The sequence below is a fragment of the Chlorocebus sabaeus genome, chromosome 10, assembly GCF_047675955.1.
Source record: "Chlorocebus sabaeus isolate Y175 chromosome 10, mChlSab1.0.hap1, whole genome shotgun sequence".
NCBI classification, from domain to species: Eukaryota; Metazoa; Chordata; class Mammalia; order Primates; family Cercopithecidae; genus Chlorocebus; species Chlorocebus sabaeus.
The window spans coordinates 83,438,275-83,988,588 of NC_132913.1; the positions used below are offsets into that span (position 1 = coordinate 83,438,275).

Consider the following 550,314-nt stretch of genomic DNA (forward strand, 5'->3'; position numbering starts at 1 on the left):
GCACCTTAGAATGAGTTATAAGCCCTCAGAAAAGGAAAGACCAAGGGTTTGCTTCTGGGTCTTACATGAATCTGACTTGATACTACTCCCTGGTCTCAATAAAATGAGGCTTACATTTCTGGCCACCTACTAGGTGAAGGGGAGTCTCCCCAAAGAATAGAAACAGACTAACAACTGGCTCACAAATGCGATTAAGGCAAATAGAGAAATGGGTCAGAGCCAAGGGCAAGACTTTCACCTCTATGGTCAGAACCACAGAGACCTCCAACAGAGGGGTGAATAAAGCCTCGTCAAAGTTAGTCCACCTTTTGAACTGGACTATTAGAGCAGAACTAGTTTGAACTTAGTAAGGAAGTGCTTGCCTCATGTAGAGGGTCAGACAACTGTCACTACAGTTATTGTATTTTGAGCACTTTGTATGTGCTACATACAGTGCTTTTTGCTTTATAGAATGTAATAGTTAGGACTGTTGGGTTGTAAATAACAGAATCCAACCTAATTTTAAAAATATTTATTTTTATTTCCAGGGTGCATGTGCAAGATGTGCAGGTTTGTTACATAGGTAGACATGTGGCATGGTGGTTTGCTACACCTGTCAATCCATCACCCAGGTATTAAGCCCAACATGCATCAGCTGTTTTTCCTAATGCTCACCCTTCCCCGACCCTACCTCCTGACAGACCCCAATGGGTGTTGTTCCCCTCCCTATGTCCATGTGTTCTCATTGTTCAGCTCCCACTTATAAGTGAGAACATGTGGTGTTAAGTTTTTTGTCCCTGCATTAGTTTGCTGAGGATAATGGCTTCCAGGTCCATCCACGTCCCTGTAAAGGACAAGATCTCATTCTTTTTTTATGGCTGCATAGAATTCCATGGTGTATATGAACCACATTTTTCTTATCCAGTCTATCATTGATGAACATTTGGGTTGATTCCATGTTTTTGCTATTGTGAATAGTGCTGCAATGAACATATGCATGCATTTATCTTTGTAACAGAATAATTTACACTCCTTTGGGTATATACCCAGTAATGGGATTGCTGGGTCAAATGGTATTTCTGGCTCTAGATCTTTGAGGAATCACCACACCATCTTCCACAATGGTTGAACTAGTTTACATTCCCACCAACAGTGTGAAAGTGTTACTATTTCTCCACAACTTTGCCAGCTTCTCTTGTTTCTTGACTTTTTAATAATTGCCATTCTGACTGGCATGAGATGGTATCTCACTGTAGTTTTGATTTGCATTTCTCTAATGATCAGTGATGTTGAGCTTTTTTCATATGTTTGTTGGCTGCATGAATGTCTTCTTTTGAGAAGTGTCTGCTCCTGTCCTTTGCCTACATTTTAATGGGGTTGTTTTTTTCTTGTAAATTTGTTTAAGTTCCTTGTAGATTCTGGATATGAGAACCTTGTCAGATGGATAGATTGCAAAAATTTTCTCCAACTCTGGACCGACCTGATTATTAATAAAGATTAAATTACTTAAAGGACAGCTATTCTGAGATTCTCCTTCTCTTTATATAAATGTGGTAAAATTTATTCCTTGTTATGCAATAATGATGGGTGGATGATCATTGCTGCTTGTTATTGGTAAATGTTCCTTTTAACTATACGTATAGTTTGTAACACTAGGCCATTCTCCTGTTCCCACCAATCAATATTTTTCTTTTGAAGTGTGTGTGGGGCTGAATTTTGCTGCTATATGGCAAGCAGGTGAGAAAGTTACTGTTTCACACTGTTCTCTAATACATGTGCACTTTCATCCTGTATCCAAGAATAGCCCTAAAGTTCTTGTCAGCAACATCCTCTCTATTCATGTAGTCAAAGGTTAGGTGAGTTTGTGTATCTGATTTCTCAGCATATCACTAATTTAAGTCAGCAAAGTAGAGAATGGGGAGGGGCTACTTGAGTCAAAATGAAATTTTAGTGTATCAGAAAGGAGAATTAGAAAGATATTAATGGTAAAGCATAGTCTGGACCATTTAATTTAGGGATAAAACATACCTAAAATGTTAGGAATATCTACCCAACAATTTACAGCATAATATTGTTTGTTGTCTATAAGGGTGACCCTAAGTCATCAACAAATATGTTTTCTCCAGTGTGTCCTATTTAAGATCATAGAAATTTGTATATATTTTAAAAGATGCCCATAAGAAGAGTTAAAATGTTTAGGTTTTTCACACTTGGAGAGTTATAATAAGCTGTAAAAGTCTTTTATGTGGAATAATTTAGTTATTGGCAATAGAAGATAAGTGAAGGTATTACTCTAAGAAGTAAAAAGAGAAATAGATGTATTATCGATTACTTGACAAACAGTGTCATGTGTGGCTTGAATGATGAATTTAGTTGACTACTTAGTGTGAAACTGCTTCTTTAGATTTCTGCACACCCATTTGTGTAATGAGTTAGCTAATCCAGAACATTTCTAGGCATGGCACCATAGTAGCTGGTTTCCAAGTCTCTGGACTTTATTCACTTTATTAGGTGGATTCTGTCACTGAAGTATTTCTCTGTAACCAATAATTCTCTTTTCTTTTCTTCTTCTTCTTCCTCCTTCTTCATTCTTTCTTTTCTTCCTTCTTTCTTCTTTCTTCTTTCCTCCTCCTCCTCCTTCTTCCTCCTCCTCCTCCTTATTTAAAAAAACTCCATTAACTTTTAATACAAAATATCAGATTTAATATCTATAATACAATTATATTGCTTAGGATGAAAACATTGCTTACCTATCAAGCAAATATTCTTCCCATTGCGTGGGAGGCAAGAATTCTGCCACTGAACCAGCAATGCTTCCTCATATTCTTCTCATTTCTTGGTATTTATGCAGTTGTCTGTACTCATTGTTAATAGTTGCTATTTGGTTGCAGTTAAAGATTGGCCTCTGGTTACCCTATGAGTAAAGAACCATTAATGAATTGATCTGGGGGGCTGTGTTACATATTCTGCTTTTAGGGCTAATTTTAAAATTAGCTATTAAATTTTAAATACTTTAATTTTTAAAAATTGTTTTAGATTTATAGAAAAATTGAGAAAATAGGAGAGAGAGTTTCTATATACCTCACACCAGTTTCCCTTGCTAACATCTTACATTAGTATGGTACAATAGTTATGATTAAGAAATCAATACATTTTTATTAACTAAAGTCCATACATTATTCAAATTCCTTTTGTATTTACCCAGTGTTATCTTTCTGTTCTAGGATCCTATCCAGGACACCACATTCCACTTAGTCATCGTATCTCATTAGACTCCTCTTGGCTGTGATCATTTTTCACACTTTTCTTGGTTTTGATGACTTTGACAGGTTTGAAGAGCACTGGTGAGATATTTTGTAGACTGTCCCTCTATTAGAGATTGTCTGATGATTTTCCCGTGGTTAGATTGGGATTATGTATTTTGGGAAGAAAGACTACAGAGATAAAGTGTCATTTTTATCACATCATATCAAAGGCACACACTATTCACATAATTTATAACTGTTGATGTTGAACTTAAGCATCTTGGCTGAGGCAGTGTTTCTCAGGTTTCTTCACTGTAAAGTAACTTTTCTCCCCTTTCCTCCTTCGTTTGCTGTACTCTTTGGAAAGAAGTCAGTATGGGTAGCCCCTACTTAAGAGTGGAGTATCTACATAAATTATTTGGAATTCTTCTGCCCAGATTTGTCTCTTCATTTGTTAATTATTCAATCAATTATTTATCAGTATGAACTTAGTTATTTTATACAACTTTATTTTGTTGTCCAAACTGTTCCAGCTTTGGCCACTGGAGCTCTTTTAGTTAGCTCCTCGCTTCCCTTTGATGGACTTTCATGGTGGTTTTTGGTTTTATTTTTTAAAATCACTTCAGTTTTTAGCACTACAAGATGCTCTAGGCTTATCTTGTGTATTTCCTAGAAGCGGTCATTTCTCCAAGGAGTAGGGCTAATTTTGATATACGATTTTATGTCTTAAGTAAAAAAGGCTTAGCCAAGGACAGGTTCAAAGTCAGTCAGAAAACATTTACTAACGTGCACTCATACAACCATTACCACACCTAAACTCTGCGGCAGGATGAAAAAGATAGGTACGTACACTCCAGCCAACACATTATTGGTATTCATGCTTGGTTCCAAGTTTCAGGCAGCCTGTTATCTTCATTCCTCCTTAAACATTATTATGAGTGACATAACAGACAGGCTAATTGCAGATGAGAGGAAAACAAACCCAAACATTTTCGCTCCAAATTATCAGTACTATAGTGTGAGAAGGGACTCATGATATATACATTGCTTTTCAAACCAGTGGTACACACACCTCAGGATACAAAGCAGCAAGTCAAGGAAGAGGCAAAATCAAAGTAGTATCTTAGTGTATCATCCAATGTCTTTAATACTTAGGGTTACTTAATAATAACAAGTTGTTATTAAAGCTAAAGGGGTAAAATTCTATTTTCAGATTGAAACCAAGTTTGACATATGAAAAATTTAAATTTACTTAAAAATAAATGAAACATGAATAATTTTATATTGGTGGAGCTAGCTGCATGTTCATATTTGAAGGGTCCTTTATTATTATTGGTGATTTGATCAAAGTTTAAGAAATGCTGATATGGAGTAACGGTAAATTAGCACTAACTGGTTAATAATCTTTAGCTAACAGTTAAAAATGGCTTGTTTTGTTCTGGAAAGCCAACCATTCAAGACTAGAATTGGCCCCTAAGGGAAATGTATGGCTCCTCTTCATTCTCCCTCACTTCCTCCCAGAGGAGAAGCACTGTTCTAGTTAGGACAGGTTCAAGAATCCAGAGTGCTGTTCTTGGGGATTTGATCACTTCAGATTTCTCCTGAATTTCTAGGCCATGAGGCTGGAGTGTAGGGAAGCTGCCCATCCTTAGGCAAGTCTGACCATCTCTTCTGGGTCCCCTACCCCCATTTTTCTGGACCCATCAGAAGGACATGGATTCTTTTCATTCAGGGTTCCTTTGCCCCAGGAAGACCTGAAGTGGGCAATCTGGACCAGAGCTGCTTTAAGTATTAGAAAATATATTATCCTACTTCTCTTTATATGCTGGCTTTCTCTTTCTGGAATTTGCCCTTCCCTTGAAATAAGATGTAGAAAGTCAAGCTGTGAATGTGGGTTTAGGAAAAAACAAGCAACCTCTTGGCCTCTTTTGGGCCTTGGTCTATGTGAACTGCTATAACAGAATACCAGAGACTGGGGAGTTTATAAATAACATAAATTTATCTCTTACAGTCCTGCAGTTCAAGATCAAGGCTCTGGCAGATTTGGAGTCTGGTAAGGGCTGGCTTCCTGGTTCTTAGATTGCTGTCTTTTCACTGTGTTTTCACATGGCAGAAGGAATCTATGGGGTTTCTTTTATGAGGGTACTAATCACATTCATGAGAGTTCCACCTTCAGGACCTAGTCACCTCTCAAAGGCCCCATCTCTAAACACTATCACATTAGAAATTAGGTTTTAACATACAGATTTTGAGGGGACACAAACATTCATTGTAAAGCATTCAGTCTTCTTAGACCTTAGTCTACTTATACTTAAAAGATGTACTTCATATGGTTTAATTCAATTCTAAAGAGATTAATTTGGATGTTGGGACAAAAGCCTCATAGTAGTAAAAAGTAGGTCTTTACTTGGCTATGAAATCAGGAATTTAATTTGGGGGCAGGAGCAGGGAGAGGGATGTGTTGACGAGGTTCAAGAATTTGGACTTGGGTCCATTTTCCATGCCAAATGAAAACCAACCTAGATATGAATTCTTATACTAGCCAAGGGGTGGTATTCTGTGTAGCAAGGGTGGTATTTAATCACATTATAAATTGTCAGAAAATATATATTGTTCCAATAATTTACACTTTGGAAAAGTTCTAGCTTTTTTTTTTTTTTGAGATGGAGTTTTACTCTTTATTGCCCAGGTTGGAGTGCAGTGGCACCATCTCGGCTCACTGCAACCTCTGCCTCCTGGGTTCAAGTGATTCTCCTGCCTCAGCCTCCCGAGTAGCTGGGATTACAGGCGCCGGCCACCACACCCAGCCAATTTTTCTATTTTTAGGGGAGATAGGGTTTCACTATGTGGGCCAGGCTGATCTCAAACTCCTGACCTCAGGTGATCCACCTGCCTCGGCCTCCCAAAGCGCTGGGATTACAGGAGTGAGCCACTGCTCCTGGCCCCTAGTTTTTCCTGTTTAAATGAAAAACCAGTGATTAAACATCTTTTGAAAGCATCTATCCATACAAGGATTTGAAAATAATAGGACAAATAAAGTGTGTGAAACTCATGGGTATCAAGGTAAACATTATATCTTTATCAGATATTCTCATTTCTTTATTCTTATGATTCCAAAGTTTACTTTGGTTGACAAATGAGGTATCTTATTTAGAAGGAAAAAAAAGTAATTAATGGGTAAACATTTTTGAGCAGGAAAAGGAGGAGAAAAGTATGAAGATACTTCAACTTCGTACTTAAACTTAACTTCATACTTAAATCTAACTTCATACTTAAACCAGAATGTCTTTAACTGGTTTAAGTATGAAATAAAGAACAGTATGAAAGACTTCCTGGGATGGCGGATAGTGGGAATTATCCATTATTATTTATTACTAAACTCTCACTAATTAAATGGGGTTCAGGATTAAAGGAAATCATGAAGGCAGATATATTTATCATTCTAAAAACACATTGAGGTCAAAGGATATAGAGAGATGTCATGGCACAAAAACCAGGAAGTCAGTGCTATGAATCAGTATCTTGCTCTTCCCCCTTCAATAACAATGTCAGACTTGTCAGTGATAGCAGATGAATCTTGTGCTTTAAATGCTCTCACGTAACATATGAAGTTCATTTCTAGTGTAGAATATGTAATAAGAAGCTTAATGACACATGTATTCCATGAAATCTTGACAGGGCTCCTCTTAACTCATATGAATTAACACAAGTTGGTTTTCACAAGTTAATTCATAAAAATTAACATAAGTTGGTAAATACATTTTTAAGGGCATCCCTTAGTGATTGACTGCCCTCATAGTTTGTGTGTGTATATATACACATATATATGGCCATATATATATATATGCACCTTTCTCCCTTCCCCATCTCTTTTTATTAACTACCGTGTTTTAGTAACATTTTATGTATCAGGTCAATTTACACCACTAGTCAACTAAATATAAAAGATAATGTTATCCATTAAAACAAGGGTTCCAAACTGGTGACGTGCAGGGCAAATCAATCTGTAGATATATTTGGTTTGATCCACTCAGTTCTAAAAAGATCTGGAAATAGCACACAAAAATTTGAGTTTGTGGCTTTCCCTTGATATATCAGATCTTTTAACACCAGACTGGAATTTCATGTGGCTAGGATTTGCTGGAGCAAAATATTAGAATGTCCCTTTAGGTAAGCCCTACCACTCTGTGTTGCTTCCACCTAGCCAATTTCACTCCTTAAATACCCATCTGGTCCCTGTAGGCATATGCACATGCAACCCCTAGATTAAACTGATGTGCATGGTAGTGGTGGCAGCAGCAGTGGTGTGCATATGTGTTTATAAATTAAATATTCAATTAAGATGGCTTAACAAATAGTCTCAACCCATGTGAGTTAAGGAATTATGATTTGTGTTATAATTCATTCCTTTAACATTAATAGCCCATCAAATAGTAAAATATTCTTGTAGGGATAAACATAATAGATTCCAAACAATATAAACAAATATGTTATTAATAAATAATAAAAATATAAATAAAAATAAACACAATATTGTAAATACTATGAAAACAGAACTTCCCATATTTATAGAGCTGCAAACTAACACCATGAAATCTTTATCTCTACTTCTATTCTCCTCCCTTCTGAGTTTTCCCTCCCCAAAAGCATTACAGAAAAGTCATAACCTATTTTTCTTAAAGAAGATTTATTTTGGATTAAGTGATTTCATGATGCAACATGGTTTTAAACAAAAATAGAGATCAGTATGAAAATAAAACAAATTGTACACATTAAAATATCTTTCCCTCAAAGCATTTCGGAATCATAAAAAATACAACAAAAGAGTCAGGGGTTCCGTTGAGAATAAGAATGCAGACTTCCCAGAAAATAAACAACTAGTCCCAGTTTAGAGTCCTAGGCCCCATATAGTACCACCCAGAAACCATTTCTAGGATGTCAACAATCTGCATGATTTACTTTGAAAAAAAAATTACATATAAGGTGGAGAGCTGTATAACCCTAATGCTAACAGCAAGCATCTCCCATTATTATTCTCCATTAACAGTCACATTAAATAAATATGAAGCTTAAATCAATGCAAAAACTGAAATACCACTATTAACTGTGACACACTGTGTGGTGAACGTAATGACTGAGGTTGGTGAAGAGAAATTAAAAGATTAAAAAAAAATACACCACCTGTGTTCTACTGAAATCTTAGAAATAATTTTTTTACAGAGCCTTAATATTAAAAAGTAATCATTATTATAAAATTAGATTAATACTTTCAGTAAGAGGCGAGAGAGATGCATGTATTTTTATTCATCTATTTTGGAATGCCTGCATCCCTATTATAAATACATGTAATTTTAAGCACTTTCCAATATATTAACAGCCCCAAATTTTACTTATGCTATCATATAAAGAAAAATAGGTTGTAATTACATCTTTTAGAGCATTAGGGTCCTAAAACAACATCCCATTCTGTGTTAATTCCTGGTTAATCCTTCCAAGATAATTCTTGAACATCATCCATTCTTTTTTACGAAGGTGATAGTAATCAGAAGTTGACTGCTGGTTCCCTACCTGCATCAGTAAGAGCTGATTCAGTTTGAATCACACAACATGGCTATCCACACTCCTCAGGTTGTAATATCTTAAAAGTCGGACAGAAAGATATCACCTGCCCAAGTGCACTAGACATAAAAATCACATACATAAGTTTAACTTTCCTGTGTTCCCCAGAAACCATACAACCAGGGCCATCTTATTCTGCTGAGCTGTTCAATTACGAAAGCCAAATAAGCGACTTTGCAGATAAAATCTAAGCAAATGTATTTTCGGTCTTAACTTCCTGACTTGGAAACACTGATTCAGTCTCCATTTGCAATCTCACTCTTAGGATTTCGCTTTCCAGATTAACAGAGTGCATTTATCTTTAAAAATCATGAAAATGTCTCAAATGCTACTCTAATGTCAAGAGATGTCTGCTAAAAAAACAAATAAGTATAATGAAGTAAAAACACGCTTTCTTTTATTTCATACATGGTGGTCAATAATAGTAACAATAATTCTTAAATGAAAAAAAATCCACAACATAATTTCATGCTAAATTGTTGAATCTGCTATACTATGGGACTAAATTCCACTTTGCAATACAGAAAATGTTAAATTACTGAAGCTATAAAATGAGAGTATTTCCCATCAAGTAGATCAAACTGTGCTTTCATCGGGGAGTATAGCTTTCTTCTTCTCAGCCAGAAACCAGGTTGAAGTATGTTCCTACCCCCACCAGCATGCCCTGAGATGATCCATCCATCGTTGTTTTAACTTTCCCTCCACTGCACTCCTGTCCTAACCATCTTTTTGCTCCTTCTGGCCCGGATGGCTATGATATGGACAGCACACACACGCCCCTCCTTCCTGCCAGCTCCTTGGAATGGAGTTACCACTCTGAATCTTGACAGTTGATCAGTAATTAGCATTACATTCTTGGGGGGTGGCACAACTGCTGGACTCCTCTTTCCTTTTTATTTTTATCACCCTTTCAGTGGGCAGCAGCTGGCCTTAAGCCACAATTCAGAAAGCTTTAATGTCTTTGGCATTCCTTTGCATCCATACTAGACAAACAAATTAATTTAGAAAACACAAATGAACGGAAAGAAACTAAGTTTTGGAAAATTAGAGTCTAAAAGTGACATTCTCATTAAACTCACTACGGTAAGATGGAAATAAAATGGCTAAGGTCCAGAGTGCTGTCCCTCACCTACTAAATCAGAAAGCAGATAAAACAGCAAGGCCCAGTGGCTCATGTCTGTAATCCCAGCACTTTGGGAGGCCAAGGTGGGAGGACTGCTTGAGCTCAGGAGTTCAAGACCAGCCTGGGCAATGTGGCAAAACCCTGTGTCTACAAAAAATACAAAAATATTAGCTGGGCATGGTGGTGCATGCCTGTAGGCCCAGCTACTTGGAGGCTGAGGTGGGAGGCTGGCTTGAGCCTGGGAGGCGGAGGTTGCAGTGAGCCAAGATCATGCCACTGCACTCCAGCATGTGTGACAGCCAGACCTTATCACAAATAAACAAACAAAAACAAACGAAAACAACTGCCAGCACGGTGGCTCACACCTGTAATTACTCCTAGCACTTTGGGAGGCCAAGGCTGGTGGATCACTTGAGCTCAGGAGTTTGAGACCAGCCTGGGCAACATACTGAGACCTTGTCTCTACCAAAATACAAAAATTAGCTGGGTGTGGTGGTGTGCGCCTGCAGTCCCAGTTACTCAGGAGGCTGAGGTGGGAGGATCGCTTGAGCCTGGGAGGTGGAGGTTACAGTGAGCTCACGTTGTGCCACTGCACTCCAGCCTAGGTGACAGAGCCAGACCGTCTCAAACAAACAAACAAAAAAGCAAAAGACCCTGAAACTCAGACTCAGTTTGGAGATTAGACCACATTCTTCTTATGCATGTCTTTATTATGCAGGGTTGCAGATACCTCTTAATAATGGCATTGCATCATTTCACATAAATACGGAGTTTCCTGAATAAGGCTAAATTGAACAGACTCCCATCTTCATGATAAGATATTTGCCTTGTTAAAAGTGGTCAAATCATAAATAAAATTTGTGCAGAAAGTCAGGAAAAAAGTCACTAGGATGAATGTGAGGAGGATGGGAGGAAAAGAGAAGCTGCAGTGGTTCCTTCTTGGATATCACTGGAATTCAGCTATCAGGGCTTACTAGATCCATCCCTATTAAAAATTAAAAAATAAAATAAGGCTTCTGATTAGTGTTTTCCATTATCTTGTTTCCACATAATACTTGAGAAAAGTAAACGACTATTCTGTATAAATCCATCAAAAGCAATCACATTTTGCCTTCTGTTTTTAAAATTTCTCATGTCAAGTCATGAAATGCAAATAAGTCTATGGGGAAATTTTTTCCATGAATATACTAATTTCTTCGTGGACTTTACAGAAGGTGTCACATTTTAAATGTGTCTGTTTAAGAAAGTGAGAGTTTGGAGGAAGCATCTTGGAAACCTCACTGAATGTGGAATATACTGGTACAAACATTAGTCTCCACATTTCTCAAGATGAAACACAGAATTGTGACTATGAAGTAATGAAACTGATGCCACAAGCCATCCATGAAAATCAGCCTCAACCCAGATGGAACATGATGCTTGTACCCTACAAAGTGCATGAGGAGCTAAACGGACGATGCACCTGAAAGTACTCTGAAACTATAAAGCACTATGCAAGCATATTCTACCATTACTTTCAAACACTTGAATGCATTTTTACCATTTCTGATTGTTGCACAGGTAAAACAGATTTTCCTTTATTTATTGCAGAATTTCTGCTAAATTATAAACACAATATATGCTAGAAAATTGGGATCATACTTCTTTGACCAAGATCCATTCATTTTGTGCACAAGAAAAATGTTTTGACCCCAGAAGTGGTTTGGGCTCAGGGATTGGGATTTTTCACACTGAAAATCAATGGTACATTGTAGAATAGATGAAGGGAAACAGGGAAACTACCTGACTTAATTTTGGCATTTCGTTGATAATTTGAAAATCCTTGAGTTGCTCCTTCACAGATCAGCTCCCTACACACTTTACACTCTCGTTGTGTAAGTGCATCCTGGCTTCAACACTTGACCGGTATTGACACACTATTACTTGCCATTACTTCCCAATAGAAACAGCATTGATATAATTGCTTTTTAGCCACACTATCATCTATATATGAAGCCATTATTGAATCTCCCAGGTGGAAAAAGCTGTTATCTTCTCTCTTCATTCCTTGATTGTAGAACTTACCAAATTTTATTAAAAACACTTTTTTGAACTTTGGGGTCTACCCTACTACACTGTGAACTGAGCTTTTCAAGGGCAGATTTAGACTCTTGTAGCTCCATCGTCAAGCAAACATCAAACTGGCACAGAGGGAATGCCAGTGATGTGCTTGTTCCCTCATCTAAGAGACGTTCTGCATACATATATGATGTATTAAGAGTGTCTTCTATAGTATAAAAAGCATCACTTAAAACAAGACCAGAAAGCCTAGTGATCTGAGCTCACAGTCCAGAAGAAAATATTTATGGATATTTCTAATTGTAGAGTATATGAAAGTCTAATTTATTCTGTGGAAATGTTATTTAATATTTTATATAGTTATTACTGGCTGTTTTGTTTTACTAAGAAAGAATAATAGATAAGTTAGCATGGTGTTCTGATATGCTAAGTACATCTTTGATAATTCCCAATCTGAGAACAGTATCGGCTAGATGATTATACTAATTAAGAATGTCTACATACATTAAAGTGTACTGTTATTTGGGAAAATTTGGATGCCTTAATAAAGAAATAGATTTGTTAGAAATAATTAAGGAGATACATTTTATTTCAAATCTCTTTTACCTAATAATATGAAATAACATAACTAAATGTCTCAAACCAAACTGAATGCTAACATGGTCTTTGAATGTGTTTTTGAAAGAAATGCAACCTTTATCTGCTGCTTAGAGAATGCCAGCCCTGAAACATCTTATATACCATCAAAGATGTGACCTTAAAAAAAAGTGTGTTATACTACTTTTCCTTATCATGAAAAGAATACAAACAAGTGAAAACAGTTTGCAAAATTAAATATATACTTGTATTCATGATCAATAAGTACAAACTAACATTTCCAGTTAAAATTTTTTTCTTTTTTTCTCTTCCAATTATAGTATACAGAGAGCTCTTCCTTTCTTATTTCCAGGTTTCTATAACCCTTTTTCAGAACATTTCTTCACACTGCAGTGCGTGCCTTTGGTGTAGGAGTGTAACGTAAGTGCTATTCCTCTTGAGGGTCCCAATAGTAAACATAGCTTAACTCACAGGAGAGCAATCAGTTCTTACAAAACACCTATGAAAACTATGCATATGACCTCTATAAAATATAAGATTGCCAACATCCCATAATAGGAATTCCATGGCTGCTTATAAATATAGATCTCAAAGAAATGTTTGGGCAATGCCTATAAACCCATAGGCTGGCAAACCATATATTAATCCAATGCTTTTATGACCCCCAATTTAATTTCACTCTGTTGAAAATCTGATTAGTCAAGAAATAAACAAAGATGTGGAGTAATCCCAAAAGCAATTAAAATGAAGAATACCTTCTCATAAAATTAAGCAGAAGTAAGACTAGTGATGTCATGCAGTTTTGGAGATGCCATAGAAAAACTGTTTCTTAATATTAATAAGAAAATTATGCATCAGTGAAAATGCAGGCTTAGAAATATAGTTCTGAGTTTCAATTTGTGATGTCTTCACTGATGAGGGAAAATGGAATTCTTATTACTGATCTCTTCAGTGTTGCTGATGGCTCCTTAACTGAGCTTAGTGTTTAATGATGCTGTACAAATAAAAAGCAGTGGGGGAAATACGAAATATCTGTATTAAATGCCATCCTGTAAAGTATTTGATGGATGGAAGAGAGTCTAATGCATTTTAAATAAATGCATATCATACTATCACATATAGTGAATCTTAAAAAATTATTACTTAGATGCACAGTCCTTGTAGTGGTAGACACGGCACTGTGAAGGAAGTTTGATTGGAAGCTATTTTCTATTATACTTCTCAAGTGATGGAGTTGCTGTTAGTCATATTGTAATGTCCCTTCACCTTTGGTACATTCAGTGCAAAATATTTGGGGGATTTTTTTTTACCTTTATAAAAATAAAAGGCCCTTTTGTTTCCTTGAGAGTGCTTAAAAGGATACATATTAGCATGATGCCCGAGTATGCATGGAACATGAAAATGGAACGAGTGATACATACAGTATGATAGGTAGGTTCTTATATACATCTTAAAGAACAGAAACATAATGAACCTACAAAAAATAAACAGAACTCACTGTGTACTTTTTCCTGATATGCTGTGATTAATTGCTAGTTATTTTAAAATTGTTTTCATGCATTATAAAGCATAAAATCTGTCATTAGTAATTCACTGAATAATGGTTTGTCTTTAGCCATAATTACACACATACCACTTGCATATACATTGTCACAGACCATCTTATTGCAGATCTGTAAAGGTACCTCATATTAACTTGGTTTCATTTTCACTCATGTCCCATGAAAGCGGAAACCTATGGTGCACACCATGCAGGCACTCATAAGTGAGAAATGAATATTCTGTTATAACTTAGGGCTTAAATGAATGTACTTTCAGGAAATATATTTACTTTTATTATATTATTTAACTTGCACTAATTTGAAGATTGGGCCAAGTGCTGCCAGTTTGGCTTGAACCACGTTCAAGGGTAAGTTTCAAGATTCTCCTGAGTCCCTAAAAATTACCATGGAGCTGATCATGTATGGGTTCATCTTTGTCTTGGAACATAACAAATGGAAAAAGTTTGGCAGTCAAGAACTGTTGATTGAAAGACGGTTGGGTTGTTCCCTGGGCATCAAGCTCACCCAAATCCTTCCAAGAGGACTCATCTCCAGTCCCCAAATGTGACAGAACACTTGTTCCTGGAAAATAACAGCACGTAGCATTATCCTAAAGGAACCATCCTCTTGAAACTTCCAATGTTCAGTCATTCTTCTAGAAGGCAGCTTCTCAAACTGCCTGTCCACAGAGATGGGCATTCTGCTTCCAGGTCACTCAAGTCCAAAAGTACTGGTTTCTTCAACTGCTGTCAACAGTTTCTCATAAAGCATGGAAAAGGATGGGTAGGGGGGCAGATCCAGACGGTTAAAACATGTGTGCGCTCTGAAAACACAAGAAACAGCACATAGTTTAGAACAGGTCGAGTGAAATGAAAATGTGTGGGGTGTGTCTGTGTGTGTGTGTGTGTGTCTGTGTGTGTATGACTGTCTTTCACATTCAAATTTATTTGTTGCCAATTTTCACACTCATTTTCAAAAATCTTTGAAAACATTTTGACCTTAAAAATTCAGAACTGAATTTCTCTAAGGAAAAGAGGATATTTAAAAAAATACTTTATTTACATTTCACCAACATTTAAAAGCTATATTACATATAAATGACCATTTATTGAGTGGTCTAAGGATTACAAAGACAAGTTTGGTTTTAGTTTCTCTTTTGATGTTAGATTGTTTTTCTAATACATGGACATAAGGCCTTGCAAAGTAGTTCATTTTGAGTTGGCATATGCCTGAGTGTATCTTCAATACTCTGAAGTTAGGCATTTTTTCATTTTCTTGGAGAGGGAAGAGCAGTCAGTGTCTCTGAGGGTCCGCCTCATGGCTTAGAGTGTTGGGAAATTCCCTGGCTGGACTTTTCTAACTCAGTAGGCCATTGTTACTTCTTTGAATTCTGTGTTAAAATTTGCTTTCTCCCAATACACAATAACAAAACAAGCAATTTAAATCATTACATTAAGTGTTCTTTTTTAGAAATACTTCTTTTGTCAAGATAGGAAAAAAATATGTTTTCCTGTTATTTGCATCTGAATCACAATAAAAAATAGACAGTCTCCAAATAGTACATCTTATCAGGAAGCAAATCTGCACTTTTGACATGAAATAGGAAACATTCTATTCTGAATGTACAACAGCTTGTTTGGGGGACCTACATAACTTTGACTTAAAAAAATACTCCTGAATGAATAAGAAATTTTAGGAACTATAATTATTAACAGGCTATTTCTACAAAGTCGCATGTTTATACTTATACTCTAATAAATCCCTTTTCCTTATGAAATAAATATAATTAATATTCCTGGATGCAGTGTAATGTAGTGGGAAGACCAGAGATTTGCAGTTGGACATAACTTGGGTTTGGATTCTAGCTCTACCAACAAGTGTGTGATTTGGAGTGAGTTATTAAAACTCTGAGCCCCTATTTCTCACCTTTAAAAGGGTGGTTATATAACTTGTCTCAGAAGGATGTGAGGATTAAGTGAAATAACAGAAACATGCTTAACAGAATGACTGGCTCGTAGTGTTTGACCAATTAATAATAGTTGTATTGTTAGCTACATTTCATTCCTATCAACAAGATTTGACTCTAATTGGCTTCAGTGAACTGCCACAAAGAGTAATGACCCATGAGAACGATGAGATAATAAAAGGATAATAAAGCAGGTGTATGGCCACATGGCTTATTAAAAACAGGAATGTGAAGGGGATCTGTTAGATTGTAAGAATATAGATAGAGTATTTCTTATCCAAAATACTTGTCACCAGAAGTGCTTTGGATTTCGGATTTCTTTGGAATTTGGAATATTTGCATATATATAATGAGATATTTTGGGGGAATATGACCCAAGTCTAAACATGAAATTCATTTACGTTTCATATACACCTTGCATACACAGACTGAAGGTAATTTTATACAACATTTACATAATTTGGTTCATGAAACAAAGTTTTGACTGCGTTTTTGACTGCACCCTGTCACTTGAGGTCAGGTGTGAAATCTTCTACTTGTGGCATCATGTCGGCACTCAAAAAGTTTGGATTTTGGAGCATTTTAGATTTAAAATTTTTTGACTAGGGATACTCAAACTGTATCAGTTTCAGGGTATAGAGATAGTACCGACTCACCCACTCCTAGTACTATAAACTCTGGGATATATTGGTGGAAAGCATCTAATGAATCTTTGCAGGCAAACCCTTTTTTGATACAATAATCATTTCAGAATTGCAACTGATATCCTTAGCCTGGAACCCAAATGGAGCCTCAAGAAAAGGTTTTCCTTATTTAAAAACTCAACTTGTATACTAAAATAGAGTCCTCAGAGTGGTTTATAATCTATCATCTGTGAAACATTGGAATAAAAATATTACATAAAGATTTAGCTCTGTTCCAGGGGTAGGGGAGGAGGAAGCAGAAAAGTGGAATATGTTTTGAATATAAGTATATGCCAAACTGTGTGTGTTAGACAAGTAACATTTATTATCCAATTAGACTAACAGATGATACCACAATACTATTTTGAAATTTTCATTTCTTTGGTTACCGATAAGGTTGAGCATGTTTCCCCCACGCGTCTTGCTTTTCACATTTCCTGTTTCATCTCTCTTGCCTGATTAACTTTTCAATATTTTTACTGTGATAAAATACACAGAACATTCACCATTTTAACTATATTTAAGTGCACAGTACCATGGCATTAGTACACCTACATTATTTTGCAACCATCATCACTATCCATCTTCAGAACTTCTGCATTTTGCAAAACTGAAATCTGTATCCATTAAATAGTAACTCCCATTTCCTCTCCCCCTAGCCCCTGGAAACCACCATTCTACTTTGTGTCTCTACGAATTTCACTGCCCTATGTACTTCATATAAGTGGAATCTTAAAATATTTGTCTTTTGTGACTGGGTTATTTCACTTAGCATAATATTTTTAAGGTTCATGTTGTAGCATGGGTCAGAATTTCCTTCCTTTTTAAGGCTGAATAATATTCCATTGTATGTATATATCACATTTTCTTTATCCATTCATCCATCGATGAAAAGGAGTTTTTTTCCTACCGTCTGACTATTGTAAATAATGCTCCTATGAACATCAGTGTACAATTATCTCTTGAAGTCCTTCTTTTCAGTTTTTTGGGGGATATACACAGAAGTGCAACATCATACTGCATTTTTCATAGTGGCTGCAACATTTTACATTTCCATCAACAGTGCACAAGGGTTCCAATTTCTCTACATCCTCACCAACACTTATTTCTTGTTTTTTTTTCTCATTTGTTTGTTTGTTTTATAATAGCTATTGTAATGGGTGCAAAGTCCATTCATCTTTTAAAGCCTTAGGATTTCTTATGGAAATCAAGAGAGACTCAGTGAGAGTCTCTCTGAGTGAGAACTGTTGCTGAATTTGAAGAAGGAAGCTACCACAAATTCTACAGCTGCACAGAATGAATGCTGCCAACGACCCAAGGGAACTTGGAAGCAGATTCTTCCCTAGTTGGTCCTTCAGATGAGAATGCAGCCCCACTGACAGCTTGATTTCAGCCTGTGAGACCACGAGCAGAAGACCCAGCTCAGCTGTGCCTGGATGCCTGCTCCATGAAAATAGTGATATCATAAATGTGTGTTGTTTTACACTGCTAAATTTGTGGTAATTTGTTTTGCCTCAGTAGAACCATTAACAGGTCTCAAGGCAGTGAAACAGTTCAAGAAAAGGTGGCAAATGTGATGTTAAGTGTGATACAGTAGTATCATCTATCCAGGGCAGGTGGTGAAACAAAGCTAGGAGTTGGCAGCAGTTCTTTCATTCTCCCAGGTTTCTGAGTAGACAAACAGGAACTTCGAATGTCTCTTTGCCATTTCTGTAGTATCTTTGCAGGTACTCTTGAAGCTTATCCAGTAAATCCACAAGCCTGAATGCTCTTTCCAGTTCTCAACACAAAGGGAAGGACTAGACAACCTTTTTTGTTCCTCTTCAGTCATAAGACATAATCACCATTACCAATCCATAATCTAAAGCTATTGCTGCTTCATAAATTACATTTGGTTGCATAATATATGGTTACCATAACACAACTTTCCTTCTAATAAACTAAACAGTTCCTCTGGAAAATATTTTGTGATGATGGAGAAAGCATATATTGTGGAGGGAAACTGTGTGGAAAGATTAAATGGTTTTCCCAAGGTCAGAGCTGAGTCAGTGGCCAAATCAAGAACAGGACCTCAGTTCTGGGTCTCCTAGGGAAAGTCCAACATTAAACTGAAAGCAGGGAGATTAATGCTCACTGGCTTCATTCTTTTACTTTTGGAAGCCTGAGTATTAATTTTATCCCACCTCTGACTATGAACTGTTATTCTTCAACATCCTACCAGATTGTCTACATTTTGAGGACAAGGATTGGCAAAATAAACCTTCAGATATTTTTTAAATGAATAATTCAATCACAATATGCAGTAGCTCTGGGGAAAATGGCTGAGACTGTGTCAATCCAGAAAACCCTGAAAAATACCAGGGGATTTTTAGGTGACCATACCCTCTAGTTCAATCTCAGGCTTAACAGAAGAAGGCAAATACTCAAAAGGATGCTTTACAGTGTATCAAAATCACTCCAGGAGCTTGTTTTACAATGGAGATTATTGGTTGCACCCCTTGTGATTTGAATTCAGAAGGTTTGGGTTGGGCCTGGGGGAATATGCATTTTAATAAACATGCCAAGTGAGTTTGATGCAGGTGGTCTCCACAATTGCAGAGACATCAAGTAGATTAGCAATATGATATCTACATTGGCTATTTGCACCAGTGTTTTGTGCGCTTGCAAACATTCCAAAACTCCTTATAAACAAGACAGCATTGCTAATAAGGAAATTAAGGAATAGTGTGGTTAAATAAATTGCCCAATGTTTACCATCAACTTGCTCTATGAGCCAAGACCAGGAAAAACACAAAAAAAGGCAAGCAACACATAATCCTTGGAGGCTTTTCACACCCCCACCCCCACCCCATTCCATGTCCTAAGAAAACTCTAGCAGAAAATAACAGGAGGGCCCTGGACTGTGTTGATGTTGGCAGCAAAAGTGCATCCAGCTATTCAGTCTCAATAAAAGAACATTTTTCAAATCTTTCAAAGTCAGCCACACTAAAGCTATAATGGGTTTACCTCATTTTAATCTATGCAGCCAGAACCACTCAAGGAGAGCAGTTCTGAACCCATCTTTGGGAAATCATGCTGGCATCAATATTAAGAAGATTTAAAAATTCTCCAGACATCTGGTCTGACTTAATAGCTCTTAGTGCTTTCTGGATTCTTCAAAAATGTTAACCAGGAGGTCACATGCTTACCCTCTTTTTTTCCCTACAGATAGACATGTCAATTAGACAAATCCAGTGAGCCAAAAGTACCAGTTACATTTCCATTTCCACAGATTGGTTCGTTGATTAATGTATTTCTCTCTGTGTATGTGAATGTACTTAATTTTCCAATTTGCATTATATTTCATTTATTTCTTCACTCACTGGATACTTACTGAGCACATACTCCATGCCAGGCATTCAGCTGTCCCCTGAGAGATGAGGATGAAAAGTCTGATTTCTGTCCTCAAGGATATACAGGCAAACAGACCCTCTAAAATGTGTGTAGCCTGTGCTCTGGGGCAAGCAGGAACTGAAATTCAGCCTTCCTTTGGCTCTGCTTGCCAAACTGTGAGCACTAGCTGTGGGCTGCATTTCTCCAGAAGACTACGAGATACCTTTGTTTCATTAGTCCCAGGGACGGGCTATTAGTGGCCCTGCCTACAAACAGTTAGTAATACAACGAGTTACAAGTCTGCTCAGCAGAGCCAAGGAAGGTTCATAGAGGACGCTATTTGTGCCAAGGCTTGAAAGATTTGTAGGTGTGCAAGCTTTTTTCTGAATCAACAACAAGGAGAAGGATGTTCCCCGCAGATGGCCCGGAAGCATGACATTGCGTCATCAAGAAACCTGAGAGGGGCAAGTGCCTAAGGGGCAGGAGCCAAGGCTGGACCTGAGGCCAGATGGGGAGGCACGGTCACATCAGGAAGCCAGGTGTGTTCTTGCAAAGACCTTTTCTAGCTATTTCATGGATGAAAGGAAGAAAAGTGGGTTGGCAGAGGTATCTTTAAATAAGGCAGGGAATATAGGATATAGGTAGAGGGACAGATGATGAATTCAAGGGCTTGAAATCAGCATGAGAAATCCAAAGTTACCAATCGAACAGTGATAGAATTCTGTTAAAAGAATCCAGTTATAGTTTTGTTAGCCTGGGTAGCTTTACTAACACAACGAATGGTATAACTTGTCAGGATTTTAAAAATATTCATAATTTATCTAATATCCTCATGAATACCTTTTTAGGTCATGAGGTAGAGCAGAAATTCCTGTTAAGACCAGGGCACAAATATGTGTGTAACTTACGGCAGCACAGCACAACACCCTGACCTTCACCAGGTGTTCGGTAAAGGTGAATTCATGGAAAGAAATTCTATGGTGCTTGCTACTCCAACTACTCATTTGTCATACGCCATTTGGGGACCAATGATGTTGGTTCATGTAAATATTCATTGCTTCTCTCCCTGTGTCTTAAGATGAATGTATATCTCCTACAAAGTTCGGCGCTTAGTAAAGGCATGATGAGTATCTACAGGCAGGTGAGGGGAATTAATCTGCTCACTAATTAGTGTCTTATTCTAAAGTCTCATTAGGTCACTTTGGTTAAAGTGCACTTGGATCTGTAAATACAAAGTGGAATGTTCCTATAGGGGGAATTCCTGTATTTGGGGTAACTAGCAGAAGAAACTCTTCAAACTATGTATTCTGAGCAGGTACCTTCTTCACTTGCGAACACCTCTGGGGAAAGATAAAGAGGGTACATACATTTCAAATGTAAGAATTTAAACCCAACAGAATAAAGTCCACTAAGGACAGTTCCAGGAATGGAAACTCCTGTAAGTCCAAACAAAATATAAATACGCTGGTGAATATGGCGCATTTCTCACACACTTAAAGACTGTAAAGTATCCGGCCAGCCCTGAAGGCTACATATTAGGAAGAATAGTAATAATGGATAAATGTATTGAATGATGTTTTAGGCCTTATTCTAAGCACTTTGCACATGTTATCTCATTTAATCTTCAAAACAACTTTGTGATATAAATGTTAATTTCTATCTCAACTTTTCAGATATGGATATAGAGATATGAAAGTCTGGATTATGATTTTGGAATTTCTTATCTGGAGTGGTCCAAAGTTATCTCTCAAGTTTACAAATTCACTAAAAACAATATTTATGGAGAACATGTGCTAAGCACTGGGCTCAGTGCTAGGAGCAAAGTCATGATTAATTCAGATAAGGTACCTGTTCTCACAGGATTATATTCCAGAGGAGGAGACAGATAATCAACAAGTAAACCAATAACTGAACATGATGACTGAATTGGGTTAACTCTAGTGAAGGAAGTAAGGGGTGAGTGACAGGGGCACTAGGGACAGAAGCCTGGTCTCTAACCTGAGTCCTGGGGACAAGAAAGAGCCAGGCACATGAAGGACCAGCAGAAAAGTGTTATAGGCAGCAAGTACCTGAGCCTTGAAGCATAATTGAGTTTGGCATATTTGAGGAATACCCAGAAGGAGGCTGGTGTGTGTCGTGGGTTGGGGGAGAGGGTACATGTTGAGGTCGCAGGAGGAGGCAGACAGGTCCCCACAGGAAGTCCTTGGGAAGGAGTCTGGATTTTATTCTAAACTACCGGAGGGTGTAGGCAAGGGAGGGAGGTGACCTTGAGATGTTTGCAGATCCCAGCGGTTGTTGAGTGCAGAATGAATGAATGGCGGGATGTAGGAGAAGCAGGGTATTTAGCCGGCAGTCTGCTTCAGCAGTCCAGGTGAGGGGGGATGGTGTTGTGGACTAGGCTGGTGGAAAGAAATGAGCCCAAACTGGTTTTTGCTCTTGAGGCCAAGGAAAAGGTGGTAAGCATTCTTTAACTGTTGCAATGTCTGTCACTCACAAATAGACACTTTAAAATCTGACTTGCGAAACAGCTCTCAAGGACCTTTAGTAGATTTGACTTGGACTATCCTGTCCTCTGTTGTTAGCAGCAACAATGCTGATGGACTGCAAGGGGAATGATTATCTCATTCCATTAAAGTCACAAATTCTTTCAATGGCGTGACTTTTACATTAATTACAGAAGAATGCCTTTTTTAAAATACAATCTTTTTTTTTGAGAAATTTACCCACCTCCCAAAGTAAAGACCAATCCAAAAGGTATATGACATTTAAGAACCTTTAATATGGTGATGTGATGGGTTAACTCTGATATGCTTTTGTTAGTACATGCAGATTCAGTGGCAGAATAAAGTGAAAATTTTAAATATAGTTATATAGAACTGAGTGAGAGGGCAGAGGAGAAAGGAGTTGAAGAGAGTCTTGGACCCGAGGTTAAACTACAGAGCAGACCACTGTATGAGAATCCCCTGTCAATTCTCTCCCACACCAAAAGCCACCTCAGCTGATCAGCAGGCAGTAGGGAATTAGGAAGACCAAGGAGGGACACCTCAAGGCAAATACAGAAAGGAGATGTCCCCAAAGGGTCCTTCTAGTGCTCATCTCTTGTTCTGATGGCTTTTCTTTTAATTGAGGAAAGTGACATTGTATTTCAGGACTTGGTTACTTTCCTGTATACTGGCTGATAATTCACTTTGACAGTAGACAATGCTCCCTATAATGGAGGAGGGAAAACTGAATTATTGATGACATTACAGAGCAACATTTAATGACATGGAAAGATGTTCTATGTGATAAACAGAATGTTGTTTTAAAATGTGTGTGTGTGTGTCTGTGTGTATCTGAAGAAACGAGTGAAATCACATACTCTAACATGTTAACACAGCTTATCTTAGTAGTTGACTTTTTTTTTCTTCAGAAATGGGATCTCTCTATGTTGCCCAGGTTTGACTCAGACTTCCATGCTCAAGCCTTAGCCTCGCAAGTACCTGGGACTACAAGCATGCACCACCACGCCCAGCTAGTAGTGGATATTGGATTGATACATATGTAGTTATTTTAATATATATTTAATATATCCATATATTTCTTAGCAATTTTTTGTAAATTTTTTTTCTATAAATTAGAATTTAAAAGCAGGGTTTTTTTGTTTTTGTTTTTGTTTTTTTTGAGATAGAGTCTTACTCTATCACCCAGGCTGGAGTGCAGTGGCATGATCTTGGCTCACTGCAACTTCCACCTCCTGGGTTCAAGTGATTCTTCTGCCTCAGCCTCCCGAGTAGCTGGGCTTACAGGTGCACACCACCATGCCTGGCTAATTTTTGTATTTTTTTTTTTTTTAGTAGAGACAGGGGTTTCACCATGTTGGCCAGGGTGGTCTCAAACTCCTGACCTCAAGTGATCTGCCTGCCTTAGCCTCCCAAAGTGCTGGGATTTCAGGTGTGAGCCACTACGCTCCACCAAAAAGCAGAATTTTAAAAACAAAAAAGTTGTCATGTCTTTAAAAAATAATTTTATCTTTTCAAGTTCTATTCCATTAGATTAACTGTCTCCATGAGACATCTGTTTCATAATTAACTCTTACAATTTATTTCTTAATTTCAGTTAGCATTTAATTCATAATAATCTCCAGACACAGCCATTTTCAAAAATGCTTTTCCCTTTGGCAAAAACTAACACACCCCCATGACGATGGCAGCTCTGTAGGTCCTCTGTCCCATCACCCAACTTGGCAAGAACCTTGGGGATGAACACAGAAACTCATACCATGGTGGGAGAGAGGACTGCTCTGCAGTTTTCAGGCTGGCATCTCAGCAGCCCATTTTTTGGACTGTTTGAGAGCAATTGCCATAAAGTGAATTTACTCTTTTCATAAAGTCCATCAGAGCACCAGGGGTATGAAGTCTTCCACAGAAATGCAAAATACAGAGCTAACCACCAACCGTGAAGCAGAGGAAGTGCAGTCATGTGCTCAGGCTCTAGGTCTCCATGGAGACACCCTTCTGTCTACATCCTTATTTATCATCTGGGTCTCTAGTCACTTTGTAACCACAAGAGAAAGAAGGAGCCATGGATTCAACTTGTACTGGCTGCAGAGACAACCACATATACTTTTATGTACTCCTTGGCTCACACTGTGAGCAGCGCTATCCACTGCTACCACAAAGTGAGACTAGGAAATCTGAGAAAAGAAGGAGACTTACATTTGCCTGCTTGAAAATGGAAAGGCCCTCCATCATCCTTGTCTAGAAAGACTAAGATTCTCTCCCTCATTGCTCCCGGTTGCCAGGACTGCCCTCATCCTTTACAGCCCCTCCAACCCTCCAGGGCAGAAACTCCCATGCCCGACACAAGCCCATGCCAGACTTCTTAGAGGATTCTTTTTTTTTCTTTTTGAGATGGATTCTTGCTCTGTAGCCCAGGCTGGAGTGCAGTGTCACCATCTCGGCTCACTGCAACCTCTGCCTCCTGAGTTCAAGCGATTTTCCTGCCTCCCGAGTAGCTGGGACTACAGGTGTATGCCACCACACCTGGGTAATTTTTGTAGTTTTAGTAGAGACGGTTTTCACCATGTTAGCCAGGCTGGTCTCAGACTCCTGACCTCAGGCAATCAGTCCATCTTGGTGCCTCCCAAAGTGCTGTGAGCCACCGTGCCCAGTCAGGATTCATTTTTTAAGTAAGAAGGACATCTAGCCATTTTTCTCCCATGTGTACAATGTAAATTTTTGTTTTTAATTTTAAGTTCAGGGGTACTTGTGCAGGTTTGTTATACAGGTAAACTGTGTCACTGGGGGTTTGTTTTACAGATTATTTAGTCACCCAAGTATTAAGCCTAGTACTCATTAGCTATTTTTCCTGATCCTCTCCCTCCTCCAACCCTCCACCCTCCATTAGGCCCCAGTGAGTGTTATTCCTCTCTATGTGTCCTTGTGTTCTCATTATTTAGCTCCTGCTTGTGAGAAGATGTAGTATTTGGTTTTCTATTCCCGTGTTAGTCTGCTAAGGATAATGACCTCTAGCTCCATCCATGTTGCTGCAAAGAACATGATCTCATTCTTTTTTATGGCTGCATAGTATTCCATGGTATATATGTACCATATTTTCTTTACTCAGTCTACATTGATGGGCATTTTGGTTGATTCTGTGTCTTTGCAATTGTGAATAGAGCTGCAATGAAGATACACATGCATGTGTCTTATAATAGAATGATTTATATTCCCTTGGGCATATACCCAGTAATGAGATTGCTGGGTTGAATGATATTTCTGTTTTTAGGTCTTTGAGGAATTGCCACACTGTCTTCCACAATGGTTGAACTAATTTATACTCCCACCAACAGTGTACAAGCATTCCCTTTTCTCTGCAACTTTACCAGCATCTGTTATTTTTTTGTACAATGTCACATTTTAAATGTTAAACATCATTTCACTCATAGGAAAAAGAAATACACTGGAGCTGACTAGCTTGAGACAGACCAGCTCTTCAGTTGTGCAACTTACACCTATCAAAAATAGCAGAAAAGTGGCTTCAGTGTTTCTGTTCTGATGGTAGGAGAAAAGGACTTGATAATATAAAAGAATCTCTTTAGGCCAGAACCAATTTTACAGATCTTTTTTTACACCTAAGTAATGCCCCACATTTCATTAAGGGTGATGACAATGTTGTCAGTAAAGAAGTTGCTTCTCATGTAACTATACTGTCATGCAATTAAGTTCTTTTAATTTTTTCCCTCCAAATGTACTTTTTTTCTTTGTGGAGCCAATGTTAATAGTTAAAGTAGTACAGTGGCTTACAAAAGAGTCAGGATAAAAAGTTTAAAAGGAACAAAGTGGCCGGGTGCAGTGGCTCAAGCCTGTAATCCCAGCACTTTGGGAGGCCGAGACGGGCGGATCACAAGGTCAGGAGATCGAGACCATCCTGGCTAACACAGTGAAACACCGTCTCTACTAAAAAAATACAAAAAACTAGCTGGGTGAGGTGGCGGGCACCTGTAGTCCCAGCTACTCGGGAGGCTGAGGCAGGAGAATGGCGTAAACCCGGGAGGCGGAGCTTGCAGTGAGCTGGGATCCGGCCACTGCACCTCCAGCCTGGGCGACAGAGCAAGACTCCATCTCAAAAAAAAAAAAAAAAAAAAAAAAAAAAAAAAAAAAGGAACAAAGTAAACACAGTATTCCTAAGACTTTCAAATACATTATCTTACAATTGTCAAAATACTCTGAACATTGTTACTCCTACTTTAGAGGGATGGATCTAGGGTCTTGCTTAGGATGATGATGATGTAACTAGTGTGTCACAGGGCTTAGATCTGTGCTCATGCCTTTTAGCTGGGTTACATAAGGTGACTGCAGCTCTGAAGCAGAAAAGCCAAGTAACTCTTTCTTCTCATCAGACCCCAAAAGATGGGGCTTGTTGCAGAGAGGTTATGAAAAGAGGCTGCTTGCTTAACGTGCCTAAGACTATCTTCATTTGTGCTGTTTTATAATCTGGGTAAAACTAGGAATGTAGAAGCAAACTTAGGTCATAGTGAAGACAGGAAGAAAGGACAGTGCCTGTTACCCAACTGTGTGTATGCAACAATAATGAAGAACACCACCATTTACAATGAGTTAGCACATGAACTTCCTGGGGCTCCAGGGGGAAGTAGAAATGCAAATCCAGCCTGACCCTCAAGATTCTTCAGCAACCCTTCAGTGTTACTTCTCGCTCAACCCAACCTAATATACCACCTCCTCCTGGCCTGTTACAGATGAGAAAATCAAGGCTCAAAGATGAAGTGATCTCTAAGGTCTCAGAGTTAGCTGGTGGCAGAGGTGGGACTAGAACCTAGGTCTGCTAACTCCTACCCCTGCTCTCTTTCCAATATGCAAACATCCTGCCTGATATGTATTACAGATGATGGTGACAGAAATCACAATGGCAGCTATCACTGACTGGATGCTTACTCATGGCCAGAGACAGTATTAAGCATTTTTCATGAATGATTTCAGATAATCCTCAGAATTTCAAATCCACCAGGTAGATGAGGAAACAGAGGCTCAGAAAGATCATGCAACTTCACCAAGACCCTGCTGCAGGTAAGTAACAGAGGTGGGACTCAGCCTAGGTCTCTCTGAAGCTAAAGCTCTAGGTCTATATCAAATTACCTGTCTCTGCCCATCAGGTTTGGTGAAAATTACAGTGATTAAATAAGAACAGTTGACATATCTGCTTATTGTGACACTTTATTCCATATACTTTAGTGGCTTTACAGAAATAGATTTCAACAAAAAGGTGACCATTGATCTGCCCTTTCCTTCTTCAATGCAAATTCTTAAAGAGTTTCTCACAGAAGAGTAAAAAGTCTTATTCAGATAGTCTAAATCTGTTGATTTATGTGTTGAAGGGGAGAAAACTCATTATCCAAGCATAAATAAAATGAGCTAGTTCTTCAAATAATGAAATCAAATAATGAATTCCCAGATTTGGAAATCAAATGTGCCAGGTAATCCTTAGGTGTCTGGATGCAGAGCCTGTTCAGACTGTGATGCGTGTGGGGCAGCCGAGGAGGCTCAGGCAAGCCCTTGAGCTGTCATTATTTATCACTCTCTCCATTTGTATTTTCAGCACCCCCTTTTCTCATCTGTTGATGCTGACAATACAGTTCTTAAGAACTGGCATCTTTCAATTGCTAAGAAGAAAGTTTTGATAACAGATTGCTCAGGTGCTTGTACTTAAAGAAACAGATAACATCTTGGGGTACCTAACATCACCTTATATAATATAAATAGTATCTCCTAATATCACTAGTAAAACAGGTTTCTCAAAGTCATCTATACTTAAACTTAGGATAACATCTTGGGGTACCCAACATCATTTAATCTCTCTAGACTATAGTTGTATTATTAGTAAAGTTAGAGGCAATTTCAGCTCCTTTTTACCTCAAAAATGCTACAGTATTACTACTCATTGGATAAAGGAATTCTAAAACAAATTTTCTTCCATTCCTCTTTTGTTCATCTGCTCCTTTTCCGTTGCTCCAGCTCCAGTTATCTCCACTCAATCTCAAACACTTTTTGTCTTCACAAATACTATCTTACTGGTCCTTGCTTTTCTTTCCCATGTCAGATGGGTAATGTGCAGATGTTGTAATAAGGTTTGAGGGTGGTACATCTCACACATGTGCATGAACACCCAATTATCACACTTAAAAACTGCAAAAGGATCAGTCTTTTGCTTTTATTAGCAGCAGCAAAGCATTTTTTTTCTATTCTAAGGAAATATGTGATCTTACTATGAATGAGAATACGATGCAGAGAGTACGGAATTAAGACATGTATGAGACAGGCTAAAGAGATCTAGAGCACATCCACATTATTTAATATTCTTTAGAAACTACAATGGTAATTTTTACTGAAGGGATTCTAAATAGTTGTAAAGTTAAAACTGAAGCTTCTGGAAACACCTAGATTAGAGCCACAATCATAAGCCACAAGCATGATAGCCAACGTCGCTTTACTGATGCTAACAAATGCTTTGCTTTTGTTGTGTTTTGTATTTTAAGATATGGATGTATATATTTTAAGTGTGACCAGAGAGATCTTTTTTCCTTTCATTTAGAAAGGTTATCAGGGAGAAATTCATTCTAGGAGCTTTTCCACTCTCCCAAACTTGCAATATAATAGCAGTAATTAATCAATATATACATAAATGAATGTCTCCACCAAACGTTGTGACAGTAAAGAAATGTTATTTTATATTTTACCTGGGAAGAGCAGTGATTTTCCCCCATTTCTCCACACAGAATCTTCTTGGGCCGTTACTCCCTCGGAGAGAAGCAAATCCTTCGTAGGGAATGCTGGATGTGCCCGTAACAAACTGTCAACCCAAGAAAACAGAAGGAGAAGGTGAAGCCAGAGACCAACAGCCAGGAAAGGCATCACATCATTCACGGGCAGAGCTCCTGAGGAAGAGCAGGCAGGAAAGTTCTGAAGACAAAACTTCACAGGTGTGGAATAATCACAACACAATTCTGACACAGAGCTGGAAGAGAATACTAAGAAAGAGAATATTGTGTATGATAAAGGGAAAGGAGATGTGGACGGTTTGTAGAAAATAAAGCACCTGATGTAGCTGACCAGCTCAGAAGCTCAAACCAGGCACATTTCCTACTATAGATGAATAAAGTGGGCATATCAATTAACCTGAGTCTACTTAGTATCAGTCCCTGATCAATGTCAGGTGAATTTAAAAAAGAGAATGTCTGGGCATGCAATTTTGAGGCCCAGACCCTTAATCCAAAGGAGCTAGGACCCGAAGGAGCTAAGAGTACTTGTAAGGCTCTGCCTGAGCATCCAGAGGCCTCCTTGTGTAATTGTCCTGGATGAGCATAAACACCACACAAACACATACACACACACACACACAGACACACACACACACACACACACACACACACACAAAACAAGTTAGTTTACCCAATGTTCTTGAATGTCACTGTTTTCTCAAATTTGTGGAAAGTTAGATGAAAAAGAAGAAAGGACTGTTAATCAACTAACTGCATCCCTTTTTAAAGAATTGAAGATCATTTCTTTCTGCTGCTAGGGATGCTGGCCTGTACTTTGGGTACCCTGGGTGCTTCTTGCTGAAGGGACCAAACTGTCCTGAAGGCAGATGTTGTTACTGGGATTCTTGGACTGGACTTGACACTTCCCCAAACTCTCATGAAATGCTTTAACCTGGCTAGGGATGTTCTGAATAGCCATGGAGTCATATAACCGTGCTATCAGGAGTCTGGAAATGGTGTATCCCATATTTCCAGATAGCCATGGTATGTATTTATGGAGAATACTTAGCAGTTATTAAAAACACATACTTCCAACAATAATCATATCGATACATTGAAAAGATTAAATAATGGCATCTCACCTGTAACAACCTTAGTCGTTGTTCATTGTTGAATCTCTCCACAGCAGCCCAGAACCACCGAATTACAATATGATTGTCATGGTATCCTATCAAACCAATCACAAAAGCCCATGTTACTTTGACTCTTCTATATTAAGCCACCAAGATATGTGACAGGAAAAGTCCCCAGACATAAATCATCCTCTTGGATTCTTTCAAAGTTATCTATAATTGGCCTGGTGTGGTGGCTCATGTCTGTAATCCCAGCACTTTGGGAGGCCGAGGAAGGCGGATCACGAGGTCAGGAGATCGAGATCATCCCCATCTTGGCTAACACGATGAAACCCCGTCCCTACTTAAAAAATACAAAAAATTAGCCAGGCGTGGTGGCGGACGCCTATAGTCCCAGCTACTCGGGAGGTTGAGGCAGGAGCATGGCGTGAACCCAGGAGGCGGAGCTTGCAGTAAGGCGAGATTGCACCACTGCACTCCAGCCTGGGCGACAGAGCAAGACTCCCCCTCAAAAAACAAAACGAAAACAAAAACAAAAGTTGTCTCTAACTTTAAGACTAACGAATAACACTGTATATATGATCATATGAGTGTCAAAAGTTAAACCAAACAACACTAAGTGAAACCAAGAGGTCTTTGTTTTCATTTAGTGGTCACTAAGTGAAACTGGTAAAGAGAAGAACAACAAATGAGTTATTTTAACCGTATCATTTCTGTAAAATACAACAGTTGTTACTGGAAATACTTAACTCTTTCGGTCATTCACATAAGAAATAATTTTCAAATACCTCTATGCCAAGCACTGTACTAAGGTTGGGGGCATAATGGCAAAGAAAACAGACCCTTCCAGGGCTTCTGGCAGAGGGGAGACACATTAATCAAATAATTCATACAAACAAGTACATAACTGCAAGCTCTCTTAAAAGCTATATATAATATTCATATTTTAAAATCAAACTAGTTTCACATTGATTTACTAATAAAAAGGGAAAAGTGACCTTTAGTTTCTTACATAAATCCTAAATAATCACCAACTTAATTTTACTTTTATTCCATACTTCAGTAGAATTTAAGAAAATGTCAAAGGAATCACCTCATGGGCAGTGGTGGTGGATTCCAAAAACTTTTCAGTGAAAAAAAAATTAAATTCAGAGAAAAGGCTAACAAGGATTTAGTGATTCAAACCAATGAATAGACAGAGTTAATGGGTACTGAGTTAGTAGTCCAGAACAGAAGGTGGGTAGAAATTATTTTAATCCAAATTTTTCCTCCCATTTCAGTAGGTGTAGGATTTGGGAGGAATCTCACCTTACTGTTTACCATTTCAGTGATGTTTAGTCCCCTTTGGAGAAAAAAAGGATCAAAGGGAAGGGTGATCAAAACTGGACTGGACATGGGGACACATGGGCCATGCCCAGAGTTTGGTGAAGACTAGCAATCTGGTACTGAGCAAATAGTTTCTTATCTACAAAAGAAATGCACTGGCTCTTTGTAGCTTTAAAGATTTTTGACCTTATGAATTAGCCCTTTTCTGTTTCCCTTTTGCTATTTGTGCCAAACCTTTTGGAGGAGGAAGAGTGAATGTGTCTCATCATATTCTCTCCTAGCAGCTGGTGTGTGAACATATGGCAGGTGGCAGCCACAGAGCTGCTTCTTTACTCAGTGCCAAGTAGCTGGGTGAGCAAACATGGCAGCTGAGGGTCTCAGAATTTTCCTGCCCCCTCCCAAAGATTTCATTTGATAAGATTTACAATAGGTTCTTGATTAATCAGATTTAGTGAATAAGACTGTATACCATGGAAAAACAAAAACGGTTGATTCTATTAATGCATTGCTATTAGAATCTCCTGGGTCCAGGCGTGGTGGCTTAAGCATGTAATCCCAGCACCTTGGGAGGCCGAGCTAGGTCATCGCTTGAGGCCAGGAATTCGAGACCAGCCTGGCCAACATGGTGAAACCCCATCTCTACTAAAAATACAAAAATTAGCCAGGTGTGGTGGCACACGCCCTCTGTCTTAAAAAAAAAAAAAAAAAAAAAGAATCATCTCCTGGAAGGAAGGAACGAGCTAATAATATTTATGGTAAAATATAACTTACGCAGCATGTCAGAGAAATAGTGCTCTCAGTAAAAATCGATGGGTTAACAAAGCTATAATAACCAAAGAGATATATGGATTATACATGGGGCCAATTGGAAAAGACTTATTTCAGCAATTGGACTTCAGAAATAGCAGCAATGGAAACTGCAATTAAATACAGCCTTTCAGATTAAATGTGTAAGCAAGGCCAGCCTGCGGTGCAGGGATGAGCTGGAAAAGGCAAGCACAGACATAACCAAAAGCAATTTAGCAAATGTTAAGGCATTTTTTTACTCCAAACTTTTAAAACTACTTTTTAAAAAAAAATCTCGTTTCAACTTAGAGATAACTAGAGCACTGTTCAGCTCTCAATTTACTCTGCTAAGTGATTAATTCAGTGATATGAAGTTTGTAGTTTTCATTCTCCAAGTTCAGAACCACTTCTAATCTCTTACACTTAGAGTTAAAAAAGAAAACCCAAACCAGAAAATAACTGGTATTTGTCACGAATTTCTGAAGGCTTTCTAACATGGTGATAAATTTCAGAACATGTATTCTTTGCTTAAAATTATTTAATAAAACCTTAACTCTGGGTTACCATCAGGTCCCTTGCAAAGTATTAGTTTAACACTCAAATTTCAATGGGTTTGGTCCCGGTTATGAATCGATAATTTGTACTAATCTGCAGAAAGGTCACTTTTAAAGCTTTCCATTTTGTGAAGTTTCAGATAGTGCAGTTTTTAACTAATCTTACTACAGTCTTCTTTTCACGTGAAATTCATGCTTGAATTTAGAACTTCTCCAATAATGTCATATTTTGGGAACTGTGTCTTATTCCATTCAAGTATTCTGACTATGAATGATAACTGTTAAGGAGCGTAGGAAATGATGGGAAACCTGTGCTGACTGGGAACCTCAAAGGGTGTGCTTCTTTAAGTTTTAGAAACAAAATGGAATAGGTGGAGTTTGACCAGCTGGATGTTAGCTCCCTGGTGCTTCACTGGCAACACCATAAAGTAATTAATTAGTGTTCTTATGGTCACATTTCTTCACCAACAATTAAGAGTTATGACATCCTTTGACGCTGTGTAAACAGTCCTTCTCCCATCTGACAGATGAGGTAACTAGGAGAAGAAGAGAATGTACCTTGCCCAAGGTCTCAAGGGAGCCTGCAATCAGACCTATGATTAGAGTCCAAGTGCTGTTGCCTGTCCTATATTCAGTTGGCAAGCTGAACCAATGCCTTCCTTTAATCTGAAATTTAAAATCTAGCCATCTATAAATCAAATTTCACCTCCTCTATATTCTGTGTTGTTTCTCCAATCACTTAGGTCTATTTCAGCTGTGCCTGCGATGACCAATTCCAGTTCTCTTGCATCAAATACAGATACCAGCCTGGCATCCACCACCTGTGGAATAAAAAGAGTACAAGGCATGGCTTAGGAGCCTGGAGAAATATCAGCTATAATTAAGTCTTAGAAAAAGGGACACTTGGAGTTTCAGGAATAATATGTGTACCTTGCACTGGCACTTGAAAACCTGTAAAGCTCCCTACAAATATAAGGCATTCTTTAGTATAAGGTTGATGAGATTTGCCTCAACAGAATTTTTGTTTTATAACTGACTGCTGATTAATCTAGGTCCCGTCCACCTTTAGGAAAATACTTAAGTGTTTCTACAGAAAAAGCCACATACAATATGTGCCAACTCATTCTGACCTCAGATATAATTATTTCACGTAGCAAGCTGAGATTTGATTACCCGTATCTAAGCATAAGATGCATGGCTTAAATGTTACTAGTGGTCATTAAATCAACAAATGCTACTTGAGTTCAGTCCCTAACATTTATTTCAGTGATCTCTCGTAACAGTGAGTTAAGCTTCTTTTGGTGCTCTTGAAACATAAGGGAAAAAATATTGAACCTTTCGCATGGAGAGAGCAACAGTAAATACAGCAGAAATAGTCTACACATGTAAGTACAATAAGATGGATTGTGGCATTATTGATATCAGACTGCAAACTCCTCCTACTGCTGATTGTCTTTACCTCATAGAAGCCACGCACTAAACTCTCTGTTTGTTGTACAACACCCCTCTCAATCCTCCACTTCACCATCCTCTCGATGTACTCCTTCTTGTTCTTCTCTGTAACTGGGATATTGGCACCCCCAGGCTTTAATTCTCGTTCAGTTATCTGAGATTAAAAAATAAAAAGAATGACTATAAAGCAATACTCTTACTGTTATAAGAACATGACTAGCAGTGAGCTGAAATCAGCCAGCTACCTGTCCCCAGCCCTGCCCTAGGCACATCCCACAAGCTGGCAGTGAGGCCCCAGGCACTCATGGAGCATATGCACTCAGGAAAAACTAGGCATTGAGCTGGTGCTTGAAAGCTTTGGTGATTTTTATATATATATATTGCTGGTACTACAGGTTAAGTTTTTAAATGCAGACGAATTGGCTTCAGATACCAGCCTGCTACTATTTGAATGTTTGACAAAACCCATTTTCACAAATTTCTCAGAATTGACTATATCTAGAGTAAAGATTTACTTTAAAGAAGCAGAATTACACTCAAGTGAATGTTAAATTGAGAACTTTTTCAAAACACATGGAAATCAGAAAAGCAGCTAAAGATTAATGCCTAAATAAGAATATTACTTATAAACTAGTATATAATTTCTGGAAGAAATGTTTTCCCTACTCTTCCACCAATTATTGAAAAAAAAAAATCAATATATTCTGTTTTTAAGTCTTCCCCAAAACATTGTTTATGTTCCCTTAGCTTCAAAAAAATCAATTTTGGTTTTTTTCTTTTCTTTTCTTTTTTGAGATAGGGTCTCACTCTTGTCCCCCAGGCTAGAGTGCAGTGGCATGATCCAGGCTCACTGCAGCCTCAACCTCCCCAGCTCAGGTGACCCTCCCACCTTGGCCTCCTGAGTAGCTGGGACTACAGGTGTGTGCCACCACACCTGGCTAATTTTTGTATTTTTTGTATAGACAGGCTTTCACCATGTTGCCTAGGCTGGTCCTGAACTTCTAGGCTCAACTGATCCTCCTGTCTTGGCCTCCCAAAGTGCTGGGATTATAGGCATGAGCCACCGTGCCCAGCCACCATTCTATAAATGGAATTTAAAAATTCTGTAGCGTGGACTTCAAAAAAACTGCATTCTATATAAGGTAAATTCTCATATTTTAGGGGATATTTTAGTTGGAAATAAAAATAAGATTGCTTACAACATGAAAGGTTATCACCATCTGTAATTTACAGCATCTTAATCTGCAGCTGACATTAATTCTAACCTTTGTAACTGCAATTATTATAACTGTGTGTGATCTGGAGTTTAAATCACCCAATAAACCACAAATAAATAAGCATCTGATCTTAGCCATGGAGTTAATTCTTCACTCGTCAATAGCCTTCAGTTACCACACTTAGGCACCAGGTGTGCAGATACACACACCTGCCCAAATACTTCTTCGTTCACAGTGAACGTGAGGTCTAGGATGTCATGGATATCATTGTCTTTCATCCACTGCAGGCTCTGATGGAACTCTTCATCAAGGTATTCTAGATCACTCAGGTCACATAGACTAAGATGACAAACAGACAGAAACAAATATGTAGGCATGGCTATTAGCAAAAACCCACAGTAATAAGGAAAGAAACTAAGAATTAAAGAGAAGAACAAGAGCCACTACATGGGCAGTGATTTCTGGAATGTTCTTAGTCCAAGTCCAGTAATTAAACCAGTGAAATAATTCAGAAATTTGTTATAAAATTAGAAAGTCCTAAATATATAATATGCCACAGGAATCATTCAGCCTGAGTCTGTCTTTATAGACACAGAACTGGAGGTGCAAAGAATGAGGGCCATCTGCGCAGTCATCCATCATCAATGCCAGATCAGGAACTGGCACTTGGCTGACAACTGGGATCCAGTATTCTTTCTGGCTATATTATGCTACCTTAAAATACTGTTATCTTAATTTGAAATAATTTATATATTTCTATAGTATATTTTAATTTTGTTTTTTATTGAAAGACATGATTTTTATTTTATTTAATATTTATTTTACTTTATTATTTTATTTGTTTTTTTATTAAAGACATGATTCATGTTCACATACATTCCCTTTTTCTTCATGGTTCTTACTCTGAAAACAGTAGGCCACAGAACCTGTCTTCAATCTGTATTTCTCCCCCACATTTTTTAATTGCAGAGAAAGAGTCTACATTAGGTATAGTTACTGTTCCATGGCCCTGTTGTACAGTGGTAGTCATCAATTTGCCATAGCTGTTTTGAAATTTCACTCCCCTAAGCCCAATTTCAAGGGTCATTTTTTTCAGTTCAATCTGAACATTCATTAGGCATCAAGCATGTACCAGACATCTGAATAGCTACTTGATGAATAGTCACTACCCTCAGGAGCTGATGGGCTAACTGGGGAGCCAGGTACACAAATAGATAAGTTAATACAAAGTGATAAGTGATAACATAAGATTGGTAACATTTAAAATTCATGTACTTTTTAAATGTATGTCACATTTCCATTTAACAAAAGAAGGTAGGGACAGGGATTTAGCTGTCAGAGCACACACAAGGGCCATTTTCTTTGACTGAGAGATTCAGGAAAAGCTTTTTGCAGAAGATGATGCCTACATTAAATCTTTCAGGATGTTTAAAAGCAAGAGAGGTAAAAAGGAATAAATAAAGTAGGAGAAGGGGAAAGAGAAAGGAGAGAGAATAACATGAACAAAATACAAAGGCATGGAAGTGTACAGAGAACTCCAAGCATATCAGCAGTTTGAGAGAGTTAACCTCAAGACAGAATTTCTAGAGAATGAGACCAGCAAGGCAGCAGGCCTTAATGTCATCCTAAGGAGACTGGTGATTTAGAACTACCAAAAGATTAGACAGGGCATGGCATGATCAGAAGTGAAATGTGAATTATAAACACACAAACTTCCAGCTCCTCTGGAAGTCCCAGTGTGAAGGATTATTTAAAATGGGGTGGGATGAGGGGTCATTATCATTAGAGGGTAGAGACCAATGAATAGACCCCTACAATAATATGGCCAAAATAAGATAAGGGCTCTAACTAGGGCTGGGCTATTAAGGTTGGACAGAAGAAGATCAATTTGAAAATCATTTAGGAGGCAAACATGTAGCAATCATAGAATAGTTTTATTGGGGGAGTATAAAGAAGGATATGTAAAATAGGGGTGAGAAATGAACTCATGTCAAAACTAACTATAATTAATTGCCAAGCTTGAGCACTATCCGTTAAAAAGATTTCTAAGACCACAATGAGTTCAGTGGGAAAAAGTACCACAGGTGATTTGTGAACTCTACCCTGGGAATGATGGGGTAGAGTAGAGATGGTGAAGAGTAGAACATGTACTGTGTATTTGTCATCGCTGTTTAAGGGTGACTCCCAATTTCTGACCAGAGTGGCCTGAGAATAGTGGCACTATTAACTGTAACGGGGCCTGTGGGAGAAGGTATACTTTTAAGTAGGGAAACTTGATGAGCTTAGTCTTAACCATGTTGATTCTGAAGTCCTTGTAAGACATCTGAGTGGAGTCTGATGGATTGTTGAGCATGTGAGGCTACACCTTAAGGGAGATCAAGACTGAGAGTACAGATTTGAGAAACAGAGGAGATAAGACAGGCAAAGAAATTCCCCCCCTGCCATGAGGGCATACTGAGTGAGAAAAGCAGGGGCCCAATGACAGAAGCTTCAGTTATACTAAGGGTTAAGGGCAAATCAGAAGAGGGGCTCATGAAGAAGACAGAAAAGTTAAAAAAAAAGAGCCCGCACAGTACAGTGTCACAGATGCCAGCTCTGGAGAAAGGACGCAGGAATAAATGGTGGTTGGGGTGGGTGGTACACAGTGTCAGAAGTAGCAGCATGATCCAATAAGATACAGACTAACCAGTATTCTTTAAATGCCTCCACAGGTTTTCTGGTGGGAAAGAAACCAGGCTGAAGTGTGTTGAGAGTGTGAATTTGAGGTAAGTGTAGAAAGTCAGTAGAGACTAGTCTTTCAGGAAGCTTAAATGAGAAGATAAGGGATAAGGCAATGAAATGGGAAGATGCAAAGTGGCCACAAAGAACCAAAGTGACAGAAAATGGCACCTGTTTCCCAGTGCTACAGCTGTGAAGACACTGAAAGACAGGAAGGCAAAAGTCTTTCTACTGACCCTCCCAAGGGCCCACAAGAAGCATTTTGTTTGCTTTCATTTGAGGTCTAGGCTTCCATTTTACAGTAAGCAGGTACGTGGCCTCAGTTAGGGAATGGGCTGGACAGAGCCAAGTGAGAATTCAGTGAGCTCTCATTGCAGATTTGAGCTACTATCCCACAGGCCATTGCCTTCTGTTCAGCCTTGTAAATGGCTGCTGATTATAGGACAGAAACAATTAGCCCTATATTTTACAATAATCGCAATCTTTCATTAACAACGAAGAAAAAGTTCTGTGAATGCTGAATTTTCATTTTCCACAATAAATTACTAAGGTCATAGAGAAAGTTTAAGAAACATATGGCACTGTCCATCCCTGACAAACAAATAAAAAATAAAACCAAAGCAAAGGAAAACAAAGATTTGAATGAGGAGTAAGCATTTGAAAATTTGCATCAAGCCAAACACAAAATGTATCTCATAAAGGAGAGGGGGCTGTGAGTCACTAAGACTAACCCACAACTATTCTATTAATAATCTGCATTAACACCACAGGAATTCCAGGGCTGCATTTGAAGTACAATTGTTTTAAAGAAACATGCATTGCAACAAATGAGAATAGATTTTGGGGGATAGAGCAAAACTAAAACTCTGGGGGCTAAATAGGTCAGAGGCAGGAAAAACACAGTAATCGTATTTGAAATTGTATTACTTTCAGAAATCTAAACCACTATTAGGTTTAATAACAGATTTGAGATTGTGAACAGATAAGCAATGACTTTGACAGAAATTTTTCAATAAAGTAAATACTGTATTTTACATGCTAATTACACAAGTGATAAAAATATTCTTACATTCTGAGAAGAGCCTTATAAAAGGGCCGTGTGAAGAAGGCATCCAACAAATACTGGTGTATTAGTGCAAGACCAAGGATCCTACCACTGAATCGGAACCTGTGAAGGAAACGCATGAGATGACTTACACGTCATGGAGCAGTTTCTAGGTGGTTCCATATGCTTTCTAGAATGCCTTCCAGCTCTAAGCATCTAAATTTTTCCAATATTAATTGCCTACTAGGTTGTGAGAGTTTGTATGCACCATGGGCTGGGTCTTCATCAGGCCAGTGATATAGTTTGTATACTTGTCCCTGCCCAAATGTCATGTTGAATTGCAATCCCCATTGCTGGGGGTGGGGCCTGGTGGGAGGTGTTTAGATCATGGAGGCTGATCCCTTATGGCTTGGTGCTATCTTTGTGATAGTGAGTTCTCAAGAAATCTGGTCATATAAAAGTGTGTGGCACCTCCCCCCAACCTTCCCTCTCTCTCTCTCTCCTGCTTTTGTCATATGATGTGCCTGCTTCCCCTTTGCCTTCCACCATGATTTAAAAAGCTCCCTGAGATCATCCCCAAAGCCCAGTGATTTGGGTGCTATGCTTCCTGTACAGCCTGCAGAATCATGAGCCAATTAAACCTCTTTTCTTTACCAGTCTCAGGTATTTCTTTATAGCAACGCAAGAATGGACTAATACAGCCAGTAATTCGTACCTACTTGCTGAAGAATCAGTTTCCCTCATATTTAGAGACCCTGCTCCACCTTCACTCCATGTCAGCAATGTAGCACCCCACATTCATGAATCCCGTGTGAGCATTTCAGTGACATTTCCCCAAACCAATTCTAAGAGATGTTGACAGATGAGACCTCTGGAAGTGGGGAAAATGCTATCCCCTCCTAGTGTGTATGCATGAATATTAGCAGGATTTTTCTAACACAAACTCAGTAGCAATTCTCTTCTGAGGAAAGGCCCAGTCTCAGATTAAGAAAGTTCCTATCTCTATTCTCTATCAAGCCCCATTCCTGATATTTTCACCATTCAAGAATTATGCACATGGACATTTGGGGGGGTTTCTTCTGGGACATTCTGTTCTCTAAAATGTCAAGACTCAATTCTATTCTGAATCACTTTGGAAACTTTATTAACATATTTGTTATGACTGGATTTGCTGCCTGAGATGCAAACTTACTTTCTCTTTCAAAAGGGTTCAAGTTTCTAGCTCTTTGAAAGTCTGATGCCTTCCAAAAGTGTAAATCCATACTGAGTTCGTACTGTAAGTTTGTAATTTTAGTATTAGGCAGCCATTTTAAGAACAATGTCCAGCAGTATGGTTCCTCTTTATTTCCATTTATTTAGCACAACTGTAATAGTCACAGTTAGAAGAAGGACTCCAAATTGCAGCTAAACAGATGTTCAATTTGAAGAGTAAGTCCTAAAAGATAATGCCCTCCACCCACCAATATTAATCTCATGATTCAAATACGCTTTTTCCATGAATCCTGCTCATATTCTTTCCTTTGTTGCTATCAGGGAAAATGAACAGGAACAAGCAAACAGGGGTTATACAAATATTTACAGTCTATAAACGCAGAGATTTAAAAAAGATGTAAGGACATTTGGAAAGAGTGCAATTTGGGATTTTCAGCATAAATAATCTTCAGATGGGAATCCTAAATCAGTTTCCTTGATTTTGTGTGAGAAATTAGGAAAGAGGGAGGCAACACCTGGTTACAAACTTCGAATGGCTAATACGGTAAGTGGCCACAGCTTGTGATTCCCCACTCCTGCCCTTCTACCGTCAATGCCCCCAGGTCACCCCACCAGCCCCACTGCCCTCTAGAGCACCATCATCGCCACAGTTAAGAGTCAGAGCCCCAGCCAGAGTTCCAGCTGCCCCATCTTCTCCTCCCATGGCAGCCACTTCCCCAAGGGCTGCTCTAGAGGCTGTCTGATCTTTGGATCAGGCCTTCCCCTCCTCACCCCCACCTCAGCTTAGAGCTCATAGGCACCCAAAGGTACAGCGAGGAATACAGGGATCTCACCAGGAACTCATCATCTTTTTCTTGCAATGGGAAATACCTTTTGAATTCTACCCAACTCACTTGAATCGATCTTATGGAATACATCAATTCCCAGCTATCAACAGATCTAGTCCTAGCTTGGAGACTGACTACGTATTTAAATTTGACAATAAAAACAAGAGTCAAGTGAGGTATTTAACTGAAAATATCATTTTGCCCAAGGGAAAAAATGTTTTAATGTGTAAATGTGGGTTCTATAAAAAAAAATATCATAGAAAATCGCCTGAAGAAGTGTTGGGGAAAAAATACTTACCATTCATGGTGATTGTCTACAAAAGCAGACATAGGACTTATTTGTACTGTGTATGTGTCATTGGCTGAATATTCAAATAAGCCATAATATGGGTTAAAGAGTTCTCTGGATACCAGGAAGAAAAACTCTCTGGAAGGCCCACTGTAATCCAGCCTGTAACAAAAATCCACAAAAAGAATAATCTGTTACTTTTTTTCTAGATATTGGGCACTTTTTCTCCAGAGCTCAAGTTTTCATAGGATGCTCATTACAAATCTAATTGTCCACATGCCAGAGCTGTCCAAAACAAACTGAATGATCATAGTTTCTGATCTCATTGTGTCTTGATCCAGATTAGTAAAATGGACATTTATGTGGAACACACCTAAAACCAAGCCACACATCATACAACAGGCAATATTCTAATACATACAATAGGCAATCTGCTAATATTTTGATTATGTAAATATGTATAAAGAGGTAAATCTTTCAAATGTCAGGAGCAAGCTTATACAAAAAGGGAGCACAATGAGAAAGCTTCATTTAAACAGGGTAAAACCAGGGGGAATCAGTTACATATGCTCACAGGACATGGAGTCCTCATGGATGTCTGAAACATTGTTAAATGGGAGAAGAAAGATACTTCTGTGAATTCGAGATAAGACATTACAGATACAAGTCCCCTTAGGAAGATCAGTAGCAAAAAATGGAGTGATAGGGTGCAAATGAAAACTTTAAATGATAAAACACCAAGGAAAACTACAGACAAGAAAAATGAGGGTGCCTAAAGCTTCCTAAGGAAGGCGTTTGGAGAAAGAGGCTGAAACTCGAACACCCGAGCTACGGTATAAATTCTACTTTACTCACAAAGATGTCAAGGTCAAATTGAAGTAGAAGAAAAGATTGTGTGAGGTCTGAGGAATGACAAGTGGCCAAAAATGAAGACAGTAAAAAAACGCAAAGTAAGGAGGAGTTTGCAGTAAAGCAATGTGATGTGCTCAATTTAAAATGAAAAATATAAAGTACATCGACCCTATGGATAAAAAGTATACACGTGGGCTCAAAGATAGGGAAGGAATGCTGAAAAGGGAATGAAGACAACTGAGAAGCTGGGGTGGAGGAGGGATTGTGAAAGACTTTTCTTCTCCTTCTTCTTCTTTTCTGTATCTTTTTTCTTCTTTTTGAATTTTTTTCTGTGGGTATCATTGCATTTTTTTAAGAAAAAAAATCTGAGTCTTGTTTAGTGATAGGATTGTGTGATGGACAAAAAAATGGATCCTAGGCCGGGCATGTTGGCTCATGCCTGTAATCACAGCATTTTGGGAAGCCAAAGCGGGAAGATTCATTGAGTCAAGGAGTTTGAGATAAGCCTGGGCAACATAGTGACACAGTGAGACTCCTGTCTCTACAAAAAATAAGAAAAAATTAGCCAGGTGTGGTGGCATGTGCTGGTAGTCCCAGCTACTTGGGAGGTTGAGGCAGGAGCATCTCTTAAGCCCAAGAGTTTAAGGCTGCATGAGCTATGATCACATCTCTGCACTCCAGCTCCGGCGATGGAGAAAGAACAACAGCAACAAAAAGGATACTACAGGCAGAATATAAATAAAAATGGTTTACACAGAACAGACTTCAACTATTCATACTACTTTCCCAATTTTTGTTATATCTGAATATATATGTACTATTATTAATTTAATATTTTTCATTAAATCAACTTTAGATCTATTTGCTTTTTAAATAAAACTTTGTCTTACACAATCTTTATAAAGTTTTGATGTGCTAACTATTGTTTCCCAATATACCTTAAAATGAATACATGAATATTAAAATAAAACACATCAGTCTTTGTAGTAGCTAAAATCATTTAACATATCACCAGTGGTATTACAATCCTCACACCCATACTGTGCTGATAGGAAACTTTTGTGTAAAGAAAAATGCAAACAGCAGACTCGAGGGCCAGAGAGGCTGTAGGTGACACAATGGACCTGCCCGCTGGGGCGGCTGAATATAACATGCTCACAGGTGGCTCCCAGGATCGGTGGGACCATCCTCAGGTTACTCTGAGGACTCCCAAAGCAGTACCCTGGCTGCCTCCTCAGTGCAGGGATGCACAGACTACCTGTCCCTCCTTATGCTGTGACGAAGGTGGCCTTTGTGGCTTCCTCCCGTTGACCTACTTCTGGCCTGTGACACCGCCAGGAACAAGTAGAATACTTCTTCCACTTGAACGTTCTTTACATACTCAGAGACTTTCTTTCAACAAAAGTCTGTGTGCTGATTACATATGGGGTACTAATCTAGATCCTAAAGATGTAAAATGTTTTGAAAGTCATTTTCCATCAGAGCTCTAGGTTTAGCAGTTTCCGTCTCCTGGTCTCTGCCTCCTTCTCTCCCTTTCCCACTCCTGAGCATGGCCACTTCCTTCAACCTTCTCTCAGGGCAGGGGTAGGAATTCCCTCTCTACCCTGGTGTCAGTAAAGACTTGATGGTAACACTCCAGGTGAGGTCTTCTCAGCATAGAGCTTAGAAAATCCTCGACACTTTTCTCCAGCGATGCTGGTTTAACTCATCCTGCCTTTGGGGCAGCCACTTTACTTTGTTGAATTACAAGGTGCTAGTCATCAGCTAAAGCCCCAAACCTTTCATGTATGCTGCTTTAACCCAGGACTCCCCCATCCTGTCTGCATGTAGCTGCATCTTTTAAAAGCCTTAGTACGGACGGGTGTCATGGCTCATGACTGTAATCCCAGCACTTTGGGAGGCCGAGGCGGGCGGATCACGAGGTCAGGAGATTGAGACCATCCTGACCAACATGGTGAAACCCCGTCTCTACTAAAAACACAAAAAATTAGCCGGGTGTGGTGGCAGACGCCTGTAGTTCCAGCTACTTGGGAGGATGAGGCAGGAGAATGGTGTGAACCCGGGAGGGGGAGCTTGCAGTGAGCCGAGATTGTGCCACTGCACTCCAGCCTGGGCGACACTGCGAGAGACTCCATCTCAAAAAAAAAAAAAAAAAAAAAAATCTAGCTTACAATATCCTAGGGTGTACGCAACCTCAAGGAGTGGGTAGACTAAGTGTGAGACACAGAGTGAGCACCGGTCAGCTATGGTCATTCTCTGTGAGGTTTTCAGACACAATAAAGCATACAATGGATAAGGTCAGAGACAGCTGAAACATGAGGCAAATACTTCAGGAGTCAGTTTTCTTACAGACAACTGGTAAAAGTAAAATAGGATTTTGCCTGCTTAAAATTAAACTGTGGCGTTCAGTTAGAAGTATCAGGGTTTCTTTAAGCTTTAACTCTGAGTATTTTAATAATACTGCACTTACAAAGTGCATTACAATTATCTGTATATGTGCCTGCCTCCCCTATACATACGTACTAGTCTATAACTACACTGGGGGCAGGGACCATGTTTTACTCATTTTTATATCCGTACCTAGCCTGATACACAGTGCGGGCTCAATATATATTGTTGAATCAATGAGTGGAGCTCTTTGATGCTTTCTGAAGAAAATCAGCGTTGCTTACATTGTTATTCGGTATCTAGCAGATTTGCACATTTGCCTTTGAGTGGTATATTGATTCAATGACATGAACAGGTTATACCAATCCCTAAAAGATTGCTCAATTTGAAAACATTGTCAGAAATCAACAAGTAAATTATGCTTAGAAAGTTTAATATGTAAAAATCTTCTCATGTGGTAAAGTTTGCTAAAACAACAAAGACTGACCTCACTGATTAGTTCCCTTTTTATGATAATAGCTGAATCTGGCTGAAGATGAGATGAATGTTCCCTGAGGAATTAAACTGAAAAGGAAAAGTCTTGTTTTCCCAAGCAAAAACAAAGCTAATAGTTCTTCTAGGAGAAAATGTATCTTCAACTGGTCAAGTTGTTAGCTGCTGACTTTTCACTCTAGAAGCACTGATGGAGTCACCTCTAAAGCCAAAATAGTCTTAAACTTTGATTTGATTATAATCCAAAGCCTAGAACTGCCTATCTGAGAGCAGGTTGTAGATTACAATTTGTAAATAAGCCTGGCTAATTCAGTAAAACATGTCACAGCAGGGTACATCATGCCTTTGCTTCCTGTAATGTCTTAGCAACCTCTTTCATATAAATAGTTAATATGACTCATATCACAAGGATTGTCTGTTACATTCCTGTTTTGCCAGTTAGGTTGGTTCCACAGCTAAAGCCTTGGCACGGAAATGTAAAAACTCTGGACAACGGGTGTGTAGCCGCACAACAGCTGCATCTGAGGGCATTTCCGAATAAGAACAGATGTCTCCAGGGGGTGGCCATGTAGTCTAGAGCCCCAAGTGCTGATAGAGCATTTTAAACATCATCACATGGCTCGGATGGCACTCCACCCAAGTTGTCGGTGGCACCCAAAGTTTGTTAAAATAACAAATTTTATTATCTCATTCTTTATTTTCAACTAAGAATTACTGAAAACTAAGTATTCTAATGAAAGCAGACTATAAAATGAAAGAAGATGATGGCCTTGGGAAGTCACACCATCACTTCCTTCAAGTTGGTTCAGGCACACATGGCTTACACACCTTCTGATTCACTCTTAGATATTTATAGTAGCAAGGAGTTAGTTCTTGAGCCAATTAAGAAAGCCTGGTAGGTAAGGAAGTTTGATATGATAAACAAAGTCTTACCAGGTGCTACCAAACCAAAGCCTAGACACAGAAGCACCCTTCTTTAGAAAGGTTTGGGTAATTTAGGTTATCCTGCAAATGTCTCTTTTTGGAAGAAAAAAAAGCAAGACCATAAAGTGTACCTTGAAGCTTCACAGATTTCTGAGAAATTAATGACCAAGCTCAGGGCCTCAAAAAGCTTCTAGTGAGGATCTGACCAGTCATATGTAAGAACTGGCTGGTTACTTTATAAGCAGAGACTGAAGAAAACTCTTTCAGATCTCATCTTCCCTAGTTGCTTTCATTTGCCTGTCTCAGGGGGTTACAGAAAGCTCAAAAGGAAGACATTACAGGAAGTTCTTAAACTCCCAAACGAAAACTGATTGTGCACATCTCCTCCCTAGTCAAAGTGTGGCTCTGCAAGACATGATTGATGTCATATTGATGGCACCTCACACATAATAAACTCATTCTTTCTTTAAGAAAGGTGCCTTTTACAGGGTTGGCTATGAAGAAAAAGAGGCAGGGCAATCACAGTGTAAACCTCCTCTCTTTATCCAGATCACTATTTCTTTAATGTTTTGGGTATTAAGAAGTTAGTGGCCCCACGCCTTACCAGAACACAACAGTCTAATCCAGTATTTTTTTTTTTTTTAAAGAGACAGGGTGAAAGGATTTTGCTGTGTTACCCAGGCTGGAGTACAGTGACACAATCGCAGCTCACTGTAACCTCGAGCTCCTGGACTCAAGTGATCCTCTCGCCTTAGCCTCCCAAGTGTCTAGGACTATAGGCACAAGCCATCACACCCAGCTAATTTTTTATTTTTTTTATAGAAATGGGGTCTCACTATGTTGCCCAGTCTAGTCTGGAACTCCTCGCCTCAAGCAATCCTCCCACCTTGGCCTCCCAAAGTGCTGGGATTATAGGTATGAGCCACCATGCCTAGCATCTAGGTAACTTTTTAAATCATGTAACCTTTAGTTGCTAGGACTTTTAATTCAAAAGAAAATAATACACTGGAGAATGTGTAATATAATAATACAGCTGGAAAATACGTAGAATAATTCACTAGAGAATATGTAGTATTTCATTGACCTCAACCCTAAAGAAGCAACTTCTAGGTAGACTGATGGCCAGCAGAAATAGGCAACCCCTGTACACAATTTCACACCACATTCAGTCAAGATGACTCAGTTTTCAGTCACTCCACCACAGCTGATCTCCCTTCCCCACAACTTTGCAAAGGCAGATAACCAGATTAAGTTGTGTGGAAATTTTAATGCCTAAAGCAAAACCTCTAGCTCTAACCAAATTAAATCACTAGTTACAAGATAGTGCTTAGAAACTACCTACTTTTTGTAAAAAGCCAAAGCATAATACAAAATGTGCTCTTAGTTGATGATGAACTAACCAACTAATGTATTTGTATTTATAGACTCTAGGATTTTTTTTTTTTTTTTTTTTTTTTTGAGACGGAGCCTCGCTCTGTTGCCCAGGCTGGAGTGCAGTGGCACAATCTCAGCTCACTGCAAACTCTGCCTCCCGGGTTCAAGTGATTCTCCTGCCTCAGCCTCCTGAGTAGCTGGGACTATAGGCATCTGCTACCATGCCTGGCTAATTTTTTTGGTACTTTTAATACAGACGGGGTTTCACCGTATTAGCCAGGATGATCTCGATCGCCTGACCTCGTGATCCACCCGCCTCAGCCTCCCAAAGTGCTGGGATTACAAGTGTGAGCCACCACACCTGGTTGATGCATTATTCTTTAAAATAAACTTCCTTTTCTTTATGCTTTAGCTAATCTACTGTAAATAAAGACCTTGATGGTAACAGGTAAAATATAATCACTGAAATGATATCAATATGAATTGCAAAGTATTATTCCCTCATAGACAACATAGTTGACATGAGCAACACAAAATCATACTTTATATATACCAATGCCACTACTAATTTGGACTTCCCACAGAATTAACCCCATATATACACTTATTACTCTAATGACCTCAAGTGCAGACAGAGGTATATACCTACCAAAATTTACCCTGGGGGCTGTCATTTATCAGATAACGAGGAAATACGTTGTTCAGAGAAACATTTCCTAAATTTCCCTGAATCCTGACTATATGTTTTCTTTTAATAAATGTTTTGTTTTAGAACAGGTTTTGATTTACAGAAAGATAAAGATAAAACAGAGAGTTCTTGTATACCTCACACACAGATTAACATCTTACATCAGTATAGTACATTTGTTATAATTAATAAACCAATATTGATACACTATTATTAGTTAAAATCCATACTTTATCTACATTTCCTTAGTTTTTACCTAATGTCCGTTATCTGTTCCATGATCCCATACAGGAAACCACATTACATTTAATTGTCATGTCTCCCTCTTGGCTGTGACAGTTTCTCAGGCCCCTCTGGTCTTTGATGACCTTGGGAGTATTAAAGAGTACTGGTAAGGTATCTTGTACAATGTCTCTCAGTTGGGATTTTGTCTAGTATTTTTCTCACGGTTGGACTAGCACGTAAGTGTTTGGGAGGAAAAACACAGAGGTAAAGTGCCATCCTCATTGCATCATATCGAGGGTACATATTATCAACATGACTCGTGGCTATTGATGTGGACCTTGATAACCTGACTGCCATAATGTTTGTCAGGTTTCTCTATGGTGAAGTTACTTTGTTCCCCCTCTTTCCATACTATACTATTTGGAAGAAAGTCACTATGCACATTCCATACCTAAGGAGTAGAGAGTTCTGCCTATTGTATGGAAATATTCTGCAAAATAGATTTTTTCTCTTTTAGTCAAACCTTTCACCAACTACAACATAACAGAGTTTCTTTCAGTCTAATTGGGCCAAATGACATCATGTGCCTATCCCAGACCTACAGCAGTTTTGAAGGGCATATTTTCTACTGTTTGCCTTAAACAAATTGATATCTACCTTGAGAGTAGTGATCCTTTTTTTTAAATTTTTTTTTATTTCAATAGATTTTTGGGGAACAGGTGGTGTCTGCTTATATGAATAAGTTCTTTAGTGGTGATTTCTGAGATTTTGGTGCATCTATCACCTGAGCAGTTTATACTATATCCAATGTTTAGTCTTCTATCCCTTGCCACCCCCAACCTTTTCCCCCAAGTCCCAAAAGTTCAACGTATCATTCTTATGCTTTTGTATCCTCATAGCTGCTTAGCTCCCATATATGAGTGAGAATGTAAGATATTTGGTTTTCCATTCCTGAGTTACTTCACTTAGAATAATGGTCTCCAATTCCATCCAGGTTGCTGTGAATGTCATTATTTTTTTCCTTTTTATGGTTGAGTAGTATTTCATGGTGTATCTATACACCACATTGGCTTTATCCACTCATTCATTGACAGGCATTTGGGCTGGTTCCATATTTTGCAAAAGAGATTTTTCTACTTTTCTATTCTTCCCCATTTATTTACATACTCAACCATGTATTTATATCAGTATGGATATCTATTTTACACTTTGTTTTATAATCCAATAGCCTTGTATTTATTTTGTTGCTCAAATTATTTCAGTTTTGTCCACTGGGAACTCTTTCAGTTGGCTCCTGGGTTTTTTCAACATACCCCCATGACTGGGATTTTTGAGGATTTCTTTAATCTCTGGCAGACACCAAAAGATGCTTTGGGCTCCATCTTGTATATTTCCTGCTTAGTGTTAGAATCAGCCATTTCTCTAAAAACCTTGATTCTTTTTATCAAAGAATGGTACTAGAAACCAAGGTCTGGGTGCCAGATATGTGTGTTTTTAAATGCTCATTACTAGACCTGGACATGAAGAACTTACAAAATGATACATTTTGAGGGGATTAAAATTGGTAAAGGGACAGTAACAGAAAACCTCCATACGAAACAAATTAGCTGAGTACGGTGGCATGTGCCTGTAGTTCCAGCTACTCAGGAGGCTGAGGCAGGAGAATCACTTGAACCCAGGAGGCGGAGGCTGCAGTGGGCCAAGATCACACCACTTCATTCCAGCCTGGGCAACAGAGTTAGAGTCTGTCTCAAAAAACAAAACAAAACAAAACAAAACAAAAAAGCAGAAAACCTCCAGCTCCATTTTTATAGTTCAGTGGAAAGATTGGGTAGCTTTTCCCTTTGGGTATTTACTATAATCCAGAAAAAAAGTTAGGGCCATTCATTTTCATGTGATAGGGTCAATGTGTTTGAGAAGGTGGCAAAGGCTAAAAGAGCTCCTTACTTTTATGTAGCACAAGGTTTCTTTCTTTCTTTTTTTTTTCAGCTTTCTATTTTTCCAGCACAATTACTATTTTCATCTCTCAAAAACAGCATATGTATCCTTGGTGCCTCAATAGCAAATTAAAGTATATATCTAATAATTTATGATACTGACCTGACAAAGTCATGAGTCCAGAAATCCAGCTTCAATAAACCATATGCAGAGTGAACAGATTAAGAGATTGTTCCTGCTAACTGAGCTCACAGCTTAACATCCTCTCCCTTGTTTTCCCTCTGATGTCACAGGAAGGAGACAGGTGATGGAGGCAGGAAGCATTTGGACATCAATGTAATGTAATCAAATACAGAGGCATCAAGCCCCACTCACCCTGGACCTCCTCCTAGGAACGGATGTCATTAGTCCAAGCCATGAGGAGACTGCTTTAGGATACCCAATCATGATAAACGTCTGTTCTATTCAAACTTAAATATCAGTGCTTCCAAAGACTCTTCCCTACATCTTTGAGATCTCAACAAACTCTGGTCCAACAATGAAGGGAGGCAGCTGGAGTTCTGGGGGAGGAAAAGTATTCTCATCCAAACCAGACTTATTATGTAAGGAAATACTTGGAATCCCATGCATACCGGTGATTAGGCTAACAACATTTGCATTCATTTTCAACTGTGCACCTTCATCTTTAAGCCAACTAACACAAGTGAGAAGTCCACTTATGCACATCAGCAATGAAGGGCTCAGGTCTCAGGCAAACTTCTGTACAAATTTTGTCATGTCATAGTGTGTTTGCACATACTACTTTACCTTAATGTAGGCATAGCTGGGAGACTACACAGCAGTGCATGTGACAAGAGCAGAAGTTATCAGTCATTAGCTGGAATGGGCAAAATGTCCAGAGATAGGAAAAAAATTCAGATGGGCTGGAGTGCAGGAGTATTGCTTAGGTCCTAGAGCTAGTCCAACAGTACTAGATGAAAGACAAAGGGCCTGCATTTGAATCCTGATTTTGCTATTCCCTAGTTCCATCAGTACAGGCAAATTATTTTATAGTTTGGAGTCACTGTTTCATCCACTGTATAGTGAATGACTGAATTTGTTCAATATCACTAATATGATTCCATAATCGAATCTACTCTTATTCCAAGGCACCACTGAGAAGGATAGCCTTAAAATGATCCAAATCAACAAGAACCACAGAAAACACAACCAGACAATTGTATGGTATTTAAAAAATTCCCTCTAGTGGCTGCTGAGTTATGAAGAAGGTGCTGAGACTTGAACCCAGACCTGAAATGAGGAAGAAGAAGGGGTCTGGGAGGGATGACAGCTGGCCTCTTTTAAGGTGATGCATAATCACAGTTATGTCTATTTGGGTGCAACGCTGACACTGTGTAGGAGTCTTCCCAGCTTCATTTCCTAACCCTTATCTCGATGAGCACACTCATGGAAGAATCATGAAAGGCGGGACATGTTTGTTTATGTTAGGTAGTAATGTCGGTGGTGTGCTGCCCTCCCAAGGGAAGAGAAAAATTGGAGGCAGAGAAATAAGAGCCAAGGCCCAAGAGTTACTTCTGTGGAGGCTTCCGGGTAGAACAGCAAGATTCTAATTCATGTTTCTGAAACTGAACTTATTTAATAGAGGAAGCACGTTCTACTTAGCCCTGCAGGGCAGAAAATAAGATCACAGATCACAAAGCAATTGCATAAATGCAATTCCTTGTTTTTTGTTTTTGTTTTTGTTTTTTCCTCGTAAAGCCTTACTTTTTCTCTTTAAGAGAAAGAGAGGTCTGGAGAGAAGAAACTAAACTAGGCTTCTGTTCTCAAAAATGATCTAAAGCTACATGTTTTTACTAAAGAATTTCTATGTCAAGTGATTTAAAAGCCAGAAGAGACCTTTTAAAAAAAAAAAAACCCAAAGGTTTAAGTGTATGAGAACAGCACTTCCTGCCAGAAGGATTTCCTGTTTCAGGCAACCACAGCAACGTGGAGAAACATCCGCCGTGCGGCCACAGCCTACGTTCCACAGGCCACTTCTCTGTTCTACTCACCCTTCCTCCCCGACGAAGGTGACATATAGCTTATTTCTCTGCAGGTCTTTTCTGGAGTAGCCCATAATCTGATTAAAAGCATCTTCTAGTAAGTGATCTCTTCGGATAATTAACCTGTCCATAATGAGACAATTTGGAAAATACAGATTATTACTATACTATTAAAGATAATTTACTTATCTTTCTAGAACATTTCCATTTGCCACAGTTAACTAGGTAAGAAGAATGTTACTTAATATCATTGCTGTCTGCAATAAAGTACACATTTGTCTTTAACTCTTAATAGCATTAGCAAAAGTTATATGAGAGAATCATTGGTACATAGAACACCCTACCTATGACCTGTGAGAACAACTGAAGAATCCTACCTAAATGTAAACGGTCAAATCAGTTTATCCCAGAAAAAAAAAAAAAGATCATAAAACAACACCACACACACACACACACGTTTTGTTAAGTAAAGCAAGAACAACTCTATGAGGCAATGTTTTAAGCCTCAATGCACTTAGACAAGGAATTCAATTATTAAGTGCCCAGCGAGATGACTGTGAGAACGAAGAGGAAAAAAAAAATTCTCAATGTCCTCCAAAGCAGTGGAGTTTCCAATAGTTAATTGTTAAATTAAGTGAATCTTGACGGTCCCTAAGGGAGAGATACAAATGAATGATGTGTGTGGTAGGTTAATCTACTTGTGATGATGACAACGAAAGTCATTCTTCTATAGATACCAATTTGCTCTTCATGGACATGGTAACAGGCAGAGAGATGATAGGGAGGCTGAATGCATGACAGCTGGATCATCCTAGACCTTTGTAAATTAAGTGTGAGAAAAGTAAAGCTCAGAGAAGTATGGTGTTTGGGCAGGCTGATGATTTTTTAGGGCAATGAAGGTGAAATTTAACCAAGCAAGCCTTCCTGTGGGTGGGGCAGTGAGTCGTGGGGCTGCTGTTGGTCTGGCCTCTGGACCCTCTCTCAGGCACCCAGGGTCACAGGGGGGCTCCAGTGGAGACCCTCCCTCCTCTGTCCTCTCTCAGTGGCAGAGTGATCTCCAGTGGGGACGTGGGACAGGGTTGAAGGCAGGGAGAGAAAGAAGGGTAAGTAGGGAATGGAAACAATTGTAGGCCAAACAACATGATGATGTTTCAGCTTCCCCATTTGAAGGGAGGAGGCAGATGAAGAAAGGCAGAAACGACATTCATGACACGTTCTGTTGTGAAGCTTGTTTCACAGAACTGAACAGAGCTGAGCACTATTCCTGCACTCGGGTCAGTTCAGGAGACAGAAACTTGTAGTGAAGGACATTGGGATGGCTTTATAGCTAATGAATATACTATGCACCAACAAAGAGGTACTTTTCAGAGGGAAAAAATAAATCAGCCTTTTATTTTGCCTTTATTTTTACATGAAAAGGCAGTGTCTTCACTACTTGTTTTAAAATGTTAATCATGTTTCATTCCAGGACTATGTTTTAGATGATCCTATAATTTACAAATGCCGAAATAATTATGCCGACTAAAATGAAGGCTAGTCATCCCAAATCACAATCAATTTCCTAGAGGCCCAACTGTGCCCCCTCCTTTCACCATCTATACATTATGTGGTTTGTGTCGCTTTGACTTACTTTAACTTCCCTGGGCCTTGTCCATATCCTTTAGTCTCTAACTTCCTGTAAAAGTTCCTCAGTTTGGCTTCGAAATCCCGCTTGTAAGGGGCTGGAGCCCGGGCATTGGCACGCTGGGTACCTACAGCAAACCACAGAGAGAGGATAATATGGATTTGTGCATCATCCTTATGTTCATCACATCACCATGGACAAAAGCTATCACAATCAACAAGTCCAAAGAGGCAACTGTCTTAACTTCTGCATTTGAAGGATTAACTTCTGCAACTTGAAGGATATAACAAACCTCAACCAGGGTCTTAAGTGACGTCTTCTTTGTGGCATTTTGGTTGAGAATTAAAATCCTGTTTGAATAGTTACAATGGTGCCCATGTGTTTCTCAAGTATGTTTCCCCTTTTCAGTCCAAACTAATATGAGTCAAACAGAGTTACTCATGTCTAGTAGTAACTGTTAGGATGAAATGTCTTTGCTTGCTGCTGAAATGATATAATGGCAATTAGACAGGAAGTTGCAACGGAAAGTATGTGGTATATAAGTAAGTGGCACTAAGAGTGAGGTTTTAATCATTCACTCTAAATTCCTAACCAAAAACTCCTCACAAAACTACTTCTTTTTTTTTTTTTTTTTGAGATGGAGTCTCACTCTGTCACCCGGCAGGCTGGATTGCAGTGGCATGATCTTGGCTCACTGCACCCTCTGCCTCCCGGATTCAAGCGATTCTCCTGTTTCAGCCTCCCAAATAGCTGGGATTACAGGTGCCTGCCACCATGCGTGGCTAATGTTTGTATTTTTAGTAGAGACAGGGTTTCGCCATGTTGGCCAGGTTGGTCTGGAACTCCTGACCTTAGGTGATCTGCCCACCTCGGCCTCCCAAACTGCTGGGATTATAGGCACGAGCCACTGTGATTGGCCTACAAAACTTCTTTTAGATATGCACTATCATCAAGAATGACTTTAGACACATAATTACATAAATTTCATATTGCAGGGTAAAATCTTAATATAACACATACTTGCAAAAGGCACCTGTCTCTGGGTTGCACAAAGAATAAATAACATTAATATTTATTGGATTCTTTTTTTTTTTTGAGATGGAGTTTTGCTCTTGTTGCCCAGGCTGGAGTGCAATGGCACAATCTCAGCTCACCACAACATCTACCTCCCAGGTTCAAGTGATTCTCCAGACTCAACCTACCGAGTAGCTGGGATTGCAGGCATGCACCACTATGCCCAACTAATTTTGTATTTTTAGTAGGGACAGGGTTTCTCCATGTTGGTCAGGCTGGTCTCGAACTCCCCACCTTAGGTGATCCACCTGCCTCGGCCTCCCAAAATGCTGGGATCACTGGTGTGAGCCACTGCACCAGACCATTTATTGCATTCTTAACATGTGCCAAGTACTGAGAATATCTAGATTATATAAGGATATTTCATACATTATTCAATGGCAATTATCACTAATAAAATGTAAAAGTAACATTGTTTCTCTTTCCTTCTTTTCTTTTTTTTTTTTTGAAACGGAGTTTTGCTCTTGTTGCCCAGGCTGGAGTGCAATGGCATGATCTTGGCTAACCCAACCTCCGTCTCCTGGGTTCAAGCGATTCTCCTGCCTCAGCCTTCTGAGTAACTGGGACTACAGTCTTGCACCACCACGCCCAGCTAATTTTGTATTTTTAGTAGGGACGTGGTTTCACCGTGTTGGTCAGGCTGGTCTCGAACTCCCGACCTCAGGGGATCCACCCACCTTGGCCTCCCAAAGTGCTGGGATTACAGGCATGAGCCACCACACCCAGCCAATTGTTCCTCTTTCCATACAAAAATCTGGTTTTGTGTCACTGGGTGACTAAGCAGCAGGCTGGGATAGAAAACTGATGATGAATATGGAAATCAGACACAGAGCCATGACAAAAACACTGGATATTTCCACTAAATATTTCCCAACCGATGAAAGAAACCAGAAAACAAAAGCTGGGAAGTCTTGTTCATTACATACCATATAAGTTCATTAAAAATTTCTTTAACAAATGAGTGAACTAAATAGTTGTTATTCATAGTGAATACTGTGTTAGGTTCACCAATGGATGTCCAAAATGAATAAGGTGGGGTTGCTGGAGTGGAGTGGGGAAACAGAAATAAAATGTCAAACAATTAGAGAATAATTAAGTCCTGAACTAGGTGGTATATAGACTAGAAAGCAGAGGGAGCAAAGCTATACCCCTGGGGCTATACCTAGTCCTATAGATACCCGTTGTTTGCCCCATAATCTTTTTTGAAGATTTTAAATTAATTGCCAACATTTACAAATTAAATTTCAAATTAAAAAATTCCAGATTATTCTCTTGAAAATTATTTGGGAAATCTTGTAATGACTGGCTTGCATTTCCTTGGGGATCCAGCGGGCAGCTGCAGCTACTCTGTTAGACGAGGCATGCTCTCACCACTCTGCGGCAGTCACTCAATGACACGGCTGCCTGTCCCCCGACCCCCGCAAGCATTTGTTAAGATTAGTGTTATACAAAAGTAATAGTAATCTTATAAAAAAGAAATGAGTATAAGTAGAGATCAAAGTGGAAAAGGCCATAGGGAGGAAGCTTAATTGGAACCACACCTTGCAAAAGAAGAATTTATATTCTATACTGGAATAGAGCAGCAAGAGCTGGCATGGGCACTGCATGTGTGTTCAGAAAACGCCGAGAGAACCAAGCTAGCCTAGAGTGGAGGAGGAGTGCTGGGAGTACATGGGAAACGAAATTGATCAGAAGGGTTGGAGCCAAATTATGATAAGAATTTTTAAAACCTAGCAGAGGAGTTTGGGCATGATGAACTGAACAGTGCCTTTACAGGTTCTTGAGCAGAAGAATAACATACACGTGGTGTTTTATTTAAGAAATTATTTTCAGAGTGTGTTGAGTAAATTAACGGTGGGTAGGAGGAAAGAGCCCCAGTTAGGAGTTGCTGCAGTAATTGAAGCCTAAGGGGATAAGGACTAGACTGGAGTGGGTGACTCAGAGAAACATCTACAATGCGAAATATGCACTGGGAAAAGAGTAAATAAGGAAGTAGAATGGGAAGCATGATGATAATATAAAGTATATTTACACAATAACAACAGGTATTATTTGTTAAGCGCCTGCTATACATTACAGATGATGCACATTACACGGGGGATCTTGAGAAATCCTCACAAGTCTACGAAGCAGGTATTACTAGGACCATCATACACCACTTTGCAACTAAGGAAAATGAAGGTGCAGTTTCCTGTCCAAGTCATATTCCAGTGACAGTAGATTTGGGATTTGAGCCAGGTCTATCTACTTGATGCTATGAAGAGTGTGGGAAGTGATGCAGATGGACAAGGGCACGTGAAACTTTATACATATTGACTTGGATATGACAGCTGACCAAATGCCCTAGAGACTGAAAAATACTGGGCTGGAATTGGGGTGAGAGCTGAGTTAGTGTGTTTACGGCACTTTATGCAGTGACTGTTGCATAAGAGATCCCACATAGGTGTTAGCTGTTGTTATCTGCATAGAGGTGAATACTAAAGATGGGGAAATGAGTTGAGATTTTAGTAATGAATCTGTACAAAACTGGCTATTGACCAACAGTCTGTCTGGAGATCTGTTGGTATAGTTAGGCGAAGAGCTGAGTTATGTCAGAAAGCAAGCAAATAAGCTTGACTTTAAAGATCTGGGAGGCAGAGGAGACTTCTAGGCTGGGGTTCTCAATCTTGACCGCACATTAGAATCCCTAAGGAAGCTTTTAAAAATTCCAATGTCCAAGCCACACCCAAGACGCATTACATCAAAATGTGTAAAGACCCAGAATGTGGGGTCGGACCGAGGCATGAGTGTTAAACACAGCTGTCCAGATGATTCCAACGTGTAGCTATGGCTGAGAACCACTATTCCCTCATTGGAAGGTCAAACATCACCAATGAAACACATGGGCAGCATCCAAGGACTAACACAGGGCAAATGTTTCCTGTGTACCAAAAGGCATCATTTGCAATACAAAGCAACATTATCTGCATGAACACAAGGCTGCTGTCCTAGATGGATGAGGAATAGGACAGTGCAGTTCAAGTCCACTCAGGGGCGGCACAATCAAGGTGTCAGTGCTCCAGTCTGAGAAACTGCAGACTAGAAAACCCAGACAGTGCAGAATGCAGCTGTAATGAATCAACTTTCAAGAGCAAAATCATTGACAAGAAAGAGAAAAATGAAGGACAAAGAACTGAATGAAAATCTTTTAAGACACAAAACAAACCTTTTTTTTTTTTTTTTTTTTTTTTTTTTAGACGGAGTCTCGCTCTGTCGCCCAGGCTGGAGGGCAGTGGCGCGATCTCGGCTCACTGCAAACTCCACCTCCCGGGTTCACGCCATTCTCCTGCCTCAGCCTCCAGAGTGGCTGGGACTACGGGCGCCCGCCACCACGCCTGGCTAATTTTTTGTATTTTTTTAGCAGAGACAGGGTTTCACCGTGTTAGCCAGGATGATCTCGATCTCCTGACCTCGTGATCCACCCGCCTTGGCCTCCCAAAGTGCTGGGATTACAGGCGTGAGCCACTGCGCCTGACCAAGAAACATGCTTTTTTAAGAGCTGATTACTTTGAAAAACAGCACAGACAGTAACTACTCCTGTATAATTTGAGATGCTTAAAAGGATGTGAGAAATGCCATAACGCATTCCATCAATATCAATACAGACACAATAAAAATTAGCTCTGATTCTGTTTATACTCTAGGTAAAGGGATTTAATTATAAAAACTCTGAGACAGCAATTGTTAAATGCAAAAATTCTTTTGCTCATAGTTCCATTATGAAAAAAGTCATTTACACATTACTTCATTTTAAAATTAAAGTAAATTGGCCAGGCACAGTGGCTCACACCTGTAATCCCAGCACTTTGGGAGGCCGAGGTGGGCAGATCACGAGGTGAGGAGATTGAGACCATCCTGGCCAACATGGTGAAACTCCGTCTCTACTAAAAATACAAAAATTAGTGGGTGTGCTTATAGTCCCAGCTACTTGGGAGGCTGAGGCAGGAGAATCACTTGAACCCGGGAGGCAGAGGTTGCAGCGAGCTGACATTGCACAACTGCACTCCAGCCTGGCAACAGAGTGAGACTCTGTCTCAAAATAAATAAATAAATAAAATTACAGTAAATTATGCTGTTGGCCTTTGTCAAATTCTTAATAAAAGTGAGGTATAATTGCCAAGAAATTTCAGAGCAGGAATGATGTTACTTCCACTTTGGAAATACAAAATGTTCTTGGAAGATTGAGGTAATAAAATTGTATGGGAACTACAACTGTAAGTGAAGTTCTAGGTTATAATACTTTATAAGACAGGAATTTCATGGTCTTTACGGTCGTAAAGAAAATCAGATACAAAAGATCCATGTTATATCTAGAAAGTGATCAAATGAAGGGCTGACTTCATGGAGAGTCAGCATTTTGCTAATACTGTGCAGGAAAAAATTTCAGTAACAGATACTAGGGAGTTTTTGCTTTGTCATTGCAGGCAGGTCTAAAAAAACTTCTATATTGTATTACCCTATTTTCATATACTGTTACAAAATTGCATAATCATATACAAACTAAAGAATTCTATCTGACAAAATATTTCAGAAGACACTAGAAATAGCTTGGCATCCAACTCCCGGGCAGTCTCAGTCTTTTTTGATTCTGGGTGTGTGACCCAGAACCTGCATTGTTCTGATGACTAGCACTGGTTCTCTGCATTGGACAGGGGCTGGATCTTAGCCTGATCCAGCATGGCTCCATGCCTCTGTCCTGGGACAGTTCAGAAGCTTACCTTTTTCCTGGTTCACTTTCAAAAATTCCCTATGACATTTAAAACAAATGCCCTGTGAGTGAATGAAAACAAAACATCAAACACTACAATAATTTCTGGAAGGCTCCATCTTCTGGAGCATAGCTCAACACTGGAACTTAAGAAAAAACACGTCCAAATCCCTGGCACAAAGTACAAGCACTGAAGACCTGGCATTTTTGCTTTATTCTCTGAGTAGTAAAAGGCCCTCAGGTCATTTCTTGGAGCTTGCTGATGCTCGTGTACCTACCATTTATTGAAAATAACTTAATGCTCTGACTTCTCAAACCTTGACAGAGATCTTGGCAGGGAAGTGATTTATTAAAGGGAAATGTAAAGGGTCTGCCAATAGCAGGCACCCTCTGACAGCTCTATGGGTGAGGACAAGGGAGACTAACAACAACAAAGTTAAGTCTCTATATTATGATAGAGACAGTGTCTGGGGCTTTCTTTTGGTCTCTGGGATCACAACTTCCCCATCCCTAATCACCCAGGGAGCATCCTTCATTTGTGCAATTTGGTTCCTAGATCATCTTTGTAGGGCTGAGTCAAGGGAAGGGATCAAACACCTTTTCTAAAAACAGGTCTAAAGCTATTTCAGGGACTGTAGGAAAGGTGGGGAAAGGGAGAGGACAGATGAGAGAGAAACAGAGAGAGAGAGAGAGAGAGAGAGAGACAGAGAGACAGAGAGGAATAGAGAGGGAGGAAGGAAAAAAGGAGAGAGAATGAGCAGAGAAGAGGAATTGTGAAAAGAGGAGAAGATGACATAAACAGCTGGTAAAATGCTAAGACTTTGTGGTGGGAGAGAGAAAACGAAGATCATTAAGGGTACACAATGTGTTGGGAGAAGTAATTCCCTCTCACAACCCATCCCCTCAAGACAAGATCCCCAAGGCTCTTCTGTGCTCTCTGAGTGTTTTACTTCTGTTGAGGGTGACTTTCTGCTGGTGCTAGTTTCCAGAGAGTCCAGCTGTAGTCAAGTAACAAGAGCTCTGCATCATGATTCATGGGCACAATGATCCCCCAAACCATGAAATATCCTCAATGTGCTGTGTATAGGAAAGTAAAGAGAAATATAATACATTTATGAAAGAGTTTCAGTAAATAGTGGGTTAAACAACTTCTCATACAGTTAAAATCACAGCTTTGGTAACCTGGAAAATCCACATAAGAGAGCACATCTCCAATAATATCAGATAAATTAGGTGTTATTGCATTTAATTTCCTAGAAATGTGCAGCTTATATAAACTTCTGGGTCCCATATTTGGCATAATAAGCCACATGGTGTTTGCAAAGATCTTTTCCTTCTGGCATCACTGAGGTTGGGATTGGCATTATAATGGTCCTAGAAAAACAAACCTTCACATTCCAAAATTTTGACAAATTTTGGTGAGCACTCTGACAGCTGCAAAAAGCAGTGAGTCAAAGTTTCCAAAGCCCCTCTCTCTTCTGCACTTGAAAATACATGTCAATGTGCTTGGAATGAGGAAAAGTGTGGAAAGTTTACCAGGTTCCTAGGAATTCTCAATGAAGTTCATTAAAATTTATTACTGTCATAATTTTCACGATATTATTCTCACACCACTAAAAGGGGTGAAATTATAGTCACAAGGAGGATCAGACCACTTCAAAAAATCTGTTTGAAATGTTGCTTTCACAAAACCTTCAGGAATACTGGTAGAAGGAGAAGCTATTTTATTCAAAGAAACAGAAGATTCCTCCAGAGGGGAAATGAGGTTAGGTAGGCCTGCCCTGGTATCATGTGGAATTTGTTATAGTGACTTCCATTGATATCAGGCCATACAACCCAGTTTCAAGATCAAACAAAGCCCACTGAAACAGAGTAGGCCAAAAATACGGAGATGATTCTTCCTGAAAATTAAAACCACCACAAACACTGCTAGCAATTTAGATATATTTGGGTTACACATGTCTTTGGAAAATGTTTAACTCTAAATGTAAGTTTCTAGAATGGATTTGATTGTCACCAAGGATTACTCATGTGCATTTGCGATGCTAAATGAGGAAGTAAACTTAGCCACATTTAGAATGCTCATACAGTCTTGAAGAATGTGTACAGTCTTCAATGCATGCCTTTAAAGGGCATGGAAGGGGCAGCATCTGGCGATCTACCTTTTCTTCAGGGAAGACAGGCCACACAAAAGGCCTGGAAAAGGACAGCCTTGACTGGCACAAGCAACAATCCACATGGCTTCACGTCTTTAACCATAAAACATAGGTAAAGGGATGGTCCACTTTAAACCCCAGCATAGGCTCTAAGACAAAGACCACTCTGAATGATTAAGTATCTAAGCAGACAGCTCTGCAAATCAGCGTCTGTTTGTTCCAGTTATTAATGGTTCAAATGTGAACAAACTATACTTCTCAGAATCAAATTTCCAGAAAAAAAGAAAGAAAAAGCGACACATTAACCTTTATTGGCTACTTGTTATGTTCCAAGCACCAACCAAAGTGTTCTCCAAAAATAATCATGAGAGGTGAGGTAATTATTATTATCCCTATTTTACAGAAAAAGAAATCCAGGCTCAGGGAAGGAGGTACCCTGCCCAAAGTCAGATAGCTGGTAAAAGAATGAGGCCAGTTGGGAGTTTCATGAAGTTTTCCCCTAAACCTTTAAACCTACCTGTAGTGTCATACATTTCCTTTCAACCTGTGCCATCAAAACAGTATCCCTATTTTGTTTCAAAGCTGGCCTGTGTTTCTGCCTTCAGTGTCATGCTGTCCATGAGCCTGCCTTATTCCACAAACCACTTTCCTTCCACTCACGTCCTGTGTCCTCTGCACACGTATGCTCAACTTCCCAACCTAAAATCCCTTCCCTCTCTCTTCTCCTAACTACTGTTCTATTTTGCTTTCTTTTTACCTCCAGATTTCGTGAAAAGAGCATTTGACTTCTGCTTCAGATCCTGTATCATCTGTCACCAATCAAGATCCGGTTTATAACCTGTTACTTCACAGAATCTCTTTGGCAAAGACCATTTATAACATCATGATTTTCAAATCGAAATGACGCCTCTTTTCAGATCTCATCCTTTTCAGATGCCCCACCCCCCTTTTGAGACAGGGTCTCACTCTGTTGCCCAGGCTGGAGTGCAGTGGCGTGATCATGGCTCACCGCAGCCTCGACCTTCTGAGCCCAAGCAACCCTCCCACCTCAGCCCCCATGAGTAGCTGGGACTTCTTGAGCCCTTTGAGCATATGGCTCTACTGACCACTCCTCTGTGAAACTCGGCTCCCCTGAAAAGACTTTCCTAACTCTATTCAACATCTGTTGGCTCTCTTTCTTTCACTTGCTCCTCTGTCTCAGCTCATCCCTTAAATATTGAAGTTTCTCATGTCATCACCCACTATTTCCTCTCCTTTTCAATGACTTTCTCCCCAATTGCTCTAATCTATACTTTAGGTTTCAGTTGCCACCAGTACACTGAACTCCTTGTTTTCAACCTCCCCTGTGTGCCATGGCTGCCATTTCCAGCTGTCTTTGGGAATCTGCCATTGATGGCCCAAAGATTTCTCAATAAAACTTGTCCAAAACCAAACTCATTCAATCTTCCCATTTGAGTCTAACCATTTCCCCTTCTTGGCAGAGGGTGCTACCATCTGCCTGGTAGCCTAGGTAGTGAGGGCCTTTGAATCCTCCTTGACTCTTCCCTACCTCTATTCAAAGTCCTGATGTCTCTGCATTCTACATATCCATTCAATTCGTTCCCTGGTCTCCATCTCCACTGCCTAGGCCAGTCTTTCATCATGTTACTCTGGCTAATGAAACAGCCTCTCTGAGAATCTGTCTCTAGTCTCTCATTTTCTAATTTATCCTCCCAATTGCCACCAGATTGACTGATCTTTGAAAAACAGGATATTATTTGTATTCCTCTGCTTATACATTTTCAGTGGCTTCACATGGACTATAGAATAAGGCTGGCTGGATATGGTGGCTCACACACTTTGGGAGGCCGAGGTGGGCAGATCACTTGAAGTCAGGAGTTTGAGACCGGCCTGGCCAACATGGTGAAACCCAGTCTCTATTAAAAATACAAAAATTTGCTGGGCATGGTGGCACGTGTTTGTAATCCCAGCTACTGGGGAGGCTGAGGCAGGAGAATTGCTTGAACCTGGGAGGCGGAGGTTATAGTGAACCAAGATCACGCCACTGCACTCCAGCCTGGGCGACGAAGTGAGACTCTGATTCAAAAAATAATAATAATAATAATAATAATAATAATAATAATAATGCTTCAATGACCAACCAGCCCTAGCCTACCTTTCCAAACTGAGCTTTGAGAACTTCCCTTCCCTTGTATCTATTAACTACACGTGTATCTATTTCCTACACTACTTGCATACTTCTATGGCTTAGTTTATGCTACCTGATATGGTTTTTTGGATGTTTGTTCCCTCTAAATCTCATGTTTAAATATAATCCCCAGTGTCAGAGGTAGGGCCTTGTAGGGGGTGTTTGGATCATAAGGGCGGATCCCTCATGAATGGCTTAGCACCACTCCCTTGGTGATGAGTGACCTCACAGGAGATCTGATTGTTTAAAGGTGTGCGATACCTCCTTGCTGCTCTCTCTGGCTCCCACTCTCACCATGTAACATGCTGGCTCTCCATCACCTTCTGACATGAGTGGAAGTTTCCTGAGGCCCTCAACAGAAGTCAAGCAAATGCTGGCACCATGCTTGCATAGTCTGCAAAACCATAAGCCAATGAAACCTCTTTTCTTTATAAATTACCCAGCCTCAGGTTTTCTTTATACTTACACAAGAATGGCCCAACACATTACCCTCTTCACTAGAATGCCCTTCTTTCTTTGGTCCACCTGGTAAACTCCTATTCATCATCCTTCAAGGCTCCACTTCATACTTCCCCAAATACTCCATCCCCAGCCCTGAAAGAATAATTGCTCCCACAGCTGTGTTCTCATACATTTCTTCATTACACGACTAACTACAGAGCTTCACAGAGTCATTTGTTGACTCAGTGCCACACCATGAATTCTTCAAAGGAAGAAACTGTATTATTCATCTCTGTAGTCCTAGAGTCTAATTCAGTGCTTGGATCATAGTTGGATGCTCCATAAATCTGTGTTAAATGAACAAATTAATAGATCTTTTCCTGTTTGCAGTATCCAATCAGGCTGCAGCTTCATTATCATTGCAGTATGTGAAAACACATGTTATATATACCAAAGAACATACAGCAGCTTAGTGACACATATGGAGTTTGCATTTCTACTGAAATCGTTTTCAATTCTGATAGCTGTTAAAGTGTGAACAATGCATTGCCTATAATAAGGACCTATATACAGCTAATATTCTATCAACATCATGACTGCCTTCATTTTCAAAGCTTATTTGCCAAGCTGCATTTTCTACCATTTGCTCATCCACCTACTCACTCACTCATTCATGCCTATCTCTTTCAAAAAGAGATTGAATGTACACATTTCAGTTTACCTATCAACATGTTCTATTTGCCAATCCATCTCTGTTCTATCTAATGCAATTAATGAATACTGTAGGAAAGAATGTCCAAGTCTATTACACTGAATAATTTCAATTCCATATTATTTCTTGAGAGTGGAGACTTTATCTTTATTGTATATCAAAAAAGTTCTCTTCACTAGAACTTTCTAAAGTCAAAAAGCAACCTAATATTTTGTGTCCTGATATTGTATGACATAACATCATGAAAAGTAAATTCTATATCTGAGTATGTCATACCACTAATCCTCCTATTCATTATCTCTTTGTCAAAATGAATACTCATGGAAATAAGCCACTCTTAAGAGACAGGAAATACACACATGTATCTATGCTAATACCAAAGATGTATCTGAAGTGTTCCCTTCCTGTCCTGTCTTTAGGGAGGAGAGAACGTCTGGCTTGAAGGTTCACTCCTCAGAGAATTCACTGCGAGCAGCAGGTGGACTCACCTGGTGAGTTCTGAGGAGATGACACGGGAGAGCCACGTGGGGACTGACAGTAGCTGGGGTAGAGTAAGGCATGTGGAGGCACATATGACATTATCTCTTCTTCAAATAAGCTGGGGAAAGACAAGAAGCAAAATGGTCCTTCAGCCAAAGTAGTGCTGAAAAGCCTAAATCCCAACGGGGTAGAATATTCCATCCAAGATTCGGTTTACATACCAAAGAGAGCACCTACCCCCTTTCTCTTGCAGGTAATTCTTGGGACAAAATGGCTGGCTGTGGTACTTTTTGTGAACCCTGCGGCTATTTGACTGTGTTCCTACGAACTTTGGACGACGTGATTTTATTTTACTATTTCAATATATAAATATATTGAGTGCACATGTTTGTTTGAAAATCATACCTAGGTTTTCAGATTTGGAAACAGGATTCCAACACAAAATAGAAAATGTTTATTGAGAACTCCTCATAAATACACAAAGTATGTTATATATCCTCATTCCAATAAATAAACAATAGGGTCTCAGCCTTCGAAGGGCTTAGGATTTAACTGGATAATTAAAAGCAAAATAAAACAAAACACCTCCTAAATAACTACAATCACAAAATAATTAGCTCCCTTGTTTACCCTGGCTACTATTTTTCAAATGTGAGGATTTGGATCTTAGACCATTTAATTGTCTTCTTTCTTCTCCATATTGAAATGTCTGTTTATGATATTCTCCTAAAAGAGAGTAACCAGAGACCTGAGCTCTATTCAGCTGTACAAGACAGTGTCAATTTGTACTCCAACAAGTCTGTAGAAACTGCAATGCCACTAAGCCCAGACAATACGAGAGTTCTTATGTATCATTAGGTATTTCAGACTTTCAGACTTTTACAAATCTAATAGCGTGAAATGGTATCTCATTATTTGAAACTACACTTATAATTACTAGCATCTTTCCATGGGTTTATTGGCTATTCACACTTCCATTTCTATGCCTTTTCATATCCTTTATCTATTTTTCTATTGGGTTATCTTCTTTTAAAGGTCTTCTTTATGTATCCACAATCTGGTTTTCTTTTCTTTCTTTCTTTCTCTTTCTTTCTCTTTCTTTCCTTCTTTCCTTCTTTCCTTCTTTCCTTCTTTTCTTTCCTTTCTTTCCTTTCTTTCCTTTCTTTCCTTTCTTTCCTTTCTTTCCTTTCTTTCCTTTCTTTCCTTTCTTTCCTTTCTTTCCTTCCTTTCTTTCTTTCTTTCTTTCTTTCTTTCTTTCTTTCTTTCTTTCTTTCTTTCTTTCTTTCTTTCTTTCTTTCTTTCTTTTCTTTCTTTCTTTCTTTTTCTTTCTTTCTTTTTCTGAGACAGAGTCTAGCTCTGTTGCAAGGCTGGAGCGCAGTGGCGCGATGTTGGTTCACTGCAACCTCCGCGTCCTGGGTTCAAGTGATTCTCCTGCCTCAGCCTCTCAAGTAGCTGGGACTACAGGTGTGAGCCACCACGCTCAGCTACTATATATATATATATATATATATATATATATATATATATATTTTTTTTTTTTTTTAAGTAGAGATGGGGTTTCACCAAGTTAGCCAGAGTGGTCTCGATCTCCTGACCTCATCATGATCCGCCTGCCTCAGCCTCCCAAAGGGCTGGGATTACAGGCATGAGCCACTGCGACCGGCTGATCTGTTTTTTTTTACATGTTGAAAAAAATCCAGCTGATTTTCTTTCTCTATGCCTTTATATGTGGTATCTTTCATTATATCCATTTAAAAATATTTATGTAGCCAAATTTATCAATCATTTCTTAAATGAGCTCTGATAGAGGTACATTTTTTACATGAATTGAATTAGTGAAAAGATACATGAAACAGAAAAATCAATAACAAATTCAACAAGGTCATTTAAAAATTATTGGGTTTTAAAATAACCTTATTGGAAAATAACTTTACATGGGTTTATTTTGAACTGAATAATGTCCTAGAGCAATACTATCTCTACATTGCAGCTTACTGATAATCAAGCCAATTTGTACCTGGAGTGATTTTCCTCTTTAAGAAATTAGACAAAACATTAAAATAGACACAAAGGCTTCCATTATGTAAGTGACAAGTATGCTGACTGAAGTTTGTAGTCACTAATTCAAATCATTCCAATTTCAAAGTAAAATAAAAAATAAAGGGCTGGGCGCTGTAGCTCACATCTGTAATCCTAGCACTTTGGGAGGTCAAGGCGGGTGGATTGCCCGAGCTCAGGAGTTTGTGACCAGCCTGGGCAACACAATGAAACCCCATCTCTATTAAAATACAAAAAATTAGCCAGGTGTGGTGCAATACACCTGGAGTCCTAGCTACTCGAGAGGCTGAGGAAGGAAAATTGCTTGAACTCGGGAGGTGGAGGTTGCAGTGAGATGAGATCTCACCACTGCACTCCAGCCTGGGTGACAGAGTGAGACTCCATCTCAAAAAAAATAAATAAATAAAATAAATAAATAAATAAATAAATAAAAAATAAAGAATTGAGGACATGAATAAAACCCCAAATTTTTCAATAATCACTAATTACATTACTTATTAAGTATGTCCATATAATGCATTGTGTTGTTTACTATTATTAAAATAATAAACATATGTGATCACCCACATGAAAAGTCTAGAATTTAATGACATCATTTGTATGCAATAATTATAGAACTATTATACATAAGAAAATTTCTCACACTTCTCCAAAGGCCCATTAGCTTTAGAGAACCTGCTTATTTTCCCAAAGAGGGGAAAATGCAGCCTTGCTCTTTATGTATGAATGAGCTCTGAATTATTTGAATTCAAATACATTTGAATTCTACTACATAACGCATAGAAACTCATGCAAACTGTTGTGTTATCAAAATACAAATATTCTAAGCTATAGTATAATAAATTTAAGACTATACCATCTAAATGTTATTTCACTATGGATAGGTGAGTGATAATTATGACTTCTTTTTTTACTAATTCCAAAAGCAGAATTCTTAGTTTAAAAGAAAAAAACCTTAGCTTTCTATAATGAAGAAAAAGAGCATATCCTGGCCAGAATTCTCTTAACAGAAAGTTAAACTATTTTATCACCAACCAAACCATGATAGAAACATCACACTCTAATATTAATTGACCAGTAGTCTTCCTCACCACCTAGCATACTATATGCAGCTTTCAGAACTGGCTCAATACCACAGGAGAGAGGCCACCCACTAGGTTGAGAAGCCTACCCCCACCATAGGTCCTATTCAGAGTCAACGGAAGTGAAGTATTACAGAAAGTGAGTACATCCCTTTGAATTATGCTTTGACTACACATAAAGAAAAATAACGTGGCTCATGCCTGTACTCCCAGCACTTTGGGAGGCTGAGGCGGGCAGATGACGAGGTCAGGAGATGGAGACCATCCTGGCTCACACAGTGAAACCCCGTCTCTACTAAAAATACAAAAAATTAGCCGGGCGTGGTGGCGGGCGCCTGTAGTTCCAGCTACTTAGGAGGCTGAGGCAGGAGAATAGTGTGAACCTGGGAGGTGGAGCTTGCAGTGAGCTGAGATTGGGCCACTGCACTCCAACCTGGGTGACAGAGCGAGACTCCGCCTCAAAAATAAAGAAAAAAAAAGTAACTTTCTGACAACAATCACGTGGGCGGTCAGAAATACGGCAACAAATAGGGCAACTATGGAATGGCGGATTAGAAATGGTCAGGGTCAAGATCATCATGAATACTTGAATGAGGTTATTAGCACTCAGGGATAAACAGAACCTTGCCTGAAAGGCTCAGTATGACGTTCCCTTTAATTCTGTGGAGGTTACAGGAATGAGTATCCCAATTACTGGGTAGAGCAAAGCATTATTTTACTTTGGCTTGCCTACATTTGAGGGATAATACAAAAAAATGAGAAAGTCTTTTGAAAACTTGCCAGTTTCCTTTCAAAACTACTCTAAAATTTAAAACCAAAGCTGAACCATCGGGGGGTGAAAAAACAAAAAACAAAAAACAATTGGTCAGTTTTATGAAGGGCTATCAAGTTGGCAGTGAGTAGTATGGACCAAATGTCAACTTTCTGATCTGATTTCCCAAACGTACACTCTCAAAACCACAAGGTAAATAAATAATGTCTTGAGTCAGCAAAAGGGGACAAAACATATTTTGAGAAAAACATTTGAAAGAATATATAAACAGAAGGGGTAAACACTGAGGGGTAAACGGTAGATGGTTTATTCAGATACCCTTCTGTTCCATTCTGTGAGTGGCAGATTCTATTCACTACAACCTTTCCCTTTTCCAATACCATCTCCCTTGCAAGCAGGGTAAAAAGAAAATTAAAGAGATCTCAGTGTAACAAATGCAACCTGAAGTGAATGACCACTCAATCAGTGCCCTAAATCTTCAACGTATTTCCACAAGTCTAAAGAATAAGAATAATTTAAGAATATTGGCATATTATTTTCCACAATATTCCATGATATCTGATGACAGGAGACCGTCTGCTTCAAGAGTGAGTGTTATGTACGTACCTCAGCAACATAACGAGGTCTGCATCGCTTGAAAGGCGCACCAATCCTGGAGTCCCTTCAGTTCGGATAAATTGGATCTTCTCCCTATTCAAGAAAAGAAATAGCACAAAATGTATATGGTAGACCTTTAGGCTATAACTCAGTAGTAAAGAGCATTTTTTATAATAGTCATGACGTTTTTTGGTACCTACTATGTGGCAGCTACTGTGTGGTACCCTAGGAATATACATCCAAGAGAGACATGGTCTTTGCCTTCAACCGGGGTATCCTGTAAGCATCAACACCTCCCAGTTCTAAAGTTGTGGGGAAAAACATTCTTTCACTGGCTTCCTCATTTTGCTGTCCAACTACTACTATAAATAGTATACCATTCAACCAATAAAATCAGTGTCTGCTTTGAGTTAAAGCTGACTGTGGGCCTGAATCTTAGCGATAGTCTTAGGCTGATCCCCTGCTGTTCCAAAAAAGGATTGTGTTGGGAGAGTCATCTATTTTCCTGAAGCCACACTGTTAAGTTACATGTGATGAGCTCATTCCTAATTGGAAGCAGATAGTATCTATGCATTATATATTCAGTATAAAAGCGTATGCCTTTTTTAAATAAACACTGAAATACTTTGCTACAACAGTTGGTGAAATAGATTGTGTGCATACCTCTACAAACGTATATATACCTATATATGTTAAACACAACAAGGTGAGTTATTTCTACCACTATTTTGTTACAGATAAATGTGATAACACCAGTTTTTTTTCTTTTTGTTTGATGAGTCATCATCATGTCACTATTTTCAATCTGTTAAATGAATACAATTGTAATAATTTTTTTCCTAGTTGCTTTCTTCCCTTATTTACATCGTGCTATTTTAAAGCACACCATATTAACTTTTATAAGGTGAAGAAAAAAATAAAAATACAAACTATGGTACTAAAATCATTCTATTTCATTGGAATATAGAGGATAATGCAAATACGCAATTTTATTCTGAGTGCTATGGACAATATATTCTGATTCCTTTACCACAAAGTAAAATACCAATCACTGATACAAGTGTTTATTTAGATTTAGTTCTTATCTACAAAGCAACTTGTTTTTCCATTTGATATTTTCACAAAGTTCCACCAATTTTTTTGTTTGTTTGTTTTGAGACAGGGCCTTACTCAGTCACCCAGGCTGGAGTGCAGTGATGTGATCTTGGCTCACTGCAACCTCTGCCTCCTGGGTTCAAACGATTCTCCTGCCTCAGACATTTGAGTAGCTGGGATTATAGGCATGCATCACTATGCCCAGCTAATTTTTGTATTTTTGGTGAAGATGGGGTTTTTCCACGTTCGCTAGGCTGGTCTCAAACTCCTGGCCTCATGTGATCTGTCTGCCTTGACCTCTCAAATGCTGGGATCACAGGCATGAGCCACCATGCCTGGCCAAGTTCCACTGATTTTTGTATTTCCAAATTTCAAAGATTTTTTCTTAAGACTGCTTGCTGACTTGAAGGCCCTGAGGTGGAAGGCAAGGTTTCGTGTTCACATGAAAAATTCCCTAATGCACAGAAAAGTCAGTGGATTTGCCCTTAGCCATACAGCTTACAAGGTATGACAAACAGAGTTCAGTCCTTGGTTTCTTCTGGCTAGATCCATTTTATATGATAGATGAAGCAGCTAATCTTTAGTATTTGCCAAATTTTTATTTCTGTACTTTATTGCCAGCAGCTAACTACTTTTTTTTTTTTTTTTTTTTTTAAGACTATTAGAAATTAGTGGCAGGCATGTACGTAAAGGAGTTGCTCAGAAGGCCAGCCTCTCTCTGCTGAAGGTTATTTCAGTGAAGGCCTGACCAGGCGGAACATTTTCCCTCAAGTGTTGGAATCATATACATCTGAAACACGTGATGGAAACCCAGGCCCATTCTGGTGAATGGTTTTTCTGATAAGAGATGTAAATGCTGGCTAATAAAAGCTAAATCAGAGAAAAGTTATCTTGAAGAAAAATGAATAATAACTTAACCAAAGAACTACTCTTATAAGGGTCAGTAACACTATGCTTTGATCTTGAAGAATCAAAAGCTGTCTCCCACAAATATGCAGCTTATCTCTTTTGTCTATCAACACAGTGAATCCAGGCAAATAGAACAAGACAAAAAACAAACAGGCTGAGCACTCTCCCCTCCTTCCTTAACTGGAGCTACACAGAAGGAGTTGAGTGATGGTAGATATCAGGCCCTGGACTGCGGCTTGTAAGTTTCCTGTGAATAAGAAAAACATCATCGCTTCTTGAGTCACAAGGATGATAGGGTGAGAAAAAGAAAGGACAAAGGCACCAGAGGAAGTATGCCAACTGGGAAAGTTTTCATCACTTTCCAGATGTAAACTAGCAGGCTGTGAAGGCAACTGGTCTGATTTTTCAGGTAAGAATATATGAGAGGTAGGCTGAGACCAGTTTTCTACCAGGCCAGCTAATTTATCACAATGACAAGCTATGGGTCATATTCTTCCAGGAACCAGACACTGGAACATGTCGTCTGATGTACATCACACCACTAAGTACTTTCTTATGTTGATATTGATTCATTCTTTCAGTGAACATTTTCTGTGTGCCTGCTGTGTGCCAGTCATGGTACCATACACTGGGAATCCAATGAGGAGTAAGAGAAAGTCCATTTTCAAGGAGCTTACAGTGCAGTGGAAGAAAGTCAAAAGGTAATTCTCATTTGATGTCAAAATATTTAAATTCTTCTGTTCACTTAATTGAACTGTGGTTAGGCTTTATACCTGCTCCTGGTCTAAACAGTTCTTTATAAAGTCCTTTCACATAGAAACAAAGAAGGCATTAGTTTACTGCCTGTAAAGAGAGCAGATCAAGGCTGAGGAAGAGACAGAAGTTAGCAGACATCCCGGAAATGTCACCAATCTTTTCTGAGAAAAACAAAGGAACTGCTTCTTGGTTACCAGGTATTTGCCCAATATGCTATAGACCAGTGATTCTCAAACTGGCATCCTTGGTCTACCAGAAATTTGCATACATAAGCTCAAGCTCTGCAAGAATTTTTAAATGTTGTGTCTTCACTTTGATGATCAAAGCACATGAAACAATATAATAATATTTTAGACGAGATGGATGACATTTATGACTGAGCCATATGACTTTGGGTCCCATGTTTGTATTTATAGGGCACTGGGTGCAAAGTGATCAGAGATGAGCTTTTAAAGGGACGGTGAACACACCTGGCTGCCCTTAGGCTGGCAGGGCCTTGATGTTCAATATGATAATAACACCAGTCCCCATCTGCCACTTACGCACACTTCGCTTACCAATTAGAAAAACCTTTTCTTCTACAGTATTAACTTGCATCATGAAAACGATCAAGCGAGGTTAAGTAATGTATGTGTAAATTACCATAGGCTAAAGAGAAAACAAAAGAGATGGATTTAAAAAGAAAATTATGCACTCATGCTAAATAATGCATAAAAGATACCCTGGCTTATTCTAAGAACAAAAGTTCTGCAATAGTTTGCAAATAGAAAAGTGGTGGTAGAATCCACTCATCCCAGGGCACATTCAATGATATGTTTTATCTTTCAGTATTGTATTTTGGGTTACATTATTAAATGAATTGGCTTATCAAACCAATGAATCAGTAGATAAAAATAAGCTTTTCGTTAGGAAGGAAAAACTGACTGTGATAATTCCAAGGCAGCACATGCTAGGCCAGAGATGCAAAATCAAAAGAATCAAATCAAACACAAGCATAGAAAAGCACAAATATATCTTTCCACCGATAATGGTCTCAACATCGGTGATCTGGCTTCTGAAAAACAAAATATCCTCACATTAATAGCATTAATTCAAATATTACTGATTTTTTTCTAGTTTTTAACTTAATTTGTATGTCTTTTGGTTTTGTAGTTTATAAAAGCTGTAAGCTTTTATTATACATATTTTATATTTGTACACATTTAAGTTTAAAATAAAAGCGATTAATGTCAACATGATAGGTCTGCGATATTTCTTTTTCCTTTTAGAGTGGAAAATAACAGATGTGACTCCTACAAATTTTCATGAGTCCACGCAGCGTTTGGAATAACATAACAAGTTTGAGAAATGTTGTTAAAGACAACTGATCGTGACTAGAGGAATATTTGAAAATTACTTTAATATATTTATTCAAGTTTATTAATGTATACAGTTAGAAGGAATCTGTGGCAGTCCTCTCTGTTGTCTAGCCTAGAGTGCAGTGGTACAATGGCTCACTACAGCTTCAAATTCCTGGGCTCAAGTGATCCTCTTGCCTCAGTCTCCTGAGTAGGTGGTACTACAGGTATGTACCACCACACCCGGCTAATTTTTAAACATTTTTGTAGAGACAGGGTCTTGCTATGTTGTCTGGGCTGGTCTTGAACTCCTGGCCTCAAGTGATCCTTCTGCCTCAGCCTCCCAAACTGCTGGGATTATAGGAGTGAGTTACTTACTGCATTAGCCTGGTTTCTTCCTTAACAAATAAATTCAATTCAACCTTAGTGGTATATAATGAAGATTAAGGTTATATTAATACAACGTATTGTCATTTGGTTCTTTCTGCATGGGTACATTTATCTCTCTGTGCCCCTTAGAGTACATTCTAGCACTTTTATGGGTGCACCTTCTGATTTGGCTAGTGAGGTACAACTTAAATTCCTTTTGAAACACAAGTTGCTTGAGGGCAAAAGCCTTTTCTCCTTTATCTTTCTTTTGAGATGGAGTCTCACTGTGTCACCCAGGCTGGAGTGAAGAGACTCAATCTCGACGCACTGCAACCTCTGCCTCCTGAGTTCAAGTGATTCTCCTGCCTCAGCCTCCAGTGTAGTTAGGATTACAGGAATGCGCCACCACATCTGGCTAATTTTTGTATTTTTAGGGGAAATGAGGTTTCATATGTTGGCCAGGTAAACTCCTGACCTCAAGTGATCCGCCCACCTCGGCCTCCCAAAGTGGCTGGGATTACAGGCGTGAGCTATGGTGCCCAGCTGTTCCTCCTTTATCTTTGTGTTCCCCAAGTACCAAACACTTTTCTGTCTACCTGATAAGTGCTTAGTAAAATACAAACCAGGGACATGATTAATTTAGGCCAAAATAACATATGTGATTCCTAACAATTTCCCCTAAGAATCCACCTGGTGTTTGGAATAAACAATCTATTTTTTTTTTTTTTTTTTTTTTTTTTGCTGTGGCAGAGAAATAAAAAAAGAATTGGAAAGCTGATGTCTAAGTATTTACTAAAACAGAATCTACTGGAGAGAAACGTAAAGGCAGGTAAAAAGGCAATCTCTTAACATGAAAACTCACAATGTAAAATGAGAACCTAAACCATACAGTGACAAGCTCAGGAAAAAGTCTCCAGCTACTGCTGTCTCTCAGACTCTCACAATATGTGTAACCACTTCCTCCTCTGCACGGAATCACCCCAGAAGATCAACTCTACTAGATCATTTGAGGACAATGAACAAAGTCTCAAGACTGAATTCCCACAGAAAACATTCTCATGAAACTACCCAACATTTTGGTGAAGTCAAAGAAGGGCACGTGTTTGGAGACAACCAGAAGACCAATGCTCAGAACCACAAAACTCTGGATTGCCGACTCTGCACATCCTGGTTCCTCTAGATATAGTTCAGTGGCACATTCACAAATACATGTTTTTAAAAACTGCCCTGAGGCAGTTCTAGAGAAATGCTTTGACTTCCCTAATGGTATAAATGTCAAGAAAGGAAGACCAGCACTGATCATTCACACTCATTATTACAGTCACAGGGCACTGTCTGACTTGACAGATACAGTTAAGCAGTTGAAAGGTTATGGGAATTTAAGTCCATTATGGTCATATGATTCTTATGGACCCAGAGATGTGAAATTAATTAGCCACATGCGTAGGGACAAAGTTTGTCATAAATAGATATAAGTTATCTGCATGCTAAGAACTTAGAGAGTTATTTAACTCTGTTTCCTCATGTTAAAATAAACATAATTATAGAATGCAAATGAAATACTTAGCCTGGAGCCTATTATATAGGAAGCACTCAATAATTTTAAACTATTGAGTATATTATTAGATAGGCTCCATAATTATTTATTCCTTTTTCAACAGACAATATGATCTATTGAAAATAAAGCCAGACTAGATTTCTGTTGACCCACTCCTTTTTCTGTTTGTATTGTTGGCAAGTTGTTCTAAATCAACTTGCCAACATATTATTAACATATTATTAACATAGAAGGGATGCTCATTTTGTTTGCTTTGTAAGAAATGCTTCTGATTCAGTAACTGGCAATTTATTTAAATATAAGTAAAAAGCAGATTTTATTAAAAACTACTTTGTGCTATCATAAATAATTCATTGTTCTCTACGATTTAGAAGCGGATTTATTATTCTTTTGGGTTAGGGAAGGCACTGAGACTGGTTTCAGCACTGATATTTTGCTTTGGTCCACAGAGAGTCCAAGTTTAATGACTAAAGGAAAATGACATTTTACTGAATTGTTTTCTTCATAAATATAACAATGTAGGAAAAATCAACAGTAAAACAGATATACCTAAAACATGATTATTCCTCATGTAAGAAAATCATCTTGAAAAACATGATTGAACCACTTATTAGCAAAAAACCACAATGCTTTGGAGAAACATCCAATGGATGAATGTATGTGTAATTTGGGGTATCTTTCAAAGTTACATCAGAGAACAATGTTTATTGGAAAATAATTTAACAAATATCTGAGTGTGATACTATGAAAATAACCTAAACTAATTTTGGCTATTGGAGTTCCTGTTTTGGGCCTTTTAAATTTTAGGCGATTGACTGTCCAGTTGTCTTAAAGTTGACATTAATAGTTAAGGGATTCCATGTATCAAAAATGTGAAAATTAGATATATACATGATATATAATTCAAAAGCATATGTAGATCTATAAATTAGCACATCCATCCAAATAAAACATGACTAGCACTTATTTCTTTTGCAGAAGTCATAGAATAGGTGACAGGTTCTAAGAATCTGTGTTCCTTACTGCCCTGAAGAACAAAGTCTCTAATCTCTTATTAGGCCTACAATATAATTAGCTGCTTGGAAAGATACTTTAGTATACCTTTGGATGGCTTCTAAAACGTTATCTTAATGATATTGCCATGATATTTTGGCCCTCAGTAATTTCTGGCTAAACCTCGAGCCAGAAGGCTCAGTCCTCAGTCCAGGCATGGAGCAGTCAAGGCTGGTTTTATTGCATAAATGTAAAAGATTTTAGAGTAAAGCTCGCTGTAGGAAACAGTGTGACAGCACCACTAAAAAGCCCTCCTATAAACAAATTAATGGTTGAATTAAAGATGGCCAGGCACAGTGGCTCACACCTATAATTCCAACACTTTGGGAGGCCCAGGTAGGCAGATCACTTGAGGCCAGGAGTTCAAGACCAGCCTGGCCAACGTGGTGAAACCCCATCTCTACTGAAAATATAAAAATTAGCTGGGCGTGGTAGTGAATTGCTGTAGTTCTGGCTACTCAGGAGGCTGAGGTACAAAATTGCTTGAACCTGGGAGGCAGATATTGCAGTGAGCCGAGATTGTGCCCACCGCACTCCAGCCTGGGCGACAGAGCGAGACTTCGTCTGCTCCCCACCCCCAAAAGGAAGAGAGATCCTAGATCCTAGTTGCATTTAAATTATATCCACAGAATCACATGGTTCCATTTATACGTATGATCAATTTCAGGAATAGTGGTTTTTAGAATTAGAGTAAGTTTAGGGGCAAATTACTTTAAACTGAGTCCTTCTGATAGAACAAAGAAGTGAAGGGCAGACTACTAATATAATATTGATTTAAATTTGCTGTATGCTTACTATGCTTACACAGTACCAAATGCTTTATACATATATCATTTCATTTAATCTTCAAAAAGACACTGGAAGTTAGAATTTCCGATCCCCATTTTACAGATGAGGATGACAACTTGGAGGACTGTTTAATGTCTCATTCAAAGTCAGCTGGTGGGTAAATTGCAGAGCCAGAATTCAAACCTAGGTCTTTCTGACTCCAAACCTGAACAAAATCTTGAGAGCTATTCTCAACTACCTTCTAACAGCCATTACTGCTGCTCTCCCAGTGAGACAGAGTCTACTATTAGGACTTCTCAATGACCATTACTATGTGGTGTCAATAAATTATTTTAATCAGGTGTCCAGGAGCAATGGCTCATGGTGTTGAATGGCAACAAATTACCAGCGTTATCCCAGCACTTTGGGAGGCTGAAGTAGGAGGATCTCTTAAGCCCATGTATTCAAAATGAACCTGCACAACATAGCAAGGCTCCATCTCTATAAGAAAAAATAAAATAAACATAAAACAATTAGCAGGGCAAGGTGGTGTGCTCCTGTAGTCCCAGCTACTTGGGAGGCTAAGGCAGGAGGACGGCTTGAGCCCAGGAGGTTGATGCTGCAGTCAACTGTGATCGCGACACTACACTGTAGCCTGGGCAACGAGTGAGACCCCCTGTCTCAAAAGAAAAAAAAAGGTATCTTTAAAAATTCAATAATTATCCCTATGTAAATTGTCTGTAGGAAAATAATAGTCTCAGTCCAGATTTGCTATTATTTAAGTTTGGTACAGCAAAGATCAGAAGTTTGCCATGTTGGTCCAGACATCTGAGTGATAAGTAAACAAGTCAGGAGAAGACTAAGGGAGAGAGCTAGGCAGGTTTTAACAGGAAAATGCATATGGATCAACAGAAGTAAATTCATGCTATTTTCACCCAAATAGTTCAGATGTTAACCAAGACTAACATTTCCAGTCTAATATTACATGTAGAAAAATTCATTTGCCACAAACCTGGAAAAGAAATAGATTAGCAATTTTGAACACTAGGGTTTATCTTATGAAAGACAGCTTTTGATACTTTAACTTTTTACTACCTAAAATTCTGTATTGTTTGAAAAGTTTCAAAATGGGCAATTATTTTTAAAATAAAAAAAAATTAAGAGTAAAGTTAAACTCTGACAAAACCCCAGGGCTCTTCAAATAGGATAATGAAAGGAAATAGAAGGTTCAAGTCTGCATTTGCCTCTAGTCTGGTGAATCCTGAAACACATATCCATTTGCCTTTTGTGGTTCAGAATTTATTGACTCCCAAGTTACTGATTTCCTAATAACATAAAATATGGAATGATCTAATCTACCCAGAATGAAAAAATTATCACAGATCATGTCCTCATGGCAAGGGGAGTTATATAGGAAGCACTCAAGGAGGAAACAGCCTGCTGCCAAAAATAATCACTGGTGCCTGGGGAGAGCTGGACTAGCAGGGAACAGATTTACTGATTGGACCTAATGATCATATTAGAGGGGAAATTCTCAACTCTTAACTCAGGTTCATAGCCTTTCTCATTACACAGTGCTGTACAAACACCAATACTAAAAATTTTATTGAACTTTTAAATATGTATTACATTCACCTATAAAATATTGTTAAAGGTTGTTTTCTAATGAATATATCTGTGTTCATATAAAATGTTAGAACTTTTTTTTCAGCTTTTATTTTAATGTCATAGCATACAAACATCTTCTTTCAGTGAGAACCAGTAGTAGCGTATAATAATCCAATGGGGACACTACCCATTTTACAGATGTGGTACTAACTTTTGGAAGCTCATTTTTCTAATAGGAGAAATAAACATCTCCTGAGGTTTGTTTAAAAAAAAAAAAGGACAGTAACAGTACCATTCACATTTATGTGATAAATGAATTTATAGGGAGCAGTGATTTAAATACAGCAGTTGAAAGTAAAAGCCATATCACAATGCATGGAAAACCATAGCCACATAGACAGGAAGACACACCAGTGAAGTCTCAGGGAAGAGAAAATTATACATAGATGCAAACTAAATGAACTGCCTGCTATCCTCTGGTTTAGGAGGAATCACAAGCAAACCAGGAAAACACAAAGTAAAGAGGTATACCTATTTCAATCTCTTAAGGACTGCCACTTTTACCAGGATATTGTGGGAAGAATAAGAAGGAATATTTATCGTAAGTGGTGTGCCACAGATGAGAAAGAACATATACAAAGCTATGTTGGTACTGGGAATCCTTGTTCCAGGTATGAATATAAGGTCCACAGCGAACTTTGACACATAGATTGCTCAGTGGCTCCATTCCATGCATAAATCTGTTATCAAAAATATCACTGAAATAGGAGATTAAAGAAACTCAGCTGATTTCCCACCCCTGTGTTTGTGGGAATGCTCCTTAACTATATAAAACAGAATGTTCTCTTAGATATACAAACTTCCCCTTTACAATGTTATGATAAGCAAAATATTTAACTCCCAAAAACTCGACAGAAAATGAAAGTGCAGTGTGACACACACTCTGGATAGGAGGAGTGGCATTATCTCATTGATTTAAGTTCCCCCTTCCTTTTACTTATCATGACTGTGTCTGCTTTCCACGGTCACATTCTGTAAAGATGGAAATATATTTCATAGCCTATCAAATAAATGCATAAAATAGATTACCATGTGAATCCTATGTTAGAAGAAAGATTATGCTTAACTGAGGACCCTAGATGCCACTAAAAAAAAAAAATCTTCAACAATCTTTAGGAGATTAGAGACTTTTCAGACTCTAAAAAGCAAAAAGAAAACAAACCAAAACTTGAAGCTACCAACTTGGGCCTGCAGCTTTTCCCTCTGTTAGGATCTGTTAAGATTCTGTCAAATCATTACAGAATAATAACAAATGCCCTGTCCCAGTAGATTAGATCACCTAATCTCTCTGATAGTGGAGATTTAAAGATATGTTAATTCGTATTACATACTAATGTGAAGTGCAGAGAAAAAGTGAAAAACTTTTTGAGTTTCCTCTTTTTTGTGGGGGATGGGGTACACTTAGAGGAACAGATATTAATGTGTGGTGTGTGTTGGTTGGAAGTGGTAGAAGAGAGAGGAAATAGAGTTCTCTTTATTTTGTGATTAGCAAAAGAGGAAGAATTTTGTTTGTTTGTTTGTTTTGCTTTGAGGTCTAGGATTGCTAACATTTCTAATTAGACCACTGACAAGCTCGTTTCTGCAATTTTTTAAAACTAAAACTTCTTACACAAGATTCTCTAGGGGAACATGGATTACTGAGTGGATGCCATAATAAACAAACATACAAAATCTTCACTTGTATAATTATTATAATTTTTCTGTGGTTAAGAACAGCATGCTTATGTTGGGGAAAGCACTAAGAGGTGAGTCAAATGTTATTAACCATGTGAAACCAGGTGAAACTGGGATTTTTATATACTCAATGTTTATAGTATAATACTTGAAATGTTGTGTAGCTTTAGCCTTTACAAACTTTAGAAGGTAGTGACAACTTTAAAGACATGAGACTAAGGTCAGGCACAGTGACTCATGCCTGTAATCCCAGCACTTTGGGAGGCCCAGGCAGGCGGATCACCTGAGGTCAGGCATTCAATACCAGCCTGACCAACATGGTGAAATCCTGTCTCTATTAAAAATACAAAAATTAGCCGAGTGTTGCGGCGGGCACCTGTCATCCCAGCTACTCGGGAGGCTGAGACAGGAGAATCGCTTGAACCCGGGAGGCGGAGGTTGCAGTGAGCCGAGATTGCACCATTGCACTCCAGCCTGGGCAATAAGAGTGGGACTCCGTCTCAAAAGAAAAAAGAAAAAAAGAAAAAAGACATGAGACCGAGAATACCGTAAGAATATTTGGTAATTTATTTTCAAACCAACAACTATATACATACATATTTTTACATTCACTATGTGCAAAATGCTATTCTAGATATTTGAACAGTAAGGAGGAAAAATAATGATGAGTTGGATTAGATCCCTATTGGCAAGGCTCTTAAAATCTAACTGGAAAATAACACATAAGGACTTGAAAAGTCAAACCAAAACACAAAAGTCATAAAGTCAAAACAGTACAAAGGACAATGTGATACATTTCATGACTAATCATCAAACTAGTGTCAAGACCAAAGGTTATTGCAGCCAACTGTGCCATCACAATTATACAGAGAGGTTTTGAAAAAATAATTATTGGGCTCTACCCCAGACCTCTTGAATTAAATTTCTGGGTAGGGCATGGGAGAACAGGGGGGTATAAATTCACAGAAGGGAGAGGAATTGGAGGAGGCAGGACCTGGCATTTTGTATTATATAAGCTTCCCAGGTCATACTGATGAAAACAGTTTGGCACAACTTAGTGGATCAGTATTTGAGAATCACTGCTGTGGGCCAGGATGGTACCACCAGGCAAATATACTTCTACCAGTAAAGGTGACAACTGGAGTTGGGGTTAAGAAAGATTGTCAGCAGAAACTCTTCTTTTCCTATCCCCACTGATGCCTAGCACACTTAGATAGAGAAATACTAATCTAGATCATGAAAGTGAGAGTCCACAGTGGAGTTGAAATATTTCAAGGAGGGAAAGCTTCTGCTGGGTTTTAGTGGAAAAATCTTGCTTCCCAAACTCAGAAGGAGAGAAAAGCTTGCCAGGGAAGGGGAACAGCATGTATTCAGGAAAGTAAAACTGGGCCTGAGGCATGATGCTTTGAAAAGTTGTTTAGAAGAGAGGGTTCATGCAAGGGGAGGCTCAGTTTTAGAGAGTATCACATTCCCTACTTAGGTTCTAATCTGTTTTTATTATGGAAAAATGTGAATACCAAATCTGGAACTCTACACATCTCAATTCAATAAACTGTATGCTACTTTTGCTTACTCAAGTTACACTCAAAAAGGTTATGTCATTAATTTCATTATAATCTGCACATCTAGGATAAACTCTTGGCTTAATTTTTTTGTGTTTTTTTCATATTTCTTTTTTTAAATAGGGTTCTAGATTGTTTAGTTGATTTTATTCAACCTTTTTTTTTTTTTGAGATGGAGTCTCACTCTGTCATCAGGTTGCAGTGCAGTGGCACGATCTCAGCTCACTGCAACCTCCACCTCCCAGGTTCAAGCGATTCTCCTGCCTCAGCCTCCCGAGTAGTTGGGTCTACAGGCACGCACCACCACGCTCAGCTAATTTTTGTATTTTGAGTAGAGATGGGGTTTCACCATGTTGGGCAGGATGGTCTTGATCTCTTGACCTCGTGATCTGCCCATCTCGGCCTCCCAAAGTGCTGAGATTACAGGTGTGAGTCACTGAGCCTGGCTGATTTTATTCAACTTTTATACTTAATAGAGAGAAGTCAGCACTGCAATACCTGGTGATGATGACAAAATATTTGCATACAAGATGTTTTAGCAAAGGATGTCAGAAAGAAAGAATAAATTTCCAAGACAAATATCAGTACAACTAAGATTTAATGGTTTGTGCTTATGCAACATGAACTAAATACCAATATTATTGTTACCTGAGTGAGTGATTCCTGGTAAGATCAGGTTGACGCTCCTGTAGAATTTCAAAGATATTGGGTTGACGTAGAAATGCAACAATCTTGTCATTGTAAGCTGAAAAAAAATCAGAAAAGACAACAATTTAAAAAAGAATCTATTATTAGTTTTATGTATATAAATCCAAACTTGTGTGTGTGTGTGTGAGGTGCAGTTGCGCTCTTTCACCCAGGCTGCAGTGAAGTGGCATCATCTCAGCTCACTGCAACTTCTGTCCTCACGGGTTCAAGCAATTCTGCTTCAGCCTCCCAAGTAGCTGGGATTATAGGTGCCCGCCACCATGCCCAGCTAATGTTTTTTTGTATTTTTAGAAGGGATGGGGTTTTGCCATGTTGGCCAGGCTAATCTCGAACTCCTGACCTTGATCCACCTGCCTCGGCCTCCCAAAGTGCTAGGATTACAGGCGTAAGCCACTGCGCCTGGACTACACATCCAAACTTTTCAAAATCATCTGTTTTTCAGCCAGGCATGGTAGCTTACGCCTGTAACCCCAGCACTTTGAGAGTCTGAGTTGGGAGGATCACTTGAGCTCAGGAGATTAAGACCAGCCTGGGCAACATAGTGAGAACTTGTTCCTACTGAAAAATAAAAAAAAAAAATGAAATCTGTTTTTCTGGCTAATATTACTTATACTCAAAGTTATAGTTTAGAACTAGACTGTGCTCACCACTGTAGGTGCTTACATTCCAATTTCTATCTAACCTTTTATATGATTATTGGACTTAGATCTGTTAGCTGTGGCTTAGTTAAACATTCTTAGTAAACTCATTTGATAAGCCATATTTATTATCAAATGGCAAGATGAGGTCACCAACGAGATTCTAGATCTTGATCATTTTAAGCTTATGAAAATCAGCCTCACAGAAATGACAAGTCAGAAATGAAAAACCATCTTCTGATCAATTAGTAGTCAGCCAGGGAGGTAGAAGAAATGCAAATCAAAACCACAATGAAATACCATCTCACACCAGTTAGAATGGCGATCATTACAAAGTCAAGAAACAACAGGTGCTGGAGAGGATGTGGAGAAATAGGAACACTTTTATACTGTTGGTGGGACTGTAAACTAGTTCAACCATTGTGGAAGACAGTGTGGCGATTCCTCAAGGATCTAGAACTAGAAATACCATTTGACCCAGCCATCCCATTACTGGGTATATACCCAAAGGATTATAAATCATGCTGCTATAAAGACACATGCACGCATATGTTTATTGCAGCACTATTCACAATAGCAAAGACTTGGAATCAACCCAAATGTCCATCAATGATAGACTGGATTAAGAAAATGTGGCACAGATACACCATGGAATACTATGCAGCCATAAAAAAGGATGAGTTCATGTCCTTTGTAGGGATATGGATAAAGCTGGAAACCATCATTCTCAGCAAACTATTGCAAGGACAAAAAACCAAACACTGCATATTCTCACTCATAGGTGGGAATTGAACAATGAGAACACTTGGATACAGGGTGGGGAACATCACACACCGAGGCCTGTCGTGGGGTAGGGGAAGGGGGTAGGGATAGCATTAGGAGATATACCTAATGTAAATGACAAGTTAATGGGTGCAGCACACCAACATGGCACATGTATACATATGTAACAAACCTGCATGTTGTACACATGTACCCTAGAATTTAAAGTATAATAATAAAAAAAAGAAACAAAAACATTTTAAAACAAAGATAAATGGAGAGCTGGTCTAAATTTTTTTTTTTTTTTTTTTTTGAGACTGAGTCTTGCTTTGTCCCTAGGCTGGAGTGCAGTGGTGCAATCTCGGCTCACTGCAACCTCCGCCTCCCGGGTTCAAGTGATTCTCCTATCTCAGCCTCCTGAGCAGCTGGGACTACAGGTGCATGCCACCAGGCCTGGCTAATTTTTTCTTATCTTTACTAGAGACGGGGTTTCACTGTGTTAGCTAGGATGGTCTCGATCTGTCGACCTTGTGATCTGCCCGTCTTGGCCTCGCAAAGTGCTGGGATTACAGGCGTGAGCCACTGCGCCCGGCCAACCTAGTCTTATTTAAGATGGAGCACGGAGCCCATATGGCCTCCCACCAGTCTGTCCACTCCCCCTGCCTTAGGCACTTCCGGTTTGGCAACCACCGATCTACTTCAACCTCATCCTTTTAATAACAACTCAAGTTGTTTTTTAGGACTTTTTCCTACATTCATTTATTTTTATTTTACTATTTTAGAGGTTCTTGCTGCCTTCTATTTGTGACAAAAGCCCTTAAGAATGTGCTCTCTTTGATTGTTTATTTTGTGAGGCTGCTACAGATTCACATGCCATTTAAATTCTGTCTCAGCCTTAAATATATACTAAGTATATGCTTGTCCAAATTCTTAATTTATAATGATTGCATAACATATTACCTTAATAAATTATTTTTCCTTAACTTCAACAATCTAATATAATACCTCTACTCAGGAAAGGTAGGGTGCTATTAAAAAACAATCTCATCCTTTAGGATATGATAAGACAGAAGCCCTTTGAGACTCAAGTACATAGGATTTTGTTGTACATTTCTTAAGGATAATGCAGCAATTTCTCAATACAGGGCAAAAAGTAGCAGGCTAACAACAGGAGAAGTATCAGCACAGTGTACATGGTACAGACAATAGCACAAAAGGACAGATAATTTCTGGAAAGGGATGACATACCCACTGGAACCGTGTCCTGGTACTGTGGCCTACTGACTGTATTGAATGTACTGGATGGCCTGGGAAGAACTGGTGGTCCTGCATGTCGAGAATCTTCTCCTACCTGCAAACAGAGACATCTTTTATATTCTGCACCAAGAGCCAGAATGCTCTGTATCAGCATCCCAAACCAAGTTGTTCAAAATATTAACAACGAGCATGGTGAAGTACCACTTGATCAGAACGGACACCAGCTGTGGAGCTAAAGCAGGGTTCTTAGTTATTGAAAGTCTTGTTTTAGTGGCTAAATGGGGAGGGGGGGAAGGATTTGAGGCATCCACATTCTTGGGAGGGGCTGGGGCAGTGACTCTTTACCAAGCAGCACAGAAGTAGTTCAATCTGCTTATAATTACGGAGGCTGCAGCAGCTAAACAGCAGACTTGTTCATCAGGACTAACTTCTGCGTTGACAGAGCACAGTCTGCAACAACACAATCAAAGGGAAGACTGAGTGGTATAAAATGTTTTGGGGCAGTGCCAAGATATTTCTTCTTTTGGCTGAGGCAGGCCAGGGAATTCCCTGGCTCAGCAGAGGAGGGGTTGAAGAGCAGCAATCTTCATGTGGGGTTCCGAGTTAGTATATTATCTCCTCAGGAGCAATTTTCCGTGCCTATTAGAACACCTGGTACAACAGATCTTTCTGGTTTGAGCCTCCCACACCAGGGTGCTAATAGGAACAGGTGTGGAGGAGCTAAATAGGGTTGTCCTAACCTGAATTATTTATTGCACCTAATATAGATTTAGAAACTCATACACACAAGTAGATAATCAAAAATACCCATCAACAGTCTTACCAGGAAACTCTAATGTTTTTTTCGCTTCTGCTTTAGCATTTTTCCCCATATTACAGAAGTCTTTTAAGACAATAGTAGAACAGTAGTATAAGAGAGAATAAGAAAAAATAACATACTGCACTGGATTTATAAACTGGGATTTTGAAAACAGACTTTTATTCCACCCACAACCATTTGCAGCCCTTTTATCATATTGCATCACTTGGGTATTTGCTGAAGATTTTTCTAAAGACCCTAATGCTAGAAATATCCTCCCCACCCTCCACAGCTTGCTTGTCCTTTAAGAATGCTCTCACTCATTCTTCAGAGAGTAGTTCAAACAGCCCCTCCTCAACAAGGTCTTCCCTCTCCTTCAAGCCCAAGTTAAATACAACCTTCTCTGAGCTCCCACAGAACAAGCAGAACAAGCAGCTGCCATTGAGAACAGTTTATATTATTTGTCAATTATACCACAATAAAGCTAGAAAGATATAAATAAAAAGAAAAAAACATGATTATCTAAAGGTATATTTTTCTTTCCCAACTATTAAAAAAAGAAAATTTACAAAGCATTTTTCATTCATATTTTTATTCATTTGTAGTATGGTTTCATGTTTTCCTTGCCTATTAAGAATGCGGGAAATGTGTGGGCCAGGCGTGGTGGCTCACGCCTAAAATCCCAGCAGTTTGGGTGGCCAAGGCGGCTGGATCACAAGGTCAACAGATCGAGACCATCCTGGCCAACATGGTGAAACCCTCTCTCTACTAAAAATACAAAAATTAGCCGGGTGTGCTGGCAGGCACCTATAGTCCCAGCTACTCGGGAGGCTGAGGCAGGAGAATTTCTTGAACCCGGGAGGCAGTGGTTGCAGTGAACCGAGATTGCACCACTGCACTCCTGCCTGGTAACAGAGCAAGACTCAGTCTCAAAAAAAAAAAAAAAAAAAGGATGCAGGAAATGTGTTATTTATTTGCATCTCTCATAACAGCAACCATTATGTTTCTTCATTGTAGTAGGTGTTTGGTGTTAGCTTGTTACATGGAAAGGACATCAATCTTTCTACTGACTGGAATATTTGCTGAAGGAATACAAGATGGTGGCTGAAATGACTCATGTATGTAATTAGAAGTTTTCTCATCCTGCTTCTCTTGAGTTACTGGCTTTGAGCAATGAATACAGCTACTCTCTGGGGAGATCTGATCACTAAGTACAGATTGTTAGTCAGATATCTGATCATGTCAACACTCCAATATATACTTTCTCTCCTTACAGTATGTTGCCATGTCTCATCGTTTCCCAGAAAAGCCAAAGGTCTTCTCTCTGAGACCTCAGTCCTTATAACCAGACCAGCAGACAGTGGGCAATCCCTCGGAAGGGCAGCACTGCAGGATGTGCATGCTTCCAACAGCCGTGTCAGAAAGGACACTCCCCTGGAAGGTTTAACGACGTGGAGGGCTGGACGCTCAGTCTGTATGGAGTTATCTCTGGGCCACTGCTCAATTTCCAGCCATAGGAGGAAAAGCCTTAACATATCCCTTAGGGTCCCTCTCTCATAAAGGCTACTACTACTAGACCGTGAAAATAATTCATGTTCTAAGGTAGAGGGGTTGAAAAAAATGAAATTATAGCTATTAATCTCATGTATGTTTTCCCAGAAAAACAGTCCTGACTAGACCAAACAGCCAGCTTCATACTGTGAAGTCATGATAAGGTGAGTGGTTAAAGGGCACGGGCTATGCAATAAAATATCAGACAGAGCCCTAATTGTGCTACACATCGCACACAAGGTCCAAAGGTGAGAGGTCTGTTCTGCTTTTAAGATGAATGCTGTTAGCGTCATTCAGTTCACCACTAATGGGTTACATGACAGCAAGGTAAAGATTTATTAGCTACTCATAAAACATAAATATTTTTGTACATACCTCATCCTGTAATATATTTGTATATCATTTTTATATGAGCTTCTCATGTGTACCCTTCTATATCTGCACTTACAACCAGTGAACACATGATGCATTGGAGCAAGTATGTAAATCATGAGGGGAAATTCCAAGAGTAGAATTTTGATGAATCAGATCCAGTTATTTACTGTATTCATATTTTTTCTTATGCAAAATATACGGCTACAAAGATATTTGATATACAATATAATATTGAAAATATGACATGCACATAGACACAGAAAAGGCATGTAAAGGCAGGTAAAGGATCCTAATTCTAAAGGGAATTTTCAGAGACAATGTAAATCAAGTGATGGTATATAAATCAAATCATAAGCCCATAGGAAGGAGAAGAAAACTTGACTTAAGACATTTCTTTTATATATTTAAACTGCAAAAGGAAGAAGTGAAACAAGATTTGTTTTTTTGTGTGTGTTTTTTTTTTGGTTAGGATATTAGAGGGCCCTCATGTGGTTACCATTGGTGCCTGCAAACTGGTTAAGTAGTTTTTAGCAATTCTTAGTTCAGCCCATTTTCTCCAGGCACATAAAGTATATAAAACAACTCTCTCAAAAATATCCTAATTTTAAAGAATACTAGTGAGGATTCCATAATCCCATAGCCCTGGATGAATATTTTAATGTAATATAGAACACTTCACTTAAGAAATTCTATATTTAACCAAGTTATATTCATTTCTTCCTGTGAGGCTGAAAATGGGTGTGCAAACAGGCTTATCAGCTCCCTGTCTTGAACATTTTAGTACATTATCAACTCCTTTTCACCTTCGTCTGAGTCAAAAAATCTTAAATTTCTTCAGTTTTTCCTCACATATCCTACCTTTTTAAATTTGTGATTTAGGCTGTATGTATTTCCAGAGAAGCCCTGTTGACATTTGAAAGCTTTTCAGCCTCTAAATCAAACTCAAAAAAACAAAACAAAAAAATACTTAAAAAAAAAATTCCAATTCCTCAAACCATCACATTCTAGAAGCTTCTATCAACCAACAGGTCAGTCCCCAACATGCTTGACTCACCTCACCCGCACTGTGGCTGCGTTGCCTTGTCAGGTGTTGCCGATGAACCAGTGCACTTGTAGGTCTACTGCTCTGAAGTGGGAGCCGGGGATCAATGAAAGTGGTGGTACGGGAGTTGTGGTCCACAAAGAACGCCTAGGATACAATACACTGAGTCAAATACATGCCGCTCACATGTCTTAGCTGACCTATAACATCAGATGGTCAGGAAAAGACTCACTTCTGAGTCATGATCTTAGCTCTATTTTCTCATAATTTTCAATATTTGGGGAAATTTCTCCTTACCCCCACAAGACAGATCACATTAGAGAAAGCCAAGCTTAGATGAGATCCAGAACGAAGAGAGCAGGAAGGAACATTATGCCTGGTTTTAGGAAATACTCTACAAGATAGTCATCAAAGATATGATCTGAGAAGGAAGCCAGAAGAATGGACATTTGGGCTTCTCTTAACTGATGGTCTTTGAGCTCTTACTGTCACAGGTGGTTATTATAAAGTTCTTACCACCTTGAAACTTTTAAACATCATTGACTTCTCTTCTTTTTTCCTTCTCCTATACAGTAAGCCACCAAATCCTTCTCATTTTCTCACTGTAGTGTCCTCTATTTGTCCCCTCCCAGCCTGAACACCACCCCATTATTTTGGGACTTTATTTTATGTGTGTAAGTACTGGTGGTTTCTCAGCTGCTCCACATCTCTATCACCGTAGTCATTTAACTGGCCCATTACTACAGGAATATTCTTTCTAAATACTTCAATTACATCACCACCCAATCCAAAGCTTCTCGTGACTATCCATTGTCCACAGAAAAGACATTCCCACTCTTTGGTCAGTTTTTCATGACTCTTTAACAGTCTGCCTACATGCCTTTCCAGTATAGTCACCCATTACACACCCATTCAAATTCATCACATACTGTCTAGAACTTTGGGTAAGCCACTTAAGTTCTCTGAGCTATATATTTCTTACAAAAACATGTCTCTTTTATTCCTAACAAACATTTCTCCCCCACAATGTGTTAGGAGAGTGGAAGCCATGTCTGGCATGATCACTGTAGAATCTCTGGTAACATGAAATCACGAATGAGCATAAACCATTTACCTCAGCATTGCAGTAACATGAAATACAATGTAGCAAAGCATTTTTTGGTCTATTTGTTTAATTCTAAAACTATACAAGTGCTATCTATCATTATCCTTAGGGGCCCAATGTTGTAAGTTTTCAAAGTAAAACTTACTCAAGGTAATAATGAAACCCATTATCTTAAGTACAATTAGAAATTGTAAGTTTTCCATGATCAGATAGTTAATTAGGTCATCAAAGATGAAAGGGGCTATTAGGAGATCCAGGAGACTCAGTACCTATAAACCAAGTATCAAGGCACATGATGTATGCCAAGTAACAGGCAAAAAAGAACTGACCTTTCAAATCGATGGAGCTCAGTTAACAAAGTACCTTAACACCTAGAGATGAAGCTATCTAGGCAAATGCCAGAGGCAGATAGTATATTTATGCCTATTTAGAAACCTACTTTCCCATTACGGAACCGAATGTTTCATATGGAACTGTACGTACATCATCAAGAAATGGGGCAGGTCCCATACAGAAAACATTTTTACATCTTTATAAAGAAATAACTTTAAGCAATGGATGTACCAGAAAACAAAGCAGAAAAATGGACAGAACAGGAATCTTTCCCAGTCCTTTCTCTTACTATCCAATCTCTGGGTACAAAAAATAAAGGCTTTGTGTGACATTTTGTCATCAGCCTTACATCCTGGGTAATGTTTCCTCTTCACTAACCTTGGGTGAAACATCCTTCTTCTCAGGTCTTGGAAAAAGTACTCCAGTGATAAAACCTGTGTGGACTTGCATTGACAGGTTCTGACCCCAAATGTCACATTGGTCCCATTTGGTTTGTGCTTCTAATACAATTGCCCACTATTTCTGCCACTATTCAAAATGTCATAAAATAGCAATTAAATTATTTTGTACCAATGAATGTGGCTAATACCTATTTTTAAATAATACATATTAGAACCAAACCCATATCCTCTTTATGTTAATGGAGAGTAACAAGCTTTTATTACTAACACAATCCTATTAACCATCTTGTTTAAGGGAAAAATACAAAGAGCATAAATTAGAATGGCCTATTTACCTAATTTCTCAGGAATGTTTGGAAAGGATGGGTGGTCATTAACGGTACAATGATGCACTTGTAATTATAAAGACAAATGGGTGTCTACATGTAGGTCAACTGTGATTTGCATGTAGTGTCATAGCCTAATGTGATTTTAAGAGGCTTGTCTAAAATCCATTCTCGAAAGAACTATACTGCAAAAGCCTTGAGAGTAGTGACTCTATCTTACTCACTCTGTTATCCCCAATAGCTTTTAGGGCTGTGTCTGGGAGAAAGAGGGTGCTCAGATAAAAACAAATTGCCAAAAACTTGAATTTCCAACCAAAATACAAGGAGACAACTAACAATTAACTAACTAAGTGTTAAAAAGCATGTTCTTGGGTCAGGCGCTATGGCTCACATCTGTAATCCCAGCACTTTGGAAGGCTGAGGTGGGGGGATTGCTTGAGCTCAGAAGTTCGAGGCCAGCCTGGGCAACATGGCAAAACCCTGTCTCTACAAAATACTCAAAAATTATCCAGGCACGCAATGGCGGACACCTGTAGTCCCAGCTACTTGGGAGGCTGAAGTGAAAGGATCATTTGAGCCTGGGAGGTGGTGATTGCAGTGAGTCAAGATTGCACCACTGCACTCCAGCCTGGGTAGGTGATAGAGTGAGACCCCATCTAAAAAAAAAAAAAAAAAAAAAAAAAAAAAAAAAAAAAAAAAAAACATGTTCTTTTACAAAAATACTGAAGATTTGGGGAAAAAAAAATTGAGGGAAGCTAAAGACCCTAAAACCACAAACAGAAGATTTTAAAAATCCCATTGTAAATATGGATAAAGTACCATATCTCAGGTTAAAAATTGAGAAGTGGGAGGCAACATAATGATTAAATGCTTGGAATCTGGAAAAAGACAAGCCTGGTTCTGAGCTCTAGTTTGCTACTTGCTAGTAATGCCACTTTGGGCAAACTAGTTAAAATTTTTAAACCTCGGTTTCTTTTCCTGTTAAATGGGGATCATAACTACATTAAAGGAAGGTTAACTGAGATGGTTCATATGAATTTTTGAGCACACTGCCTGTGACACCTCAAGTATGAGGTCCTATTATTATCACAAATACTAGTTTTCTTTTCTGAAACCATTTCCTAAGGATCACAATGTTTCTTGCTAAAGCCCATAGACAAGGCTCAAAAAAAGGAGGACCAGTGAAAACTGTTTGTTACCAGGCTCCTTGTAAGTATGTGTGGCCAAGACTAAGTTCTGACCAGTAAGATGTAAAACATGGTACTTCTGGGAAATCTCCTGATGAAGGACAGATGATCCTTCGTTCTGTTCTTCGCCTATCCTACTCTCTGAAACACAAATTTAATAGTGGAGCTCCAGTAGCCATACTGAACCATGGGGATTGTTGAGGAAAAGAGTCAAACTCTGTAAAATACTTGAAGAGATTTATTCTGAGCCAAGCATGAGTGGCCACTGGCTTGTGACACAGCCCTCAAGAGATCCTGAGAATGTCTACCCAAGGTAGACTTGGCGTTATACATTTTAGAGAGGGCTAAGGCACCAAAAACACATGCAAGATATATGTTAGATCAGTCTGGAAAGGCAAGACAACTGGAAGTAGGAGTGGGGACGATTCTAGGTCATAGGGAGATTCAAAGATTTTCTGTTCGGCAGTTGGTTATTATCTAAAGATCTGGATGGAATCAATAGAAAGGAATGACTGGGTTATGATGAGGGTTGTGGAGACCAAGGTTTTATCATGCAGATGAAGCCTCCAGGTAGCAGGCTTCAGAGAGAAAAGGCTGTAAATATTTATCATCAGACTCAAAGGGTCTGTTCTATCAGTCTTAAGGTCTCTGTTGGTGTTAACGCCGGTCAGCTGTGAGGCATATCCAACCCCCCGCCACTTTCCATCATGGCCTGAACTAGCTTTTTTAGGTTAACTTTGGAATGTCCTTGGCTGAGAGGAGGGGTACATTCAGATGGCTGAGGGGCTTAGAATTTTATTTTTGGTTTACAAGATGAAGGATGGCTGGGCAAAAAGTTGGAAGGAACGGTCGGGCGTGGTGGCTCACACCTCTAATCCCAGCACTTTGGTAGGCCAAGGTGGGCGGATCACGAGGTCAGGAGATCGAGACCATCCTGGCTAACATGGTGAAACCTCGTCTCTACTAGAAATATACAAAAAATTAGCCAGGAGTGGTGGCGGGCACTTGTAGTCCCAGCTACTCGGGAGGCTGAGGCAGGAGAATGGTGTCAACCCAGAAGGCAGAGGTTGCAGTCAGCAGAGATCGTGCCACTGCACTCCAGCCTGGGTGACAGAGCAAGACTCCATCTCAAAAAAAAAAAAAAAGGTTGGAAGGAGCTGGGGCTCTCACAACATGATGAACTCCCTGGTCAACCCTAGACTGCCTACCTCTGAACATCTTTATGTGAGACAATACACTTTTTTTTTTTTTTTTTGAGATGGAGTCTTGCTTTGTTGCCCAGGCTGGAGTACAGTGGCACAATCTTGGCTCTCTGCAACCTCTGCCTCCCAGGTTTAAGTGACTCTCCTGCCTCAGCCTCCCAAGTAGCTGGAATTACAAGCACGCACCACCACACTACCACACCTAATTTTTTGTATTTTTAGTAGAGACAGGGTTTCACCATGTTGCCCAGGCTGGTGTTGAACTCCTGACCTCAGGTGATCCACCTGCCTCAGCCTCTCAAAGTGTTGGGATTACAGGCGTGAGCCACCATGCCCGGCAAGAATACAATCTTGTACATTAAAATGTATATGGGTTTTGCACCACAATACAGTTAAATCAAATCCTACTGGAAACACTGAAGTTTCCACACTGCAGAGGAAAGACAGTCTGTCTAAAAGAAAAATCAGAAAACACCATTATATGTAGGGATTTTCCCTATTTGGTGAATAGTGATATATCTATCATTCACCTTTAATACGCTTAGAATACAATTCCCAATTTAAGTAAAATGTACAGTTGGGAATTTATCAAGCTGGGATTTGAACCCATATTTCTGTCTGACCCCAAAGCCCAATGAGCAATACCTTTTCCCCCACCTCTCTTCTTTTCATACATCATCTCCTTTTTTCCATTCTGCTTTCTGCCTACCATATTTTTCTTTTTATGTTCTTCCCACTCCCCTCACACCTTATATCATACTTTATTTTAGGAAAACATTTCAGTATGTATTGAATGAGACTGACAGTAACAGCCACTCACAGTGCTTGGCCTCACCAGTTTCAACACTGCAAAATTTCAAGTGGAAAGACTGCTACTGATCCTAGACAGCATGCTCTACATACTATGCCCAATTCTCACTGCTAATCTGTTGGAAAGATGGCCATGGGTGGAAAATAGGTCCTATTTGTATCCCACAAGGGGCTCTATTTCAGAGTCAAATGGAATGTGTATATTGTTTACACAGGCTTTTTATATCTGCCAAGTACTTGGGGGAAAAGTCTTGATTAAGACCTCCATCAAAGCCACACAGCTAGGGCACTGACTGAATATAGCACTTCTAAGGAGCAATCCCTTGGTGTGAGTTTTGGCTCCGCTCTGGACCCACTGTGTGACCTTGAACAGATGTCCTTAGAGCTTTGCTTCATTCACTTAAAGATTACTCAGGTCACAGTTGAATTGTGAAAAATAGATTCTACTTTAAAACGAAGAGGAGAGCACGCAAAGTCCAAGCATGGCATTTCTGTTCGTGACACACATATTAATTATGTCAGGAAAATGGATCACTTTCCCACAGGAAGTGCTACCTAGTTCAAGCCAGCAATGAAGCTGACCTAGTAAATTTGGATTACTTTATGTCACAATTTTTGAATAGCCTTCAATTATTTATGAAAGTATCTACCATATATTAATAAATACTGTCTAGAGGAGAGTATGTTGAAAATGCAGACATGAAAAAAGAAATTGTATGGAAAAATAGATCATTTTCACATTGGTCACTAGTAAAGGAAATTTTGAACAACATTGATTCCCTAATGCTAAGTTTCATTAAGGAAATTCACTCAAGCTTTACAGTGCTGGGCCAACTAACAACTCAAAAACTGAAAGGAATGCAAATACACAAACTTGAATCTCATTTTTAAAAATGTCTACCCTTTCACAGCTTCGGGGCGTAGTCAGAGTCAAAAAATATGGGCTAGTTGGAGCCAAGTGGTATTTTAGTGAAGCCAAACAAAATACAATTTTTTCTTTACACAATTCTTTCTTTCTTTCTTTCTTTCTTTCTTTTAAAAAACAACAAACTTCTATTATTTTAAGAAAAGGAAAAGCCATCACTATTTATGAAGAAATACCAATCTCAGGCTCCACAAATCTAAGTTAAAGAAGTTTGAAATTGTTTCCAGTTACTATTTTGCCACTAAGGAATACATATTAAAAGGCTATATAAACAAAACAAAACAAAAAGTGCTTGCAACTATGCTACAGAAAGACAGAACATCTGATCTTCCATTTTTCTTTCTATAAACAGTGATGGAAACAGTGAAAGGACAATAATTGATAAGCCAGAAGCACTATGTATTGTATCTGTTCTAAATTCTGGTTTCTTAGCCTACAAAGTCTTAGAAGTGCTCAAATAAGGGCTCATTGTAATCTACTTTCATTTTCTAAAGATTGTATTTACTTACCCATTCTCTTCCTTCCAACTTATAACTCTCTTCTCAGCTTCTGGCTCCTTCCCCTAAGATTCTCCCAGTTATAAGGAATAAACAAGCTATTATTTTCTCTACATTATATCTTAGACAAACTCTGTCACAAATAGTGGAGATGAAAAGGGCTGAATGATACAGCTTATCCTCAGTAAAAAATCGTCATGCTAACTTGATTCTTTTGAAGGAATCAGTAGTCCCAATTATTTCATGACATCTGTATAAGTCACAAAAACGGTTATAGAAAAGTATTACATTTAACTGCTATGACTGTAGCTCTAAAGGTGCTAGGGGAGGAAACAGGGATTTGTGGTACTTGGCCCAGAGTCCTGAAAACAGACGATTAGTAGATGTGGACAAATATAATATAAGTACAACACTTTGATGTAAAATGTTAGCTAAGGGAGTGGTATTTTATGTGTTGGGAGTGACAGTATTTAGGTATTCAACCTAACGTAAGAGGGGAGCCAGTGGTATGTTGGAGATAGCTTGTACCAGCTCGTGAAAGCTAACTGTAATTTTAAGGAATTCTGTGAGCAGGTTGATGTGATGCTGACAGCATGTAACTGACCATGTTGGGAGAATTTACACCATGAAAATTGGCAAGTGCTACAAATCAGCCCTCCTCCCCACCTGCCCCAGAGAGCAGATTGTTCAACATTTCCCAGCTTACAGCTGTGGAAGACTGGGAATATAGTTATCCAAATTATCACATTTCAGGTGGAGTAGAAGGGCATTACCAAGAAATGTTGAAATCATATATATATATATATATATATATATATATATATGTATGTATATAACCCATGCAGGTCATAAAGACAACTGTTAAAAAAGAAAAGGCAAAGGCCATCTCTGTACTTAGGCAATTCCTTCAAGATTCCATGAGTCTACCATTTTACTCAGAAATTTATTCATAAAACTGATCTCTGCTCTATTCTCTCATTCAAAAAGGTACATAACCCCTAGACAGTTTATTTTTGCCATCTACCTTCTATGTATACTTATGCATTATTTTTTTCTAACATATTTTTACCTTTTAAAATAGACAAGAAGTCCTTAAAACCCAAGTGCTATCTATCAATTTATAGTTTAATTCCATCAACAGCTAGATTGCTGCATAACTTAAGGTAATTAAACCAGGTGCCCACCACAAGAGGTATTGGTTGTTTCCAAGCAATTAAAAATGTATCACAAAAGTAACAAATGTGGTGGTCAAGTAGACAACGTATTTTTCAAAATGTAGCACTTACCTTGCTAAGAGACTTTTGAAATTATAGTAAGTTGTGGCCTCCAAATATTAAGTTGCACTTTACTCAATGAGCTAAATAGGAGTTGACCCAGTAAATACTTGCCATGGGTTTCATGCAAGATTGAAACCAGGGTCCAGGTCATTACTGAAACAACTGTAGCCACACAGGCTATTAGGGTCTGGTAAAATGAGAATTCTCCAATCGGCTCAGCCTGTGGTAATTTCTACCATACAAATATTTGTTCTGTTCTAAAATCTGTCCTCGTGACCGTAGCTGCTATTTGCTGTGGTTCTCAAAGTTGAGTATTTGGACCATTCAGATACTTAAACTCCCAATCTGACCCCCAAGTCAAAACCTCTAGAGTTACAAAGCTCGGACATAGAAATGGAAGCCAATGTAGCTGGGAGATATTGTAACACATGATTTCTGAAGGGAAAAACACAAGAAACTATGGGAAAGATATTTCACTTTAAATAAGAAGATGGTTCCCATTATACATTTTAATTTTTTAAAATCCCATGACATGTATGATATGTCACTTATAAAGTTCAGAGTTTCTTTGCATCTCGATTTAGGCCCAAAGAGAATAATGCGGGGAAAAAACCCTGAGTTAATATTGTTTGAGAGTCTAAAGCAAAGAGGCAGGGGGAAATAGTCCATATTTAACATCTTAAAGGGAATTTTTTAAAAAACAGAGACTTTTTGGCTGGGCGCGGTGGCTCACGCCTGTAATCCCAGCACTTTGGGAGGCCAAGGCGGGTGGATCACAAAGTCAGGAGATTGAGATCATCCTGACTAACACAGTGAAACCCCGTCTCTACAAAAAATACAAAAAGTTAGCCAGGCATGGTGGCGGGCGCCTGTAGTCCCAGCTAGTTGGGAGGCTGAGGCAGGAGAATGGCGTGAACCTAGGAGGTGGAGCTTGCAGTGAGCCCGCGCCACTGCACTCCAGCCTGCGTGACAGAGCAAGACTCCATCTCAAAAAAAAAAAGAAAAAAGAAAAAAGAAAAAGCCTTTTTTCCCCAAAAAAATTAAATCAAATAAGCCCATTATGTAAACTTGAGAAATAACAACTTTCACAGTTTTGTTTACTCATTATCCAAGTCATTTTGTAGCATTCTCTCAGTTTTACTCTCTGCAGTGTAGTATCCACTGATTTCATTCAATTGCTATGTTTTTCCTGAAATTCACTCATTATTTCTTCACAGGAACCAGAAATACCCACCTGGTGCTTTCCTGTCTCTGTGCCTTTACTTTGGGTGTTTTCCCCACCCCATTCCTATTTTTTCTCTCCTCCAAAATCTCTTTTAACCAAACTTCAACCCTTCATTTAAAGCTCACCTCAAATACTGCTGTTACTATGAAAACTTTCCAGGTATCTCATGCCAGAAATAAGTCATTCGACAGTGGACCCTTGCATAGCACAAATCAGTGCTAAGGCGCACATTCTTTTATAATTCAAAGAAGAGGCATTTAGGGTAAAAGAGCAACGTTTAGGAAAGGAATGGTTAGTGGCTTTACACAGGAAGTACATGATTTTGTGCCAAAGTGTGGATCTGATTTCAGTTCCAGTTCTAAGTTATTTGGCATTCATGAATGTTTCTAAAACCTTACTTTCATGATCATGGCTGATGGAGAATACAACCACCAGAGTAGATGTCCACTGGTACAGCAAGAGAACAAATCCACTGAGACACCACAGTATCAGAGCACTCATTGTAGAGAAACAGAGAACATTCCACGTCATTATACAGGTGTAAGGCAGGAGCAAACAGCCCAGGCCAGACGACCCTGCAGCGATCAAGAACGACGTGGACAGCAAAGAACTGTAACACCAAAAAGAAACCCTGCTGTGAAAATGCCAGATCGCCATGGTTAAGGGAGACCAGCAGTTCCTTAAGAGGAGGAATAGGACGCTGACATGAATTCTACAGTATATCCCTTTTACATCATCATGTATTTCCTATAAGAGTAAAGATTCGTCAATTAACAAATCTGTATCATTTTCACGAAATGCCAAACTGATGAAACTTTTTAGTTACTGTTCTATATAGATCCCTGCTTCTACCTCTAAATCTCAGTAAATTATGAATGATAATAATACCTACCTTATAAATTATCAGGAGGCTCCCACAGAATCCTGCCAAACCCTTACTATCTTCATTATAATTGCTGAAGCTATCCCTTCACCCTCCTTACTGGTGAGAGGCAGGAGAAGAGCACAGACTCTGGAGCTGGACTGCCTGGGTTCAAATCCAATTCCACCACTTACTAATTGTGGGACCTTGGTCAATTCACTTAATCACGCTGTGCCTCAGTTTCCTCTTCTATATAATGTCGATAAAAATAGCACCTATCTCCAGGCTGCTGTGAGCGCTAAATGAACTAGTGTCTGGCCCAAGGGCAATGCTACACACTCCAGAATGCTACATTAAGTGGTAAATTTTTATCATTGTTAGCACAATGGTGCACACCTCAGAAGTGTTGCTGAATGACTAAATAAGTGAAAACACGAAAGGAGGATGTTACACTAGAGAAGACAAGATGGAGGCAAATTTCAGCCTGAGAACATTCCTGTTAAGCATCATTTCCTTTCATGTAGATGAGGATATGGACATCCTGTTCCATGTCAACTCTAAAAATCAGTTATCACTGTGGGAAAATAACTTCATAATAGTTAATAGCTTTTGATGTTGCATTACACGAAAAATGTTTTCTCCGTTCAAATGTTCTAAAAGCACAGCAACTCATTTTTAAAAGGGGTTAGCCAGGCAGGGTGGCACGTACCTATAGTTCCAGCTACTTGGGAAGCTGACATGGGAGGAGTGCTTGAGCCCAGGAGTTCTGGATACAGTGTGCTATGCCAATCAGGTGTCCACACTAAGTTCCCCATCAATATGGTGACCTCCTAGGAGTTGGAGATCACCAGGTTGCCTAAGGTGGGAGGAACCAGCCCAGGTTGGAAATGGCACAGGTTGAAACTCCCATGCTGATCAGTAGTAGGATCATGTCTGTGAATAGCCACTGTACTCCAGCCTGGGCAATACAGCAAGATCCTGTCTCTTAAAATAAATATTACTAAATTCAATTAAAAGGGGCTAAAATTCCGGGGTTGAAAGAAAACCTATTAGCTGCCTATTCATAAGACAGGAGACAGGACTCCTAACATGCTGCCCAAAGCAGAGTCACCAAATAGACCAAGCGCCAGCCTTCCTGAATGTTCCTTTACGTTATTTTAATCTACCGGAAGCTGGTCACTTGGAAAGAAACTTACATGGGAGAATCACAAGAGATAAACTTGCTTTAGTTAAGGTATCCAGCTTAGCTAAAAATCGTATTAAAGTCTTAATGCACGACAGAGAGAGATCAGGCTAAAGTGATAAGCTTTTGGGTCTGTCTACTAACCTGTCTTGTCCACAAGGCAGGGGTCCTTCAAGTCTTTCACCCCAAACAGCATTCTAATGTAAAAGCCAGCAGCAGATTGTGAGGTCAGCTCTCTACTAGCCTACACTCAGGGTTCTGTACAATGCCAACTTCAAGTTGTAACACCCAGATTAGTAAAAACATCCCCAGAGAATAGGATGTTTTGGATAGTCATGTCATGAACATTGTTGAGATAATGTTTACTCCTATTTAACCACCAAAACTTTTATAAAAGCTATGAGACAGAACTCGTTCTTAAGAATACATTACAACTCTTCTTCAATAGTATCCTAAATGTAATTGAAACTTTTTTCAAGGTCCAGGGGTTAGTAAAAGAACCTCTCTCCTAAAGTGTGTCTGGCAAGTTATGCCTGGCAAGAAGGGACCAACCCCTGCCTTAACAAGTTAAATCTCAACACAGAGCAGAAACAGATGCAGCATTATCCATTATCTTAACTTGGGTTTTCCCTGGACCTCTGATTCTCTAATGAACACAGCTCCCTCATTCATGATTTCAGGTAAAATCTTGTCAGAGCTGAAAACAGATGAATTCTTGTTGTGCTACAACTCTTTAATACCCAGGTATAATACTATCAGTATTTTTCAAAGTCCTTACTTGGACCATCTATGCCCTTCCAACCAACGGAACATTTACAGACATTGGGCTTTCAGGCTGTTGAACCAAATGCAGTACCAGCAAAGCCGTATCTTCCCCTGGTGTCCCTGCTTCCAGCATAGTGTTCTGGAAAGGCTTCTCTGTCATGCCCATTTGACTCTAATTCAGTGTCATTTTACCTGTGGTCCAGGGACATAATCACAAGCCTAATTCTCTTTCATCTCTCCTAAACTTCATGCTTGCCACTTCTCATCTTCTCTTGGCTGGGAATTAGAGGTTTATTAAAAACATTTGCAGAATGAGAGTTTGAGGGCTCCTCCCACGCATTAAAATACACGCATTTTCTGACAACCATTTTGGCTGCTCATAGGTTCTCAGGTCACACTGCTGGAAGCTGAGTTCAGGATAGGTAAGAGGCTATTGTGGTAAAGGTCCCTCTGCTAGAGGGAACTTTGGAGCGGGGATGGCATTTACTGAGTACTTTACGTGCTCCATTTGCCTTGAATATTGATATACTTTACTCCTTACTTCTTTCAGGTATTTGCTCACCTATGGCCTTATCTGTGACACCTCCCCCAACCACCCTCTATGAAATAACATTCTCCAATCCTATCTTTCACTAGACCTCATTTGTTGCTTTATTTTTAATCATAGCGTTAATCAGCTCTTGGCATACAAAGAATAGTATGTTTGTTTATTTGTCTATTGCCTGTCTCTGAGACATGAATGCTGCATTCATGAGAATGGCAGTTCCACAAAGTAGTTGGCTTATCTGTTTTGCTTAGGTACTCAATAAATATTTGTTGAACCAACACTCCAAGGGTTGTTAAATACATTAAATATCATGCCATTTTAATTTTCCCTACCCTTCAAGTCACATATTCCCAGACTTTTTATAGACAGAGAAACTGAAGTGGGTTACTCAATACTTGGAGAGCATAATGTCATGGTTAAGAGCATGGTTCCTGGAACCAGCCTGGCTAGCCTACAGCGTGGCTCAGCCACTGCCTGTCTCTATGATGTCAGGCAAGTCACTGAACCATTCTGGACATGGAGCTGCTTATCTGTAAATGGCAATAACGATAGCACTGCTTTATCAAAGTTGTGGTGAGGGCCTTCTATCTATAAAGAGCTTAAACAGTTCAGGTCTCATAGTAGGTACTACATAAGAGTTACATAAATAAAAATTAAATCTTAGCTGAGGGCCACCTTATAACAAGCACTAACTTTCTCATTCTGATTTCTTACTCATAGAATGCCTTCCTGATTGTAACCAGGCTTTCCGGTTCATCCATCTACAGAGGAAGTACAGATGTAGCTATTCTGGCCTGTGTTGCACAGTTACATATTTCTTGTCATAAATTAATCAATCAGTGAGTTTTGGTTAATGTGCTAACAAAATCACGGTTCTGAACCAGTAAGACTGAGGCCCAAGCCCAGACAGTGTCACAAAGACACACCTCATGCAGTTGCTTGGTTAGTGACCTCCTAGCCACCTTCTCCAAACAATACCACAAATTTTTATTCAAATATCTACAACACAAGCTGAGTCACTAGGGAGAAGGAAGCACTGCCTGAGAACCCTTTTCTCTAATCAGCAGAGCATGGAGAGAGATGACAGGCAGGAGAGTTTCCAGGGAGAAGCGAATGCTTTGCCAGCCTCACAGCCCTCCCTCCGCTCCCTCCACGACTTCGGAATGGCACAGTCACTGTTTGTGGTCACAAACAACCTGCTGTCCAGGTTTCACTTGAACAGAAGGTGGAATGTTTCACCTCACAAAGAGCCTTGGCCCTCGCTTGAAGGGTAGAGCCAAGTGCCGAAGCCACAAGCAGCCCACAGGCATTCGGCACTCCCTGAGGCATCTCCCTCGTGTTACCTTGCCCTGGTGATCATGTTTCATTTCCCATCCCCGCGGCAGCTCTAGCTGTTTGTTGGCAAACATGTTGAGGAATCCCACAAGGTCCCGGTTATGCTGGTAGCGTTCAAAGTGGTGGGTGTCCCGCCGGACTTTGGTGATCATGTGCTTCAAACACGTGTTGTTTGTAAACATGCGGTAGGCACTCTAAAGAAAAGAATGGAGAACCCATGTTAACCCACTTGTGACACGCAGAAGCACCAAAAATACTACACATGGGTATGGCTACTCTTCCAATAAGTAACGAAATGCATATATAGGCTTCGACAGAATTCTAGACCCATGTATGGAAACAGCAGACAGAGCAAAATATCTTGAACAAAAGAAAACATAAAGACCACAGAAGGTAAGGCAGTCTCCACAGCTGGTGTCTAGGTCTCTTCTTTTAAATTTTTTTTTGTATTTGAAGTTCTGGGGTACATGTACAAGATGTGCAGGTTTGTTAAATAGGTAAATGTGTGCCATGGTGGTTTGCTGTACCTATCAACCCATCACCCAGGTATCAAGCCCAGCATGCATTAGCTATTTTTCCCTAATGCTCTCCCTCTCCCAACCCCACTCCCCAACAGGTCCCAGTGTGTGTGATGTTCCCCTCCCTGTGTCCATGTGTTCTCATTGTTTAGCTCCCACTTATAAGTGAGAACATGCAGTGTTTGGTTTTCTGTTCCTGCGTTAGTTTGCTGAGGATAATGGTTTCCAGTTCCATCCATGTTCCTGCAAAGGACATCATCTCATTCCTTTTCGTGGCTGCATAGCATTCCATGGTGCATGGTGTATACATACTACATTTTCTTTATCTAGTCTATCATTGATGGATATTTGGGTTGATTCCATGTCTTTGCTATTGTGAATGATGCTGCAATGAACATATATGTGCAGGTATCTTTGTAATAGAGTGATTTATATTTCTTTGGGTCAATACCCAGTAATGGGATTGCTAGGTCAAATGATATTTCTGGTTCTAAATCTTCAAGGAATTGCCACACTGTCTTCCACAATGGTTGAACTAATTTACTAAAGAACAAGCATGTTGTGGAGTCTCACTACACATGGGCCATTAAATCCTGAAGCTGGTTTTAGGAAAGAAACACACAGTCAAAATTACAGGACACTGGAGATGAATATGCCACCTTACAGAGAGCCCTGACATAGCCAGTTTCTCCCCCAGTATTGGACTAGGTTATTGGCTCTTTGAGTGAGTGCCAGATGACACAAGTAGTATATACTTTAGGGCCAAGTTGCATGGAAAAATGCTTGCCATATATTTCTATACTAGAAGGACATGAAATGGAATGAGCTGCTCTCACTGACCATCACACTCAACTGAGATCACAATAGACTGAGGTTTTAGAATCTTACCCTTCATAGAGGCATATAAGCTTGGTGAATGGAATAGCAGGCTGAGGTGCCTAGGCTGTACATCTCATCCTTTTTTCTTTTTCTCTCTTTTTCCCTGTGTATATTTGGTTGGATGTATATAAATGAAATGCAAGTTTAAAAAAACTCCACTACACCACCACACAGAAAAGTGATTGTTTTATCTAAAACCTTACAGTCTTCATTTCTATCTTTAAAGATGATTCCACAAACTGATTATAAGTCATGATCGTCCACATATGAGTCAGTCAATAAATATTTATTGCATAATACCATGCACAAAACAGCAGAAGAGGAATAACTGTATGGCAGCTGTTTCCTTGAATCATCAGAGGGAATATGATATTCACGAAACTGACCAGGCCGTGAATGATCTATCCTGGAACTGTATTCTTCTCAGATTGATTCACAGGGCTTTGGATTCCTTTTATCTTTAGTGTCTCAGGGACACTAGACTGAGTCTAGAGGTCTTCCAGCTTTATGTGTTCTGTTATCTATTGTAGTCTACATTGTATGGGTTCTGTTATCTATTTTAGTCTAAACTTTATGGGTTCTGTTATCTATTTTAGTCTACATTGTATGGGTTCTGTTATCTATGTTAGTCTAAACTTTATGGGTTCTGTTATCTATTTTAGTTTAAGACAGCCCAAGGCAAACCACAAGGACTCTAAAGTCTCCGGAAATGATTTCACTTTAATAAACATTTATTGTCTTTGCTGTGCCCAGTACTGTGGTCATTATTAGGGATCAAAAGAGGAATGAGTATGAAGACAGTCAACAGTACTCCAGTCTTTCTAGGATCCCTCAAGATGTGTCATGTCCAGGTCAAAGCATTTATTGCTGATGTGAGTCCCTCTAGAGCTTTCTTCCCTTTGACACAGCCATTGGCAATGTTTGAACAGGGATACTCCCCAGTCTGGCTCCCTGGGTCCCTGAGTGACCACAGGGACCCTCATAACCTGACTTGGAATGAGAAGTAATCCTTTGTTAGCTTAAGCCACGGAGATTTGTTAGTCGTTATTGCTGAAGTACAACTTAAACTATTCTGATTGATTCACCATCATTAAATACTTGTTCCCTATCAAAACAAATTAAAGGAAAGACGAAAGGAAGGGAGGAGAAACGGAAAAAGAAAGAAGACCATAATGAACCATCCTTGAACCTTAGTTCCTCAGTACACTTGAATATAAAGTACTTTGGAGTCATATTTCAACCGACAGTCTAAATGAGAGGAGGTTTTGATGGCTGTGAGCAGTTGTGTGGTTCAGAGCAGAGTACTGTCAATGCAGGCAGGCCTATGCAGGGGCTCTGGGCAATTAGAGAGCATGAGAGAACAGGAAAGTGATACCATGAAAGCAGAGAAGGAAATAACAGAAGTTGGGCAATGTCAGAAAAAAACCTAACTTCAGCTAAGTAATAGTTTTGCCTCTATTGGCTGACTGCTTTGAGTTTTAAATACAATCAGCAAGGCAACTGTTTTCTACATTTGGCTCAGTGTTGCTGATATATTTTCACATAAGTCATTGCAAGTTAGAGTCCTGAGACCACACTAGTTTGTGTAGGGATCATAGTGAGCTTTCAGGTCTAACTACTTAAGAGTAAAACAAATATTAAATCTCTTCAGGGACAAATTATTTGGGGGATAATTCTGTCAGATAAATCATTACATTAACCGTTGTTCTAAATAGGTATACCTTTTTGTCGCCTTCACTGCTCCCTCTTCTCACTAAAATAAGTAAATAGGCCACATTCTGATTTCTTATCTAGAGCACCAGAAATGCTCCTCACTTTGTTAGAAAAGAACTTCATTAGGGCAAGAAGTAGTGGCGATTAAGTTAAGAAACCCATCCCAACCTCAGGTTTGAAGTAATTCCCTGGGGCTGAATAGCTCTTTAAGCACAGAAATCTTAATGCTGGTCTTACAATTAATTATGCCCTTTCATCTTCCTCCTCTCCACTCAATGAAACATGTAATATGGTGCCAAACACATCTGATCTTTGCAAAGAGCGTCTACCAAAGTAATTCAAAGCAAGAAAGATTTCTCTCGGTAACTAGTAAACAACCTTTAGATCCACAGTCTTCTCAAGTCTGAATAGTAAGTACATGACTATTAGGGTCTACACAAAACACTTCAGCCAAACAGGAACATACTTCTAGACTGCTACGTTTCTTTAAAAAAAAAAACAAAACTATGTTTGAATAAGTGCATATATATGTTTATGCAAAAACTGCATGTGTATAGATATGTATATATAGTTTATGTGTGTGTGTGTGTATATATATAATTTATAGATCTACAGTTTGGGAAGGATATTTATACTCCATATAGAACTACAGTGCAGATTCTAGTCTCAGCTCTGTCACTCAGAGAGACAAAGAAAACTACTTAATCTCTGTCTCAATTTGCTTAACTGTAATATGGGATAATAATAACTCCCTTGCTTTCTCCATAGGCACGTGAGATTCAAATCCAGTTGGACAAAGGATGGTAAAGTAATTTCAAAAGGTCAAAATCACTTTACGAATACAGGCTATAAATAAATAAAAATATATAGGGGATTATATCTATCATACCTGTGTTATAACAGACAAAGAGAGTGGCAAAATTGTTCACCACTTTTAGTCTTTAAAGATCTTGCGCCAGCTAAGCTTCATTAGTTATGTGCTAAGCCATGTGCTAAGCCCCATGCTAAACCCTGAGGATACAGAGATGAGCAAGGCCTGATCATTCAAAAGGATGAAGAGGGAGAATTATAGGGGAAGGTGGAAGGAAGAGATTTCACTGGAGGCAGAAAGAGTTGGAAAAACAGGCCACGACAGTGGTGAAAATACTGAAACACACTGACAGAACGAGCAGAGGTAAGAATGGGAGCAGTCCAAAGAGCCAAAACCACTAAACAGATAGAATTAGGCTGACAAGAGTTTAGTCTTCATGGAAGCTGATATCAACAAAGCTGTGTGTTAAGAGAAAAGAGGCATCTTTATTCCCCCCGGGGTTTAGTGGTTCTAACTAGGTGAGGATCCTTTTCTATGTTTGTTTGTTTGCTTGCTTATCTTATAGAAAAAGATGCAGTAAATGAATCTGATATTTTACCTGAAACAAAAGTAGATTAGAGAAGAACCCATGATACCTATTTCATAACATAGTCTCACGATAATGAACAGAATTCACCTGGGAAGCTGTTGCACGTGGACTCGAGTAGTTAAGAAGAATTGGTAATTGTTAACAGTAGACAAAGCCCCTTTAAATGATCTCTAAAGGAAACAACACTTTGTTTTCCTTTGACATAATTTAAATATTCTTTTTAGTTATTCCTTCTCAATTCCAAAAATCCCTGTTCCAAACTCCCTCCTGGTTGTTTCTCATCTTCCTAGCAAGAAATAAACACTTCATGGTTGAGTGAATGATCAACTGAATTTCTTGAGTGGAGTTTTGTTAAATAACACTCCTTAGAGCTTAAATGTGTTTTTGTTTGGTTACGTGTTTGTTTGAGGTTGTAGAAGTAAATGTCATTGCCATTTGGCAGCAGAATAAGAAAATTATATGCAAATACTCAGTTCTTATCAACTACAATGCAAATAATAATCAATCCCCTCTCCTTTTTTTTGCAGGTTTTCCTTAGTGTTATGATGACCAAATGTCCTAGATTACCTGGCCCAGTCCTAATTTCACCTAATTCTGTTCTCTTCGATAACATAGTTAAGTACATTACCAATATATAAAATCTTTCTTTCATATTTCAGAAAGCCTTCATCAAGAATAGGCATTCTGAATTCAGGTCTGGAAAAGCACATCATCGAATCTATAGCAAACGTCTCTCATATTCACAAGGGAGCAGATTTGAGCACTTGTATACATTATTCACTAAAAAAATTTAATATACACAAAATCAAGAAAAGTCTGCATAATAGGTATGCAGAGATATGAAAACAGTCCTGTTTTATACAGTCTGTCTTCATAATATTTTTAATTTTACAGGATTTACATTGTTTTCATCTAGCTAGAGTAAAATGGAAGAGAATTTTAACATTAACAAAACTAACTACAAATGATCAATTCCTCTATTTTGCAATAGCAGGAATTCCTGAGTTTTAAGAATATACTTGTGGATTTTGGAACAGTATTTGTCTTCATTAAGTACTAAGAAACTTAAATGATAGAATTAATGTATTTTTAGAGCTCATTAAAAGCCACAGTAGTAATTATTTGGCATGTACGTTGGAAAATTATTCAGTTGAACATAATGAAATATATTTATGTATGACATTAATTAGACAAATACAGGCACATGAGCTATAAAAGACATGGCACTAATAACTAAATCTTGAATTAACAAGAGAAATTACTTGTCAGAACAATTTTGAAAGAAATCTGATCACAACCATTAGAGGGCAGTAGAATAATTCCTAAAGCAACCACAATGCAAAAAAAGAAAGAAAGAACCCACAAAATTTTCTTTCTCAAGTTTTACTTTAGTGTTATGACAACCATATATCTATTTAACACTTTTCTTTCCAATGAGGATTACTAGGTATTACAACTACACGTAATCTGTTTTTCATGACTTTCTTTCAGCATAAACTGATACCTTCAAGTCATAAAAAAAAAAAGGTTAGGAAAATTATCAAATTCATCCTTTTGCATATTGAACATTTTCAATAATACGAACAGGGAATTCACTGAAAGAGGCGTAGATCATAAACAATTCAAGCAAAGAACCCAGAACAATAAATCTTAAAATACAAAAATCAAATAAAAGTTTATTTTGTAACAGTTTCTGTTAATCTAGGAAAAAAGAAAACATTCCAGCAAGTAATGCCCTTTAGAAAAAATTGTCTGAGTTATCTCCATTAATTCATACCTTGAGACCTCTAGCAAGACAAATCTAGCTGCTTCAATATCTCCCATATATAAGTCAGGAAAATAATACTCCCTAAACCCACAGAATTTAAGTCTTATAGAAATGTACAAATGCACAGCATGGATCATCTTTTTAGCTAATACGAATGCAGTTCAGTAAGAGGAAGAAAAAAATTAAAACGTTTTAGAAAGAATACTTTGAAAACAAACTAGGCTATCCAGCAAAATAAATTCTAAAATCAGGCTCAACTAAAGAAAAAGGAAACATGACAAAAACATGAAAACAAAATAAGTTAAAAAAAAAAAAAAAAAAAAAAAAAAGCCTGTAAGCTGCTTAGTATTTTCATACTGTTAAAACATGTTAGTTGTCAAAAGTCCAAGAGAGTTATAGTTGTGACAAACAAGGTAAGGGCATTTAATGCAAAATCTCTTTATCCTAGGAGTTCCCAGACTACAGGCCACAGAACAATTGTATCAGAATCACTTAAAGGGCCTAAAACAAAACAAAGCAAAATAAAAACAGACTGCTGGGACCCACTCCAGACCTACTGAACCAGAATCTCTAAGGTTTGGGTACCAAGAATATGCATTTTATTTTTTAAACTCACCAAGTTTAAAAACCATAGCCTTGGGCTAGGCGCAGTGGCTCACGCCTGTAATCCCAGCACTTTGGGAAGCCGAGGTGGGTGGATCACGAGGTCAGGAGATCGAGACCATCCTGGCTAACACGGTGAAATCCCATCTCTACTAAAAATACAAAAAAGTAGCTGGGCATGGTGATGGGCACCTGTGGTCCCAGCTACCCTGCAAGCCGCGACAGGAGAATGGCGTGAACCCGGGAGACGGAGCTTGCAGTGAGCTGAGATCACACTACTGCACTCCAGCCTGGGTGACAGAGTGAGATTCCATCTCAAAAAAAAAAAAAAAAAAAATTCCACAGCGTTATACCACAACTCAATGACTATTAATCCGGTCTCTACTTGAAACACTGCAATGATGAGGAACTTGTATGAAAGAAGGCAGCCCAAAGAGAGAAGTTAGAATTCTGTGCTTCATGATATCACTGGTGGTTTGACATTGACCATAGTGGGCGTATTAACACTACAGAAATCAGGAAATGCAGTATCAGGGCTTAATTTATTGTTCTGTGGGCTGTCTAGACTACACGTGGGCAACCTACAGGCCCAATGGCTACCTGTCTGTGTTTATAAAAAAAAGTTTCATTGGAACACAGCCAGGGCCATTTGCTTACATGTTGTCTTTGGGCCAAAAGCCTAAAATACTTACTCTCTGGCCCTTTATAGGAAAAGTTTACCGCCTTTTTTTCTACTTAAGGTCCAGACTTAAGAAATTAATGGAGAAAATTAAAATGCAGATGAAACTTCAGATTGTGCTGTTACATTGCAAATAGCACAAACACACATAAAATGAAGAAATGTAAGTCTAGCATGCAAAAACTATTGACAAAGGAATATGAAACTCCAACATGTCTCCCTTGTTACACTGTTGTCTTTGCTTGTTAATGCAAATGAAAATATTCTTGTTGGAACTATACTTGTTCTTCAATTACCACTGTAGGCACCAAAATCAACAAACCATTCAGTGTCTCTTTTACTATTGTTTGTAAATTATAGATATCTATATCTATACATACATAGATATCTATATCTATACATACATATATAGATATCTCTCTATATATATCTCACATGCATATATTTAAACATATACATACATGTGTGTATAAACACAATCTACATACACACAAAAACGCACACACTTTTTTTTCTTCAGAAAACTCATGAACACTGCCGTGCAATCAGTTGCTCTTTTTTTCTTCAACTTTTAAGTTCAGGGGTATGTGTGCAGGTTGTGTAGGTTTGTTACATAGATAAACGTGTGCCATGGTAGTTTGCTTCACAGATCACCCTATCACCTAGGTATTAGGCCCAGCATCCATTAGCTATTATCCCTGATGCTCACCCTCTTCCTACCCCACCCCTGAAAGGCACCACTGTGTGTTGTTCCTCGCCATGTGTCAATGGGTTCTCATCATTCAGCTCCCACTTATAAGTGAGAACATGTGGTGTTTGGTTTTCTGTTTGTGTTTTAGTTTGCTGAGAATAATAGCTTCCAACTCCATCCATGTCCCTGGAAAGGACATGATCACATTGCTTTTTATGACTGTATAGTATTCTGTGGTGTATATGTACCACATTTTCCTTATCCAGTTTATCATTGACGGGCATTTGGGTTGATTCCAGGTCTTTGATATTGTGAATAGTGCCGCAATGAACATACATGTTCATGTGTCTTTATAATATAATGATTTATATTCCTTTAGTTATATAACCAGTAATGGGATTGCTGGGTCAAACGGTATTTTTGGTTCTAGATCTTTGGGGAATCGCCACACTGTCTTTCACAATGGTTGAACAAATTTACACTCCCACCGACAGTGTAGAAGCATTTCTTTATCTCTGTAACTTCGCCAGCATCTGTTGTGTTCTTACTTTTTCATAATGGCCATTTTGACTGGCATGAGATGACATCTCATTGTGGTTTTGATTTGCATTTCTGTAATGATCAGTGATGTTGAGCTTTTTTTCATGTTTCTTGGCCACAGGTATGTCTTCTTTTGAGAAATGTCTATTCATATCCTCTGCCCACTTTTTAATCGGGTTGTTTTTTTCTTGTAAATTTGTTTAAGTTCTTTGTAGACTCTGAATATTAGACCGCTGTCACATGGACAGACTATGAAATTTTTCTCCCACTCTGTAGGTTGTCTGTTCACTCTGATGACAGTTTCTTTTGCTGTGCAGAAGCTCTTTAGTTTAATTAGATCCCACTTGTCAATTTTTGCTTTTGTTGCAATTGCTTTTGGCACTTTTGTCATGAAATCTTTGCCTGTGCCTATGTCCTGAATAGTATTGTCTAGATTTTTTCATAGGGTTTTTATAGCTTTCAGTTTTACATTTAAGTCTTTAATCCATCTTGAGTTAATTTTTGTATATAATGTAAGGAAAGGGTCCAGTTTCAATTTTCTGCATATGGCTAGCCAGTTCTCCCAGCACCATTTATTAAACAAGGAATCAATCCTTTCCCATTGCCTGTTTTTGTCAGGTTTGTTGAAGATCAAATGGTTATAGGTGTGCAGTCTTATTTCTGACTTTTCTATTCTGTTCCATTGGTCTATGTGTCTGTTTTTGTACCAGTACCATGCTGTTCTGGTTACTAGTATAGTTGTAAGTTACTAGTATAGTTACAAGTTACTAGTATAGGTGTAAGTCAGGAAGTGTGATGCCTCCGGCTTTGTTCTTGTTGTTTAGGATTGTCTTGACTCTTCAGGCTCTTTTTTGGTTCCATATGAATTTTAAAATAGTTTTTTTCTAATTCTGTGAAGAATGTCAATGGTAGTTTAATGGGAACAGCATTGAATCTATAAATTATTTTGGGTATTATAGCCATTTTCACAATATTGATTCTTCCTATCCATGGGGATGGAATGTTTTTACTTTTGTTTGTGTCTTCTCTGACTTCTTTTTGAGCAGTAGTTTGTAGTTCTCCTTGAAGAAGTCCTTCATTTCCCTTGTTAGCTGTATTCCTAGGTATTTTATTCCTTTTGTAGCAATTGTGAATGGGAGTTCATTCATGATTTGGCTCTCTGATTGCCTGTTGTTGGTGTATAGGAATGCTAGCAATTTTGTACATTGGTTTCGTATTCTGAGACTGAAGTTGCTTATCAGCTTAAGGATCTTTTGGGCTGAGACTATGGGGTTTTCTAGACTTAGAATCATGTCATCTGCAAACAAAGATAATTTGATTTCCTTTCTTCCTAGTTGAATACCCTTTATTTCTTTCTCTTGCCTGATTGCCGTGGCCAGAACTTCCAATACTATGTTGAATAAGAGTGGTGACAGAGGCCATCCTTGCTTTGTGCTGGCTTTCAAGGGGAATGCTTTCAGCTTTTGCCCATTCAACATGATATTGGCTGTTGGTTTGTCATATATGGCTCTTATTACTTTGAGTTATGTTCCTTCAATACCTAGTTGATTGAGAGTTTTTAACATGAAGTGATGTTGAATTTTATCGAAGGCCTTTTCTGCATCTATTGAAATAATCATGTGGTTTCTGTCTTTAGTTCTGTTTATATGATGAATCACATATATTGATTTGCGTATGTTGTAAATGTACTAAGCTTGCATCCTGGGGATGAAGTCAATTTGATCTTGGTGGATAACTTTTTTGATGTGCTGCTGGATTCCAGTATTTTATTGAGAATTTTTGCATCGATCCTCACCAAGGATATTGGCCTGAAGTTTTCTTTTTCTGTTATATCTCTGCCAGGTTTTGGTATCAAGATGATGATGCTGGCAGAATGAGTTAGGGAGGAGTCCCTCCTTTTCAATTTTTTGGAGTCATTTCAGTAGAAATGGTACCAGGTCTTTTTTGTATCTCTAGTAGTATTCAGCTATGAATCCATCTAATCCCAGGCTTTTTTTGGTTGATAGACCATTTATAGCTGCCTTAATTTCAGAACTCATTATTGGTCTGTTCACAGATTCAATCTCATCCTGGTTCAGTCTTGGGAGGGTGTATATGTCCAGGAACTTATCTATTTCTTCTAGATTTTCTAGTTTATGTGCATAGAGGTGTTTATAGTATTCTCTGATATGGTTGTTTGTATTTCTGTGGGGTCAGTGGTAATCTGTCCCTTATCATCTCTGATTGTGTTTATTTGAGTCTTACCTCTTTTCTTCTTTATTAGTCTAGCTACAGTTGCTCCTTCTTGAAGTCTTTTTTTCTCCTATCCCGTATTCCAATCTATTAGCAAGAATGTCATCTCTGTCTTCAAAATATATCCAATATTCATCCACTTTGTCACCGTCTCTACTGCTAACTGCATTAGGCCAAGCCACTTCCATGCCTTACCACGGGACTTTTTCACTTAGTCTCCCTGATGCCAATCTTGCCCTTGAAAACCCATTCTTTGCATGACAGCTAGAAGGAAATTGTAAAACTCTACATTATTCTCATATAGAAAACTCTTTCAGAATAAAGCTCAAATGCCTTGCCAGATCATGCAAGCCCAGCCTTCTGTAGCCCTGCTTGCTTCCCTGACCGTATTACGTACCACCGCAAACTCATTCCTACCCCTGAGTTTCTGCACTTCCTTGGCAAGGCAGGTTCTATTCTCAGACATTTACCTAATCGGCTTCTGGGCATTTTATGACAGCTTGAATGTGGCTCCACTGGAGAGGCCTTCCTGTCCACCTGATCTAAAATAGTACCTCCTTGTGAGATTTTGAGATTAAAAAAAATAAAAATAAAATAGTGCCTCCTCCACCTCATCCCCAAGTAACTCTAACCCAGTGTGTGGTTTCAGTTGCCTCACACCACACTGCTGTACCTGCATTACCTTTTCCATTCACTAGTCTGTTATCTATATTCTACTCTGTCTTATTTACCGCTCATTCCCAGAGTCTAGAATGTACCAAGCAAATCACAGGCATTTAATAAATACTGATTAAATGAAGGCATGAACAAATGAACAAAAAACAAAGGGGAGCTTGTGCCATCTGACTCCAAGTCTGAGGCTCTTCCTATTAAAGCATGATTTTTTTTCTGTGTTACAGTGACAGCTTAAATGTTAGCCCATTCTGCCTTGCGTGAAAGTCTGTCACCTCCTAGAATTGTCCCATACATGAGTTTAGGTTTGTGTAACCTGGCTTCTGTATCCCTTCCCAGGCTCAAATCTGACTTTCACTAGTGTCCTGTGTTCTCAATACACCAGCAACGCTGAATTGCTTACAATACTAATAATCCAGTTTTAGAACCTCTGCAGTAATGATCAAGACAGACTTGCAGCTTCATGAATCAATCGTTTTGCAAATGATGCTCCTTCTACCTAGAGTACTCCTGTCCATCTTGTTTCTGGGGCAAGCTCCTAATCAGTCTTTAAAACTCATCTCAGATGCAAACCTGTCTATGGCTCCTTCCATGTGCCTTCCCTTTAGAGTTAATCGTCCACTCCAGCAGTGTATCTTCTACAGCCATCCATTAGTGCACTTGTAATTCTGGTTATGACATTATAATTACTCTCAAGTCTGGGATGCCAGGGCCACAGTTGCTGTCATCTCTGTATCCCTAGGTCTTAGCTCAGTGCCTAGTACATAATCATCAACAAACTTGCTAAGCTGAGTGCTCAGTAAATCTAACCCCTCTCGCATAATATATGAGGATAGGTAGCATGTTACTCATTGCTTACTCTCCTCCCAAGTCTTCTCTGCTCCAAGCTAAATCTGTAAACCAGGAGACAGTGATGAGGAAAGCCAGGCAGATGTTTATACTTGTAAAGCAAAGCTGAAGAAGGCAGAAAAATATTAACATAAATAAATATGTATTAATATATACTAATTACCTCACCACCAAATCCTGGTGATAGGATTATGTTGACTTTTATTTTTCTCTATGATCTACTCTGTTTTTCTGAAAGTGTATGATATGTCTTGTTAAATTCAATATGTTCTCCTTCAATTCCTTTAACAAGTCCCTCATCTGAATTTTCCCAGTATTATTAATTATGTATTGTTCATTATTTATGTATTATTATTATTATTAATACTCAAAGTCAACTTCTTCAGTTTCTATTCTACCTATTTATCCACCAAATCTTGCTAACTCCCTGCCTGCGATTCCTCTCATGCTGAATCCTTTTTCTTTATTTTCTTACATCCTAGTCTAGGCTCCTAACAACACATGCCATGATAAATGGATTATATCCAGCTAGACTTCTATGGTCAATGTTCTCCTCATTCTAAATCACTTCATGTGCAGTTAAGATGACCTTCCTTTAATTATTATCTTCAGCAAGCCACTCCCTTAGCCCTCAGAGACTCATGGAATAATCCTTTAAATCCTCCTGTTATGGGTCTGATGTTTGTGTCCCCCAAAGTTCGTATGTTGAAACCTAATCACCAATATAATAGTATTAGGAGGTGGGGGCAGGAGGTGACCTAACAGGTAATTAGGAATTAATACCCTTATAAAAGAAGGCTGAGAGAGAGCCCTCAGCCCATAGACCGTACGAAGATGGAGGGAGAAGATGGCTATCTACACACAAGGAAATAGACTGTCATCAGACACCATACCTGCTAGTGCCTCAATCTTGGCCTTCACAGCTCCAGAACCATGAGAAATAAATTTCTGTTGCTGATAGGTCACCCAGCTTACAGTGCTTTGTTACAGCAGCCCAGTGAACTCAAATGGTTTCTTTGGACTAAACGGGTTAAAGTGTTCAGTGCTCAACACAGAGCTCGGAACACACTAAGTGCTCTGGAAACATTCGCCATTATCATTCCTGCTATTACTACAAACACAAGGATCATTTTCTTTGGCCTGTTGTCTTCCTTCACACTCTTTCAGATTTGCTACTTACAGGGTTAGAATGCAGCACGGTGAAGAACTCTGGGCTGATGAGGAACTTCACGGGGGGAGACTGTAACAGCAACGTGAGCCTGGATCTGGAGGTAGAGTGAGGCAGGATGTTCTCCCGTCGGAAATCTAGACAGGGCAGACCACAGAGGCTGTCAAGGAAATCTTCCTATGATGTGAAAACTATCTACTCACTTCAGTCTGTATTTTAAAAGAACCATAGGATACCTACATCATGTGCGATCATTTTAATCCCCCAATGCTTTTTTCTTTGCTGTAAATTCATACATAAAACATGACTGTTCTTAATTACACTAAAATTCAGTTAAGTAATACTTCTAGTCACTATTAACATTTTAATGCATTTTTACGTGTTTTAAATGATCTGATTCTTTTTCCAATATCCCACAGATCAAGAAATAAGTAATTTATATTCTACTTGGGTTTTGTGATTTCTTTCTTAATATTAACTAAAAGTTGAGGATTAGAAGAGGTTTCTGGTGAATTCTGTTTTTTGAGTTGGATTACCAGATCTTACTGAAGAGAAAAAGTTCTCCAAAAGAAAAGCTTCATCTGTTGGGAATCCTTATTTGTTTCTTTTTTGACTTTTATGAAATTACAAAAACATAGCCCAAAGCTCTTACCTGCACTGGCTTGGTGAAAGTCAGTTTCCTCCCCTGCCCCATCGATAGCATTGGTATTTTCCTCAGGCCTCTCATTGGTCATGGTTCTGCGGATGCTCTGATATCTAAAATCATGAGCCTAGAGTTACATTCCAGCAGCCTTCAAAAGATGGGACTCAACTGCTCCCTAAGAGTCTAGAATTTTTCACTATCTTCTCAGCTTCAACTATTTCCACCTCCAACCCCCATTCCCTGGACTTCTTGGCCATCTGCTGTTTAAATCACACTGCATTAAATTTCTTCTGTCCATTGTTTGGGGAACATTTTCCTGGCAAATTAATAACACTAAAAAAATTCTGTGGCCCTTAATCAAAGAAAAGTAAATTCCTATATTGTTAAAGGGAAAAAAACCTTTATGTTTCATAGCAGTTAATTCTTGAAAAAGAATAACTCATCTAAAAAGCCTAGGTTGATAATAATGAGAAGCCACAAATAAAGATTCTAGAGACTAGAAAAGATGTTTGGCTTTAAATAGCAAATACATATGTTCTGCTTTACTAAAAATCAAGGCTTGGGTTGACAAAAGAGGTCATATTTATTTATTTGTTCTCTAGTTTCCAAACAAGGTATATATGTGGGTATTATTATTATTTTTTAATCAAGAGAAGTCCAATTGAAGTCTGGGAATCAAAAGAGGTAACGGCTACACTTTAATGACAGGACACCCAAAGATCAAAGAGACAACCATGTCTTCTACTTTGTGCCAGGTAAAAATTAGCCCAACCACAAAATACAACAGTCACAGCATAATGCTCATCCTCACCGCCGGTTCAGCTGCTCCATTTGCTGTATGGAGTTAGATCTCTGCAGCACCTGCGGGGCTGGGGGAGCTGTCGGTCGCTGCCACGTTGTGGTTCTGTTTACGTGATCCACGTAGAAGATCCTGCCGTGGCTGTCAATGCGTGCCTCCCAGTCTAAATAGCAGTGAGGCACCGAAAGGAATTAGGAGAAGGAGCTGAGACCATTAATGGGGTTCATTAAGTTCGGCATATGTTTTCTTTCTCTGACATGCTATAATCTGAGACTAATAACATACATCTCACCGCACTATCCCATAGTTCTCCCCAGTCCATTCCAGAATCTGTTATGACTATTAAGCTGGTATTATCCTGTGCGTATAATACCAGTACCTTAAATAATCTTTAAATGTAGAGAATCTTTCCAAATTTGCCCACTATGCTCACCCTTCACATATGAGCCTCAGCATTTAAAAAATATATGTAGTTGGTTTTATTTCACTTCAGATATTCACATCAAAATGGGTATTGATGTTTATTTTCACCAAAAAAAACCTGATTTATCCATGTCTTTTCTAGCTTCAACGAAAACCTCATAGCTGGAAACTTCCACATGCATATTCATGCACAATTGTAGTAAATTTAGTCCTCAGGAAAAAATAACTGAAATAACTATGCTCGCCTAGTGATGAAACAGTATCATTATCTACAAACTTCTATTTGCACTTTTCCAAAGAAGACTACATTTTCAGAGCAAGGACAATTTCTTGCCTTCCAACTTCAAATAAACAAAACGTTTTAACAGATTAATTTTATTTTTAAGTGTGTTAAATCTTTCTGGAGAAATATACAAGTGAATGTTCAGAAGGCAGACTGGTCTTCAGAGTCAGACACCCCACCTTTGTGACTCTCTAAAAGGCCATTCCCCTACTGAAATCCACAGAGCACGAGCTGATCTTTTCAAAAGGCAAAATTTTGAAACTTTTTACACGTGGGAAGGGTAATTTACACAGGAAACATGAAAACAGCAGAAATCTATTCTTTAACCAGGAAAGTTCTTCATGCATTTATATTTTTGTGTAAGTTATTTCTTGAAATTAATAAGCATTTTTCTCCTGACACATTCAATTATCTCAAAACTGTCCATGTGATCCCATGCTTATCAACAGACACAGTGGGGTTAATCCTGGACACCAGGAGAAGGGCATATTTTCCCCTGACCACCTATGGCATTTGCTCTGTAAGGGAAGAGGGCAAGTTTACCAACAGCGTCCTTAGGAGGGTTGGAAAGACCTGCATAGTAGAGATCAGCCTGCACCAGACCATCGCTGAAGCCATCGCCTCAGCTGGAAGCAGAAAGACATCTTTTGTTGATCTAAGCACATTGTAATGTATGACAAATGGTAAAAGAAAGAGGAATTGGGCTGAACAAAAGCACCACACAGACAGTGAACAACTCAATGCCATTCACGCTCCAAGGTAACACAGACTCTTCCATGAAACAGCCTGCCAAATCTGAATTCTTTGGGCACTACAGTCCCATCAATAAGACATTTTCAAAAGACCTCATGCTCAGCCTGTTGATATGCTCACAAATAGCAAGGACATTAAAGCATCTTCAGGAACCATTTTTCAAGACACTTTGATGTATTTCACTGTTTTGCTCTGCTCCTTGCATGCTTTTCCATCTCAAAGATTCTGGGAACCAATTACCCCCATCTCATTCCTTTCTCATTAGAGTCAGGGTAATTCAGGCACGTAGACATCAAATCAAACGCACAAGAAAAGAAATGACCAATCCTTCTCCAAAGAATGTTTACAGGAGCCCCAATTTAAAAAATGTAGAATAGGTCAATTCAGGATAAAAAAAATAGAGACCAACTAGACAAACTAAAGGAAACAGAAAGAGGAGATGCTGCCAAACTCCCAAGATTAGATTATTACTAAAATTTGGCTCTCAATTTTCTGGCAGTTATGGCAGAAAAGAAAACACATTGTTGCATACTTTCCATTTTCTGACAAAAACAGTGAAAAAAAAATTCTCAAAGATGGAATTTTTTCCTGGAACTAACAAAGTAGGAATTTACCAAGTGAGGTATGACTGTGGCTTGCTTGAGGTCTATGTGTAGCAAAATGGCGAGGTGGAAAAGAGAACAGCCAAATAAATGTGTCTTGCACACAGCAGGTAATAAATGAAAAAATAATTTAAAATGACACAAAGCCACAAAAAAGAATGATTCTTGTATTCACCTTCCACAAAGGCCAGTAATAGCCTTAATTTATAGTTCAATAAAGACCTTTCAATGTGCAATAGGGAGAATAAGAAAACAAGGACCAAAAATTTGCTTTCTAAGGTCACGGAACACTGAATGCATATTAAAATTATCCCTATCAAATACTGTATCTTCACACTGATGTAATTACTCAAGTACCCATAAAGACAAATTCTATAGTGCCGATTTCAAGTGAATGCTTGGCTCTGAAATCAGGAAGGGCTGTTACGCTATTGGTTTATCCATGAACTACGTATCCACTTCTACCCACACTGTCAATATCATTCTGCCCAGGCAAAGGTAGCAGAGGTGCCTGCAGTAAGGTTAGCTCTCTGTTGTACCTATCAAAGTTACTTCGTTGAGTACAACTGCTCCAAGATCTTATATGTCTTTATATCGGGCCTGGTTTGTTTTTGGTATAAGAAAGCATATGAAAACTCATTTCATAGCATCAAAGTTTCTTTCAGACAGACAATGCTAAAATGAGATAGGCAGTTAGAAGACTGGGGACTTAACATTTACTTCCTTGTCTTGCTACATTGTCAAATAGGTTATATAATCAGGGTGCAGTGAAAATGAGAACAATGTTTGGGGGGGGTTGGTGGTGTGTGTGTGTCTGTCTGTGTCTGTTCTGCACTGAACTGGGAGATAGAAGGCCTGATATCTGGCTGTGGCTTGTCACACTTTCACTACAAGCCCTTAAAAAAAGTCACTTCACCTCTATGAATCACAGTTTTGAACAATTAGAGGACACAATCAACTGCAAAGGTCCCTTCCAGTTCTAGTATTCTATGAATCTATAAAATGATACCCATTTTATTATATTAGGTTCAGCAAGAACTTAGCAACATTTTATGTCTAGGCTAGCCTTAAGGGCCAGGAGCTTTGAGTCCCCGAGGGATAGGGCTCCACAAACATCTGCCAATTCTATTTTAGCCATGACAGCTCCAATGTTATTGTTGTGTATACTGGTGTTCCACATAATATTTCATTTGCATAAATAACTTCATGACAATAATAAGGTTTGAAAACTATTACCTAGAGAAATGTTTCTCAAGGCAGGTGGGACTCTGACAACATGTGCCAGAATCACTTTGAGGATCAATAAAAATGCAGATTTCTATGATGTGCCCCAGGTCTTCAGAATCGGACTATCCAAAGCTACGGCTCAGTTATCTACATTTTTAACAACCTTCTCAGCTTATTCCTAGACACACTAAACTTTGAGCAGCACTGACATAAATGAATAATAACTTAAAACGGTAGCTAATTTGCTGGACAAACCCACGAAGCAAATGCTAGATTTCTCAGAGACCATTAAATGGAGGCTCACTAGAAACTTAACCTCAGTGGCTGGGCACAGTGGCTCACACCTGTATTCCCAGCACTTTGGGAAGTCAAGGCGTGCGGATCACCGAGGGCAGGAGTTTGAGACCAGACTGGCCAACATGGTGAAACCCTGTCTCTACTAAAAATACAAAATTCAGCTGGGGGTGGTGGTGCACGCCTATAATCCCAGCTACTCAGGAGGCTGAGACAGAAGAATCACTCGAACCCAGGAGGTAGAGGCTACAGTGAGCTGAGATCATGCCACTGCACTCCAGCTTAGGTAACAGAGTTGGATTCCATCTCAAAAACGAACAAACAAACAACAAACAAACAAACAACACCTAAACCTCAGCCTAAAATCCAGGAGCAAGTGGACTCTTAGACACCCTAAGACTTAAATATAAATAGCCCCTTTGAAGTGGCTGGACACTAAGGGAAAGTTGGAGAATTAGAAAGTGGGTAAAACTACTCCAAGGCTGCTGTCACAGCACTGGTCTCTTCAGCAGGGAACAGAGGCAGGTAGAAGAGGTAAAGTCGTTAGAATTTTCAGTTTTTAAAATCAACATATGTGGAAAGGGGGTAGGATTGTTCCTATGATCCCTCGGCTCATCTTATCAGCCTTTCCCGCTCCCTTCAAACCAGACCTCGGTCTCCACTGCACCACTTGGCTCATGATCAGATGAGCTGTGAATACATCTCAGTGGATGCTGATTTAGTTGTTGGGAAGTCAACAACTAAACGGCATGAATTACAACATATTAGAGGTGGGTAGGGGGTGGGCTATGGGCAGGGTTTTGAATTGGTTATCAATGGATTTAGTAAAATCAAGCATCTGAATGTTGTGAAGTAAATGTATAAATCCACTATAAAAAACTGCAATAACCACAGGTATCATCACCAAAATGACGAGATGATTAAGTTCTAATGAACTAAAGGTACTTTCAAGGAAAATTATAAGCTTTGTGATAAACGACAGATGACAGTGTTTAAAAGATTATTTGTTTCTTATTTGAACACTCAAGGAAGTAAAATTCCATTTGTATAAAGTATAAAAGTAGGCTAAACTTATCTATGACTTTAGGAATCAGAACGGTAGGCCCATTTCCCCATACAGAGTGGCGGACAGTGATTGAAACAGGGTACAAAGGGGACTTTTAGAGTGCTGATGGTGTGGGCTGCCATGTGTGTTCAGTAGAAAGAATTCAGCAGGCCGTATCTGCTCTTTTCTGCTATTTTATTTGAACAAAAAGTTTTTTAAAAAGTCAAGTAGTTGTATATTTGGCACTTTAATCTTCAATTTTTAATAAGGTAGCTTTTTAGATTGAAAGTATCCATTTTTTTTCTCAAAACAAAGTTGTAAGCTTAGAGAATAAGAGCCCCTAATCCTAAACATAGTAGAAACTCTAAGTTTAGATTAATTATACTTTTCAGATTCACTGCATGGTCTTAGGCCTTCATTTAAAAAAACACTTTAATAATGAAAGTGTACAACCACACAAAAATGATAAATGTTCCCCTATAGTTGTCCAGAACTACCCATTTGAACCCCTCACGTAAGTAATAGACTAGTCCTAACAATATGCAACATCTTGGATCCTATCGGAGTCCACTAACCCAGACTGTTCATCCTGATTCTAGTCCTATTCCTACAAAAACTACCATTTTGGGGGAAAAACGTTTATACAACAATTCCATATTGTCTCCAACGCAGCAATGGGTTAAGTCACAATTACACTGGAATCAATAAGAGAAAAAGAAAATAGTTCTTCAGAGGGGCTGGGCTAGTGATTCTTTTTTCACTCATCTTAATGCTAAAAAGAACAACAGTTGTCATGCCAATAATATTCTAGAGGGCTTCAGCCTTGAACTACGTCTAGCTGCCAGGACCATCAGTAACATCAGAATGAGAAGATACAGCAAATTCATAAGGCATTCTGTGCATAACTGAGTCCAAGCTACTTCCCAGGGAGGCTCTCAACAGTGTCATGCTGCCTCCAAGGCCTGGAACTTTCTTGTTTTTTACGAATCATTAGAATATCTCTCAACTAGAGCTGGTGTTACACAAGCCACAAGGCCACAGTGCACTCTGTGTGGCCTAAGGCAAGAGTAAGATTTTGAGAACCAATTGGTAGATCATCGTCACTGCTGATCAGTCTTAGTACTAAGTCCAAGATCTGTTTCCCTTCTTGAGATGGGAGAAATAAGAATGGAAAAAGAAGAAAGCAAACAAGTAAATCCCTGAAAATACGATGAAAATGAGCTAAAATAACAAGAACAACAATAATAATGATAAAGAAAAAGAAAAAAAGAATCAAGCCCAGGCACAGTGGCTCTCACCTATACTCCCAGCACTTTGGGAGGCCAAGGTGGGAGGATTGCTTGAGGCCAGGAGTTCAAGGCCAGCCCTGGCAACACAGTGAGACTCCTCTACAAAACATAAAAACATAAAAAAACCAGCCAGGCATGATCATGCTCGCCTATAGTCCCAGCTACTCAGGAGGCCCAGGCAGGAGCTTCACTTGAGCCCACGAGTTTGAGGCCGCAGTGCACCATGATCATGCCACTGTGCTCTAGCCTGGGTGACAGAGCAAAAAAAAAGAATCAAGAATGGCGGCCACCAAAGCTCAAACTATACTGCTTCAGTAGCTTGTCCCTAGGGTAGAAAGAAAGTGACCTGCACAGAAAGGAAAGGTGCTGCTGGGTCTAATACAGATGCTGAATACAACACATCAATCTGGACTACAACATGTTGGCTCAAACCACTGCAGCCACTTCCCTACTAGGTGAGGGGCCTCCTTGAGGAGGGCCTCTTTGTATAACTCTATCCCAGAGGAGGAGAAAGCTGAGCACTTTTTGAGTCTTCTGGTGGGTCTGACCTCAAAGTACTGCAATATATTGAAGTTTCAGAGAAACCTCCAAACCCTCTGATGTGAGGCATTGGTGGTGCCCAATAAATAACATATCACCATGTAAGCCACCCTCTGCCTCAAACCAGACCTTCAGGATTTACATTCATCTACCCACACAATAGGCCCTTCCCTTCCAATCTCAGATCAGAATACCTGTTAGAGGAGAGGGAATATCTGAGACTCTGTCTCAACTTTTACTTGCATGAAATCTTAAACAAATTACTTAATTGATCTGGGCTTCAGTTTCTGCAACTATAAAATAAAAGAATCAGATTAGCTGACTTCTATACAACAACCTATAAATTACAGACAAGACCTGCTTCACCTACCTCGCAAAATTATTGAAAGAACAAAAAATAAAGGAAAGCATGCAAAAGCGTGCTTTGTAAAGTGTAAATCACCATAAAAATGAACTTATAATAACTGACAGTGTTAAAAATCAAAACTGTTAGCCTTAAAATTCAGCCAGGTCATTTAAGAGACGGACCAGTCTGCACCATCCAGCCGACACCCCTAGCTGAGCCTCAGAAGCCACAAGACACCACAAAGTGTAGATGCCACAGCTGTAAGTCAGATGTATGGCCAGAGGTAGTAGCAGAGTTGTCCAGTTAGAAAAGGAGGGCAGGGACCTAGCTGAGGTGAGGACAGACAAGTAGCAAGGGCAGCCAAGCGATTACCACTGTCACAAGGACGAGACACACATGGGAATGGTTGACAGAGCTGAACAGCAGTCAGGTATGTTCAGACCACAATCCACAACCTAGCCATGAGAAGACACATCCCCAAATGTGCAAGTTGCTTGGTCCTATAACACAAGTGTATGAGTGTGTGTGTGTGTGTGTGTGTGTGTGTATAACTAATATTTTTAGAGGGAGGCATCTTCTGAGTTTTTAAAATATAAACATTCTGTTTATATTTTACAAAAAAAATGTTATTTATCAAGCATTAAATAAATTAGCACAGAGAAGTGTTTCTTAGAGGGCACACTGTCGAAGTTTGGGTGGGACACTTCTTAGTTGTATCCGACTGTCTCACCATTGCAGGATGTTTAATACACTGGCCTCCACCCACTAAATGCCAGTAGCGCCCTTCAACCACTGTTACACTGAAAGGCCACCCACCCCGCCTCAACTCTAAACATCGCCTAGTGGGTGGCACCCCCTGCCACCACTGAAAACCTCTGAATAAGAGGGAATGCTTCTTAAGAATTTTTCTCTTGTTTGTCAGTCACTGATTAAATATGATGAGTCACTAAGTTGCCTTTACTTTTGCAAATACATCAACTCATTAAAAGAAACTGCCAATTGTAAAAAAAAAAATTTCCCAAGATGTATCTACAGGTGTAATGCAAACACCAGTATTTAAACAATACATTGAGATATCACAAACAGTGGTCATAATTTCAGCAGGAGAGTATCTGTCTTTATTAAATACAATCAGGAGACCAAACTTATATACAGCAAAAATTACAGCAATTGGATGTGGCTAGGAAGACGTGACTTATCAATGCACTTCTGCAATGCTCCTATCTAACACTCTGAAACTCTAAATAGACTATTAATCTGTATATACATAAAAATAAAGCTCTCCCAGAACTCTCTCCCAGTGTTCCGAATTTGTTTTGCTCCAATTATACCTAAATATCTTCCAGGAACATTTTACTTTTTTGACTCATCTTTTCTCTAAGGGTTTACCAAATGTGTTATCAATAAGGAAGTCTTCTGTGGCCCTCTCGGGTCCCTGGGCCCCTCTACCTGCCTAAGATGACATAAGGTTAATTAATCTCTCAGTCCATTTTATTTTAAACTGCTTAAAACATGTTTCCTATGAGTCACGGCCCTTAGTTATCCAAATAAACAAACAAGGGAAAGATCTGTGCCCAAAATAATTTCAAAAGGATTAAGGCGATATTTTGATAAATTCTCCACAGTGCCATTCAGCTCTTTTGTGGGTACTTGCCAGACTAACCACTCAGAATCGTAACCCTTTAAATTCGTACCCTCTCTTCTTTATGTCCCACCACTTTTAAAACAAAGAGGAACCCAGGCATCAGCCTCTTGTCATGATCACATATAAGATGGGTAAGTGGAGGGGGTGAGCAAGAAGGAAAGGGGTAAGGCAAAAGGGTGTACCTTCCAGTGTTTTTTTTTTTTAAAGCAATGTTTACCAGGCTTTATCAATATTCATCAAAATGCATTGCTCTCATAGAGCTACATCTCTTTAAAAAACTGTTGAAATTTACATACGAGTTTACATTTCATCTGGATTATGATTGGCTGAGGGTATCACTCATACCTTTAACACAGGTTATGTAACTATATCCCAGCATCCCTAATCCTCCACCATCTCTCCTTTAAGTACTAACTGTTTTCTGAAAGTGAAATAAATGAAATGTCTTTCAAATCCCCAGATAACTGTCATGTCCCAAATAAGTAGTAGACTAATTTCTGAAATTAACAATACTTTCCTGCATATCCCTAAGGAAAAAAATCAGAACCTTGTGCTTAATGATTTTAAATGCTGTAAGTGAACAGAAAGGCAGTATATTACATAGAGTGAGGTTTTTCTAAGAGAGTATACCAATTTGTCTATTAGCTGATAGAACATTCATGCTGTGGTTAGGCGTAATTTTAAAAAATTCTGTTATGCACCCAATTTCCCAAAATATCTGGATCTACCTCCATTATTATAGTGTTTACCCCATGGGCAGCGCAGGGTTTACAGCTGCCCTTTCTTTCAGCAGAATGGTGCCAGAGAAGAGTCATTGGCCTAGCACGTCCCAGACTACACCTGCTATGCTAAGTGGCAGCCCCCAGATTCCTTCTGCTTGAAGACCATGTATCCATCTTCGAAGACTCATGGGAATGGGTCTGCCTGTCACCTTTCACCCTTTGATTAAGGTGGGCCCTTTTAACTAACAGGTCCTCACTTGGTGGAAGAGCCTCGTCCACCCTCTGGTACCGGCTAACATCCTGGCGCACTGAAGGTAGTGATCGCAGTGGCTGGTGGCCGTTGGCTTGAGAACCTAGGATTAAAGGTAGAAAGTTACCAGATATTGTTTTCTCTTTCAGTATCAAAACAGACTCTATATAAAAACCTAACATAAATTCCAAGGCTAGTTTCTTTTCTCTGTTTAGTCTCATTTCCCATATGAGGACCTAGAAACAAAAGAAGAGAATAGGAGGTGAATGCTTAGAAGCGGGCTTCCTGAAGAACTGTCCTCTGCACGTATCCCTCCCCTTCTGTGGCTTCCACTTCCTCATCCCTCACCCACAATGGCCTCTGTCCTGGCCATGCGCTAACGCTTCAGGGTCACATGGTGGCTACAATATAATGAAGGAAACAAAATAAAAAAAAAAAAAAAAAGAGGACGAAGAAAAGAAGGGATCATATAGGTAGAAAAATAAATTACAGAATAAGAAAATCATTCCTAGTTTTGAGTTATGCCAGACAGACATATGAAATTGCTCTTTGATTTTTTTTTTTTTTTTTTTTTTTTTTTTTGAGACGGAGTCTGGCTCAGTCATGCTCTTTGATTTTTAATGCATCCTTATAGGGCATTTTGAAGTAATCATTCTAGAGAGCCGCATTCACTGAGAGTAATACAAATTTCAGGTGTAAATTTGTATCCTTGGATACAAAAACAGCTTAGTCTCCAGGTCAGAATGCATCACCTAACTTAGTAGACATTACTAAATTGTAGAAGACAAAAATATTACCTTTGATGCGTAGCATATGTTAATCTTCCACTGTGAAATTTTAGAAAGGAGGAGTGACTAGGTGTTTCTCATAACCTTTGCAGATTATACTAAGGCTGAAGCTGCCAGCCTGTGTGGTTGTGTATCTACAGACCCAGGTTCCAAAAGAGACCCATTATTTAAGTGTGAAGACTGCTGTTTAACGGGCCTGTTACTTCAGCAGCAGAAGAGCCATTTTTTAAAAGAGCACTGAATTTGAACTCAAGCCCATCTGGACGCAAATCGCGCTGCCTTCTTCCTAGCTATGTGATTAAGTCCCTCAGTCTCCCCACTCTGAAACAGGAGGCCTAATCTAGAGGAAGGGTTTCAGCTGCCCACACATTTGTTACCTGTTTCCTTCTCTTCCTGGCCCTGTTTGCAATTGTGCTTCTCTTCCCCTGGTGAACCTCAAGGTGGGAAATTCAAGTAATATGCAACCTGCGGCCTTGTTTAGATTGAGGGGAAAACTACAGAACTTCTCTTTGCACAGCTACGCTCGAGCCAAAAGCCACAGTGGTGTCCATATCCTACCTCCAGTAGCGCCCTCCTCCTGGGCAGTTGCCCCTTCACAGGTGCCTTGGGCCTCCCCAGCACTGCCCTCTTCTTGCGGAGGGCTCTCGGCAGCAGCTGCAGCTCCCTCCAGGCTCCCCCTCCGCTGCCAGACCTCCCCCAGCTCCTCCTGGTCAGGTACAGTGGCCGATTCTGCCCCTGGCCCTTCCTCCTCCCCACTGGGCACCTGTACCACAGGTAAAGAACCAGCAGTGCACACGGAATCCTGCGACCCTTCGGCAGGGCCGCTGCTGGTGGGCTCTGCTGCACAGGCTCCGTCTTCCTCCTCCTGAGAAGAGAAGGCTGGGGTTTCAGGAAACCGTGCACTCTCAAGAGAGGAGCACCGCGTCTCCACAGAGGACAGCTGCGTGGTCACACTCTCATTGCAAGAGCTGTCAGCGCATTCCAGGTCACTCTCTCCCTCGGGCCTGGTGCTGGCTTCGCTCACACTCTCTGTCCTGGCAGGATCACTGGGTTCTGTTTCAGAGGACACCTGGGAAGGCTCGGAGCCCTGATCGAGAGACTCGGTCTCACTGACAGCTCTTCGGCTTCCTCCTGATGCATCAGAAGTCCCCGTGTCTGCCCCACTTGTGGGCTGATCTACCTCTTGAGAGCCACACAGTTCAGCACTGGCCTGGTCAGCACTGGGTTGAGACTCTGGGCCGCCTTCACCTTCCTCTGGGGCTCGGCCTGCAGGTAAGGAGCTTTCTGCAAGCTCTGGAAGATTTTCTGGCTTATCCTCCAAGGAAGCGGCTTCGTGTGTGGAGGCTTCCTCATTCTCAACAGGGTTGTCCTCCAGTTTTGTCTGAGATGTCAGGCTTCCATCATCAGCTCTGGATGCCCTGCTAAACATGATCAGGCCTCCCTCCTCCTCTAAGGAAGATGGGTAACCCAGGTCTTGCTGGAACTCGTGATCTTCTTCATCTGAGTCAATATGAAGCATGGCATTGAGTCTTGTGTCGGTGGGAAAACTACTCCTCAGTTTCGGAGAGGCGCCCATGGACCTCTCAGAGCAGGTCGCTGTCCCTGGCCTGGAGTGGCCGTTGTGTTCGATAGCATCTAAGTAATCATTGAGTGAATCCTGACGTCCTCTGGGAGGTGAGGTCCTTGAAGAAGTGGAAGTTAATTCCTCGGTGTCTATTTCCAGCGTGGAGCTAGTCCTAAATGAATGTTTGGGCGCCCCATCGGCAGCGCTGTCCTCAGAAACTGGCCCATTAGAGCACAACTGGCTGTCGTGATGGCTCCCTGGCATGTCCTCGTCATCGGAAGGGCTACCTAAGTCTCCATTCACAGAATTGACTCCAAGTATTGTGCCAACAGCTTCTGGAGAGGCATCTGAATGAGAAAACAGCATTTCTAAAAATTAACTAGAAATAACAAATGAATGTTTTATGACCTACTTGCTTTGCCACCATTAAGTTCAAAGAAATCAGTCATTCCACTGAGGGCTTTCTACTGACTTGCTGAGATTCACCACTCACTACTAAATGAGGAGACTGCTAGTCGGTTTGGCACAGGAACTAAATATGTTAGTATGGCTGAAAACTCTACAGCCCAGTTTCAAAATGTAGGCATCAATCTAAGAGACGTTTTTGGGCAAACAGGCTTTCCTACTTGCTTAGAAAATTTCAGCAGGTAATTGTTTGACAGCTATTTTACTTTCAAAACAGAACATGAATTCAATTCTGTTCAGAAGCAAACTGACAACTGAGTTAGGTTTAACAAGTTTTTCCTATAGCAATGTACTCATACAGATATATTGATATCTCACCTTCATGAACAGAAGATGTAACCTCCACTTTAAACTGGAGGTACCCACTCACGTGGTCAGCTGGAAGCCTTCTGCCAAGGTTGTAGCTGAGCATCTGATCACTGTAAGAAGAGAAATGCTTCTTTCATCCTGACTACACTGGAGTCAGCCTTCGCCTTCGCCTTCTTTCCACAGGCCACCCCCCAAATCCCTCCTATCTCTCTTGAAACTTTCAGACTCACAAGAACATTAAAGGCTCCAAGCACATTATAGTCCAGTGTAATATTATTCATTCACACAAATGGAACACTTATAAACCCCGGGATAAAAGGAAATGTTGCCCTAAGAAAAATTATTATTATTATTATTATTTAATTTATTATTATTATTATACTTTAAGTTCTAGGGTACATGTGCATAACGTGCAGGTTTGTTACATATGTATACTTGTGCCATGTTGGTGTGCTGCACCCATCAACTCGTCATTTACATCAGGTATAACTCCCAATGCAATCCCTCCCCCCTCCCCCCCTCCCCATGATAGGCCCCGGTGTGTGATGTTCCCCTTCCCGAGTCCAAGTGATCTCATTGTTCAGTTCCCACCTATGAGTGAGAACATGCGGTGTTTGGTTTTCTGTTCTTGTGATAGTTTGCTAAGAATGATGGTTTCCAGCTGCATCCATGTCCCTACAAAGGACACAAACTCATCCTTTTTTATGGCTGCATAGTATTCCATGGTGTATATGTGCCACATTTTCTTAATCCAGTCTGTCACTGATGGACATTCGGGTTGATTCCAAGTCTTTGCTATTGTGAATAGTGCCACAATAAACATACGTGTGCATGTGTCTTTATAGCAGCATGATTTATATATGAAAAATTATTATTAAGAGCATAAAATATCACACGCTATGTGAATATTTTTAAGGACACTGATTCACTCTCTCACTTTTAAGGGGTGACCAGGAAAAGGACATTTTGAAGGTCATAAAGGAGTTGTGAAAGGCCTCAAGTTTTAGGGATTTTTTGACTCAGGTGTAAAAGGGGAGAGGGCCTATTTCCTCAGCATTTAGCACAACAGGAGCTGGTTCTAAAAGGACACTCGCAGCTAAGGATTATCACCCAACACGGCACGTAGGGCACTGTGTGATACCCTGAAGAATAGGAGCTGGGAGTTAGGGGAAAAAAGCACAAGAACACAAGAAGGAAAGGGCCCTTCATACCCAAGACAGCAGCCCTGGCTGTGTGATGGGGAGAGGGCCACTAAGCTCTCCTTCCTCGCCTGTAGAGTAAGAAGGCTGGAGCTGCTGGCCCTCCCTGCTGGGGAGCCTGGCCTATCACTGATTCTCAGGGTGCCTTGTAAGCAGTGCTGATGGGATGGTTGGCAAAGTCAGATGTGCCACTATGGTGGGGTCATATCCCAGATCTGGAAGCAGGTTCAGTTTTTGCCTTGCCTGGGCCCCAGGCTCGAGGCCGCCTGCCTCCTCAAGGATGGAGTTGTCCATCTGTTTCAAGTCTGACTCTTTATCGAGTCAAATGCAGTCATTTCATTTTCTTGCACACAAGCAACAATCTTATTCTGAATTAAATGACTTATTCTTTTTTTTGAGACGGAGTCTTGCTCTGTTGCCGAGGTTGCCCAGGCTGGAGTGTAGTGGTGCGATGTTGGCTCACGCAACCTCCACCTCCAGGTTCAAGTAATTCTCCCAGCTTCAGCCTCCCAAGTAGCTGGGATTATAGGCGCCTGCCACCATACCCAGCTAATTTTTTTGTATTTTTGTAGAGACGAGGTTTCGCCATTTTGGCCAGGCTGGTCTTGAACTCCTGACCTCAGGTGATCTGCCCACCTTGGCTGACCAAAGTGCTGGGATTACAGGCATGAGCCGCCGTGCCCACCAACCTATTCTTAATTAAGGAAAATCATCAGAAGGATAGTGCCAAATCACTCCACCTCTGCCCTCTAATGGCTATTTCAGAAGGAAGACACCATGTTTCTTCTATCTACTGTTTGCTTCACTGTACAGTTTACAGCCTCTAGTCAGTGATGCATTATTAATTTGCATAACTTGTTTTTGGTCTTCTCTATCTCCTCAGTATGACTTACTACTTCACTCACAACTTACAAAAAGCTCACAAAAAGAAAAGACATTAATTACACATTAACTAAATTTTAAGAGTATGTCAATGAATAAATTTTTAATTGCTTGAAGGAATGTATGTGTCTAGGAGTTTTATTATAACACTTCCTCAAGTCTAGGTCTTGTTTCAAATGGCTCCAAAACAAGATTATTTCTGTTTTTCAAGAGTAACAAGTTCTCTGGATGGAATTAATTAGGATAAGATAGGCATCAACCCGACCTTAGAATTCTGCCCTAGGGAGAAAGTTTTATAAAAAACTCCAATATACTGAGAAACAATCAAACACTATGAGATCTGACACTGAAATGTTAATGGTGGGTACCTCTTGGAAAAGATAAAGATGCAAAAAACGTATATAATTAAAATAAACTACTTTTTGTCAAGTATATTTTAGTAAGTGTAAGGACATTTTTATTTTTAAAAGAATTGTGTTACTACTTCTTACCAGTCTGAAAAGTCCTAGGAGTACCAAGTTTCATTTCATTTTTTCCTATACGAACTAATCTCAACAAGATCCCCAAAGGTAAGGGCTGATTACCCGATAGCCTGTCGCTCCAGCAGCCTCTGGACTGGAATGGTTAGTTTCCCCAGAAAACGCTTGATGATGGGACGGCTCTTGGCAAATTTGTCTTTAATTTCAATTTCTAAGACATCAGTAAGAAGTGCAAAAAAGGAATATTTCTGAAAACACAAACACATAACATGCTGGTTTAAAAGAAAGACAAATATGACACTGTATCATTTTATTTGTATAGGAAATGGTATCTCTTAAATTCTAACAACATAGAGTTCCACATAGCTAGAAATAGCTGCAGCTACTGTCAATCCTTTATTCACTCAGAAGCAGAAGCATTCACCATGACTAAAAAGCAGCAGTCAAGGATCTGTATGACAAAAGAAGCCCTCTCAGTCAATCATGCAGCCCTTCCTAGTTTCACAGTTTTAGGAGATGTTATCAAATATTAAGTTATGCACAATGCAATTTTAGTACTCTCTACATTTATTGTATCTCAATTCTTTGATATTTAATATCTTGTTATAGAATGGTTTAGAATTAACTAGTATATTTGATTGACAATTTGAATTCCTAATCTCATGAAATTCTGAAGTTGCAAAACATAGTTTAAAATACTCCTCCACTTAGTGGTTAAAATAGGAACATCTGCAGAATACTGTGGTTTCCCTGATAAATGTTAAAACAATGTTCAAATGGAATTTTTCCTTAAGTTTAAAAGGCACACAGGGTTATTTCTTTCTTCTGGGACAGAAAAATAAAAGTATGAAGTTAAGATAGGTTTTGTTGTTTTCATTTTAAGAATGCCACTGGGGAAATTTGGATTGGGCATTAATAAGATATAAAATAAATATGAAGAGCTTTACTCACTTACAGAGACTTTTACATGTATTATCTTCACCTTATCTTTACAATGATATAATTTTCTTTTTAAAGATGAGAATCTCAGTATAAGTAAATGATGGTGCCAGGAATCTAACCTAAATTATTTCACTGCTTCCCTGAGAGTATCCATCAACTACAGTGATGTGAATAGTGTTAGCCAACTTTTCACTTAGGTGCCTCTAGGTTTATCTAGTCATAACAATTAAGGTTTTCCAAAGGACCATGCAATTTGGCAGTCTGCTTAATGGAAAAAAGTACTTGCTTAGAATAAAAAAGCCGAGTTTAAGCCCCACTTCTGTCTCTGAATACCTAGTCCCATAAACACCTTAAGCTTCAATTTCTTAATCACCAAAATGAAGACATAATAATCTCATCCTTTGTGCCTCCCTTTCAGGCTTGCACTGGTGACATGGTCAAAAACTTTGCAAATTTAAAATGTTAGGAAAATAGTTACTGCTTGTTTCATTATCATATCTATTATGTGCCTTCTGGAATCATATTGAGATATATTTTTATTTCTTCTAGGCTTTGAAATGCATTAGACTAAGTGGTACGCCCTTAATAGTTTTTTACCATAATAGATCATTAGTAGTTTCTTAAACCAAGCATAAGAATACAAGCAATATTCAATATCCAAAACCACAGGAACTGCCCAGGAGAAATACCTTGCTGTGTCGGCAAGTCTCAAATAACCGTATCTTTTCTCCAATTGGTTTTAGATCCCCTGAATACCTTTCTCCAATTAAATATTTCTGCAACATTGTTAGAACATATTGTTGTCATTAAATATTGAGGGTATGATCTAATTAACTGTGTAACTCCTATGCCAGCCCAGAAACATTCTCACACTAGTTATGTAAAACACACCTCAGATCTCTGAGACATGGAGGGACAGCTCAAGCTTTGCTCACTAGATAAGAAGTGTCTGTTTGTTCATTCTCTGACTTTCCATAGTTCAAATGAGAAAACCCTTTGCGTGATTTCACTGATATGGTGCACTAAGTTGACTGGTAGCATACTGTAGCTGTGAGGAAGTCTAAAATACCATCAACACAATCTGGCTTCACGCAAGATGATGACTCCTTGAATGGCTCATCTAATTAACGAAAATCTAGAAATTCATAAAACATTTGCCAAAGCCCGTAGAGAGAGAAATTCCTTTAATTTGTACTAAATGTATGCTACAACAAAATATCACAATTTTAAATAAAAACACGACCAGTATTGCTGATTTTTCCTCTTGCCTCAGGTCCCACTAGGACTCTACAAGGCAATGTTACTGACCCTGTCCTTACTTCAAATTTTCATATTTTATTCATCATGAACTTTTTGCATTAATTGTGAGTTTAAAAAAACTACATTAGGATCTTTATTTTAACAACTGAGTTTTTCGGAGGCTCCTTAAATTGTTCCCTTGAAGTGACAGCTTCATTTGTCTTACCTTAGACCCAGCTCTGGAGAGGCGGGAATAGCTCATTCTCATTGTATCCCATTCCCGACAGAACCCCTAGACACTTCATCAACAACCTGAGGATGCAAAAGTCCCGAGGAAAGAGACAGACTGGGCTGACTTCCTCACTGACAAGTAGGAGACCCCTAGGGATCATCTTACCTCTCGGTGCCAAATTGGATTGGTGGTGTTACTGATGATAGTAGACCGTCTCTCCTGCCCATGGTGGGCACAGGTGGGGAAACTGCTCTTCTTTCCTGGCTGAATTGACATCTTAAGATAAGGGTCAGGATTGAAGAACATCCCTTTCTTTAGCCCAACTGCCCTAAGATCTTTAAAGAAAGAGGGAGAAGGAGGGAGGGACAAAGAGAAAGCAGGAGGGAGGGAGGAAAGAAAGGAGGAAGGGAGAGAACAAGGGATAGAAGGAAGGATCCATATGTCCTGATTAGAACAAGCAGCTCAAAGACAATTTGTTCTTAAATAAACACACAGGAAGCTCTAAACAGAAACGACTCAGTAACACAACAGCAGTATTCACACTGCGATTGCTTAGATAGGTGAAGACAAATGGGTTATGGCAGTAATTTCAGCAGAGGGGTCACCTAACAGGCTGCATAAGTGAAGCCAAACCTTTAGCACCACCTCACATTCCTAAACTGACTTTTCAGTTTTTCAGCTCCCTTTTGATTCCAACATGTGCACCTTCACCACCTTTTTCCTAGGGTAATGTAATTCGACAACCAGAATCTCAGATAATGTTGTTTTTTTTTGAGATGGAGTCTTGCTCTGTTGCCCACGCTGGAGTGCAGTGGTGTGATCTCTGCTCACTGCAAGCTCCGCCCGCTGGGTTCATGCCATTCTCCTGCCTCAGCCTCCAGAGTAGCTGGGACTACAGGTGCCCGCCACCACACCTGGCTAATTTTTTTGTATTTTTAGTAGAGACGGGGTTTCACAGTGTTTGCCAGGATGGTCTCAATCTACTGACCTCGTGATCCACCCACCTCGGCCTCCCCAGGCAACGTCTTGAAAGAAATACTTAGTAAGCAGTTCACTGAAAAACATGTTCCTTCATGAGAGAAAAATGAATCTTCTACATATACATAGAACTAAGTTTAATGGGAGATGAAACATCAGAGCATATATCCATTTGTACCACATTTAAAATGTCATATATATTCCATAAATACGATGAATGTTAGGGGAAAAGTTTTTTGAAATGTAAGTGCTACCTGCTATTTTAAATAGCCAGTAAAGTAACTTAAACATTTGGAGAATGTCCTATAACTCACCTTAGATTTACAAATTGCTGTTTCATACTATATGCTGCTAAAAGTCCTAGCCAAAGTCCATTTAGTGAGGAGACTGTATGTTTTTCCATGGTCAGGCTAAGAGACACAAACATGTCAGGAAATAAAGCTGGCTCCACTGAGTCTTCAACATTTCTGAGAATATTGGCTTGAATAAAATAGGCCTGGGAGCTAAGTCATCTTAGAAAATGCTGGAAGATTAATCTAGGGAAGTTCTGAACACTGTGGTTCAGAGAGAAATTTTGCATATGGCCCCTGAACCTCCACAGACCTTTGGATTACCCAGATCAGCTGGCAAACAGACCCTGGATAGTGACCCTAAATTACAGGAGGTCACCAGGGTCATCCCACACAAGCCCACTCCTGAAACACAAGGTCTTTCTTAGAAAAACAGAATTGGCCTGAAATTGCCCATAGAACCATATTCTTGAATGAGTGTTCCCAGGAGGTGGCTCACCAGTGGCCCACAAGAACTCATGGCCCAGGCACATGTGCTAAAAACACTCCAGAAATGTCTAATGACATATACCTGGCAGTAGAGGGGGAACGTTTTATATATCTGCAAATATTTAAAAATTAAACCAAGAGCATTTTTTTTTTTTTTTTTTTTTTTTTTTTTTTGAGACAGAATCTTGTTCTGTCACCAGGCTGGAGTGCAGTGGTATGATCTTGGCTCACTGCAACCTCTGCCTCCCGGGTTCAGGTGATTCTCGTACCTCAGCCTCCCAAGTAGCTGGGATTACAGGCACGCACCACCACACCCAGTGAATTTTTTGTATTTTTAGTAGAGACGGGGTTTCACCATGTTGGCCAGGATGGTCTTGATCTCCTGACCTCATGACCTGCCCACCTCGGCGTCCCAAAGTGCTGGGATTACAGGCGTGAGTCACTGTGCGTTGAGAACACTGCATGAAATATATAGTAAGATCTTTGATCTGAAAACCAGTAGGAGAAGGAAAAGACGGGTAAAGAACTAGATAGGCACTTCAGAGAGGCTTCCATTGTCTCATTAGCCTTGCAATCTCCATTCCTGACACTTCATAAACTACGTACTCATTATTAAATGCAGAATTTTTATCTTACTGTCAATTTAGTGATGCTACTTTCACTTGGTTTTCTTCAGTAGGGAACAGCTTTGAGAAGAAAAGGCAATTGCCACATTTATTTTCTTGCCTTTCTTGATTATGTTCCCCTTGAACCCAGACAGAAGAATGAAATTCTTTATATATTAAATCTATGCCCAAAAAAGGGATTTCTTTGTAGTAAATGAAGAGTAACATGGACAGAAATGAAGGCCACAAAGTCTGACAGAGTTAAATCACTCACAAAAAATATTCCTTTGAACAAAAAGCATTCCACCAGATGATTAAGTCACTGTGATAAATAATATCACTGTCAGATAAGCCTGATACAAAGTTTTTCCACAATGGGACACTGTACAAATAAATCTTCCTTAATAAATACAATAAACTACCAACTATTTGTAATCTGATTATTTGGTTCCCTTTATCCATCTCATTTCTGATCTTTTCTTTTTTGTCTTTTACATATGCTGTTGCTCACAAATATCTACACCATGTAATAGGCCAAAGAAGGACTCAAAGTCACAAAGGTTTGACGTGTTAAATTTCCTAAGTAAAGCCTTATTTGGAGCACGTTTAAAATATTAATGAAAATACATTTTTAATTTTAGCTGTAGAATTCAAGTATTTGTGCCCCTACCTATCCACATATAATCAAGAGTGGAATATTTGTAGGCAGCCATTCTATACTGCTTAAATGCTCTCAGATAAATATTATCATCCATTGTCAGTATGCTATAACCAGACTAATTTTTTAGAATTAACACTATAGAATTAGTTTCAGCTCCTTGTCATTTCTGTATACTGTCTGCAAATGTCTGGCTATATGGTAAGAAATAAAACAGATGTTAGGTAGCTAGCCTCCATGTGAATAGAGGTGCGATGCTGGAAGAAATGTGTAAGGAAGAAGCATTTGGCTGTGCCTCAAAGCTTGCTTCCTACTTTTTAGGAAAATGTCCTAAGATTTTTAACTCACAGATGGTCATTCTCACATAGTCAGTTAATAACATCCCATCTGGAGTCAAAACCAATAAGCGTGTGTCATGCAATACGGATCACCTAAAAGCATAGGGTACCAATTTTGAACTAAGAAACCCATGGTTTATATCAAAACATCATGCAGTACACCATTAAAAAAACAATTTTTACAAGTCAATTAAAAAAACAAAAACAAGAAACTCATGGTGTGGTCATACTCTAAATTTTCTGAGCTATTTGGGTCAACAAATTGTTTCTTGCCTATCATCAGAGATTTCAGTAGCTTCAGACCCTCAGTACCGTGAAGGTTTAAAGCACAGGTGTACAGCCAAGATGTTTCTAGGAAACAGGGAGATAAGAGGGGTAGGGAGATAGTACCACAGGCATGGTTATTTTTAGTGCCCTTCTACAAACCTAGATATTTTTTAAACCCTGATGGTTCCTAACAGAACATATTTATTGGTCAAACTAGAACCATAAGTCACTAGTTTACAGCTGCTGAGATTCACCAGAGAAGCAAAGCAAAAAAGCAAGCTCATATGGGGAAAGGAGAAACATGCAAAACCAAACACAGATACTCAGAAGGCCATGGGCCAACAGTGAACTGATGTGTACACTTTAGTCATATGTGGTAATTATGCGTTGTGGAAGCGTCTGTTTCAGGATCAGGTCTTTTAACGCTCACTCTCACAACATGTTTTTGTTTGTTTGCTTGTTTGTTTTTTGCAGTCAAGAAAAGTGGGTCTAAATTTAAATTTTGGAAGTACAACTACAGAAAAATGAAAAAAGACATTCCAGTGAAGGAGATCCATTAGACTTTATTTTCTATGTAGTGTAGTGTACTACAACACAAAAAAATGAAAACAAAACATATTCCAGTGAAGGAGCTCCATTAGACTTTATTTTCTATGTATTGTAGCACGGTTATCTGTTTTAAAAGTCTATTTCAAATACGGATTTTCCTAGAGTATTCCTGACTTTATGACTACCAATTTATTTTCTAAAATCAGTGCCTTTCAAACTTTTTCAACAGTGTCCTATGTATGAAATACATTTTACATTGCAACCTAGTACACACAAATATAGGGATGTATATTATTGTATATGAAAATTTTCAGTTTGTATAAATTGATGTTTTACCCAAAAAATTTCCCTTTAGTGGTAAACTCTGACATTATTCTTTTTTTAAATTACTGATTTTAACTAAATTAAACTTACAAACTGGAAATGAGTCCTGTCTTATAACTTGAAAAGCAGTGCTTTACTTGTATGGTAAACATACAAGCAATCTGACAAGCCAAAAATAATTGGCTTATCTACTTTCCAATTTTTATGTGTATTCCTCCACAGATAAAGAAGTATATTGGGTTTTTTTCTCTAGTCTTCAAACTTTTCCTTTCTCTAGCTGAAGTAAGAATAAATAATTTTCAATAATCAAAGCTCCTCAGTGGGGTTAGCACATGTTACGTTGCAGTTTTTTTTAAAGTAACTATACACAGTTATACAGACTGTCTATTGCCAGAAAACTTGGTAGAAGAAAAAATTTCTGAATTTATATTAATAATTAATTTATCATGGTAAGAGATATACTTGAATTTTCAGAAGTATGACGCCCAAAAACTAGTTCACATATCATCATATCATATACGAAAGTCTGTAGAAAGAAGTGACTATTCATACCTTCGAAACTGTACACTCTCAAAGTGAATGTCATGTTTAAAGACATTCTTACCTGACAATGTAAAGCTAACGAGTTTTCGAGAATGCAGGTTTCCTGAAGCACCTCCCTCCATGCCTTCTGCCCCCATCTGAAAGGAAAAAAAAACATGCGTCTGAAGTTTCAGAGGCGTATGATGCCACTGGATCTGTCTAGGAAACCATGTATGTACCCAGATGCAATGATTTTTGCATCAAACAGGTATTGTATCATGTGTCCTTTCATTTCCAAATCTTGGAACAGAGACACAAATGCTGATTCTTGGAGGAAAGATTAAAATGTAATCTTTACCCCAAATAAAAAAGATATAAGCTTAAAAATTCTCAATAACTATGAATCAAACTAATTTACATCCTTTTTTCCCTTTGATAAGAATATAGTTGATTTGTAGTAAATATATTACTATTACTATACTAAATGTTCTCTTTAGTTAAAAACCAAATATCAAGTTCCTTCAGATTTGTTAGGAAAATCTAGAATAAATGAAACAATTGATTTATATCAGACCTACCTGTATATATAGAATTACCCTCTCTCGCCAAGTATTTCTGAAAATCCACATGGAGTCCTATCTCCCTTGCAGGCTTGTGTTCTATTACGCTGCAGGTACATGGCACATGCTATTATAATTAGCAATAAGAAGAATATGCAGTGCTATTATACTGATAACCTTTTCCTGAAAGCTTTTGAGTAAATTATACCTCACAAGAAGCCAGTAATTTATACACCACCCAGCAAATTTAGACCTTTCTCTCAATTTATGTGCAATTAATGCACAATTTGTGGTACATTAGGAAGAAAAACCTTCACAATACTCTGCAAAAGAAGTCAACAATACTGCAAGAGACAGAATTGAAGGCAGAATATACCCAAATGTGGGAAATAGAACCACGTTTTAATTCTGAAGTTTAGATTAAGTTCTTCTGACAAAGATTCTTTCCTTGAGCAAACTTTACTCAGGCTCTTTGGAGCTCTCTGCTCAACTAGGCAGGCCTTGGGCTTTTATCTCTATCCTTATAGAGTTTAGTTTTAGCAAGTCTGGTAAAACTGGTAAGTCAGTTTAGAGTCAACCCCCACCCTCAATATGTGATCACCCTTGATATCGGATCAAACTCCTCATCTCCCACCATCCTCCGTGTGATAACTGATCACTCTGGCCCTCTTTCAGCAAGAATTCTGTTAGGTCAGTTTAACAAGAATCCCCCTAAGCTCTTGGTAAATTTCCATCTGCCAATCCCTCCTCTCCAACCCTGCTTCTTGGCTTCTAACCCCCACTTTCCCTTGTTATATCTGGAATTGAGCCAATTCTATAGTGAGTTCTCTTTTCCCCTAATGCAATAGTTCCTGACTTGAATTTGCTTTTACTACTTAACTACTGTCCAGGTCTGATTTTTTTTTTTAAACTTTTTCTCCACTTCATATTTGCTGCACTCCCCACATTCCTATAAAAATCACATACCCCCAGGAGATAAAAGTCATCACTAATCCAAGCAAAGTTGAGAAATCCCATTCAAATTTTGAAGTATAAATTTCTACTGCCTCCGCTGTAACTCTTGTACTTTAGTCAAACTATTTTGTGTGCCACTTAACTGCATCCTGATTGCTTCACATGTCCTCTGCAACACACCAGGGTCCATCCAGGTATCTGTATTTCCTTCCGTCTACAAATCCAATTCCTCAATCATAGAGTTGGCTCTCAACAAACACGAGTGGTTTATGATATTGTATTGTACTCCACTGACTCAGCATTCCCAGATTAACTAGGGCAGAGGCAGCAGTACACTGGTCAGACAACAAACTGCTGCGGCCATCTCATCCTGCTTTCACCACACACTACGCTGGACTATGACTGAGACACACCCTCAGTAACCTGCCACTCCTTCTGTGTCTGGGCATAGGAAGATATCCCACAAACTGTGGCCTCTCCACAAATGGGCCACATGCCCCAGTAAGATGTGCCACCCCACACATCTCTGTCGGCTATGGATACTTGTGCTCAGTGAGTTTAATGAGGCTGAAACAATTCATAACCTGTCTTCATTTAAAACCTACTTGAAAATTATAAGAAATTATGAGAAACAAAAGCAAATGTCCTCTAATTCTCGTTTTTCAAATGTAATTCACCCTCTGGCAAAAGGCTTCCTGAAACAATTCTCAAAGAATTCACAGAAAAAGTGTACTGTACAACAACTCTGGCAAAATGCTCATCTGAAATCATATCCAAATAATTCAATTTTTATCATTCATTACAATAAAGCCAGGAAAAACCAGGCATTACCATTAGATACAGGGACATTAGGGATAATAAACACATCTGCACTCAATGTTTAGAGACTGGCTTTAAAATAAACTCACTCCATAGATTCATTCCAGGAAAACCCAGGAAGAAGAATGTCAACCAAGTGTTGAAACAATACATGGTAGTGAGTAATGGCAGCCTTAATTTGTCCCTGAAGCTGAAAGATTTCCTGTTCCAAGTATCTGAGACACATATCACTGTGTATGCTGATGAATGACAATGACAACAAAATACAAATGACAGACAAGTCACAATTTTTTTTTATCTTCAATTCATTGCAAAAGGATATGTGAGAAAAGAAACCACATGATTAGGATAACAGCTCATTTCATTCCCTGTGGAGTTTCTCAATTACTTCTTCCAGGTCTACTCTTTGTATCTGGCCATGGTATAATTGTACTAAGTGGGATGTGTACGTATCAAGGATGTTAATCAGTCACATAACTAAACATACATCATATACCTAGGTGACCATCATGCTATTATGGTCATACTCCTGACCCCCAAAATGAGGTGCCCATGAGGCACAGCCTTTCAATTTTGGACAGAGACCAAACTATCCCAAGCTTGGTCAGAAATCGATTAACCACTCATTGCATTAGTCAATCTCTGAACCAAAATACACTATACTGATTGCCAGTGCTGTATCTGTGATGCTTTTAAGATGCTCTGAAACCCATTTGAAGCAAATTAATTATCTCCAAACTATCCACAGGCTTTGACAGAGCAATCTCAATGCAAAAATCAATGGAATAAGATCAGTGTTCAACAAACCGTAAACTCCCGCTGCCTTCGATGATATCTGAATACTGAAATTGCTCAAGTATAAAAATCTAAATCCAGAAAATGCTTAATCATGTTTGGAAGCTGTTGTCTAATTTCAGACACAATGATTTTTTTAAAGATTTTATTAAAAACGGCCCCACTCTTCTAGTTTTGTAACTTTTCTTTTTAGAATAGTAACTGAAGTCTGTTCCAGTGCTTACTATGTGACATGGCAGACTTTGTAATCAACAATTGCTATTCTCTTTGTGACCTTCAAAGTCTTACATAGTAAATGTAGGCTTTTCTTTTATGTTCTATACTATGTTTACTACAATGGAAACTCAAATATAATTCTAATGTGAACAGAGTACTTAGATATTGAGGATTTTGCACACACTATTCCCTCTGCCTGCAATGCTCTTCCCTCCCTCTTCACCTATAAAACTTCTTCAGCTTGTCTCTCAGACACACCTTCTTAAGGTAAGCCTTCCAGGAATTTCCCGATCAGGACAAATCCTACTACATAGAACGTGCTCTCTTGCCCCATTTTGCTCCCTCTCATACAATTATCACTCAAATAAATATAATATTTGATTGATGTCTCTCTCCTGCACCAGACCTACGAGATCAATGACGGGGTTTTTCCTCATATTTCATCTGTAGTGGTGGCACAATGCTTAGTACTTAGCAGACATTTAATGAATATTTGCTTAAATGAATAGATGAGAGGGAAAGAACGCCTGATACAGAGGTACAAGCACTATCAGAGACAGCATAGGGTGAGTCTGAACAATTTCAAAGTGCTATTTGCAAAGACTGCTTTCTGAATTTCAACCTGACTACTTGCCTATTTCCAAAAATGCAAGCATCTATAACTGTGTATATACACACACACCCACACATACAATGTTGTAAAGATTCTATGTCATGGGAGTCAGTAATTTTTTCTATGCTTTCATGACCTCATTTTTAGTAATGACTAATTACAACTGAAGTAATTTACATATCTTGGACTCTAAGAATCTCCCCAAACCACCTGAGTCCAACCACCCATATACAGTGGAGCTGTGTGTTGTGAGACTGTTAGATTCTAAAATAAAATTTAAAAAAAATCACAAAATTGCCATGTTGGAAATGGGCGGGTTTTCTTTCAAAAGTCCAACACCACAAGTTTCCTACAAAAGTAAATTAGATATCTGTTTCTTCAACTGAAGGCCTGACTTCTGAAGTCAACTTCTGAAGTTAAAGAAGTTGACTTCCATTGAGTGACCACATTTTACCCAAAATATGAGCAGTACCTCTAGGCACTAGACCCAAACTCAGCACTAAGAAGGAACCAGCACTAAGACCTTAAGGAAACAGTGCATTTGTGACTCCCCACTTATACTCTCTGCAGCAACAGCTCTTTGAGTTGACTGGCAGGTAAATCACCCACACTTTAAATGGTTAAAATTCACATAAGATGCAATGCCACTCTTTCCTACCAACTGGTCACCCAGACTAAGTTTCAACCTTCCAGAATGAGGCACTTGCTACTTTGCTTCATGAATGAGTTTCCTCGAGAGTTGACTCTACAAACGGCTGGTACAAATCAAATCCTACGTTTCCACTGACTTGAATTAGGAATTCGGGTATGTCAACCTTGTAAGTTATTTCCTTTCCTATAACAGTGCCCACACTGTTATGTGTTTCCTTTTCATTGTTCCTCATAACACTGTCAGGGCCGCCCAGGCAAAAATAGAAATCAAGTCCCAGCATGGATCTCACGAGGCAGCTGGCAGCGAGGGGCACTCACCATTACAGCCGGGTTCTTCACGGTGATGCAGGGGGTCGTGGCTCGCAGGGCCCCACTAATGCCGTGGTAATATTTAAAACAGATTTTAATCTCCGCTGCAAAGCAATTGGAGAAAACAGTAATTTAAACAGTGAAACACGTCATTTAGGAATCAGCTGTGGAAATCCATCATCCCACCTCTTAGGGAATCCTACTCATGACTGAATGACCTCTTTTTTTCCACTCAGAGGCAACAGATTACATCAATTTCTGTTTGATATTATATGCTTCTCCCAAACTTGTAACCCCTCGAACATATCAGAAAAATAACGCACAGAAACGTCATGTCAAAACAGAAACAGTGTAGTGATAAGAATGGGACTAGCTGGCATTTATTGAGGTGCTCCACAATATACCACAGTGTTATGCCTCACGTTCATGTTGTCAGTGAACCCTCACAGAACTTTGGGAGGCAGAAATTCCTGTCCCCATATTACAGATGAGATGTTGAGGTTTGCTGTAGGTCAGACAGATAAGAAATGACAGAGTAAGGACTCAAAGCCAAGCTTTCTGATTCCAAAGCCTTCACTCATGACCTCTATCTACATTGACTGTAGCTCCCAATGGAAATAGAGGAAAAGCAGTCTAACAAAGCATGGAAGTATACTGTAGTAGATTCTCTAGTGACAGGGTCTGGAAATTTACATTATTTTAATTTTCCAAGTCATTTAAATATACCCAGTAGGCAGAGATCAAATCTACGAACAACTGATTCTATATCTCACAGCTTGTAGCAATCCACACATTTCATAAATTTTGTTCTGATACTTTCACTTTGATAGAAAGTAATACAAATGCCAATTATGGTTTTTGGAAAGTAACTACAATTCCAAAGAGCATGAAACCAAACTGTGTTAAAGATAAACCTACAGTCACTGGAATTTCTCTGTATACAAAGCACCTGAGTCACTGAAGTGTCACTGCGAGATGCATTTTTCCCAAGGTGTGTTCTAAATATGCAAGGATGCTGATGGGCAGGCCCTGGAGGGAGAATCCTAGGCTACGGGAGGGAGTTCCTCTCTCAGATGAGTCACCAGGACTATTAAAGTGCGGTTGCTCAACGTATTTCCCTAAGGAAGTTCCTCTTCCACTGACTTTCCCAACTGCACCAAATGGCCTCCTGCAGTCTTTGGTTTCCTTATTTTAAGAGAAATATATAATAATGGAAGAAAAATCCTCTTACAGGAATTTATATCATTACACTCTTCCTACCAATGACCAAATACTAAATCTCAAAAAAAAGTTGTTATGGAGTAAAAATATTGAGTCCTTCTATTATTTATGTTAATCACTATTCAATAATTCATAATTTAATAAGCATCATCAGTCAGAAGATTTTTACTACGTACCTGCCACAGCACATGGCCAGGCAGCAATGTGCCAGATAGTGCAAGGGAGTCAAGGAAAGGCTGCTCAGATGCCAATCACGGGCATGGCAAAATACAGAAGACACACAGTAAAAAGGAAGAGCACCAGGTCGAAGAGCATAGAGACCGTGGAGATTAGAGCAGACATGGTGGAGTCAGAAAGGTGTCATGAAAAAAACAGGTCTAATGGATGAGCAAAATGGGGCTAGAGAGAGTTAGAGTAAAGAATGGGAAAAGCAGGGAGACACAGATGAAGCATGCTGGGTTTAAGGAATGGCGAGATGACCTACGCAGAAATTCTAGCTTTACTATTACTTTGCCTCCCTGAGAACTCTTCTGCAAATGACTTTCCTGGACACTAACACAGATTATTGGTTATTTCTGAAATAGTAATAGCTGGACAGATATGAGCAAACTTTACTCTCCCACTTGCTTTTTTCCAAGACCAATAGCATGTAGTCTGCAAGAACAAAGCTAAGCAGTGTATACAAGGACTGTCAGAGCAGAATAAAGTGTGGTAACGCGCATGGGGATTGAACTCTTTGGACATGAGCTCATTGGCATTGCACTCTTCACGCTGGGGAAGCAACGTCGGTGGCTCTGTCTACAGGCAGCACTTCATAGATCAAATCAACGGTTAGCAACTGAGCAGGTCATTTTTTCCACAGAGAGAAGTGCATTTTTATAAGACATCTTCCGCTAACTCTGTCTCAAGTTAGGATGCCATCTGCTTTTCCTAAGGTTTTAATAGTCAACTAGGTAACAGACAATGAGATAAAAAAAAATGTGACGGCTTATTTTTTTTTTTTTTGGAGAATGATGATAATCATGCCAACTTTGCTAGCTGACCCATTTTGGGTGTTATTTTATTCCTTGCTATAACAAAAATCTCCAACCCAGATGACAAAGTAGAATCCCTGAAACTAAGATCAATGTATCTTAAATTGCACAAAAGCAGATTTTGTGGGCAGATCCACTCCCCCAAAATGCTACAGAGCTGTGTGTCGCAGAAGCAAACAGCTGAGGGGATTTCCACAGATCACCCATTACAAAACCACACACACAGGCTGGTCACTAGAGAGGAAAACAGTCCTGGACAGAATGAGGAGTGGTTTGCATGGGGATGGAAACTAGCCGGATCCTTCAGCAGGACATCAGTGAAGATTGCTGCCCCTCAAAATATCGGAATGTTCCATTCTGACTGGGAGTTTTCATCTTCAAATGTTATTTAATGTTTCAGAATGTCACACAAGATTTTAAAAAATGGTGTAACTAAGCAACATCCCCTCTGACAAAAGGGGAGAGCAGCATTTTGATTAATGTATTTGAATATTTTGGTTATTGGAAGAGGTAACGGAAGAATACTCAGAAGGATGGAAAAGGGAAGTTGGTGCCCAGGGTCATGGGCTTCTGTTGCAGCTACAATGTGTAACTTCTAACTGCAAGAGGAGCTTTTTTTTTTTTTTTTTTTTTTTTGGTAAAAAGCTATTTCTGAGAAATATATACAAAAGCAGGTGGAAGTAAGCACAGGTATGATGATGGAGCATCCGATTAGGGAGGACCCCAGTGATCAACAGAGCCCAGCCCTGTTTATAAGCAGGAGAGATGGAGGACATGGACCAAAGAGCAATGTATGAGTCCATCTATCCTAGCTGCTTTCCCCACAGTCTGATGTGGCAGGCAACATCTTCCCCTGCTGGCCTCAAATTATGAAAAAAAAATATATAAAATATATATTTGTATATACACATATTTGTATAGAAATATATTTTAATATTTGCATATACTTATATATCCAAATATATATTTAATATATATCCCCCCCACACACACACACATATATATATATATATCCACTCCTTTGGGCTATAAAAAGAAGAGTATTTTGAATCCACTAATCAAAAGCACGTTGCCTCGGAGGGCAGTGAGCCAGGAAAAGGGAAAGGCATCCTGTATGAACCTGTAAGGACCTGCTGTCAGCTGAGTCAGGTCCAGCCTCAGGAGGAAGACAGCAGAGGATGAGCGGCATCTCCTCTCTGAGGTCCCTTCCGAACAGCTGAAGCCAGTCATAGATCATGACAATATAAGGGCCCCTTTCGATAATCTTCAGGATATGTTTACTTACAGTGTTACAAACTACCGTTTAGTACTCTGTATTTGAATGTTCTTAAAACAGAAAAGGTCCTCTATTTCCAAGTTTTTGACTTACTAATTTTCATAAATACAAGCGAAGACGTCCCTCAGGGTAGCAGCATGCCTGCTCCCCTCTACCATGGGTTGGAGGGTGATCATTTGTGAAATGTCACTCTGGGCATATTCCAGGGCAAGGTGGGGAGGCAGAGGGGCTTTGAACAGTGTTTAGGAACTTAAACCTGTTCTCAACTAAAGGGGTCTCCGTAACTGTGTAATTCTGACATGGCATTTTAAATCAATCAGTCTACCACCTGTTTAAAACAAGAATACATTTCTGGTTTGTATATGAATAAAATATTTCCAGATAGATAACTTGACACTGGTTGTAGTGGTTGCCTTCAGGGTGGGAAAACTGGCAACTGGACATGAAGCTGGGGAGACATTTAATTTCAATTTTTATACTTTTTAAACATTATACTGTTTTGCATATTACCTATTCAAAAGTAGTTTTTAGAATAGCAATCTCAACTCAGCTGTATTAACCCTAGGTATTTATGTAAGATTATATTTCAAGCCCTCTCTGAAAAAAGGTTCCACAAGCCACTCCCTGCAAGAAATGGTTTTGCCTCAGACTAGGATCTCATCCATTATCTTAAATAGCTACACGATTCACTTAGGCAGTAGTTAACAGCCTGTTCCTATTTAGAGAGTCTGGATTTTCCCCAAGTTTCTAGAAGTTGAATATTTTGAAGCATAAAGATGGATGGAATATAAATGTCCTTCTTCCTTTAATCATTTCTATTTTACTTAAATGGTAGAATAACCTAAAAAATCAAGCTAATCATAATTTATTCTAGAACATGACTTTCATCGTTGCCCTATGTGTTTTCATTAAACTATTAATATTATGATTCTTATTCACAGCTTTACTTCTCATGCTTTTGAGGAAATTTACCCACATACCAGTGACATGCTCACTTGTCAGTTATATGTCATTGCAAGTTGTCTTCTCTTTAACAAGGGCCAATGGAGCCTGAAATGGCCAGGCTTTCCTCTGCTAAAACTGAGAAAAACAAAAGGGACACTATCCATGCAGATGTGGCAGAAACCTAACAGGACTAGAGAACTAACTGGGCCTAAAATATAAAGTATGAGGATGGGGGATGAAAAGCATTAAATCTCCATCCAAGGGGCAAAAAGACCTTTCTGATGTTGGTGGGAGGGGACTTAGGAATGGTGCAAGTTACAGAAAGGGCTCTGATAGTAAAAACAAGAGACTGAGGTCACCCCATCTCCACCAAATAAAAAGGCACCCTTGACACATCTATTTTGGCAAGGTACCAAACTAAGCGCCACTCAGAGAAAAGACTCACTCACAGTTGTCACTTGCATACTGTTTCCTAATCCTGTACACATTTTCCAGGGTTGGGATGGGTAAGTATGTGAAATCGCTATGTAATTTATACAAATATCAGTGTTTTGTCATATTCCTCAATGATCACGTAACAATTCAGTACATAGCAATGTAGGATGAAGTTTAGTACTCTAAGCTCTCTCACTGATACAAGATTTAGTGAGTGCCTAGAATAAGACCTAGCACAAAGGTAGTGCTCAATGAATACTTCAGGATAGAAGGGGAGATAGATGGATGGATGGATAGAAGGAAGGAAGGAAGAACAAAAAGCAAATATGAATAAATGAATGACCATAACCCATAAAAGACTGTATAGAATGAAACAGACATTCTGGCATGCCAATACAACTTTTGAAACCTCTTAAATTTTAAAACTCACAAATGCATACTGCACAGATGACCCATTCAGGTTCTGTGAGCCTGAGCTCTCTTGAATATTTGACTGTCTTATGACAAGTAAGTGCAGATGAAGCTGACCCTCCTCTTGAATGCCCTGAGGGTCATCTACCCACATTTACACTTGGTTTTGTCCTTCAAATCCATTCAAGTAAGCCCTATAATGAAATAAGTTTGGACTGCCTGCCTCCTCTGGGGATTTATCCAGACAAACTAAAGCCATCTTAAATTCACAAATAGCCTACATAGTGCTCAAATCCAGGTTTTCCCTGGAACTTTAATAGATCAATTTTCAGAGATTTTTAAACCTTTGTTTGGATCTCTGGTGAGTTAAAGATAAACAAATTTCCTTTCTGCAGATGAAAACAAACATTTTTAAATACTTTGCATTTTCAGGATTGGAGGTGAAAAATATTTTAGAAGCTGTCTAATCTCTTCTCAATTTTTAAAAAAAGTTCCATGCCATCAGCTCCAGAGATTCAACCAACATTCCTTTGTGAGTACCTTTAAGAATGCTCTAGTCAGACAATGAGTTTTAAAAATGACATCCAGCCAGGCACCGTGGCTCACGTCTGTAATCTCAGCACTTTGGGAGGCCGAGGTGGGTGAATCACTGGAGGTCAGGAGTTTGAAACCAGCCTGGCCAACATGGTGAAACCCCGTCTATACTAAAAATACAAAAATTAGCCAGGCATGGTGATACATGCCTGTAATCCCAGCTACCTGGGAGGCTGAGGCAGGAGAATCGCTTGAACCCAGGAGGTGGAGGTTGCAGTGAGCCAAGATGGTGCCACTGCACTCCAGCCTGGGAGACACAGCAAGACTCCGTCTCAAAAAAAAAAAAAAAAAAAATTGACATCCCAAAGACACAAACTATTTCTAGGCACTATAAATATAATTACAACTTCTTTTATATTGCAAGAGTAGGGATGAGTGTTTTGGGAGAGTGCTTCATTCTGATTAATGAAGAAAGACTTATTCAAAGGAGAATCTTTCTAAAATTCCTATTCATTGTCCTGAACTTTAACTTACACTACATTTCTCAGTCTTTAAAAAATGCACTACTGAATATTTCCAGTTTTATAATTATGCTCCACAATACTCCCAATTTTATGTGAGAAGAATTAAGGTGGAAATGCTAAAATATGGAGAAAAGAAAAAAAAAAAACAAAACTTCTCTTTTCTTCATTCCCAACTTCTAGCTTCAATGTCAAGCCCATTTCTATTAAATACTAGGGAGAGATGTAGAGAAATCAGTCAAGACAGAGCTATTTAACTATCGCCTAATCATCCAGCACATGATGAATCTCTAACACTTTGGGAGGGAGGAAGAAAATCAATCACAGCAAAGGGGATACTCTGTAAATGGGCTTTTTCTCACATAATATTCCAAATTACAGCAGCATGTGGTACTGACTTCTTCCCAGGGGTTCACATGAGCCTTGTAATATCAATCTGCACACTGCAACAGGCAATAATTACCAGCAGCCTTCAGCATTTTGGAGTGATTTTGCTAAAATCCAAAGGAAGTGATTTTACCTTTTCCCCTGAAGTTCAGTTGGCAATATTTCTCAGCTAGATCAGCCTTTTAAACACCAGGATCCTTTCAAAGGAGGAATCACATTGAAAGTAAAACCAGCTATTTCCCATTCCATTTTCCCACATTCTTTTATCACTTATTTCTTCATTACAGTCGTGCTAGCTGGGGCAATGTTGGAAAGTTACATAGACGTAGGTCAGAAAAACAAATCACCCATAATTCCACCTGCCAGAAACCATCCTCATTCACATGTTGGCAAGTTTTCTTCCAAACTGTGTCCTATATGCTGTGCTATTAGCTAGGATTCTGCTAAATGTACCTACTTCCCCTCTCCGGCCTTCCTTCCTCTTTGCTTTTTGTGAGCACTTTCCCTTAAAAACGACATTTCTTTTAAAGTTTAAGAGAGAATCCAGGCAGAAAATTGGAATATGAAAATAAGACATTCCTTTTTTTTTTTTTTTTTTTTTTTTGAGACGGAGTCTCGCTTTGTTGCCCAGGCTGGAGTGCAGTGGCGCGATCTCGGCTCACTGCAAGCTCCGCCTCCCGGGTTCACGCCATTCTCCTGCCTCAGCCTCCTGAGTAGCTGGGACTACAGGCGCCCGCCACCTCGCCCGGCTAATTTTTTCTATTTTTTGTAGAGACAGGGTTTCACCATGGTCTCGATCTCCTGACCTTGTGATCCGCCCGCCTCGGCCTCCCAAAGTGCTGGGATTACAGGCGTGAGCCACCGCGCCCGGCCGAAAATAAGACATTCCTTATGGGACAGAAGCAGGATTAGAGAAAGTTCTAGAGTGCTGATTTACTAGTAAGGATGGTGAAAGAAATTATTTCACGCCTTTAATGGCAATTCAAAGTAATAGACATTAATCTTTTAAGATAACTGTGTATTAGAGAAGTTTGATACGCTTCAATAAAGATATGCTTGTGGCAGGTTTCCATTTAATCAAATCTTTAATGTTCACGTTTAGTAAGTGCTATCTTTAAGTACTAGTACCCACACATTCTCTTTTATATTAAATCTTTTGCATATACTAATCTTAAGGCTCACTCAGAGCTCAACAACTCAGAAAAAGTTTAAAGAGCCCATTTTTTTTTTTACATTAAAGAAAAATGGCTAGGCACAGTGGCTCACGCGTGTAATCCCAGCACTTTGGGAGGCTGAGATGGGCGGATCACCTGAGGTCGGGAGTTCGAGACCAGCCTTACCAACATGGAGAAACCCTGTCTCTACTAAAAATACAAAATTAGCTGGGCATGGTGGTGCATGCCTGTAATCCCAGCTACTCTAGAGGCTGAGGGAGGAGCATTGCTTAAACCCGGGAGGCAGAGGTTGCGATGAGCTGAGATTGTGCCATTGCACTCCAGCCTGGGCAACAAGAGCAAAACTCTGTCTCAAAAAAAAAAAAAGAAAAAAACAGAAGGAAAGAAAAATAATTTCTAGAAATGTAGAAGTTAACCTGGACCAACTGGTAAATCATTTATTCCTTTATTCTTCTATATATTCCACAAAAAATGTATTGAGTATTTACTACTTTTTCAGTAATACTGGTGACAACCATAAATAACACCATCACCCAGCATAAAAAGGGACAAGATATTTTTGTGAACCAGGTACTATATATGAGCATTTGAATTTGCAAATGACTATAACACTGAATTAATTAGGTAATAGTTGAGTTATCTGCAGTCAATGTCTGATTTTCTAGTAAGCTGACCTCAATGGCAGTGAGCCCCAGTCTACTTCATCAACACTTTGAAAAGACTGGGGTCCAAACATGAAGTTATTCTGCTGCTGGCAAAAATTATAATGAGGTATTTCAAAGGCAAGTCATGTTATTAATTGAAATCTTGAATTATTCTTTCTGAAATTAATATGAATAAATATTAATTATAGATATAAAGGGTATACAAAATGTGTAAAGTACTAAAGTAATCATATATAATTTATATACCATACATTCATAATGTACATGTAAAATATACATTCATATTTATGTATATATACACATGTATATGTATGCACCTGTAATATTTATTTGCATATATGCAAATGTGTATGTTTGTGTGTGTGTATACATATACACACATGCACATATTACATAGTTGTCCCTTGATATCTGTGGGGGATTCATCCCAAGACCCCCATGGGATACCAAAATCCACAGATGCTCAAGTTCCTTATATAAAGTGTCAGAGTATATGCACATAACCTGTGTACATCCTCTCAAATACTTTAAATTATCTCTAGATAACTTAAAACACCTAATACAATATACAATATAAAAGTTATGCAAATAATTGTTACCCTATAATGTTTAGGGAATGATAAGAAAAAACGTCTGTACTTGTTCAGTATAGTGACTTTTTTTTTCCTGAATATTTTTGATCCACAGTTGGTTGAATCTGTAGACGTGAAATCCACGGGTATGGATGGCTAACTGTATATTGAAACATACACAGTTTTTTCAAAATATGTGAACATTCTTTACTGAGCATTTTCTAAAACAATATATTTTCCATCATGGCATAAATACGTAAATTCAAACCAAAGAATTTCAAAATAACATTCAAAAAGACTCCGTAGAATTCTGCATACTTATGCAATGTTCAATAATAAGTTTGTATTTCACACTCAGCTACTTACGTTCCATGAAATAGGGCCCAGGCTCAATTCTCCATACAATTTGCCCTTTTTGGGTTCCAGTCACACCCCTGTTTTTAGAATCCCAGAAGTTGGCTGGAGAATTCTCATCTGGAAAAACCAAAGAAACACTTTTCAGCTTAATTATAACCTGTCTCTGCTTAGCAGGAAGATTAACATACATTCTAAAATAAATGGAAAAAAGATAAATGAGAAAATACGATGCATTTTATCCTTAATGACTACCTCCCAGCAGAGTATTACCCGAGTTTCTATGCTCGCATTTATGTGGGAGAAAGGGGGCTGGGTGGAAAGAAGATGGCATCTCTGGGCTTGGCCAAGGTGGTCAATGTTGCCAAAAGACAAAACTGCAAAGAACAAAGGGTACAACTGCTACAACTTTAGCTATGAGCTGATTTATAACAAAGGGGTTGGGTGTGCTCCCATTTGTAAAACCCTTCTATAAAAAGGAAAGGAAGAGCCGACCTAGGAGAATATAACGGAATTCAAGATGGGATGAACAAAAGGAATGTTAAGCTATGAAAGTGAGTCAAGATACAGCACAGCTTTGCCAGGAACAGTGTTTAGGGAACACAAACCAATTTCACCACATCTGCCAGGACAGTCCTTTGCAAAAGACCAAACGCATAGACCTTGAGACAAGATAAGAAAAAAAAAAGTCTCTCTATAGGCTTTCGTGTGGAAGAAGAATAGAAAGAACAGTGATCCCCCAAACAGGCCTGAAAGCAGCATTTTCCAAGCTTTCTGACCTCATGGCACAAAAAAATGGTAATATTTGTATGGCACACTAGATTCAACAGAAGCCATGCTTACAATTTAATATGACAGGCAGGGATGCTCTGGCTTCCTCAGGCTCTTCCCCCAGCACCCTGAAGACTGGGGATTCATGTTCTGTAATTTGTTCACATTACACTAGTTTGAAGCTCTGTCTTAGTGGCCTAGAATAGGAAATGAAACTAGAAAACATGAAAAGGAGACCAATGGAGTTTTATAGGCACATTAAAAAGTATATAGTGATCCTGGCTCTTAATGCCAGATGTACCTCATTCATTTCCCCAAATCCCTTTCCAAGGAGGAAGGATCAAGGTTGCGCTTTACTTTAACTGAGAGTTGGAATAAAGCAGACGGGGTGAAGTAAGAGCTACACTAAAAAAGGAAAGAGGGAGAAAGTCCCAAACCCAAAGGAATAGTCCTGAGGAGAAAAACCTGTCTTCTTTTAAGCCTGAAAGAAACAGAAAATGGGTCAAATCAAGGGGTCAGAGGGATTTCTGTCTTTTCTGTGGTTGCCCTATTAGTTTCATCATGTTGAAAAGCCAAAGAACTTTGGGAGGGATGGTCCTTTCATGCATTTGCATTGAGCACTTTATAAGTCAAAGGTTCTTTATTGTGAAAGGCCAAGCAGCAGCCACGGTTCTTTGTAAGAATGGAAAGACATAACCCATTCATGGCATCATATCCTCTCCTGGACAAACAATGTGAGCAAACAACTCCATTTCATCTCAGAAATGTAACCAAGATGCTGATATTTAGATGGTACTCAGGCAATCACTTAAAAATCACTGGATTTGAAAGATATCACATGGCTCCTCGGGGCAGAGGTCACGCCACTGCACTCTAGCCTAGGCGACAGAGCAAGACTCTGTCTCCAAAAACAAAAAAACAAGCAAACAAAAAGTTCAATTTCTGTTTGGTGACTTTTTTTTTTGAGATGGAGTCTCATTCTGTCACCCACGCTGGAGTGCAGTGGTGCTATCTCAGCTCACTGCAACTTCTACCTCCCAGGTTCAAGCAATTCTCCTGCCTCAGCCTCCAGAGTAGCTGGGATTACAGGCGCCTGCCATCATGTCCAGCTAATTTTTTCATTTTTTATGTTTTCAGTAGAGACAAGATTTCACCATGTTGGCCAGGCTGGTCTCGAATTCCTGACCTTGTGATCCACCTGCCTCGGCCTCCAAAAGTGCTGAGATTACAGGTGTGAGCCACTACGCCTGGCTAATTTTTGTATTTTTCAAAATACAAAATAGAAAATAGAGATGGGGTTTCACCATGTTGGCCAGGCCAGTCTCGGACTCCTGACCTCAGGTGATCTGCCTGCCTTAACCTCCGAAACTGCTGGGATTACAGGCATGAGACACCACGCTTGGCCTGGTGAAATCTGTGATATTTAAAGAAATAAAAGTTAGCCCTTTGAAGCCAAGTGGCTAAATTGTACCATGAATATTCAGGTTCACACAGAACACAAACGTTCCATATATGACAAAAAAATGGGTCAGAAGCAGAATGAGCTGACCCTGAGCAGAAGCTGGATGGGGCTGTTTTGATTGCAGAAAACAAGTCCAAATGCCACGGCCAGTGACCATCCTTTGGCCTTCATAAGGAAGAAAAGCTGCTGCGTTATTCCCTGCCAACCATGGTGCTTGTCAAGTACTATTCTGATTATTCTAAGTGGAAATTTTTCTTTGATGAGATCATATTCCTGATAATTCATTATCCTTGACAGATACAAACACTTCTGCCATTGAGTGGCAGCAACCCTTAATTGCAAATATGAATCCTGAGAAATAAACAAGTTTAGGGACACAGAGTTCACATTACTGTGAAATGCCTACTACAATCTCTAAAACTGCTACTGCTCCTACTGTGGCTAGCAGAGCCATGGCCAGCCTTGGCACATCATACTAAGAAATGCCTAGAATGACTCATTCCTTTTCTTTGTTCCAAGAAGATCTATTTTAAGTAATCCTTTAAATTTTTTGTTCACACCTTTGTTTAGGTTGCAGTCAATTTTGGTCTAGCCTGAGAATCTTTTTAGAGTGGTAGCATTTTCTCTGCTCAGATCTATTGTTCATGGATTTTTTGTATACACCAACATATTTTTTTCCTATATTCAATGAACTATTTTTTTTATCCTCATTTAGTACCTGTATGAGGTGATTTGGTTTTTTTCAAAACGTCCCCATCCCAAAGTAAGAACAATAGCTGGCCCAGGTGCAGTGGGTCATGTCTGTCATCCCAACAGTTCAGTAGGACAAGATAGGAGGACTGCTTGAGGCCAGGAGTTTGAGACCAGCCTGGGCAATATAGCAAGACCCTGTCTCTAACATTAAAAAAATTTTTTTTTAATTAGCTGGGCATGGTGGCATGCACCTGTAGTCCTAGTTACTCAGGAGGCTGAGATGGGGGTGTCCCTTGAGCCCAGGAGTTTGAGGCTGCAGTGAGCCATGATTGCACCACTGCACTCTAGCCTAGATGACAGAGCAAGACCCTGTCTCAAAGAAAAAAGAACAATAACTGAATATAAATAGGTATATCAAAGAAACAATTCTGAATCCCCCACATGTGTAATACAGAAGTAATTATAAATTTATTTCTTCCTTTAACCGAGTAAAGGTTCCGACAAATCATCGAATGCCACTGGTCTTTAAAACCAAGATACACTTGGCCACTTCCCTTTCTCGTTTCTCTTAACTATTCCAAATCTGTCTCTGTCCTCACATCCCCTACCTAATTTCCACCCTCATTGGAACTCTGTATGACCTCTGTGTCCCTAAACGTGTGCATTCTGTGGCATCTATAGAGGACATTAGGCCTTATCTCCTTTGATTTCTCCATCTTCCTACTACTATCTCCTCTGTATCTGTGCCTACTTCTTGCCTTTTTTTCTACTCCCCCTTACAGTAGTGCCTGCAGCCCCTTCCTCTCCACCAGTCACTTTCTCTTATCTTAATATTTAACCTTTTCCTCTAGAGGGACCTTCCACTCAGCCTAGAAACCTGCCAGCTTCCATGAGGCATACTCTCGTGCTTTTGTCTTTGCTCTTTGACCATTATCTTCCTTGCCTTCTTTCCCATCCTCATTCCTATTTCCTCTCCTACGAGGATTAAAGTGTCTGTTTTTCTGTTACAATACAGTCTATATTACGGAGTATATATTCTAGATTCTTAGGTCACGTCCTAGTGGAAATATAATTACAAAGAAAGAAACATTGGAGATGTCAATACATATATGCCCAAATACCTTCTAAATCTAATTTTGTTTGGTAGGGTTTATATTAAGCTTGTTCCTTCATGTCTCACAACTTCTTCATTCTCTTACAAGTCTAGTTGGCTACACATTTTCTCTAAATAGAAAAGTGAAGTGTGTGTGAGTGTGTGTGTGTGCACGCGTGCATACAGTCTCAAGTGGTCTTCCCACCTTGGCCTCCCAAAGCACTGGGATTACAGATGTGAGCCACCATGCCTGAACATGATACTTATCCAAAGTGATTTCATTTATTACTATTATTTTAAATTACAACTTAGGGCTACTCCAATTAATTCTGTTACTAACACTGGAATTACTTATGTTAATTATGCTTCTTCAAGGGAGAAACAAAGTGTTTGGACCCAGGAGATAAAAGAGTAGAAATAAAAGATTATAACACATAACCCTTTTCTACTAACTATATAATGACTCAGAGAAATTTCTCAGAGCTTGTTAATGAGGTTAGAATAGGCCCCTTTTCCTTCATTAAAACATTAGTGACATTATTAAAACATAAAGGTAACATTATTTTTAGGAAGAACACCTAGGGGTCTTAAACAGAATCTGTATATAAGCAGACTTACCAACATCTCCTGCACATTCACTGCCACAGCCTCACGGGTTACCTTCTCTTTTAGCTACCTGATCCTCCAGGGCAAAGAATGCCCAATTTCATTGCTCACAATGAATGAGGGGGTGGGTGGTACTTCTTTAAAATGCTAATTCCTGCATGGTGGCTCATGCTTATAATCCCAGCACTTTGGGAGGCCGAGGCAGGCAGATCACTTGAGGTCAGGAGTTTGAGACCAGCCTTGCCAACGTGGTGAAACACCGACTCTACTAAAAATACAAAAACTTAGCTGGGCGTGGAGGTGTATGCCTGTAATCCCAGCTATAAGGGAGGCTGAGGCAAGAGAATTGCTTGAACCTGGGAGGCGGAGGTTGCAGTAAGCCGAGACTGTGCCACTGCACTCCAGCCTGGGCAACAGGGCAAGACTCCATCTCAAAAAAATAAACAAACAAAATGCTAATCTTGTGCTGATCTTCCAGAGATTTTGAATTTAGTAGGTTTGAGTCTGGGCTCAGAAATCTGAATTTTAGCAAGCACCCCAACCAGATGATTCAGATGCAAGTACCATAAAGACCACATTTTGAAAAATTCTGTTCCACGGTTATTTCCAGGGAAATTGAGCAATCACAGCAATGCTGTGGACCATGCATATGTCTTTGACTGTTGTCCCTCTCATTTGTTACCTGTTCATTCATTCATTCATTTAACAGGTATTTATTGACTGACTACTATGAAGATCATAAGCATCTATTTCCTGCCATAAGGAGCTGACAGGATAGTGGTGGGAGACCGGCACATAGATATACTGTAATGCAAAAATTACTATGGTAAAGGTAACCATGTTTTGTTAAAAAAGGAAAAAAGAGGAGGAATGATTAGTCATCCCGGTATCTGTGTGTGATTCATATGGTTCTGAGCTGCTGGGTTTAAAGTGTCTTTGGAAAGAGTTTACGAAGATCTCCTTTGAGAAGTCTACAAATCGAAGCCAGACATTGTTTCCTCATCCTTTCCCTAGACATATATATTTCTTTACTTTCCACGGTTCTCATTTTTGGTTCTATGAATGGTCATCAGAAACAACAAAGGAGTGGCCATATTTAAAGCTGAATTCAGAGGTTAATGTTACCATTTTTGCTTGGGTCCCACAAGATTATCCTTTTCTTCCCTGGAAAAGTTGATAATTATATTAACCTACAATGTAATTATAAAGAGTAACCTTTTAAAAAACTATTTCTTTTTTTAAAAAAATGACACACAAAGCTAAAATAATGTAAACATAAAAACTTTAATTTTTTTTCAAGTTCTTTCTTCCCCATAATATTCCACACACAGAGATGGGTGTGAAAATTATTTTTAAAAGATTAATTTTTTTCCTGTACATGATTCTTGGATTTCCAGAAAATTATTCTTTTAAGATAACAAGAGAATATATAGGAAACATGACCAGACATATCAGACATATCCAAACATATTCTAGATTTGGAAACATTTTTATGTCTATATTAAATATCTCCAAAACCTCCATACGGTACTAGAAATAAAATAGAAACAAAAAAAGTATCCAAAGCACTTACCCTCCTACCAATCAACCCAGGGGAGTTGAAAATAGAGGATAAATTTTTTGAGGAAGATGCCATGTGACCGATTGTGCCAGAGAGAAGAAAAATAACACTTTCGAATTTTATTTTGCTTTAAAGTAATTCCGTCTCCTCTCTATATTTTCTTTTAAAATGGCATAAATTCTAAATTGATTTTCAATTACCTTTTGTGTATAAATTGAAAACAACTGTGTCCTGAGATTGGAACCATAAAGACGCCTGATCTTATTCTGGGTACACTCGGGAATTAGATGCCTGTCTGGAATTTGGGATTGGAGAACAATACTAAGCTAGGAGTTGAATCAAAACAATCATTCTAGACCTGGGCAAAGAACACCCCTTCAGAGGGACTGCTTGACTGTTAAAATGGTACAAATTTACCAGCACGTACCAGGCCAGTTACTGGAATCCCAGAGCAACACTGAGGAGAAAACTGATGGCGACTTTGAGAGCTGAGCTATACTGTGGAAAGGGCTGGGTCTTCACCACTGAATGTAGCAAATCAAGCACCAATTTTATTAAGTGCTAGGACAATTCACTGGCAAACTTCCTTATGAATTTGCAAACTTAGCATTAGTTTTTAACACAATCTCCCTAGATGCCCAATTCTTTACATTAAATCTCTGAATGGAGAAAAGAGCGTGTCTGACATGTTCAGAGATTACAATCATGGCACCACCAGGCCACCTGCTAAGAGGGCACCTACTGGTGACTACGGCTTTGAAGCCACTTGAATGGCACCAGAATGACTTGCTGAGAACAACGTGCCCGAGATTGCAGAAATGGGCACCAGGACATTACAGGGCAGAAAAAAACAACATGTGCTGAGAAGAGCCAATGACAAGACTGCAAGGTCTGGCCTTGGGAATATCTGTGCACTGAAAGGTGTGCAAGACACTATCTCTGACATGGACCTCATCACCACCCTGGAAGGGAATGCTGGCAGGGTGGAGAGGTACAGGGCACATTGTTGAACTCACATCATGCACTACCAAGTTTGAGAGAGATGTTTTATTGCGGTATCCTCTATAGCAGGGTATCACAAGCAGGGAGTGGGGCCCAACTGGAGAATGTGAAATGTTTCACTAGATCCAAACTGGGTGACATGTAGTCAAGTCTGAACCACACCCCTGAGGGGTCACCTGCACACTCACACCTCTAGATGTACTAGTCAAAGGGAGGAGGCTCTGCTAAGCAACTTCCTAGATAAAAACAATTGGTCCTAAACTATTTGATTAAACACTCATTTGAAAAGGAAAAAAAATTACTGACAGCCCAGTGAGAAGAAACACTTGGACTCATTTCAGTAAATCCCTCCCAAGAGTTACAGTCATGGCCTAGTATATCAGATAATTAGAAGCAGTTCAGAAATGGCTTACAAAAGAATCAATTTCAAACACAGGTTGCACTGGCATATAGAAACATGTCTCTCTTCTGTTCAGTGGCTCCCTATTTTTCTCACAGTGAAATCCAAAGTGTTGATGATGGCTTCCAGTGCCCACAGGACATGGCCAACCACTCCCTCCAAGTACAACTCTGACCTCACCCTTTCCTGCTTTCCCTGCCTCCCTCCTTACTCCCTTCCAGCCACACTGACCTCCCTGATGTCCCCAAAGGTGTGCTCAGGATTCGGCCCCAGGGACTTTGCTCTGGAACTTTCCCCCAGATACCCTTATGGCTCAATTCCTCCCTTCAATTTTGTAGCTCATACGTCACCTTCTCAATGCGGCCTACTCTGACTGCTTCATTTTGAAATGCTAGTCTTCCTCCAGCATTCCTGGACTATCTTACTCTGCTCAATTTCCTTAATCCTTATCACCTTCTCACATACTCTGTAAGATTCTAGTTACACATTTTAATACATTGTCTGTCTTCCTCTCTTGAATGTAAACTCCAAGAGGTCAAGGAATTTTGTCTGTTCTGTTTACTGATGTATCCCAAGTGCCTAGAATAAAACCTGACACATAGTAGGTGCTCACATTTGGTTGAATGAAAGATATTGATAGCGACAAGAGGCAGATAAATGCCTAGGTAGATAGGGTGAGTCCCTGGTGAAATGCCACCTTCAAGCCAAAAACAGCCTGAAGGCTGAAAGACCAGGCTGCTGGTTCTGGATGAAAGTTATGATCCAGAGTGAGAACCTCTGTTCGTGTTTGCCCACCCTTTCCTCATTGTTTTTTTCTGAATAATGCTTTTAAACCAATCAAATGTTGCCTTTTCCAATACTGCCTATGATCTGCCCCTCCCCCATCCTATGCCTATAAAAACCCCAGACTCAGCCACACTGGGAGAGACGACCTGACTTAAGGTGATAGATGACCTGACTTAGGGTGAAAGACCACCTTCCTGTCCCTTCTCCATTGAGAGCTGTTTCACTGCTCAATATAATTCTCCAACCTCATCACCCTTCGATTGTCAGTGTGACGTCATTCTTCTGGGACGTGGGGCAAGAACTCACGACCCACTGAATGCAGGTACTCAGAAGGCTGTTAATACTGTGGCCCTCTGCCCTCCACCAGTGGAGGGCAGCCATCCTGTGCAACAAGAAGCAACACCAGGGCCAAGCCCCGGCCCCGGAGCTATGGGCCAGAGCGGGGCAAGGAGTTAACTGGGCTGTTAACACACTACCGTCAGTTAAGCTGCAGACAGTGGGACTAAAAGAGCTAATTACCACATTGTAACACCCCTTCTGAGGCTTCAAGGTTGTGGCCACCCCTGCCTAGGCACCACCGCATTCCCCTTAGGGTGACATGACTGGTCCAGTCACAAGCTCTGCACGGAGCCTGCCACTGCACCAGAGCTTGAAATGGCCAGCCAGACCACACACTCGCTCGCTCACATACCCGCTTCCACTAGGGGCTGAGCACACAGTCGCAGCAGCCCCAGGATCCACACTGGACTGCAAGCCAAACATGGCCCGGTGGGCCAACTAGACAGGGTGACTCCTGCTGCAGGGACCGAGAAAAATCCTGCATCAGTATCTTGGTATCTTCTTTTGATTATATTACATTAATTTAATATTAGTACTATATTCTTAAAATATACAAAAGACAAATAAAATTCTTACCATGGAATACACAAAGCCTTTTTAAAGAGATCTCCATCTTATTCAGTATAGGGAAAAACAAGGACAACATTGCAAATTCTTGGTAAGCATTATCAGGCAAATTCCACAAGACCAGCTTAAACTCTGGATCTTTATAATAATAATAATTTCCAATTAACATTCACACTTAATTCATCCACACTGCTGATGTGACATTCAACCTTGTTTATATCCTACAGTTAGTCACACCAAAACACAAAAAAGATTAAGAGGCTTACCTAAGATCACATAACCAGTTTTGAGTAAGGCCTTTGAAACATCTTAAAGTTCCTTCCTGACAAGGGCTTTCAGAGCATTTCTAAATTAAGATTTTTTTCCCCCCAACTGAATGTTTTACTACATAGGATTTGCAATAACTGAAATTCTTTGATAATGCTTCAAATGGAAAATTACTAAAGGCTTACTTACATCAAACAAGAAACTTATAATTTATGGTGGCTATTGTAAAATTTATGATAAATCTCATGTGAAAACAGAATAAGGCATTTGCAATAGTTGCATCCAATTTCATGATAAAAATGTTAGCAGGAATGAGGTATTCTTTGTAAAACTTGAGACTTAAAGATTTCCAAAGTCTTTTTCAAGTACACAACTGCTCTCAGTACATGATTTTCCCCATCATACTTGCATGACTACTTTCCTTTGGCAATTATGCTTTATAATGAATATGTAAACCCAAGCCCTTTTAAATGGTGAAGTATGACCAGCATTTGGTAGCTCAGTAAACACCTTAGTGCAAGATCCAACATCAGGCCCTTCAAGAATGTCCTATGACATGATGATAAAATGCCTCAATCCTATTCCCTGTAACAAGACTCACAGTATCAGAACAAGACTTCCTGCTGTCAAAGAACTTTCATAAGAAAGAGCAGAGTAAATGCTCTTTTTCCATTTAGATAATTTGGACAAGTGTAACAGGCCAAAGAGAGTTGAAAAGAACAGTTTAAGCCTCAAAGACAGAATGAAAACAGCAATTATAGAAGGGATAGAGAAAATGATATTTATAAAAATTCATTCGACAAATATATACTGAGCGTCCACTATCTGCTAGGCAATATTCAAAGTGACAGGGATTTGGGTAGGAATAAAAGAGTCAAAGTCCCTGTCCTGGTGGAGATTTTGGTCTGGTGGGGAAAGTAGTTAGTAAGCAGATACATAAACAAAAATGTAATGTCAAGTAGTGGTAACTGGCTTAAAGAAAGAGAGCTTGGGTATGGGGTGGAGAGAGGTTGGTAGGAGAGTACAATTTTACATAGGTTGTTCAGGGAAGCATTTGAGCAGGAACCTGAATGAAGCAGGGGACTGAACCACAGGGAGATTTTGGGAAAAGGCATAACCCAAAAATGCAAAAGCCCTGAAACAGAAGCAAGCCTACCATGTTCCAAGGAACATCCAAGTGATGCAGCCAGAGCAGCATGAATGAGGCAGAGACTGGGAGAAGAAGAGATGAGAGAAACAGACAGGGAGGGGCCAGCTTCTAGACTGTAATAATAACAGTAACACTCTCTAGAGCTTACTGCGTGCCAGTGCTGTTCTAGCGTTTTACTTTTATTCACTCATTTAAACCTCTAACAACCCTTTAGGGTAGGAACTATTAGCTATAAAATTTTTAACAATGAGGAAAGTAAAACAGGGAGAGGTTAAGAAATTTGTCTAGGATGATAAAGCTGGTACGGCAGTCCCCTCTTACCCATAGTTTCACTTTCTGCAATTTCCGTTACCCAAGGTTAACCCTAGTCTGAAAATATTAAATGGAAAATTCCAGAAACAAACAACTCGTAAGTTTTAGATTGTGCATATTCTGAGTAGCGTGATGAAATTTTGCATTGTCCCTTCCATCCTGCCCGCATGTAAATCATCTCTCTGTCCAGCAGGTCCATGCTGTAGATGCTCCCTGCTTGTCAGTCACTTAGTAGCCATCTCAATTATCAGATCAGCTGTCATGGTATCTCATCACGCAGGCATTTCGTCATCTCACATCATCACAAGAAGAAGAAGGGTGAGTACAGTACAGTAAGATATTCTGAGAGAAAGAGATCACAATCACATAAGCTATTTTGAGAGAGACCACATTCACATAACTTTTGCTATAATACATTGTTATAATTGTTCTATTTTGTTATTAGTTATTGTTTACCTCTTAATGTGCCTAATTTATAAAGTAAACTTTATCATAGGGATATATGTATAGGGAAAAAGAGTGTATGGTATGGTTCAGCACTATCCGCAGGTTCAGGTATCCACTGGGGGTCTTGAAACATGTCCCCCATGGATAAGGGGGAATTACTGTACGTACAGAGTGAACTCAGTCCTGCTCCAGTGACCATGCTCCTCAACACCACACCTTACTGTCTGTCGAGACCATACTCTGAGGATAATGGAAAGTCATTGAAAGATTTAAAGCAGAAGTGACATGATCTGCACTAAAAAATGATAATGATAATTCTGGCTGCTGTGTGCAGAACAGACTGTAGAAGGGCAAGAGAGGATGATGCACAATGCTTCATGCCCAGGCTAACCACCAAGCATGGGAGCCATAACCTGGACATGACTCTCCTCCATCTCCATCTACCTGTGCAGATAGAGCTACAGCTGATACAAATATCCACCTTAGTGCAAAAGGCTGTGACCCAATCTCACATTCTTCAGTTCAACAACGCTCAGTGGTGGGGGCGGGGGGGGGCACTCATCCTCCTCTAAGCCCTCTCCAAGTCAAACACCATCCTGTAATTTCACTGTCTACCTCCACCACGCTCTTCTCCTCCCTCTCTTTATTCAAACAACTCCCGAAAGTCCAATTTTCCCCACACTCAACTTTAATCAGTCAAAATATAAAGCTCTGATTCTCCATCACTTCATAGCTCAGTGAAACCCTTAATGCAACGTGTTTACTATACCACTGGTGTTCAGTCTACATAAACCTTTATTTACCAACAAAGTTTGGCTCTGTGTCCCCACCCAAATCCTACCTCAAATTGTAATCCCCATGTGTCAAGGGAAGGACTTGTAATCCCCACATGTCGAGGGAGGGAGGTCATTGGATCATGGGAGTGGTTTCCTCCATGCTGTTCTTGTGATAGCTAGTGAGTTCTCATGAGATCTGACGGTTTTGTAAGGCGGTTTTCCCTGCTTTTGCTAGCTTCTCTCTCCTGCCACCTTGTGAAGAAGGTGCTTGCTTCCCCTTCACCTTCCGCCCTGATTGTAAGTTTCCTGAGGCCTCCCCAGCCATGTGGACTGTGAGTCAATTAAACCTCTTTCCTTTACAAATTATCTAGTCTCAGGGAAGTTCTTTATAGCAGTGTGAAATGGACTAATACACCAACAAAAGTATGTTTTCCTCTTCTATGTACATATCACACATTACAGGTGCAATGAGAATAACACATTACTTGATACTGATGTTGCCAGGCTGCCACTGCTAGGTAACAGCTGATTTGGGTTTAAATTCCATTTCTCCCATTCACTGGATTTATGACCTTGGGCAAATCTTGAAAACTGCAGAGACTCTGTTTTTTTTTAATCTATAAAATGACAGTAATCACACTTCAGGTCAGAAAGACGTGAGGAGTACATGAGTATAGTATGTGAACCTGGCACATATCAGGAGCCAAACATACGAGTTTTAAAAACCTATTTCAGGCCAGGCATGGTGGCTCACACCTGTAATCCCAGAACTTTGGGAGGCTGAGGCAGGTGGATCACTTGAGGTCAGGAGTTCAAGACCAGCCTGACCAACATGGTGAAACCCTGTCTCTACTAAAAATATAAAAAATCAGCTGGGCATGGTGGCAGGTGCCTATAATCCCAGCTACTTGGGAGGCTGAGGCAGGAGAATTGTTTGAATCTCTCTTGAACCCAGGAGGCGGAGGTTGCAGTAAGCTGAGATTGCGCCACTGCACTCCAGCATGGGCAACAGAGCAAGACTCTATCTCCAAAAAAAAAAAAAAAAAAAGAAACCCTATTTATTCCTTCTTTTAAAGGGAGTTATGTTTTCATTTGAGTACTCAAAAGCACAATTCACCAACTTCATTTCCTTAGCTTTTACTTTTAAAATTTATTTTATTCTAATTTCTCATAAATATACATAAATTAAAACAAAAGCATGCTCATTTACGTTTCTTGAAACTCTGCTTTCTTAATCCACAGATGCCGAAAGAACAGGCAGCACGAGTGAAGTCCTTACTGTATGGTGATTGTAAACTATGCCACTAAGAGCATAGCACCGTATCTCACACGTAGTATCTCAATACTGCCCAGTTCTTGAATGGAAGGTCACTCAAAGCTTAAAATCCTGTCAATGAGCTTTAGGCCTGACTTGATAAAGAACCAGATGGAGATGCCCTCATCTCCCTACACAGTGAAACCAGGATCTTGAATATAGTGTTCAACTTGAGAATCTCTACCTTGTCACTATGTGTGTAAAGAGTTACCAGGAATGATAATAGCAATTTGATTACAGACCCTCCTTTCTTTCCTCTAATTATTTAAAACATACCATGCAGGCCAGGCACAGTGGCTCACGCCTGTAATCCCAGCACTTTGCAAGGCCAAGGCAGGTGGATCATGAGGTCAGGAGCTCAAGACCATCCTGGCCAACATGGTGAAACCCCGTCTCTACTAAAAATACAAAAATTAGCTGGGAGTGGTGGCAGGTGCCTGTAGTCCTAGCTACTCAGGAGGCCGAGGCAGGAGAATCACTTGAACCTGGGAGGCAGAGGTTGCAGTGAGCCAAGATGGTGCCACTGCACTCCAGCCTGGCAACAGAGCGAGATTCCATCTTAAACAAACAAACAAACAAAATGCATATATTAAGCTTGCACTCAAAGATAATCTATTTTAATAGTAAGTGAAGTTTAGCAAACTCTAGAACCTGTAGGATGTTACTTTTACATTGCACCTAAGGCTGAAAATTCAGAGAAATATATAATCATTATGAAATATAATGTTCAGTATAAAAGCATCCTTTGGTTAGGAGTAAATTATTCCTTTAATTTTAACGAGTTCATATAATATGGATGAGGAACTCTAACAGTTAACTTTATTTAAAGAAGGAGGTTACTCTTATTGAACTAAACCAAATACTTGTTGGAGCTCATCTAATCTCATCCTTAAAATATTAGTTAGAAGCATGTGGGAATGGCTGGGGGCAGTGGCTCATGCCTGTAATACCAGCACGTTGGGAGGCCAAGATAGGAGGATTGCTTGATGCTATGAGTTAGAGACTAGCCTGGGCAACACAGCAAACCCTGTCTCTACAAATAATTTTTTACAATTAGCTGGGCATAGTGTCACACACCAGCAGTTCTAGCTACTCAGGATGCTGAGGCAGGAGGATTGCTTGAGCCCAGGAATTCCAGCCTACAGTGAGCTATGATCATGCCACTGCACTCCAGCCTGGGCAACAGAAAAAAAAAATACACAAAAAAAGCAGTGTGGCAATCCCCCAAAACAGAACTGCCATTCAACCCAGCAATCCCATTACTGGGTATATGCCCAAAACAATACAAATCATTCTATCATAATGGCACATGCCTGCGTATGTTCATTGCAGCACTATCCACAATAGCAAAGACATGGAATCAACCTAAATGCCCATCAATGACAAATGGGATCAAGAAAATGTAGTACATATATATCATGGGATACTGTGCAGCCATATAAAAGAATGAGATCATGTATTTTGCAGGAGCATGGATGGAGCTGGAGGCCATTATTCTTAGCAAACTAACACAGGAACAGAAAACCAAATACTGCATGTTCTCACTTATAAGTGGGAGCTAAAAGATGAGAACTAATGGACACAAATAGGGGAACCACAGACACTGTAGCCTACTCAAAGGTGGAGAATGGGAGGAGAGAGAGGATCAGAAAAAAAAATTATTGGTACTAGGCTTAGTACCTGAGTGACAAAATAATCTGTGCAACAAACCCCTGTGACACAAGTTTACCTACATAACAAACCTGCATATGTACCCCTGAACCTAAAACAGAAGTAAAAAAAAAGAAAAACAAAAAGAAGCAGGTGGGAGCAGTATTTCTGAAACATTCATTGCTCCTGATCCTAAAGAACAATGTTACGACGTGACTGCTCCCTGTGGGTCCCTGCCCAAAACTGCTTTATCAGATCAGTTACCTTTCCAGAGATGACTGCTCATGTAAGTCTTTACTAAATCATCAACATACTTTTCACTAAACTGTGCTCAGTGAGGGCACCACAGGCATTCTAGTGAGTAATTCTTTGTGAGAGTCTATTCAATACATTGCAGAAACACTGGCATCCTTGGCACTCAGGCACTAAATGCCAGTTGCACCCTACATGGCAATAAAAATTAACATCACCACCCCTCTTGAGAATCACTGATTGGCATTTAATAGCCAAAAAGTAAAAAATTTCACTGTATAAAACCAACTTGTAAGGGATTAGGATAAAACTAAAATTTTGCCCTGGAGTTGTTTCAGTTTTTAAATAATTAATTAAAGTAGATTTTCTGCTTGCAAATTTTAGAGGTCTATAGAAAATTGGGTCAGTTTGCCACAGTTGCCACAAGATAATATATAAAAACCATGGTTTTATTCTCAAGTTAAAGTTTGGTTGCAAGACTGTCATTCAATCAACAGTTTCTAGAATATGGATGTCTATGAATACTTGCCCATATGAAATTTACCTTAAAAGTAAATCTGTTTTCACATCACACTCCCTGAGAGAAGAACTTTAAAATTTGTCAAAAACCATGATTATTCCAGGGACAGATAACCTGCCATGAAATCTATTTAGACTCAACCTAAGGCAATTTTTCAAAGCATTTTCTTGTAGGTAGAGCCTGTACTTAACATCACAATCCATTTAAAACAAGCAGGACCCTAAAAATTCACAATCAGGTGATTGTCTATTTATATGTAAAAGTTTTGCATGCTTTAATCTCAGCACTGATCTCTTATATCCAGTTGTCAAGTGATAAATGTGCCGCATAGTTTGTTAATAACTGTCCCTCATCCAGCTGTGAGGGGACCACATTTAAGAGCTTTTCAAAGTGTAAGGCAGAGAAAACTGTAAATCCCCAACAGCTGGACAAGGAAATCAAGTGACAGTGGAATTCCTTCCACAGCACTTTCCAGTATCTTACCTCATATAATCCCAAAGGTTTTAAAATCCATCATTCAAATGAGACTTAAGGAGCAGCAAGAAGAAATATGGCATTCTCCTTAAAATCATACACCTGGCCAATCCATGTGGCAGTTTCATTCATAGAAGCAGCCAGAGCTGAACTGAGGTCAAGGCAGGTCTGGAGTTCTAAGGTGGCTTTGAAAGCTCTGCAGGTCCACTTCACGGATGCTCCTGCTTCTCTTCCTCTGCCCCCAAAGTTCTAGAAATGAAACACTAGATAGGATTCCGGCAGGTCTCTAGCAAGAGGCTCCTGTCCAGTACAAATGACAATAAAAGCCACTCCTGCCTTTCATCAAGACTTATCACTGTCCAGGCATCCTAAGTGAAAAAAAATGTATCACGTCCCTTCGGCCGAGGCAGCCGTGGCCACACCCCTGTAAAGGGTACAGGATGCAATCGCCCCATCCTCCCCTCAGCTTCCTTCCTTTGCTTTTCCATGGGAGAATTCCAAAGAATGAGTTATGTGTACACACACACACACACACAGACTGGGCTGATGTCAGACAAGCTGACTGCAATCACAGAAAGGGGAGCTTGCTATTTGATTTACTCAGAATACAGTGGTCACTACCTGAGAACTCCAACTTACTATTACCATAAATCAGACAGAGCATTCATTTAGGTTACTGAAATGGGCTTACAGTATTTTAACTAATCCAGAGTGAAATTTGTGGACTTGTGATTTCAAACTGTGAAAATGGACAAGTTTTTTCAAATGTATTATACCTTCAATGAAAATCCAAACATGCAGTTATAAATTCAGAAGTTATTTTCAAACCTGACTTTTAATGTGAAGATGGATACAATCATCAATCTAGCTAATGCTCTTGTCTTATACTGGAAAGAGTTGGGGTAGGGAAATCCCCAGTTCAGATCCATCATTCTTTAATGAAGAAAGGGGCTTTCTGAAGCTGTTAGCCCACTTGGGTCAGCAGTTGCAATTACAAAGTGCTGGTTTAATGTAATCAAAGGCTATAAGACCATCTCTCTCCAGCAAACCTCCAGGAAAACGAGACAAAATGGTCTTACATGTCAAGTACATTTGCTGTGAAAAGATGCAAACTAGATTTAAGCTGCACACTACATTTGACGGCTGCAATTACCTCTCTATTATTCCCTTAACCCAGACACAGTTTGCCCTGAAACTTCGAAGGGCCACAGAGCTTTGGGCTGATTCTGGAATTGGATGAGTGAACATAGCAAGCCAGGCACTCCAGGATCACCATCACCCTGTCTAGGCCTCTTCTGGACATGTAAACCCAGCCCAGTTTTAGAACAAATCACTATGACTTTCCAGCGTCCTAGCAAACAACAATAATAGCAAGTATGCTCAGAATGGCAACTATGTGCCAGGGACACATAGGAGATGCTTTTAAAATAGTATCAAATGAGTGCCACTGTGCTGTAATAATAAGGTCAGTAGTGTCATTAGGCCCATGTTACAGATGATAAAACTGAGGCTCACTGAGAAGAAGTGATAACAGCCAGGAGTTGAAGTCTCATCTGAAAGACACTTAAACCTGAGCTATTTTAAGATACTCTGCCTTCCTCAAATAACACTCTTGAAAACACCAGCAACCTCACTAACTTAGGTGGCCAATGGGTCCACAGTGGGCTCAGTCACCATTGGGAGATAAGAAAAATAAATCTAGGCCAGGAACCATGGCTCACGCCCACAATCCAAGCACTTTGGGAGGCCAAAGTAGGAGGGTCACATGAGGCCAGGAGTTCAAGATCATGGTGAGACATCATCTCTACAAAAACTTTTTTTTAACTTAGCTCAGCATGGTGGAATGCACCTGTAGTCCCAGCTACTCAGGAGGCTGAGGTGGGAGAAGCACTTGAGCCCAGGAGTTCGAGGCTACAGTGAGCTACGATCCTGCCAATGCAAATCAGTCTGAGCAACAGAGTGAGATCCTGTCTCTAAAAAGAAAAAGAAAGGAGAAAAAGAAAGAATAAGAAATCAGAAAGAATAAATACATTTCCTCTTTTTGGCATCAAAGTTGGCTACAGCCTATGTATAACAAATAGACTTCTTAACAACGTAAGCCTCTCTGTTTTTATCCCCAGGCAGGGATACAGTATGTAATCTTGAGCTCTTGACTACTTTCTAGTTACGGACCAACAGACTCTCTGTTGGGTAGAAGAGAGACTCACCCACTCTGCTCATAGTGCAGCTGTTACTATCACTCAATCCCTGGTCTCTGAATTCCACCTGCTGCTCCTATCACTCTGGTCCTGCAAGCCATGATTCTTTGCCTTCCAAATACCATAACATTTGGTACACACAACACTTTATCCGCACTCTAGGCTCTGGATCACCCTCGTATTACCAGTGCCTGCATGTGACAATCTATTTTCCTATATGGAGAAAACTTACTTCCCCCCAGCATAAGACACTATCATAATGGAATTAGATTTCCCGGCTAACCAAGAAAGAAACTAAAAGGCAGGGCAACGGTGGTTGATGAATGTTGGAGCTTCGATTTCAAGCCATCACACATGTATTCTTTCATTGGGATGGTAATTTTTTAAGCACAAGTAATTCAGCCAGTACTACTTTAATCATAGTAAATGATTATATTGAGAAGGTATATCCAGAGTATCATAAATTCACATATGCTTTCCTTTCTCCAAACCACACCCCGTCGTGGTGAAAGTCGAGCAAAACCAACAGCAACAAATAAAAAGGGGAAGCACATTAACAACAACTTTTTATCAACCAAACACTCTTACGTTTTTACTTACTATGATATCATATGGTGCTAGGCACTGGGAGGTAGCTACGAACAAAACAAACATAGCCCTTGCCTTCACAGAGCTTATCTTTTAGAGAGTAAAACATTAAATAAATATAAAATGAATTCTTTAACTGCAATTATGACACATGCTTACAAAGGAAAAAGAAAACATCCTCAGAGTATGGATGGGCCGTCAACACGACGTGGTCAGGAGAAAAAGAGAGAGCTCACTCAAGGCATTGGCATATGAACCACGCTCTGAAGGGATGAGGCTGGTGAAGGCAACAGCATCTAGAAATTTCAAGAATTGATGTAAAGGAGAGAAAGGGAAGCTTAAAAATGAAGGAATGGAAATCATCCCCCAATCACCTTTCCCATTTCCATCAGATCTCCTACTGCAAGCTCAACTCATTATTACAGTTTCCAACATTGAAAGCTACTGATCTAGCAAGGATGCTCATGGGTAGAAATGTGATTTATGGATGCTGAATGGATTAATTATACACAATTAAAGACATCACTTTATAAAGTAGCTCATTTCCCAAAGCTTGCAGAATATTTATTGAGAGTAAAGCAGGGAAGAGCAAAGACATAGTCCTTAGATTACAACACAAATTGGCAATGGAAAAATTCAGCAGTGCCTCCTCCACCTATCTTCATGCTGGTACAAAAACACAAACTAGAATCAAGGTTAGCACATCAGGAAGGAACAACCTTTTCCTGAAAATCCCATTATGAATTTCCTTTGTGTCTTGCATTTTGCATGCCTCTGAGGCTGACATCACTCATATACATTACTGAAGCCTCACAGCATGTGTCTGCCTACCTGCTGTAATTTTTATTGGATTCTTCTTCTTCTAACCCTGTGTTCCTAAAGCAGCCAGAGGAATGCTTGTCCCGTTGTCACTCTATTTTCAGATTCCCAAAATCTTTCAATGGGAATACACATCATTCTGTGTATAAATCAGAGAGCTTTTTGAAAATATACACAGAAGTGAGGTAGCTGCTAAAATATCAAGGGTAGGACCTCAAATCTACACCCAAGTTGATATATGTGTACAAAATACATGTATTTTCAAATCTGGCTTAGAAAGTAGGCCATTAAATTCACTAAAAATGATCATGACTATTATTTGTTATGTTATAATAACTGAATACATGCTAGGCCGTATAAGTGTGTACGCACACTCACTTAATCTTCAGAGTAACCAGAGTAACAATCCCTATGTCATAAATTAGGAAAACTAGGGGAAAGATTGAATAACTTGTTCACAGAAGATCACATAGCTAGAAATTAGCTGGATTTCAAATCTTGGGTCTGTATGACATCAAAGCTTACCCATACTTTTGCCACTCTTCTACAGCTTCCCCCCACAATAACTACCTACCATTCACAGAATGTCAAGAATTACGCTCAGTAATTAAGAATCATTCACTGAAAGAATTCTCACAGTAATTCTGAGAAGTGTCCTCAGCCCCTAGATGAGGAAACGGAGCTCAGAGAATTCCAGTAACTTGACCAAGAGAACACTACAGCAAGGCTGAAAGGTGCAGAGGGAGATTTCCCAGAACCCTGCACAATTTCAGGAGAAATCTGTGTGGTACGATGAGTTTAGTAAAAGTAATTAAGGACTTGTTGCTTTCTCAGGGTTGTTCAGTTTTATCTGGGAAATTATCAATATGCTTTGGAAGAGAAGAAAATCCCCAAAGGACTGATTTCCTCATCTTAGGTGGACAAGGAAATCCCTCTAGGAATGTTCATTCAAGCCAAAATATCAGCATTGTGATCCATTACTTCCATACACCAATATAAATGACCCTCAGTTATCTATGTTTAACAGATCAATACCCACAAGCAGATGTAATGTGCCAAAAACTCTGAAAGCTATACACCAATTAGAATAAATGTAGTTCTTTTCCCTTTACCTACTTCCACCACAGAATTAAAGACCCAGCTATAGTAGTATCTGCTTTATTTGACTGGCATATGTCTTGAAGATCTTAGGGTGCAATATTTTTCCTCATGGGAGAATTTCATATTAATATCTAGGAGTATTATATTTTTCCTTAATGGTGAACTTTGTGTTAACATTGCATTAACTCCATATTAATGGAAACACAAATGTTTCCAAGTGAAATATTAAGGGGTTTAAATGCAACCCCTCTTCTCTAATTCAATTCATAACTCTTTAAATGCACAGTTAATGGGTTCTTCAGCTATGTTATTTTTCATTCCAAATTAAATTATATTATTGTAAACCAGGGGGATTTTAAGAATAGGTTTTAAGCATGCAAAAATCTTCAATTAAGATGAAACTATTTAGTAGAGAAGGATGTAAAATTACTTTACCTGTACATTTATGTTGTTTCTGTCTGTAAAATGGGAACATTACCCTTTTCCAATAATGCTTTGCATATAGCAATGAACACAGTAATATACCCTAGAGATGCTCTCCTGAAATAACACACTCAGAGACTCTAATAGATTCACATTAGTGAACAAAATTGGCATTTATTATACTTTACCACCATAGTGTATGATTCAGAATTAAACATATCACGCAGATTCCCACATGCTGAAAGAGTAGTTCTTAAATTTTATCGTGTCTTAGAATCATCTGGAACTCATGTTTAAAACTCAGACTCCATAGATCAAACCACAGAAATTGTGATTCAGTAGGTATAGGATGGGTCTTAGGAGTCTGCATTTTTTAATTTTTAATTTTTGTGGGTACATGGTAGGTGTATTTATTTACATGGTACATGAGATACCTTGATACATGTATACAATGCATAATAATCACATCAGGGTAGATGGGGTATTCATCACCTCAAGCATTTATCCTTTCTTTGTGTTAAAAATAATTCAGTTATACTCAGTTACTTTTAAATGTACAATAAATTATTGTTGACTGTTGTCACCCTGTTGTGCTAACAAATGCTAGATCTTATTCATTCTATCTAACCATATTTTTGTACACATAAACTATCTGCACTTCCCCCGCAACTCACTACCCTTCCCAGCCTCTGGGAACCATCATTCTATTCTCTGTCTTCATGAGTTCAATTGTTTCCATTTTTAGCTCCCACAAATAAGTGACAACATGTGAAGTGTGTCTTTCTGCATCTGGTTTATTTCAGTTAACATAATGACCTCTAGTTTCATCCATGTTGTCACAAACGACAGGATCTCATTCTTTTTCGTGGCCGAATAGTACTCCATTGTGTGATTTTGTGTGTGTGTGTGTGTGTGTGTGTGTGTGTGTGAATATATGTGTATATATATATGATACATATATATATATCACATTTTCTTTTTCCATTCACCTGTTGATATAAACATAGGTTGCTTCCAAATCTTGGCTATTGTGAACAGTGCTGCAGCAAACAGTGCAGATATCTCTTTGACACACTTATTTCCTTTTTTTTGCATATATACCTAGCAGTGTAATTGGTGGGTCATATGTTAGTTCAATGTTCACTTTTTAGGAACCTCCAAACTGTTTTCCATAGTGGTTGTACTAGTGTACATTCCTGCCAAGGTGTACAAGGGCTCCCATTTCTTCATATCTTCACCAGCATTTTAAAAGCCATTTTAACTGGGGTGAGATGATATCTCATTGTAGTTTTGATGTGTATTTCTCTGCTGCTAGATATATTGGAAGTCCATTGTATGTTGTTTCTTTTCTCCTGCTGCTTTTAGCATCCTTTCTTTATCCTTGACCTTTGAAAGTTCCATTATTAAATGTCTTGAGGTAGTCTTGTTTTAGTTAAATCTACTTGGTGTTCTATAACCTTCTTGTATTTGAAAACTGATATCTTTCTCTAGGTTTGGGAGGTTTTCTGTTATTATCCTTTTGAATAAACTTTCTATCACTATCTCTCTCTACCTCGTGAATAAGGCCAGTAACTTAGATTTGCCCTTTTGAGGCTGTTGTCTAGATCTTGTAGGCCTGCTTCATTCTTTTTTATTCTTTTTTGTCTCCTCTGACTGTGTATTTTCAAATAGCCTGTCTTCAAGCTAATTCTTTCTTCTGCTTGATCAATTCTGCTGCTAAGAGTTTCCGAGGCATTCTTCAGTATGTCAGTTGCATTTCCAATTCCAGAGTTTCTGCATGACTCTTTTTAGTTATTTCAAGCTCTTTGTTTAACTTATCTGATAGGATTCAAAATTCCTTCTCTTTGTTTACTTGAGTTTCTTTTAGTTTCCTCAAAACAGTCACTTTGAATTCTCTGTCTGACTGATCACAAATCTCTGCCTCTCCAGGATTGGTCACTGGTGTCTTATTTAGTTCTTTTGGTGAGGTCATGTTTTCCTGGGTGGTCTTGATGCTTGTGAATGTTCTTCAGAGTCTGGACATTGAAGAGTTAGGTATTTATTGTAGTCTTTGCAGTCTGGGCTTGTTTGTACCTGTCTTTCTTTGAAGGTATTCCAGATATTTAAGGGACTTGGGTGTTGTGATCTTAAGTTTTTGGTCACTGCAGCCATATCTTCATTACAGGGCATCCCAAGCCTAGTAACAGTGTGACTCTTGCAGACTCCTATAGGTACCACCTTGGTAGTCTTGGATAAGATCTAGAAGAATTCCGTGGATTATCTGGTAGAAACTCTTGTTCTCTTCCCTTACTCCTCCTAAACAAATGAAGTCTCTCTCTCTCTCTCTCCCTCTCTCTCTCTCTCTGATGACCTCTCTGAACTTAAGAGAGGAATGACACATAGACTCCTGTTATCACCACCACTGGGACTGCACTGGATCAGACCTGAAGCCAGCACAGCACTGGGTCTCATCCAAGGCACATGTTAACCACTGCCTGGCTACCACCTCTGTTCACTCAAGGGCCTAGGGCTCTACAATAAGCACAAAACAAAGCTAGCCAAGCTTGTGTATTTTCCTTCAGGGTGGCAAAATCCCCCCAGTCCTGGGCAGGCCTAAAGATGCCATCTAGAAACCAGGGCCTAGAGTAGGAAACCTTAGGAATCTACTTGATGCTCTATTCCACTGCAGCTGAGCTGGCACCCAAGCCACAAGACAAAGTCCTTCCACTCTCCCCTCATCTTTCCACAAACAGAGGCATTTCTCCCTATGGCCACTACTGCCCTAAGTCCATGGTAAGCACTGCCTGGCTACTGCTGATATTCATTCAAGGCTTACAAAGCTCTTCAGTCAGCTTGCAGTGAACGATGCCAGGCCTGGAACTCTTCCTTTAGAGAGCAGTGGGCTCCCCTCTGGCCCAGGGTAGGTCCAGAAATGCCATCTAAAAGCCAAGACCTAGAACTGAGGACACCAGTGAGTACTGTCCTCACCCATTGTGGTCAAGTAAGACAAAGTCCCCTTACTCTTCCCTCTCCTTTTCTCAAGCAGAAGGAGTCCCTCCTCTTAGCTGCCACAGCTGGGAATCTGCTGGGTCATACCTGAAGCCAGCATGACTCTGAGTCTCACCAACGCCCATGGTGAGTACTTCCTGGGTACTGCTGCTGATTATTTAGGGCCCAAGTGCTCTTTAGTCAGAAGGTGATGAATCCTGACAGGTCTGAGTCCTTCCCTTCAAGGAAGTGAGTTCCCTTCTGGCCCGGGGTGTGTCTAAAATGTCATCCAGGAGCTAGGGCCTGGAAGGGAAGCCTCAAGACTCTGTCTGGTGTCCTATCCTACTATGGCTGAGCTGGTATCCAACTTGTAAGACAAAGTCCTCTTTATTCTTTCCTCTCTTCTCCTCAAGTGGAATGCAGGGGTCTCTTCTGGAACTGTGAGCTGTGCTGCCTGGAGGTGGGAGAGGGATGGCACAAGCACTCCCCTGGCTACCCCAGCTGGTATCTCCTTAGGTCACATGCCCCCAAAGTCTACTGGCTCCAAGCCCAGCACAGCACCAGGACTTGCCCAGGAATTGCAGTGCTTGTGGCCTAGACTGCCTTTATTGTTTATTTACGACCCCAGAGCAATTTAACCCATGGTGGCGAGGCTTGCTGGGATTCAGGTTCTGACTGCTAGAATGAGTGATTCCCCTCTGGCTAGGGTTGGTCTAAATGCTCCCTCTGTGGGTGCCAGCTAGGTTCTGCCTAGTGCTGCTTTCTGCTGTGACAATGCAGCACTGCATTTCAATGCAAAGTCCCACAACGCTGCATTCTCCCTCTCCTAAGCACATAGATTCTCTCTCTGTGCCACTCGCTGCTGCTAGAGGATGGGAAGATGTAGTGTCGGCAATGAAAAACTCTCCTACCCTCTTCAGTGCCTCTTTCAGTGAAATGAAATTAAAACCAGATACTGTGACTGCTCACCCAATTTTTGTTTCTTATGAAGGTGTTTTCTTGTGTGTGGAGAGTCGTCCAATTTGGTGTTACTGTGGTGAGCACAATCAGTGGAGGCTTCTGTTCCACCATCTTGCTCTGCCCCCTAAAGTCTGCATTTTTAACCAGTTACCTCAGCCAATTCTGACACAGGTACTCTTTGAACCACATTTCTAAGAAATAATGGTGTAGAGTCTTAAAATCCAATAGACCATGTATTGATGTACACGTATAGGTACATGTCATTTTTGATTTTGCATATTCATTTTATTAAAACTCAGATACAGACATACATCTGTACCTGTACTGTGTCTCTTACCTTAACAGCTCACAATTATTATGTTCAATCTACTTTTAAATAAAGAATAAAAGAGCATAGTAAAAGGACAAGCAAGGACAGGAATAATGAAGACAGGAAGGGGCACTAACATGAGAACAAAGTTTTAGGTTCTATTTAAGCTGAGAACAGTGCTCCACAAAATATGGACCATGGGCAAGTGCCGGTCTACGAATTGGTTGTTAATAATCTGAGATAGGTCTAGAAACTAACTGGAAGCTCTTAGAAACTTTTACAGAAATTTGACAGAGTAATTTTACGTCTATTCAATCTAATGATAAAATTTGGGGCTCATATTTGGTAGATCTTATATTTTATTCCATTTCTTTTTCTACTAGTTTATTTTTACTCTATTTTACCTAAAAGATCAATGTCCATGATGGGTCCACAGGTAGTCAGTGAAGCATTGGTGAACTCTACAGAGAATAACTGGCCCTCTTGGTTAGTCCAGTGAGCCTCTCCTAACCCAGGATTTTAACACAAAAGTGAATATCCTCAATTTCTCATAATTACTTACTGTGAATCTGTCAGCAATGAACGATCACTGTTTTCCGTGAATCTACCAACCTCTTTTTAGCTTGTATCCCCTTTTAGAATAACATTTTAGTCACATTTCTTAAAAGTTTACTTTCAACAGTGTAAAGCAGTACTTTTTCACTTTTATTTTTCTTTTAATTTTCAAAGAGACCCTTGAGTCTTAACATTTGAGGATTCAGTGACGAATGCTATGATTGTATTAATATCTGTACCCTATCTATGTATTTTTGCTAACACGAAACTATGGTCTCAGGCTATTCTCAAAAAGCAGGTCCTTTAACTGCTTTGCTCATCTTAATGCCAGTTCCCTATCAACTATCTAATGACTTTCTTGATATGTGACAATGATAACAGTAATAAGAAGCACAAAGTAGCAGTAAATTATTCTAGTCATAAATACATGGGACACGGGTCTCATTTTGCGGTTTCCCTGCCTCCTAGTAAACTTTGAAACCTAATTTTCTCCCTTGTTGAAGACCTGCATTGTAAACAGTATTAAAGTTAAATGTTAGATATATTCTTTACGGTTTCTGCTTCCTGGTTGATATATCCCTTGGTGGTCCCCTACAGTTTCTACTTTTGGTACACAAGTGTTGCCAAGAATAACATTTTCCCTTTCCAAGTTAAACATGGTGTTTATAAAAGGTGTAGGATAGAGAACCTGGAAGTATGAATCTGTGCATACAATGGGTAAAGTCACAATAATAGCAACCACTTTCCCAGCTGCCAAGATCTCTAGCCAGGAAGAATAAAAACGAGGATTTTTTCCTCCCTACATAATTGTGTCCCCCTTTTAGAAGAGTTAGGAAGTCAACCATTAAGTGTCCAAATTTGCTTTCTGATGCTTACTAAATTTCTGATGCACACTAAATTTGATCATTATATTTGCTTAACATTTTTTTAGAAACCCAATTTAAGCCATTTTCTCATGTAATCAGTTAACTATATGGCTAAGAACTCTCTGACAGCTTGTAGGCTGTACAGGACAGCTTTGGTTCTGCAGCCAAAAATGGACACCTTTTTAGCTGTGTGAGGTTGGCCCAGTGATTTAACTTCCTAAACTTTAGTTTTCACATCTGTACAATTGGGATAACAAGGCACGGACAGTACAATTTTGAGAGGATTGTGAAACTACATAAAGTCAGCAGCATAGGGCCTGGTGCAGAGTCCATACTTGCTGCAGTAAAAGCTCAGATATGAGTGTTGTTATTTTTAACAAGGAAGACTCTAAATCACTGAAATAAAATCTAGAGAAGTTCTTGGAATTTTCTCACTCTGACAGGTACACTAAATAGATAAAGGATAGTCCACCAGGAAGGCAGCTGGCTAGATGAACTGACCTCTGGTGTCTCCTTGATCTAGGTTATCTGACATGCCCAAACCATGCTCAAATTCAGTACTTTGATTGCAATTCAAGTAACATCTTCGGAGAAAAAGAATTGCCTGTTTTCAATTAACCAAAGGAATTATAATTATGTTAATTTCTTTTAGTGTACCACATACATTTGTTTCAGCAATCACTTTGGGAAAGGTTAAGTGGAGCAAATATAACTAAAATCACAGGACATCTTTGTAAAAGTAGATGGCGTTCATCCAAAATGCCCTTCCTGGAACAAACTGTAACAACTTGATTCACTCCCGCCCTTCCCTACCAAGCTATATTTAAAGGCCCGTAAGCATTTCCATCATAAACTGCTGTCATCAGGATTTGTAATTTTACCTTCTAACCTATTTCAGAGTTTATATATAAACATCTCAAACTTAAAAAAAGCTATTGTTTTCAAAATTTAACAACTTCCTTCAGTAAAGGATAAGCGTACAAGGGGAAACAAACAAAAAAGTAATGATTATACGTGAAAAAAAATTATCTGCCATGGCTTGATAAGCAAAAAAGGTGCATGCCCAAGAAATATGTGCCACCAAAGATTATGTAAATTCAATGGTGAATAATATGTCATGATTCAGAATAATTAGAAGCTAAATAACTGTCTAGAAATTAATGAAAAGGTAAATTATGGTACAGTCATATTATAGGGTATTATATAGCCATCCCATAACATTCTCAAATAATTTTTAATAACATGGAAAACATTCATGAGATAATAAGTGGAAAAACATACTGCAAAATTGTATGTTCAATATGAACTTAACTGGATTATAAAATAAATATATATACAATCTATATTTAAAGTTGTAAAAGAAACATGCCAAAATGTTCATAGTAGTTACAGCTTGGCAGGAAAACCTAAGTTCTTTAAGCTCGTCCATAATTTCCAAGTGGCCTACAATGAACTTGCATTACTTTACTAATCAGAAAAGAAAGGTTTCAATGTGGCTTAGTGTCACAGACAAATACAGAAACAGTAATACAGGAAAAAAATGAAGGTTGGCATCTCTCTCCTATCTTTCCACATCCTCTGCATTACCCTTGCAAATCTATCTTTAATTATCAACTATTTTGACATTTGAAAAACTTATTTATACTGTGGATTTATGAAATACTCATTCAAAAAGAAGTTTTCATTTATCAAGCAGCTTCCCCAAAAACTGACCTTGTAGCTATCCACAAAGTATTATCAACAACTCACGTCTCAAGATTCTAAAAAATACAAGTATCATCCACCATAAGGTCACCTCTAGGGGACAAAGCAAAGATGTGGGATACATTCAGAAAGGGAAGGGTGAAAAAAAAAAAAAAGAAGCAAATACGGCACATGAAAACTAGTTTTGGCTGGGCGTGGTGGCTCATGCCTGTAATGCCAGCACTTTGGGAGGTTGAGGTGGGCAGATCATGAGGTCAAGAGTTCGAGACCAGCTTGGCCAACATGGTGAAACTCCGTCTCTACTAAAAAATACAAAAATTAGCCAGTCATGGTGGTGGGCGCCTGTAATCCCAGCTACTCGAGAGGCTGAGGCAGAATTGCTGGAACCCAGGAGGCAGAGGTTGCAGTGAGCTAAGATCGTGCCACTGCACTCAAGCCTGGGCAACAGAGTAAGACTCAGCCTCAAAAAAAAAAAAAAAAAAGAAAAGAAAAGAAAAAGAAAACGAGTTTCAATCTGTTGAGCTGTTGTATTCTAAACTTCAAGTATTTAGCAGTTACCAACCTAAAGAGAACTGTCCCAAATGGAGCTATGACATCAATTTAAATCAAATACAAATATTAAAAGAATTCAGAGTCCCAGTCTATCTTAGGGCCTCTCTAACTCTGACTGGAAACAGACACAGACACACAGACAGACACACACAGAAATCACACGGCAATCAATCATTGTGAGCATTCATGATCACAGATATTTCCAGTTGAGATCTCTATAAACTTTAATAGATTCTACTTTTACTTTTTCATTGAGATAATAGTTTTTGCCAGTTTGTGAAGTATTTTTTTAATTTCACAGCTTGTTACCAACGGGTTTTGAAAGAAAAGGAAGTGGTAACCTTTTTCAAAACATCAGGATGGGTAAAAGACTGGCACAGGGCATACTTGAGAACCAAAATTGATTATTAGTGGGAACACAACAGTGGAAAAAGATGTGGATACTGGTGTCACTCAATGGCTAGGAAAAATGAATCAAACATGAGAGGCAGGAAAACGTCTACAGAGAAACATCATCTATTTCAATTCTTCTAATGGAGATTGTCCAGAATAAAGTGAACTAGGCTCTACTTATTACTTTATTACAGTTATGCAGATACTATAAATGATACTTGTTCTATGTCACCAATGCCATACATTTTTCCAAGGCTGATGAACATATTTTTAAAGCTTATATGTCTACTATTCAAAGTACTTTCACTTGTGCCTTCTCATGCCAGTCAGGAAAATCTGGTCCATTTGGATACACTGTCAGGTCCAATTCCCTCTATTAGTCTAAGTTCTTTCAGGATCAGAACCATATTTCATTAATCTCCACATTCCTAACAAGTACCTAATGGTGGGAAGGGCACAATACGTGTTTTTGATTAAAAGAGTAATAACACATTCTGAATCTTAGCTTTTATTCCCCTCAAACTTTGCCCCAAACACCAGAAGTGTGAAGTACTTCATAACTTATTGGTCTCCAAATTTGTGTATTTAAGAGCAACCATTTAAACAACAATTGAAGAGATACTGAGAATGTAACAGACAAAAAGCCACATCAAAAATAATCTCATACTGAGAAGTAAAAATCAAGAATCCAACAACAAAACATAAATTAAAATAGATTTTCAGTTGGGCACAGTGGCTCACACCTGTAATCCCAGCACTTTGGGAGGCCAAGGCGGATGAATCACAAAGTCAGGAGTTTGAGACCAGCCTGGCCAACATGAGGAAACCCCATCTCTACTAAAAATACAGAAATTAGCTGGGTGCAGTGGTGTGCACCTGTAATCCCAGCTACTCAGGAGGCTGAGGCAGGTATCAATTGCTTAAACCGGGAGGCAGCCACTGCAGTGAGCCAACATCACGTCGCACCACCACACTCCAGCCTGGGCAACAGAGCAAGACTCTGTCATTAAAAAAAAAAAAAAAAAAAGGCCCGGGCGCAGTGGTTCATGCCTGTAATCCCAGCACTTTGAGAGGCTGAGGCAAGTGGATCAACCTGAGGTCAGGAGTTCGAGACAAGCCTGAGCAATATGAAACCCCATCTCTACTAAAAATACAAAAACTAACCAGATGTGGTGGCATGCACCTGTAATCCTAGCTACTCAAAAGGCTGAGACAGGAGAATCTCTTGAACCCGGGAGGCGGAGGTTGCAGTGAGCCAAGATCACGCTATTGCACTCCAGCCTGGGTAACAACAGCAAAACTCCATCACAAAAAAAAAAAAAAAAATACATAAAAGTAAATGAATGAATTAAATAAAATGGTTTTTCATTCCTTGGGGTAAAAATATAGAGTTACAAACTCTATAAAAATTATTGTTTGATCATACTCAAATTTCATAAACATGCCAGGGAAGTTTTAATAACATTAATTCCTAAATCAAAGGGAAACCAGGTTGGCCAAAGCTATCCACTACTTAGTGCCAGGGAAAAGTAGCTTAAACTTTCAGTGATAAAACAATGAGTAAATTCTGAGAATCCCGAACAGAGAGTCTCAAACACAACCTAAGAGGCAAATTACATTATGGTCATTTTAATTTTTTGTCAGTTTTAAAGTTATCTATTTGCAACAATTGTATTCTTGATATAAGGTTCTAAAAAGTGTCCTGATGCAGTGCATTAATCTGTTCTCATGCTGCTCATAAAGACATACCCGAGACTGGATAATTAGTAAAGGAAAGAGGTTTAACTGACTCACAGTTCCACATGGCTAGGGAGGCCTCACAATCATGGTGGAAGAGCAAGGGACGTCTTGCATGGTGGCAGGCAACAGAGGGCTTGTGCAGGGGGAACTCCCCTTTATAAAACCATCAGATCTCATGAGACTTATTCACTATCATGAGAACAGCATGGGAAAGACCCACCTCCATGATTCAATTACCTCCCACTGGGTCCCTCCCATGATACATGGGAACTGTGGGAGCCACAATTCAAGATGAAATTTGGGTGGGAACATAGCCAAACCATATCATGCAGATTTTCCTGAAATATCCTCAGCATAATTAATGCATGAATGAAGCAAAGTTTCCATTTTACAAATTCCTCACGCAATAACAATTGCAACATCTGAAAGCGCTTAAAATAAGTTTTTCTCACTGTTTCTTACCAGCAGATTAAGTCAATACTGCTAAGCCAAATTAGAAAATGTGAACCAAACAAGCAAGCAAAATACAAGAGAAAAAAGAAAAGAAAATCAACAAGTATATATTTTCTTGGCACAAGTTTACTCAGATGCAGTCTCACAAAGCATTTCTGCAATTATTTTAAAACCAAGTTTCACTGTTAAATCTGTGTTCAGATAGTTTTGCACATATTACTCTAAGAGTAGCAAAATCACAACTATCTCCTCTTTGGCCTTTCTTTGGGTTGTGAATCAATGGGACTGCCATAAGTAGAGCAGAGTAGTTAAAAATCCAAGCTCAAAAGTGAGATTCCTAAGTTTAAATCCAGGCCCTACCATGTCATCTTTTTGTCATCTTGGCTACGTCACTTTAACTCCCATTGCCTAGGGCTGAAATAGCATACATACTGCACCACCACTCCCATACAGACACACAATTTCATACAATGTGCTTTTATTTATGGAAAGAAACATGGAAATGATAAAGAAGCAGCCACCACAAATGGTTACCTACACAGAGAATAAGTGTTCAGAATGGAGATACCAGGGATAAAATATAAAACTACTCTTAAAACACTTTCTTGTGTAGATTTCCTCATTGGCCCAAATAGAATATTTTCAAAACCCAAGAATTCATTAGGACACATGAAAAAAATGTTTAAACATGAGTTAAAAACAATATTAAAATATATGTAGCCCCTAACTAAAAGTAAACCTCATTAGTCACAATTGACAACTAGGGAACCAATGCCCACATATTCTGAAAACTGTCAATGAAAATTAAAGAATTAAGCCTCATTTTGCTTTTCTAGAATGAATAGTTTTTCAAAGGTACTAAGGGGTCATAGCTAATGAGAAGAAGTACTTTTTATGTAAGAATTCCAGGAAATAAGTATAGAAGGAATAAGAGAATTACAAAATTCATAATTTTTCAACGCATAAGAAAATAACATATTTGAAAACATTAGACAAAAAAAAAAATCAATGAGAAACATCCTAATGAAGAGATTATGCTGCCACAACTTGAACCCATTAATCAATCTTAGCATCACGAAGAATGGGGCAGCCAAACTCTTGTATAACTTTTGATGGAATGCAACATGAAGTACACAGCACCACCAAAGAAGCATCCTTGGGGAAAAACATGGAACATATCTTGATGATATTCAAGACCCTTTTGGTTAAACTCCAATTTATAAGAAATAAGGGAGTCAGTGGAACAAGTTAAAAGACACTACCAGTGAGCAAAAAAACAAATTCAGAATGTGGGACATTCTCAAGGACAACAGAAACAGTTGTCACTGGCACTGTGAAAAATGAAAGGAAAAAATGATAGTGAAAAGAGTCAGATAAAACGAATGCGCTCTAAATAATTATCTTCTTTATTTATAGTTCAAAAATAGGCAAAACTAACCTACAGTTTTAGAAGTCAAGCCTTAGGGAGGCTGTGATTGGAACAGAGATTGAAGACTTTTGAGGTGCTGAGAATACTCTGTATCCTCATCTGGGTGGCAGTTATATGGGTCTATACATATGTAAATGTTCATCACACAGTACACTTAAGATTATAGCATCTTAAGGACTTTCCTAAATATATGCAGTTCCTCAATAAAAACAATTATAGAGGCATAATTAACCTATGGTGTTTGAAGTCAGGACGATGGTTACCTTTAAGAAAGAGTGTTACTCAGAAGATGCAAGAGCCATAAATGTATGAAGATTTTACTTCTCTGCATGTATGCTATTCTCCAGCAAAAAAAGGATGAAGGGAGGAGGTACTGCTCTATATTAAAGGTGGCATAATAAATAAATTGCTAACTGGATTTTGCTTAAGTCAATTGACTTTTGAGAAACAGTGAAATTTTAATATTAGATAATTACTGTGTGTAATAGTAAGTATAATGATGACATTTTGCTTATTTAAGAAGTTCATAGGGGTGAAGCAGCTGTCCTGTGTGGCTATTTAAGTCCCTGCTCAGTTCACTCAGTGGTTGGATAACAAATGCACAAAGATGTGCTTAAATGCACTCAATCAGTAAGTCTCCCAGCCTTTGCTGATGGGCTGTGTGTGTTTGATGGATCACTCCTTCAGTACTCTAGCAGTTTATAGCTCTGCCTTAGCTTTTACTTCCTGCTTGCACAGAGCCTGAAGGTCAGGCACAGAAGAAAATAAGGTCTCTCCTGGGTATGCACACAGCCCTTTGTATGCATCTGGCTTTCCCAATTCCCAGGAATATATTTGAGCTTTTCAAAGCCCCCTATGCACATCTCTTTCTCTATATTGTCCTTTTCTGTTTTTTGTTTTTGTTTTTTCTGTTAGTCCCCTACTCATCCCAAGTGGTATCGCCACCTCAGGTAAGTGCAGTGTTAAACAACTGCCACTGGTTGTTTTTGAAAAGTGTTCTGATGATAGGGCTGTTTGCATCAAGGAAGCTATGAGCCAGGTTAACAAAAGTCTTGCAAATGGGGCTTTTCCAGAGAGCTGCCAGACATGTCAGCTAGTGACAATTCTCTAATAGGGATGAGGTTGTTGGGGAAGCTCCAAACCCATTTTGTTGCCATTAGTGGCTTGTAAGGTGTGTTTGTTTTCATGACTACCATGGTTGCAGAGCTTGTGGCTTTCAGTTATTGCAGAGTTGGGGAGACAGGAATGATAAAAGGCAAGTTGTAATAAAATGTAACACAGCCAAAGCCTACTGTGCTGAGTTCAACCTGTTTCTTGAATAAATGCTCCTCATGTACTTGAAAGCTTCTGGCTGATTTCTAGAGTTCGAAAAAAGTTGACTTTTGCAATTTTCTCCAGTATTTTCATGGCTTTTTGGGGGAGCAGCATGTGGTGGTGGGGGGGTTCTTACTCTACCATTCCCAAAGTGCTTCTCCTCACAATCATCCCTTGAAGATTAGATCGGGGTAAGAAAACCCCTGATCTAAGCCCCGTAGGAAAACCCTACTGGGCTTCTCAGCTGCCATTTACAATAAGCACAGTTGCTTAAAGCATGATGCTCTTTAGAAAGTCAAAAGTCCCTTAAGACACTGTTCTGTGACCATGAATCTCACCGATCACCCCACATGATTATCACGTCACTGAGTCTAAGGATCAGTTCAGCACAAAGTCATCCCTCCTACTAGAAAAAGTATTAAAATCAGCATGTCCTACTAACCATGTGGACTATGACAGCAGCTTCTGTGAAGGTTTTATCTTCATTTCATAATGCTTTGGTGCCTTAGCTGTTAATAAGTTGTAAATCAGTATAGAAAAATAAAGTAAAATCAATGTCCATATAAAATTCTACCAAAAATCAACCAACAGTGAAATTTTCAAGCAGGTCACTGGTTTCTCATAGCGTCAGGATTATAAAGAAGCAGGTTCCAGTCTATTAATAGCCAGAAAATGTCCCTTATATCATAATAAATAAAAGTAGAGGAAAAGTTCTGGGAAGTCAGGAAGCAGACATTTGCCTCCTACCAGGAGGGCAAGAGTTTCCCAGAAATCAGACCCAGCTGAGGTTATAAGGGTCATTGGTAAGGCAACATCCCCGTGATAAGGTTCTCTGTGGACCATGACTGTAAGTTTAGTGTGATATAAAGAAGACAGCGTTCCTAAACTGCCAGAGGTGTACTGTCTACTGCAGGACACAGCTGACATAGTCTTTAACTAGTTTAAACTGAAATAAAATTAAACATAATATTAAACAAGACAAGACACTGATGTGATTTAAATATATACATATATGTATGATTATTCATTACAACACTATTTGTTTGTAATAGTGAAAACTGGAGACAATTTAAATGTCCACTACTTAACCCATCAAGTTTACCAGTTAATAAATTATGTTACATCTTAACAATAAAAGTGTGCACATATATAAGAATGGGACTCTTTCTATGTTCTGACCTGGAAAAATCTGAACAATATATAAGTGAAACAGTCAAAGTGTAGAACAGTGCAAATATTTTGCTATTTTTTATACTAGAAGAGGTGAAAATTTCTATAGTTGTATTTGCTTATTGATATACATGTACGTATGTGTGTGTATATATATAGTATATGTGTGTGTATATATATACATGTGTGGAATATATCTCCATCCATATATGTATAAAAACTTTGAAAGAACAAACATGAAAATAATGAGCATTGTTACCTGTGAGGAAAAAAAGGGAAAAATTTGCAAATGCATGAGAGGTTGAAAGGAAACTTTTCAAACTACTTTTTTGCATTTAAAAAGTTTTTTGAGCCAAATGACTACATTACTTAATCCAAAAAAGGCCTCTGGTTATTCACATAGGGCAAAAAAAAAAGTGTCATAAAAAATTATCTGACGGTTTTTTAAAAAATTAGAAACTAGAGATGTATTCAAATTTTGCAATTTGAATTAGTTAATGAAGTCCTAAGTAAACCCCAGAAAGAATTTCTGAATAGGTATATAACATGAAAAAGGATAGAATGAGAGTTTGTACAATATGACAGCGGATTGTATTCTCTGTCTTGTAGCAACATCTGCCCTATTTTGTCTTCATTATTTATAAATATCCTGGCTTTAAAAAGCATCTATAGCAACTGACTCCAATGGAAATGGCACTTGCTTTACATGAATGTTCTAAACCAGGGTAGCTGGCATGATAACCCTGACCTTTAGAAACGTAACCAGCTTCAATATTAGTAAAAATGATATTACAACTGGTAGCAGGACCACAAGTAGCTTTCATTTTATTCATTCTGTTTTCTGTATTTTACATGTTTTTCACTAAGCTTGACTTTCATGATCAGGAATAAAACTATATTTTTCATAAGACAGGTGGCTCTGGTGGCAGTATGGGGTATGAATTGCAGCAAGAGGAAATTGGTGGCAGAAACACCAGTCAGAAGAATGGTTGAAGGTAGGAGAAAGATAACAAAGATAGGAATAAAAGTTGAAGCAGTGGAGCAACATATAGACAAGTTGAAGAGGTTAACTGACCAGGCCACCTGGATGGAAGTGATGAAGAAAAATGCAAGAATAGTCTTAAATGTCTGATTTGCATAACTGCTGCCAGTACCATTAAAGAGGCATATGAAGGGGGATGAAGGATGTGGTCAAGTTCTGTTGGGGCTACAATGAATTTGAGGAGTCTGAGGCCCATCCAGGTGGAGATGCCAAGTCAACAGCTAGAAATACAATAATGGCACTCAGAAAAAGAATGAAGATTGGAGATGTAAGTGTATAGGAATTGACTGAATCCATGGGAATAGATGAGATTGTAGGATGCCAAGAGCAAATTTAGAAGAAAAGAGCCTAGGAGAAAAGTCTGTGGAACATCAATTTAGGTGGAAGAAGAGATACCAAAGGACAAAGCAGAAATAACTTCAGGCAGGTAACTAGAAAAGAAGGGTCTCAGGAAAGACTAAAGAACAGACCTTTCTAAGAAGGGAGCAGTGATATCAACAGCATCAAATACTGCCAAGATTTAAGAGGATAAAGCCCCCACTTCACCCAGCTGGCAATGACAACGTATCCAATGGCTTCAGTGGGGCAGTGACAGTCAAAGGTTGGAGTTGAAAGCTAGGCTGAGGTGGGCTGAGGAATAAAATGGAAGGTGAACATTTCAACTAAGAAAACTAAATCATTCAATAGTGGCCCTTCACATATCATTCATTTCAAATCCCTAAGACGTGAACATGGAAATCATATTCTCATTTATTTCATGGCAAAGAGTTAAACAGTTTAGTATAGTGGTTAAATATATTCCCTGAGTTAAAATCCTGTTTCTATCACTTGTGTGACTTTAGGCAAATAATTTAACACCTCTGTGTTCCATATTACTCATCTGTAAAATGGCAATGGGAATTGTACAACCTCAACAGGTTACTAAGGGTTAGATGAAGTGAGCAACTAGCTTAGTGCCTGCTCACTCATTCAGATGCTATTGTATTTCTTAACTCTTCCATCTGTGTAAAACCAAAAAGAAATTAAATCTTGACCTTCCTAATTGAAGGTCGGATTGTTTAACAATCTCATTCGGCACTGTTCATTAACCTGACCCATTCACTTGGCAATAAACATTTATTAAGCCCTTTCCATGGGCTTTAATTTACTGGAACCCAGGGACAAAAAAAAAATGATTAAGGCTTGATCCTAGCTCTCACAGGCTACATAAAAAAATTCTTTTAGGCTGAGCATGGTGGCTGATACCTGTAATTCCAACACTTTGGGAGGCTGAGGCAGGAGGATCACTTCAGTTGAACCCCGGAGTTTGAGACCAGCCTGAGTAATATAGGAAGACCTCATTTCTACAAAAAGTTTTAAAATTAGCCAAGCATGGTGGCATCATGAGTAGTCCTAGCTACTCATGAGGCTGAAGTGGGAGGATCACTTGAGCCCAGGAGGCAGAGGTTGCAATGAGCCGAGACAGCACTACTATACTCCAGCCTGGGCAACAGAGCAAGATCCTGTCTCCAAAAAAAAAAAAAAAAAAAAATTTGTTTTAATCATAAGGTGGCAAATAAAACAACAGAAGTCTGAAGAGTTATTCATACGTATTTACACAATGAAATGATGAAAACACTTATAATGCCCCTCCCTAGTATTTTTTACATTCCTTCATTATGACATCCTGAAATAAGGTTACAAAAAACAGAAACACTAGGCTGACAATTGATTAATTTCTTTTACACGCTTTATAAAATGTTAACCACTTCTCCTAAATACTTTTATTTAATCTATTTTTCTGTGCAATTCTCATTAACTTCATGAAACTAACAATAAAATCTCCTGAGCCACCTGTTAGATGTTTTTTATTTTCTTTCTTCTCTTTCTTTCATTTTTTTTTCAGTCAGGGTCTTGTTCTTTCACCAGGCTGGAGTGCAGTGGCACAATCACAGCTCACTGCAGCCTCCAACTCCTGGGCTCAAGCCATCCTCCTGCCTCAGCTTTGCAAATATCTGAGACTGTAGGCACCAGTTACCATGTCCAGCTAATTTTTATTTGTAGAGACAGGGCCTTGTTATGTTGCCCAGGTTGGTCTTGAACTCCTGGGCTCAAGTAATCCTCCCACCTTAGCCTCCCAAAGTGCTGGGATTACAAGCATGAGCCACTGTGCCTGACCTGATGGTTTCTTTTCTGTATCTCATATGCAATTAATCATAATATCATTTAATTAAGACAGTAAAAGCCTTCCCCATCTTACAAACACCAGGTCATTTACTTAATCAGAATATAAAAGCTCTAGTTACTTAATGAAAAGTATTCAATAAACTACTGAACATGGAGATATTAAAGCAAATTTTTAAAATATGATCTCACTAGAAAGTAATTTTCCATCTTGCAGAACTTCTTCCTAAAATCATGTATCATTGGCCATCCCTCTCAATTAACAGTCTTATACCCTGATACCAAAGCCTCTTATTAAAAAGAGCACTCTACTCACCTAGGTAGGACGCTAAAAGACCTGGGTGGCAGGTCTCAGAGAATCACTTTTGTGATCTGAAGCTAGTCCTTTAACTTCTCTGGAAATGGAGCACACGGGGACTGAAAATACTTATTCAGACCAGTCATGGTGGTTGAAAAGAAAATCCAAGGATATTTTTATATAAGCTGCTCTTCAAACTGTCAAGTGCAATATAAATGCAAATATAACTTGTCTAGATTAAAATAACTACTGTAATACCTGGGTTTTGTTTTTTTTCCTAATTACTTAGATCAAATTGGTCCAAATGAAACTAACTTGATTGGAAGCCTATTTATCAAAACCTATTAGGTATGTTTCATTGAATGTAAAATGCCTCATTTAATGTGAAAAATGTCACAACAGTGTAGAGTTGTGTATCTAGAACTTCTTCCTATTAATATACATAAATGTGCTACCTCTACACTCAACCCTGAAACTGTTTAGAAAGGAGAAACTTAGGCTATAACTTCATGAATAATCGGACTAATGAGATGGTAGAAAGACTAATTTATTAAATAACTATTTACTGAGTGCCTACTTTGTGCCAGGACCTTAGGATACACGAGTGAATTCAACAAAGAAAAAAACCACCTGCCCTCATGGAGCTTACGTTCTAGCAGGAGATGGAAAGGGGAGATGGACAGTAAACAAGGAACATATTAAGGTAAATCATATAGTGTATAGGATGGTGATAAGTGTTGGGGGAAAGAAAGAGAGCAGAGAGGGAAAGAAGTGACTCAAGAGTAGGGAAGCACGGTAGGCCTCATTCAGAAGAGGACGTTTGAGCAAAGAATTGAGGGAGGTCTTGGATTTGGCCTTACATTCCAGGCACAAAGAACAATCAGTGCAAAGGCCCCAGTGAGGGAGCTTGCTAACATGCTTGAGAAGCAGCAGGGAGATAAAAGGAATGCAGACATTAACAGTAATGCAAAGAAGCAGACACCTGTTTGAATTAGCTTTTCACTGCAGCCACTGTGCATAGTTTTGACTTGTCTCTGTTGACAAGCTGGGCATCCCAGCACTGCAAATTAGGAAAAGGTGAGAAAAGTCTCCTAGGCCTTCTTTGCTCTGGGTCTCTTTTTAAGCAAATTGAAAGCCTCAGGGACAAGACCGTCTCCCCTTCCTAGGCAATGATTTTTGAATGTGACTAATGAATGGATTTCTTATATGAAGGGGAAAAAATTTCTGGCACAATCCCTAGTGTAGATACTGTTATCGTAGCATCATTAAATGTACAAAAAAAATACAGTTAACTGCCAATAGTGCTAAACAAATTCATAAAACAAAAAATTATGTATTAAATATGAAAAAAATCAAGTTCTGATTAAACAACACTTGCTCACTGTGAATGATGATATCAGTTTGCTAGAACTAAATCACTATGCTTATACCAAGGCTATAATACTAACTCCTAATAGCAAAGATTGTTTTGAGTCCATCATGAGAATAATGCATGGTGCTAGGTGATGACTCAATTTTTCTCATTTTTCTCTATTAGAAAAATATTTTGTTTTGGCCCTTTGTTGGCACAAATACATAATTTACTTATTAAACTTACCTCTTCTCTCATAAACTCAGACAGTTAAAGCAGTATTACTTGGTGACAGCAATATTATAAGCACAAAGGGTATAAACTGATTATCTTTATTAGTTAGAATATGCTTAAATACTTTGGGGTGCTATGGTCTGGATGTGTCTCCCCCAAAATCCGTATGTTGACTTCAAATCCCCAATGCAACATTATTGAGGTGGGCCTTTAAGCAGTGATTAGGTCATGAGGATAAGCCCTCACGAATGTGATTAGCATCCTTATAAAAGAGGGAGCTTGTTCATTCCATTTTGCCTTTCTGCTCTTCCACCGTATGAGGACACAAAGGTGGCACCATCTAAGAGGAATAGGCCCTCACTGGATAGTGAATCCGCTGGCACCTCGATCTTGCACTTCCCAGCCTCCAGAACTGAGAAAGAAATTTCTGTTGCTTATAAATTACCTAGTCTAAGGTCTTCTGTTATGGGAGCCTGAATGGACTAAGCCAGGTGGATTATTTTAAACAAAAACACAAAACTTGAAACGTCTTATAAAAAACATAATCCTGAAAATATGCATATACATATATATCTCCAGGGATCAGAATCTTGGGTCTCTATTTCAACATGAAGCCAATTGTAGAAAAGAGACCACTGGGGTCTGCGTGGTGAGTGATGCAGGTAAGAAAATTACATGCCAAATTAGAGCATTTGTCTTCCATGCTGTGACTTTGGGAATATCATTTAGCAACCTCTGTATTTCACTGAAGAGTAACAGCAGTAAGTTTTATCAAATTCAAAGGCCCTAATTCACCTCAACTAAATTAAATAAGGCTTACAAGCACTGAGTTATTAGTAAACACTCCTTAAAATACAATTTTGTGGCTGGAAACAGTGTCTCACACCTATAATCCCAGCACTTTGGGAGACCAACGTGGGAGGATTGCTTGAGCCCAGGAGTTCAAGACCAGACTGGGCCACATAATAAGACATCATCCTACTAAAGAAAAAAATTTTTTTAATTATCCAGGAGTGGTGGCATGTGCCTGTAGTCTTAGCTGCCTGGAAGGCTGAAGCAAGAGGATCATGTAAGCCTAGGAGGTCGAGGTTGCAGTGAGCTATGATTGGACTACTGCACTCCAGTACGGATGATACAGTGAGACCCTGTCTCAAAAAAATATATACAATTTTGTTATTATAATTGTATAAAACGTCATTTCTAGAGATTTTTGTTTTGTCATGGCTTTCTTTAGGATATCAATGTAATACTTATATAGTCCTTACTAACGGTCACACATGGTTTATAGTGCTTTACAAATGTAAATTTACTTAATCCTAACAATAATCTTCTAAGTGAGATGCTATTATCATTCCCATGTTACCTGTGGGGGAAACTGAAACACAGAAGTTATGTAATATACCCATGGGGACACAACTAGTCAGTACTAGGGCCAGAATTCAGTCCAAATATCTGACTTCAGAGTATAGGTATGTAACTGCTATGCTATGCTACTCTATATTTACTTGTGGGACTTCAACATGTATCTTTTTTCTTTTTCCTTACTGTATGGATAGCATCTAATCATATGTATAATTTTCAATCTCTAAGAATGGAAACCCAGAAAAACACGGGGCAAATTTGTCTAGGTATCAAAAGCAAAATATCATCATCATTTTTCAAAAGTGAAAATCTTAGGATTATTAGATGTATATACTTCTCAGACACCAGAGTCACCGGTCCACAAAGTTGCTTTGTTGTTATATAAATTAACTTTTGCTGACAGGGAAGACTAGCATTTGGAATCATGGCTACTGCCACTATGCGGGGCACTCCAGTGAAACACTGAACAGAAATGTAAGTCTCTACAGGATAGCCTTTATAGGCAACAGAAAAATCATATTGTTCCCAGAATGTGAAGGATACATATATTGGTAAACAATAAATTGTGACTGAAGTGCGATCTGTTGTGGAGTCACTTTATGGACCATTCAAGACAAATTTTTCACCCATATCTGGTTTCTCTCTTCATATATCACAGCCACTTCACACCATTAATTAAAGAATATTTAGCACATAAAATTAACTGTCATATTGCAAAACTGTCTGTGACAAGCAAATGGGCAAATGCATGTGTTACCAAGAAGACCTACAGAGAGTTATTTCCTTAGTGCAGCATTTTCTAAAGTGCATTTTGAGAAACCCTAGTGTTTTGAGGAGTTACTAGGAAAAAGGGGCTCCTGGTCAAATAAGACTAGGATGTGGTGGATACCATACTCCCCTTTTAGCAGTTCACAACATGCATTAGCAAATATGAAAGCTCCGGAAGCCCTCTGGCTTCTATGGTATCCTAAACTGATTTGACCCAGGAACTCTTTATAACAGTACACCTACAAACAGCTTGGGGAGTGTAACCGGAGATGATGTGACTTGATGAATCCTCCACTATTCTGGATGTGCGTCCTGCCTCTGCAAGAGGCTTGACCTTGTCAGGGTTTCGGAGTTGGTCAGTACCAGAAAGGCAGACTAAGTTGACTAAGAAAGGTAACTTTGAAAGGGGTCTTATTCTTGGCATCTTCTGGCTTTCTAGGAAAACTATAGAGAAAGCAACTTATCATCACAAGTTTTCTTGGTAGTAAGAAATCAGAAGAGGGGGAGTAAGTTCAGATGTTTAAAGGTTTCTAGCTAACAGAGTCTGATTCATGCAGGTCTGGCCTTGGGGACCACAGACCTCATCCCTGGATGAGTGTATCCTCTCCCTGAACAGTCACAGGATGGACACTACTGCTCGTGCTAAGCTTCCACAACCAGCCAAAGCCTCTTCTGATGGTTCAGGACCTCTTCAGATACTTTGAAAGCTTAGGCTTGAAATAATAATAGTTAACATTTATTTAGTACTTTCTCAATGTTAGATATGGCATGAAATACTGATATTATGCTCAGATACTATATTATATTTATTATCTCATAATTTTCCCAACAACTCCATGAGGTAGACCCTATTATGATACCCATTTTATTCATGAATACCTGAGGCTCAAACAAGTTATGTAGCTTGCCCAAAACTACAGAAAAAGAAAGGCCAACTTAAAATTTGCATCCAGGCCACCGGTCTTTGGAATCCACATTCTCCACCAGCTGCTTTACTGGTTTAAAGATCGGAGAACCTTTCAAGTTGTTGGAATGATCAATATGTCAACCTGATAGTTTAATTATCAGAAGGAACTGGTTTTACATTCTTGCCAGCACTCCTTGTACTCCCCCAAATGATCACTTATCATGACTTTGCAGCAGACATTTGGTCACCTTTGAAACTGAGCAGCAAAAGTTGCAGCATGGAAAACTAAACACACTAGGTGACCCTAGGTAGCTTACTTGCCTTCTCTGTGCCTGTCTTTTCTCACCTGTAAAACACAAATCACACTTGCACTAATTCATAATGTGGTAGAGAAAGTACTGTGACTGTACGTTTAGCCTCCTAGGGGAAAAAGTGCCATCTATAATCTTATTCTTTTTTATTAATGCAGCAGTTTCATATTTGATGCCTTTTGAGGCCAAGGCATTCATGGATCTAGACACAAATACATTCTGTGCAAAACCTGTCACCATAAGCAATAAGATGCTTGGAGATAAGTAGATTAAGACTTCACAACAGGCAGGAACGTTGTTTTTATTTGAATGGGCTAAGTACTTAGACACAAGAGGACTTTCTGTTTTGAACTTTGCATATTGTCTAGGAAATTCTACATTGAGATAGCTCGATTTCTTTAGTAATCTGCTGTCTTATACTCATTGGCATTGGCTGGTTATCTTCCATGTGCCTCACGCTCTCCCCCATACACTCTGCTCTCTGCCCTGGGAAACTGACCCACAGGCACTGAATCACTGAGCTCCACTGACCTCAAATTTGCAAGTGGGTTTAGTCAACAAGGAGCACCAGCAAGAGATAGGAGGAAAGGAGAAGAGTAAGACTGGAATATTTAAACTCCTAGTCCTAAATATATAGTTTCTCTGCAGGTTATGTATCTCCCCAAGGTGACCCCTCCACCCAGCTGTCTCTGTAACCCAGGTTCTAATAACTGTTTCCTCTTCTTACATCTTCAGGCCTAGGAGTAGTAACAGTACCCTGCCCCATTGTTACTGGCCGGGTTGTAATGTATCACCCCTATGATCTCTATGCTTTTATAAACAGCCCCTGTATTAAAGGTCACACAAATGATCTAAGTTGAGATGGCCATCTGTATCTGGCAGGGATCCTGATTGACATAGCAATCAACCAAGAACTTCCTTGCACTGTTTTCTGTACTGAATTGATATTGCTGTCATTATACTGTTTAACTCTCATGAATGTATGTTTTAGATGACAGTATCTCACATTTGGAACCCAAAAGCTTATCACATGTAACCCCATAGTTTTTCTACTTTTCAAAGTTTAGTTCTATATTTCTTCTCTCATGCTGCACTTAACTCTTTGGAATTAGATTAAGGAGGTATGGGTTTTAGTCCCAGATATTATATTAGTTTCTTAGAGCTTCTATGACAAAGTACCACAAACTGAGTGACTTAACAGAAAGTTACTCTCTCATACTTCTAGAATCTAGAAGTCTAAAATCAAGGCATTAGCAAGCCATCCTCCCTCCAAAGGCTCTAGGGAAGAATCCTGTCTTGCCCTTTCCTGGCTTCTGATGGTTGTTGGCAATCTTTCATACTCCTTGGTCTGTAGCTGAATGGCTCCAGTCGCTGTCTCTGTCTTCATAGGGTCTTCTCTGTGTCTTTCTCTTATCCTGTCCTCTTCTTTTAAGGACAACATTCATTGGATTCATTGACCCACTGTCATCCAGTATGACCTTATCTTCACTAATTAGATCTGCAAAGACCCTACTTCCAAGCAAGGTCTTATTCGGAGGTTCAGGTAGACATGACGCTTGGGGACCTTATTCAAAGTACTACACATATGCTATGTAAATCTATGCAAACTTCTTTCCTTTCTAGATTCAATCTCTTTATCTGTAAAACAAATTATTTTAAGATTGGTAATGAGTAGAATAAAATTGAGTAATATTTTGCTTCATCTCTTGCCCATGCCAAACATCGCTAATTGATTATACAACTCTTTCCAGAATGAAGCCTTAGTCTTCCTAACATAGCACTCTATGCAGCTTCCACTATACAACTTGGATAGGAACGTAAGATAAAACCTACCTTCAGTGCCAGGGCTGTGTAACCTATAAGGCTCCTTCTAGTTCTTTGCTTTAAAGCTTTATGTTCCTTAATTAAAATGCTACATAGACAAGTTTAAGGAAGTGTGGTATATTTTTTAAAAAATTTTTAATTAATTTAAAGATTTGTTTGTGTTTTGTCAGCAATGCAACACAAGGCGTTCCATCTTCTAACATCAAAATAATTATAAATCTTATAAGTAGGAGTAGGTAACAGAAAAGCATGAATCATTCCTCTTAACAAAATATAAAATACAAAAATGCCAAATGCCACCATGTTTCAGAAATATTTCTGGAAAACATTAAAGAAATGCAAAAGCAATACAAATCAACACTGAAACAACAGTTGGTAATAAATGGAGAAAAGGGAGACGTGAAAACACCACTATATACATACAAAACGTTTTCGTATTGGAAAAAACTACTTTAAAGTTCATATGGAACCAAAAAAGAGCCCACATTGCCAAGACAATCCCAAGCCAAAAGGAACAAAGCTGGAGGCATCACACTACCTGACTTCAAACTATACTACAAGGCTACAGTAACCAAAACAGCACGGTACTGGTACCAAAACAGAGATACAGACCAATGGAACAGAACAAAGTCCTCAGAAATAATACCACACATTACAACCATCTGATCTTTGACAAACCTGACAAAAACAAGAAATGGGGAAAGGATTTCCTATTTAATAAATGGTGCTGCGAAAACTGGCTAGCCATATGTAGAAAGCTGAAACTGGATCCCTTCCTTACACCTTACACAAAAATTAATTCAAGATGGATTAAAGACTTAAATGTTAGACCTAAAGCCATAAAAACCCTAGAAGAAAACTTAGACAAAACCATTCAGGACATAGGCAAAGGCAAGGAACTCATGACTAAAACACCAAAAGCAATGGCAACAAAAGCTAAAATTGACTAATGGGATCTAATTAAACTAAAGAGCTTCTGCACAGCAAAAGAAACTACCATCAGAGTGAACAGGCAACCTACAGAATGGGAGAAAATTTTTACAATCTACCCATCTGACAAAGGGCTAATATCCAGAATCTACAAAGAACTTAAACAAATTTACAAGAAAAAAATCAAACAACCCCATCAAAAACTAGGCAAAGGATATGAACAGACACTTCTCAAAAGAAGACATATGTGCAGCCAACAGACACATGAAAAAATGCTCATCATCACTCACCATCAGAGAAATGCAAATCAAAATCACAATGAGATAACATCTCACACCAGTTAGAATGGTGATAATTAAAAAGCCAGGAAACAGCAGGTGCTGGAGAGGATGTGGAGAAATAGGAACACTTTTACACTGTCGATGGAACTGTAAACTAGTTCAACCATTGTGGATGACAGTGTGGCAATTCTTCAAGGATCTAGAAATACCATTTGACTCAGTAATCCCATTACTGGGTATATACCCAAAGGATTATAAATCATGCTGCTATAAAGACACATGCACACGTATGTTTATTGCAGCACTATTCACAAGAGCAAAGACTTGGAACCAACCCAAATGCTCATCGATGATAGACTGGATTAAGAAAATGTGGCACATATACACCATGGAATACTATACTATGCAGCCATAAAAAAAGATAAGTTCGTGTCCTTTGTAGGGACATGGATGAAGCTGGAAACCATCATTCTGAGCAAACTGTCGCAAGGACAGAAAACCAAACACCACATGTTCTCACTCATAGGTGGGAACTGAGCAGTGAGAACAATTGGAAATAGGGTGGGGAACATCACATACCAGGGCCTGTCAGGGAGTGGAGGGAGGGGGAAGGATAGCATTAGGAAATATACCTAATGTAAATGACGAGTTAATGGGTGCAGCACACCAACATGGCACATGTATACATATGTAACATGTACCCTAGAACTTAAAGTATAATTAAAAAAAAAAAAGAAAGAAAACGATCCCAGAATAAGGGTACAGATGGTAAATGTAAAGATAGGCCAGAATTTATTTTCTATTTTTCTTATAACCTAAGGTATAAGATAGATCAATTAGATAAACTAAAAATCTCATGTTTTAGAATAAAATATTCCTTCCATCTTTTTGCCTGAAATTGGAGCTGGTGTAATTTGGCGAGTCAATAAACATCACCCCCTTCAGAGAGTTCAGACCACCTAAAAGCAGACACGAGAGCCAGAAAGATGAATGATCCATCCAATATCCTATCTCAGAAAGGTCAATTAATGTATCCCAGATCAGTTAATTAGTAGTGAAGTAAGATTTGTATGATTCTAAAGTTCAAAATATCACAATACCTCTCTGAGAGAGAAAAATGGCTTTGAAAATACTTCTTAAAATGTCTGCCATTCAATGGGAAAAGGACAATCTTTTGAACAAATAGTGCTGGGAAAACTCATTATCCAGATGTGAAAGAATGAAGTTGGACCATGTCTTAGTCCCTTTGTGTTGCTATCACAAAATATCATAAACTGGGTAGCTTATAAACAATAAACCTTTATTTCTCATTTCCCTCTGAAGACTGGGAAGTGTAAGATCAAGACATCAGCAGATTCAGTGTCTGGTGAGGGCCTGCTTCCTCACAAATAGTGCCTTTTATGTGTGCCCACTTGATAGAAGGGGCCAGATAGCTCTTTGGGGTCTTTTTCATAAGGGCACTAATCCCATTCATGAGAGGTCTGCCCTTGGGACCTCATCATCTCTCAAAGGCCCCAACTCCTACTCTCATCACCTTGGGGATATCAATACACGAATTTTGGGAAGAAACAAACATTCAGACCATAGCAGACTTCTACATTATATAGTACACAAAAATTAATTCAAAAGCGGGTCAAGGACTTAAACATAGAGCTAAAACTTAAAACTCTTAGAGGAAAACATAGGGCAAAAACTTTATGACATTGGATTTGGCAATGATTTCTTGGACATGACACCAAAAACACAGTTAGCAAGAGAAAAAATAGATAAATTGGACTTCATCAAAATTTAAAACTTTTGTACATCAAAAAACACTATCAACAGAATGGAAAAACAATATACAGAATAGGAGAAAATATTTTCAAATCATGTATGTGATAAGAGACTGATGATATCCAGAATATATAAAGAACTCCTACAACTCAACAACGACAACAAAAAACCAACAACTTGGTTTAGAAATTGGCAAAGAACTTAATAGACATTTCTCCAAAGAAGACATACAAATGACCACTAAGCACATTAAAAAGATGTTCACAATCACTGATGATGCACATCATCACTAAGAAAATGCAAGTCAAAATCACAATGATACCACTGTGCACCCATTAGGATGACTTTGTTTTTTTTTTAATAAAAAAAAGAAAATCATAAATGTTGCTGAGGACGTGGAGAAACTGGAATCCTTGGGCATTGCTGGTAGAAATGTGAAATGGTGCAGCTGCTATGGAAAATTGTACGGTAATTTTTCAAATAATAAAACATAGAATTACCATATGATCCAGCAATTCTACAACTGGGTATACACCTAAAGGGATTAAAAAGGAACTCAAACAGGTATCGGTATGCCCATGTTCACAGGGGCCCATGTTCACAGGAGCACTACTCACAATAGCCAAAAGGTAGAAGCAAACTGAGTGTCCATTGAATAAACAACATGTAATATATACACACAATGGAACATGGTCTAACCTTAAAAACGATGGAAATTCTGACACATGCTACAACATGGATGAACTCTGAAGATATTACATACACTAAGTGATATAAGCCAGTCACGAAGGACAAATATTGTATGATTCCACATATATGAGATACCTAGAGTAATGAAATTCATAGAGACAGAAAGTGGAATGATGGTTGCCAGGGGCTGGGGAGACGAGAGAATAAGTTTGCATGTCTAAATGCAATAAAAAGTATACAAACAAGCAACACCACAAAAGTAACTGAGAACTTTACTATTCAAGCTATAGAAACAGTTTTTAGATGAACACATATAGTCAATTTCCAGAATCTCTTTACAAAATGATGAATGCAAATATATGTAGAACCAAAAAGACAGTAAATCATCACATAGAGAAAAGTCCACAAGTGCCATTTTTACAGATTCCCTGAACACCTGGTAAAGGAAAGAAAAATAAACAGATAAAAACAGGTATTATTACACATTTCTGGTTGCAATATATAAGACCATTTTGATCTTCTAAAGAATAATGTATAAATGTTCAACACAAGCTATAAATGTATCCCTATTGTTTCCCCTTTTGGAGAAATATGCCCCAAACTAACCAAGAGCCTTGCCTAGAGGCATTTCCTTAGAGGCTCTGAAATGTTTACAGAGATCAAGAAGGAAACAAAAATTAGTAAAGTGGCCCGGATGGGATGTGGCAATGTCCCCCTCCAGTTCCAGCAAACTGTTTTCTTGCAAAAATGTTACAGACCTAGGTTTGCATATATTCCAATTAAAAAAAACACACAGTGGCTAGGCGCAGTGGCTCACGCCTGTAATCCCAGCACTTTGGGAGGCTGAGGCGGACGGATCATGAGGTCAGATCGAGACCATCCTGGCTAACATGGTGAAACCCCGTCTACACTAAAAATACAAAAAAAATTAGCCCGGCGTGGTGGTGGGCGCCTGTAGTCCCAGCTACTCGGGAGGCTGAGGCAGGAGAATGGCATGAACCTGGGAAGCGGAGCTTGCAGTGAGCTGAGATCGCGCCACTGCACTCCAGCCTGGGGGACAGAGAGAGACTCTGTCTCAACAAAACAAAACAAAACAAAAATAAAAAACTGTCTTTGGGAATTCTACATATGGAAGAATCAGAGCTGTTTAGACAGACTGGTGTGACAGAGGAAAGACACTGCTGTGTGTCCCTGATTTCTGTCCTAACTAAGGTAATATAAAGTAGCACCTAATATGATGCAGGTATGAGAGAAATGTATCTTCTTCTGAAAAGCTTTACATTCACATCTGAAAGGGTTTACTGACATTCACTTCCTAGGACCAGTGTGAACCTACCACATTTATATCATCTCAATGATCTACATCTACTCACACAAACCTCTTCTGGCCATCCTCTAGGGATCTGGCTTTGTCAAATCTTAAATTCTTTTTGGGGTGAAGGCAGTAGAGGGCAAGGATAAAAGTGAGTTTGGTTTCTGTTTTTTCTTTTTATTATTTTTTAAAAATGTATTCTCTTTATGCTTAACAGCTTTGCTGGCTCTCTGTACAACCTCCAGATAATAGTGACAGAACCCCCTTTAATCCCCCAGCAAATACCAGACAGCATCATTAGTTGAAAATGGCCAAGGCATGTTTTCCCACTTAAATTAAGAAAGTAAATTGCAACAATCTGTTTTCCCTGGAAGATGTTAAATTCTTTAGGTCGGGATTTCCACCAACTGTTTAGATATCATTTCCTTCCACACATGCCAAGACATTGTTTTCCAAATGCTTCCAATGTAGTCTTTTAAAACTCAACAGCAGTCCCAATACCATTGCTTCGTAGACCCCATCCTCCTCACCTGCTCCCAAAGATGTTCATGGACTCAACAGCAGTCTCAATAGCATTGCTTCGTATACCCCATTCTCCTCACCTGCTCCCAAAGATGGTCACGGAAGGGCTCAATAAAGCCACACTGAGCCAAGATATTTCCACAAAGTCCTAACAGCCCTGCAGAAAGCATGCCCTTCCTCACCAGGAAGTGGAGTCTTTTATAAGAAGAGGTAGGTGGTTTCAGGCAAGCAAAGGGGAAGGAAGGACACAACAGACGGGAAAAAAAAAAGTGAGCGTGGGGGAAAGGTGGCTGGATGGGTGTGTAGGTGGGTGAGGGAGTTAGAGGAAATGGCCTGGGAAGTCAAAATGCATCCATGTGAGTAGCGAGGATACGTTGGCCTAGAAATAATCTTAGCCAAATGGGAAAGACTCATAATTTGATGAGAAAGGTTAATGGTTAAGGGTTTTGAAGACAAAACAATATGGCCAAGTCAGTGGGAAAAAATAATGCTTTGATTATGTATGCAGAGAAACACAGACATATAGTAAAATGTGACAGTTTTAAATAAACACATTTAACAAAAATGTTATACCGTTACTACAGGTCTTTTCAAAAACAAGATATATTGCCATAGGTTCAAATAAATTAGTGTTTCAGGAGCTGGTAGAAAACATAAGCAGTAAGATTTAGTAATAGTTATGAGGACGGAAAAGAAGAAATATCCCAAGATGCTTTGTTTTCCAACCAATCAAATCCCACCCATTCTCGAAACTCATCAAGTTCTCTATGCACCTCGAAGAAACCACCTCTGGCTTTCAGTCCAAGGTGGCATCTTTCTCTATTAAACATGTTATTTATGATCCACACCCCCATTTCTCACCTAATCACATGCCACTGCATATAGCTATGAATCTTCTGATACCTTGTATTCCCCTATCTGGTTCCCCCAGTGACAGCAAAAGACTCAGGTAATTCTGCAGATACAGAAGCTCAATAACTGAGGAGAAATAAAATTTTTAAAAATACTGAACCAAGCATGGTGGTGCATGCCTGTGGTCCCAGCTACTTGCATCTGGAAGGGTGACATGGGAGGATGGCTTGAGCCCAGGAGTTAGAGGCTGCAGTGAGCTGTGATTTCACCACTGAGCTCCAGCCTAGGCCAGAGAGGGAGACCCTGTATCTTTAATAGAGATGGAAGTATGGCTTCTAAAACAACATATATTTACAATCCAATGTTATTATATGATTGTATTTCAATTCATGATGACATATTGGCCCCCAAAATCTATTCTTAATCTCAAAAGGCCAACTGCATACAAGTCCCAATAGTTCCAGAGTTTCTCTTGGGTATGGTTCTCAGGTCAAGCACGTACACTCCGAAAGCACGACTAGCGTGCTGCCCCAGACTCAGCCCCATTAGAAATGTGGAGCATATTTTTGGAGGCTAATTTTTTCCCAACAATTTGAAGAAGGGGAAGCATCAAGTTACACTAAGTAATTTAATTGGTAATTTTAATATCATTTCTGCATGAAAACACGTGTATATTGCAAAGAGTTTAAAGTAAAACAAGACTTCAAGTCATTTCGCCCTGGCAGCAGACTATTCGGCTAAACTTCCAGTGACCAGAGACCTTAGGATGTTCTGCAGCAGGAATACCCTTGTGGAACACTCTGGGAAGCACTATTTTAAGGATTCCCCAAAACTGAGAAGGAAGTGCTAATGACGAGAACGACGATTGTTGATCCAGCTCTTCCTCCAAGTTAAGTATGGTGTTACGCATATTACAAACATTTGCTCACTTCTTTCTCTAGTCCTACAGGAGTTACGATGCCCATCTGACATAACCTGCCCAGGCTGAAGCCACTGTGGTAGGTAACAAAAACAAAAGTGGGATTCGAACGCAAGCCTATTTGAACACCAAGGCTACTGTTCTTTCTAACCACACAGTCTCCTAAGTAGGACTGACAGATAGGACCCGCAGGCCTAACTGGTTTTCAAGATAATACTTCAAATTTTAAGCAAGTATTAACGTATCTTGGAACAAACAGTTCAACAGCCTTTCACCGCTGTGTCTACTGACATTTCCTAGGTGAGAGAATAGTACACCAGCTATGGCCAAGCCCAGTATTAGCATGAGAAATGGTCCTCAGGAGTTAAGTAGACTCCTGGAGAAGGTCCTAAGGAGCACTCAACAATCTTATCAGATTTAATTGAATTACTACAGTAATTAATAACTGGGTGCCTGCTAAAATAATAAAATATGCTAGAATCTGAAAGCATGGAGAATTTGTCTTATAAGAAATTAACTGGCTCCCTTTCTCAGGCCAGTTTCACAGGAGCTTCTTCAGAGATCTAAGAATCAAATCTCAAATTTTCAATAATTTTTCTAATCACACAGTGAATAAAAAAGGATGTGGTGCCTTTGCAGCCTTCACTGTGGGATTCTTGAGGCCTTTCCAAAAGAGATAGCCTAATTATAACTGCAAACATTGCAGAGAAATTGCATCACTCCTGTTACATACATCAGTGAGGAAATGGGACAGACAGAGGAAGGATTTTCGTCTTGGGGGGAAGGAGAGTAGAGTATATGACTAATGCCTGCATAACTCTGGAAAAGATATAGAATTTTTGCTCTTGAGTGAAAAGATAAGCTTAGGTATTGTATTAAAATCAAGCCCTTTGACTGAAACAGGATAGCCTAGAAATAGTTCAGAAGTACGGGATACTTGAAACTTAAAATGTGCTTTCAAAGAGGTTATTTTTATAAACCAAATATGTACAGGAAATTTTGTTGTTCTACTCCTATTCCACAGCCTAAAGATCTGTATTGTCCCAGCACAAAGACCTTCTTGGACTGAATCCCAGTCACAGCTGGTTTACTTAAAACTCATGAAAACCTTACTAAATACCATCTTGTTCCAGACAGCATATTCTTATAAAGATGCTTTCACTCACCTACATTTCTCCATTTCCAAGACCAAATAGTGACTATTTTGCCCTCTCCTCTCTCTGAGCCACTAACCTCCATTCCCACAAAATGCAAAGAAAAAAAAAAAAAGAGTTAAAATAATTTCCATGTCTTGTATTCAACTTGTATCTACTTAAAACATAAATTTTAAATTTATACAAAACCAAAGAGTTATAAAACTTCATCTGTGATATATGCCCTAATCATTTAGCAGACTTGTAATTCCTATCATTTGAGAAACTTCTAATTTATTTCGTTTCATGATTAATAACAGACTTTCAGAAACTGAAACCACATTTCTGTAGGGATATTTATCAGTATGTCTCAAATTAAATGTGCACATTCTTTGCCTCAGCAGTTTCATGCCTAGAAATTAATTTTTGAAATACTGACACAAATGCTCAAAAATGTCAGTGTAAGAATGTTTACTGTAGCACTATTTGTAATATCAAATATTAAGACCAACCCAAAGGACCATTAATAGGGTAAGGGTTAAAGAAATTATAGTACAAGCATATTAAGGAGTACTATCAAGAAGTTATAAGCAATGAATATTGAGATGGATTGATGTCTAACGCATATTGCAAAGTAGCAGCAACTATTTACAGAAGAATGCATATAACATAATACATTTCTGTTTAAAAGTACACTTGTGCATATATGTCTGTATTATATATAATCCATCATTAACACGTCTTTCCTTTGGTGAAGAAAGGGAAACAATTAGTATTATTTGAAATTTTACAAAAAATACAATACTCTTGTGCAATTTTTAAATAGAATTTTTCTTTAAAAATTCTATCGAAAAACATGGATCAGTTGTTCCTCTTATCAAATTTTCAAAATATTAGGTTCAGGTGACATATACCTTTCACAGATGTTTTATATACACGGGTGTGAATACACAGTCAGGGTATATATTCATCAGGTATATCACACAGATGTGAATACTCAGGATGTTTTGAAATGAACATTTAAAGAGCTTTCATTTGTAATCTTAGAGAGAAGTTTTTTACTAACCGGAATATTTTCTTCAACAATATGATTTCCAATGGAAAACAAAATCCCTCAGATAAGTTAAGACATTGAATCAAGGACCTACTATGTTCTCAAATGAAGAGGGTACCAGCAGTAACTAGGCATCATAAGAAGAGAAATTTGCCATAAGTTACAAAAGGAAAAAAGAAATGACAAGCTGTAGCTCAGAAATTCGATAATTGTGCAACTATATAGTTCCTGGCCCTTTAACAGACCTTGAGTTTCATTTTTGAGGGGATGGCTTGCAAGAGATTTACTTTTTATTCTTAGTCAAAGAAACTTTGAAATTGTTGTCTAACATGGGGATAGGAGTGAGAGACTATGAGTCATCAATATTGCGTATGGTGCACCTCCACACCATGGGTTACTGTGGCTACTTTTCCTTCACTGATTCAGTCCCCCTGACAGATAGTATGTTCTATAATGTTTCTCTGTCATTCATTTAACAGCTTTTTGTCAGCGTTAGTGATACAGCATATTCAATGATATATTTTTGATGGTATCGAATACACATTGTCACGGTATACCTTTGACAATAGTCCTGAAACTCTAAAAACAAACTGTAAAAGAACAAACAAAATTTCTATAGCTAAAAATTTAATTTGGGAGGCCAAATACATACTTGGAAATGTAAATATTGCAAATCAAATAAAGTAATAATAATCAATAATAATCAATTAACAAACAGATTCCTTGCCTTGGGATTTTTTTTTTTTTTTTTTTTTTTTTGAGACAGTCTCACTGTGTCACCAGGCTGGAGTACAGTGGCACAATCTCGGCTCACTGCAACCTCTGCCTCCTGGGCTAAAGTGATTCTTGTGCCTCAGCCTCCCGGGTAGCTGGGATGACAGGTGAGCACCACCATGCTTGGCTAATTTTTGTATTTTTAGTAAAGACGGAGTTTTACCATGTTGGCCAGGCTGGTATGGAACTCCTGACCTCAGGTGATCTGCCCACCTTGGCCTCCCAAGTGCTGGGATTATAGGCATGAGCCACCACACCCGTCCACCTTGGGATTCTTATTCTTCTGTCATTCTTTCCACTGATGACCAATTTTAACTGTGCTGGGTAGGACAGAGACACAGGCATAGAAAGAGCAAATAAGTACTAAATAGCCACAGGCTACTAAAATGTCACTCAACTAAATGTTGCGTTTTGATACTGCATTTGACAGCTGATACAATGTGCAAGACAGTATTTAACAGATACATGTTCAGGAACATGATCACAGTAATAAAGCAACAGATGCTTAAGTGTTTCTGCTTTCCACATAGGGTATCCACACAGACTATTAAAAAGACTTCCAGGGAAAGGTAGAATCTGTCATTAAAAATGCACCTCCTCATATGAGAGGTACAGTAAACACAAACCTTCAGATCTTCAAGATGCCCATAATTTTTAATGTCTTTTTAAAAAGACATTTATACTATGCAGCTCATTTCTGCAAAATGTGACTTGATTACAAAGTCCTCAGTGGCTTAAATTATTTATTTTAGAAGACTGAGTCACTTTTCTAAAGTTTTACAGCTATCTCTAGTCTGTGAAAAAATTCTAAAGCTTAAAAGCTCTCAAGGAAATGAACCAAACATTCTGGAATATTCATTCTCTGCAGGGAAGACAACCATGGCTATAAGACTGGTCAGCCTAAGGAAGTACACAGCGAAGAAGAATGACCACATGTAACAGGTCCTCAGATCTTTTGAAGGAAATAATAATAACAAGAAAGAACATGCCTGTCTTCCTGCTTAAGATATGTAGCAGAAAGCCAGACACTTCTTCAAGTATTCCTTCAGGTTGTATATCAGGCATGTTACCCTATTTCAGCATCACACTGCCAACCTTCTCTATAGAACCCAGACTTTCTTGTGAAATTATGTCACTTTGAGTGTTTTAGGCCTCACATTCACCTGAGAAAAACACTCTAGTAGTATATAATGGAATCATGCAAAGGCTATGGTTGGCTAACCATGTTATACTGGATTTTTACTAAATGCAATTGAGTGCCAGAAAAAAGTCTTCTGTTTGAGTCCATACAATAAAGAGCTTATCAACTTGTAGTATCCACATAGGATACTCTTGATTTTTGTAATCATTGAGGAGAAACATGGCACTGGAGTTGGAGACTGGGTGTAAGTCCCATTATGTGAACTTTAACAGTTTAAAAGCATAATTCTCCCTATGATTTGCCCCATGAGTATTTACTTGCTTGCCTAAGCATTAGTCATGCTTCTCTCTGTCATGTCTGCTAGGATTATGTAATAAAGAGATTCTTCAAAGTCTCTTCCTAGACCTTCTAGGAGAAGAAAATGAATTTCTCATTTCCCAAAACCCAGTAAGCTTGTCCTGACCAGCCAGGAAGGTTCAGAGGGTCTTCTACTGCCTCCCCTAGTCAAAGATCTATAACTTCAGAATTACTGTCACTTTTTAATTGCGGTGAAAACCTCAAAATACTCACATGAACCCCAAAGAGATTTTCACTCCTGAGATTTTTATTTTATCATCCTGGAAACTGTTTCCTCTCTTTTGGCACATTTCTGCATTTAAACATTTCCAGATCTTCCAGGTCACCAGTTCCAGTGCTCCCGCTACAAAAACCCTTCCATCTCAAGCTCTCCAATCCACTTTTTCTCCATTAATCACCCCCAGTTATCAATCTCCTCCTTATCCTGCCAGATTCCCTGATCCATTCTTATAATCATCCTGTTAATATTTCTAACTCCATCTTCTATCTCCCCTTCCACTGTACTCCCCTGGCAAAGCCCAACAGTGATTAAACTAGCCACTACTTAAACCATACCTGCAGTCCAGCTGGTAGAAGAATAAAACAAAACCAAACACAAGCATGCTCATGAGTCTTACTTTAGACTCAGGACCACAAATCTTGCAGGGGACTCAATACTGCCAGGCAACTTTGCCACACTGCTCTACATATGTGTTTCCTGACTTCTCCAGGTGATGATATCACATGTCTACCTCTCTCCTCTAGCTCCCCACCGCTTTCAAATGCATAAAGAACAGAAGCAAACAGATATGCCTTTTCAATGCCAGCTCTACCACTCATCTGCCATACTTCTTCTCTATGTTCCCTTTTGCTCTTTTGGATGAAGTGTCTCTGTTCCTGTTGAAGTCCAAGCCCCCATCTTATGCTCTAAATCCCATCTGCTCACACCTTCCCAAGGATTATCTCCAACAATTATCCCCGCTTGTACATCATCAATGTCATCTGGACAATGTCTACTAGATCATATCCATTAATGTGCAAACACACCAGATATCTTTACTTTATTCTGAATTCTCCAGTAGGCATTCCCCATTGCTTTGTCTCCTTTCACAGCAAACTTCTTAAAGGAATTCTCTACAGCTGCAATACCCACTTCCTCACCTCACATCTTTTTCTCAACCCATTTCATTTCAACTTCTGTCCCCTCCAATCCCATCAAGACACCAGCCAACAGCTTCCCTTGACACATTGCCAAGCCCAGTGGTCACTTCTCTGTTCTTACATTGCTTGACCTTCCTCCTACTTTATTATCTCCTACTTTCTTCTAGTAGCTTCCAGGACACCTCATTCTTGTGGTTTTCCTCACTGACTATTCTTTTTCAACCTTCTGTGCCTCCTCTCTGGGCTCAGCCTCCATGCTAGAACCCCTTCCTTTCTCTGTGTACACTATCCTTCAGGGTAACCTCCTCCAGCTCCATCTATGTGCCAATTATTCCCACACTAGAGATTTGCAGACCCAGCTTCTTCCTTCTTGATGTATTCACCAGATGACTGATAGGCATGTCAAATTTCCCAGGGTCAAAACAATTCCTGACTCTCCTTTTCCTCCTCATTCCCCGCAATTACTTTTCCTTCAGTAAACTGTCCTACTCTGGCCAACAATCAAGGAACCACACCTGACACTTCTGTTTCCCACACCATTCTAAGCCATGAGGAGTTTCTCTTTATACCATCTTCAGTGATACCTATACATTCTCCTTCTATCAACATATATTCTCCTTCTATCAACTTTTCTGTTATTAGCCCAGTATAAACCCATATTCCCCCTCATCTGCACTGCTGCAAGACTGACTTATAATCCATTCTCCCCCAAAAGCCAGAGTCGTCTTCTAAAACTCAAACCTTATTAATCTTTTGCTTAAAATCCTGGACTCCAGTGCACTTGGAATAAAACCCAAACTCCTTATGCTGGTTGACAAAGTTATCTGTGATCTGACCCCAACCTTCTTCTCTGAACCCACTGTGTCCTAGTTCTACCTGGCCCACCGTGCTCTAGTCACCCTGGCCCTCTCTGTTCCTGACACCTGCCAAGCTTGTTCCTGCTTAGGGTCTTAGGAACCATTCCCTCTGCCTAGAATGCTCCTACCTCTGATGTTGGCAATGCTTGTTTCGTCTAGTCACTCGGCCTAAACATCACCTTGCAGAAAGGTCTTTCCTGACCCCTAATCTAAAGTCTGTCTAATCATTCCTGTTGCATTACCCTGTTTTATTATCTGCATTGTACTTACTTGAAATACGATCTGATATTTTCCTTGTGTATTTATGTTCCATCTTTTCCCTTTGGAATTTAAGCTCCACAAGTAGAGAGATGCTCTGTTGTATTTACTGCCATATCCCAGGATCTAGAAGTATGTCTAGTGCCAAGTGGATGCTCAATAAATATTTGATAATAAGTGCTTTCTCAGTAGAGCTGAGTCAAAGAATATGAGCCTTCTGGTATAAAAAAGTTACCTATTTGCAAAATAAAAATAATATACTTAGGTTTATGTGGCAGATAATACTTTCAAAACTTTCTTTTTTTTTTTTTAAGACAGGGTCTCACTCTGTCACCCAGGCTGGAGTGCAGTGGTGCGATCCTGGCTCACTGCAACCTCCGTCTCCTGGACTCAGGTAGTCCTCCCACCTCAGCCTCCCAAGTAGCTGGGACTAGAAGTGCATGTCACTACATTCAGCTAATTTTCTTTATTCCATGGTATAAATACTTCCACCATGGAAGGGTGAAAGACAGGGTTTCACCATGTTGCCTAGGCTGGTCTCAAACTCCTGGACTTACATGATCTGCCTGCCTCAGCCTCCCAAAGTGCTGGGATTACAGGCATGAGCCAGCACACCTGGCTCAAAACACTTTTACAGACATTTGTTTAATTTTCCAGATTACCTTTTAGAAGGTCTTCAGGATCCTTCCTTTCCCCAACACAGAGAGGAATGTGCTAAATGATCTACACCAGGTCACACCGTCAGGCAGTGGTAGTGCTGGGACTAAAACCTAAATGGCTCCTTGCTCAGTGCTCCTCCCACTAAGCCTAAATTAACAAATGAAAACAATGTAATGAACTGTGTGTGTGCTGCACTTAGAAGACTATACTGAAGTTATTTGTTCATATGTCTCTTTTCCCACAAGCTATATGTTCCTATAAAACAAAGTTGATGTTTTATTCATCTGTGTATTCCTAGTGCTTTGTACACTGCGTGGTACCTTGTAGGTGTTAAAATGCTTGTTTTAACTGAATACTCGTATCAGAGCCAAGTCTTCCTCTCCATGCAAAACAGATTGGTTATTCCACCTCAATACTAAAGACTTTACTCTGAATATATAAAACTCTTAATGATTCTTCTGAAAAGCCCTGTTTCACAGCATCCAGCACCTTCTGAGTCTTTCACTGACAACGTATGTGCCACAAGATGCAGGAGGTTAGAAGAGCAGTAGGCAGTCCTCTAAATCAGTACTCCAATTCACTTCCCCCTTCCTGATATGATCAAAAGGCTGTGTTGAAGATCTAAGATTTATTCAATCTGAAGTCACAGGCTAGAGACATATGCTATATATTTTTTTCATGCTCTGAATGTGGGAGAAAAGTGAGTTATAATGGTATAATGGAAAAACATTGAATGAGGTATCAAGAATCACAAATTATGAACCCAGTGAAGACTCCAAACAACTGCGTGATTCTATGCAGATTTCTGTCAGTCTCTCAGCTTCCTTATCTACAGCATAGGGGTGATGATCATCTGTAGGGTCGTTCCCAGCTCTAAAATCTGTTATTTTCTAAGTAGTCATGATTTTTATGACACTGTATCCAGTATCTTATCCCCCTCAGTCTCTGAACTCAAAATAGCTAGAGGATTGCCATAATTAGCTTAGGGTACAGTGGTAATAGTCAAACATAATTGAATGACTGAACAAAGGACTAGATAAATGGGAAATTCTACACCCCTCCACTGAACTTTCTTTCAAGATACAAAGTAGAAGCAGAATCTTTATCAACAGCAAATCCTAAGTCCCACAACACAACAGTTTCAAAATGCTTTAGAACCAAAAGAAATATCTCCCTTTAGCTTCCAGTATTTTTTATCACATGTTAACTCAAGAAGACTACTGAGTCTTACGGAGAGATTAGGATCTGGGGAATGCTGGACTCGTTTGAAGTAAGCTAATCAATGAAACAAGTCCTTCTCTTAATTCCATTATTTTATCTCCCATCGCTATAAGGGGCCCACCTATCTCACAAAAGGTTGGTCACTGATATGCTATCAACAATGCCAAAAAGAACAAGCATACAGGAGAATACAATCAATGGTGTGCTGGAGACTATTGTGAACTTTTTCAAGAAACTTGCAAGCTGGTTGTTAGATGTTGGTAGCTTGAAATTAGCCATGGTAGAAGTATTTATACCATGGAAATCTACAAACACTACAAACAGGATTTTTTGTTTTTGTTTGAAAGAGAAATCCAGTTTGTCAACACACTACTGACCATGGCACGTGGCTAGAAAGGCTCTGGGAAAAATAGATAATGCAACACCAACAGAGAACAAAGAGAAGATTCATAAATCAAGGAACCTGGGTTCTAGCTCTAATATTCCCATTAACTGACCATGAAAACTGGAGCAAGTTTCTAAATCTCTGTGTTGCCGACTAAAATATTAAGAGAAGTTAAACAAATGAACTCAAGTATCTCTTTAGGATCTAAAACTTGGGATTTTATGATTCTCTGTCTGGGTCATACCTACCCTGACTCCCGAGATCTTACAGGAAATGCTCCAGGAAACAAAAACTGGGCAGCACCAAGACATGTATCAATCTTCCCATCTTCTGCTAGACCACAGTTTAGTGCTGATTCAGTCTGATGTATTTGGCCAACGCACCACACTCAAACTTGGTTGTAGTTCTAAAGTTCTCAGGATTCTTAATTTTTGAGTTGCATGAAAAGAAGTTTCAGAAAGCCTCCAGCTGACTCAAGGGTTACACTTAGACTTAGACTAGAGGCACTCAGAGCATTTCTGGCCATATTTGTCAAGTGCTTGCTACTTCTATCCTGTTGCAGACGTGAGGTTCCATAAGAAGCCCTCTAGGTATGAGGGCAGAAATGAAAAGTGCCATGCTACCAGAAGATTTTTAAAAAGCACATTATCCTAACACCAGAGTTCCAGTCTTGATCCTGAGCCCCCATCCTGAATCCCTTACACAGTAAGTCCCTTGAAGGGAGAGGCTGTGTATTACCCACAAAACCTGGCACAAGAATCATAAAAGAGATTTGCTAAAGTCAATTCCCTAGTTTGGTAGAGTTTGGGGTTCACTGACCTGAGATTGGTATAGTAACATTTAGTTAAATGTTTCTCCCAGAGCAACAGAGGACGCCTCAAAATAAGTGCTCATGACAAGCCAGCACAGATTTACCCTATCATGTAGGACGGCAGTGTTATTGTGCAAGGTTTGATCACGAAAAAAATGGAAATGTTGCTTCTGCTCTGCCAAGCATTCTCACTTAGGGATGCAAAGATTTGTAAATATGATCATTGTTCCATGGTCATGCGCTTCGAAAGAAAAATGCATGTAACATATTTTGGGATCAAGTAAATAGCAATGGTACATTTTGACATAATCCTAAAAGTGATGACAAGAACAATATCTAGCAGCATCTATTTGTAAGTGTGTTGGAGCCAGATTTCTAAAAATTCAGTCAGAGAGAGCTGAACTTAAAAATAGAAAAAGCGGTTTAAACTTAGAATGAATTCTAGAAAATGATATGTATCTAATCTAATTCATAAAAATAAATCTTTAAGAGACTAACACTAAAAGCGGGGAGTTTTTTAGGTCAGTCTGTTATGTCCGATCAGATCAGTACTTAAACCACTGAAAACAATTCTTAAAGCTCCCTAGGAATACAGGATCCGTGAAGTCTTGGAAATTCAGTACAGGACTAACAGCTTTTCCCAAACCAACAAGATTTAAATCTAAAGACTAAAGGAATATTTCCAGTGAACCATGTCACAAAATTCAATTGTATGTCAAACAGAAATATAGCCAACAGGACACTGAACTTCAGTTCTCCTTCTAAAATGTTCATTATTCAACACATTTTCACTGAACTTGTATCAAACTTGATGCAAATATGATTCAGACATGGCCAGTGTGTAAAGCCAAGAAGTCCACAGGGCACAGTAGAAGGCCAGTACACCCACAAATGTAACAACATAGTGTAAGGACAGCAGTGATAACAACAGCCCACCAAGATACATGCAGATTCTGAGATCATAATGCCATTCCAGGCAGTGGCTCAGCTAGAGACAGGAGCTTTTTTTTTTTTATTTTTTTTATTTTTTGAGGCAGGGTCTCACTCTGTTGCTGAGGCTGGAGTGCAGTGGTGTGACCACAGCTCATTACAGCCTTGACCTGTCAGGCTCAAGTGATCCTCCTGCCTCAGTCTCCTGAGCAGCTGGGACTACAGGTACACACTACCATATATGGCTATTTTTTTTTTATTTTTAGTTTTGTACAGACAAGGTCTCCCTATGATACACAGGCTGGTTTTGAACTCCTGGCCTAAAGCAATCCTCCCACCTCCATTTCTCAAAGTGTTGGGATTACAGGCATGAGCCACCGTGCCTGGCCTAGCAGTATCTTTTAATTAAAGGCCAGGTTCCAGGGTGCAGTGCTCTTCCTTTTTAGTGGGTGCTATCACTTCTAAAGGTAACGATTATTTTCTGGTCAGAGAAGTTAAACGAACAAACAAAAAACTCACAAAGCACTTAAGGTTTAAAAAAGCAATCCTGTTTCAATACAAAGGCCTTGTGCAAAGGAGGATGGCTCTCTACATGAATCAAGTGGCAAAGTCCAGACATCCAGGGCACTGTACTTTTGTAAAAGAAGACACACTAGGAAGTGCCCAAGCTCAAGAGATAGCGGTACTGGGGCAGTGGGAAGCATTGTGGAAATGCAAAGAGAGAGAAAAGCTGGCCAACAAGGCCTTAAAGCTTAAGAGGAGGCATTTTTAATTAGAAACTTGGAGTGACTTAGATCAAAATTACATGGGAAGCCTGGATGCAGTGGCTCACGCCTGTGATCCTAGCACTTTGGGAGGCCGAGGTGGGCAGATCACTTGAGGTCAAGAGTTTCAGACCAGCCTGGTCAACATGGTGAAACCCCATCTCTACAAAAACTAGCTGGTGTAGTGGCACACGCCTGTAGTCCCAGCTACTTGAGCCGAAATTGCACCAGTGCACTGCAGCCTGGGTGACAGAGCAAGACTCTGTCTTTAAAAAAAAAAAAAAAAAAAAAAATTACATGGGAAGATCCTGTTATTCAGTTTAAGGTTCATTATTTATGTCCCCAGTATTTACGCAATTTATGCACAAACCTATTGTATTAGTTTGCTAGGGCTGCCATGATAAAGTACCACAAACTGGATAGCTTTAACAACAGAAAGTTATTGTCTTAAAGTTCTGGAGGCTAGAAGTCCAAAATCAAGGTGTTGACTGGGTTGTTTTCTTTTGCCAGCAGTGTGGGAAAATCTGTTTGAAGCCTCTTTCCTTGGTGTGCAGGTGACTGTCTTCATGTCACATGCTGCTTCCCCTTTCCATAGGACAACCATCATACTGAATTAAGGCCCACCCTAATGACATCATTTCACTTGCTGACCTCTGTAAAGATGCTGTCTCCAAATAACACCACATTCTGAGGTACCGGGGTCAGGGCTTCAACACGTGAATTTGGGGGGTGCCAGGACACAGCACCTGGATTACAGAAGGCACAGTCCTTATTCACAAAGAGTTTATCATCGCATTTTGAGGTCAGGACTTAGTTACAGGACACATTCAGAACACCCTTTAGGAAATGTAATCAAATGATAAGCTCTATGTTTTGGCCAGGAAACCTTTAGAGCAGTGGTTTTGAAATTTCATGTTCACAGTCCCCTTCACAATGACTGCCACATCTCCATGCTACTATTTACTTGATGCTTTTTCATCTTTGCTGTTTTTATTTATGTGAGTTTACCTCAGACCATTAATGGAAAGCCAGTATCTCTGCCAAAACAGAAGGCAAATTTAAAACTAAACACATTACGATTAAATTTTAAAATACTGCCCATGAATCATCTGAAATCCTTTTGCCCCAGTTCAACATAGCCCTAAAGGCTGGAAGGAGCCCTCCCAATTAGGAAATTATTAGACAACTTTGGTCCAAATTCTGTCACCATCATCTGTCATGGGTAAGCAACTTAACCTATTAACTTCCTCCTCTGGTTCCCACCCTTAGGTGGCACAGTTAATCAGGTGGAGAGCTGCCCTAATAATTATATGAAATATGAAATAATATGAAATAGAGCTGGGCATAATAGCTCACTCCTGTACTCCAAGCACTTTGGGAGGCCCAGCCTGGAGGATCACTTGAGGCCAGGAGTCCAAGACTAGCCTGGGCAACATAGAGAGACCCTGTTTCTACAAAAACATTAAAAAGTTTGCCAGGCAGGTTGGTGCACTGCCTGCAGTCCCAGCCACTCAGGAAGCTGGGGTGGGAGGATCACTTGAGCACAGGAGTGCGAGGTAACAGTGAGCTATGATTGTGCCACTGCACTCCAGCCTGGGTGACAGAGGAAGACCCTGTCTTTGTTTTTGTTGTTGTTGTGTTTTTGTTGAGATGGAGTCTCACTCCATTGCTCAGGCTGGAGTGCAGTGGTGCAATCTTGGTTCACTGCAACCTCCGCCTTCCAGGTTCAAGCAATTCTCCCACCTCAGCCTCCCAAGTAGCTGGAATTACAGGCACGCGCCACCATGCCCGGCTAATTTTTGTATTTCTAGTACAGACAGGGTTTCAGCATGTTGGCCAGGCTGGTCTCGAACTCCTGACCTCAGCTGATCCACCCGCCTTGGCCTCCCAAAGTACTGGGATTACAGGTGTAAGCCACCATGCCCAGCAGACTCTGTCTCAAAAAAAATTATATGAGACAATGTTATTAGAAGAGCTTTCTCAATATAAAAGCACTATAAAATATTATCATGGATAAAATGGATAGCAGATCAAAAACTTGAACCCTCACTTCTGCTCTCTTTTCCACTCTCTAATTTGGAGCTCTCCCTGTATTCTCTGAGGTTTCCTACAGCTACACTGCTCGCCCACACCAGCCCGCACTTGTCTTAGCCTGTTGGCTGGTGCTGGTCTCTATAGGAACGCGGAAGCTGTTCTTAGTGACAGATGACCTCATTTCCCTCACCCCGTGCTTCAAGCCTCAAGGATTGAGGCAGGTTCTGCTTTCGTTGTGTGTTGCTGGTGATCACTACTCTGCAGCTCACCTGTGCACTCAGCTGCACCCCACCAACACAGTCATCAAAAAGCAATGAGAAGACAGTCCCCTGATTTTCTCTTCTTCGCTGCTTTTGAGTGAAATGCTTTGCTTTTCCATAAATAGTTCAGAGCCTCACGCCACATGAATACTTCTTCAAAAGTGGTTCTCTCCAGGGGACTTGAGCACATCTGTCAGTTAGCTTGACTTAGAAGCAACAGACCAGAGAAAGGCAACATTTCCCCCAACAGCACTGTTTGGTATCCCACTTTACTCAGCCAGAGTCAGCTCAATTTCACCTCTGAATCTGAGACTGAAACCCTACCTGTCCTCCATTCCTGTAACATCTGGAATTACAGGCACGCGCCACCATGCCCGGCTAATTTTTGTATTTCTAGTACAGACAGGGCTGAAATTTCCAACTTGAAAAATCAAGCCAAACAAATCTCAGTATGTGTTAGGACCTTCTCCCCTTCTAACTTCAAAGCACTAAATTGTGCTTAGGAGGCAGGGAAGGGCTGATTGAGCTGGTATCGCCATGATCTGGTGTCAACATTCTGTGAGTGTGGAGTGTCTCTCTTTCTCTCAAAGGGGCCTTCCTGAGTCCTAGAGAGAGGCCCCATTTCTGGAGACTCGCGCTTGCAAATTCCCCTGAGGTAGTCACTAGCCCTAGACACTGGGCTTCAGGAGCACACACTGCCTCTTTCTGCCAGGGTCTTCCATCTGGCCTCTTGGCCCCTGGATAACATCAGCCCCTGGGGACTCCTTTCCAGCAGGAGTAACAATGCCCCAACACCAGCTCTGTTGTGGGAAGATCCCCCACATCTGGTCCACAAGAATCATGTGTTCTTGCCTCAACAACTCAAACAGTGCAGGTTATGGTCAGCACAGCCCCTCGCACTCTGAGTTCCAGCCACAGCCTCTCACCTTGGGAGTCATCAGGTGTGGGTCGGACACCAGTCCACTACAGACAGCACTCATGAAGCTCTTAGAGCAGTTCCCTTCATGCCTCAATCATTTATTTGACCTGAGGTAGAAGGAAGTACCCCTGCTGAGGCCCTGAAGCAAAAGGTGACAAGTACACCCAAAATCCAAAGTGAGATGCTTGACTGTCCAAGCAGAACATGGGAAGGAGGTGGTCCAGAGTCATTCTCATGACCCTTACCCGGTTGCCACGTGAGACAGGAGTTGTTGATTTCATAGGGGATTTCTCTGGGGCCATTGTCTATGTTCTGGGGAACCTGTTATGTTTGTCAAAAACATACACATACACTGAAGAGAAGCAGGGGTACTTAAATTCCTCCGTAGGAGACTGGATGTGCATGTTAAAAGTGTAGTAGGGAGTCAAAATCTTGTACAAGGTTTCCAAGCCTGTGAGACTGAAAAAATGGCATTTCTACCAACAAAAACAGGGAAATCAAGAACTGGTTTCACTTGTCAGTCTGTTCGTTTTGAACAAACTGAGTTTGAGAAGTGAGTAGCATATTCGGAGAGAAATGATCCTGGGAGCTTTAGACAGAGGTTGGGATTCAATAGGGGTATGCTGGGACACTGGCTCTCTGAGGGAGGGAAAACCCTGATGTGTAGTGTTTGCTGCTTCCTGTGGTGTAAATGCTCTCATCACAGCTGACTTTCTGCTACCAACGTGCACGCACTGAATGCAGAACTGTGCTTTCAGTGCACGACGTGCAGAATGGGCTCTCGGGAGCCAACAAGAGATGGCTCCAGGCACCTTTGGCTGGAGATGAAGCTTTCTGCTTAAACTGGCCTCTTAAAAAGAAGGAAATCCACAATAAAGTCTAAAGAATATTTAAAGAGTAAGGAAAGAAACAAGTTTCTGTAACAATGAAAGGATTGGTCAGAAAACTGGGAGATCCAGGACAGTGTCACAGCCAATGAAGAAAAAAGTCTCGAAAAGAAGGGGCAAAAAACAGTAGCAAAGGATGTTGGGGGTTGAAGAATAACAAAAGGTCTAGTAATCTAACTTTTAAGAGTTACTGTTGATTTCCAAGTGCATGGTTTTAGTACATAGTATGGATAGAGGGGTTCTAGTTGTAATTTCTCATAAAAATAAGAATTTTCTATTTGAATTTTATTTCTTCATATCTTTTTCTTAATAGAGATAGCTTTTCTTAATAGAGATATTAAAGAAATTATGTTGAAATATTTTAGCTTATAGATACTTGCATTGGTCACATCGACCTTTAGAAAACAATAAATTACATCAGTTACAGTTTAGAGAAAGATGAGTAAGTTTTAAATTTTATGGCAAAGAAATGTTTGTACTGTATACAATCATGTTAGATCATCTCACTCTCTCCTATGCCTAGGGCTTATATAAGCAAGCACTCAGCCCCATGGATTTAAAATCCCAAGGAAGGTGTGCTGCACTAAAAAGGAAACATAAGAGATAACAGAAGAAAAAGTATTTCTATGTATTTGATCATAAAGGTCACCCGAAGAACTGTGGCAGCTTTACAAAAACAGTATTGGTGAGATATTTTAAATGGTGCTATTAAAAACTAGCAAAAAATTATAAATTAAACCTCTATGAGCCTCTATCTAAGAAACTGAATCATCACATTCTACTGAATCTTGGAGGATCAGATTCACGTTCAGTGGGAGGCCCAGTAAATGCCCATTTAACATATTTCAGTGTAACCACACAAGCCTGCTGGGTGCAAGAGAGGAGACTGACAAAGGGGACAATCGAAGCAGCATGGGAGCAATTCCAAATCCTGCACGTGACCCAAGAGGGAATGTGAAATATGCAGTTCTTCCAAGTATCCTGCCAGGCTGCAGAGAATTTTAGTTTTTGATGACAAGGGCTTTGTTGTTATTATTTGTTTGTTTGTTTTCTTATAAAAATAGCCCGTAAATATAAGCTAACTTCTTCTCTGGCACTCAGTCTGAGACAGCAGTCTGTTCTAAAATGGGAAGAAAAATCTGCCATTGAATTTGGTGTTAAGTCATATTGCTTTCCTAAGGAGTTTTCATGGGTAATTTTGGCTCTACTAAAAAATCACCTTCAGGAAGTGGCTTTAGCACCTAATTCCTTTTTAAGAAGCTCCTCCACGATGAAGGAAATTCCTAGTAAGCACTGTATTTTTCCCTGCTGTTTTACTGAACAACCATGTACACATTACTTAATCCATCTAAGCCTTCAGCTTCTAATTTATAAAATGAGACCAGTAGAGTAAATGATCATGAATTTTTTTTCTAAATTAAACCTTTATGGCTCTACATTTTAAAATACACTTCAACAGATAAATAATATTTTAATGATTCCAAATGATGAAAAATATCATACTTCACTGCTAGCATTCAATTTCCTTAAATAAGTAATACAGTTTCCTTACATTTGAGTGAAACTTATTTAAAATGTAGAATTCGGGAGGTTCCAAAGACAGCTTCACATAATGTCACTAAGATGACAATGTTGCTGCTTGTCCTAGCAGTGTTGATGCAGTTAGAAAGAATTTTACAAGTAATAATCCTAATTATTTTTAAGTAAAAAAAAATTTTTAGAGACAGGCTCTTGCTATGCTGCCTAAGCTGGACTCAAACTTCTGGGCTCAAGCGATCCTCCAGCCTCAGCCTCCCAAGTCACTGGTACTACAGGCAAACAATCCTGATTTTTCAAAAGAATTTTATTAGTTTCATAGCACTCCATTCAGGCAAATGAATCACATGATGGACCAGAAAATTCCAAGTTACCTTACGTACGCTGACCAGTAACCTTGCTCAAATCAGCAGTTACATCGGGTCATGTGCATAGCATAGTTCTCCTTGTTTATCTCCTTGAAATGTCTCAGAAATGACAGGTTTTTGGCAGTTAAAGTGAAAAGAGAAAAAGTGGCTGTCACGGAGCCCAAAACCAAGAATTTAACCTCTAGATGTTCGCTGAATTCTTAAAGCTTTCCTTTTCATGGTGAATGCTTTACAATGTCAAAAATATGCCACAGACTTACACTTAAAAAAAAAAAACCTACTATTTATTTGGATGCCTTAAAAAGATACATACTAAATATTTAGAATCCTGTTAGTTAATTTAATGTAAATTCCCAGTTGGAAATTTCACATTTTTTAGGTTAGTCATTCATTAACATATTTGATTCTAATAGTATAGCTTAGTGCTATAAATATAGTCCCCAAAAAAGCAGTACTTAATTTTGTAGAGGGAAAAGATGATCACTTCTTTTTTTTTTTTTTTTTTTGAGACAGAGTCTCACTCTGTCCCCCAGGCTGGAGGGCAGTGGCATAGTCTCGGCTCACTGCAAGCTCCACCTCCTGGGTTCACACCATTCTCCTGCCTCAGCCTCCTGAGTAGCTGAGACTACAGGCGTCCACCACCATACCTGGCTAATTTTTTGTATTTTTAGTAGAGACGGGGTTTCACCATGTTAGCCAGGATGGTCTCCATCTCCTGACCTCGTGATCCGCCTGCCTCGGCCTCCCAAAGTTCTGGGATTACACGCGTGAACCACCGCGCCCAGCCGGATGATCACTTCTTGATCCATCAATAATCTCAAAACAGTACTTGCTTGTACTAGAGGTATAATAACTATATCACATATATACTGGTACGTATTTCAGAGTGTCGAAAATATAATAGATATTCTTCATGCCAAAGAAGTTATAACTTTCAGGGAAACACTATGACTGCTTAGAGCAGCAGATGCACATTTTCAGAAATGAGAGAATAAGAAAGACCAAAAAATGAGAGTATAAAGCAGTAGACACACTGAATTCAGGAAAAGTTATTTCTATTTAAACATAAAATGCTTTAAATACTGAAGATAGATCATATAGGTAAGGAAATGGGAAACAAAAGGCTGGTACACTGTAAAAAATTAGGAAAAACCTGCAATGATGACTCATTAACTGTGATCCTGGATATACAGGATATTTAAAATCTTCTTTCAGAAGCCTGGTACATAGTAAAGTTCTAATATTGTGAAACAAATGGATGAATGAATACCAAAAATATTCTGTTCAATAAAATCATTAGTTGAAATCTATATAATATGGAATCATCCTCAGTAAAAAAGTATTTACTCATACCACAATTACTCTAGCTTAAAACTGACTCTCAAACAAATTAATGAATCTGCATAGATGATGCAGCATAGAGAGCTGGGTAAGGTGCTCAGCCTACAACATGAACAAGATGCAGTTAAGGAGTCTTATAAGAGTGCAATAGAAGGAAGAAGCATGGAGAAAGACAAATTATAAATAACACAGTGTAATCGGCACTGAGACAGTGATATTATGAAATACCTAAGGGAGTAGGAAAACAGACTGATTACCCAGAATAGTTAGGTAGATTACCCACAGAGTGGGTGACAGAATTTTCTGATTCCTCACTTAAAAGATACACAGAAGTTAGACAGAAAAAGGGAAGGGAACAGGAGGTGTTCTCTTCAAGTACACCTGCAAGCCCTTCAGGACAAAAGGCTGGCTGGCATGTGCACATACAATTTCCACCTCCTGGAACGACCTTTCTTGTGTGTGAACACCAAAAAACATCTCAATTTCATACTAAGTCCAAATATCATCTTCTTGGTAAAGCCCTTTCTATACCCTTCCCATCTCTGAACCCATCTGAGGCATTAAATTGCCCCTTCTCCATGCTCTTGTGGTCTTTGTAATATTGTTCTAAACACAGTACATTACAATTATTTCCTTCCTACTTATATCTCACCCTATTGTGAGCTGATTCATGTTTTATCCTATTGCCTAGTGGCAGCCACACAGTAGGTTCTCAATGAATGTTTGCTGGGGATGTGGGTAGTGGGGTGGCTACCTGGCTACTCACGTATCACAATTATAAATGTTCTCTTGTTTCACCTTTGGTGCAATCTTATGAGGTTGGTACATTAAGAAACTGAGACTCAGAATGGTTCAGCAACTCTTCCAACTGCCAAATACTACTGTCCCGTACCCCCACTCCAAAACCATCCTCGGGGCCACTGTATTATTACCCTATGTTGAGGTTAATGGAGACTCTATCCAGTTCCAGCTTGTTCGTAGGTAAGGCATTATCGTGGTTCTGATAATGATTTTATGAATTACAGTAGCTGAGAAAATGTGATCATTTATGCTATTTGACTGCTGTTTTACACATTTTGATGAAGGAAGAGAAATATCATGCTTTCTCAATGAACATACATTTGGAGTTTTGCAATTCGTAATTTAAATAAAATAAGTACAAAAACTCAAACTATGAAAATGTGGAAAAATCCCTTAACATCACCACTAAATCTGAGTTACTCTGGTTTCTAAAACTTAAAACAGGTTGAAAATCTGAGTTGCTCAATGCAGTTTCTCTGAAGTCCGTATGAACTGCACACTATTGTGAAGCAGGTCTGTATTTATTCAACAATTCAACAATAATGTCAGCCAGATTGAGCGGAACAATTGACGGAAAAAATTATAATGACTTTGATAGTTATCACAGCTCCACTGTAACTCAAAGATTGCAAGCATAAGGTTGGTTTAAGGCCTTGACTTTACAAATAATGATAAAAATAGCTGGTGCAAAATGAAATAGAGAACACGTGAGAGCCTGTTAAGGGGAAGACCCACTGGAGAAAATGAAGAGAAGATTTTGAATATATCTGACATCTTTCATCATAACCTACATTAATCAAGAAAAAAAGATATTCTTTGGTTTGGTAAACCAACAAAGATTTGAAGTTAAATTGTAAACTTCACCTATGTGCTTCCATTTATTTTATAATGCAACTTTTTTTGTATGTGTCTGTGTTCTATAAGAAAATCAAGCCCAGTGGACTCTGGTGCTGCTGATTCAGATAAGTCAGGTTTTTTTCCATCTTCAAATTGTTTATTTATCCAAATGATTATTGTTTTCAGCCATTATGTTATGGAGGTTTGTTACATAGAAAGTGTCTATGAAAAAAACACAATAATAATAGTAATGACTAATGTGGAAGAAGGGGTTTAAAATAGGATGGAATTAAATGTTGTCAACAGTAAAAGAAAAGATGGGAAAGAAAGTGATTGGGATGAAAAAATCCTAAAATTCTTGTACAGTTTGAGGCACTTAAAGATCCCGATTCATTATATGCTAACTCAATTACACATGTCAAAAACTGAAAGGATAAACCTTTAAGAGAATAGACTAGAAGGTTTAAATTCCAACAAATACGCTCAAGAAGAACGTGAGATGTGGGAGTAAAGACAACTCATCATTTCCATTGAGGGCATAAAAATAGGGGGGAAAAAAACTAAGAAAAAGCATGATATACAGAAAATAAATAAGATGTTGAAATAAGTCCAAACATATCAAAAGTAAAAGCAGATGTAAAAAACTCTACATGTACCAATTTTAAAAGATGCTCACTTAGATTAGATCAAAAATTATAAAGCTTTACATGATTTACAGCAGTTAAATCTAGAGCACACCAAAGAATGGCTGAAAGTAAATTGATGGGAAAAGATACACTAAGCAAAAACTAACCAAAAGGAAGTTGATATAACAACTGATAACAGACAAAACAGACTTTAAGAAATACAGCAAGATACAATAATGGCATTATAAGTAACTTTATAGGTGTGCCCACTATTTAGTCCTTAAGAAAGTATAAAAAGCTAATTATAACAAACACGATAAAATTAGTATGTGTAGTAAGCAATTATCTCCTGGGTTAGTAACAGTTCAACCAGAACAAAGAATTTCTAAACCTCATGCAAAAGCTATCTTAACTCAATCACAAAATATTTACAAGTATTTAACATTTACTAATTTCAGCTATATGAGTCTCCTTTAATGAAAAGTGACACAAATAAGCATGGGGGGCAATAAAAATACAACAAAGGTAATGTTTCTAGAATCATCTCAATCTATGGAGAGAAGAATGCCTATATCAAGTATTGCTTGCAATCAATATGTTAAAGCATAAAATACACTAAAGCTTCTTTGGTTACACCAACCTATGCAATTTTTGAAAACCTACCAAATATCCAGGGGAGTCTTTCATAACCATTTTGAACATGTGGACTCCTCTGTGGACCAAAACTTCCACATGCATTTTAAAAGGAAGATCCGTGATAGTCTGAGATACCAAGGTGATCCTGTGAATTCAGATTCCACTAAGCTATTTTTCATCCACAATGGTCATGCACTGTCCTTGGTACGGCTCTGGGTATGCCTGCTCATTCAGTATTTGAACACTTTGCAAAATGTATTCCAAAGTATGATACTTTCTAACCCCTAATATCTATTCTTGCAGTGACCATGCAAGGATGTCTTAGGCTTTGAAACAGACTAGAAGACTAGATACATTGTTAGCAAGACATTCTACTATGGCAGAGACACTGATTGCTCACTGAATAGCCAGACTTCTATGCATTTCCCACTCCCCTTGCAGTTAGGCAGAATTTTGCTAACAATGCTGAACAATGAGCTGTCAGCTGAAGTGGTATGTGTGGTTTTGGTGCCTACGCATTTAAGAGCTGGCATAAGAGTTTCCAGTGCTCTCTTGGCCGGGCGCGGTGGCTCAAGCCTGTAATCCCAGCACTTTGGGAGGCCGAGACGGGCGGATCACGAGGTCAGGAGATCGAGACCATCCTGGCTAACACAGTGAAACCCCGTCTCTACTAAAAAAAAAAACACAAAAAACTAGCCGGGCGAGGTGGCGGGCACCTGTAGTCCCTGCTACTCGGGAGGCTGAGGCAGGAGAATGGCATAAACCCGGGAGGCGGAGCTTGCAGTGAGCTGAGATCAGGCCACTGCACTCCAGCCCGGGTGACAGAGCAAGACTCCGTCTCAAAAAAAAAAAAAAAAAAAGAGTTTCCAGTGCTCTCTTCCCCTGATACTTGCCCAAAGAGGTCATGTGTCCAGATGGCATAATGATAAAATGGTTGAGCCTTTAATAATCCAAAAATGAAAAAATAAAGAAGGTGATGAGCCTGAGTCCCTACATGACAATATGATTCAAGGCCCCTGCCAACCCACACTAGACATGCAGCATTAGCAATAAATAATCCTTTGTTCTGTTAAGCCCTGAGGATGCAGGGTTAGTAAATTATTGCAGCATAATCTGACTAGGTGACAAGAATTTAGAGTTAAGTTGTTCCAAAAAAACAATTTCATGTTCAAAGCTCTTATTTTCTAAGAGCATTTAAATATTTTAAAGATATGACCTCAAACAACTTTTCTTTGGCAGAAATCATGATAAAAAATCAAAAGAACTTAGGATCGGCCACTCTTAACTGTATCTGATAGCTATTTTGAAGATGAAATACCTAATAACATTAATTCTTTGTTCCATTTGATTGAATTTCAAATTAAATTGCAGATTTCCCATCACCTTGTAAAGCATGTTGATTTGGAACCTACATAATACTCAAATTAAAATACTGTATTACTTAGCATTCACATTTTAAGTGCTTACATAATTTCTAGAGCTCTGCTTCAAATAAATGAATTTTGTTTTCCTTAAGTAGAAGTGGCCCATTGTGTCACTTTAAACTGGAAGTCCCTTCTTGGGAATTCATTCGGTGGTTAAGTTTGTGCTGTAGCTTCAGGATGCCAGTAAAATGATTTTATTATTATTAATAATTACCAAAATATTAATGATAGTTTATAATAATCATAACCTTACAATCTGCCCAAGCACCTTGCCGAGCATTTTATATGCAATACCTCACTTAATTCTCATGTCGGTGGTTTCTTAAGTCATTTTTTTAAAGATGGAGAAATTGAGGTTTAAAAAGTTAAATAATCTGCCCATGGTCATTCAGCTAGTCATTCATTGAATTTACTAATGTGTCTAACTGTAGCGCCTGAGATCTCAACAACTGATAACGTCAGAGCTTCTCAAAGTGTGCTGCTGTGACGGTCCTGGGTAGTTCATTGACAAAAGTTATTCCTTAACAGTTAATGCATGTCAGAAAGAAATATACCTAACAATGCAAACCTTTCTCTAACACTATTGCTTAGAACATTGTCAGGGTAGACAGTTTGTTTTGTTTTAATCAAACGAGTTACTTCACAGAATACCTCTAAGTTCATCTATGTTGCCACAAACGAAAGGGTTTCCTTCTTTTTTAATGAATGCATAGTATTCCATTGTGTGTGTATGTGTGTATGCGCGCGTGTATCTCACATTTTTCTTATCCATTCATCCACTGATGGACACTTAAGTTGACGGTATATCTTGGCTATTGTAAATAGTGCTGCAATAAACATGGGAATCCAGATATCTCTTCTGTATGCTGATTTCATTTCCTTTGGATATGTATACCCATAAGTGGGATTGCTGGGTCATATAGCATTTATATTTTTAATTTTTTGAGGAGCCTACATAGAAAACTCTTTTTATGATGCTTTGCTTTATTGTACTTCACAATGTGTTTTTGTTACAAATAGAAGGTGTGTGGCAACCCCACACTGAGCAAGTTGGTGCCATTTTTTTTTCCAACAGCATATGCTCACTTCACGTCTCTGTGTCACATTTTGGTATTTCTTGCAAGATTTCAAGCTTTTTCTTTATTATTATGCCTGTTGTGATGATCACTGATCAGTGGTCTTTGATGATATTACTGTAATTGTTCTGAGGCACCATGAACTGTGCCCATGTAAGACTGTAAACTTAATCAAAATGAATATTGTGTGTGTTCTGACTGTTTCAATGACCCAACAATCCTCTTTCTCCCTCTCTTCAGCCATCCTATCTCCTGAGACACAACAATATTGAAATTAGGCCAATTAATAACCCTACAAAGGCCTCTAAGTGTTTAAATGAAAGGAAGAGTCACACATCTCTCACTTTAAATCAAAAGTTAAAAGTGATTAAACTCAGTGAGGAAGGCATCTCAAAAGTTGAGTCAGGTCAAAAGCTAGGCCTCTTGCTTCAAACAGTTAGCCAAGTTGTAAAAGCAAAGGAAATGTTCTTGAAGGAAATTTAAAGTGCTATTCCGGAGTACATACGAATGATAAGAAAGTGAAATAGCCTTATTATTGATACGGAGAAAATTATGGGGGTCTGGAGAGAAGATCAAAGTAGTCAAAATATTCCCTTAAACCAAGCCTAATCCAGAGCAAGACCCTAACCCTATTCAATTCTGTGAAGGCTGAGAGAGGTAAGGAAGCTGCAGAAGAAAAGTTGGAAGCTAGGAAAGGTTGATTCATAAGGTTTAAGGAAATAAGCCATCTCTATAGCATAAAAGTACAAAGTAACACAGTAAGTGTTGATGTAGAAGTTGCAGTAAGTTATCCAGAAGATCTAGCCAAGATAATTGATTAAGGTGGCTACACTAAACAACAGATTTTCAATGTGGGCAAAACAGCCTTCTGTTGGAAGAAGGTGCCATCTAGGACTTTCATAGCTAGAGGAGATGTCAATGTCTGGCTGTAAAGCTTAAAGAACAGACTGATTCTCTTGTTAGGGGCTCATACAGCTGGTGACTTTAAGGTGAAGCCAATGCTCATTTACCATTCCAGAAATCCTAGAGCCCTTAAAAATTATACTGAGTCCACTCTGTTGGCACTCTAGAAATGGAACAACAAAGCCTAAATGACAGCACTTCTGTCGTTTAGATTTACTGAATATTTTTACTGAAAATTTTACTGAATATTTTAAGGCCACTATTGAGACCTACTGCTTGAAAAAAAAAAAAAAAAAAAAAAAACAGTCACCTCAGAGGTCTGATAAAGATTTACAAGGAAATTAATGTTTTTTTAATGCCTGCTAACACAACACTCTGTAGCCCATGAGCCAAGGAGTAATTTTGAATTTCAAGTTTTATTATTTAAGCAATACATTTCTTAAGGCTATAGCTGCCATAGATAGTAATTTCTCTGATGAATCTGGACAAAGTAAATTAAAAGCCTTCTGGAAGGGAATCACCATTCTAGATGCCATTCACAATTCATGGAGTAGACTAAAATATCACCATTAACAGGAGTCTGGAAGAAGTTGAGTCCAACCCTCATGGATGACTTTGAAGGGTTCAAGACTTCAGTGACAGAAGTCACTGTAAATGTGGTAGAAATAACAAGAGAATTAGAATTAGAAGTGGTGCCTGAAGATGTAACTGAGTTGCTCCAATCTTATGATAAAACTTGAATAGACAAGGAGCTCCTTCTTATGGGTGAGTAAAGAAAGTGGTTACCTGAGATAAAATCTACTCCTGATAAAGAAGCTGTGAACATTGTTGAAATGACAACAACAACAACAAAAATTAGAATATTCCATAAACTGAGTTGAGAAAGTAGCATCAGGGTTTGAAAAGATGGATTACAATTTTGAAAAAAAGTTCTACCATGGGTAAAATGCTATCAAATAGCATTCATGCTACAGAGAAATCTTTTGTGAAAGGAAGAGTCTGTCATGTAGCAAACTTCATCTCTGTCTTATTTAAAGACATTGTGCAGTTATCCCAACCTTCAGCAACCACCACCACCCTGATCAATTAGCAGCCATCAACATGGAGGCAAGACCCTGCACCAGCAAAAACATGACAACTTACTGAAGCTCAGATGATCATTAGCATTTTTTAATGATAAAGTATTTTTAAATTAAGGAATATACATCAGTTTTTTTAAGACCTAGTGCTATTGTACACTTAATATTTAGATTATAGTGTACACACAACCTTTACATGTACTGAGAAACCAAAACACTTTGGGTGACTGGCTTTAATTTGCTATTAACTTTATTATAGGAATCTGGAACCAAAACCACACTATCTCTCAGTTATTCCTGTATTGTTTTCCATAATGGCCGTACTAATTTGCATTCCCACCAACAGTGTGTAAGGGTTCCCTTTTCTCCAAATGTCACCAACACTTGTTATATTTTGTCTTTTTGATAACAGCCATTCTAATAGGTGTGGGGTGACATCTCATTGTGGTTTTGACTTGCATTTTGATGGTGATTAGTGATGTTGATTTTCTTTCATATACCTGTCGTTCATTTGCTTGTCTTCTTTTGAGAAGTGTCTATTCTGGTCCTTTGTCAATTAGATGGTTTTAAGAAAAATATTAACACTACAGCCAATCATCTAAAACTGCCAAAAAATCAAGAAAGTGGTGAGTAAGTAATTAACAATTGGGAAATACCAGACTACAATTCTAAACACAGGAAAAAAAAATGAAGACTTGGGACATAGGACACTGAAGTTCCAGCCTTGATTCTTCCCCCAGCAAGCTGCAGGGTATCACCATTCTAGACCTTAGTTATTTATTTATAAAACAAAAGCTTAAACTTTGGGATCTTAAAGCTCTAAGATACATGATCATAATGCCTTGGCTCACTATTGCAATCTTACTTTATTTTATTCTCCAAATGTGAAGAAATATGAAAATTGTCAAAATATATTACCATGATACTTTTTTTTGACTGACAGTCAAAATACAGTTGTTCTGCCATTCATTTTTGAAGACATAATCAATCCATAGACACTGAGAGGTCTACTTAGAAAGTGTGGTCCAAAGAAATGCTGGTAAATTATTTGTTACCGGTCCATGACAATATAAGAATCTTGAGCCAGAATCTGAAATACTTACATTAAGAAACTTTAGTTTAGATGATTTTTTTTCATAGCAACACTTTCTCATTGAAGGAATCAGATATTGATTTACACTCTAGAAAGGAGCATCTTATCTGTTCATAGATCAGTAACAGTTTGCAGACCAGTACTTAGAACAACTACTGGTATATAGCATAGTATACACTTTCACATTTTCATTATGTAAAATAAATAAATAAATAATTGTCTTAATGTGCACTTTCCTAGTTCTGTTAAGTACCTGAAGTTGCCTACAAATGAGAAATGGCAAACGAGGCCTTTTGGAGTGTCTGCTTTTCTTTTGAACAGCCAAAAAAATAAGCATAGGTCCAAAGGTAAAGGGGAATTAGACAGTGAGCCTGAAACAAATTTACTATGATCTATGTCCTCTTTAAATTGTTTCCATTTGATTCTTCATGGAAAGCTGTTTCTGTTGCATGACCTAAATGTCTTTGTATAAGACAAGCATTTGGTTCTTTTTATTTGGTGCACTTAGGAGGAGGCAATAAGGAGTGCTGTTAAATTTGTAAGGAATCAATTCTAATTTTGGAGACCAACAATAAATTATAAGCCTAGTGATTTCCGCAAACCATTTGCAAGGCAGGAATTGTTGTAATTTGGAGGTTTGGGGCTATAGCTCCATTGAAATCATCTCTAGAAATCTCAGGGTGTATATGAGGCTTTCTGGAAGGAGGAAATATAATTAGCATATGTTTTGAGAACTGTGTCCACACCAAAGGCTCCTCAAATAATGCTTCGATATTTTCAACTTTTTTCTTTGTATTTCCAATAGGGCCTATTTACTGCCTAAAAATGCCTAAAGAAAGATTTATTTTTCTGATTCACATGCATATGTTTTCCCTCCAGATAAGAAGTGCTACAAGTCATCTGGAGTGCGTTGTACAGTTCAAAACATTCTGCACAATGAGCCAAACAAAAACAAAACTCACACTTCTAGAGGGGAAGAAAATGTAAGCCAAAAGAAACACAATCAAAATGCAGAGTGTGCCAACAAACCACACCTCATCAGCTTGATGTTCCACTAAATTCCTTCTCCTTTGGGACGTATTTCTATAGAGACCATCTCTCTGTTCCATAACTAAAACTAGAAGTTGCTAGGGAACAGTCAAGCTTCTCAGGACACAACTGAAGGGCAGAGGCTGCTTCCTACCAAAAGGTATAGAAATCTTAAGCTATTTCTGACATACATGCTATTGTTATGAAATCTGGATTCTCAGCACATCTATTTCACAGAGCCCAAGAGAGAATTTATTACGCATGTTCCTGTTTATCCATACAGTATTAAATTTATGATTTAACCTGAACCTCAAAAATCTTTTCCCATTTAGCATGGTGCTGCCTCTTTTCTTTCACTTCCTCTCCAAATGTTTCATTTTACCCACTTTCATTTAACAGCATCCAAAAAATTGTTTTGCACGTTATCATGTTACTAAGTACTCATTTGAAAGATTATTCCCATCACATTATTGGTCCTATTAAAGCACTGAAAATTTCCACATGGCTTGGAGTTACTGTGTTCAGAATTTTTACATTAAAATTTTGTTACTTCTTTTAAAAACAACCTGGTGGCTTTCACAGATATTAAAATAGTCCTTAACACTCTCCACGAAGTAGTAACTACCAAAGCAGCCCACTCACTCTTTATCTTGCCTTTAAAAGAAGTTGTTACCCTTTTCCCTTTCTTATATTTCTAGCTGTGTTAGTGGCTCTATTAGCAACAACTGCAGATACAAGAAAGCCTGCTGCTGACTTAAACAAAGAGAAGAACATTTTTTTCCGCATATAACACGAACTTCAGAGTGCCAGTCCAAGATCTATTTTCTGCTCTGCCATCCATAGCTTTTTATTCTCTTGATTGATGCCTCATGATTGCTACATGGATGCAACAGCTCAAGACATCGTATCTTTTCACCAGAGTTCCAAGGACAATAGAAGAGGAAGTTTAAAAGACTCTTCATGAAACTCTGGTTTTTCATTGGAAAGCAAAGTTCCCCCAAAGTTTTCCCATTAGATCTCATGGGAAAGAACCGAGTTACATGTCTACTTCTAGACTACTCAATGGTTGGATTAGCGTACAAGTTTAGACCTTTCCTGACCCTGGGGAGGGCCTACCTACCCTGAGATTAAGGACTTACTGCTCACCCCACTGACCCAATCAGGGTTCTGACTACAGAGAGAAGGGGGCAGAAAATGGACCCTTGTGGGGTCTGGGATGCCAGGTCCTCACCCCTCTTTCCTGCTGGGATAGAAATCTATTAGAAAATACAGTAAGAAGTGACAACATAGATGTAAGCAATCAATTTTATTCATCATTCTTTAGAAAAGGCTAGCGGGGAAAACTGAGACCTCTTATCTCCCATCCTAAATCAAATCATAGAGGAACTTCAGCTTCAGACCTTAACGAAGTAATTAGCACCAGACTAGCCTTCCCAATGTACATAACTATAAAATTAGAAGTAGAAGTGGTTTCCAGACATTGGAAAACAGAAGGTATTAGACTATAATCTCAGAGAAAAGAGAAACTTACAAGGTGACACTATGATCACCCAGATCTCAGATGGAGGACAATTTCCTGAGTGTAGAGCAAGAAGCTAGAGTCCATAGTAGTTCTGCTGAGCTTGGATACAGAGATCAGAGTCTGGGTCAATTGCAGTACTAGAATCTCCAGGCCAGGGTCCTGGAAACAAAAGAGCTCTAGAAGGATGAGGGCCAGAAGTCCACAAAGGGGATCACCTACAAATCTTTGGCCAAGGTCTGGGCTGCACATACTCAGAAAGAAATGACCAAGGCTTTATAGAGAGCAGCTTTACGGGGCTGAGAGGACAACAGAGTGACCAGAGGTTAAGCAGTGCTGGTGAACATTAGAGCTACAGCTCAGCCAGAGTGAAGAGACCTGGCTAGCACTCCAGGCATCCAGCTAAGACATCAGAAATGCTGCTGCTTAGGAATGAGCACAGTGTACTAGAATAAGACCTACCATACACTTATTTCACCACAGCCCAAAAGCAAGACCTAACAAAATCCACAGGGGAGACCAAATTCAGAAGATGAATTCCACCAAGTTAGAAATAGTAGAAAAATACACCGGCCTTTCCGCAGATCCAGTCTAACAAAGTGTGAAAAATCAAACCTACACAAGTTCAAAGAAATAAATCTGCCTATTAGAAAAAAAAAAAAAAACACTGTTATTTCACAGAAGTCAGAATTTCTACCACATAGAATCCTCAATATCCAGTGTAAAATCAAAAAGTGCTAGCTATGCAAAAAAACCAAAACATAAGAACCATGGTCAATGGAAAAAAACTAGTCAATAGGAACTCATCCTGAGATGGCCTAGATGTTGAAATTAGAAGACAGAAACTTTAAAGTAGCCATATTCAATTCAGTTTGAAGACCTGAACAAAAATATGATCTGAATGAGTTAACACACAAGCAATCTCATAAGAGAAATGGAAACTAGAAAAAGAGAAATGCATATTCTAGAAATGAAAAGTCAAATAACTCAAAGTTTAAAAATCCATTGGGCGGGATTGACAACAGAATGAAGACAAAAATGGGCAAAGTTAGTGAACTTGAAGATAGATAAATAGAAATTATCAAATTTGAATATCAAAGAGAAAAGATGTCGAAGGAAAATGAACCAGTGCCTCGGAGTCTTGCAGAACAACATGAAATGATTTTAACATATGTATGACTGGCATCTCAGAAAAAGAAGAAAAAAATAAAAATAGAAAAAAATTTGAAGAAATAATGGCCAACATTTGTCCAAATTTCATCAAAAACATTAACTTATGAAGCTCAGAGAATATCAACTGGAATAAATAAAAAGAAAATCACACCTAGGTATAGCATAGACAAACTGCTGGAAACCAAGATAAAGAGAAAAATCTTGAAAGCAGCCAATGGAGGGGAAAAAAGACATGTAACATACAGGGGAACAAAGACACAATGATAACGATAACTTACATGAGAAAGACACAGAAGCTTCTTGAAATAAACTGATAAAGAGTTACCACTTTTCCAAAGGGATTTATTTCCTAATTCTGCTTTCCTAGTGATAGCCTTGGATTAATTCCAGACTTAGGACTCTGACCTATACTTCTTCCTCTAGAAAGTAAAATATAACAACATCAAGATGTTGTGGTTTTGGTCACTTGGAGATAAGATTCACTGTGGATGGAATTCCTTAGTTCCTTCCTGATTACATTTAAACAGGGAAATATAGCAAGTGTGTGTATGAGAATCAATTTTTTAAGTGATTCTAGCATTTTAAAGATTAAGTTATTCATACACAAAATAAATCACCTTATATGAGAAAGTAAAATTGATTATTTCCCAAACAAATATCATAAAAGGATTTTTAAAAACACATTTTGGTATTCGTATTCATAGTCTTATATTAAGTCTTCTATTAAGATTATAAAATAAAATCTAAAATGCGAAAAAATAAGAAAGTCTAAAGAGAAGTTATATGAAGTGCAAAAGAGTGAAATTACATTCAAATCAAAAGGGTTACTTCTAAAGTCCTATCAAAACTGTAAGATTTTTTGTGAACATAATAATATAAATGTAATTTTTAAATTGTATATCTTTCTCAATTTGATTATATTTTTAAACACACTTAGGGAAAATGCTGTGAAGACTTTCCCCCTTTTTTGGTTACCATAAGAAAAAAAAAAAGAGAGAGATAATAATTCATTAAAGTTTTGCCCATTTTGGATTTTTTGTTTTCCAGTATGATTAACCATTAAGAGTTATATAAGTGAATACAAACCAAAAGTTTTTATTTCAGTCAATGCAAAATTCTTTATCCCAGAGAAAAATTAATTTCAGTGGGTTTAACATTCTAACAAAATTTCAGCAAGAGTGTTGTTTTGCCTCAAACAAGGCCTCTCAACAGTGGTACTATTGGCATCTGGGGCTAGATCACTCTTTGTGGAGGAGGCTGTCCTGTACCTCGCTGGATGTTTCACAGCATCCTGGCCTCATATCCCCCTACCCAATTGTGACAACCAAAAATGTCTCCAAACCTTGCCTAATGTGCTCTAGGGGGCAAAATCTTCCCTGGCTAAGAAGCACTGCCATAAACAGATGGGTTTTCTTTTTCCTCTGATTTATTCATTAAAAAAAAAAAAAGGGCGGCGGGGTGGCGGGGGATGCTTGGCTTACAACTTACATTGAAAGCAACAATGGCTTCCTAATATCTGATGCTAAATTTTGGAGAGAATTTTCTTCATTCAATGAAAAAGTTCTCCAACTTTGGAGAATGTTAGATTTTATTATTGGGTTGGATTTCAATTTTCTTTCTGTTTAGTTGGTAGGTTAGATTTCTGCTTTCCAATGTGGCAGACTTCGTACTTTTTGGATGTCTCATTCATCGCTCACTCAGCAAATGTAAGTTCACTAAGAACAACAAGCGTAAATTAGCTAAACAGAGCTGGACTGCTTTTACGAAAACACATAGCAATTATTTATAAGTCATTTGTCAGGAAAACATGACACTTCCTTCCCCTAATTGATCTAGGACAGAGTCATGAAATTTAAAAATAAAAAGACATCTTAGGCTACAAGTAGTTCTTAACAAAACTCAAATTTTAGAAAATACAGAGCTTTTAAAATATGTCATCTAAATCTAGACATCTCTTTCATCAGTTTAAAAATGTTAGTAAATGTTAATAGATATCTCTTTCTAAAATGGGACTGCTGACCAAGAGAAATGCGAAGTTTTGTTGGTGCAATTACTTTTGCGTCGACCTAATAGAAAATACTGTAACACCTACAGGTTCTGAAGGTTCTGACATTTAATTAGGTAGAGATGTGACCACAAACTTCATAATACAAGCAAAGGCACTGTTGAATCCCCTCCTCCCAAAGAAGAAAAAAAATTCCCAGAATCTGCTGTGTATATATATGTGTGAGAATTTTTTCCAGGAGAAAATACAGAATGGTAAAAATGTCAGACTAGAAACTTGTATGCTCTGAGTCACATGCAAGTCCATTCCATTTGACTCACCTATATGATAAAGTCCAATCCAATCACTGGGGTCCACCTCCTCTTTAATGTCCCAGAAGATAATGAGGTTCTGGGCTTGCCCCAGCGTGTACTCGTACATGCTGGCAGTTAAGCTGGAGCGGCTCTCAGAAGTCACCAGGTCGGTGTCGCTGTTGGCCCGCTGCAGGGTCATGTTCTCTGGCATGGAGCTCTGGGCGGCGAGGCTCTGGAGGTTCTCTGGGCTCAGCGTGTACCGCATCTGGGGATTTCGACGCCGCACAAAAAGTAGGTGCTCCCGGGCTGAACTAGCCATCCCGTCTGCCTCTCTGGGGTTGGCTGCCTACAAAGCTGCAGGAGACAGATAAACATAAAACATTAGTGCTACGACACAAAGAATTAGATTTAAGCTTTCCAGACATAAAGCCTTAAAGAGTGTTTATTAAAGCCTGACCATGTAATCTTCTGCTGTCAAAATAAAACCTATTATTCTACTGTCAACTGATGATGTCAGAAACAGCTTCTATAGAGTCAAGTCACATGATGGCAAAGGCTGCCACATGCCTGTGACCCTCGATTTCACTTGGCATAGCTTTCTCCTAGCAATCAAGGAGGAGAGGATCTCCCTGCCACCCCTTTTAGGTCTATCCTTTCCCAAACACCCCATGTTCAAACATGGCACCCTCTTCTCCTTTTCCATTCCACATACATATTTATTTGCTGCTGCAATGAAATTTTAAAACAGCAAGACACATGCTAAATACAGTTGAAGTATACCACTGAGTACAAGTTCACTTGCTCAGTTTCCTTAGCATAAGAATGTAACTCACTGAAATCTTTTCAGGAGCTTGCTCAAATGTCACCTCTTCCCTTAAATATAGTGGTCATCGCATTTAAAACTGCAGCACCCCAGCATTCCCCATCCCTCTTTTCTTGCTTTATTTTTCTCTATAGCAAGTTTTGTGATCTAATGTACCATACAATTTACTTATTTATTTGGTTATTGTCTACTTCAGTTCACAAGAATGTAAGTTTCACAAAGATAGGGATTTTCATCCATTTTGTTGGCTACTTTATCCCCAGTGTCTATAGCAGTGCCTGCTACACAGTACATGTTGATAAATATTTGTTAAATGAAGAGATGCAGGAAGAGTGAGCATCTTTCTCCTAGATACTTCTTGGCATAACTTGTATCTCCAGTCCCTTTCCTGAGCCTGCCCCTTGCCATCCTGACTTTCTGGTGAGTCCACATTATTTGGGCCATCTGGATCATGATAAGCTATTTCCTTTGGCTCCCACTTGGCCTCCGTCCAAAGGAACAAGGCCTTCCCTGTTGGAACTTAGACAGCCCCTTTTTGGCTCACTGAGACTAGTTCTAAAATACTTCCAGACACACACAGAGACTCCAGTACCTCCTGTACTTTAACACAGTACAACTAAGGTTCTGTCTACCAGCGCCTTACCTGTTTGCCATGGGTTTATATTACCTCACTCGGATCTCACTAGCTTTACATAGAATTGATCTGATTTTCTTCTGTACCATCCCTTTCAGAACTACATAATCCACTCGTGCATTTACGGATTTAACACTTACTCCGCACTCTTAGTACCTGCCACCATCTTCATTATGCCATGTTTCATTTCAAGGTAAACCCTATTGGGTCTTCGGAAGTCAACATGAGTTTTCATTTAAAAAACAAACAAAGTAACCTTGGGTGCAATATTTACGTGACAGCTAACAACCTTGGCTACTGAGTCTGAGAGGAGGACAAGGGAAGATTGGGTTCCCTAATTTCTCCCATCCTCCCACTCAGTTCACAGACACTTTGGGTGAAGAGGACAAGCTTCTGTGCTAGGTTTATAGCACTTGCAAATGTATTTATTCAAGTAGTTTCTGCCATAAAGTGCATCTCATACTTTGAGCACTATCTCTTGAATGAAAATAACTTGGACAAGATATCCTTTGTGAAAAGGATACAAATAAAAATGAACAGATAAGCTGATTCACTCAGTTCAATGATTTTAAATCCTATATCTCTCTTCATAAAGATGGCACTTATTTTCTGTATGTGGTCTATGGTAACTCTGATACCATAAAAGAATCCATAATTATTAGAAAATCTCCCATCTATGAAGCTTAAAATACAGGTCAACTTCTAATCTGATAGTTTCATGAAATTTCATTTTACTGACTTTCAACAGGCCATTATTTCTTTATAAACTCAGTGAGCCAAGCAGCACACCAGCTTCAGCAAGTACTATAAATAATTAACTCCTAACACATTGTAGTTCAATAAAAAATGCAGGCTGTCTAAACTACTTCCCTGAAAGAAAGAAATAGGTCACAACCCTTATGGCTTAAAACCACAACAGAAGAACTACTGACAATCATTTCGCTCTAGAAAAAAAATGAAATAACATGTATGTACACCCACATTACTGTTTTTAAATTATCTGTATTTAAGCAGAGAGAGAGGTTAGCACAGCAGCTAAGAGAAAAAGCTCTGAAGACCAACTTCTGGATTTAGGCTATATGTTTACTTTCTATCACTCTATGATCTTAGACAATTTATTTTAACTCTCCGTCCCTCTGTTTTCCCACCTATCCAGGAAGAACATAATAACATCTGCCTCATAGGATTTTAGAGAGAACTAAATAAATCAGTAGAGATAAAACATTTCCAACACTGTCTGGCATATAGTAAGAGCTTTGTTAAGTTTAGGTATTAATACCACTATGTGACTACATTCTATTTTAATTATATCAAGAACTGGTTTTAATATTCCCATAATTCCCATCACCCCTTCTACTTGATCAGCATCTTCAGTATTTCAAAACATAGCCCCTAACAGAAACAAAAGAGCCTTGTAGGCAGTGAGGACCTCAGATATCTCAGAGCCAAGCTTTGGCCCCTTAACACTGACAAGAGCCACTCCCTGGTCCTCAAGCCAGAGATGAAAGTTGAAATTCAACTTCATCACCAGTAGTGGGTTCTTTCGTTCATGCAGCAAATTACTGTGCTCCTCCTAAGTGAAAAGCATTAAGGATACAACAGAGCAAAAGTCAAAGTCCCTAGTTCAAAAACGCCTGCATTCTAACAAGAAAAGACACGCAACTAAGGGCCAAAAACTGAATACATAATACATAATATATTTGTTTTCTAGTTTATACATGTCTACCATAAAGCTGCAGTGTATGCTAAACAGTAAAAAGAGTAAGGTATTTTTTTTCAATTTCTTTCTTTTCTTTTCCTAACATAGCCCTTCCCCCACGGGAACCTGGAATTTTGGGGAACAAGAGTAAATATTCATATATGAGATAATTCAAGGTATCAATGGCACTTTATATACATGTATAATTAGTCTTAACAAATATGTTGTGGGGACAATGAATGTTGTAGGGCATCTGAAACGGATAAAAATATATTTATAACGGGCTTAACCTTTTCCAAAGCACTTTCACATCGAGTATCTCGAGTAAGGCCTCAGAATATTGTGAATTAATTCCGAGAGATAACATCATTATGTCTGTTTTCATATAAGGAAATTGAGAAAGATTTGTGAGGCAAAGGTTTGGCTGAAGATGACAGAAAACATTTGGTGGCAGAGGTGATATCTGAGGTGAGCCTTAAAGAATTAGAAAAAAAAGGAAACGCATGAAGAACATTCTAATTGGAAGCATGGATACAAAGAAACTACCAAGGGAGAGTACTGGGAGGGAGGGAAGAAAAAAACAAACGTAGAGTTTCCACAGAACCCGGTGAAGATGATGAGAATTCTGCAAAGGAAACCACGCACCAGCCAGGCCCAGTGGCTCACGCCTGTAATCCCAACACTTTGGGAGGCTGAGGCAGTCATATCACCTGAGGTCAGGAGTTCAAGACCAGACTGGCCAACATGGTAAAACTCTGTCTCTACTAAAATACAAAAATTAGCTGGGCATGATGGAACATGCCTGTAATCCCTGCTACTCGGGAGGCTGAGGCACGAGAATCGCTTGAACCAGGGAGGTAGGGGTTGCAGCGAGCCGAGATCACACCACTGCACTCCAGACTGGGCAACAGAGTGAGACTCTGTCTCAAAAAATAAAAAGCACCAGCCTTGGAGGGGGTGGGTCACCACAGTGCCCACTGACGAATGCAAGCCCCAACGTGACACAGAAGATACTGAGGCTCCATGAGGTTAGGTCCACCCAGTGTCACAAAGCTGATGAGTCAGTCATACGCTTAAAAACAAAGTTAAAGCGGGAGAGAGAAAAATGAAAGAGAGAGAGAGAACTTCAAAGTCAAGGAAGGAAAGACTCCAAGGACAGTGTCAAATGCTGCAGGGAAAGCCTGAGGAGTGGGGAAAATTGGTGGCCAAAAGAGTTAGCATGGAGTGGTAAAAGAGGAGTAAAGAATCCAGGCTCTTCCTCAAAAGGCTAGATGGCGAAGAGAAGGAGGCATGTGGGGAGGGTGACATGGATTGAGAGAGAGTTGGGTTTGTTTGCTTTCATGTTTTGTTTTGTTTTGTGGTTTTTATTTTGTTTTGTTTTGTTTTTTTAAGATGGAGTCTTGCTCTGTCGCCCAGGCTGGAGTGCAGTGGTGCATCTCGGCTCACTGCAAACTCTGCCTCCCAGGTTCACGCCATTCTCCTGCCTCAGCCTCTCCAGTAGCTGGGACTACAGGCACCCGCCACCATGCCTGGCTAAGTTTTTATATTTTTAGTAGAGATGGGTTTCACCATGTTAGCCAGGATGGTCTCGATCTCCGGACCTCATGATCCGCCCGCCTCGGCCTCCCAAAGTGCTGGGATTACAGGCGTGAGCCACTATGCCCGGCCTTGTTTTGTTTTTAGGATAGAAGAGATTCTGCATGTTCCTAATACCAGCATAGGAACTAAGAAAACAGGAAATATTTGCTGAATGAATAAAAACTGAGAGAAAAGGGCCAGTAAAGAGGAGAGAATGAGAGGAGACATAATACAGAGCATGGCTACTAGGCTGAACAAAAGCTGGAAGACATAGAACAGATGGAGAATTAGTCCAAACCAGCACTGTCCAACTGAAATATAACACAACCCATGGGTGTAATTTAAAATTTTCTAGTAATCACATTTTAAAAACATAAAAGAAAACAGATGAAAATTTTAATAACATTTTATTTAACTCACTATATCCAAACTTATTGTTTCAACATTAATATAAACAGTTCCTAATTTTTTTATTTCTTTTTTTAAATGCTAAGGCTTTTAAATCCAGTGTGAATTTTACACTTAAAGCACATTTCAGAGGGGGCGGAGCAAGATGGCCGAATAGGAACAGCTCCAGTCTCCAACTCCCAGCGCGAGCGACACAGAAGACCGGCGATTTCTGCATTTTCAACTGAGCCTCTGCTGCTGATACCCAGGCAAACAGGGTCTGGAGTGGACCTCAAGCAATCTCCTACAGCTACAACCTACAGCTGAGGATCCTGACTGTTAGAAGGAAAGCTATCAAACAGGAAGGACACCTACACCAAAACCCCATCAGTACATCACCATCATCAAAGACCAGAGGCAGATAAAACCACAAAGATGGGGAAAAAGCAGGGCAGAAAAGCTGGAAATTCAAAAAATAAGAGCGCATCTCCCCCGGCAAAGGAGCGCAGCTCATCGCCAGCAACGGATCAAAGCTGGACGGAGAATGACTTCGACGAGATGAGAGAAGAAGGCTTCAGTCCATCAAATTTCTCAGAGCTAAAGGAGGAATTACGTACCCAGCGCAAAGAAACTAAAAATCTTGAAAAAAAAGTGGAAGAATTGATGGCTAGAGTAATTAATGCAGAGAAGCTCACAAACGAAATGAAAGAGACGAAAACCATGGCACGAGAAATACGTGACAAATGCACAAGCTTCAGTAACCGTCTCGATCAACTGGAAGAAAGAATGTCAGCGATGGAGGATCAAATGAATGAAATGAAGCGAGAAGAGAAACCAAAAGAAAAAAGAAGAAAAAGAAATGAACAAAGCCTGCAAGAAGTATGGGATTATGTAAAAAGACCAAATCTACGTCTGATTGGGGTGCCTGAAAGTGAGGGGGAAAATGGAACCAAGTTGGAAAACACTCTTCAGGATATCATCCAGGAGAACTTCCCCAACCTAGTAGGGCAGGCCAATATTCAAATCCAGGAAATACAGAGAACGCCACAAAGATACTCCTCGAGAAGAGCAACTCCAAGACACATAATTGCCAGATTCACCAAAGTTGAAATGAAGGAAAAAATCTTAAGGGCAGCCAGAGAGAAAGGTCGGGTTACCCACAAAGGGAAGCCCATCAGACTAACAGCAGATCTCTCGGCAGAAACTCTTCAAGCCAGAAGAGAGTGGGGGCCAATATTCAACATTCTTAAAGAAAAGAATTTTAAACCCAGAATTTTATATCCAGCCAAACTAAGTTTCATAAGTGAAGGAGAAATAAAATCCTTTACAGATAAGCAAATGCTTAGAGATTTTGTCACCACTAGGCCTGCCTTACAAGAGACCCTGAAGGAAGCACTAAACATGGAAAGGAACAACCGGTACCAGCCATTGCAAAAACATGCCAAAATGTAAAGACCATCAAGACTAGGAAGAAACTGCATCAACTAACGAGCAAAATAACCAGTTAATATCATAATGGCAGGATCAAGTTCACACATAACAATCTTAACCTTAAATGTAAATGGACTAAATGCTCCAATTAAAAGACACAGACTGGCAAACTGGATAAAGAGTCAAGACCCATCAGTCTGCTGTATTCAGGAGACCCATCTCACACGCAGAGACATACATAGGCTCAAAATAAAGGGATGGAGGAAGATTTACCAAGCAAATGGAGAACACAAAAAAGCGGGGGTTGCAATACTAGTCTCTGATAAAACAGACTTTAAACCATCAAAGATCAAAAGAGACAAAGAAGGCCATTACATAATGGTAAAGGGATCAATTCAACAGGAAGAGCTAACTATCCTAAATATATATGCACCCAATACAGGAGCACCCAGATTCATAAAGCAAGTCCTTAGAGACTTACAAAGAGACTTAGACTCCCATACAATAATAATGGGAGACTTCAACACTCCACTGTCAACATTAGACAGATTAACGAGACAGAAAGTTAACAAGGATACCCAGGAATTGAACTCATTTCTGCAGCAAGCAGACCTAATAGACATCTATAGAACTCTCCACCCCAAATCAACAGAATATACATTCTTCTCAGCACCACATCGTACTTACTCCAAAACTGACCACGTAATTGGAAGTAAAGCACTCCTCAGCAAATGTACAAGAACAGAAATTATAACAAACGGTCTCTCAGACCACAGTGCAATCAAATTAGAACTCAGGACTAAGAAACTCAATCAAAACCACTCAACTACATGGAAACTGAACAACCTGCTCCTGAATGACTACTGGGTACATAACGAAATGAAGGCAGAAATAAAGATGTTCTTTGAAACCAATGAGAACAAAGATACAACATACCAGAATCTCTGGGACACATTTAAAGCAGTGTGTAGAGGGAAATTTATAGCACTAAATGCCCACAAGAGAAAGCAGGAAAGATCTAAAATTGACACTCTAACATCGCAATTAAAAGAACTAGAGAAGCAAGAGCAAACACATTCGAAAGCTAGCAGAAGGCAAGAAATAACTAAGATCAGAGCAGAACTGAAGGAGATAGAGACACAAAAAACCCTCCAAAAAATCAATGAATCCAGGAGTTGGTTTTTTGAAAAGATCAACAAAATTGACAGACCACTAGCAAGACTAATAAAGAAGAAAAGAGAGAAGAATCAAATCGACGCAATTAAAAATGATAAAGGGGATATCACCACCGACCCCACAGAAATACAAACTACCATCAGAGAATACTATAAACACCTCTACGCAAATAAACTGGAAAATCTAGAAGAAATGGATAATTTCCTGGACACTTACACTCTTCCAAGACTAAACCAGGAAGAAGTTGAATCCCTGAATAGACCAATAGTAGGCTCTGAAATTGAGGCAATAATTAATAGCCTACCAACCAAAAAAAGTCCAGGACCAGATGGATTCACAGCTGAATTCTACCAGAGGTACAAGGAGGAGCTGGTACCATTCCTTCTGAAACTATTCCAATCAGTAGAAAAAGAGGGAATCCTCCCTAACTCATTTTATGAGGCCAACATCATCCTGATACCAAAGCCTGGCAGAGACACAACAAAAAAAGAGAATTTTAGACCAATATCCCTGATGAACATCGATGCAAAAATCCTCAATAAAATACTGGCAAACCGGATTCAGCAGCACATCAAAAAGCTTATCCACCATGATCAAGTGGGCTTCATCCCTGGGATGCAAGGCTGGTTCAACATTCGCAAATCAATAAACATAATCCAGCATATAAACAGAACCAAAGACAAGAACCACATCATTATCTCAATAGATGCAGAAAAGGCTTTTGACAAAATTCAACAGCCCTTCATGCTAAAAACGCTCAATAAATTCGGTATTGATGGAACGTACCTCAAAATCATAAGAGCTATTTATGACAAACCCACAGCCAATATCATACTGAATGGGCAAAAACTGGAAAAATTCCCTTTGAAAACTGGCACAAGACAGGGATGCCCTCTCTCACCACTCCTGTTCAACATAGTGTTGGAAGTTCTGGCTAGGGCAATCAGGCAAGAGAAAGAAATCAAGGGGATTCAGTTAGGAAAAGAAGAAGTCAAATTGTCCCTGTTTGCAGACGACATGATTGTATATTTAGAAAACCCCATTGTCTCAGCCCAAAATCTCCTTAAGCTGATCAGCAACTTCAGCAAAGTCTCAGGATACAAAATTAATGTGCAAAAATCACAAGCATTCCTATACACCAGTGACAGTCAAACAGAGAGCCAAATCAGGAATGAACTTCCATTCACAATTGCTTCAAAGAGAATAAAATACCTAGGAATCCAACTTACAAGGGATGTAAAGGACCTCTTCAAGGAGAACTACAAACCACTGCTCAGTGAAATCAAAGAGGACACAAACAAATGGAAGAACATACCATGCTCATGGATAGGAAGAATCAATATCGTGAAAATGGCCATACTGCCCAAGGTAATTTATAGATTCAATGCCATCCCCATCAAGCTACCAATGAGCTTCTTCACAGAATTGGAAAAAACTGCTTTAAAGTTCATATGGAACCAAAAAAGAGCCCGCATCTCCAAGACAATCCTAAGTCAAAAGAACAAAGCTGGAGGCATCACGCTACCTGACTTCAAACTATACTACAAGGCTACAGTAACCAAAACAGCATGGTACTGGTACCAAAACAGAGATATAGACCAATGGAACAGAACAGAGTCCTCAGAAATAATACCACACATCTACAGCCATCTGATCTTTGACAAACCTGAGAGAAACAAGAAATGGGGAAAGGATTCCCTATTTAATAAATGGTGCTGGGAAAACTGGCTAGCGATAAGTAGAAAGCTGAAACTGGATCCTTTCCTTACTCCTTATACGAAAATTAATTCAAGATGGATTAGAGACTTAAATGTTAGACCTAATACCATAAAAATCCTAGAGGAAAACCTAGGTAGTACCATTCAGGACATAGGCATGGGCAAAGACTTCATGTCTAAAACACCAAAAGCAACGGCAGCAAAAGCCAAAATTGACAAATGGGATCTCATCAAACTAAAGAGCTTCTGCACAGCAAAAGAAACTACCATCAGAGTGAGCAGGCAACCTATAGAATGGGAGAAAATTTTTGCAATCTACTCATCTGACAAAGGGCTAATATCCAGAACCTACAAAGAACTCAAACAAATTTACAAGAAAAAAACAAACAACCCCATCCAAAAGTGGGCAAAGGATATGAACAGACATTTCTCAAAAGAAGACATTCATACAGCCAACAGACACATGAAAAAATGCTCATCATCACTGGCCATCAGAGAAATGCAAATCAAAACCACAATGAGATACCATCTCACACCAGTTAGAATGGCGATCATTCAAAAGTCAGGAAACAACAGGTGCTGGAGAGGATGTGGAGAAATAGGAACACTTTTACACTGTTGGTGGGATTGTAAACTAGTTCAACCATTATGGAAAACAGTATGGCGATTCCTCAAGGATCTAGAACTAGATGTACCATATGACCCAGCCATCCCATTACTGGGTATATACCCAAAGGATTATAAATTATGCTGCTATAAGGACACATGCACACGTATGTTTATTGCAGCACTATTCACAATAGCAAAGACTTGGAATCAACCCAAATGTCCATCAGTGACAGATTGGATTAAGAAAATGTGGCACATATACACCATGGAATACTATGCAGCCATAAAAAAGGATGAGTTTGTGTCCTTTGTAGGGACATGGATGCAGCTGGAAACCATCATTCTTAGCAAACTATCACAAGAACAGAAAACCAAACACCGCATGTTCTCACTCGTAGGTGGGAACTGAACAATGAGATCACTTGGACTCGGGAAGGGGAACATCACACACCGGGGCCTATCATGGGGAGGGGGGAGGGGGGAGGGATTGCATTGGGAGTTATACCTGATGTAAATGACGAGTTGATGGGTGCAGCACACCAACATGGCACAAGTATACATATGTAGCAAACCTGTACGTTGTGCACATGTACCCTACAACTTGAAGTTTAATAATAATAAATAAATTAAAAAAAAAAAAAAAAAAAAAAAAAAAGCACATTTCAGTTCAAACTGACCACAGCTCATGTGCTCCACAGCCACATACTGGACTGGGCAGTACAGATCTAAACCATGGAGGTGCCCCCACTTCCTTTTCAACTCTATGCAATCAGAAAGGCCCTGAAGGTAGCTAAGAGGAAGATGTCATTGAACTAGCTGACAATAATGTGTTAACAACCGAGGATTCCTTAATCTTTCCAAGGGTTTTTTTAATTACACTTTAGCACAAAGATGCTTTTTGAGACAAATCTCTAATAGGAATCATTATTCAATCCTGTTATATGAAGACATCCAGCCCAGGGAGTAGAGGGTTTTCTCGGGATAGACTTGAGGATGGGGGGAGGTTGACAAGTCTCAGAAACACTTTATATCTCTTTTTTTTTTTTTTTTTTTTTTGAGACGGAGTCTTGCTCTGTCGCCCAGGCTCGAGTGCAGTGGCCGGATCACAGCTCACTGCAAGCTCCGCCTCCCGGGTTTACGCCATTCTCCTGCCTCAGCCTCCCGAGTAGTTGGGACTACAGGCGCCCGCCACCTCGCCCTGCTAGTTTTTTGTATTTTTTAGTAGAGACGGGGTTTCACCGTGTTAGCCAGGATGGTCTCGATCTCCTGATCTCGTGATCCGCCCGTCTCGGCCTCCCAAAGTGCTGGGATTACAAGCTTGAGCCACCAGGCCCGGCCAATACTTTATATCTCTTTTTGCTTCTTTTCTTCTACCCTGAAGCTGTATAGTCTTCAAAAGCAGAACAGTGTCCCAGAGGTGCTTGTGTGTCAGGGGAGGAGATGAAGTGGGGAAGGGATGGAGGTTTTCTACATATTCCTTTAACAAACTCTCATATATGATACAAACTTTTCCTAAGTGATTTTCAAATATATACAGGTTATTTGTAAGTCAGTACATAAATCAATAGCTATATATATTTAAATTTCACCCTGTCTTAATTTATTTGTCTATTAAATGGAAGTAATTTTAATGTACCACACAAGGTTGTTGTAAGGACTGAAATACTGTGGGTGAAAGTGTTCAATAGAAAGTAGCCATGGTTATTTTAGTAGGCAAACATTATAACTACTGAATTAATTAATGCATCATTTAGTCTAGGGTAACTACTTATTCCTAAGAGCCTGGGGAGAGGAACACCAGGATTTGGAAGGCAGTGAACAGAAAACAAATGCTGAAGACCAACCTTTCATATTAAAAACCACTAGAAGTTCTGCCTAGTCTGGATGACCCTGTACTTAGAAAAGAAGAAGAAAACATCCATTCTTCCCCTGCCTCCACCTAGTCCACATGGCTCCTGGCTTCCAGGGCTCAGAAATCAGCCACATTAGGTTATACAGGCCTTGAGTTACAGCGTAAGAACTCAACCGTAGCTTTTATAGAACTGTTTCTGTATTAAAAAGTAATGACAACTTCCAAACAACTCCCTTAGAAAAGAATTGCAGAGCCCACCGCCCATAAGCCAGCAACTGGACAGTGTAAGATATAAGAAAGAAGAGACAAGAATTTAAGAAACTTGGCCACAGAACTTGAAGTAGTCCTGTTGGAACCTAACCAAGAGTAGTGAGTGGGGAGCCATTCCAGGGTCTTGAGAAGAGAGGTGAAAATAGGAAAGGGAAGTCTAAGGAAACGTAATCTGAGAGTTTATGCAGATTATAATAGGCTGATGATAAGAGGAAGAAAACAGAGGTGGAGAAACCAGTGAGAAGCTGATCAGTCACGGAACCCAGCGCTATTTGCAGAAGATGGATTTTAGTGACATGAAAAGGAAATATCAATCAAGAATGTTCCAAAGGAAGAAGCCATAGACATGATGACAGATTGAATATAGGGGATAAAAGTGAGGGTGAAATTAGGACTAAATTCTGGATTTTAAATCTAAGTGGTAAACAGAATCCCAGAAACATTGACAGGGCTGAGAAAATCAAAATCATTTCAGGTGAGATGGAAGTAAATGCAATATATCCAAGTAAATATAACCCTTACGAGGGTGGGTCCAAATTGTCCGTTATTATGAGGCCGGGGATAAAACAAATATTCAAATGCAAGTCTCTTCTCAATAACAGCCTTAGTATTAATTAAATTGACTATACCAATGTATCTCTAAAAGTCTTATTTCAGGATTTAAAAACCTCATTCAGATGTTTTACTTTACATAACTGAGGACAACTGGAAAGGAAATAAATCAATGATTTTACTTAGATTACAACAAAGGACTATTATCTAATTGCTTTGGAAACCTTAATTTTTCCCTTATAGGAAATGTAATATAGTTTTTAGAGTTCATGTTTTGATTTTAAATAAGCACTGTGCAAAAATTAATTTGCAAAGTCACATAAAAATGAAAAAATCAAAGCACTCTAAACTTTATACCTAAAATTTGAGTTTTAACTACCTTATTCAATGCAATATTCTCATATGGGAAAATCAGTGTTACCCAGTAACAGAGAACAGCTGCTGCACATTTTCTAATACTGAAACCTAAGAACTCTCAATTTGCTTCTTGATTTCACATTTCTTATTGCCTTCTGCAATAAGAAAGACACATTTTCTTCAGAAAATTATCCACATTCTTTTGAAAAGCTTTAGAAAATGAAGCTGACGACAAGGGAAACAGGTTAATATTCACTATACGGCTTAAGTAGAAAGCTGGTCCTTTAAAGCTCCTTAGATAACCCGTCCCTCCCAGGGTGAGTCTGTGCTGCAGCTGTATGTCCCATGCCCAGTGGGCACAATGTAACATGATGGAGCACTCCTTAAAAAATCTTTAAAACCCTCCTTCTAAACAGGATTAGGTCTGCACTCTGCTGCTCTCCTAGATAAAAGACATCTGCCTCAAACAACTGCAAACAAAATCATTTTTCTTCAAGAGGTCAAGAGAGATTTAATTACTAAGCAAATCACCAAATGCCATAGCATACAACTTCAATTCCAAAACCAGCAAATTTTGTTCAGAAGATATAGATAGTAGCAGATGACAAATACATTAAGCAAGTGTTTTTTATTTCAAATAGTTTTGCTAAAGAATCTGGAGGTGAATGTCAAGTTACTAAACCTCACCTGAAGGGCAGGTACTGAAAAACATTGTTAGAGGATTTTTATAGAATTTAAGAAATGCATCCTAGGATCTAACTTCCTAGAGTTGGCACTGATAAATAAAACAAATAATAATAAAAGACAAACTTGTTTAACCCTTCAAATTCCAAAAGACACAACATACCACACACACACACACACACACACACACACACACACCCGTTCAACTATACCATGCTTCAAACTCCAAGTGATTTTTAATTATTTTTTTACTATTTAAATAAGGGGAAAAAAGGGTGAAAAACTTTATTTATAGTCAAGATATCATTAGCCTGCAATAAGTAGAGCTATGAGAACTATAGGAAAAGAAAGCAGTAACCCATCCCCAGAAAGGCCAGTTGGCATCTGAGATGAACAAAGACATCACCAAATCTTTCACCAAAGCTCCCTCCCCAGTGGATTTCCCCTGTGTGTAGCAAGAGAGAGCCTTTACAGTCATTCACTATAAATGAGCATTCAGATAAACTCAGTGTTTATCACAGACAATCATAACTTGATGCTTAGCTTACTCAGCAAGAGTATGCTAATGAAATGATAAGGAAAACCAGAAAATGTCCTTCTACACAACCTGCTAGGAAATGAGAACTTTGTTAAACAGAGAACGTGGGGTAACTGGAGCTGCACCTCACTTCCTCTTTCCAGGTGAAAAAGTATCAAAAAATGCAATTTATCCTCTAGCCTGCTGCCCTTTAGGAAAAGCCTGTTTTCCCCAAAATTTTACTAAAGAATATGTTATAATCCACAACATAAAAATTGCCCAAATGTAAATTTGGAAAACGAATGTACACAAACAGAAATAATTTTAGGTTCCAAAAAATTGTTAATTTTAAAGACTGAGTTCAAGAATGCTTTCAAGATGTTGGTTTAGCTTTAAATCATTAAATATGCAACTAGATTAAAAAGAGAAAATCATTAATATTTAACTCTTTTTAGTTATTTAAACTCAGTGGGATTTTTAATTCAATTATTTAATTAAAACCTTTGAAGGTATAAGTAGATATTTTACAAAAAAATTGAATCAATAAGTATATATCAAAACACACTTTTAAAAAGGAGATATAATTGTTGTCCACTAAAATATCAACTTTGAAAAACAATACTACTCAAGTGAAAATGTAGTGAGATACAACACTCATATGTTGCTGAGAGGATAGTTTTACAAAGCTTTCTGGAACTTTAGGTATGCTCACACCTTTAAGCCCAGTGATTCATTTCCAGGGCTCTGCCCTAAGGAAAGAAGCAGAGATGCTGGCAAAGAGTTATAAAAAGATGATCACCACAACATTATTCAAAATAGAGAACAAATTTAAAACAAAACAAATGTCCAACAATGGAGAAGTATTTACATTATGGCATGTCTACCTTATAGACTATTATGAAGCCATTAAAAACATATTTTTAAGATTTGACATGGGAATTTGTTCATGCTATAAGGTTAAGTATTATCAAATACTGTTACATATACAATATAATTAAAATGTGTTAATAACACACATAGAAAAAAGGGTATACTTTTTCAAGTTATAGATAGTGGGATTACAATTGTTTTTACCTCTTGATATTCAATTTTTGAATTTTTCTACAAATAAGATATATAATAATGTTATTTAAAATAGAACTCTGATATGAAAGGATGGTTCCTACTATTTATTTATTACAATAAATGGTTATCTTCGAGGGCTCCTTAGTTCCAAGGAACAGAAGCCCCCTCTGATAAACCGAAACACAAAGGAAATTTACTAGAAATATACTAGGTAGCCCACGGAATCAAAATAAAGGAAAAATAATGAACCAAAGATGCTCTTGGGTAACAGTAGCCACCAGGATCAATCTACCTAAACATCCGTCCTTTCTCCATGATGTTGCCCAGAACTGACTGGTGGGAGACAGGATCCTATGGACCTACAGAGAAGAGGAGACGGCATCTGAATGGGCAATTCTACCAAAACTGAAGGCAGCTGGGGAGAAGTGATGCCTCAAAAAGAATTAAATTAGTGAAAACGAAGGTTTGCTGTTACCAGATGAATAAAAAATGAATGCTGGACAAAAATAAAAGAAAAAAAACACTAACAAAACACCAGTGCCAATATCACAGACCCTTAAATATGCAACGAGAGAAGAATATAGAGTGGCAAATAAGGGAAAAACGAGGGCAACATCTCTTACTCATTTATCTCAATACAGGATAGATTGTGATGAGCCCCCACTGAAACAATATTTACTGGCAGAGGTATCAGTTTTTTACATTAACCTGTACTTTTAAATGTTAGTCAATTAAGAAGAACAAAACTTCATTTCCAGAATCATTTTTAAATGCCATGCCAGATTAGGAAAATGAAAGCCAAAACTTCATGTTTTCACTACCTTTTAATAATTCCAACCTATTTTTCAGTAAACATACATGAAGTCATAGTCTACCCAAGTGTCAACAAAGAAGCAAAGCAACTGCCTTCTGTGCTGCAATGTGTAAGTGCAAAAGGCAGTAAGAAAGCTCATTATGGGGCATGATCAGCAGGGGCTGAAGTAAAGAAAAGTCTCATGAGAAAATTTGAGCCGGACCTTGAAAGATATGAAGGGGCCATGAAATATGGCGTGCATTTTAGGCCACACTAGAGTACAACTAAAAAATACGGCGTGCATTCTAAGCCATACAGTACAACTAAAAAGTAAAGATAGATAGGAGTTAACTTTCACTACCTTCACTCTATCCAAGCCACGGTCATCTCTCCTCTGAATGAATAGCCTCCTTCCCCTCTTCCATTCTGGATTTCTTTTTATATGTTCTCAATATGACAACCAGAGTGACCCTGTTCAAATGTTAGATTATTTTGTTCTCCACCAAAAATCCTCCAATAACCCCTATCTCACGCAGAGAAAAAGCCAAAACCTTTACAGCAGTCTAGAAAGTCCCACATGATCCAGCTGCTAGTCCTCTCTGACTTCATCTTTTGCTACTACCTTCCATGTTCATACCACTCCAGTCGCACTGCTGCTCCTAGAATGTTCCAGCCACTCTCTACCACAGGGCCTTTGTATATGCTATTTCCTCTGCTCTTCTCTTCAATATGCACATGGCTCACTTTGTTACTTCTTTCATGGTTTTACCAAATGGCAGCCTCTAGAGGGACCTTCCCTTACCACCCTATGATAAATTTCAACTCCTCCAACACTACCTACTCCCTTTTCCTGCTTTATTTTTCTCCTGCAGCACTTTTCATACTGTAATATATAGTATGACTTATTCACGTGTTTATTGCATCTCCTCCCCCTAGAATGTATGCTTCATGAGGAGTAAGAAATGACAGACAGACATCACCTCTAAGTTGGCAGCTGGACCCACATGGTTTTCTTGGTAGAGCACCTGGAACAATGTTTCACTTAATTAATCAATTATCATTAATTTTACAAAATCTTTGGCACCACAGTAAGATCTTTAATTGAAGTGATTTCACTGGCAGAATGCAATGGTTGTAAGCGGATGTTGCAAACACACAGGTTAAATTTCAAAGTCTGAGGTTACCAACTGATGCTTATCATTACTACAGAAATCAACAAAAGGTGCATCAAAGCAGAAAAAAGCAAGAAGGGATGGAATCAAACAAGAAGGAAGAACCACATTAGGAAGAAAAGGCATATATAAGTCACAAACAAGAGTGTCAAACCTACCTGGTTTTTCATACAAATAATAGTTATCCAATGCCTATTAAGTATGAGGTACTGTTCTTTCACTAGAACAAACAAATGGAACAAATTCCATTCTGAAGGAACTTACAGTTATAAGACTAGAAAAAGAATGAATTCAAAATAATAATAAACTACTCAATTTATGAGATCCCCAATGAGGGCAGAGACTCATCTGGAAGAACCAAAAAACTAAATGAATACGCAACATGTGAATAAGGAATTCGTTCTCTTCAGTGTCACGATCCAGCTTGTTGATACCAAGTTTAATTTTACTTCAAATACTGGGATAAAAAAATGCTTGGAATCTTTTCCAAAAGGACTACCTATAGAGCACTGTATTTTCCAATTTTTTTTTTTAACAAAGAGATTGTTATTACCTAAGTGTCTATGGCCCAGCTCCACTCTATTAAGGGGCTGACAATGAAAGCAAAAAGTATCACACAACGATGAACTGAAGAAGTAAAATCAGTCCCCATTCAACCATTGCTCCCATGCAATGAGAGAGTCAACCCCTGTCAACCCCATTTCTGCTAGTCTCTCAGTGAATGTTAGATGTTCCAACAATAAACTGATAGCAGAGAGAGATTACATGAACTGGTAAAAGATTCAGGAATTCATAAAAGTCAAAGTGATTTTAAAGTCACATGCAAAACCACTGCGTAATAAGGATCTGGCAAAGTCAGAACAATTGATAACTTAAGGAGAAAAAATTAAGGATTTGACTCTCTTAGGATTAGAGAGAAGCCATGGGAAAGTTAACAGAGGCTTGAAATAGGTTTTGCAATATGACTTTCTTTATGATTGTGGTGAGAAAGTCAAATATCATAAAGTGCTATCATACCATTTTATTGAAAAAAAATGAATTACCCCAACTCTCTAAAAGTTTCAACACTTTGGGCCGGGCGCAGTGGCTCATGCCTGTAATCCCAGCACTTTGGGAGGCTAAGGCAGGCAGATCACGAGGTCAGGACTTCGAGACAAGCCTGGCCAACATGGTGAAACCTCATCTTACTAAAAATACAAAAAAAAACTAACCTGGTGTGGTGGCACGCACCTGTAGTCCCAGCTACTTGGGAGGCTGAGACAGGAGAATCACTTGAACCAAGGAGGCAGAGGCTGCGGTGAACAGAGATTGCACCACTGCACTCCATCCTGGGCAACAGAGGGAGACTTCATCTCAAAAACAAACAAACGAAAAAAGTTTCAACACTTCATTTGTTATTTGTTCCTTCTAATGATTAGGCCATATTTGTGATTATAATCTAAATGTTAGTGTAAGATAAGATAAACTGATTCCCATCATTTGAACTTTTGTCAAGATCAAGTCCTTTGTCTCCCTATTTACTCTACAATTTGACTTCCCAATCAATGTAAATAGATTCACTTTAAGAGGCCTGCTTTCCTGGTAACTCCTGTCTATCCTCCGCTCCCATCCCTCACTCCCATGTTATCATGCAGCTCTTAATCCTAGATTTGACTTCCAGACTGGGGCACCAAGCTAGTGGGTGACACAGCTGAGACCTACTCTGAGGTCTTTAAAGTCTGATTTTATTCCAATATGCTACGCCTCCTATGGCTTCTGGGTTACAAATGGGTTATGAAAGCTATATCATATGGAACCCAGGTTTATCCACAAAATTTGGGGAGAAAGATGTAATCAACCGTTTATAGGTTTTAGTCAGTGCCATAAACAGGAGCCAAGCAACCTCGCACTGCCAAAGCAGAACTGCCCGACTGGCTCTGCTGTGTCTCCACGCTTTCTCACTCGCACTTGTGGTTCACCTACGGTTAACTTTGCAGCTATAGAAAGCAATTATATATTTATTTATTGTGAGCCACAGATTTAAGTCAACTTTAGAAGCCCATCACGTTGCTGAGAAGTAGCAATTTCCCTCTCTCAAGACAGTCCCTATGGACCCTGACAACTCGTTGATGTGCGGGCATAATTAAAGAGGCCCAAAGGAGTGGCTCTGGTGGTGAGAGCCCTTCCAGAGTAGTAGCTCAATAAAAATCACATCCTTTTTGCCCTTACTCTCTCACCTATCCATTTTTGGGGGGAAAAAAATAATAAGTATTTGGATGGCTCCTTGAGTCAAAGTAAATCAAGCATGTGAACATTTGTACACGGGAATCCTACAGTAAGTTGAGATGTGAAGTTCTACCTTCCACTTCCACCTCACGCCATGGGGTGAGTGTCCATGGCACCTGGTTATGTGTTCAAAAGGAAGACAGTGATGGTCTCTTAGCCTAAAGATATGCGGAAAAAGGAAGAAAGTGTGGTGCCAAGTCTGGGAATTTTGCTGGGCTCTAGTACCAGCTTCCTCCCACCCCAGCGCATTGATGCACAGAACTAATCCTTGGGACATACTACAGCTCTCCAGCTGACCTCAGAACTATGAGTTGTATGCTCCGTGGTCTTCCCCACCTCTGTCCCATCTCACTAGTTTAGCAATATATCTAGTGCAGGGGTAGAAACACTGTAACTATTCACTAAAAATGGAACAAATGAGACCGTATAAATGAAGCAAGGCTTGAAGTCTGATGGAATGATTTCTGCAGAATAGATAGTTAGATAATCCTTACAAAATAGTACTATATGACCATAAGTAAAACTGCCAATTTCTTTCTATGGATGCTGAAAGATTTCATTTGTTTTAGTGAGTCAAATTATTTTAACTCATTATATTTATAGAAATTGGATTCCTGCTCCTAAATTCAATAAACTAAAAGAAGCTGCATTTTCATTAATAGATTAAAATCTATTCAAAGAAATAAATCCATCAGTTTATAAATAAATTATTTTTGCTAAGAATGCTGCACTACTAAAATGTAAAAATACCATGGCCTTAAATAATAATTTCAAATGAATTAAAATATCATTAAAATGCAAAACAGTTTTAACTGGTTGTAATTAGGAAAAAACTTTTCAAACACCACACACTTATCCATTACCTCCTTAATCCATTTTTTTAGTTGATAGAAAGACAAGAACCCACCCTTTGCAATGGTGTGATTCCTTCTGCCATAATGCATGGGAAACAGGAATAAAGAAGAGACTTGGAATCATAAATATTAGCACTCCTTGTCTCCTCTTCTTATATGCATTTTCTCTGCCTACAGTTGTCCCTCCCCCGCTTGCTATAAGTATGCGGGCCTTGGAGGTCTGCTATGCTGAGAACCAGAGAGAAAGCTGTGGGCATCCCTCCAACCTTAACCCAGTGTGCCTGAGACAAAGCCCATCCCTCTGCATCCAAAACTTTTCTCTTTTCGCGTTGCAGAGTTTAGGCTGGGTTTCTGTCCTAGATGTAAAGAACTTCAGTAATACAATGGTTACATCCCACACAAAACCAAGATAATAGGTGAAGCAGAAGGGAAAGAATCTGAGTTGACTGATAAAAGCATGGGGCTTAGCCAGAGAGTGGCCGGGAAAGAAAGACGGAAAAGGATTGTGGGGTTACAACATTTTTTCTGGAGATGAGAGGAAGAAGAAAGATGGAAGAGGCAGCTACCAGGAATGTAACAGCAGAGAACATGTTCAACCACCATTGTCTAGACTCCAGATCTACTGATCATAAGCCACCTGTCAGATACAGCCCAAATATCAGGTTTGTTTTTTTGTTTGTTTGTTTTCATTTGTTTGTTTTTTTGAGATGGAGTTTCTCTCTTGTTGCCCAGGCTGGAGTACAATGGCACAATCTCGGCTCACTGCAACCTCCACCTCCCAGGTTCAAGTGATTCTCCTCCCTCAGCCTCCCAAGTAGCTGGGATTACACCTGGGTAATTTTTTGCATTTAATAGAGACAGGGCTTCACCATGTTGGTCAGGCTCGTCTCCAACTCCTGACCTCAGGTGATCCACCCGCCTCGGCCTCCCAAAGTGCTGGGAATACAGACGTGAGCCACCACGCCCAGCCCAAATATCAGGTTTTTAACATGTTCCCCATTTGATGCTGATAAAAGATGAAATTTGAGAATTGCTGACATAAGAAATCACCAGGTATTATCTATATGTAGTCCCAAGTTAGACCAAATAACTGACACTCTCTCTCCAAGTATATCCAAATTTGTTAAACAAATTTAAAATGAACCAAAAGTCAACCAAGAGATTTGTCTTTCTAAGAATCTTTAAATTCTATTTCCCATAAAATTTAGACAGACATAATTATTTAAACATTGTGAAAATTGAAATAACATTATTTTATTTATTAATTAAAAGGCATGAAACACTGCAGTATTACATTCAACAAGCTGAAAGTTGTCAAAAAGGAAAGCAAGCGTAAGAAATATGGGGTAAAGTTTATACCCAGAACTCCTGCTTTTCTCCTCTGCTCAGATACTAGAAACAGGCCATTAATTTATCTCTGAGCTTTCTGACATCCAAAGAGTTACAAGAATCACAGACTTATTCCCCATCCATAAGATAAACAGAAACGACTTCCTGGTGGCTGGGCGCAGTGGCTCATGCCTGTAATCTCACCACTTTGCGAGGCCAAAGTGGGAGGATCACTGAGGTCAAGAGTTTGAGGCCAGCTTGGCAAACATGGTGAAACCCCGTCTCTACCAAAAACATAAAAATTAGCCAGGCATGGTGGCGCATACTTAAAATCCCAGCTACTTGGGAGGCTGAGGTGGGAGGATCCCTTGAACGCAGCAGGCGGAGGTTGCAGTAAGCCCAGATCACACCACTGCACTCCAGCTTGGGCGACACAGCAAGACATTGTCTCAATAAGTAGATAAATAAGAAATGATTTCCTGGTGATGAGATCTGAGAGAACTTTCTCCAATTGGTCTTCATGGTGTATGAAGTATTAGTCTCCATTCTTCTATCTACGTCAAATACTACAGTGTTGTATTACCATTTTTATGGTATCTCATTAGCCTAACACAAATAAACCCAATTCAGGAACAAGCATACATAGCTCAGGAATGGTCCAGCACTGTGTTGTCCATTACAGGAGCTCCTAGCTACATGTGGCTATTGATCATTTGAAATGTGGCTAGTCTAAAATGAGATATGCTGCAAGTATAAAATGCACACCAGATTTTAAAGAATTAGCACAAAAAATTAAAATATCTCATCAATAAGATTTATATTGATCACAAGTTTTTACAAGATTACAAATGGTAGTGTTTTAGATACATTGAGTTAAATAATATATACAATTAAAATTAATTTCACCTGTTTTCAATGTGGCTGTTTTACAAAATTAACATGTGTGGCTCACTAGAATGGTGCTGCATAAACAATCATACTCCCAAGTTAATCCAAGGGTAAAATTTAGACTTAAATTTTAACTCTTAAAGCCATGTCTGGGCTTCCTATTTTTCAAGCAATTCTTTATAATGAGTTTCTTGTAAGAACTGGCAGCAGAAAGTTCAAGGTAATATCCACTAATATAAATCTGACCTTGAACATCTGACATGTGATTCAGTGCAAAGCCACTTTGAAAGGGCTTCATCCTTTTCTGAACATGAAGGAAGCTGACCAACATGTGCACCTGCACAAAAGACTACTCCTCTCCTGCACAGAGGGTGGTAGAGGGATCATCTCTGGGTAAAATCTTCCTCAGAAAACAATTCTGGGATTTTTCTACGCATGATCAAATGAGTGACTGACCCCAAAGCGCCAAATAAAAAAAACATGGGCCCAATAAATGTAGCCGGGTGTATTTCCAGAGCAGGGCTTATCAATGGGAGACTGCCCAATAAGATAATCCTCTAATTTGAGCAAATCAATGACAGGGCTGGGAATACAAAAAATGAGACTAAACCCCATCCATAAGAACCAGTGAGACTCCATGATGAAATTGTGGCCTCTGACAAATTTTTTTAAAAAGCTTATTTTCTGATTTGCTTTTTTTTTTTTTTTTTTTTTTTTTTTTGGAGACGGAGTCTCGCTCTGTCACCCAGGCTGGAGTGCAGTGGCCGGATCTTAGCTCACTGCAAGCTCCGCCTCCCAGGTTCACGCCGTTCTCCTGGCTCAGCCTCCCAAGTAACTGGGACTACAGGCGCCCGCCACCACGCCCGGGTAATTTTTTTTGTATTTTAGTAGAGACGGGGTTTCACCATGTTAGCCAGGATGGTCTCGATCTCCTGACCTCGTGATCCGCCCGTCTTGGCCTCCCAAAGTGCTGGGATTACAGGCTTGAGCCACCGTGCCCGGCCTGATTTGCTTTTTATAGCAGTTCTGTTCTAAGGAATATGTTTAGGCAACTCAGCAAGACCTTTATATTTGTTCTGCCTACAGAGACCATGCAAGCAAATTAATCCACTCACATAAGAAAGAAGGGGTAGGCTTCATTCCTCTTTAAGGACACAGAATTTCAAGATCTCTATCACCAAGTGTTTGGGTTCTCTGCAATAAATCAGTAGCGACTCTTTCTTCTTTTACATCATATCAGTTTAGGGTCTTGGACTGGGGTGATGCTAAAATGTGTCATACAATTACTTCTAAAGAAGACTTTGAAAGAACGCAGCCAACTAAATTAGTTTTAAGCATGTGAACTAAAAGTCTGAGTAGAAAATGAACTGCATCAAAACCCTTCAATACCAGCTAAGACCGAACCCAGGATGGGGTGTGCTGTGGAGCACCAGCTTTAGGAAGCTCTTCCTAACACTTAAAAAGAAGAGTATTGTAATTAGGATCCACACAGAGAATCTCAGAGAAAAATTCTGACTGACAAAAGATTCCTGATTAATAATGACATTTGTTGATTTTAAATGCAGTTTAAAATATCATCTGCTTTAACATTCAGTGATAGCTTATATTTAGTTACTTTGGCAGAGTTCTATTTTCTTATAAATTATATTACCTAAAAGTCATGTTTCATGACCAGGAAGCTCAGGCAAACGAGGGTGGGACCTGCAGTTTAGAACATCCAAAGCTCACTAGCCCCACCTAATGACAGCACACCTAGATTACTGGAGCAGTTTGGGGATAGAGAATCAATATAACCTTGAAAGTTGAAACTTCAAAAACAAAATTGTGACGTGGAGCTTCATGAAAAGCTCCATGTAAGACTGCCTCATATTCAGAAGGCAAAAAACCAAACTGGAAATTGTCAGCCTAATTTTACCACAAAATAATAAGAGTTGGGGGAACAGAAAAAAAGAAATACTTCTATGGGTTTTGTTTGTTTGTTTGTTTGTTTTTGAGACAGAGACTCACTCTGTTGCCCAGGTTGGAGTGCAGTTGCATGATCTCAGCTCACTGCAACCTCTGCCTCCCGGGTTCAAGCAATTTATGGCTAATTTTTGTATTTTTAGTAGAAACAGGGTTCCACCATATTGGCCAAGCTGATCTCAAACTCCTGACCTCAAGCGATCCGTCCGCCTCAGCGGATTTATACATGTATAAATACATGTATAGTTACTTTAATGTATAGCCACTTTGATGTATAGATAAGGTGAAATGATACTACAGAGCAAAACTCTTTTGTAGTTTGCTTTGTTTTTACACAAAATGTAAAGTGGGCATTCATATTAATAAAAATGAAATTATATCATCCTTTTTAATAGCTATTTAACATTCCACTGTATGATGTATACTATAATTTGGTTACACAATTCCCTCAAGATGGTCATTTAGATTATTGTTATAAACCATGCTGTAAACACACCCTCACATTCATTATTGCACACTTGCCTGATTATTTCCTTAGGATTATTTCTTAGAAGTGAAATAGCTGTACCCTAAGCTATTGATGAGTGTTACCAAATGCCTTTTGACAAAGACGCATGATAAGCATTCCCATATCTGCAGTGCAGAGAAGGTAGCTATTTTCTTGCAAATACCTTCACCAACACTGAATGTTATCCATCTTTGGAGGCAGTTTAGTGGATAAAATATAGGTTCTAGAACTAGAATTTTATAGGTGAGTTCAAATCTCAGCTCTGCCATGCACTAGCTGTATGACTTCTGGAAGGCTACTCAACGTTTCTGCAGATTTCTGTTAAATGCGGATTGTATCATTGTACCTACCTACCTGAAAGGGTTATTATTAGAATTAAATGAGTTAATATAATACTTTATGTACAATAAACAATAAGTGTGTACTTATTATATGAGATATTGTCCACCCGAAAGGTAAAAACAGATCTCGGGTTTTGGTTTAATCTGTATTCATTTGATTCTTTCTAGGATTGACCACAAAACCTTTTACTTAATTGTTTTTGTTTTGTTTTGTTTTTTGTTTTGTTTTTTGAGACGGAGTCTCTCTCTGTCACCAGGCTGGAGTGCAGTGGTGCCATCTCGGCCTACTGCAACCTCCGCCTCCTAGGTTCAAGAGATTCCCCTGCCTCAGCCTCCCAATTAGCTGGGATTACAGGCATGTGCTACCACGCCCAGCTAATTTTTGTATTTTAAGTAGAGACGGGGTTTCACCATGTTAGCCAGGATGGTCTCGATCTCCTGACCTCGTGATGTGCCCACCTCAGCCTCCCAAAGTGCTGGGATTACAGGCGTGAGCCACGACACCCGGCCCTTTTACTTAATTTTTATTAACTTTTTTTAAAGTAGTCAATCATATCATTTATAAATAATAGTGATTTCTATATCTTCCTGATTTATTTTTCTGAGATAAATACATTGGTTAGAACTTCTAAAACAAAGGTGAGTGATAATAGTGGTCATAAATATTCTTATCTCATTTATGACTTTATGACAACAAAAGAATTTTTTAAATATTTCAAACATCAAAATAATAAAATGTTGTAATTCAGACAACTTTTTCCATATAGTTTTCTTATAAAAGGTCCTTTAAATACAAACTCTGGACTGCTTCTAAATTGTGACATTCTCTTTTGGGAAAAAAGTACTAAACATTTTACATTAAAACAATGTTTTTTAACTAAATTGAACGCACACTTTTAATAAAGATCACAGTAATTTTTAACCCTGGAAATACGAAGGATAAAACAAAAAATCATTTTATGCAAATTAATTTGCAAGACAAAAGAAATTCACAAGACAATAATGCAGTTTGTACAATCACCCAAAATCAATTATTTAGTTAAATAAATACATGATATAAATAAAAAAGTTAGAACACCATTTGCAATAAAAAATATTGAGCCCTTTAACTTTAAAGGATAACATTTTCATCTAGTATTCTTGACTTCTTGTGTTTTCAACCTAAAACAGCATATAAATTTCAGAAAGGAGACTCAGTTTTTCACAATTCATACTCCTATACTCCCACACCCTGAGGAGTATAAATTATTTCTAGATTTGAAGGTCTTTAATATAAATCATGCCCCTAAATTGCTAAGCCCCAAAATGAGGAATACTGAAGTCACAAAACATTTAAGCTCTTCTTTAAGTTAAACAACAGAAGAAAGGACACTATACCAAAACTCTACACTAAGTCAAATATTCTAGATTTCCCAAGCCTTAACAAAATACATGATTGCTTGAGGGTTATAAGTCTAAAGGCAAATTGTAAAGCAGAATAAGAACATGTTTACTGAACACTTATAAATGAGTCAGACTCTAAGCTATAAGCCTTATATATATTATCTCCTATCACTGATTTACCTCATCCCAGCAAAGAAAGTATTGCCACACTACTGGCTTCACATTGCCCTTGCTACACAATCTTCCATAAGCACTTTCTATCTATGGATTGTAAATGGTTCCTTGGGGCTGACCGTTTGTCCTCTGGAGAAAGGCTGGGGAAGCTTCACTGCAAACACGGTCTGAGCTTAGGCTGGTGACAGATTGATAACTTGGAGACCACTGCAATCAGCAAATAAGAGTAACCATATACCAGCATCAGTGATAGGAGACAAGGTATAACGACACTGAAGTGTGTCCAGATAGTCTTCTTGTTTACTGCTCTTACGGGACACTTTCATTGAATTACAATAAGGCTGGCTAAGAAACTCTGGATTTACCTTTTTACAGAATTTCCAGAATGTCAAATAAGCGAAATTGATCAGGCAAAACATACCAATTCAACAAAACTAGCCCACACAGCAGTTATAGTACCTTTCAGTAAAAGATGCTACAAATTTAAGCAAACCTCAGGCTTTCTTCGTTCTTTAATACCCAACACATCTACCACATGTGTGAACTATTCATTTGGAAGAGCCAAAAGAGGATCAAATGATAAGTTTATTGCTTCATATATATCTATTCCTGGTATTCATATTCCTGTACCAAGCTCCAAACAAACAAAAAGCATCCAAATTAAGCCTAAGAAATAGAAAGTATCTGGAAAGCATTAATAGTGCCTAATGAGTAGGTATGGTATGAAATCAAGATATGAAATTCTAAATGTTGAGCTGCTGATATGCTTTGGAGAGATACTACATATATGTCTCTGCTCTGATGTCATAAAGCTTTGATCACGTCAAGTTTCAATGGCTTACGACTGCTACATTTTTACACAGAATTTTTGAACTAAAAGGGTCCTCAGAGAGAATCTCACCTAATGCATTCATTTTGAATAATACAGACTGACTTTCTTCATTCTGTATGACTTTTTCCAAGGTTGTAAGTACCAGAGCTGGAATGAGGACCTAGATTTCTTAACTACATGTCCACTACATGGTACTGTCACCTCTTAACTATATTCTAAGCATGTTGTCCAATATGTTAGCATATGAAAGGTCTTTTGAAAGGCTTTTTAAAAATTATTTTTAAAGAATATGTGAGTTTCTCAAACATAATAATACTCTCCTCAAACTGGGTCAGAAAATCCAGAAATAATATAAATTGATTATTTCAGCCTATTCATAGTACTGTTCTATTCCTTACTACTACTGTGACCTTATATAAGTCAACCACACTGGTCCTTTATATTCCCAAACCTTAAAAATGAAGAAGTTGGACTATATGATTTCCAAGATATCTCTCAGCTCTACAAATTTTGTAAGTCTGTGATTTGTTTATAAATAAGTATAATCAGGTCTTTCCCTTCTATTCTCCTTTTTCTCAGGGTATACTCACACCCACTACTACCACAAAACCTGAAAAGCATTATATACACAAGCACTCTATACTTAGGAAGTATGTCCGGTATGCCAAAGTTTTTTTTCAATAAAGCACCATGGTATTTGATCTAAACAAATAATCAAAAGGGATAATAGCCACAATTCTTAAAAGTCACCATGCTCTACAATACTGGGAACTGGCTAGATACAGTGACTCACATCTGTAATCCCAACACTTTTGGAGGCTGAGGTGGGAGAACTGCTTAGGCCCAGGAGTTCGAGACCAGCCTGGGCAACATAGTGAGACCCCATCTCTACAAAAAAATTAAAAAATTAGCTGGGTGTGACAGCACATGCCTGTAGTCTCAGCTACTTAGGAGGCTGAGGCAGGAGGATCACTTGAGCCCAGGAGGTCAAGGCTGCAGTGAACCATGATCACGCCACTGTACTCCATCCTAAGTGACAGAGCGAAACCCTGTCTCTAAGAATTATTAAATAAGTAAAATACTAGGAACTATCTCTTTCCTGTGCCCTCTACCAATTCTATTATATTTTACACCTGAAATATCCAGACTCTGAAAAGGAAATATCTCAGAGCCAGAGTCTCTGGCTCTTAACTGTTTCTCTCTCACACACACACACACACCCCCCAAGGGGATGAAAACATGTGACTTGGCATTATTAGTACTGAGGCAAATCATACACGACTCTAAAAAGCTCCAGATGGAAAACTGTGAAACCAGATGATAAAGATGACAAGTGTAGGCCGGGCGCGGTGGCTCACACCTGTAATCCCAGCACTTTGGGAGGCCAAGGCAGGTGGATCACGAGGTCAAGAGATCAAGACCATCCTGGCCAAAGGTGAAACCCCATCTCTACTAAAAATACAAAAATTAGCTGGGCGTGGTGGCATGTGCCTGTAGTTCCAGCTACTCAGGAGGCTGAGGCAGAATAATCGCTTGAACCCAGGAGGTGGAGGCTGCAGTGAGCCAAGATCACACTACTACACTCCAGCCTGGCAACAGAATAAGACTCCATATCAAAAAAAAAAAGAGAGAGATAAGCGTAAACACACTAGCTAAAACTCATATGTTCACATGACTAATTAACTATTAGTTGTTCATTAAGCATTTATTATATGTCCGGTTCCACATTAGGTACTGCAGGATTTACAGAAAAAGGAATGATCTGGTCCACGTTCTCTAGTAGTTCTCTGAGTAGTCCAGTTGGGGGAGATAATGCTAAAACAAACAAACAAACAAGCACAACAAACACCACAAGACTATATGTATAATTAAATGTTACATTCAGCACATAAGTGATGGAGACATTTCCAGAAAAGGAGGACCACTTCAGATCAGATTAGACAGGGAAGGCATCTTTGAGGCAGTAATACTGAGCTAAGTCTTAAAGCTTGAGAAGACTTAGCTGAAGAGAGACGTGTCTGGAGATGCAGACTATGAGAAATACAGAAGTGGGCTTAGAAGCTCCAATGAGCCTTAGCATGAGGAGAAGAAAACAGTTAAAGGGGGAAAAAGTACAGATTAGAGTATTTGAGTATAAAAGAGAGTACTGGGAAGTGGTTAAAAAATTACGTTGCATAGATATAGTGAAAAATAAAAATGAAATCCTAAGACCCCCAACCTACTGAACAGATCCCCTGTTAGCCAAGGGGACAGCAGAAATCCTTGAAAATTCAGTTCCAACCATGACCAGACAGGAGGTCAGAGGTGCCTCATGATGTCCCCTCCCTCCATAACCACCATTAGGATTTCCTCCGTAAGGATTAAACAGAAACCAGCCCTTTGGAAAGCCCGCTCCACCCCTGATGTCAATCAACCTCCTGAAATTGCCCCTCCTTTTTGTGGTTCTTAACCAAATAACCGACCAGCATTCCTTATGATAAGAGACCATAGACCACAGAGGGGTTCTGGCCAGTCCATGGAGGATGTGCAGGGAGGGGTTCTGCGTCTTCTGCTTCACCTTTTGAAGTCAGAGATCTGAAAACTCCCCCCTGGATCATGCTAATGCTGCCATAGTTAAAAACCACGGGTCCCCTGGAGAGAGATGAGGTCCTGCTGTGCATGTGCATGTTTCTCCCTTCCTAAATACACATGACTCCTCCACGAATATTCCTCCACCTCCTTCAGCGTGAATCCCTGTCTTATTCTTCTCACCCTCCAAGTGTTTGTTTCTGGTCTCCAATGAAGGCTATGCTTCCCAGTCTGACAGAATGGCTACCCCGCAGGCTGCAACCCTTTACGAAAAATAAAGCTCTCCTTTCCAAAGTTATGAACCTCGTCATTCTTCACCTGACAATGAGGCTGGAGTTTTTTAAATTCTAGAAAACCAAGGAGTCAGACTTGATGCATTAGAGCCACTAACAGTTTATTGAAAGGGGGATGGGCATAATCAAAAGACTCTAAGAAACATCAAGTAAGATTTTTGATTGAAGTTAACAGAAGAGAGGCGTTTTTATTTGACTTTCCTCCTAAAGCCAACCAAAATAAAAAGAACTCAAAAAAGAATGGGCTCAATATTCAACCTAACTAGAAGGCCATCTCATCTACAAGTTATGAGGAATAATTTCAAATGAAGTAAAAATTGAACCAAATTGAATGAGGATATAAAAACAAAACAGACTAAACCTTTTTTTTTTTTTTTTTTTTTTTTTGGCATGTATTCATTTAGCTTTTTCTTTTAAAGAGTAGAGAACATATTCTTTCTGTCTAATTTTTTGCTTTTCTCCCAGGGCAGGGAAAAACCTCAATTGTTTTTTGTCTTGTTTTGTTTTTGTTTTTGAGACAGGGTCTTGCTCTATCGCCCAGGTTGGAGTACAGCGGTGCCATAACTAGCTCACTGCAGCCTTAACCTCCTGGGCTCAAATGATCCTCCCACCTCAGCCTCCCAAGTAACTGGGGCTACAAGCATGCACCACCACACCTGGCTAATTTTTTTTAAAGTCTATCTCATAGAGGAAGACTCTCACTATGTTGCCTAGGCTGGTATCAAACTTCTGGCCAAGTGATCCTCCTACCCTGGACTCCCAAAGTACTAGGATTACAGGTGTGAGCCACTATCTCCAGCCTAATAAAGAGACTCCTAAATGGAGACACACCACAGAACAGGATCAAATTAATTACGTGAGAAAATATTCTAAGATAAAATGCCTGAATTAATGATGATGTTGGCCCAACTCACTCTCTGTCTCCTCACCATTCAATACTTGAGTAAACAGTTGTAATAGATAAAATGGCCTTCAGCTGAAGATGGGTAATAACAAAAAGAAAGCATACATGGATAAGTGCACAGCCTGATAGGAAGGAAGAAAGGGAGGGAGAAAGAAAGGAAGGCAGGCAGGCAAGAAGCAACAAAGATTAAAAACATGTCAGAAGAATTACATTACAAACCAAAGTCTAGTATTAAAACAATGAACAGGGAACTACTAAAAAACCACAATAAGATACTATATACTACTACACACCCACCCATTACTAGGATGACTACAATTTAAGACAGCCAATACTGAATGCTCACAAGGGTACAGAACAATTGTAAATGTCATACATTGCCGATCAGAGTACAAAATGGCACAAACACTTTGGAAAATCATTTTCATACACACACCATGCCATTCGGCTTTTCCACTCCTAATTATTTACTCAAGAGAAATGAAAACATATATCCACACAAAGACTTATTGTATTAGTCCATTTTCACACTGCTGTCAAGAACTGCCCAAGAGCGAGTAATTTATAAAGGAAAGAGGTTTAATTGACTCACAGTTCAGTATGGCTGGAGAGGCCTCAGGAAACTTACATTCACAGCAGAAGGTTAAGGGGAAGCAAGGCACCTTCTTCACAAGGCGGCAGGAGGGAGAATGAATGCAGGAAGAACCACCAGACACCCACAAAACCATCAGATCTCGTGAGAACCCACTCACCGTCATGAGAACAGCATGGGGGAACCACCCCCATGATTCAATCACCTCCACCTGGTCTCTCCCCTGACATACGGGGATTATGGGGACCACAGGAACCAGGGGGATTACAATTCAAGATGAGATTTCAGGTGGGGACACAGCCAAATCATATTACTTGCGTACAAATGTTCACTAGCAGCTTTATCTGTAATAACCCACAACTGGAAAAAACCCAAATGTCCATCAATATGTGAGCATCCTGTCAGATCTTTTCTTTACTCATATATATATATGTGTGTGTGTGTGTGTGTGCGCGCGCGTATACACTATGCAATCCTGTATGTGTGTGTGTGTGACACATATACATTTAGAAACAGGTTTTTTCCTCTTCGTAACATAATTCGAATCGTATTAAAGAAAGGCAAAAACTTTACAAAGGCAACAAGTCATAATAATAAAACCTGGATTGTTATTTTTATGTAATCATTCAATTTATATTTCAAAACATATTGAAAAGCAGTCTATCATAATGTAAATTTTGAAAGGGGGAAATGGGAAAGGGGAAAAATAGTAATTAAAAATGGTTATGTACAATAAACTGGCCCAAAGAAAGAATAAAATTAAGGAACTCTGACATTTTCATAGACTTTGAATTCTACTCAGCCCACCATATTTTTCTTCAATGCAAATTCTATTATATGATCAAGATGACAATGACATTTCTGGATCCATTAATACTGCTTTCCAGATGGCCAATTTCTGGTTATGCCTTAATCAGATCTTAGGTGAACAGAATCTTAAAACCTAATATAATCACTCCTTCTCAGAAACATAACCAAAACAGGTATCTTTTTCATTAACAGGTCTTCCTTTAAGTCCACTTATTTACAAAGCAGACGGTTTTGAAATTTTTAGTAAATTACAAACTTGTAAATCTCTGAAGCAGTTCCGAAGCACCCACCCCTCCCCCCGAAAAAAGATGTCGAACAAAATGAAATGATCTTTCAAGCTGCTTAACAATTCTGAGTAATCTTAGACACAAGTCAGGTCAAAACAACTGTATTTTTCATCTCAACAACAAAGACTAGAAAATAAAACGCAAGAGAAAGCCTTAAGAGAGTGGCCTAAGGAGATGAAACAAATGGGTACAAATGCCCAAGGAAAGAAACAAACTCTCACTTATCCATTATCCCCTGTTCCGGAGAGACTCCAATACAAGAGAGAAGTGCCCTCCACTCACACCAGCAGTGAAGGAAACTGCAAACTCCCCCATTCCCCAGAGGTACTATGCCCGGGCTTCAGAGTCTTGGTAGGAATTTAACTGTTCTGTAGTCACTAAGTGGCAATTAGTCATAGGGATATGTAATAACCCAGTGCTTTCTTCTCTAATGGTCACGAGTGATAGCATCAATAATCCTGTTGGGTGTATAACAGAAGGGGTGTCTTACCTCTTTCACATGAGATTAGGAGAAAAGCAGCAGTAATTATTGTAACAGATGATTGCATTATCAATTGTAACTGTTAGCATGGGTTACTACTGAGTGAGAGATGAGTTCTCTAAAAAAACCATGGAGCTGCCTCAGTGCCTAGAATGTTTGGGAGTGGACTGAAACAGATCCAATGTAGATTTGTCACGCAAGTCAGGCTGCACACCACCCACCACCACCCTCTACTCTGCAAAAAAAAAAAAAAAAAAAAAGGAAAAGAAAAAAGAAAAGAAAAGAAAAGAAAAAAATTCCAGCTACAAAGGGGAAATTTTAATAGAAATGAAAGTTCAAAACTACAAGGCTAGGCTTTTTGAGAATACTAATGCAGACTGGCATTCGTTTGCATTATGACTATAACAGTAGTAGTTGCAGAGGAAGTGCTAATTTTTTTCATCATTGTTTTAAACTTGCTTATGTAATATTGTATTTTATATTACAAAGTGAAACTATTTCCAAGGTGATTAACTGAACTACCTGATCTCTTTGTTCTTTGAATTCTATTAGATAACACTGTTTTTTGTTATAATCTGCCTCACTCTGAAACCTTCTACTCTTTAAACTGCTACAACCAGCCTGTACAGTGATCTTCCTTTCCCTGAAAATCCATAGGGGCAACCAAGTCCAACTAGCAACACTCAATATCTGGGCTTCACCTTGACCTAGAAAATGCAAATCAAACTGTGCTTAAAGCTTCATATAAAGGAATTGAAAGTAAGCACTATTTTGATCTACTTTTCCATCCTCCTTCCTCCACCTATGAAAAATCAGGTCCTTTTATTTTACTTTCAAATCCATCTTTTCCATCTTCCAGCTTTTCTTTTTTTTTTTTTTTTTTTCTGGAAATGGTTTAACCAATACTTCTGAAGAGGAATACATTAAAATTGCTACCCACTTTTGGGGCCATTATCATCTCAACTGCTTCCAATTTCATTTTGGATCTCTCAACATAAAACATTAGGAAAATGGCACCTAAGAAAGCATATGCTGCCACTTTATCACCAGCTGTTATTGCCTCATCTTAACTCTCATTTTAGGGCCTTTAAACATACCCCAGAATTCCCATCTGAAAAACTGCACAGGTTATATAGGAGGGGAAAATTTTCATGTAGAACTAGGGTTCAATAGTAATGCTGGGAGTTAGAATGATAACTTTTCATCATCAATATTTTTGTTTTATTCTGTTTTACTAATCATGAAGATGCCACCAAAGCTAAAGCAGATCCTGTTTCCTTTCAAGATATCAAATTACAGGTTTTTGGTGACTAAGCTGAGACATTCAATCCTCTTTCCACTATATACCAAATAAGCAAGAAAGGGGAAAAGCCAAAGGAAAACCTGAAGTATAATTCCCAGGATTTTACAAACAAGAGGCAAAAACTCAGCTTATAATTATCCCATTGGCCATGTTCGAACCCATAAGAATTCAGAGGAGGCAAAGGTTAGTGAAATGATAATATTTTTAAGTTCATGTTAGGAAAGAGGATGATAAACCTCCAAACAGGATAAGACTTTGTGCTTGTAAAAATGTTTGCTTAAAGAAGGGGATAGTGGCCAGGCGCAGTGGCTCACACCTGTAATCTCAGCACTTTGGGAGGCCGAGGTGGGCAGATCAGGAGGTCAGGAGTTCGAGACCAGCCTGGTCTAACACAGTGAAACCCTCTCTCTACTAAAAATACAAAAAATTAGTCGACAGTGGTGGCGCAAGCCTATAATCCCAGCTACTCGGGAGGCTGAGGTAGGAGAATTGCGGATCAGGAGGTCAGGAGTTCGAGACCAGCCTGGTCTAACACAGTGAAACCCTCTCTCTACTAAAAATACAAAAAATTAGTCGACAGTGGTGGCACATGCCTATAATCCCAGCTACTCGGGAGGCTGAGGTAGGAGAATCGCTTGAACCCAGGAGGCGGAGGTTGCAGTGAGCCAAAATCGTGCCACTGCTCTCCAGCCCAGGTGACAGTGCAAGACTCCGTCTCAAAAAAAAAAAAAGAAGATAGCAATACCCTTACTCGCCTGTAATCCTAATATGCTCTCCTGGAGAGGCAGGGTTCTAAATGCACCTCAATGGAGAATGAACAACTCAAAGCATAGCTTTAAGAGTAAAGTGTTTTATTTCTAACAAATTAAAGTATTTGGCAGTAATTTTTTAAGCAGATGGATTGGAATATTTTGGGAAATGCTAAGGGGCTGATTTGCTATTGCTTTTTAGAACCTCAAGTTATAAAATAAGATTTTGGCTAATCTAGTCTTCTTCCAGATTCAGAGGTGTTTATTAAAGGCAACAGAATTGCTTTAACTTTCTTATCTAGATTAATCTGTGAAGCAGTAGTTAGCTTTAATTAGGAATCCAAATTCAAATAATTAAAATAATGCTGGATTCGGTGTTCTTAGTCCTCCAAAGTAAGAAACATGGATTTAAAAATAACCATGTGCCTAGGACAATTTGGGCCCAGCTTACATCATGATTTTTAGGGTGCTCTTGAGGTAAAGTCGCCATTTTTTCTACTGCTTCTAAGTTTAATCTTACTTTAGGGAACCTGCCTTAACTTTTGCTTTTCCATGATAAAGATTAGTAAACTTTCTCTACAAATTCCTGTGCTTATATTAAGTTCAAATAAACTCATGTTTCCTAACTGTGCCAGGCAAATACATGGACATTCTGGTTGACCACTGATCCAAAAGGACAGAAAATGAAAATGAAGCCTCACCATTTCTTGTTTTCTATTACTTTAGCCTTGTGCAATTCCACCGGATATACAATACAATCATTCCCTTTTCTTTAGCCCTTTTCTTCTATCAGTCATCTGGCCAATATTTATTGAACATTTGCTATTCACAGTCCTTCAAAGAAATTGCTTTCATAGGCTGTCCAAATATACAGCTACAAAGTTATGATCACATCCAATCCCATAACCTTTTAATTGGCTCTCTAACAGACAGGCTGTTAAGAATATTTTTTAGAAACAACCATATTTACCTAATGACTAAGAATTTTCTTTGTCACATCTATATACCAGCAGAATCCAGTGATCAAGTATAAATGACTCTCCCTACTCCATCCATCAGGTTGACAGTGAGGAAAACAGTGTTACTCAAATCTATTAATATTTGGTTCCAGAGCTTTGAAAAAAGAGTTGGAAAGTGGGGGATCCCTTTTAGCAGTGTGCTAGAGTTGGCTTCCCAATCCTGAGACCTCAGGTTTTCGGCTTGAAATAAGCCACAATGAAAATATTTACACTTCAATGACTTTCCTCCAAATATTTCCCTCTCCAAATGTTATCCAAATCCATTCTGTCCCTAGGTTTAGATAATACAGGGATAAAAGTTTAGCTGGCAAGGGTTACCTTCTACATTAAGAAACTACTACTTGTAAGTATGAACTTGTAAAAATGTAAAATTATAGGTTTCCCAGCCCTCAGGGCACTTCCAAAGTACTCACAGGGAAGAGACATAGGAAATGCACAGAGCAGCAGGTGCAAAAATATTACTGAAGTTGATGAGAGGGTTGGACAGCAGGAATTCAAATTGTTTGAAATTCTCCAGAAGAGTTTAGAGAGGAAAGGGAAGGGAGATTTGAAGCAGATCTTAATTGATGAGTACGATTTTAGACAGCTGGAAAAAGTAGAAAGCGTCATCTCCAGTGGAATTACTGAATGGGCAGAAAAATGGGTAAAATCATAAGGTGAGCTAGAAATGGGCTTTGGGCCAGTCTGGCAATACCTTGAAAAATCAGCTAGGCAGAAGGAGCTATTGGAAGTTCTATGATAAGAGTGATAAAGAAGTGTTTTAAGAATATTCTTTCAAATTTTGCTGACTCCTTGATTTTTCTGATCTTTAGCTTGTTTTCTGATCTCTGATAACTCCAACCTTCTTAGTTTTCAGACTTGCTAGACTAGAATGCATACTAGTACCAAGCCTGCTGCCATGTCACTTGGTAACCCCGAACCTCCTGCTAGGGATTACAACAAGTACCAGCTAATGTCAGCTTTAACTCCTAAAGCTGTTGTTAAGGGTTCCCAAATAAATGGTTTAGGATAAATTTCAGCCTAACTTGTCTTCAGTAATTATAAATTATTATAATTTAAATGAAGACAATTCTCAAAACTCTGCATATGCATTCTTAAAGCTATTCCCTTGGAACCCCAAATACCTCTTCCTATACAAAATCACTTCCTCCTTATCTTTGCACCTCATAAATATTTCTACCACTACTGCTATTCTTAGTATTATTACTAGCCTCTACAGAATCTGGAATCAAACTGCTTGGGATAGGATGAGGGGGAGGGAGAGGAAGGAGGGAGGGAAGGGGAGGAGGAGCTGCTATTTATTGAGAGCTTTCCCTGGGCTTTCTTGCAGATTCCATTTAATCCTTGTTGTAATCCTGTGAAAAAGGAAGACACGGAGGCTCAAGTCAATACTTCTATGATGCGCTTACTATCCTTCATTCTAATGTTGGTTTCAGCGTCTGACTCTTCTTAGGGAACCCTATGTGCAGGAAATGGCTGCTATGTATTTGTAAACAGAAACAATACTGGAAGTGGCAATTCACTTTCTAGGTTAAACTTGAAAAGTCAAAATAATAACACTGGATCTTGAGCATACAAATTATCACAACATAAAAGCAGGAAAAGGGAAGATTTTCTCGTTTCTGAGCAAAACCCCCATGCTACCTTTATCTCACCCTCTAATTCCTCTTCTTACTAAGTAAATGTCATGTTTCCCTGACAGTCCCCTCCAATCCAGGCCTAGCCCATTCCCTAAGTGTCCATGTTACAAAATTACTTTCGCTTCTCTTGCTAAACGTGCCCTTATAGAATACAGCAACAGAGTCTAATAATCATCAGCACAAACAGCATCTAATAATCATACTGGCAATACAAATAGCCAGTAGCCAGTAACCCTTCATTCTCCTGGTTGTTTCTTTTTTTCTTTTTTCTTTTTTTTTTTTTTTTGAGATGGAGTCTCACTCTGTTGCCCAGGCTAGAGTGCAGTGGTGTGATCTCAGCTCACTGCAACCTCCGCCTGCGGGGTCCAAGCAATTCTCCTGCCTCAGCCTCCCGAATAGCTGGGATTACAGGTGCGTGCCACCAAGCCCAGCGAATTTTTGTATTTTTAGTAGAGACACGGTTTTGCCATGTTGGCCAGGCTGGTCTCCAACTCCTGACCTCAAGTGATCTGCCTGCCTTGGCTTCCCAAAGTGCTACGATTACAGGTGTGAGCTACCATGCCCAGCTGGTTGTTTCTTTAAAGACGAATGTTTCAATTAATTACATTAACTAAAATTAATCTCTCACTGGTAGAACCTCAAATTGCATGGAGTATGTACAATATTGTCAACACCCACCCACCCCTATGCTTCAATTACTTTTTAAAGATTAGAGGAGGAGTGGACACTTCTGAGGCAGGTCAACCTTGCCTGGGATTCTGATTTTTAAAGCAAAACTTCTCAAGCGTCACTTGTTAAAATGCAGCCTCTGAGTCAATAGGATTGGAGTGGAGCCTGAGAATCTGAATTTCCAACAAACTTCCAAGTGACGGTGATACTGCCATCTGCAGACCACACTTTAAGCAGCACTTCCCTCAACTATTCCATTTTTCCCCTGCCTGTTAATATTTCCACTTCCAAAGCTACAGATTTTCTAAATGAATGAAGGTCTAAGGTGTGTTTTCAAAATAATTCTAGGGTCAGCAAGATCTGTAATATGGGACTTGGACTCTGGGAGCAGGGAAGCAAAGGGAAAGATAATATACGTATATGGGTTATCTAAGCCAAGCCTGCAGGTGTTCAAGCAAGAATTTCGGAAAGCCTGGGTTGTTGAGATTTTTCCTGTGTTCATCTGCCTTTCCTCCTAGACAGCATTTAAGTTGCAAAATGTTTTTTAGCAGGCTAATGACAGGTTACTTGCACTACACCATATCCTGAAGGAAGAAGCAACAATTCTTTTTCAAGGAGAAGGGAGTGATATGGTACTTCCCATCAGAGCTACATGTGAAGAAGGAAGACAAAGAGCCATTTCATTTTTTATTGCAAGTCACTGAACGTGTGTGTGTGTGTGTGTGTGTGTGTGTGTGTGTAAATAAGTGAGATCGGCCAAGAAAATTGTGAAAAGGAAGAATAATATAAGGGAAGTTGCCCTGCCTTAAATAAAAGAACATGTTATGGGTACCAAAATATAGAGACAACTAAACAGAACAAACTAGAAGGACCAGAAACAGAATCAAGTTTCTGTAAGAAGTTAAGACTTTAATAAGAGTGTTACATATTTTAAAAGTGGGGAAAACTGTCTAACCATTTTGGCAGAGCGGCTACCTCAGGGGTAAAAGGAGGGAAATGCACCTGAGGAGGAACCCCCACAGAGCTCAGAAGGACACGTTGTAGTTATTCCTGAATTGCCTGGTGGACTCACAGATGCTAAATATCTCATTCTTTATATATCTATAATATTCCTAATATATTTAAAAAATAAGTAACAAAAAGTAGAGGGGTACTAAAATAAAATTAAGTATGTTTTATGATCTTGAGATAGAGAAGGCTCTTTACGTATGACATTAAATAGTCATAACAAAAATATTAAATGTAGGTGGTAAGAAAGTTTATAAACAAAGGTAAAAGACAAAAAGTTGAGGAAAACTATAACATGATGACAGATTAATATCCTGAATATATAAATAATCCATATGAGATAATAAGTAGTTAACCAAGAAGTATACAGAATGAAGAAAAAAAATAAGGCTATTATCTCTGGGGCGGGGGACTAATTGGAGATCATAAAAGTAAAAAACACATCGATGACTTTTTATAGGGGAAATTGACTTTTTCTTACAATGAGTCAAAAAATAATTCAAGTTCACCTTACAAGGATTTCTAGAATAAAACCTAATTATCAAAAAAATTCTAATTAAAATTCTTTCTTTAAAAAAATTCCCATTCTATCTATAAAAATAATATACATATTCACCACAAAAGAACGATCAGAAAAGACTAAGATCACAGAAAACATTTCACATACGCAAAATAAATATTTATATTCTGTTTTATAACACAGCCAAGTCACAGTGATACCAGGCAAATAAACAACAACAATAACAACAACGACGACAACAAAACCTTACTATACTTCTAGTGTGCTACTTATTCATCTGGACAAGCATCAGTTGCAAGCAACTGGCTCCTAATTCACAGAATTAATGTGAGATTTCTAGACTTTGCTCTCATTAAGACTGGTAAGAGATCACGAATACAGGAAAATATTACCTTTCTTCTAAGGATCTCAGTATTTTTTAACATATTATTGTATTTATTGAACTCACAGGGGATACAAGCAGGCTCAACCTTTGAGTATACAATTTTGGCTGGGTGCGGTGGCTCACACCCGTAACCCCAGCACTTTGGGAGGCCGAGGCAGGCAGATTGCTCGAGTTCAGGAGTTCAAGACAAGCCTGGGCAACATGGCAAAACCCCATCTCTACTAAAAATACAACAAATAGCCGAGCGTGGTGGCATGTGCCTGTAGTCCCAGCAACTCGGGGGCTAAGGAGGGAGGACTGCTTGGACCTGGGAGGCAGAGGTTGCAGTGAGCCAGGATCCGACCACTATACTCCAACCTGGGTGATGGAGCAAGACCTTGTCTCAAAAATAAATAAATTTAAAAAAAAATAAAAAATATATACACATATATACACAATTTTGAGTTTCCAATAAAACGTATTAAGTAAATAAACGGGTCACAGTAAGGCTGATTTGTTAACACTGCTAAATTTAGGGATATTTTGCAAAAGAGTAAGAATTAATCCTAAATAATATTGCTTTATGCATATTAGTACTTTGTGGGTGCTAAAATTTATTTTTTCTGTTTATCTTCATCTCTTGCTTTCATATTCAAGTTGTGTTTTGGAGTTTTGTTTTCAGAAAATGTCCAATGATTCTTGGTTGCCCATTCAATTTTTTAAATGAGGCATTAAAAACTAAGCAAGATTGAAGAAAATAACTTTACATTAGAGGAGTAAGATAGGGGAAGCATTTATTCTGCCATAACTAATACTTATTATCCAGTCAAAGTAATTTAGATTATTAGTACATGACCGAACATGGAGAAATAGACCCATTGATATATGGAAGCTTTATATATGAAAGTTTTGTTCATTAAAAGACAACATTTTTTAAAAGTGAAGACAGGTTGCAGGCATCTATAATAGATAATTGGTTAGTATCCTGCATATGTATAGAATGTGTAAAACTCAGAAAGAAAAAAAGAAAACAGCAAAACATATGAGTAAGCAAGTTACAGAATATAAAATCAAAAAGCCAATAAGCAGTTTACAAAAAAATAAAGCCACAATGTGATATAATTTCACATCCATCAAATTGGCCAAAAAAAAAAAAAAAAAAAAAAAAAAAGTCTGACAATACCAAGTGTAAACAAGGACAAGGAGCATGGGAGATTCACACGGACAATGGTGGGAGTACCTCACGAATGCAATAAAGTACACAACTTACAATTTAGCAATTCTACTCCTAAGTATATTCTAAGAAAACATTAACACATTTTTATTTAAAATTTTTTTTAAAAAAATCCCTAGCAGGATTATTTGGAATGGAAAAAAACATCACTAATCAATAGACAAATGCAAATCAAAACCACAGTAAGATACCATCTCATACCAGTCAGAATGGCTATTACTAAGAAGTCAAAATTAACAGATGCTGGCAAGGTTGTAGAGAAAAGGCAACGCTTATACACTGCTAGTGGGAGTGTAAATTAATTCATCCTTTGTGGAAAGCAGTGTGGTGATTCCTCAAAGAAGTTAAAACAGAATTACCATTTGACCCAGCAACTCCATTATTGGATATATACATAAAGAAATATAAACTGTTCTGTCATAAAGACACATGCACATACATGTTCACTGCAGCACTACCCACAAAAGCAAAGACATAGAATTAACCTAAATGCCCATCAACAGCAGACTGGATAAAGAAAATGTTATACATATACACCATGTATACAAATGGTATACATATACACCATGGAATACTACACAGCCATAAAAAAGAATGAGATTATGTTCTTTGCAGCAACATTGATGCATCTGGAGGCCATTATCCTAACCAAATTGATGCAAGAACAGAAAACCAAATACCACATGTTCTCACTTACAAGTAGGGGCTAAACGATGAGAACACATGGACATTAAGAGGGCAACAAGGGACACTGGGACCTACTTGACGATGGAAGAAAGGAGGAGGGAGAGGATCAGAAAAAATAACTACTGGGTACTAAGCATAATATTTGGGTGATGAAATAATCTGTACACCAAATCCCCATGGCTCATAGCTTACCTATAAAACAAACCTGCATGTTTAGCCCTGAACCTAAAATAAAAGTTAAAAATAAAAAAAGACAAAAGAAAAAGAGAACCTAGAAGTCACTTACAGAAGAATGGATATACTGTGGCATTCTCAAACTTTAGAGAATGCAGCTGTGGGAATGAATGAACTAAATTTACCCATAATCAAACATACTGAGAGGGAAAAAAAAAAAAAAAAAAACACCAAATAGTTGTAGTCAAATGTATACTATATATTGTATGTATGTACTGCATAAAGTTTAAAACGTTCAAAACAGGCTGGGCGCGGTGGCTCACGCCTGTAATCCCAGCACTTTGAGAGGCCAAGACAGGAGGATCACTTGAGGTAGGAGTTCAAGACCAGCCTGGCCAACATGGAGAAACCCTGTCTCTACTAAAAATACAAAAATGTAAGAGGGTGGGGGGCGTGCCTGTAATCCTGCCACTCGAGAGGCTGAGGTGGGAGAACCGCTTGAACCTGAGAGGTGGAGGCTACAGTGGGCTGAGATCACACCACTGCACTCCAGCCTGGGTGACAGAGACTCCGTCTCAAAAAAAAAAAAAAAAAAAAAAAATGCAAAACAGTAACTCACTGTTTAGGACCCTAACATAGGTCTACAGTTATATGGAAATTTAAAAAGGCAATTTCAGAACAGTGGATCTCTGCAGGAGGAAGATGACTTTTTCTTTCTTTTTTTTTTTTTTTGAGATGGAGTTTCACTCTGGTTGCCCAGGCTGGAGTGCAATGGCACGATTTCGGCTCACTGCAACTTCCGCCTCCCAGGTTCAAGTGCTTCTCCTGCCACGCCCTCCCAAGTAGCTGGGACTATAGGCATGCACCACCACACCCAGCTAATTTTGTATTTTTAGTAGAGATGGGGTTTCGCCATGTTGGCCAGGCTGGTTCCGAACCCCTGACCTCAGGTGATCCACCCGCCTTGGCCCCACAAAGTGCTGGGATTCCAGGCGTGAGCCACCGCACTTGGCTGGAAGGTAACTTTTTTAAGGTGGTAGATTAAAACATGGACATTTGTCATCTTACATTTTATACTTTTGTATGTCTTAAATATTTCATAATGAAATTGTAGAATCTTGTCCTGGTTAATTGGTTACCACACTCCCATAATAGATAACTGAAACAGATAACTGATAGCAATTGATCATGACCAGAAGTTGTATTCCAGACACATTTATTTTAGAAGTTTACTAAAAGTTTACTAAAAACCACACTTTTCAAAAATCAAGCTAGGATAAGTGTGATAACTCCAAAAGAACCATTTGCGCATACTGAATAATCTTTTGTTTTCTAAATCAGTAGCTTCCAAAGTGGAGTGCATTGGGCCACAAGAAGAAAATACTGGAACTGTGTGTTTTTCCATAAAATCCTTTCAATTTCTCGGTTTCATCTGTTATAGAAAATACATAACAGATACAAACCTAAATGAATTTATATAATATATTCCTGCACAGTGGTATATCATGTCATTTATAAATCATTTTTTACTGATCAAGGTGCAAAGTCTAAAAAGTTTCAAAACCACTGTTAGAGATGACCATTAACGGACTTTCTAAACCACCCGTCCAAGTAACCTACATCCAGACCCTGAAAGTTAAAAATAGAGATTATACAGGAGGACTGGATTTTTTTAGAGATAATTTATTAGTCAAAAAAAAATCTTGAACTAGATGACTAAAACTGCAGTCTGAAAACAGCCTACGTCTGCCAACTTTCTACAGACCAAATTTTACATCAGGCTTCAAGACAGAGGTTGATGCCAACCAGTGCAGTAACAGGTCTGGCCTTATTCATGTTGGATGCTTTGCTTGAAAAAGATAATAAATCACTTGGAAAGCCCACGTGGGAACAGGACACAATCTAGGAAACTGAATGTCACTCTGTAACACAAGTGCTAAATTAACATTCTCCAACTGCTTCCAGCTATTGATATTCATTTTGGAACAGGCAGGACATATTTAGAAAATGGCACATCACCAGAAAATGTGAGTGAGAGTGTGGGATTTTGCCTAATACAATGCAACTAGAATTTTTCTAGAACCAACTTCAGGAGCCAAAAAAGAAAACTCTGTTTCACAAACCCTTTAGATTAGAGTGTAATCTTCCAATAAAATAAGTTATACAAAATCAAGTAGTATCATCTTACACTAAATAACTATTTAAAGAAGCAGTATTTTAAAATAAACTCCTCTTCCTGGCCTTTAAGCTAGTGATCTTGGTTACTGCCAATAGCATTCATAATAAACAGGATATAGTTCTGTCAAATGTTTAGCAAAGTATTATAAACATGCTTTTGGTGAAAATAAGTATTCCAATACCTTTTGAGAACAATGAGAGGACTATTCACATGTACCATTTATCAATTTAACAATGAGCAGATAATGTAAGAAACTGCACATCAGTCAGCTGCCATAATGGCTTGCATTTTGGCAGAAGTAGAAATGGAGGTGGGTGGATACCACAAATATCATTAGTCATAAATTGAGAGACATTCATATATTTATTAGGATAGTGTGCATTTTACTCTAATAATAATGACGTTCTCACACCAGGCAAAAGAAAGCCTTCTCAATTAATTCTTCACAAACATTCATTTGGATACTAGCTCAGAAAATCTCACTAGAGGTCACAGGCCTTTAGTAGACACAGATATCTATTTTGTAACTTGCTGTAAGGAAGCTACATAGCTCTATAAAATGTGCAAAGCTTATATAGAAAGCTATCTGTCATTTCATATCTGATAATGGAAGCAATTCTCATTCTATCTCCATTGCCATCTTTTTTTAGTATTGATTCCTACAAAGTGCAGCATGGAATGTTATAATGTAATACCAGGATAGGTAAGTTTTTGATAAAAGCATTGCTGAGATTCCTAATTTCTTCTCTCAAGGGCATGAAACTAAGCAAATTAATCACTCTAACATCTAGACTCTTAAAGCAGAGGCCAATATGTTCAATACCAGAAGATATGCTATGTATCATCACACTCCCACACCTGATCCTCAACTCTCTGGGCCCAGTGAGCAGCGTCGTCACAGATGCTTAACACAGTTTAACAAATTTCTCTGATACACCTACCGTGGCTTGGTCCATGGTCCCACGGCTGTGCTTCCCAGGGACCATCAACAAACAAAGCCCTTTTTCAGTGGTTTTCTTTGAGATGCTCAGAAGACACCCACACACACATAACACTGCCCCCATCCACTTGGTTCTGTACCCTTATAGAGTTGAACAGCTATCCCTTCAGGCCGATGGCAGAAATGAAGAATTTTCCAGATTGGAGAGTTCCCAAATCTAATCACCATTTATGCTAGAATTCCTTCAGCTGCAAATAATGGTAGGGAAGGAGAAAGGATGGGGGAGAATAAAGGAAATGGGGGGAGAGAGAGGGACGGGACATGCAAAGGAAAGAGGGGAGATAGGATGATGAGGAGGGAGGAAGAGAGTGAAGGGAGTGAAGGGGAGAGAGACCAGGGGAGGGAAAAAAGGAGGGAAGCTCACATAACTGAAAAATTGAGGAGTGGGTCTCCTATCTTCAAACACAGCCAGATCCAGGGGATATTATCAGAACGCTGTCTCTTTTTCCAAGTTTCTAACCTCTGCTTTTCTCTGCATGATTCCCTTTTTCTAGCAGGGTCTCACCTTAGTAGTTGCAAGATATCTGCCAGCAGCACCAGGCCTACATCTTCCTAGCTTTAAATGCAATGAAAAGACAGGATTTCTTTCTAAAGCACTGCAATAAAATTTCCAGAATGAAAACTCATCAGTTTAATTGGCCCCTGTTGGTTATCTGCCCATTTGTGAACCAATCACTGTAGTTTGAGAGGTGCAAGGACTCCTCTGATCGGCCTGGCCTGAGCCATTTGCCCACTTCTGGCATTAGAAGGAAGGACAGTTTCGAAAGGCAAACTGGGTGTTGCTACAGGAGAGCACTCAGGCAAACCACAGCCAATCTCAGGATTCTCCTTGTTCTGCCTTGTCTTCAAATCCTCTTGCACATTTTTCCAGCCTACGACCCGCTGTGCCTCATCAGGTCCATCTAGCACAGGACCCTCAATACGTTTCTCCGATACAGGGAAAACCCATTTGATGTAGTGCAGGATCCTAGAGTCAAACAGCCTGGGTTCTAATTCTGGCTCTATCACTTTAGCAAGCTGTATAATCTGTGCTTCAGTTTCCTCATTAAAAAAAAAAAAAAGGTAGGTGGGCCGGGAGCAGTGGCTCACACCTGTAATCCCAGCATTTTGGGAGGCCTAGGTGGGCAGATCACCTGAGGTCAGGAGTTTGAGACCAGCCTGGCCAACTTGGCGAAACCCCATCTCTACTGAAAATACAAAACTTAGCCGGGTATGGTGGCGCATGCCTGTGGTTCCAGCTACTAGGTTGCTGAGGCACTAGAATCACTTGAACCCCAGAGGCAGAGGTTGCAGTAAGCCGGGATTGTGTCACTGCACTCCAGCCTGGATGATGAAGTGAGACTCCATCTCAAAAAAAAGAAAAAAAAAAAAAGGGCAGCCAACAATGGCACATCTATCATTAAGTTGTTGGGACAAAAAATAAGATGACACGGGCAAAGTGCTTAAAACACTGCCCAGCAGAAAGTTATCTCTCAATAAATATTAGGAATTAAGTTTTCTAACAAAGCCATTTTGAAAAAGTTCAGTTAATAACTATCAAGTAGATCTTCTTTTTAATCCACAAGACATTAAACACCTACCAATCTAAAAAGATTATAGTTAATTCACATTTTGTCCAAAGCTCTCACTGGTTTTATATTGTGACAATTATCTAATTTGGTTACTGATAAACTCAGAAAAGAAGGGAGCTTAAAATTTGGGGTACACAGAACAGTGGAATTCTAAACTGTAAAAGATTTGAGGTTTTTCAGCTGGGTGCAATGGCTCATGCCTGTAATTCCAGCACTTTAGGAGGCCAAGGCAGGAGGATTTTGAACTCTTGAGGCCAGGAGTTCAAAACCAGACCTGACAACATGACAAGATCCCATCTCCATAAAAAAAAAAAAAAAAAGAAAAAAGAAAACAACTTTAAAAACTAGCCAGGCATGGTGGCACACACCTGTAATCCTAGCTACTTGGGAGCCTGAGGTGAGAGGATCACTTGAGCCCACGAGTTTGAGGTTACAGGAGCCGTGATTGCACCACTGCACTCCTGTGTAGGTGAGGGTTTTTCCCTGGAGGGTAAAGCAAACACAAAAAACAAAAAAAAAAAAAATTAGGCGGAAGTAATATCATGACCTTAACTCATTAAAAGAAAAAGCTAAATGAATACATGCAAAGGAGAAATTAGCCATGTTTAATATGTGGAAGAATATTGTAATGAATATTTTTCCAGCAGTTGTCTAATAAAAAATTTTAGTCTATTCAATTCATCAAATTGTTGCCATTAAAAAACATCAAACTCAATCAAAATTCCTTTATTAAAGTTAGAAATTAATAGACCATTTGTATGAAACCTTATATGCTTTTTAAAATAAAGAAAACAGTTCTTCCAGGCAGTTCTCAGCTTTCAAGTGTTTCAGAAGGAAAAGTCTAAATGGGATACATAATGTATTTTTCCTCAAAATCCCTTCAAGTGTCATAGGGGATTTCACTTTCAATAGGGCCATAATTTCATACAAAGTCTATGCTATTAATTTATCTCCCTTTAATCCTTTTCAAATACTTACTATCACAAAAATCTGAATGAATACTACATACTTCTTTTACATGAAATCTGAATAAAACTGACAGAAACTGGCAGGCTTGGAAAGAGGCTTGGAAAGCAGCGGGTACGAGGACCACCCCTGTCTTCTAGGAGTTAAACACCTCACAGAGAGGCCAGGCATGGTGGCTCACGCCTGTTATCCCAGCACTTTGGGAGGCCGAGGCAGGTGGATCACCTGAGGTCAGGAGTTCGAGACCAGCCTCTCCAACATGGTGAAACTCCGTCTCTACTAAAAATACCAAAATTAGTCAAACATGGTGGCACTTGCCTGTAATTCCAGCTACTAGAGGGGCTGAGGCAGGAGGATCGCTTGAACCTGGGAGGTGAAGGTTGCAGTGAGCCGAGATCACGCCACTGCACTCCAGCCTGGGCAACAGAGTGAGACTCTGACTCAAAAAACAAACATACAAAAACAAAACAAAAAAAAAAACACCTCACAGAGGACACAAGTCACACTCATGAAACCTGTCTCTAAAGAAACTTAGACACTTGCTTGTGAGGCACAGAAACAGCAGAAAATTCAAAAGGAGAAATCAGAGTGTCACCACATCAGGAGTGGCTTCAGGCCAAGAAGGGACCCGATCTAGGCTCTGAGGAGCTATAGGATTTAGACAGGCAGAAAGGAGAAGGAAAAACATCCCACTGAAGTCCCTGCTCAAGTAACTCACAATGGTTCTTGTGACAATGATCACATTTCCACAGATGGGTCTCCTGGCTACTGGTCTGTGATGGTATTACTACTTTTACTGTTCAGTGATATAAAAAGCAGGTTTCACATTGCACAGTAGCTTTGCAGTCACTGTTATCTATCTAGTTCTTTCAGTTTAAACATTCTGTTGCTCACAACCAACAAACTGAGTGGATTAAAAGGGTATGTTGAAGGGGAATAATTATTATTATCATCACTATTCATTTTAACTTCACTCTCAACAGTTACTTTTTACCTAATCCCCATAAACATTTTCATAAAGAACAGTATCATTTAAAAAAGTATGTCAAAAGAGTCATAGGACACCCCCAACTCAGCAGAAGCCGCAACCCAGCCCTGCAATGGAGGACAGGCCCTAGAAAGCTACCTTCCTCTCCATGTCATGGGAAATTCTGTGCTGATGTGCATCCCCAAATAGAAACTCACCCACAGCACCAGTTAGAACAAGCAGGAGTCAGGGCTACAGCCAAGACAACTTCTATTTGTGGTACATAGAAGAGGGGTCATCTTACAGCAAACTTGATGATTACTGGGTTTTATCCCAAGAGAAACAAGAGGCCAAGCAGCACCCGTTAGGACCCCACCTTGTGAAGAGCAACACAGCCAATGTGAGGCCAAGGAGAGGGGTACATAATTCAGCACACTACAGTATAGCATCAATTCACTCCACTGGGATTATCACTAACATGCAAAGTTTCCCCCTCCTTTTCCAATGGAATGGATAAAGAAGCAGTAGTGCAGAAAATTGATCACTGCGAGTACATACAAGTTGGTGGCAAAATAAGAAAGTGAATCCAGGGCCTTTCACACCACTTTTAACTCTATCTCGGCCACACATCTTCTCCTTCTCTCCCAAAAGGAAATTTCTTATCTAAAACCCCCAAAGTACCTTTGGCACTTGGCACAATATTCATCATTCCGTTATACACATAAAAACAACAAGGACCAAGAATTTATGTTTGCCAGCAAGACTTCATGCTCTTTCACTGCCAAGGTCCTGAGGCTTTCATCAGTAAGGAGTTGCCAAACTCCTGAACAGGAAGTGCTACTGGCAGTTGGGTGGAATAGTTCTTCCTTGTGCAGGGATGTGTCCAGTGTGCAGAACAAGTTCACTAAATTCCAGTAGCCATTCCCAGTCACAATCACAATTGCCCCAACACATTTCCCAGACTGCCTCTGATTCTGAATCACTGGATCACTGGACAGCTATGCATTCTGTCTCATTGGCTGAGTCTCCACCCAATGCTTAACCAAGCACATTATACTGTGTTAACACAGTGCTCAATATTTCCAAGGACAAACTCAGGATCTCTCTCCTCTCCCTCCACCAGCAGCCTCTCCAGATTTCCTTATTTCTATAATAGAACTCTGACTAAGAGCTTTGAGTTCTCTCTGACTCTTCCTACCAGCCTCAAGTTTCTTTTCCATCTTGCCCTGATTTTCTACTCCTGTTACCATCCTCTTGCCTGAAAAACTCTTAGCTTGTCTCTTTAATGGTCTGCCTCCTTCAGAGCATCCTGAAACTACTTCTACTGTCTTCAACTCTATTTATGTATTATTCATGCTTAGAAATATTTAAAGGACTCTCTATTGCCTATTAAATTAAATGCCTTGACCTAGAATTTGAGAATTTTTATAACATGACCCCATTGTGTTTCCTGGCACACCACTGCCACTCCCCCAAAAATACCTATTTTCCAATCTGTATATTCTTCCCCAACCAGGTTCCCATCTCAGTCATATGTTTTTCCCATTGCTCCCAATTTAAAAACAAAACAAAACAAAAAGGTGTCTGTCTGAAATATCTTTCCACACTCCTAGTCAAATCACATCAGTTTGGGGTCCCTCTCACGTAGCTTTGCCAACTTCTTCAATATAAGATGTTTTCTCCTTTTATCTGCCCTTCCACACACAGTTTATACTTGATTATCCTAACATATTTCTCCTTGTGCTCATTTATCCACTGTAGTGAAAAAACATCATGAGGTTGTTTGCCAGGTGGTGAGACAACCTGACTTCTATTTGGGGGATCCCTTTCCCCTCAACTCGTAGGCCATTAAAATCGAGCGAGGCCTCCCTCAAGGCCCCAAGGGTAGAGCAGAGGATCCCAGTCTAGGACAGGTAGCATATTCCATCCCCCAGTCACAGTGATGGGCTCTTGGATGTGGACATCGTACAAGTCAACAAGACAGTGCTGGGACAGAACTCAGTCCCTGAGTTTTCTTCAAGAACTGGGAAGAGCACTGAATAGGGAGGATGGAGAGCTGGATCCACTGCAGAACACAGAGCTGAAAGGTGAGAGACCTTGTCTCGGCAACAATGCCATGCAAAACCTAGTCTTATACCTGAAATTTTCAGTGACTTGAGTAAAAAATATTCTCTTCTTGCTTAAGGTCCCTCACAATCACAGAGTCCTGCTACACCATCCTTTCTATTGTCTACTGGCTAATTCAGCAGAATGTCTGATCCTGACTCATGTTTCCCTCTGTGCATAGCTCAACTGAGTTACTATCCACAAGACACATGTACATACACATACATGATTGTACTTGTTAAGTACCGGTACTCAAGAAATATTTTTGACATGAATTAGAGAATAAATATTTTAATTGGGAGGAAAAAGAGGATTTAATTTTAGCCCTTTGCAGTCTCTTTAGTCATCACCTTATCACTTGTAGTCAGTAGACACTGAAAAGCTTTCATTAGCAAGTTTCAAGACGGCTTTGGATTCACAATTAAACTCTTCTGTGAAAACCCATGCCTGCTTTCAGGGCTGCTTAAGTACTAGTGGCATATGGTAAAGCAGGTGTTTGGCAGCAAATGTTTTTTAAAAGATCTTTTGAAGACCACAAATTTGTTTATCTTTCTAAAATTAGGAGGAATGTCACAATTTTAGCTTGGCCTCCCCAACCCTTTCAATTACATATTAATTTCATCCTTTTTAGAAGCCATAGGCTTATAGGTGCTGCCAAAAGAGATACAGTTATGCTTGTATTGTTCCAGGCTCAAGTAAGCTTCACAGTTGCTATCTCTGCCCCAGAGCATAAACGCTTTGGAAAAATAAGCACATATGTGCTCTGCTACATTGCAATATTGTGGACTCATTCACAGTGGAAACCACCGGCAGACCATCTCCCTAGAGACCTCACAGAGTATTGCTCATTCTGGGATTAACTGACCATGGGTCAAGCCCTCAGGCTTGCAAGCTCAAAAACATATTGTGGCATTCCTCCAAGCTGAGTATATCTTCAAAGACGGACTTTCATAAAACAAGCTTATAGACCAAAACAGAAATGCAAAATGCTAGTTAGTTTAGTTTATAATAAAATATAACTATCATAGGAATCAGAAAACTTAAAGTTCCCCAATCGCTACATTCTCTCCGGTAGCTAAGCTATATGGAAGACAAACCACAATCGTAAGATCGCTTTGGTGAACACTGAAATCAAATAAAAAGGGATTTAAATGCTCTAACCAAAGATATTTCAGATGAGATAGCTTACGAGACTATTTCCATAAAAACCCAAGTAAATTGACCACCACTCCCACCCCATGGAAAGAACTACCTGCACAATGTCCAAGTCCCCTCTTCTTCTGTATGCCTTCTAACGACCTTCTCTTCAGAGTGGGATGCATAATTTGCAGAGCTCAATCCAAAACAAAAATGTGAGTTTCCTTGCTGAAAAACTAGGATGAAAGTGCCATTAAAGGCACCAAACTATAACATTTTTCCTTTCTTCTGTGTCTCTCTTTCAGCCACTCACGGTGCTTTAAAATTGCCATTAATATCAAACTCCCTTGAGCACAGAGATACTCACAGAGCCAATATGGACCCTCACAGGCACCCAAGGGCCTTGTCCCATGATCAAGGGCACAAGCGTGCAATCCATCAGCTATAGGGCTCTCCCTTCTGCAAGTTGTTGGACTGACAGTGCCAAGCCGGAGGTGGTGAGCCTGAGCCGGGCATCTCCCCTTGCAAAGGAGCATGCTGCCCTGCTCACAGTGGACAGACAACTCCAAGGGATTATAACCTCTGTGCTGGGATGCACTCAGCACCTGAATCAGGAGTGAGTGGGAGGCTTGCCACCTGAGTTGCTTGCTGAAAGAATGATGGCACTGCCAGCTGGGAGTGGGGACAGCCACCACCATGCCTACAACAAGATACCATAGGGTACGCATAGCAGACATTGACCCCCCTGCTCCCAGACTCCAACTAGGGACAGAGGGTAATAGTGGTTTCTTGACGGTGGGGGCAAAGGGAGGCCAGGAGAGACAAGGGTACCAGGGGCCCAGGGAGCTGGCCGCTGAGCATCTGTCCTGGGAGGCAAGGAGGCGACAGAAGGCAGAGCTCCATGCTGCTGACGCATGCTCCACTGTCCTATTGGACTTCACTTACGAAATCACAAATTCAAGAATAAAATTACTAAGAATTCAAGATAGCAACCACAGAGCACTGAGCCCCAAATGCAGAGCCCGTCTGAGTGGGGTGCCCTGTGTGACTCACTGGTTACACATCACAACACCAGCTCTGCTTCTCTGGCTTTTTGTTTTCTTCTCAATGTCCTTGGGTATGCCACAGCTCTAATGTGCAAATGTAGCCCAGTTTTGCCAACAGCTACAACTCAATGGCTTACCTCAAGAAAACTAAGGTGTCCCTTTAATGAACAAATTATTTTCAGACTAGTATTTTAAAGGCTAAGCAACATCCACAATGTGTGTTGATTTACTAGTTGGGAAAAAAAAAAAATCTTATTTATCGTGTTTCCAACCCTGGTGGTAGTCTCCAAATACTGACAATATAGACAAGTTGACAAGCATAACAATAATATGGGATTGAAACATGCCTTCATAATGCATTAATCTCTAATAATTTATTTACTCAATAGGTATTTAACAAATCTTGTGTGTCTACATGCCAGGCATTATGCTAAGCTCCATGTTACAAAAATCAAGAATTATACAACCCCTTGAAGAATGAAGAATGCTCATTGAAATAGAGAAGACAGACACGAAAATTGACACTTTAGTTTGGTAAGTGTTACAGAATCAATTGCTATGGAACACAAAGGGAAAACATCTCACCCTGCTGGGTGGGACAGGAAGGAGGTTTACCAGACCCTTCCCATTAAGTAGTAGAAACATCTTTCTCAAGAAAACCGATAGCACCTTGGAGTTACACAGTCCTTTTCCTACAAACTTTCAGAATCCAGTGAGAAGACACCATCACCTCTAAAGTAAAATGCAGTCTTACCAAAAATATCAAACCCAAATTTGCTCATGCCTCCAGTTTCAACTACCAATTTACAATACAGGGGACAAGGAAACATATTAACCGAACCATAAGGGACACATTCAGCAAAATCCAAACTGTGGGAAATTCTACGAGGACAAATAACTCAATTTCTTCAAAACTCAAATTGCAATGCGGAGGAACATTTATTAAATAAAAAGAGACTTTAAAAATATACCAGCCACTTGCAAAGTGTGGGCCTTCTGTGAAAGGTTTTTGAATCTTTTGGGGTGGGGGGAAAACATGATATTAATGGGACCAAGATATTTAATGAAATTAAGGAACCGTTCATTTTTAGATGTCATAATAGTGATGTATGTATGGTTAAAGAGGCACGATAGAGTAATGGTTAAGGGTCCAGGCTTTGAAATTGTTTTCTCATTTGAAATATCTCTTCTGAGACTGGGCAACAAAAATTGGGGTAAGGTCCGGGTAAGTCTGGCTTCATGTCCTCTCTCTAAAATGGGAAATAATAATAGTTGTTGCTTCCTTACGTTGTTGGAGGTTTATGAGCTACAGCATGAAGAAGTGCTTAGCACAGTGCCTGGTTCACAGTGAGCATTCATTCCATGTATATTACTATTAGATGATTAGGAACTTTTTAAAACCTTGCTGCTGATTCCACTCAGCTCAGTTACTCTAATATCTGAACTAGGTTACTCCTCTTGCATTCTCCATATACTGCACACTCATTAAGTGATCAAAACTTAGTTTTTTCTTTAGAATTCATGTTTAAAATAACTTTGCTCACAATCTCCCTCAGGTTGCTTACACAGCGTGATCCTCAAGGCTGCCCAGCACACCCTGAAGCCTGCAGGACTACACTTAATCGGAGTTCACCTTTCACTCTGCGGTCCCCCCTCACAGTCACCCTATTCTGCTCCTGCCCTCCCAGCTGCTAAATTCACAAATCCCTGTTCTTATCCTTCACTGCCCTATAGACTTGAATAATACCATCCCAGGAATCAAGGGGTCTCCAGAAAAGGGCTCTCGTTCATCTCCTAGACTAAGTCTCTTTGCGTACAACCTATTTTGGTTCATACATTCACTCCCTAACACACCCCATGCCAGGCACCACCCTCCCCAACCTGGGGGAGTGGCAAGTTCATACTTCATTCACTCCACGTGCCAAATCATGGAGGACTCCGAATGTAGAGGCAGGACTTTCAACTTCATCTTGAAAACTATGAAAGTGATAGAGGGATTCAAGCATGAAAGTTAAAGATTCAATGCAGTAAGCAACCCTCTGGCTATACTTTGGGTAGGTAGCAAGATGAAACTGTTAGAGGTTCTGTTGCAGGATTCTAGGTCAAAAGGGAGGCAAGTCTGAATCAACACAGTATGGTTGGGGAGCAGGGGAGAAGAGGACAGAGTTATCAGTCAGCAAGGAGGAAGGGCTAACAGGGCTGAGGGTGATTACTGAGAGGAGGAAAAGTCCAGAACAACTCCCCATTTTCTTAAGAGTGGGATCACAAGAGAAAGAGCCATTGGAGAAAAGAAAATGGCAAAAAAAGATGAGTTTCATTGGAGCATTGAGTGTGAGGTATCTGTGAAATACTGAAGTGGGGGTCTCCAGAAAGGTGTGGCTTAGAGAAGCTGAGTTGGGAGCATAGCACACAGCTGAAACCAGAAAAAGAAAAATATCAGGTCAAAGACAAAACATGGGAGAACATTGTCTTAGTCTGTTTGTACTGCTATAACAAAATACCTGAGACAGGATAATTTTAAAAGAACTGAAATTCATTTCTCATAGTTCTGGACGGCTGGACCACCAAGATCAAGGTACCAGCAGGTTTGGCGTCTGGTGAGGGCAATATCTCTCTGCTTCCAAGATGGTGCCTTGTTGTGTCCTCACAGGTGGAGGTGGAAGGCAGGGGCGTGAGAGAGCAGAAAGGGCTCTGTGTCCTCATGACTGACTTACCTCCTACAGACCCCATCTCTTAACATTATCACATGGCGATTAAGTTTCAACGCACGAATTTTGGGTGATATCCAGACCACAGCAAACGTCAACACGTAACAAGGGGACTGAGGAAGGTGTGTTTAGGAAGGCACCAGGAAGGAACTGACCAGAGAGACATGATAATAAGGAAAATAAGATGATATATCACCATAAAAGCCAAGGCTTAAAAAAGTAATTCATAAAACAATAAAAATGAGTGTAAAGAAGAAAAATGTGATCAAAAGTGTGAGGGAGGAAGACACTTAGAAAAATAAAAGGGAGACCCAGGCATGGTAGTGTGCATCTGTAGTCCCAGCAACTCAAGAGGTAGACACTTTCAAAACACAGGAAGTTAATCCCTGAATCAATTCAGAATTAGCTTTCATCATACATATCACACTATTCCTAACTCTTACCAATACCAAATATGGCACCTATAATTTCCCCACTATCCCTCACAAAAATAGTGTGAGAAACATGGCAATTTGTGTGGGTTTTGTAAAGGGCCTGGTAGTAGTCTAGATTCGGATTCTGGCTACGTGGAACATGTCTGGTAGGAAGGTTATGAATAAGGAAGGAAGAAAGGAAGTTTAATAGAAGGGTAAAGAGCAATTCTAAATGTGAGAAAATGTTCTAGAAGTTCTAGCTGGAGATTTTACATGGAGTCATAACATTTCTCTATGCAAACTAAATGGTATTTTCACAGCTCTCCAGAGCCTCCCTGCTGAGCTGCTTGCATGTTTCCTAACCTTGATATCAGCCAGCGGGACTAGCAGTTACACAGAGCTTCTCATTATGTCAGTGAACAGGGAGGGTGGCCAAACTTCACATGGTCACACGCTACAGATGCAACGCCCCCCCACCCCCGGGCTCAGAGAAAAACTATGATTCTGGAAAACCCTCAAGCCCATGCATTCTTCCAGCATTATACACAGGAGTGATCCTAACAGAAAAGATAAAGAAGTGGCAACACTGAGCCTCCTCTAAGGGTCCGGGGTGTGGGTGGCAGCCCTCCTCTGGAAGGGACAGAAATGGGAAGAAGACAGAGGGAATGAAGCTCCCTTAATTATTACTGCAAACTTGGACTATTTTTAGAGAGGTTTAATGAATGGAATGATATTTTAACATGGTAACAAAGACTGGGACCCGGCATCCAAGGGAACTATTAAACAAGAACAGAAATCCTCAGTGTCCACCTCTTATCCATGTGATTCCAAATATAAGCTTAGATAATTTTAAGCAGCTTCACCTCTATTCACTAAAATTAGGAAAGCAGAGCTAATATTAAATCTTCAAACAAGAATTTAATGGAAAGCCAAGGCAGGAGGATCACTTGAACCTAGGAGTTTAAGACCAGCCTAGGCAACACAGTGAGACCCTGTCACTACAAAAAACTTTTTTAAAAATTAGCCAGGCATGAGCCAGGCATGGTGGCACATGTCTGTAGCCCCAGCTACTTGGGAGGCTGCAGCAGGAGAATCGCTTGAACCCGGGAGGCAGAGGTTGTGGTGAGCCAAGATCCCACCACTGCACTCCCGCCTGAGCAACAGATTGAGACTCCGCCTCAAAAAACAAAACAAACAAACAAAAAAATTAGCCAGGCGTGGTGGCTTCCACCTGTAGTCCCAGCTACCAGGAGGCTGAGGTGGGAGGATCACTTGAGCCCAGGATGTTGAGGCGGCAGTGGGCCCTGCTATTGACACTGCACTTCAGCCTGTGTGACAGAGCAAGACCCTGTCTCAAAAACAAACAAAGTAACAAGGATTTAAATAAACTGCTATTATTGCCCAAGTGGTGCCATGAGCTGTGGGTAATTATCACTACATCCCCAATCTCTGGGTGATAATGCTCAAGTTAGCTCATGCAGAAAGGCTCCCTGTTTATTTCTGGGAAAATGTAACTTTATTCAGACCTTGCTTACTAATGTTCCAATGTGCTGATGCTGAGACTTTACCCCTGCCATGGAACCACACCCCACTCTCCAGGGAAAGAAATTGGCCTATTTGGTCACAGCACCAGCAGAAGGGGTGCCTCACATTACATACCACACCGAGCAACGCTTTGTTAGATAATTTGACTCTGACACACATGGTCTTCTAAGAGAATGGCCAAAGACTGCATGAATTTAACCATCTCAAAACTGTAGTACTGATCCTAAACACATGGCTCAAACATTTTGATATAGTTGTTAAGATAAAATTTCTACATAAAAACAGTAATTCTATCAGATCAGCGTATTTACTAGGCAGTATTCCCAAGGGTACGGTATCAATGACATCTGTCCAGAATGCAACATCTTTATAACAGGAGTCCTTAGGTCTTTCAGGACGTTTCTATTTTTAAATTTGCTGGCTAATACAAACAAACCTTAGTTAAAAATAACAAGAAAAAAGCGAAGCTCTAGAACTACAAATTAACAATTGACATAGCTTCAAAGATTACGATGTTTTTGAAATTCCATTTACTGTGCTTCCTTTTTAAAATGAGAATCTGTATGTGCATATTCCAAGATTGGGGATTATTCAGTAAGACTGTCATTACCACACTGAGCAATGGATCTACATGCATAGAAGTCAGCTTGCTCATATTCTCCAAGGTGTCTATTATGATCCCATTTCTGAAAGGCGTATGGTAAGAAACAGGACCATATCCTTCTTATATTCAAAACCACATAACACTTACTTCCCCTCTTACAATAAAAACCAGTAAGAGTTAAGATATGTCACACTATATTTCTGACAAATATTTCCACCCACATGTAAATAGCTCTTTTAAAAGAGACCAAGACCAGAAAAAAAGTCTCAAAGCATAGACACCGAACAGCAGTTCTTTCTCTTTCGTCCTTACCTTCCTGAATTGACTAACTGAATGACAATGAGCTTTATTCCCTTTACAGTAAGCAGGGAAAATCATTAAAGTGATGTTATAGAAGGAGATGTAATGGCAGGGAGAAATGTTCATTCCACTATACCACTATGTCTTGTTAAAATGTAAAGAGCACATTTCAAAACAACATATACAATGAGATACTAATTTTATCATGAAGAATGAATACACACACACACACACACACACACACACCCCACATAAAACACACCTGATTCCATAAAACTCTAAGGGGGAAAGGAATAAAATTTATCCAAAAAGTTATCTCTAAATGGCTGAATTCCTAATATAGTTTTTTTTATTTTTACTTTTCCTATGTTTCTACAATGACCATGACTTTTAAGGTCAAAATAGGATCTAGCCTCACATAGGATATTGTGGAAACTAAATGAGATTGTATCTGGGAATAGCACGAAACTCAGTGCCTACATAATAAGCATTCTATAAACATTAACTTAAAACTTCCATGCATAAAATGCATACATAGAAGTAAGTTAAAAGCAAAGGGAAAAATATTACCTATACATACTATGCTGTATTAAAATGTATATACAAACTAAAACAAAAAAGAGACTTGGGAGTAATGCAAATGGAGTTAGTTACCTTTTATTCTTGTAGTCTTATTTAAATTACAGAAAGAGGATGTCAAAAAACATGGAATTTACAGAGGTAGTAAGTCCTTGGCATTGCTTTGCTTTGTTAATCAGAAGACAGCATGAGGTCATAAATTAGTAGGCTTATAGAAGCATATACTGAACATATTTTTAAATAGTGCTTTGTTTTTATGCTAGGCTAGAAACTGTGAGGAGGTTTTTCAAGGACTGAAAGAGAGAGAGAGAGAGAGAGATAACTCCCCTATCATAACAAAGCTATCATTTTCTGCAACAAAGTACTGTTTTTCTTCTAAGGTCCTCAAAGCTATTTATTCCCAAAGACACTATTATAGTTCAGTGGTGTGCTGAAGGGACACAGCTAAATTCAACAGGGACTAATGAGTGACCAGAAGAAAGATCAAAAGAACCCACATCATGGTTCCACTCTATAATGAAAGTCCCACAGGGCCAACATACTCCAAATCCTTTCCTTCAAACCATTAAACTAAAAAATTCCAAACAAAAACAGCCCTGGCGTGTGAAGGAGCAGACCACAAGACTGTTTCAAATGCTTACCCTTCACACACTCAAGTCTGCCATTTCAAGTCTAGGATGGCCCATCCACTTGGCCCCAGCCTTGGGAAGTAAGTCCTGTTACTGAGGAAATAACCCAAAGAGAAGTGGGAAGGCAGCACAGCAAAAGGTAAAGAATGGGAATGCACTATCCCCTACTTTCTTCTGTTCAGTGGATGACACTTCAGCCTCCATTATTATATCTGAGGTTCCTCTGCAGAGAACACTACAAAGAGGGAAGAGCCAGGTGACCAAGAAGAATGCGGTCATTGAAGACTGGGGTGGCCAAGGGACCTAAACAAGTCTACACAGTAAGAGGCAGAGACAAATTTCAAAGCCAAAGCACTCTGACTCCACATGGGAGCTCCTCCATACTGCATAATGTCCATGCCACTCTCCACTATGACCACTGCAAAGCAAGAGGAGATGTCAGTAGCCTTACCTTCCCACACTCAGCCACTGTGGGAGATGGCTAATGGACCCCCACCCCTCAAAAAACAACAGAGGTGCCCAATTGCCTGGCAAACTCCATTTGCCCTCTGGGCTGGCCCTCCTTGGGAAGGATTTTATTTAACTACATTTGATAAGCTCTGAAAAACCCAAATTCAACAAAACAACAACAAATTAAAAGAGGGGTTGTTCAAAGGTTGCCCCTCTTTCACTCCATTTTATTTTTTCTCCCTTTTCTGTTTCATTTTTCTCATGAAAGCAGCCACACTGTCACCTGACAATGACCGGAGATATATCTGTGCACAAACTAAATTCATTCACAAAGATGCTCTCATTTGATTCAAACTGAGATTTCAAAGGCTCTAAAAAGTTATTCCAACAAGAAGAACCCTCACATACTGGTGAAAATGGTGGTGGAAATGCAAGACAGAAAAGTCATTTTGGAAAATAGGCAGTTTCTTTAAAAGTTAAACATACATTTACCATAAAACCCAGCAATTCCACCCCTAGATATCTATCCAAGAGAAATAAAAACGTATGTTCATCCACATAAAAACTTGTATATGGAAGTTCACAGTAGCATTATTTATAAGGTCAAAAAGTAAAAGCCAACCCAAATGTCCATAAACTGGTGAATGATTAAACAAAATATGGTATGTCCATAAAAAGGAATACTATTCAGACATATAAAGGAATGAAGTAGTGATACCTGCCACAACATGAACGAACCTCAAAAACATCATGCTAAGTGAAGAAAGCCAAAACCAAAATACCATATATTATATGATTCTAGTTATAAGAAATATCTAGAAAAAGCAAATCTAGAAAGACAGAAAGTAGATTCGTGGTTGCTTGGGACTGGGGGTGGGAAAATAATTAACTGTAAAACGTCATAAGCAATTTTACTGTGATGATGAAAATTTTCGAAAACTGGATTTTAGTCATGCTTATACAACTCAGAGAATTTACTAAAAACTACCAAATCACACACTCAAAATACATAAGTTTTATGTTATATACATCATACCTCAATAAAGTTGTAAGAAAAGTGTGAGTACATAGACCATTTACAAATAAAGTTTATTCCACTCCTACTATACTGAACAAATGTAAAATACAATGGAATGTTGGCTGAGCATGGTGGCTCACAACTGTAATCCCAGCACTTTGGGAGGCCAAGGCAGATGGATCACTTGAGGCCAGGAGTTCAAGACCAGCCCTGCCAACATGGCAAAACCCCATGTCTAAAACAAATACAAAATCATATATATACATACATATATATGTGTATATATACACACTTAGGTGTATATACACCTAAGTATATATACACACACACATATACACACATATATGTATATATATGGATAAGCCTAAAATATATACTTACATATACATACATACATATGTGTGTATGTATACATATATATATTAGAATGTTAACATTTAAAATAAAAAAACAAAGTTTAAGCCTTCTGACTGATTTATTAACAAAGAGTTTTGTGTCTTTAATGAAAGAAATCCAACCACATTCAATCAAAACAAATTTTCAAGATGTTATCAGATAGTTGATGTAACTTAAAATAATAAAGATATCATTTGCAAATGGTCTCAAGTCTAATGTCAATATTATAATTATCTACATACTAGTATAATAATTAAAGAAAACAAATTTATTTCCAAGTACATGATTGGCTTCTAAGATAAAGATAACAATTACAAAGCACTATAATTCCAGATCAGCTCTTCTAACATTTCATTTAAAGTGAATACAATAGTGACAGAACTAAAAGATTTCAAGTAAGTAAGTTATATCTCTGAATCTGAGTGAATACTTCAAATGTCAAGTCTAAAATAAAATCTTGATTTAAACATAGTATACATAACCATTTAATGTTTAAAATAAAAATACACAATCTCTTACAAAACAATTTAACATAGTCAAAAATGTCACAAGGTAAATAGAGAAAAACAAACGTTTATTTTTGAGAGTTACATTCCGTAGTACAAAACCTGCAGATTGTCACAGAATGCTCCAGGGACAAAGGGGACACCACGGTAAGCAAGTCCAAGTGTCCCTTTGTTATCCAACAGACATCAACATCTAGACTGGACCGTCGTCCAGACCATGGGTTCCCATGATGCCAGGCCACTAGACAGAGTTACGGTGATCTCCTGCCCCTCACTAAAAATCTCCAATGTAAGTTACTCCCACAAACCACAGGGAAAATGCCCAGTGCCATGTGGAATGGCCAAACCTGCAACAACTTATGGAAGAGCAAATAGGAAAAAAAATTCACATAGTCCATAAAGTGTCAGCCTGTGAAAGAACAGATTATCAAACTGAAGTTATTAAACTCTCCTGCAAATGCATCCTCAGTCAGAGAACAAAGGATTGGGGGGAAAAGGGGCGGGAGTGCAATCCATATGAAATACTTGTTTCTTTCTGAGGTGTTAATTCAAAGATACCATTGTTATTACCAAAGTATTCTCTTTCCTGAATTTAAAAGAAAATTTGGGGGGAAGGGGGGAACTGTACTCAAAAGAGATTAACATCGGTAGTGGCAAGTAAGTGTTGTCACATCTTTTACTGTCTTCATCAGCTTGAATTTTGCAATGCATACCTTTGAAGTAGTCAGAAAAACTGCTACTTTAACAAAAATTTCATAAACAAAATTCAACAGGCTTTTTTTGACAAAAACAACAAAGGCTTTTCAAGTTTGTGATGTTAGAGAACAGAGATGTTAACTTTAATAAACATCTCAAGTCTTAAAAATAAACAGACAAAAACCCTGCTGTAAAGTTACAGGGGGAATAGAATAGAGATGGCTGACTGAAATATGCACATTCAGGATATTTCAGAAGAATCTGCCTATTTCTAATAAGATCAAAATTGGATAACCCAGGCTAGACATCATGGCTCATGCCTGTAATCCAAGTCCTTTGGGAGGCTGAGGTGGGAGAATCTCTTGAGGCCAGGAGTTCAAGACCAGCCTGGACAACATAGCAAGACGTTATTTCTACAAAAAAAATTAAAAATTAGCTCAGCATGTAGTCCTAGCTATGAGGAAGGCAGAGGTGGAGAATCACTTGAGCCCAAGAGCTCAAGGCTGCAGTGAGCTATGACTGCACCACTGCACTCCAGATTGGGCAACAGGCTCCGAGACCCTGTTCTGAGACCCTGTCAGAACAGCAGCAACAAAAAAGCACAGAAAAAATTAGGTGACATAAACAGAAACTCAGATATATCTTTGCCACTGATGAAAATACTTGTTTTTAACTATTGAGTCTGTCAGTGTATTCGATATTATCTATCTCCTTTTTTAAAGTATATTTTTTAAAGCTGTACAATGTAATCCTCATAGCAAACACATTCAAAAACAGAATAAGTAGACTGATGCACCAAAAATTAAAAGTGATCAATTTTTTAAAAATTAGGTCTGTGTTTCTCTTCTTTGTCAAGGGCTTAATTGGTCATGATTTAAGCCAAAGACAGAAGAGAAATATTTCCGAGGTCCTTTGAATGCTTTTCAAAAAGCAAATTTGGGGCTGGAGGTGAGAGATTACAATCAGGTTTATAGAATAGTCAACATTAGCTCCTAAATTTGCGGGAGGAAGAAGAAGCCTTTTTATGCATTGGAAACTGGCTTCCCAATATAAGCATCTACTGAGTGATTGCTCAGTGGTCACCAGCACAGTGCTAGACTACAAAGACGAGTTGTTCAAAATCTAAGAGATAAAACAGTCATGTAAGTAGACACACTACAATTCAACTTTAAGGATAAATCACACTAGAAACAAAAAGGGTGTGATGTCTCTCCAAGGATTCAGTAATGTCTCGCAGATGTTATGGCTTTGAGTTCAGTACTGAAGAATTAGTAGGAATTCACCAATAAGTAAGGAGAGGCATTCCAAGAGAAAGGAATCCCAAGCATAGAGGAACCAAAGTCCAAGAACAGGACTTGTTCAGGAAAATGTTTCTGTGCTGCCAACAGTGTAGCAGCAGGAGCTGAAGCTGGATGGAGTTGGAATCCAAATCATAAAGCAACAAGTATGTCAAGCTAATATGTTGGCAGGGGCTGGGAAGAGCCCTGAAAAGGAATTTCCAGCCACAAAGTGATATGACCAGATCATCATGTTAAAAAGAGCATTCTAGTAGCAATGTGGAGGATGATACGGAAAGGAGAAAACCTGAAAACAATTGCAATGGCCCCAGGTAACAGGGAAGATGATACAGATTCAAGAGATAGTTTTAAGGGGCAAAATTTCCAGAATCTAGTATTCAATCAGATGGGGAGAAGGCAGGGAGAGGGACAGTTACAGAAGAGACAAATTTAGGAAGGTTCCCAGATTCCTCCAGCCAACTGGGTGGATGGTACTACTATTTACAAAAACAGAGCACATAGGGAAGGCATGACAATCGAGGGTGGATAGTTGTGTTTAAGATACTTGTAAAACTTAAGATGTCAGATACACAACTGAATAGATGAAATCCAAAAGTCTAAGACTACTGAACCTTCCCAAGACATTTTCTTCGTGCATAACACTTCAGGTGACTGCTCTGCAGGTGCAGGTTTAATCACTTGACAGATCTTTATTGCCAGCTTCCCAGAGGCAAGCTATTCCACTGAGCATTTGATGAGGCTTCTGTACATGGGGAAAAGAGCTCCAAACTTGGAGTCAAGATTCTCACATTACAAATCCAGGCTGCACCTACTTTGTGGTCTCCAACAATCATTGACCTACTCTGTTGCTCTGCAAAATGCAGATTTCTTCTACCCAGCACTGCTGAGAGTGTTAAATAACTCTCAGGCATGGCTTGACACCAAGCACCTTGTATGTGGTCAATAAAAGTTGGTAAAATGTAACACATACCATTGTTTTTGTTTTTGTTTTTTTTGAGATGGATCCTTGCCTTGTCGCCCAGGTGGAGTGCAATGACGTGATCTCAGCTCACTGCAACCTCCGCCTACCAGGTTCAAACAATTCTCCTGCCTCAGCCTCCCAAGTAACTGGGATTACAGGTGTGCACCACGATGCCCAGCTAATTTTTGTATTTTTAGTAGAGATGGGGTTTCACCATGTTTGCCAGGCTGGTCTCGATCTCCTGATCTTGTGATCTGCCTGCCTCTGCCTCCCAAACTGCTGGGATTACAGGCGTGAGCCACCGCGCCCTGTCATCATTCTTTATACTAGAAACCCTATGAGCTGGGGAGGAGGGGGAGGATGAAATATGTAACATAAAAATACCATAATATACTGTGAAAGATGATGGATACCTCTAAAAAAGAAATAGAGTGATGAGTGGTCAGAGAAAGAGAGACCACCAGTAGGAAAGATCTAGGGAAGAACTTCCATATAAACTCAGCCTGCAGAATGGGTGGGATTTAGGCATGCAGAGACAGAGACAAAAGCGCGTTCCATGTGCTGGGAAAAAGCCAGAGAGCATGTGCAAAGGCTTCTGCTCGGAGAGCCTGCCTTTATGTTAGGACTCTAACACTCACTAGCTGTATGACTTTGGACAAAATAATGAACCCAAATGAGAATAACTGCAACTACCTTTCAGTCACCATTAGGATTCTATGAGATAATATATGTAAGACTCTTAGCACAGGGCACATGGCAGCTGGCATCACATTTAGCAGATAGACACAGACAGAAAACCGGGGAAGGTGAATTTGCAGTGTACAGTTCATGATGTTGAGCAGTGGGCGGAAAGTATAAAATAGACTATAGAGGTTAAAAAAAGCAAAGAAGATTTTGGACTTCATTCTACATGCAAGAGATGCCACTGAAGGTTTTAGAGCAGGAAAGGAAGATGAGCATTTTTTATCTTTCCAAACATCAGCCTTTTTATTTAAAATATAAGAAATTCTAATTATAAAATGATCTGCTTCCCATCTTATGCTTGACCACATGAGTTTTCAATAAGTACAGAGGTTGAAAATACTAATTCTAGATCTGCTTTTAAAAAAAATTGGCTGAAACTCTACAGCTTACACATTTTTTAACTTTACCTTTGTGCGTGTGTGTGTGGGGGGGGGGGGCGCACGCACGCATGCGCAGGTGTGTGCTGTATAAGTCCTTGGGCCATGGCGGCCTCAGAGACTAGTACTGTATTTGAAACGTACGACTCAGAAGATTTGTTGATGTTTTTGATAGTATTTTCTTTTTACTAATCGCAAATGCAGTATGCTGGGTTGATATGAATGATATGAGCAACACTGATAAGCTTTTTCCATATATGTGTGTATATGTAGTACATACATTTATACATGCATGCATACATATAGAGTAGTTCTCATATGTTTATATTCTATCAAGATGACTAATCTCAAGCACTTTTTTATAATTATCACACATAAAGCTCATATTCCTTTTACAGCATGTTTTCATCCAAATCTTAAGTCCTTTTTCACTCTTCATTTGCTATTGAACTCCCACTAGAATTAAAAATAACCAAATTTCCAATTCAGATATACAAGCACTTTTCTTCCAAGCAGCTTATGTTGCTTTATAATTAGTCTAAAATTTGCTAAGTCCTTGCGAGATAGTAGGTATGAAATACTATATAACCTCACTGGCCTGTAAAAGAGAAGTAAATATTCTTTCTAAAATTTCACTGCAGAAGAATGACAGCACTGTGGAGGCCATGTTACTCAAACGTTATATCTCCATCCATCTATTCTATATCATGGCAGTTAACTATAACTATACCACTAATTCATTTTTCCAAACATTAATGAGTACCTACCATTTGCCAGACACTATGAAAAACTAGGGGGAAAAATAATGAGTAAAACGCACCTAAGTCTTGGTATCTTCCTTACAGGAATTCTCAGTTAAGTGGGGGAGACAGACCCACTCCCAGTTAATAATTTAGACTAAATCAAAGCAGGACTGGTTTTTAGGAGTCCAAAGGAGGGAGAAATGTGAATACAACATTTAAAAAAGTACATCAAATTTTACTCTCAAATCTCAATTCTAAGATCTATAGGTTCCCCCAAAATATGCATGCTAAAAACGTTTAGACCAAGTCATCCACTTAAGATTTCCTAAGGTAACTTGTATTTCCTGGCCTCTTTTCTGCTGAACTTTAGTTTGTACCACTTTGATTCCTAAAGCAAACAAATCATTTCACCTAGGAAAGAAATCCAGGCTGTGACATTTGACTAAAACTCTATAGCTTCCTAATAAACAAATATGAGTAAATATTAAGTTTGTATTCAAATATTGTAGTTCTTATGCTATTCATCTTTGTATCTCAAGGACCAGCTCAATATCTGGAAGAGTAGAGGGGAGATTGTTGACTTAACTGAATGAATTGAAAGACCAGTATTAGGCGATGATAATGCACTGTCAGGATCCAAAAAATAATACCCCAAATGAAGGCGTTAGCAACAGCCTTAGAAGCAAAAGGTTCTCTGACCTTCTCCTATGTTCCTGTCTCTCAGTCCCATTCTCCCCACCAAGGCTAGCCATAGAAACTAGAATCCCCCAACACCAGCCAAAAAAGCTAAAAATATTACCCTAACTTACCTCCACCTTTCTGTGCAAAACCTAGCCATAGAGAAACTACCTAACCATAAAGGGTCCTGCTCCATACCCAGAAGGAAGGAATGCTGCTCACAGAGGGCAAGAAGCATCTAGACAGACAGGGCTTTCTGGGTTTCCCCACTCAGTCCATTCACATTAGATCATACTCTTTTTGTCCAATCCTATTTCTACGTGGCTGTCCATACTTGTTGAACCTAAGCATGAAAATGCAGAATTTCATCTCTATCTTTCGGTCTTCATTTTAAAGCCCCCTATGTATACTCATTAAATAAATCCTTATGCCTTTACTCCAATTAATCTGCCTTTTGAGAGCTGCTTTTTCAGTGAACTTTCACGGGGCCAAGGGGAAAGCTCTTCCGGGGCCCCAATAGCACCAACTAACCAGTAAGGTAAAAGCATCTTGGACTACAAGAGATAATGTCAATCCTAATAACTGAAACTTATATAAATCTCAGAGCCTGGTTTTTTTCACATATTATAACACAAGTGCTTGTTTTCATTTAATTAAAAAATTTCCAGTATGTGTCATTTTAAAAGCTATGTAAGTATCTTATTGCATGACTACACCATAATTTTTCTAACCATTCCTATTAGAAATAGCTCGAAGGTCCCTTTTTTATTTTTATGTGTAATATCATGGTGAACATCTTTATGAATAGAAATTTGTATGGATTTCTGACTGAAATCACCTTTGCAAACATTATGACAGTGAGAGAGACCTAAAATAACTGACTCCATTTTACTGCTAAACTCACAAGCTGTCTTTGCTCATACCTGCACACAGGCCAAGCTATGGGTGGAATTTAGTTTACAGTTTAACTTTAAAACAAAGATGTTAATAGTCCCTTACCAAAATTAATCCCCTCCTTGCTAGGGAACTGAAATCACCTTTGTAAAACTAATGAAAGGCCACAGGGTTAGTTTACGGTAGAGGACTGAACTCTGCTAAGATGTAGGTATAGTGAAACTCTAACCAGTCATTGTTTTATAACTTGCCTTTTTTTGTAACTGCTTACTAACAGGAGTCACATGGCCAGTGGTCACAAGATTTATAACTTCCTCAATTGCTTCTATAGAAAACATCCCTACTGTAAAATCTAAGATTAGTGTTTAACACTTTTTTTTCAGACCTTGCATTCCAACAGACCAACTGGTGCCACCCAGACTGGTAACATGCACCCAGGAACTGACTCAGCACAAGAAGACAGTTTTGACCCCCTATAGTTTCATCTAAGATCCAACCAATTAGCCTTCCCTATTCCCCAGCCCCCTGCTCACCAACCTATCCTTGAAAAACCCTAGCCTCAAAATTCTCAGGGAGGCAAATTTGAGAAATATCCTCCATCTCCTTGCTTAGCTGGCCCTGCAATTATTAAACACTTTCTCTGCTGCAATACCCGCTGTCTCAGTGTATTGGCTTTTTTTGGGCAGTGGGCAAGAAGAACCCATTGGGCTGTAACGTGATTACTTCTTACAATAGAAACCAGAAATGGAAATAGGAAAGTAATATATTTAAAATTTTTTTACATATTGACAAACTTCTTTAAAAAAAAAAAAAAAGCGGCCGGGCGCGGTGGCTCAAGACTGTAATCCCAGCACTTTGGGAGGCCAAGATGGGTGGATCACGAGGTCAGGAGATCGAGACCATCCTGGCTAACACGGTGAAACCCCGTCTCTACTAAAATACAAAAAAATTAGCTGGGCGTGGTGGCAGGCGCCTGTAGTCCCAGCTACTCGGGAGGCTGAGGCAGGAGAATGGTGTGAACCCAGGAGGCGGAGCTTGCAGTGAGCCGAGATAGTGCCACTGCACTCCAGCCTGGGCGACAGAGCAAGACTCCGCCTAAAAAAAAAAAAAAAAAAAAAAAAAAAAAGCTTAAATTCATTCTGACCGCAAGTTATGAAAGTATTCGTTCTACTGGACCTTTGCCAGCATTAAGCATTTTTTTTTAACCAATGCTGGTTTCCTAACTTAAACATGCCTTGATAATGTAAATAACTTACATTACAAATATAAAAAATGCATTCTGCATCTAACAGTTTCAAAGCAGGTGACCCTGTAAAGACTTCAGAAGAGCTTATTAGGAAATAAGCTATTTACATGGGGGCTTAACTATTTTCTTAGCCTCTACAGATAGCTCCAGACACAATTTATCTTTATTGCTAACCATCTCAAAGGCAAACTTATGGTCTGCCACTCTGCAAATTTTCATATTCGATTAAATTTTGGGACTTACTTGTCACTCTAAGATTTGACAATGTATTAAAATGCATGCATTTTTTAAAAGGGAAAAAAATTAGTTCAAAACTACTTACTATAAACTAAACATCAATGTTGACCAAACCCTCAACACCTCCTTTAAAGAACTCAAGGTCATCCAGAAAGTTATTTTCCTCAAGGGTTTCATTTCTTTTAACTCCATTGTTCTGAATCATTCTGAGTTAATGACTATGCTGTATGACCTTTCAAAGAGACCTGACTTTGTTACAACAAACCTCCCTTGTGTATTACATTCCTACTCTTTTCTATACACATATGACAGCAGATGGAATAATGAGTCTCAGATTCTATTTTACATAAAGTTCTACCACATACTTTGTTCCAATCTCAAGCATCCCCAAAAATGTTCCTCCTCAAGGAAAAAAAAGAAAGATTATATAAACCTTTTGCTCATAATTAAAATTCTCAAATGATTGATGCTACCTCTGTGACCCCAAGAAGAATCAAATGAGATGATACATGTGAAAATGCTCTAAACAACTCTAGAACTTGAAGTTTTTGAGTAGATCCAACTCTGTGAATATCAATTTTTTTGCTTTTATGGGAGGGGAGGGGAAGAAATCCAAAGTTTACTTCCCCATCCCATGACTTCCAGACACTGTAAGCATTAGCAGTATGTTGGACCACTTCATCATACTTACATAGATACATGCATACATACATACATACATACGTGCAATCTTACACCATCAAAGGATGTGAGCAGTTCAAATAATTTGCATAGAAACAATTACCACTGCTAGAAAAAAAAAAGAGTAAATGCTAATAAAGTAATTGTTGCTGCCACTAAAAGCATGAATGGAAAACTTTTGAGTTTCAAAGAACAATAAAATTCCAAAACCATTTTGCAGACCAAAATAAAGTAACTAACTTTTATTTTATCAATGATATTTTTTAAACTAGCTCAATTAACACCATTTTGCCATTTAATTCCTTAAGTTGAATAACCTACGCATTCATAAAAAGTCAGTCCATCGTCCACGTTTTTCTAAGCCCATAAAAACACTGTCGCACAACAGCATTTGAAAACAACTTATCTAAACTACACTGGATTTTAAGGACAACCACGGTCCCTACATTTCTTGTCTGTATTCCCGTTACTTCCTTTCATCCTCCACCCCATCTCGTCAACAGGATGAGTCACCTATCCAGGACTCAACACTTTAGAATCTATGGTCAAGGCAGGCTTGATTGGAGGGAAACAAAGCCCCCAGATGGAAGGCAAGATTCCAACAGGGAGGGCTTCCTTATTTTCCAGCCTTAAATCATTTCCAAGATTAAAGATTAAGACTTACTTAATTCTTGTCCAGAAGGTGGCTCTTTTCAGAAATTGAAGTAATAATAACAGAATTTTCATGTAATAGTAATCTGATTATAATGGCAGAAATACATTTTATCTTTTTCATGAAAACTCTAAAATATCAGAATAACTTTTTAAAATTGTAAGTTATTAAAGGTGACTAATATTTTCTAAAAACTGGTTTCTTTACTCTGAAACTTGCCTTTTAAATGTTGCATTGTATTAAAGAGACAGTTGGCAGAGATGCCACAATTACAGAAATTGACAAAAAGAATTTTATTTTTTGAGACACAGTCTCACTCTGTTGCCCAGGCTGGAGCAGAGTGGCGCGATCTTGGCTCACTGCAACCTCCCACGCCCAGCTGATTTTTGTATTTTTAGTAGAGACGGGCGTGGGAGTCTCTACAAAAATGTAAGTTTTTGTATTTTTCACCATGTTGGCCAGGCTGGTCTCAAACTCCTGACCTCAAGTGATCTGCCCACCTCAGCCTCCCAAAGTGCTGGGAGTACAGGCGTGAGCCACCATGCCTGGCCAAGAATTTTTTTTTTTTTTAAGGAAAACCTACCAATTCTCAAATTAGAACCAAAAGCCTAAGTTCTCCATGTATTTTGCAATTACATTTATGACAGCAGTTTCTCCTGCTTTAGATTTTTTTAAATATTTATTTAAGAAGTAAAAGACTCTCAATACCTAAATCTACAAGTACTGTCATAGATCAAAACATTAAGCCACTTAGGCTTACTTCTAATTAAATTTTAGAGGAAAAAAATATATTTTGGTTTGGAAACATGAATGGTTACACTTCTCTTGAGCATTCAAGTCCATACTTTTCCAAAGCCTAAATAAAAGCAGTATATAACATTTTCCTAAGACTTCATCTATCATTCATTCCCAAAAAGCAGTAAAGACACAGGATGAATCTCACTTTATGTTCTCTTCTCGCACAGTCCCCCAATCCCCACAAATGGCTTAGATTACAATCACTCAAGTCATGTTGAGTTCAACGTTCTTTAGTATGAAAGCTTGGACTTCCCCTGAATCCAGCTCACAAAGATAGTTTTGTTTATTTTGTAAAATGGTTTCAAAATAGTGCTGGTATTTACATGAAAAAATTGTCAAAAATTATAATGTTCTCATTTTGCTTAAAACATACAGGATCGATGATCAAAAGCAATTACAACAGTTTTTTATAATGTATTTCTTAATTCATTGTCTCCATTTAACCAACTTTGGTGTTCCAGACTTCTCTTTATTTTTATTTGTTTGTTTGTTTGTTCCAATCTAATTGAACTGTACATCATCCTAGAATGGATATTTAAAATGAAAATCTGAATTAAAAAATTATTGTTGAGTTCCCTTCCCTCAGAGAAAAAATATGTTACAGATACAAAGTCAAACAACAACATATTATCAAATTCACATAACTGAGGATCCCTAAATTCCACAAAAAGTTCAAACTTCATGTTAGTATCAGAGAGCATCTTGGAACAGCTGGCTTTTGTTTGTTACACATAATCGCGCTCCAATGCAATTCATTATGCACACTCCAACGTGATTGATTATGTTATACATATTCGTACTCCAATGGTAGCAGTATTTCCCTTCTACTTCTGGCTAATTCCCTCCCTTCTGCTACTCCTCAGATCCCATGACTCTTCCTTCCTTCCTTCCACAATTACGTGTCAGGCATGGTTCTAAGGAACAACAATGGGTAAGAGCAACTATGGATGGTCCCGCCCAATGGAGCAGATGTGTGGTGGGAGAGGCATGCTCTTCACCCAGCCTTGCTCTTCCCAATACCACCAGGCAGTAGAGAACAGGCATGGGCAATGTTCTTACACAGGGTTACCCCTCATACTTGCAAAAAGTACATATGGAGGTCCAAATCCCTATGTCTAAGTATTTAAAGGCTATAAATTAAGCTAACAAATATGCTCTATTCTTCTACCTTGACCTTCATAACGGCCTAAAAGGCCAGATTTGAATTGGGAATTCCGATCAGAATGCAGGAGTGTTGGAGGTGACAGGTACCCTTCTCCTTCCATCCCTAGCTCCATCCAGCACCACAAGGCGCCTCACCTCTACGTAATCATGGGCACCTGTGCCAGCTCATGAAATTCCATTCACATCTCTGCAATAAGGTGCTCCTTAGACAACCCTTTGGACTGAGAGTGTGTACACTGGCTTCTCTGTTTGCCCCCAATAGGAACCCCCACAAAGAACCCCAAACAACCCCAAGAAACAGGCTTGGGGCTTTTGGGCATGGAAATCCTATATCCCAGAGTACCATGGGCAGGGCACAGGCTCCAGGTGAACACACTCCCTTGGGCCTATGGACTGCTTGCCCTATGCAGAGGGGCAAGATAGAAGAGGGCCAGAGAAAGGGAAGGGCCTCTTGCTCAGATCTACGGGCAGGAGTGGGTTCATCTACAGGCAGAGGTAGATTGTTCAGTGTCAGTCAAGAGCTGCATTGAGAGGAAAGGGCAGAAAAAGAACTAGGGACAAGGGAAAAACACATACTATCCTGATGCTACTGAGCGATCCCCCTACCCCTTCTGCCCTCCTGTTCCCCTCACCCAGTCGGCCAACAGCAGCAAAAGGAAGGGAAACGGGAGAGGCCCCTACTCTGCTGTGGCAGGGAGTGGTGTCTCCCCATAACAGCAGAGTACCAGCCCAGCAGAATCAGAAGGGGAGACAGGAAACAAGAAAAAAGGTAGAAGGCAACTGATGTTTATTAAGATTCTGCTCCAGGCCAGGTCTGCCTATCTCAGAGGGATAGAAACACAAACACAAAAGTTTCAAACATAAGCAGCAGCATTTTAAAAGTTGTTTGTTAAATTATATAAAACCCCCACATTTTTAAAAGTAGAGTACTTTTCCCACCATAGGCTTTACTGTGCTCCTTGTGAGACTGCCAACTGCAGAGCCACCAACCCAGGGACTCCCACTGTCAAATCCAACACAAATGCTTGTAATCTGGGAGCATCCAATGCCGACTTCATTAAAAACTGGCGGAGGCTGCCAGGCACAGTGGCTCACGCCTGTAATCCCAGCACTTTGGGAGGCCACGGCGGGCAGATCATCTGAGGTCGGGAGTTTGAGACCAACCTGGACAACATGGTGAAACCCCGTCTCTACTAAAAATACAAAAATTAGCCAGGCATGGTGGCAGGCACCTGCAATCCCTTGGGAGGCTGAGGCAGGAGAATCGCTTGAACCCGGGAGGCGGAGGTTGCAGTGAGCCGAGAGTGTGCCGTTGCATTTCAGCTGGGGGATAAGAAGGAAACTCCGACTCAAAAAAAAAAAAAAAAAAAAAAAAAAAAATGGCGGAGGCCATGCCATGACTGGCTAACTACAGGTGCCGGGACCCTGTTCGGCCCAACCCCAATCAAAGAGATGCAGTACATACTCACCTTGGCTCACCTGCGCAACTATCCTCCTGACTGAGGGTCACTCAGTCCCTCCAAGCAGGGACACATGGCAGGGAGGCTGCCTCACATGATCGTCATAGGAGTGAACTCTCCTTCCTCTCCCTCTGTCTACCTACCAGGGAAACGCTGTGGGATTTAAGGAAATGCTAACAGGTCCATGCCAGTCCACCAGTCCATTCTTTAGAGTTCAGCAAGCCTCTACGTCAGCCCTCACTCTCACAGGAATTCAAGACCCTTCTCTTTTATGTGACATCTCTCTTTGGACTTGAATTAATTGTTTATTTGTGAGTTCTTTGGGACAGAGAGTGTATGATCAAACCTTATATATTATGCGCTCAATATTAGGGAAGGAGTTTTTGAACATGTCTGCCAGACTCTGGAACTGTGCTTTTTACATAGATTATCTCACTTACTCTTCACAAAACTTTACCAACCATAATTACTGTACACATTTTCAGGCTGAGAAAAAATAATGAGTGCAGAGAGATTAAGCAAGGTACTCAAGACTACAAAGCTAAAAACATCTCTGACCACACCAAACACAGCTCTACCTATATCTGTAAAACTATTAATACAATGTTACTGTCATTCCACTGTATCATTTTCCTGCCTGCATGAATGGTTGACTCCAAAGAGTCTTATGTATCAGTCAACAGGGACATCAGCTCCATCATGCCTTAAATAGGCTTTTAAGGACTTGCTCACAATAATAATGATAAAATTAGATTAATAAGCACACCTTCCTGTTAAAAAAAAAAAAAAAAAAAACCTTTTAAAGTAATTTTAAAAACCAAGAGAGCAGTAAGAAGACAAAAACAACAATGAATAAAGAAAAAACAAGGCCAGGCACAGTGGCTCATGCCTGTAATCCCAGCACTTTGGGAAGCTGAGGTGGTGGATCACCTGAGGTCAAGAGATTGAGACTATCCCGGCCAACATGGTGAAACCCTGTCTCTACTAAAACTACAAAAATTAGCTGGGCATGGTGGCGTGTGCCTGTAATCCCAGCTACTCGGGAGGCTGAAGCAGGGGAATCGCTTGAACCCAGGAGGTGGAGGCTGCAGTGAACCAAGATCATGCCACTGCACTCCAGCTTGGGCAACAGAGCAAGACTTCATCAAAAAAAAAAAAAAAAGAGAGAGAGAGAAAACAAAGAAACTAGACTTGATTACTAAACCAAAAGATGATACTTGGAAAAGACCAATAAAGCAGACAAATCACAGGCTGGTCTGAATTTTCAAAAGAGGAAACATGCAAGTAAAACCAGGGTTTTCTTTAAAATCATAAAGGGACATAATGGCTAATCCTTATCAAGAAAACAGTATAGATTTATACTAATAAATTTGGATCTCTAACCCAGGTGGATAACTTTCTAGGAAATACGTATGTATTAATTCATTCAATGAATATTTACTGAGGACTTTTCCAGCACTAAGGAAAGTTCAGGGATTCCTTCTACCACCAACCAATGGTCAGATGGTTGAAGAGCAGTCCACCAAAGCATTGGTCCAGCTAATTTTTCTCGTGTGACATTAACATTCCTCTTCAACCCCAATATGCTCTGGAAGCAGGCGTTCATTGTTTCAAACTGTTCTGGAAATTTTTATAATAGGTTAGTGTGTTTTAAATATTGTTTTCTTATGCCATTTATACAACTTATATATGGTGGGGGACTGGATTACTTGAAACAGTATTTTTATCCCTCTTCAACTGTCTTTAAAAGAGTACTGCTTTCTGGAAAAAAAAAAAGTTAGGAGACATAAATACACCACTTTCCTTCAGCTAACACTCTTGACCTACTTTTTCTAACCTGTTTTTGACTTCTTTACTACAACTGCAGAAGGGAGAAAAGAACAGTTAATAAACCATCTGTGTCAAATATAGAAACCTGAATCCATCAGTCTCGGGGCATGCTCAAGACAAACAGGCTGAGTATTTCCATCTTTCCCTGTGGTGCAGCTAAAATACAAATTGGAAAACTAAACCATTAAACACTTTCTTCAAGATCACCATTTAAGAGCTGGCCACAGAAAGCTACTGGATGCTCGCTGCAGCTGATGAGCAGGAAATGTTTGACTTTCAAAGTTCACGGATTATAAAAAGCTTCAGTGTGTGCGGAGAGTTGTGTGTAGGATGAGTAGGTGGGGGTATAATAAGAAAGAACAGTATTTTGGTTCTTGAGCGGATTTAATTCCTTCATCCCAGTCTCCCACTAATATCTGTGAAGTATGCAAATCACTCCCAGGGGCTCCCCAGCCTTCCTCCACTCTCTCTTTTTCCTCCATCACTTCATCCCCCAATTAGGCATCTTAGCAGGGGATGAGCACCCCCATTCCTTTCTTTCATTCCTCCTCCAGTGTCCCCATCCCTGAAGAAAACTTCACTCTTTCCTTTCAGAATCTCTTTTATGAATATTTTCATCTTAAGCTTTCAAATAACCACAATTATTACTCTATAAAAATGCATCCTGGCTAACACGGTGAAACCCTTTCTCTACTGAAAATACAAAAAATTAGCCAGGTATGGTGGCGGGCGCCTGTAGTCCCAGCTACTCAGGAGGCTGAGGCAGGAGAATGGCATGAACCCGGGAGGCGGAGCTTTCAGTGAGCCGACATTGCACCACTGGCAACAGAGCGAGACTCCATCTCAAAAAAAAAAAAAGAGTCATCTATCAAACTTAGGACAAAAGTAAGTCATTAAATGTTTAATTAAGCTTTCAGCTCAAACGCAGGAAAATAAATAGGTTTAATAGGATTGTGGGTTTTTTTTAACATTTGCCAGTTTACTATAAAGGATATTTAAAGGCTACACATAAACAAATAAATAAACAGCCAGATGAAGGGATACATAGGGTGAGTCGTGGAAGGGTCCCAAGTGCTAACACTTCTGTAACAGTGGAGTGGGAGTGTGCCACCCTCCTGGCTCCCAGATGAGTTCTTTTACCTTCCTGTAAGCTCCATGTGTTCAGCTCTCTGGAAGCTCATCAAACCCAGTCCTTCTGAGTTTTTAGAGAAGCTTCGTTATGTAAGTATGGCTGGTTAAATCATTGGCCACTGGTGATCAACTTAACCTTCAGCCCCTCTCCTTTCCCTGGAAGTCAACGAGTGGGGTGGGAGTCCCAATCTTCTAACAGAGCCTTTGTTTTTCTGGTGACCAGTGGCTATCCTGAAGCTACTAGGGGCTTCCAGGTATCAATCAATCATTAGCATACAAAAAGGCATCACTTTGGGGATCCCAAGGATTTTGGAAATTGTATGTCAGGAAACAAGGACAAAGACCAAATATGAAATTCACAGTATCACAGTCCACTCCTAGTCTTTGAACCTGGATCCCTTAAATAAAAAGGACATACAACTCAAAAGATAGTACCACATTACCAGAATCCCATTCTATCATTAGCAGTTAGTCCAGTCCATCATATTGTAAAAATGACTCCCAGGGTGAGGCCACTCAGGTTTTCAGGCTTCCATTCAATCCTGCCAGGTTCCAAAAGCAGGAGTGATCTTGGCAAACACATAGCTTCACTCCTTCAGGCATGTGGAATAAGTGAGCTAAAAGACAATATAGTCCCTTGCTCTGGGCCTCTTTTAAGGTATTAATGTAATATTGTGCTCCCCTCAATTCATAACCTGTTTATTCATTTCTTAACCCTTGACTACTATTCCTCCTTCTCTCCATTAATAGCCAAACTTTACCACTTTTGGAAGAAACATGAGAATCCACCATTGTGCTGCTAGTCTAGATTACAGGCAGCAATCCTAGTCTAGCAAGTGCCTCCCCCATCCACTCCCATTCAGATGGGGTAAGGTTACATAGCCATCTTTACCACCAGGCAATATGGTTGCATTCACTCTCAGTCCCAATTTTTCCAGATGGGATGAAGGCACAACCCACCACCATCAGGCCCTTAGGGAATTCTGTACTCATAGTTGCAGACCAGGCCTAGAACACTACATCAGGCAGGGGAGAGGAAAAATAAATTGAGGTGGTGTCAGGAAGAAAGTATAATCATTAGACCAGCTTTACTCCTCCCTTGGCAAGAATTTCATAGTCTAACCAGTATCCTCCTCCACCCACTCTTGCCCAGATCAACCAGAGAAACAGGAAAATGTAGTGGGGACACTCCTTTGTTCGCACTCATGCTGAATGTGAGCACACACTCGGGAAGATTTATAGGCCTTCATGCTTTTATCTTGAGGTTGTGGGGTTTTCTTTTAGAAAATTCCTTTAATTGTTATAATTCCTTTTTTGTTTTAAGTCTTTCACCCCTCAATACTAAAGACACTGATTTTTTAAGGTGGGGTTTTAATTGTTATTTTCCACAAATATGGGAATTGTTATATCCTTTTTTCACTTAGCTATCTTTTTAGGATGATATGATCAAAAGCCCAGAAGAGCTTACAGAGAAGTAGTTCTAATTATTGTGTAGCACTGTGGTTTTAATTAGTAGTATGAAGCTAATTTAAGGGTGACTTATTTTTCCCCTCAGGATTATAACCACAAGCGATTAGTAGTGAGGACTATGAGGACTACTCCCCCACTCTACTGAAAAATCTCTAAGAACTAGAATTTTTGTTTGTTTGTTTGGGGTTTTTTTCTTGTTTGTTTGGGTTTGCTGTTGTTGTTTGTTTGTTTTGAGACAGGGTCTCACTCTATGGCCCAGACTGGAGTGCAGTGGTGTGATTTTGGCTCACAGCAACTTCCGCCTCCCAAGTTCAAGTGATCCACGCACCTCAGCCTCCCAAATAGCTGGGATTACAAGTGTGCACCAGCACGCCCAGCTAATTTTTGTATTTTTAACAAAGGCGGGGTTTCACCATGTGGGCCAGGCCAGGCAGGTAAAAATTAAACTTCGTAACCTGACTGATAATCATATAGGTACAATAAATATTTTGGGAATTATAAAATATTAAATTCCTAAATGTGAAACCACAACCTAAAAAAATATAATTAAATGATCTTATCAAAACACCAATCAATATTTCCATTCATTTTCTAGAATCGTTAAGGTAGAAATGGACTTTAAATTAAGATTGAATTGCATTGCGTACTGCAGAGGTATAAATAAATTCCACAACCTACCCTCAAGCCTACTTCACTGATACCTTCATTTCAGTCATCCAACAAATATGTGAGTTCCTATTTACCATACGCCAGATACAATAGCAGTGGTTGCAAATTCACTGGTGAACAAAGCAGAGGTGGATCTTCACAGAGCTTATAGTCTGGTATTAAATAAATAAGCACATAAATATATCATTACAAACTATGACAGATGTTATTAAAGAAACAAAAAGTGCTACGAGGAAATATTCCTGAACAAGGAAGACAGAAAAGGCACACCCAGGGGCATCTCAAGGTTAGTACTGCATGAGAAAAGTGTGTGATCCGAAGGGCAGAGTCCTTAAGGGCAGGCAAACAATCAAGGTTGATACAACAAGGAGGTTTCTGGAGAGGCCAGAAGGGGAATAAGGGCACAGAAGGATGGGAGAAGTGGTAAAGAAAAAAACTAGCCATTCAGAGCAGGCCCTGTGATTCAGGAACTTGGCACCCTTGCTAATAGGATTTATGATGTTACTAATGAAGCAAACCGATGGATTCTTTTAGATGGTGTCCCTCACTGAGGCCTGCTCACTGCATGTTCTGTGGAGCAGAAAGATTTTAACACACTACTCTATGCCAGAGGTCACAAATGTCATTGCCCACAAGGCCAAGCAGGTGAAGAAAGTGAATGAAGACATATGTATGCACAGCCTTTGTAAAAGACCTGTGGAGACCTGGAAAACAGGCAGGATGTCATTGTCATTCCATCACAATGACAGGCACGTGGGAATGCAGGACCCACAGGGCCAAACATAACAGGCTTTCAAAAGAGAAGCTAGACATCTGAAAATATTTTCATGTGAAACATTTCATTTTTTAAAGACTGTACAGGGCAAATAAAGCAAATTTGAGGCCCACCACTTTGCAACCTTCCTTTAATATTTTATGTCAGTTATCTAGGTACAGAAGATGCTACTTTTCTAACCCTTCAACTGATTTACCTTTTTTTTTTTTTTTGAGACATAGTCTCACCATCACCCAGGCTGGAGTGCAGTGGCATGATCACAGCTCACCACAACCTCAAGCTCTCAGGCTCAAGCAGTCCTCCCACCTCAGCTTTTCGAGCAGCCAGGACTACAGGCACGTGCCACCAAACATAGCTAATTTTTTTTGGAGGGCATAAAATTATGCCCTGGCTGGTCTTGAACTCCTATGAACACTATGTTGCCCTGGCTGGTCTTGAACTCCTGGCCTCAAGCAATCCTGCCTCAGCTTCTCAAAGTTTTGCTATTACAGGCATGAGATTGCACCTGGCCAGATTATACTATTTTTTTTTTTTTTTTCGAGATGGAGTCTCACTCTGTCACCCAGGCTGGAGTGCAGTGGTGCGATCTCAGCTCACTTCAACCTCCACCTCCCTGGTTCAAGCAATTCCCCTGCCTCAGTCTCCCGAGTAGCTGGGATTACAGGTGCATGCCACCATGCCTGGCTAATTTTTTTGTATTTTTAGTAGAGACAGGGTTTCACCATGTTGGCCAGGCTGATCTCAAACTCCTGACCTCAAGCAATCTGCCCACCTCAGCCTCCCAAAGTGCTGGGATTACAGGCGTGAGCCACCGTGCCTGGCTGATTTTACTTTTTAATATACTATTAGCACAAGACTTCAGACCAAGAAAACAAAAAACTATAGGATAATCAATTCCACTATTCTTGTCCTTTATTACTTAAGCCTAAAAAATCATATACATTTAAGGAACGGATTACAGTGAAGATATAATAGTATATTTTATAATATTCTATATTTTTGTAAGTAATTGTTGTCTTTAAACATAAATCTACCACAATGAAGGTGGCAGTAATTTCATCTTTCACAACAATTCATATAAAAAGTATTCACATTTTGGGAGGCTGAGGTAGGTGGATCACTTGAGCCCAGGAGTGAGACCAGCCTGGGCCACACGGTGAAATCTCATCTCTACAAAAAACAGAAAAATTAGCTGGGCATGTTGGCACATGCCTGTATTCCCAGCTACTCAGGAGGCTGAGGGAGGAGGATCACCTGAGCCCAGGAAAGTCAAGACTGCAGTGAGCCATGATCACACCACTGAACTTCAGCCTGGGTGACAGAGTGATACCCTGTCTCAAAAAGAAAAAGTATTCAATAAGCATTTAATATCTGTTCAGCATAATGCTCAGCCCCTATTCTCAAAGGGCTTACATTCTTGTTGGTGAGAAAAAAACTCATCAACAACTAGAAGACAATATAAAAACAGCATCTAACGAAATTTTTAACTGTGCAGAACAACTAAACATAGTAAGAAGCCACAAAACTAAGATTCCAATAGGCCTGGTGTAAGATTTGGATAGGGATAAAATAGGGAAAAAATAAGTCACATGTGAAGAGAGAGAGCAGATAAAAGGGATCATCCACACTAGTGGTGCTCAAAGAGGGGTCCATGGACCAGTGCCAGTTGGCAAACAGTTTGCTACTGGTCTGCGAAGTACAGAAATACAGGATAAGTGGTTAGAAACCTTTCTAGCATTTGGACACTGCCCTTGATGGCAGCAGTAGCCTATCTGGAGTGGCCACTGCCATGAAGCAGGCGGCAGCCGGGGAGGTGCTGCTGGGGCTGCCCACTCCAGAGCCGATGGGAGCCAGCAACAGGCCGGAGTCCCACCCACTTCCAAGTTGGAGGGGCAGGAGCCTCGCCCTCCCAGGCACGGTATCGGCCACCCCATCAAGGGCTGCAGACCCAGGCTTCCCTGCACTCTCAGGGGCCCAGGAAGCTCCCCAATCCCATAGTCTCAGAAGTACCTGTTCCCACGGCCTGGCCTCTCCCTGCTTCTAGTGCCCACTCCAATTTCAGAGCAAAGCTGTGGCCGAGCCTGGGCACCGTCACGACCCAGCCAGGTGTGCATACAGCGCTGATACACCTGGCCCCTGCCACCTCTGTATAGTCTGTAAAGTCCCCTTCAGACTTGGGCACCAACCAGCACAGCAGGAGACCACAGTGGCGCTGAGGGTGGCTCAGCACAGCCTGTAGGCACTCCTCAGCAGAAAAGTGTGGGCGCCATGAACAGCAGCAGGAGGCAGATGGGCTCCTGGGTGGAAAGGGGTGGGTCCCTGGTGAAGTCCCACCTTCAAGCCAGGGACAGCCTGAAGCCTGGAAGAAAGGCTGTCAGTTCCCTAAACTGGAGTGAGAACTTATGGTGTTTTTTCCAGGCATGCCCATGGCTACCCATGGACCAATCGGCATGCACTCCCTCCCCTCTGAAGTCCATAAAAGTCTGAGACTCAGCCAGACTTGGGCAGATGATGGAACAACCCACCTGAGAACAGGAGCTACCCAGTCTGGGTCTCCTCTCCGAGGAGAGCTGGACCCTCATTGGGACGACCTGCCTGTAGAAAGGAGCTACCCACGCTGGGTCTCCTGAGAACAGTTCTGCCATTCAGTGAAGCTCCTCTCTGCCTTGCTCACCCTCCAGTTGTCAGCACACCTCATTCTTCCCGGATGCAGGACAAGAACTTGGGACCGGCCGAATGGTGGGACTAAAAGAGCTATAACACAAACAGGGCTGAAACATACACCCCTGCTTACCACATCACGGGTCCAGAAAGAGAGAAGAGTTGCGGCCCTTTAGGGATCCCAGACCTAGAGGCTCCCCAAGCCAGGGCTGTGGCACCCTCTTTGGGGCTCTGCAGTTCCTGCCATCTCCAAGCCTCCAGGGACCACTGCATTTCCTTTGTCCAGACACAGGTGCCCACAGTGGAAGCCATGTGCAGTACATCTGGTCCAGCCACAGCCTCGCACAGAGCCAGCACCTGTGCTGGCACCTGAAGCTGCCCACCCTGCCACAGGAGCTAGCGTGCCTGACCGTGCACAGTGGCCAGATCCCATGCTCACTTACCCACACACTTCTCGCTGCTCTGCACCCGGCTTGCCATTGGCAGGTGTGGGACCCAGGCCGGTAGTACAAGCCAAGTGCAGGCTGCTGGGCCAAGTGGGCAGAATAAGCCCAGCAGGTGCAAACAAAACTCAGGCAGAAGGTGCAGCCGCCAACAGAGGTTTCCAGCTGGCAAAACAACACCCTAAGGATCTCGTGACACTCTGACATCTAAACTCATGTTCCATGGACTTGGCTTGGCAAGCGTGTCACTGACCAGTTGGAACACATGTGGCACAGGCTGCATGCCAGTAATGTGCAACAGGACCATGTAACAACATGCAGCCCTTTCCAGCTACAACGCAAAAGGGTATCAAACCCAGAAATCATTTATTTCTTCAACAAATTCTTACTACAATATTGTTGAAATTGTTTACTGAGAATGAAAGATTAATTTTGAAAATAATACCTTTACTTTGAATAAAAGTGGAAAGTTAATATCCTGTGATTGCTGACGTTTCTTTAAAAATCTCTTCTTTCACTCCTGTTAAGATCCCCCCTCCACAAAACTGGTTTCACTACTATGAGTGTTATTAAAACAAAACCTAGGCCAGGTGTGGTGGCTCATGCCTGTAATCCCAACACTTTGGGAGGCGGAGATGCGCAGATCACTTGAGGTCAGGAGTTCACAACCAACCTGGCCAACAGGGCGAAACCACCTCTCTACTTAAAAAAAAAAAAAAATACAAAAAAAAAAAAATATATATATATATATAGCTGGGCACGGTGGCTCATGTCTGTAATCCCAGCTACTCGGGTGGCTAAGGCATGAGAATCACTCGAACCTAGGAGATAGAGTTTGCAGTGAGCTGAGATCGCACCACTGCACTCCAGCCTGGGTGACAGAGCAAAACTCTGTCTCAAAAAAACAAAACAAAACAAAACAAAACCCTAAAATATTTGTAGGTTAGATTATGCCTTGTGAGTAGCATTACCATCACTCCAACATGGTTTAGGTTACTTAACAAGCAGGAAGCAAGCTCATTTGTAGCATGAAAAACTTTAAATACTGATACAGACAGTTCATGTTCAAAGCATATAAACATACAAGGAATCACTATTTCTCTTAAAGCCATTTGTTTAGCTGTGATTGCAGTCTACCAACTTAAAATGTAATAATAATTCTTTATATTCACTGCCTACACACACACTTTCAAGGAACATGTGTACAGTTTTGGTAATTATAATTTTTGTATTTTTTTCTTATGCTATGTTTATTCGTATTACATAATAAAATTTAATTTTGTCTGTTGAATCAAATAATAAAAAGTCTGGGCTTACATTTTGTATGCCTGGCTCTTAATTTTATTTTTCTGGTAATTAACAGTATCAGTCCACAAGGTATCAGGAATTAAAATTTAATAAAAGAAACACTAGTCCCTCACTGAAAAATATTGATCTACCTCAAACTGCTAGAAACCAGCCAGTTATGCAATCATAGTTTTCCCTAGGGCCATATTTTCCAAAATTCAGGATGTGTTGCTTGGTAACAGACTAGGCATTAAATTACATTGAAACAGACAGCAAGAAAGTCATTGCAAGCTGAGTTGTTCAGAAGACATCTGGGTCTTTGAGTAAGCATCAGTTAAGCTAGGTACAGGCTATATATCCCCATCCTCACAAGCTTGCTACCAGGAAAAATATCCCATTCCTCGCAAGTTGTTACAAAGATATCAAATCATGGATTACATTCAGCCAAAGGTACATACATTATCCAGCACGCACCAAATCTGTTTTATAGTTCTAGAAAGTCCCAATTTCTTCCTGCCATTACCTAACTTGACAGACTCACTCCCAGAGAGACACCAAGGTGTCCTGATGGCGAGATAAGCCAGTGTCCTGGTGAAACTACAGCGACTCCTAGGCTTCCCACCACTCGCTCATACAAGGAGGCACTCATCTCATGCAAGAAAAACTATTCCTAATATCCCTCAAGCTCATTAAATCCTCTAAGGTAGATTTCTAAACCAGTATTTGAAGTTCTAAATATTCAATATTAAAGATGTTAATTCCTTATGAGGGTTCTTGGGATAATAACTAACCATACTCTAAGGAGAAAATTAGAGAAGAATCACACCCTTTATACTAAATCACTTTCAAATTAAATTACCATACAAGAAGACCATGGTCACAGGTTCCTAAAAATAAAATTTTAAAAAGGAAAAAGAAATGACAACACTATATAAAATTTTTATTTCAGTAGTTTTACTGAAATAAAGTCTGTATTTAATGGTAAGATGGCTTTAATAAATCTTTGGCCGTTGGTAATCTCCCATTTTAACAAAGAGCAGACATTTAGCTTAGAGCCTTTGGCAAGTATCAGTATCCAATTAGAAGTCAGTGACATTGTTTTGTTTTCACAGTAAAGATTGTTACAGTTACTTTGTCTTAATCATAAAATAAGGGTACAGAGTTACCTTTTAAAATGTTTTCTTAAATAAAAAGTGAGTAAATAGAACAAAAATATTAGATAATCAATAGTAGGGGCAGCACTCAAGTAAGGTAAAAACTTAGGAAAATTGTTCTGCTAAATTATGCTCACTTTGAACCACCCCAACTCAACCTCCCCAGAGTTTCAGGACACAGCAGCTCACCAGTGACTGGGAGGGCAGCTACTGCTAAAAAAAGGCTGGGGGTTCATAACTTCCCCTAATTCCACCTCAAAGCAACACCCAGGTAAAAACCTCATGGGACAATCCCTTCACACTACACCCCTTCTTCCTTCAATGCCCCTTAAAGACCATGCACTTTACAATTCAGATATCCTTTGATGTTTGTGTTAATCAAAGTTTAGCAATATAAATAGGAAGGGGAGAAAGAAAGCTTTTAACACATCTTGGATTAAATGAAAAAAGACAGAAATCCCCTACACTAACACGGCAATGGAATTGCAGGTATTTTTCCTCCTTTTCTGTTTTCCAAGTTTTGTGATGCTGTTACAGGTCTCTTATAATCCAAAACTGCGATTAAAAATAAAATATAATTTAAAAACAACACAAAACCACGCGGTGGCATCTGAATCTGATGTTATGGGAAATAGGATGCCTAAAACCAAATGTACAAGATAAGAGCTAAGTAATGATGGCTCACTTTACAAAAGGCTTCTGTGCACCATCTTAAAGAACCCCTTCAGAGAATTCTGTACTCTGAAGCTCCACAGGATCCTTCACTCCCCTCTGATATGACCTAATGTCCCTCAATAATTTAAAAGTTGGCCTTAGCTCAGTGCCTGCTGCCCTCTTGCCCACCTGGGTCTCCTCTGTATCTCTGCCTGTCGCAAGCAGCCTTCTCTGCCTCCTCACCAGTCTTTCCGCCAGGCCTGGCCCACAGTATCCCACGGTGTTGGTGGCTGTCTCCACTACTATGTGCAGAACCTTGAGAACCTGAACATGTCATTTCTTTCTTTGCCTCTCTAGTGCCACGTCCAGAGCTTAACAACTGCAGTTCAGTAGATGTCTGCTTCAGAACTGGAATTGTTTCCATTTACAACTATTGCCCAAACAACACATTTAATAGTAATAATAGCTAATATATGTGTAAGGGCTTTACATAGACCACCTCAGCTCATGTCACCTTCAGCTCTGAGGAGGTATTTACCGCTATCTCCATGCTATAGGTGAAGAAACAAAGTGGGAAGGGGCTAAGCAGCATGTCCAGTCTCGAACCTTTAGAAGGTGGTGGAGTTAGGAATGAAACTCCCCATTTCACATGAAACTGACTTCCCTCTGCCACCCTATTCCATTTTCATAGATTCACCAGAAGAGCAGGCATGCAAAGCCATTGTCATCAATTTCTCCCACAATGTACTCAACAACTGTACCAAAAATAAATAAATAAACAGAAAACAGCACTAGCAACTTGCTTCAGCTATAATATCAGCATGGTAACCCATCTATGTTCTGAAGAAAATGAACACCTTCTTCTTTCTTAAAATATATAAGTATGAAATTCTGTTACAAAAAAAAAAAAACTGTTTAAACCAAAGTAATGCTTTATATTAGAAAAAAATTTTTTTTTCTTTCCTCTTAGCTCTTGAGATCAGGCCAGTCTACCCTTGAAGGCAAAATGGTAAAAGCTTCCCAGAAACATTTAGCTGGAGAAGGATAAATGCAGATTCATGGACTGCAAATATTTCTGACATTTCCCTTTGTTGCCAGGGGTCACAGGAGTAATTAGATTTAAGGGAAAAATTAATGTTTAAGCCAAGAAAGTAAGTGTAATGGCACTTACATTACCTGGCATTTACTTTAAAATACGAGAACTATATGAATCATATGTGTTAGTTTTAATCTCCATTCTAATTGGGACATGCTCCAGGGGTAATCAACTGACATTGTCTCAAGAGAATCGCACTCCCAGAGGAAGTGATCTCCCCTCCAGTCCACACTGGTGATGGTAATCATAGGTGTTGTAGATATTAGAGATAAGTTTTCATTAGTGAAATTAATAGAGTTTAAGATGTGTGGACTGACTCCTTCCATGAACATGATACAAAACTCTAGTGACTAAAAGCAATGTGGTATCTTAGATTTGATTCTAGAACTGAAAAATGATATTTATGGGGAAAAGTCTGAAGTTTAGTTGACAGTAATGTACCAACATTGAATTCTTACTTTTGATAAATATACCATGGTAATGTAAAAGGCTAACAATAGAGGAAACTGGGTAAAGCATATTAAAACTCTGTATTATCTTTGTAATTTTTCTGTCAACCTCAAATTATTACCAAAAAAAAAAAAAAAAAGATCCAGTGAGCATGGTAGACTGTGCCATTAAGGCTGGCATCTTAGGCTTGATTCTTAAAGACCCTACCTATAGTCTCTGTTCCAATGGATTCTTGTCTACCCAACCCTACGTGGGTAACAAAATCTTCCTGATAGAATGTGGTTGCAATTGCCGCAGGTAAAACTATCATGTAATGTGCACCTTAAGAGCACCTAAAAGGGCAGACAGTGGGAACTTCATCGGGCTTTTAAGACAGGTTGTATATTTGTTTTTACATTCTTGCTAATAAAAACACTTACGTGAAATGGAATGAAGTCTATAAATTGCTTTCACTGTAATCTGGTAAGAAATCATCCCTAACTATTAGAGGTTAGAAATGTTCACCAAAACAAAAGAACCTACTAGCTGTGCAGAACCAAAATGTCTCACATCAGTTTGTAACACAATACTCAAAACAGGTTTTCCACTGTAGCTTTTAACGACTACCACGTATCAACGTTCCACAGTTAAGCAGGATGGCTAAGCTGAAAACAGTAGGTCAGAGGGGATTCAATCTAGTTAACAGTAATGCTCAGTTCACACAGAAGGACATGCAAGAAGAATAACTCAGCACGTATAAGACATAAAATTATCTATAAGGTCAGAAAAAATATACTGTGAACACAAGAGAGCTAGCTCAAACAGTATGATTTTAGGATTTATAGAAGAAAGTATGTGTTTAAAGCCAGGGAACGACCCTACAAAACCCAGCAGCCTTGTGACATGCAACACACTAGGGAGGGCTCAGATCAGGAGAAAAGCATTATTTCATTTCATCTTCACAACACGCTAATGTAGTAGATAGTACCATTCCATTTTACGGAGGAAGAATCAAAGCTCTTTTGTAGGTAAAGTAATAACAATAGGCCCAAGCTCAGAAAGCTAGAAAGCAGTGAGACCAGCATCACACCCAGGCTCATTGCTTCAAAGGGTTTTCCTCTATCCTGCAGTCTTTCTTGTATTTCACCCTCACTATGAAACGTGATAACAAAAAAAAAAAAAAAGAAAAAATACTATCACTGCCAATTCATATCTAATTTTATACAGAAAACTTCCAATAGAAACTAGTTACAAAAAATTTACTTCCCAATTATGCTTCAGAAACTTACATACGAATATTAGAAAGTCACTTGAATCCCTTCATTTTAATCCAGCCACTATGAACAACATAAAGGCTTGCCCAAGCTCACACTCAGGGTCTTAGGCAACATTAAGGGCAAACCACAAGAAAATCTTCCTGGAGTGTCCAATTTTACCCTATGTTGAATAATTTAAAACAGTATTTTTATGTTGAAACAAAAAATATACAAAACAGAATACTATATCTGCATGAATTTTTAAAACAATACATTGCAGAGAAACTTCAGACTTCCAACAGCACACTTTGAATCATATTTCAAGCCCCAGGGGTTTATAGTCCTGTCCTAGAACAAGTTCATTTGAAATTTTTAAGAAACATATTTAAGTGACTTTTATGTCCTGGTTAAAATTTTACAAGCAGTCATGTAAATTAATTTTTTAAAAAGGCTCACAGACTTGAAAACTATCAGGTTTCATTTCTGATTGTTTCTACATTTTAAAACTATAATGATAAGGATTCCTTAATTTCTTGTTTATAAAGTCCATAAAAGATTGAGTGATTTGGTTTCCTCTAAAAGGTTCCTTTTCCTTTTCTAGAAAATGAGTCTTATAGCAGGAACTCAAAAGATGATGATGGAGGTGATGGCAACTGTAATGGTGGCAGTAACTTTGATCAGAGTTCCTATATTTACCAAGAGATCATTTGGGCCATCACACAACATGCAAAATTCTTCCTTCAATAAACATGACCTATACTTTTAAAAAATCTATTTAAATGATTCAATTACATAAATGTGTAATGATTTCAATTATATAAATACATTATCAAATAATTAATTAAATATTAAGTTAACATTAGTACCTATATTATTAAAAATTGACTGGGGGAAAGCAGAGTCAACTGTATTATTTTAAATTGCATATATTAAATTACATAAAAACAACATTACACTATTCTGTTCTCCACACAGGACGCAGAACATACTTGGCCTCCCCTATTTAAAACTGATTTCTTGCCCGAAGCAACCAAACACTAATAGATTTTCGAAGTCAGTGGTGAGAATCAGTGGCAGAAACACCAGGACTAGAACCTTGGTATCCTGGAATTATAACCCTGGCCTCAACCAACCAGAACACGACGCTCCTTCAAAAGCAAAACAAAACAAAGCAAAAAAGGAAGGCTTTTCTATTGTGCACATCCAAGGCATTGTCAGCACATCACTGTTTCATTGTTCTGCCCATTCTTCACGGGAGCAGTCACAATTGTGTGGTCATGCCTGGTTCTTTTCCTAATGCTAATAGAAGAATGAAGAGAAAGAATTCCACATCCCTGTAACTTTTCATTCCGCAGAACTCTGAATTTACTGTTTAAATGTTTCATTCAAAAACTTGGGTAACAATGAATGAGAACAGTCAGGTATCCAGAAACTCTCTGGCTTTCTCTTTTTCTATATTAGTGAAATGCTCCAAAAACTATCAAATGAGACTTCCTTTATCTGTGCAGGGAGTTCTGGTTACCCAGAACCAGGAAAGTGATTTGACTAATGAGAGCGATTCTGGCCATGACTCTCTCACTGTTTTCTCAGAAACAGAAATCAAATGAGGTGGAAGCTTATAACCACATGTAGAAGCCACACCACACAGAATTAATGTGCCTACACACAATTACACTGTAATATTTCAGACAAAAGAATGTTCTGGTATTCCAGAGCAAAACCATCCTACTAAGAACTCAAAGGACTTCTGGCTCTTGTGTATCTCCGCATGTGCTGCCAGCAGTGATCAAGAACGATATTTTGGAAGGGGAATATGGTAACATATTCAGGAGAAAAAACATGTTGCCATCTCCCTCCACACTTCGGCGAGTGACTCAACTTTGTTTGGTAATAGGAACTCATATAAATTATTATTAATACATTTAAAAGGTATTTTATTATCACTGAAAAAGAGTTGAGGTGGATTCTGGTCTTTCCGCCACTAATTCTCTTTGTGATCTTGGGCAAGTCACAACCCACCTGACTTCTTCATCTGTCACACAGGAATAATGCCCCTCATGCCAGGCTCAAACGGTCACAAGGATTTAAAAAATTAACAGAGAAGAATGCTACACAAACATACACAAATATTACATTGTTATGAATAGATGGCCAGGGCCTTAGGACAAGGAGTGTGTTCATGTTCATCCATACTCTCCTTCCCTCTTCTATGGCTGGAATCCAGACATGGGGATGGCCAGCTACAACCATGCCAGTGAACAAGTCTACACTAGGAGATAACAATTTGGAAAGTACCTGAGTGACCACAAAGAGCAACAATGTCTGGCCACCTGGCCCACTCATACTGGAATTGTCACATGAGAAACAAACATCTCTGTTCTTTTGGCCATTTTCTTATTGGATTTCTTTGTCATGTCAGCCTGCCCTAACTAACACAGTTATTAACTGAAGGTCACAAATGAACCCAGGCAAATCAAATCCCACTCCTACTTGTTTTATTTGGCCCTAACAATGTTGGCCTACTCAGTATCCTGTTTGCATGTTTGTTTACTTTTTACTTAGACATAAACATGTAAAAATTAGATTTCATATAAGAATCCAAGATACTTTGGAAAAAGAACAAAAGTCAGAAGATTTGGCAACAATTAATTCTTATTTACAAATGGCAACACTTGCCTGGAACTGAATAGACTTGTCCTTTTTAAAGGGGGCATGTGCTATCCAGTTCCCCAAAACCTCCCACTCTTATAGCAAGCCTGTTTTATTTAGTTTTCCTGTTCTAAGTAAGCCTTGGTAAATATTTGACTTTGCAACCCTCATTAAATAAATGTGTGGACATTTAGAATTCTAGGGATGCATACAATGTTATGAAGCTCGGGCCTAGACAGTAATAGATTAAAATAATTTCTACCAAACTCCTCTCCATGAAGTTCTGCCTACTAATTATATTATGCCTAACAGATAACCATCCAACAGAGTCCAGACCACCACCATATCCTTTCTCACCTGGATTACAGCAACAGCCTAACTGACCTTCCAGCCTTCCATCTTGCTCTCCTATTCATTCATGGCATTAAAACCAGTGCCACCTTTATAAATTGCAAGCTTAATTCCCTCTTTTCAAATGGTTTCATGTTTCCCTTTGGATAAATCCTAAACTCCTTAACATGATTTAGTGAGCTGTCTTATAATCTACTTTAAAACACAGTAAGACAGTTATTTAGTTATTCGTAAACAACTAAATATAACAATTCAAGTTCCCTAATCAGTAATTTACTCTTACTAGCATTGCAAGGACCCTATAGAGGTGTCCACTCTCCACAGGCCACTATACCAAATCCTAACTGTTCTAAGGGAGGGAAATAAACTTCTGTCTTGTCTGATTCATTGTAATTTGTGTCCTCCTTGTTGCAGTACCTTAAAGTATGTTCTAACACTACACCCAGTGTTTCTCATTTCCTTAAATACACTATCCTCTTACCATGAGTTCTTGCACATGTTCTTCCCTCTGGAACTCTCCCACCTCCTAACCTTCATCTGGCCAACTTCTACTTCAGTTCTCACTTCCTCCGTGATATTATCCCTAACCTTAAGACTGGGTTCCATTTCCCTTGATATGTATTCTAATAGCAGACTTCTCTCTGACTTTCAGCTGTCATTTTATGTACTGTGGTTCATTAATTAGTATAAGGGATGCCAGAAATAATGTTTCATTAGTGAAATGAGTGATCAAGATAAAAAGAGCCCAAGTTCCAGAATGACCTTTAAGAGGAGAGCTGCCTATCACCCTGGTTTGTTGACTAATTCCAGACTATTTCATGAGGGGAAATAAACTTCTGTCTTGTTCGATCTACTGTAATATGGAGTGACTTTGTTACAGCAGCTTAGCTTGTACTTTAACAAATACACTAACCTTATTATTATTAAATGTTTTTGGCCAGGTGTGGTGGCTCAGGCCTGTAATCACAACACTTTGGGAGGCTGAGGTGGGCAGATCACAAGGTCAGAAGTTCGAGACCAGCCTGGCCAACATAATGAAATCCCGTCTCTACTAAAAGTACAATACAAAAAGTTAGCTGGGCATGGTGACAGGCAACTGTAATCCCAGTTACACAGGAGGCTGAGGCAGGAGAATAGCTTGAACCCAGGAAGTGGAGGTTGCAGTGTCCTGAGATCGTGCCACTGCACTCTAGCCCAGGCAACAGTGTGAGACTCTGCCTCAAAAAAAAAAAAAAAAAAAAAAGTTTTTCAGGATAAGACCATGCTCTCTCTTACCTCTGAGCCTTTGCACATGCTGTTACCTATGCTCAAAATACTTTACCACCTCTTAATGTTAACCTAGTTAACTTATTAGCCTCTGGATCACTATTTAAAAATCGTCTTCTTAGAGAGACTCTCCCTAATCTTGAAGGTCCATTAGATCCCTATCACATACTCCAATAGAAGACCCTGTACCCTCTCATCATTACTTCAACATATTTCACTGCTCTTAGTTTTCTAAAAGTCTCAAAAGCACTATATGCTCCTCATCACACTTATTTATTGCTGCACTTGCAACACCTAGCAATGTGCCCTGCAAACAACTGGCATCTAACATTATGATCTTCCCAGTGTGGCAATTCCTCAAGGCTCTAAAACTAGAAATATCATTTGACCCAGCAATCCCATTACTGGGTATATACCCAAAGGATTATAAATCATTATACTATAAAGGCACATGCATATGTATGTTTATTACAGCACTGTTCACAATAGCAAAGACTTGGAACCAACCCAAATGTCCATCAATGAGAGACTGGATAAAGAAAATGTGGCACATATACACCATGGAATACTATGCAGCCATAAAACAGGATGAGTTCATGTCCTTTGCAGGGACATGGATGAAGCTGGAAAATATCATTCTCAGCAAACTATCGCAAGGACAAAAAACCAAACACCACATGTTCTCACTCATAAGTGGGAGTTGAACAAGGAGAACACATGGACACAGGGAGGGGAACACCACATACTGGGGCCTGTCAGAGGGTAGGGGTCTAGGGGAGGGATAGCATTAGGAGAAATACCTAATGTAGGTGACGGGCTGATGGGTGCATCAAAACACCATAGCACGTGTATACCTATGTCATAAAACTGCACATTCTGCACATGTACCCCAGAACTTAAAACATAATAATTTAAAAAATAGTATGTGCAATAGGGAATATAAGTTAGTATTTAAAAAAAAAATTACCATCTTCCAGGGCACATTCCTCCATGCTGGCTACAATGACCTCTGGAAAGATCTTATCAACTACTTTGCTATCATCTATATTTATTGCTTAAATTATTTTATTTTACTTACAGTAACACTAGTAAGGAGAAGGAGAGCAAAGAGATGGGGAAAAGAGGAGGAGGAGGAGGCAGGACAGACTAATTTGGCATAACTTAGCATGGCTCAGTGAACTCTTCTGTCTAGGTTGCTCCCCAAGATATCTTATTAAGAAAATACATTCAAAATATTTGGGGAAGGAAGTTGAAGAAAGTCAGATAACATACAGTTTCTTCAGCTATCATACTAATATTTTTTAGGTCCATACCATGTAATTTTTCTGGTGTGGAGACCAACTGAATATCCCTTTACTATTCTTACCTTAAATAAGATTGCAATTGTATCTTAGCCATGTTTGTTTTAAGACCAAAACACATGCTTAGCTACTATGTTTTAATTATTTGTGGTAACCAGGAATTGGCCAGCTGATCTTTTGGTGACCTTACAAATTATAACGCTATGAAAATGTTCAAACAGGTAATCTTAATCTCTGTAGAGAAACTGTAGCAAAGATCCCTATGTTGATTATGAATTAGCAACCAATGACTCTCTCTATTTCCAGTGTTAAGTTTCTAGCATATAAATGTTTATTACTGACGTTGGATAGAGCCCCTTCCATAACAGGAAGCAACCTCAACCACCACAAATGAAACTTGCCCTTTAAATTATTTTGAATCACAGCAGCCAAGAGACTACTCATCTTTTGTGTGTGTGTGTGTGTGTGTGTGTGTGTGTGTGTGTGTGTGTTTCTTTTATCTAATTCTCAATCCTTTCTCCACCCTTCTGCCTTCCCCTTCAGTTTGCAGGCTGCAGGATGGGAGAGCTTCTATTCCTTAATCTCAGCAAAATCATATGTATCCTTGTCCATGACACTGGAAAAGGAATATATAGGTGTAATTTCATTCTTTATTTTCCATTAACAACATGTTTAACTAGACAAGAAGTTCTGTTACTGTCACCTTAAACTAGCCTGATTTTTTTTTTTTTTTTTTTTTTTTTTTTTTTTTTTTTTGAGACGGAGTCTGGCTCTGTCGCCCAGGCTGGAGTGCAGTGGCCGGATCTCAGCTCACTGCAAGCTCCGCCTCCCGGGTTCACGCCATTCTCCTGCCTCAGCCTCCCAAGTAGCTGGGACTACAGGCGCCGCCACCACGCCCGGCTAGATTTTTGTATTTTTTAGTAGAGACGGGGTTTCACCGTGTTCTGGCTCAACTTATCTCACTGTAAAACAGTTATAAGGTCAATGCTAGATTCGAGAATTTAATTAAGTGTGTAAGATGAAAGCTTTACAACTGCTTCCATTTCGCTTTGTATCAAGAAAAAGAAACCAAATTTTGCTTGAGACTAAAATAGAATACTAGCCTTTTGGAAAATAATTATTGTACATAATTTATACCCTCATTGCTATGAACCACCTTACCTAGTGCATCTGCTACTTTGATACTGTTCATGAGCTGTCAGCTGGACTGGGGATTTGATTTGTTTTTCTGTTGCTGCTCCCTGATTTATTGTTGCACACTATTTCTGGAATCCTGATTCATTTGCTTTCACCGATAATATGTATCTTCTAAGAAGTTCCAACTTTGTGTCTAAACTAAATGAGACCAGACAATTTGAAAGTAGTATGTATAACTTTAGCATCCTTTACAAGATCGGGTATTTATAGTTCTATTTCACAGAAGTATTTCCTGACCACAGGAAAGCTTCAGTCTTACTGTAAATGAGTCCTCAGTGTATGTCAGGGCCTCCTGTCTTTGTGCAGGAAAAAAAAAGAAAACTTTACTCTGTTTTGTTCTTCAATTATGTAGCCCTTCCCGCCTCATGCACTAAACTACTCGTATGTCAGCATTAATAAACAGGTATAAATTATTAGTAGCAACGAACTCTGAGACCTCAATTCATTGAGTGTGAAAAACACTGGAGGAATTTGTTACTTTTCTCCTCTTTAAATAATATATAGCCTAAGGAGCATGGAAGAATCTTTTCAGCCTCAGAAATGAGAACGGGGTTGAAATGATAGCTGAATTTTCTTCTAGTCTCTGATGCCTCACTCCATCTCCCATAAATATCAGAAGAGAGTCTGCATATTCTGGTAAATGTAGGCCAGCTGCTGTGACGCAGAAGGGAGAGCTGGGGCTGTGAGATATAAATTTTTCAAAGAGCTAAAAGTAGCACCCAAGAACCTGCTTAACACAATCGCCTGCCCCGGCCTCAGAAAGCACTTCCATTGTCAGTCTCTACTGTGAAACAAGATGCTGCTTGCTTTGCCTACTCCAGTGGCTTCACCTGGCAGGGCGTGGCTGACTAGAATGAGCAGGGTAGGCGTCTCACTGCAAGCCCAAGATACCAAAATCAAGGCCTATTTCAATTGCCACTTAGTTCCCCACATCTTAATGGAGAAATTTTTGAAACAGCAAATTAACAGCCACTTAACAAAGTGGCTAATTCCCCAACTAATATATGGCCCCTTCAATCTATACCAATTTGCACAACAAAATGACTAGCAAGAAAACAAATTGTCAATATAACAAAAAAAAAAAAAAATTCACTCTCCTTCAACTGCTAAAAATGCTAGCCCCTAAAAACTCATATTTAAAGCTTCATCAGTTTCATTTTTCACAACACTCCCATAAGAGAAAAAAATAGATTTCCCAGTTAGTGAAAATCAGTCCTGTATTCATAAAGCTGGCAAAGACTCCAAATGAAAAAACACAAAATCAAGATCAGTACTAAACTAGACGTGGGTGGATCCTTGCCACCACTGTGAGAACTGCAGCCTGTTTACCATGCTAGTTTTGTTATTTCTTAAGCGCCACTTCAAACATAATGCATAGGAAAGGACAAGATTCCAAATACATTAATGTTAAAAATGTAATACCACACCACATCAAATTTACATGCAACGGTTAGAGTGGTGAGCTTGGTATAATGCCTTGGATAACGTATTACAAGATAAGAGACTTGCTAAAGGCAAATTATAAGGCAATTTAATTATAAGGCTGAAGCACACTGCACTTAGATCCTATAAGTGAGAATGCTGCATCAAAATCCCTTATCCCCTTACCACATACCTTTCTGGGTCTAATGTCTGTGGCACAGTCAAACCTAAACAGGTGCATAATAGTCCTGGATATTATCTACCTTACACTCCCCTCATCGATCCCAAATCATCACAGTCACCTTGGAAATGCAGAGGTGCTATGAGTTCAAAACTAGCAAAAATAAAGTTAGAGAAAGCAGAAACAATTTAGAAGAAGAGACTCCAGGGACAAACTGCCATAAATTATTTTATGTTTTCCCTTCACTTTTGTCTAGAATGTTTGAAATGGCTCATTTTGTTATGATACATTGTCTGAGATGTCATCAGTTAGAGATCTGAGTTAAGAAGTATTATGTGTTTAAAAAAAAAAATCTAACTACCTCCAGGGGGATCACTAGACTATGAAAAATACAATCAGATTGCTTTCCACTCTAACATCTATCAAAGAACCACAGAGGGAAAAAAATGGTTGATAGAGGCTAAATAATTTGGGAGCACTTTAGAACAACCTGGAAAGCTAATGTGTGCCCTTAGGACTTATATGACTTCCTAAAAACTCAAGGTTTTGGAAAATAAATACCAATTTTTCTACATGGCCAAGGGTGGGCATGAAGGACACAGTGAACAAGCTGATGATTAGTAGATCTCATGGACCAGTAACCTGATCTGTAAACACTTTGATGCTCCTATAAAAACACACGGGATGTAACCCTCTGGCTTTAAAGAACTTCTGAGTTCATTAGTTTTCTTGGTACACCTAGGTGCATGGTTTGCCACTCTGAACTGTAATAGCTGTGACAGTATTCTGCATAAGGGACGACTGTAAAAGCCACTGGACTACATGAGAGAGCTGGAAAGATTAGAAATGTCAGTGGGCACTTGTTTTCCGGAGGATGTATCTAAAGCCCACAGATACTAAAAGTTGGCATGCTCAGCCTCACAGAACTCCTGCTGCCTAGGTATCTCTGCTCCCACCAACCTTCATAATTCCTCTACTAACAAGCAAAGAAGCAACTTTAAAAAACTCTTGTTCTTGATAACCACTAGAGTCTGCTATTTTGTTCCTAGACCCCCTCCCAGGACTAACCTCCAGCTTGAAGGAAAAAAGGAGATTGTAGATCTCAAAAAGTCACCTAGCAAATAATCTTCAGGAGCACATAATTCAACTCTCTGGACTAGTGGCTGAGAGCCACAGAGTCAGTTACTCCCATCATTAATCTGCTAAAAGGCTACTGTGCTACTCAAACTGAGCATCAACACACCAAGTTAGAAGGCCACTGCAACTCATCTGATCTTTGATGGCTGCATCGGTGGTTGCGCTGGATGAAAGACAGCAGCCACTGTAACTGAGCAAGTCCAGAGCTCCCCAAATTCACTGGGGACACAAATCACCCACATCTCATGGCTTAATCATCTAATCTCAAACACAGGAGGCCAGGAAAGATGAAATTAGTAAAAAGAAAGCAGGGGCGAAAACCAATTCCTTTCTGTTCAATTTTGCCTAAAATCATTTTCATCCTAGGAAGAAGGAACAAAGCTATTCTTCTTCCTTCTCCCTCCATATCTCAGGCCTCCTGCTCCTAGGAAAAAACAATTCAGTTCCATATGCAGTGAATAAGCTTTGGTGGAAGAACCTGAACATCTAAACACTACAATAGAGTTTCCAGGAAAATGTGCTCCTAGACATAAACAGAAAACTGACAAAGCGATACTGGGGAAACCTGTGTGGAAACTGAGAATGTGCTTTCCACGTATGGGGACAGGGTGGGAGGTGGGAAGATGGAAAGCCTCGCGATGGAAGCCAACAAATCCAAGAGGAATTACATTCAAAACGTTTCTAATTCAATTGAAGCTGGAGATCAGGAGGCAGCAAAGCTCTTGGCCTGCCCAGCAGACCAGACAGGGCACAGATGATGATAATTATGAAAACATGTCTAGAAAACCAGGGACAGCATGAACCAGGACGGAGAACAGGAGAGGCTGAGGTGTGGCTGAACGGTACTGGTGTCAGAGGCTTTCGAACCAGAGCAACTCCGTCTTGAGTGAGGGCTAGGAAAATGAGGCTGAGACTTGCTGGGCTGCATTCCCAGAAAGTCAGGCATTCCTAGCCTCTAGATGTTTATGGTTAAGGGAACAAATTAATAATGTTTACTAAACAGACCCAGACTTGGGAGTGTCCAGATTTCCCGATATCTGGAGAACAAAGGCATTCCTAATTTTTCTTTATAGATAATAATATTGATTCTTGCAAAATACAGTAATTGAGAAAATTAATCCTTTATCACAAACCCTTGTAGCAGAGCCCATCTCCCTATATATACCAGCATTGTATCTAGGGAGCCTCCTACTCTGTCTATGGAGTAGCTGTCCTTTCACCGCTATACTTTATTAATAAATTTGCTTATACTTTGCACTGCAGACTCGCCCTGAATTCTTTCTTGTGGGAGAACCAAGAACCCTCTCTTGGGGTCTGGATCGGGACCCTGTCCTGTAACACTCGTACTCAACAGAAGGACAAAGGAGTCCCACAGAAGCAGTCAAGTACCTCCGTTGTCGTTCTCTGCCTTACAAAGATTGCTCCCCTGTAACCTCCCCACCTCCTTCCACAAAACGATTTGACCCGAGGCACATCCTCCGCTGTTTCTGATAAAGACAAACAAGGAAGGTGATAAAGGAGCCAGTGGCTGTCAATTTTTAGAGTATCACTGAGCACTTGGAGAGCTTGTTTAAAATTAAGAATGCCAGGCCCTGCCCCAAGAGATTGTGTGATGCAAGCAGTTACAGATCACACTTTGGCAAACACTGAACTGCGGTGGGGGCAGTAAAAAGGGTAATACGCTAGCTGGCGCAGCAGCCCTACATTCATGCTGGCAGCGTAAAAGGTACCCCACACTTAGCAGTCCTCAGAGAGGTTTCGGGAAAGTTCTTTACACTCCTGTCCCACAGTACATTTTTGGGAGATTTAGGATGGCAGCTTAGATTAGTCTTGTATCAGGGAAGCCACCCTGGAGTTTGGTTAGTCCCAGACTTAGCCAGTGCCCCTCTATACCCAGCCTTGAGTATGTAAGAGAAAAATGACTTGTCTTATTAAAAACTTTCCGTTTTAAAAATTGTAACAGTCTCATGAGCCAACATGTTCTGACAATTTTGTTTTTGCTCGTATGGGTTTTTCTCCCAGGTACCTTCATTTTATATGAAGGACAGCTCCGGTAATAAGAGAGAAAGGACAGCTGGAAGGCTGCTGATCAAAACTCACCAGCAATAAAAGCTTAGCAGTCACCTAGGAGCCAGCTGCCTCCTCTCTACCAATCAACGCACCACCACAGTTCCCTCAGAGCTCAAGTACTATTTCAAAGAGGAAAAAATAAGGGTTTCCTAAATGTCCCTGAAAAAAAGACACCAAGTGCTTCCAACAGCGAGAAGTAGTGGTCAGAAAGGGAAGACTCCATGCAACTTTTTTAGTGCTAAAAGTAAGGAACGATTGCCCAACAGGCATGAATAGTGGCAGAAGTCCAGAAGTGCCCTGGAGTCTTAAGCCCAGACTAAAGATAGTTTGGTAGAGAAACTCTGAACACTCCTAAGTTCTTGTCTGGGGCGCTCAGGCCCTATAGGATCTTGGGCAAAATCACTTAACCTCTGAGACTCATTTTTACAAATCTGTGAAATGAGGGAACTCTTCTCTCCCATCCTTCCTCACAGGAAACGGTAAGGCTTACATGTCAGGAAACGTGTGACGATGTTCCGTAAAATGTTAGTCAATAAACAAATACTTTTACGTGGGCCGGGCGCGGTGGGTCATACCTGTAATCCCAGCACTTTTGGAGGCGGAGGCGGGCGGATCATGAGGTCAGGAGATCGAGACCATCCTGGCTAACACGGTGAAACTCCGTCTCTACTAAAAATACAAAAAAATTAGCCAGGCGTGGTGGGGGGCGCCTGTAGTCCCAGCTACTTGGGAGGCTGAGGCAGGAGAATGGCGTGAACCCGGGAGGCATAGTTTGCAGTGAGCCCAGATCGCCCCACTGCACTCCAGCCTGGGCAACAGAACAAGACTCCATCTCAAAAGAAAAAAAGAAAACAAATACTTTTATGTGTAGCAAAAATGGGCGAGTAGTCTCACATGAGAGTCCCTTTGGAAGGGCTTGAACTTGCCTTAAATCTTCCTCAACCAAATCAGTATTTTGTTTATTAGTGCTTGAGAGAATCTGAATATAAGATAGGTTCAATAGCACAAAAGGAAAGGAATTTTACTACTTTTAAAAATATAAAGTGAAGAGGTTACTTCTGAGCACTGCAAGGATATGTGGTACACGAATATGCCTTATTTAATTACAGAGAATTCCAAAACTGATATTATCTTCTGTTTTGTTTTTCCCATGTAAAAAGGTAGGGATGTTTCCCAAGCTATTCAGGACAGCGGATGAATGAGCAGTCACTTTGTTTGTAAGTAGGTACAGTTGGAACACAATGCACGTACTGTCTGAACTACTTTGACAGAACTAGGCTTTTTAATGTAACAAGATAAGTCAACTTGAGTTGTACTATATTTTTGGGAATTCATTCACTACAACTTGTGACTGTAAACACTGTACTGCAAATGTTTTGTACTTTTCCCTCAATACAATTTTCGGGGGAAAAAAGATTAAAAATTTTTAAATAAATATTTTATTATCATGACTGTTACTCCTTTAAACTTTTAAAAACTGAAGGAGCAAGTAGTTGTTCTACTTATTAATGACTTACTTATCAATCTTAAAATTATACTCCCCTAGAGAAATCTGTTAATGTCAATGACATAGATCAGAATTTAATAATCAAGTAAGAAAGGGGTATTTGTGTCTAAGGAATATAAATTTCTTTTTCTTTCTTTTTTTTTTTATTTTTATTTTTAGAGACAGGATCTCACTCTGTCACCTAGGCTAGAATACAGTGGCAAGATCATAGCTCACAGTTCACTGTCATCTTGAACTTCTGGCTCAAGCTTCCTCCTGCCTCAACCTCCCAAGTGGCTGAGACTACAAGAGTACAACACCATGCCTAATTTTTTAATGTTTTTGTAAAGACGGGGCCTCGCTCTGTTGCCCAGGCTGGTCTTGAACTCCTGGCCTCAAGCAATCCTCCTACTTCAAAGCTCTGGGTTTATAAGCATGAGCCACTGCACCTGACCAGGAATCTAAATTTCAAACATCATCTTCTTTTACCATATATTTTTTCTAATATAATGAATAGGAGTCACTATGAGTAAGCACAGTATTTTTAATCACTACACTTTCTCCACAGGATAATCATACAAAGAAATGGCTGTTCATCCTATTTACTGATGACAGAGAATGTGATTATCAGGAACTAGAAAGAAGAAACAAAGCAAACTTGTAAATGTAGCATCTTGCCAAGAGACTGAACATAAAACCATCCATCAATGTTCCCTTCCATCAGTTAGTATCTTTATACTACAAATTCCCTTATCAACCTCATTCAGGCCGAGCGCAGTGGCTCACGCCTGTAATCCCAGCACTTTGGGAGGCTGAGTCAGGCAGATCATGAGGTCAGGAGATCGAGACCATCCTGGCTAACACAGTGAAACCCCGTCTCTACTAAAAATACAAAAAGTTAGCCGGGCGTGGTGGCGGGCGCCTGTAGTCCAGCTACTCGGGAGACTGAGGCAGGAGAATGGCATAAACCCTGGAGGCAGAGTGTGCAGTGAGCTGAGATCGTGCCATTGCATTCCAGCCTGAGCGACAGAGCGAGACTCCATCTCAAAAAAAAAAAAAAACCTCATCCAAGTTAACCTTCACTAACCAATCACCCAAATCACCAATGCTCTTCATTTCCTCTGTAAGACCATAAGATATGCTGAGTGATAACCACTGGACCTCCTAGGAGTGGCTCTGCAGGCTGCCTGTGCACCTCTGTACCTATCAGCTGGACTGGCTGCCCTCAAAAGCCAACTGCATTTGTTAACAAACCTCTTTATGCCAGCTCTACTTGTTATTGTAATTATGCAACATAATTAATATTATGTAATTTAATTGTATAATTTTATATTATGTAAACTACAAAAATTTGAGAGCAAAAGAAAAAGTGATTATATCTATGGAAACCAAGTTAGATGCTCTGGAAAGATTTAGTAAAAGGCAGGTAACTAAAAATACTTCTGTCAAATTCAGAATGGCTAGAGGATTGGGAGAAATCTTAAAATTCTAGAAGAAATCTTATCTCAGATTGCTTCCCAAGAGGCTTTAAGTCCTTTTTCTAATGAGGAAAGCATGAAGGAAGGCTTATGGGTATGGCTTCTGCAAGAAATCCCAGGGGAACTCAAATTAGCAGATGCAGGCTCAAAGAGAAGACTTCAGTTTTATATCAAAAGATTAGTGAGTGTGCATAAAGAATAATTTAATCACCTTTCATGACTCTCTGCTTTAACTGATTGGTCATGTTTAAAGATCCCTATAAGAAAACATTTAAAAGTTTTCTTTTTGCTTTCATTCCAAAACTACAAGTCCAAAACCAGAGGGACTCTATCTCTTAAAAACAAACTCCTTCCAACACTTGAACACCTTTTCAGAAAAAGGTACAACATTTTCAATAGTATGCAAGAACTATTTAAAGGAATAATTGCAGAAAAAAAGAAATTTTACTTTTATATTTGGTAAATATATAAATAGCAGGACAAACTGAAAAGAAATGAAATGTAACATAAAAAAAGACAAAGGTTGTAATCCCAGCACTTTGGGAAGCCGAGGCAGTCGGATCACTAGGTCAGGAGACCGAGACCATCCTGGCTAACATGGTGAAATCCCGTCTTTACTAAAAATACAAAAATTAGCTGGGCATGGTGGCGGGCGCCTGTAGTCCCAACTACTCGGGAGGCTGAGGCAGGAGAACGGCGTGAACCCGGGGGTGGAGCTTGCAGTGAGCGGAGATCATGCCACTGCACTCCAGCCTGGGCGACAGAGTGAGACTCCGTCTTAAAAAAAAAAGACAAAGGTGCTGGGCACGGTGGCTCACGCCTGTAATCCCAGCACTGCGGGAGGCCGAGGCAGGCAGATCACGAGGTTAGGAGTTCGAGACCAGCCTGGCCAACATGGAGAAACCCCATCTCTACCAAAAAACTACAAAAATTAGCCAGACGTGGTGGTGCGCACCTGTAGTCCCAGCTACTCAGGAGGCTGAGGCAGGAAAATTGCTTGAACTCAGGAATCAAAGGTTGCAGTGAGCTGAGATCAGGCCACTACATTCCAGCCTAGGCGACAGAGTGAGACTCTGTCTCAGGGGAAAAAAAAAAAAAAGACAAAGGCACACATTTTTAAAAAGTATGGTAAACAAGAGAGAAGAACAAAAGAACTAGAATTAAAACTACACTAGAGAAATGACACAGAGAAAGGCAAACCCAACACTGGAAAACCAAATGACATGAAAAATAAACATTAAGAAAAATAAGCAGCAGTTAAAACTCAAGTATTGAAAAAGTTCCTCACCGCATGTTCTCACTCATAGGTGGGAACTGAACAATGAGATCACTTGGACTCGGGAAGGGGAACATCACACACCGGGGCCTATCATGGGGAGGGGGGAGGGGGGAGGGATTGCATTGGGAGTTATACCTGATGTAAATGACGAGTTGATGGGTGCAGCACACCAACATGGCACAAGTATACATATGTAGCAAACCTGCACGTTGTGCACATGTACCCTACAACTTGAAGTTTAATAATAATAAATAAATTTTAAAAATAAAAATAAAAAATAAAAAAAAGAAAAAGTTCCTACTGACATGGGAAATTGCTCCTAGCATAATTTTTAGATAGTTTATTCATATTTTTAGAAAAAGTAACATATGCACATGGTACAACATTCAAAGGCAATAAGATGGTAAATATTGAAAAGTCTCCCTTACACCCTTTTCTGTCAGCCACCCATTCCTCTCCCAGAAGCAACCACTGTTAACAGATTCTTCTGTTTGCTTCTAGGGACAGTCCATGTATACAAGCAGGTGGGTATGAAAATAATATAAATGTAGGATACAAAGATCTATATGTGCATATATATATAAATATATCTAGATAGATACAGGGATACACAGAGAAAGACATATCTATCTCTCTATACATCTATATATCTAATAAAATATAGATATTATATATCTAATATATATCTATACATAGATATAGATATATCTAATATATACCCATGTGTAATATATATCTATAGATACAGATAGCTATATATTATATATTTATATATTAATGATATATAGGTATTATATATATATAATATATATAAAATCAGGCCTCAAAATTAGTTGTAATACACACACACACAGAGAAAGGAAAAAAGGACAACAGTAAGTTTGTCAAATATTAGCAGTTACTATCACTGGGAGGTGGTATTTCAGTGATTTTTATTTTTTCTTTATGCCTTTTCATATTTTCCAGATTCTATGCAGTAATCAAATATTGCTATAGTCAGAAAATATTTCAGACATCAATAGTTCAGTTAAGTACAAATCTACAAGTGAAGCGTCACATATTTAGATGCCTGCAACTTCTTAGAATTAAAAATATATATATTTCCTACACAAAACATTCAAGATACATTTTAAAGGCCTACCCAGAAACACAAATCTGGAAATATTATAATGTATTTTCAATGTATTTGTAAATGTGCATATAATTATATACTCAATGTAAAATGCCATACACAAATGTTAAATTATTGATCTTATTATAGATCTGCAGAAGCAGAGGTAATTACAAAAATTTAACTTTAATGTTGCCATCCTTCTCAGTATGTAATCAACCTGGTGTGCTGCTGTTCATATTCTAAGGCATGGTTTAGAAACTTTTGTTTTTTTCTTTTTTATTTTTCTTTTGAGATGGAGTCTCGCTCTGTTGCCCAGGCTGGAGTGCAGTGGCGCAATCTTGGCTCACTGCAACTTCCGCCTGCTGGGTTCAAGCAATTCTCCTGCCTCAGCCTCCCGAGTAGCTGGGATTACAGGTATGCCACCACGTCCAGCTAATTTTTTGTATTTTTAGTAGAGACGTAGTTTCACCATGCTAGGCAGACTGGTCTCAAATTCCTGACCTTGTGATCTGCCCGCCTAGGCCTCCCAAAGTGCTGGGATTACAGGTGTGAGCCATTGTACCCAGCCAGGAACTTTTCTTAGAAAGACAGGTAAATTGATAATAAAGTATCTAGAGAGGCTGAGGCAGCATTCTCAGGGCATTCAATTCATCTACCCATGAGGCAGCCTCATGTTTCCACATTCCGGGACTCTGCTAGGTAAAGGGGATACAAAGATGAAGGAGGCAAAGTGACTACCTCAGGCAGCTCTCAAAGCAGGCACTATAAAAACTACAGCCAGCATTAAGGAGAGTAACCAGTTTTCCTCAGAAGAATTGACACAGCTTCACTCAGATCAAGACCAGAAGTGTGGCCTTGCTCTTACCCCAAGGCCCCACGCAGGCCTCTGTGGGATGGCATGCCTCCAGCCCAGCCTCTAGCAGGACCAAGTGCCCAACTCAAGCTGGCTCCCCTTCCTCAGCCTCATGAGGCCCTGAAAGGCAGGCTAGAGTGGTTAGTGAGGTCCTATTTGTCCTTGAGCTAAGAAACATGAGTCCCTCAGTGTGAAATGGAAAGGAATGGGAGAGATGGACGGGCAAGACCTGAACAGCCATCCCCTCTCCTTTCACAGCGTACATCTCTGACTCCCCAACGCCTGACTGCTGTAACCATTCCAGTTGAGCGTTGCTGGAAAGTCTCAGCCCACTGTTGCAAAACTACCTCACAATTCCACAGGTACCGCCATTTCTGAGGAACGAATTTCAACCCAAGTCATTTGCACAGCACAATGTAGGAATGGGATAAATAATGGTGCTACTTCTCAAACAGCAAGTCAAATCACAGGTCCCTGGAGAGTATTTCTATTAAACACAAAGCTGGCCAGATGACAGGTCCAATCAGTTGTGGCAATTCCATCTTCCTGTTGCCACACCCTTTTTAAAAACTGGCATACCACCACACAGTGTGGTAATCTGTGTGGGAATTCAACAGTAAAGAACAGGGGCTGGGGGAAGAGGGAACAGCAAAGGAAAAAAGGCCCCACAGGACCCCAAACCTCATACCTTGCTTTGCTCAAGTTCAGACTTTGCTTCTTAGCCAGGGAAGCTTAGGAACTCCATGAGTTGCCACATTCTGAGTAGACCCCTCTCTCAAGGGCAAGCTCACTTTAGTGAAACTCATAAGATCTACATGTGAGTGGGTGTGTGGATGTGTGTGTGTGTGTGATCACACATACCCAAACACAAAGAAGGCCAATGTATTCATTGACAGGGAAAACTCTGCTTCCTGTAAGCGCATCCCATGGAAATCAAATAATAGAATGACAGAGGAAACGTGCAATGTCTGCCTATTTAAATCTATGCCCTCTTACAAAATCACAAAATTTTACTTGCGGGAACCACTCATCACCCATGATGAGAATTTACAGTTTAGATGGTTGGGTGGGCACATGTTCCAGGACTGGCCAGTCTCAGTAATTAGTCGGATTGCTAAAGGTAAGGATATGAGCTGGAACACACTGAGGGCCATATCAAGGAGACAGCATTGACTGAAAGCCCAACAGGAGAGCAGAGGGAAGAAATGGAGACAGCCATAGCCCGACAACGTCACTTTACATCAGAGTCAAGCCATGCCTGAGACCAAGGTACCTCCTGAACTTTTCATTAATAAGAGGTAATGAATTCCCTTTTTACTTAAGCCACTTCAAGGTGGGTTTGTATCTATCTCTTGCAAACAAAAAGTCCTGATTAATAGATGAGAGTTTTGACAGGGAAAATGGAACTGGCTAAGGAGAGTTTGTAATATGATTTGAATATTTAATCAGCATTAGTTGAAAGCATTTACATCAGGGCAGGCCAGGGATCATCCTTAGGCATATTGCTGTGACACCTAACCAAGCGCACCTGCCACTAACACAGTCCTCTGAAACCATGCTCTTACATTTAGTCAGCTCTGGCAGGCCTGCAAGTCACTCTGTCTCTGCTCCATTACACAATAACTTTAAAATTTAACTCTCAGAGAGCAATCAGATTTCCCCTGTTTCCAAGTTCTTAAGAGGATGCATCACTTGGTCCCAAGTACTGAGAGTAATTGAAAACCACTTAATAGATTATAAAATTCTATGTTGCCCAAGAGAACTCAATTCCTCCAAATTAAACGCAATGAATTCATTCCAGTGAATTCTGGCATCAAAAAATCACTTACGGTAGCAAAATGACATACTCAATAGTTTCCAAGTATATATCTTTGATGACATTTTCAATTACAGAGAACACATCGCTCATACTTTAATGAAGGTGAGTTCTTTAAACTCACATCATTTCGAACACAAGGAGTTGTTTATGCTCACCGCTATAAGAAATTCACCGGACAAGATAAAAGTGCATGTTTGCAAGTTTAGCTCCTATTACAGCTACCTTTTATGCAAATAAAAGTTTCTTCCTTATAGGCACAATTCCTGTCTGTGGTTAGATTCTTTGAGGACCTCCCCTTAGTGCCACTTCCCAGCTCCTTGTCTTAATTAACCCAAGCCACAAAGAGAAGCAATTAGTTCTCTCCTCAAACCTTTGTCATCATTTGTTTACACGTCTACCCTAATAGACTTCAGAGGATTTCATGACCAGTCTAGCACAGTGTCTAGCAGATGCTCTGTAAACATTAGTCAAATGGATTTAATTAACTAAACTTGTCAGAATTTTACCAGAATATCTGGCTTGTGGCTTTTATGTCATTGTTTGGTTTCAAGCATCAAGGAAAGTATTGGAGAGAAGACTTAGAAATCTGGTGGGTGACTTCCCTTTAAGAAACTGTTTATGGTGCACAAGTTATCAACCTTTGCAAAATGTATCCTGCAACCCTGGCTACAACTATCTGGATCAGGGGTTGATGCTTGACCTACCTAAAGGTTTCAGCTCTGGACTGGGCATGAGAAAGACCACTGGCTTCAAGGTGGTCAGGCATGAGAGCTCAACCCCATGGATGATAAACTGTACTGAACGTGATTAGGCAACACAACAAGATTCTTTTTCAGAGCATTTGAACGCAACTGGTACAGAAAGAGCTGTCATATAGGAGAAGGACAGCAAAAAAAAAGAGAAAGTAAAAACTGAAACTCTAAAGCAGGAGAGGCCAAGAATAAGTAAAAGCTATGAGGACACTAGGGAGAAAAGAGCATATACAACTGCGGAGAAAGAGGAGAAGGAAAAGACACAGAAAGAAGCTGAAGTAAGCATCGGGAAAGTACAACCAGCCACTGTTATGTGACCTGAAACTTCATCTACAATATAGTATGAAGACTCAGTTAATAAAAGGGCCACATTAAGAGACGGCTACTGTCTCTTAAAGTTTTCTGCTATCTTTACCTCTAGTAAAAAGCTGAAGTTCTCAGTTACCAAAAGGGATATCAGAAATAAAGAAATGGGTTTTTATTGTTAAAATCTGAGATGTTCAAGACTTGTGAATTGACTAGAAATACTTCAGGGGCACCCCGGCATTCCATGATGGGCTACAACCTGGCATGTTCAGAAGGCTGGACTCAAGAACAGCACCCTAGGAGGAATACTGCACTCAGGCACAATTCAGATGGAAGGTTCTGGCTGTCCAAGGGCAACTGTAAGTTTAACTGAATCCTGCCTTTATAATATAAAACTTCATATTTGCCCCACGTGAACCTCTTAAACAATGCAAGGAACACCTAAAAGGGCAGAGTCATAGACTCTATCAAACTTACAAAATAGGTTGTAGGTGTACTTTTGTGTCCTCTTACAAATAAAGATTTGCTTTCATGTCTGAGGGTGGGGGTGTTGGCAGGATAATATAGTTTTCACCTGCCTCTAACTAGTGGTGCGTATTAGTTGTGGATATAGATTCAGGTGCCACCACACAGAAACCAAGAAGTAAGGTGGCTTGAACAGGAGCAATATTTATGTTTCACATTTAACAGTTAAGAGGTAAGCAAGACACTGGAAGGGCTTCCACTTCTACTTCCAGGTGGCTGTTTCAAGTCTCACCATCTCCCAGTCAGCAGGAAGGGAAATGGCTAGATTTTCCCCATTGGCTAGATTTCATCACATGATCATATCCAGCTTCACGGTCAGTGAGAAAACTCATCTCTATACCAGCAACTGAGGGGCAACTGAGTGGAATCACATTGTAAGACATCACGGCGGGGGGCCTCTTCCCTGGGCAACTCTCATCACCTGAGGGAATTCGAATGAGGTCTTCTTCACAGCCTGGATGATTTTAATCCAAATGCAACTCATTGCTTAAGTAACACCAATAAGAAATCCACTATGGGCCAGGCACAGTGGCTCACACCTGTAATCCCAGCATTTTGGGAGGCTAAGGCGGGTGGATCACTTGAGGTCAGGAGTTCAAGACCAGCCTGGCCAATATGTTGAAACCCTATCTATGCTAAAATACAAAAATTAGCCCGGCTGTGGTGGTTGCCTGCCTGTAATCCCAGCTACTTAGGAGGCTGAGGTAGGAGAATAGCATGAACTGAGGAGGTGGAGGTTGCAGTGAGCCAAGATTGCACCAGTGCACTCCAGCCTGGGCAACAGAGCAAGACTCTATCTCAAAAAAAAAAAAAAAAAAAAAAAAAAAAAGAAGAAGAAAAAGAAAAAAGAAATCCACTAATCTTACATAATACAGATGCTTACAAAAAGAGAAAAAAACACCAAAAAAATAGTCAGGGCTCTGAAAGATAATTAGATAACTATTATGTTAAACAAAAGCTGGATGACTTGAGGATAAACTACATCCTTGCTCCCAGCCTTCAATCACTTTAATTAGAAATTCCTGAGTCACATGGGAAAGCTAACTGCACCTGCTCTACTTTGAAAAACCCCAAAACAGGTCATTGTAATAAGTAAATCCACTGACTTTTAAAGATAAAATGTTTGTCAGTCTTCTGAACTGTTACTTTATTAGGACTGCCATAAGAAATACCACAGCCTGGGTGGCTTAAACGACAGAAATGTATTTTCCCACAGTTCTGGAGGCTGGAAGCCCACAGTCGAGGTGTCGGCAGGGTTGGTTCCTTCTTGAGGCTGTGAGGGAAGAATCTGCTCTTCCCTCACCTTGGCTTATAGGTGGCAGTTTTTCTCCTATGTCTCCTCACATAGTCTTCCCTCTGTGCATGTCCCTCTGCCCATATTTCCCCTTTTTATAAGGACACCAGTTATATCGGATTAAGCCCACCCTAATGACCTCTTTCCAACTTCATTACCTCTTTAACAAACCTACCTCCAGCTAAGGTCACATTACAAGGTGTTGGCACTTCAACATGTGAACTTTGCAGGGGACACAAACCAGCCCCACAAACTTAGAAACCCTTTATATCTCAGATCAAATAATACATACTCACTATGATAGTCATTTTATCCTCTTAAAAACCTTTTTATAGGAAAACATAATAGATTTGGAAAATGCTAAGACACCAATCTACAGTATAACAAATAATTATAAAGGAAACGCCTGCATAACTGCCATCCAGGTCAAAAAACAGAGCACAGTCAGCAGTCTGGGACCCCTGTATGCCCTTTCCGGGTCACATGCCCCTCCCTCCTCCAGGAGGTCTCACTATCGTTACTTTAAGGAAAATGACTTCTTTTCTTTCCTTCATGGTTTTACCACTTTTAAATGTATCCCAAACACAATTCAGTTTGGTTTTTGAACTGCATGTGAGTGGAACGATATTGTAATATATTATTTAGGGTCTTATTTCACTCAAGATGTTTGTAAGATTCATCCATGTAATTACATTTTTAAATGGTTTCAAAGAATATTCCATTAACCTAAATCCAACTTAGCTGGTCAACGCTACATTTTCTGATATTTGCCAGTCTTGCTCTTTTTTTTTTTTTTTTTTTAACATCCTCACATCCTTCAATGTCTACATCAAAGTTAAATCTACACATTGAAACTACTATGACAACTGACTTTTTATACTTTTTATCTTACAAAAACCACTTTTTGTTTAAAGCTCCTACAGACAGATCATAATACAAGCAATTTTCTTCAGCAATGCCTCCACAGATATTTTCCCAGAAAAACTGAAAAAGAAATGATACTCATAGCAAAGTATATTTACCAATCGACCTGATATGTTTCAGGCAATGCTATAATATTCTAAACTGAACTGGCCTATAGACCCTTTCTCCCAAAGTGTGTTAATGGCAAGGTAAAGGTGAAAGAGGGCATGATTCGGTGGTTGAAGCGGACAGGCATTTGCAGGGTCTGGCTGACAAGCTTCACGGATGAACACAGAATCTTCAGTGTAACCTGCCAGACTGTGCTGACTCTAGAGGCTTGCCCAATTCTTGTTGGATTTTCAGCAGAGAATATTTGCTTCTTGATCGATTCAACTCGAGGTTTCCTCAGTGCTGTGACCCTGCCTGCAAAGACTGGTATTGGACAGTAGTTTGGTTAACTCATCGACCAGCCATATAGAGGTAGACTGACTGACTCTCTTTCACTTCATATTCTAAGCTTGGACTCTAATCCCTGCTTAGAAGTCTCCATCCAGACTTCATTTCCTAGTCCTGATGATCAGCCGTATTTTCTGATTGTAATTTAAATACAAGTTCGAACAGTGATGTGACTCCTCTACAAAATGAATCACAGTTGGGAAGTTGTTTTCCCTGTCATTCCAGATATATCTCTATGAAGTAGAAACGAGCTAAGCAAAAAAAAAAAAAAGAATTAAGAAACATGAAAGTTTCATTGAAAATTCTTTAAGAAAACAGTTTTTCCTTTTAAAATTACTATTACTTTTTAGTCTCTATAAGTGTTACTAGGAAAAAAGTGAAAGCCACACTTATTTCTAATACTCAGAGACATTTTGCCATATATCCTTCCAGACTTTTCTTTTCTATTCATAAAAACACAGGTAAATGGATAACAAAAATGAGAACATGTTATAAATGCTATTTTGTGACTACCTTTATTGCCTTAAAAATAAATTGCAGAGACCACCTTGTGGTAATAAATTTTTCCTTATAGTGTCATTTTAAGTGGCAAAATAGAATTCTATTGTAAGAATGTACTATAATTTATTAGGCATCGATTTAAATAATCCCTTTCAGGAAGATGTATACATGATCAATGAGAACATCCAATTCTTATCTTCTGCCTTAGTAGTTTGTTATAGCTTAAGACCAGATACAGTCAACTGGAAGAACCTTAGTTACAACCAAGAAGATTAATGACTAAAAAAGAATTTTTAGTAAGATCAATAAAGATTTTTAATCTTTCATGCCTTATTGCTAGTATGTACACAAGACAGTGCCAAACATTCAAACTTCCAATTAGGATGAAATCTAAGCGTCTGTCGTTTTATCCAGTAAAAATTCCACTGCCTCCAATGGCAACTAAGAAGTTAAATGAAATCCAAATGTTCCTCTCATCTCCATCACAACAGACCAGATAAATAGCTCCATAGGCTATATAAGTTTAGAAGAAGCCAAAGAAATGCAATACATCTGGGACCAAAAGAATAAAAGTTTCACAATGAAAACAGCTCAGAGACACACCCACTTCATTTTATTAGGAAGAAACACAATCACGCTTACAGCCAAGGACAGGGGCAGGGGAAAATTAAGTGAAAAGAAATAGTTAAGTAAATATTCTTTTTTGCAAACATTTGTATGAGACCTTAAAAGACCAAAAACAGCCAAGCTATTGTTAAAAAGTGACAATCTACAGAAAACACAACTATTTTGAATCACTCCACTCTAGAAAATGTAAAGACTAATATTCATAGACACGACCTAGCAGAACTTGGCTTCTGTTTACTCTAAAACTCTCTTTCAGATGATAATTCAAAATACACAAATGTCTGGATTTAACATGCTTCTTTATACAGGTATAATATAATTTTTCCCTGCACATACTACATAAAGATTTAACATCTCTTTAGTTTAAGTTCATCTAAATATAGTATCTGATAACTTTGTTTAAATGGTAAACATGACTTCTTAATTAATTTCTTTTAAGCTTAAGTGTACAATAATTGCTCTCTGATTTGAAACAGAATCAATATGAATTCAAAATTACACTAAATTTTGAGGAAACAATAATATTTAGTCAGGCATTCTTTTCATAGGCCTCTGCAATCTGTCTTCAGGATCCAAATTTGCCTAGAGCTCTCTTCTGCAAGGTCATCAGCTGACTTTCTTCATATGCAATACTTCTTTTTATTTTCCTAGCATTTCTTACTGTCAACTATCACTTCCCCAGCCTTCATGACAACACACCATCCTGAATCACTTCTCACCCTTCTCTACCTGAGTTAATTCAAACATTACCCAGAGCCTATTAAGACAGCACCACAGGACTAGGTCCTATAGGTAAAGAGGAAACGAGGCATAACCCATCCTTGAGAAGAGAGATGCAGGAAACTAATATTTCAACGCAAAATGATAAGAATTATAATGCATGGCCAAGTTGACATGGCAGTACCAGGGAGAAATATTTAAGTTGTAAATCAAACTTAAAGATTTATGGTTAAAGAAAGTGTCTTAAAGGTTGTGCAGCTGACCAATCAGGTTTTGTGAGAAAACGTTTATATTCTCCCAACAAAGTGACCCTTAGGCCCTTGGCTGCCTGGAAATCCTTCTAAATTTTCTCCCAGCAGCTTTCTGGTTCACTTTCATACAACTATTTCTTACTTTCCCCATTGTCCTCAAAATTTCCACACAGCCTTTATCTGTCTTACTCACAGAAGATGACCTAGCCTCCACCTTCAGAGAAAACAGAGATATATTCATAGTCCATTAGCAGAGAAGTCTTACTATTATAAAATAAAGTGCAAAGTCAGGAGCATGGTACAAAATAGTTCTTTCATTGTTCCCTAAATCACCAGCTCAACTCCTCACATAATCACCTTGAGAGGCCAAGGGAAGTCCTTCCTCTCTCCCTCTCCCTATGGTTCCTTAAGTGTCTTACCTCCTCTTCCTGAGCCTGAGGCTTCCTCTCAACTTTCTCTGTGGCTGGCCAAGCATCTCCACCATTTGGTTCCATTAGATTTTCCTTCCGTGGAAAGGGTAAAGGCCAGAATGGCAGTGAGAGGGTGAATCCTTCCTCTTCAGCAAATCAGGAGAAAAGAACTTCCAGGTATGGCTTTAAAATGTCTCCAGCATTAATGAAGTCTCTAGCAAAATGAAGTCCCTCTCAGCATAACCCTAGAATCCAGAAAGTCTCCAAATCTCCATCCCACCTGATGAAAACTGTTTCCATTACCTAATCTGGATAAGGCTCTGAGGGGAGATGACTGTGCCCCAAGCCCCAGAAAAGGCGGGTGAGTAGGGCCAAAGGGAAAAATGTCCCATCCTTCCTCACAGGCTTTTGGGTTTTACTATAACTGGTTTCTAGGAATCAAATTTAAATAAGCTAGAGGCTAACAAACTATTTTTGCTAGTCACAAGAAAATGTATTTCATATGCAATTGGTCTTCTTCAGAAACACCATTTTGTTCAAATTCCTCCCAACAGTATGCATTACATGCGGTAATTCTACTACATCCGGAAGAGGTTTTGGAACCAAGTTAATTGAAGTTGCAGGTTAATCGATAAAGGCAAAAGCTTGTCTATAACTTCCCTGTAACCTGTGGGTACTTGGTACTGAGACTCTTTCAAATTCATTCATTCATTCATTCATTCATTCATCAAATATACCTGGAGCACCAGAGACTGTGCTAGGCCCTGGGCACACAGTAGAGAATAAAACAGATATGCCTGCCGCTGCTTAGAGACTACTGAGGAGACAGATAATAAGTAAGTAAGCAGAGCATTACAAGTGGTAATAAGTGTTTGCATTACACCCTTCAACAAAATTATACTTCCAGGCACTACCCCACTGCCATCAGGCTCCTCAGCAGGATGAAGCGGTGACCAAGAAAACATGGTAGAAAATTGTAGCGATTTGTTGGTCTAGGAGACATCTGACTTTAAACTCTGATTTGCAGAACAACAGTCTGGAGAATTCTTCAGGCCAATGGCTCACTAGACCAAAGGAAGCTTCTTATAGAATTCTATATTCAATCAAACTGATGCTCCACATACTAGGTAAGTTTTTAACCTAAACCACCATTAACTTGAGCCATCAGTAATATCCAATCCACACAAGCCTCAAAATATATTTATATGCTAGTGTCACTTCCACCTAACCAATAAAAAACTCTTCAGTCAGTAAACTTGACATCTCACTCAAACAAAATAATACAGCCCCAAGTGTCACAGAAGCCAAGAGGTTGTTTGCCAGGAAGGGTAGCTCCCTGATAACTAAGAGAGGGCTGGAGGGCTTTTCTTAAAAAGATTTTTGAATTACAAAGGCAAAAAACAAAACCACTGTGATTTACACTCACTGGCTCATCATCTTACTGATGTTTTCACAGTCCTGGAATCTTGACAAATGGCTCAACGACCTACAAAAAAACTGAAGAAACATCTACTAACTAAAACTCATTTGAAGCCCTGAGACCTTAATCAAAGAACGAGGAGGATGGTCAAATAGCAGAATTTCCTCTACCTAGCCAAAATATGTGCCCCACCTCCCAGAAACTGGGCTTTGGACACAAAGGGGAGCAAACTATTCCCTTAACCTGCTTTCTAAAATCACTGAGAACTGTCCCTTTCTCTTAGTAAGTCTTTTCTTGTTTCAATTCCACTTTAATTTCCACCAGCTTCATTTTCCAGCAAGCAATGGGTCTGGGGCTTTGATCCACAAACATTAAGTCAATCATCTGAGAAGTTTAGCCTAGAAGAACGAAGAGCAGTAGGCTCTGCAGTGTGCAAAATTGTTGGCTTGCCAAAGACTTATGTTTTCACATTATTAAGGAATCAATTCCCACCCTCATAAAAAGACCTGAACAAGAGACCAAAAAATCCCTGCACTGGACAACAGATCCACAGGCCAATAAAGGCCAAGATAAAACACAGTTGGGTCCAGACTGTGCACAACACTCTGCCCTCTAGTTTAAAAGGCCAAAGGGGGATTGTCAAACCTTCAAGGCTGCCCAAAATACAGACACCAAGAATAAAGATAAAAATGGCCTACAACATAAATGAACAGATTCCCCTGAAATAAGACTAAATAAGGAAGAAAAAACAAGCAATTTTTTTTTTTCTGTTTGGACTGCTATTAACAAATACCGTAAACCGGGTAGATTATAAGCAACAGAAATGTATCTATCATCATTGTGGAGGCTGGGAGGTGCGAGATCAAGTCCAAGATCAAGCAGGCAGATCTGGTGTCTGGGGAGGGCTCCTTTCTGATTCAGAGAGCTCCTTCTTGCGGTGTCCTTATGTGGTGGAAGGGATAAGGCAGCTGTATGGGGCCTGTTTTGTAAGGGTGCTAATCCTATTCATGAGGGCTCTACTGTCATGACCTAATCACCTGCCAATGGCCAGCTCCTAATACCATCACATTGGAGGTTAGGTTTCAGCATATGAATTGGTGGGGAGCGGGGGACACAAATACTCAGATCATAGCACATAGGTCCTATCAAAACATCTTACTGCATAAAAGACACAAGTGATATATAAAATTTTACTTTATAGGAGTACACTTCAGAAAAATGAGAAAAGAAAAAAATTATTCAACAAAAGGTGCAGTGACTTTAACTGCTTGGAAAAAAGTATTTGTAGGCGCCATAAAAACAAACTCCAAAAGAATTAGAGAGTTAAGTACTTTTTAAAAAGAAAAGACAGCATCATATCATGTACTTTGAGCATCCTCCTTAAATGGCATTAGTGGTTTTCCATTGCTCTTACAACAAAGTATCAAAATCCATAACAAGACTTACAAGTCCCCACATGGTCTAGCTTCAAAATTCCTTTCCAGCCATTTCTTGACATAATCCTGCTTTATCTTGCTTAGTCTCTGTACTTCAGCCACAATGGCGTCTGCCAGGCCTGAAATGCCTTCCTCCACCACCTCCTTACGTGATTTAACTACAATCTTCCATCAAGACCGCTTCCACTGGAAACCCCCCCAGACCTCTCCAAGCAGGTCAGTTACCCTCAGTAGACATTTTATTTTACTATTTACCTCTCCTTCATAATACTTAGCACAGTTTTAATTTTATTTGTGCAAATTTAAAAGAAATTAAGGCCTATTTTCTTCTTTTTGCAGCTTCACTGAGGTATAATTGACAAATGAAAATTGTGTATATTTAAAGAGTACAACATGATGTTTTGATATATGTACGCATTATGAAATGATTACCAAAATCAAGCCAATTAACATGTCCATCACCTCACATAATTACCTTGTTTTTTTGTGGCAAGAATATGCAAGATCTACTCTCAGCAAATTTCAAATATACAATATATTATTATTCCCTATAGTCACCATGCTGTACGGTAAGTCTCCAGAATTTATTCATCTTCTAACTAGAACTGTGTACCCTTTGACCAACATCTCCCACTTTCTCCTATTCCCGACCCTGCTACTCTCTGTTTCTATGAGTAGACTTTCTTTTGATTCCATTTATAAGTGAGATTATGCAGTATTTACCTTTCTGTGCCTGGCATATTTCACTTAGCATCATGTCCTTATTAAGGTCAATTTCCTACTAGACTGAAGCTCCAAATGCGTAAGGTATAATACTTTTTGTCTGACAATTGTCTTAGCCCTGCCATATAAGAGACATTCAATGAACATCTGTGGGATTAAAGTACAAATTTATATTCACACTTGGAATATATGAAATTTGATGCTTACTCCTTCTGGATGTAGAAATGAACTAAAACGCAGATGATCGTGTAATCTTGGAGTGGAGACAGATATCCTAAGCATAACACAGAGGCAGGAACAATTAAGAAAAAGAAACTGTTACATTTGACTACCCAAAACTGAAAATCTCTATGAAAACTATTGTGAACAAACTTAAAACGCAAATTGAAAACTATGGAAAAATATTTGCACTATTCCTGATCAACAGTTGATAGCCTTAAAATTAAAGAGATTTCTATAAACAACCAACTCCCACAAAACGTTCAAAGGACACAGATAAGCAAACTCATATAAAATAATAGAGTTTCTGAACATAAAAAGTTCAATATCAGTAGACAATTTTTAAATTTTACATAAAAATGGTATTTTTTAACCTATTAAATTGAGACTTTTAAAAAAATTATAATGTCTGGCTGGGCGCAGTGACTCATACCTGTAATCCCAGCACTTTGGGAGGCCAAGGTGGGCAGATCACCTGAGGTCAGGAGTTCAAGAACAGCCTGACCAACATGGTGAAACCCCATCTCTACTAAAAATACAAAATTAGCCGGGCATCACGGCACATTCCTGTAATCCCAGCTACTTGGGAGGCTGAGGCAGGAAAATTGCTTGAACACGGGAGGTGGAGGCTGCAGTGAGCCAAGATCATGCCATTGCACTCCAGCCTGCGCAACAAGAGCAAAACTCCATCTCAAAAAAAAAAAAATATATCATGTCCCAGTGTCAGAAGAAGTAAGCACCAACTTTCATGTATTCCAAGTGTGAATATAAATTTGTAGAACTTCCCTGAAAGACAGTTTTGCAATATGCACAGAAGTGTATACAGCTTTTAATCCAGCAATTCCTCTTCCAACTCAGCCCAAGGGGAAAAAAAATTCACTGGCGAGTTACTAATAACTAATGAAAGACTGAAAACAACACAAATATCTAACAATAGAGGAAACAAGTTTTAGGACATAAGTAAAATAAAATGACATTAAAATCATGTGATAATATTTCATGGGAAAATATTTGCTAATATAATGAGTGAAAAATGCAAGTTTAAAACTACTATAATTTTGATTTGCTTACGTAAAACATATGTATGGGGAAACAGAAGGCTGGGAAGATGTACTAAAATGTCAGTATCTGCTATTAGGTAGAGCATTAATGTGACTTTTTTTTTCTTTGTTTTATTTTACATATTCTACAATGAAAATTTGTTTTGAAAGCAGACAGAAACCAATAGCAAAAAATTAATAATACTTAACACTATTATAAAATATGCTTGTGGCATGCCAAGCACTATATACTAAACACTTCACATATATTATTAATACTTTATTCTATGAGGTAGATATCAATCCTATGGAATAGGTACCATTATAATCCCCATTTAAAAAATGAATAAATGTAATTTAGTCAAAACAAAAAATATTCTTCATCCAGTAGTTTTCTTAAATCTGATTAAAGTTATTTTTCTACCATTTTCCAAACAGCAACCACTTAAAAGTTAAAAAAAAAAAGCAAGGTACTACATCAATACCTAAACTCAGAGCCTTCAAACTCAGACGGGCTATGGATTCAGATTCAGAGACAGAGGGAGAAAAGTAATGGAAGAGGCCTACAGTCAAATATTCACAGGTAGAACATTAATAAGTTAGGATTTTGTGCCACACCTCCTGGTTTCCTGATATAAGCAGAGTTGTGAATTTGGAGAGCTTTACATCAAACTCTATACCCTTTATAATTGTAAAAAAAAAGGTCCTTTCCAGGATATTATACGAGCATGAGCATACTTTTTAAAACAAAATGTTGCACTTCATAGCCTTCTTCACAGAAAACAATGCCAGGTACCGCAACTATTTGAACGTGATTAATTCACCAAAGCTCTTTTTACCACTTGTTATTGTTTTAAGCACATAGTCCCTTTTCCTTGATTCTAACTGACATGTTGGCATATCCCGTGTGTAAAATGGAATATTCTCAGCTTTCTGGACATGTAATCCCTGCTGGCTCTGATTCAGCTGATGAAGCTGCCAGGTTGGCAGCATTGTGCCTTTGAAGGCCTGTGTCTGCTGCAGCGGCAGTAACAGAAGATGATGCTTACCTGGCAAAGAATCACTTCAAAATACATTTGATGGGCAAAACTATCAGAAGCTACTTAAATCCTTACATAGTTTAGCTGCGGCAGGCATTTAAAAAAAACTGTAAGGAATTGTTTAATATACCAAATGGATTAGTAATGTGAACTCACCATTCAATGGGCACCTACTCTGTGCCAGGCACTATATTAGGCTCTTAATACATCATCTCATTAGAGTCTCACAACAACCTGGGGAGATAGAAATTAACCCTAGTTTTATAATTATGGAACTCGAAAATCAAAGACTAAATAACTGCTACTAGGTTGCAGAACTAATAAGCAGGAGAGCTGGGATTCAAACTACATCTATCTAATTCGAAACACAATGTTCTTTTCACTACACCATACTGATGCCTTCTGCCAGCTCCTAACACCCACAGTTCCCACTAGACCCTCCCACCTGAGTGAGCCAGTAGGATGCACCTGCAATCCGATATGGCTTAAAGTATTTTCTTCAATAGCACATACACCAGCCCATCAGAGTCCTGCCTGACATGTCCACCCCTCAGAAACATGTAGGGATGTCTCAGATAAAGGGAGGAGGTTCAATTCTTTCATCACCCCCAGTATAAGTAAGACATCTGGAAAGCTAGGAAACCCTGATATTTATCAAGCTGCCATCAACATTATTGCAGCTAACACTGGGCTAATGTGAGATAGCAACGTCTGGAGTCCAGTTGATTACTACTCATAGGGTTATGCGACAAGCCTGTGGTGTTATGGAACAGATGAGACCCTACTGTGCTTAAGGAGCTCCAACAAAGTTAGGATGCAAACAACAGAGGCACGGCCCCAGCGAAAGCCTTTTTTCTTGGAGTTTTCCCTTCACGTTGAAGCATAACTTCAACAATTTAGCCACCTTTACAAAGAATACAGAAAGCAGAAAAAGGGGGAAAGGTTTTAAGCACTCTGGCTTATGACTAGTAAAACGACTACAAAAATCATTTTTTGAAAATAATAGTCATGGTATTTGCCAACATCTTAAATCACACAAGGTACAGTGTGGGAAGGTCAATATTAAACAATTGTATTGAGCCAACAATGTACAATAAATATCTGAATTCCTTTCACTTTAAAAGGATTTTCCTAATTATGCTATTTAGTAGCTGCAGGTACTTCACAAGATGAGTCTTCATCTCTCTACCAGTTCACTTGCAGAGAGGGACGGTCCCATGAAAATGATTTCCAGTGCTTCTTAAACCTAATTTGTATATGAACCACCTGGAGATGGTGTCAAAATGCAGATTGTGATTCAACAGGGCTGGATTAGGGCCTGAGAGTCTGTATTTCTATGAAGCACCCTGATGATGTCGCTGCTGCAGGGACCACCCTTTAACAGCAAAGGTCTCACTCTTGTTGCTCAGGTTGGAGTGCAGTGGCGTGATCTTGGCTCACTGCAACCTCTACCTCCCAGGTTCAAGTGAGTCTCCTGCCTCAGCCTCCCAAGTAGCTGGGATTACAGGCATCCACCACTATGCCTGGCTAATTTTGGTATTTTTAGTAGAGACAGGATTTCACCATGTTAGCCAGGCTGGTCTCAAACTCCTGACCTCAGGTGATCCGCCCACCTCGGCCTCCCAAAGTGCTGGGATTACAGGCCTGAGTCACTGTGCCTGCCCTTAACCACTGTTTCTTATGTGAGATCTTCATATGCCCACACTCCCTAACCCTGCCCCAGGAAACTGAGCTTGAAGAAAAATCTTAATTGCATGTTCATTTTTTTTGGATAATCTAAAAAATAAATATTTTACCAGTTCAGTGACTTCTCTTTTACAGAAATAATTGATACAAGGTGTCCAGAAAATCAGTTTCTCAACTAAGAAGTCCATACAATGACTTCTTACAGGCAACATCCAGCTACAGGGAAAGAACTGATGTCTCGGAATGGGCAAAGATTACGAGGAAAGGTAGATTCTGAGTCTCACAGAGCCTGATGTCCTACCCTGCACACCTCTAAAACAGTTTACCAAATAAGTGGTTTGTGAGAACTTAGAGGCAATGAAAAGAGGCAATCAGTAGAAAACAGCAGGGTTTCACTAAGTTACGCCAAACACTTTATTTCCTTTTGACAGGGTTACGAGAATGGTGGGTAATGACAATGCTTTAGACAGCATATTTAGATGTCGGCATGGTATGAAGTCTCTTAAAACACTCTTGTGGCCAAGAATAGAGAAATGCAGCCTAAATAATGATATGCCGAATAGATTCGCAGGTGGTTAAACAGAATATCCAAAGACAATGAATTGACAGAATAAATGTCAGCCTAGTAAAAGATTCCTTCAAAGTTCCTTCCCTTTGCCAGCTTTAAACATTCCCACCCTCCAACCAAGTTACAAACAATACCACAAGTGATACATACTAAATTTCTTACATGTACTTTAAATGTATAAAGAAGTAAAGCCACTTATACCAGAATTTTACAAAAGAGGAATTCAGTATACTTTACAGCACATTCTTTTGACAATATTTAAAATTTAATGATATTTTCCGTGTATGAGTTATTTATTTAAACTGTTTTCAATGGCACTTTCAGTAGCTAAAGCTTAAAGAGGGCTTGGAAATATAAAAGGCAGGAAGAGTAGATACAGAGAAGCAATTTAGATTGTGTCCAATTAAAATGTGAAAGATAATGGAAAACGGGCAAAGTAAACCCCAGCCTTATCATTGCATTTCCAAAATATACGAGAAGCGGGAGGGACAGAGCAGAAATACATGTAAGGAGGGCTGTCCCAAAGCATTTCTCCATCTTAGACATCCATTCACAGAGGTTCCCAGGAGGCAGCACTCAGACATTTTTATTCAAATCACAAATCAGAAAAGTACCAGCTTTGGCCGGGTTTGGTGGCTCACATCTGTAATCCCAGCACTTTGGTAGGCTGAGGCAGAAGGATCACTTGAGCCCAGGAGTTCAAGACCAGCCTCAGCAATATAGCAAGACCCTGCCTCTACAAAAAATTTAAAAATTATCCAGGTGTGGTGAGGCGCACCTGTAGTCCCAGCTGCTCAGAGGCTGAGGTGGAAGGACAGCTTGAGCCTGGGAGGTTGAGGCTGCAGTGAGCCATGATCGCACACTGTACTCCAGCCTGGGAGAGACCCTGTCTCAAAAATAAGAGAAAAGTACTAGCTTTGAGAAACACACCAGAAACCAGCCTCTTGATATGCTTATACTCTTCAGTAATTATGAGGTATACACTTATTTCAGTTATCACTAAAACTATAAGAAGAGCTTTCCATCAAACAAGTGATGATAGAAGAAAATTAGTTTGTGTAAAATGTCTAAACCACTTTTACTGCTTTATTATAAAATAAATATTATGACATTATCTCAGTCACATAAAAAAATATTCATTCCTGGCTGGGCACAGTGGCTCACACCTATAATCCCAGCATTTTGGGGGGCCGAGGCAAGCAGATCACTTGAAGTCAGGAGTTTGAGACCAGCCTGGCCAACATGGTGAAACCCTGTCTCTACTAAAAATACAAAAATTAGCCAGATGTGGTTGTGGACACCTGTAATCCCAGTTACCCAGGAGGCTGAGGCAGGAGAATCACTTGAACCCAGGAGGCAGTGGTCATAGTGAGCCGAGATCACACCACTGCACTCAAACCTGAGTGAAAAGTGAGACTCTGTCTTAAAAAACAAAACAAAAGCAAACAAAGTTCATTCCTGAACGCAAGAAAGTGCTCAAAGACTACAGGAGTCAAGTAAAGAAGACAGGAACCGGCTTGAAAGGGCACCCACTGGCTAGATCTGAACAATTTGTGCATCTAAAAATATAATATTGATCATCAATTATTAAATATAATACATTTAATTTAAAAATGCATGAATCTGTATTAAGGGGGAGTGGAAGGATGTGAGGGAAGTTCTTGCAAAATGCTATCTATTAGATGAAAAAGGGATTACAGAATTAGAAAATAATCCCTTTGCAATCTTCATTTAATTAATTCAGGCAAGAATCACCTGTGAATGCCTAGAAGTACCTGGGATTATGTTATTGGGGAATAGGATATTCACATGATCTCACAGACACTATCATCCCAGAGACTATTTACTAATCACAAAAGGACACAGGTAATTGTATATGGGAAAGCTACAGTAGTTAACACTTAACCAAGCAATCCCTTTCCACAATCACCAGTAGCAGACATCCTGTGCCTCCTGATGGGAAGTAGTAGTGATATCACCTCAGCTACCTTCCTGCCAAAAAAAGGTTAATCTAAAAAATGGGAAACAGACAAATCCAGAATACAGAACATCCTATCACTGGTCTACGCTCTTCAAATTAGTCATCATTTAAAAAAAAAAAAAAAAGGCAGGAGAATTTTTCCAGATTAAAATGAGATTAAGAGGCATGACAATCAAATGCAATGTGTGAAATTTTATTGCATCCTGGATCCTTAAAAAATGGGATAATTCAACATAAAATGTACATGAGATGATATTACTGAATTATGATAAATTAGGAAGATTCAGCAACAGTAATAACCACAAAAACAATATTAGCGATGGTAGGAGAATATGTTTATTCTCAGGAAGTGTGGAAGTATTCAGGCAGGATGTTTAATGGTATCTACAACTTATTTTTAAAAGCTTTCTAAATAAATATATCACACACATAGAGAATCAAATGTGACAGAATGCTAAGAAACAGATGGATCTTATGAGTGCTGCTTTTCCTTTTTATTTCAACTTTTTTTGCAGTTAGAAGTTTTTTTTAATTAAAAATTGAGGGAAAGAGGAAAATATTTTTAATTTACACATTCATTATTGTTTTTTCTTATTCCCTCTTAACCTTATTTTTTTCCCATAAAAACTATGTTCCTTAGCCTCATGCCTCCTACTTAACTTATCCTTGAAGTCTGAGAACAACTAAAGTCATCTCCAACCTATACATTCAATATTCCAAATTTACATAGATTATAATTTAAAATTGAAAAATAAAATAGCATATCAAATAAAAGTCTAACGAGCAGTACAGTCTAGCAGACAATACATTAAAAGTTGAGTGGTAATTTATTTCTATGCTTTGATTTTTTTTGAGGCAAGCAATTTAACTATTTCTTCACAGAGATAGTTAAACAGAGCCTAGCTAATAATGAATTAATTAAACAGAAAAACCTTTTGGTAAAATTCACCACTGTCTTTTGCCCAATGCTCCCCGCTAACTTCACAACGAAGTCCAGCTTAACTAATTGCAAGGCCAGTGGCTGCAGTGACCCAACCCTTATCTTACTACATCTAAACATCATCTTTAACTCACCCACAAAATAGTCAGAAGCTATTCCAGAGATCAAGGGAAAAAATTACCAAAAGCTGCAGGTTAAATCAGTGAAAATTCAATCTAAATTTGGGGAATTTAATCTAAAATTGATGATGACAAAGCAGATGGCACACATATCCTCTTTAGGCATTTTGCCCAAAAAATAGGAAACCAAAGAAGAATTCTTATGCAACAAATGAACATGCTTTAGAGATGCTAAGTTTAAAAAAAATTTTAACTTGACATGTTCTTTAGTTTGTTTTCCCATATGTCCTTTGAAAGTAGGGAACTGATGAACAGATAGATTTAAAGTTCAGCTTCCTCATCTTTAAGACATATTTCTAATGGATACAGACTGCTTTAACCATATTAACCACCAATTTCACAAAACCAGTGAAAAATCTCAGAATAACTTCCTAGTCACTTTTCATCTTCGCTTCTTGACCAAAAACAGTTCTGCTAAAAAGTGCTTTCAAAAATTATAATGAACCTTAACAATTAACTGGCTGAAATCAACAAGCAAAGAAATCAAAACCCAAAATAAAGTTATCTTTCTTTATTCAAAAATAATAATTATCTATAATATAATAAAGAATAATTGTTTATGGATTTAAATGTTTCATTATAGCTATCAATGGCAAATAGTGTACAGTACGTGCAAATAGTCACAATACTAGGTTACTTTCCGTACTTTCAAACTCAGGCAGTTTAAAATATTAGTAGATTATTTCCACTTTTGTATACGTTTCAGCTTTTGTTTTTCTTTAGGCTAGTAAAAACTTTATCATTTATTTCCCTCAACCAATTGCCAGGAAACAACTTTTTAAATTACATAGGCATGTTAGAATTCTCACCTCTGCATCAAATCTATATGCTAAGAACATCTTGCCAAATAAATGAATTGCTTCTAGCAATGACCCATTTTAAAAGAAAAAAAAAACTAAAATTTTTGCAAGGGAAATTAAATTACTCTAATGGACTACTTACCTCAAAACCTACTTATGTTTTATCTACATTAAAACCATTCTAAGAAACAGGGTAAATGGTTGTTCCATTCACAATTTTGCTTTTTCAAAAAAAAAAAGAACCCAGACATAAGGTTCTGTAATATCTATGGTCTCCATGTATTTAAGTCTGCACCTTTTACTGCTTTAAATAGTAGACTTTTTCTGAAGGAAAATAAGCATTGCTTACAAGTTCTTTATGCATTAAAAAACTAAAAACCAATAGTTACTCGTCATTAGAAAAATATCTTCATAATTAAAAGATAACATTTATTGAGCATACTATATATACCAGAAACTATACTTTTTTCTTTTTTTTGAGATGGAATCTCACTCTTGTCGCCCAGGCTGGGGTGCAGTAGCGCGATCTTGGCTCACCGCAACCTCTGCCTCCCGGGGTCAAGCGATTCTCCTGCTTCAGCCTCCCAAGTAGCCAGGACTACAGCTGCTGGCCACCACACCTGGCTAATTTTTTTTTTTTTTTTTTTTTTTGTATTTTTGGTAGAGATGTGGTTTTACCATGTTGGCCAAGCTGGTCTCAAACTCCTGGCCTCAAAGTGATCTGCCCTCCTCGGCCTCCAAAACTATACTTTCTACGTATTGCCCAATTCTCAAGACAACTCTCTGAGGTAGATAGATCACCACATTTTAGAGAAGAGGAAACTAAGATTCCAAGGAATTAAGTAACTCTGGCAGATTGCTAGGCATTCCCCAAAATCTAATCTCTCCTTCTTTCCTAGTAACAGCACTTGAGCTGGGTACATGACCATCCATGGGGAGAAAACACCTGCCCGCCCCTGACTTAGTGTAGGCATAATCATAAGACTAAATTCTCACTGATGCAATGTCAGTGGAAGTAACATGCCATTTCCACATCATGTGCTTCTCTCCCTTCTCACAGGCCGGGGTACAAATGTGGATGAGGCAGCTGTGACCGCACAGATGACAACGGATGGCAGAGCAACAAAATAAAAGAAATGGGCAGTGCTGTCCATCCTGACCCACCTGTTTCCCTTAAGTAGAAATAAGAGAGAAATAACAGAAAGAATGTTAAGACAAAAATAAGCTTCTGTCTTTATTGGGCCACTGTGCTTGGAGGAGTGCCTATTATAGCAGCTTAGCTCATATCCAAATAATTACAGAAATGGGTGCCAGAAGTGGTGTGCTGATGTTACATAAATATAAAATATGAAGCGTTGGTTTGGCAGTTGGGTCCCTCAAAACAAGAAAGAAGATGCTGCTAACTGAAAAAGGTCATTAACTGGTGACCCTTGTTTGTCACAGTAAAATGCCTGGCAAACCTGTCACCTGAGACTCCCTTGAAGGTAGGAGGAACCACATGCCTATACAGCCTATTGCTCTAGGGAAAGTAGATGATGGAAAGCACAGGAATTAGATATTTCTCTGATTCCAGATGTTCAACCAGAATTAATTATCTAACACTGATATAGGCCATTATCACAAAGAAATCCTGGAACTAATTACGTTCTTTGGCAAAAGTCATAGTCTTCTTTACCTTCTACAATAAAAATGTCAGTAGTAGGATATCTTGATAAATCTGTTTCTAGATTAATTTCATTCCTCCTTAATGGGAATTAAGCCGAAAGCACTAAATAAAGTCTTCTCACATTTTGGAAATTAAGAAATGGAATACTTTATCTTAAAGCTTGAAAGAAAATATTTTAATCATGTTATCCAGTAAAGATTTTAATCACAGTTATCCAGTAAATCTTTCATTTTACTTTAGCCTTACACATATCTAAAGTAATTAATAAATATAATATTTCAAACATATTTCCTAGAAATATTGAATTGTTCTAATTGAAGGTTTGTATATTTTGCTACATTTGTTCTCTCTTTATTAAATTTTCATTTCCAAATTTTTTCAAGGATCCATTAGAACCTCATAAGATGAAGCTGTGTGTCTGTTTCTGTTTAAAAATTTGGGGAAAAAGTCATTAGGACACTCAAATATATATCTAAATTAAAATCCTCTATGTTATGGTAGTTACTTTTGTATTCCCATTATATGAAAACTTACTTCCTAGAAGCATCTCAGTCAGTGCAGCCAACTTAAAAACTCAAACAGTACTTGGTTTCACCCACTCTTATCTCCTACAAAATGGAGACCTGATGTATGAGTAAAATACATGGGAGAAAATAAAAAGCCTAACAAAGCACTAAGCCAAAAACTAGGAAATAAAGACAGCCCCTTACTTATGATAGGTGAGCTTACTTATGATTTTTCAATTTTACCATGGGTTTATCAGGACATAACCCCATCATAAGTCCACAAACATCTGGACTTAACCATGGTTTGACTTATAATTTTTCAGCTTTACAATGGTGTGAAAGCAACATGCATTCAGTTGAAACCGTACTTCGGATTCTGAACTCTGATCTTGTCCTGGCCTAGCAATATACAGTGTGATACTCTTGCAATGCTGGGTAGTGCAGCAAGCCACAGATCCTAGTCAGCCACACAATCACAAAGGTAAAAAACCAATACTTACTAACTTCTTGAAGAGCACTACGCCCACTAAACCATCAACAAGTATAGATACTCCAGGGTCCCCTACCAGCTACTCTCGAGCCTCATCAGGAGACAGAGAAATTGATAACCTAGTCGCTGTAGCATCCCCAGCATCCACAATTAATTTTACTTCAATGCTTCAAACATCCTTCAGGTCCAGTGTGCTTTCAGCTGTGTACGTTAATTGTGAATGCCCATACAACCATCCTGATTTTTACTTTCAGTGCAGTATTCACTAAATTACACGAGATGTTCACAGCTTTATTATAAGATCGGCTCTGGCTGGGCAAGGTAGCTCATGCCTGAAATCTCAGCACTTTGGGAGGCCAGGCAGGAGAATCACTTGAGGCCAGGAGTTCAAGACCAGTCTGGGCAACATAGCAAGACCCCATCTCTCCAAAATCTTTGAAAAAAGAAATAGCTAGGCATGGTGGTACACATCTGTAATCTTGGCTACTCAGGAGGCTGAGGCAGGAGGCTCACTTGAGCCCAGGAGTTCAAGGTTATAATGAGCTATGATTGTGCCACTGCACTCCAGCCTGGGTTACGGAGTAAGACACTGTGTCTGAAATAACGTAACATAACATAACATAACATAACATAACATAACATAACATAACATAGGCTTTGTGTCTCAAGAATCAACTTCTCCTTGATAAATAAATACCATAAAGAAGAAAATGACTTCTGTCTACTTTTTCCATATGATACTTTTTTATGCTTCTCTATTCTGCACACATATATTTTTCCCCTGAGAAAACTTAATTTTGTCATATTATTTATCTTCCTGCTAAGACAGGGAAAGTTAACAAATAAGGGCACTAGATCCTAACATCAGTTCTATCAGTAGGGTGCCTGTATATCTGAGACTTCCCAGGACCCCCGATTTGTGCCTGTTGTCCCAGTGTAATTACCATGCCCAAAGATGGACCAGGCTGTAGGATAAATTATAATGAACACACTACGTCTCATAAATGAGCTGTGTGAACTTAAGCAAGTTACAAAACTTCTTTAGGACTCAGTTTCTTCTTTGGTCAAATGAGAATAACACCTATCTATGTGAAGGCACATGGAAAAGTTCTATATAAACCCAAGTTATTACTAATATGGACACAAGAACCAGGCAGGGTGGCACGTGCCTGCACTCCCAGCTACTTGGTAAGCTGAGGTAGGAGAATGCCTGAACCCAGGAGTTCAAGGCTATAATGTGCTACGATCACACACCTGCGAACAGCCACTACACTCTGGACTGGACAACACAGCAATACCTTGTTTCTGAAAATAAAAGACACAAGAGATATCCAAATGCATTTTCAGAAGGCGGCGCTGGCACTGTTACCCTTTAGCTTGCTTTGTATGGTTCTAAAAGTCTCACTAGATACGACTGCAAACATAGAAAGTCATTAAACTTTGTAAGGTCCTGTTTTCTCAACTGTAAAATAAAATGGATACACTAGATGATCCTTACGGTACTTTGCAACACGAGAAATGTAATTATCATAATCATTTTAGTCAATTCTCTCAGATTATAATGAACATATCATTTATATTGTGTCTATCAAACCAGCTACCCTCTGAATTCACAAATTTATTGACCTCAGAGTCATAAATCAAGCTTGCAAACTTATCTGGTTGGCCAGCACAGTATTTTATTAAAGTGTTTAAATTATTTGCTCAATTATCACAAGGACAGAAAACCAAACACCACATGTTCTCACTCCTAGGTGGGAACTGAACAATGAGAACACTTGGGATACAGGGCGGGGAAAATCACACCCCGGGGCCGGGCATGGGGTCGGGGAGGGGGAGGGATCGCATTAGGAGAAATACCTAATGTAAATGACAAGTTAATGGGTGCAGCAAACCAACATGCCACATGTATACCTATGTAACAAACCTGCACGTTGTGCACATGTACCCTAGAACTTAAAGTGTAATACAAAAAACAGAAATAAATAATTTGCTCACTTTTCAAAATAAAAAGATTTCACATAAAAATTATTATTTCTGATTTTTCTTGAAAAATAGTCATATCTAGCTAGCATCATGGGACAATAACCAGCAACAGCCAGTAGAAGCTGTCCCTTTAGAAAGCGCTTGTGAAGTCCAGCTTGCCAGACTCTTCACCCCGTTTGCTTCACAGACTTATGTTACCTGCTTGTGCAGCACAGGTATTTGAGTTTGTTTCCCTGATGTACAAAGAACATATGGCCATTCACGTCTATCTCAATGACTAAAACTGTAGCTTTCTTTCTCTAAATATATTTCCCCAATAACCTACTAATTTATCAATGAAACTTAGACTATGAAATGCTGTGTTAATTGCTTATTCAAAAGAACTACAATACTGCTTACCCTTATACTCTTCTTTTAGACAAAAATAATAACACAGCACAGCAGTTTAAGGATTCAACTAGGAATCAGAAGTCAGATTACATTTAATTTTGTAATGTACTCATTTCCTAATCCCTGACATGGCTTTGTGTCACTTAAAATTGTTTAAACTTTATCACTTTAAACACAAGAGAACAAGTGAGGTAATGTCTAATGTTTGGGAATAAACAGCAAACAATACTTAGTCATGAAGAATGTATCAAAAATAACAAAATGTGAGCAAATCATTAAGTTTACTGGCCTATTAAAAAAGTATCAAGTTGAGGTCGGGCATGGTGGCTCACGCCTGTAATGCCAACACTTCGGGAGGCCAAGGCAGGTGGATCATTTGAGGTCAGGAGTTTGAGACCAGCCTGGCCAACATGGTGAAACCCCACCTCTACTAAAAATACAAAAATTAGCCGGGCGTGCTGGCAGTTACCTGTAATCCCAGCTACTCAAGAGGCTGAGGCACGAGAGGCATGGGAAGCGGAGGTTGCAGTGAGCCAAGCTCATGCTACTTGCTACTGCACTCTGGCTTGGGCAACAGGGTGAGATTTTGTCTCAAAAAAAAAAAAAAAATCAATTATCAAGTTGGTTATTTCTGTAGATGCTTCTATACGAAACAAAAATAAACCAACCATACACCCAAAAGAATTGAAAGCAAGGTCACAAAGAGATGTTTGCACACCTATGTTCATAGCAGCATCAATCACAATAGCTAAAAGGTAAAAGTAACCCAAGAATCCATCAAGGAATGAATGAATAAAAAATGTGGTATATGCATACAACAAAATATTATTTCAGTCTTACAAAGGAAGGAAATTCTGACACATGCTACAACATGGAAGAATCTAGAGGGCATTATGTTAAGTGAAAAATGCCAGTCACAAAAGGACAAATACTGTATGAGTCCACTTATATGAGGGAGCAAGAGCAATCAGATTCAGAAATTCAGAGACAAAAAGTAGAGTAGTGACTGCCAAGGACGGATGGAAGAAGGACACAGCGAGTTTTGTTTAATGGGTACAGGGTTTCAGAAGTTTTTGTTTTGTGTTTTTTGAGACAGGGTTTCACTGTGTTGCGTAAGTTAGAGTGCAGTGGCATGATCTCAGCTCACTGTAACCTCCACCCCTTGGACTCAAGCGATCTTCCCACTCAGCCTCTCAAGTAGCTGGGATGATATGCATGTGCCACCACGCTCAGTTAATTTTTTAAATTTTTGTACAGACGAAGTCATACTGTATTGCCCAGGTTTGTCTCAAACTCATGGGCTCAGGCGATCTACTCACCTCAGCCTCACAAAGTGCTGAGATTACAGGAATGAGCCACCATGCCCCAGAGTTTCAGTTTTGCAAGATGAAAGAGTTCTAGAGATTGGCTGCACAACAGTGTGAATGTACTTAACATTACTGAATTGTACATTTAAAAATAGTTAAGATAGCAAATTTTATGGTATATGTTACAATTGACTAAATGTTTGTGCCTGCCCCCTCCAAATTCATGTTGAAACCCTACTCCCAATGTGATGGTATTTGGAGGTGGGGACTTTGGGAGGTAATTAGGTCATGAGGGTAGAGCCTTCATGACTGGGATTAGTATCCTTATAAGAAGTGGCCACAGAGTTAGCTAGCTCCCTTTTTGCCATGTGTCTACACAGCCACAAGACAGCTGTCTATAAGCCAGAAAGAGGGCCCTCACCAAGAACCCAACCCTGCTGGCACTCTGATCTTGGTTGCCCAACCTCCAGAACTGTGAGAAGTAAATATCCGCTGTTTAAGCAACCCAGTTTATGGTATTCCATTATAGCAGTCAGAGCTGACTAAGATTTGTATTTTAACACAATTAAAAATCTTTTAAAATCTACACATGGACTTTTTTTTTTAAGTATGTACCTGTGGGAGGGAAGGGGTGAAAAAACAGATGACAAAGATGAGAAAGGTGATAATACAAACCATGTTTGAAGATCTAAAAAAGAAAACAATCAAATAAAGCATGAGGAGAGTGGCAGGCAGTTTTATAATTCAGTAAGAGGGGAAAACACTTTCAGAATGATCAAATAAAGACCTCCAGAAATGTGTTTCTCCATAAAAGCAATAAGAATGCTGACCAAAATAATGTCAAAATCAACTTTTTCACAACTCTGGAAATCAAAAATAGGCTTACAACATTATGAGGATTATTTACTCAAGAAAAATGTCTGAGTCTCAGTAAGAATAGTGAGCTTTATTTTTTTTTATTTTTTGCCCTGTTTCCATCACTTTCTCCCCAGCATCACAGGACCCTTGAAAACCCAGATCCTTGTAGCCATGGTAACTATGGAAAAGAAGCACTCTGGCAGAGTGCGTGGACAAGGGAGCAAACAGGTCTGGAGCTCCCCAAAAAGGCACTAACCCAGAAAATTATCACTATATGACCTGGCAGTTAGCTGGAAAAGCCCCATTCTCAGGACTTGTCTTAATAGGACCTGACTCAGAGCCCACTCAATGGGAAAAGCCGTATCCCCACAGCATGTGTTGAAAGCAATCAGCTGCAATTGCCGAACACTGCAGATGCCTCGGCAGCAATACCAGCTATGGCAAATAAGAGGCTGGTGAAACAGAGCAGTTCGACAAGAAAAAGAAATAAAAGGCATCCAACTCATAAATGAAGAAGTAAAATGATCTCTATTTGTAGGTAACATAATCAAATACATAGAAAACCCTAAAGACTCAACAACAACAACAACAAACTGTGAGAAATAATAAACAGCTAGACAGGGTGGTGCATGCCTGTAATCCCAGCTACTTGGGAGACTGAGGCAAGAGGACTGCTTGAGCCCAGGAGTTCAAGACCAGCTTGGGCAACATAGTGGGATCCCGATTTCAAGAAAAAAGTTCCAGGATACAAAATCAACATTATAAAATCACTGGTGTTTCTATACACAACCAACACACTAGCCAAAAAGGAAATAAAGAGAATAATCCCATTTACATAGCAACAAATAGAGTAAAATACTTGGCCGGGCATGGTGGCTCACGTCTGTAATCCCAGCACTTTGGGAGGTTGAGGTGGGCAGATCACTTGAGGTCAGGAGTTAAAACCAGCCTGGCCAACATGGTGAAATGCTGTGTCCACTAAAAATACAAAAATGAGCTGGGCGTGGTGGTGTGCACCTGTAATCCCAGCTACTCAGGAGGCTAAGGCAGGAGAATCACCTGAACTCAGGAGGCAGAGGTTGCAGTGAGCAGAGATCATACCACTGCACTCCAGTGTGGGCGAGAGAGCAAGACTCTGTCTCAAGAAAAAAATTAAAGAATAAAATACTTAGGAATAAACTTAACCAGAGAGGTGAAAGACTTGTATATCAAAAATTCTAAAATATCGATGAAGAAAATTAAAGATACAATAAATAAAAAGACATCTGTGTTCATAGATTGGAAGAATTAATAACGTTAAAATGTCCACTCTACACAAAATGATCTACAGATTTAACGCAATTCCTCTCAAAATTCCAATGGCATTCTTTACAGAAATTTTTAAATATCCTAAAAATTATACAGAACCACAGAACACTACAAATAGCTAAAGCAATCTTGAGCAAAAAGAGCAACACTGAAGGCATCACATTTCCTAATTTTAAAACATATTACAAAGCTACAATAATCAAAACAGTATGGTACCAGCATAAAAACAGACATATAGCCTAACAGAACAGAATAAAAAGCCAAGAAATTAATCTACTCATTTACAGTCATCTGATCTTTGACAAGAATGCCAAGAACACACCACAGGGAAAGGACAGTCATTTCAATAAATAGTGTTGAGAAAACTAAATATCCACATGCTGAGGTGGAAGGATTGCTTGAGCCCAGGAGTTCAAGCTCACAGTGAGCTATGATCATACCACTATACTCCAGCCTGGGTAACAGAGCAAGACCTTGTCTCAAAAAAAAAAAAAAAAAACATACAGTTGGTCAACATATATATCAAAAAATGTTCAACATCACTAATCACCAGAGAAATGCAAATCAAAACCATAATGAGATATCACCTCATACTTTTTAGAACAGCTATCATCAGAAAGACGAAAGACAACAAGTATTGGCAAGAATTTGGAGAAAATGGAACTCTGGTACACTGTTAGTGAGAATGTAAGAAATTACAAATATTCCATCATGTACAGGGAACCTGAATAAAATTAACAGTTGATTTCTCATTAGAAATCAAGGATGCCAAAAGGCAGTAGTATAACAATTCAAAGTGCTGAAAGCAAAGGTCAACCAAGACTTCTATATCCAGAAAAACTATCCCTCAAAAAATGAAGGCAAAATTAAGACATTCTCAAATAAGCAAAACTTGAGAGAATCTGTCACCACCACATCCTACAAGAAATACTAAAAGGAGTCCTTGAGGCTGAAATAAAAACAACACCAAACATTAACTCAAATCCACACAGAAATAGAGTATTGGTAAAGCTATCTACACAGAAAGGATAAATACATTTTTATTTATAACTCTTTCTTTTTATATAATTTAAATGACAATGGCATAAAGCAATTATTTTAAGTGTGTAGTGATGGGCTTATAATGTATAAAGACGTAATTTGTATTACAATAAGAGCAAAGTGAAGTATTGAAGTTTTGCATACTTCTGAATTTAAGTTGATTAATCTGAACTAGGTTGTTTTAAGTTAAAAAAATTTAATTGTAATCCCCAGAGCAACTACTAAGAAAATAACTCAAAAAATACCATAACAGTATCATCAGGAATTACGGAGTAAAGACCTATGAAAATCTCCTCCTCCAAAAAATTAGCAACAAGAGAATTAAAATGGTACACTAGAAAATACATATTTAACACAAGATAAGACAGTAATGGAACTCAGGAACTCTTCTACAAGACATGTAGAAGACATGTAGAAGCCAAACAGGAAAGAGACAGACACAAATGCTACTTGATTATCAGTAATTACATTATATGGAAGTAAATTAAACAATCCAGTCAAACGGCAGAGACTGGCAGAAAACACTTTTTAAGTGATCCAACTATATGCTGTCTACAAAAGATACTGTATATTCAGAGATAAAAGTAGAATAAAAATTTTAAGTAGAAAAATATATACACCATGTGTTATAGGATGAATTGCCCCCCTATAAAAAACTTCATATATTGATTGAAGTCCTAACCCCAAGTAGTTCAAAATGCTAACCCCAAGTAGTTCAAAATGTAACTAAATTTGGAGATAGGACCTCTAAGAAGTAATTAAGTTAAAATGAGGCCATTAGTATAGACCTTAATCTAATCTGACAGGTGTCCTTATAAGAAGAGGAAATTTTAACACACAGATAGACACCAGGGATATACATGCACAGAGGAAAGCCTGTATGAGAACACAGCAAGGTGACCACCTGAAGCCAAGGAGAGAAGCCTCAGAAGAAACCAAACCTGCCAAAACACCTTGATCTTATACTTCCAGTCTCCAGAACTGCAAGAAAATAAATTTCTGTTGTGTAAGTCACCCAGAGTGTGGTACTCTCTATCACAGCCCTAGCAAACCAATACACTGTGATAACAGCAACCAAAATAAAGAGTTGGAGTGATAATATTAGTATCAGACAAAACAGACTTTAAGACAAAAATTGTTCCTGAAGACAAAGAAGGATATTCTGTAATGATAAAAGGATCAATTGAAAAGGAAAACATAATGATTGCAAACATATATGCACTTAACAACAAGGCAGCAAAATACATGGGCAAAAACTGACAAAGCTAAAGGGAGAAATGGACAACAATAATCAGAGACATCAATACCCCACTTTTCCTAATGGATAAAACAACTAAAGACCAACAACGACAGTTATAACACCAAAAGCACAAGGAACCATTTTTAAAAAGGTAAGTTGGATTTCATTAAATTTATAAACTTTTCTGCTTCAAAAGACACTATCAATAAAGTGAAAAGACAATCTACAAAACAGGAGAAAATATTTGCAAAGCATATATCTCTTAAGGGTCTAGTATCTATAATACAAAGAAGTCTTAAAACTCAACAATAAAAAGACAACCCTATTTTTTAAATTAGCAAAGAATTTGAATAGACAATTCCTCAAAGAAGATAAATACATAACCAATAAGCACATGAAAAAAATGTTCAACATCATTAGTCGTTATGGAAATGCAAACTAAAACCTTAATGAAATACAACTTCACACACACTACAATGGCAAAAAATAAAATAAAATAAAATAAGTGGGAAAGAGGTGGCGAAACTAGAGCTCTCATACATCATTCATTACAATATAAAATGTTGCACCTACTTTCTGTTAATCAGGTCCTCAAAACACAGAATTACCATATGGCCCACAATTTTACTCATAGGTATATATGCAAAAGAACTAAAAACATACATCCACACAAAACCTGTTACATAAATGTTCATAGCAGCATTACTCATGACAGCTGAAAAGTGAGACCATCCCATTGTCCATCAACTGATGGATGGATAAACAAAATAAACAAAATTCATACAGTGAAATATTTGGTCATTTAAAGGAGTGGAGTACTGACACATGCTACACATGCATAAACCTTAAAAATATTACGCTAAATGAAAGATGCCAGTCACAGAAGACTTCATACTACATTATTTCATTCATACAAAATGTCCAGAATAGGCAAATCTAGAGTAGTGGTTGATGAGTTTGGGAGCAGGAAAAATGGGAAGTGACTACTAATGGGTATGTAATTTCTATTTGGAGGTGATGAAAAAGTTCAGGAATTAGATAGTGGTGATGGTTGCATACTGTTGTGAATGTACTAAAAAGTACTGAATTGATCGGGCACGATGGCTCACACCTGTAATTCCAGCACTTTGGGAAGCCAAGAAGGGAGAATCACTTGAGGTCAGGACTTCAAGACCAGCCTGGCCAACATGGTAAAACCTCATCTCTACTAAAAATACAAAAATAGCTGGGCATGGTGCCACATGCCTGTGGTCCCAGCTACTCGGGAGGCTGAGGTACCAGAATCACTTGAACCCGGGAGGCAGACGTTGCAGTGAGCTGAGATCGCGCCATTAAACTCCAGCCTGGGCGACAGAGTGAGACCCTATCTCAAAAAAATAAATAAGTAAAAGATAAAAATAATAAGTACTGAATTACACACCTTAACATTGTGAATTTTATGGTATATGAATTGTATCTCAATAAAGTTGTTTTTTTAAATTTAGTCAGGAAAATGAACACCTATAGAAAGACTTCCAAGATAGAAAATAAACTTTATTTTGTCTTATAATCAGTTCAGGTCAAGAAACATTCATTGATTTGGACTGTGATGGATGCTAGGGATGCAAAGACAAATAATAAACCATGGCCGGACGCGGTGGCTCATGCCTGTAATCCCAGCACTTTGGGAGGACAAGGCAGGTGAATCACGAGGTCAGGAGATCGGGCTAACACGGTGAAACCCCATCTCTACTAAAAATACAAAAAATTCGCCAGGAGTGGTGGCGGGAGCCTGTAATCCCAGCTACTTGGGAGGCTGAGGCAGGAGAATGGCATGAACCCGGGAAGCAGAGCTTGCAGTGAGCCGAGATCACGCCACTGCACTCCAGCCTGGGCGACACAGCGAGACTCCATCTCAAAAATAATAATGGTAATAATAATAATAAACTATCCTTACCCTGGAGAAATTTAGTCTCTAACAAATACAATAAGTAGCAAATCTTTAGGAAGAATTTTGGCTTCTTCACCTGGTTTTCACTCTCAAAATATGTCATTTTGCCACAACAAACTTCAATTGAAAACTCAGCAAAATTCAGTATCAGTAGCCACCAAATTCAATAACCAGATGCTGAAGACAAACTAACTCAAATTCTAGCTACAGTCACACTTCTCTTCCAGCACAAGAAGGTCCCAGCTGTGGTCCAGCATCCTCGCCTTGACTGCTTTGTTGCAGTGTGTGATCCTAGCTTGAGGATGCCAAGTACTTTCTGTTTCTGTATTTCCTTACCCTTGCCTCAACCCCTGCCTACTGCTTTTACAAAACCTAGATTTTATTCTGTTAGGCACCTAACCCTTTCTTCAAACACCATTGAGGTTCTTCAGATTATCACAGATTTTAAGTCAGGCCATCAAAGCCTATGCAGCTCCATTCCTTTACGTCTTTTTATTTCATTTTCTTCGTAAAGATCCATAATGCCTGTGCCTGGTGCCCTGCACTGAAGAAGCCAGGTATCAAAACCACCTCATACATTCAGTTGATTCAGAACAGGTACTGCAAACCAGACACAGACAGCACAACGGCACATGAATTTCGTTTGGCATGAGCTGTTCTAAAAACAGTATAATTACTTACCAACAAATTACACCCAAGAGATGGTTTACATACAAACTTACATGTAATTAAGTTTAGCTTCATATGAAAAATCTGAAGATTTGGCCATGCTGGGTCCAAATTCCCATGTGGCAACAATAATGTGAGCCAAGTGGGGACATCGCCTTTCCTTTTGATGAAGTATGTCTCTCCATGACCCTCACCACTCCACAAGGCTACCATGTACAACACATCCAGCTCGTTTCATTTGTGATCTGTTGGCTCTGGAGATGTTGGAGTCTGAGACAAGTCCATGTCCAGGGAGTTAGAAGTTGTGTCCAATCATAAAGCGATCTCTTGGTTTAGGGTTGCATTGCCATGCTCCTCTACCTATGACAACCTCTCCTAGTTTCTCATGCCAACAACTGCTTCCTCTTCCTGTAATCACCAATCCTAAATATCACCTACATACCTGAACTACCCCAGGGAACTCCTGCGAGCATCTTCTGGCCTGGCAAGCTCCTATATGAAGTAGCAGAATTCCAGACCACATGGCAGAAGGCACTGAGGATCTCATCCATAGACTCATTCATTTCCACACTTACTTCTCTTTGAAGATAAATACTCCTAAATTTCTGAGTTCTGATTATTTAAAATGATGTTTTTCAAACTTTACTGTGCATCCAACATATGTGAGGATCTTTTAAAAATGCAGATTGAGGCTGGGCGTGGTGGCTCATACCTGTAATCCTACCACTTTGGGAGGCTGAGGCAGGCAGATCACGAGGTCAGATCGAGACCATCCTGGCTAACACAGTGAAACCCCGTCTCTACTAAAAATGAAAAAAAAAAAAAAAATTAGCCAGGCATGGTGGTGGGCACCTGTAGTCCCAGCTATTCAGGAGGCTGAGGCAGTAGAATGGCGTGAACCCGGGAGGCAGAGCTTGCAGTGAGCAGAGATGGTGCCACTGCACTCCAGCCTGGGCAACAGAGAGAGACTCTGTCTCAAAAAAAAAAAGAAAGAAAGAAAAAAATGCAAATTCAAATTCAATAAATCTGGTGTGGAGCCTGAGATTCTGCATTTCCAACAAGTTCTCTGGTGATCCTGATGCTGCCTGGACTGTGTGGACCACAGTTTGAATAGCAAGGAGTTAGAAGACTTACGAAGAAAGTGTCTGAGATGAGAGTTATCTGAATGAATTAGGCCTACAAGACTTGACTTTCTGACATTTTAAAAGTCCAAAATGTTAATTTTTTAGCATCCTGTGTCAAGTAATATCTGATCTATATAAATAACAACCCTTCATAATGGTCCATGAAGAAGAAATAGATCGTTCCTTTAGCCATTAGGCATTGGTTATTGAATATTCACTATGTGATCAATACTGGGCATTACACATGGGCATCTGCCAAGTTTCCAAATATTTAGAGTGCTTAAAATCTAGTTGGCAAGAAGACTAACGGAAAACAATAACTAGTGCACCACCTAGAACAGCAGATGATTAAGATTTTAATTGCTACAAATGAGTGATTCCCAAGAGGGTAGCATATCAGCATCTGGGTGGAAGGCTAAACACAATTCCTCCCAACTCTTCCTATAAGATACTTACCCTACCCTTATTCTTACTGTCAATCACTGACGAGGGAAATTACATTGAATTCCAGGAATGGCATATTCTTCAGAAGAATGAGGTGGGAAAAATGACAAAAACCACTGTTTTTAAATTGCATACAGAGGGCAATGGAGACCTGGGGCCTGAAAGAGTAAGTAGAAGTGGTGGGCATTCCAGGTGGGAGTTGCTTCCTGTGGTAAAAGTACTGAGGTGGAGATGAGTCTAGGGTATTTATGGGACAGGAAGAAGACCTGTCTAATTAAAGTAAACTAGAGTGTCCCACTCACCATCACCCTATTCTTGATGGAGGAAGCATGGAAACTATCTCCTAAAAACCTGATGACCACCTGTTAAAAACACTGAAGAGATATTTCTTTACGAAAGGCTGAACTAGTTTACCTCTCAGATCCTTTCCAATTTTTCCTCAAGTGCAGAACAAAACTCTGATTCTCTTCTAACCCATAATTCTAAATTGAATCACTTGTCTTGCCTGCTGTTGATCATGGGAGACAACTGAAGAGAAGGTAGATGTGTAAAAGTCCCTATAAACTTAAAAAAAAAAAAAAAAACTAAATCACTGCATTAGGTTAAGTATTCCATTTCTGCTCAGCATCCCCAGTTCCCTAAGACTGTTCTCATAGGGCTATTTTCAACTCTGTCATCAATCGTCTTTGTGACTCTTCCCTGAACCCTTTCCAAATTATCCCCATCCCTCTTATATAGGCAAGTGATGAATTACACTTCAGGTTTTCCCTGAGCACTCCATCTAAAGGAAGTCTCAGTTACACAATATTATCTGCCAAAGCCCACCTCCACAAAGCACTTAATGTACTTCCAACTAGGTTTTCTCATTTGTTGCTTATGAAATATTTAAAATATACATTTAGAAGTTCATATTGTTAAGAAGTTAACATAACAGTAGCCCATATACCAAATATTACTTCCTTAATTTACGGTCAGTGTAGACTTCTAACTTCTAATAAAAAAAAGTCATAGTCTAAGATTGTGGCATATTGTTTTACTTGATAATAATTTTTCCTTCCTTCTTTGTCCTTGCCATGATTCACTGTGGGCTAAGTATATTACTGCGGTATACCATACATACCAACACTCAGATTTAACAAACATTCATATTTTTGCCATATTTGCTTTGCAATTATCTACTTATTTATTTATTCATATCTGTGAGGCCTGTTTTCCATTAGATTCTGTCTTCTCTGGACAGAGCCATATCTGATTATGAACCTCTTTTACACCCATTACTTAGCATAGAGCCTGGCATATAAGGTTCAATGAATAATGCATGAATGACTTTTGTCCTAGTATTAAATAATAGCCATCACAATAGACAACTTATTAAACAAAAGACAATGACTCCATCTTTACTAAAAGTCCAAAGAGGGAAAAAAAGAAATGAGTCTTTATTGAAGAATGGGAGTTTACATTTAAATGCATGCTATAGCTGGATATCAGACATCAGGATGAGTTAGTTGAGCAAGGTACGGAACTTCCCTTCCCTAGGGGCTCCTTTCCCTTGTTCCCTGAATAGCACATATATCTGCCTAGATAACAGTGATACAGAAGATGAGCTCTTCTAGCTCATCTAGCTTACAGATACCAACTCAATGGCTTAAAGAAGGAGAGAACAAAGGAGGAGAAGGAGAAAGAGAAGAAGGGAGGAAAAACTGGAGGGAGGAAGGGGTGGGGGCCTATACGGAAAGAATCCAAGACTACTATAAGACCATAAGAAATCATTCATTTTTTCTAGATTAGGCCAACGGCAATATAGATTATGCCCCAAAAACCTTTGAGTATGAAGTCCATTTGGATGAAATGAAGTGAAGCCTAAGGCAAAAATATAAGAAAGGTCATATCTAACTGTCAAAGAAATCTGACAGTTTTCTCTACCTCCTTCGGCCTGTACTCCCTGCCACCCAATATCTTAGTACAAAATCCTAAAAGTCTGGGTCCCTCCCGCCATGGTTCTCTACATGCTCTCAAATACCAGATACACACTTGTGTCCACTCCTCATCAAAACTTGCTGGGTCTAAGTTCTATTACTTTAAGCTCTTATTCTTCTAGCAGGTCACTGAGAGATACTATCCTTATTATATAAATGGCCGTCTATTACTGAAGATATCGCTTCCTTAATTTACAGTCAATGTGAACTTCCAACTCTCTAATAAAAAATTTCATAGTCTAAGATTGTGGCATATTGTTTTATTTGTTAATAAGTCTCCCTTTCCTCTCTGTCCTTGCCATGGTTCACCACAGACTAAGCATATGACTTAGGTATAGCACTCGATATAACAGAAATCATTTCTAATCAGCGTCATAAGGAAATGTTTTTCTCACTCCACAGACATCTTACTCCACAGATAAAATATTACACAAGCACCTTTCCACTATGCAGTTAGCATATGTCAGCTTGGGGAAGCAGTCTTACCCTCACTGCCCATCACTTTGCACAGCAAACTCATAGATGCAGGGGCCACAGTTTGGCTGAATCCATAGTTTCCACTGTTTCTTTTTGTGTTTCCTCAAGATCAGAAGGCACTACATCTTCATGAAGTGGGTAGCATGTGGATTGGCTTCTTTCTAAGTACAACTTCCTTTCTTCACGAAGCCATCCCCTTATCTGTACCTGAGCCCAGTACCCTGTCAGTTCTGTCCCGAGCAACTTTTCCAATCTCATGAATAATGGTTAACCAAAAACAAAAAAAAACCTCTTCCTATAACACGAGTTTTCAGTGATAAATGAACAAAAGCATCACCGAGCACTCATCTCTGAACAAATGCCAACAGCTGATTCATTCTCTGCATGACATCGGTGGTTTCATCCAACCATAAAGTGAAATATCTGCTAGCGTGCCCTTGATAGTAATCGCTCTTCCACACTCCACTCCACTAATATTATGCCACAGCCAACCATGTCATTTGACAAAGGAGTTTTGTCAATAACTTCTGGTTTCTTTCTAAGGATGTTTGTCTTTAACTTTCCAGTTGATTTTCCAAATGTCTCTTCAATAATATGACTCATACTTATTTTGCTACAAGGATCCTTGAATGATGCTAATAGAATTATAGTCTCTTACCTACCTTTAGCCATATAATACATAAATTTTATAAAGGAAAGCATTATTGTGTGCTTGTCCTAGAAAACTTCAATAGTATAACAGAGAAGCCACTGTGCTTTGTTCGAAAATGACACAGAAACATCCATGGCTTCATGCCACTATTGGACAAAGTTTCATAACAGGCAATGATTACGGATTCATTTGGTCCTAATGGGGATAGCAAGTCCAATAAAAAAACAGTTTTGAGATAGTCATTGTCATATTTCCATTTGCACTTTTCAATTTCAGCTACTGTTCTGAAATGGTCACTCTCACAGATTCCCTCGTCTCTACACATACGTATTCCCATTTTATTTGCAGTGGGATTCAGTTCTCTAATTATGTTTATCGTATTCTGAAATGTAGCATTTACCGTACTATTTTCATCACTATTTTTACACTTTAATGAACTACTTTTGAACCACTTATCTAATTTCGTGAAATGGGAATACAATTTAAGAACAACAAAAACGAAGGGGAACATCACACACCGGGGCCTATTGTGGGGAGGGGGGAGGGTAGAGGGATAGCATTAGGAGATATACCTAATGTAAATGATGAGTTAATGGGTGCAGCACACCAACATGGCATATGTATACATATGTAACAAACCTGCACGTTGTGCACATGTACCCTAGAACTTAAAGTACAGTTAAAAAAAAAAAAAAAAGAACAGCAAAAACAAAAAACAATCTTTTAACAATAAAAAATAAATAAATGATATAAAAATTATATTAGTAAACATGAAGTGGACCATTAACAAAATGTAAGCTATACGCACTCACCAGTGCAGTCTTTGTAGCACAAATACAAGCTTAAATATGATAATAACTTTTAAGAACATAAGGGGATGTGTGCTGAAATCATAATTAAATGGCCTATCTCAAGGCCCTGCATGCTTTGCAACACCCACATCACCCTTCTGGTCTCATTTCTGACTCCCTCCTCGTCACTCCACCCCATCGTGCTGATCTTGCAAATCTTTGAACATATCCACATTCTTTTCTCAGGGCCTTTGCACTGGCCATCTTGCAACTCTATCCCTCAGGTATCTGTATTAAGTAACTTCTCTTACCTCCTTTTAACTCTTTGCTTAAGGTCTCTTTCTCCATGAAGCCTTCTCCATGAAGCCTACTCAACCACACTTACCCTGTCCTACTTTCTCTTTCTTCCAAAGCACTCATCTCCTTCTAGCACCATATATAATTTAGTTACTTGGTTTATTATCTGTCTCCCACCTCCCACCTGCCTGCCCCCAATAGAATGAAAACTCCACAAGGTCAGGGATCTTTGTTTTATTCATTGATATATTCCCAGCACCTAGATCAGAGACTAAGCCACAGACGGAGCTCAATACATATTAGCTGAATGAACAAATAAATGAATGGATGAATGAATTAAATTTTTTCACTGCTTTTCCCTTCTAACCACCAAACTGCCTATGGATCTTACTTTGAGAATTAAAAAGAAAATGACAAGCCATCAAAGGTTTTTAAGCAAAAGAATTACATCAACAGAATGGTATCAAAATAGACAAGCTCAGGAGATGATTTAAAATTTGGAGAGGCTAGATCCAAAGAGTTTAGTTAAGAAGTCAACCAATGAAAGAGATAAGGCCATAAATGTCCAATTACTAGGACTTCTTAAGTAGTTTATTTCAAACCTACAATGCACATATCTATAGATACATTATCAATGTTTATCTATACATACATTGCATACACACACATAAACATATATGTTGAACAAGCCTAGAAGAAGCTAAGGACATTTCTCTATCATATGGATATAATACATATAAAAGCTTATGACTTCAGTCATAGTTAGAATAGCCATAAATCCTAGTGTTCCTGGCACAGTCTCAGTTTATACTTGTTGATCTAATGCCCTTTCCAGTTAGTACCATATTTTACTCTCAAAAGTGTCCTTGTCTGGATTTTTTTTAATTATATAGTCATCTTACTTATAAAAAAGACATATAAGCTGGTCATGGTGGCTCATGCCTGTAATCCCAATACTTTGGGAAGCTGAGGAGGGTGAATCATGTGAGGTCAGGAGTCCAAGACCAGCCTGGCCAATATGGTGAAATCCCATCTCTACTAAAAACACAAAAATGTGTCAATGTTAGTGGTGCGTGCCTGTAATCCCAGCTACTTGGGAGGCTGAGGCACAAGAATCGCTTGAACCCAGGAGGCAGAAGATGTGGTGAGCCAAGATTATGCCACTGCACTCCAGTCTAGGCAACAGAGTGAGACCTTGTCTCAAAAAAAAAAAAAAAAAAAAACACACACACACAAATTTCTTCTTATTTAGACATGATGACCAAGCTTTTGAGGACTTAAGTGGAGTGAGTGTGGGAAGGGTGACAGCCATAATTAATTGTAACATCCACTGGCCAACATAGCAAGTGAGCTGTGTTACACACACACAATTCTTTGGTAAAGGAGCATAGCAACTACTGCAGAAGCAAATGCCACAAACTTCATATATCTAACTTTGGTAAAGAACCCAAACCCTTGCCAGGTCACCTGCATCATGTCAAACCCCATGAGAATTTTCATGTGGTGAACAGACACACCAGTTCTCCCTCTCTGCAACCCCTCTGTATGAAAAGCTGAGATCCAAACCAAACGCTGGAGACACAAGAGAGTACAGAAAACAAAAGCCCTCCTATTATCCTTATGTCCCAGAGAACTTGGAAACTAAGAGAATGAGGAGTCAAGTCTTCACAACAACACTTGTGTTCTGGAATCTCAGTAAATATCCAAGATCTGGACCAGACACTAGATTTTGAAACTTGCATTCCTATCTCTAAGAGCCATGGTAACCATCAGGTCTGCAAACAGGTTTTATAGAAACTGCTCTCCCAAATCACAGGATTTGTCCCAATTAGAGTCAGCTCTAGATATATGGACAGGTGCTAATTTGTATGGCGCTTGAAGACAATAATAATATGGGCTTACAGCCATGGCAGACACTTAATAATTTAAGAATAAAACCATTTTATTCACTATGTGTATAAATAGATGACAAGCAATTATCTCATTCTCCTATCTTTCTTCCTCCTATTTCATTTTTTCTTATGTATTTTTCAGGTTTAATTTTTTTCTGATTTTCTATCTTTACATTTAATAAATAAAAGACTGAAATAAAGCAAGACTCAAAATCTGGTGTCGGAAGAGGGGCGATGAAAAAAATTCAGGATTCCTTAATACCTAGGGTGACCAGATAATTAACTTATCACCCAAACCAGGGCCTTTTTGCACGTGAAAGGGGGTGCTTTTGATAATTAAGATAAATCAACAGGAATAAACTGGCACTGTCACAAGCAAAGCAGGGCATCTGGTCACCTTTCTAATCTCTCATTCATATCCTGATACAAAAGGCATCCTGTGTGTAATGAAGCAACCTCTGCCTCTGTTAAATCAATCAAACTTCAAACACAGTCCTCCCTCTTTCAGGCCAGGCCTGGCTTTTGATAACAGAGCTGGAAAGGTTTTCACCCAACGCTGCCATTCCCTATCCAACACACCAAGCAAAACTGGTTCCAGTTTTTCCCAAGAAAGCAGTCAGCAATGCACAAGAATGTGGATCCAGGCCAGGCCCACAGCAAGCCCCAGGCGAGGAGCCTCTGGTTTCTCTTAAAGGAACACTTTACAACAGAGAAAGCCACCTGGCACCTGGTTAGAGGTTACACAGATAATCCAACCATATAGGTTTAACAAACATTTTGAATGCAAGATCATTTCATTGATGTGTAGGCACATATTAAAACTGGGAAGATCCCAAAAGCCACCTCTCCTGCAAACACCTTGATCTAGGAGAAAACGCCAAAGCATCTGTCCTCAACTATAGGTAACAACCTTGGTTTCTTCGCCTTTGACTGAAATCAGTGTTGCAAAAGCCTTTTAAAAGAGTAAGAAAATAGGCTTTTCTCCCAAGATCACATTGCCCAAGTGAAACAGAACCAGTGCTTACTTTTATTTCTTGCCTCCTGTTCAGAGGGGTCAAACATTGCCCATATTCTTCACTAAATTTAGTCCTGTGGCTGGCAAATGTTAATTTACCTTAATATTTTCCTTCGCATTCATAACGACGGAAAACCAGTTTTGTGATCTGGTTGCAATCTACAGCACGTAGATAATCCACAACAGTGGTAGGCGCAGAAAAGCTCCAGCTGGTTTATCTCAAATGTTCAGAATGATTTTCATTTCTTTACCGACACTACAGTCATTCATAAAGATTCATTGCCAAATGTTGCCCAATACAGTGGTAGAGCGATGGTGAAGCGAATGTCTTAGGCTGGGAAATCATCATGGAAGTACAGTACTGCCCAGACCTCAGAGTCTGCCGCCAAATGCTGGGAATTAAGAAACCACCTGTCATGGAGATGGTGCAGGAAACTGGATTCAAACTAATGCAGACTAAAGTCAGACAAGAGACGGTTTGAGTCCAAGGGGCCATTTACATACAAGAGCTAAGAAAGGTGCAACTGATTTTCCCCCAGAAGCAGCATGATTATTTTTAAGTTCAAAGACATTTTTGCTAATAAACTGCTTCACACAACCACACTGAAGCCAAAATGTACCAATGAAATAATCAAAACAAATAGCTCAATTGGCACTTTTTGAATATTCAACAAAAAGAAAAATTAAAGCTGGTTAGACTGCTGGACGATAATGTTATAGTGTCTCCTTTAAGAGATCAAAATTATGTCTTTGCCATCCTCCACCCCACCCTACCCCACCTCTAATAGTGAAGTGGATAATTTCTGAAGAATACAATGACCCTTTATGACTGGCTTCTCTAGTCAGCTAGGGATGCCATCTGTCTCCCACGCTATATAAACAATCCCCGCAGGAATCTTCAGATGACCAAACAGATTAGCAAACTCCAGATTTTCACACCATCAATAATATCCCCATCCAGATTAGGCCTTTTATTTTAATAACTCCAAAGATAAGGTCAATAACTGATCTTTCTTTCTTTGTAGATAATGTGTGTGTCATTTTAAAGATAACCTCTTGGAATATACAGCCATCTGTTGGGAAGAGAGAGAAAAAAAGCTCTCTCTAGGCAACAGAAGAAATGAACCCTTGAGGGAACAGGAGAAACAGTAAAAAGAAAATCATATATTTATAAGACAAACACATGGAGGGCTCTACTAATTACACTAAAATATTCTTCTTCTAAATGACAAACTATAGAACACTACTCCAGAAAAGACAAGTTTCACACTTTCACAAAGGCATACATATACGAAAAACAGAGTTTGCGTGAGTCTAGGACAGTGAAAGCAGAAATCGTATCCAAAAAGCTAAAGGCCCCCGAAGTTTGCATGCTGTCCACCTCTATCTGTAATGATCACAAATGTTTTCCTTCCTGAAGTTTAATATCGATTGAACCCTTGTAACTCTAATTGTGAGCTCTCTCTACTGACTCCAAAGACTTCTAACTCTAGAAGAAATAAATGTGCCTGTAAAGATGTTCTCTAAATTAATAATAATAAACGACGAAAAGCACCCAAGCGCTGCTAATAGAGAAGACAAGGCATGAGAGAGCCAGACCTCTGCAGTCGCGCGTCCTCGGAAACGTCTACGTCTAAATCTGCAGCCCCAGTTTCCTCCAGGCCCCAAGCTCCAGCAGAGGATGTTCACTGCACATTCCCAACCAAAAAGGAAATGAAGCGTCCTCTCCCTCAACTGATGCTCAAATAGACCCCAAAGTCCCAGTTTCCCGGGAGAACCAAACCATCAAACACATCCTGGTGTCTCTCGCCCGCGTTTCTGGGCAGCGGAAACCGAAATGTCAAATGAATGACCGCGCCGGGGCGCAAGGGAGGAAAAACAAAGCCACCTCCCGCCGTCCGCTACCTGCGGCGAGGGCCGCGCGCTCACCTGGGCTCTGCGCCCGTCGCCGCGGGCTGTGGGTGGGGACCGGGCCGCGGGGCGGGGGGCGCCCCCGCAGTCGCCCGGACCCGCGGCCCCGGTGCCCTCCGGCCGGTCAGTGCGCGCCGCGGAGAAAGCAAGCGGCCGGGGGCGCCGCCGCGCGTTGCATGCAGCTCCCGGCTGCTGCGGCCGCTGCCACGGAGCCGAGAGTCTCTGCGCTGCAGTCCCCGACCCCGAGACCGCGAGAAGCGCCCGGAGAGACGCGGCGCAGGGCAGAGCGCGCCCGGCGCGCCCCTCAGTGGCTCTTCCCGCCGCCCTCCGCAGCGGGCTGGGTCTCGGCTCGCCTTTGTGCTGGCATCTTCCTAGCTCCCAGCGACACCGAGAGCTCCCGAGGCGGCTCCGCGCCGCCGCCCACCCCCGGGTTACGCTGCGGCCCCCGCGCGACCCGCCGATTGTGTCGAGTCAGCAGCGGCGGCGGGAACGCGCGAAGCCATGGCTCCCGCCCGCGCTCGGGAGGGCGCCGGGGGTCCTGCGCCTCCGGGAGGTTTGTGGCCGAGCGCGGCGCAGCCCCGAGCGGCCCCGCAGCTCCCGGCTCCCCGCTGCTCCCTCTCCAGGCGCCGGCCAGCCCGTGTAGCCACCCTCTCACCGCTCCCCGCCACCACCTTCCTCCCGCCCGGGTGCCCGGCGGCAGCTCCAGCCGCGGCGCCCCGGTCGGCGGAGAGCAAAGGGCCTGGCCCCCTCACCTCCAGCCGCGCCGGCGCCCCTCCCGCTAGACGCTTCGGCGGCATCTGTCCCCACCGCCCTGCGGGAAGGCTGGGCTGGGAGCTGCCGGCACGTCGGGGACCGGTGGAAGGGAGGCGGGGGCAGAGGACAGGAGGGACAGCCAGACCTTGGCCAACGGGACCTCCCTGAGGAAGGAGCGGAAGAACGGGGCGGGTGCAGCTGGGCAGAGGACGAGTCCCGCGGTTGCGGCGGAGCCTGAGTTGCTCTCCTTCTACGAAGCCGAAGGACAGGAGGATTCCTAGAGGCGTCGCGGAGGATGCAGGAGACCCTCTGAGGTCATGCAGACAACACTGTTCCTCAACCCCACCAGACAGCTGAGTAGGGGAGTGTCATGCCTCGGTTTCCCCAACTGCAAGGGCAAGACGGTAATACTCATGTCACACACAAAGGGTGTGGTCACGATGAAAAAACTGGATTGTTGAAAGCGTTCCCGGGATACTTTGCCTAAACAGGGCACTAAAATTTAAAATTACTGTATTAATACTTTCGGCTATTTACGTCTATAGCGTCTTCATCAAGCCAGTCCCACGTAGGAGAAAAAGTAAAAATGCTAAAGTGTAAATATATTGTGTCCCTCCCTACCCACCCTTGCGTCTATCCAGATATAGGGAAGATTTATTCCGTTTTACAATTTAACTATATCCATATGGAGTAAGTCCCCAAATAATGGATATCCATTCCTTTGGGACTTTTGAGTATGTGTGCTCAATATTATCCATCACTCCGCCTTTTCTGGTAACAGCAGTTCATTATTCCTGTGGGAACTGCCCTTCCCCCTCACCCACAATGAGTCTTTGTGGCTCCAGGGTACTGACACCTCCCACCCTCAGCCTCCAGAACTAGCCAGTCATCTTCCGGACCGCAGTGATCGGTTCTGGGATGGGCATGTTGATCCGGGAACTCGGTCTGGATGTATTACTGCAGAAAAATAAGCTCTTTAACCTGGTATAATTAAATTGGAAGGACATAAGCCTACGGTAACGAGGACCAACAGTGCATGCCAATGAAGCCACCTTTGAGGGAAGAAAAGCTGAGGGTGAGAGGGTGATGTCTCACTCTCTGAGAAACCTCAGGAGGTAGATGTGTCTGCAGTGAACTCTACCCTTGAAACCATAAATTCTCTCCCTTTTATTTCAAGTCAGTGTCAGCTGTGTTTTGTCACATGTCGCAAAGGAGCCCTGACTCCTTAGTCCCCTGGATCTGTCAGCCCAGGCATCATGTTAGGCTCCTCCACAGAATCAAGGAACCCACCGCACAAAAGACCCAATTCCAGTTCTTGCGGGAAGATCGGGGATCCTAGAGCTTCATTCCCACATGATGTTCTCCTTTACAACTTACTCAAATCCAGCAACCTCACACCTGCAATCCTTAGCTTCCTGTGTGGATTAACCGCTATGTTACATTTTATTCAAAATGGGCCAGGTGCGGTGGCTCACACCTGTAATCATGCCTGAGGCAGGAGGATCTCTTGAAGCCAGGCATTTAAGACCAATCTGGGCAACATAGTGAGACCCCACTAACACAGGAACAGAAAACCAAACACTGCATGTTCTCACTCATAAGTGGGAGTTGAACAATGAGAACACATGGACACAGGGAGGAGAACATCACATCAGGAAGGAGGGGCCTTTTGGGGGTTGGGGGACTAGGGGAGGGATCACATTAGGAGAAATACCTAATGTAGATGATGGGTTGATGGGTACAGCAAACCACCATGGCACGTGTATACCTATGTAACAAACCTGCACGTTCTGCACATGTATCCCAGAACTTAAGTATAATACATTAAAAAATAAATAAAAATAGCCAGGCATGCTGGCCTGAACCTGTAATCCCAGTTACTCTGGAGGCTGAGGCAGGAAGATCAGTTGAGCCCAGGATTTCAAGACTGCAATGAGCTGTGATTGCACCAATGCACTCCAGCTTGAAGACAGAGCAAGATCCTGTCACCTTGTCAAAAAAGAAGAGGAAAAGGAAGAAGGAGGAGGAGGAGGAGGAGGAGGAAAAAGAAAGAAAAGGAAGGAAGGAAGGAAGGAAAGGAGGGAGGGAGGAAGAGAGAGAAAGAGAAGAAAAGGAAGAGGAGGAGGTTAGGGAGGGAGGGGAAAAGAAGAACCCTAAAAATGAATACAGGTTAAGTGAATCACTATTGCTGCCCTAGGTTTTAAAAAACATTTTTGTCTCACTTTAAAAGTCACCCCAACTACCTTTAAAACTTTCTACATATGAACCATTAAAACCGGGACTAAGGCATCAAAGAACATTAATAGCAAAGTCATCCTAAAAATCTCAGACTTGCAAAGGTGTGTAAAGATTAGGCAGGTTCTTTCACATTGCACTCCCCATTTGTCATCACCACCACTCCCCTTCACAGGATCTCTGACCGGGTCTCACTTATCCTCTCGTGGAGCCATTCGCTTAAATAGAACTCAGTATTTCACAAGCTGGTCAATTCTGCTTTGAAACTGCCCTGACATTAGGAAATGATCGCTTACATTGAGTTAAAATACTTCTTCCACCTGACAGTACTCCAAGCACTAAAAACAAACTTGTGAACCACTTGAATTGTCTCTTTTCCAAGATCTTTGCATGACCCAGAAGTCATATGGCGATGTGTCCTGACCCTTCGTCATCCTAGATTGCTTCCCTTCTACAGATGTGCTCAGATTTGGGACTGCTCCTTCTGAAGCATATGGCCAAAGCTAAACCCAAAGGCAGATTCCAGGAAACTCATACTCCAGCCCTCTTCCAACAACACAGAAGGAGCCTGAGAGACATGTTCATGTGGTCTTATATTTTTGTAAAAGCTTCCAAAGTCATATATTTTAACCTGAAGCAATTTGCAGTGGACTGAATGTTTGTGCTCCCCCAAATTCATGTGTTGAAATCCTAACCCCTAATGTGATGGTATTAGGAGATGGGGCCTTTGGGAGGTGATGGAATAAGGGCCCTTATTAAAAGAAACCCAAAAGAGCTCTTCACCCTCTTTCTGCCTCTTGAGGATACAAAGAAAAGATGGCAGTCTGCAACTGGAAGAGGGCCTTCCCACCCACAGCACAACCTACGGGCACCCTGATCTCATTCTTCCGGCCTCCAGAGCTGTGAAAAATAAATTTCTGTTGTTCATAAGCCACCCAGTCTAGGATGCTTTGTTATTGCAGCTTGAATTAAGACAAGACTGCTGTCTCTTTTCATTCTAACTTCCCTGTTGTCCTAATACCCCTTGTTCTGAAAGAAGTGGAGTGATTGTGGACATTTGTGGGGATCTGGCTAAAGGGAAGTTGAGTTGGTTAGGTGGAATACATTTATGTGGTCTGTGGGCATTAAAGTTGTAACAGTGACATCTATTTTGACTGTGCAAAGACTTACAGTCACTTGGGCCCTTCAGTGTTGTGACACAAAAATTATGCCACCAAGTATTAATAACTGCATTCTTCAGCACTCAGCACAGAAGTATATGGGTAACGGGGTAAATGATGTTTGAAATGTATGTACGGATTCAGGACTAGAATATGGAAAACCCTCCCACATCTTATTGTTTATATGTGAAATAAATTTAATAGTGATCTTCCTAAACTTGAAAACAATCCTAAAAATATGTTACTTTCCCAATAATGCATTGTGGACTCAAAAGAAACTCCTCTAAACTACCAATAATAAAAACAAATTTTAGTCAACTTTACTAGTGAAAACACTGGAATATCTATTAACTTTGTAGAACATAATGTCACAAAATCATTTTCATATGAAGAATAAATCAGAGTATAAAGCTGAAATACGTAGGAAAAACGTATCACAGAAGTATGTCAGGCAGTTAATTAATTTAAAGATCATGGTATTTTTCTGTACTTGGTGGTCTAATACTTGTAAGGTTTTTTTTTTCCTCTCTTTTCTTTTCTTTTCTTTTTTTTTTTTTTTTTTGAGGTGGAGTGTCACTGTCGCCCAGGCTGGAGTGCAGTGGTGCGATCTTGTTTCACTGCAACCTCCACCTCCCAGGTTCAAACAATTCTACCTCAGCCTCCAGAGTAGCTGGAATTACAGGCACCCACCACCACATCTGGCTAATTTTTGTATTTTTAGTAGAGACTGGGTTCAACTATGTTGGCCAGGCTGGTCTCAAACTCCTGATCTGAAGTGATTCACGCCCCTCGGCTTCCCAAAGTGCTGGGATTACAGGCATGAGTCACCATGCCCAGCCTTGTAAGATTTTTTAAATGTGTAAATTGCTGTGAATTTTTTTATTCTGGATATATATTATTTTCGGTACCTCACTTTGTATTTATAATGTGTATTTTTTTTCTTAAAGAGTGTCCTGAATTGGGAGTTTAAGACCAGTCTGGCCAACATGGTGAAACCCTGTCTCTACTAAAAATACAAAAAATTAGCTGGGCGTGGTGGCAGGCGCCTGTAATCCCAGCTACTCAGGAGGCTGAGGCAGGAGAATTGCTTGAACCTGGGAGGCAGAGGTTGCGGTGAGCCAAGATCATGCCATTGCACTCCAGCCTGGGCTGCAAGAGTGAAACTCTGTCTCAAAAAAAGAAAATAAAAGAAGGGAAGGGAAGGGAGGGAAGGGGAGGGGAGAGAAGTGGGAGGGGAAGGGGAAGGAGGAGGGGAAAGGGAGGGGAAGGGGGAAGGGGAAGGTGAGGGGAAGGAGAAGGAGTGGGGAAGGGAAGGGGAAGAGAAAGGGAGGGGAGGGAAAGGGGAGGGGGAAGGGAGGAGGAGGGAAGGGGTGTCCTGAATTATATAATCTTCAGTCTCCACAGAACCTGAATCTGTCCTCAGTGTGACCTAATCTGTGTTGTATTCAAAGAATGGGAGCTTCCAGGCCAGGCACCGTGGCTCATGCCTGTAATCACAGAACTTTGGGAGGCCAAGGCAGGTGGATCGCTTGAGGTCAGAAGTTCGAGACCAGCCTGGCCAACATGGTGGAACCCAGTCTCTACTAAAAATACAAAAATTAGCCAGATGTGGTGGTGGGTGCCTATAATCCCAGCTACTCCGGAGGCTGAGGTAGGAGAATCGCTTGTACCTGGGAGGCTGAGGATGCAGTGAGCCAAGATCACACCACTGTACTCCAGCCTGGGTGACAGAGTGAGACTCCATCTCAAAAAATGTGGGAGCTTCCAATTGAAGAGATGACTAATTTAAGCACAATATTGCCTTGAGAGAGTCATTTCTGTAGTATTTTATCTGTCAACCATCCTAAGAGAATGAATTAATAGTTACAGCCGGGGAATTTGTAGAATGACCAAAGGATATCCATTTGAATGCCAAAATATATTCTTAGATGTATTATGACGTTTCTGCCTTTTTAAAGAAAGTATACTAAATATAATTGACTCATTATTTTCATAGTGGCTATGATTTATTTATCATACTCTAATTCAGTGATACTCTTAGAAGCTTGTATGTGTAAGTAGTCTTGCCCTTACCCTAAATGGCCTCAGGCTACTATCGGGTTTTTTGTTGTGGTGGTACTTTAGGAGTAACTTTTTCTCTAGGACCTTGCAATTTTTTCCTGTCACCACTCATTTTTTTCCTTTCTTGATAATCTTTCTTATCACATTCTGATTTCCTGCTTATAGTCTTGTATGGAATTGACAGACTAAATAAATATTAGAACTTTGTCTAAAATGGCTGTGGGAGGGAGGAGGTTCAGTGGATAATGGACATGAACTTTGGTGCATAAATTCTGTGATATCTGTTTTGGTTGCTCAGTATCCTTTCTTTCTGTCTTCTAATTCTCACTCATTACCAATGATGAGAATCTCTCTGGGTTCTCCATTTCACATATTCTTTAAGTAAATATTTAATAACCACTTACTAATGAGAAAGGATCTCTTCTAACTATCGAGGATACAGAGGTGAAGGGAATAGACAAAAATCCCTGCCCTTGTGATGTTGATGTTCTAGTGGGATAGGGAAGCAGAGATCGAATAATAAGCAACATGTGGCAGAGTGTCAGTGCTTGCAAAATCCATGTGTTCTTCTACATTTTCCATCCTCCTTTGCAATTAGGATAGCCATGTGACTACTTCTGGCAAATAGAATTTAAGCAGTTTTGATGGGTGTCACTTGTGGCTGTGAAGATTAAGAATATAGTGTGACTTCTCTCATTCTCTTTGCCTTCACTGGAAACCACAGAGGCCATGCGTTGAAAAGATATCCTCACAAAATGGAAGACTGGATCCCTGAGCCATCATTTGGTGGGGTCCTGTAATGTGAGCAAGAAAGTGTTAAGCTACTTAGATCTCACCCACAGTCAGAGACTTCACTCGTTTGTTTCCCTAAAATGGATATTTGGTTACCAGAAGGCAATATATTGGTCTTTACCAATAAGTATATCCTTCTATATATTTCCCAGGCTTTCTTGTAGTTAAATGGCAATGTGACTAACTCTATCCAGTGAAATGTAAGCAGAACTAATATAGGTCACATCTGGGTTGAGATGGTGAATTTACATAACGTGCCTTCTCTGTCTCCCTTTCTCCCTTCCCTAGAGACCATGAAAGGCCACATTTTGAAAGATAGCAGCATTGCGACATGGAAGTCTGGCTTTCTGAGTTTCACGTGGAAAAGAGCTACCCAAGAGAATAGTTCCACTTACCCCAGACTTGTTACTTGTATAAGAAATAACCATTTCTCATGTTAAGCCACTCATTAGGGAGTTGTCAGAACTGCTAGTGTTACTTCTCCTAAGCACAAATAAATTTAAAAATGTAAATTATGTTCACATAAGTATAAGAAAAGAGAAGACAACGGAGATAGAAAGTTTTCAAGGTGTTGGAATATTAGATAGTAAAGTGAAACACCCTCCCTGAGAAGATGACTTTTAAATAAAGACCTGAGAAAAAGAACCAAACAAGCAGTCATGAGAAACAGGCCAGGTGCAGTGGCTCATGCTGTAATCCCAATACTTTGGGAGAGCAAGATGGGAGGATCATTTGAGTCCAGGGGGCTAGGTGAGAGGATTACTTAACCCTGGGAGGTCCAGGCTGCAGTGTGCTACGATCATGTCACTACTGCACTCCAGCTTGGGGAACAGAGGAAGACTCTGTCTCAAAAGAAGGAGAAGGACAAGGAGAAGAAGGGAAACAGCAAGTACAAAAGTGCTGACTGTATCAGAGATTCTGTCCACCATCACCTTGTTTTTAAGATTCTTTACAGTAGTATTTGCCCATACCAAGTTTCACAAAAAGTATTATTTTTATGACCTTCATTTATCCATTTATTCAAAAAAGTTAAGTATTCCAGGGACCAATACAATGATATGGGTGTAATGTAAATATATTTATGATTCTGTTGCAAAGGTGTTATTATTATTAATGCTTATTTTTCATTTTCTTTTGTGTGTATGATTCATCTTTCTTGCTTGGTAACAAAAACATTTTTTTAATCTAAGAAAAAAAAGCCAACCCGATAAAATTAGTCTGATATAATGGTTAAAGGATTCTATTTAGATTAATTCTCAATTTGTTTAGTTTGGCAAGGCTCAGTCTCCCAGATTTGTCTCCACTCTCAAGCTAATGGCTGGGAGGAAAGGTGGCAATGGTGGCTTCTGTGATTGCATGTCAGTGGCTTGGTTGCTGGATCCAGCTGTCCACATGGCATCCTTGAGCGTACTGGCCTCTCATGGGGAGTGGCCGTCTGGGTTGCCTGGACTGCAGAAGGTTGACTGGTCCCACCCTGATGATTCCACTTATAGCAACTGACGCCTGTGGCTGCTGTGACTCACAGTTTGATCTCACAGTTTGATCTCTCCGCTTGCAAGGGGCCCAGCATTGCTTCCTAGCTGATTTGACCTCCTCATAGTTGCTGCTGCTGCTGCTGCTATAGATTCCTCTAACGTTTAGTCATATGTGCCATCAATTCCATGGCCTGGGCTCAGTAAATAAAGTTAAACTCAGAGTTTCCCTCTGCCTAACCATGACACTGCACCCCTGAATTTACTTGGCTACAGCTGCTCTCAGGTTGGCACCGGGGCATCCTGTGAGGCAGTCTCCTTCCTAACCCTTACATATAAGCTGAAGCAAGAGTCCCTGCCCTAACATATCCACTCTTCTGGGCCAAAGCCCGGAAAGGGCATATATTTTGAGGAATACATCTGCCACACGGTGGGCCTCTCGTATCTCTGCCTTCTCCCATGACCTGCCAGACCTGGAAGAGATGTCTTTTCTTTCACCGCCTCTTCCTGTCTACCTGGGACTTCCTGTGGTCAGAAGCAGAGCCTCTGGGCTTTCCAGTGCCTTTACAGCATGTATTCCCTCCCAAAACCAGCCACACTGCTAAGCCTCCACGGAGGTAAAGATGGGCAAAGAGGTCTGCTTAACAATGAGGGAAACTAAATCAGGAAGTATTTTTAAAATATTGCACTTGCAGTATTGGCAAAGGTACTGAACTCAATAAGTTCACTATATAATTTCTCTTTTGAGGAATTAGTTGCACTATTATTCTAACTTAATGGTGAGGAAATTGAAGCACAGAAAGGATAAGTCATTTACCAGGATGAGCGCCAGGTTTTGAACTCCTTGTCCAGTGGTTTTTCTACCATGGGGTATTGTCTCCCGTGTTAAGCTAAGATAGCTTTAAAATTACTTCTTTCCTGAAGACACCTAAAATTAATCTCACTCTCATTCAAATTACTCGCTTGCTCAGATTTCTTTTGCATTTGTTCCAATCGTTTTTTAAAAGTTTTTTATTTTCTTATTGTTTTTATTTGTTAGTATATTTCATGATGCTACTACCCCCTTATAGCATTTTCAGTAATATTTATATAGGAAAATCCCCAAACCACTTTTCAAATGAATACATATCTTCACAACTTCCTAAGATGAGAAGGCAAAATAAACAAACATATAGAAAGAGATCCCTTAATGCTTTGGTTATTATCCTCTAATATTTGGTTACCATCTGTAACAATATGGTAACAATATGGGTGAATCTCTTAAGCATAATTATGTATCTAAGAAATATCAGCTGGGCAAGATGGCTTAAACCTGTAATTCCAGGAATTTGGGAGGCTGAAGTGGGTGAATCACATGAGGTCAGGAGTTCGAGACCAGCCTGGCCAACATGGTGATACCCCATCTCTACTAAAAATACAAAATTAACTGGGCACATGGTGGTGGGTGCCTGTAATCCCAGCTACTCAGGAGGCTGAGGCAGGAGAATCACTTGAACCCAGGATGTGGAGGTTGCAATGAGCCGAGATTGTGCCACTGCGCTCCAGCTTGGGTGACAGAGAGAGACTCTGTCTAATATATATATATGTGTGTGTGTGTGTGTGTGTGTGTATGTGCATATACGTGTATATGTGTATATATGTATATATATGTGTGTATATACATAGTGAATGCTTTAAAAAATCCAAAATAGATAATTTAATTTACTTATTTTTTCTTATTTATAGAAAAATAGATCAACTCAGCGATTCCACTTGGCTCCAAATTCTAACCCAAAACTTGATTCTGTCTGTTGAGGAGACTGTGAGTGATGCTACAGCTTTTGGCCAAAGGAAAGACCTTTCCCAGAAGCTATATCATTACTGAAACTTGGGCCAAGTAGTCTATGTGGTGATTTAGGACACAGAGGTGACAGCTGATGCAGCAATTAATCTAAGGAGAGCTAAAGTGAAACAGAAACATAGAAAATACATTGCTAAATTTAAAATGTGAGGTCCTCGAAAAATTATATAAAATTAAGAATGTTAATGATGGTACCCTTTTAAGTGTTATTCTTTACCTATGTCCTGTGCCAATGTTATATAACACAAAACTTATCCTTTGGCACTGATTGTCTCTGTATACCAAGCCAATTCTCTGGGACCCATGTTGTACCTTTCCCTGCCCTTCTTTGAGTCCTGAGAGGCTGACCCTATGGACTGCACAGCAGGCTCTCTTGCCCTCTGGAACTGGAGGAGGTTGGAGAGGAGGAAGAGAGAAAAGTGAGAGTGGCCGGGCGAGGTGGCTCATACTTGTAATCCCAGCACTTTGTGAGGCCGAGGCAGGCAGATCACAAGGTCAAGAGATTGAGACCATCCTGGCCAACATGGTGAAACCCCGTATCTACTAAAAATACAAAAATTAGCTGGGCGTGGTGGCACGCACCCATAGTCCCAGCTACTCAGGAGGCTGAGGCAGGAGAATCACTTGAACCCAGAAGGGAGAGGTTGCAGTGAGCCGAGATCATGCCACTACACTCCAGCCTGAGTGACAGAGTGAGATTCTGTCTCAAAAAAAAAAGGAAAGAAAAGAAAAGTGGGAGTGATTTTTTCCTCCCCAACTTCCTTCTCGACTTAGTGATGCAGGTCCAGCATCCCTCCTGTCAGTCCATGCCCTTTCCACTGCCCCAGCCCTCTCTGGACTCCAGGGACATCCTTGCCTTCCCTTGTCCCTTTGTGCCCATAAATAGTAGCAGCATCCCAGTGTTGTGGATCCTGGGGTGCTTCAACATTCCTTGTTAGTTTTCTTAACTCTGCCCAAGCCTCTGCGAAGAGATGTTTCGTGACATTATGTACAACATCGCAGCTCAACATGCCTTCTATTTTCTGCTGAGCTTTTGACCAACATTCTTTTTCAGGATATTTACACTCCAAGAAATGATAGATTCAGACACAGTTAGAAGTCCATTTAGAGTAGACAGTCTTTACAGTTCAGATTAATAGAGTTTGAGTCAATACAAACCAAATCAATTGCCCTCATGTCATTTGAGACCTACCTTCATTGAGAATTTTTACTTACATTTTGAAGGTTCAAAACTTTTAATTTTATCAATTCACCTGGAGATAATGGAACCATAGGGAATTTATTTATGTCAAACATACCCATAGGACACTGAGTGATAATTCCAAAATTCAATTTATTAACTTGTAGAAGAAAATCTCTGGTATCAAAACTATTAGGCCAACCACCCAGGGTTCTCCCTTCTGGTGGGTAATACCATTTAGAATCTGAAATAACATATCAGATGTTTGTATCGTGATGATCACAATTAGAACTAGAGGCACTGGGTATTTTTAAGGGATTTCCCCATGAATTTATGTTGACATATGAATTGCCGTTATATACACAAGTATATGCCTACATTTAAAAAACAAAACCAAACAACACAGTACCTACAGGGAACACTATACAGTAATAAGGATAAACAAATTATAACTACATACCAATACGTCTTGACTTATGATGGAGTTACATTCCAATAAAACCATTGTAAGTTGAAAGTGGGTTTTGACTTACAATATTTTCAACTTACAACAGGTTTATCCAGATGTAAGTCCATCGTAAATTGAGGTACATACTGAATGCGTTCTGCTTTCGCACCATGGTAAAGTGGAAAAATAGTAAGTAGAACCATTGTAAGTCAAGGTCTGTACAACCATTGTCTGAAACAATATGGTTGAATCTCCCAAGCATAATGTTGAGTGAAAAAAGACACAAAAGAGCATACATTATATGGTCAGGATAGCGGTTACCTTGGGTAGGGAGGTTATGATTGAAAGAGAGCCATGAGAGGGGATTCTGGGAAGCTGGTGATGTTATCTTATTTCATGTTGGTGCTAGTTATACAGGTAGTTTCATTTGTGAAACTTTATTGAGCTGTACATTTACAATAGGGGCTTACCTTTTGTATTTATATTGCAAGTCAACAAAAAGTTTTAAAAAAATTACCAGTACCACTTTTAGAACCAAAGCTTGCCCTCTTTTGGACAATGCTATAGACCTACTGACAAACTAACACCCAACTTCTCCAAGAGGGTACTAATTGACAGTACTAAAAGCTTCTCCCATGACATTATTTCAAGTAATAATGTCCAACATTACAACTATTTTACATTAGCCTCTTATCCTTTTTGGATATCTTCCAGATGAAACATAACACTTTTCCAGATGATAACACTCTGGTCCCATTCACAAAATTGCTTACAAATCATTTCTTAAGCTTGACTATTTCTGGAGAGTCCCATTGATGTGTTTCCATTTTTTAATCTCATTGTTTATGTGCCTTCTTGATACATAAGAGCAGTGATTTGTAACCAGATGTGTGCCTTGGAATCACCACACACACTGAATCAAAGCCTCTGTACTTAGAGTCTCTGCCGTGCTCTGAATGTTTGGGTCCCTCCAAAATTCCTGTATTAAAACCTAATGCCCATTGTGATAGTGTTAGGTGGTGGGGCCTTTGGAAGGTGATTAGGTAATGATGGAAGAGCCCTCATAAATGAAATCAGTACTCTTATTTAAAAAAAAAAAAAAAAAAAACCAACAGGTATCTTGTTTGCCTCTCTCACCATGCAAAGACACAGCTAGAAGATACCATTTATGAACCAGGAAATGGGCCCTCACCAGATACCGACTCTGCTGGTGACTGAATCTTGGACTTCTCAGCCTCCAGAATTGTGAGAAATAAATTTCTGTTGTTTATAAGCTACCAGTTTGTGGTATTTTGTTATAGCAGCCCAAACAGACTAAGACAATCTCCTCCCACTTTCTTGTCATACATATTTTAAGAATATGTCCCAGGTGAATTGTTACTTCCATAGTTAAAAACCATGCTCCTATGTGAACAGATATTTATATGCCAATGTTCCTAGCAGCATTATTCATAATAGCAAAAAGGTGGAAACAACACAAATGTACATCAACAGTGGAATGGACAAACAAAATGTGGCATGTACATACCAAGGAATATTATTTATCCTAAAAAGGAAGGAAATCTTGACTCATGCTATGATATTAGTCCAAGTGAAATAAGCCAGACACAACAGGAAAAATATTGTATGATTCTATTTATATGAGATACCTAGAGTAGCCAAATTTATAGAAACAAAGAAATGGTGGTTGCTAAGATCTAGGGTGGCAGGGGAAAAAGTGGAGCTGTTGCTTAATGAATACAGAGATTCAGTTTGGAAAGGTGAAAAAGTTCTGGAGCTGAATGGTGGTGATGGTTGCAAGACAATGTGAATGCACTTAATGCCACTGAACTTTATATTTTTTAAAAAAAGGTTAAAATTGTTCACTCTATTATATATAAATAAAAGTACACACACACAAGACTACTTTCCCGTAGTGTTATTTGGCTGACTTTATACCAAAATAAGCTAAGGGGGGGTCACACTGTTGGAGGAAAATCATCAAATCATCAAATGGTTGGAGGGCCATCTAAGAAACTACCACGGTGCCAGCAGCTCCCCATTTGAAAGGCAGCATTTTTCTCAGCTTTGCAAATGGACAGAGATCTGCACCATGGCCACTTTGGTTCTTGTTTATTTTGTCTGGCTATTGACTTGTGGGACCAAATATTGTGTGCTCAGCCTACTGGCTACATCTGGTTCCTTTAGCTTGTTGATTAAAAGCAGCCTCTTATCTCAATGAACTCCTTAGGAAGCTTAGCCCTCTCTGGCAACAGTTGCCATGCCAAAGGGACTTTGTTTAACCATCATTCAAGAAACGAAACTAATGAGCATTAAAGAAACCTCACAATAAAAATTTTATTTTCACTTTGCGTTAACTCTTTTAAAGAAAATATTGTTTTTCTCTGAGCATAATATAATTATTTTTAGTAATGAATAGTTTATTATTTTAGGCATTTGATTCTTTTCATTTAGTTTATTTATAATGAATTTTATCTTACCACTCAGCTGTCAAAAGACACAGGAAAACCTTCCTGGCCTTCCCATTTAGGGGAAGAATTCTGGTTCATTATGACTTCATTGACCTTCAACATGCAAACGTCTTCAAAATGCTTAGGGTGTATCAACAACATTAGAAAATTACACTGTGATTAAAATTGTCCAAATACTCTTTTTGTAACCATTGTATTCATGACAATCAGACTTTCAGTGGTAGCTTTTCTAATATAACTATAAACTCTCTAACCACTTCTTGAAATCCAGTTGCATATATATCGAGAGAGAGAGTTGTTGTTGTTAACTAAAGCTGTGGCAAATATAAGGTACTATTATTCCTCTTCCTCGCTCCACCATTACACCAAAAAAACCCCAAAATGCCTCTTATGACCTAAAGTTGAGAGTCACACTGCACTGTGGTGGAAATGTGGGGACTTTTCCACCAATGTGGTTCCAAATTAAAGTGCATTGGCTTAAGGCAATTATTTTTTTAGATGACCCATATTTTTTTTTCTTTCTCTTTTTCTTTTTTTTTTAATTTTTTTTTTTTGAGACAGTCTTGCTCTGTCACCAGGCTGGAGTGCAGTGGCGCAATCTCAGCTCACTGCAACCTCTGCCTCCCAGGTTCAAGCAATTCTCCTGAATCAGCCCCCCAAGTAACTGAGATTACAGGCATGTGCCACCACACCTAGCTCATTTTTGTATTTTTAGTGGAGATGGGATTTCACCATGTTGGCCAGGATGGTCTCGATCTCTTGACCTCATGATCTGCCTGCCTCGGCCTCCCAAAGTGCTGGAATTACAGGGATGAGCCACCATGCCCAGCCTAGATGACTCACACTTTTATGGTTAGAAGAATGTAATGGTAATTGTCTTCTCAACTGGCTGCACCCAAGGAGCAGTGGGTTTGGGAAATGCACAACACTTCAGACATTTTTTATCTACCACTCCAGCAGAAACTGAAAGAGTCTATTTCCTTGGTAACAGAATATTGACTTCATCTAGTGCAATGTATTAGTTTCCTGCTGCTGCTGTAACAAATAACCATAAATTTGATGGCTTTAAAAAGCCACAAATTTATAATCTTGCAGTCCTGGAAGTCAGAAGTCTGAAATCAGCTTCACTGGACTAAAGTCAAGGTGTCAGCGGGTCTACCTTCTGTTGGCTCTATTTCATTGTCCTTTCTAGTTTCTAAAGGTCACCTATCTCCCTTTGCCTGAGACTCTTTCCTCCATTTTCAAAACTCATCGTTCCAACCTCTATTTTCAATCTCCATTTTCATTGTCCAACCTCTATTTCCTCCTTCTGCTTCTAACCCTCTTTCTTCTCTCTTACAAGGATCCTTGTGATTACAATGGCCCCATCTGGATAATTCAAGATAATCTCTGATATGGTTTGGCTGTGTCCCCACCCAAATCTCATCTTGAATTTTAGCCATCATAGTCCCCACATATCATGGGAGGGACCCAGTGCAAGGTAATTGAATCATGGGGGCAGGATTTTCCCATTCTGTTCTCATGATGGTGAGTAAGTTTCACAAGATCTGATGGTTTTATAAAGGGCAGTTCCCCTGCTCGTGACCTCTTCCCTGCCACCATGTAAGATGTGCCTTTCCTCCTCCTTCGCCTTCCGCCATGATTGTGAGGCCTCCCCAGCCATGTGGAACTGTGAGTCCATTAAACCTCTTTTTATTTATAAATTACCCAGTCTCAGCCAGGTGCAGTGGCTCAAGCCTGTAATCTCAGCACTTTGGAAGGCCGAGGTGGGTGGATCACAAAGTCAGGAGATCAAGACCACCCTGGCTAACATGGTGAAATCCTGTCTTTACTAAAAAAAAATTACAGAAAATTAGCCAGGCGTGGTGGCACCTACCTGTAGTCCCAGCTACTCAGGAGGCTGAGGCAGGAGAATTGCTTGAACCCAGGAGGCGGAGTTTGCAATGAATCGAAAACGTGCCATTGCACTCCAGCCTGAGTGACAAAGCGAGACTGTCTCAAAAATAAATAAATTACCCAGTCTCAGGTATGTCTTTATTAGCAGCATGAGAACAGACTAATACAATCTCCCTATCTCAAGATTCTTAATGTAATCACATCAGCAAAGCCCCTTTTCCATATAAAATAACATATTCACAGGTTTCAGGGATTAGGATGGCCACTATTCAGTCTGCCACATGTAGCTATATCATCATCTTAAATAATACATTTATATGTATATTCCAGATACTGTTATAATATTAAATTTTGGGCAACAATATGCAAATAGGTGGGCCTTTGGGGAAGAATGGTTAAAGGATGTTGATTTAGCTGGAAAGTACGTTCTTTTCTTCTTCCTCTTTCCTTCTGCCCTTCTGCCTCAAACACAGATGTAATGGCTGGAGCCCAATAGCTACATTGGACTGTGAGGTTAATATTGGGAATGTAATCTATGTCTAGGATAGTGAAGTAGAATAAGCCTAGGCCTTTGCAGGGCCCCTATACCCCAGTCTGAACCTGCCAAACTCTGTACTTATTGCACATGAGCGGATAAACTCTTGGGTACATAAGTCACTGTTGATGTCCATGTTACTGTCGGCCAAACACAATTCTTGCCTAACTAACATCAACAAACCAACTCAGCAAATCTACCATGTCAGTTGGCCCGAGGGGGTATTTGTTGAGAGTCACACTGCACTGTGTGCATCTATATCAGTTGAGCTATCAAACAAAACTTAGCAAAAAGGAAAAAGAGTATGTAGGCCCCTATAACTGAAACCTTCAGTTAGGGCTGGCATCAGACATAGCCTGACTTTAGGTCAAACTAGAACACTAGGACCTAGGTCGGCTCTGCCTCTTTGGGATTTCATCATCAGGCTGGCTCCTTTTATGGTAGCAAGATGGCTGCAACAATCCCATCTTCCTTATATCTTTATTTCCATAATCTCAGAAAAAGTGTGAAAGCATCTCTTTTACTGAAGCTCCTACAAGGTCTTCTATCGATTATTGATTCTGATAAAGTGTGAATTTCCTGGTCTCGCTCTGTCACCCAGGCTAGAGTGCATAGCTCACTGCAGCCTCATGTTCCTGGGCTCAAGGGATTCTCCCACTTCAGCCTCCCAAGTAGTTGGGATTACAGGTGCATGTTACCACACCTTGCTAATTTTTTAAATTTTTTGTAGAGATGGTGAATTAGTCCATTCTCACACTGCTAATAGAGACATGCCCGAGACTGGGTAATTTATAAAGGAAAGAGGTTTAATTGACTCACACTTCAGCATGGCTGGGGAGGCCTCAGGAAACTTACAATCATGGCAGAAGGGGAAGAAAACTCATCCTTCTTCACATGGAAGCAGCAAGGAGAACAGCAGACCAAAGGGGAAAACCCCCTTATAAAACCATCAGATCTCATGAGAACTCACTCACTACCACAAGAACAGCATGGAGGTGACCACCCTCCCCGCCCCCTGCATGATTCAGTTACCTCCCACCAAATCCATCCCACACATGTGGGGATTATGGGAACTGAGATTTGGATGGGGACACAGCCAAACCATATCAGACAGGTTCTGGCTATGTTGCTGATATGGTTTGGCTGTGTCCCCATTCAAATCTCAACTGAATTATATCTCCCAGAATTCCCACTTGTTGTGGGAGGGACCTAGGGGGAGGTAATTGAATCATGGTGGTGGGTCTTTCCCATGCTATTCTTGTGATAGTGAATAAGTCTCATGAAATCTGATGGGTTTATCAGGGGTTTCCGCTTTTGCTTCATCCTCATTTTCTCTTGCTGCCACCATGTAAGAAGTGCCTTTCAGCTCCTGCTGTGATTTAAGGCCTCCCCAGCCATATGGAACTATAAGTCCAATCAAACCTCTTTTACTTCTCAGTCTCAGGTGTGTCTTTATCAGTAGCATGAAAATGGACAAATACAGTTGCCCAGACTGGTCTTGAACTCCTGGACTCCAGCAATCCTCCCACCTCAGCCTCCCAAAATGTTGGGATTATAAGCTTGAGCCACTGTGCCCAGCCTAAGTGTGTATTTCTGAACCAGTCACCTCAGGGAAAAGAAGCTGAAATAGGTTAATTGGTTTGGTTTATGCCAATCAGGATCTACCTCTACAGATGGGAGTGGGGTCCATCCCATACAAACAATATGGCTGAGAACCAGGGAGGGAATCATAAAGTGCCATAGTATGCAAGTACATGAACTCAGAGGTTGTGTAGAACATTTAAGGTGGCAGCAGACCACTTTCCTAAGAGATTTCTTCAGGAACCCAGAAATAGAATTTGCACTATCTCATGGGAACAACAGGAGCCTATCTCTGTCATATGTATAGACTCAGCTACTTTTTTGGACAACCAGTCTAGGTCCTTAAATGTTCAGTCTTTATTTTCCCTTTTCTTAGTCCAATACACCAAATTCTCATTCATCTGTACAGCCAACCTATTATGCAGAAGAGGTTCTTTTACAAATAAGTTCAATCCAAAATAAGGTGAATTTTATTGCTTAATTTTTCAAAAATATAGAAAATAGATATGCAGGTGTCTATGACTGAGATTAAACAAACAAACTATTAGCCATATTTATTTCACATCTTTTTTTAGAAGTTAAATACTATTTTCAGAACTAAGCAGGAAAAATTCCTAAAAAGAACTAAGATGAAAAGAACTAAGCTAAAATGTCCTAATTCCCATTTTCCCTCTCTTCCTCAGAAATAACCACTACCCTGAAGTTGATGTATATAATTCCCATCCTTTATTTGTGGGTTTTTTATTTCATTTTGGTAACATTTTTCTTCATGTGCATATATTCAGATACAAGATATACTATGGTTCAATCAGTTAGTATCCCAGCAAGAAACTGATGGCAACCTCAGAAAGGGTCAATTAGAGACAGAATAAATAGAGGTGTAATGAAGGGACTATTTAAAGAGGGATGGCAATTTCAAAGAACAAGAAGACATGGTAAAACATCCAGGGAGTGATGACAGTGGGAAACCCTTACCACCTCCAAATATGAAGGGGGAGGGGAAGGGAGTAACGATCCCAGGGCCTGGAGTGAGCTGCAACAGTGGAACAGGAGTCAGAAAAGAGCTGAGAACCTCAGCAGAGAAATTAGAGGATCTCACTTGCTGCTTAAGCCAAGGTCTGCTAGGGAAATAAATACCAGGCTCTTGTTCCTTCCTCCCCCAATCCCTGTCTGTGACTTTCAGTGACCAAAACCAACCAGAAGCCAGGAGAACCTATAATACATGATGCTGTCCTTAAAGGTCACTTTCTTGTACCACACAACGGGAAAGGGAAGGGGAGAAAATTGATTTGGAAGGCAAACAGATAATTATCAATGTGATTGTTTTGTACTTTCATAATTAACGCAAGTATTAGCAGATAGTACATAAACTTAATTTTTTTGTTTTTGTTTTTGTTTTGTTTTGTTTTTGAGACAGAGTCTCACTCTGTAGCCCAGGCTGGAGTGCAGTGGCACAATCTTGGCTCACTGCAAGCTCCACTTCCCGGGTTTAAGCCATTCTCCTGCCTCAGCCTCCCAAGTAGCTGGGACTACAGGCACCCGCCACCACATCCGGATAATTTTTTGTATTTTTTTTTTTCGTATTTTTAGTAGAGACAGCGCTTCACCGTGTTAGCCAGGATGGTCTCGATCTCCTGACCTCGTGATCCGCCCATGTCGGCCTCCCAAAGTGCAGGGATTACAGGCGTGAGCCACCGTGCCCTGCCCATAAACTTAATTTTAAAATGATGTGTTAACTACTTCCTTCCATATAACCATAAACTAAAAATCCAAGTTATTAAACTACAAGTTTTATTTCTGACACTACAGTTGTTTACTACTATGCATTGGCAACAACAGAAAAGGGAAAGCGATGGAGAGATGGAGAGAGAGAGAGAGATTGATTCCAGAGTTCCCTGAAGAAAGGGGTAGACTGGTTTTTCCTCTCTGATGTTTTAGGGAGGCAGCAAGACAAGAGAAAAGATTCTGTCTTCTTGTCAATTGAACAACTTCAGAATTGCTGAGTGTTCCATCCTTCACCTTCCCCTAGCAGGAAACAGAAATATGACAGCAGAAACAAATGCTGTCAGCAAATAAATACCATAAATACCATTGCCCTGCCTTAAAAAACAAAACAAAACAAAAACCACAAAATTATTGAGATGTAATTCAAATACCATATAATTCACTCATTGAAAGTGTGCAATTTGATTGTCTTTATTTTTTCTTTATTTTTTATTTTTTGAGATGGAGTTTCACTCTTGTTGCCCAGACTGGAGTGCAATGATGTGATCTCGGCTGACCGCAACCTCCGCCTCCCGTGTTCAAAAGATTCTCCTGCCTCAGCCTCCAAGTAGCTGGGATTACAGGCGTGCACCACCACGCCTGGCTAATTTTGTATTTTTAGTAGAGACGGGGTTTCTCCATGTTGGTCAGGCTGGTCTCGAACTCCCGACCTCAGGTGATCCCCGACCTTGGCCTCCCAAAGTGCTGGGATTACAGGCATGAGTCACCGTGCCCGGCCTGGATGGTCTTTACTATGTTCAGAGTTATGCATTCATCACCACAATCGATTTTAGCACATTTTCATCACCCCAAAAAGAAATCCATACCCACTAAGTCATCACCCTGTTGATGCTCTTTCTTTTTCAGCTTTTTTGATCATTTGATGTAACACTGAAAGAACTAACATTACTACCTAATTTACATAACTCTATGGCATATACAATATATACTTTTCTTCTAAATTCTGACTCTCAAATCTGAAAGACTAAACCAGGTTAATCTTTTGAATGCATAAGTAACATTTTCCCCTTATTTATTACCCTTCACCAGGGATGCCAAAATTAATTTGTTAAACATGTCAATAACTACATGTTCAATTCTTACTCCTTTAAATTACTATTAGATGTGTTCAAGATTTTTAATTACTTTGGTAAAATTTCAATTATCTTTGGCTTCCTGCAATATTGTACAAGATAAGTGAAATGCAATTTTGGATGCAACAGATTGTTTAAAAATTTTAAATGATGTTATTGGCACAAACAAACAAACAAAAATCATGAAATACCCAGAAGATAGTTCTGCTTTATTGGGAATTAATTAGAACATTTATTAATGCACTGCCTTTAAACTTTCTTTTTTAAAATTGATAAATAATGTATGTACTTATTTTTGAAGTACACATGATAACAAAACATTCATATCATTTGTAAGGATCAAATCAGTGTAATTATAGTATAATATGTATATATATTACCTTAACTATGTGTCTTTTCTTTATGGTGGAAGTATTCAAATTATTCTTTTTTTTAACTATTTTGAAATACACAATAGATTCTGGTAAACTGTAGTCACCCTACTGATCTATCAAATACTAGGTTTTATTTCTTCTACCAAAGTGTACATTTGATAGAAGAAATTAATCAACCTCTCTTCATCCTCCCCTCTACCCTTCCTGGCCTCTGGTAATTACCAATCTACCACCTTATGAGATCCACCTTTTCGACTCCCATATGAATGAGAACATGTGATATTTGTCTTTCTGTGCTGGATTTATTTCACTTAACATAATGACCCCCAGTTCCATCCATGTTGCTGCATATGGCAGAATTTCATTCTTTATTATGGCTGAATAATATTCCATTGCGTATATATACCACATTTTCTGTATCCATTCATCCATTGGTGGACACTTAGGTTGGTTTTATATTTTGATTATTGCGAATAGTGCTGCAATAAATATGGGAGCGCAGGTATCTCTAACCTATTGAATTTATTTTCTTTGGATATATACTTAATAGTGGAAATGCTGAATTATCTGGTAGTTTTATTTTTAGTTTTTTTGAGGAACCTCCATACAGTTTTCCATAGTAGCTATACTAATTTATATGCCCATCAACAGTGTATGAGAGTTTCCCTTTCTTCCCATCCTTGCCAGCATTTATTATTCCCTGCCTTTTTGATAAAAGTCATTTTAACTGGGATGAGATGATATCTCATGGTTTTGATTTGCATTTCTGTGATGGTCAGTGATGTTGAGCATTTTCTCATGCATGTGTTGGCCATTTGTTTGCCTTCTTTTGAAAAATGTGTGTTCAAATCTTTTGCCCATTTTTAATCATATTGTTATTATTTTGCTATTAAGTTGTTTGAGCTCCTTATATATTCTGGCTGTTAATCCCTGACAAAAGGATAGTTTGAAGATATTTTCTTCCAATCTGTGGATCGTGTCTTTACTTTGTTTATTTTTTATTTATTTATTTATTTATTTTTTGCTGTGCAGAAGCATTTTAGCTTGATATAATCCTATTTGTCCATTTTTGCTTTGGTTGCCTGTGCTTTTAAGGTCTTATACAAAAATATGTTTTCCTAGACCAATGTACTGGAGCATTTCTCCAATGTTTTTTCCTAGTAGTTTCCTAGTTTCAGGCCTTAGATTTAAGCCTTTAATCCATTTTTATTGATTTCTGGGTATGGCGAGAAACAGTGATCTAGTTTCATTCTTCTTCATATGGAATATTCAGTTTTCCCAGCACCATTTATTGCATCATTTATCGAAGACATTGTTCTTTCCCCATTGTATGTTCTTGATGTCTTTTTTGAAAATGAGTTGGCTATAAATGTTTGGATTTATTTCTGGGTTCTCTATTTTGTTCCATGGTCTATGTGTCTGTTCTTATGCCAGTGCCATGCTGATTTGATTACTATAGCTTTACCTCTAATTTTAATTCCTTCATTTAAGTGTAATATAGAGAAACAAGAGACAGTCCAGAGGGGAGCAAACAAAATAAAGGATTTTAAAAGGGAATAAGTGTAGAGAAGTGTAGAAGTGGATCTTGTTTCACTCTGAAAATGAGAAGGCCGAGGAACAAATTGGCTGTCCTCAAGTTTAAAGAAAGGATAGTTCATCTACATCTCCACAGATGCCTGCATTACTCTCACTATATACACCCTCCCCGGGCAATCTCATCTACTTCCACTGCTTCACCTACTGGTTGTGGATCTACAAGTGGGCAATCTCATCTACTTCCACTGCTTCACCCACCGGTTGTGGATCTACAAGTGGATTCTTAACTTACTGCTCCATCTCTGAGCCTCTTTTCTGGCCCTGGACCCACGTATCCCACTGGATATTTATATTTGAATGTTACAAGAAACTCAAAATGTCCAAACTGAACTTATCTTTCCCCTTGGGGTAGACAGATTCTAAGGTAGCCCCTTGATCCCTGCCACACTGTGTTCGCACCTTGGTGTCATCCCCTCCCCTTTGAGTGTGGGCAGGACCTGTGACTTGCTTCTAACCAGTAGAATATGGCAAAGGTAGTGGATGTCACTCCTGTGGTCATACTATGTTATACAACGTTCCATTTTGCCAGCAGGATCACTTTAGAGACTCTCTCTGCTGACTTAATAACATAAGTAGTCATGTTGGGAGAGCCCAGGTGGCAAGAAACTGTGACCAATCTTCAGAAACTGCATGTGGCCTCAAGGAGCTAAAGTAAGAAGTGGGGACCCTCAGTTCTACAACCACAGGACATGAACTCTGCCAACAACCAATGGCCAACACTTTGATTATAACCTTGTAAGATGCTAAGAAGAGGACCTAGCTAAGTCATGCCCAGATTCCTGACCAACACCCCCCCCAAAAAAAAAAAAAACAGTAAGGCAACAAATGTGCTGTTTAAACTGCTAAGTTTGTGAAAATGTATTACACAGCAATAGACAACAAATTTACCCCCAAATCTCATCCTCTTCCTCTTTTCTTTGTCTCCTTAAATGGCTGCATACTCTACCCTGCTGACCAAGTCATTCTGAATTCTTCCCTCTTTACTACCACATTTAATCAGTCTCTGTGCGCCATCATTTCTGCCTCCTAAATAGCTTCCTCAATCAGCAATTCCCAAACTAGGTCCTATAGACTTCAAATAGGTGTTCTACACACACACACACACACACAAATTCAGTGTCAATTAAGTATGCCACATGTAAATTCAGGTCTTTAGAATTATTTGCCTGCCATATCACTGCCATAGCCTTTTAATTTGTCTCTCTACCTCTATCCTTCACTATTTCCAATTCAGTCTCATAAGACTGCCAAATTTATCTCTCCAAAGCACAAATCTAACCATTTCATTCCATAAATGAATGACATCAGTGGCTTACTGGCAAAATTCAGACAGCCTCAAGACGAAGTTCAGAGTCCTTACCGTAACTTCGATCTAAGTAGTGCCTACTTTCATTCCTCACCATTTCTGCTCTAGTCACACTGCACTTTCAGTTTCCCACAGGGACCTTGCTTTCTCACTACCAAACACACTTGCACAGGTTTTTCCTCCCACCTGGGGCTCCCTTTCTGCCCTTAGTCAACTGGATCACTCCTGTTCATCGCTTTTCACTTAACTCTGACATCATTTCCTCCAGAAAACTTTCTCAGACCCCTATCCAAATTAGATGCCCCTCCTGAGCCTACTGGACTTCCATCACAGGAGGTGGCTTACTTGTTTGGGTTTCAGTCTTTCTTACAAGACAGTGAGGTTCTTGTCTTCTGGAACTTTGCCTTATTAATTTGCTACCCCTAGAGTTAGCATAGTGTCTGATCCAAGCAATAAGTGGTCAGTTAATGATCTAAGTCAGCTCACACCTCATATAGAGTTTGGCAGAAAATGCAGTTATTGACTGCACAGGGAGAAGGCAGAGACTCTTGCAGAAGCAAGATGTAAAATTGGAAAGCAGTCTTTCCTCTGCCTCCAGCTCAGGACCAAGCAAATGTGCTGCTTCTTTCTAGAAAAAGCTGGTGGGAGGTTGAACATGGTTTTTTGAGCTTGAGTCTTGGCTCAATACAGGCCTAAGATCTCCTAAGCATTGGTGGAAATAGTAGGAAGTTGAGGATAGGGCTCACTGACATCTCAGAGCTGCAATCAGTCTTTGTGTATTAGAAGGAAGGCACTGCCATCCTGGCTAACACGGTGAGACTCCGTCTCTACTAATAATACACACAAAAAATTAGCCAGGCATGGTGGCGGGCACCTGTAGTCCCAGCTACTCAGGAGGCTGAGGCAGGAGAATGGGCGTGAACATGGGAGGTGGAGTTTGCAGTGAGCCGAGATTATGCCCCTGCACTCCAGCCTGGGAAACAGAGCGAGACTCCGTCTCAAAAAAAAAAAAAAAAAAAAAAGAAGGCACTGAGCATTGAATGCAGCTCTGATATGGGTTATAGTTTTAATTTGAAAAAACAACTCAAATAAAACATTTAATTGCACAAAAGAAAACCAGAGCCCATATAAGACAGTGTAGATATTGGAGTTCTTAGTCACTGGGTTTTTTCCAATACTTGAATCTGAGAAAGGACTTGGGTGCAGATTGATTATTTAGGAAGTGATCCCAGGCAGCTGAAATAAGTGGGTGGAGAAAGTAAAACAGAGAAGGGAGAAAAGCCAACAAAGAGTGCCTCACTGGGTTGTGGGCAACTGGAGCTGGTTGAGGGTTGGCCCAGGAGCAACTGCCGCCTCCTCCTATGCTCTTCTCTGAACTTTTCAGCTGAATCTGTTTGGGTTGGGCTGAGTGGCCTTCTGTTTTTCAAGGAAAGTCTTGAAGTAGAAAGGCAGAGAGATGCCACTGCCCACATTTGAGGTCGAATGTGGCACTGTGCTTGGAATTGTCCACCATAGCTATGCTGGAATCACCTGGGCTAAGAGTGTTGTTTGGGACACCCGAGTATCTGCTGTGGGTTCTAAAAAGCTAAACTGCATTTGTGGTCATGCATTTTTCTTTATGCTATAGCCAGAGCTGAATATCTGCAATCCATGTCCTCTTCGGAGAAACGTTTTCTGTAAGTAGATTTAAACTGCCTTGTGCCTGCAAATGTTGCTGGGTTTTGTTGAGATTATTGTGTTCTCATTTGAGCAGTTATTACAGATAAGGCCCTGTAATCCTCAAAACTGCAGGAAGCATGTTCAGACATTTTATTCATCTCACACTAGAGAAGAAGTCATAAAAGGAACCAGACTGGGTTTAGTAAAGCTCACCTTGGACTGAATTGCTGCTGTCAAGGATATGATATTATTGAAAATATAACAACACAGGTTTGATAAATGTTTAAGAAATGTTTTTTGTCTCTTTGCTATTTGGAAGTGAGACATTTAAGATTGCAATCCTACTGCTTTTGGGTGTGCATCTCCTGTATCGACATTGGATACTATGCTCTGAGGTGTCATATTGAGGAGGATATGTGAGCTGTTATGAAGGGCATAGTTGTTTTCACTGCCAATCATCTTGGGAAGAGGAGGATGCTAAATCAGACGAGAAGGAATTTTTTTTTTTTTTTTCACCACTCTAGGCCTGGGCTCCAAGAACATACATGAAGCTACTCATAAGTGGTAAAGGAAACTGGTGTCTGCCACACGGAAATACGTGGCAACCAGGCAAAAGAGCACCCCTATGGATGAACCATGGGTACGAAAAGAACTATACCTGGTAGCTAGTTGTCTCCACTGTGCTTCCATTTACCCTGAGACTCATTAAGTTTTGTTAGAGTGAAGAGCCTAACTTCAGCTCAGTTTTGAGGCTGGGAGTCTATCTGTGCTTAATGTAGAGTACTGTCTCCTAAAACTGAAGTAAACACAGTGTGCCCAAAAGAACAAGGATGGACAATGGTGTTACACGCTACAGAAAGGTCAGAAAGAATGAAGACAAGAGTTTTTAAAGTCACCGGGACCCTGCAAGATGGAGGTCAACAGTGCCATCCCCGATGGCCACTGCCGGGAAAGTACTGAAGATCACCATCCAATTACAGTGCCTAAAAATAGGCAGATAAAAGAAGTGGAAACAATTTAGAAATTTCTTTATGTTGCAAATTAAAGGAAATCATAGAGTTTTTCTTAGTTATTGTTTGAACTATTACACCTTTATATTGCGAATAAAGAAACTAAGTCTCAGATTGTGACTTCCCAAGGTCACACAGCTAGAAAGTTAACAGAGCCAGACTGTTTTTCCCTTTTGTTCAATTATTTTCCCCACTCATTTTCAGGCTGGTGGCTTGATAACCAGGGTCAAATAATGGTTTTGGTTTTATTTTTATGTACTCTTTTCTACCCACTCCCTTCTCCCCCAACAAATGGCTATCTGGACATATCTATACACAGAAGATCAAAAGCCAGGGGAATATTCTAAACACAAGATAATAATTAAAGAGGTAAGCTGGGCATGATGGTGTGTACCTATAGCTCTAACCACTTGGGAGGTTGAGGCAGGAGGATCACTGGAGCCCAGGAGTTGAAGGTTGCAGTGAGCTAAGATCACTCCACTGCCCTCCAGCCTTGGCAACAGAGTGAGAACCTATTGCAAAAATAAAATAAAATAAAATAATAAGGAGGCAAAATTCTCCCAGTCAGTCATTTATTGAAGCTATTACCCAGAGCCAATAACATGTGAGAAGGTGTTTTCTGGGCCTTCTGGGAGAGAAAATCATGTACTTTTCATAGAAGTTATCAGCTCTGTCTCCCTCCCCGGACCTGCTGGAGGCATTGGAGGAAGAGGAGGGTGGTAAGGTGAGGATGGTTTAAAAACAGAGATGGAAGACAACACTGTGGGAGGCAAAAGAAGGTTAGCAGACATACAAAGACAACAGGATCCTTGGAAATAGATATTTACTTTGAGACCTTACATTTTTATAGCTCTCTATCTCTTCGGGAGGCCGAGGTGGGCAGATCACGATGTCAGGAGATGGAGACCATCCTAATCAACACGGTGAAACCCCGTCTCTACTAAAAATACAAAAAAATTAGCCAGGCATGGTGGTGGGCACCTACTGTAGTCCCAGTTACTTGGGAGGCTGAGGCAGGAGAATGGCGTGAACACAGGAGGCAGAGCTTGCAGTGAGCAAAGATCATGCCACTGCTCTCCAGCCTGAGCAACAGAGCCAGACTCCATCTTAAAAAAAAAAAAAAAAGAAGAGTAATACATATATATAAAAATTTTCCTACAATACAAAAGTACATAAAAGTATAAAATGGAAGTTATTTCTTCATCTCTCAACTCTAATACTGAGAGATAAATACTGTTAACAGTTTATATATTTATCTCTTTACTATGCATATAAAATAAATATGTGTATGTACAGTTTTAAAAATAAAAACAGGATCATATTATAGATATTATATACCTTGTTTCTTTCATTCAGTGATGTATTGTGAACATTTTCCATTTTAGAACATTCAGATATACTCATTCTTCCTAATAGCTGTTTAGTATGGATATACAATTATTACTTAACCACTTTCCTGTTAATGAGTATGGTAGATTGAATTATTGATTCTAATTCTTTACTCTTCTATGGTATATCCAACACCCTTGCCATGGGTGGCCTCAATGTGGTTTTCTCTGCCTTGACTTTGGGCTCAGTTATGTTGCTTGTTTCAACCATTAGGATGTTATTATGTGACACAAGCAGAGGCTTGAAATGTGCTTGTGGAGTTAGATTTGTCATCTTGTTCTTCTATCATGGCCAAGAAAAGCATGCCCCAGAGAGTGAGGTCCCATTTGCCTGGGCCCTGGAAAGGGACACATGGAGCAGAGCTGTCCCAGATAGCTTGTAGGCAGTATATGACATTAAATGCTTATTTGTGTGTAACACTGAGTTTTAGACTGTTTTCATTAGGCAGTATTACTGTGGCAATATAAGAATTATAGAATGTTCTATAAGAATGTAATATAAGGCATTATAGAATGTTCATTTAGGTTGGTTCTAATTTTTTGTTGTTATAAAGTTTTGTAATTAATACCCATCCTTTTAAACATATCTTGTGTCCAGACACAGTGGCTCATGCCTGTAGTTCTAGCTACTCAGGAGGTTGAGGTGGGAGGATCACTTGAGCCTGGAAGGTTAGGCTGCTGTGAGCTGTGATTGCACCACTGCAATCACACAGAGCAAAACACCATCTCAAAAAAAAAAAAAAAAAAAAGGAAAGAAAATACCTTATAATGCTAAGCCGGATAAGTTCCCAGAAATATAATTGCTAGATGAGAGCTTAGTATTTTTGAAGCCACATAAAGTTGATAGTAATAAATATTAATATTAATAATGTTAGTATTTGTTGATTTCTTGAGAGTTTCCTATATTCTAGACTTTTTTTTTTTTTTTTTTTGAGACGGAGTCTCACTCTGTTACATAGGCTGGAGTTCAGTGGTGCAATCTTGGCTCACTGCAACCTCTGCCTCCTGGGTTCAAGTGATTCTCCTGCCTCAACCTCCCGAGTAGCTGGGACTACAGGCGTGTGCCACCATACCTGGCTAATTTTTGTATTTTTTTAGTGGAGACAGGGTTTCACAATATTGGCAAGGCTGGCCTCGAACTGCTGACCTCAGGTGATCCGCCCGCCTCGGCCTCCCAAAGTGCTGGGATTACAAGGTGTGAGCCACCATGCCTGGCCATATTCTAGACTCTTAGTCTTTTATGTGTCAAGAACTGTAAAGGGTCTGAGAGTTGACCTTACTTGCAAGCTAAGAAGTTATTTTGCCACAGTTTCATGGATGCTGGCAGAGACCTGAAACTCCTGCGTCAGAGATGAAGGACTTTGTTATTCATGACACAGCAATCAGCATGATCGTCAGCATGTTTGCATGAGTTGCTCTTGACCCAGAGTACCAGAGGGACATCACATATCAGTCCAGATGGGTACTTGTACATGTAGCAGGTTGTGTTTCAGTAGGTGATTCCTGAATTTAGGGAATCCAAATTTTTTATAATTGGTGGTAAGCAAGACTTCCCTTTGCTTCGGAGGAAGACATTATTTCCATTTTCCAAGGCTGTTCCCTATGCAAATATTCTTGAAAAGATGGTCTGAAATAAAGCGCATTCAGTGCCTTTTCTAATAAGTCATGTAGAAATGGGAAAGACCTATAGACAATTGTCTCCTAATGGTATTTATTAACTTAATACTCTCTACTTTACAAATATACAAACTAAAACACAGAGAGTGTAAGGAACTTACCCAACATCACACAGCAAATGAATAGTAGAGCCAGGCATATTGGTTAATTTTTTCATTATCATTTAAAACAGTAGCCTTTTTGAATTTATTAAGCTGTTCCATTTATGTGAGAAAAAAATTGTATCTTGGTAGGGCTGTAGCTAGAGAGAATGTTTTTCATTAACAGTTATTTAAAGAAGCCAGGATGCTCTCCAGGAAGAGAAAGTATGGGGATAGAAAGTGAAAGCAGACAAGCTGTCAAAAGTTTCGAAAGACAGTATGCACTTCAGGGCTAATGTAGAAACTTGATTTTTTGTCAGTATGTTTGATTGATGTACTACTTCAATGAGTCTTCTCTACTGATCGCTATGAGGAAGCAACAAAGAAACCAGTGTGAATATGGATTTTTCTATTTGTTGAGGGCCAGAGGAGAAACACTTCTTCTTTGTAATATAATCATATCAAAGAAGGTTTTATAAAGGTTTAGCCTTTTACCATCTGATAATCATCTCACTAAGATATCCAAGTGATACCTTGAGCTCAATTTTAATGACTTTAGTGGAATATATATTTTTGTATTCTGTAGGGGGTTACCACTATTGTAACAATAAGATGTCATCTGTATCTGAATATAATTAATATCTAGAAAAGAATCAGAGAACCTTTCCAATAAAGGGAAAAAAATCCTGAGAAATAAGATTTATAAACCAACTGATTTGAATTCAATGTCTCGGGAAAATGTTCTTTTGATTTCCACTTTTGTCAGCCACCTGAAATTTCCTACATCTTTGATGAGACATTTTGTTGTTGTAATAATGACTTTTAGAGACAGGTCTCACTCTGTCACCCAGGCTGGAGTGCAATGGCACGATCATAGCTCACTGTACCCTCAAACTCTTGGCCTCAAGTGATCCTCCCTTCTCAGCCTCCCAAAGCTCTGGCGTGAGCCACCAGGCTGGCTGCCTTGTGTTTTTTGAAGGGCCGGATTAATCTTTAATTACTATAACCAGGAGCATTCTTATTGTTTTCAGGAATACAGTCAGCCCTCCATATCCATGGGTTCCCCATCCATGGATTCAACCAACCATGGTTCAAAACTATTAGGAGAAAAAAAACTTGCAAAACGTTCCACAAAGCCCAGTGCAGTGGCTCATGCCTGTAATCCCAGCACTTTGGGAAGCCAAGGTGTGGATCGCCTGAGCTCAGGCCAGCCTGGGAAACATGGTGAAACCTTGTTTCTAAAAATTAGCTGGACATAGTGGTGTGCACCTGTAGTCCCAGCTACTTGAGAGACTGAGGTGGGAAGGTTGCTTGAGCCCAGGAGGTTGTTGAGGCTGCAGTGACCCATGACTGCGCCACTGCAGTAGAGAGCGACCTTGTCTCAAAAAGAAAAAAAAAAAAATTCCATAAAAAGAAAACTTGAATTTGTGGGGCACCACATACTACATTGAATCCACATAAATTAAGTGATGTGTAGGCATAATACTAGGTATTATAAACAACCTAAAGATAATTTAAAGTATAGGAGAGGATTGCATAGGTTACATGCAAATACTGTGTCATTTCATGTAGGGGATTTGAGCATTCCCAGATTTTCTTATCCACAGGGGTCCTGGAATGAATCCCCCATGGATACCAAGAAACAGCTGTACTTATCTGAATGTATTACTCGGTTTTAATTTATCAAATCAGTTCTTTAGGATATATAAGTACATGCACATGTTTTTCATACATTTTTTAAGAAAGACATAATTTTCCCCCAAATCTACAGAAGGAATAGTGTTATAGCCCTTTTCATTCCAGAAATAAAACAACTGTATTCTATTCATCTGATTTATTGGCTTCTGGAATTCAAAGACATACTAAATATCCAAAAATGCAGCTGGGTACAAATGAACTAAAGTTCTGACTGCAGTTATAACATTTCACTCAGACATTGAACTCTAAATAACCACATTATATATTTTATTTCCAATCAGTTTTCCTATTATTGTATAGGTTTTCTTGTGCAAAAATTGTGTGGAAGAGGCACTGGCTGTGCTGGGGACACACATTTAGAACATATATGAAAATGACAATTCTTACAGTCACCATGTAGATAGAGAACAGATTTTGAGGAAAAGGATCAGAGATAGGGAGACCCTCAATGACAACCTCTACAGAGAATCTGTAGTCTCCTTTTCTTTCATCCTGATTTTTTACAGCAAGTTGCAGTTTACTCTTTCTTTGTATGCATGATGCCTCAAATGAATTGGAAAATAGGCAGAGAAGGATATAAATAATAAAAACAAAATAACAAAATCTGTGTTGATAATACTTTATGTGACCAAACCCAAAGATTAGGAATGCAGAACAAATCAATCATTCAGTTCTGCTACATACGTTATAGGCTTTCAGATTTGGATGTGTAATGATTACCTCCATTTTCTTCAATGAAGCCCAGGTAATCACAATGCTAACAGATTGATTCATTCATTCATTTATTCAACAAGCTTACACTGAGATCTTGTTACATGCGAGAAACTATGCCAGTATTTGAAAAATGCATTTATTTTATTTTTAAATAGGTTATACATTCAAATGATTAACATAGATGCAAAAATCCTCAGTAAAATACTAGCAAACCAAAGTCAACAGCACACTAAAAGGATCATATACCATAGTCAAGTAGATTTGTTCCTGCTGTGCAAGGATGGTTCAATATACACAAATCTATCAAAGTGACACAACACATTAACAGAATGAAGGATAAAAACCATATATGATCATCTCAACAGATGCAGAAAAAACATTTGACAAAACTGAACATCCTTTCATAACAAAAATTCTCACCAATTAGCTATAGCAAAAACATACCTTAACACAATAAAGGCCATGTATGACAAGCCTACAGCTAACATCATATAAAAATGTGAAAAGTTGAAAGTTTTTCCTCTAAGATTACAAACAAGACAAGAATGTCCATTCTCACCACTTCTATTCAACATAGTGTTGCAAGTTCTAGCCAAAGCAGTTAGGCAAGAAAAATAAATAAAAAGCATCTAAACCAGAAAGAAAAATGTGAAATTGCTTCTGTTTGCAGATGGTATGATCTTATATATAGAAAATCCTAAAGACTTCATTAAACAAATGACAGGGCTAATAAATTCAGTAAATTGTGAGATACAAAATCAGCATACAAAAATCAGTTATGTTTTTCTACACTAACAGTGAATGACCTGAAAAAGAAATTGAGAAAACGATCCCTTTTACAATAGCATAAAAATAAAATACTTAGGAATCAATTTAACCAAGGAGGTGAAAGATCTATACAATAAAAACTCTAAAACACTCATGCAAGAAATTGAAGAAGACACAAAGAAATAGAAAGATATCCTGTGTTCATCTATTGGAAGAGTTAACATTATTAAAATGTCCATACTGCCCAATGTGATCTCTAGATTCAATGCAATCTCTACTAAAATTCCAGTGGCATTTTTCACAGAAATAGAAAAATAAACAACAACAATCCTAAAATTTATATGAAACCACAAAAGACCCCAAATAGAGAAAACCGTCTTGCATAAGAAGAACAAAACTGAAGACATCTTTCAAACTATATTGCAAAGCTGTAGTAATCAAAGCAGTATGGTACTGGCATAAAAACAAACACATAGACCAGTGGAACAGAATAGACAGCCAAGAAATAAACCCACACATATTTGGTCAACTAATTTTCAACAAAGGTGACAAGAATACACAATGGGAAAAAATAGATTCTTCAATAAATGGTTCTGTAAACTGGATATCCACATGTAGAAAGAAAGAAAGAAAAGAAAGAAAGAAAAACAAATAAATAAATAAATAACTTGAACTCCTCTCTTACAGCATACACAAAAATCAATTTAAAAGGGAGTAATGACTGAAACATAAGACCTGAAACTATAAAACTCCATAAAAAAAGCATAAAAGAAAAGCTTTACAATATTGATCTTGGCAATAGTTTTTCAGATTTGATAGCAAAAGGAAAGGCAACCAAAACAGAAATAAGCAATGTACAGTAATAAAACTAAATGTACCTAACATACAGTATCAAACTAAAAAATTTTTGCATAACAAAGAAAACAACCAACAAAATTAAAAGGCAACTTATGAAATGGTAGCAAATATTTGTGAACTACATATCCAATAATGAGTTGATACTCAAAATATGTAAGGAACTCATAAAACTCAATAGCAAAAAAAAAAAAAAAAAAAAAAAAAAACCCTAAATAACCCAATTTAAAAATCGGCAAAGGGCCAGAATAGACACTTTCCTTAAGAAGACATACAATGTCCAACAACTGTATGAAAAGATGCTCAACCTCACTAATCATCAGAAAAATGAAAATTAAACTGAGATATCCCCTCACACTGACCTATCACCTCACACCTGTTAGGATGATTTTTACCAAAATATCAAAAGATAACAAGTGTTGGCAAGGTTGTGGAGAAAAGGGAATCCTTAGACTTTTTTTTGTGAGAATGTAAATTGGTACAGTTGTTATGGAAAAACAGTATAGAAGTTTCTCAAAAAAATTAAAATAGAACCACCATGTGATCCAGAAGTCTCACTTCTGGGTATGTATCTAAAGAAATTGAAATCAATATGTCAAAGAGATAGCTGCACTCCCATGTTCATTGTAGCATTATTCACAACAGCCAAAATGTGGAAACAACCTAAGTGTCTGTCAACAGATGAATGGATAAAGAAAATGTGATATACATATATAATGGAATATTATCAAGCCTTAAAAACTAAGTAAATCTTGCCATTTTCAACAACATGGATTAAACTTGGAGACATTATGCTAAGTAACAGAAACCAAACACAGAAAGACAAAACTGCATGATCTAATTTATATGTGGAATTTAAAGAAAAGTGGAACTCGCAGAACAGAGAATAGAATGGTTGTTACCAGAGGCTGTGGAGAAGGGGACAAAAGAAGATATTGGGGGTACAAACCTTCAGCCATAAGGTAAATAAGTACTGGAGACCCAATGTACAGTATGATGGTATATTAGTCCATTCTCGCACTGCTATAAGAAACCACATGAGACTGGGTAATTTATGAAGAAAAGAGGTTTAATTGATTCACAGTTCCACAGGCTGTACAGGAAGCATGGCGGGGGAGACCTCAGGAAACTTACAATCATGGCAGAAGGTGAAGGGGAAGCACACACATCTTCACCTGGTGGAGCAGAAGAGAGAGGGCGAAGGGGAAGGTGCCATACACTTTTAAACAACCGGATGTCCTGAGAACTGTGTCATGAGACAGCATTTAGGGGCTGGTCTAAACCATTAGAAACCACCCCCATGATCCAATCACCTCCCACCAGGCTCCACCTCCAACACTGGGGACTACAGTTCAACTTGAGATTTGTGTGGAGACACAGAGCCAAACCATATCAGATAGCTATAGTTAATAATAATGTACAATTTAAAGTTGCTAAAAGAGTCGATCTCAAGTATTGTCATGAAAAAAAGGTAATTATGTGAGGTGATTGATATGTTAATTAGTTTTATTGTGGTAATCATTCTACTATGTATACATACATCAAAATATCATGTTGTATATTTAAAATATATCCAATTTTTGTTTGTCAATCATATCTCAATAAAGCGGGGGAAAACTCCAAATGATTTTAAATCAAAATAGTCCTAAAAGGTATACACTGTAAAGTTTTATTCCCACAGAGGTTCCCATCGGCTTCTCCCTGTCACATATCCTATAGGCGGAGTGATCATACATTGTGGTTCCCCAAGAACATTTCCAGTTTATGCCTTTTTTTCTTGGTTTAATTATTGATAGTGCCCCTATTTACTCTCAAAAGTTTAAATAATAAACATGAGAGGAAAAAAATCAATGAACTTGAAAACAAAAGCAATAGAAAAAATTAATGAAACCAAAAGCAGATTCTTCTAAAAAGTCAATAGAATTGATAAACTTCTAGCCAGACTGACCACGAAGAAAAGGAAGAAGACAAAATTACCAATATTGGAAATAAAAGAGGCGCTATCATGACAGACTCCCACAGAAATTAAAATGATAAAAGGAACATAGGAGGTCCTCAAAGTATGTCGTTTCATTCAACTTTGATGAGATTGATTAACAAAAAATTGATTAATGACACAACGGTCTGTGTGGAGTTTGCACGTTCTCCCCATGTCTGTGGGTTTTCTCTGGTTACTGCAATTTCCTCCCAAATCCCAAAGATGGGTATGTGAGGTAAACTGCTGTGCTGAATGGTCCCCATGTAACTGATTGTGTATGTGTGTGTGTGTGTGTGTGTGTGCCCTGAGATAGGATGGCATCCTGCCTAGGGCTAGTCCCTGCCCTGTGTCCTGAGCTGCAGGGATAGACTCTGGCCACCCACACCCTGAACTGGGATAACTGGGTAAATAATTATCTTACTTGTTTTTATTTATTTATTTATTTATTTTTTTTTGAGACAGCATCTCTATCATCCAGGCTGGAGTGCAGTGGCTCAATCTTGGCTCACTGCAACCTCTGCCTAACAGGTTCAAGCGATTCTCATGCTTCAGCCTCCCCAGTCGCTGGGACTTCACGCACGTGCCACCATGCCTGGCATTTTTGTATTTTCAGTAGAGATGGGGTTTCACCTTGTTGGCCAGGCTGGTCTTGGACTCCTGACCTCAGGTGATCCGCCCACTTCGACCTCCCAAAGTGCTGGGATTACAGACGTGAGCCACCACATCTGGCCTACTAATCTTTCTTAAATGTATGTGTAGCTCTCATTTATTTCAATATTTAATACTAGAAGTGTTCTGGTCTTTATTTAGAAATTTGGTGATGTTTTTGTGACCAGAAGTATGTCATAGGCGCCTCTCATTTATATCAATTAGCCTATAATAAAAGTGGTCTCCCAACCCAAATGTCCATCAGTGATAGCCTGGATTAAGAAAATGTGGCACATATACACCATGGAATACTAGGTAGCTATAAAAAAGGATGAGTTCATGTCCTTTGTAGGGACATGGATGAAGTTGGAAGCCATCATTCTCAGCAAACTATTGCAAGGACAAAAAACCAAACACTGCATATTCTCCCTCATAGGTGGGAACTGAACAGTGAGAACACTTGGACACAGGAAGGGGAACATCACACACCAGGGCCTGTCCAGGGGTGAAAGAACGGGGGAGGGATAGCATTAGGATGTATACCTAATGTAAAAGACTAGTTAATGGGTGCAGCACACCAACATGGCACATGAATACATATGTAACAAACCTGCACGTTGTGCACATGTACCCTAGAACTTAAAGTATAATTTAAAAATAAAATAAAATAAGTAAAAGTGGTTTCCTTAAACTTTCAATTAAAGTTGCCGTTTCCAAGAACCTATTGAGGACATTAAGTAAGGATTTACTGTCCTGAAAACAACTCTATGCCCATAATCCAACAACTTAGATAAAACAGACCAATTCTTAAAATACACAAGCTACCTAAACTCACTAAAAAAACAAAAACAAACAGACAAAACCATATAGTTCTACAACTATTAAAGAAATTGAATTTGTAGTTATAAACTGTTCAATAAAGAAAACACCCTGCCCGTATTTTTTTTCTGCAATATTCTGGAAAACATTTAAGGAAGAAACAATAACAATTCTATACAACCTTTTTCTGAATTTATAAGAGAAGGAAACACTTCCCCATACAGCTTATGAAGCTAGCATTACCCTAATAACAAAACCCAGTAACCACAGTATAATGAAAGAAAAATAAAGACCAGGCCAAGTGCGGTGACTCACGCCTATAATCCCAGCACTTTGGGAGGCTGAGGCGGGCAGATCACTTGAGGTCCAGAGTTTGAGACAAGCCTGGCCAAGAAGGTGAAACCCTTTCCCTTCTAAAACTACAAAAATTAGCTGGGTGTGGTGGTGCATGCTTGTAGTCCAAGCTACTTGGGAGGATGAGGCCCAAGAATTGCTTGAGCCTAGGAGGTAGAGGTTGCAGTGAGCTGAGATCACACCACTGCACTCCAGCCTGGGTGACAGAGTGAGACTCTGTTTCCAAAAAAAAAAAAAAAAAGAAAAAGAAAAAGAAAAATACCAATATTCCCCACAAACATAGACACAAAAATACTCAACATATTATTAGTAAATTGGGTCTAGAAATATATAAAAACGGAAAATACAGAATGATTAAGTGGGATTTATCCAAAGAATGCAAGATTGTTTCAATTTGGGAGAAGTCAACCAATGTAATTTACCAGATTACCAAACTAAAGAAAAAAAGCATGATTATCTAAATGGCATTTGACAAATTCAAATTTCTTTCCAACAAAAACTCTCAGCAGACTAGAAATGAAAGGAAATTGCCTGCATATGATTAAGGACAACTATAAAAACCTGTGACTAACATCATACTTGATGGGAACAAGATAGGGACATCCTTCTTTCACCACTGCTATTCAATATCATAGTAAAAGTTTTAGCCAGTGCAACGAGGCAAGAAAAAGTCACTCCAATCAAAAGGGGAAAGAAAAAACTCTATTTGCAGGTGACAGAATTGTTTATGTAAAAACATCCCAAATAACATATAAAAAAATCTCTAAAGCTAGTCCTAAAACTAGTAAGGGAGTTTAGCAAGGCCATAGGGTAAGAGATCAAAATACAAAAGTCAATTATATTTCTATATACTAGCAACAAACAATGGATTTGAAATTTTTAAAAAACTATTAACAAAAGGTAGAAAACTTAAATACAAATCTAACAAAATATATAGTATCTATATGTTGAAAACTGTAAGACACTAATTAAAGAAATCAAAGAAGACCTTAGACATGTGGAGAGATATGTTATCTTGGTTTGGATGAAAAATTATATGGTCACACTATCTACACGGGTAATAAAAGCTACTTTTATTGATTTGTGCATATTCCCAGCGCTTGTTTATGCAAATATAAAATTCTTATCCTCCCTGGTGTTACACAGTACCTCACTTGTTCAACTTAAAATATATCCTATAGAATTTTCCATAAGTATATAGGAATTTTCCTCATAAAAATTTTTTATCATGAAAACAATTTTAGACATACAGAAAATTTATAAGAATAGCATAGCAAATACTCACATACCACCACCTGGATTTCGTTATTTTCTCTGATAAACGTGGTATTTGATTGTGTGAAGTTAATTCATATATTTCTCATTGCATAGTTAGATGCTGTAAATTCTGTCTTACCCCACTGCTGTCAGATGGGGTGGAGAATGGTAGGGGATGGAGTCTAACCAAAATGTATAGGCTTTGAAGCGAGACACAGCCAACTCCACACACCCATTCTGTCACTTATTGGCTGTATGGCCTTTAGGCAAGTTGCTTAACTTTCCCCCGTGTCAGTTACTTCATCAGTAAAATGAGAATATAACTACTACACCAAAGGTTACAGTCAGAATCAAGTGTGGTGATATGATAAAGTACCAAAGAGTACTTTAATCTTAGGAAATGTAAAATAAAGCTGCAGCAGCAGCATCATAGCCTTGACTTTATTCATAAGTTTGGTTAACGGAACAAAGTGAAAATCTACCTGACTATAAAATTTAGTTGGTGGAGCTAAGTGACAGAGACCTTATAAGAAACACTGTTACCCTTGGCCAATTCAATTAACAGAATTATCTTCTCAGCCTTGGGCTGATTCACCAGTGCATTAAAAAGTCAAAGACTCTTTTAATCCTAATCTCTATACCCAGAGGCAGTACTTTACCAAAATATCTGAATTGCCCGCACAAGGCCAGGAACCAGTTAGTGAATTTGCCATTCTTATTTCTTTATTGTACCAAGAAGATATGAAAACTTTGGGTGTTTTGTTTGCATTTATTTGTCCGCGGAATACATTTCCTTTTTTTTTTTTTTTTTTTTTTGAGACGGAGTCTCGCTCTGTAGCCCGGGCTGGAGTGCAGTGGCCGGATCTCAGCTCACTGCAAGCTCCGCCTCCCGGGTTCACGCCATTCTCCTGCCTCAGCCTCCGGAGTAGCTGGGACTACAGGCGCCCGCCACCTCGCCCGGCTAGTTTTTTGTATTTTTAGTAGAGACGGGGTTTCACCGTGTTAGCCAGGATGGTCTCGATCTCCTGACCTCGTGATCCGCCCGTCTCGGCCTCCCTAAGTGCTGGGATTACAGGCTTGAGCCTCCGCGCCCGGCCCGGAATACATTTCCTACTCCAAGGTGAAGCAGTTGCAGGTAACTTTACTGCCATTCGTGTAACTCCAATGTCAAATCATCAGCAGCATATATTCTATTTGGAGGCCTTTTCCTGGCTTACAAGTAGAGAGTGAAACACAGCCTCTATTAGTAGAGCCGTTCAAAATGTATTCGTTCACTCACCTAACAAAAACTTTCCAAACCCCTAACGTGTGCCGGGCGTTGTACTTGGTGTTGAAAATAAACAACAAAAATTCCTGTCCTTAATTAGCTTACAGCTCAAATAAGGGGAAATAAGATACATTGACAATTATGAAGTGCTTTGGGAGAGAATAGAATGGCTTCACAGGAGAGGCTGTTTCTGTTGAGCTAGTGAGACTGACAAGAGGACGGCCATTCCCAGCAGAGTGAGCATAACCTGCAAGCACAAAGACATTCTATGCTAGCAGGCTTGAATTCAGAGTTCCACTGGGGCACTAGGTGCAGAGGAGCCTGGAGGGTTCAGCTGAAGCTATTACCAGTTTGATCTTCATCCTGCTCAATGGAAAACTTCTAATTCAATGGGGGAACCATTAAATGCTTTTAAGCAAAGGCCTGAGATAATGAGATTTACTTTTGTAAAAGATCTGGTAGCCATATGAAGGATACTTTGGAAGGAGTAATAGGAAAACCAGTTAGGAGGCTATTGTAGTGAAAGACAATGTGGTCCTCACGAAATATCTAGGATTTCCATGAATGAAATGATCTGCTTTGATAAATGGGGTAATGTCTGAGAACTATTTATCGACTGAAAATCAAGAGGGAAATCAGCAAGAATATCGGTATGTTCAGCACTATTTCAATCAAAATCCTAGCAGAATTTTTGTAGGTATCAACAAGTTATTCAAAACATTTGGGAGAAAGGTAAAGGAACTAGAAAGTTAAAGGAACAGCCAAAACAAATTTGAAAAAGGACAAAGTTGGAAGACTATACTCCGTGGTTTCAAGTTTATTGAAGACTTCGGGTCCTTTTCTCTAACTTTGTAATTGCTTAAGTTCTTATACAGTTTGCCAGATGGTGAATAGGGGAAAACAAATGAAAAACACGAATTTAATCAGTTTGGTTCCCTGACTGCTTCTTAATATGCAGATTTGAGGAGAAGGTGAAAACTCTCATTACACAGAAACACGTAGATACACGTATCACCCATTTCTTAATTCCACTGATAAACCAGAGGTCATTGTAAGATAAAACATACATAATAAAAATAATTGGCTCTTTGCACTGACGCTTTAAAAACACATTTTCATTTCCTATTAAAAGCTTTATTTGGTCCCTTTCCCTGAATAATGTATGCAGTGCTCATTTCTCCTTCACCGGATCGGCTCAAAGCTTGATGAATATGGCTGTGGTTTGATGGGCAGCCTCTCCATCTCACGTTGAGGCTTGGCTATGAAAAGAATTAGAATAGCAAGATCAAGTGTCAGGCTAAGTAAATGAGGTCTCATCTCGGATCTGATTGCTTATATGAGAGGGCTGAAGTGATTCTTGGCTGCACTCTCAGGGAGAAGAGAGAAATGCATTTTAATTGCCCTGGCAGGGGTAACAGGTGTTCTTCCAGCTACCAAAACGCAAAGCTGCGTTGTCTTTGCACTATAGAAGTCTTTCCCTTAAGTGAGAATACATATTCTTAAAGCAAAACAAATCAGAAACGCTGGCGTGGTGATGCACACCTGTAATCGGAGGACTTTGGGAGGCCGAGGTGGGCGGATGGCTTGAGCCCAGGAATTCCAGACCAGCCTGAGCAATATGGTGATAACCCCGCCTCCACGAAAAAATACAAAAATTAGCCAGACGTGGTGGCGCGCTCCTGTGGTTCCAGCTATGGGGGAGGCTGAGATTGGAGGATCGCTTGAGCTCGGGAGGTCGAGGCTGCAGTGAGCAGAAATCGCACCACTGTAATCCACCCTGGGCCACAGAGGAAGACCCTATCTCAAAAAAGCAAACCACCAAAAAAACCAGGGACAGTTCAATGCTCTTTTTCGTTTCATAGCTACTTAACACTCAAATTTACAAATACCTATTAACTCGTCGACAGGGCAAGAAATAATTTATGCTGAAGAGACGAAAGACCAGAAAGCACATTTCTGTGTTTTACTCTCCATGCGGCCATCATGGACGAGGACGAAGAGGGACATGATTTTTCCTTTAACAAGAAGAATGCTTAAGCTCTGAATTTTAAACTAATTTTTATGCTCGTTACTCTGCTGTAGGGTATGTATTTACCAAGATTAGCAGAACACCGTGAGTTCACCAGGCAGAGACAAGTCACTGTGAAGTAGATAGCACAGGACCTCCCGGAGGGCAGCGGCCAGAAACTACATATCCCGGCGTGCCCCGCTCGAGAGCACAATGGAGCCTCTCGTCATTCGGTTCACGACGTTACGCATTCCCTGAGCGCCGCCGGATGCCGGCCTGGGTCCCGCCCAGGGCGGAGGGCCCTCCTGGGCCTGGAAAACTACAGTTCCCGACATGCCCTGCCACGGGTGCGCCTGCGTACCGGAGCTACTGCGCCGGGGAGCGGGTTGGTTTAAAACGCTGTGTTAGTTTCAAGGAAACCCGCCCGCCTGTAGCAGTACGGAGCCTCAGGCGGACAGATGGACTGTAGGGTGAGGCTGCCGGGCCCTGGGCGGGTGAGCTGTGGTCGGAGGCTCGTTGGGGAGAGGCGTCGGCTCAGATAAGGACAGTCACCACTCCCTGGCGCCCTCTCCCTGTCCTAACGGAGTCCAGTCTCGCTCCCTGGACCTCAGGGCCCTGATTTAAGGCGCTTCGGCGTTGGCTGCTGATGAAAGCCATTTAGGAGTGAAGTTTGCATTGGCCTGGCTCCAGCTGAGGGATGGGAGATAGTCGCCGAAGCCTCCAGATAAGCCCAATACCATCTTTATTTATGTGTTAAGTTGGAGGTTAATAGGTTCCTGGGAAGGCTATTTCGGCGTTAATGTTTGATTTTTACCCCCAGTTAATCCTGCCTGGCTTGCTTACCAGAATATAGGTGTCAGGAATTTGCATTTGTTCTTTACGGCTTCTGCAGTACCTGGCGCTTTTGCTAGAACGGAATAGATATTCGTTAAGTTCCTGTCGAAGTAGTCTCCTGTTTGTTTACCACCCATAATTTCCCAGGCACTGTACTGGGCTCTAAAGATAGAAAAGTGTCTATTTTGACCCCACTTTAGGGAAGTTCTATTAGTCTGCCCTAAATGCCCGCACACACGTGCTTCTAATTTGTTAATCTTGGCGTGCTCAGGACTAGGTCCTTTAATCCTTTCTGTTCTCTGTTACCCCGCCTTATGGTTTTCTTGAGCTCTTCAGAGACTAATCTCCAGTCCACACCTCATCCCCAAACTTTAGATCCACAAATTCAGTAATGTATCTTTCATGTTTTAAATTTGACATTTTAAAAACTACTATCTTTTCCACAAAACGGATTCTTCCTTAATAAGTTTCCGTTGTCTCAGTGATAGCACCATCCAGGCCAAAAACCTTGGAGTAATCTTGGCTTTTTCCTTTCCCTCATATCTCATATCTAATACATCAGCAAAAGCTGTCTTTCAAGTATATCTAGCTACTAACCTCTCTTACAGTAAGAATACCACTGCTGTCACCTTGGTTCTGACCAGCAGCATCTCTACTTCTGCTCTTGTTCTTCCACCATTTCGAGTGGGAGGGAGTCAAAGTGATCCAGTTAAAAGGAAAATTAGATAGCATTCCTCAGCTATAGACCCCCAGTGGCTCTGAGAATCACTGACAGCAAAAGCCAGACTTTTACATTGGCCTTCAAGGCCCTGTGTATTCTGATTTATTTATTTATTTTTTCTTTGAGACAGTCTCGCTCAGTCGCCCAGGCTGGAGCACAGTGGCGCGATCTCAGCTCGCTGCAAGCTCCCCCTCCTGCGTTCACGCCATTCTTCTGCTTCAGCCTCCTGAGTAGCTGGGAGTAGCTACAGGCGCATGCCATCACGCCTGGCTTTTTTTTTTTTTTTTTTTTTTTTTTGTATTTTTAGTAGAGACAGGGTTTCACCGTATTAGCCAGGATGGTCTCCATCTCCTGACCTCGTGATCCGCCCGCCTCGGCCTCCCAAAGTGCTGAGATTACAGGCGTGAGCCACCGCTCCCGGCCGTATTCTGGTTTTATTATTACCATCTCACTTCATCTGTCAATGTTTTCTGTGTTACTCCTTCCTCTCCAGCCAAACCCATGTCATTATTGTGTGTGAACTCATCAGACCTTCTAACTTCAGGCCTTTGCACTTGCTGTTTCCGTCTTCTGGGCCTTTCTGCCCTCTGATATCTATATAGCAGGTCTTTGCTCAAATGTTATGAGGCTTTCTTTGACCACACTGCTTAAAATGAAAACCTGCCCTGCAGCCTCCATCCCACGTTCTTTCCTATTTCATTTTCCTCCTTTGCACTTATCAGCAATAAACAGACTATGTATTTTACTTACTGTCTGTCTTCTTCAACCGGAATATAAGCTCCGCGAAGGCAGGGAGTTTTGTCCGTACTGCTCTACCCCGCCCACGCCCCGCGCCATTGCCTATAACAGTGTCTAGCTCTTGGTAAATGTTCAGGAAATGTTTGTTAGATGTGAGTGAATGAAGATAGTGTTACCATATTATTTTCCAGTGGTTGTGATAAACAACATTGACTCCCTGGACTGTTATTTTGGAACCAATGGCATATACTTGTATATGCTTTTGCCAGTGTGCACCTATTGCCAGGTGTAGGAATGGAGCCTGTGTCCACAGAAGCAAGTGTTCTCTTTTCAAAGTCATCTGGCTTTTACTAGTATATTACTTGTGACATGGGTCTTTTTCTTGCCATGCTTTCCATAAGGTTACCTGCCTAGAAGCTCTTTGGAAATTTTCCCCCTAAACATTAAGACAGAATTCTATTAGTTTGATAATGATATCTGCATAGAAATTAGTTATGAATGAACTTTTTTAAAATTAAAAGTTTATATCTCAGTATTTTTATTGCTGTTACTATCAAGCATTAGGACTTAGGTTCAAGGCAGCCATCAATATTTGCTCCTTTTCAAACACAACAAAGCACAGATATGTTAAAGCTGTTTTCTCTTTGCTAGAATGTCAGCCAGTAGAGGTAGATTCTTTTCATGTAAGACTGTTCTTCTTAGACTATGAGCCATAGAACTATGACTTACGAGGATCTGCCAAGTGGCAAATGGAGAGTGTGTGTGTATTTATGTGTGTATAGGTGTGGGTGGCATTTCTGCTATCCCTGCTTTGGGCCTACCAGATAGGGAGGACAGACAAGGGTATGAGCAGCTGCAGCGAAAATGAGAATCTTTCTCTAACTTTAAGCCCCAACTTGGTAGATTAATTTACTGGATTGAAAGTTCTTATCTCATACTTTAACAGCCTCCCGGATACTTGGGGACTCTGCCTGGTGGCTTTAAGACTGTCCTCTTGCTACTCAGCCATCATTGCCCCCTCCCTTGCTTCCAAGGACTCTCCTGACCTTGGCATTGTTTGGTTTTTGTTTTTGTTTTCCCATGGTGGGAAGTGGAGGTGGTAGTTGGAGGGAAGGTTTTCAGCTAATCCTGAGACTCGTTTTTATCTTTATTTTTTTAGAGACAGGGCCTTGCTTTGTCACCCAGGTTGGGGTGCAGTGGCACAATCATAGCTCACTGCAGCCTCTACCTCCTGGGCTCAAGTGATCCTTGTGCCTCAGCCTCCCGAGTAGCTAGGGCTATAGGCACAGGCCACCATGCCCAGCTCATTTCTAAACATTTTTAGTAGAGAATAGGGTCTTGCCATGTGGGCCAGGCTGATCTGGAACTCCCGGCCTCAAGTGATCCTCCCACATAGGCCTTTCAAAAATGCTGGGACTACAGGCATGAGCCACTGTGCCTGGCCATGAGATCTGTTTTTAGTAAATCCCCAAAGGCTAGATTGGCTTAATTTTTGCATCAGCAACTTTGATGACCTGAACAGGATTCTCAGCGATTGACTAAGAGGATATTTTAAGGACAACACCATGTATTTCACTCAAAAGCTTTGTCCCCTGCCTACCATCAATCAGTGTCCCAGTCACCTCAATCTCCCCCTTCTTAGGGTGAATTTTCTATAAACCTCCTGCCCCTCACAGACTGGGGCAAGTTGGTTCCTCCTTTTTGAAAGTATATTTTCTCTATGGAAGCCTGAGAAGCTTCAGTGTAAAGCAGGGTCGGGTGGCACTGGGTGTGGATGCAACCAAATTCCTACCACGAAATGTTGGACCTTCTTTTTTTTAAAACAAATGAAGCAACTTAAATGATTTGCCATTTTCTTTTCATGGCTGAGTGTACACATGTCCTGGAGAGTGAATGTAAGCATTTAATACAGATCATAGGTTCCTTAGGGAAATATCAACAAAACTAGACATTTGAACAATTACGTGAAAAAATTTTAGCTGGGAATCTGCATCCTATTCAAACTATGTGGGGGAGCTGCTCCATTTCCTATATAGTTTTTTCCAAAGATAGACTTTTGCAATATGCATATTAGTATTATGTGCTTGGCTTCTGATATAAATGAACATAGACAAAACTCTATATTATAACCAGCTACCTGGGCCTAATAAATTGCCACAGAAATCGTTCTCCCTCCCCCGCCCTGGCACTGCTTGTCATTTTTACTTCTTCCTTCTACTTGTTTTTCCACCAGCTAATGCCTGGGCCTACCGTATGTAGAAGAAAGTGACTAAAACAAAAACACAAAAGTTTTTAATCTCACATTAGCAGAGTTTGAAGGTTACTGGTTTTGCCCAAATGTCATGTTAGTCTGAGGTGCTCTGTCTTTTCCTTGTGTTTATCGGACCCTGGTGATCCTCGGCTCTTTGTTTGTATTTGAGAGTGAGGTGCTGCATGCCTGACTGATAGAACGCTCTGGGAATTGTGAGGGGGTAGGAAAAGACAGGTGCCATCTTTTCTCTCCTTTTTATTTAGAAAAACAAGAGTCTGCCTAGGAGCCCTTTTGCAAACTTCTGCCTAAAGTCTCTTTGGCCAGAATATTTACATGAGTGTGCCCGCTGAGGCGAGGCTGGGGTCAGGAGCTTTTCTGCTGCTTTTGGAGAGAGGACAAAGGAGCTGTGTCTGCACACACCCTATTACCCAACCTTTCCCTACTTTTCTCCCCACCTTTGGCCTGATTTATCTCTAGGTCAGTAGCTGGACAGCAGGTGACAGAAAATAGAATGGGGGTGTTTCTCCATTGTTACCCCTCCATTTTTTCCCCACCCAGTGCTGTTGGTGGCTCCCCCAACTCCAGCCCTGGTTTATGGCAGCTGATCCAGCCCTATGGGCTTACTCAGAGGCTCTTCCTTTTACTACTTGAGGAATACTATACTGGCTCATGTGGTAACATTACCAGGAGTCTCCACATCTGTGTTTTTTTTTCCCCCAGAAATGTAGATGAACCCTACTTTGAATCTTTGTATGTCCAGAGACTGCATCAATATCTGCATGTCTTTGTCTTTCCTTCAGGAATGAACTGAAAAAAAAGAAAGTTAGTTAATAGAAGGGAGCTTCTTTCACCCCATGTCGTTAAGCTGACTTAACAGCAGATCTAAAGAATGCAAAAAGCTTGTGTCAAAAAATGCATTGTTTCGGGCCCGGCGCGGTGGCTCAAGCCTGTAATCCCAGCACTTTGGGAGGCCGAGACGGGCGGATCACGAGGTCAGGAGATCGAGACCATCCTGGCTAACACAGTGAAACCCCGTCTCTACTAAAAAATACAAAACACCAGCCGGGCGAGGTGGCAGCGCCTGTAGTCCCAGCTACTCGGGAGGCTGAGGCAGGAGAATGGCGGGAACCCGGGAGGCGGAGCTTGCAGTGAGCTGAGATCCGGCCACTGCACTCCAGCCTGGGCGGCAGAGCAAGACTCCGTCTCAAAAAAAAAAAAAAAAAAAAAAAAAAAAAATGCATTGTTTCACAGTAGGGCATGAAAGAAAAATTCTGGTCAGAAACACTATAATAAGAGTAAAAAGAAAAACAGGCTGAGTGTGATGGCTCATGCCTGTAATGCCAGCACTTTGGGAGACTGAGGCTGGAGGATCACTTGAGGTCAGGAGTTTGAGACCAGCGTGGCCAACATGGTGAAACCCCGTCTCTACTAAAAATACAAAAAAAAAAAAAAAAAAAAATTAGCTGGGCCTGGTGGTACATACCTGTAATCTCAGCTACCCGGGAGGCTGAGGTGGGAGGATTGCTTGAACTCAGAAGGTGGAGGTTGCAGTGAGCCGAGATTGCTCCATTTCAGTCCAGCGTAGGTGACAGAGCAAGACTCCGCCTCAAAAAAGAAAAAAATAGAAAGGCCATTTTATGGGACCTGTGAGAAGAGATAGAAAGTGAATTGGAGAGCTATTTCAGGATGAAGAAACATCCTCAGCAGGTATAGCAAACTCAGCCCCACCATGATTCTTGCTCCCACCAGTCCTCCCACTTCATGGGTTCTTGCCGTGGGTCCTGGGACCACCTTCAGCAACTTGAACATGAGGTGGACCCCCCTTTCACTTCCAGGAAGGTGAGGGTCAGGGAGATACCTGATTACGTAGGAAGTGGTAACAAGGTGTATTCCTGATATTCCAAGTTGGACCCTTGTGAACACATTCCCATACGAACACGATCGCTAGAAATGGCTGAGGTTTACAACATGATTAGTAGAGAAATGTCTGTACAGGATGGAGTGTCAGGAAAATGTTTTTAAAGTTTTCATCAATTACTTTGTCATTGAACACGATTCCTTTACACGTTGGGACCACATATAAGCTAATTCTGCTTCTGTCACTAATATCTTGAAAGAGTATTCTCACTATTCTTATTATTTTCATTGGGTTTTGGGGGAGGAGCCTGTGGAAATTTGATGTCAATAGCTGTAGAAAGGTCTTTGCTTTTGCTTGAAGTTAAGGTTGCATGTTATTTTTTAAAATGCTGCTTCAATGTAGGATACATAGTTGGTAAATCATTTATTTTATGACAACTGTACAGAGGTCCAAGTATAGAATGTTTTTCAAGAAGGTTGAATGGTAATAATGTTATGATGAAAACGGCTAGTAATAAAAGCCATTCCCTCAGCAAGTCATAGGTCCTCGTGTGTGACTAATAGTGGCAAATAGAATAGACTAAATTATGATGAAATAAACTACTCATCAATCTTAATGGCTTACAACAACATAGGTTTATTGTATATCATGACATCCACACTGTATATCATGAATGGGTTGTGGGTCTGTTTGATGTCATCGTCACCTTGGGACCCTAGTGCATGGAGAAAGTCCTGCCTGGGATGTTGCTCATCTCATGGGGGAGGGAAAAGAGAGAGATGGTGAAGAACAAGCTGGCTCTCATAACTTCCACCTACATTTAATTGGCCAAAGCAGAACATATGACCATTCCTGAGTTCAACAGGACAGTGATGCCTAATCCTGGCACAGGAATGGCAGTGACTATTTTTGAACAATAATAGGACCTACCACACTAAGATTGTGACTGTATTCTTAGGTGCATATGGAAACTACAGTGTCCAGACCGGTCCTTTCTCCAACCCACATCAATGCTACAGCTTCTGAAACATTCACAGTACTTCAGCAAAGGATGAGAATAGTTGAGGAACAGACCAGTTCACTGAGGGATGACCTAATAATGTTGGATTTTGGTGAAAAAAGGTAACAAAAATGAACTAGATCTCTGTAGGTTGAAGAATTTTGCTTCACTGCTTATTAAGTCACAGTAGTTTGGCAGATGAGATGGATATTTGCAAAAGAACTGAGAAATAATTTTCATTTGAGCATTACTTAGAAAACATTTACAAAATGAAGAGTTGTCATTCTGTGGTAGAGCTAGAGCTACTATCACTTCTTTCCTAAACAAATACTTAAAATGTGTTAATTAGGTATACAAACTTCGGTATTCTGTTCGCTTGATTAAAAACAAATGTAATTTTTCATGTAATAAAAAAAGATCGGTTATTTTAAAATAAAAAGAGACATATTAAGTTTAAAAGCTAGAATATTGCTTCATGCCATTAATTTGGTCATTTTCTTCTCCCATATTTATCGTAAATTAAAAGAGGTTTTTGAAGTCTTTAAAAATTTTATGATTTAGAATGAGATACTCAAAAAAAATTGTTTTTTCCCCTAGTGCCTCTAAAGAAGTAATTAAAAGTTGGATTATCAATGGCCTGCAGAATCTGTGGGCTTAAGCAGCCAATTTAGAATTTACTGGTGTGATTTTTTAAAAATTACATATATATTTCCTGAGTGTCTCTCATGAAAGGTATCAAATTAGTATAGTGGGTATTGCACCCATGGAATAAATAACCTTTTATTCACAATATAGTAGGTATAGCACCCATGGAATAAATAACCCTTTAGCAGTTAAAGATTAAATTTGGTACAAATGTTGAGTGTGTTGGTAACACAATAGGATTATTTATTATGAATTTAAAAATTTTCTAAACATGAATATATTGCCTCCATGCAGACTTTAATAATTAGTTCACTATAATAGAATTAACATTTAACATTTTTATGCATATAAAATATATATGCATACATATTTTATATGCATATATTATGTATCTAATTATCACATCTTAAATATTTAACATATTTTTATTTATTTATTTTTTATTATACTTTAAGTTCTAGGGTACATGTGCACAACATGTAGGTTTGTTACCTATGTGTACATGTGCCATGTTGGTGTGCTGCACCCATTAACTCGTCATTTACATTAGGTATATCTCCTAATGCTATCCCTCCCCCCTCCCCCTCCCCACAATAGGCCCTGGTGTGTGATGTTCCCCTTCCTGTGTCCAAGTGATCTCATTGTTCAATTCCCACCTATGACTGAGAACATGCAGTGTTTGGTTTTCTGTTCTTGTGATAGTTTGCTGAGAATGATGGTTTCCAGCTGCATCCATGTCCCTACAAAGGACATGAACTCATCCTTTTTTATGGCTGCATAGTATTCCATGGTGTATATGTGCCACATTTTCTTAATCCAGTCTGTCACTGATTTACATTTGGGTTGATTCCAAGTCTTTGCTATTGTGAATAGTGCCACAATAAACACATGTGTGCATGTGTCTTTATAGCAGCATGACTTTATAGCAGCATGACAGTAATGGGATGACTGGGTCAAATGGTATTTCTAGTTCTAGATCCTTGAGGAATTGCCACACTGTTTTCCACAATGGTTGAACTAGTTTACAGTCCCACCAACAGCATAAAAGTGTTCCTATTTCTCCACATCCTCTCCAGCACCTGTTGTTTCCTGACTTTTGAATGATTGCCATTCTAACTGGTGTGAGATGGTATCTCATTGTAGTTTTGATTTGCATTTCTCTGATGGCGAGTGATGATGAGCATTTTTTCATGAGTCTGTTGGCTATATAGATGTCTTCTTTTGAGAAGTGTCTGTTCATATCCTTTCCCACTTTTTGATGGGGTTGTTTTTTTTCTGTAAACTTGTTTGAGTTCTTTGTAGGTTCTGGATATTAGCCCTTTGTCAGATAAGTAGATTGCAAAAATTTTCTCCCATTCTGTAGGTTGCCTGTTCACTCTGATGGTAGTTTCTTTTGCTGTGCAGAAGCTCTTTAGTTTAATTAGATCACATTTGTCAATTTTGGCTTTTGTTGCCATTGCTTTTGGTGTTTTAGACATGAAGTCCTTGCCCATGCCTATGTCCTGAATGGTATTACCTAGTTTGTCTTCTAGGGTTCTTATGGTTTTAGGTCTAACATTAAACTCTCTAATCCATCTTGAATTAATTTTCATATAAGGAGTAAGGAAAGGATCTAGTTTCAGCTTTCCACTTATGGCTAGCTAATTTTGCCAGCACCATTTATTAAATAGGGAATCCTTTCCCCATTTCTTATTTTTGTCAGGTTTGTCAAAGATCAGGTGGCTGTAGATGTGTGGTATTATTTCTTTCCCCATTTCTTATTTTTGTCAGGTTTGTCAAAGATCAGGTGGCTGTAGATGTGTGGTATTATTTCTGAGGGCTCTGTTCTGTTCCATTGGTCTGTATCTCTGTTTTGGTACCAGTACCATGCTGTTTTGGTTACTGTAGCCTTGTAGTATAGTTTGAAGTCAGGTAGCGTGATGCCTCCAGCTTTGTTCTTTTGGCTTAGGATTGTCTTGGCAATGCAGGGTCTTTTTTGGTTCCATATGAACTTTAAAGCAGTTTTTTCCAATTCTGTGAAGAAACTCATTGGTAGCTTGATGGGGATGGCATTGAATCTATAAATAACCTTGGGCAGTATGGCCATTTTCACGATATTGATTCTTCCTATCCATGAGCATGGTATGTTCTTCCATTTGTTTGTGTCCTCTTTTATTTCACTGAGCAGTGGTTTGTAGTTCTCCTTGAAGAGATTCTTCACATCCCTTCTAAGTTTGATTCCTAGATATTTTATTCTCTTTGAAGCTCTTGTGGATAGGAGTTCATTCATGATTTGGCTCTCTGTTTGTCTGTTACTGGTGTATAAGAATGCTTGTGATGTTTGCACATTGATTTTGTATCCTGAGTCTTTGCTGAAGTTGCTTATTAGCTTAAGGAGATTTTGGGCTGAGACGATGGTGTTTTCTAAATATACAGTCATGTCATCTGCAAACAGGGACAATTTGACATACTTAATTATGTACCTAATTATCAAACCTTAAATATTTAACATGTTTTATGTATCACTTGTTTCTACATAACAAGAAAAGGTTTATGAAAAATCCATATTAAAATAAACAACAATTAAAAAGTCAGTGGTCCTCATTTATCCCACATTCACCTCATCTTTACCTAATAACAATAAATATATTTAAAATTGGAATGGTTAATAAATGCTTGTTAACAAAAGAGTCTATTCTTTTTTTCTTTTTTTATATTTTATTTTTAATTGACAAATAATTGTATATATTTATGGGGTAAAATGTAATGCTATGATGCATGCATACATTGTAGAATTATTGAATCAGGCTAATTAACATATCCATCACCTCACATACTTATTTCCTTGTGGCAAAAAGATTTAAAATTACTCTTTTAAGAATTTTGAAATATGCAATACATTATTAATTATAGTCAATGTACTTTGCAGTGGATCGCTAGAACTTATACCTCCTCTTAAACTGGAGCTTTGTACTCTGATGAACAATCTCTTCTTTCCCTGTCTACCTCCTCACCTTTACCCAGCCTTTGTTAACTACTGTTTTACATTCTACTTCTGTGAGTTTGACTTTTTAAGATTTACATATAAGTCAAATCATGCATATTTGTTTTTCCATGCCTGGCTTATTTCCCTATTGATGGGCATTTAGGTTGTTTCTATATCTTGGCTATTGTGAATAGTGCTACAGTGAACACAGGAGTGCATATATCCCTTTAACATACTGATTTCAATTCCTTAGGATGTGTACCCAGAAGTGGGATTGCTGGATCCTATGGCAGTTCTGCTTTTAGTGTTTTGGGGAGCCTCCATACTCTTCTCCAAAATGGCTGTACTAATTTACATTCCCATCAACTGCATACAGGGGATTCCCTTTTCTCAGTACCCTTGCCAACTTGTTAGCTTTCGTCTTTTTTATAATAGCCATTCTAACAGGTGTGAGGTTTTCTCATTGTGGTTTTAATTTGTATTTCCCTGATGATTTGTGATGTTGAGTATTTTTTTTAATGTATCTGTTGGCCATTTGTATGTCTTCATTTGAGGAATGTCTATTCTGGTTTTTTGCCCATGTTTAAAAAATAAGGTTGTTTTCTTATTATTGAGTAGTTTGAGTTTCTTGTATATTTTGAATATTAGTCCTTTATCAGATGTATGATTTGCAAATATCTTCTCCCAATCTGTGAGTTGTCTCTTCATTCTGTTGATTGTTTCCATTGCTGCGCAGAAGGCTTTTAGTTTGATGCATTCCTATTTGTCTATTTTTGCTTTTGTTGCCTGTGCTTTGGGAGTCATATCCAAGAAATCATTGCTGAGACCAATGTCAAAGAAGTTTTCCCTTATGTTTTCTTCTAGTAGTTTTAGTTTCAGGTCTTATGTTTTACATTTGTCTTTAATCCATTCTAAGTTGATTCTAGTATATGGGGTGAAATAAGGGCCCAATTTCATTCTTCTATATATGGATAGCCAGTTTTCCTAGTACTTGATTGAAGAGACTGTCCTTTCCCCATTGTGTATTCTTGGCACCTCTGTTGAAAATCAATTGACCATAAATGCATAGGTTTATTTCTGGGCTGCCTATCATATTTCGTTGAGATATGTGTTGTTATGTAGAAATGTTTAGATATACAAATACTTACCATTGTTTTACATTTGCCTACAGTATTCAGTACAGTAACATGCTATACCGGTTTATAGTCCAGGAGATATAGCCTAGGTATGGAGTGGGCTATAGCATCTATGTTTGTGTAAATATACTCTATGATGTTTGTACAATGACAAAATCACCTAACATCACATATCTCAGAATGTATCCTTGTCATTACATAACTCATTACTGTATTTGTGTCATCCTCAATTTCTTTCATCAGCCTTTTAGAGTTTTCATTGTACAGATCTTTCACCTCCTTTGTTAAACTTATTCCTCAGTATTTTTTTTTGATGCTCTTGTAAATGGGATTATTTTCTTAATTTCTTTTTCAGATAGTTCATTGTTAGTGGATAGAAATGCTACTGATTTTTTGTATATTGATTTTGTATCCTGCAACTTTACTGAATTCATTTATTGTAATTGTTTTTTGGTAGAGTCTATAGGGCTTTCTGTACATAAGATTTTGTATGTCTTCAACAAAAAGAGACAATTTCACTTCTTCCTTTCCTGTTTGGATATCTTTTATTTCTTTTTCTTTTCTAATTGCTTTGGCTAGGACTTAAAACAGTACCTTGAATAGAAGTGGTAAGAATGGTCATCCTTATCTCAGTCCTGATCAGAAGCTTTCAACTTCTCACCATTGAGCATGATGTTAGCTGTAGGCTTATCATATATGGCCTTTATTATGTTGAGGTACATTCCTTCTATACCTTTGATGTTGAGAGTTTTTATTATGAAACTATTGAATTTTGTTAAATGCTTTCTCTGCATCTATAGAGATGATTATGATTATATAATTTTTATCCTTCATTCTATTAATACAGCAGATCACATTTATTGATTTGCACATGTTGAACTGTTGTTGCATCTCAGGGATGAATCTCACTTCATCGTGGTGAATGATCCTTTTACTGTACTGTGGAATATGGTTTGGTAGTGTTTTTTTTGTTTGTTTTTTGTTTTGTTTGTTTTTGAGACTGAGTCTTGCTGTGTCCCCCAGGTTGGAGTGCAGTGGTGCAGTCTTGGCTCACTGCAACCTCTGCCTCCCAGGTTCAAGCAATTCTCCTGCCTCAGCCTCCTGAGGATCTGGGATTATAGGCATGTGCCACCACGCCTGGCTAATTTTTGTATTTTCAATAAATACGGGGTTTCCCCATGTTGGTTAGGCTTGTCTCAAACTCCTGGTCTCATGATCTGCCCACCCCCGCCTCCCACAGTGCTGGGATTACAGGCGTGAACCACCGTACCAGCCACTGATGTTTTTATTGATAATTTTTGCGTCTGTGTTCAGGAATATTTACCTGTAATTTTCTTTTCTTTTAGCGTCTTTGTCTGCCTTTAATTTCAGGGTAATGCTGACCTTGTAAAATGAATTTGATGTATTCCCTCCTCTTCAATTTTTTGACAGCTTGAAAAGAATTGGTATTCTGCATTAAATGTTTGGTAGAAATTTGCAGTGATGCCGTCTGGTACTGGGTTTTTATTTGATAGGAGGAAACTTTTTATTACTGATTCAATCTTCTTACTCTTTATTGGCCTGTTCAGATTTTCAGTTTCTTCATTATTCAGTCTTGGTAGGTTACATGTTTCTAGGAATTTATCCATTTCTTCTAGGTTATCCAATGTGTTCTCATTTTGCTGTGTGGTTATTCTGAGGATTGCAAAAAAACACAATAGGCTACTTTAAAGTGATAACAATTTAATTTTTACTGCATGCCCGAACTCCACACTTTCACTCTCCCTGCTCCCACTATTTATGTTCTTAATGTCACAAATTACATGTGTTTATAATGCGTATCTCTTAGCAAATTATTGTAGCTATAGTTGTTTTTATTAGTTTTGTCTTTTAACCTGTATACGAGAGATATAATTGATCAATAACCTGCTATTACAGCATTAGAGTGATTTGAATTTGACAGTGCTTTTACTAGTGATTTTTATGCTTTGTTTTTCCTTCAGCTTGAAGAACTTTCTTTAGCTTTTCTTGTAAGGTAGTGGCAATAAACTCCTTCACCTTTTGTTTGTCTGAGAAAGTCTTTACTGCTCCTTTGTTTTTGAAAGATAGCATTGCTGAGTATAGTATTATTGGCTGACAGTTTTATTTTTCTTTTGGGATTTTGACTATATATTCCACTTTCTTCTTGCCTACTAGGTTTCTGTTGAAAACTTCATTGATAGTCTAATATGGGTTCTTGTGTATGTAACAAGCTACCTTTCCCTTGATGCTTTTAAAAATCTTTGTCTTTAACTTTTGACAATTTGATGATAATGTGTCTGCGTTGGTCCATTCTGCATTGCTATAAAGGAATACTTGAGACTAGGTAATTTATAAAGAAAAGAGATATATTTGGTTCATAGTTCTGCAGGTTGTAAAAACATGGTGCCAGCAACTACTCAACTTCTGTTGAGGCCTCAGGAAGCTTACAATCATGGTGGAAGGCAAAGGCAGAGTAGGTGAGTCACATGGTAAGAGAGGGAGGGAGAGAGAGGAGGAGGTGCCAGGCCCCTTTAAACAACCAGTGTGAACTAACAGAGTGAGAAGTCACTCATTACCATGGGAAGGGCACCAAGCCATTCATGAGGGATCTGCCCCCATGACCTAACAGCTCCCACCAGGCCCTACCTCCAACAATAGAGATCACATTTCAACATGAGATTTGGAGGGGACAGACATCCAAACTATGCCATTCCACCCTTGGCCCCCAAATCTCATGTTCTTCTCACACTGCAAAATATAATCATCCCTTCTCGATAGTACCCTAAAGGCTTAACTTATTCCAGCATTAATTCAAAAGTCCCAGATCTAAATTCCAAAGTCTCATCTGAGACTCAAGGCAAGTTCTTTCCACCTATGAACCTGTAAGACAAAATGAAAGTTATTTACTTCCAAGATATAATGTGGTACAAACATGGGGTAAACATTCCCATTCCGAAAGAAAGAAATTGGCTAAAAGAGAGGAGCAGTGGGTCCCACAGTTTAAAGCTCCAAAACAATCTTTGACTGTGTCCCATATCCTGGGCACACTGGTATGCCAGATGGGCTAGCAAAGCCTTGAGCAGCTCTGCCCCTCTGGCTTTGCAGGTTGCAGCCCCCGTGGCTGCTCTCAAGGGTTGGAGTTGAGTGCCTGTGGCTTTTACAGGCTCAGGGTGAAAGCTGCCAGTGGCTCTGCCCTTCTAGGGTCTGGAGGGTGGGTTCATTCCCACAGCTCCCCTGAGCAGTGCCCTCAGGTGGGCCACTTGTGGGGACTCCAGTCCCATATTTCCCTTCAGTGCTGCCCTAACAGAAGCCTGTTGCAGGAGCAGAGCCTTTGCAGGGAGCTTCTGCATGGGCACCCACACTTTCTCATACATCCTCTGAAATCCAGGTGGAAGCTGCCAGACCTCCTTCATTCTTGCATTCCGCATGCCTGCAAGCTTAGCACCACATGGAAACTACAAAGGCTTATGGCCTATGTCCTCTGAAGCAGTGGCCTGAGCTGTATTTGGGGCCCTTTGAGCCCTGGTGAGAGCTGGAACAGCCAGGATGTGGGGAGCACTCCTGAGGTGGTACAGGGCAGTGACACCCAGTCCCCAAAACTTCCTCATTTTCATCTGAGACCTCATCAGCCTGTCCTCTGTCTATATTTCTATCGTCTGAGACCTCAACAGCATGTCCTCTGTCTATATTTCTGTTGGCATTTTCATCACAACCACTTAAGTCTCTGAGAAGTTCTGCTTTCCCTCGTTTTCCTGTTTTCTTCTGAGCCCTCCAAACTCTTCCAATCTCTGCCCATTACCCAGTTCCAAAGCTGCTTTTACATTTTCAAGTACCTTTATAGCAATGCCTCACTATTTGTTTCCAACTTTCTGTGTTAATCTATTTTGTGTTGCTTATAAAGGAATACTTAAGGTTGGGTAATTTATAAAGAAAAGACATATATTTGGCTTATAGTTCTGCAGGCTAAAAAGCATGGCACCAGCATCTGTTTACCTTCTGATGAGGGCCTCAGGAAGCTTACAATCATGGTGGAAGGCCAAGGGGGAGCAGGCGAGTCACATGGTGAGAGAGGAAGTGAGAGAAAGAGGGTAAGATGCCAGGCTCCTTTAGATAGCCAGCTCTTCTGTGAACAAAAAGTGAGAACTCACTCACTGCCAAGCCATTCGTGAGTGAGCTTCCCCATGACCCAGATAGCTCCCACTAGGCCCTACCTCCAGCAATGGGGATCACATTTCAACATGAGATTCGGAGGGAACAAACATCCAAACTATATAAGTGTCTAAGTATGGGACTGCGGAACTCTGAATTTATCTTATTTGTTGTCCTTTGGGTTTCTTGGATCTGGATTTCTATGTCCTTCCCCAGGCTCGGTAAGTTTTTTGTTATTATTTCTTGGAATATGTTTTCTATTCCTTTCACTTTTCCTTCTGCAATTTTGATAGTGGGCATATTGTTCTGTTGATGGTGTCTCATAAATTCCATAAGCTATCTTCACTCCTTTTCATTTTTTTTTTCTTTCTGCTCCTCACATTGGATGATTATCAGTGACCTGTCATCAGGTTTACTTATTCACTTCCACTTGATATAGTCTGCCATTGAACCCCTCTATTGAATTTTTTCAGTTCTCTTACTGTATTCTTCGGCTATATGATTTGTTGGGTACTTTTTTATACTTTCTTACTGTCTTTTGTTGAAATTCTGTTTGTTCTTGCATTATTCTCCTGACGTTGGCGAGCATCTTTATGACCATTATTTTGAATTGCCTCTTGGAAAAACCACATATCTCCATTTCATTAGGATTGGTTTCTGGAGATTTGTCTTATTCTTTTATTTGGAACATATTTTCCTATTTCTTCATTTTTTTTAAAAAACTTTCTGTGTTGGTTTCTGTACATTGAGTAAGACAGTAACCTCTCCCAGTCTTGTCAGACTGGCCCTAATGTAGGAGATCTTACCAATTCGTACAGCCAGAAGTTATAATGTGTCTCTCAAATCTCTGTGTTTGTACAACCTGATATCTCTGTTTTTGGTGGCCCCAGAAGATTAAGATGTGCCGAGTCTTGTTAGTACCATGAGAGCGGTAAGACAGAAGCCACGCTCTCTAGATACAGCTGAAAATGTTAAGGTGTTAGATGCATGTTCTAGTTGCTTCTATCCTCAGGGTGAAGCTGAGAGCAGGTATTTATCCCTTACTGCACTAAAGCAGGCATCATCTATCTGCACTAAGGCAGGCATTTATCTCTCTCTACTGTAAGCCAGGGAGAAGCTCTGTGGCAAATACCTATACTACTGTCATTCAGACTACATCCTCTGAGGGTATGGCCCTGGGAGTGGGCCCGTTGTATGTCTACCTTTTTGTTTTCTGTGGTCTAGAGAGACTTGGAAACACACAGCCAAATCAGCTTCCAGAGCTGGGTGGCTAAGGGGGTAGTCCTTGTATGAGAGCTGTAGAAGTCATGTCACTTGATGAGTGGACAAACTACTTTTAGGAAGCCTCTATAGACTTGGAGTTATTGCTAGGGCAAGCTAGGGGAGAAGTCTTGGCAAGTACCAAGCTCTCATTTAGGCTGCCAGAGATGTATTGTTTGCCTGCCCCGTTAATTCCCTGATGCAAGTTAGTTAGAAGCCAGACCATCAAGTATTCACTGGGAGAATGTACAGAGAAATCCTTTTTAGTGAAAACCAGAACTGTGTGTTTCAGCACTTTCTCCGCACTGCTTCCAAGAGGTGTAGTCCCTGGAACTGCTTGCACTCCTGTTTAAAACCACCTCTTAGTATTGTGATTTGGGAAGATTCTCATATGAGACTCTTGTATTCCTAATCCTTTCTGTCCCTAGAGCTACAAGGTTTAAAATGCAGTCCCTCAAGTAGAAGTTATAAAAGTTGGGGCGCTTGATGCATGGAAAAAGTTTTTCCAGGAGGAATTGGTAGACTGTAGTTATTGACTGAGTGAGCCAGGGGAATAGGCTTGGGGGCTGCCAAACTCCCGTTTAGGCTGCCAGAGGTTATGTTTGTCAGCCCAGTTAATTCCCTGATGCAGGCTTGTATGAAACTCAACTGGTAACAGCAGCAGTTGACAGAGTACATTGGCAAACTCCTTCCAGGCAGAAACTGGGAGCTTTGAGTTGCAGGCCCTTCTCTATCCTGATCCTGGGGGATGAAGCCTCTGTAAGTGCCTACACACCCATGTATAATCACCTCTTTGTTCTGTGGTCTAGGGAGATTCGGGTATGCCTAATCACTTCTGCTCTTAGAGGCAGGTGAATTAAGAGCCACACTGTGGGGAATCTTAGAGTTAGGATGCTAAATATGAGGTCCAAACCCTTCTGTCCTCAGGGAGAGAATACGTGTTGGGGATACCTTCTTAATTGGATGCAACAGTGCCTGGGGTGAGGTTTCGACCTGAGTCTGCCTCAGCTTTTCCTACCTAGTCAATGTGGATATTTTCTCAGTTACCAGATACAGAAGAGTCTCTCAACTTGTTTCTGACTTTCCCTCAGAGGGAATTGATCTGTGTCAATTAATCAATTCTCGGAGGGGATTGATTAGCATGTCCCTACGTGGAGGGAGAGTCAGAAGCCCACCATGTTGGTGGGCTCCAATTATTATTCTTATTGGAAATGTTACATTGACTCAGTTTTGGGCATTACTGTAGTAGAAATTGCATTGCATAATATTGTTATTTTGGGATCTTTGTCCCAGAGGCTATTTGGAGGCTCCAAACTGTTTAGAAGACCTGGACAGCCAGAAAGTCATTAGTCCCATCCAAAATGAAGCAGTTTGTGCAGGAAAAACAGATATTTTATGGAAGAACTGTGAGTTTCTGGTAAATCGAATGTGCCGTCTTGAGAGCCTCATTCAGTCCTTGAAGATGAACATCTTCCGGCTGCAAACTGAAAAGGATTTGAATCCTCAGAAAACAGGTATAGAGATAAGAATCATCAGAAATTCCTGTGTAGGTGCTTGATTTTCTTTACTGACCTTCTTTCTGCTGCTTGATGCCCCTCTTGTGCTCTCTGGTAGCTTTTCTGAAAGATCGACTGAATACAGTACAGGAAGAGCATTCTAAGGACCTGAAGCTGTTGCATCTTGAAGTTATGAATTTGCGCCAGCAACTGAGAGCTGTAAAAGAGGAAGAAGACAAGGCACAAGATGAGGTGCAAAGGTTGACTGCCACTCTGGAGATTGCCTCGCAAACAAAGGTTTGAGTCTAAGAGTTCTGAAGTGTAAACACACTGTTAGGTGTTAGCTGGAGGAGGCAACAGACCTATGACACTGACTTTTAAAAATAGGTGATGTCGATATGAGGATTCTTGGCATTTGACATTTGGCATGTTGATTTGAGGATTCTTGGCCTATTAGATTTGCACTGTACAACCCTTACCCCATACAAGTGATTGTGTGGGTCCAGAGGTATGAGATGGAGCCTGTGCTCTTCAGGAACTCATATGCTAGTTGGGAGAACAAGCCACAGCATGAAAAATTAAAAAAGGAAAAAATAAGTATAGAAAGTGTTACAGAACAGTATAGTATAGGACAAAAAGTGAATATTGCCGAGTAAGGGCTTTGTGTTCAGACATGTTTGAGAGGGTGAGGATGCCCTGTCTGGAATAGATTAGGCAGGCTTCAGGGAAGGGATAGGACCTTTAGAATCAAAGTGTAGGGGTGAGGACATTTCAAGGAGCACACGCAGAGGCAGCAAAGAATAAAGACTACTTGGAAATGAAACTAACAGTGTTGTTCTCCCTTCATGGGCTAGGCAATGTAATAGATGTTCAACGTGTTATTTTGTTTAATCTTTGCAAAATCTTGGGTGAATAGGATATTATTGTCCCCATTTTTTAGCAATGATAGTACTGGGTCCCTGGGATAAATCACTTGTCCAAGATCACACATGCCTGTTGTCTTCTTGTTACCCAGGTTTGAACCTGGGTCTTTCTACTGGGTATAGCTAGGAGAAATATATAAACTAGCCTTACAAGAGTGAGGATTTGTTTGTGGGAAATAAGTTGGATATTAGCTAGCAATGACATTATAGAGCATCTGAAAATCAGGAATAATTAGTAGCTGGGGTTGATCCTATGGGGAGTGATTAAGATTTTTGATATGAAAGTGACATAATGAAAACAGGAAAACAAATTTAGCAATATATAGGGAGAGAAATTGGAGGCAGGGAAACCAATTAGGAATCCATAGCATTATTTGAGGCGTGAGCCAAATTAGGTCTGATCTAGGGTTGTGGCATTTTGAAAGGAAAGAGGAATGTTCTGTTAAAAAAAAAAAAGATATGCTGGAATATGGTGCTGGGAAGGACTAAAGGCAGTAAAGAAGGCAAAGATGGTTCTGACGTTTTACATCTGAGATTGTGGTGCCATTTATCTTAATAAAAAAGAGAATAAGTAGAGAAAGCTGTGTTTTTCATCCTCAGCTTGTAAGCACGAATAATATTTGAAGCTGGAAAAAATCGAATTCTTTAAAAAATTAAGAATATATCCTGTAAGTAAAATATCTGTCAATTACCAGATTGACCTCTAATTATTGAATTTTATATAGGAGGTGGGTGCAATTAATCAGTGTTTATGATATAAAAGAGGAAATTATAGAAATCATGTATCAAAGTAATAGCTTTCCTGTTAAATAACTCATGGTAATAATTACTTCAGACTTATAACAAAGAGTATTTATAACCATATTAAAAATAGCATTTATAGGTTGCCAGAAAAAAACCTGATTTGATCTGATATACCGATAGACAATTTCTTCCTGTCATTTCAGATTATTTAGAATCTTTTCTCCTTCTACTTTTAGAAGAATGCAGCCATTGTTGAAGAGGAACTGAAGACCACAAAACGTAAAATGAACCTTAAAATTCAAGAGGTAAGACAAAAAGATGGAGGGTGGAGGAGGTGTTGGAATTGCAGAGGGGAAATCAAGAAAGCAGAAAGAGAATGAAAAGAAACCTTTGAAGAAGAAAATATGTGACTATGTAGTAGGAAGACTTCAAAAATATGCCACATTGAATTCAAGTGAAAGTGCCTGCCCTTACATGACATTAAGACTTCCTTTTACCTCAATACTGGCATGAAACTAGAAATAAAAAATAAATCCTTTGTGAGTCAGGAAGGAATAGTTACCACTTGTGGCTGCCCATATACTATAGTTAAGTGGACACTTTCATGCAAAGGCCTTTTAAAGTTGTATTTAAAATAAAAAACTATTAATAAGTCTGTTCATCTAATTTTACCTTAAACTTTCATTTCAGCTTGTTTTTAGTAGATAGCAGATTGGGAAATATGAAGTAGGTGGCTGCTAAAAGCTGTTGGACTAAAAATTTGCAGCTGAAAGCAGTGGAAGAATCAGTAGAATTACTAACGCAATATACTCTGGTAGTGGCCTGAAACCTCAATATTCCCTGACATAATAGTATTAATAATTGATGTTCAAATCAAATGGGTCAAATTATATTTAAAAGATTCTGTTAATACAAAATAGAGAAGTAGACATACTTTTTAGGAAAATTCTTATGCAAAACTATTTTTAAGGTTATAAATTTTAGTACTTAGGTGGTAAGCATAGGTATTTGGAAAATTGTATTATATTAAGTACTTTATTTGCCAGTAATTACTGATAAAAGCTTGATTGTTCATAGTTAGAATGTATTAAGTTTATTTTTAAGGAATTTTAATAGACCATTTTTAGGGCAGTTTTAGGTTCACAGAAAAATTATGCAGAAAACACAGTCCTGTGTACCCCTCTCTGCACTCCCGCAGTTTCACTATTATTAACATCGTGATTTAGTATGGTACTTTTGTAACATTTGATGAGCCAATATTGAGCCATCATTTAGTGAAATATGTTAAGATTCACTATTCATCATGCCGTAAAGTTCTATGGGTTTGACAAATGCATAACGCCATGTATTTATCATTACAGGATCACACGGTATAGTTGCACTGCCCTAAAAATGCTCTGTGCTTCACCTACCCATCCCTCCTCATGTCTTCCCCTGAGCCCCTGACAACCACTGATCTTTTTATTGTCTCTCTAGTTTGGTTATTGTTGGAATCATACAATATGTATGTAGTCTTTTTGTACTGGCTTCTTTTATAGCATATGGGCTTAAAGTTCCTTCATGTTTTTTCATGATTCAGTAACTCATTTCTTTATATAGCTGAACAATATTCTATTGTATGTACCACAATTTGTTTATCCATTCACCTATTGAAGGACATATTGGTTGCTTTCAGTTTTTGGCAATTATGAATAAAGCTGCTATAAACATTGTGTGCAGGTTCTTATATAGACATAAGTTTCCCACTCATTCGGGCAAATATAGTACCTAGGAATGCAATTGCTGGATCATCTGGTAGGCCTACGTTTAGCTTTGTATGAAGCTGTTAACCTGTCTTACAAAATGACTGTATCATTTGCATGCCCATCCTCAAGGAATAAGGGTTATGGTTGCTGCACATCCTCACCAGAATTTGGTCTTGTCAGTGTTTTGAATTTTTGCCATTCCAGTGGGCGTGTAGTGGTATCTTGTTTTTATTTTCAATCCCTAGTGATATAATGACATTGAGAATCCTCTCATGTGTTTATTTGCCATCTGTATATCTCCTTTGGTGAGTTATCTGTTAGACTCCTACCCCATTTTGTAACTGGGTTATTTCTTATTGTTGTGTTTCAAGAGTTCTTTGTATATTTTGGATACCAGTCCTTTATGAAAGTTGTGTTATGCAGTTATTTTCCCCTACTCTGTAGCTTATCTTTTTATGCTCTTAGCTGTCTTTCACAGAGCAGAAACTTTTAATTTTAACGAAGTCCAGTATATCAATTTTTTTCTTTCATGGATCGTAATTTTAGAATTGTATCTAAAAAGTCTACAAACCCAAGTCGCTAAGATTTTTTCTTGTGTCATCTTCTAAGAGATTTTATAGGTTTTCATTTTACATTTAGGTCTTTGATCTATTTTGAGCTAATTTTTATGAAAGGTATGAGATCTGTATCTAGATGAATTTCTTCTTGGCATGTGGATGTCCAGTGTTGCCAGCACCATTTGTTGAAAAGACAATCCTTTCTCCTCTGGATTGCCATTTAACATTAGTTTTTACTGGGAAAATCTTATTCTTAATTCTTGGTTCTATGGTAAAGTCTTGAATTTTGATTAAGCTCTGTCAAAGACTTGCAAAAGTGCTATAATAGTCAAACATGGGCATTCTGAGGGTATGTGAAAAAGAAAGGGTGTATTAGTTTGCTGGGCTGCCATAACAGAGTCCTAAAGACTTGGTGGTATAAACAGAAATTTATTTGTTGAAGTTCTGGAGGCTTGAAGTCCAAGATCAAGTTGTTAGCAGATTTGGTTTCTCCTGGCCTTTCTCCTTGGCTTGCAGGTATCTGCCTTCTAACTGGGTCCTCACATGCTTTTCTATTTGTGTGTAACCATCCCTGGTGTCTCTGTGTGCCCAAATCTCTTCTAATCAGGATATAGTCAGATTGCATTAGGGTACACCCCAATGGCTTCATTTTAATTTAATCACCTGTTGAAAGGCCCTGTCTCCAAAGGGAGTCTCATTGTGAGGTAGCAGATATTCGGCTTCAACATAGGAATTTTGGAGGACACAATTCAGCTTATGACAGAGGGTTATATACAGATAGAAGTATGGTATTTATCTTCCTAAGACATATGAAATATATATAAAATAGATACAAAATCTGGATGTTATAAACATTAAACTGATTGCCCTTAATAGTACTTCAGAAACAAATACTTCAATAGTAAAGGATTCTCTTTGTAATGTGCTTTTGTATGGCACATTTTAGGTATATCATGTATAAAAGAGGAAAATGTCTCTTTTTAAAAGTGGCCATTCTTTAAAAAGTGGCTAGCTGAATGCTTTCAAGCCTACATAATGGGGGTCATTAAAACAGAATTTAAAAGAGTGAAGTATTTAATTCTGAATGAACTAGAGGTTGAATCACATTTGACAGTAATGCAACTAAAATTTAAACGAGATGATTTCCTGGGTGAGTATTTTGAAACTTTCAAGGAATAAATTATATCTTGAACAAATTGTAGTACATAATTTGATACAAAGTTTAGAAAAGTATATTAAGCTACTATATTTGAGAAAGTAATTATAATCTGATACTAAAATCTGAAAAAATGGCCAGGCGCGGTGGCTCACGCCTGTAATCCCAGCACTTTGGGAGGCCGAGGCGGGCGGATCACAAGGTCAGGAGATCGAGACCATGGTGAAACCCCGTCTCTACTAAAAAATAGAAAAAAATTAGCCGGGCGCAGTGGCGGGCGCCTGTAGTCCCGGCTACTCGGGAGGCTGAGGCAGGAGAATGGCGTGAACCCGGGAGGCGGAGCTTGCAGTGAGCCGAGATTGCGCCACTGCACTCCAGCCTGGGTGACAAAGCGAGACTCCGTCTCAAAAAAAAAAAAAAAAAAAAAAAAAAAAATCTGAAAAAATATAACCACAAATAAAATGGCTCATTCTTACATAGATTGTAATATTTAACTTATCATAGGATAAGTAAGCAATTTCTAAGCTTAAAAAGAACGAAATTATAAAAAGGTCAATAGATTTGACCACATAAGAATACTTCTACATATAAAAAGCAAAACTAATAAAGCAGTAGTCCCTAACCTTTTTGGCGCTAGGGACGAGTTTCTTGGAAGACAGTTTTTCCATGGGGCTGGGGGAGTTGAGAGGAATGGTTTTGGGATGAAACCGTTCCACCTCAAATCATCAGGCATTAGTTAAATTCTCATAAGAAGCGCGCAGCCTAGATCCCTTGCATGCACCGTTCACAATAAGGTTCACGGTCCTATGAGAATCTAATGCTGCCACTGACCTCCAGGTGGATCCCAGGCAGTAGGGCTGGTTCACCCACTGCCCACCTCCTGCTGTGTGGCCTGGTTCCTAACAAGCCATGGAGCAGTACCAGTCTGTGGCCCCAGGGGTTGGGGACCCTTGTAATAAGGTATTATAACACAAATAGGCAATGTGTTAATAGTTTTCCCTTTTAAAGACTTTAACAGCCTGGGCAACATGGCAAAACCCCATTTCTACAAAAAACAAAACAAAACAAAACAGCACAATGGTATACATCTGTAGTCCCAGATACTTAAGAGGCTGAGGTGGGAGGATCACTTAAGCCTGGGAGGTCGAGGCTGCAGTGATCATGCCACTGCAGCCTGGGCCACAGAGTGAGATCCCATCTCCAAAACCCACCGCCCCAAAACTTAAAACTGCCAGGCACGGTGACTCATACCTGTAAGCTCAGCACTTTAGGAGACTTGAGGCAAGAGGATTGCTTGAGCCCAGGAGTGAGACCAGCCTTGGTAACAAAGTGAGACCCTGGCTCAACAACAAATTTTTTGAATTAGCTGGGCATGGTGGCACACTCCTTTAGTACCAGGTATTCAGGAGGCTGAGGTGGGAGGTTTACTTGAGCCTGAGGAGGTCAAGACTGCAGTGAGCCATGGTTGCACCATTGCACTCATCCTGGCTGACACAGTGAGACCAATCTCAAAAACAAAAACAAAAACAAAAAAAGTGTAAAATTGTCTTAAAATGCCCAAAAAACAATGGACAAAGGATAAGTATGACAGTTTATTGCATAAATATATAAAGAGCTGATAACTATATTAGAAGATATTTAATCTCACAATAACCAAAGAAATCCAAAATTATTAAGATGTTAGTTTTCATTTATTAGATCAGAAGAGATTTAAGAAAATTTTAATACATAGTACTGATGAGATTTATTCAAATACTATTGATAAGGTAATAATTGGAAAATTATGAAGGTAATAATTGGAAAAAATGATTCTTATAGGAATTTATCCTTAGGAAATAATCAAAAATGTAAGGAAAGACCTGTTCACAAGTATGTTCAGGAGAGCAGCATTTGCAATAGTGAAAAATTGGAAAAACCTACATGTCAAATATCAAGGATATGATTAAAAACGTTATAGAGCGTTTCCAAAATGAGCAATCTTGTAACAGTTTTATCCCAAGACATTTTTTACCTTTTAACTTTTAAAAAAACATTTTAAAAATTATAAAATATATTATCCATAGAGAAAAAAATGTGTACAATTTAGAAAACAGGTATAGTGTACTCTAAATGTCATCTACACTGGAGTTTTAAAATAGAATTTCTTTCAGTTTCACATCACTTCTTAAAAGGAATAGCATTCTCTGCAGTTCCCATTTCAATTGAAAAGGATCTCTTTACCTAATAATAAAAGAGACTCTTAACCTTCTTTATGTTTTATGTGATTCTTTTTATAGTCATTTGTTGACAAAAATAAGGTCAGTGTGCCTCCAAAATAGGGAAGAAAAAAAAAAGTGTGTTTTTCTACTCTCACATACCTCACAGCAGAACACTTCTGACACCCGACGACACACCAAGAAATTCTGTTCTTCAGTGGACACCAGTTGAGTGTCCTGTAATTCAATTCAGTCCTTACACTATCTACCTGAAGACAGGTGAGGACTCAGTCTCACAAGATTGCCCCCCACTTTAGACGCCAGTTGCAAGCCCCAAGTTGTCCTTCTGACTGACTTGCAAAAAATCGGTGTTCCCATGATGCCCCTCCACAAGTTTAAATAATTTGCTAGAACAGCTCAGAGAATTCAAACACTTCACTTACATTTGCCCATTTGTTATAGAGGACATTACAAAGGATACAGCTGAGCAGCCAGATGGAAGAGATGCATAGGGCAAGGCATGTGGGAAGGAGCGCAGGCCCTTTCTGGGGCTCACCACCTTCCAGGCACCTCCATGTGTTAGCTGTCCAGAAGCACTCCGAACCCAGTTCTTTTGAATTTTTATGGAGGCCTCATTACATAGGCATGATTGATTAAATCACTGGCCATTGATGATCAACTTACCTTCCAGCCCTTCTCCCCTCATTAGAGTTGAGAGGAGGGGCTAGAAGTCCCAGTCCTCTAATCATGCTTTGATCTTTCTGGGGACCAGCCCCCACCCACAGCTACCTATCTTTCCCCACCCCCAGCCAGTCAGTCATTAGCACACAAAAGACACTCTTCTGAGGTGATTCCAAGTTTTTTATGAGCTATGTGCCAGGAACCAGGGTCAGAGATGAAATAATATATTTCTTATTATATCACAATATCACAGTACCCAAATTCTTGGAGTGTCGGTTTGGTCTGCTACCTAATGGTTACTTCATTATTTGTTTAGACCTCTAAATTCCAAAATTGAATGAAAACAGTTTTCAGAGTGATGTTTATAATACTGCAAGATAAAAAATATATAGATAAATCAAAATACGGGAAAATAAGAGTTGAAAAATAAAGTCAGAAAATATAGAAATACAAAAAATACACAGTAAGGTAAGATACTAGTGTTTTTCAAACTTTTTTTGACAATCCATTGTTGAACATATATTTTACACTGCAACACACATACATATACACAAACATTTCACAAAGCAGCACTTACTCTTACTACTTGCTATGCACTCTCATATTTTCTTTCTACTCTTATTTTTTCCTTTTTCTGAGTGCTGCTTTCAATTTACTAATGGATTTTGATCTCCATTTTAGAAAACAGACCTAAATTATAGGAGGATGAGTGCAATACGTTTGATCTACATTCCTTAGGAGGTAATCCTAGGCCTTCTAGGGAGAAACAAAAGCATGTTTCTGAGTAGTCATAAATGAATTAAGACTGTTTGGGGGTGAGATGGCATGTCTGATAAACTTCTCAGGTAACTTTGATCTTTGTTAAACTAGTATGATGTTCAGTTGGTCTTGCCTAACTGTAATGTTGCTTTGTAGCTAAGGAGACAACTGGCTCAGGAGAAGTACCTTAGGGAATCTTTAGAGAAATCAGCATCAGCCATGCTCCTCAAAATACAAGAAATGGGATCAGCAGTGGAGGTAGAACGAAAACAGGTAGAAAGATTTCTTCTCCTTATGTATGTTTGGGAAGTGAAACCAAACAAAAACTGATATTTTACCTATACACTTAAAATTTTACTAATTTCCTCTAGATTCGTTAAAATATTTACTTTTTGTTAGCAATATGTTAACAATCTTACTACAGTTTTTTTTTTTTTTTAAGTTAGCGCAAACTAAGAAAGACCCTAATGTCACTATTCAACACTCTTAATTTATGAATCAGAGAGCTAAGGACCAGAGAGGTTAATTTACCTCAGGCTTTATAGAGGTGAACTCTTAGCTCCTAAGAGAAAGATGAAGTATTTTTGCATTATATCATACAATCTCTGTTATAGACATTGGTTTTGGAAGGCATTGCCCTGGTCTCATGCTGTATATGTCTGCCATAGATAGAAAATAAAGACTAATGCGATCTAACACTGGAAGCAAAGAATATCAATAAGTAAAACAATTTGGACTGTATTTACACTGCTGTTTTCAATTATCATTATTTTAACATATTTTGGCCTTCATATTTATTTGAAGTACTACAAATAATTTAGAATACTTTAACTGAGTCAATTCATATTTTCATTTTTAATATAATTGGATGACATAATCTTTATTATTTTATCGAATGGAAAAAGTTTCCCTTCATAACTGAATTATAACAAGGATTCTACTTTAGGAATTTGCAAATGATCCTTTGTTGCCATAACTTGCAATGCCAGTATGGTCGCCATTAGCCACATATGGCTATTTAAATTAGTTAAATAAAAGATTTATTTCTTCACATACTAGCCACATTCAGGTGCTCCGTAGCCACTTGTGGCTAGTGGATTGTTGCACTGGAAAGTGCACAGAAGTTTCTATTGGATGGCACTGCTCCGAGACCGCATTCTGTTGAGATTTTAACTGTAACATAGACCAACTTCTCGTTGCTTCTCAGTGACATTAAGATTGGAATGTTGCCTTATACATGTGCTATAAGACAACTTATTAGAAATCTTTATCTTATAGAAAAGGGGTTTTTCTTATACAATTTCAGGTGTACATTTTGCAGCAAAACTGCATTGCTCTACATGATTCTATACAGAGCACTCAAGAACTACTGGCCCAGGAACAACAAAAAAAAGAAGAGTTGGAGAGTGCTACTTCACAGCTCAAATCTGATCTAAGTATGAAAATAGATGCTAGAAATCACCCTCTTGTTAGTTTTTTGAGATTTCATGGAAAAACTCTTAAGATCCCAAATTCTTGAAGTGGCCCGTGTTATTGGTATTTCCCACAGTGCTGTATGTAAAACATTGTGGATTTCCCTTCTACCTGTAGTACTGAGACAGAGAAGGAATGTTGTTAATAGTATATTTGACCCTCTTAATTGCAAACTATTCCTTATTTGGTTTTTTCCAGCTTGTTTGTGGACCTGGAAATATTTGGTTTCTAGACATCTGGCTTGAATATTGGGCAAAAAAGTAAAACAATAGATTGAATATTGGATAATAAAATATTAATAAGGAAGTAAGGCCCTAAATCCTTGATAACTTATGGATTCTGTCAGTTCATCATGTCAGATTCTCCATTCTTCATGTTATCTATCTATTTTGATTAACTTACATTTGTAGAGATGGATAGTTGTAAGGTACCTTAAAGAGAGCTTAGATTAATCTCTTTTTATAGATGAGTCCTCAAAGATGACAGAGCTGGTAAATGAAAGAGCCTAGACTTGATCCCAAGGTGTTTGGTCATGTTTCTTCTAACCCTTCAGCCTTTTATCATACTACTGTTGCTAGTACTTCATTATGAAGCAGTTTCCAGATAGTCTCAATGACAGAGGTCATGGAGTTATAAGGGCAGTGCTTCATGTGATTAATACATCACGGTTTACACTGAACTTTCACATAGATTATTTCATTCAATACTCAGAGCTATCCTTCCAGACTTGCAAAAGGAAAAAATGGCAAAGTAAGACCTAGAACTGGATCTTCTAACTCCAAGCTAGTGTACTCTCCAGTTCACCTTCTGTGCTCTGTGGCTGTAATGGGGGCAGAGAATACCAAAAAGGAAATGGAAATTATAAAAAATATAGATCAAGAGTCATCTATTCAATGTTTTGACTTAACTGCTTTTAGCAGAAAATATTCCCTTTTCTTATAGTAGTGAATGACTGTGTGAAGTTCTCACCAACAATGCCCCTGGATAATTTTCTGTCTTCCTGTAATTGTGTGCCTACAAAAATATATGTACATTTCATGGTGCTGCCACATTATCTCATTTGAGCACTGCAACAACCTGTCAGAAAGATAGGAAAATGCACACATTCTATAGAAGATATAAAAGGGGCTGGGCGCAGTGGCTCACGCCTGTAATCTCAGCACTTGGGGAGGCCAAGGCAGGTGGATCATGAGGTCAGGAGATTGAGAGCATCCTGGCTAACACGGTGAAACCCCATCTCAACTAAAAATACAAAAAAATAGCCAAGTGTGGTGGCACGTGCCCGTAGTCCCAGCTATTCAGGAGGCTGCCAGCTACTTGGGAGGCCGAGATTGCAGTGAGCCAAGATCGTGCCATTGCACTCCAGCCTGGGCGACAGAACAAGACTCCATTTAAAAAAAAAAAAAAAAGAAAATATAAAAGGATCCACACTGACCGTACCCAAAGACCCACAGCAAGTAGAATTAGAGTAGCTGGACCTAAAACAGGTATCTATTAGTTGGCCCTCTGAATTTTTATGTTACTTTCTTGTTGGATTAATGCTTTATTTTTGAATTTTATAAAGAGTTTGTGCAACACCATTAAAAAACCAAGATTAAAACAACAATAATTCAAACTGACATGAGGAAAAGGAAGCCCGTCTGAATGCCAACTAGGTGCATAGTACTGAATTATAGACTTGATATATATGCAATTTTATTACTTTAAGGTACAAGTAGTTATTCAAGCTACATTAATAAAAGGAATGCCTTTAAATATTTGCTTCAATGAATTTAAACATGTAATTAAGTTTATTAACAACAAGCAGATTATATACGGATTTATAGTACTTACGATGAATAAATTGTTCTTCAAAGTAAGATAAACCCTCCGTTTTCATTCTTACTTTGATTAGTAGAATTTTCCCAAGGTCATATAGTTCATCTTTTTTCTCCTTCATGTATTTTAAATTAGAATTTATTCTGTTGAATTGTGGATTCATGTGTTCAAAAAGTTTTTCTAAGGTGTATCCTATACAAAATATCCGTTTTCATATGTTTTATAATTTCTGGCTTTAGAATATTTAAGTGAAACAAGACTGATAGATCGCTATGAATTTTTCTGTGAAGGCAAAACATTACGCTCAGATAGGTTTACACTTTTTGGCTGCTAGTATATAATGCCAAACTGTTCCACAATTTTTGGTCTTTGATTTTCTTTTCATTTGTGCATGCTCTGAGTGGTTTCAGATCTTTTTTTCCATACAAAATCATCCTCCTGAGTTCTAGACCAGTATCTTACTGACAACTAAATATCTACATTTGGATGCCTTGCAGATATGTCAAAACACATAGAAAACTTAAGTGTTTCACTCATTCTGTCCCCAAAACCTGCTCCATGGTCTGTATTCCCTATTTAGCTGTAGAGTCCACTATTCACCCTGCTGCCCGAGATGTTCTCCTTGTCTCATCTGTTGATTTTACCCCACTAGTAAGCCACCAAGTCCAAAAGTGCTCTCTGTTTACTGTTTCACACATCTGTTTTTCCTCTGTCTCTGTTGTCATGACCAGTGAGAGTCAGTCCTCATTATCATTACTTTATTGAATTGTCATTTACTCATGTGTCAGTTACTTTAACAGCTACTAAATTCATCTCCTTGCCTTTATTGTACCTTTGTTAGAGTGATCTCTCTAACAGAATCTTTTGATCATGCCCCTCCTCAGCTTAAAATCCTTCAGAGACCTCATTTACCATTGCAAATGACTGTGGACTAGTTTCTTTTTTTGTGTGTTTTTTTTTGTTTGTTTTTTTTTTGAGGCGGAGTTTCGCTCTGTCGCCCAGGCTGGAGTGCAGTGGCCGGATCTCAGCTCACTGCAAGCTCCACCTCCCGGGTTCACGCCATTCTCCTGCCTCAGCCTCCCGAGTAGCTGGGACTACAGGCGCCCACCACCTCGCCCGGCTAGATTTTTGTATTTTTTTTTTTTAGTAGAGACGGGGTTTCTTCACCGGGTTAGCCAGGATGGTCTTGATCTCCTGACCTCGTGATCCGCCCGTCTCGGCCTCCCAAAGTGCTGGGATTACAGGCTTGAGCCACCGCGCCCGGCCGGACTAGTTTCTTGATAATTCCATAACAGTTTCTAGTCTATATAAAAATATGATAGAAATAGTTGGGTTCTCCTTATCTCTACAAAAAATAGACATAAAATATTTAAAGCTTCTCACTATGTGATTTCAATGTAGCAAGTTACTATTATCATAGTTGTGTGTAATTTTTGTTTTTAGCTTCTAGAGATGACCTCATTTCCAAGTTGGTTGAAGAAAATAAGGTGAGTTGTGAAGTTGTGGAGTACAGAGATGGTCTTTCCTCTCTTCGCTAAGTCCTGTTTCTTCTTCCATGTTGGCTTACAGTGCTGCTTATTCTCATAAAAGTTTTATAAAAAAAAAAAGTTTCATGTCAATGAGTAGTATATTTAGGATAATGGTGTTAGGAACTAAGAAATCATTTCATGAAGGTTATTAGAGTTTGAAAAATGTCAGTTGGCAAAAATAATAAGACTTATTTGTGCTTTTTGCCTCTTGCAAACTAATTATTTAAAGTAAACTTAATGTAAGAAATATAACTACTTTTTGGTGTTGGTGGTTGTACAACAGTGTGGATGTGTTTAATGACACTGTACACTTAACAGTGGTTCAAATGATAAATTTTGTCTAATGTATATTTTGCCATAATTTTGAAAATTAAAAACATAATGACTTTATATCTTACTACATTTCTAAGTCTCTTGATGTGTCGATTCTATTTCTTTTGGATGCTGTCTCATCCTATGTTATATGATGTTTATTTTTCTTGAAATGCTTCTCCTGGGAAAATAGAAGGGTGGTTCTTCCTCTGTAGGAAGAAGATTTATATTTTGTCTTTCCCCATTCTATTAAGTATGTTTTAGGGAAAGTCCCACCTACAGTGCACATCTGTTATCACTTCTCTCATCTCAAGAAAAGTAGCTTTTTTTTTTTTTTTTTCCTATAACCATAGAACAAAGGTGTTTTCTTCTGCTCCACCCTCGGGTCCTCATTTTTGAAAATATGTTCACTTGTAACTTTAAAAGATCCTTGAATGTCTTCCTTTGAAGTCATAAGATCTTACTGCTAATAGGAAAAAATGTGTATGTATAATAATACAACAAATATTTAATCTTAGGGAGTAGAACTTTGATATAAAGATACTAGGTGTATTTAGGTTATGGTTTTAGGCAAATTCTTTCTAACTGGAATCTCAATATAAGAATAGATTTAATAAACAGTTTTTAAAAAATAGGCTTTATTTTTAAGAGCAGCTTTAAGTTCACAACAAAATTGAACAGAAGGTAAAGAGATTTCCCATATACTCTGTACCCCTATTCATGCATAGGCTTCCTCATTAGCCATTTGATGGATATCCATTTAAAAAATTGATGTACCATTTTACATCCCCCACCAGAGTGGTACATTATTACAGTTGATGAACCTATATTGACACATTGTCACCCAGAGTCCGTAGTTTACATTAGGGTTCACTCTTGGTGTTGTGCATTCTATGGATTTAAACAAATGTATAATGACATGTATTTACCATTATAGTAGATATATTTTATATTATAGTATCATACAGAGTAGTTTCATTGCTCTAAAAATCTTCTGTGCTTTGCTTATTCATCCCTCCCTCCCCTTCTAATCCCTGGCAACCATTGATCTTTTTACCGTCTCCATAGATTTGCCTTTTCCAGAATGCCATTTAGTTGGAATCATACAGTCTATAGCCTTTCAGACTGGTTTCTTTCACTTAGTAATAAGTATTTATGTTTCCTCCATGTCTTTTCATGGCTTGATAGCACATTTTTCTTTTTTTTTTTTTTTTTGAGATGGAGTCTCACCCGAGCTGGAGTGCATTGGTGCTATCAGATCACTGCAACCTCTGCCTCCTGGGTTCAAGTGATTCTCCTGTCTCAGCCTCCCGAGTAGTTGGGATTACAAGCGCCCTCTACCACGCCTGGCTAATTTTTGTATTTTTTAGTAGAGATAGGGTTTCATCATGTTAGCCAGCTAGTCTCAAACTCCTGACCTCAGGTGATCTGCCTGCCTCAGCCTCCCAAAGTGCTGGGATTACAGGGATGAGCCTTTGTGCCTGGCTAAAAGCTCATTTATTTTTAGTGCTGAATAATATTCCTTTGTCTGGATATACCACAATTAATCCATTGACTTACTCATGGACATCTTGATTGCTCCAAGCTTTGGCAATTATGATTAAAGCTGCTATAAGTATCTGTGTGTGGGTTTTTGTGTGGGCATAGGTATTCAACTCCAAATGGATAAGTCTCAAGGAGCGTGATTACTGGATCATATGGTAAGAATAGATTTAGTTTTGTAAGAAATCACCAAACTGTCTTTCAAAGTGGTTGTACCATTTTACATTCCCACCAGCAATGAATGAGGGTCCCTGTTGCTCCACATCCTTGACAACAGTTGGTGTTGTCAGTGTTCTAGATTTTGGCCATTGTATTAGGTATGTAGTGGTATCTCATTATTGTTCTAAATAAACAGTTTTGATAAATAGTTCTGAAATAAAGAGAAGTTTAGGAGTTGAAGATACCAAGATGTTTATACATTCTTTATAAGACATTTATAAAGTTCCAGTGTATGTCATTGGAACTTGAACTGGTACTGGCTGAAATACAAAACAGTTATTTTTATAGGGGTGCACACAATATCTCTTATATGTGAAAAAGAGAGTAATTTTTTTCTTATAGAACCTGCAGATATCTTTCAACAAGGAACACGAAGAAAATGCATATTTGAGGTCCAAAATAACGTCTCTTCATGAAGCATCAGAAAAAGCACAAGTAAATGCACATGATTTTGCTAATTTTTAGATGTTATTTAATTTTGTTCAGTTAACCAAGAAACAAAATTAGTCTTGATTATATAAATTCATACCATCTCCATCGCTCAACTTTTCATTTCCATAAGATTTATTTCATCTTTGAAACATTATCAAATTAAATACATTTCTCATTTCACTCTCCAAATTCCTATGATATATAAGTATACAAGATGTACCACTAAAATTATATACTAGTTTACACTTTGCCTTTGCTTGCTTGCTAATTTGATCATTAAATATATGTATTTCCCCCTCCAAAGTGAACTTCTGAATAGTTCCATGGCAAGGGCTATGTCTTATGCTTTCTTTGTATCTTGTATAGTAAATAATTATACAGTAGGAACCTAACAAATGCTTGCTGGATTTTGAAGTTAGATGTAATCATTTTTGGGATAGTGATTCCCAAATGTAGGTGATGTTTTATATATATGTGCATCTGCAACAAGAAGAGTCACCAGATATGCAGGCAAATTGGAGTTACTTACCACAGAGCCTAAAAATTTGTTTATCGTTTAAAATACCTTTTCTCTTGGTACAATTTGATTGTCTCAATATTAGGATCAGAGTGTTGCTGGGTTCTCTGTATAATAAAAATAATAAAGAAAATACAAAGTGACTGTGTTTTTAATATAATAACATCAACTACTATTACTCTTCATATACTAATAGTAGTTAACATTTTTACTGAGCCCATTCCACATTCCAGGCACAATTCCAGGCACCTTATATTAGTAACAAATAGTAATCCTCACAATGGCCCCATGAAATGAAAACTATTATTCACATTTTAAAGATAAGGAAGCTGATGTACAGAGAAGTTCAGGAACATAGATAATAGGTGGCAGAGTTGGAATTTGAATTCAGGTAACCTGGCTCCAAAGAAAATTAGCTATTTCTTTTCAAAGAGCAAGGGTTCTCTGTTTCATCCCCAGGTATTCCTTGATGAATAGTTTGTACATCTGCGTCTGGTGTGACTTTGTGCCCCTGAATGTGTTTCTAACTACTGTACTGCCCATACCACTTGTGATGTTTGCCAGATAATCTTTTATTTATCTTTTCTTTTACTCCATTTTATTTCTTGTGTTTTTTTCCTAGTGCTCCTTCAAAGTTGCTTGTTCTTGAAGAACTTGTTTAAAACATAAGATCTTTGCCAAATCTACCTTGCAAAAATAACTGATAATTGAGATGTTTTTCTCAATGATACAAATTTCAAATTATGAAAAGAGAATTATTAACTACCTGCATACATGATAGATCTGTGTAGCTCAAAAGATTTTTGTTTTATTTTGAAACATTAATCTCATGATGGTAAAATCATCTATATTTTGCTTTTGTGAATATTGTCAGCTAATGGCGAAGGAGCTTAGGTATTTTGTGTTACTAGCTAAATAATTCTGAATGCTCATGGATTTCCGTAATATTGGCTCTGTAAATTCCATTGTAAATTCCATTTTGCAGATGTCTTGCTCTAATGAACCAGTGTTCAAAGTTGTGAAGAGTAGATCAGTAAAATGCCATATGCTTCAGTTGCTCTATCAAATCAACAAATCTCTTAATTTAGAATTATTTAGGGTATAGACTTTTAATATTTGAAAGTATTTTTTAAACTAATGACATGTGAATTGAGGATAGGTTAAATAGATTAGGTTCACATATACAGTGAGATACTATGTAATCATTAAAAATAATACTTAAGTAAAAATAACTCTTTATTGGAGAGACCAGTGACTTGCTGTGTGTATTTTCTTAGGTTTTGAATGACCAATTAACTAAAAAGTGTTCAGAGCTGAGCTGCATTCTTCAGACTGTTACTATGGAAAAAGCCAGAATCATTGCTGACCATCAGGCCATTCTGCAGGTATTCATTTAATGCTAGTGAATGTGTTAAATTTAATAGAGTTCACCAGGTGGCAGAAAGCCAGCCTGGTTGATAGATCAGGAAATGTTTATGGGCAACTGGAGAAATAAAATATTTTAACAATAAATTTAAAAAATCGACTGAATTATCTTATTTCTATTAGTGCTTTTCAATTTTCATCAGAGGGGTGATTTGGCCTTACACTCAGGGCTTTTCATGATTTCTTCTCAAGTATCATCACTTGAGGAAAAATTATTATTTGTCCCATTATTTATAGAATCATGGAGAACACGTATAACTAACCCTAAAGTACTTAACCTTTTCCTCAAACACCTTACAATTTCTCGTTTTGCTTATGCCATTTTCTCTGCTGAGAATGCTTTTTACTTCATCTTCAATATCTGAAATTCTCTTTATTATTTGAGTCACTTTCTTCAGGGAGTTTGATCATCCCAACAAGAAGGGATAAGTTTTCCCTTTCAACTTCTATTCCTGGAAAATTAACAGACTACCATAGAAATAGATCACTTTCTCTTTTTGTAAGCATACTTACTATATATACTAAGCATTGTGCTAAGGATTTTACACATATTACCTCCTTTAATTGTAGCAGCCATTATGTAAAAGGGTATTTATTACCCTTATTTTACAGATAAGAAAATGAGGGTTAGAGAAGTTCACTTGCCCAAATTCACCTAACTAGCAAGAAGTAGAGTTGCCTTTTAACCTCAGGTGACTCCAGAGTCAATGTATGTAATCATTATGTTATGCTGCATCCACATTCTGCATTCTCTAGTAGTAATTTATGTGCTGGTTCATTTCCTGGATTACACTGTGAGCTCCCTAAAGGCAAGAACATTGCCTTATATATCTTTATTTCTCATAGTGCTAAGCCTGCTTTGCATGTAACATATACTCAATAAATATTTAGTTTTTAACTCTGTGCAAGTATAATGCTATATCTAGATAGGATTATAGTGGTGAACAAGACAAAATTCCTACTTTCATGGACTTATAATTCAGTGGACTGAATATACAATGAAATACTTATTACAAATATTTCAAAATTTTGGAGTATAACACAATTGGGATCCCATTTTACCAGTGTGAAGGCTTGCTTTGCAATCAAATGTTAAAATAGAAGTCTTTTAAAAAGAATTTATAAAACTAATTATTAATATGTACTGTATTTGCAAAAACTTTATGGATTATGTGTAGGGGCATATGGTACATAAAAATGTCATGTTTTGATAATCCCAAAATGGTGAGCCAAAGAAAATAAATTATGTAAAACAGTTATAGTGCTTCTGCTGTAACATTATCTGAGTGCAATTTAAGATAGTCTCAAAAGAATTCACAGCAAACTGTTAAACATGATAATCCTTAGAATGTGGGATTATTTGGAGGGAAAGTGTAGATAGAGAGGAAGGGATCTTTTCATTTTATATACATTTATATTGTTTTACTTTTAAAAATGAAGTACCATATTGAAATTTTAAAATACCAAAAATACTCGTAATATAATTTTCTATCTTTAAAAATATGTTGGTATTAGGAGTTTTATAATTTTTCAGCAGGCTGGGTAAATAATACATCTTGACTATTGGCTAGTAGAGCTATAAAATGGTAGAATTGTAGTCAACTCAGAGGAGGACAAAGAGAAACTGGGCATTAAGATAAATTGTTTTAAAAAGAGGTTTTATTTATGTAAATATTACTTGTTTTTTTAAGTTAGTTCAGTGTTTTTGATTAGTTACTCCAATGACACCCTATCAAAAGACTTTCTGGAGTTTCAACTTCTACTATTGCTCTTAACACTCAGGTAGAGCAGAAAATGATGACGCAGACATTTCAAGAACAAAACTTATTGCTGGATGCAGCCCATGCCAGTATCACAAATGAACTACAGACTGTTCAGAATGAGAAAACCCAACTCCAAGCACATCTGTAAGTAAATTATGGGCAACTTCTTATACATCTTTTGTTCTTACATTTGTGTTTCTTATCATGTGTCTGTCTCAGTCTTATCTTCAATGAAAACATTTGATTGTGCATTTTTTGGACCAGCCACAGAGATAAAATAAAGACTCTGCCCTTAAGAAACTAGTTTTGTTAGAACATTTTAGTAACTACTCTCAGTCAGGAAATATGTTCTATAAGAACATGTAATTGCTCTTTCTGTTAAATTAGAACTCTCATTTAGCTTTCATATGTTCTTGTTCTCTTCCTGCAGGGATCATTTAATCCTTGAGCATAACCAGTGTATCCAGAAAGCACAGGATGCTGAAAAGAGAACAGCTGTGCAAAAAGAGTTGCTAGAATCAACTATTGCAAGATTGCGAGGTGAATTGGAAGCATCAATGCAAGAGAAGAAGTCTCTGCTAGAGGAGAAAGAAAGATTTCAGAGGGAGGTAGGTAGAACCAAATTTACGTTATCTTCTCGTTGTGGTGTGATGATGTTTTAAAATTGTATTCTAAATGCAAAAGACAAGAAAAGAAATAAAACCCAGATGCAGTTTGTCTGAGTTGCCCAGTGAAGAATCTTTAGGTGGCTAACCTATGCCTTTTAGCCTGTGAAGTAGTCTGTGCCAAATAGAACAGTATATTCTTATCCAGCATTAGTGAATGTTAATTAGTAACTCACACATCCTCATGTTAGTTAAGGAGTCAGATTTTAAAAATTGATTTCCCCTGAAGGAGTGGGGCAGTGAAGGTTAAAGGGGAACAGCCCTGTCTTCCTGCTTAGGAAGGAACCAGCAGAGTCTGACATGCAGACGTGTCTTTCTAATTTCAGGGCTATTTGTGAAGTCTGCTCTGCCTCAGAGACTCCCTGATTGGCCCCTTTTCTGAGAGGATGTGCTATCTCTGCAGTGTAGGTATTAATTGACATGCAGGATATGTCTGCTATAGTGGAGCCTGTCAGCTACTATAAAATTGACCTATTTCTTTTTTTCCCATCCCCCTTGGGCAGGTTAATAAAACAGAAAAAGAAATAGCACAAGAAAGATGCAATTTGGAAAAGGAATTAGCTAAAAACAAGGTATTCTACATTTTACTTACTGATATTTCACTGTATTTCCTTCTATATTGCTGCCTACTGTATCAGCTTATCTTAATGAGGAGATGGGTGATGAATACCAAGCTGCGGGGGAAAGGAAAGCTATGAAGCTGGATGCCACTCAGAGCACACCAGTCACTGCAGCAGACGGTTGTCTCTGGGGAATGTTTTCTTGTTGAGCATCTAATGTTTGCCAGTGAGTCATCACTGCCTCTGGCCCTAGTGTTAACTGAGGATTCTAGCCAAGAAGTCACCTGAGAGTTAGCTAATGGGCCTGTGAGAGGCAAAGAGATGATTGCTGACTAGGCTGTTTTTAAATAAAAAACTAAAGGCTGGATGAGGTGGCTCATGCCTGTAATCCCAGCTCTTTGGGAGGCCAATGTGGGCGGATCATTTGAGGTCAGGAGTTCAAGACCAGCTTGACCTACATAGTGAAACCCCATCTCTACTAAAATATAAAAATTAGCCAGGCATGTTGGTGGGTGCCTGTAATTACAGCTACTCGGGAGGCTGAAGCAGGAGAATCTCCTGAATCCAGGAGGCAGAGGTTGCAGTGAGCTGAGATCGCGCCACTGCACTCCATCCTGGGCGACAGAGCAAGACTCCCTCTCAAAAAAAAAAAAGAAAAAAAAAAAGCAAAAACTAACTCAGGCTGCCTGAGTACCTATCAGCACCTGCCACTTTATCTTTGAGGTACCATTTTCTGGATTCTAAAATAGAATGTTCAGAGAAACAAATGAAATCCTTATTAAAGTTAAACAAGAACCAATCTTTAAAACATTGCTGTTTGTGTTTCAAATTTTGAAGAGAGTAAAGATTATGTATCACTGTCATCTAGAGAATATATCTGGAGCAGCAAGGAGTATTAGCTTACTTAGGCAAGAAATCCAGCAATAGGTATTGGGTATAGTCATCCAGCCTTGACTGTTTCTTTGCTTCTGGTTTGCCCAAGTAGCATTTGTATTACTATATATACATGTAAACTTTTAATTTAAGGATTGGAGAGAGGAGAAATGCTAGAGTTTGAGCCTGAACTCAAATGCAGTTGCCACCAAGCTATCAGGTGCCTTCTCTGGTTCTAGTGATAGGAAAACAGTCCACCCTAAAAATCCTCAAATGAGGCTGACTTCCTGTGGCAAGGACTTTGGTGGTATCAATTTGGCCTCAACCATGCTTTCTAAAATTGGGAAAATTGGCGACTACCATTAAATTCATTAATGCTTTTTACTTAAAAATATTAGTGAATGAGGGCGGGCATGATGGCTCACACCTGTAATCCCAGCACTTTGGGAGGCCGAGGCAGGCAGATCACTTGAGGCCAGGAGTTTGAGACCAGCCTGGCCAACAAGGCAAAACCGTGTCTCTATTAAAAATACAAAAAAATTAACCAGGTGCGGTAGCACACACCTGTAATCCGAGCTACTCGGGTGACTGAGGCATGAGAATTGCTTGAACGTCGTAGGTGGAGGTTGCAGTGGGCCAAGATTGCACCACGCACTTCAGCCTGGGTGACAGAGTGAGACTCTGTCTCATAAAAAAGTTAGTGAATGTTACATGGCCAAGGCAAATGCTGTGAATATGTTTGGGTTGGAAACATAGCATTATTATTTTGCTTGTCTGATTTCATTCGTCTTAATGTAGGCTAAGTATAAGTTCACGGTGCTGAAAGATACTTGCTCATTAGAGACATTCTGTGAAGCCAAATGATAATGCTTATAGAGAATCTCATTTTGTGGTATAAATTGATTTTTAAAATATGTGTTCTTTTAACGCTATGCTTTTTTAAAAAGTCAGGTTTATTATAATTTACATACAGTGAAATTCACCCTTTTTTAATGTATAGTTCTATGAATTTTGACATATACAATCTTGTAACCACCACCACAATCAAAATATAGAACATTTTTGTCACCCTAAGAAAGTTCCCTTGTGCCCTTTTGTAATCAATGCCTTCTTCCACCTCCTTCCCCTGGCAACCATAGATCTGTTTTTTTGTCCCTATAGTTATAAATTATCCAGAGTGTCATATAAATAGAATCATATAGTATATAGCATTTTAAATTTAATTTCTTTCATTTAGCATAAAGCATTTGAGATTCATCCATGTTGTGTGTCAGTAATCTGTGCTCCATTGCCTGGATGTATCACTTTCTTTATCCATTCACCAACTGAAGGACATTTGGGTTGTTTCCAGATTTTTGGCAATTAATAAAGCCTCTATAAATATTCAAATATGCAGATATGTATTTCTGTTGAGTAAATTTCAAGAGTTGGATTTCTTGTTCCTATGATAAATATATGTTTAACATAATAACAAACTGCTCAACTGTTTTTCAAACAATCTGTACCATCTTACATTTCCATCAGTAATTCATGACTTCCAGTTTCTCTACATTCTCACCAGTACTTGGTTCGGTTTTTTAGTTTTATCTATTAGAATTTGTGTGTATCAGCATATCACCGTGCTTGTAATTTGTATTTCTCCAATGACTAATAATATTGAGCTTCTTTTCATGCGCTTATTTGCCATTACAAATTGACCTATCTCATCAAATCTTTTAACCATTTAAAATTCAGTTTTTTTCTTGAATTTTCAGAGGTTTTAAAACATATTCTTAAATCTTAAAAATATTTTTACTGTTTGTATATATACAAGTCTTTTGCCAGATATGTATTTTACAAATATTTTCTTCCATTTCATGACTTTTCTTTTCATTTTCTTTCAAAGAGCAGAAGTTTAAAATTTTAATGAAGTCTTATCAATTTAAAAAATTTTGTGGATCATACTTTTTGAATTTTTGCCTAACCTAGGATCACCACAATTTTCTTTTTTGTTGTCCTCTAGATGTCTCATAGTTTTAGGTTTTATACTAAGTCTATGGTACATTTCAAGTGAATTTTTATATATCATGCAAGGTATTGTTCAGGATTCGTTTCACTTTTTTTTTCTCAGGGTCTCACTCTGTCGCCCAGGCTGGAGGGTGGTGACACAATCACAGCTCACTGCAGCCTCGACCTCCCTGGGCTCAGGTGATCCTCCCACCCACCTCAGCCTCCCGAGTAGCTGGGACTACAGACGCATGCCACCACACCCAGCTAAGTTTTTTATTTTTTGCAGAGATGGAGTTACGTTATGTTGCCTGGCTGGTCTCGAACTTCTGGGCTCAAGCAATCTGCCCAGATATCTTAACCTCCCAAAGTGCTGGGATTACAGATGTGAGCCACTATGCCCAGCCTGGTACCTTTTTTAAATTTCTCCATTGGTGGGCTTTTGGGTTGTTTCAACTTTTTGGGTATTAATGATTCTGTGAGCATTTGTATACAATTTTTGTGTGTAAACATATGTTTTCAATTGTCCTAGGTATAACCTAGGAGTGGAACTACTGGGTCATGTGATTACTCCATGTTTATCATTTTGAGAAACTGCCAAACTCTTTTTCAAAGTGGCTACACCGTTTTACAATCCCACCAGCAATGTTTGAGAGTTCCAGTGTCTCCACATCCTTACTAACACTTGTTATTGTTCACATTTTTAAAATACCCATCCTAGTGGGTGTGAAATATTTCACTGTGGTTTTTAAATTGAGGTGAAATTCATATAATATAAAATTAACCATTTTAAAGTGAATAATTCAGTGGTATTCAGTACATTTGTAGTGTGGTGCCACCACTGCCTCTGTCTAGATTCCAAATATTTTCATCACCCCAAAAGGAAACCCTGTACTAGTTAAGCAGTCACTCCCCATTCCCTCCCTCTCCCAGCCCCTGACAACCACTAGTCAGCATTCTGTCTCTATGGATTTACCTATGCTGGATATTGTATGTAAATATAATCATACAATTTGTGATCTTTTGTGTGTGGCTTCTTTTACTTAGCCTGATGCTTTTGGGGTTCTTCAACATTGTAGTATGAATCAGTACTTCATTTTATGGATGAGTAATGGTGATTGTATGTATATATGTGCATGCACACACACACACACCAAATTTGTTTGTCTGTTCATCTGTTAAAGAACATTTGCACTGCTTTTACCTTTGGCTATTGTGACTAGTGCTGCTATGAACCTGTATATACATATATTTCAGTACCTCTTTTCAATTCTTTGTGATATATGTATCTAACAGTGGGATTTCTGGATCACATGGTAATTTTATATTTAACTCTCTGAGGAATCACCAGTTTTCCACAGCACTAAACCATTTTACATTCTCACCAGTGATGTACAAAAGTTCCAGTTTCTCACATCCTCACAAACACCTATTTTGTGTTTTATTATAGCCACCCTAATGGGTGTGAAGTGGTACCTCACTGTGGTTTTGATTTGCATTTCCATAATAACTAATGATGTTAAGTATCTTCTTGTGTGCTTACTGGTCATTTTATATCTTCTTTGGAGAAATGTCTGTTCAGATCCTTTGCCTATTTTTAAAACGGATTATCTTTTATCAACTTGTACGAGTTCTTTATATATTCTAGATACTACACCCTTATCAGATATGTGATTTGCAGGTATTTTCTCCCATTCTGTGGGTTGTATTTTTATATTGGTAATGTCCTTTGATGCATAAAAGTTTAAAAAAATTTTAAGTTTGGTTTATCTGTATTTCCTTGGATTGTTTGTGTTTGGGTATTATATTTGAGAAACTCTTGCCTAACTGAAGGTCATATAGATTTATCCCTATTTTATATTATAAAATTTTTTATAGTTTTATGTATTAATTTAGGTGTTTGATCCACTTTGAGTTAATTTTATATGTGCTATGAGGTAAGGGTTTGACTTCATTATTTTGGCTATAGATATACAATTGTCCCAGCACTCTTCGTTGAAAAGATCATTCATTCTTTCTATTGAATAGTTTTCACTCCCTTGTCAAAAATCAGTTAATCATAGATATGTAGGTTTATTTCTAGACTCTTAATTCTCTTGCATTGATCTACATGTCAGTACCACACAGTCTTGATTACTATTGTTTTGTAGGAAGTTTTGACGTCTAAATGTGAATCTTCCAACTTTGTTGCTATTGTTGTTGTTTTAAAGATTGTTTTAGCCATTCTGGGTCATTGCATTTCTGTATGAATTTTAGAACCAGACTCTCCATTTCTGTAAAAAAAGAACAGCTGGAATTTTGGTAAGGTTTATATTGAATCTGTAGATCAATTTGAAGAGTATTACAAGCTCAATAATACAGTTTGTTTCTGTATAAAGTATGTCCTCACTTAATGTCATCAGTAGGTTCTTAGGTTTCAACTTCAAGTGAAACGATATACAGCAGGTCCTTGAATAACATCATTTCATTCAATGTGTTATGATGTTGATAAGAAAAAACATTGATTTTGTTATACATTATCATTTCACTTAAAGTTGCAGTCTCCAAGAACCTATCAATGACAGTGAGGACTACTGTATAAGATAGTGTGATCTCTATAAATATCTCTACAAACTATATAAATTATCTCTATTTGTAATAGAGATAGTTATTTTTTGTAGAGGCGGAGTTTTGTTATGTTGCCTGGCTGGTCTCGAACTCCTGGGCTCTGTATTTGCTATGTCTATTTGTAATAGAGATAGTCTCACTTCTTCCTTTCCAATTTGGCTGCCTTTTATTTCGTTTTCATATATAACTGCCTGATAGAATCTCCAGTGCAATATTGAATAGAATTGGTGAGAGCAGATATCTCTGTCTTGTTTCTGATCTTAGAGGGAAAGCTTTTAGTTTGTCACCATTAAGTATGATGTCAATTTTGGGGGATTTTCAGTGCTCTTCATCAGGATTAGAAAATTCCCTTATATTCCCAGTTTGTTGGGAATTTTTGTCATGAAAATATGTTGAATTTTGTCAAATGCTTTTGCTATGTCTATTGAGATGATCTTGTGGGTTTTGTTCTTTGTTCTATTACTATGGTGTATTACAGTGGTTGACTTCAAATGCAAAACTAAGCTTGCATTCCTTGGATAAAGTTTACTTGGTCATGTTGTCCTTTTTATATGTTGTTGCATTAGGCTTGCTAGTAGTTTGTTAAGATTTTTGCATCTGTATTCATAAGGGGTACTATTCTGTAGTTTTATTTTCTTGTAATGTTTTTGGTTTTGGTATCAAGATACTGTTGGTCTCTTAAAATGATTTGGTAAGTATTCCCTCCATTTCTATTGTTGGGAAGAGTTTGTGAGGGATTGGGGTTAATTCTTCTTTAAATATTTTGTAGCATTTACCAGTGATGCCATCTGGTTCTGGGCTTTCTTGTATGTAAAAGGTTTTGTTTCTTTGTTTGGTTTGTTCTTTTTATTCTATAGGTCTATGCAGATTTTCTACCTTTATTCGAGTCAGTTTCAGTAGTTTGGTTCTTTCTAGGAATTTATCCATTTCATCTAGGCTATCTAATTTGTTAGCATACAATTTTCAGAGTAGCCCCTTGTCTTTCTTTCTGTGAGGTCAGTAGCAGAGTCCTCTCTTTGATTCCTAATTTTAATAATTTGTGTCACCTGTATTTTGTTCTTGTTTAGTCCAGCTAAAGGTTTGTCAATTTTGTTGATCTTTCTAGAGAACCAACTTGTGGAATTTTTTAGAGATTTTTCTCTATTATTTTTCTCTATCTTATTTTTGCGTTAAACCTTACTGTTATCTTCTTTAGATTTGCTTTGGGTTTAATTTGATTTTCTTTGTCTAGTTTCTAAAGATAAGCTTAGGTTATTGATTTGAGAAATATTTCATTGTTAAAATGTAAGTGCCTGTAGGAGTCAGTCTGAACCTATTCTGGTTCAGGGGAGTGCCCCTAAAAAAATAAAAAATAAGTGCCTGCAGCTACAAATTTCCCTCTCTGCACTGCTTTAGCTGCATATGAGATGTTTTGTTATTTTGTGTTTTCATTTTTGTTTATCTCAAACTGTTATTTAATTTCCCTTGAGATTTCTTTTTTGACCCATTGCTTGTTTAGAAGTGACATGTTTAGTTTATTCACATATGTGAATTCCCCAAATATTCTTTTATTGATTTCTAATTTTATTCCATTGTGGTTGGAAAACATACTTTGCATGATATCAGTCCTTTCAGATTTATTGAGAGTTGTTTTATGGTGTAACAGGGATATACCCTGAAGAATGTTCCATGTGCACTTGAGAAAAATGTGTATTTTGCTGTTATTGGGAGGATTGTTCTACAGATGTCTGTTAGGTTACTTGGTTTATAGTGTTGTTCTTGTCTTCTCTTTCCTCCTTAATCTTCTGTCTAGTTGTTCTGTTGATTAATGAAAATGGGATATTGAAGTCTCCAACTATTACTGTTAAATTATTTATTTGTTCCTTCAATACTGTCATTTTTTGCTTCATATATTTGCGGCCTCTGTTAAGTGCATATATATTTATAAATGATACATCTTCTTGACAGGTAAACACTTTTTCAATGTCCTTTATCTCACCAGTTTTTTCTTAATGTCTATTTTGTTTAATATTAGGACAGTCATTTAACTCTTTTTAGATTACTGTTTAATTTATATGGTATATATTTTCCACGCTTTTGTTTTCAACCCCATTTGTAACTTTGGATCTAAAGTGTATATTTTATAAAGAGCATATAGTTGGTTTTTTAAAAACTCATTTTGCCTATCCATATAAATGGAGTGGTTTGATCCATTTATATTTAATATAATTACTGTTAAGGTAGGATTTATATCTGCCATTTTGCATTTTTTGTTTTTTGCTTTTTGCTCCTCTATTTCTCAATTAGTGCCATCTTTTATGTTAAATATATATTTCTAGTTCACCGTTTTAACTCCCTTATCATTTCTTTTATTCTATATTTTAGTTTATAGGTAACAGAATTACAAACAAAAATATATAGTACCTTTTATATATACCTATGTTGCTACCTTTACTGTTACCTGTTATTTCTTATACGGATTCCAGATATTGTCTACTACCCTTTTATTTTAGCCTAAAAAACTTCCTTTAGTATTTCTTACAGCATATGCTTTCTAGCTTCACAATCCAAACCCCACCAAAAATGGGGACCTGGAGAAATTGCTCTACATTTTAGGTGAAGTCTGAAGAACCACATTCTCAAGAGTGTATTTAAACCAGAAGAAAAACTCTTCTATGAATTATTTCAATTTTTATTTATCTGGGAATATCTTAATTTCTTTGCTGTTTTTGAAGGATAGATTTGCTGAATTTAGAATTCATGGTTGAGTGTTTTTCTTTCAGCGTTTTGAGTATGTCATCCCATTGCCTTCTGGCCTCAACTTTCTGATGAGAAATCAGCTGTTAATCTTGTTGAGATTATCTTGTACATCAGGAGCCACTCCTCTCTTGGTACTTTCAAGATTTTGTGTCTCTTGCTTTCAACAGTTTACTTGTGTATGTTTTGGGGCATGTCTTTTACACTCATTCCCACAAGTTGGCAACTCTCCTTTAGCTTTCATTTCTGATCACCAAACTGCTGCTGGAATGCTCACACCTGTTACTGCAAATTCAAAACCTAGGGAAGACTTCTCCTGGGAATTTACTTTATGTCAGTCTTGGGCTGCCTGGTACATAGCTGCACCCACAACTGGGCAAGTTCAACAACACAGGAGCCTTTCCACAGACCATGATTATTGTAGCTTTATAATAAATCGTGAAATTAGGTAGAGTCCTCCAACAGTGTTGTTTTCCAAAAGTGTTTTAGCTATTTTAGTTCGTTTGCTTTTTCATGTGTGTTGTAGAATGACCTTAATGATTTCTACAAAAATGTTCTCTGGGGATTTCAACTGAAATTAGAGTTAACATCTCAGCAATATTGGATCTTCTAGTACAGTTAGGTTGTCACTTAATGATGGAGATACATTCTCAGAAATGCATCTCTGGGCAGTTTTACTTGTGTAAGTAGAGAGTACTTACACAAACCTCGATGGTATTGCCTACTGCATACCTAGGGTTTTTCTTTAATTTTTAAGTTCAGTGTACATGTGCAGGTTTGTTATATAGGTAAATGTGTGTTATGGGGGTTTGTTGTGCAGATTATTTCATCACCCAGGTATTATTATTTTTCCTGATCCTCTCCCTCCACCCACCCTCCACCCTCTGACACACTCCAGTGTGTGGTGTTCTCCTCTGTGTGTCCATATATTCTCATCATTTAGCTCCCATTTATAAGAGAACACGCAACATTTGGTTTTCTGTTCCAGTGTTAATTTGCTAAGGATAATGGCCTCCAGCTCTATCCATGATCATGAGGACATAATCTCATTCTTTTTTATGGCTGCATAGTATTCCATGGTGTATATGTACCACATTTGCTTTATCTGGTCTATCATTGATGAGCATTTAGGTTGATTCCATGTATTTGCTATTGTGAATAGTGCTGCAGTGAATATACACATGTGCATGTATCTTTATAATAGAATGATTTATATTCCTTTGGGTATATACCCAGTAACAGGATTGCTGGGTCAAATGGTATTTCTGTCTTTAGGACTTTGAGGAATCGCCACACTGTTTTCCACAATGGTTGAACTAATTTACACTCACACCAACAGTGTGCAAGTGTTCCTTTTTCTCCACAATGTCACCAGCATCTGTTATTTTTTGATTTTTTGACTTCTTAATCATTCAGACTGGTGTGAGATGGTATCTCATTGTGGTTTTGATTTACATTTCTCTAATGTTCAGTGATGTTGAGCTTTCTTCATATGATTGTTGGCCACATTTATGTCTTCTTTTAAGAAGTGTCTGTTTATGCCTTTTGCCCACTGTTTAATGAGGTTGTTTGTCTTTTTCTTGTAAATTTAAGTTCCTTATAGTTGCTGGATATTAGACTTTTGTCAGATGAATAGTCTTCCATTCTGTAGACTGTCTGTTTAGTCTGTTGATAGTTTCTTTTGCTATGCAGAAGCTCTTTGGTTTACTTAGATCCCATTTGTCAATTTTTGCTTTTGTTGCGTTGCTTTTGACGTCTTTGTCATGAAATCTTTGCTCGTGCTTTGTTCTGAATAGTATTACCTCAGTTGTCTTCCAGGGTTTTTATAGTTTTGGGTTTTATATTTAAGTCATCAATCTATTTTGAGTTAATTTTTGTATATGGTATAGGGAACGGGTCCAGTTTCCATCTTCCGCATATAGCTAGCCAGTTATCCCAGTCCCATTTATTGAACAGGGAATCCTTTCTCCATTGCTTGTTTTTGTCAGGTTTGTCAAAGGTCAGATAGCTGAAGGTGTGTGGTCTTATTTCTGGGTTCTCTATTCTGTTCCATTGGTCTGTGTCTGTTCTTGTACCAATACCATGCTGTTTTGGTTACTGTAGCCCTGTAGTATAATTTGAAGTTGAGTAGCATGGTACCTCCAGCTTTGTTCTTTTTGCTTAGGATTTTCTTAGCTATTCAGGCTCTTTTTTGGTTCCATATAAATTTTAAAGTAGTTTTTTCTGGTTCTGTGAAGAATGTCAATGGTAGTTTAATGGGAATAGCATTGAATCTGTAAATTGCTTTGGGCAGTATGGCCATGATTCTTCCTATCCATGAGCATGGAATGGTTTTCCGTTTGTTAGTGTCATCTCTCATTTCTTTGAGCAGTGTTTTGTAGTTCTTCTTGTAGAGACCTTTCACCTACCTAGTTAGCTGTATTCCTAGGTATTTTATTCTTTTTGTGGCAACTGTGAATGGGAGTTCATTCATGATTTGGCTCTCAGCTTTACTGTTGTTGGTGTATAGGAATGCTAATGATTTTTGCATATTGATTTTGTATCCTGAGAGTGCGGAAGTTGCTTATCAGCTTAAGAAGCTTTGGGGCTGAGGCGGTAGGGTTTTTGAGATATGGGATCATGTCATCTGCAAACAGGGATAGTTTGACTTCCTCTTTTTCTTTTTGAATGCCCTTTATTTCTTTCTGTTTCCTGATTGCCTTGGCTAGAACTTCCAAGTTCTGTGTTGAATAGGAGTGGTGAGAGAGGGCATGCTTGTCTTGTGCCAGTTTTCAAGGGGAATGGTTCCACCTTTTGCCAATTCAGTATGATGTTGGCAGTGGGTTTGTCATAGATGGCTCTTATTATTTTGTGGCATGTTCCTTTAGTACCTAGTTTATTGAGAGTTTTTAACATGAAGGGATGTTGAATTTTATCGAAGGCCTTTTCTGCATCTATTGAGATTATCATGTGGTTTTTCTCTTTAGTTCCGTTTATGTGATGAATCACATTTATTGAATTGCATATGTTGAACTAACCTTGCATCCCAGGGATGTAGCCTACTTGATCATGGCAGATAAGCTTTTTGATATGCTGCTGGATTCAGTTTGCCAGTATTTCATTGAGGATTTTTGCATCAATGTTCATCGAGGATATTGGCCTGAAGTTTTGTTTTTTTGTTGTATCTCTGCCAGGTTTTGGTATCAGGATGCTGCTGGCCTCATAGAATAAGTTAGAGAGTAGTCCCTCCTTTTCAGTTTTTTCGGAATCGTTTCAGTAGAAATGATACCAACTCTTCTTTGTACCTGTGATAGAATTCAGCTGTGAATCTGTCTGATCCTGGTTTTTTTTGGTTGGTAGGCTGTTTATTACTGCCTCAATTTCTGAACTCGTTATTAGTCTGTTGAGGGATTCAATGTATTCTTCCTGGTTAAGTCTTGGGAGGGTGTATGTATCTAGAAATTTATCTTTTTCCTCTGTATTTTCTAGTTTGTGTACATAGAGGTATTTTTAAGATTCTCTGATGGTTGTCTGTATTTCTGTGGGGTCAGTGGTAATATCTCCCTTATCATTTCTGATTGTGTTTATTTGAAACTTCTCTCTTTTCTTATTAGTCTAGCTAGAAGTCTATTTTATTTTCCTGAAAAAACAGCTCCTGGGCTGGGCACAGTGGCTCACGCCTGTAATCCCAGCACTTTGGGAGGCCAAGGCGGGCGAATCATGAGGTCAGGAGTTCGAGACCAGCCTGGCCAATATGGTGAAACCTCGTCTCTACTAAAAATATAAAAATTAGCCAGGCGTGGTGGCACGGGCCTGTCGTCCCAGCTACTTGGGAGGCTGAGGCAGAAAAATCACTTGGATCTGGGAGGCGGAGGTTGCAGTGAGCTGAGATCGTGCCACTGCACTCCAGCCTGGGCGACAGAGCAAGACTCCATCTCAAAAACAAAACAAAACAAAACAAAAACAGCTCCTGGATTTGTTGATCTCTTGAATGGTTTTTGTGTCTCTATGTCCTTCAGTTCACCTCTGATTTTGATTATTTCTTGTCTTCTGCCAGCTTTGAGATTTGTTTGCTCTTTGTTCTCTAGTTCCTTTAGTTGTGAAGTTAGGTTGTTAACTTGAGATCTAATTTTTTGATGTGGTCATTTAGTGCTATACATTTTCCTCTTCACAGTGCCTTAGCTGTGTCCCAGAGATTCAGGTATGTTATCTCTTTTTTCTCATTAGTTTCAAATAACTTACTGAATTTTGCCTTAATTTCATTATTTACCTGGGAGTCATTCAGGAGCAGGTTGTTCAGTTACCATGTAGTTGTGTGGTTTTGAATGAATTTCTTAGTCTTGAATTCTAATTTGATTGTGTTGTGGTCTGAGAGACTGTTATAATTTCAGTTCTTTTACATTTGCTAAGGAGTGTTTTGCTTCCAATTACATGATCAATTTTAGAGTAAGTGCCATGTGGCAATGAGAAGAATGTATGTTGTTTTGGGGTGGGGAGATCTGTAAATATCTGTCAGTTCCATTTGATCTAGTGCTCAGTTCAGATCCTGAATATCTTTGTTAATTTTGTGTCCCTATGACCTAATATTGTCAGTGCAATACTAAAATCTCCCACTATTGTTGTATGGGAGTCTAAGTCTCTTTGAAGGTCTTTAAGAACTTGCTTTGTGAATCTGGGTGCTCCTGTGTTGGGTGCATATGTATTTAAGATAGTTCTTCTTGTTGAACTCTCTACCATTATGTAATGCCCTTTTTTGTCTTTTTTTGTCTTTATTGGTTTAAAGTCTGTTTTTTCAGAAACTAGGATTGCAACCCCTGCTTTTTTCTGTTTTCCATTTGCTTGGCAGATTCTTCTCCATCCCTTTATTTTGAGCCTGTGATATGCCTGGTTATATGGTGTAGCTTGTTGCTCCAACCATTGTTGTATATGTGGTCTATCGTTGATTGAAACATTGTTATGGAACACATGTCAGTACATGAACATTATATATCTCTCTGTTTTATTTTGGTTTTTTATTTCTCTCAGTATTTTGTAGTTTTCAGCATATCATATCTTAGACATATTTTGCTAGATTTGCACTTAAAGAATTTCACAGCGTTAGTACTGTTTTAAATGGCATTTTAATGAAATGTGAATTTCCAGTTGTGCATTAATATGTAGAAATACGATAGATTTGCCCTTATATCCTTCAGCCTTGACACACTCACTTATTGTAACATCTTGCCTTACTGCACCAGCTATGGCCTCCTGAATGATGTGGAATAGGAGTGGTGAAAGTGGATACCTTTGCCTTTTCCCAGTTTTAGGGGGAAAGTTTTTCACTATTAATATTGATATTTGCTGTAGGATTCTTATAGATACTTTTTTAAAATCAACTAGAGGTTCCCTTTCATTTCTAGTTTGAGTTTTTATAATGAATTGATGTTGAATTTTATGAAATTCTTTTACTGCATTAAGATGGGTATATGGGTTTTCTTCTATAGTCTATTGAAATGGCATATTATACTGATCGATTTTGAATGTTCAACAAGCTTTGCATTACCGAGATAAGCTTCACTTCATCCTAATTTGTTATCTTTTTATATGTTGCTGGGTTCATTTTGCTAATATTTTGTGGAAGTTTTTTTTTTGTTTTTTTTGTTTTTTTTTTTTTTTGAGACGAAGTTTCACTCTTGTTACCCAGGCTGGAGTGCAATGGTGTGATCTCGGCTCACTGCAACCTCTGCCTCCCGAGTTCAAGTGATTCTCCTGCCTCAGCCTCCCAAGTAGCTGAGATTACAGGCATGTGCCACCACGCCCGGCTAATTTTGTATTTTTAGTAGCGATGAGGTTTCTCCATGTTGGTCAGGCTGGTCTTGAACTCTCAACCTCAGGTGATCCGCCCACTTCGGCCTCCCAAAGTGCTGGGATTACAGGCGTGAGCCACTGCTCCTGGCTGGAAGATTTTTGCATTTATATTCATAAACTTGAATTGACTTTAAGTAAATACCAGAAGGACTTTAACTTAGAGTAAAGGGGAACTATATAATTTACAATAACCCTTTTGCTGAGGGCAACTAGAAAAACTCAAAAAATGGACGAGAGAGAAAAAGGGTTCTTTTAAAAAAAATTATTAGACCCACAAACCACACAGAGAAAAGGGTTGTTAAAAACATCATAGAGTGGCTGGATGCTGTGGCTCACATCTGTAATCCCAGCACTTTGTGGGGCTGAGGCGGGTGCATCACAAGGTCAGGAGTTCGAGACCAGCCTGACCAACATGATGAAATCCCGTTTCGACTAAAAATACAAAAATTTTCCAGGCATGGTTGTGCGTGCCTGTAATCCTAGCTACTCAGGATGTGTCCGGAATTGGTGGGTTCTTGGTCTCGCTAACTTCAAGAATGAAGCCATAGACCCTCGCAGTGTTACAGTTCTTAAAGATGGTATGTCCGGAGTTTGTTCTTTCAGATGTTCAGATGTGTCCTGAGTTTCTTCCTTCTGGTGGGTTCATGGTCTCGCTGGCTTCAGGAGTGAAGCTGCAGACCTTCACAGTAAGTGTTATAGCTCTTAAAGGCGGCACATCTGGAGTTGTTCCTTCCTCCTGTCTGGAGTTGTTCGTCCCTCCTGGTTGGTTCATGGTCTCACTGGCTTCAGGAGTGAAACTGCAGACTTTCGCAGTGAGCGTTACAGCTCATAAAGGCAGTGCAGACCCAAAGAGTGAGCAGCAGCAAGATTTATTGCCAACAGTGAAAGAACAAAGCTTCCACACCATAGAAAGGGACTCAAGTGGGTTGCCACTGCTGCCTTGGGCAGCATGCTTTTATTCCCTTATCTGACCCCACTCACATCCTACTGATTGGCCCATTTTATGGAGAGCTGATTGGCCCATTTTACAGAGAGCTGATTGGTCCATTTTGACAGGGTGCTGATTGGTGCGTTTACAAACCTTGAGCTAGACACAGAGTGCTGATTGGTGCATCTGCAATCCTTTAGCAGAACACAAAAGTTCTCCAAGTCCCCTCTAGATTAGCTAAACACAGAGTGCTGATTGGTGCATTTACAAACCTTTAGCTAGACAAAGAGTGCTGATTGGTGCATTTACGATCCTTTAGCTAGACACAAAAGTTCTCCAAGTCCCCACTAGATTAGCTGGACACAGAGCACTGATTGGTGTGTTTACAAACCTGGAGCTAGACACAGAGTACTGATTGCTGCATTTACAATCCTTGAGCTGGACACAAAGTGCTGATTGGTGCATTTACAATCCTCCAGCTAGATATAAAAGTTCTCCAAGTTCCCACCAGATTAGCTAGATACAGAGTGCTGATTGGTGCGTAAACAATCCTCCAGCTAGACATAAAAGTTCTCCAAGTACCCACCCGACTCAGGAGCCCAGCTGGTTTTGTCTAGTGGTTCCTGTGCCAGGGCCATGGGCAGAGCTGCCCACCGGTCCCGTGCTGCGTGCCTGCACCCCTCCACCCTTGGGTGGTCGATGGGACTGGGTGCTGCAGAGCAGGGAGCGTTGGGGAGGCTGGGGCCGAGCAGGGGTTGGGGCTTGGGCATGGGTATGGCGGGCTGTAGGTCCCAAGTCCTGCCCCATGGGGAGGCAGCAGCTGAGACCCAGCAAGAATTCCAGTGTGGCACAGGGGGGCCAGCAGTGCTGGGGGACCTGGCGCACCCCCTCACAGCTGCTGACTGGGGTGTTGAGCCCCTCACTGCCCAGGGCTGGCAGCGCCAGCTGGCTGCTCCAAGTGTGGGTCCTGCTGAGCCCCCGCCCATCTGGAACTCACGCTGGCCCGCAAGGGCCATGGGCAGCCCCAGTTCCTGCCCACGCCACTCCTTCCACACTTCCCCACAAGCAAACTCTGCCTCGCAAGCCCAGAGAGGGGTTCCCACAGTGCAGCCGCAGGCTGAAGGGCTCCTCAAGTGGGGCCAGAGTGGATGCTGAGGCTGAGGAGGCGCCCGAGAGCAAGTGAGGGCTACTAGCACGTTGTCACTTCTCAAGGAGGCTGAGGCAGGAGAATCACTTGAACCCGAGAGGCAGAGGTTGCAGTGAGCTGAGATCACAACACTGCACTCCAGCCTGGGTGACAGAGCAAGCCTCCGTCTAAAAAAAAATTTAAAAACCATAGAGCTATCAGATTGGTCATATCTCCACATTTAGAGGCAAGGAAACATATGGAAGATATTGTCCATTTTACAGTTATAATTGTCATTTTAAAAATAAGATAATACTTTTTGGATCTGGCATAAATAGTTTCTTTTTTACTTTTGTTTCTTTAAAGGTAGACATAAATACATTAACTCATAACCTGCAGACTCTTGAAGAAGAGAATAAGCACCTGGCAGATCAAATGGCTTCCCTAGAACTTCAGCAAGTCACTTCTGATTACCATGGGGTGGGTATAAAAAGGTCAGTCTAAATAGCAATTAATGACTAATGAGTTCAGAAATAACAACAACCAGAGGTCAGGAGATGGGTTTTCTTTGTGTTTTCATAATTATTATAAATCTTGAATAATTCAGAATAAATAAAGCAGAGATTCTTACAGTATTCAAACAATAGCGAATTTGAGAAACCAAGAGTTTAAGGGATTTATTAAACATTTGCCTTCACAAACAATCTGTGTTACTGAAAAGTACAAATATATCTAATGTTTTAAAATAGTTCCTCTTCCATAAATTATGAGGAAGAAACTTGTATTTTTTTCTCATCAGTTTCCTCCATTAGGCAATCAGTAATAAGTCTGATTTCTGAAGGCTGTTTGACAAGGTCAGTGCATTACAAATAAATAGTACAGTTCTTAAAACATCTTCTCCAGGCTGGGCATGGTGGCTCACATCTGTAATCCCAGCACTTTGGGAGGCCAAGGCAGGCGGATCACGAGGAAAGGAGATCAAGACCATCCTGGCTAAGCTAACACGGTGAAACCCTGTCTCTACTAAAAGTACAAAAAATTAGCTGGGCGTGGTGGCGGGCGCCTGTAGTCCCAGCTACTTGGGAGGCGGAGCTTGCAGTGAGCCGAGATCACACCACTGCACTCCAGCCTGGGCGACAGAGTGAGACTCCGTCTCAAAAAAAAAAAAAACAAAAAACAAAAAAAAAAAAAAAAACTTTTCCAAGTAAAGGGGATTTAAAAATATGGTCATTCCGTTAAGTAGCTAATAATTTTCCTGTGTGCTTTCAAATACATGAAAAAGTATTACTTACTGCTTTTAAGCATGCAAATAATCTTTGAGAATTCCTGGAAGACCTCATTGTGAGTCTGTTTTAATCTGAGCTAAAGTCTTTCAAACTGTTATAAGCTGCTCATTACTTCAACTATGAAAAATTATACAGACTAAGTCTAAATCTTCTTATATGGTCATGGTTTTCAAGCCAGATTTCCTGCTTTTCAGTTTTGGCTGTGACCTCGGGTATGATCCTTAACCTCACTGAGCCTCAGTTTCTTAATCTGTCAAAATGAGGATAATAATGCTATAACTGTGTGGATGTTTGAGGTTAAGTAAATTAATACAGAACATGTGGCAGATAGCTAACATTTATTGAATTCTTAGTATCTGAACTGTCTCAGAGAAAAAAAAAATTACATATAAGTGCCTATTGGAATGACAAGATCCATTAGCTGTAATCCCTGATACTATTTCAGACCAACCCCCTCTCTCCACAGAATTAAAGATTCAGCCATGTCCATTGCTGGTTGGCAAGACTCAGCTGGGTTCCTTTGGAAGACCACATTCTCAATCTGACTGATTCTTTCCTGAATCCATTGCCAGTGAGCAGGCCTAGCCTTACCCTATTAATGACTTTGACAGATCTTGCCAGTGATTTGGTCAGTGTTGATTTTTGCCTGTCTACCACGTCTTGATTACAGTTTCCCAGTGATGACTCATAGATAACGCAGTTGTAGCTTGCAGTTCTGTCTCCACCCAGAAGTGTCTCTGACCATGCCTGCCTGGAAATGCTTCAGTTGGCTATATGAGTTTGAGGAATGAGCTAGGGATTTCAGGATTTGTTTTTGAATCTTAGCAGTATCGTTAAATCTATTGTCATTCAATACTGGCAGTGTATTTTTGTTCTTTGAGAGTTAAAACTTGAAATTCTTTATAAAAGGTGCCTTCTGGTCTAACCCCTCATTGATTTTTGGAGATACACATAAGACTGTGTGTTGTGTGTGTAACATCACAAACTTGAATTCAGATAGATCTGGTTTCAACCTCCATTTACTGTGTGACCTGGGCAGGTTCTTAACCTCTCATGGCCTGCAATGCCAAGAGGATCTTTCCTAGTGTAGGTATCCCACAGTACACTCTGCACACACATATCAGAATAATTACTACATTGATTAGAAATTGACCTGTTTATGCATCTGCCTTCATTCTCTTCTAATGCAAGAACAGTATTCATCTTTATATTCTCTTGCCTAGCATAATGCCTAATACATAATAGGTGCTTTAAAAACATTGATTGACTGGAATACAAAGAAGGTCATGTCTGTTTTGCCAGGCAGTAAGGATTAATGTCATATTGCAATAATAAATAATATTCTTTCTGCTTTTTCTTTCATATTTCGTAATTTCAGGGTTTTTTTTTTTTTTTTGCCATTTTAGCCTGTAGTGATAGTGCAATTTAATTCCATTACCACTAGCAGTCACGCAGGGACCCACAGTAAGAAAAGATCCAAATGTAGGAAGGTTACTATGCCTGAGTTCAGTTTGAATGATTTTCCTCCCCACTTCTCTTTTGGGGTTTAAACATATATTTTAAAATTGTAGCACCAGACAGAAACATAATTCCCTATACAACTGGGACTTTAAAGACTTGAAATTAGAAGATGAACTAAAATGTATTATTTCTTAAAACCAAGATGACATTGTCAGTGTACACTCATGCAGATGTCAAAGTTGGTTTGATTTTCTGGGGCTCATGTCATACTGTTGTTAAATATTTTGAATAAAAAATTCAAAATAATCAAAAACTTTAAAAAATGCTTACAATCTGCTTATAAAATAGCTTTACCAAGATGCCAGTATCCTACTGGTTTTGTGTATTCTTCTAACAGCTTCTGCTAACTTGTACAGCTCACGTGGATTTAAAAATGATTTTAGAAATAATTTGGTGGCTTACTGTTGATCTTTGGCAACCTATCTTTCATATCTTAAGATAATTCTTCCTATTTTTACTTTCTGCCTTTCCAAAGAGTGCTATCTTTGTGTTTCTGAGTTAGAATTGATATTCTAATGCTTGGTATTTTTCTCTGTATGATGTTTCTCAAATGATTCCCCAGTTTCTGTTTTGCTCTATATACTAATCATGTTTATAGTATATTACCAAGAGTATTTAAGCAAAAGTTAATTTCAGTTCAGTCTTCTATAACTCAGAACCTGAGATATTCACTTATTTAAGTGTTTTCTAATTCCCGATCTCCTGTACAGGTACAGGGTCTATTTAATTTGTAAACAGTAATTTAAGTAACTGCCTTAACATCCACTTTCCCTTAGCAACTTGGAACAATTTTTCTGTGTGTGTCATAATATTTAAATAAGTGAACCTTTGTCAAATATTACCACATTTTGATTTTGCTCAATTTTCATTTAGTACATTAGCACTCTCTTTGGTGGCATAATGGGAAAATTATTATTTTAAAAGTATATTTAAAAGATTAATGGAAGTTCTTCATGCCTTTGCCTGAAAGAGGGAATTATGTTGATGGGGAAAAAGCACCATTATTTTTTAAATTTCTGGTCACCTTTTATAGAAGACCCAGATAATTTAAATTATTCTTTAAAAAAAAACCTTTCTCCATTTCAAGAAGATAGTTATTTTTGAGTGTTTAGTATTTGTTAGAGATAGCATACTTTAGGTTAACTCTAGTTCTTGTTTTTTTATATGTTCTTACCTATGCTTTACAGCACACTGAGACATCTTAATTTGTAGAAGTTTGAATCGAATTTTAAATAATTAAGCTTTTATTGTTATTGTAGCTTTGCTTTTGTGGTATTATTGATCATCCTTACAATTTATTTGCTGCTGAAAACTTGGTCAACATAATCCTAAATTGTAATGTTACATTCATGGAATGATTTTGCATCATAGATCCTAAAATAGATAATATTTTGGCAAAGAGGACTGTGTTTTCCACAGATAGAAAATTAATTGATGATGAGCTGATTTTGGGATAATATATTTATCATCACCAGTTTCCTGTTTATTGATAGCAGTCTACATTTTCCTCAGGTTATTTTGAAACCAATACTCTACTGGTCTAAATGCTTTTTTAAATATATTTTCCTTTGCTTTACTGGGAGCAACACAGTAATTTTTAAAACTTTTAAAAACTGAATTATGAATATGTATAATAATGTATGAAATAAATATTCTGACAGGACAAATACTTGGTCTAATAGTTAATAATCCACCAAAGCCTAATATTGGGTATAAGTTTTTATGTTAAAGGTGTATGATTTTAGGGTAGATGGTGTACAAGGGCTAATTCTTTATGGCTTTTCCATTGGTTTTTATCAAGTGTTGAATGTCAAAAATGAAAATTCTTCTAGCCAAGGCAACTACTAAGGAGAAAACAATGCTCCAGACTACTATAACTTTTTTTTTTTTTTTTTAAAGGAGATGGGGGTCTTGCTGTGTCTTCCAGGCTGGAGTGCAATAGCACCATCATGGCTCACTGTAGCCTCCACCAGCTGGGTTCAAGCCATTCTCCCTCCTCAAACTCTCAAGTAACTAGGACTAAAGGCATGCACCACTGTGCCCAGCTAATTTTTTAATGTTTTGTAGAGACAGGGTCTTACTATGTTGACCAGACTGGTCTTGAATTCCTGGCCTCAAGTGATGCTCCCACCTCAGCCACCTAAAGTGCTGGGATTGCAGGTGTGAGCCACTGTGCCCAGCTTAGTGTGCCTTCTCATAGAAAATATTTTGAACAGAGGAAAATATGAGTTACAGATTATAGTAATCTAGTTTGGAATGTGTTTTTGCTTTATTTAGAAGCGTGTGTGGTAGGTTCACACACTTAAAGGATATTACAAAGTGGTGACTAAAAAATAGCTGTAATCATGTTGGAGGTAGTGAGGAATATCTCTTATGTAAATTAATACATGGGTTTTATCTTTATCAGCTTACCTAAAATTGAACATAAAACAAAAGTCTAAAATTCTTTGTCTTAAAATGCCTAAAAGGCACTCTGTTATTCACAGAATAAGCAAATATAAACCAGAAATAGTGAATGATGTCAATATAAGATACTTACCAACATTAATAAGACTTTGAACTTAAGATTTACTGCAAATGATCCATAGTGCAGCTAGTTAGCTTATGAGTGATTAAGAGTTTGTGTCTTCAGTCACATTTGCTTTGTGTGAACTTAAGATTTACTGCAAATGATCCATAGTGCAGCTAGTTAGCTTATGAGTGATTAAGAGTTTGTGTCTTCAGTCACATTTGCTTTGTGTGCATTATCTCCACATTTGGTTTATGAAGGTGATTTTGACATATGGCAATATTTCCTGTTATTAAGATATAGCACTGGCATTGATTGTGAAGAGTGAAAATTTCCATGTTCAATCACTTAATGGTGCCCCTTATATAAAGAAAGTACCAATATGGCCCCAAATTTAAATTTTGTACTTATTTTTTCTGATATAGTCTGAGAACAACAGGATATGAAAAAATAACTGTCATTATTAAAGGCTGTTTGAATAATGAAAATATGTAATTTCATAAAATATGGAACCTTTGATAATGTTTGCCCCAGATAATACTGTGTTGAGTATTTGATCAGACAATGAGTTTGAGTCTCCAGTAAACATTTATTTTGTTTCTGAGATTTATCTAAACTGCTTTTTACCATAGTAAGTGAGGTGCCTTCTGCTGTCAGTGGTCCTGGTCACTTGCAGCTGCTGTTTCCGTAAAGAACTGTGTAATGCTCCACAGACTACCTGCAGTCACTGATACAACCACACCACATCCGTGTTGGGTCACAACTACAAAGGAGTAACTGACATAACAAAAAAAGAGTTAATATACAAAACCAACCAACTCTGGTACTCTTAAGGCTTCATGCTTTTATTAGCAGTCTTCTGTACATGTTGCATATTAGCCCTGTGATCACCTATGTAGGGAAAGACTAAAAGCAGCAGTAGCAAATAGATAGGAATCTTGATCTTATGATGATAGAAATGGTAAGGATGTAAATAAGTGTTTAAAAATGAAAATGGTTATTCTTTTTATGCCTAGAGATTCTGATGCCTGTGTTTGCCTTATCAGCTTGCCCAACAGAAGGTGGAAAAAATCTTGGGAAAAATTACTGAAAGTAAAAATAAACTGGCCTATGAAAAGGGAAAACTCCAGGTATGAGATTTATTTTCTGATTTTTCTTGTCTGAATTTTAAAAATACCAATTATCAAATTAAATATTGCTAGATTTTGAGAATACCTAGCTCTGTCATTTACTAAGTCTGTAGTCTCTGGACATCCCTAAGTTTGTGGCCTCATCGATAGCCAGGTGACTTCTATTTACATTCCGTAGTTGCTGAAACCTAAAATTGTGAAGCCAAAACCCATTCTGTGACTACTTGAAGCTTTATTGTAATCATTTTATGTGTGGTCATTCCCTGAGAATGTAGAAAGCCTATACCTCTTTTTGCTGAATTTTTAAAACACATTTCTAAAAAGAAAAAAACCTGGAAACAGACTCAGAGGCAATTGAGTGAATGTGATGATACTGTTCTTTTGCTGCCTGTGGGTTTTGTCCCTATGGTACCCCAGAGCAGGAAGCCTGAAACTGATACAGGTAAGCTTTGACTTAAACTAACTCCAGTGGAAACACTGAAATCCAAATCAGTGGTGCTAAGTCTTAGCTATACATTAGAATCATTGGGCAGTTTTTAAAATTCCTCGTGCTGGGAAGTGTATAATATCTGCCACTTACTTTGAAATGCAACATAGAAAAAATAGGTTGATGGATGGAGAGAGGAAATGATAAATGGATAGATATGTGATAAGCAAATAAAAGAATATTAATGGTAGAATTTGGATGGGATGGTTGGTGTATGCATGTTCACAGTAAAATTCTTTCCATTTTCCTGTACGTTTAAAACATTTTATAAAATGTTGAGGGAGGCTGTGCATGGTGGTTCAAGCCTGTTTCCAACACTTTGGGAGGCTGAGGCAGTAGAATGGCTCGAGGCCAGGAGTTTGAGACCAGCCTGGGCAATATAGCAAGACCCTATCTCTACAAAAAAATAAATAAAAATTAGGCAAGCATGATGGCAAGTGCCTGTAATCCCAGCTACTTGGGAGGCTCAGGTGGAAGCCCCAAGTGGGAGGATCACTTGAGCCCAGGATTTGGAGGCTATGGTGAGTTATGATCATGCCGTTGCACTCTTGCCTAGGTAATAAAGTGAGACCCTGTTTCTAGAAAAAAATGTAGGGGGGAAATTCCCATGACTAGAATTGCACCCCAGAGCAATTAAATCAAAATCTCAGGGGATAGTTCCTCGACTAAAGTGCTGTGTGTGTGTGTGTGTGTGTGTATGTGTGTGTGTGTTTGTGTGATGAGGTCTTGCTCTGTGATCCAGGCTGGAGCGCAGTGGTGCAATGGGCTGGCTGCAGCCTTTGCCTTCTCCTCAGTCACCCAAGGAGCTGGGATTCAGGTGTGCAGCACCATACCCAGCTAAGTTTTTTCGTATTTTTGGTTTGTCCATGGAGATAGGGTTTCTCCAAGTAGCCCAGGCTGGTCTCGAACTCCTGAGCTCAAGCAATCTGCCTGCTTTGGCCACCCAAAGTGGTGGGATTACAAGTGACTTCAGTACTTTTTAAAGCTTCTCAGATGATTCCAATGTTGCAACCATAGCTGAGGCCCGCTGGACTAAATAGTATGAAGTGAAGCCCAGTTAGGCTTGGCAACTGTCTTAGTCTGTTTTCTGTTGCTATAACAGAATATCTGAGATTGGGTAATTTGTAAATTAAAGAAGTTTATTTGGCTCATGATTCTGGAGGCTGGGAAGTCCAGGATCATACAGCCTATCTGTGAACACCTCATGCTGCCTCATGTCATGGCAGAAAGCAGACAGGAGAGTGGGTGTTTGCAAAGAGACCAAACACAAGAGGCAGCCTCACTTTATAACAACCCAAGAGCAAGAACTTACTCACCCCTGTGAGACTGCATTAACCCTCCATGAGAGCAGATCCCTCATTACCCAGATACCTCTTAGAGATCCCACTACCTCTCAACATTTAATTATATCAGCAGTTAAATTGCAGCATGAGTTTTGGCAGGGTCAAACCACATCCAGATAATAGCAGCAACTATGGAGCTTATTTGATAAGTAATCTCACTAGAGGTTTGCCAAACACATCAGCATTAACCTCATCCTCATCTACTCAAAGGGTTTACCATAGGGTTAGCAGACAGGATGGGGCCCAGAAATAGCAGGCCAAAAGGTAGTTGATAAGCCATGCTTGTGGAACAATATATTACTAGAACAATAAAAAGAACTGCAATAAAAAGAATTACTAGAACACCTATTAATATTAATATTTTCCAGAGGTCGCGATGCATTTAAATATTATCTACATTTGTGTGACTGTGGAAAGGTCTTACTTATCTTGAGTTTCATCTTAATCATCTATAAAATGAGGAGGATAAGTACACCTCTCTTATCTACTTCTCATTGGGAAATATAGGCTCCATTACAGGCAGAGTGTATACATCTTTACAGGCATAAAATAACTTTCCCCTTTGTGAAATGAATGATCTCATTAGAGGCTATGACCCATGACTTTAACCTTTTTTTAGCTTTTCCAAGAAAAATGAAATACATTATTAAATATATAAGACAAATCCCAGGCCCTCATGACAGACTTAAAGCCAAATTTTGACTGGGAATGAAATATATTTTATAATTTATGAATGGGTCTAATATTATCTGACCTTTTAAACCTCAACCATGCAATCTTAGAAATTATCCAGATTCTGTGTAATCATAAGGGAAATAACGTGCCTTTTGGTGTTCATATTCCTATAATAAGAGTTTAAGATTTTTGATAGTCTTTGAAGAAACACTTTTTGAACTATTGTGAACTATTGATTCATTGGTATTTTTATGTCAGGTCTTGGACTGCTGCATTCCAAAAGCACTGACTTCATCAGCTCTAGGGAAAGTGCTCTTGGAGCACATAACTCTTACAAGACAATTTAAAGGAAGAGCTGTATACTAAACTTAGTCAAAACAGTAGTCTTCTGTGTGTTCTCACTCAACTGGATTAGAATGGATTGAAAATATACATAGGAATTGTATTTGGTAAAAGATTACATTTTCAAAATCAGCTTGTTAATGAATGATATAAATACTGGATTTTGTGTGTTAATTTAGACTGTATTGGAAACTGCTGCCTCATGTTCAAACATGGTTTGAACTTCCTTTTCAGTGCTGTACAGTATTCTATTATGTAAATATGCCACAATGTATTTATTCTTCTGTTGATGGATAATCAGCTAGTTTCTAATTGCTTGCAAACAGTACCAATGATGATATGATGAATTTTTGTACCGGTCTCCTTATATACAGAAGATTCTCTCAGCTAAATATAATTCTTAGGAGTAGAATTCCTGGGTTTTAGGATGTGCATATCCTGAATTTTACTAGATTTTGTTATATTTCCCCTTACTAAAAGTAGTTAAGCCAGTTTTAAAAATCAGTATTTTTTTAATTATACTTGAAGTTCTAGGGTACATGTGCACAACCTGCAGCTTTGTAACATAGGTATACATGTGCCATGTTGGTTTGCTGCACCCATTAACTCATCATTTACATTAGGTATTTCTCCTAATTCCATCCCTCCCCCTGCACCCCACCCCACGACAGGCCCTGGGGTATCATGTTCCCTGCCCAGTGTCCAAGTGTTCACATTGTTCAGTTCCCACCTATGAGTGAGAACATGGGGTGTTTGGTTTTCTGTCCTTGCGATAGTTTGCTCAGAATGATGGTTTCCAGTTGCATCCATGTCCCTGCAAAGGACATGAACTCATCATTTTTTATGGCTGCATAGTATTCCATGGCATATATCTGCCACATTTTCTTAATACAGTCTATGAACATTTGGGTTAGTTCCAAGTCTTTGCTATTGTAAATAGTGCTGCAATAAACATACGTGTGCATGTGTCTTTATAGTAGCATAATTTATAATCTTTTGGGTATATACCCAGTAATGGGATGGCTGGGGCAAATGGTATTTTTAGTTCTAGATCCTTGAGGAATCACCACATTGTCTTCCACAATGGTTGAACTAGTTTACACTTCCACCAACAGTGTAAAAGCATTTCTATTCCTCCACATCCTCTCCAGCATCTGCTGTTCTGACTTTTTAATGATGGCCATTTTAACTGGTGTGAGATGGTATGTCATTGTGGTTTTGATTTGCATTTCTCTGATCAGTGATGATGAACATTTTTTCATGTGTCTGTTGGCTGCATAAATGTCTTCTTGAGAAGTGTCTGTTCATATCCTTTCCCACTTTTTTTTTTTTTTGAGACGGAGTCTCCCTCTGTCACCCAGGCTGGAGTGCAGTGGCCAGATCTCAGCTCACTGCAAGCTCTGCCTCCCGGGTTTACGCCATTCTCCTGCCTCAGCCTCCCGAGTAGCTGGGACTACAGGCGCCCACCACCTCGCCCAGCTAGTTTTTTGCATTTTTTAGTACAGACGCGGTTTCACCGGGTTAGCCAGGATGGTCTCGATCTCCTGACCTTGTGATCCACCTGTCTCAGCCCTCCAAAGTGCTGGGATTACAGGCTTGAGCCACCGCGCCTGGCCCCTTTCCCACTTTTTGATGTTTTTTTTTTTTTTCTTGTAAATTTGTTGAAGTTCTTTGTAGATTCTGGATATTAGCCCTCTGTCAGATGGGTAGATTGCAAAAATTTTCTCCCATTCTGTAGGTTGCTTGTTCACTCTGATAGTTTCTTTTGCTGTGCAGAAGCTCTTTAGTTTAATTAGATCCCATTTGTCAATTTTGGCTTTTGTTGCCATTGCTTTTGGTGTTTTAGTCATGAAGTCCTTGCCCATGCCTGTGTCCTGAATGGTATTGCCTAGGTTTTCTTTAAGGGTTTTTATGGTTTTAGGTCTAACATTTAAGTCTTTAATCCATCTTGAATTAATTTTTATATAAGGTGTAAGGAAGTTTCCGCTTTCTACGTATGGCTAGTCAGTTTTCCCAGCACCATTTATTAAATAGGGAATTCTTTCCGTGTTTCTTGTTTTTGTCAGGTTTGTCAAAGATCAGATGGTTGTAAATGTGTGTTGTTATTTCTGAGGGCTCTGTTCTGTTTCATTGGTCTATATCTCTGTTTTGGTACCAGTACCATGCTGTTTTGGTTACTGTAGCCTTGTAGTATAGTTTGAAGTCAGGTAGCATGATGCCTCCAGCTTTGTTCTTTTGGCTTAGGATTTTGCAATGTGGGCTCCTTTTTGGTTTCATATGAACTTTAAAGTAGTTTTTCCCAATTCCGTGAAGAAAGTCATTGGTAGCTTGATGGGGATGGCACTGAATCTATGAATTACCTTGGGCAGTATGGCCATATGGCAGTATGGAAGAACAAATGTTCTTCCACTTGTTTGTGTCCTCTTTTATTGCATTGAGCAGTGGTTTGCAGTTCTCCTTGAAGAGGTCCTTCACATCCCTTGTAAGTTGGATTCCTAGGTATTTTATTCTCTTTGTAGCAGTTGTGAATGGGAGTTCACTCATGATTTGGCTGTTTGTCTGTTATTGGTGTATAGGAATGCTTGTGATTTTTGCACTTTGATTTTGTATCCTGAGACTTTACTGAAGTTGCTTATCAGCTTAAGGAGATTTTGGGCTGACACAATGGGGTTTTCTAAATATACAATCATGTCATCTGCAAACAGGGACAATTTGACCTCCTCTTTTCCTAATTGAATAGCCTTTATTTCTTTCTTTTGCCTGATTGCCCTGGCTAGTACTTATAGTTGAATACAGTTGAACTTACTATGTTGAATAGGAGTGGTGAGAGAGGGTGTCCCTGTCTTGTGCCAGTTTCAAAGGGAATGCTTCCAGTTTTTGCCCATTCAGCATGATATTGGCTGTGGGTTTTTCATAAATAGCTCTTATTATTTTGAGATAACGTTCCATCAGTACCTAGCTTATTGAGAGTTTTTAGCATGAAGGGTTGTTGAATTTTGATGAGAGCCTTGTCTGCATCTATTGAGATAATCATGTGGTTTTTTTGTTGGTTCTGTTTATGTGATGGATTAAGTTTATTGATTTGTGTATGTTGAACCAGCCTTGCATCCCAGGGATGAAGCCAACTTGATTGTGGTGGATAAGCTTTTTGATGTGCTGCTGGATTCAGTTTGCCAGTATTTTATTGGCAAAATACTGGATTCCTTCTTTTTCTATATTTTGGATTAGATTCAGAAGGAATGGTACCAGCTCGTCTTTGTTTGCCAGTATTTTATTGAGGATTTTCACATCAATGTTCATCAGGGATATTGGTCTAAAATTCTCTTTTTTTATTGTGTCTCTGACAGGCTTTGGTATCAGGATGATGCTGGCCGTATAAAATGAGTTAGGTCGGATTCCCTCTTTTTCTGTTGATTGCGATAGTTTCAGAAGGAATGGTATGAGCTCCTCTTTGTACCTCTGGTAGAATTCGGCTGTGAATCCGTCTGGTCCGGACTTTTTCTGGTTGGGAAGCTATTAATTATTGTCTCAATTTCAGAGCCTGTTATTGGTCTATTCGGATATTCAACTTCTTCCTGGTTTAGTCTTGGGAGAGTGTTTGTGTCCACGAATTTATCCATTTCTTCTAGATTTTCTGGTTTATTTGTGTAGAGGTGTTTATAGTATTCTCTGATGGTAGTTTGTATTTCTGTGGAATTGGTGGTGATATCCCCTTTATCATTTTTTTATTGTGTCTATTTGATTCTTCTGTCTTTTCTTCTTTATTAGTCTCGCTAGTGGTCTATCAATTTCGTTGATCTTTTCAAAAAACCAGCTCCTGGATTCATTGATTTTTTTTGAAGGGTTTTTTGTGTCTCTGTCTCCTTCAGTTCTGCTCTAATCTTAGTTAGATTTTGAATTTGTTTGCTCTTGCTTCTCTAGTTCTTTTAATTGTGATGTTAGGATGTTGATTTTAGATCTTTCCTGCTTTCTCTTGTGGGCATTTAGTGCTATAAATTTCCCTCTACACACTGTTTTAAATGTGTCCCAGAGATTCTGGTATGTTGTGTCTTTGTTCTCATTGGTTTCAAAGAGCATCTTTATTTCTGCCTTAATTTTGTTATGTACCCAGTAGTCATTCAGGAGGAGCAGGTTGTTCAGTTTCCATGTAATTGTGTGGTTTTGAGTGAGTTTCTTAATGCTAAGTGCTAATTTGATTATACTGTCGTCAGAGAGACAGTTTGTTGTGATTTCTGTTCTTTTACATTTGCTGAGGAGTGCTTTACTTCCAACTATGTGGTCAGTTTTGGAATAAGTGTGATGTGGTGCTGAGAAGAATGTATATTCTGTTGATTTGGCGTGGAGAGTTCTGTAGATGCCTATTAAGTCTGCGTGGTGCAAAGCTGAGTTCAAGTCCTGGATATCCTGGTTAACCTTCTGTCTCACTGATCTGTTGAATATCAACAGTAGGGGGTTAAAGTCTCCCACTATTATTGAGTGGGAATCTAAGTCTCTTTATAGGTCTCTAAGAACTTGCTTTATGAATCTGGGTGCTTCTGTATTGGGTGCATATATATTTAGGATAATTAGCTCTTCTTGTTGAATTGATCCCTTTACCATTATGTAATGGCCTTCTTTGTCTCTTTTGATCTTTGTTGGTTTAAAATTTGTTTTATCAGAGACTAGGATTGCAACCCCCGCTTTTTCTTAGTTTCCATTTGCTTGGTAGATCTTCCTCCATCCCTTTATTTTGAGTCTGTGTGTGTCTCTGAGTGTGAGGTGGGTCTCCTGAATACAACACACTGATGGGTCTTGACTCTTTATCCGATTTGCCAGTCTGTGTCTTTTAATGGGGCATTTAGCCCATTTACATTTAAGGTTAATGTTGTTATGTGTGAATTTGATCCTGTCATTATGATGTTAGCTGGTTATTTTGGCCATTAGTTGATGCAGTTTCTTCATAGCATTGATGGTCTTTACAATTTGGCATGTTTTTCCAGTGGCTGGTACTGGTCGTTCCTTTCCATGTTTAGTGCTTCCTTCAGGAACTCTTGTAGGGCAGGCCTGGTGGTGACAAAATCTCTCAGCATTTGCTTGTCTGTAAAGGATTTTATTTCTCCTTCGCTTATGAAGCTTAGTTTGGCTGGATATGAAATTCTGGACTGAAAATTCTTTTCTTTAAGAATGTTGAGTATTGGCCTCCACTCTCTTCTGGCTTGTAGAGTTTCTCCAAGAGATCTGCTGTTAGTCTGGTGGGCTTTCCTTTGTGGGTAACCCGACCTTTCTCTCTGACTGCCCTTAACATTTTTTCCTTCATTTCAACCTTGGTGAATCTGACAATTATGCGTCTTGGGGTTGCTCTTCTTGAGGAGTATCTTTGTGGTGGTCTCTGTATATCCTGAATTTGAATGTTGGCCTGTCTTGCTAGGTTGGGGAAGTTCTCTTGGATAATATCCTGAAGAGTGTTTTCCATCTTGGTTCCATTCTCCCTGTCACTTTCAGGTACACCAATCAAACGTATTTGGTCTTTTACGTAGTCCCATATTTCTTGGAGGCTTTGTTCATTTCTTTTTACTCTTTTTTCTCTAAACTTCTCTTCTCACTTTATTTCACTAATTTTTCTTCAATCACTGATACCCTTTCTTCCACTTGATGGAATCGGCTATTGAAGCTTGTGCCTGTGTCACATAGTTCTCATGTCATGGTTTTCAGCTCCATCAGGTCATTTGGTCTTCTCTACACTTTTTTCTAGTTAGCCATTTGTCTAATTTTTTTTTCAAGGTTTTTAGCTTCTTTGCGATGGGTTCGAGCATCCTCCTTTAGCTCAGAGAAGTTTGCTATTACCAACCTTCTGAAGCCTACTTCTGTCAGGTCGTCAAAGTCATTCTCTGTCCAGGTTTATTCCATTGCTGGCGAGGAGCTGTGATCCTTTGGAGGAGAAGCAGCACTCTGGTTTTTAGAATTTTCAGCTTTTCTGCTCTGGTTTCTTCCCATCTTTGTGGTTTTATCTACCTTTGGTCTTTGATGTTGATGACCTACAGATGGAGTTTTCGTGTGGATGCCTTTTTGTTGATGTTGATTCTATTCCTTTCTGTTTGTTAGTTTTCCTTCTAACAGTCAGGTCCCTCAGCTGCAGGTCTGTTGGAGTTTGTTGGAGGTCCACTGCAGACCCTGTTTGCCTGGGTATCACCAGCGGAGGCTGCAGAACAGAAAATATTGCTGCCTGATCCTTCCTCTGGAAGTTTCATCTCAGAGGGACACCCGCCTGTATGAGGTGTCAGTTAGTTGCTACTGGGAGGTGTCTCCCAGTTAGACCACATGGGGGTCAGGGACCCACTTGAGGAGGCAGCCTGTCCGTTCTCCGAGCTCAAACACCATGGATGGAGAACCACTGCTGTCTTCAGAGCTGTCAGACAGGGACGTTCAAGTCTACAGAAGTTTCTGCTGCCTTTTGTTCAGCTGTGCCCTGCCCCCAGAGGTGCAGTCTACAGAGGCAGCAGATCTTGCTGAGCTGTGGTGGGCTCCACCCAGTTTGAGCTTCCCCGACTGCTTTGTTTACCTACTCAAGCCTCAGCAATGGCGGACGCCCCTCCTGCTGCCAGGCTGCTGCCTCACAGGTCGTTCTCAGAGTTCTGCACTAGTAGTGAGCAAGGCTCTGTGGGCGTGGGACCCGCCAAGCCAGGTGCAGGACATAATCTCCTGGTGTGCCATTTGCTAAGACTGTTGGAAAAGCGCAGTATTTGGGCAGGAGTGTCCTGTTTTTCCAGGTGCCGTCTGTCAAGGCTTCCCTTGGATAGAAAAGGGAAATCTCCCCAACCCCTTGTGCTTCCCAGGTGAGGCGATGCCCTGCCCTGCTTCAGCTCACCCTCCGTGGGCTGCACCCACTATCCAACCAGTGCCAGTGAGATGAACCAGGTATCTCAATGGGAAATGCAGAAATCACCTGTCTTCTGTGTCGGGCACGCTGGGAGCTCCAGCCTGGAGCTGTTCCTATTTGACCCTCTGCAACAGAATAGCCTAAAATCAGTATATTTAAGATGGTATGCTAAATACGTGCATTGGAGTTACATGTGTTAACATGGATGAATCTCATAAAACAATACTATATACTGTTTAGGGATACCTATAAATTTATTTTTTAAAGAATAGGAATGATACATTCAGCAAAATAGTTAACCGTAGGATAGAAGGAGATTTGGTTGGGACAGGCTACACAGAAGCTTTCAATTTTAATGGTAATATTTTTTTTAAGTTCAGTGGTGGATAGATGGGATGATGGCATATATGTCTGAAAGATTTCCAGCACTTTTTAAACTGTTTTTAAACATTTGTCAGTTTGAGTTCTTTGGCTTCACTCTAATTTACCATTGGCCCCACCACTTAACCACTGGGATTTCAACATTGTGTTAGCTGCCTGGCTCCTATAAGCAACTGCATTTGTGACCTTAATTTAGAAGTTAGGTAAGTGCTTGGCTTACTTTGTTTTTTTACAGTTAATTTATTGTTGAACTATAGCATGTATACTGAAAAGTACACAGGGCACAGCCTGATGAATTTTTTATAAAGTAAATATAGCAATGTGATCAGCACCCAGATCAAGAAACAGAACATCCCCAACACCCAGTACCCTCTTCCAGTAACTGTCACCCACAAGGCCAATTAACCATCCTGATTTCTAACACCCCATTCAAATTTTAACAGTTGCTGAAAATGTCCAGTAGCTACAGTGAAATAGATGTTTGCACTCTACAGATAGGAAACAAGATATTGAGAGATGGAACAGTTGATTTAAATAAAATTTTGGATGAAAATTTTCCTTATTTAGGGGTAGGTTCAGTAACGTTAATTGTTGTGTGTGAAGCGTTCGGGGATAAGAGGAAGCAAATGTGGAAAAATGCATAATTTGGAGATTTATGAGTATATATTAAATGATTTTGTCCTCCAAAATGGTAATTTTCTTTAAAGAGAGACTTGTGAGTATTGTCTTTGTGAATTAGTTTTATAATTTATACATAATATAATTCAACATGTAAGAATTCCATTCAACTTTTGTCATTTTGTGTCAGTGAAACACAAGACTCTATGCCTGTTCCCCGCCCCTCTCCATTCTTCTGGTCTGATATGTCTGCTTCTTGTACATTGACAGTTCTAATTATACACATTCAGAAGGGTTTTGAACGCCAGGTACCACAATTCAAATATATTAGTCACAAATTTTTGAATTGTATTAGCCACAAAATTCATGAGTCATGTCCATTTGGAAGCCGATAAGCACTAGAAACCAAATGAGTTATCTCAGCACATTTAAATGGCTACAGAGTCTATATTATTTTTTGCATGATTAAACTTGGGATTGCTTTTTGCAAGTTTTAAGGATTCTCTGGAATTTTTTTTTTTTTTTTTTTAACAACTTGACCTTTTTTCCCCCTTCTGGAATATATAAATATGTGTAAATATATATGTTTAAATGTCTTTTTTTTTTTCATTTTTTATTTTTGTTTTTCCTCTAGATAAAAGTTAAACAGCTAGAAGAACAAGTACAGTCTTTTACTGACACCAGCTTACAGAATGATCATCTACGCAAGATGAATAAGTCTCTACAGACTAAATATGCTCAGGTGTGATTAATATCTACAAAAGCGGATTGCTGCTATATTTCATTTTTAAGAAATTGTTTGATGTCTTTTTCCCCACTTTACCATAGAATCCCAGAAAGATAAATATCCTGTCACTTGACTCAATTTAACAAACTTTTTTTCAAGCACCTAGTACATACAAGGTTCTGGTAAGCCTCAGAAATTGTGAAGATACCTGAAGCAGGATTGAGACATTCAACTTGCTTATTATAGTTAGGAAATGTACTCCATAAACTTTATTATGAATAGAAAGTTATGCTTTTCAGAAAAATAGATTGTATTACTGAACATTCATAGGGAGCATGATTATGAGTAGAAGCAGTGAGAAATGCTTTCATAAAGGCAGTGCTTTTTGAACTTGAGCCTTACAAATTTTGGCAGTTGTGAGGAACAAGTATCCTTGTTTTTTTGAATTAAAGGCAAACTCAGAACTCAGTGCCAAGAGGGTACACCTGCAACAAGCAGATGCTCACCTGAAAGAGGTATTGGTAATGAAAGTGCTTGCTTGTCAGCATGGTGGCTCTTGAGGCTAAAAGCCTTTCATAGGTCACATAATATTTTAACAAATGAATAGAAAAAGTTAAGCAAGATAACAGAAACATTTAGTGAAGAACATACATCAGGAAGGTGTTACCAGAAGAAAGTGACTCATTTCAATTATTTACAAATTTAGTATGCATATCATTAGGTTATTTTTAAAATTGTTAACTCTTAATAAAAGCATATTAACTTCTGTGTCTATGATATTTGTGTATCTATACCCCTGGTAACCAAGGAATTAAAATATGTTTTCAAATGGAATACTCATAGGGTTCTAACCACTTGACTGCTGATGAGTGATGAGGTCACAGAGTTGTTAAAGGGCCTCATTAGATGCGCTCTCTAACAGGCGCTCACTGACAGGGAAGTTGGCGTAAGGTCTGTTTCTTTGCTGGGTCATATTTTACAGTGTGATCTCTTCACTCTGAAAGCAGAGAAACACATTTTCAAATATATTTTCCATTACGGCTCCTTCTAGAACACTGTTTGTGTTGTTTCTCCTAGTAAAGTGGCTATTCCTTGAAAAATAGCTATAGGTTTAGCTGTTTTTATTAATAATTGATGATGCCTTTAAGAAAAAGAAAATCTCCAGAGAGGCCTGCATCTTCAAAATCCCCTGAAATCTCTAGGTCCCATGTAAACAGTATAAAGGAGAGAACGTCATCAGTTGGTTTGCCTAGTGTTATTCCAAACTCTACACGCCGTGTGAGCTTTGCACCTAACCTGCCTTCTGTGAAAACATCTCAGGATATTGGAGACTCTAGGATCTCTCTAAAGACTCTTTTGAATGCTATTAAAACCATGGAGGGAAGACTGGAAGGCAAAATAGAGATTCTTGCCTCAAGACCTTTAGTAAATGATGAATCACCAAATTTTCTTAAACGGGACTCGGTAAGTGAAGACCACAAATTAAATCTTCAGGAAATTTTAAATGTATACAAGAATGAAATATTAATCCAGAAAGATAATGCTTGAAGATGTGAGTAACTAGGAAATAAGGTTCTTCACAAACAGAAAAAAGAGTAATATAGATTGAAACCATTATCCTAGCCATCACATAATTAGTTTTAGACATAAAAATTTGACATAACAGTAACTACTGAGTTTTTTATATAATTTTGATTTTTTTTAAAAAGTCAAAATTTCTACCTAATCTTAACATTTGAGCTAAAATGCTTGGATAAAGCCTCATTTTCAAATAGAAATAAATTAATTCAAGAAACCCCAAGAAATTTAACATTGGAAAATATTTTCTTGAGAAAACTTATTAGAGCATTCTTCTTTATCTGATATTTAGAAATAGAAAATACTGTAGCTTCTAGAGTGGGCTACTATTACCGGAAGGAGGGCTGTGAGTGTGAGTTGTCCAGGTCCTTGGCGTTTTGAACAAAGAATTGAACAAAACGCACAAAGTGACAAAGGAAGCAGTGAAAGCAGGGATTAAAGCGATGAAAACTCCATAGGGTGTGGAGTTTTCTGGTTTTCAAGTTTACGAAGTTTTCTGGGTTTTAAGTACACCTTTTGAGGTCCCTATGGATTTGGCCTGTGGCTAATTAAAGGCTGAGGTGAATTGACGCCCTATGCTGATGAAGGGATGGCCCATGCTCGGCCTGTGGCCAATCCAAGGCTCTCTCCCTTTCCATCTGGGACATGGTGGAAGGGGGAGGAGTGTAGGGAGAGTAGTAGCCTTTGATCCTTTGCTACTTGCTGGGGAGATAGAGTTTTTCCTTTTGGTGTAGCTTTTGGAAGTTGGTGTTAATTAGACTTAGGTTCCCTGTCCCCAGACCCAGGTGTTTTCTTTTGATCCAGCTTTGGGAAGTCAGCAAAAATTGGCCTCATTTCCACTGTCCCCAGACCTTGGTGTTTTTCCTTGATTCAGCTTTAGGAAATCAGCATGAATTGGCTTTAAGTTCCCTGCCTCCAAACCCTATTCTCCTGCCTCACTACTATTTAGATGTCTTCTGTAAACATCTAGTGGCACTTTTGCATTTGTATGTGTGTCTATATACATACTGATAAATATACACTTTAAAAACTGGTAGAATTTTAAAAATGATATTCTTGTATACTTTTCTAGAACAAAATTCAGTAGATTATCAGGACCTATAAGTTGCCATCCTTTGCACTTTTCTGGGATCCTTTTCTGTAGAAAAAGTTAAGTATTTTAAATGTTACACGTTCAAGTTTAAGGATGTTTTATGATGTTGAGGTAGATGTGGGGAAAAGACATCCTCCTTTGTTATTATTGGGATTATGAAACAGTACAACTTCCTATGGAGGGCAATTTAGCAATATTTATCACAACTTTGACCCCACAGTTGTCCTTCTAGGACTTTTTCCTACCGATATACTGGCTTGTACACATGACATAAATACAAGGTCACTTACTGAAGTATTGTTGGCTAATAGCAACAGAGGAAGCAACCAAAATCTCATCAATAAGAGACTGGCTAAATAATAGTTTGTATCCATAGTTTTGCAATACTGCTTCAAGATATATACATATATAAAATTAGGTTTAAACAATAAAAGTTCAGAAGAGTATATGTAGTATTTTACTATTTGGATGTAAAAGAGGTGGGGAGATAAAGAATATATACATATGCATTCACTTGTATAAGCATAGACTGTCTAAAATGACCCATAATAAAATGGCAACATTATTTTTGAGGAAGGAAACTGGGTGGCTGGGATGTTTTTCACTTAATCTTTTCGTACTTTAAAAATAATGTGGATGTACTACCTATCCAAAATAGTTTTATGAACGTTTTCTTTTCAACAAAACTGAAAGCAGAGAAAAGATAGTCTTTTCAACAAATGGTGCTGAGATAATTGGATATCCATATATGCAAAAACAAAATATCTTTGCTCCATACCTCACAAAATATATAAAAATTAAAATGGATCATAGATCTAAATGTAAACCCTGAAACTGTAAAACTTTTAGAAGAAAACGTAGGAAGAAATCTTTGTGATCTGGGATTACACAAAGATTTCTTAGATTTGATATCAAAACCATGATCCATAAAGGGACAAAAGCGATAAATTGGAGTTTATCAAAATTGACAACTTATACTCTTCAGAAACATGAAGGTAATGAGGAGACAAGCTACAGACTGGGAAGAATTATTTGCAAATCACATATCTGATTAAGACCTTGTTTCTAGAAGGTATTAAAAATAATTTTTAAAATTTAAATACTAAGAAGAAAACCTAAGAAAAAGAATAGGCAAAAATTTGAACAGATAATTTCTTCAGCAAAGTTATGTGGCTGGTAAGTGCTTGAAAAGAGGTTAAGCATCAGTCATTAGGGAAATGCAAATATAATCACAGTGAGACACTACCACACACCTATTATTAGTACAGCCACTTTAGAAAATAGTTTGGGAATTTCTTTAAAAGTGAAACATACTACCACTATGTGACCCAGTCAGTGCACTACTAAGTATTCACCAAAGACAAGTGAAAGTATGTCTCCACAGAGACTTGTACACAGGTGTTCACAACAGCTGTATTTGTAATAACTTAAAACCAGAACCAACTTAAGTGTCCACCAGGTGAATGGATAACTAAATTTTGATGTCCCTACAATAGAATACTAAGCAACAGAAAGAACTGTTGATACATGCAGCAGATTGAATGACTCTCAAAATAATTACACTGAGTTAAGTTATTCCAAAAAGAGTGCATACAATACAATTCCATATAAAATTCTAGAAAATACAAACTAATCTATTGTGATGGAAAACAGATCAGTGGTTACCTGTGAGAATCAGTATGAGTGTGGGAATAGAGACAGACAGAAGGGGGGAGATTACAAAGGAGCATAAGGAAACTTTTGGAGATGATGGAAATGTTTATATCTTAATTGTTTCAAAGTCTTACGCATGTGTCAAAACTTATCAAAATGCACACTTTAAGTATATGTAGCTTATTGTATGTCAATTATACCTCAGAAAAGGTGTTAAAAAAGAAAAATCATGTATTACCTATTCAAAAATGTATTAAATGTTTAAAGTAACTTTTTTTTTTTTTCTTTTTGAGATAGAGAGTCTCTCTCTGTTGCCAGGCTGGAGTACAGTGGCGTGATCTCAGCTCGGCTCACTGCAACCTCTGCCTCCTGGGTTCAAGCAATTCTCGTGCCTCAGCCTCCCAAGTGACTGGGATTACAGGCTCCCGCCACCACGCCTGGCTAATTTATTTTTTATTTTTATTTTTATTTATTTATTTGTATTTTTAGTAGAGACGGGGTTTCACCATGTTGGCCAGGATGGTCTCCATCTCCTGACCTCATGATCCGCCCACCTCGGCCTCCCAAAGTGCTGGGATTATAGGCGTGAGTCACCATGCCTAGCCTAAAGTAACATTCTTGAAAGGACAGAACTGTAGAAATAGAGAACAAATTACTGTACATCAGTGTACTGTGGGAAAGAAAAGAAAACAAATTAGTGGTTGCCAGAGTACAGGATGAGTTTTTGGAGTTTTTGGAGGGAAGCGCGAATACAGAGATAGCACAAGGGAATTCTTCTTCTCTGGTAATGGAACAGTTCTGTGTCTTGACTGTGGGGGTGGCAGTCATGTGAATATGTAAACAGGATCAAATTGCATGAAACTCTGTGCATACACATGCACACGCATACACACATAGATGAATGAAGGCTGGAAAAATGGCAAAAATGGAATAAATAAGTAATCTAGTTAGTCAAGTTAACAATAGTGTATGCATGTCAATTTCCTGGTTTTGATGTTGAACTACAGCAATATGAGAAGTCAGCAAAAGAAGCAGGATGAAGAGGCCAGGCTTGGTGGCTTACGCCTGTTATCCCAGCACTTTGGGAGGCCGAGTCAGGCAGATCACATGAGGTTAGGAGTTCGAGACCAGCTGACAAACATGGTGAAACCCCTTCTCTACTAAAACTACAAAAATTAGCTTGGCGTGATGTTGCACACCTGTAATCCCAGCTACTTGGGAGGCTGAGGCAGGAGAATCGCTTGATCCTGGGAGGCGGAGGTTGCAGTGAGCCCAGATTATGCCATTGCACTCCAGCCTGGGTGACAGAGCGAAACTCAGTCTCAAAAAAAAAGGATGAAGTATACGTTGGACTCTGCACTATTTTTGCAACACCCTGTGAGCCTAAAATTATCAAATAAAAAGTTTAAAAAGAGTAATATTTAAAATAGTATGATTATCTGAACTGATGGTGTGGCACTACCAAAACTGTTTCAAGGAGGTTCTAATACTGTACTACTTCTAATTAGGATTCATTCTGCTGTAACACTTTTCTTGACATATTTAGTACTTAAACATCTTTGCTTTTATAATGTTTGTACATTTATATTTTCAAAAGGAAGCTAGTCTCATAATAATTTCTTTCCCACTTTACATCTCAGCTTCATAGATAGTCTTATTCTCCCTATTCTTGTGTTTTCATGGAGATTAATATATTAGGTTTGTCTGTGTTTATTCATGCAGATATTTTTATTGTAGTTTCCTTTAAAGAAGTAAGCAGCTAATAAAGATGGGTTTTATTTATAGTAGTGAATAAATATATTTAAACATTTAAAATTTTGTTTCTAAATTTCTACGTCTTATTCTAGTCACTGATTTGTAATGTTATTTATTGTTTCTTTTTTCCTACTTAGGTGAAATCTATTCTTGAAAGAAGTAAGGAGGAGCTGTCCCGAACAGTGAAGTGTCGTAATGCGGCCCTGAAAGAGAGTCAGAAGTTGAAAGAAGACCTCGAGGCTGTGGAGGACAGGGAAAACAAGAAGGCAAGGAATCAGTCCCTTCTGACCGTCTGTCACTGAGAAGAAGCACTTACGAAATCTTTCATGAGCCATATGTTTTGCTTTCTTGCTTCCATTAGTAAGAAAAAGGATTGATCAGGGGAAGATTTCTTTTTTTTAGAGAAAAGATAATTTTAGAATAGTTTAAAATTTTTCCCTTAAAAATACATTATATATATATAAAACTTTCAATTTTTTTTTAACTTTGTCTTAAATACTCAAAAGAGAAAGTTCTAATGTTTTCTATTGAAACACATCTGATCTTGGTAATAATAACCTTTATAGTTATGTTTTATTAATGTGAGATAAGATTTCTGTGATGCTTCCTCCTTAACAGTGTGTGTGCGCGTAGTGGGAATAGAGGTCACATCCCAAACTTCTCTTTGTCAGCAAGTGCTAGGTTTTGTCTCTCTGAGGAGGGCTGTGAGTTACCTCATTCTTCAGCAGCTTCCGCTTTTTCTTAGTCTTTTTTTCTCAGATAATTCTAATGCATTTCAGATGTATTATTCTCACCTGACCCCATCAGAAGTCAGCTGAGAGGCCAGCCTGGCACCACCTCTGTGCTGGTTAATGTGTATGCTGTAACATGACCATAGTTGGGAAGCTGCAGAGTTCACCATAGGATCTGGGTATCAGCTTTTCTTTTTCTCAACAATAACTTAAGAAACCACCTAAAAATAAAATATACTTTAATTATTCCCCCTAGCATCCTACTGTGTCTGCTTGTCTGCTTTCCATACATTTTCTGGCAGTAATGAGATCCACAAGCAGAAGAGTAACCAGAAAGGATCAAATGTCTTTGTGTTGTTTCATTTTCTGTTAGGTGGGAAACTTTCAGCGACAACTGGCAGAAGCTAAAGAAGACAACTGCAAAGTCACAATCATGTTGGAGAATGTGCTGGCTTCTCACAGTAAAATGCAAGGTGCTCTGGAGAAAGTACAAATAGAGCTTGGGCGGAGGGATTCAGAGATTGCAGGCCTCAAGAAAGAAAGGTACCTGTGGTTTTTTCCTGTCATTGGTATTGCTGCATTGTACTAAGGAGCAGTGTCAAGTCAATAAATGAAGTCACTTTACGTAGCTTCCTTTACAAAAAAAAAAAAATTGTAAAATGATATGTTTAAAGAATTACTAAGTTAGAGAAAATTTAAAATTAGAAATAAATATTATTTCCAAAAATTCAAAATGCCCCTATTGTGTAGTGATGTGAAGGAATTTCTAGACTATATATCCTAGAAATTCATTAGCTATACTGTTGTTTTACCCTTGCTTTTTCCACCATGTAAACCTAATTCTGTTCTTGCTTCTACAGAATAGTAATTGTCAAGATAATGGAAACTAAGTACATACTTTAGTTTGAATTAATTATCCATTTATTACTATCCTGTTTCAAGATTAATAATTATTGTAGGTAAATCATCCTGAGAACCACTTCTTGCCATGTTTTATAAGTAAATTCCTTCATAGAATGTTTCAAAAATTAAATAAAATTTCCTTTTATTAATAAAAATGTATTCCTCAGAATAAACAGTCTGAGTTTCATAGGGCATATTGCCTCTATGTTATGAGAGAACAAGTGAGTTTTCTTTTTTCTTTTTTTGCATTACATGTTGTTTATCTTTTAAAAGTTGCCTTTGCATTTTTAAAAAGTCAAGGGAATGGTATTAAAAGTACTATTCACAATAACTTTATAAGTGGCTGTGATATGTAGATGCAAAAATCTCAACAAGCCAATCTTTGTAAAGGCAATATATTTTTTACTAGTGACATTTCCTAGTGATATATACATATGATGCTATTTGAACTTCTTAGAAGAAAAGTGTTCTGTAACTCCCAAATGATATCATTCCTAGATGATTCTTTTCTGTAGTCACTCTTTTTGTGCTTTTTATTTTTAGGGATCTCAATCAACAGAGGGTGCAGAAGCTAGAAGCTGAAGTGGACCAGTGGCAGGCCAGGATGCTTGTCATGGAGGACCAGCACAACAGTGAGGTTGGGGCCAGGCTTTAAAAAATGATAACATTGATATGTTTAGTTTTACTGGGATATTACTGTTTTGGGGAAAATGAAGTGAAACAATCAGGTAAATGTTTTTTTCAATCAAGTCTGAGTTTTGGACAGTGACATATCTACAAATGGGGAATTGACCTGTCTTACAATGAGTCACTTATTGGCAAACCAGTACCACAATAATGACTAATCTCTTTGTCTTATATGGTCTACATTTTTATTCATTTATTAATGCACAAAAAATTTCAGAAGTTAATGGGCTTAGAAAATATAGTCTGTCAGAAACAGCTTGAGTGATCCCACTATTAATAAGGAGTCACCTACACACACATGTGCTCACAGGTATATGTACATACATGCATACGTATCTATACGCACATATGTAAAATACACATGGATAGTTCATAAATAAGGGTTTTTTTCCTGTAAGAATCTATAAGTAACGGTGGACAGGTTTTTTCTTCAAGGGCGTGAGACCAGAAGGTCATAGGATCAGGAAGGGGAATTTAGTTTAAAATTTAAAAAATTAGGATAAATTAAGCTGGGTCTGTTTTCCAAAGCTCTCTGGTGACCAGTGGAGCATGCCCTTCCCATTGCCTTCTAAGTGTTTCCTGAGCAGTGTCTCTAATAAGTTCTCATTCATATATGTATATACATATATATATATATATTCCAGGCACCTGGAATCTTTGCTTCTGGTTCCAACTAATTATTGTTTCGGTGGCACTTGATGATAAAACGTGAGGAGTGTTTACGCAGTGTTATGGACTTCTTGCATCTATCTGTTACAGTGGAATTGAAAACATGCTTCTCTCTTTCAGACTGAATCTCTACAAAAAGCTCTAGATGTAGCTAGAGAAGACAACAGGAAACTTGCTGTGAGTCTGGAACAAGCTCTCCAGACAAATAATCATCTGCAAACAAAGCTAGATCACATTCAAGAGCAACTGGAAAGCAAAGAACTTGAGCGACAGAATTTGGAAACCTTCAAGTAAGAGCAGTGTAGTCACAGTAAAATTAGGGAAGCACCTCTGGAGGAGTAAGTCACATTCACATAAATGGCTCATTCACATAAATCAGTTAAACTCTTTTCTCCTACTTTGCCCTAGTACTTCCAGCAGAGCCATGTTAAGAACCAGGCATAGCTGAGCACCAGCAGATAATAGCTGGCTAGAGCATGATCATTTGACTCTCCTTCTCAGCTCTTCCTTCATCCACTATCTAGCTGCTGCTTTACTCAAAGGTTAAATGAAAACTTAAAGAATATTGATTAGAAGGGATATTTGCATGTTTCTATGAAGGCTTTCCTATTAACAGCTTATATGTCCTTTAAAGGCATGATTTAGACAAGAAAAAACATCAGCCTGGGTGGAATGACTCCATCTAAATAGATGTTAAGCCATGAAATGTTTTCAGTTTTGACCCGAGATTACTTAGATCAGGCCTATCCAGTTCAGGTCAAATGACTAAAGTTTTGCCTTAAATTATACCTAGGTAAATATTTAGATATTAATAGCATCCCATGAAAAATTTATACTTAAAGGAAATGCAGTGTGCACGTAGATCTTTATTCCTTTATAAATATTTATTTATTTATTTATTTATTTGAGACTGAGTCTTGCCCTGTTGCCCAGGCTGGAGTTCAGTGGTATGATCATGGCTCACTGCAGCCTCTACTTCCTGGGCTCATGCAGTTCTCCTACCTGAGCCTCCTGAGTAGCTGGAACTACAGGCATGTATCACCACACCTGGCTAATTTTTTTTTTTTTTTTTAAGAGATAGGGTTTCTCCATGTTGCCCAGGGTGGTCTCAAACTCCTGGGCTCAAACAGTTCACCTGCCTCAACCTCCCAAAGTGCTGGAATTACAGGCATGAGCCACTGTTCTCAGCCTAGATACTTATTCTTTTCAAGTAGTGAGCATGTTGATACAGGAAAGCGGTATAAGCTACAGCAGAGATGGTATTTTCCAGATATATGATCTCTGCAAATTTTACATTCAGCTGAAATGTTACTGCCTTAAGACTGTTCCATATTGTGTTTATGTAGTTGTTGGCAGCAGCATTTAAAACTCTCCAGTGTCAGTTTAGGTAATTATGATTTAGTCGGCTAATAATTGTTTCAAAGCCTGAAAATTATTTAGTGACTATAAAATGTAGTCCCTGCCACTACTGCTTCAAACAGACAAACAAAACCAAAGGAGAAAAAAATATGGTTAGGTCATTTACAGGAAAAGTATGAGGTGAGAGTTAGAGGTCTCCTTGCAGCATTTGCTTCAGGATTTACCTTTATGCCACTGCTTATGATAATAGTTTGTATTTTCATCAAAGATGAATCATGCTGCTTTACTTGAGATCTTTGAACCTCCTGAAATCATATGCAGAACTGTATTTATCAGTGCACAGGGTCAGGAAGACAGAGCAGGTTTTGGAGAACTTGTTGGGTTTTAGGTACAGTTATTTAATTTAGACTTAGAACCGTAGGCTTAGTTCTAAGAAGAGGCTACTATTTGGAATTCATCTCCATAAAGATAAAAGCTAAACGCCAGGCGCGGTGGCTCACACCTGTAATCCTAGTACTTTGGGAGGCTGAGGTGGGTGGATCACGAGGTCAGGAGATCGAGACCATCCTGGCCAACATGGTGAAACTCCCTCTCTACTAAAAATACAAACCTGGGTGTGGTGGTGCGTGCCTGTAGTCCCAGCTACTTGGGAGGCTAAGGCAGGAGAATCGCTCGAACCTGGGAGGCAGAGGTTGCAGTGAGCCGAGATCATGCCACTGCACTCTAGCCTGGGTGACAGAGCGAGACTCCACCTCAAAAACATAAAAAGATAAACGCTAAAGCTTTGGTGTGGGTTAGACTGCCATGGGACAAGTATATAGAGAGAACTAAGGTCAGAACTTGGAGATGTGCTGCATTTCCGGTAGAAGGCGAACAGAGGCCACAGAAGGATCCAGAGAAGGAGCATTTAGTGGAGGTAAGGAAAGAATCAGTAGAATGTAGTATCACCAAAGTCAAACACAAGTGAGTCAGATGCTGCACAGTCAAAGAGACCAGAGAGGAAGCCGCTGGGTTTTGCAACAGGTATCTACCAATCATCCTCCAGATGGCCAGTTTCTGTAGATACAGAAGATCACAAGGAGTAAGTGATTGATGAGGAAAGGCAGGCAAGGAGGACAATGGTGAAGATAAAGAACGTCAGATAGCAGCTCAAGAGTATAACATGAAGAAAAGTCATTCTGTTGCTGTCCTGTTTTTGGAATGGGAGGAACTGGACCATGATTAAAGATTATGGGAAAGAACTCGATTGAACTGGAGAAAGAAGGAGTCGAAGCTGAAGGGTTATCTTTAAAGATGAGGTTGGATATTTCTTCCTTTGGGACTAGAGGGAAGCAGAAGCTGGGTGAGTCTTCAGAAGACTGTTGAGGAGGCTGATTGGTAGATGGTCTGCGATTTTCCTTAGGAAAAAAAGAGCAAGATGAATACATTCTAGAGATCTGCTGTATAACATAGGGCTATAATGAACAACACTATATTGTATGCTTAAAATTTGTGAAGAGGGTAGACCTCATATTAGATGTTCTTACCACAGTAAAAAGAAGAAGAAGAAAGTAAGAGTTGAAGTTGAAGTGCTATGTGGGGGCTCAGGGCAGAGGTAGAGACTTGAGAGAAATTTTAAAATTTAAAGTTAATAAAAAATTTAATTAAAACTAAAATTTAGAATTTGAATTTTTAGAGCTAGATGATGACAATAGTTAACATCTGTTACATGCTCATGATATGTTGGGTAATATGCTAAGGACTTCACATGCATTATTTCCTTTAGTACAAACTATTACCCTATGATGGTGGTTACTGTTATTATTCACATTTTGAAGATAAGGAAACAAGCAGGGGAAGGTGGTGTACCATACTCAAGGTCAGACATCATCTTACTAGAGCTGGGATTAGGATCCAGGCAGCAGCAGGCTGACTCCAAAACTTACAGTCTTAATCATTTCGATATAAGCACAATAAATTTAAAGGCAATTTAGAAAGTTATAAGAAAATCAAAATACATCACTGTAAAAATGATGGTTTTGTTCCCTTTCTATATCTCCATGAATTTTTTGCTCATTTTTCAGATTGAGGTGGGTATGGGGAGGAGTGTAGAAATGTAAGAAATAACCACAATTATATCCAGTAACTTCAGGATCTCCATCCCTTTATGCTGTGCCTTGAGGACAGGTGTCAGCAAATTTTTAGATGTGATGACCAAAGTGTATTGATACATTCCTGCCTGGGGTACTGGAGGGACAGTTGAAGTTACCACCTGTAAGTCTCATGTATAGACCAAGTCACTGAATGCTGCTAAGTGGAGAAACTGAATCCATTAGTAGATGTGCTTTTAGAGACACATGGAGAACATGGATATATTATACAAATAAGAGCAAGAGATGGTCAGGAGGAGAGAGGGGGGAAATGAAGATGATTTCATGGCAGGGCAGGCTTTGAGAAAGAACCAATAACTCAAGAGTAATCATATAGTAAGTCATTATCAGCTGGATCAGAGAATGTTAAAGCTGGAAGAAGCCTAGTAATTGCTTAAATCCATTTAGTCCTTTTTGGAGTCACTTATCCTTTTAAAAATCAGAAGCTATGGACTCAACTACAATCCCTCACACACAGACACACGTTTTGCATATTATTTCCGGGAATTCTAGCATCCTCAGAAGATTAATCATGGGTCTTGACCAAGGAGTTCAAGTTAGGAATGCTGATCTAATTTAAGGCTCTCAGTTTAAAGATAAGGAAACAATATTATTACAAGTTAAAACTTGAGTAGTAAATAGCTGCTAGCAAAAAGACATCATCTTACTAGAGCTGAGATTACAATCCAGACAGTAGCAGGCTGACTCCAAAACCCATAGTCTTAATCCCTTTGCTAAAATAATGGTTTTGTTTGAAAAGACAAAGGCAAGAGAAAAGACAAAAGCAAATATCTCTTAAAGTATTTCTGCTTCCTCCAGTATTTTTCTTTGATGTGAGTTTTTTACTCATTTAGTTGGTAAAATGAGTTAATTGTGCCTCAGCCTCCTGAATAGCTGGGATTACAGGCACCCGCCACCATGCCCAGCTAATTTTTGTATTTTTAGTGGAGGTGGAGTTTCACCATGTTGGCCAGGCTGGTCTCAAACTTCTGACCTCAGGTGATCCACCTGCCTCATCCTCCCAAAGTGCTGGGATTACAGGCATGAGCCGCCTTGCCCGGCCTCTTTGATGATTTTTACATAGAATTAATGTTTTTTCATGCTACAGGTAAGTTCACTTCTTCTTTCTTCTGTTAATGAGCTCCAAATTAGCTTCACCAGGCTACTGATAGGCTGCTTGTTTATAAATCACATACCTTTTGGAGAGTTGCACACTCCCCTCCAAAACTTTCTTACCTCCTAAAATGATTTCTAAAGGTGACTTATCACCTCTCTTCTTCAAAACAGAGACCAGATGACTGAAGAGTCCAAAGTGGAAGCAGAATTGCATGCTGAACGCATAGAAGCCCTAAGAAAGCAGTTTCAAACTGAGAGAGAAACTGCAAAGAAAGTGGCACAACGGGAAGTGGCTGAGGTATAGAGTCATGAGGAAAGTTTCTCTCTTGGTGAATGCCTCTTAGGAGAAAAAGCAGCTCTGAGATTTCAGAGAATGGCTGCAGTTGGCCTTTGACTCCTCTCGTCCCCCTTTGATCAGCAGGCCAGATGTAATTAAGACCTCTCTGTAAAGCAGCACACAAGAAAAAAGTTTCTGACATAATTCTCTGCCTAGCAAAGGTGTGCCTTGGTGGGAGATTTTCCATCAGAGAGTGATAAGCGAGAGGGATAGAGGAATAAGGAGACTGCCATGTGATAGACAGAAGAGAAATCATCTGTCTCCTCAGTTCACTTAACTGGCATCTATTCTGCATCTACCATGTCCTGAGAGACACAGAGAAAACAGTAGAAGATATGGTCCATGGCCTAGTGTGTGCCAAATGACCCTTGTTTGGGATCTCCACTCTGGACATGAGACAAATAGGGAAAACATCAGAGAACTTTCTTGGGTAGCAGAGGCTGTGTACAATTTTGAAGGAATTCAAAGTAAGAGAAAGTTTATTTTAGGCCATTTGGTTGATAGAAGAAGGGAAGCTTAATGAGAGTACAGGATTGAGACTAGCAGAGATGGCAGGACTGGACACCTTACAAAACTGGCCAAGCTTACAAAAATGAACAGGACATGCAAGCAGATGAAAAGTAGCCTCTGTTAATTAGAGCAGAGACTTTGAGAAATGTTAGAGAAAGAGTGTTAGCTTAAATGGGACCACCTGATGGATGGCCTTAGTTATAGAAATGTCGGATGTGAACTCAGGTAGAAATGGAGCACTATGGGTTTCTGAGCAGGGGGTGGTATGATAGAAGCATAAGTTTAGGAAGGTTAATGTAACAACAGAGGACAGTAGAGGATAATGAAGAGAAACTGGAGGCATGGAGACTCAAGAAAACTATAACAGTTAATTTGAGTATTAGATGATTAGGGCCAAGCAAAGTAGTTCAGTTGAAAATAGAAAACAATTAAGTCAGAAAGCCCATTTTAATAGAAAAATCATCAAACAGTCCGGGCAAGGCGGCTCATGCCTATAATCCCAGCACTTTGGGAGGCTGAGGCAGGTGGATCACCTGAGGTCAGAAGTTTGAGACCAGCCTGGCTAACATGGTGAAACTCCATCTCTGCTAAAAATACAAAAATTAGCTGGGATTTTTTGCCTGTAATCCCAGCTATTCAGGAGGCTGAGGCACAAAAATCGCTTGAACCTGGGAGGTGGAGGTTACAGTGAGCCTAGATGGCACCACTGCACTCCAGCCTGGGTGACAGAGGGAGACTCCGTCTCCAAAAAAAAAAAAAAAAAAAGAAAAAAATTATCAAACAGACATTAAATGTTGTATCCTGGAGAGGGAGGGATTAAAATAATTCCGTGGTTGGCATGGCTGGTCTATGTTTTACCAAATTTGTTACATTTAGTAGTTGCAATTGACAGACGATTCACAAAATCAAACTCAATGGTTTATAAAACAATTTTGTAAATTGCGAAGCACTATATAAATACAAATGTTTTAAAAAGCAAATTCTTTTTATAGAAGAATTAGGGAACATAAAGGTGTGCTAAATGTAGAAATGTACCTTTAGTCAGAGATCATTGTTAAGAATACTTACAGCCAGGTTCAGTGGCTCACGCCTGTAATCCCAGCACTTTGGGAGGCCGAGGTGGGGGGATCACGAGGTCAGGAGATTGAGACCATCCTGGCTAACACAGTGAAACCCCATCTCTACTAAAAATACAAAAAAATTAGCTGGGCGTGGTGGTGGCGCCTGTAGTCCCAGCTACTGGGGAGGCTGAGGCAGGAGAATGGCGTGAACCTGGGAGGCGGAGCTTGCAGTGAGCCGATAATCGTGCCACTGCACTCCAGCCTGGACTACAGAGCGCAACTCCGTCTCAAAAAAAAAAAAAAAGAATACTTACAAAATGAAATCCTTTGAAGAAGGATCAGTGACAGTGAGGGAGTGACAGCAGTGAGGAGTTGGCAGCAGCAATGGGCTCACAGAGCACTGCCTGAGTCCCAGCTCTGCCTCTTATTAGCTACGTGTTAATTTACTGTGTAAGTAAGTGACTTAATTTCTGAGTTTCAGTTTCCTCAGTCATGAAATGGAAATGATCACAACTATTTTTCAAGTTTATCTTGAGAATTAAATTGGAAAGCATTTTTAAAGTAATTATCACAGTACCTGAACGTAATAATCACTACAAAGTAAATGATAGTTGTTAGTGCTTATCCAGTTTTAGAAAGGCTGTGATTGAGGTAACTGGAATATCTAACAGGAAGTTAGTTGGGCAGTAATAAAAGACTGTAGTGTAAAGTTAGGATCTAAAAGAAGGAACTAGTATAGAAAGAAAAGATACAGATATCCTTGACTTCACTCTTTGCTGTGTTAAATGCTACCAGACATAGAGAATACCACCTTCCTGTCTTCTCCCTTCTCAACTGCCTCCTCTTCCTAAAGTTTTCGAGTGGCAATAGTTTAAGGGCATATTAGAAGGATGGGAACTCTGTAAAATTATTTAAGTAACTACTATGCAGTTTTTTTCATGAGATAAGTTTATTAAAATCCTTGAGAACAAAAAGCAAAATTATAAAAATATATGCCATGACAGTCAATAACTTGCCAGATATTTATATAAACTGCCATGTAATTCATTTTCATTTCTTCAGAAATGAGGTTGCAAGTGACAGAGAAGAGCTTATAGCATGATAATCACAGAGTAATTATTGTGTGTGCCAAACTCTACTTCTTTCTCTATATGATCTTACTTAATTTAATTTGTTATTTGTATTCTATGAAGTAGGGTATACACACACTGTTCAGATGATGAACCTGAGGCTTAAGGTAGTTATTTGCCCCAGATCACTCAACTAGTAAGTGCTGAAGGTGATATTTGGACAGAAGCCTGACTCCAAAACCATGCTCTTAAAATGCAAATGATGAATATACATTTACATTCTTTATTCCAAGAAAGAGTTTGTTCTTCAGTGATAAAAATTATGAAAACCACTTGGTCTGTTGCTCCATAAATCTGCTTAATCAGACATTATTATTGCCTTACTAACTCTCCTTTTTAAAAGAAAATCCAAAGATAACAAAATATAAGGACAAAACTACATAAGCTTCTCTTGATGGAAAGTAAAAATGTTTCCATTTTTTCCCTTGTGTTTTAAGCTGAAGAAAGCCCTTGATGAAGCTAACTTCAGATCAGTGGAAGTGTCCCGGACCAACCGAGAGCTGCGACAGAAACTTGCAGAGCTAGAAAAAATACTAGAAAGTAACAAGGAGAAAATAAAGAATCAAAAGACCCAAATTAAGCTCCACTTGTCAGCTAAGGCGAATAATGCTCAGAATATAGAAAGGATGAAGGTTGTATGAGAAACCTCTTCTCACTTCCTGGATACCCTATGAGGATGTAGGCAGTCAGTGGTGTCTGGGGAAGACAGGTTTTAGAACCCTACCAGCCCCACGTATTCTCTGGGAATTATAGCCAGTTGCCTTTGGGGAGACTTTTTCAGTGGAGACGCTGCTGTGTAAATGTTTGATTTCTCCTTTGCTGCCAGTGTCACATTCTGGTTCCCCATCTGTCCCTTCCGTGTTGATTGTACTGGACTTTGCTCTTTCGGGATCAGTGGGCCAGATGGGAAAGAAAGCTTAGCAGGAACTGGTAACTTTGGGTCTCATATTGGAATCTTTCTGTCATAGGCAAAAAGAGCAAGCCAGTTTTTCCACTGATCATCATTTTATGTTATTTTCCATTTACTTTTAGCAAATAGAAAAAGAATTGAAGCAAATGGAGCTAATTAAGGATCAATATCAGAAAAAAAACTATGAACAGGTAGATAGATGATTTCCATACACTCTGTGTTTACCTTTCATGCAAAATCTCAAACTTGGAGGGGATTCACCAAATGTCTCCGTCTTTGTATCCTTCCAGTCTTTGAGTATCCAGAGATTTGTGTGTGAAGTGACTAACCTGCAGAAAGAGATGCAGATGTTGGCCAAGAGCCAATATGATGCCTCAGTGCGGAATAAACAGCAAGAGCTGTGCCTAGAAGCAGAGCGGAAAATAAGGCAGAAGCTAGAGAATCGGTGCCAGGTAAAAGGTTTCCTAAGATTCATCTTAAAGATGGTCAGCAAATGACATGTGCCAAAACCCAGCAGTATTGCACCTAGACTTTCTAGAGTCTACAGAAGACAACACATATTTACAAATTGTTTATATTAGCTAAGTCCTTAAATAATAGTATCTAGGAAGAAGACTGTAGTTCTGTAGTTTGAATATGGCAAATGTTCTCCATTTTCAGTTTAATAAACGTAACGTCAAATTTTGAAGAACATCTAGGGCTTACATATGCAAAGTATCAGTTACTAAGTAAGACTTCTGAACTGAATTCCATAGCCTTTCAGGAACTTTATACACCTCATTTCTTCTCCTAGCACAGATACACCTGTTGCTGTTACAGGACTCTTAGGTATTCCTAAATGAATAAAAAGCATAACGTCATATCACTGAAAAGGGACTTCAAGAGATCACTGAGCTCTTGTCTTTCAATAGGGTTGGTCATGAGAAGTATCTCTCCAGTTCTGAAAAGAGATATTAATCACTTTCCTCAACAGAATCCATAAATAAAAAATCAAAATGTGTAATCATATCCACATATGTAGATATGGAGACTATAGGTTAAACTGAAAATAGCAGTTTTTATCTTATATGTCGGTAGCACCTGAAGTTAGAAGGCACTCCATCCTATTTTCATATTTGGTTGCCCATTTATTGTAACAGTGAAGCATTTGGTTCCTTATGGTATGTTGGAAGTTTATAAAAATCTTTGTGTCACATTTTCAGGAATTGGAAGAAACTATCAGACACCTGAAGAAATGTAAAGAGGCAACAGAGAATAAGCTGAAAGAAGCCAGTGTGGAATCAGAACAGGTGAGCCAGACCCATGGATGTAAAGACTTAGACGTTTCCTTCAACACAACAACCCTGAAGCAACCCAAGTCAATGTGAAATCCTTCATTAACAGAGTTGTCAGGAATGCAACAGGGAAAAACCAGTAACTTCCTAAGTGTAGTCTCTATTGTAAAGAAGTGATTTTTAGATTGAGTCTATGTCCTGATGATAGATGAGAGATAACACAATGCTAAAATATTAAACCTGAAGTCCAAATCTCCCTACTAAATACGAGGAAAAACCAGCATATGTGTGGATTTTAGTGCATTATTATTTGACATGACCCTACTGAAAGTGGATGCTCTTTGTTCAATCAATCAATAACTAAAAAAGTAAAGTAGACCCTATTTAACTAATTTGTGAATTTGCCTTTTCTATTCTAAACTTAAATTAGCCTATTGGGGGATATTTCAAATCATACTTTTTTTTTTTTTTCTTTGAAACAAGATCTCACTCTGTCACCAGACTGGAGTACATGGCATAAGCTTGGCTCACTGCAACCTCCACCTCCTAGGCTCAAATGATCCTCCCACTTGAGCCTCCCAAGTAGCCAAGTAGCTGGGCATGGTGGTGTACCATGCACAGCTAATTTTTGGTGGAGATGAGGTTCCACTATGTTGCCAGGCTGGTCTTGAACTCCTGCACTCAGGTGATCCACCAGCCTTGGCCTCCCAAAGTGCTGTGATTCCAGATGTGAACCACTACACCTGGCCCATGAACTAACTACATTCTTAAGAGTTCATATATTTTTTCATTTTCAAAGCCATCTTGTACCTTCATTCTTAATTTTCTCCTGGGTCCTCTCTTACATTACTTCACATCCAGGAAACATTAACAAATGCATGGAAAGCAGCAAGTCTGCATGCATTGTTTAACCCCTCACTCAGAAATTACTCTCATATATAGGTTGTTAAGTATATTGTGCAAATAGGTTGCAAAGAACATGCAGTCAGAATTTGGGTCTTTTAATTTCTAAGTAAAAAATCTCTGCAACTAATACACAAAAAACTTGTAACTCTTTCTTTGTGTCTTTTAATGGTGATATTTATATGTTCAGATAACAGCTAACCTAGAAGAAGCCCATCGCTGGTTTAAACACAGGTTTGATGGTCTACAACTTGAGCTGACAAAAAACCGGTTGCAGAGGCCTTCTGGGGAAGACAGGTGGCAGGAAAAGGTAAGATTAAGACATAGATGTCTTAAGCAATTTTCTACTTGTTGCTTCTCAGATTTCTAATTACTAAAGTTCTCTCATCATCTTGATACTATCTCTGTTAATCTTTAGTTTCTTTACACTAATGCTAGCAAACCAGTTAATTTCTTTTTCTTACAAAGTTCCACCTGTCACAAACTTTTTAGATTAGAATCACCTGTCTTCATGAATACATGACATGTGTAGAGGCAAAACAGGTGCAGATTGTTGCAGTTAGCTTTGAACAGTCAGTGTTAGGTGTGTTTTCTTTCCAACAGGACCAAGATGTAAAACATGATGTCATGTCCAACCAATCTGTTCTGCATCGATGGGAGAAAAAACAGAATCTTAGGCCTATGCCCAAGAAGTATCATTCTGAGGTACAGAGGAAGTGATGTCCTTGACAAGGGAGCTTCTTTATGTGTAGCTACACTCCATGATTCCACGAGCCCAGCAGCCAGGGCTGGCCTGTTTCTAGAGTCATAAGAACATGAAGTCTTTGATGTGGGCTGAAGATTTTGGACCTGAGTTTATCATTTTATGAACTATTATATCAGTACAAAGCTACCCCGTTGTTTTGTCCCTTTTTGCATTTTCCACCCAATAAATTTGTTAATTTGTTTTCTGATAGGAGATGGTGTTCCATGATTCTTGTCTGTTTTTCTAATAAGTATAAGAAAAAGCTTTTAGCAAGGTTCTAAATGATATTGCCACTAAACGATATGATATTTTGCTTCAATGAAACGTCCTCCTCTAACATGCAGTAGATAATCCCTGAAAATAGAATTGTGTGAAAAATGGTAAAGACTCCTCTACTGTCTTGCAGACTGACACACTTCTGTGTTGGGTAATTACCAGCATATCTTTTAAATGACTAATATCTCTATTCTCAAATAAGGCATTTCAGATATTATATTTACAGCTTCCTTGGTCGTTAAAAAAGTTACAGAATGCAGCAGTCTGTTCTTCTCAGGGAGACTATGCCTGACCAACATAGCTCTTCCTTACTATAGTTAAGGAATAAGCTCATCTTTATCTTTTTATTTCAGATGTTGAGTGGTGGATTAGGTAATCCAGATTTAGCATATGTAAATGGATGGCATAATACCTGACTTAATTAATATTCAAGTAATCATAGCTGCTGCTGACATTATCAGGACCTAAATCAAGTAAGCAATCAGGAAATTGAAAATAATATCAAATATAAGACTGTCAAAGGTTGATGAGCCTACTACTCAATATCTGATAGAAAAAAACAAAGCTACATTTATCACTTACTATATAGTAAGGAATAATTGTTGTTCAGGCGTAGTCTTCCTTGAGCAGAGCAGACTGTTAATCTCATGTAGGTTCTTTGGGAATATGGAATTCATATTGACATCTGTAGAAGTGTAGTTACTGAAGTGAGACTATTGTTTATTGATTCACATTCAGAAGCATGTTAATTGGAGTGGGTCCATTTCTGTTTGTTTGACTTAAGGAATAAAGGAGTCTTGCTGGTTTTCAGGCTTGGAAAAGCATGTACAAAAAGGCAAGTTGACCAGGTCCAGTGGCTCATGCCTGTAATCCCAACACTTCGGGTGGCCAAGGCAGGCAGATCACTTGAGGCCAGGAGTTTGAGACCAGCCTGGCCAACATGGTGAAACCCTGTCTCTATCAAAAATACAAAAATTAGCCAGGTGTGGTGGTGCAAACCTGTAGTCCCAGCTGTTTGGGTGGCTGAAGCACAAGAATCGCTTGAACCCAGGAGGTGGAGATTGTAGTGAGCCAAGATCACACCACTGTACTCCAGCCTGGGCAACAGAGTGAAACTCTGTCTCAAAAAAAAAAAAAAAAAAAAAAAAAAAAGAATGAAAGAAAAATGTTGTCATTTATCTAATGGACAAGTTAAAAACTGGTAAAAACTGGTAGTTAAAAACTAGCTGCTTGTTCTCATGGCTTCCAAACGATCAATCTTAATCTGTTTTTGGGAGGATGTAAACATTTTATTATTTGTGCCCCCTTTTGGTCCTGTATCATATGTTAGGACAGTGGCTCTGTAGAAGCGTTTGAGACTGAACAACAGACATCAAACAACTATTTTGTTAACCCAGGTACAATATGAAGTGTTAGCACTGGTGCATACACCTCTCTGGTTGGAAAAAGAAAATAATTCATGACTATTTTATTACCTATAACTACTTTGGTTCTATGGTTTGAATGTGTCCCCTCCAAAATTCATGTTGAAACTTAATTCTTACTCTGGTGGTATTAAGTGGGGGGCCTTTAGGGCCTCTGGGGAAGTGGTATTAAGTGGGGGGCCTTTGGGGCTCTGCCCTCATGAATGGAGTAGTGCCTCATTAAAGGGCTGGAGGGAACTAACTTGGGCCATTTTGCCTTTCTGCCTTCCACCATGTGAGGACACAGCATTCAGCTCCTCTGGAGGAAACAAAGGTGCCATCTTAGAAACAGGGAACAGGGTCCTCACTTGACATCAAATCTGCAAGCACTTTGATCTTGGACTTCCCAGCCTCCCAAACTGTAAGAAATAAATGTCTGTTCTTTATAAATTACTCAGTCTCAATTGTTTTGTTACAGCAGCAGAAACAGACTAAGATGACGCTTGGTTATGAAAAATTTAAGTTGTTTGCTGTGTCTCCAAGGGTTGGACTGTGTTATTTACTGGGTCAGCTAAAGTGAGAGAACACATTTTTGTGGTCTCCTCAAGTTGTCAAACTCCTATGGGATAGGTCACTATCCATAGGAGTTGATGTGGTTTGGCTCTGTGTCCCCACCCAAATCTCATGTTGAATTGTAATTCCCTGTGTTGGAGGAGGAGGGACCTGGTGGAAGGTGATTGGATTATGGGGGCAGTTTTCCCCCTTGCTGTTCTTGTCATAGTGAGTGACTTCTCACAAGATCTGGTTGTTTAAAAGTGTGTATTACCTCTTTGTTCACTTGCTCTCTCCTGCTGCCACGTGAAGATGTGCTTGCTTCCCCTTTGCCCTTCCACCATGATTATAAGTTGCCTGAGGCCTCCCCAGCCATGCCTACTGTACATCCTGTGGAACTGTGAGTCAATTAAGCCTCATTATAAATTACCCTGTCTCAGGTCTGTATAGCAGTGTGAGAATGGACTAATACAGGAGTCTCTCCAAAAAGGGATTTATCCCTTTGGACTCTTTAAGATATATAGTCAGTTGAGGGTATTGGGGAATTATAACTTTAAAACAGCCTAACCAGGAGCCCCCCAGAATAATGAACCTTGGTCCAGGGTTGGCACTGAAAACCTTGGTGGTGAATTCCACAAAGGAAAAAGATCCCAGTTACTAGACAAGGGGGATGATCAACCTTAATGGATTGTAAATGTATTACCACTTATGTTGTCATGACAGTCACAGTTATATGCCAAGAATATTTATATCCTCCTTTTCCAGAACAAGGACATTTTTCTTCACTTATGTATTGTTCTCAAAGGGTGCCATTATTGATAAAGTTAATGTAACATGCCTTTATGTTATTTTTTAGATTGGCTATACTAGATTGGGAGAAAGACATAGTTAGATTGATGATCATTTCTAGTAAAGCTTATATTTATTATAAGAGGTATATGATAGCTAAATCACAACTACATATAAGCTTAAACTAGTAAAGAGAGGAATATGATCAACAGAATAACAGACAAAGGTATGTTAAAGAGAATGTGACAGAAGAATCTTGTTCAAATGGTCTTAGGCAGAAGCCGCCTATTTTGTGTGGTTATCTGCTTGTTCTGAGTCTTTTGGGTTAGCAGTCAATTTCTGCAGATCATCCGCTTCTAAAAGCCCTTCAGAGAACTTTGGGATCTCTAATGGGTATAACTTTCTGATTCTATTAAGACCTTTTCTATTTTTCCAGAGGATTGAAGTGATATGAGCAACAAGGATTCATTTAAAAAGCAAAGCTTATATAATTCAAATCATGAAAAACCATTCCAGCTTAATGTGTCCCTGTATTATTAGATAGATGTAATGTCCTTGGTGGGAAACACAAACTCAAATCCTTTTTTAGCCATTTTAAGTGCTAGCTTTTTGACAAGGGAGTGCTTCCACTTATCCAGAAGATAAATATACCATTATTACTATATAAAACACACATAGAATGAAGTAGTTATATAAAATCCATTTGGATGTACTCAAAGAGTCTTTTAGGATATGGTTCTAGTTCATACCCACCTTTATAACTTTTCCAAATTAATTTCATTACAGATGAGACATTATCTGGCCACATCCTTTGCCATGCTAAAAAAGTTTCTATCAGCGATGAATATTTTGGCAAACTTTTTCATACTGTGATAGATTGTTTTATAGAGGATTTTAGCAAGTGTCTATTTGAAGGTTTTTTTTTCCCTCTCTTCAACTTATTTTAAGTTCAGGGGTACCTGTGCAGGGGTGTGCAGGTTTGTTACATAGGTAAACATGTGCCATGGTGGTTTGCTGCACAGATCATCCCATCACCTAGGTATTAAGCCCAGCATCCATTAGCTATTCTTCCTAATGCTCTTTCTTCCCCCACTCTGCCCCCTACAAGTTCCAGTGTGTGTTGTTGCCACTCATGTGTCTATGTGTTCTTATCATTCAGCTCCCACTTATAAGTGAGAACACATGATGTTTGGTTTTCTGTTTCTGTGTTAGTTTGCTGAGGATAATGGCTTCCAACTTCATCCATGTCCCTGCAAAGGACATGATCTTATTCCTTTTCACAGCTGCATAGTATTCCACGGTGTATATGTACCACAGTTTCTTTATTGAGTCTGCTATTGATGGGCATTTAGGGTTAATTTCACATATTTGCTATTGTGAATAGTCTTTCAGTGAACATACACGTGCATGAATCTTGATAATAGAATGATTTATATTCCTTTAGGTATATTTCCAGTAATGGGATTGCTGGGTCAAATGGTTTTTCTGCCTCTAGGTCTTTAAGGAATTGCCATCCACTCTTCCATAGTGGTTGAACTATTTACATTCCCACCAACAGTGTAAATGCTTTCCTTTTTCTCCACCACCTTGCCAGCATCTGTTGTTTTTTTGACTTTTTCATAATAGTCATTCTGACTGGCATGAGATGGTATGTCATTGTGGTTTGGATTTTCATTTCTTTAATGATCAGTGATGTTGAGCTATTTTTTCATATATTTGTTGGCCACATGTATGTCTTCTTTTGCGAAGTGGCTGTTCGTGTCCTTTGCCCACTTTTTAATGGGGTTTTTTTTTTTCTTGTAAATTTAAGTTCCTTGTAGACTCTGGATATTAGACCTTTATTAGAAGGATTAGACAGCAAAAATTTTCTCCCATTCTGTAGGTTGTGTGTTCACTCTGATGATAGTTTCTTTTGCTCTGCAGAAGCTGTTTAGTTTAATTAGATCCCATTTGATAATTTTTGCTTTTGTTGCAATTGCTTTTGGTGTTTTTGTCATGAAATCTTTGCCTGTGCCTATGTCCTAAATGATATTGCCCAGATTTTCTGTTAGCATTTTTATAGTTTTGGGCTTTACATTTAAGTCTTTAATCCATTATGAGTTAATTTTTGTATATGGTTTAAGGCAGGGGTCCAGTTTCCATTTTTTACATATGGCTAGCCAGTTATCCCAGCACCATTTATTGAATAGGGAATCCTTTCTCTATTGCTTATTTTTGTCAGGTTTGTCGAAGATCAAATGGTTATAGGTGTGCTGTCTTATTTCTGAGTTCTCTATTCTGTTCTATTGGTCTATGTGTCTGTTCTAGTACCAGTACCATGCTGTTTTGGTTACTGCAACCTTGTAGTAGAGTTGGAAGTTAGGTAGGGTGATGATTCAGCATTGTTCTTGTTGCTTAGGATTGTCTTGGCTATTCAGGCTCTTTTTGGTCCCATATGAATTTTAAAATAGTTTTTTCTAATTCTTTGAAGACCATCAATGGTAGTTTAATGGGCATAGCATTGAATCTATAAATTACTTTGGGCAGTATGGCCATTTTCATGATATTGATTCTTCCTATCCATGAGCATGGAATGTTTTTCCGTTAGTGTCTTCTCTGATTTCTTTGAGCAGTGGTTTGTAGTTCTCCTTGAAGAGGTCCTTCACTTCCCTTGTCAGTGGTATTCCTAGGTATTTTATTCTTTTTGTAGCAATTGTGAATGGGAGTTTGTGTTTTGGCTCTTTGCCTGCCTGTTGGTGGGGTATAGGAATGCTAGTGATTTTTGCACATTAATTTTGTATCCTGAGACTGCTGATGTTGCTTATCAGCTTAAGAAGCTTTTGGCCTGAGACAATGGGGTTTTCTAGATATAGAATCATGTCATCTTCAAACAAAGATAATTTGACTTCCTCTGTTCATATTTCTTTCTCTTGCCTGATTGCCCTGGCCACAACTTCCAATGTTATGTGGAATAGAGGTGGTGAGAGAGGGCATTCCTGTCTTTTGGCAGTTTTCAAGGGGAATGCTTCCAGCTTCTGCCCATTCAGTATGATGTTGACTATGAGTTTGTCATAGATTGCTCTTATTATTTTGAGACACATGCCTTCAATACCTAGTTTATTGAGAGTTTTTAACATGAAGGGTTGTTGAATTTCATCGAAGGCCTTTTCTGCGTCTATTGAGATAATGTGATTTTTGTCTTTAGTTCTGTTTATGTAATGAATCACATTTACTGATTTGCATGTGTTGAACCAACCTCGCGTCCCAGGGATGTAGCCGACTTGATCGTAGTGGATAAGCTTTTCAATGTGCTGCTGGATTTGGTTTGCCGGTATTTTCTTCGGGATTTTTACATTGATGTTTATCAAGGATATTGGCTTGGAGTTTTCTTTTTATGTTGTATCTCTGCCAGGTTTTGGTATCAGAATGATGCTGACCTCATTTGGTGAGTTAGGGAGGAGTCCCTCCTTTCAGTTTTTGGGAATAATTTCAGTAGAAATGATAGCAACTCTTCTTTGTACCTCTGGTAGAATTCACTGTGAATCTATCTGGTCCTGGGCTTTTTTTGGTTGGTAGGCTATTTATTACTGCCTCAATTTCAGAACTTGTTATTAGTCTGTTCAAGAATTCAGTTTCTTCCTGGTTCAGTCTTGGGAAGGTGTATATGTCCAGAAATTTATCTGTTTCTTCTGGATTTTCTAGTTTATGTGCATAGAAATGTTTATAGTATTCTCTGATGGTTGTTGGTATTTCTGTGGGGTCACTGGTAATATCCTCCTTATCATTTCTGATTGTATTTATTTGATTATTATCTCTTCTTCTTTAATCTAAACAGCAGTCTATTTTTTCAAAAAACCAGTTCCTGGATTCATTGATTTTTTTTTTTTTTTTGAAGGGTTTTTCATGTCTCTTATCTCATTCAGTTCAGCTCTGATCTTGGTTATTTCTTGTCTTCTGCAAGCTTTGGGGTTTGTTTGCTCTTGGTTCTCCAGTTCTTTTAGTTGTGATGTTAGGCTATTAACTTGTGATCTTTTTAATTGTTTTGATGTGGGCATTTTAGTGCTATAAATTTCCCTCTTAACACTGCTTTAGCTGCATCCTGGAGATTCTAGTATGTTGTATCTTTGTTCTCATTAGTTTCAAAGAACTTCTTGATTTCTGCCTTAATTTCATTATTGACCCAGGAGTCATTCAGGAGCAGGTTGTTCACTATCCATATTGTTGTGTGGTTTTAGGGGAATTTCTTAACCTTGAGTTCTAATTTGATTGTGCTGGGGTCTGAGAGACTTTGTTATAATTTCAGTTCTTTTGCATTTGCTGAGGAGTGTTTTACTTCCAATTATGTGTTCAATTTTAGAGTAAGTACCATGTGGCAATGAGTAAAATGTATATTCTGTTGGTTTTGGGTGGACAGTTCTGTAGATAACTTTCAGGTCCATTTGATCCAGAGCTGAGTTCAGGTTCCGAATATCTTTGTTAATTTTGTGTCTCAGTGATCTAATATTGTCAGTGGGGTGTTAAAGTCTCCCACTATTATTGTGTGGGAGTCTAAGTCTCTTTGTAGGTTTCTAGGAACTTGCTTTATGAATCTGGGTGCTCCTGGATTGGGTGCATATATATTTTGGATAGTTGGCTCTTCTTATTGAATTGAACCCTTTACTGTTATATAATACCCCTCATTGTCTTTTTTGATCTTTGTTGGTTTAAAGTCTGTTTTGTCAGAAACTAGGGTTACGACCCCCCACTGTCTTCCATTTGCTTGATAAATTTTCCTCTATCCCCTTATTTTGAACCTATGTGTTTATTTTGTTTGTTTGGTTTTGGTTTTTGGTTTTTCAAGATGGAGTCTCGCTCTGTTGTCCAGGCTGGAGTGCAGTGGTGCGATCTCAGCTCACTGCAGCCTCCACCACCCAGGTTCAAGTGATTGTCCTGCCTCAGCTCCCAAGTAGCTGGGATTACAAGCACCTGCCACCATGCCCTCCTAGTTTTTTTGTATTTTTAGTAGAGATGGGGTTTCACCAAGTTGGCCAGGCTGGTTTCAAACTCTTGACCTCAACCTATTTGTGTCTTTGAACGTGAGATGGGTCTGTTGAAGACAGCATACTAATGAGTCTTGGCTCATTATCTGGCTTGCCATTCTATGTCTTTAATTGGGGCATTTAGTCCATTTACATTTAAGATTATTATTGTTATGTGTGAATTTGATCCTGTCATCATGATGCTAGCTGGTTATTTTACAGACTTGTTTATGTTGTTGCTTCATAGTGTCACTGGTCTGTGCACTTCAGTGTGCTTTTTTACTGGCTGGTAATAATGTTTCCTTTCCATATTTAATGCTTCCTTATAGAGCTTTTGCAAGGCAGGCCTGGTGGTGATGAATTCCCTCAGCATTTGCTTGTCTGAAAAGGATCTTATTTCTCCTTCACTTATAAAGCTTACTTTGGCTGGATATGAAATTCTGAGTTGGAAAATCTAAACCCATTTATGCCGGAGGTTGCAAAATTTTTTTGTGAAAAATCAAACTTTGCCAATGGCCTTGAGCAGTAGGATATAAGTAATTCCAATAAGCTTAGCGTTCCAGTAATGGATCACTAGGCATAAATGGGTTACGGATGTTGAGTATTGGCCCACAATCTCTTCAGGCTTGTAGGGCTTCTACTGAGAGGTCTACTGTTAGTCTGATGGGCTTCCCTTTGTAGGGGACCTGGTGACCTGGCCTTTCTCTCTGACTGCCCTTAACATTTTTTCCTTCATTTCAACCTTAGAGAATCTGATGATTATGTGTCTTGGGGTTAATCTCATGAAGTATCTTACTGGGGTCCTCTGCAGTTCCCAAATTTGAATGTTGGCCTGTTTTGTTCATTCCCTTTAACGTTTTTTTCTTTATTCCTCTCTGCCCGTCTCATTTCAGAAAGATAGTATTCAAGCTCTGAGATTCTCTCCTCCACTTGGTCTATTCTGCTGTTGATACTTTTGATTGCATTGTGAAGTTCTTGTGTTGTGTTTTTCAGCTCCATCAGGTTATGCTCATGTCTAAACTGGCTATTCTGGCTGTCAGCTGCTGTAGTGTTTTATCATGATTCTTAGCTTCTTTGCATTGTGTTAGAACAAGCTCCTTTAGCTTAGCGAAGTTTGTTATTACCCACCTTCTGACATCTACTTCTGTCAATTCAACCATTTCTTCCTCAGCCCAGTTCTGTGCCCTTGCTGGAGAGGTGTTGTAGCCATTTAGCGGAGACAAGACACTCTGGCTTTTTGAGTTTTCAGCATTTTTGTGTTGATTCTTTCTCATCTTTGTGGGCTTATCTACCTTCGATCTTTGAGGTTGCTGAACTTTGGGGTTTTTGTGGGGTCTTTTGTTGTCGTTGTTGTTTTCTGTTTGTTTTTCTTTTAACAGTCAGTCTACTCTTCCATAGGGCTGCTGTGGTTTGCTGGGGATCCATTCCAGAGCCTAGTTGCCTCAGTTTTTCCCATACCTGGAGGTATCACTAGTGAAGGCTATGAAATAGCAAAGATGGCAGCCTGTTCCTTCCTCTGGAAGTTTTGTCCCAGAGGGGTACTGACCTGTTGCCAGCTTGAACAGCACCTGTAGGAGGTATCTGGAGACCCCTTTTGTGAAGAGTCACCCAGTCAGGAGGAACAGCATCACAGACCCGCTTCTTAAAGAAGCAATCTGGCTGTTTTTTGCTAGTGCAGCTGTGCTGTGTTGTGGGGGACTCTTCCTCATCCAGACCATCTGGACTCTCCAGAGTCAGCAGACTGGAGCTGCTGAGTCGACTGAACTGCAGAGATAGCAACTGCCCCTGTCCCCAGCAACTCGGTCCTTCTCAGACCGACTTCAGCCTGTCACTGCTGGCTGGCTGGAATTCCATGCTAGTGTGTCTTCACTTGTGAGGTGCCATGGAAGTGGGGCCCACAGAACAATGCTACTTGGCTCCCTGGATTCAGACCCCTTCCTAGGGATATGTACTGATGGGTCATCCCCCCTGCCAGGATCCTGGGGCCAGAGTATGCAGAACTCCTGGGTCTCTGTGTGTGCCGGAGTGACGGCTCTGCCAGGACTCCACACAGCTCTGTATTGGTCGCAAGGCCCTGTTGGCAAGGGCTTATGAGGGGATCTCCTGATCTGCTGGTTGCAGAGATCTATGGGAGAAGAATGGTTTGCCAGATGGGATCACACACTCACTCACTGCTTCCCTTGGCTGGGGTGGAGTTTCCTTTGGCTCCCTGCTGCTCCTGGGCGAGACATCACCCTACCCTGCTTTCTTCATTCCCCATGGGTCGAGCTGGTTGCCTAGTTAGTCCCAATGCAAGAACCTGGGTATTTCAGTTGAACGGGCTGAATTCACTCACTGCCTTCATTCTTTTCCATGAGCGCTGCAGACTGCAGCTGCTTCTAATCGGCCATCTTGCCCCCGCTCCATCTTCTGCCATTGAAGTTTTATCTTGTGCTACTGAGTGGCCATTCTAGTTTCACTGTATCTTATCATCAAGGATCTTACAACCCAATCATTCTTAGTGTTTCTTTACAGAATTTGGTAGTGGGGAAAATTTAGTGTATTTCAGATGAATTCCTTGAACTTTTCCATGGATTTGTTATTTGGGGTTTATTTTTCTTTTTGTGTAAGTTATCTTTATGTAAGGACTTTAGTTAGAACAGCCTGTTTAGTGTGTTGATTTGCTAATGTATTTCTATGATATATTTAAAGTGTTTCTGTGTTATGTTCATAGTGTCTATAATATGATATACTCACTTCCATTGTGGGCCTCTACTTTTATGACAGCAGTAGGATCAAAGTATTCTGAAAGCATCAATTAATTCATGTTTGTTGTTCATTTTTAAAGGATGGTTGAGACTAAGAAATGTCTTTGTTTCTCTAGCATTTCAAAGGAGTGAATTATTCTAAAAGTATTGTAGCTACTAGAACATACATTCATTCTTTATTTTCACAATTTTTCATGCCTTACGAAGGCCACAGTTTAGTCATTTAAACAATTTGCCTCCTGATAAGGAATTAAATTCCTTAATAGATATTTGTTGACATTATATAACCAGCCTGATTTGTCCCTTTTTCTTTTTAATATAAGATTCATCAACAAACAATATTAAGTCAGAATTTGGTATTGAAGTGTGCATATGTTCTGTTCAGGACATGAATATGCATTTGAATTACTGAAACGCTGTAATGAAATTCTCTTCCATTGAGTAAGAAATATAAAATTGCTGGGCTAAGGCTATTAAGCCAGGACTTCTGCTTCTGACCACGATAGCGTTACAGGGACCAGATTATCCTCCCACCTACAGCAACCAAAAGACAGACAAATATGGAGACATTGGTTTTTAAGAACACTGGAAGTCATGCAGTAAGAAACAGTGATCCCTGAGAGAAAGGGAACAAATGAGGTAAGCCCTACAATTGCCCCAGTGTATTGAGAAGAAATCAAGTTGGATCCCAGCAGGTTCCCTGAGTTAAGAGCTGGAGCTGAGATTCCAGAGAGACAGAAGTGGCTAGAGTACCAGGACAGAGACCAGAAAGGAGAGCTGGACAGAGGGGACATTTTCAGATATCTGCAGAGGTTCTCTTAAGAGTATTCAGAGTAGTTCTGGTCAGCACATGCATGTGAGGAAACCATCTAAGGCTGGAGAAAGAATTATCCACAAGGGTTAGCAGTAATGATACCTGGTAAAAAAAATATACTGCCAGTTCCCACCTGCCAGAATTGGAAACCTCATTGGGTAGAGTATACAAAAGGATCTTATCTCAGTAGTGGAGAACAGTTAGCCCTCGGTGAACACTGCTCTGGTCTCACCTAATGAATCTTAAAAGACCCCAAATGATCTGTTTCCAAGTAACTGTGTCCAGGACAAAGCTTAAGAATATTTACAGGAATACTAAAATAGATGGCATTCATCAAGGTAAAATCACAATGTCTGGCATCCAGCCCATGACTACCAGGCATGCAAAGCAGCAGGAAAATATGGCCCATAAAGAGAAATCAATCAAAATTGACCCAGAACTAACACAGATGTTAGAATTCGTAAACAAAGACATTAAGAAGACATTATCATTATAACTGTATTCTATATGTTCAAAGTATTATGCCAGTGGATGGTATTATGGGAAAGTTACAGTCATATGCTGCTTAATGACAGGCATATGTTCTGAGAAATGTGTCCTTAGGTAATTTTGTCATTGGGCACACACTATAGCATGTACTCACACAAACCTAGATGGTGTAGCCTACTACACACCTAGCTGTATAGCATATTCTATTGCTCTTAGGCTACAAACCTGTTACTGTACTGAGTACTGTAAGTATTTGTTATGCAATAGTATTTGTGTATCTAAATGTATAAAAGGTACAGTAGAAATACAGTATTGTCATCTAATGGGACCACGGTCATATATGCAGTCTGTCATTGAATGAAATGTCATCATGCAGCACATGACTGCAGTGACATTAATTCATAATTATGTAATTAGTAGAAAAATGATGAGTGGCTTTCTTTAGCGATACAGACTTATTTACCACATGGTAACAACAGATTTCTTAAAAATCTTAATTAGGATCTCGATCCTAATACAAGATTTGTAGATGCTTTGACTAATCTTTTGAGTGTACTCATTGTTCTGAGGCAAGGAGGCCAAGCCATGGCCACTGAACTAAGGGATAGGCAGTGCTTCTTGTAAGTGTGTGGTGTTGTTGAGTTAACACCCCGAGCATGGCCTAACCTTTTCATGTTTGTAAAAAAAAGAGATTTATGAAAATCTAGGAAGAATCCATCTGTACTGTAATTGACTTTGCTCCAGTGAGTCTGTCTGTGGAGTCTTTTGCCCTTGTACCATAGCTGTTTCTCTGGTAGTTGCTTGAGGTATTTAGTGAGATTCGTGGTGTATTCTAATGTCATATCAGCTATACTCTGATCGTATGTAAGAGCTGGAGTTATATATGAAATCTATAGGTGTCACAGACAATATAAGGGTATTGTCCTGACTGATCCCAAAGTATCAGCTACAGATTGGGACTTAGTATTATAATTTCTCATTTTTTTTTTATTGTTTCTAGGAAACCAAAGCAAGTAAAGTTCATTTCCCCTCAAGCTTTTATAATCATTATGCATTCTAAAATTTACCTTTTATCTTTTTCTATTATCTATTATCTGTCATAAACAGTTGATTTTAAGACAAAATCTCTCATAAGTCAGTTTGCCTTTTTTCATTTTAGACAGCTTTGAAGTTTCTCCCTGAAGGATCCGATATTCCATAGTGGTGGGATTAATTGTAGATGACACTAAGATCGACGAGAATGCTGTATTGTTCTACTTGCGAGTGTGGAGAAAGGAGAAGGAGCTGTTGTGAACTAATGTCTCCCTTGGAGTGGCATCATTAGACAGATTTTGGATAGGTATCCTTCAGTTTCTGAGCCAGTATTAGACCATTGTTCTTTCAGTGATCCTTTTACTTACACTATCTTCTGGTTTCTTCAATAGTCTTTCAGTTCTTAACAGGAGACTTTCTGGTCTAGTGTTTATGTCAGAGGTCAGTTTTATATAAAGAACCATAAGTCATATTGATTTCTAGCTTGTATACTTCTTAAGGCTACCCAAAAACATTCGTTCACATATTAGATGTTTTCTAAAACAGTTTAACGTTTCAATTTACTTTTTTCTTACGGCACTGTCAAATTTAGATTTAGACCCATTAACAAAAAAAGAGGATAAGGCTTTCTTTACTTAATCTGTTGGGTCTACCCCAGAGTACTATATGAAAGAAGGGCAACACTGCTAAGGCATTTGTCAACTATTTAACATTTGGCGTCGCTCTTCTCAAGAGCATTTATTCTGGCTTTTGTCTGGTGATCAGTCATGTCATTGAGCAAAAGGGCTTAAGGTGGCACTATACCATGTGATCCTGTGTTCCCTGCCTTGGACTTCTTTAGACAACAGAGATTTATAAATCACTTTCTAATTGTAAGCCCTTTTATAAATGGTCAGAAACAATGTACAGTGCATAGCAGACTAAAATAGACTATGGAATATTTTCTGTTTACCAACCTTAACAGAAAGACAGCTTTGCTTTTTTTTTTTTTTTTTTGTAGTTCTAATAATATTGAGTCTCATTGGACTGGTCAAATGCCTACTGTCAACCAATCACTGTGACTTGAAAGATGGATTATGCACTGATGCTGGGCCTGGGTGCCATGTTCCATCTCTAAAACTGAGGATGGTTTTCCAAAGCAAATCAAGGTGATGTTCGCATAAAAAAGGGGAAATGGTGTTAGGCCAGACCAAAACCACAGATGCCCAACAGTCAAAAGATTGTAAGTAGAGAAAATACACCAAGGTGGTCACTATTGAATTTTATTAATGTTGCAGCCAGAGAGCTCTGAGCTGGTGCTGGGTTCTTCTCTGATTCTGACACCCGTTTTCCTCTAGAGCATTTATATAAGATACCCGCAAGCTGTCAAGTTCTTCCTGAAGGTTTTAAAAACTGATTCTTTAATAACCTAAATGTAGGCCCTTCCAGGTAGCTACAGACAATGGCAGCTGCATAGCTACCCACCTCTCAGTATTTCCTCCACCAGCAATATGCAACAAGACAGGAAAAGTCAGTTCTGCATAAAAAGCACACCCTCAGCATATATGAAGACGAACAATGCCAAATCTTCAAAATATCCAAGTGAAAAGAGAAAAATCACCAAACCCCTCTCCATACTCTCTCATATGAGTACTTCTGCCCAACCCTCACCTCACCACAAGGTAGCAAACAAAGGCAGAGCAAGAAAAACTGTAGGGACTACAGAAAAAGGAAGTTAGTGTGGGGGTCCAAGGTTGATCTGAAACCACCACCACAAAGACTAAATGCACCCTAAGTCTGGAAATACTGGGGGGAAAAAAAAAAGTGTCCAGGCAGATGACAGCATGAACTACAGGGAAGGAACTTCTTTAGGATACACAGGATTTAAACAGGCAGGCATGATTTAAAGGCAAAGGGCATAGCTTCTGAAAAGGCAAAAAGAAAGGGAGAAAGCCCCTTTTGGCAATTGGATTGTTAAAGGGAAAGGGAAAAAAGGAAAAGAAAAGAGGGCTTAGCAAGAAAAAAGAAAAAGAACTCCTCTCTCTCTCTCTCTCTCTCTCTCTCTCTCTCTCTCTCTCTCTCTCTCTCTATAATTTTGTTATTTACCCAGTAGTCATTCAGGAGCAGAAGGTTGTTCAGTTTCCATGTAGTTGTGTGATTTTGAGTGAGTTTCTTAATCCTGAGTTCTAATTTGATTGCACTGTCTGAGAAACTGTTATGATTTCCGTTCCTTTGCATTTGCTAAGGAGTGTTTTACTTCCAATTATGTGATCTGTTTTAGAATAAGTGCGACATGGTGCTGAGAAGAATGTATATTCTGTTGATTTGGAGTAGAGAGTTTTGTAGATATCTATTTAGGTCTGCTTGGTCCAGAGCTGAGTTGAAGTCCTGGATATCCTTGTTAATTTTCTGTCTCATCAATCTGTCTAATATTCACAGGGGGGTGTTAAAGTCTCCCACTATTATTGTTTGGGAGTCTAAGTCTCTTTATAGGTCCCTAAGAACTTGCTTTATGAATCTGGGTGCTCCTGTATTGGGTACATATATATTTAGGATAGCTAGCTCTTCTTGTTACATTGATCCCTTTACCATTATGTGATGCCCTTGTCTCTTTTGATCTTTGCTGGTTTAAAGTCTTATTTTTTCAGAGACTAGGATTGCAACCTCTGCTTTTTTTTTTTTTTTTCATTTGCTTGGTAAATATTCTTCCATCCCTTTATTTTGAGCCTATTTGTGTCTATGCACATGAGATGGGTCTCCTGAATACAACAGACCGATGGGTCTTGACTCTTTATCCAACTTGCCAGTCTGTATCTTTTAACTGGGGCATTGGCCTGTTTCTGTGTGAATTTGATCCTGTCATTATGATGCTAGCTGGTTATTTTGCCTCTTAGTTGATGTAGTTTCTTCATATGGTCTTTACAATTTGGTATGTTTTTGCAGTGGCTGGTACCAGTTGTTCCTTTCCATGTGTAGTGCTTCCTTCAGGAGCTCTTATAAGGCAGGCCTGGTGGTGACAAAATCTCTCAGCATTTGCTTATCTGTAAAGGATTTTATTTCTCCTTTGCTTATGAAGCTTAGTTTGGCTGGATATGAAATTCTGGGTTGAAGATTCTTTTCT

At 39.1% G+C, this 550,314-nt stretch overlaps 2 protein-coding genes and 2 non-coding genes across 14 annotated transcripts; 1 reads left to right on the forward strand and 3 right to left on the reverse strand.

The window, feature by feature from the left end:
* Window positions 1-9,213: 9,213 nt before the first annotated feature.
* On the reverse strand, window positions 9,214-397,800 carry HECW2 (HECT, C2 and WW domain containing E3 ubiquitin protein ligase 2). Of its 4 annotated transcripts, none has more exons than XM_007965716.3 (29): window positions 397,562-397,800; window positions 243,728-244,054; window positions 156,865-156,972; window positions 147,332-147,426; window positions 142,488-142,563; window positions 137,551-137,720; window positions 135,078-135,220; window positions 132,422-132,522; window positions 130,633-131,985; window positions 129,294-129,389; window positions 119,880-120,030; window positions 119,078-119,181; window positions 118,438-118,562; window positions 104,722-104,907; window positions 90,746-90,880; window positions 86,958-87,060; window positions 84,250-84,346; window positions 70,862-70,945; window positions 66,352-66,461; window positions 54,552-54,672; window positions 52,931-53,044; window positions 42,008-42,160; window positions 39,695-39,793; window positions 36,117-36,246; window positions 34,698-34,844; window positions 33,945-34,059; window positions 30,582-30,667; window positions 29,419-29,531; window positions 9,214-14,985 (listed from the first exon to the last, which is right to left on the reverse strand). In XM_007965716.3, the coding sequence occupies exons 2-29, from the start codon at window positions 244,017-244,019 to the stop codon at window positions 14,874-14,876; spliced, it is 4,719 nt and encodes a 1,572-aa protein (XP_007963907.1). In that variant the 5' UTR covers window positions 244,020-244,054; window positions 397,562-397,800; the 3' UTR covers window positions 9,214-14,873. The 4 variants fall into 4 exon arrangements, with proteins under 4 accessions (XP_007963907.1, XP_007963906.1, XP_072875991.1 ...); XM_007965715.3 differs by lacking the exon at window positions 397,562-397,800 and adding an exon at window positions 396,828-396,921; XM_073019890.1 differs by lacking the exons at window positions 243,728-244,054; window positions 397,562-397,800 and adding an exon at window positions 188,526-188,648.
* Window positions 28,776-28,879, reverse strand: LOC119625539 (small nucleolar RNA U13). The gene has a single exon (XR_005241731.2). It is a non-coding gene; the product is annotated as a small nucleolar RNA U13 (small nucleolar RNA).
* A 42,109-nt stretch (window positions 397,801-439,909) lies between the features above and the next one.
* CCDC150 (coiled-coil domain containing 150) lies at window positions 439,910-535,195 on the forward strand. Of its 8 annotated transcripts, XM_007965721.3 has the most exons (27): window positions 439,910-440,017; window positions 446,908-447,071; window positions 458,398-458,618; window positions 458,719-458,897; window positions 460,504-460,572; window positions 467,517-467,633; window positions 468,667-468,796; window positions 472,095-472,138; window positions 474,596-474,688; window positions 476,480-476,587; window positions 478,410-478,534; window positions 478,821-478,998; window positions 479,559-479,627; window positions 496,064-496,177; window positions 502,060-502,143; window positions 513,480-513,587; window positions 519,789-519,917; window positions 520,756-520,925; window positions 521,829-521,922; window positions 522,762-522,931; window positions 527,417-527,543; window positions 530,721-530,915; window positions 531,316-531,384; window positions 531,484-531,645; window positions 532,396-532,482; window positions 533,561-533,680; window positions 533,974-535,195. In XM_007965721.3, the coding sequence occupies exons 1-27, from the start codon at window positions 440,006-440,008 to the stop codon at window positions 534,088-534,090; spliced, it is 3,255 nt and encodes a 1,084-aa protein (XP_007963912.1). In that variant the 5' UTR covers window positions 439,910-440,005; the 3' UTR covers window positions 534,091-535,195. The 8 variants fall into 8 exon arrangements, with proteins under 8 accessions (XP_007963912.1, XP_037857748.1, XP_037857747.1 ...); XM_038001820.2 differs by lacking the exon at window positions 530,721-530,915; XM_038001819.2 differs by lacking the exon at window positions 496,064-496,177.
* On the reverse strand, window positions 488,047-488,230 carry LOC119625516 (small Cajal body-specific RNA 16). Its single transcript, XR_005241709.1, has one exon.
* Window positions 535,196-550,314: the final 15,119 nt, after the last annotated feature.

Coding starts and splice junctions, on each gene's coding strand:
- HECW2 (XM_007965716.3), bottom strand. CDS start 244,019: ATGGCTAGTTCAGCCCGGGAGCACCTACTTTTTGTGCGGCGTCGAAAT. Junction 129,390..130,632: donor GGAGGAGGGCGCTACTGGAG/GTAGGATATGGA, acceptor CTTTAATCCTAG/GTTCTCAAGCCAACGGCCAC. Junction 119,182..119,879: donor ATGGAGCAGCTGAACCGGCG/GTGAGGATGAGC, acceptor TCATGATTTTAG/ATATCAGAGCATCCGCAGAA.
- CCDC150 (XM_007965721.3), top strand. Junction 527,544..530,720: donor CACAACGGGAAGTGGCTGAG/GTATAGAGTCAT, acceptor TTGTGTTTTAAG/CTGAAGAAAGCCCTTGATGA. Junction 531,646..532,395: donor AGCTAGAGAATCGGTGCCAG/GTAAAAGGTTTC, acceptor TCACATTTTCAG/GAATTGGAAGAAACTATCAG.